At 40.4% G+C, this 489,986-nt stretch overlaps 6 protein-coding genes across 8 annotated transcripts; 1 reads left to right on the forward strand and 5 right to left on the reverse strand.

The window, feature by feature from the left end:
• Positions 1-7,089: 7,089 nt before the first annotated feature.
• Positions 7,090-68,738, reverse strand: ncapg (non-SMC condensin I complex, subunit G). Its single transcript, XM_073064940.1, has 22 exons — positions 68,629-68,738; positions 62,689-62,814; positions 59,552-59,755; positions 58,355-58,583; positions 56,320-56,465; positions 55,251-55,335; positions 53,898-54,090; positions 52,293-52,442; positions 50,564-50,704; positions 47,546-47,669; positions 45,668-45,757; positions 44,053-44,232; positions 41,005-41,115; positions 36,674-36,793; positions 31,695-31,934; positions 23,989-24,170; positions 20,136-20,310; positions 13,492-13,659; positions 12,515-12,641; positions 10,213-10,281; positions 9,758-9,833; positions 7,090-7,583 (listed from the first exon to the last, which is right to left on the reverse strand). The coding sequence occupies exons 2-22, from the start codon at positions 62,800-62,802 to the stop codon at positions 7,457-7,459; spliced, it is 3,051 nt and encodes a 1,016-aa protein (XP_072921041.1). The 5' UTR covers positions 62,803-62,814; positions 68,629-68,738; the 3' UTR covers positions 7,090-7,456.
• A 31,127-nt stretch (positions 68,739-99,865) lies between these two features.
• Positions 99,866-308,603, forward strand: LOC140737996 (protein FAM184B-like). 2 transcript variants are annotated; one of them, XM_073064943.1, is made up of 17 exons: positions 99,866-100,151; positions 208,161-209,003; positions 211,808-211,943; positions 233,981-234,141; positions 250,740-250,946; positions 252,496-252,606; positions 252,685-252,825; positions 261,194-261,303; positions 272,273-272,423; positions 273,776-273,979; positions 277,602-277,783; positions 278,669-278,812; positions 280,356-280,473; positions 284,575-284,679; positions 288,819-289,000; positions 304,258-304,330; positions 307,387-308,603. In XM_073064943.1, the coding sequence occupies exons 1-16, from the start codon at positions 100,017-100,019 to the stop codon at positions 304,286-304,288; spliced, it is 2,961 nt and encodes a 986-aa protein (XP_072921044.1). In that variant the 5' UTR covers positions 99,866-100,016; the 3' UTR covers positions 304,289-304,330; positions 307,387-308,603. The 2 variants fall into 2 exon arrangements, with proteins under 2 accessions (XP_072921044.1, XP_072921042.1); XM_073064941.1 differs by lacking the exon at positions 304,258-304,330 and having other exon boundaries at positions 99,868-100,151.
• Positions 308,604-316,033: 7,430 nt separating this feature from the next.
• Positions 316,034-391,872, reverse strand: haspin (histone H3 associated protein kinase). The gene is made up of 15 exons (XM_073064944.1): positions 391,639-391,872; positions 380,617-380,838; positions 375,192-375,312; positions 357,649-359,052; positions 340,802-340,910; positions 339,987-340,177; positions 338,662-338,862; positions 332,342-332,427; positions 329,882-329,944; positions 325,633-325,724; positions 323,229-323,308; positions 323,044-323,132; positions 320,852-320,994; positions 317,986-318,085; positions 316,034-316,798 (listed from the first exon to the last, which is right to left on the reverse strand). Exons 1-15 carry the CDS (start codon positions 391,833-391,835, stop codon positions 316,591-316,593), a joined length of 3,306 nt encoding a protein of 1,101 aa, XP_072921045.1. The 5' UTR covers positions 391,836-391,872; the 3' UTR covers positions 316,034-316,590.
• Positions 391,873-404,465: 12,593 nt separating this feature from the next.
• On the reverse strand, positions 404,466-409,939 carry med28 (mediator complex subunit 28). Its single transcript, XM_073064945.1, has 4 exons — positions 409,752-409,939; positions 408,195-408,261; positions 405,905-406,017; positions 404,466-404,965 (listed from the first exon to the last, which is right to left on the reverse strand). The coding sequence occupies exons 1-4, from the start codon at positions 409,917-409,919 to the stop codon at positions 404,768-404,770; spliced, it is 546 nt and encodes a 181-aa protein (XP_072921046.1). The 5' UTR covers positions 409,920-409,939; the 3' UTR covers positions 404,466-404,767.
• Positions 409,940-412,907: 2,968 nt separating this feature from the next.
• lap3 (leucine aminopeptidase 3) lies at positions 412,908-450,050 on the reverse strand. 2 transcript variants are annotated; one of them, XM_073064947.1, is made up of 13 exons: positions 449,874-450,050; positions 444,927-445,042; positions 444,043-444,097; positions 438,885-438,990; positions 432,788-432,947; positions 432,047-432,211; positions 431,395-431,553; positions 430,752-430,876; positions 425,977-426,065; positions 425,705-425,807; positions 424,245-424,324; positions 420,130-420,239; positions 412,908-413,589 (listed from the first exon to the last, which is right to left on the reverse strand). In XM_073064947.1, the coding sequence occupies exons 1-13, from the start codon at positions 449,973-449,975 to the stop codon at positions 413,394-413,396; spliced, it is 1,566 nt and encodes a 521-aa protein (XP_072921048.1). In that variant the 5' UTR covers positions 449,976-450,050; the 3' UTR covers positions 412,908-413,393. The 2 variants fall into 2 exon arrangements, with proteins under 2 accessions (XP_072921048.1, XP_072921047.1); XM_073064946.1 differs by having other exon boundaries at positions 412,908-413,592.
• Positions 450,051-471,394: 21,344 nt separating this feature from the next.
• Positions 471,395-479,821, reverse strand: clrn2 (clarin 2). Its single transcript, XM_073063969.1, has 4 exons — positions 479,581-479,821; positions 478,191-478,874; positions 473,919-474,098; positions 471,395-472,038 (listed from the first exon to the last, which is right to left on the reverse strand). Exons 2-4 carry the CDS (start codon positions 478,441-478,443, stop codon positions 471,773-471,775), a joined length of 699 nt encoding a protein of 232 aa, XP_072920070.1. The 5' UTR covers positions 478,444-478,874; positions 479,581-479,821; the 3' UTR covers positions 471,395-471,772.
• Between the last annotated feature and the right edge of the window lie 10,165 nt (positions 479,822-489,986).

Here is a 489,986-nt window from a genome sequence, read left to right on the forward strand (position 1 = left end):
AGCGTGAGACCTTTCATCAGGATCTTGATGAAAGGTCTCAGCTTGATATGTCGACTGTTCACTCCTTTCCATAGATGCTGCCTGGCCTGTTGAGTTCCTCCAGCATTTTGTGTGTATCACTTTGATTTCCAGCATCTGCAGATCTTCTCTCATTTGTTGATAAATTTTGTAATAGTTTAAAATATGTATGATGTTTGAAAATTATTCAAGCATCATAATAATGTAAAATTTTTAATTATAAAATTAAAGGTAACTAGAAACACACTTTTAAAAATAAGTTGAAGACACAGATTACAGATGCTCAAATCTGGAGCAGCACAAAACCTGCCAGAGAATTGAGCTGCATCTGTGAAGCAAAAGGATTTGCCAATGTTCTGGGTTGAAACCCTGCATCAATGCAGTCTCTGCTACAAGTAGTGCAGGGACACATGGCATAGCAAGATGGTATTTGGGAAGGTGCTGAGCCTATCATGCTAGGCCTCTGTGTGCTCCCAGCAGGTTTCTTATTTGAGAAGTTTCTGAATGCATCTTCTTCAATTAGAATAGTCTTGAGATTCCCACAAGTTGATAGGAAGTTAAACTTTGTAAAAGATATTTGAGAACAACCTTAAGTCATTTCCTCTATCCACCTGGAAATATCTTGCCATGATACAGTTTGGATTAGAGTGAGTGTTAGGGAGTTTGATATTAAACAATATGTTTGTGTATCTTAGCTGAGTGTAACTGGGGCCTTGATGTTGCAGACATTAGTCATGGAGAGGACTCTGCTGTTACAGTAAAACTCCAATCATCCAACTATACAATGATCCCAGGGATTCAACAGCTGGTTCACTAGGTGATGTCCCTCTAAACACAGTGGAGTCCTGTTTCTTATACTCCCTTGAAACTCACGTGATTTTTACTTCCTATGCATCCTAAGTTTAAACCAACCAGGTTCACTGGAACATTGACTGTACAACATCACAAAAAAAAGAGTGTGTTGGAGTATTAATAGCAAGTTTGCTCACATGGCACCAATTAAGTTCCAAGTGTGTGTCCCTTAACCAGTAATGTGGAAGGATGCTGAAGGCCTTGTGGAGAGGATGTTTCCATCAATAAAAGAGTCTAAGATCGGAGGGCACAGGCTTAAAATAAAGAGGCACCTGTTTAAAACTAAGATGAGGAAGCATTTCTTTATCCAGAAAGTGGCAAGCCTGTGCAAATCATTGGCAGAGGGCAGAGGCAGCCAGGTCCAAGAATCTCCTCTCATGGGATGTATTGAAGGCAGAGGTCAATAGTTCTTAATTGATAAGGGGATTAAAGGTTACAGGGAGAAGGTGGAAAAATGGGACTGAGAGGGAAATAAACCAGAAGTAATTGAATGTGGAACAGAGCTAGATGGGCCAAATTGCCTAATTCTGCTGTTACAACGTACTTTCTTATTGTATGGAGAAGGCACTCGTGGTATCTACTCGGGTTTGCAAAGCCTCCCCTATGTATTTCATGGCTCAACAGCGTACAAAAATATAACAATTTCAGCAACCCAGTAGAGTATCAGCTATTGCCAGATTTTGAGGGTACAATCTTTAAATACATTTTTCTCAGACAGCCAAAGACTCACAAGAGGCAACTGTGAATTTCACCTCAATTGTTCACCTTCATTAATGGGTGACACTTGTGCTACGGGAAGCAGTCCAGAGCCTTGTCCTGTACACATATCATCAGAGGCTGCTATTGTTTAATGAATACTAGAAGCTCAGCCTTTGAACATTTTCAGGCCGGTATTTCAGGTTAACCTTGGTCCTAGTATGAATGCGACCTAGACAGAAATATAGAATTACTTACACTACAACAGGGAGCTTTAAGTAACTAATGCTCTGACTTCATATTCAAAGTACTACAATGCCCACTAACATCAATAGTCTCAAATCTTGCACGATCCAAAGTTCCCAGTGTGATATCTCAGCAAGACAGGACTTAGCCACTGATTTCCTTAAAGAATCTAGCTATGGGTTGAGAAAGCCCCATAGTCATAAAACAGTACTGCACAGAAACAGTCCCTTCAGACCATCCAATCCATTTAAGCTGTCTAGTCCCGTTGACCTATACCTGGACCATAGCCTTTCATACCCTTACCATCTATGTACCTATCTAAATTTCTTTTAAGTGTTGAAATTAAGCTTGCATTCTCCACTTGTGCCAGCAGCTCATTCCACACTCTCACCACCCTTGAGTGAAGAAGTTTCCTTCATGTTCCCCTTGACCTTCTCACCTTTCACCCCTAACCCATGACCTCTGGTTGTAGTCCCACTCAACCTCAGTGGAAAAAGTCTGCTTGCATTTACCCTATCTAATCCCCTCATAATTTCATTTACTTCTATCAAATCTCCCCTCAGTCTATTGTTCCAAGGAATAGCCCTAACCTATTCAATCTATTCTTATAACTCAGGTCCTCTAGTCCCAGCAACATCCCTGTAAATTTTCTCCGTACTCTTTCAACATTATTTACATCTTTCCTGTAGTTAGGTAACCAAAATTGTACACAATACTCCAAATTAGATATCACCACCATCTTATACAACTTTAACATAACATCTCATCTCCTGTATTCAATACGTGCCAAAAGCTTTCTTCACGTTATCTACCCGTGATGACACTTTCAATGAATTATGGACCTGTATTTCCAGATCTTTCTGCTACTGCACGCCACAGTATGATCTACCATGGATGGTCCTGCCGAAGTGCAACACCTCACACACATCTGTGTTAAATTCCAACTACCTTTTCTCCAGCTGGTCCAGATCCCACGGCAAGCCACAATAGTCTTCCTCACTGCCTTGGTGTCATCTACAAATTTTTCTGATCCAGTTAACCACATTATCATCCAGATCATTGATATTAACAACAAACAATGGACCCAGCACCGATCCCTGAGGCACACCATTTGTCACAGGCCTCCAGCCAGCGAGGCAATCATCTACCACTCTCTGGCTTCTCCCACAGAGCCACTGCCTAATCCAATTTACTGCCTCATCTTGAATGCCAAGCGACTGAATCTTATTGACTAATCTCCCATGTGGAGACCTCTTTAAAGACCTTGCCAAAGTCCATGTACATAGACAACATCCACTGCTTTGCCTACATCAACTTTCCTGGTAACCTCCTTGAAAAACACTATAACATTAGGCACTAATTGACTATCACTAATTAGTCTGTGTCTATCCAAATACTTATAAATCTGGTCACTTAAAATACCTTCTAATAACTTTCCCACTACAGATGTCAGGCTCACCGGTCTATAAATTCCTGGTTTATATTTAGAACCTTTCTTAAACAGCGGAACATTAGCTAACCTCCTCCAATACCTCAACTGTCACTAAGAATGAATTAAATATCTCTGCTAGGGTCCCTGTAATTTCCGTGCTTGCCTCCCAGAGTCCGAGAAAACACACTGTCAGGGCCTGGGGGTTTATCCACCCATTTGCATCAAGACAGCAAACATCTCCTCCTCTGTAATCTGTATAGGGTCCATGGCCTCTGCTGCTTTCCCTCACTTCTAGATTCTGTATCCATCCCCTGAGTAAATACAGATGCATAAAATCCATTTAAAATCGCCCCCATCTCATTTGGCTCCATGCATAGATTACCATTCTGATCTTCCAGAGGACCAATATCCCTTTCGCGATCCTTCTACTCTCAACATTACCAGAGTCCACTTGAATTCTCCCTCACCTTGTCTGCTTGGGCAACCTCATGCCTTCTTTTAGATTTCTTTCATAAGTGTTCTCTTGCATTTCTTATACAGTACTCCATAAGTACATTTGTTCCTACCTATTACGCACCTTTTTTTTTCTTAACCAGACTTTAATAACTCCTGAAAGCCAAGGATTTCATCTCCCAGCAAGTCCTAGGCATACTGGTGGTTACATAGAAAAGGAAATGTCGCACATGAAGTTTAGACTAACAACTCCATTGCTTTGTACACTTCCTTCAGATCTAACTTGTTTATTTTATTAGTACTTGTATACCCTTTGTATACAAATTTAGCTACTAACAAACCCTTCTGAGTTTGTACCTTACTCTATATATTCCTTTTTTGGGTTCACTACCTTTCTCTGCATCTTAAAAAATTTTTACACCTAATTTTCTAAAAAGTTATCAGTCTGAAAAGTAATTCAACTATTTTGTTTATTTCAACACTGCAATAGCTTAATTTATCAATTACATCATTTCCCTTGATTTTAATTTGGAAATATATTACTGGCTGCAGCTTTGACCTGTTACATAAGGATCCATATTTTAATTTCACCTTTCACAATTCAGGCCATCCATGATGATTAAATATCCTTGAAGCTGCCACACTCAGTGAAAGACACTGCCACCCATGTTCCCAACTTGTCTCCTGCTGCAGCAACAGCTTGTTGTACGTCAGTTTCTTGAGCTGCAATTCTCATTCGTTGCTTTAACAATAAGGGTATTCTTCCTTTCAACTGTCAAGAATTCTTACATTCAACACACCCTGAATACTAAGAGGATCATTCTTCTCCTTCACTAACCCTTTGATGCATTCTCTGCTTCAAATGTTCTTTTATTTTTTTCCACTGAGGTTATCCTTCAACTCAAAATCTGTCCTTCGTTTCATCTTTTAACAATAGCGAACATAGTATTTTTTCCCCATGCTTAAACTTGCAACATTCTTTTCTGTCCTCTTAAGTCCCTTGTCAGCAAGTTTTAATGACAATGTTTATGGTGAATATAGAGATCTACCCTAGTGGAGTTTAAGAGGAGAGAAATTGCAAGTCATATTATGCTCTCAGTCCTGGAAGCTGAATGGAATATTTACAGGTGAAGTTAGAGATCTGTAGCAAGGAGCTCAACCATTCCTGACCAAACAAAAAAGGTTGGAGACTAAGGAGATGGAAGAGCTCAGCTTTATGCAAGCTCAGACAGCATTGAGCTTAAATTTGGTAGAGATTGCTAGCTGGTAAGTGATGTGTGCCAGGAAGTTCAGGATTCCTGTGCAAATGCAATAGCTCCAAACCTGCTAGCTATTCTTCAGAAATTTCCTAACCACACTCCGAAACTAGGCTGGTGCTGGAGCATCTACCTGCTAAACCTGTATTCAATTATACCTGGTGTACGGCAAACAAGTACATTCACTTCATTGGAGAGAAGTAACTTCCATGGACAAGGGTGAGCATTGGTTAATATTTAGTAAATGGTTAATTGTTTAAGTGCTTTGATATTTAAGCTTATAGTCATTTTCATCTGTCTAACTGATTTAAAACCACCTTAGAAGTGTTCTGTCTCAGGGCATAAAATAGCAAATTGATACAATTTGGAAACAAACAGTTAATCATCAATATTACAACATTAATTCCTGTAAATTAAGAGACCACAACATTGTCAGCCAATTAAAGTGGCCACTTTTAAAGGGACCATGAAATCAAGCCTTGCTCCCTTACTTCTGATTTTACTCCAAAGTATTTACCATCCCTTCTACTCACTTGGACAGAGTTAAGTACAGAGAAGCATGAGGCCATCCATTTTGGATGTATGGATCAGAATATTTATAAAATAAGCACCATTGAGGAAGTAAGATCTTTAAGGATCTAAACAGAGAAAATCACAGGAAGATGGCAATTGGGTAGAAAGAATTTAAAAAATATATTGTTGGGCTGTTATCTTAGTACTGTTGTAATATAAAAAGGAAACAAAGCCATATTAGTTGTATAAATTCTTAATTCAAACCCCAGTTAAGTACAGTCCTGCTCATACTGGTCTTGCAAGGTGTTCTGTGCAAACCGGTGAATGGGTTATGTTAAGGACAGATTGCAAGTGCACATATTTTCAAATGGAAAAGTTTAACAATGACCTAACTGAAATACTTATGATTAAAATTTTTAACTACATGGAGAATTATTAACTCTAGCAGCAAGTTTGGAAATAGCGGTAATAAAATATGATCTCAGCAACAAGTACTCACCAATGGAGAGTACTTCTTTACACAAAGGACAGAATAAATCTGTAAAATGAAGATGCTGAGACTAGGTCAATGGAACATCCTATTGTACGGTTCAGTTGATTTGTGCTCTGATTACATCTAAATGAGTGTCTTGTATACAAGATGCTGGTAATATGATTAGCAATGGAAAAAAATGGGAAAATAAAGCAGCAACAAGAGGAAAGATTAAAAATAGCTGCATCCTGTTAAGAATACCTTGACACTTGAGCATTTGTATCAGGCAACCTGCAGAAGTGAGGAAATTCAACTTGTAGTAATTTGTATACATGTGACCTTTAATGTTACACTAAAATTCTGCACAAAATGTGCAAAGCCAATCTACCCAAGTTTTACATTTGGGGAAGAGATTATCATTGGTACAGCTCTAACAGGTACATAGCAAAGGTTGAATGGATATAGGATTATTCATCATAATTTCATTTCACCAGTGTTTTCACCACTTTTGGTTTCTTGTGTAATAGCCTTCGGTAAGTTTCCCTGTTCTAATTCCAACAAAGTCTACTTTTAAAATACAAAACCAAATGAAGTTGCATTTTCAATTCATCCACAGGATGAGAAGGGTATAAACAAACCTAGTATACATATATTGGTCATCACTAATTGTTTTTGAGGAGGGCAGCTTCCTCACCAATTGAATATGTTATGTGAAAAGGTAGCATTATTCATAATGATATTGTTCTCCTCCGATTGTTCAATGTGTTATTCCAATCAAGAGTTGTTGCTTATTTCTTTTGAGATAGTTATTAAACAGTGTTCACTTAACTAGAGTCCAACAATTCAATAGGACCCATTAAGACCACTTCAATGTCTTCAATTATTGACCCATGGAATATGGAATTCCTGTGATCTACACTGACTGGTTATTAAGTCAATACAAAGTATATCTAGTTTTGACCGTTCAGTTGTAGAAAACGTCAATGAAATTTTGTATTCCTTCATCTAGTTTTACTGCTGATTAAGGTACAGGTTTAACTCTGAGCTACGCAGCATCATTTATAACAACAAACTTCTCTGTTTTTAAAAGATCAAAATATGTTATTCTATAGACATGATCTAAAATAAAATGTTAAACCATGAACAACACATTTCCCCAATTAAAAAAGCATTGTTTAATTTGTAGTATAATTTTAAGCAACTTCTTCTGTAGAAAACACCAAGTTGACAACATAGCAATGGGAAAGAAAGAAATCACTCATTCGAAAGGCCATTTTCCAATGCAATAATAAGGAAATAATTCTAATATTTTTCCATTGATATATTGACAGTTTTATGCCAAAATAAGAAATGCTACTTGTAAAGAATATTATTTTATATATGGCAAAGCAATTAAAAATGCTAAATATAGTAGTATTTCAATTTAATGCTAACTAATAAATGCAACAGCTGAATTATTTGGTAATAGAAAAGTCACAGTATATTACAATAGCAGATATTTGCAATATAGTTTTGAGGCTAATCAGTTCCTTCGTCCAGTAATTGAGAAAGGTTAATTTTTGTTTTTTCCAGCACTGCTGTTTTTGCTCGTCTTGAAGATCTTGTGGATACTGAAGGAGCTGGAGTTACAAAATCGTGGCTGTCACTGAAATAAAATCATGCTATTAATTTTACAATCAAATTCAAGAGGCAATAAACTCAAGAGTTTCAGCAAAATATTTACAGAGAAAGGAGATTGTGTGCAAAACCCACGATTTTCAGTTTTCTTTAAGATTTGTGTAGCAAATTTTTACACTAAAAGCTAAAGCTTAGAAGTTGAAAAACTCTGTTCTTGCCTCACTTACATGATGCTCGCCTACTCACCCTATTGTGCAAGCAGAAACAACATACTACTAAGATATATTGGAATTAGAAATGTAATTGCCCAAAATATGCTTATAAACTTCAATACTGTTGCAAGCTCAACAAAAATCAGTTACTTTTATCTATGCTACAGCAGGTTAGGAAGACTGTTTTAAGAAAATTTTTCTACCATTTCCTATTTGAAATATATCTATCTACTCACTTTGATGCAGTCGCCCTTCCAGCTCAAGTAATCTCAAAATTGACTGTATTATCACAATGACACATTACATATTCCACACAACTTTTATATTTTATGAAGCAACTGGTGTTGCTACTTTTCATCTAGTACAATGTACAAATTCCAATTATGGTGGTTCCTGTCTACTCTCTGCTTCTCAGACACAAAGAAATGATGCATAGGTATCAAATTCACCTATCTAAATCATTCAAGTGGATATTGTTAAATATTTCCAGATAATGCACAGCCTCATTCTAGATCCGAATTTCCCTGTACTTGCAGACTAACTACTCAGGAAACAGTTTTCATTCTTACCAAGAAAATGCCCTGCTAAATATATTATTGACACAAAGATAAAGTTAGTGTTATTGTATAACATTTAGTGAAATCTTTGTAATTCACAAGGATATTGTTGTTTTTTGACACTATAATTTTGAACTTCCAAAAAGCTTCCTTACAATGTACAAGAAAATACATTGCACAATTGTAAAACATTAATATAAGTACTTTCTTAGGTGCCCTTATAAAAAATTCAAAGGAAACTGAACGTAGTCCATACTTAAGTATACTGGACTGTGCCAAATGTAATGGATTAGGTCTTAATGAATTTTTTTGATGGGACAGAGTGATGCACCATCAATAACTCTCGGAGACGGGAGGCCAATGATAGGCTTTTATTAGCTGCAAGAGACCACGATTAGCAGCAAGAGACCACCACACAACATCCTGGAGACTGAGGGAGGAGCAGTGCCTCCAATCGCCTTTATACCGGGGTCTGTGGGAGGAGCCACAGGAGCAGTCAGCAGAGGGGCGTGTCCAGACAGGTATATGTAGTTCACCACACAGAGGAAGGAAGAGAATGGCAGCATTATTGTCCATTATCTATTTGAACTCTGCAGAGAGTGGTGCAGACAGCCCAGCGCATCTGTAGATGTGAACTTCCCACTATCCAGGACAATTATAAAGACGGGTGTGTAAAAAGGGCCTGAAGGATCATTGGGGACCCAAATCACCCCAACCACAAACTGTTCCAGCTGCTACCATTCGGGAAATGGTACTGCAGCACAGAAGCCAGGACCAATAAGCTCTGGGACAGCTTCTTCCACCAGGCCATTAGACCGATTAATTCATGCTGACACACTATGTTATATTGACTATCCTGTTGTACATACTATTTATTATAAATTACTATAAATTGCATATTGCACATTTAGACGGAGGCGTAACATAAAGATATTTACTCATTATGTAGATAGAAGATGTAAGTAATGAAGTCAATTCAATTCTTTATTTTACTATAAACAGATTAACAATTGTATAAAAAATTAGCCAAAGCAATTAACTACTGTAGAAATAAAAAATTAAGCATTACCCTTGATGGAAATTGCAAAGTATTATAAATCATAAAGATTCTCTCCTTTTTAAATTATGTGAAGTATTTTATGAAAACTCATCAGCTCAGCATTACGATCACAATATGGGTCCAAAAAATAGCAAATTCTATCCTAATTTCTAATACCTCCAATGTTTGATCTGTGCTTTCATACAGACCAGGGTGGATATGTGTTTTAGTTAGACTTTCTATGATATATGGATTTTTTAATTAATACAGAATAAATGTCAGCTAATCTGAGGTGATTTGCAACACTAACATCCATCTTAACTTATTTCACTAAAGATCATAAATCAGTGCATTTATAGAAACCTTAAAGCATTGACAATTTATCAATACTTGCCTTTCATCAGAGGGATCTGGTACTTTCTTGGTCCTTCTGCTTCTGGTTACAGATTTGGCAGTTGATACACCTTTACCTTGTTATAAAGCAAAGTACAGACATCTCATTTCCGGTAGATATAACATCTGGATAAACTTTATTCTATATTAATATTCCAACTATATGTAAAGACAAAATTTAGGATAAAAATCAGTTTATACAAATTGAAATGAAAACTATTTTATGGAAATAATATATAATCACACACCACCAATGGCATTCTGTCAGTATGGAGTACATTCAGTATTTTCCATTTTTCCTTCAGACTGGCAACAAGTACAATAGATATACATATGTAAAAAAAAGTCTGAAGACGACTAATGCACCTTTCTATAACCCCGCAGCAGCCATGGTGCATAAAATAAATTAAAATTACCTTCTTCAGTGGTTTTGTTCATTTCTTTCCCCCCACTTACCATTTACTGTTTCATTATTCTGATGTTCTGAAACATTTACACTCTCTTCAACTTGGGATTTATTCTCATCTGCAATAAAGAAAACAGTCAAATGTTCCCTTCAATCCTTTCAATGATGCAAAGTAGTCAAAAGATCACATTTTAAAACAAGTTTAAGTGGGGATGGTGAATTAGTTTTCCCAAGATTGCATGTGATACATCAATACTGCTTAATTCTCAAAATATAGAAAATAGCTTTCAGAATGTAGACACTAGGTAGAAACAGAAACGACTGAATAGTAAAGTAACCCATGAGAATTACACACATTGATCTCTTCCTTCATGAGATGATCACGGTGCACCTTCCAGCCTCATGACAGAATATTAGGCTATCCAATGCCCATACCACCACAGCATTATTTACCTGAGATAGCATTTTCCTAACTCCTGCCATGACTGCACAAGAGCCTATGCAAGAGATCTAAACAATTTATTCTAAGATGCTGACTGACTTTCTGAGTTCTTCCAACATTTTGTGTTATTCTTGCCATAATCCCTATAGGCTTAATACTCAACTCAGTCTGTTAAATTCTTTCCTTGCACAGAATAAAAATACCACATAAAATTTGATATGTTAGATAATTATTAATTATAAAAAGATTTGCATGTACATTGGAATACAAATTGGATAGCACTGGACCCAGAAGCAGGAGCATGATTTTGTGCAGGCAAGAATATATCTCAAAGATTTGATTTGGTTTTTTTTTGAAGTAGTAACGAAGGAAACTGATGAAAGCAGAGCAGTAAAAATGGTTTACATGGACTTTGGTAAGGCTTTAGACAAGGTCCTGCATGCTAGTTTTGCCCTCAAAGTTAAACTGCAAGGGATTAGAGGACTGTTGACAAACTAGATCCAAATTAAGCATAGTGACCGAAGACAGGACGGTAAAACAGAAAACATAGACCATTAGACCATTCAGAGAATCGAGTCTGCTCCGCCATTCCATCATGGCTGATCCCGGATCCCATTCAACCCCATACACATGCCTTCTTGCCATATCCTTTGAATCCCTGACCAATCAGGAAACTATCAACTTCCACCTTAAATATGCCTACAGCGTGCCCTCCACCACTGTCTGTGGCAGAGCATTTCGCAAATTCGGTACTCTCTGGCTAAAAAAATTCTTCCTTACTCCAGTTCTAAAAGTTTGAGGCTGTGTCCTCTTGTTTTAGATACCTGTACCAGAGGAAACATCCTCTCTATCTAGTCCTTTTTAACATTTGGTAGATTTCAATGAGATCCCCTTGCATTCTTCTAAATTCCATTGAGTACAGGCCCAAAGCTTCCAAACACTCCTCATATGTTAACCCCTTCATTCACGGAATCATTCTGGTGAACTTCCTCTGGACGTTCTCCAATAAGAACACATACTTTCTAAGACATGGGACCCAAAACTGTTATGGAGACAATACTCTGTGTGGCCTGACTAGTGTCTTATTATCTTAGGATTATCTCCTTTATTTTATATTCTATTCCCTTGAAATAAATGCCAACGTTGTGTTTGCCTTCTTTACTACAGACCCAAATTGCGAGTTAACCTTCTGGAAGTCTTGCACAAGGACTCCTAAGTCCCTCTGTACCTCTAATCTTTGAATTTTCTCCCCACTTAGATAATAGTCTGCACTAATGTTCCTTTTACCATAATGCATTATCATACATTTCCGAAAACTGTATTCCATCTGCCACTTTTTGCCTATTCTTTCCATTTGTCTAAGTCCTGTTGCAAACACATTGCCTCCTCAGCAATACCTACCCCTCCATCTATCTTTGTATCATCCACACAGCAATTCCATTATCTAAATCATTGACAAACAATGTGAAAAGTAGTGGTCCCAATACTGACCCCTGAGGAACACCAGTCACTAACAGCCAACCAGAAAAGGACCCCCTTATTCCCACTTGTTGCCTCCTGCTTGTCACTCACTCGACTCTATTCTCCTGCCTTCTCCCCATAGTCACCGACACCCCTACTATCAAGAACCCATCAATCTATATTTTAAATATACCAATGACTTGGCCCTCACAGCCATCTGTGGCAACGAGTTCCACAGTTTCATCACCATCCAGCTAAAGAACACCCTTCTATCATAAGGCTATGTATTCTGATCCCAGACTCCATCACTATAGAAAATAGTGATAGTTAGATCAGCCATTATCTTAATGAATGGCAGAGCAGGCTTGAGGGACCGTGAGTGGTGTTCCCCTATTCCTAATTCATATGTCCTTTAAGATTAAATTTACAAATTCTAAAGCAGACCATACCATTGTTAATTTCTTTTGTTCTTTCCATTGTGTTGTCACATTTATGCTTTTCTCCTTCTCTTGATCCTCCATTTAAGTGAGCAATAATTTTCTCAATGACTCGCTGATTTACTTTGTTTTTCATTTCCTACATGGAGATAAGTATTAACATATTTAGGTTTCAAATTCATATCAAAACTGTAATTTCCATCTTTTCACATTCTTCAAAGATACCACTACATACACTAAAATTATTTCTAGCATATTTATCAAAATGTTGGAATTTTTAATAACCATTGCTTTAACAATACCATCTATTTAAGTTTAGATAATCAAACATCTTTATAAGTGATATGGCAGGCAGAAATTGTGATAGATAACTTTACCAAATATTTTATAAAATATTGTAAACATTACTCAAATATTGACACACAATAGTAGTGGACTGCAGTTACATTGTTAATTTTCAACAAAAGATCAATGTTAATTGATGATGCGGTAGAAGGAGGCTTAAAATGAGAGTATGGGAACTGTTAGCTTCCACTAGGAGACTTGGGTGGTGGAACAGAGAAAAAGATGTGCGTTTCAAATTAATTTCAGGACACTTCATATCAGGTTATACTGCTTTGAACAGAACAAAAAATGAAGTAACCAGAGCTAAGCCATGATATCAGAAAAATCAGGAAGTATGCCTGGGAGCTTCCCATCACTTCCAGTCCAGGACAGGCCATGAGAAGAGTGAGGAGAATATGGAGGGGAAATGGGACTAAGAGTATTTCTCCACAGGAAACCAGCATGAAGGGACTAATAGCTACTGTACATTGCTACAGGGATAACCCATGCTATGTTACTGAATAATTTGTTTATTTTTATCAACCCAAGGGATAAGAGCAAGTTTACTAAACTTAAGCTCCAAACTAAAGTCAATTAATTCAAATTCTAAGAAAAAGCAATCTGTTTCTTTCCAATATAGATGTAAAAAAAATCACAAACATAACCTTAATTTCATTCAGGAGAACACACAACTGCTCTGTGTGTGATGGCAGTCCTGTCGAAAGATCAAGCAATCCCAGAACTTTGACAAATATTCGAACATCTGGAGAATCTGGATCTTTCAATATTTCATTGCAAATCTTCACAGCCAAGTTATCATGAATTGTAAGTTCCTATGCAAATAAAACATTTTAGAGAGCATCACAGGCTACCATATAGAAGACCAAACAACACACACAAAATGCTGGTGGAACACAGCAGGCCAAGCAGCATCCATAAGGAGAAGCACTGTCGACATTTTGGGCCGAGACCCTTTGTCAGGACTAGAAGACCATATGAATCCCTCTTTGAAATTCTCACAATAGATGTGGGTGCTTAATCCAGACACACAAATAATAAGTTGTACCTTATTTAAAACCATTGTCTATCTCAGTTCAGTAATCCACAAATAAGATCTTGTTGGGGGTCTCAAGATGGCGCTCATGGAGTAAACCGCACTTAGGCTTTGCTCCAAAACTTTTACGTTTTTTAGCCTACAAACACCCCTTAAACTTATTCTAAAGGGGTTTAAATATACTGAATTCTTCTTTTTAAACTATTTGAATTATTCTTAACTTGCTGAAATGTCTAAAGTAAAAGAACCGAAACAGACGAAAGAATTGGTAACTTTAGAAGCAGTTGCGAAGATTGTGGAAGCTAAATTTGAAGAGATGGAGGAAAAATTATTCAAAAGGCTTTCGAAGTATGACGATCGTTTGAAATCACTCGAAGAAAAGTTTCTGGAACTTTCACTGGAATCACAAAAACAACAGGCAAGCATTTTGGCTCTTGAAGAAGCCGCTCGTAAGAAAGATCGTATGATTGAAAAAATACAAGAAGAGCAAACCTCGACTTCTCAACAGATGGATCGTTATAAAGTTAAAATTACGGATTTGGAAAATCGCTCTCGAAGGCAAAATCTCCGGTTAATTGGGATCCCGGAAGGATTTGAAAGCGGTGATCTTACCGTTTTCTTCTCTAAATTTCTAGTGGATGTCCTGGGCAAAGAGGTCCTGGATCCCCCCCCAATAATCGATCGAGCACATCGGGTAACAAGATTTTATGCAAGTTCAAGTTCGAAGCCGCGGCACATAATTTTGCGGATACACTACCCTCATATCAAAGATCGCTTGATCCGTGTGGCTCGTAAAAAAGGTATGATAACCCATCAAAATTTCAAGTTTCGTATCTTGGAGGACTATAGCCCAGAAGTATTACGGGCTAGGCTGGCTTTCAGATCGGTTATGTCGAATTTCCACCAGAAAGGCTAAAAGCAAGCGCTGTTATTCCCAGCACATCTGAGAGTCGCCCTGGAAGATGGAACTGTTCGGCTGTTTAAATCGCCAGCGGATGCTCAAGGTTTCCTGGATCAATGACATTCTATTGGGCTGATCAGTGTAATTTAGCCTATAGATTTGGATCTATTATGGTTTGATATATGGGTCCTTTCTTTTTTTTTTATATGGCTTGCATATATTTTTTATATACGATTAAAGCTTTCTTTTTTTTCCTGCTGGGTTTATGCTGATTTTATAGTTTTTCATATTATTAATCTATTAGCGTTGAAAATGACCGATTAGGGTCTCTCTTTTGTTTTTCTTTTTTTTAAAATAAAAAACGATATACGCTTTCTTTTATACTTTTAACATCTGAATATTAAGACTGAGGAAAAAAAAATGGCGTTTCCTCTTCCCGACTGACTCCAGTGTTTGGAGCGTCATAACTGTTTTGATGTATTTGAAAGTTTGAAACTTTTATTTATTGTTTTAATTCTTTTCTTTTAACTTTTTTGTTTATATACATTTATAACACTAATTTTATATCTTAACTTTTGTAGTATTAACCCTTTTTATAATGTGAGTTGTGTGTATTTTCTTAACTCTATTACGTTCGAGTTGCCGTCTTGAGACATGGGGGTAGTTTTAGTATTAGCTCGCTCGCTTGCCTTTTTTGGCTTTTTTCTTGGGGTTTCAAGGGTGGTGGGAGGGGGATTTTTCTTTCTTTTTTTGTTTTTTGCTTGCTTTTCGCTTAGTTTTATTTTATGGGCGCATATGAAACTACAAAAATGGCTGCAGTGCTATGACTTCCAGTTTCCTTTTGAACTTATTTCCTTCTTCCAGGTTCATGAGTTCACTTTTCTTTCGAACTTATGTATTAACTGTAATATATACTGATAAGATGGTTAAGACTATTAATTTCGTTTCTTGGAATACTAATGGTTTAAATCATCTGATCAAACGGAAAAAAGTATTCAAAGTATTCCATAGAATGAATGCTAATGTTATCTTTATACAAGAGACTCATGTAAGGAAGATGGATAGTCAGCGCTTGTTTAGGTTCTGGAAGGGCCAACAGTACCACTCAAATGTGCAAGCCAAAGTGAGAGGTGTGTCTATTTTTATAGACTCATCTACTGCTTTTATACATCATGAAACAATTTCAGATCCGCAGGGTAGATTTTTGCTTATTACTGGTTTACTTTGTAATCAAAAAGTTCTTCTAGTTAATGTTTATGCTCCAAATACTGATTGTCCTGAATTTTTTAAATGTTTATTTACATCCTTTCCCAATCTGAATCAATATAGATTGATAATGGGCGGGGATTTTAATTGTTGTTTAAACCCTGTGATGGATAGATCCAAGCCCATTCAAATTTTTCCGAATAAATCGGCTTCTCTTATTAATTCCTTTATGATTGATTCAGCTATTTGTGAAATTTGGCGTTTTTTACACCCTAATGACAAAGAGTTTTCATACTTTTCCCATGTCTATCATAGTTATTCAAGAATTGATTACTTTTTCATTGATCAGCATTTACTTACAGATGTCATGGATTGTAAATATGACTCAATTATCATATCTGATCATGCACCTTTGAAGTTATCTATTAAGGTGACGGATTCATATATTAGTACGAAAAGTTGGAGGCTTAATCCTGTTCTTTTGCAGGACTCTGACTTTATTAACTTTATTAAACAGCAAATTGATTTGTTTTTCTCAATAAATTCTACAGCAGAGATCTCTAGTGGAATTTTATGGGATACTTTTAAGGCATATATTCGTGGACAGATTATTTCATATTCTGCTGGAGTTAGGAAACGAACTAATTCCAAAATATTAACATTAGTTGATAAAATTAAGGCAATTGATAAGATCTACTCATCAACTCCTAGTAAAGAACTTTATAAAGAAAGAGTGGAACTCCAAATGGAACATAGTTTACTATTAACCTCCTCGATTGAAAGTCAGTTAATTAAATCGAAAGCTCAATTTTATACATATGGAGATAAGTCAGGTAAACTACTAGCTAATCAATTGAAAATTGCTTCAGATAAGCGACAAATTACTAGGATTCGTAAACAAGATGGTACTTTGACGATTGACCATAAAGAGATAAATAAAGCCTTTCAAGATTTTTATAATTCCTTATATCAATCAGAATGTACTAAGGACTCTTCTATTATGAATGAATTTTTAGGGAAATTGAATATTCCAAAAGTAACTGTTGAAGATAACGTATTTTTGGATACACCTATTACCGAGTCTGAAATAGAAATAGAGTTTTCAATGAACTCGGGTAAAGCTTCAGGTCCAGATGGTTTTTCCGTAGAATTTTTTAAATCCTTTTCTTCTATACTTTCTCCTTGGCTTTGTAAAATTTTTAAAGATGCAGTAAGTATAGGTAAACTACCACAATCTTTTTATGAAGCTTCTATTTCTTTAATTCTTAAAAAAGATAAAGACCCGACTGAATGTGCATCCTATCGACCTATATCTTTGCTGAATACGGATTTTAAGATTTTTAGTAAAATTTTAGCTATTAGATTAGAAAATATATTACCTCGGATTATTTCTGAGGATCAGACCGGATTTATTAAAAATCGCTATTCATCTTTTAACATTAGAAAATTAATTAATATTGCTTATACCTCTACATCTAAAATCCCAGAATGTATTATCTCTTTGGATGCCGAAAAAGCATTTGATCGAGTCGAATGGTCATATTTATTCAATACATTGCAACATTTTAATTTTAGATCAAAATTTATATCATGGATTAAGTTAATATATCATAAACCTTTAGCTTCGGTTTTTACCAATAATCAAAAATCCCCTTTTTTTCAATTATTTCGCGGTACAAGGCAAGGTTGTCCTTTGAGCCCTTTATTATTTGATATTGCTTTAGAACCCTTGGCTATAGCTATTCGTGAATCACCCAATATTTTAGGCATTACCCGTGGAGAGACGATGTATAAGGTATCATTATATGCGGACGATTTGTTATTATATATATCTGATCCTGAAAGATCTATTCCTGCTATTTCTTCTTTACTTGCTCAATTTAGTAATTTTTCTGGTTATAAATTGAATTTTAATAAGAGTGAACTTTTTCCATTAAATATGTATATTCCAATTTATAATCATGTACCATATAGAATCGTTACAGATTATTTTACCTATTTAGGTATTAAAATTACTAAAAAACATAAAGATTTGTTTAAAACTAATTTTTTACCCTTAATAGATCAAATTAAGCAACTTGCTAATAGATGGTCCCCACTATCTTTGTCTTTGGTAGGCAGAGTTAATGCCATTAAGATGATGATACTACCTAAATTTCTATATTTATTTCAAGCATTACCAATTTTTATCCCTAAATCTTTTTTTGATATGGTTGACTCTAAAATATCTTCCTATTTGTGGCAGAACAAAAATCCTAGATTAGGCAAAAAATATTTACAGAAGCCAAAGAAGGAGGGCGGCTTGGCTTTACCAAACCTAAGATTTTACTATTGGGCAGTTAATATACGGTATTTGATATTTTGGACACAAGAATTGACTACAGTAGCTGGCCCGCAATGGGTAAATTTGGAATGTAAATCTGTGCAAGATTTCTCATTGATCTCAATCTTAGGATCTTCACTTCCTTTTTCGTTACTCAAAATTAATAAACAGATAACTAATCCCATAGTTAAGTATACATTACGAATCTGGTTTCAATTTCGTAAATCTTTTGGCTTGAATAAGTTTATACTGTCAAGTCCTATAATATCTAATTACTTCTTTCGGCCATCATCTATAGATCAAGCTTTTTTCCTATGGAAAACAAAAGGTATAACATGTTTTCGTGATCTGTTTTTGGATGATATTATGTCCTTTGAACAGTTGTCTAACAAATACAATTTATCTAAAACCCATTTTTTTAGATACTTACAAATTAGAAATTTTCTATATAATGAATTAAAGTCTTTTTCGAAAGAATGTCCATTGGACATTACAGAGAGAATTCTAACTCTTAATCCTTATCAAAAGGGTTTAGTAGCTATCATTTACAATATGATTATGAAGGTACAGCCAGATATATCAGAAAAAATTAAGAAGGAATGGCAGGAAGAATTGCATTGTCCTATATCTACTGAGCAATGGGAAAAAATTTTATTATTGGTAAACTCATCCTCTATTTGTGCTAAACATGCTCTAATACAATTCAAGGTTGTACACAGAGCCCACATGTCTAAAAATAAACTTGCTCGATTTTATTCTTATGTTAATCCAACCTGTGATAGATGTCATTCTGATATTGCTACATTGACCCATATGTTTTGGTCTTGTCCTTGTTTACAAAGCTATTGGAAGGATATTTTTAATATCATTTCAAGAGTTTTAAATATTAATCTTCAACCGCATCCTTTTACTGCAATCTTTGGTCTACCTATGATAGATAATATGTGTCTATCTGCTTCATCTCAGCGAATGATTGCATTTGTTACACTAATGGCTAGAAGATCTATTTTATTGAACTGGAAAGAAATTAATCCTCCAACTGTATTTCAGTGGCTCTCTCAAACCATTTCCTGTTTGAGTTTAGAAAAAATTAGAAGTGTGGTCTTTAACTCCTCAGTTAAATTTGAGGAAACTTGGAGACCATTTATTCAACATTTTCATGCGAATTAAATGGTCTGATCCTGAACCTTATTGTTACCATCCTGAATTGTATAAATGGAGGTTCGGAGTCATTGGCACTACTGTATGTATTTAACATTATACAATTGCCCATGTTAGTTTTAGTTTTTTTTTATATATTGTTTTTTTTTCTTCTTTTTGGGGTTTTTTTTTTGCTTTTCGTTTTAAATCCTTCATATTAATATTATAAGTTTGGGAGACTTTTTACATTGATAATATATAATTGATTATTAATGAATCTATTGTGTACTCTCAAATGTTTTTGTACTTATATTTTACTTATGTTTTTTTCTCAAAATCAATAAAAAGATTTGAAAAGAAAAGAAAGATCTTGTTAGAAACACCTGACATATATATTCATTTCCAGCTGCATCACTTCATTTAACTGTCCAAATTATTACCATCTTCTTTGCATACCTTAATATCTATATATAGCCAATTCCCTTTTTGCAGTTTCCAGTTTAAAAATCTATTTCTCCAAGTCACTTGCACCACATGGTTAAATTCCAAAATACCAAACATTTAGTTCATTATCTATTACATTACCAAAGCAGGCTTAATTCTATCAAGTACTTGTTTCCATAAATCCAAAGCAATTATGTAAATGAAAGGTACTGCTTATCTACATATTATTATTGTAGCATACCTGGTAGTCTTCTGTTTGTTTGTTCTTCAAATTAGCTGCACTTACACGAGTCAAATCCACAAAAAGTTCTGCCACATGAAGAGTATTAACTTCAGCTAAAGGAGAAGAAGCTGGTGCATAGAACAGGGTCCTCAAAGTAGGTAAGAAAGCTTCCTGGAAACATTCTTGATTTTTCCTAGGAGAATTATTGTAAATATTTAACATAAGCTTGATTTAGTTTTACTGATCAATACTTGTTTTGAAGTTTTAACTATAAAATGGGTTTCTCTTGTAAAGTAACACAATAATGAGCAATTTCAAAATGGGCTCTGAAAATCCAGGATAAAAACAATGTGCTGCAACTTTTCAACACCGTGCACAGCATCTGAGACAGAAACATAATGATTCATATTCTGCAACTAAGGCTACATCCACACAAGACCGGATAAATCTGTAACCGAAGCTTTTTCTCTTCATTTTGGCCCTCCATCCACACTGAAACAGCATTTTCCTCCCCCAAAAACGGAGCTTTTCTAAAATGTCCTCCAGACTGTGTAAATTTGAAAATGCCTGTTGGGCAAGAGTAGTGTGGACGGGGTTACCAGAGATTTCTAGAAACACTGTTATAACGTGCCGGAACAGATGGCGGCAATTCATTGTTTTCTTGAACACAACCCCCCCCCCCCCCCCCCCCACCCCACACACAACTTAACAATTTCAGAACATGTGGCAATGAGACTGAAGCTAGAAGAGTTAGAAATGTACTCAGCAAATACTTTGACCAACTGTGTGCATACATCTACTGATGCTTCTAGACACATCATCAGTAATGTTCCTGGAATCATCAGGTGTTTCGGGTCTTTCAACATCATACACCCTTCTCCTGGTGACCCAGCCGGGGCTGATCAAACCCCAGCTTGTGTCCAGATGGCTAGCTACACATGACTCCCCTCCTTTGAGACACAGCCATCTTGAGGCCCTCTCTGCCGCATCAGTGGTACTGCGGATGGCTCTCCTCTTCCCTCTCTCCCTTGATGCCCAAATTGCTGTAGGCTCTGGCTAAGGAACGGGCTGCGAATCCCCTACAACCACCTTCCACTGGGAGATACCTCACTCTCCATCCAGCCTGCTGGCAGTTGCTGACCAGTCCTGCATACTTAGATAGCTTCCTTTCAAAGGCCTCTTCCAAGTGATCTTCCCATAGGACTGTCAGCTCCAGCATCACCACCTGCTTGGCAGACTCAGACACAAGGACAATGTCTGGTCGCAGGGTGGTGGCTGCGATATGGTTGGGGAACTTCAGCTGCCTTTCGAGGTCCACCAACAGCAGCCAGTGCCTTGCAGATGTCAGGATACCTGCAGATGTTCTTTTGGTGGGTATTGGCTGCTCCCCAGCTCTGACAAAGGCAATGGTCTGCTTGGAGGGTCGGGACCGCTTCGCCCACTCCACTCCTGTGCTGATGGCTTCAGCGATGGTCTTCAGGACCTGATCATGCCTCCATCGGTACCGTCCCTCACCAAATGCCCTTGTGCAGCTGCTGAGGATGTGCTCCAGGATTCCTTGCTTGGAACACAGTGGGCACTTACTGAATAAATAAGTATACTTACTTTGCCCTGTTTTCTGTCCTTGCTTTATTGAAGGTGGTTTACCTATTAATGCAAGTACTTCTCTGACAACAGATGTGTTACAGCCTAATGTAACATTGTATGGAAATACAAGGTAACACTGATGCAGACATGTTTTATACTTTTAACAAGGTGCTTTATTAATGTATTGCTTGTGCAAACATTCAATAGATGCAATTGTCACTACTTCCAAAATGTCATTTTTAAGTAGTAGCTTATGTTTGGCATAGATGTGAAAATGTTAAGGCCAAAAAAGGAAAATAGTAGTTAGTCAGTTTTTCAATGTTCGTCGTCAGCTAGGTCATACTTCCGTGAACTCACTGTCGGTTGTCTCCATACGCTCCAGTCTTTTTTTTTTTAGTTTTAAGTCCTCCTGCATGAGAGCGAACAGCTGTCCGTCTTTTGGCAATTTCGTTTTAAGTTTTTCTAGTCTGTAACTGCGCAAACGCACACCAACCCTTTCACAGCGAGATTCAACCCCAAACATGTCACTTGTTTTCTGTAGCTGTGCCCTGCGCATGCCCGGTAGGAGGAGATTCACCCAAATACTCGCTTTAATGTGGACGGAGGTATTTTCAAAAACACTTGGTATGGACGCCTATTGTTTTTACACGAAACTGGCGTTTTCAAAATTATCCAGTCTAGTGTGGACGTAGCCTTAGTAACAGCAAAATTAACTGACTGTAAACAGGTTCTACAGTACACACAAGCAGAGCTAAACACATACAAATTCTCACAAAAAAAACCATGATAAATGGTACATACGTGGTAACATTTAGTCATTACTACTACAACCAAATCATCATCATACCACAGAAATGCACAACATGTGGATATGTGGTTTTAGGAAATCAACTCAGTAATGTTATTAATAAATAATTTCTTTCAGTGAGGCTAATGGATGGATAAATAATAGCTTGGATATCAAATGCAGTATCCTATCCTTTCAAGTGGATATGGACTTGGCATAACTTTGTCTCTTAAAGATGAACCCTCTGAAAGCAAAATGGGAGGTAACAATGTTAGTTTAGATCTTTGTGACGAGTCTGTTGTGGGGCTCAAATCTATAGTCTTTGACTCACAGTATATGGTGGTGTGCCTGAATCATGGCCGGCATTTAAGGCAGGGGAATGGTAAAACAGAAACATTAAAGGAAACGAGCAGGAGTGTACCACATAGCCTTTGAGCCTGCTCTTCCTTCTAATATGATTAAGACTGTCTTGGTACCATATTCCCACTTACTCCATAAACTCCTTGAAACATTTTGTACCTACTAATTTATTCTTAATATTGCTCAACGACTTGGCCTTCTGCCTTCTATGGCAGTGAACTCCACACAGCCTTCAAATCCTGGTGTGAATTCATTTTCTCAGTCCTGAATCTCTTAGCTTGCTAAGCTAGGAAAACATCCTTTGCACATTCCGAGTTCTGTGAGAACTTTCTAAGTTTTAATTTTGTCCCTTCTCATTTTCCAGGCTCCACTGAATACAAATCCAATCTTCTTACTGTTTCTCATCTGTAAATCTCCATGGCATGCATATCTTTATGTAAAAAGACCAAAACTTTACACCATATTCCAGGTGAAGTCTCACCTAATCACTGTAAGTGTTCCTGCTCCTGTATTGTCATTTCCCTTTTGAACATATTTAACTACTTGAATGACAAAGCCCTTATCTTCTATTTAATGTGATGGAAGCTGCTGCTTGAACTCTCACTTGAGCCTATTACAATAAAAACCCTCTGGGTGCGAAAGGGTTTTGCAGTTTGGCAAAGAAGGGGTTGTGGGGTGCACAGCAAATGTTGGAGAAGACAGCTGAGCATACAGTGCAGGCATTGCCAATTTCCAACAATGGCCCACACTCGTCATACCAGCCAGAGCAATCAATCAAGCCCTGTATCTCAGCACTGAGCATCAACACCCCACTCAGGACCGGTCCTCACACACTGCTTCTCCACACTAAACAGTGCAATTCAACGCTGGAGGTGGGGATTCATGTCAGATCAGTGTTAGATATCAGCGTTGTTAGTAATTCACCTCTCTTTTATAAGCTCCACTTTTTGCACAGATTGTATTGCTGTTTTCGTTCCTGGGAGCACATTCAGAGCATTGAGCGAAGTACCACCATATAACGTTTTACACTTGATTCTGACTGTAACAAGAGTTTTCTATTTTATGGAACTCCCAAAAAAATTAAAGAATATCTGAAAACATGTATGAAACAACAGGAACAGCAGATAAATTACAAACCTGTTGGTAAAAGCATACAAAGGAAAGAAAACCCCTAGGCAATGTCGAAGGAAGGTGTCTTCTTCAGTCACAGGATTGTACCACAATAAAATAAGCCGGGAAAGGAGTTTGGGACTAGAAAGTCTTCCAGAAAAAAGTAGTTTAGCGAAACCTTCAGCAGCTACAGTCTTCAGTTCTGCTGTCTAAACAAAACACAAGTAGTTATACCACCCATAACATTAGTAACCATGTGGGAAGGGGAGGGGGATGGGAGACGCAGAAGGCAGTGGGGAATAGGAATATTGGAGCACACCTAATAATTTCAGACAATATATTGACAGACGTAAGGAACGATATAACCAAGAAGTATAAGCAATGTGGTTGGTACAAGGAGATAACAAAAGACAAAATAAAACATTAGTTCAGAGATCCAGTGAGAGTGTATTCATGAAAGCAACAAGCTTATAGTAATTTGTATCACTAAACAAGATAGTAAAAGGACTAAAATTTAGCATACAGTCAGCCCTCTTCATCCACGAGGGATTGGTTCCGGGACCCCTCGCGGATACCAAAAAACGCAGATGCTCAAGTCCCTTATTCAACCTGTCTCAATGCAGCGGATCTTAGGACCCAATGGCACAGCTCTGAATCTGCAGTGTTTCTGTTCACGAAAATAATCACGACCACGATTGAAAGTAAAGTGGAAATAATAAAGCGATCAGAAAGAGGTGAAACACCATCGGTCATTGGAAAAGCGTTAGGCTACAGTCGGTCAACGATCAGAATAATTTTAAAGGATAAAATGAGAAAGGCCCTGCCCCGATGAAAGCTACATTTATTACTAAGCAACGCAGTGGTTTAATTATTGGGTTTTGGGTTTTTGATCCTCCACATCAACCAGGCAAGGATGGAGAGCGCGCTAGGGAGCAATCTGTCACTGGATCGAACTCGGGAACTTCTGTTCCCGATCCCGGCACTGAAATATACGTTCTTAAGTGTTTTATCTGCATAGAAAGGTAAAATATATACTATATACTGTTATGATACCAGCCCCCTCCTTTGTGAGAATTGCAAGAGCCCTAGAAAAGGGGGGGTCAATGACCCAAAAGAGAGAGAGAGAGAGACAGGCTGAATGGACACAGGAAATGGAAAGACATTCCACTGGGACAAAAGCTGGTGACTGTGGCATTGTTCTCAGGAGACACCTGGGAACTGCAGACGTGCCAACTCGCAGGGACATTGTAAAGCCCTCGGGCAAAGTGGGCTGGTTGAGAGAGAGATTGCACCACCTGCAACCTGATTGACACCTGAGATCCCGTGAGGCAGTATAAAGAAGGGTCTGAAAGAGGACGACCCTCAGACGCACCAAGGAGACACCAAGAAGCACGATAACGCTTCCCGTGGGAACGGGAAGCCATTTTGAAATAAGCCACGTGCGTTAAATTCCGAATGCGGGGTTTGTGGCTGGAACCAACGGAAGATCGCTTTTAACTAACAACGGGGAAGATCGCTCCCCTGATTACACGGATGTAAACGGCAAGTTTTTCCGTTTTATCTCTCTCTCTCTCCAACACGTGAAACCGAAAGCCTGCAGACTTCAGAGTGACTCTTTATATTTCCAATTGGACTCAGTATTATATACCCTAGACAACGAAAGAGCCTATTTCTGATTGATTATGGTTACACCGGTGTTTTAGATTGAGTTTTGACGATTTGAATGTTTTGTATTAACCATACGTTTGTGCCCTTATTGAATAAAACGTTTGAAAATAGTAGCATCCGACTCAGCTGATCCATCTATCTTTGCTGGTAAGTTACCTGGTTACGGGGTTTTCGTAACAAGTGGGGTTCTCGTCTCGGGATTTGACACCAAAAAGGGGGGAGGTCAGTGAATCGGGCTGTAAGTCCAAACTTAAATCTGGTTACGCAGGTAGTCAGACGGGAAACCAGCAAAGATGGATGTGGGTGAATTCATGAGAAACCCGACGGTAGAGGCGCTAGGGAAGGCTACAAAATCAGACTTAGTAAGTTTGGCGCAGGCCTTAGACCTCACAGCGGTGAAGCCAGCAATGAAAAAGCAGGAAGTGCTAAGGGTCATACAACAGCACTACGTTGGGAAGAAGGTGTTTACAGCTGAGGATTTGGAAAATATTCCCGAAAGGAGATTAGTGAGTGGGACAAATCAGGCAGAGTTGGAGAAAGCAAGGCTGGAACATGAGTTTAAAATAAAGCAGCTAGAAATAGACGCAGCTCAGAAGGCTGCAGAGAGAGAAGCCGAGAGAGCCGAGAGGGCAAGAGAAGCCGAGAGAGCCGAGAGGGCAAGAGAAGCCGAGAGGGCAAGAGAAGCCGAGAGGGCAAGAGAAGCCGAGAGGGCAAGAGAAGCCGAGAGGGAAAGAGAGCAGGTGTTCAAACTAAAGCAGCTAGAAGCAGAAGAGAGAGAGAAACAGAGGAACTATGAATTGGAGCTGGACAGGCGAAAACAAGAGCGAAGAACTCAAGGGGGAGAGAAAGAGGGGTTTGATATTAGTCGGGCGTTGAGGTTGGTCCCCCCGTTCGAGGAGACGGATGTTGATAGTTATTTCTTGCTCTTTGAAAAGGTGGCAGAGAATCAGCAGTGGCCCAGAGAGCAATGGGTGGCGTTGTTACAAAGTGTGTTACGGGGAAAAGCACAGCGGGTATATGCCGCGCTGCCCACAGAAAGGGACGGGAATTATGATCAAGTAAAGGAGGCCATTCTCCGAGGTTACGAGTTAGTACCTGAGGCGTATAGACAAAGGTTCCGAAATTTAAAAAGAGGGTGGAATCAAACGTATACCGAGCTAGCCCATGAGAAGGGTGTGCTCTTGAATCGTTGGTGCACAGCTGAAAAGGTGGCCGAGGACTATGGGCGTCTCAGGGAGCTAGTTTTGATTGAGGAATTTAAAAGTTGCGTTCCGGAAGAGATCCGAATGTATTTAAATGAGAGGACGAATCAGTCCATCTCAGAGATGGCTAGGCTCGCAGATGAATATGCCCTAACCCACAAGACAAAGTTTTCCTCGCCAAAAAGTTACCCGAGAGACCGTCGGAATGGTAGGGACAGTCCGCCGGCTAAGGGAGAGACTCCACCGGGAGCTAGCACAAAAAGTGAGGATAACAGACAGGAAACCTGGAGATCTCCTGGTTTAAACTGTTTTAATTGTGGAAAGGTGGGACATATTGCATCAATGTGCTTTGCTCTGAGAAAGGAGCCAGAGAGGGAGAGAGCAGCGATCCCTATCGGGCGTTCAGTGGTAATCAGGACGTTGACAAGAGGGCCCCAGGTAGATGGAGTACCGGAGGGGCGGGAGACATTTAGTTCCGAAGGAACCGTGTCTTTGAGGGAAGGGGACCCCCCCATCCCTGTACGAATTTGGAGAGACACGGGGGCGGAACTATCGTTAATTAGCCGTAATGTGTTAAATTTCGGCCCTCGGACGGGGGAGGTTGCCCTGAGAGGAATCGGGAACCAGATCACGGTCGTGCCTTTGCATAGGGTCTTTCTCGATTGCGAGTTGGTGTCGGGACCTGTGGAGCTAGGAGTCCTGCCGGAGTTACCGGGGGAGGGCGTGGACCTCCTGTTGGGTAATGACCTCGCGGGTGGGAAGATGGGAACCGCCCTGATAGTTGAGGCCCCGCCCATGGAGTCCCCGAGCTATCGCGCATGCGCGGTCACTCGCAGCCTGTCGAGAGCGGCGACTGGGACCGCGCGCAGTTTGAAATTGGCCCAGACGTTTTTACCGACCCTACACCACGAGGGTTCAGAGGGTGGTAAAACGGAAGGTAGTAAAGTAAAATGGGGTAAGGGTAAGGAGATAGCCCTCCCCTTAGTGAAGAGAAAGGTCCTAGAGGTAGGAAATAAAGATGAGAAACGGATAAAGCTGTTAAAACGTCCAGAGTTGGACGTGGTTGATCTGTCTGGTTTGGCAGAATTGTTTGGAGAAGTTGAGAGTCCTAAAGATGTTCTCGATGGTCCCGAGAGTGAAATGAGGGCAGTCTTAGAGGAGAAGGGTACCCTTGCCGTGGAGAAGTCAGCTGAAATGGCCGAGGAGGTTGTTTCAGCTCGCAGGGTTGCGCCTTCCCCAACGGGGGGCTGCCTAGAGAGTAACTGGAAGGATCGGGGGACGTTAGAATTTGAAAAAGGTACGGGTATTGAAAGCCTGGAAGGGGCCAATGTCCCGTTTGAGTGTGTCCAAGATGGGGGCGCACGTGGTGCTGAACCTGGTAACAGAGCTCAGGGGAAGTCTGAGGTGTTTGATTCAGGGGGACGGGGCGGCCGTCCTCGTGAGTCAGATAGACCTGGTTCGGGGAAAAAGGGGTTAACCTTGGGAAGTGTGAGTTCCCAGAGGGTTGTACAGAAGGGGGTCTTCAGAGTTAATGTGGAGTTTACGAATGGGGAGATAACTGTTGTTGTGGAGGGAGACGGGAAATCTGTAATTCCCAAATCAAAGGAAGAAAATTTAATGTCTGGATTGATGTCAGAAGCAGCAACCAGGCTGCAGAGACAATGGCTTGGTAACACGGTGCCTGCGAATCAATTACAGGTTGATTTGGAATGTAAAGGTGCCCCACACGCTATTGTTATTCAAGAGGGTGCTGTGAAAAGGCAGAATTTGAAATGCTGTCTGAACAAAGCGAGATCGCTTGCGGATCTTAAATTGGAAACTAATAGCATGACGGGTCCTGAAGAGGAAAACGACAAATGGCCTAAAATTAAGGAATTGGGTGGTCTAAGTTTGGAACACGCTGACAAAATAACTCCTATGAAAGGAGCGGGCGAAAGCTTATTTCGCCAGGGTGCCCAAGATCGCCACGAGGGAATTAACCGGAAAAAAGGCGAGGGTTAATGGGGGCGCGATTTTTAAAATAGCAGAAGCCGGTTTTAAGGGATTTTGACAAAGTATGTGAATAATAAAGACAACACCCATGGAAGCTTGACTGTTAAGTTTGAAAGTAGCATAAAAATTTGTCTTTTGCATGAACCTTTGTAGATGTATGTAAGCTAAGATCACACCTCCTTAGTTATGTTGCCGAAGAAAGCAAATAAATAAGGTGGTTATTGAGCTGAAGTTTGATGCTACCAGGCGTTAGTAGGGCACACGAGGTTAAGGTATTAAAGGAAAGGGGCACTGTACTTGTTAACTGTTTAGATGCTGACTTGAATGTATAACTGTATTACTCTGTATTAGATTCAAAATTTCTGTAAGACTGTACCACTCTGGGTTTTAACCGCTGGTAAAAACCTTTTTAAGAGGGGAGGTGTTATGATACCAGCCCCCTCCTTTGTGAGAATTGCAAGAGCCCTAGAAAAGGGGGGGTCAATGACCCAAAAGAGAGAGAGAGAGAGACAGGCTGAATGGACACAGGAAATGGAAAGACATTCCACTGGGACAAAAGCTGGTGACTGTGGCATTGTTCTCAGGAGACACCTGGGAACTGCAGACGTGCCAACTCGCAGGGACATTGTAAAGCCCTCGGGCAAAGTGGGCTGGTTGAGAGAGAGATTGCACCACCTGCAACCTGATTGACACCTGAGATCCCGTGAGGCAGTATAAAGAAGGGTCTGAAAGAGGACGACCCTCAGACGCACCAAGGAGACACCAAGAAGCACGATAACGCTTCCCGTGGGAACGGGAAGCCATTTTGAAATAAGCCACGTGCGTTAAATTCCGAATGCGGGGTTTGTGGCTGGAACCAACGGAAGATCGCTTTTAACTAACAACGGGGAAGATCGCTCCCCTGATTACACGGATGTAAACGGCAAGTTTTTCCGTTTTATCTCTCTCTCTCTCCAACACGTGAAACCGAAAGCCTGCAGACTTCAGAGTGACTCTTTATATTTCCAATTGGACTCAGTATTATATACCCTAGACAACGAAAGAGCCTATTTCTGATTGATTATGGTTACACCGGTGTTTTAGATTGAGTTTTGACGATTTGAATGTTTTGTATTAACCATACGTTTGTGCCCTTATTGAATAAAACGTTTGAAAATAGTAGCATCCGACTCAGCTGATCCATCTATCTTTGCTGGTAAGTTACCTGGTTACGGGGTTTTCGTAACAATACTAAGACAAACGTTCGGCTAACTTACGCTAAATAATACCGGATGTACCTTTCCGACTTACTTAGTAAGAGAACTACCAATTTTTTTTCGAACCCGATCCACGATAACCTAAGCACATCCTCCCGTATACTTTAAATCATCTCTAGATTACTTATAATACCTAATACAATGTAAATGCTATGTAAAATAGTTGTTATACTGCATTGTTTAGGGAATAATGACAAGAAAGAAAAATCTGTACATGCTCAAACAACAAGTGCTGGAAGAGCACTTCCGGGTTTTCTCGATTCGCGGTTGGTTAAATTCGCACATGCGGAACTCGTGGATAAGGAGGGCCGACTGTATATCTTGACCTAATATTGTAAAAGCAGTTAGCTGTAGAGATGGTGCATAATTACTGATAACCATCCCAAATTCCTTAGGAATTGTCCAAATGCCAGACGGTAGCAAAGGTAACTTAACAATCATTTACAATCCACATAATATTACGCTGTGGCTTAGACAACTATATAAACATATAACAAAATTACAGCACGGAAACAGGACATCTCGGCCCTTCTAGTCTGTGCCGAACGCTTACTCTCACCTAGTCCCACTGGCCTGCACTCAGCTCATAACCCTCCATTCCTTTCCTGTCCATATACCTATCCAATTTTACTTTAAATGACAACACCGAACCTGCCTCTACCACTTCTACTGGAAGCTCGTTCCACACAGCTACCACTCTCTGAGTAAAGAAACTCCCCCTCGTATTACCCTTAAACTTTTGCCCCCTAACTGTCAACTCATGTCCTCTTGTTTGAATCTCCCTTACTCTCAATGGAAAAAGCCTATCCACGTCAACTCTATCTACCCCCTCATAATTTTAAATACCTTTATCAAGTCCCCCTCAACCTTCTACGCTCCAAAGAATAAAGACCTAACTTGTTCAACCTTTCCCTGTAACTCAGGTGCTGAAACCCAGGTAACATTCTAGTAAATCTTCTCTGTACTCTCTCTATTTCGTTGATATCTTTCCTATCATTCAGTGATCCAGAACTGTACACAATACTCCAAATTCGGCCTTACCAATGCCTTGTACAATTTTAACATTACATCCCAACTCCTATACTCAATGCTCTGATTTATAAAGGCCAGCATACCAAAAGCTTTCTTCACCACCCTATCCACATGAGATTCCACCTTCAGGGAACTATGCACCATTATTCCTAGATCACTCTGTTCTACTGCATTCTTCAATGCCCTACCATTTACCATGCATGTCCTATTTGGATTATTAGGATATACATGGTAAATGGTAGGGCATTGAAGAACTAAGCCTCAAGGAGGAAACAAAGTACTTGCAAAGGGGTATACAGTCAGGGTTAGTGAATTGGCAAGGTGGCAATAGGTAGACGATGAATGAATTTGTAAAAACAGGGGGAAAAAAAATACAAAAAACTGCAAAGGGGCATTTTACCAAATGGCAGAGCAGGGCATTTCTTTTTTTGTGTTCTTCAAAACATTAAAGCAGAAATGTTGCAAATGATCCAATTTTACATGCATAAAACATGTATATTCAAAACTTCACTCTCCCATGATTTTTTTCCATTACCATCCAGATACAACAAACTCAATTTCAAAAGTCAATGGTAATCCTTACCTCACTGTCTAAGTATCCCAAAAGCAGTGTAAGGATACTGCTAACTGTGTTTGTTTCCAAAGAATTCTCTGTTACTTCTTCAGATGTTGATTTCTCAGTTTCACTGCCAATCTCCTCATTTTGGGAAACTTGTGATGTGTCATTACAAGGTTTGAAAACCTCAATCCCAAATACTTGCAGAATGTCAAAAACTGCCTGCAGTGCACTGATTTTCACCCTGGCCTCATCAAGTTGAGTTATCTATAAATGTACAAAAAAGACATATTAGAGTTTATTTAGTTAGAAGAAAGTCACTACAGCAAATTGAATATTTAACTGAGAACAGCTGCAAAGAAAGAAAGTGTGATTATTTCTTATGGAGGCAGTACACTAATTTCACGTTGCCTTCTCAATTACATGATTGGTGCATGCAATATGTATGATACTCTTCAATGACTCAGCAGCAGCTCGAATGTTATGATTGGCAATGACAAAAGTCAGCCTGCATCTCTCGAAAGTGAAGCCTCACTGTGGCTACATAGAATTCTGACAGGCATTCTGGAACTCATTCTGACCCGAGAGGTATCACGTAATAGATAAGAATGAGTGTTTTACTGTTTTCCAACATTGCACTGAAGCCATTGGCAATTGGAGATGTACAGTGAACACATTATCTGGCATCAGCTGTAGATCAAGAAGCTCTCACACATGTGAAAGTGACAGGAGGAGACAGTCACACCTAAAATCTCTTTCATAAGATACTGCATGGTGGCAGTTGTATCACCTCATTCTAGTGAAGGGATTATTGCTAATCATTGGCCATTAAGGACAAGGTGGTGGGGGATAGGATGGGGGTTTGTGGAAGTAGGAGTTACTGAACACCTTGAAAATGTCTGTATTCTCATACCAAATCCTCCTCACACCCTATAACCTTACAATCCTTAACTCTATGTGACACTTATAGTCACCATAATTAATTACAAACTTAATTTAGCTATTAACATTGAGACAAAATCAGTATGAAATTATTCTTGGGGTTTGAGTGGCTCCTAGTTAGACCAGGGGAAAGGAAAGCCCAAGTCCCACTCACTCACAGGTAAAGATGTATACAGGTTTCACTGCAGATGTACATTCTGAACAAACAGCCTACAGAAAGCTGATGGATACACACAAAATGTTTATTGGCAGGTCTTGTAAAAACTCAGAATACAAAGTCAAGGGCCAGAGAGAGATCTGGATTTCAGCCTTACAGTTTGAGACAAGCAACTCTAGCCCACATGAAGACCATGTAAAAATGTAGCATCTGATAACCATGCTCTTGGCTTTTGTTGTTTGAAAATTTGTTGTGGACATTCAAAAATCTATCAAGCAAGCTCAACGTCATCAAGCAAACTCAGTCTGTTATTAAGACACTGCTGGTACCAGTATTCGCACAGCTTCCTCCAGCACACATCTTGGATGGCTTAAGTTAGTGGCTCATTAGATCTTGTATTTTTGGGTCTCTCTCAAGAGTACAGCATGTGATCAGTAAAATTTTATTATAAAAACAAATAAATTCAAAAGATTGTTAAATATGGAAATGGCATCATCTGCTTTTCCTTTGTATTCAGAGAATGATAAAAGTAGGAAACAAGTCAGGCTTTGCAAAACATGTCGATCTATTCTCTATTACTCTGCCCATCATTTCTGCTAAGAAATGCTAGTGACAGGAAAGGAGAGATAGAGATAGAGCCAAAAAACACCAAAATGATGCAGCCGAGAGCCAATCATCAGATTAACAAAATTTAAGTAAGTGACCAGAAGCGCGACATTTAGTCAATCCTCTCATGGTGTTGCTTATATTATTTTAAAAAGTGTTTCTGTCAAGACTTTCTGTTCATTTTCAGGTAGTGGAGCCTAAAGGAGGCACAAATATGAATTCATATTTGTAAATGGGTAGTTAGGCAAATTGCAAGGGCCAGTTAAAAAAAGGTTACCTTTAATCAAAGTGCCATAGTGTGACTGGACAGGATTAGAGTGGACAGCTGAAGTTTTGGCTCAAGAGGTAGAGGCTAAGGTGCAGGTTTCTGTTAAGTTTTTTTTCTTTCTTTCGATTATTGCATCAGTAGAGCAGTGGGAATGGAACCCAGGGTGGCGGCATGCTCCTCTTGCAGGATGTAGAAAGTCAGGAAGACCTCCAGTGACCCCGATGATTACACTTGCAAGAGCTTATGGCTGCAGCTCCTTACAGACTGCATTAAGGAACTGCAACTGGATGATCCACAGATCATTTGGAAAATAGCGGAACAGGGAGGCAGTTACTGATAACCGAGTGACTGTCAGGAGAGGGAAAGGGAATAGGGTACCCCCGCAGTCGTTCTCATCAATGACAAGTATGGTATATTGTTTTGAATACTGTTGGAGGGGATGGCCTAGCAAAAGGAAAGCCACAGAAGTCAGCCTCTGGCACAGTCTGGTTCTGTGACTCAGAAGGGGAAAAAAAAGGGAGAAAGGGTAAGCAGTGGTGTTTGGTGATAGGGGATTCACTGGTTAGGGGGACAGAAAGGAGATTCCTGGATAGTATGTTGCCTCCCAGAGACAAAGGTTCCTCTGATCAAATCCATAGCATTTTTAAAAGGGAGGCTGTGCACCCAGAGGTTGTGGTCTACATTGCTACCGACGGCATAGGCAGGAAAGGTGACAGGGTCCTGAAAAGTGAGTTTAGGAAGTTAAGTCACAAACAAGAGAAAATCTGCAGATGCTGGAAATCCAGGCAACACAAAATGCTGGAGGATTTCAGCAGGCCAGATAGCGTCTATGGAAAAGAGTACAGTCGAGAGGAATTCTTTTCCATAGACCCTGCCTGGCATGGTGAGTTCCTCCAGTATTTTGTGTGTGTTGTCAGGAAGTTGAATGCCAAGTAATAGAGTAGTATCTGCAGGGTAGTGATCTCAGGATTGTTACCCATGTCACGTGCTAACTTCCAGGGACGGTGGGAACTGTACAAATGGGACGATTTGCAACTAAACTGGAAGGGTCCAATATCCTTCTGGAAAGGTTTGTTTGTGCTGCTCCAGAGGACTAAACTAGTATTGCTGGGGCAGGAAGAAACAAAATGGCAGGACATAAAGTGGAATATCTGGGGGGGCTGGGGGCTGGAGTGGTGAGTGGTTGTAAAGCCTACATGCAAAGATAGAAAATGAAAGGCCAAGCACAGTGGATCTAATGTGCTGAGTTGCATATACAGCATTTCAATGCAAGAAGTATTGTCAGTAATGCAGCTGAACTTAGAACATGGATAAACATATGGAATTATAATGATGGAGCCATCAGTGAAACTTGGTTGGAGGATGGGCAGGACTGGCAGTTCAATGTTCTGGGGTTACGTTACTTTAAACATGATAGAGGGGTCAGAGCCATTACTCATCAAGGAAAGTGTCATCAGAGCAACACACACAAAATGCTTGAGGCTAAGCAGGCCAGGCAGTGTCTAGGAAAAGAGTACAATTGATGTTTCAGGCCAAAACCCTTTGTGCATTTTGTGTGTGTGCTGCTTAGATTTCCAGCATCTGCAGATTTTATCTTGTTTGTGAAAGGAAAATGTCATGGCAGTGCTCAGTGAAAACAAAATGGATGCTTGTCTACTGAGGCAATATGGATAGAACTGAGGAATAAGAAGGGGATAACCAAGTTAACAGGTGTGCACTATATACCATTCAATAGTCAGCAAGATTTAGAAGAGCTTATTTGTAGAGATAGCAAAATAAGTAAGGTGTGACAGTAGATAATTTTAACTTTTCACTTATTGACTGGGATTACTATACTGTAAAAGGAATGGATTGGATACAGTTTGCCAAATGTGTTTAGGAAAACTTTCTTAATCAATATGCAAAGCCCCAATGAGAGGGAGTGCGACACTCAATCTCCTCTTAGGGAATGAGTTAGGGCAGGTGACAGAACTGTAAACAGTGCTGAGTGTTTGTAGCCCTCAGAATTCTTTTTTGTCCACCTGAACAACCTATTAAACCCATTACGGCTGTCAAAGTTTACAGATGGACCTAGACCAACTGGAAAAATGGGCTGAAAAATGGCAGATGGAATTTAATGCTGTCAAGTGTGAGATGTTGCACCTTGGGAGGACAAACCAGGGAGGACTTACACAGTGAACAGTAGGGCACTGAGGAGTGCAGTAGAACAGAGGGATCTGGGAATACAGCTCCATAATTCCCTGAAAATGGTGTCATAGGTAGATAGGGTTATAAAGAGTGCTGTTGGCACATCGGCCTTCATAAATTAAAGTACTGAGTACAGGAGATGAGATGTTATGTTGAAGTTGTATAAGACTTTGGTGAAGCACATTTGGTCACTTCTGTGCTGTTCTGGTCACCTATCTACAAGAAGGATATCAAGACAGAAAGAGTACAGAGAAAACACACAAGAATGTTGCCGGGACTTGAGGACCTCCTGAGTTATAAGGAAAGGTTAAGACTTTATTCCCTGCAGCATACGAAAATAAGGGGAGGTCTTAGAGAAATACAAAATTATATATGAAGGACAGTGATAGGGTAAATAGATAGGCTTTTTCTGCTGAGGACTGGTGAGACTAGACCTGAAAGTCATATGAAACAGGTGGAACATTTAATGGGAACCTGAGGGACACTTATTCACTCGAGAGGGTAGTGAGAGTGTGGAACAAGTTGTCAGTGGAATGATGTGGGTTCAATTGCAATATTTAATAGAAGTTTGGATAAGGACATGGATGAAGGGTATGGAGGGCTACAGTCCAGGTGAGGGCTGAAGGGACTAAGTGGGAAAACAAGATGGCATGGACTTGATGGACTGAAGGACCCGTTTCTGTGCTTTGGTGCTCTATGAATATGATTCTTTGGATTTCCCTCCCAAAGCGTTTGATGAGACATTGCTGTCCTGACAATCCTTACAACACTCAGTGATTCCAGTAAATCACAACCAAGGTATTGAAATGAAATATTTACTCAAGTACAGACCAGTCCATTACTTACCTGCAATAACAATGGCAGATGTTGAAGTGCTAAATCTTTATTGTGCAATGCAGATGAACCCAAACATAAGACTGCCATATTTCTTACAGCAGGATTAACATTTGCGATACTAGGTAGTATCTAAAAGAAATGTATTGGAGAGAAAAGAAATACAATATTCTAAAATATGGTTTTAATGCAATTGATCTATAACAATTAAAAGGTATAGTTAAATGGCATTCAAATCAAAACCAGCAAGGGTCACAACCACACACAAAGTAAATTAAATCCTCTCCCTCACACAAAAAAAAACAACTGGCCAACTGAGTCCAAGCTAATTATCAAGCTCCCATTTACACTACTGCCATTTTATTCTCTCAATTTCCTTCAGGTTCAACATCCACCTACACAAAGGGGTAATTTACAATGCATCAATTAACTTACCAACCTCTACACCTTTTGAAAAGACCATAAAACAGAAGAGCAGAATAAGGCTACTCAGCCCGAATCTGCTCAGTCATTCCATCATGGCTGCCTTATTATTCTTCTCAAATGCATTTGCTTGCCTTCCCTCAGTAACCTTTAATGCCCTGTCTAACCAAGAACCTATCAACCTCTGCTTTAAATATACTCAATCTCTTGGCCTCTATAGCTGGCCAAGGCAATGAATTGCAAAGATTCACCACCCTCTGACTAAATAAATTTCTTCTCATCCCTGTTCTATATGGATGTCCCTCTACTCTGAGGCTGTGACCCTCTGGTCCTAAGCTCATCCACAAAAGGAAACATCCTCTCCACATTCACGCTGTCTAGGTCTTTCAATATTCGATAGGTTTCAATGAGATTCCCACCCCCCCCCACCCCCATTCTTTCTAGCTCCAGTGAGTACAGGCCCAAAGCCATCAAATGCCCGTCTTAGGTTAAACTTTTCATCCCCAGGAATATTCTCACGAACCTCCTCCAGACTCTCTCCAATGCCAGCACATCTTTTCATAGATAAGGGGCCCAAAACCGCTCACGATACACTGTGTGGCCTGACCAATTCTTTATAACAGCTCAGCATCACATTTTTTGCTCTTGTATTCTATTCCTCTTGAAACGAATGCTAACATTGCATTTGCCTTCCTTGCGCCGACAACCTGCAAGCTAACCTTTGGAGAATCCTACACAATGACTCCCAAGTCCCTTTGCAGCCAATTTTTGAAATTTCTCTGTTTAGAAAATAGTCTATGCCATTATTCTGCCATCAAAGTGCATTTCCATACACACTATTCCATCTGCCACTTCTTTGTTAATTCTCCCAAACTGCCCAAGTTCTTCTGCAGAGTTCCTGGTTACTCAACACTACCTGTCGCTCCACCTATCTTCCTGTCATATGCAAACTTGGCCACATAACCATCCATTCTGTCATCCAAATTGTTGAAAAGAAGTGCTCCCAATACAGAGCCCTGCTGAAATCCACTTGTCACTGACAGACAATCAGAATAGGCCCACTTTATTCTGACTCTTTGCCTCCTGCCAATCGGCCAATCTTCTATCCTTGCCAGTATCTTTCCTGTAACACCATGCGCCCTTATCTTTTTGAACAGCCTCATGTGCAGCACCTTGTCAAAGGCCTTCTGAAAATCCAAGACAACAATATCACTAATTCTCCTTTGTCTATCCTGCCTAATATTTCCTCAAAGAATCCCAACTGATTTGTCAGACAAGATTTTCCCTTAAGAAAAGCATGTTGACTTTGGCCTATTTTATCATGTGCCAACAAATACCCTGAAACCTCATCCTTAATAATAGACTCCAATGTCTTCCCAAACACTGAAGTCTGGTTAACTGGCCTATAATTTCCTTTCTTCTGCCTCCCTCCCTTCTTAAAGAATGGAGTAACATTTGCAATTTTCCAGTCCTCCAGAACTATGCCAGAATCTGGTGATTCTTGAATGATTACTACTAATACCTCCACATTCTGTTCAGCTGCCTCTTTCAGAACTATGGGGTATAGTCCATCCAGTCTAGTTTAACTTATCTACCTTGACACCTTTCAACTTTACAATCACCTTCTCCATAGAAAAAGCAACTACACTCACTTCTGACCCCAGACAGTCTCGAATTTCTGGCATACCTCTACGACTTCAATGGGGAAGACTGACGCAAAATACTTAAGTTCATCCACCATTTCTTTGTCACCCATTACTCCCTCACCAGTGCAATTTTCCAATGGTCCAATGTCCATTCTTCCTTCTCTTTTACTCTTTAGAAATCTGAAATATCTTTTGGTATTCTCTTTAATATCATTAGCTAACTTACCTTCACATTTCATTTTTCTCTCCTTATGGTTTTTCCAGTTGTCTTCTGTTGTCTTTTAAAAGCTTCCCAATCCTCAAACTTCCCACTAATTTTTGCACTATTACATGCCCTCGCTTTTGCTTTTATGCTGTCTTTGACTTCCCTTGTCAGCCAATATTGCCTCATCATCCCTTTGGAATGTTTATTCTTCATTGGGATGTATCTATCTTGCACTTTCTGAACTCACCCAAGAAACTCAAGCCATTGCTGTTCTACTGTCATCCCTGCTGGTGTCCACTTCCAACCACCTATAGCCAGCTCCCCTCTCATGCCTCTGTAACGTTGACAGTACTTCTCCCTATAGATGCTGCCTGGGCTGCTGCGTTCCACCGGCATTTTGTGTGTGTTGGTTGAACAAATACAGAAATTGGAGGTGCAAAGAGACTCAGGAGTTCTAATGCTGGATTCCCTAAAGGTTAACTTACATTTATTACTGACTCAAAGTCCAACATTAACATTCATTTCAAGAGGACTAGAATATAAAAGCCAGAATGTACTGCTGAGGCTTTAAAAGGTATTCGACAAGACCACATTTGAAGTATTAGTGAGCAATTTTGGGCTCTATCTAAGAGAAGATGTGCAGAGATTGGAGGGGTCCAGAAGTTGTTCACAAAAAATGATCCTGGACTGAAAGGGTTAATGTATGAGGAAAGTTTCATAGCCTGTACTTGCTGCTTTTTAGAAGAATGAGTGGGGATCTCATTGAAACCTACTGAATATTTAAAAGCCTAAATACAGTGCATGTGGAGAGGATGTTTCCAATAGTCGAACAGTGTAGGACTAGCGGGCACAACCTCAGAAAACAAGGACGTCCCTTTATAACAGAAATGAAGAGGAAATTTCTTTAGCCAAAGGGTAGTGTATCTGTAGAATTTATTGCCACAGATGATGGTGGAGACAAAGTCAGTGGGCATACATAAAGTTGAAGTTGATAGGTTCTTGATTAGTATAAGGATGTCAAATATTATGAGGAGATGCAGAAAAATGGGCTTGAGAGATAATAAATCAGCCACGATCAAATGGCAGAGCAGACACTAAAGTCCGAATAGTCTAATTCTGCTCCTGTTATGTCTTGTGATCTTGGAAGATTGTGAGATCACCCACTCAAAACTTTTGGGTACACCCTTATATTTTGCTCCCCTACCCAAAGTGTTTGGTTCTGGTATCACTGAGTCACTACCTTCTCCAGTTAGGCATTCAGATGTCCTGAGCCATCACAGCAGATTAGATACACAGTTTGCAAAATAACTTGGGAACAGTTCTAGTGACAAACAGATTGATAAGGACACGATTAAATAGATTTATCCATTGCTTTCTTGCTCAAATCATCTGCTTCAGGTGGATTCTGATGGCAGTTCACTGTTCTTTTTTCACACTTCTGTAATTAATTTCTTTCCACCATTTAGATAAGCTTAGTTAAATGTATGTCCCACCCATCCAGATCAAAGTGACCATTTGATAGGCACTTGAACATTTGCCTCTACCACATAAACACTAATTGTATTACATACCATTACAGAATTCACGTCTTCTAGACAACTGGAACTATGAAATGGCATCACAGACATGTTCTTTTCCAAGTCACATGTCATCTTGATTTGGAAATGTATTACCTTCAACTCACAATCACTTCCTTCATAACAATTAGGGACAGACATTAAATGTTGACTTTGCTTACAATACCTACATTTCAGAAACACATAAAAATTGCTGCACAGTCCTATTGCATTGGTTTTGTTGTCTGAATTTTCAAGTTTTGGGTTAGCACTACTTCTAGCATATTTTTTAAAAAGTTTAATGGATACCAGAAGATTAAAATTTAAATTAATAAGATTTAAGCATTTTTAATATTTTAATAACCTCTCACCCTTCACAATCTTATATAGAAATTTTTCATGGCATTGAGAACAAAATACACTTCCTAAAATCTCACTTCAATCCAGAACGTTTGATTTGCAGACTAATCAAGATAGAGTTAAGACACCAAGGGGTAAAAATGAAAGCCATACCAAAGCTTCTGTGATTCCATTCAAGGTTGAACCCAGACCCTTTGTAACAGTCATTTCTTTGAGAAGCTCATTGCACATGATCAGGCATTTTAACATTGTTTCAGGGTCATCCTAATTATGAAGAAATAAAAGAGAAAACACAAGAAAATAATATCAATTTAACTATTCCATGAAAGTTTGTGGATAACAAACAGCCTTTCAGGTTTGATGTGAAGCCTTCACTAGATCCAAGATATTAATAAATTTATTTACTTCCACTGTCTACATCAGGAGTCACCAACCTTTTTTGCACCGCGGACCGGCCGATGGGGGTGGGGTGTTAATCACGACCGGAATATAGGTGATAAGTCAACTATAAGTCACTTATAAAGTGGCTAACACAGTCAACTTCGTTTCTAAAAGGGGCTATCTAACAAATTTAATATTAAACACACAGTGCATATTTTCCTCGCATGAATTATAGTGATGAGTCAATTATAAGTCACTTACAAGTCAATAGCATCATAACATTTTAAGTAACGCTTGGACATTAAACACACGGCACATATTTTCCTCATATGAACATATAAAATCATTGCAACACACCAATATTGCTGAATCAGTGGGAGCCCTGGGCTTGTTTCCATGCAACAAGATGGTCCTATCGAGGGGTGATGGAAGACAGCGATACTCGAAGGGGGTTCCTTATGTTCAATTTATTCCGCAGTTTAGTTTTTGTTGCATTCATTGCAGAAAACCCCGCTTCGCAGAGATATAATGTTGGAAATGGAACAGGTGATCACACACCACCTGAGAGAAGGACAGTGCAGCCTCAGTCTCTCCCAAAATCCCAGCTAATGTTGGGAACATGTCAAATATGCCCCTGTCCACTCGCCGTCCCCACAGTTCCAGTTTGGCTTTGAAAGCAGACACTTTATCTGCCAACTTGAAGACAGTTGTCATTCTTCCCTGAAGTGACAAATTGAGTTCATTGAGCAGGTTGAAGATGTCACACAGATAAGCGAGTTTTGCTATCCACTCCGAATCACTGAAGTGTGCTGCCAGTGGTGACTTTTTTCCTGAAAGAAATCTCTGTAGCAGCTCTCCTAACTCAAAAACCCTGGCCAGGGTTCTCCCCCTTGATAGCCACCTGACTTCAGTGTGAAAGAGGAGGCATTTGTGCTGTGCACCCATTTCCTTGCAAAGCTGCTCAAACAGACATGAGTTAAGGGCTTTAGCTTTGATGTGATTGATAACTTCAACAACGTCACTCAATACGCTGTTAAGATCAGATGACATTTTTCGGCTAGCCAGCATTTCCCTGTGTATGACACAGTATGTAGACTGGTATTCAGGAGCAACCTCTTTGACTCGGGTAGTGAAACCAGACAGCTGTCCAGTCATAGCTGCAGCCCCGTCTGCGCATATTTCAACACAGAATGACCAGTCCGGTTTGCCTGACATGTAGTCATTTGAAGACTTGAATAGTTCTGCCCCAGTTGTGTTAGTTGGCAGCGGCAGTGCACACAACATATCCTCGTGCACATTATCTTGAAATATACATCACACATAAACCAGCAGTATTGCCTTGTGATCGACATCGGTAGACTCGTTGACCTGGATAGCATAGCATGGTGACTCGTTAATCCGTTCCAACAGCTGTGCTTTGATGTCCTCCACTATGTCATCGATTCTCCTTGAAACTGTGGTAGCTGAAAGAGAAACCTGTACCATCTTGTTAGCTGCAGCTTCTCCCAACAGTTCACGGCACATGTCCTTGGCAGCAGACAGAATCAATTCTTCACTTCAGCAATACGGCTAGCCACTAAGTACAACACTCTCAGAGCAGCAGCAATTGTGGAGGTGGTGGCTCTCAGCACTTGCTTCTGTCCAGCTTGCTCACGTTTTTTCCACTCAAAATAACTCAACGGGTTTGTCTTTAAGTGCAGGGTGCTTGGACTCAAGGTGCCGAAGCAGTTTTGAGGGCTTCATTGCCTCATTAGACAGCTTGTCTTCACATATCACACACAGGGGGCTTGGAGCGTGCGAGTCACCAGTCGCATTAAAGCCATATTTTATGTACAACTCGGCGTATTTTCTGTTGAAGAAAGCTTTGTTTTATTTTGCAGTCTCGGCCTCAGCTGTCTCTGTGTTATCATCGTTAGGCCTTTTATTCCCCTACCACCTCTTCCAAAGAAACTCTCAAGTGACGTTTATTTTTTTACTCATTGAGTAGTTGTAGGTTAATGACCGAATGATGACCTCACGTGCATTCAAGTTCAACAGTGGGCGTGACAGGGAATGAGGAAAGGTGCAGCTGACTCATATCGTTTCATATCGCCAAATCATATTGTTTCCTTGCGGCCCGGTAGCACATGCTTTGCAGCCCGGAGGTTGGGGACCACTGGTCTACGTTGATAACACAGCTAGATAAAAATAATTACTTTTTGAACAAGCATTTTTCAGAAATTATTTTATGGTATCTTGAGAGAAAAAATAGATACATTTTTCATCATCATATTTATTAACAAAACATAGCAATATAGTCAATTGGAATATTTTCAATTATGCAATTTGAAACCAATGCAGTTACATTTCCTAAGTGTAAAAGTATTGTGTTAATCACAAGACAAAAATTTAATCTCATAATTAACCGACACCCTCTAAAATTGAATTATTTTTAAGAAAAGCTGGTGCAGAAATTAGTCCATGTTAAGAGAATGACATAGGAGAGGAGATGTGGAGGGCACACATTAGCTATGGATGGAATAACAATTCTGTATTGGGTCACCTAGAGCTGACCTAGAATGTGTAACAAAGATCTAATGCATATATTGATTCATTCATATAAACTTGACGACAAATATCTTTGAGGTTTCAGGATTCAAATAGAACACAGAATTTCATCTTGAACAAACAGTATTCAGAGTAGGATTGACCTAGAGGCAATTATTATTTTAGTTTATGGCATGAAAAGGCCAATATTTAGTAAATTGCATATTTCTATTCATATCTACTTAACATGTAATGATGACCATTAGTTATTAAGTCTTCTTTTAAAATGTGTACCTTTTCAGTGGTAACTTCTTCAACTTCAGGTTGTTCAGTTGGTCTCATCATTTCAGTTTTGATGTTTTCTAATTCCTCAATTTTCTGCTTCAGCACTGAAGCAGAAATGAAATCCTGGGCAGCTACGACGTCTTCCAGTGCTTGTTTTGCTTCTATCAGTTGAACTTTAATATTGGCAAGCTAGGAAAAGAGCCATATTAACACAGTAATATCCAGGTATTCATAAAAGTGGGCTAGAATTTGCAGGTGGGATGATCAATCATTCTTGGAGGTGGTGTATAAAAATCTATGCATTTTTTTAATATAAGGATCACAACAGATAAATTAACAGTAAGCAGAGCTGGAAAATTAGACCTGCCTTCTTACAGTACTAAGAATTCTTCGAAGTGTCCTTAATATTTAAAAGCATTCTATAATTATTAAGCAATTTACCAGTTTCAAATATTAAAAATTAAATTCATTTCAATACACTTAAACAACTAAAATATTATTTAATTAATCTCTCCAAAAAAAATGCGAGTTGTCTTTATTCACCCCCCCCCCCCCCCCAAAGTCTATCCTCTCAATTGAAATGATAGGCTAGGATTCAGCAGGCAGATTTTTTTTAGTATATTAACGGCTGTGGAATTCAATGTTTATGTTCCATCACTAAACTCCCAGCTTATTTGCAGCCAAGAAAGTGACAGTAGAACTTGGTTAACAAGTTCAGAACTTATGCACTTCAGCTTTGGAGGGTGAACACTGGCAGCATTTGATCACACTACCAGCATTTCCCAGTATGCTTCAGCCCATTTCTGGAGCTGCAACTGCTCAGCTCTTAATAAAATTATAGTTCACTGATTTGTCTTTTTAACATCTCTAACTCTCAATGTTAGTCTGCTGAAATTACAATGGAATTGAGAATGAACAATAACTTTTACATCAACATAATAGATGATTTTTCTTAATCACATTAAAACCATCTTTTTGATCCCTTCTGTTACAAATTTGAATCAAATGTCACATGTTGCAACAATGGAACTTGGTACCATTGTTGCAACCATAACATTGGTGCCATAACTAATAGGACACTGTACCTGATATGGATGTTTTCATGCCCAACATAATTATTTGGCTAAATTCTAAAAATCTAGGCACAATTCCTTCTTTTGAAAGTTTGATTTTGTGCCATAATAAGACAAATACTACTAGCCTGGATCTCCTTTATCATTTGTCTATTTTTCTAATGCAAAACGTTACAACATTGACTTTCTTCTTAGTATCAAAAATACCACACAAATTGTGATCTCAAAACCAATTTTTCAAAACCATCACGAAAGAAGTCTTTATAATACAGACAAAATGCTGGAGGAACTCTGCTGAGTTCCTTTAGCATTTTGGGTGTATTACTTTGATTTTCAGCATCTTCAGATCTTTTCATGTCTTGTCTATAAAAGTTTTTATCCATTTTGTAATTCTGTACATCATTACTTCACTTTAAAGTTATTCACTGGCAAGTAATGTAATAAAATAGCTTTCAGGTGTGTTGCATCTCAATTCTTAATTTAATTTTAAATGATACATAATGTTACAAATCATATATAGCCAAAGTAGCCACTAGCCTACATAGCTATACCTTGACTTGTCTCTTCCCTTCTTCATCAGCATCCTCTGGTACATCCACCTCAATAGCGGGTTCACGGACTTCTGATATTATTTCTGCAACCTGTGGTGTTAAATAATAATTTATCTATTGCTCAAACCTGGTACAGGGAAAGGGTTGCAAAAAGGAGAAGCTATGGATAGAAAGGAAATGTGCTCATGGAAGCAGAGCAGATAGCTAAGGTATTAAGAGAGTACTTCACTTATTAAGAGAGTACTGCACAGAACACTACAGCATAGAAACAGGCCCTTCAGACCACCTAGTCCATGCTGAACTATTAATCATCTTAGTCCCATTGATCTACACCCAAACCATAGCCTCCATATCCCTCCCATCCATGTACCTATCCAAATTTCTCTTAAACATTGAAAACAAACCTGCATCCACCACTTACACTGGCAGCTCGTTCTGCACTCTGAGTGAAGTTATCCCACATGCTCCCCTTAAACATTTCACTGTTCACTCATGGCTCACCCAGCTTCAACAGAAAAAACGTGCTTGCATTTCTTCACTAAAGAGGTTGGAATTCACTAATCAAGTGGATAATGGAAGTTCAGTCACTGAATATATCAAGATAATTTTTTTTTAGATTCCAAGAGAATCAAGTTTACAGGATTAGTCCAAGAAAGTAGTAGAGGTAAAAGATCAGTCATGATCCTAGTAAATGATGAAGCAGGCACAAGGGATCCTGATTTTCTTTTTCAATGTCAAATTGTATCTATTGAGGATCCTATCTAAAGCTTGCAGCAGTAATTAAGTCACTGAGCAGCCAAGCAGACCAGTCTCCTGATGCTGGATCACAATCAAAGGGATTTTGGTGCTGGCCCCAGATATCTTATAGTGGGTAGATCACATCTTGTTGTAGCAGATGTCTTTTCCAAAAAGGAGATTCATCTTCTAATGGCAGAAGCAAACTCTGTGTAAACTGTGCAAGTGAAAGAAAAGTCATATACCATTTCTACAGAGTTCCTGAGGTTGGATCCTTGACAAAGTCCTCCTTTCCTTAATAATTCTCTCCAGACAACAGTGTTAGTTCGAGCACACCAGTGTGCACTTAGTGATTCTACCAGTGCTCACCAGCCTAGCTTGTTTGAAATTTTCTAAATTACTACATTGAGAGTCATGATTGATGAAAAATTTATCTCTTTTGTCATCATATGAAGGTTATGAACTTGTTTTCTTAGTCTAAAGGACTTTAACTTACACTCTCAACAGACAGATAAATTTTGTATGCAGTCTAATTTTGACAACAGTGAGTTGAAATCAGACTTGCAGTTTAGGCATCACAACTTCTGGAAGACAACTGCTAACAAGAAAAAGTCAAATTGTAGCAGGCACAGTGAAATTTTATAAGTGGCAGGCCTTGAGAAAGTAGCATTCACAGCATGTGTCATTAAACTGATTTGTCAAAGTCACAGGATAGTCTTATGGAACAAAGTACAAATGTTTGTGATAATCATGTCATACTAGAACTCGCCAAAATGCAAATTCACCCTTGTGACTGCACTTCTCTCAGCACTCAAACTTAGTATGGTGATGCTACAATAAATTACTGATGCACTGTACTATGGAGAGAACAACTGTCCAATTAGCACTCTGGAATCAAGTACTTGTAATATCATTTGGATTTCTGGAAGAAAATGTGAAGTGGGATTCAGCGCTTAAATTTGTTCTAAAATGATGATTATGCTAATTTACACATTATCCAAGCCAAAGCAAAGTCTATTGCTCAGGACTCAAACACCCAATAGTTCTACTTTCCCAATGAAATGACTAATTTCTTGAATTAATAGTTCAGTTTGAAACATACATTTTCACATAGAAATTTTCATAGCAGAACTACACTCTTACCAGCCGAATCCTTCTATCATCATCTTTCTGTATGTTCAGCAATTGTTTCATCAGTTTTGCTACAAGAGAACTTGGGGTATTGGACAAGAGTAGAATTTCTTTCAACACTGACAGCATACATTTCCTGGCAAATCAGACCACAAAATAAAAATCAGAATTAAGCAGCATCTGCAGAATCCATCTGCACCAAAAATTCCATTAAATTAAAAGAAATTCCATGCAGTTTCACAAGCTCCAACTTCAGACTGCATTCATTCCATAAACATAGAAAAACTACAGCACAAATCAGGCCCTTCAGCCCACAATACTGTGCCAACATGTCCTTACCTTAGAAATTACCTAGGGTTACCCATAGCACTCTATTTTTCTAAGCTCTACGTACCTATCCAGGAGTCTCTTAAAGGCCCTATTGTATTCACCACCACCACCATCACCGGCAACCCATTCCACGCGCTCACCACTCTCTGCATAAAAAAACTTACCTCTGACATCTCCTCTGTACCTACTTCCAAGTCCTTAAAACTATGCCTTCTCGTGTTAGCCATGTCAGCCCTGGGAAAAAGCCTCTAACTATCCACATGATGAATGCCTCTCATCATCTTATACACCTCTGTCAGGTTACCTCTCATCCTCCAAGGAGAAAGGGCCGAGTTCACGCAACCTATTTTCATAAGGCATGCAACATTCTTATAAATCTCCTCTGTACCCTTTCTATAGTTTCCACATCCTTCCTGTAGTGAGGTGACCAGAACAGTACTCCAACTGGGGTCTGACCAAGGTCCTATGTAGCTGTTACATTATCTCTCAGCTCTTAAACTCAATCCCATGGTTGATGAAGGTCAATGTACCATTTGTCCTCTTAACCACAGAATCAACCTGCGCAGCTGATTTGAGTGTCCTATGGACTCGGACCCCAAGATCCCTCTGATCCTCCACACTGCCAAGAGTCTTACCATTAATACTATAATCTGCCATCATATCTGACTTACCAAAATTAACCACCTCACTTATCTGGGTTGAACTCCATCTGCCATTTCTCAGCCCAGTTTCCTATCAATGACCCACTGTAACCTCTGACAGCCCTCCACACTATCCACACACCCCCAACCTTTGTGTCATCAGCGAATTTACTAACCCACCCCTTCACTTCCTCATTCAGGTCACTTATAAAAATCACAAAGAGAAGGAGTCCCAGAACAGATCCCTGAGGCACACCACTGGTCACCAACCTCCATGCAGAATATGACCCGTCTACAACCACTCTTTGCCTTCTGTGGACAAGCCAGTTCTGGATTCACTTGCATTGTAAAGCATCACTTACAGATATATTACAAAATCTACAAGTCTACAAAATCAAAAAGTCTACAAAATCAAAGAAGAGGTAGTTTTGATTGGACTAACAGAAAAACACTTTTCTGAACAATTGCTTTTCATACTGAAGAGAAACGTGCAGCAATGCTTTCAGGCAACTGGTCTTTCTAATGCATTAATGACCTGGTCTTAAACACATGGAACATTATTTTTAAAATTTGAAGAGAATGTAAGAATCAAAAATTAACAGGGGGAAGTGTAGCAGCAAACTTTAGGAGGATACAAAGAAAACATAAGAAACAGGCATATACCAAGCAGTTAAAACTTAACTCGGAAGCATAAAGTAAATATACTTTTGAGAAAATAACGGCAATGAAATCAAAATAGAACAATTTTCAAGGCAATGGACTAACAAAGATAGATATTTGAATAACATTTGAGGATGTCAAGAAGGCGAAGGTGGACTAAAAAGGGCTCAGAGGACACTTGGCTTCATAAATAAAAGAATAACAAGACAAAACGTGTAGCAATATCAAACTTTATAAAATACTAGTTATACCATCAGTTAGGCCATTGTGGAGAGCTCTCAGTGTTGATATGATAGAGAATGCACAGAGGATATTTACTAGAACAGTATCAAAGAACTGTAATTTTAGTTCATAGAGAAACCATCAATGTTCTTATGGCAAAGAAAAATCATGGAGAGTTTTGATAGAATGGTTAAATTGGCAAGAAATTTCGTAAGGACAGATAACGAATCATTTCTAATATTTGGTTAAGTAATTAGAATGAACCAGAGTAACATTGAAAATTATTTGAAAAAAATGAACAGAGCAAGTTGTTGTGCTCTATAACTCACAGAGTGATGTAGATTCTTTCTTTATTTTTATTCAGAGATACAGCATGGAACAGGCCTTCTGGCCCAACAAGCCCGCACCAGCAGTTACACTTACATGATCACTAACCTACTAACCCATACATCTATGGAATGTGGGAGTAATCCAAAGCACCTGGAGGAAACCCACACTGCCATGGAGAAAACTGACAATCTCTTTAGACAGTGAGAGAATTGAACTGGGTTAACTTATGAGCAAACAAACTTTTAAAGAGGAATTTGCATAAATAGTTGAAAAAAATACAGAACTAAAGGAATCAATGGTTAAGGAGAAAGGAGAGGAAAATGGATTTTAAAAATATCATGGCTGATTTGATCTTTTTGAATGATAGAGCAGGTAGAGGGGCTGAACAGCCTTCTCCTGTTTACGTGTCTTATGGCTAGGAAAATTGCAAATTATTAAAGCACTTTGTGAAAGTTCAGCTATAAGAATAATCAGTACCATGTCAAGGTACAGTGTTAATGAAAAGTAAAATTGTGTGTGGTGTACAAAAGATGCCTACTCTAGAAAAACAAGTTTTACTTCCGTCCCTCAGTATTTACAAACACTGAACATGACAAGCTACAATCATTAACATTAATATTAACCATGTATAGTTCCATAATTGTGCATACCACTAAATTTAAGAACGACTAGAGAATTTCTTGAGGGTTTCTGTTCCATTCTACTTCCAATATTTTTGTTAAATCAAAAACTCTCAAGCTGTTTATAATACACAAAAATAGCTCATCAGGTCATATCCAATTTTAATTAATTGGATACTTATTCTCCAAGCTTCCTGAAAATTTAGAGTAAATTTATCAAAACATACCTGCCACCCTCTTCTGATGTATCCAGGCAACCAACAAGACTAAGCAGCTCTTGGCTTATGAATTCTTTCTTCATTACATCTTCAACTTCTGCAAAGTTGGCTTTCATCGATTCTTTCAAAACAGGAAGATTTTTCAGGTAACTAACAGCAGAAAGAATAAATAGTAAATCGTAAGCTAATTTTAATTAGTTTCACCCCTCTCAGAAACTGCAAAAGTAGAATTACAAATTAAAATAAGGACACTTATTATATGCATGCAATACACAAGTAGAAATGAAATCTATGACAGACATACAGGGACAAATAAAATTACCAATGCAGGAATGTTCTGGAGACACAATACACTCTACCTGAGAAGCCAATCAAAATATACCTCACTAGCACCACTGGCCAAATTCCTATACCATGCTGTTGTACTCACTATGTAAAAGTTTGATGTCCAAATTCTGTCTGAAAACCAGGTAGATCAGATAGCTGGTAGTTCTCCAGCTTTATCCCTTCCTTTCCAATTGTGAATCTGTACAGTCCCTTTGTGTCAAGTGGACCTGACTTAACCAAAACTTAATAATAATTTGGGCATCGGACTTATGTTTTCATTCAGCCAATCAGAAGGAATAGAATGATTCATAGTCAATTGGACTGTACATTTAGGACATGTCCACTCCAAAGCAAGACTGTAAAGTTCCAAGGTGAAATTATGACTAAAATTAATTCAGATTGAATTCATGTGTGCACTGGTACCAGAGATACTTGAAATACATGCCAATTGCTACAACTGACTAATATGCACCTGAATAAGTATCATTTCATTCTTCTGCCTTCCTCAGGAAGCTACTTAGACAGTGACTGCTAAATACAGTATTCCAAATATTTATCCCAATCAAACATAATTTCAACATTTCCTTAAGACATAGGAAGCAGCCATTTGGCTCATTGTATACCAATGGCAATGCCATTCCCTAGTCACACAATATTTTCATAAATCCCCCCAAAGACTCTACTAACAGGAAATAATTCAGAAAGGGCAATTACATTACCAGTCTTTCGAAAGGGCGTAGAAGCACCAACAGCTGAAACAGGCCACAACAGAGATAATGTGCAAGTTCCACAGATGGTACTTGAGGCCATAATTGAACCTGGATTGCTGGCATTAAGAGGTAGCAGTTATGTGTGCTATGTGACCTCAAGTACCATGATCCTCTGGTTCTACTTCTCTGATTAGCTGAAACAATAGCCTACACCACCTAATCTTCCAGAATTATAAAGTTACCTATCTTTTTGTTTCTCCTTTTGTTGGAAGAACGACCAATTTTTTTAAAAAAAGTTTCTGAATCTAACTATTCTACACATATATTTACACACACTATCACCAAGAACTCATTCATATTCCAATTGTGGTTTTATTGCTGATCAAGGCGTCAGGATTGGACTGCATCTCAACAATAATTAATGTATCATGACATCTGATTTGCTCTATTCTTTGCCAGCAAACTTTCCATCAAAATTACCTGTTTTATAAGAACTTTTCCTTCTCTACTTACATTACTTTCTTTTGAAAATCCACTGAGTGATGTTTTTTGATGATTTAGTATTGATAAAAATGGCAGTACAAATCAAATCAGAAATAGGAAAAGATCAATAGTTGTAGAATTATTCACTTTTCAGAGCATTGTTTAATCATATAGACAACAAAACATTTAAAAAAACATAAGCAATTTAAAAGGAATACCTCAACAGATAGGATGCATATGTAGCTGCTTCAGGCAAAAGTTTTTCTAAGGCTTCTTCCCCTTTATCTCCCTTTGATTTCACATAGTTACAGAGACATCTCCAGTACAGGGCATTTTCACAAGTTAGATCTTCTGCAGGTATTATTTTTCTGAAAGGCAGAAAACACTCTAAGTCAGGTCAATGATTTTTAAAATGCTGTAATTCACTATTATTCTGAAAAATCAAACGTATGAAGCATTTGCTTTGAGTAATTCACTATTTTTTTTTATTTTGAAGTTGGCACAATGATTTAGATCATTTGTAACCAATCTTTGTAAAGTAGTAACCCACAAACTGCAAATAGGCAAGTGACATTGTAGATCAGTTTCTGCATATTGGGAAGGACACAGGGAAACTTTTTTTTAATTTAGAGATACAGCACGAAAATAAGCCCTTCCAACACTGAGTTGTGCCTCCCAGCAACCCGCTGATTTCACTCTAGCCTAACCATGGGACAACTTACAATGACCAATTGACTGTGGGAGGACCCAGAGAAAACTCGCGCGTTACACAGGGAGGACACACAGTCTCCTTTTAGATGGCATTATAAAAGTTAAAGGCACTAATAAGTATAAAGGAATACAAAATGTTTGGAATGCATAGCCACAAAATGGTAAGGAAAGGGTGCAGGAAATAGAACACAAGGACATGATTATGCTGGAACCACATAAAAACTAGCTGGGTCACAGATCAACTAATTAGGAACAAATTCAATCACATTATAAAGAGGGCACAAATTAGACATCAATTTTTGAGGGTGTTGGCAGGGTGGGAGAATTTTGAGAACAAAGAGAGATTAGTCAAGCTAGGTTTATCAACATATAGCTTGGGGCAATAAGGTTATTAGAGAAGCAACTTTGAGTGAGTGGGAGGGATTAGTTTTCCTCAGCAAAAACAGTAACTGTAAACAAATATTTAAATAGCTTGTAGAAGGACTAGAGCTGATGAAAAAGAGAAGTCATTCTAGTCAAAAGAGAAGACAGTGGCACCCTAGAAGGGTGGTGAAGCCCTCATCACATTTAAAAACTATTTGGATGTGCATTAAGCGTCATGCATTAGTGGGTTAGAGACCAACAGATAGAAAGTAAATGTGAAAAATTCAATGGGCAAGATGGCTGCATCCCATACTGTAAAACTGTAAATCCACCCTCGTCAAATCAGGGATACTTTTATGTAGAAAATATAGCAATAAAGATAACATTCACTCCAGATAGTACATTACTCATTTATATTCCAACTAAGGCTTCTCCTCTCTTCATCATCTATACAGTATCAGCACATTCCCCTCTGTTTCTGTATCCTCTCTCAAATATTCGCCTTAAGTACATCTGTAATGTTCATTTTCTACTCCGCAGTGGTGAGTTCCATGTTCCAAACATTCTGGTACAGAATCTTCTTCTGAATTCTCTATTTGATTTTGTGGTAAATAACCATGGTAGGAAACCGATGATCTCCATGTACACCTCCAGACCTTTTTGGATCAGTTATCAAGCTTGGGTAAATTATGCCTTTTGTCATATTAAACTAGTAACATCAACAATTAGAGCAAACATATTAAACGCACCCATTATTTAGATTTTGACAATTATTAACTAATTCTTCAAGAGGGCTTTGAGAAAACAAAGCATTAAGTGCAGACTCAGCCACATCAATACAGTTTTCCACATCTAGACAATGGAGCAAGTCTAAAACATTGCCATCCAGTATGCGAAGCCAAGCCTGCAACAGCTTTTTCTTTACCACTTCTTTTACAGCATCTATAAATGAAATAAAAACCACTGCATTACTTGAAAAGGTAAAATACATATTAAAAGTACCATACACACAAAAGCTCCTACATAACACCAAAGATCAAATTTGCTGACAGTTAACAAAATTGTTAATTCCAAATGTTTAAAATAACAATTAAAACTTTTCTTTAAAATTTGGCATTCATGATGCTTATAGGTTTTAGCATTAATAACTAATCCACATTGCAACAGAAAAAAGCAGTTTTTGAAGTATGCCAGAAGTGAAGATTTTCTATAAGTTTCATCTCAGCAAACTTTTTATATTATGTTTCACTTTATTTCCTTATGGCCCTTTTGAGTTTACATTAAATTACATTTCTATCTCAAACATTTCTCTACTTTTAAACTGCATAATTGTTTTGCCTCATTATCTACAGCTACTTTCATTCCTAGCAGGAATAGGTACATTTCAACTGAGCTAAACAGTACATGACTTGTGACAATAAACACACTCTTTTGTCATAAGGAAATATCCTAGATTCCATTAAGTACCCTCTGCCGAGCAATATCACCATCCTGGATATAGAAAGATAAAATCCATGAAAATAATAAGAGTAAAACAAGATCACATCATCATTTGAAGTATTTCCATATCTAGAGCATGGAGTGAATCTTAAAAACGTGGGCAAGATACTTCTCAGAATTCTTTAGAATTTGGGTTGAAAGCTTCTAATAGTACATTATATAAGTCAATTGTCTAAAGTGGCTTATCCTGCTAAAGGCATGGTAGTATAGTAACTTACAGGATTTGTTGCCATTGACCTCAAGAGAACCAATTTCAAATACATACTCCATCAACAACTGCTGCAGCACACACAAAATGCTGGAGGAAGTGTCTATGGGCGGAAATAGCAGTGGATATTTTGGACAGAGACTTTTCATCAGATCGTAATTCCTTTTTAATTGTTTAAGTTTCCCTCTATAGATGCTGCTTGACCTGCTGAGTTCTTCCAGGATTTTGTGTGTCTTCCAGCATCTGCAGAATCTTTTGTTTCTCAGTTGTACAGCAGCCATTGTGAAAATTTAAGTTCCATTGACCAACAATAGATTTCTCAGCATAAGTGTTTTATATGAAGCCTTTAAAATTCCATACGCTTTAGTGACAACATTATATGTTGATAACTTACCCGAACGGTCAGTCAAACCCTGCTTAAGAAGCTTTACTCTCTGGGCAATGGAAAATGCTTTTATATGTATTTTCTCTGCCAACACCTAAAAGACACATAATTGATGACATAGCTGAATTTGTATTGTTCAATTTTTATGTTAAATGTTGAAAAGTTGGTGTTAATGTAAACAAATTATCATTGGCAAAACATATGAAAATCTCTTTTCATATTGATAGTAATTTATTAAAAAATGCATAATTAATCTAGACTAGTATTCCAAAATATTTTATAGATGAAATTAAGAGATTCTGAGGGGTAATCATATGAAAGAAATTAGTTTCAAGGATTATCTTAGGGAGAGAATTGCAGAGCTTGGTGCCAGTGCACCTGGTATATAAAATGAGAGAATGACATACTGTACATTTAAGATATAGGTCTATGTATTTGGTGCATAAGCACTAATCCCTGTATCTTATATCCAGTTCTTCCATACACACAGGCCCACAAGCATACATAATAATATCAATTGGTTTGAATACATGTGTTGAAATCACTTGCACAGGCCTGTCGTGAATACTCCAGGTCCAGACAGGATGAATCAAATTTACTGACCAATTTAAGATGAGGACTGAGGATTATTTTAATAATTTTATTGTAAAGGAAGCTCCACTTTATTTGATAGCTGTCATGAACTCCAAGACATCCACCTTCTTCCAGGTAGGTTAATCTTTGAGCATTTTTTCTTAGCAGTGCAACCTATCTAATCCCTTCATCATGAATGTCTTCAAAGCATTGCATATCTTTCCTTCCCTAGATCCATTCTCCAACCACCTATGCAATCAAACCCTAGGTCTATTCTCAAGTCACCACTACGGTATCAAACAACAGGTTAATTATCCCCAATAATCTTTCCTATACTCCCTTACTCTTGTTATCATCTTTCTGAGGTTGACCCTCTTCCCCACTTCATGACCTGCTTCCCAATGAATATTCACTCTCAGTATTGATTCGAAAGTACAAAGAGAAGGAACCAGGTACAGGGAATAGCATGCATCAATATTCATGGCCACTTTTTAAAACCACCCACCTCATAGGCCAACTTTCTGACATTATCTTTAATGTCCATAGTGCGTCCAATGATTTTAGGAAGAGTCTTGGATGATGGTGCAATGCAGGACAACACTGCTCTTCTCACCTCTGGATTGGTGTCACATTCAATCAAATACATGTATGCTAAATAAATTACATTGGGTTAGTGTATTTTAATTAAAATAACAAAATCTTCATCACATTTCATCAAGACAATAGGTTGACAACAGGTTGAGTGCCGCTTATCTGAAATGCTTGAGGTCGTAAGAGTTTCAGATTTCAGATTTTGGAATATATAAAGATAGCCTGGGATTGCCATTACTTCCAACTCTGAATTTGTGTTAATGGTAAGTAGTCTTTACCTTACACTTGTTCATCACACACATGTACAGATGCAGCAATTCTGCATGTTAGATTTTCATGATCTTGGCAAACTCATCAATTAATTTCTCTGCTACTTCATGATCAGCAGGCACTTTATCGCCACAAATCTTTAAAAATGTAATGCTATTACTTTTCTTAAATTTCTGCAACAAGCCTGCTGAATATTCACAATTACCTTCTATTTTGAGTTCGTCAAGATAGATCTTTGCTTGTTTCATGATCAGCATACCATTAAGTGGCACATGTTCTCTGACACTGACAAATACACTCTTTCAATACACAATCAAGATCTTCATTTTTTGCCTTATGCAGTTTTTTTTCTATTTATATTAACTTGCTCTTTACATATGTGAGGTCAGTTCTTGGAACTGTCTGTGGCGTGCAGAAATCTGCACATCACCAGGGAATCCTCCTAGCATCTTGTGGGGGTTTCCATTTGTGATGTCAGGTCAGCGCTCAAAATAAATTCAGATTTTGGAATTTCAGATAATGAGTACTCAACCTGTGTACATTAACATCTTATTTGAGTCATAGACGTAGAGTCAAGTAGTACTACAGAACAAAAACAGGCCCTTTAGCCCATCTAGTCTGTGCCAAACTATTAATCTGCCTAGTTCCCTTGACCTGCACCTGGCCCATAGCTCTCCATACCCCTCCCATTCCATGTACCTATCCAAATTTCTCTTAAAAATTGAAATTGAACCCAAATCAACCACTTCCACTGGAAGCTCATTCCACACTCTCAACACCAAGTGAAAATGTTCTCCCTCATGCTCCCCTAAAACATTTTACCTTTCACCCTTAGCCAACGACCTTTAGTTCTAGTCTCACCCAACCTCAGTGGAAAAAGCCTACTTGCATTTACCGTATCTATACCCCTCATAATTTTGAACACTTCTATCAGATCTTTCCACAATCTCCTATACACTAAGGAATAAAGTGCTAATCTATTGAACATTTCCTTGTAACTCATCCTCGTAACATCCTTGTAAATTTTTCAGTACTCTTAATTTTATTAATATCTTTCCTGTAAGTAGGTGACCAAAACTGCTTAGAATACTCCAAATTAGGCCTCACCAATGTCTTATACAACTTCAGCGTAACATCCCAACTCCTGGACTCAATACTTCGATTTATGAAGGCCAATGTGAGAAAAGCTTTTGTCACCACTTTCAAGGAATTATGGATCAGTACTGCAAATTCCCTCTGTCCTACTGCACTTCTCAGTGCCCCACCACTCACTGTCTAAGTCCTACCCTGGTTTGTCCTCCCAAAGTGCAACACCTCATACCAGCCTGCATTAAATTCCATCTGCCATTTTCAGCCCATTTTCCCAGCTGATCCAGATTCTGCTGCAAACTTTGATAGTCTTCCTTTACTTCAAGAACTAGCTGTTTCTGTACGAAACTCCAATTTTTGAAAGGGAGTTACTTAATTCCCCTGGGAGTTCCAGGGAAATACTTAAAACTCTGAAAAACAGCATTGGAGCAGGACTGCAGTGTAGCCAAACCACTTTTGTTTCAATCCTGAGGATGGTGATATTCCAGTATGTACACCATGCAAAACATTTACAGAATTATATACAGTTTTGAACAGTTAAAAATTTACAAGAACAAATATTCATATACATTGGATATTTGAATTCATACCATCAATTACTGGACAACTTTCATTAGTGGGATCCTGAAGTCTGGCCAAGGCAAGCACAGCCTGTATTCGCACATTTGGAAACTTATCTTTCAACCTCACAAGCATGGCTTCATATATACGATCATACAATTCATCATCAATCTGGGCATTCTCTGACATACTACCAAGAAGCCGATTGATAAGCTGACAGGCACGGAATCGAACGGAATGGCTGCATGCACTGTGAGACTGTTGAGAAAAATTTAAGGTGAAAAATCGTAGCAAAACATTAGAAAATTTTAAAACAAACAAACAAAATGCTGGAAAAAGCTGAAGTGACAGGCAAGTAGAAACTCGGTCATCCTTGCAGGCTGAACAAAATGTGCTACCAATCACACAACCTGCATTTAATTTCTCCTGTTTTAAACACATGCAAACATTTACACAGGCATAAACACTCACAATAACACAGACACAACTGTTTGTGTCATTGGATAATGGGTAAAGAAGATGTAAAAGAGTAAAAGTTGCATTTTCCCAAGTGCCACCTCCTGACACAAAGGAATAATTTACAGGAACTATGAAGCAACAAGAACAAATGTGTTTGAGAGCCTACGGGCAGGAACAAACCTAGATCCTCAGGGTTGCCAGGAAACTGTGCTAACTTCTTCATATTGCACATGCCTGTACCTTTGTTTTTTTAACTTCTTTTGTATTATAATTGTGAAAAAATTGTCATCTTAACCACTTTGGTCTGTGCTGCATTAAATTCCCACCATCATCTCGACCTCACTACAACCCAACACAATTGCTCCCTCACTTTTCCAGTTTTGCTAAATGGTCCTAAACTATTCCTCTCAACACTGACACACCTTGAAAAGCTGAGTACTGCCCACATTTTATGTTTTAAATTTCCAGCATCTGCAATTTTTTATTCCAACTAGTAAAATTTATCTCTTTTGAAAGATGCATTTGTAACAAAATAGGACAGGTTCTAGTCTGTAATCTTTGTATGTCAACTTGTCAGATATTATGAAAACTACTGCTTTTGTTAAATTCTTCTGTGTATTACAATTTCCCAGTATAATGCTAATACTAAATCTTACACAAAATACAGATATTAGTCTTTTGTTGGATAAATTAAAAGTAGTACTTTGAAAAATAAAATCTGAGAATAAAAAGAAACAAGTATCTGTACCTTATGAAAAACACCATACCTTAAGCAGAAACTGAAAGAGGTAAAGCATGAAAGAGCTTTCATCATCATCACTTTCTTCCTCATCCTCAGGTTGTTCAAATGCAGTTGCAAACCTCGCAACAAACTCAATCACTCTTTCTACTGCTGGCTCCCGCTTATAAATGGTCATGGGATATTTCAGCAAATTGATAAATTCTTCATGAAAAGAACTTTTAAGTTCATCCTGCAACATTGTTAAATTTATGATTAATAAATGAAATGGGTTAAAATGATTTATCTTGGGTACTGAAAATGCAACAAAAAAGCAGTGCATCAGAAACACCACTCAATCCAGCAAAATTCTCTACTGAGAATAGGATCTTGCACAATAAGCCCTCAAATTAACTCAACTTTGCTAAAATAACCAAGTAATATAGCTATCAAGTAAACACTATATACTTCAAGTTATTAAATCCTGACATTAAATTTCATATGAGGAATTGGAAAACAGCAATCTGAACCTCTCCTCCCAAAAAAAATGGATATCCACTTATTTCTGGATACCAGGAAAGCTCCATCATAGCATGTGAAATGCTTCCATCCCACTTCCAAATCTATACCGTTGGGCTATTGTACCCTCCAAGGATTCGTCCTAACGTCTATCCAAGTCCCTCATTATACCATACACTTTAATCAGATTTCCCTTCAGCTTCTTATGAGCTCTAGAGTTAATCATCTTACCCTTTTATTGGAAATATATTTGCCCCAAACCCTTACTACCCCCTTTTAAACATCTCCCATTATTTTACAGGATTAATATTGGTAAATTGGTTCATTGTTGTCACATATGTGGAGGTTAAAATCTTGTTAAAAACAGTGAAAAACTTGTTTTGCGTAAAATTCATATAGATCAATTCATTAGAACAGTGCATGGAGATAACAGAAGGTAATACAATAACAGAATGCAGAGTAAAGTGCAATTACAGAGAAAGTGCAGTACATGAAAACTAAGGTACAAGGTTGTAATGAGGTAAATTGTGAGGTCAATAGTCCATCTTATTGTATGAGGGACTTATTCAATAGCCTTTAACAACAGGGTAGAAGCCGTCCCTATGCCTGATGGCACACATTTACAGAGTTTTTTTTATTTTCAGCCCGATAAGGCAAGGTGGTAGTAGAGAATGTCCGTTATGGATGGGGTCTTAGATCACACTGGTTACATTACCGTGGCATCAAGAAGCATAGACAGAGTACATGGAGGGGAAGCTGATTTCCTTGACATGCTGAGCTGTGTCCATAACACTCTGTAGTTTCTTGTAGTTACAGAGAGCAGTTTCCAGACAAGACTGTGATGCATTCTATGGTACTTTAATAAATATTGGTGGGTATCAAAGGGAACATGCCAAATTTCTTTAGCCACCTGAGGAACTAGAGGTACTGATGAGCTTTCTTGGCAAGAACATCTTCATGTTTGGACCAAGACAGGCTAATGGTGATGCTCACTCCAAGGAACTTGAACCCGTCAACCCTCTCACCCTCAGCGGTGTTGATGTAAACAGGAGCATGCACATCCCCCCCACCACCCGAAGTCAATGAATAGCTCTTTTTGTTTTGCCAACATTAAGAGAAAGGTTGTTGTCATGACACTATGTCACTAGACTCTCTATCACATCATTATCTGAGATAGGACTCACGATGGTGGTATCATCTGCAAACCTGTCAGAAGAGAATATGGCCACGCAGTCGTGACTGTATAAGTAGGGGGCTGAAGACGCAACCTTGAGGGTGTTGAAAATAATTGTGGCTGAGGTATTGTTGCTTAACCTTACTGACTGCAGTATGTTGATTAGGAAATCAAGGATCCTATTGTAAACAGAGGTGTTGAGGTCTTGAAGCTTGGAGATGAGTTTACTCGGAATTGTAATATTGAAGGCAAAGCTATAGTCAGTTAACAGTAGACTAACATTCCAGTTCAAGTAATTATTTCCAATCAACTCTTATTATAGTACCTCACAGCCACACTGCCAAGGTCAGGCCACACCTCTAAACTTAGTTGACAGAGAAGAATGGCACTTGTAAGAGAAGCTATTTGAGGCCAACAATCACTGTGTGAAATGCAGAAGTCAGTTACTGCAACTTGAGATGAAGTTCATGGCTCCACAATCTCTAAAGTCTTGCACAATGGAAGAGTGGCAAGGAAGAAGCCCTGGCTTAAAAAAAGCATATCCTTGCCCGTAAGACTTTGCAAAGCTTTACTCAGAAGATACTGCAAAGATGTGGAAGGTGGTCTCGTAGTTGGATGAGACTTAGTGTAACTTGTTGGCAGTAAGTTACAACTTCAACACTGAACATTACATGTGGCATTTACCTAATACTGCACATCAGTCAGGTAACACCATTGCTACTGTAAGGTACGGTGGAGGTAGCATCGTGCTAATGGAATGCTTTTCAGCAGCAGGAATTGGGAACCTGGTCAGTATTGATGGGTAGATAAACGCTGCTAAATACATAGGGATCCTGTATAAAAACCTGCTAGCCTCTGCTAAAAAGCTTAAACTGGGGAGGAAGCTCAACTTTCAAATCACACTGCCTGAGCAACCATGGACTGGCTTCAAATGAAGAAAATTAATGTCTTAGAGCGGCCTATCAGAGACCTGACCTAACCTGATCAAACATCTCTGACAAGACCTCAAGACTGCTGTCTACTGTAGCTCCCCAACTAACCTGGCACAGCTTGAGCAATTTTGTGAGGGGGAATGGGAAAAACTAATAAAGAGTTATCCAAGAATACTACTGGCTATAATAGCTGCAGGAGGTGGTTCAACTAAGGGCTGAGCAAAGGGGTTGAGTACTTTTGAACTACTGACATTTCAGATTTTGAATTTTTAGTTTCTCATGCTTTACAATTTACCTTGTTTTTTTGGGCTCTACCGTGATTCACAAGTAAAATCTTTCAGTTAAAATGGTTAAGATCCCTGATTGTAATACTAATTTATGTGATCAAAAGGTTGTGGACTGAGTACTTTTACAAGGCACTGTACGATTTTCATTCAGATTAAGACAGTAAAACTTAACAAACTGAAGCACACAGATGGTTAACACAAACTCAAAATACAACAAATACAACAATTCTGATTTAAAGCGGCATTCTCCAAAACAAACTACACTCCAGTTTACCTGATCATATAGTTTCTTAAGACTTGCCACCAGCTTTGCCAGGTTTTGATGTCCTTTCTGGGCCATTTCAAAGGCTCGGCAAATTTGAAGCTGTTGATTCTTTTGTTTCCCCATTTTTCAACAAGGCTTAAATAAGCAATATACATTAAATCACAAATTTTTGTTTTAAAAAGAAAAAATACTTTATAAAATGGTGCATCATATTATTTTGAAAATTAAAGACCAAAAAGTCTACAAATACACTTCTTAGTCTAAGATTCCAATAATTAACAAACGTAAGTATTAGGCTGAAAAAGAATTAAATTGAAACTCTATTTCTCCAAGCTAGAAGTAAATCTAAATGTGGGGAATCAATTAGTCCAGATGGAATGTGGTCAATAATTGGCCAAACTATTTAATATTCTGATACAATTGGAAACGTAACCACTTCCATAAAGTAGGAACAACTATATGGGCAGCTCCTGCAAATAACAAGAGGTTCACAAACAGATGCTTAAAATGCTTGATAAATTTTAACCAGGATAAATGTTTTACATGGAATACAACTTTTTGCATCCACCCAAAAGGCACAATAGGGCCATACAAAATAGTGTATCTGACAGAGCAGCACTCCTTCAATAACACAATGGAATGTCCATCTAGATCAGCCTGTCTCAACCTTTTTGACCTGCAGGAACCCTTGAAATGATTTTCAGGTCTCAGGGAACCCCTGCATAAAAATTATTATATCAACAGCCCATGGTACGTTAGCGTGATCATTAAGTCATAGATAAAATCCAAAAATAATTATCAATTTTGTCAACCTTTCTTGAACAAAAAAACAGGTACTTAACTGAGATTACCTTTCTTGAAATTAATCACTTTCTTTCTCTTTCATAAATTTTAAAAACTCATAAGGAAAACATAATAAATCTCTGTTAAATAACTGGCTTAAGCAAAAATAGGATTTAATTTTTCTAAAGGTAGGCTTGGTAGATTTAACTTAAATACAGGTTGTAAATTGATTTTCATTAATGCTATTCACAACAAATTTATTGGCAATGTTGAATAGTAAAGTTACTAAAAACCATAAGCCAAAACAATGATTAAAAATACAGCCCAAGACAATTTTATAGAAGACTTTGAAAAAACATTTTCTTGCTAAGTAACATGATCAGGCTCAAATATAGGACTAGCATGTGAAACCTGGGCTTGTTTTTGTTGCACAAATACTCAATTCTGGATCGAACTTACAATAAGCACACACAGATTTCACCTGCAACTGAAATGAGACTATTTTGATCCTTGCTCTTGATACTTGTTGAACAAGAAAAAGCTTGCTCACACATGTAACAAGCTGAAATCTGCAGCTAAATGTTCATTGCTTTCCTATGAATGGCAGAATATACTTTTTTCACAGAAATCCAGAACTGGCCAGAAGCAGGAGAGTAAATCTCATCTTATGTCCACAATCAGACTGCAGCTCAAAAAGTTCTTCCTCTTCTCTCAAAGTCAAGTTCTCAGGCTGAGCAGAAGATTCAAAGAAAGGGTCCCTCACATATTCTTGTGTTGAAAGGGAGGAAAAATCCTGTTCAATTTTGTTCTGCAGTTTTACCAGGTGGTTTTCAATAAGGCTCAAGACTTTCTGATATCCATGATTCCAGACATTTGCAAAGACAGGGACCCAAGTCACCCCAACCACAATCTATTCCAGCTGCTACCATTCGGGAAACAGTACTGCAGCATAAAACCAGGACCAACAGGCTCTGGGACAGCTTCTTCCACCAGGTCATCAGACTGATTAACTCATGCTGATTTGAGTGTACTCTATATTACATTGACTGTTCTATTTATTATAAATTACTATGATTGCACATTGCACATTTAGACAGAGACGTAACATAAAAATTTTTTCTCCTCATGTACGTGAATGATGCAAGAAGTCAATTCAATTCAATCTCAGCAGTGGAAGCATTTCAAGATTTCCTTTTGCAATATGATGTTTCCAAAGATTCCATTTCCTTTATAATCCAAGAACCTTATCACTTGAAGTCAAAACATTTTCTCCAAGACCTTGTTCAACTGGTTCATATGATGAAAAATGTCTGCTAAGTAGGCTAGTTTCTGCAGCCATTCTTCATCTTCAAAACTCTCAGCAGAATCCGGCCTATCTTCTTGAAAGTACTCCTGCAATTCATCTTTCAGCTCAAACATTCTTTTGAGAATGCTAAGCCACTGGATTTCTGTATGTAGCAGGAGAATGGTGTGCTCTTTGCCCAGGTTTTCACACAGTTTTTAAAATATTCTCAAGTGAACTAGTATTTGTTTAATAAAGTTAACCAATTTTATATCATCCAGAACCTTTCTTATTTCATCTCCAAGTGTTTTTGACATCAGTACCTCTCTATGAAGAAAGTATGTTGTGACAACGTCAGGAATTTCTTTTTTTTTATAAGAGAAACAAAACTTCTCATGGAGCCAGCATTGTTGGGACACCATCAGTACAGATGCCAACACAGTTCCTTTTTTATTTCCAGATATGAAGACAAAACATTAAATATATCTTGGCCTTTGCTTGCTTGGGGTAGCTCTTGGCAACAGACAAAGTTCTCTTGAATTTCACTGTCATTTACAAATCTTATAAATGCTACAACATGATTATTTCTTGGTGAAATTTGTTGACTCATCAACCTAGATTGAGAAGCTGTTCTTTAGTTTATCACACAAAACCTCTTCAGCATTGTGTGACATGTCATCAATACATCCATTTAGCGTACTGTTTGAGAGCAAAACCTTTTCAATTTTTCATACTGCATCTTGTCCTAGCACACTATAATTTTACATGCTGGCACTATCAGGCTCCCACCAACCTTTTCTTTTTCTGCTACTAATTAACTCTCTTCCTGAACCCTTTTACTATCTGTGACTTCATTAATAAAAGCTTTACTCTGTTTGTTTTGAGATTCCAATAGCTATTTAAAATAATCTGCACTTTTACGTGTCATATGGCTGTGGTTTGTAGTTAAGTGTCTTTTCAATTTTGCTGGAGCCACTGCTACATTTGTAAGTTGTTTTGCCACAGACTAGGCACAATGGAATAGGACAATTGGATCACCAGACAACGTAAAACCCATCGATAAGTAGCTTATCAGTAAATAATCAGCTTATAAGACAGACTTCTTTGTGTCTGTTGTTGCACTAGAGCAGTGAAATGACTCAGAAGATTGTAATTCTTCATCATAAACCTTATCAGAATTGTCCATAGACCTACACCTAGAATACTCCTCTTCATTGGATTACCTTTAGAATAAAAATTACCGTCCAATTTTCTACTGCACCAGTAGAGTTTGTTCATACCCTTAAATCAGTCGGCAGCACACAGCAGGGGAGGTAATTTGGGAGGGAGAGAACTCAACCAAGTAAGCACATTCCTACTGCGCACTGCCACACTGAGAGACCTCTAACACTTTGCTAACAGGGTTGCTCAGTCACTGTCCACCACTATGAGCGCTAGCATCGTGCTTTGTGCAGAGTTCAAAAAATGATGTTTTTTTTTAAATCACAATCTCTCACAGAACCCTAGGATTCCAAAGAAACCCAGATAATTTTTCACCCAGATGTACATTTGAATTACATTCCACCCAAATTAATGAAGACAGCAAGTTCTGTAGTGCTAAATTTCATAAAGTACAGTAAGCCTTTAACTTTTGAGGGATAGATCTACCATGGATGATTAGAAAAGATGCTAATGAATCATAAACTATACTTCTTTTGAGAAGCTGAAACAAAAGTCATCTATCAAATGACCATTTTGCTAAATGAAAGGGCACTGGTACTCAAAGTTAAGTTTTCTACACCTCCTCTAACAAAGCTTAAGTTGCTTGCTGATGTAACAGAAAACAACAGTTACTGAGCTTAGATCACAGACTGAGAAAATCTGAGGAAATAAATCGATTAGTAGAAAAAGACAGTCGAATCTAGAATAAAAACAGAAAGTTAGATGATCTCAGATGTTCAAGAATCTATCGCAGCAAGAAGTTGGTACTTTCTCCCCATGACCTTGTGATTTTCCTCCAAGCATTTCCATTTCTTCCCATATTCCAAAGATATATATAGATCAGTAGGTTAATTGGTCGCCTTGGTTTAACTGGGTGGAGCAGCATTGTTGGGCTGAAAGGGCTGTTACCATGCTGTATCTCTAAATAAATAAGAAGCTGTAAGTACTCAGCAGGTTGAGCAGCATTTGCAGAAGCAAGAAACAGAAGTTGACATTTTAGATCAAACTCTGCATCTGGACTGAGCCAGCGTAGAGTAGTACAAGGCAGACATGAGACAGAGAATCACAGGTAATAGTGAAATCAGGTGGGAGGGAAATGATGAGTCAATGGAGGGAGGGGAGGATATACAAGAAAAGGGAGGAAAAACTGCACTGGCAAGTGCACGTGGGAGAAAAACAGCAAAGCTGTGGGCTACATAGTTGGAAAATTCAATGTTCATATGACTGGGGTAAAAGCTACCCAAGCAGGATACAAGAGGTTGCTCTTTTAATTTGTAACTAGCTACTCCATTGAAATAGAAAAGACAAAAAAACACACACACACAAAATGCTGGAGGAACTCAGCAGGTCAGGCAGCATCTATGGAGGGAAATGGAATAGTCAACATTTCGGGACGAAGCCTCAAGAAGGGTTCCAGTCTGAAATGTCAACTGTTCATTTCCTTCAACTAATTCTGCCTGACCTGCTGAGTTCCTCCAGCATTTTTGTGTGTGTTGCTCAAGATTTCTGGCATCTGCAGAATCTTTTGTGCTCTGAAAAGAAGAAACAAGTTGGTATGCAAGTGGGCAAGAAAGTTAAAATGACATGGAAACATATAATGGTCACTGCATGTGCTGAAAAAGAGTTGCCTGGAGATCACTTGCTTTCTCCAATATACAGGAGGCCACATCATGAGCATTCAAAATAGTGGAACAGGTTAGAAGAGGGACAGGTGAACCTTTATCACTTGATGAGATTCACAGATTACATCTGCAATCGCAGAGTAACTTCCAATGGTCCTTACATAAACCAGGAAGAGGCAGAGGAAAAGATTTGCAGGATCACATTTAAGTTGGCAGAAATAGAAAATAATATGTTGGATGTGGAGTGTGTGTTTTCAGGCTCCAGCATCTCCTCCCTTGTGGTAATAAGATGACAGCACGTCCTGGGTGACAGGGATCCTTAATGCTAGACACTGCCGTTTTGAGGAATTGCCTTTTTAGATGTTCTTGATGCTAGGGAGGTTAGTGTCCATGATAGAGTTGAAGTTGTTGAAGGTAAGGAACTGACCTACTTCCTCTTTTTCACTACTAGGCTTACTCTGCTCCCTTCCAAGCTCACCACCTCGTTGCCGAAGTTGCAAGTTCCACTTCCTGACCTCCTGACATACACTTGCTGTGTATCAACTGTCCCTCTCCTATTGCCAGAGTTACCCCTCTCCTCCAGTCCCCTCACCCTTTCTTACTAGGGCGACCCCCTTCCTGTAGTTGTTGAGGTTACAGCAACATCTCCAAATTCTCTCCAGTTGCCAGGGTTACACAATCCCTCCCCTTCCTCCCAAATTTGCAGGGCCTACACCAACCCCCCAAAATTTGCTCTGGTTGCTGGGATTAAACCACACACACAATTGTGCTCCAGTAGCCGGAGTTACACCCACCCTCCAACGTCCCTCTGGTTGGTGGGGTTACAGCAATGTCCTCAAATTTTCTCCGGTTGCTGAGATTACAACACCCCCCCACCACCACCACCCCGACTGGCGGGGTTACACACACCAAGCTCCCTGTTACACCACCCACGCCCACACTTCGCTCCGGTGCCCGGAGACCCCACATCCTCCTCCCGTTTCCGGAGTTCCGCCATCCCAACTTCACTCCGATTGCCGGATTTGTCCCACACAACCGACCTCCGGGGTTACCCTCTCTCACCTGTCCGTTCAAATTTCCAGCTTCCTAACAATTAATTGAGCGCGATCGCACCGCAAACAACCGCCCGAAATTTCAAATCGGGTATCGCGAGATTCCTGAGGCAACGGCCGGAAGTGCTGCGTATGTTGTTCCGGCTTAAGGGACGGCGGCGTCATCCCCTTGCTGCGAAAGTCCCGCCAGGGGAAATGCGAATAAAGGAAGGGAGAAGGATCGCCTCAAATGTCTGTGGGCTTGAAACACAAAGTGCAGCGATTTGCTCCTAATTTCGTACTAGGTAGGGTCGTGAGGCCGCTGTGTGAAGAATAAATGTGTGTATTCTTTCTCAGTGAAATAAATCTTCCTGGTGAAATAACAGAATTAATTTATAGCTTGTCAAATCCTTGTGAAATGACGTTATTTAATATCCACTGAAAAGAATCTCCTTGCTCCCTGGGAGATTTGGCATACAGTAATTGCAGACATCCCACCCTGCAAAAACTCATTTCAGGGAGGTAGCACCACCACCCCCGCCCGACCTCCAAGGGTGTATGTATACAGGACATTCAATTATGAAAGATGACAACAATTTATTTGATCACGTATTGAAACTATTTACACATATACACACACATATATATTCCTTCTTCAGTATTGGCAGTCTCAATGCTAATGCAAATAGCTTTTTTATTACAACTTTTAAGCAAGTCTACAGAGAGTTTGGCCTCATCACGTAGGATATCAATACAGTAGCTCCTTAGCAGCTAGCCAGCTAATTTAAATAACGTTAGCTATGCTAATGAATGAATGACACCTGTTAAACTCACATCATGTCTTTTACAGTTATTTAACCCACCATGGGCAACAAAAAAGTCACTGTTGCAAGCAGTGCAGCGAGCAGCACTGTCATTATTTTTTACCCCTATTAGGCAGGGGTACATTTTAGTGTAGTCTGGGGTGAAATACGTTTTATATTTTCTTTTTTTTAGAACACTGCCATTTTGCTGCAGGACACTAAACTGAACTGATGGACAATGAGAGAGAGGGGGGAGTCGATTGTAAAGCCCGCCCACAGAGAAAACTGATAGGTCTACTTAGCATAAAGAGAGACCAACCAGGATGCTCTCTCTGTCACTCTTGCTATGTCTGTCACTCGCTTCCCCCCTCGTTGCTCACTCTCAAAAGAATTGATTTCCGGGATATTGTATATAATTGTGGGCATCAGGGAGCCGCTGTCAATATGCAGGAGACTCCCAGAACTTCCAGGAGAGGTGGGATGTCTGATTTTACAAACTTTTTACAAATTAATTGTCTACTGGAGAAGAAAGACACTTAAGCAAATAATGGTACTTCTGGCGTCTTTGCATTGGATTGTTACTTCAGTATCTTTGAAGCGGACTTAAACTGCCAACTCGACTGCCAAAACCACATAAGCATAAGCTAATACTGTAGATGCTGAATAAATTAGGAAGGGAGCTGATAGATTTTGTAACTTACTTTGGTTTAATCAATTGGCGTTTTCTCTTTTGGACATCTTTTTTTCTGTCTCTGTTGCTTTTCTTGTATTCTTTAGGTTACAGCGCATGCCGGGATATGTTCCTGTATTACAAAAGCATTATTCTGCAAGTATCAAACTAAAAGGGAAGGAGAGCAAAAAGACAACCAGAACAAAAGCTGTAAGATTAATAGATTATTTTTGTTAACCAAGAACAATAATGGAGTGGAACCCTAAGTGGAAGAAATTGGTGTGCATATATTCCGCAATCTCTTTGGTGGAATAGACTCAAGGAACTCAAATCCCAGCTATATATTCTTAACGTGAATATAAAGTCTAGCATTGCATTGGCTTTCTTTTTTTAAATTTTTTTTTATTAGTTTTTCAAAACATTTTACAAAATTAAAAACCCCAAATCCCAATGAGGAGCATTAATACAGTGCAAGATTAAGAATACAATAACAATATGCTACAAAGGAAGAGAATTTAACAAAAAAGCACCTAAATTAAAGAAAAGTGAGCTTAGTGTCCTCCCCAAGCCCCACACCACAAGAAAAAAACAACAACAACTCCAGACCAACCACCACACAGTATAAAGAGTATAAGTCCGGACAGTCAAACTCCCAGACTGTGAATACACTTAGCAACAGAGGATAATAATGCCTACTACCAGAAAAAAAAAGGGAGCTGAAAGCAAGGGACCGAAAAGAAGAGAAAAAAAAAGAAAAAAAAAACCCTAGTCAAGAGGAAGGTTATGAAAGTACTCGATAAAAGGTCCCCAGACCTTATGGAATTTTAGATCCGAATTAAGAACTGAATAATGAATTTTTTCGAGGTCCAAGCAGGCCATAATGTCGTTAAGCCATTGCGCATGAGTGGGCGGGGCAACATCTCTCCATCTAAGGAGGATCAAGCGTCTAGCCAGGAGAGAGGCAAAGGATAGTATTCGGCATTTGGTCGGACCCAGACATAAATCTGTCTCGCCCCAAAAACCGAACAGAGCAATTAAGGGGTTAGGTTCTAGGTGCTGATTCAGAATACCCGATAATGTAGTGAAGACATCTTTCCAGAATTTCTCCAAGCTAGGACAGAGCCAGTACATATGGATGAGAGAGGCCACGCCCCTCTTGCATTTATCACAGAGCGGACTAATGCCAGGGTAGAATCGAGATAGTTTAGATTTAGACATATGGGCTCTATGAACAATCTTAAACTGTAAAAGGCAATGGCGAGCACAAAGGGAGGTTGAGTTAACCGATTTGAGAACTGAGTCCCAGCTCTCCTTGGATAAGGAGATATTTAAATCCTGCTCCCAGGCCATTTTAATTTTATCCACAGGGGCTCGTCGTAAGGCTGCTAGTTTATCTCGGATAATTGATATTAAACCTTTACCTAGTGGATTAATGGAAAGAAATAGGTCCATAGCATTTTTCACAGGCATTTCAGGAAAGTTAGGAATTAAAGGAGCAGTAAAGTGTCGGATTTGGAGATATCTGAAAAAGTGAGCATTAGGCAGGTTGAACTTAACGGAGAGCTGCTGAAAAGAAGCGAAGCGATTATCAATGAAGAGATCTTCAACATGTCTAATGCCCTTCCTGTACCAAACATGGAATGCTGAATCGTACGTAGTAGGTAAAAAAAGGTGATTATGTGCAACAGGGCTAGAAACTGAAAACCCCTGGAAACCATAGCATTTCCTAAACTGATCCCATATACGCAAAGTGTGTCTAACCAGAGGATTAGCTATTGATCTTGGAAGACTGCTAGGGAGTGCAGAGCCAAGAAGTGCAGATATAGATAATTCTTTAGTCGAGCTCAACTCCATTGCCACCCAGTTAGGGCACTCGGGTTGGCCGTGGAAGAAAGGCCAGAAGGCAGCACAACATATATTAGCTGCCCAGTAATATAAGCGAAAGTTAGGTAAAGCCATGCCACCCTCTTTTTTAGATTTTTGGAGGTGGATTTTATTAATTCTAGAGCGCTTATTCTGCCACAGATATGACAAAATAATAGTCTAAGGAATCAAAAAAAGATTTAGGAATAAAAATTGGGATAGATTGAAATAAGTATAAAAATTTGGGGAGAACATACATTTTAACAACATTAATACAACCTACCAAGGACATAGATAGAGGTGACCATTGTACCAGACTCTGTTTTATAGCATATGAAAGATTGACAAAGTTTTCACGAAAGAGATCTTTAAACTTCCTTGTGACTGTAATTCCAAGATAAGTAAATTGATTATGGACTACTTTAAAAGGGAGATTACGACATATTAGTTCTTGTGCTTCTTTATTAATTGGGAAAAGTTCACTCTTATGTAAATTGAGATTAAGAGATTAATTAAGAGATCTGGCTAAACTGGTCAAGGAGTGAAAACATTAGAGGTAAGGATGTAGACGGATTTGAGAGAAAGAGTAATAAGTCATTAGCATAGAGAGAAACTTTATGCTCAAATTGCATTGGCTTTCTGTGATTTTTTTCCCCTCAATTGCTACCTTTGAGTGATAATAGTATTTTAAACCTCTTTGGATCTCCACTGTTCACAGCTTTTCTCCATTTTAACAAAATGCTTGCAGCTTTGTGACCTGGGTTATATGAACTGTTCAAAATTGTTGGGTTTTGGATTAGAAATAGGCTGGATTTCTTTTTTCCCTGGACTCCAGTGCAGGTTTTCTGCTACATGCAATGTTGCTAGTCCTTCTGTGCTACTGAAACCCAGTGGTTTCAACCACCTTTATAGGTAATGAAAGTAGTAAATTACACACATTGATCTATGTCCCTGATGTATTAATTTAATAAAATACACATACACTGTTCTCATTGTTTATTTTTGTCTGACTGTGATATCTAGCACCAGAGGTTACGGTTTCAAAATAAAGGATCAGCCATTCAAGGAGAATGAGAAGCAATTGTTTTACCCTCATTGAGCATTTTCAAGATGGAGATACATAGATTTTTAGATATTGATAGTGTGGTGATATCACACGTCAGAACATGATTGGACAGTGTTCGAAACATGCGCAGAAATCTGAGAAAGATCTAGAAACATCAAGAAGCATGGCGATGTAAGACACACTTGTAGTTGTTGCTGTTGTAAATAAAAGTTTTAGTTCTATTCTTCCAGAATATGTTTCAGTGTTAGAAACCCACGGTATGTGTAAAGAACACAACATAGTGTCAGAAGTTGGTCTGGAAGAATAATACGTTCGCTAAACACAGGAGAAGCAAAGATAATTGAAAAAAAATAGAGCGCAAACTTTTTTAGTGTTCGCTAACAGCTTTACAAATGGAAGGGTTGCAACCTCCAAAAACACTTCAGCTGACTGGAAATGTAGCTGAAAATTGAAGAAGATTTAAACATAGTGATTTGAAATTTATTTATCAGCGATCGGAGCAGATAAAAAAAATCGAAAAAACTGAAAGCAGTGATCTTTCACGTAATAGGGGATGAGGCAATTGAGGTATATAACCATTTTATTTCTGAAAATGGAGATAATTTGAATCTAAAAGCGATAATGGACAAGTTTGAAGCACGCAATGTGACGTATAAACAGTACAAATTCTTTACATGTAAGCAGAAAACTGGTCAAACGATTGATCAATTTGTTACCGAGTTGAGAAACTGCAGTAAAACATGCGAGTTTGCAGACTTGACAGACTCTCTCATTAAAGACAGAATTGTTTGCCGTATTCTGGATAATGGTCTGAGAGAAAGAGAACTAGACCCCGGTGCATCGAGATGCAGCTCCTAAGGGACCATGTTAGGGAACTGGAGCTGCAGCTCAATGACCTTCGTCTGGTCAGGGAGAGTGAGGAGGTAACAGAGAGGAGTTACAGGCAGGTAGTCACACCGGGGGCATGGGAGACAGACAAGTGGGTCACAGTCAGGAGAGGGAAGGGGAAGAGTCAGGTACTAAAGAGTACCCCTTGACAATAAGTACTCCTGTTTGAGTACTGTTGGGAGGGACAGCCTACCTGGGGGAAGCGACAGTGGCCGTACCTCTGGCACAGAGTCTGGCCCTGTGGCTCAGAAGGGTAGGGAAAGGAAGAGGAAGGCAGTAGTGATAGGGGACTCTACTGATAGGGGTTCAGACAGGTGATTCTGTGGAAGCAGGAAAGAAACTCAGATGGTAGTTTGCCTCCCAGGTGCCAGGGTCTGGGATGTCTCTGATCGTGTCCAAGATATCCTGCGGTGGGGGGGAGAAACATAGAAAATAGGTTCAGGAGTAGGCCATTCAGCCCTTCGAGCCTGCACCGCCATTCAGTATGATCATGGCTGATCATCCAACTCAGAACCCTGTACCTGCTTTCTCTCCATACCCCCTGATCCCTTTAGCCACAAGGGCCATATCTAACTTCCTCTTAAATATAGTCAATGAACCGGCCTCAACTGTTTCCTGTGGCAGGGAATTCCACAGATTCACCACTCTCTGTGTGAAGAAGTTTTTCCTCATCTCGGTCCTAAAAGGCTTCCCCTTTATCCTTAAACTGTGACCCCTCGTTCTGGACTTCCCCAACATACGTTTCAATAAGATTCCCCCTCAGTCTTCTAAATTCCAGAACAGCCAGAGGTCGTGGTACATATTGGTACCAATGACATAGGTAGAAAAAGGAAAGAGGTCCTGAAAGAAGACTACAGGGAGTTAGGAAGCAAGTTGAAAAGCAGGACCTCAAAGGTAGTAATCTCAGGATTACTGCCTGTGCCATGTGGCAGTGAGAATAGGAATAGAATGAGGTGGAGAATAAATGCATGGCTGAGGGATTGGAGCAGGGGGCAGGGGTTCAGATTTCTGGATCATTGGGACCTCTTTTGGGGCGGGTGTGACCTGTACAAAAAGGGCAGGTTGCACTTGAATCCCAGGGACCAATATCCTGGTGGGCAAGTTTGATAGAGCTGTTGGGGAGGGTTTAAACTAGTTTGGCAGGGGGGTGGGAATCAGAATATGAGTGCAGGAATTAAGGTAGAAGGACAAGGGCATGATGCTAAGAGTTCTGAGTTGATGAGGAAGGACAGGCAGGGGACAGAACATAATTGTAGCCAGTTAAAGGGGTTGAAATGTGTCTATTTCCATGCTAGGAGTATTAGGAACAAGGAGGATGAACTTAGAGCATGGATTAGTACGTGGAACTACAATGTTGTAGCCGTTACTGAAACTTGGTTGGAGGAAGGGCAGGATTGGATGATGCAGGTCCTGGGGTTCAGGTGTTTTAAAAGGAATAGGATGGGAGGTAGAAAAGGTGGGGGAGTGGCATTGCTGGTCAGGGATAGTATCACGGCTATAGAAAGGGAGGACACTGCAGAAGGAGTGTCCACGGAGTCGGTCTGGGTGGAAGTCAGAAATAGGAAGGGATCAATCACTGTGCTGGAAATAGTCTATAGGCCCCCAAATAGCCCTCGGGACACCGAGGAGCAGATAAGCAGGCAGATTTTAGAATGGTGCAGGAAATACAGGGTAGTAGTTATGGGCGATTTCAACTTCCCTCATATTGACTGGCACCTCCTCAGTGCAAGGGGGATAGATGGGGCTGCATTTGTCAGGTGTGTTCAAGAAGGATTCCTGACACAGTATGTGGACCGGCCGATGAGAGGAGAGGCTATACTGGATCTAGTTGTGAGTAATGAACCTGGCCAGGTGTCAGACCTCTTGGTGGGGGAGCATTTTGGTGAGAGTGACTACAACTCCCTTAGTTTCAGCATAGCTATGGAAAGGGATAAAATCAGACGAAATGGTAAAGTGCTTTACTGGGGAAGGGCTAACTTTGAAGGGATGAGGCAGGAACTAGTGAGAGTAAATTGGAAACAGATGTTCAAAGGGGAAAGCACAGAAGTAATGTGGGAGAAGTTTAGGGACCACTTGAGCTGGGTTCAGGATAGGTTTGTCTCACTGAGGCAAGGAAAAAATGGTAGGAAAAGGGAACCGTGGCTGATGAAACATGTGAGGCAACTCGTCAAGAGGAAAAAGGAAGCATATGTTAGATATAAGAAGCAGGAAGTAGGAGGGGCTTATGAGAAATATAGGGTAGCCAGGAAGGAGCTAAAGAAAGGACTTAGGAGAGCTCAAAGGGGGCATGAGAAGGCCTTGGCATGTAGGATTAAGGAGAACCCCAAGGCGTTCTATGCATATGTGAAGAATAGAAGGATAACAAGAACGAAGGTGGGATCGCTAAAGGATAAAGAGGGCAACGTGCCTGGAAGCAGAGGAGGTTGAGGAGGTCCTAAATGAATACTTTGTTTCAGTATTCATATGTGAAAAGGACCTTGATCAGAACGAGATCGAAGTGGAGCGGGCCTGTGTGCTGGACAATGTGGAGATTAAGGAAGAAGAAGTGCTGGATCTTCTTAAAAACATTAAGATTGATAAATCCCCAGGGCCAGATATGATACACCCCAGGCTGTTGTGAGAATTGAGAGAAGAGATCGCAGGAGCATTAGCTATGATCTTTAAATCCTCTTTGGCTGCAGGGGAAGTGCTGGAGGACTGGAGAATGGCAAATGTAGTTCCCTTGTTTAAAAAAGGTAACAGGGTGAAACCTGGGAACTATAGACCGGTGAGTCTTACATCAGTGGTATGCAAACTACTGGAAAGGATTCTTAAGGATAGGATCTACGAGCATCTGGAGAAGTACAGTCTACTCATGGATAGTGAACATAGCTTTGTGAAGGGAAGATCATGCCTCACGAGCCTGATTGAGTTTTTTGAAGAGGTAACAAAAGAAATTGATGAGGGTAGGACAGTGGATGTGGTCTACAGGGACTTTAGCAAAGCATTTGACAAGGTCCCTCATGAGAGACTCATCCAGAAAGTCATGAGGCATGGGATAAGTGGAACCTTGGCTGTTTGGATTAAAAATTGGCTTAAAGGAAGAAAGCAGAGGGTAGTTGTGGAAGGAAAGTATTCTGCCTGGAGGTCAGTGACTAGTGGAGTGCCGCAGGGATCTGTCCTGGGACCCCTGCTATTTGTGATTTTTATAAATGACCTGGATGTAGAGGCAGAAGGATGGGTGAGTAAGTTTGCGGATGACACGAAGGTTGGAGGAGTTGTGGATGGAGCTGTAGGTTGTCGAAGGTTACAAGAGGATATAGACAGGCTGCAGAGTTGGGCAGAAAAATGGCAGATGGAGTTCAATCTGGACAAGTGTGAGGTGATGCATTTTGGAAGGACAAACCAGAAGACTGAGTACAGGATTAATGGTCAGTTACTTAAGAGCGTGGATGAACAAAGGGACCTTGGGGTTCAAATCCATACATCTCTCAAGATCGCTGCACAGGTTGATAGGGTAGGTAAGAAGGCCTATGCTATGGGATGCTAGGCTTCATTAACAGGGGGATTGAGTTCAAGAGTAGAGAGGTCATGTTGCAACTCTACAAATCTCTGGTGAGACCACACTTAGAGTATTGTGTTCAATTCTGGTCACCTCATTATAGGAAGGATGTGGAAGTTATGGAGAGGGTGCAGAGGAGATTTACCAGGATGTTGCCTGGTTTGGACAACAAGTCATATGAAGCAAAGTTAGCAGAGCTGGGACTTTTCTCTTTGGAGCGTAGAAGAATGAGAGGGGACTTGATAGAGGTCTACAAGATTATGAGAGGCACAGATAGGGTGGATAGTCAGTACCTGTTTCCCAGGGCACCAATAGCAAACACCAGAGGGCATATGTACAAAATTAAGGGAGGGAAGTTTAGGGGAGACATCAAGAGTAAGATTTTTACACAGAGGGTTGTGAGTGCCTGGAATGACTTGCTAGCGATGGTGGTGGAGGCTAAAACATTAGCGGTACTTAAGAGCCTCTTGGACAGGCACACGGATGAAAGAAAAATGGAGGGTTATGGGGTAGTGTGGGTTTAGTACTTTTTTTTAAGGATTATATGGGTCAGCACAACATGGATGGCTGAAGGGCCTGTACTGTGCTGTAGTGTAATGTTCTATGGTAGATGTAGATTTGGAAAAAGTTTTGATGATTTGCAAAGCTTCAGAGACCATGATGTCGCAGGCTAAAGAGCTTTTTACTGAGAGCTACGTAGACGCTCTGGGAAAGTGCAAACATGTTAGACAAAATAATAAAATGGCAATGAAACCGACAGAGAGCAAGACGTCATCTGAAAGAAAAACAGGTTGTGATCGCTGTGGGCGGGAGCACCGACCTAAAACGTGTCCAGCATATGGAAAAATGTGCAATCACTGCAGTGAGTGTAATCATTTTTCACGCTGTGGCAGAAGTAGAAAGGAAATAAAACACGTAAATGCAGTGCTTAAAAGTGAACGCGAGGAGTTTCATATAGATGTGCTTTGTGAAAACAAACAAAGTAAGAATGACTGGACTATGCCATTGTAAGTGAACCAAAACAATATTCTGTTTAAATTGGATACTGGAGCACAAGTAAATGTTCTTGCAGAATCCGAGTTTAATGCATTAAAGCCAAGACCAAAGTTACATCATACAAATATAAAATATAAAAATATTCAGGTGCAGACATTTCCAATTAAAGGAACATGTGTGGCAAAGGTATCACACAAAAATATTGAGAACATGCTTTCATTTGTTGTACTGCCAAAAAATGTACAGTCAATACTGGGTTTATCTGCCTATGAGAGACTGAATTTGGTGAAAAGAGTCTTAGTCCTAGACAGTGACACAAAGTCAGAATACAGTGATTTGATGGAAGAGTATGAAGACTTGTTCAAAGGGCTTGGTTGTCTTCCAGGAGAGCACACGATTAAAATTGACAACACAATGCCACCTGTAGTACATCCATGTAGAAAAGTGTCTTTTGCGTTACATCATCAACTGAAAACAGAGCTAGACAGAATGGAACGATTGGGAGTTATAAAAAAAAACTGATGAACTGACTGAATGGGTCAATTGGCTTGTCATTGTTGATAAGAAAACTGGAAAACTGAGGATTTGGTTAGATCCAAGAGACCTGAATCGAGCCATTAAAAGAGAGCATTTCAAAATGCCTATTCGTAAAGAGATTATGTCACAGTTTGCTAATGCAAAGTACTTTAGTAAATTAGATGCATCCTCTGGGTTCTGGCAACTTAAACTAGATGAACCGAGTTCAAAGTTGTGTACCTTTAACACACCTTTTGCCAGATACCGTTTTCTTAGGCTTCCGTTTGGAATTGCATCAGCTCCTGAAGTGTACCATAAAGCCACAAAGGAAGAGAGTGGTAATAAGGCAAATGATAGCAATGGAATTTCAGAGCTTTAGGACTGTTCAGCCAAGGTACGACTGACAGAGAAGGTGCCAAGAATTAGAAAATTGTAAAAGGGCACAGCTGGTAGAAATCAGCAAACTACATTGGCTTATAGTCCTTTCATACTTCAAATATAAAATCATCATCAGTATGCTCAAATGATTCCACAGCACCAGCCAAACTCTATGACTGTAAGTTCCACTAGTGCAGCAAGAATTCTGTGTCCTTCCAATCTCACTTCTTGTACACCCTAGGTCTCTATTCCACCCCCTCCTTCCATCTTTGCCGCCAAAACACAGATTTGAAATGAAGTTTTAGGTCACATGTCCCAATTTTTTCCCCATTTATTAAAGCCCAGGAATATATTTGTTGTGATTGTTCATGTTACTGTGAAGTGTCTTTTACTACATTAATTGTTCTTGGATCTTTTTGTGAAGTTCTCTTGGGACCAAAGATGACTTCCTTCCACACTAATTTTGAAGTCAATATGGAATCCACAGACTTGCTACAGATGGTCCAGGAGTACTTAATGAGGTGGACGGGTGAGTAGCTGGGGAGGCACTGTGCACCTTCCATCATTTATGTTAGGCTCCAGTGTATTTTCAATGAACGGACCTGATGTTCTCAATGCTTGTCCTCGTGCTCCCTCACTTTGAATTTGCGTGGCTAAAGATTCCCAAGAGTCAGTTGCGATGTTACACTTTCCCAAGGAGACTTTGAAACATCACTGAATGCTTTCCTCAATTCATAATATCTTCCCTTGTCAGAGCTTGGTTGTAGAGTTTCTTTCTTGACAGGCAGGTGATAGATATTCAAACAAAATGGTCTTCAGTTAGAAGCTTTACCACATCTCAAGGGAGAAAACCAGCTTTATCCAAGAAATCTAAGGTCAGAGAGATGGTGAATAGACAATGAGTGGAAAGAGTAATGGCATGACAGGCACAGGTTTTACAACACTGTCAAGTCTGTCTATAATACAATGGCAATAAGGTTAACTTATCAAGAGTAGAGAGGCAATCATCATCTGCTGGAAGAACTTTTCAAAGAACACCTCAATCTCAATTTTCTTGTCTTAAACATGAGAAAAGCTAAGGAAACATACAACACTGTTTTACCTCTCTAGTGTTTGTATTGATCAATCCTAAGTATAAAAGCTATTTCTGGCTTTTAATAAATCCTTCCATAGTTAGAAAATTAGACTCAAAGTTCAAATATTTACCACTAGAGGGCAGTGAGGGACAATACAAATGAAAATTTGCTTTCAACTGAGCAACAACTATATTCATATTTTGCAAATAGTTCATAAACACAGGGAAAATTGTGCTACATATAATCTTTTTCCATAAAAATAATTTCCAATATTGAACTGTTGACACACTTTGATAATATAAATACTGTTTCTTTCATAAGTATTTTAACTAGTTAATTTGTATTTAGAGTATTCAAGTATTTTTCTGCTTTTCCACAGGACATGCATAGATTGTAGCCAAAAGAGTGTATTAATGATATGATCTAAATATAATTGTTAGTTGGCTACTTGGAAATGAATGAAAGCTGACAAGTGAGGCTATAATTGGTTTCATCTTGATCTTAGTTAATGGCAGAGCAGGCTCAGGGAGTTGAGTATCTTTCTCCTGCTTCTAATTCATGTGTCTAAATGAATATTCTGTCTTTAATTTTATTCTCTTCATTTGGAAAGACTTGGTCCTATGAATTCTTTTCCTAATTTTGAGACAGGCTAAAACTGTGTTGCCAAGCATTCAAATACTGTTTACTAATGAAAATCAAAAACCCTGCAAGTGCTAGTAAGTCAGGTAACATCTGTGGAAAGACCCAGACAGTAACTGTTTCTCCTCCCACAGATGCTGTTTGGCCTACAGAATGTTTCAGCAGTTGCTGTTTGCAAATATTCAGGTAGGAATCGTGATCTTCCATATGAAGTAATATCCATCATCCTCTGCACAAAGCTATCAATGTCTTTCAATATTGTATAGTTACTTGTACTTAGACGTCAGAGCTAATCCCGCAAAGACCACATGCACAATACAAGCCCAACTGCTGCAATAACTGAAAGGTACTGCTTCTTCAAGATGATTGGTGCACTGGTTTTAGAAGAGAGGCAGTAGCTCTGTGCTTCTCAGAGAGCGATCCTGAAAAGTTGACTGACTGCTAACATTCAGGAGGCATGGTCAGGACTACAGTCAAGTGTTCCTGCCAGGAGTTTCCAGGGAGATCCAGGGAGTAGTGCTCGGCCTAAAGACCAGTGCTGCTCTTTAGATGTGCAAAAACAGGGCCCTCCACCTATCAGATCTATGCCAACCATCATAACTATGTACTGTATATTATACTGAGCAACACAAACAAAATGCTGCAGGAGCTTAGCGGGTCTATGCAATTTTCCTGCATTAATTCCATATTCCTCTTCCTCTGTTTGTTCAAGTATCTGTCCAGATGCCTCTTAAATGCTGTCATTGTTCCAGCCTCCATGACCTGCTCTGGCAGTTTGTTCCGCATACCAGCTACTCTGTGTGGAAGATTTACCTCTCAGATCTCTTTAAACCTCCCTCTCACCGCTAACCCACACCCTCCAATTTTAGACACCCCTACCATGGAAACAAACTGGCTATCTAAAATGTCTATGCCTCTCATAATTTGATTAACCTCCATCATGCTTCCCCATGGCTCTTGCTCCAAGGTAAACAGGCACAGCCTATCCAATTTCTTCTTATAACTCCAGCTTAATCATATCTTTCTGCAGTGTAGCAACAAGAATGACATACAATCGGCCTTCCTTATACGTGAGGGATTGGTTCTGGGACTCCCTGCGGATACCAAAAAACGCGGATGCTCAGGTCCCTTATATAAAAGTCGTAGTATTTGCATATAACCTATGCACATCCTCCCATATACTTTAAATCATCTCTAGATTACTTGTAATACCTAACACAATGTAAATGCTATGTAAAATAGTTGTTATACTGTGTTGTTTAGGGAATAACGACAAGAAAAAAAAGGTCTGTACACGAGACGCAAGGCAAACAATGCTCAAGCAACGAGTGCTGGAGAGAGAACTACCGGGTTTTCCCAATCCGCGCATGCTGAACCTGCGGATAAGGAGGGCCGACTGTACAATATTCCAAGTAAGTCCTCATTTGGGATTTAACTCCACTTACTCTTTGCTTCTACGCACTCTCTTACACTCACAATAATCCTCATTCCTTCATTCAACTTCCTCTTTGCAAACTTTCTCTAACCCCCCACCCTCCCAACACACACACACAATGTTCCTTATGTTCATGTTTATTAGGTACCTAGCCTGAGTGTATGTTTGTAGTTTTCTGCTGCTGTAGTCCATCCATTTCAAGGTTCGATGTGCTGTGCGTTGAGATGCAGATGCTCTTCTACACGCCACTGTTGTAACACGTGGTTATTTGAGTTACTGTCATCTTCCTGTCACCTTGAACCAATCTGACCATTCTCCTCAGACCTTTCTCATTAACAAGGCATTTCCACCCACAGAACTGCCGCTCAATCGATGTTTTTGTTTTTCATATCATTCTCTGTAAACTCTGGAGACTGTTGTGTGCGAAAATCTCAGGAGATCAGAAGTTTCTAAGCTACTCAAACCACCCGCCTGGCACAAACAATCATTCCATGGTCAAAGTCACTTAGATCACATTTCGTCCCCATTCTGATCTCTGGTCTGAACGACAACTTCACCACGTCTGTATGCTTTTATAAATTGAGTTGCTGCCACATGATTGGCTGATTAGATATTTGCATTAAGAACAGGTGTACAGGTATACCTAATAAAACAGCCACTGAATGTACACATGAACTCAAATACGCACGCACAGACAGAAGTTCATGATTGCATGAAATTATGAGATGTGGCATAGCTTGGAATGATCTTCTATTAGGAAATTAAAATCAACTATGACCTTGATTCTATGAGCTATCCAAGCCAGTATGTGAATCTGAACTTCAGGCTGTAGAAAGTCAAAGATCTCATTCAGGGTATTCTTGTTTATCCATGGTCTTCATAAACAAAACTTTGCAGAGAATTGTGGATAAGAGCAAGTGACCTTGCAAACCTAAATGGAGAAAGCCAAGTGTGAGCTGTGTATTCTGAGTTTTACAAATGTAGTTGAAGGTGCGATGCAGTTTCAATCTTGAGTGAGAACAGCCTTAAGTGAAAGTAATGAGGCTACAGATCGCATTGCAGCAGCCCGGCAAAAAAATAAAGTCCAAGTTGGGATTGTCATTAAACAGAATGGTTTCCTGAAGAACACCTTTCGTTAGTAGCTCACAGACATGAGAAATTCTGCAGATGCTGGAAATCCAAATCAACACACACAAAATGCTGGAGGAACTCAGCAGGTCAGGCAGCGTCTATGGAGAAGAAATGACAGTCGACATTTCATGCCTTTTCAGGACTGAGCGGGAAGGGGGAAGATGCCAGAATAAAATAGTGGGGGGAGGGGAAAGAGGCTAGGTCGAAGGTGATAGGTGAAGCCAGGTAAGTGGGAAAGGTCAAGGGCTGGAGAAGAAAGAGTCTGATAGGAGAGGAGAGTGGACCGTAGGAGAAAGGGAAAGGGGAGGGGACCCACGGGGAAGTAATAGGCAGGTGAGAACAGGTAAAAGGTCAAAGTGGGGAATAGAGGAAGGGGGGATGAACTTGTTTATCGGAAGGAGAAATCGATGTTCACGACATCAGGTTGGAGGACTGAATATAAGGTGTTGTTCCTTCACCCTGTGGATAGCCTCATCTTGGCACAAGATGAGACCATGGATTGACATATTGAAATGGGAATGGGAAGTAAAATGTTTGGTCACTGGAAGACCCACTTGTGGCGGATGGGGCGGAGGTGGTCAACAAAGCGGAGCTCCAATTGTCGACAGGTCTCACCAATGTAGAGAAAGGTGCATGGGGAGCACTGGACACAATAGACAAACCCAGAAGATACGCAGATGAGGTGTTGCCTCACCTGGAAAGATGGTTAAGGGCCCTGAATGGAGGCGAGGGAGGAGGTGTATGGGCAGGTGTAGCACTTAGGCCACTTGTGGGGATAAGTGCCGGGAGAGAGTTTAATGGGGAGGCATGAATGGACAAGAGAATCGTGGATGGAGCAATCCTTGCCAAATGTGGAGAGGGGAGGTAAAAATATATTTAGTGGTGGATCCCTTTGGAGATAGTTAGTAGCTAATAGTTCAATGAGTATGCACACAAGTAGGTTTGACAATCAAACTGGAAAGCTAAAGCCGGGCATTATGGTTGCCTATGTGTCAAGTTTAACACTGGAGCAACAATTCAAATGATAGGAAGCATCCTGATATAAAAGGTAAACTTTTTCATGCAGGCTGAGTGGCATAGTAGTTTTGCTCTACTCTGAGTTAGATCTATTTTCAATTGCATAAAACTATGAAAATGTATGTTTAGACCCAGGCATCTGATCAGTATTCCTTCTCTCCAACAACTTTCAAATAAAAGTATTCAACCAAAAGAGGTCAGTTGGATTGCTAAGCAAATTAAAATTTCAATAATCTTGATAGATAGATAGATAGATACTTTATTCATCCCCATGGGGAAATTCAACATTTTTTCCAATGTCCCATACACTTGTTGTAGCAAAAACTCCTTACATACAATACTTAACTCAGTAATAATATGATATGCATCTAAATCACTAACTCAAAAAGCATTAATAATAGCTTTAAAAAAAAAAGTTCTTAAGTCCTGGCAGTTGAATTGTAAAGCCTAATGGCATTGGGGAGTATTGACCTCTTCATCCTGTCTGAGGAGCATTGCATCGACAGTAACCTGTCGCTGAAACTGCTTCTCTGTCTCTGGATGGTGCTATGTAGAGGATGTTCAGGGTTTTCCATAATTGACCGTAGCCTACTCAGCGCCCTTCGCTCAGCTACCGATGTTAAACTCTCCAGTACTTTGCCCACGACAGAGCCCGCCTTCCTTATCAGCTTATTAAGACGTGAGGCGTCCTTCTTCTTAATGCTTCCTCCCCAACACGCCACCACAAAGAAGAGGGCGCTCTCAACAACTGACCTATAGAACATCATCAGCATCTCACTGCAGACATTGAATGACGCCAACCTTCTAAGGAAGTACAGTCGACTCCTGTGCTGCTGACCACTGTGTCAGACCTACAGTCTCCCAACCGCACATACTGAGGTCTATCTGTCAAGTAGTCCACTATCCAATCCACCATGTGAGAGTCTACTCCCATCTCCGTTAGTTTGTGCTTTAAGATCTTGGGCTGGATGGTGTTAAAGGCACTAGAGAAGTCAAGGAATGTAATCCTCACAGCACAACTGACCCCATCTAGGTGAGAGAGTGATTTGTGCAGCAAATACGTGATAGCATCCTCCACTCCCACCTTCTCCTTATACGCAAACTGAAGCGGATCCCGGGCGTGCCTGGTTTGTGGCCTCAGATTCTGTATTATCAGCCGCTCCATGGTCTTCATCACGTGCGACGTCAAGGCAACAGGTCTGAAGTCATTCAACTCCTTTGGTTGTGGTTTCTTCGGTACCGGGACAATACAAGATGTTTTCCACTGTCTGGGTACTCTTCTCTGATCTAGACTCATGTTGAAGATGCGCTGTAGTGGTTCTCCCAGTTCAGTTGCACAGGCCCTCAGTAATCGTGGGGAAACTCCATCCGGTCCAGCCGCCTTGCTGGTACAGATCTTCCTCAGTTGACCTTCCACCTGTGCAGCCGTAAACCTGGGCGTGGGCCAGGTCTCCTGTGAGTGGATATTTTCCTGTGAGGGAAGTAAGCCTGGTGTGGAGTTCTGCAGTGAGGGTGAGATTGTGCTGTCGAACCTATTGAAGAAGTTGTTCAGCTGGTTCAAACCCTTTTAAAAATCAAAGCAGTTATCTCTTTCGTGAAAACTTTGTCAACCTTTCATATGCTATAAAACAGAGTCTGGTACAATGGTCACCTCTATCTCTGTCTTTGGTAGGTCGTATTAATGTTGTTAAAATGTATGTTCTCCCCAAATTTTTATACTTACTTCAATCTATCCCAATTTTTATTCCTAAATCTTTTTTTGATTCCTTAGACTCTATTATTTTGTCATATCTGTGGCAGAATAAGTGCTCTAGAATTAATAAAATCCACCTCCAAAAATCTAAAAAAGAGGGTGGCATGGCTTTACCTAACTTTCGCTTATATTATTGGGCAGCTAATATACATTGTGCTACCTTCTGGTCTTTCTTCCACGGCCAACCCGAGTGCCCTAACTGGGTGGCAATGGAGTTGAGCTCCACTAAAGAATTATCTATATCTGCACTTCTTGGCTCTGCACTCCCTAGCAGTCTGCCCAGATCAATAGCTAATCCTCTTGTTAGACACACTTTGCGTATATGGGCTCAGTTTAGGAAATGCTATGGTTTCCAGGGGTTTTCCGTTTCTAGCCCTGTCGCACATAATCACCTTTTTTTACCTACTACGTACGATTCAGCATTCCATGTTTGGTATAGGAAGGGCATTAGACATTTTGAAGATCTTTTCATTGATAATCGCTTCGCTTCTTTTCAGCAGCTCTCTGTTAAGTTCAACCTGCCTGACGCTCACTTTTTCAGATATCTCCAAATCCGACACTTTATTGCTCCTTTAATTCCTAACTTTCCTGAAATGCCTGCGAAAAATGCTATGGACCTATTTCTTTCCATTAATCCACTAGGTAAAGGTTTAATATCAATTATCCGAGATAAACTAGCAGCCTTACGACGGGCCCCTGTGGATAAAATTAAAATGGCCTGGGAGCAGGATTTAAATATCTCCTTATCTGAGGAGAGCTGGGACTCAGTTCTCAAATCGGTTAACTCAACCTCTCTTTGTGCTCGCCATTGCCTTTTACAGTTTAAGATTATTCACAGAGCCCATATGTCTAAATCTAAACTATCTCGATTCTACCCTGGCATTAGCCCGCTCTGTGATAAATGCAAGAGGGGCGTGGCCTCTCTCCTCCATATGTACTGGCTCTGTCCTAGCTTGGAGAAATTCTGGAAAGATGTCTTCACTACATTATCGGGTATTCTGAATCAGCACCTAGAACCAAACCCCTTAATTGCTCTGTTCGGTTTTTGGGGCGAGACAGATTTATCTCTGGGTCCGACCAAATGCCGAATACTATCCTTTGCCTCTCTCCTGGCTAGACGCTTGATCCTCCTTAGATGGAGAGATGTTGCCCCGCCCACTCATGCGCAATGGCTTAATGATATTATGGCCTGCTTGGACCTCGAAAAAATTCATTATTCAGTTCTTAATTCGGATCTAAAGTTCCATAAGGTCTGGGGACCTTTTATCGAGTACTTTCATAACCTTCCTCTTGACTAGGGTTTTTTTTTCTTTTTTTTCTTCTTTTTTTCTTCTTTTCAGTCCCTTGCTTTCAGCTCCCTTTTTTTTCTGGTAGTAGGCATTATTATCCTCTGTTGCTAAGTGTATTCACAGTCTGGGAGTTTGACTGTCCTGACCTATACTCTTTATATTGTGCTGTGGTCGGTCTGGAGTTTTTTTTCTTGTGTTGTGGGGCTTGGGGAGGACACTAAGCTTACTTGTCTTTAATTTAGGTGCTTTTTTGTTAAATTCTCTTCCTTTGTAGCATATTGTTATTGTATGCTTAATTTTGCACTGTATTAATGCTCCTCATTGGGATTTGGGGTTTTTAATTTGTAAAATGTTTTGAAAAACTAATAAAAAAATGTTAAAAAATAAAATCAAAGCAGTTAAAATTTTCCTTTTTATGTAAGAGCAATTCAAAAGTTAATACATCTTTTTCCCTCTAAAATCATTTATGTTAAATTTTTCTAATAAAATCTATTGCTTTTTATAAAACTGAAAGCATCAACAGCTTAACTTTTGCAAGGTCAACAATTTTTTAGGAAAGTATTTTACCAGGAGGACAAGATTATTGACAAGTTAATTAATTAGATAATTTACTTACCGTAAGTAAACATAAATGCAATGTGCTGTCAATCCATAATGGTAGAACACCCAACAGACTTTGTGATATAATCAAGTATCACAGAGATACATTTACAAAACAAGTTTTTGCAACAATGATGACAAGGTCATGTGTCAGGACAATAAGTTATTGGCCTGTAAATACTAATTAAACTAAAGCCCTCCAACTGTATAAAGGCTCATTTAGACTGTGATTGGGTGATTGAAGGTGACCCTATGTAGAGCAAATGGTGATACAAGTTGTCACTTTTCCAATAATTCCCCCCATTTAAATTGAAATAATCTTTTACAAATGCTTACAACTCATAATAGTTTATTGAATGGGTAATTGCTTCTCAGTAAGTAATTAATGTCACATCTTTAGACTAACACAAGACTTTACTACTTAATGGCCAGATAATTGCAAAATAAACAGCTGCTTGAACTGTTTAAAATAACCACTCTATTGGAGTTCTTGTAATGGCATCAACTGGATTGGAAAATGGTCAGATCATTTTCACATAGGCAGCTGACCAGGATAAACAGATACTGGTCAGGAATGTATAATCATGGCCTCCATTGGGATTGCTCATATAAAACACTTACATCAAAAATGCAATATTTTATGGTCAAATTTGGGTTGGTGAGAGACACTTTTGGAATTGAAAGGTGATTAAAAAAAATGCGGTGCTGAGTGATAACAATAATAAACTGCAAAATAACAAGCCATGTGGGGCCACAAAACAAGAGAGAACAGATACTTAACACAACAAGGTAACTGAAGCCTTCGGAGCAACTGGCTGAGGCTGGCTAGTTTGTACGAGTGAATAAGGATTGTAGATGAGAGCTGGGTTTAAACAGGCTGCAGGTGATGAGTTGGAAATAAAAGGCAGTTGACTCCTGTTAGCTGGTTGGAGACTGGGAGGAGCCTGCATGTGTAGCCCTAACAAAAAAACTAAAAAGTAATTTGTTTGAAATAGTTTGCTGCATGAAATACATCCGGAATTTTGAAAAAATGGACCATAGATTGCACTGCTTCCTTCAGAATTGCCCCAAAGACACCAGGGTCCAGTATTCTATGGTTAATGGGAACTCTAATGAATCATTATTGACCTCTGAACTGACTGAAACTGACAAGGCAGAATAATGTTCTCCCTGCTTCCCTTACCCCACATAGCAACAAGAACCATCTATAACAATGTTCTACACAATACAGTTAAAAATGAAAATAGCCACCACAAAATAGGACAATGTCTTTATTAAAATTACACACACGTGTCATAATAACTTGTGAAAGCAATTTTTTTAATGGTCACATCAATTTTTGAGAAAAATTAACTTGATCATTAATTTCCTTAAGAATCTACTTGTCTTTCCTAAATCAAACTTCTGAATCTGTTTGTCTGTCTAGGCAGCCGGTGTAAATTGCAAGAAAGATTTAGGCAGCAATTCAGAATGGCAAGAAAGAGAAAATCAATTAAAGAATCAAGCCATAATGCAGACATACAAGCAGAAAGCCAAAATGGAAGGCAACACTGGTGAAATTGTGTTATGTTTCGCTGTACAGATTTGTCACGGCCTTTCTGATCAGTGCGGGAACCAACAGTCCAGAATGCGCAATGAGAATAACTGTGAGATTAGCAATAAACGAAATCTGACAGAAATTCTGATGTAGGTACAAGTGAAATTGAGTACAGAAATCAAAACGCTGACTCACTACAGCACCTTTGTAACCTTCTCTTGAGCAATTGAAGAAATCCATGAATTAATCAGAATGTCAATTCTTACTATAAAAAATGTGAGAAAATGTTACTTGTTGTTGAGTAAGTTGTGACTAAGATTTTAATGAAGTACTGAGCTTCATAATTGCCATGGAACACACTTTCTGGCTCTGAGATATTAATTGCATGAGTCTAGAAAACAGAAGTTCCAAGGTTTTCTGATTTTTAAAAATAAATTCATAATATTCCATGTTATCTCATGGGCTCGCCCAAAATTTATTTCGCTTCCTATAAACTGGGAAGCCACTTTGCAAAGTACATACCTGCATTCAATTGGCAAGACTTTTCCTCAGCTTCCAGTTAGCTGTCACTTTTATTCTACAATTCTGTGCCTTCCGATTTCTGTCTGTTATTCTGATTTTATCATCTGTCTGGGCAAGCTGCAATCTTCTTATTAAATACTGAATTCAACAACTTCAGTTAACTTGTTTTCTCTGTCTGACTTAGAATTAGCTAGTTATTTTGCAGGTGGCCCATCTGTGACATTGCTTCAGTTTTTCTGACTGCACCAGCATAGCCTAAACTGTTTTCAGCAGTTTTCCTTTTCCAGACTTTTTGCATTGTCTCTCCTCTCTCTAACTGCCTTACTTCATAGCTTTTATACTCCTTTGAATGTGTTCTCTTTCTCTAACTTCCCCCAACTTCCATCAACACCCTTGGCAGAACATTCCAGGCACCTATCATTCTGTGTGAAAAAAAATCTTACCCTGCACATCTCTTTTAAATAGTTCTCCATCTCACCTTGAAGCTATAACATTTCTACTTTGGGGAAAAAGTTCTCTGACTATGCCTCTCATAAATTTATCAACCTCTGTCAGGTCTCCCCTCAGCCTCCAGTGTACCAGAAAACATAATCCAACTTTGACTGTGACTTCTGTGTACCAAAATGCAACCAAATGCAGAAATTGAGAAGGTACTGACCAAGATTTCCCACTCCTCCACATATTATGAAGTTGCAGCCTTCTCTTATTTATTGAGGACCAAGAAGGTATGGACAAGGAAAGCACAGGAGCGTTTACAGGACTGCTTTGAATCGGTGGTCTGGACTGTATTCAGGGATTCATCTTCGAACCTGGATGAGTATGCTGCAGTTGTTACCGACTTTATTAAAACCTGTGTGGAATACTGCACATTCCCAAACCAAAAGACATGGATGAACTAGGAGGTACATCATCTGCTGAAGGCTAGATCTGTGGCATTCAAGACTGAAGACCCAAGCCTGTACCAGAAAACCAGCTATGATTTGTGGAGGGCTATTTCAAGGGTGAAGAGACAATTTTGAACGTGGTTGGAGGTGACATCAGATGCACAACAATTCTGTCAGGGCTTGCAAGATATTACTTCCTACAAAGCGAAACCCAATAGTATGAATGGCAGCGATGCTTCACTACCAGATGAACTCAATGCTCTATGCACGTTTTGAAAGGGAGAACACAACTACATCCGTGAGGATCCCTACTGCACCTGATGACCCTGTAATCTCTGTCTCAGAGGCTGATGTTAGACTGTCTTTACAGAGGGTGAACCCTCGCAAGGTGGAAGGCCCCGATGGAGTACCTAGCAAGATTCTGAAAACCTGTGCCAACCAACTGACAGGAGTATTCAAGGACATTTTCAACCTCTCGCTGCTACAGGTGGAAGTTCCCACTTGCTTCAAAAAGACAACAATTATACCAGTGGCTAGGAATAATAATGTGGGCTGCCTTAATGACTATCGCCCAGTAGCACTCACATCGACAGTGATGAAATGCTTGAAGAGGTTGGTCAAGACTAGACTGAACTCTTGCCTTAGCATGGACCTGGACCCATGGCAATTTGCCTATCACCACAATAGGTCAACGGATTATGCAATCTCAATGGTTCTTCACACAGCCTCAGACCACCTGGACAATACAAACACCAATGTCAGAATGCTGTTCATTGACTATAGCTCAGTATTTAACACCATCATTCTGAGTGGTGTCTCAGAAAGTCAGCATCCATTATTAAGGATCTTCAGCACCCAGGGCATGCCCTTTTCTCACCTGAAGGCACACACTCAGTGATTCAGGAACAGCTTCTTCCCCTCTGCCATCCGATTCCTAAATGGACATTGAACCTTGGACACTACCTTACTTCTTTTAAACATATAGTATTTCTGTTTTTTGCATGATTTTTAATCTATTCAATATATGTATACTGCATAAAGTATACCGAATATGATTTACTTAATTATTATTATTATTATATTTTTCTGGATTATGTATTGCATTGAACTGCTGCTGCTAAGTTAACAAATTTCATGTCACATGCCAGTGATAATAAACCTGATTCTGAAACTGAATCTGAATCAACAAAATAACAAGGTCAACTTTATGGCAAACCATTGTTCTGCAAAAAAGAACAAAAATTATATGCGGAGTGGAATATAAAGAAAATTATTTTTAATAATGAAACAAGCCATAAGTACTGCTCAACAGTCTCTATGGTCTGAAAAAAAATTATTGCGCAGGTGTGGATAGTCAATTATTTCAAGGTTTAAGTTATTGTACTTTTTAAAACAATGATTTCTTTTAGTTCATGTTATTTCACCTTTTTATATGTATGTTTTGATCTTCATTTTATTCTATAAAATGTCTTATAAATATTAAATTTTGCTCATTGTCTTGTTATCCTTTTTTATCTTAGGTGCTCAGCAGGTGTTAATGTAACTGAAAATGTTTAGCATTTATTGTCCATTACTAATTATCCCTGAACCGAGGAGGCAGTTACAAGCCACTCTAATCAGTGGATCTTGTCATATAGGCCAGACCAGTTCAGGATTAATGCTGGTGAACTAAATGTATCTTTATGACAGTCTGGTGGTTTTATGGTTATTGTTATGGAAACCAGCTTTAATTCCAGTCTTACTTTGTTATTTTAGACCATAAGGTATAGGAGCAGAACTTGGCTCAACGAGTCAGCACTGCATTTCATCATGACTAATCCAATTTTCCTCTCTGCCGCAATCTTCTGGATTCTCCGAGCATCCCTCCAAGCCCTGAACAATCAATAATCTATTAACCTCTGCCTTAAATATACATAAATATAACATAAATATTTTATCTTACTTTGTTATTTTGTTACTTGGCTTGATGCAAATCAAATGTATGTTTCAGGATCAATGGTACAGAATTCAGGATTATTGGATTTGGATTATTTTCTCTGGAGCATTGGAGGCTAAGGGGAGACCTGACGTGGGTTTATTAAATTATGGTACAAGTGCATTAACTCAATAGTTTCACAACTATACCTCCCCTGCTGCTGATGGCAAGAATGCAATGAACACTGGAAAAGGGAAAAATACCCTGACTAGTTGCATTAAGGCCTGGATCAGCCATTCCAATGCACAGGAATGCAAGAGACTGCAGGGAGTAGTGGACACAGCATAGCCTTCCCCATCATTGACAGCATGTACAGAATACCAGATGGATATACATCATGTGGCAACTGCTCTGCCTATGACCACAAGAAGCTGCAAAGAGTTGTGGAGACAGCTCAGCACATCACATACATCAGCCTCCCCTCTATGCACTCCTCACTACCTCAGTAAAGCAGCCTGTTGTACTGCAACCCCAACCTCCCTGGACATTCTCTCTCCTTGCCCCTCCCATTGGGCAGAAGGTACAAAATCACGTACCACCAGGCTAAAGGGCAGCTTCTATCTTGTCATTGTAAGACTATACAAGGGTTCCTTGGTACGATAAGACCTCTGTATCCACCTTACTACTATTGTTCAGCTTGTTGTCTGCCTGCATTGCATTTTCTCTGTAACTGTAACACTTTATTCTGCATTCTGTTATTTTATCTTCTTCTTCCTCAATGCACTGTGTAATAAATAATCTATATGAACGGTGCGCAAAACAAACTTTTCACTGTGACAATAATAAATCAAGTCCAATTACAATATAGGAGGTGTTGTGATCAAGAACCCTCTTCTCACCACTACCATCAGGTAGGAGGTACAAAAGCCTCAAGCCTCACATCACCAATTTAGGAACAGTCACCTTCCTACAACCATTAAGCTTTAGGATCCACTTGCACACCCTAATTTAACCTCTGCAATGGTACATTAGGGACCATCTCAAGCACTACCATGGATAGTTTGATTGTACTCTTTTGAATTCTAGTTATGGTTTTTTTTTACATTAATCCCTTGCTGTGTAGTTTTCTTCCACTCGGAAACGTATGTTTTCTGTGCACTCTGAGTCAAAATGCCCGTGGTGCGGCTGCAAACACCTTACTGTACTTGTATGCATAACAATGAACTCAACTCAACTTGATTTGTCTTTAAATCCACATCAAACGTTTCACTAGAATGTTATGGTCGGCTCTTTGCAGTTAGTGGAACACACAAATTCTTTATCTTTATAGCTAAATTTATAGGTTAATAGCCTTTGGAACAAATCTAAGTATTAACATACCAGAACAAAAATGAGATTGGAAAAATTTGTGGCTAATACATTTTCACATTTATCAGTTGATGTTAATTAATAGCTGAAACAGAAAGTTCCGTAAAAAACAACAGTTCGGTCTATGAGATGACAAAAAGCTTAGCAAAACTGAGAGAGTCAGCAACTGCAAATTCCTTGGCATTCCCACTTCAGGGGTCCAGCATCCAACAGGTAAATGTTACAAAAAAAGCAGAATCAGACTCAGAATCAGAATCAGGTTTATTATCACCGGCATGTGACATGAAATTTGTTAACTTAGCAGCAGCAGTTCAATGCAATACATAATCTAGAAGAGAGGGAAAAAAATAATAATAAATAAAATAAAACATCATAATAAATAAACAAGTAAATCAATTATGTATATTGAATAGATTATTTTAAAATGTGCAAAAACAGAAATACAGTATATTAAAAAAGTGAGGTAGTGTCCAAAGCTTCAATGTCCATTTAGGAATCGGATGGCAGAGGGGAAGAAGCTGTTCCGAAATCGCGAGTGTGTGCCTTCAAGCTTCTGTTCCTCCTACCTGATGGTAACAGCAAGAAAAGGGCATGCCCTGGGTGCTGGTGGTCCTTGATAATAGATGGTGCCTTTCTAAAACACCACTCCCTAGAGATGTCCTGGCCACTTTGTAGGCTAGTACCCATGATGGAGCTGACTAGATTTACAACCTTCTGCAGCTTCTTTTGGTCCGGTGCAATAGCCCCTCCAAACCAGACAGTGATGTAGCCTGTGAAAATACTCTCCATAGTACAACTATAAAAGTTTTTGAGCGTATTTGTTGACATGCCAAATCAATTCAAACACCTAATTAAGTATAGTCACTGTCTTGCCTTCTTTATTACTGCATCGATATGTTGGGACCAGGTTAGATCCTCAGAGATCTTGACACCCAGGAAATTGAAGCTGGTCACTCTCTCCACTTCTGATCCCTCTATGAGGATCAGTATGTGTTCCTTCATCTTACACTTCCTGAAGTCTACAATCAGCTCTTTCGTCTTACTGACATTATGTGCCAGGTTGTTGCTACAGCATCATTCCACTAGTTGGCATACTCACTCCTGTATGCCCTCTCATCACCACCTGAGATTCTACCAACAAGGGTTGTACTGTCAGAAAATTTGTAAATGTTATTTGAGCTATGCCTATCCACACAGTCATGTGTATATAGAAAGTAGAGCAGTGAGCTAAGCACACACCCCTGAGGTGTACCAGTGTTTATCATCAGCGAAGAGGATATGTTATCACCAGTCTGTACACTGTGGTCTTCCGGTTAGGAAGTGAAGGATCCAATTACAGAAGGAGGTACAGAGGCCCAGGTTCTGCAACTTCTCAATCAGGATTGTGGGAATGATGGTATTAAATGCTGAGCTATAGTATGAACAACATTCTGACGTAGGTATTTGGCAGGGCATAGCATGGCAGGGCCTCTACTTTTTTAGAAGTTTGCTCAGATTCAAATTTGTCAAACTTCTATAGATGTGTGGTGGAGAGTATAATGACCGGCTGCATCATGGCTTAGTATGGGGACACCAATGCCATTGAACAGAAACAAAACTACAAAAATACAATGGATACAGTTCAGGTAAAGCCCTGCCCACCATTGAGCACATATACGTGCAGCAGGAAAGCAGCTTCCATTTTCAAGGAACCCCACACCCCAGGGCATTCTCTCTTTTCTCTTGCACAATCAGGAAGAAGATACAGGACCCTCAAGTCCCACACCACCATGTTTAAGAACAGTTTTTACCCTTCAACCATCAGACTCTTGAACCAGAGGATTTTGAACTTCATCAGGCTCTTAAACTTCACTCTCCCCACACTGAACTGATTCCACAACCTACGGACTCACTCTTTAGGACTCTACAGCTCATGTTCTCGATACGGACACAACCGATCGACGGATGACGCAATAGCCACAGCTCTACACACTGTCCTTACACATCTGGAGAACAGGAATGCTTATGTGAGAATGCTGTTCAGCACTCAACACCATAATTCCCTCCAGGCTCAACAAGAAGCTCAGAGATCTCAGCCTTCACCCTGCCTTGTGCAGCTGGATCCTGGACCTCATGTCAGATCACCGGCAGGTGGTAAGAGTGGGCTCCCTCACCTCTGACCCTCAACACAAGTACCCCTCAGGGCTGTGTTCTAAGCCCCCATACTTTACTCTCTCTATACCCATGACTATGTCGCCACCCACAGCTCCAATCTGCTAATTAAATTTGCTGACGACACTACACTGATCGGCCTCATCTCAAATAATAATGAGGCAGCCTACAGAGAAGAAGTCATCACCCTGAAACAGGAGCTGGTTGTGGACTACAGGAGGAACGGAGACAGGCTAACCCCTATTGTCATCAATGGATCTGGGGTTGAGAGGGTAAACAGCTTTACGTTCTTTGGCACATACATCACCGAGGATCTCACGTGGTCTCTACATACTGGCTGTCTGGTGAAAAAAGCACAACAGCACCTCTTTCACCTCAGATGGTTGAAGAAGTTTGGTATAGCCCCCCTCCCCCAAATTCTAAGAATTTTCTATAGAGCCACAATTGAGAGCATCCTGACTGGCTGCATCACTGCCTGGTATGGGAACTGTACTTCCCTCAATTGCAGGACTCTGCAGAGAGTGGTGCAGACAGCCCAGCACATCTGTGGATGTGAACTTCCCACTATTCAGGACATTTACAAGGACAGGTGTGTAAAAAGGGCCAGAAGGATCATTGGGGACCTGAGTCACCCCAATCACAAACTATTCCTGTTGCTACCATCCAAGAAATGGTACCGCAGCATAAAAGCTAGGACCAACAGGCTCCAGGACAGCTTCTTCCACCAGGCCATCAGACCACTTAATTCATGCTGATACTACTGTATTTCTATGTTATATTGACTATCCTGTTGTTCATAATATTTATTATAAATTACTATAATTGCCCATTGCATATTTGAACGGAGATGTAACGTAAAAATTTTTACTCCATGTATTTGAAGTGATAAAGTCAATTCAATTCAATTTTGTATTTGCACAGATTATTGACTTTTGCACATTGGTTGTTTGTCCAACTCATTTATTCTATTGTGCATCTTTCTATTTACTATGAATGCCCACAAGAAAATTAATCTCAGGGTGACATATATGTACTTTGATAATAAATTTACTCTGGACTTTCACAAAAAATACTATACATTATGTTACAATGTGGCTTTGGCTATTTCCTTTTTTTGTAATTTATTTTTTTATTGAAGTTCATCATCAAAGAAACATTTCCATAAGATGTATTTCAGACACTATACATATATATCATATAATCATATATATCACAAATCTCCACAAAGTATTTATCTGAGGTATACACTTATAGAAAAGAGTGGAAAGAAAAAAACAAATAAAAGGAAAGAACTATGTACAAGTAGGGAGTGATCATTTTTTACAACATATTCATTGATTTATGAGAATAAAATCAGGCCTATGAGGCATTATGTAGTTAAACCATTTTTCCCAGTATGAATCAAATTGTTCCAGCTTATGATTAACAGATGCTGTTATCTTCTCCATTTTGTAAATGTCCATTGTAATTTCCATCCATGTATTTAAAGTTGGGCTCTCCTGTGATAACCATTTCCTAGTAAGAGTCTTTTTATTAGCCACCAACAGTATATTCATTAAATATTTATCTCTTTTCAACCATTCTTGAGGTATATATCCAAAATATATGGTCTTACTCTCTAAGGGTATTTCACATTTAAAAATGTCTTGTAGGGCATTGTGTATCCCCCTCCAATAGGTTTTGAAAACAGGGCAGCTATTTCCAAAGCATATGGTACTCCTTCAAGAATTGTAGTATGTAACCAACTACTCTCTGTTGCAACATGTCACCGTCCCTCACCTGAAGCCTAAGTGTTGAATAAGCGTCCTTTCGCTAATTTGATTATTTTACAGTACGACAGCGAGAAATACATAGAACATAGAATAGTACAGCACAGTACAGGCCCTTCAACCCACAATGTTGTGCCAACCCTTAAACCCTGCCTCCCATATAACCCGCCACCTTAAATTCCTCCATATACCTGTCTAGTAGTCTCTTAAACTTCACTAGTGTATCTGCCTCCACCACTGACTCAGGCAGTGCATTCCATGCACGAACCACTCTCTGAGTGAAAAACCTTCCTCTAATATCCCCCTTGAACTTCCCACCCCTTACCTTAAAGCCATGTCCTCTTATATTGAGCAGTGGTACCCTGGGGAAGAGGCGCTGGCTGTCCACTCTATCTATTCCTCTTAATATCTTGTACACCTCTATCATGTCTCCTCTCATCCTCCTTCTCTCCAAAGAGTAAAGCCCTAGCTCCCTTAATCTCTGATCATAATCCATTCTCTCTAAATCAGGCAGCATCCTGGTAAATCTCCTCTGTACCCTTTCCAATGCTTCCAGATCCTTCCTATAGTGAGGTGACCAGAACTGGACACAGTACTCCAAGTGTCGCCTAACCAGAAACACTTCATGCATTTGGTTTTGGGGTATTTTTTTGTTCTGTATGTGTGGAAATGCAACCAATTTCTTTTTTTTTCCCCCATGATATAAACCTGCCAATCAAATTAGCAACTTTTAAGTACCTTTTACCAGGGAAGCACAGGAAACTAGGAGTACAACGGGGAGAAGTAGGAGGAACAGTATGAAAGAACATTTAGATGATTTAGAACATATTTCTCATTACATTTGAACTTCCTCAAATAAACTTTGATTCCGTCACAGAGAAGTTATCAGCTCAAAAGCATGTAAGCTGCAGCACTACCAATTTTCCATAACCCAGATTTCTGAGGGAATGAGAAAGCAGGCCATCACCTGCTATTTTTATTTCAAAATTTTAAACCTTCTATGATTTTAGAGGTCACCAGAGTTCAGTAATAACTTTGCTTCTCTGACTTTCGAGTCTGTAGCGCTTATAGTAGGCGGGACGGCTTACAGACTTTCCAAATACTCTTCTTTGGAAGACCACCTCCCGCGATTAGACGTATCACCCAAATATACACCTGTCTGCTGAATCCTGCTTCTGGATTGGGCGTGTTTTCCCCAAATCTGGACATTTATTAAAGAGATAAGTGTGTGAACTGCCTTTAATTTTTATTTAAACATTTGTGAAACCAATTATCCAGATAACGCGTCTGTTAATCCCCTCCCCACGGAGTCCTACACGTTCTGTGTGCATTACATCACGTTAAGGAACAGATGTTTCTTGAAAACTTTGCCCCGTGTTTACAGACACAGCGCCCACCCACTGATGCCTCCTCAGCCCAGCCCGACGGTTGGCACTGAACTATCATTTGACTGAACAGTCCTGGCGTTGCATGCACCGCTCTTCCCTTGCAACTCCGCTCCTTCCATGAGGGGCTTGACCATCCGCGAGAGCAGTCTAGACAGCGTTCGCCTGCAGCCCGCCTTGGGCACGGGGAGCTGCGCTTTCCCCGGGGCTCTGCCAGCCTGGGAACCATGGCGACGGGAGTGAGCTGGGCAGATCACGCTGCCAAATGCAACGGCTCGAAAACAACTCTCGCGCACCCGGTGCTGTACTACGACCACGATATGCATCTGAAAATGAGTAAGAAGATCGCCCAGTTAACCAAGGTAAGAGCCGTGGCTGCAAACGCATTTCAAAATTAGAGAGGTGCAAGCGCGACCTGCAGATTGGAACATGTCCAATTTTAATTGCTGTTACGTTGTTTGCACTTCTAATGTTGAGTAACACCAAAACTCTGGTTTTAAAACAATATCATAAATATATAATATTCAACAAATGTCGAAGAGTTTGATATGAGGTTTCCATTCATCGGGCTAACAGGTTAATTTATTAAATTCGCCTGCAAAGTTTTAGGTGATTAACGTCTGTTTCCCAATAGACCTTTCTGCCACGTTAGCGCAATGAAAGTTAGCTGATTGTTGTCATTATTGGCAAACAAAACCCTCAGATCAAACAACAGAAACTTGGCGATCATCATAAAGAATGCAAATGAAACCCCTCGGGTGCTTTCGATCATGAAGCGTGTATGACCAGGTTTGTGAGGAACATTTCCTCCTTTCAAGTTTTCTCAAAAATAATATAGCTCTTTCCAGAAATTATAAGCATGCCCCTAAAATACTAATCTTTGATGCTCCTAATGCAAGCATATGGTGGAGAAAATACGTTTTTTGTTGTTGCCCGCGATTGTTACAGTCTACATTTCTGAGGAAAATGATAAGCAGGGACGTAGCCCATGCAAGGATTTTCATTTGATTATTTTGGTAAATTCCTTTTTACTTCTTGACCTCAGTATGTCATACCTAGATACATGAACGCTATTTATCTACTTTTATTAAACTGGGAAAAATAAAAATCTGGTTAATTTCATCTCATTAAAAACACAACAACTGAACTTAATATAGAAAGATATTCTTAATATATGAAGTTAATATCACTTTTCAGTTTGTGGTTTTCCTATTTGTGTATTGTGTATTTCATTTTGCATTCAATATGCTTTGGAAAATACTTTCTGCTTTCAGTAACTCTGGTAGGAAGATAGCTGGGATACTTATTGAGTATTCACTGCAAGCTTTGAACTAGATTTAAGAAAAACTTTTATAAAAAATGAAATAACAGTCAAGGCTGTGGCAAATTATATTTTAGTTGCAATAATGCATTTCAGAGGCAGAATATTTTAAACTGCAGCAGGTGGTAATGTTCACTCATGTAATTAATTCTATACACCTGTTTTTTAAATTGGACTTGTTTAATTTTTAGCACTATATGTTGACACGATACTCCAAATTAAAATAGATTGTTGCTAGGTGAAAATAGACTGAAGGGAGCAACATAGAGATCACTTTCGTTGGCAGAGACAGTAAATTTGGAATTACATAAATATTATTCCTACTTCTCCAAATCTTGATGACAAAAACTTTTTAGAAACATTCTAGATGAATATTCTACTTAGTTTTGTGTCTTTATGTGGTAATGGTGATTTCCTGTTAATTTTAAAGATAAATATCTTAATATAGATTTGAATGTTTTTAAATATAGGAAAGATTTACACTTGTCCATATGCACCAGACAATGCCAGTCGTCACCTTCCCAAAAACTGCATGATCATGAGTCAGCACTGGTGTTATTATTGGTTTATTATTGTCACATGTACTAAGATACAGTGAGAAGCTTGTCTTGCATTCCATCAACACAATGCATTGAGCTAAATTTTCAGAATCAGAATGAGGGTCATTATCACTGACTTATATTGTGAAATGTGTTTCTCTGTGACAGCAGTGCAGGGCATAAAAATTATGATGCAAAAACAAAAAGAGTGCAAAAGAGGAACGGGGTGGTAGTTTTCATGGGTCATTGTTCACAAATCTGATTGCAGAGGGAAAGAAACTTGATACAATATTGAGAGCGGATCATCAAGCTCCTTGTCCTCCTCCCCGATGGTAGTAATGAGAAGAGGGCATGTCCCGGACGGTGAGGGTCCTTAGTGATGGACCCTCTTCCCCCGCCTTGACGTATCACCTTTTGAAGATGTTAATGTTGAGGGGGTTGTGCCCGTGATAGGGCTGGCTGAGCTTGCAATCCCCTGCAACCTCTTCCGATCCTGCACATTGGAGCCTCCATGGCGGGTTGGACGTTGGTTTCCATGGTTTACTATTGATCCTCATCATTCACAAGGCTCCTAGACGTAGTATCCCTTTTGATGCAGGCAAAATTCCTGACCACCGCTCACAGCACCGCCAGTCAGCGACGAGGCTTCCCCCTCACATCACAACCGAGTTTCTGCAATGACCAGCAGATTGAAAAGTATGTAAAGACCAAGCATTCGCAGGACACACCACATCAAAAGCGCTCTGCCGATGTCTCCTCGCGTTGTGACGAAACATTTGCAAGTAAATTGCCAAGATCGGAGAGTCAGCAGCAAGACGTCAACCAACAACCCGAGCTACACATTTGCCAAATTATTACCCCATGTAGAGGAAGTCTTATTCTTAAACTCTCCGCAGTTCACAAAAGGATTCTAATTTAGAGAAACACTTTATGTACATATGAGAACTTGATCATAGCTGCTGTCTGCCATTGTTTTGGGCAAATCTCTTTATTTTGGGTAATAATTCCTAATGTTCCGTTAGAGAAGGAATTCTCATTAGCAGTCCCCTGCTCAGAGCCCGCTGACGAAGCCGTGCTCAAGCTGAAGTTGGGACTGTCAGTGAGAAGTCATCAAACAGCGAAGAGGCAGCAATTTCCTGGTCAGATCTCTGGCAGTAACAAATCAGCAGCTGCATCAGGAACTCACTCAATTACTGCCCCTGGGATAAAACATATTTAATAATACATCTGTGAATGGTGCACATGTCTAAGCAAGATCTGCATTGATTTTACATAGATGATAAATTCTCTTGTTTCAGAAATGGCAATTTCAGTCTTGTTTTGATGATGTCAATAAACTTAAAAACAACAACTGTGACGGGTTTAACATTTGGACAAGTTTTTTGTCTGTAAATTTAAAATTCAGTTATTGGATGTATAGATTTCTAAGCTAATCTTCTGAATTAAAATATTAAAGTTGGACTGCAAAAGAACATACTGTACATGGATTGGAAAAGAGCCTGAACTTCATCAGATCTACTCTGCTAATAATTTATGACATAATGACAGAAGAAAAAGTAATGTTTTCCAGAGCAAGTGTGCCATCCAACCTATTATAGATCCCTCCACATTAATTTCCTTTCCTGAATGATGGCTCTGTACATTGTCCTCACAAGCACCGAGAAACCCAATGAAGCAAAATTCCATCCTCTCATACCCAAATTTCAACTCTATCCATAGACAGACTTCAGTTATTTTATGACAAGTAGCTCAGTGGACTAGGGGCATTTTTCATTAATTATTTTAATTTATCCTTACCTTTATAAACTTCAACCCCATTCCCACCTGAACACTAATCTACAACAGCACACATAAAATGCTGAGCCCCTCCTTCAGGACTGGAAAGGAAGGGGGAAGATGTCAGAATAAAAAGGCCGGGGAGAGGGGAAGGAGGATAGCTGGAAGGAGATAGATGAAGCCAGGTGGGTAGGAAAAGTAAAGGGGTAGAGAGAGAAAGGAATCTGATAGAAGAGGAGGGTGGACCATCAGAGAAAGGGAAGTAATTGGCAGATGAGAGGTAGGAGGCCTGATTGGGGAATAGTAAAAGAGGGGAGAAGAAGGGAACTTTTTTTACCAGGCGAGAACAAGATTCCAAATGGTATCTTGCCCCCTAGATGTCAGGGTCCAGGATATCTCAGATCAAGTCCTCAGCATTCTTAAATGGGAGGATCAACATCCTGAAGTCATGGCCCATATAGGTACCAATGACATGGGTAGGACTAGTGATGAGCTTCTGCATAGCAAGTTCAGGGAGTTAGGTTAAAGGGCAGGACCTCCAGGGCTGTGATCTCAGGATTGCTACCCTTGCCATGTGCTAGTGAGACCAAAACTAGTAAGATTATACGGTTTAATATCTGACTAAAGAGTTGGTGTAGGAGGGAGGTCAGAAGATTTTTGGATCAATGGGCTCTCTTCCAGGGAAGGTGGGACCTGTACAGAAGGCACAGATTGCACCTAAACTGGATGGGGTCTAATATCCTAGTGGGAAGGTTGGTAATGCTGCATGCTGGGGTTTAATCTGGAGTTGCAGTGGGGTGGGAACTAGAGTGTCAGAACAGTTAGTGGAGAGGTTGTGGAGGCAGATGTTGGTAAGAACTCAGACAAAGTTAGCAGTCAAAAGGTTGAGCACAGTGCAACTGATGTCCTGAGCTGTGCATGTTTCAATGCAAGAAGTACTGTAGGAAAGGCAGATAATAGTGCTGAATATGAGTTAGTTGGTTTATAAACAGAGGCAACGTGTAGTGAGGAGAGGCTGTTGATAGGGCAACATTGCAGTTATCAGGATGAATTGCAATGTAAAAGGAGGTAAAATCAAAAACAGTGAATACAGGAGGAATACAGAATAAGGTAGATGAAATTGTAGCACAGTTACAGATTGGCAGGTATGATGTTGTAGGCATCACTGAATCATGGCTGAAAGATTATAGCTGGATGCTTAATTGTATTGAAAGGATAGGCAGAGGGGGTGGCATTGTTCTGTTGGTAAAAAATGAAATCAAATCATTCGAAAAAGTATTTTGCATCAGTTTTTACTGTGAAAAACACTAACAGAATGGTGCAGGTTCTAGGGGTCATGAAGTGTGTGAAGTTAACATTACTAGAGAGAAGTTTCTTGGGAAACTGGAAGGTCTGAAGGTAGATAAGTCACCTGGACCAGCTGATGTAAATCCCAAAGCTCTGAAAGAGGTGGCTAAAGAGATCATGGAGGCATTAGTAATGATCTTTCAAGAATCACTAGATTCTGGAATGGTTCTGGAAGCCTGGAAAATGGCAATTGTCACTTCACTCTTCAAAAAGGGAGAGATGCAGAAGCAAGGAAACTATAGGCCAGTTAGTCTGACTTCAGTGGTTGGGAAGATGTTGGAATTGATTACTAAGGATGAGGTCTTAAGGTACCTGAAGGCACATAACAAAATAGGTTGTAGGCAGCATGGTTTACTCAAGGGAAAATCTTGCCTAACAAATCTGTTGGAATTAACAAGCAAGTTAGACAAAGGAGAATTGGTTGTTGTTGTGTACTTGGATTTTCAGAAGGCATTTGACACAGTGCCACACATGAGTCTGTTTAGTAAGCTAAGAGCCCTTGGTATTACAGGAAAGATTCCAGCATGGATAAAACAGAGGCTGATTGGCAGGAGGCAAATAGTGGGAATAAAGAGAGCCTTTTCTGATTGGCTGCTGGTGATTAATGGTGTTCCACAGCGGTTTGTGTTGGGACTGATTCTTTTTACTTTATATATCCAGTGATTTGGTTGATGGAATTAATGGTTTTGTTGCAATGTTTGCAGATGATATGAAGATAGGTGGAGGGGCAGATAATTTTAAGGAAGTAGAGGGGCTATAGAAGGAGTTAGCCAGATTAGGAGAATGGACAAACAAATAGCAGATGGAATACAGTATGGCAGAAGAAATGAAAGGCCTGACTAATTTCTGAATAGAGAGAAAAATACAAAAAACTGAGGTACAAAGGGACACTTGGGAGTCCTTGTGCAGAATTTTCTAAAGGTTAATTTGCATGTTGAATCTGTGGTGAGGAAGGCAAATGTGATGTTAGCATTCATTTCAAGACTAGAATATAAAAGCAAGGATGTAATGTTGTTATCTTATAAAGCATTGGCGAGGCCTTACTGGAATATTGTGAGCAGTTTTGGGCCCCTTATCTTAGAAAGGATGTGCTGAAATTGGAGAGGCTTCAAAGGAGGTTCAGGAAAATGATCCAGGATTGAATGGCTTGTCATATGAAGAGTGTTTGATGCCTCAGGGTGTTTATTCACTAGAATTCAGTAGAATGAGGGGTGACTTCATTGAAACCTGTCGAATGGTGAAAGGCCTTGATAGAGTGATGTGGAGAGGGTTTAAGGCCAGACAACACACACTTAGAATAGAGAGGTGTCCTTATAGAATGGAGAAGAGGAGGGATTTCTTTAGCGAGAGAGTGGTGAATCTCTTTATATATATTTAAGGCAGAGGTTGATAGTTTCTTGATTGGTCAGGGCATGTAGGAATACGGGGAGAAGGTAGGAGCTTGGGGCTGAGAGGAAAATTGGATCAGCTAGGATGAAATGGCAGAGCAGACTCAATGGGCCAAATGGCCTAACTTTCCTCCTCTATCGTATGGTTTTATGGAAGGAGAAATCAAAATTCGTGCAACCACGTTGGAAGTTACCCAGACAGAAAATAAGGTGTTGTTCCTCCACCCTGAAGGTGGCCTCATCATGGCACGAGAGGAGGCCTTGGAATGACTAATTGACTAATCTAATTGTTTTAAAATGTGGAAAGTTTTTGTTAGTTTTGATCTAATCATTTCTGTAGAACCATTATCCTATCATGACTTTGAACTGGCTTATCTTATTTCCATGTGCTTCAGTTTTATGCAAATAAAATAGTTGTTATGCTTACATATCCATTGTTGCTATTCAATGATCTAAGTGATTTCTGTACCCAAGATTATTCTGTGTTTTGAGTAACCATAATCAAAGTGTTTGGAAAATACAGGATTCCTGATAGTTTTGACGGTTGAATTGTCATGTATGTGTACAGACCAGTATAAACTGAATATGTAAATGGTAATTCTGTCAAATTGAGTGGCACACACATTGCTGGTTACTAAGCCAAAGCCTGAATAACGTCCAGATCTTGCAGGACAGATTTCTTTTTTTGTGTGCAGATAATGCAGTCATTGAGTGGCGGGCTAGAGATACGTCTCTACCAAAGGAGGTGTAAGATGCTCCTTTCCTCCGCTACTTGGACGAAGTGTAGCAACTTTTTAGACCCCCCCCCCCCCCAACCCCAATCAATGTTACGTGAAGACATAGGAGCAGGTGGTGGATAGTCATATGAGAAGCTGGTGGATATCACAAGTCCCAGTTATGCGAACAATGACGTCAGGCACACAATTTCTGAAGAGTATTGATGAAGGCTGGCATCACCCAACTTGTAAAGACACTGCCCAGAAGAAGGCAATCGCAAACCACTTCTGTAGAAAAATTTGCCAAGAGCAATCATGGTCAAGACCTTGATCGCTTATGTCATACCAACACGACACATAATGAATGAATGAATGAATGCAGTTGTTAATGAAAAGTCCCATTTATAAGGTGCTTGGTAGTAGTTACAGAGGAGACATCAGGGGTAAGTTTTTTTTTCATGCAGAGAGTGGTGAGTGTGTGGAATGGGCTGCCGGTGACGGTGGTGGAGGTGGATACGATCGGGTCTTTTAAGCGACTCCTGAATAGGTACATGGAGCTCAGAAAAATAGAGGGCTATGGGTAACCCTAGGTAATTTCTAAGGTAAGGACATGTTCGGCACAACTTTGTGGGCTGAAGGGTCTGTATTGTGCTGTAGGTTTTCTATGTTTCTATAACCACATGAAGGAGGAAATATCATTAATGAAGCAGGTGATCATGGTTGGGCTTATGATACTGCTTGGGGGAGCTCCTATACAGAGGCTGAGATCACATCTAATTTCATTCAGACACATTGCAAGTGTCTCTCTTGTTATTGATGTTACTTTTATGAAGGCTTCTTGATGACATTCTCAACTTTCTTGATGTACAATGTCTAGAACCAGGACGTGACCACTTCCATCATTTTCAGAAATGAGTGACAGGCTGTCTACATCCATATCTTATTTTTTATCGTTTGTTATATACAAAACATGCCAAGGTAACTTTACAAATTTTTATGTAAATGCTGTAGCTTGGGTTGAATCTCAGCAATGAGTTCTGGAGCATATAATTTCCTCTCCTGTCCTTGTTTAGTGCTTTTGACACACAGTCCTTCCAGGTGAGGCAACACTTCACCTGCAAACCTGCTGGGGTTGTCTATTGTGCCCAGTGCTCCTGTTGTAGCCTCCTCTGCATCGGTGAGACCCACTGAAAATTCAGGTTGCTTTGTTGAGCACCTCTGCGCCATCCACCACAAGCAGAACTTCCGAGTGGGCAAACATTTTAATTCTGCTTTCCATTCCCATTCCAACATGTCAGACCACGGCCTCCTTGTGCCAAAATGAGACCACCCTCAAGGTGGAGGATAAACCTGTGTAGTGTCTCTTATCAGATTCCTTCTTCTCCAGCCCTTTATCTTTCCCATCACCTTCCAGCTAGCCTCTTCCCCCCCCCCCCCCAACTTTTTATTCTGGCATCTTCCCCCTACCTTCTCAGTCCTAAAGAAGGGTCTTGGGCTAAAACGTCCACTGCTTATTCATTTTGTTAGATGTTGCCTGATCTGCTGAGTTCCTCCAGCATTTTGTGCGTATTGCTTTGAATCAAATAATTAGTTTGAGTTCAGTGATACGGAGATCTCAGAGTAAACTACGGTGGATTTTATCCACTGGGCTCTTCTGACAGTCACAGACCCTCCTCCCCTTCCACCCATTTGTTGCTTAATTGCCCACCATTCATGATTGGATGCAGGAAGACGTGCAAAGCTTTAACTCATTGTCTATGGGATTGCTTAGTTCTGTACATGCCATCCTGCTTCCATGCTTTGTCAAGTAGACTTTTGCTATGGCTTCATTAAGTTGCCAGAGTCGTTCCTTCATCATTGAAGAGGCTTGTGTAGAGTGAAGGATGTGTTGTGCCGTGAACTCGAGGTAGAATCAAATTCTGTTCCATTGACAAACCATAGCACTGATGGATGTATCGTTAAAACTTGTCACGTCGCACCGAGTTTACAACAAATATAAAAATCATCTTAAGAGCCATTATCTTCAGAAGGACAATGCTATAGTTACTCCTACCAAATGCCATAATTGACATACAGGTTGATGAAGACCAAAGGAGCAGCTTTTTCGATTTGACTAGCAGTAAACAGCGACTAACACACATGATTTAATAATACACAATCAGTTCATAAGGCTACATAAAAAGTGCATGCATATGCCAACCATGCAAAATCTTGTTCCACTTTAAATAGCCCTTTTGTTATATCACTACATTGCTAGTGTACAGTCAGCAGAGCATAAACAAAATATGAACTCATCAAATTATAATATTCAAAAAGTTTAATTTACTTACTACATTCTAATCATACTGCCTGTAAAACAGAAATAAATTGAATGAAATTGGAATGAAGTCCAGTTAATATCAGAAGCAATTTAATCTGTGTTAATTACTCTACATCCTAGTTTATTGCCTTCTTGACCTCTGCCAACTGTTAAGTCATCGTAGGGGTCCACTTACCATAAATCACCTAATAAGCAACAGAGCCTGTAATGAAAGCTGTAGACAGAATGCCAGTTTTGATTGTTTTGCTCATTATGAGCTATTAGATATAATGTGTAAGTAATTAAGTTTTAATTTTAAGATATACGATCAGTATCTCTCTAGTAAGATAATTGGATATATGATGATAAAGAACAGTGAGAAATAATGTAAGGAAACAGTTGCAGTTTTTGGTATATAATTATAGTCTCCAAGTTACTGTAAAAATGGCAAAGGAATGTTGGGTAAAAACTGGTTGTTTTTAAAATGCAAAGACATGAAGCTTCAGGCTTTTAAGCTATCAACAGGATAAGAGATCTTTAAATGACACACCAGCCCAGAAAAGCAGGAGCTCCATTGTTCACAGGGTGTAAAAGATGTAAATTCCTTCTCCTACCATAAAGTAATTATGTGTGAAAGGAATAGGACCTTAAGCTGAATCTGGAATATGTTATCTCAATACAGAATAAAGAATTAAAGAATTACAGAAAAAAAGACTGGAAAAAGACATTGGGCAAATGTGCTTATACATTCTTAGGAAATTCAAAAGGGTCTGTAAGATGCAAGTGTTTTATGAAAGTAGTTAAATGCAAAGGAAGCTGGTGCTAAAAGCAAAGAAAATAGATAACAACTTACCATTTGACTAAGTAGGAATTTTAAAACTTTATATGAATATTTTATAGTCTGTATCTCTACAATTAAAAGACAGAAAATTGATTAAAATAAGGCAAAGTGCCAAAGAACCTAGCGTTAAGGGTAAAAGATTTTCAGTTTAAATTTGTGTCTGTAGTGTATAGTACAGGATTTCTACTGAAGAATTCTAACAGTCAAGACCAACAGTACACAGTCGCCAGTCATTGGTTTTGATGTGGTCCAGTAACATGGTACTTACCTGGCTGTTTTGCTGCTTAAGAACATCGGACATAGAAAGTATAGCACAGTACCATTACTTCAGCCCACAATGTTGTGGCGACCTCTTAGCTTACTGTTAAGATTAATCTAACTCTTCCATCCTACAGAGTCCCCAAACAAGTGCTGGACAATGAAACTCTAAAGTACTCTGTGCCTTTCTCAATCATTAGTTCAGCTGTCTGGATTGCTGGTTTAGTAACATAATTACTGTGCTCCTATAGTGCACTAAGGGTTAAAGCAGTCAATTGGCATTTTATTATCAGTTACTCCATATTAAATGGTTACTTACGCTGTTAACTGCTAAGTTTTAACTTTCCATATTTAGTTTTATTTGAGTTCAATATGCAAGTAAAGCATCTTACAATATTGTATTGTAAGTAATGTATAACAAAGGAGGTTGCAAAGCAACTTCCAACAATTCATGTTTCTTCAGTACATGAATCTGGAAAGTTAACATGTATGATAACATGAACATTATTCACTCAGCAAGATAGCATTAACAAATTCTGAGTTATTCGACACAGCTCTCTTCAGGTATTTAACTTGGTGAAACTTTCTGGCTAATCCAGTTCTGCAAACACTGTATTTTGAGAATGCATTGTCTTTGCCATCTTACTTCAATCAGTTTGTATCACTTACAGATGTTTTTTGTTAAAGAATATTCAATTTAACCTGCTAAATAGAAACCATCAATATTAACTGTTTTAACGTTATTCTTAGAGGAAAAGATATTGCCATCTTTTTTGTTGACAGTGGTATAGAATCCACTTAATCACTTTACCAAAGGAAAATAATAATACCTTTTTAGCATTTTCTTTTTCCTGTGAATTTATCAGGACAGATACATTCCAACCCAGTAAACCACCCACTGCATGAAATATCATCTTCCAACTCCTGAACAACATAGGCATTGATTTCACAACCAACCCACAGTGCTACACAGATTAACCCACAGGCCAGATCTGCTGTAGTGGAAGATACTCAAGTTGCCCGAGTTATTTCAGCTTTACTAGGCAGAACCTTGGGGATTTCACTCCCTTCACCATACAAGAAAGTACTTGTTACACCTACCTCGTACTACTGATCTTCCCAAAGAAAGCATTGTCCTGTTTCAGTTTTCCCCTAACCACTTTCATCTCTATGTTTGCTTCCTGTTACCTGCCATCCCCTTTCTTCATTCTCTGCTCTTCCAGGTGTATCTAATCCCATCATATTTCCCCCAAGTCTCTAACAATGCTCGATCTGAATGAAGTACTTGATTTTGACATTCTGTGTGCCACAATGAGACAACACAGTTTACGGTGCATTTTAAGAAACTTAGAATGATGTAGAATACAAGAAAGCCATTCTGTCCAAAATGTCTGTGACAGTTCTTTGATATCTAGTTAGTCTCATTCTTCGTCTTATGTATAATTAAATATTTCTCTTTGAAAGTTGTTCTTGGATTAAGCTCATAATCTCAGCAAAACCACAGAACTCCCTTGCACTGAAACTAAATAATATTTGTTCTTGTGATGTTAGTAAGCATTAATTTCCATTCTGATATGTGTAGGGGTGTGTGCAGTTATCACCTTTTATACACTAATGATAGATCTTGATTACAATTTGAATTTTATTATTGTTTATAGAAACACTGTTATATTTTGTAATGTTACTTGACACCAGCATTTCTGAATATAAAATTTGCTGTCAGATGACAGCATTTCTAATTGATTCAATCATGAGTTTGAAGAATATCTGTGGTGGTTTTTTTTTAGAAAGGTTCCAATCCACAAATAGGAAAACACTGAGTCTCATATTTACACTCCCAGCCCAGTGAAGTCATAAATCATTTTCCAGCATTGCTTCAGTTTTCTTGGCATCATTGCAACTGATAACTTCAGCCATTTATTGCCAAGGTTTACACACAGCTGCTTTGAGAGGATGCCTTCCACAATGGATGTTCGATTTGTACATTTATTAGAACAGTTTAATGGAATTATCATAAAAACTAACAGCTGTGGATGATGGCCCCTCCTTGATTGCAAAGAAATTAATCTTTTTTTAAAGATTTTGAATCCTGCCTGCCAGTGTTGTTTAGCACACTCATTTAAAAATGGTTTGGCAAAAATAACTGAGGAAACAAACTCTGTAGTTTCTTTGGTGTTACTGAAAACGCTATCATACATACTTGTGAGAGGAGGCAACAGAATGTCCTCTATTAAATAAAACAATTCACCAAGCAAATAGCATCATCTGGAACAACAATCTCTCAAGATCATTCCTCAGTGTACACTCATGTATCAAAGGTAATATGTAAGAGAAAATCTAAATCTAAAAGCTACAGATGCTGGAAGTTTGAAATAAAGCAAAGATCTTTGATTGGAAACATTAACACTGTTTCATTTCCCTCTGTGATGCTGCCTGACCTGATATGTTTCCTTCTGCAGCTTTTTCTGTTTTCCATTTTTATCACACTGCTTAATATTCAGCTTCCTTCTTACAAAGAATATAGATATGAAATCCTCTACATGCACTAAATTTACCCTACTTTAAATATTAAATTACATTTACTGATTATTGCACAGTTTTAAATTTAACCACAAATTTACTCATTCTCTTATTCTGTTCATACACAATGCTTTTTACTTAGCATTTCTGTAATTACAATATTAACATAATCATTACCATAAATCTGAACACACTATACAGTACACAGGTTTCATAAACACTAACATAAACATGTAATAACTGATTAATAGCCACAACAAATACAGTTTGCTATGGTGTTTGGCACACTGCAGAATATCATCAGTTCAATGGTATTAATCTTTGTGTTTGCCATTATTAACCTTCTCTGCCTTCCTCCTCTGTTCAATACTGTCTTGTGTCCTGACTTCCCTCATCTCTCCCTAACCCATGCGTTTCTCTTTTCCCAGTTCACCTTTTTAGCCTCTGCTCTGGATCCACCCATGGGTTTTCTTTTTGAGCCTGTATCCTGGTGTCTGTGCCCATTTCTCCCAGAAGGAGGAAAATGGCCATTCAAGATCATGTTGGCTCACGAAGCAATCCCACTACCTTATTAATTGCCCCTGTCATTCTCATTCTACAACTCTTGTATTCAGTAGAGGGGATCAATCCAGCAACTCATGTCATTGGGATTTGGGAGGAAACTGGAACATGTGGAGGAAACTCACGTAGTCACAGGAGAACATACAGACTCTGCACTGACAGTACTAGAGGTTAGGATGAACCTGGATCACGGAAGCTGTGATTCAGAGGCTCTACTAGGTGTGCCACAGTGCTGCTCTGCCAAGGAACATCCCACCCATAATCCAGCTGTATTGGAGCTGAAGCACATGTGAGGACATGTGACTGACTGGTTGCACTAGACCTTGATCTTCTGTTGCTTAGATCAGGAATGAAACTGCTCAGATTTGTTTCCTGTTGCTTCTTTTGTGGTCTAGAGGGCTTAGGTCTGAAGCAATGGAGTGTTTGTGGTAGGTGAATCAAATGATGGGTATCATGGTTTTTGAACTTCCTTTGTCTTGTTTGCAGCAACTATCATCACACTACTGCTTCAGAGTGTTGACTTGCTTTCAGTCCTGAGGCCATGGTACTGTCTTAGCACTATTCCCATGGAGTCCACATCTGTGTAGGACCAATCTGATCCATGATCAGCTTCTCGACTCTATTCTGCCAGCTGATGCTGTTAATGGTCTCTTGCGAACCTTTCCTTCTCTTTTGTGCTCTCCATTCTGTCGTCATCATTGTACCCACATTGGGAATCCATGGCACTCCTGAAAAACTGAGGCTGAGTGGAGCTGGCAAAATGGACAGTGTAGATTGTGCATGTTGTGTGCCAGGTCAGGCTAATGGATCCAGGTGCCCTACATCCACCATTTTCTCAAATAGTGAAACAGGTCTACAGTGTTTGCCATCTCCCTGGTCGTAAACTCATCTTTGAAGCATCTGGACAGTAAAGACATCAACATTAGACTACTGTTTATTGGCTACACTCCACCTTCAAACTATAATTCAAACCAAACTCAACACCAGGCTCCATGTCCCTTTGCAATTGCATCCTTATCTTAACCACAGACCACAATCAGTAAGGCAGCATCTCCTCCACCTTGTTTATTTTCCACAAAGCTGCGTCATCAGTCCCCTTCTCTACTCTCTATGGTCTCCAGATTCAGCTCTTACAAGTTTGCAGTTGATGCCACTGGGGTGAGCCGTATCTGACATAATGATGAATCAGAGTACAGGAAGCAGATAGAGAGCTTAGAGACATGGTAACAACCTTTCCCTCAGGGGATGGTGCATGTGATCTTGTTCATATCAGAGGTGCTGAGGTCAAGAGGGCTGAGAGTTTCAAGTTCCTAGGATTGAACAATCTGTCCTGATTCAATCACACAGGTGACATGCCAGGGAAGTTCACCAAGACCTATACTTCCTCAGAAGATTAGAGAAACTTGGCATATCCCCATCAACTCTCACCCATTTTTATTGATGCCATAGAAACCCTCGTATCTGGATGCATCATGCTTGACGTAGAACTGCTCTGCCTGTGATTCTGGTCGTAGCTCCGTACGTAACCAGAGCCCACACCCAGCCTGGACATCCTTCTCACATCTCCCATTGAGCAGAAGCTACAAAAGCCTGAAAGCACATACTTCCAGACTCAAGGACTCCTGTCCCGCTGTAATAAGACTACTGGATGGTTTCTTAGTATGATGCAGTAAGATGGACTGTTGGTCTCACGATCTACCTCATATGATGTTGCACTTTATTGTCTACCAGCACTGCACTTTCTCTGTAGCTGTTACACTTTATTCTGTTATTTTGCATTGTGCTGCTTTGAGGCACTGTGTAATAATTGATCTGTATGAAAAGTATGCAAGACGTATTTTTCACTGTATCTTGGTGGTGGCTGTCCATCATGTCCGACGATGACAGGAAACCAGTGTGTGAGAGTTTTTAACATGCAAAAGCTGTTGCACTCTCTCGACATCAGAAGGCCGGGTTCAGTGGCATGAACAAATATCACAAACTCGGTACATGTGACAATAATAAACCGATTCCAGTTCCAATATCACCACACTGATGTGTTCCCAAATTACACTGATGGCATCATTTGGCTATCAGAAATCCAGCTTAATCTTAATCTTGGACCATTACATGCTCTGTGTACTGTGAGTCACTGATGAAAACGAACCAGCTGCTCCTCCCAGATCCTGTATAACTATGCTGGTATTTGAGTGATAAACCAATGGGAAGCTTCTGTTGTCATTCTCTTCACAACTGGATAATTACTTTTGCAGCACCACAGTTTATGCAAGATGAATCTTCAGAACGTGCCAAGTAAATGCATATCCAAGGGCCTTGAACTATATGCATTTCATTGTGTGTAATATCGATCTATATTTTTTAAAAAATTGCGTTTAGTGATCAGGAGCAGAGTTCACGTATTCAAAGTGAAAGTCAAGTATGTACAGTATACAACCCTAAGATTTGTTCTCCTGCAGAAACAAAGAAATATCATGGAACCTGTTCAAAGAAAACAACGAAGTGCAAAAGAAGAACAAATGAAGCAAACGGCAAAAAGCGAGTGAATAACACACAGAATATTAAATATCAAACCGCAGAGTCCTCAAAACGGTGTAGGAATGTTCAGCTCAGTTCAGCTGAGAGCTGTGTCATTTGTTGACTGCAGGCTGCAGAGTCAATCTACAATGAAATGCCCCAATCGAATCGTGCAAGATAGCAAATAAAAAGTAACCAGAATCCAGAAACACATGTAACATGAACTGCAGAGTCCTCCAAAAACGAGTCCACAGTCACAAGCCATGCTGATCAAACCTTGCAGTGTGGGACCCAAAACTCCTACTCCTTCCTCCAGCAACAGCGAGCGAGAGGGAGCGAGAGACCTGTCAAACAGAGGCAGAAGATGCTGAATACCCGCTCACCTTCTGCTCTTGTCCTCGTGAATTTCAGTCTTGCTCGAGCTTTAATTGGCAAGAGGTGATGGAGCTGATCATAGATTCGTGCTATAACTTGGGGTCATACACTCTGCTCTCAACCACGCTGAATTCTCCCAGAGACAGCAAAAGCATCAGATAATGTAGTTGGCCCAAACTCACATCATCAGAATGTAAATTACAGGCTCCAATCACACAGTTTTGTAGTAGAAGTAGTTTGGTGAACTGTCCGCAGGATGGTACCATTTGATGAGTTGTTCTGCTGGTGCCATCTCAGAAATATAACATAACCTGATACGGTACTTCCATATTTATGTTCTGTGTTCATTCATCTGTCATGCTGAAAGGTTGCTAGTAATCTGTAGTGGCAGCAACTGATGTTCAGCACCCATTTTAACATCAGTTGTTGTGCATATTAGAGGCCTATAAATTGTGCAGCTCTCACTGGAGGTGAGGCCTCCTTTAGCATTAAAGGGAAACCCAACCTTAATTGGGTCTACTACAGGAAAGACCAGGGCTTTCATCTTTTGACAGAAAAGTTCTCTGATTTTCATCTATTACTGCTGGGTTATTTCTCACAATATCCCAGGAGGATAAAGAAATTTGATATGCCCCTGTCGACACTTGCCAATTTTTATTGATGTGCCGTAGAAAGCACTCTGTCTGGAAGCGTAGCAGTCTGGCATGGCAGCTGCTCTGCACAAGACCGCAAGAAACTTCTGAGAGTTGTGAGCACAGTTCAGTGTATAACAGGAGTCAGCCTCCCCTCCATGAGCTCTGTGTATACTTCTCATTACGTCTGTAAAGCAACCAGTATTTTCAAAGACCCACCCGACTCCAGGCATTCTTTCTTCTCCCCTCTCCCATCAGCCACAAGTTCCAAAAGCATGAAAGCACGTACCACCAGGCCCAAGGACAGCTTCTATCCCAGTGTTATCATACTCTTGTATGATAAGATGGACTCTGGGCCTCACAATCTATCTTGTTGTGATCTTGCACTTTATCATTTCCCTGCACTGCACTTTCAGTAGCTTTTATACTTGATTCTGCATTGTTACTGTTTTAACTTATTCTACCTCAATACTCTATGAATTAATTTATCTGTATGAACAGCATGCAAAACAAGCTTTTACTGTATATTGGTGCATGTGAACAGAATAAATCAATACTAATACTGTTACCTGCTGCTCCCTAGCACCACTGACCACCACATTATTATGACTTTTTCAGATGCAACACAAATTGAACCTATTTTAGTTCTTTGTCTTGAGATAAAGTGGAAAAGTAGTAGCTAACTATTTTATATAATATATTGATCATTTTAAACTTGGGCAAGGTCATTGATGCCATTTTTCTCTGTTTCTATGGTTTCCAGTTTATTCACTTTTCTAAGATGTAAGGAGCTGTCATTTCTGTTCCCGCCTGTATTTCAGGCTGTTTCTTTGATGTGGCATCTTTTCATGGAAGGACATAATTAGGCTTTACTTGTTAAAGAAGGACATAATGGAAAACAAAAGTAAGTATTTAGTCCGCACTGGCAATAGGAAGTAATCCTGCCTCATGCAGTTCAATTATTGGTGATTTTATGTGCATTCTTAAATTTGTAAGATGCATTTCAAATGCATGCACTACTGAAGTATGGATCTGTACAGGGAGCAATGGAAGTGTTGTAAGGCTATGTGAAAATTTGGCATTTATGAATAGAGTAAATGAAGCAAGACAATAAGTACTACTTTGTACAAAGCAGTCTTGGACCATCTGATAAATGGTACTGGTTACTAACCTTAATTTAACACATTTTTATTGCCTTCATTTCTGTTCCTAGGACCAATACCTGTAGTATTTGAGGTAAAATTTATCCTTGGTAGCTTGTGCTAAATATGCATTGTATACAGGAGCTGGGCATTCTTATTCCCACTTCTAATACTGCTCGTCTACGAATCCAATTTGTTCCTCCAATGAAATGACATTTTGAAAGCAGGGTAAATATATTTCCTCTACCTTATTGCATGTTGAAATTGTGAATTAGATGCTTTAAAAATGTTTCCTGAAATGCTTCAAACCTGTCTGAGCTCCTATATGTGTCTGCTGCTTTATTTAGCACAACCTGACATTTAGACAGTAAACTACAAAGTTTTGCTCTGAGGTATTGACAAATTTTATGTGAATCCATTTACAGTCATATTGTTATGTGATTCTAGCTCTGTCCTCACACTCAGTGGCAAAACCTGAAACTCGCCTAGTTAGATGAAATTAAAATGAGTTGTTTATCAGTCTTTGTTTATGTCTAGTTTTTCATAAAGTTATTGTATTACTTTATTTTCATGTAACTGCCTACAAGAAATTGTTTCTCAAGACAGTGTATGGTAAAATATACATACTTTGATAATCCATTTTACTTTTACTTTTCTGCCCTTTATGAAGCCAATCATGAAACGTGTATTAAAAATGTAAGAACATAAGCAGCAGGAGCTTGCTCAGTGATTCAGTAGGATAATGGCTGATCCCTTGCTGGCCTCAACCTCACACCTTGTTCCTTGGCTCCCTTGTATATTTTCAACAACTGCAGCTCCATAGCTTTCTATGGTAAAGAACTCCAAACATTTACCACGTCCTGAGAGAGAAATTCCTTCTCATCTCCATCTTAAGTGGCCAACAACATTTTCAATAACTGTGCCTCCTTACTCTAAGTGCTCCCACTAGGGGAAACAACCTCTCAATCCTTTCTGAATATCCTTTGTTGCATTGAGACCACCTAAACACCATTCAGTGATGGCTCTACCTGCTCATTCTTTTTTCATGTGTCAGCCCTCTCACCCAAGAAATCAATCTGATGAACCTTCTCTGCACTATGAAGTACCGGTATGTAATTCCTTCAATGTGGATCACTCCCTCCCCCAGTGTAGAGTGTCCTCCTGCTTCAAAACATCCACTGTTGTCCTTGTACCTAAAAAGACCAAGGCAACAAGGCTGAATAACTGGCTTCCTGTCGCACACACCTCAATAATAAGCAAATGCTTTGAGAGGCTGGTCAAGGACTATAGCTGCAGCTTGCTACCACCCAAACTGGACCCCCTACAATTTGCCTTCCGACACAACCAGTCGACAGATGACCCAATACCCACAGCTCTACAAACCGTGAGAATGCTGTTCTTGGACTACAGTTCAGCATTCAACACCAGAATTCCCTCCGGACTCGACAAGAAGCTCAGAGACCTCGGCCTTCACCTTGCCTTGTACAGCTGGATCCTGGACTTCCTGTCAGATCGCCAGCAGGTGGTAAGAGTGGGCTCCCTCACCTCTGTCCCTCTGACCCTCAACACAGGTGCCCCTCAAGGCTATGTACTAAGCGCCCTCCTTTACTCTCTCTATACCCATGATTGTGCCACCACCCACAGCTTCAATCTGCTATTTAAATTTGCTGACAACACTACATTGATTGACCTAATCTCAAATAATAATGAGGTAGCCCACAGAGAAGAACATAGAACATAGAATAGTACAGCACATTACAGGCCCTTCGGCCCACAATGTTGTGCCGACCATCAAACCCTGTCTCACGTATAACCCCCCACCTTAAATTCCTCCATATACCTGTCTAGTAGTCTCTTAAATTTCATTAGTGTATCTGCCTCCACCACTGACTCAGGCAGTGCATTCCACGCACCAACCACTCTCTGAGTAAAAAACCTTCCTCTAATATCCCCCTTGAACTTCCATCCCCTTATCACCCTGACACAGTAGTGTCAAGAAAACAACCTCTCCCTCAATGTTGCAAAAACAAAGGAGCTGGTTGTGGACTATAGGAGGAATGGAGACAGGCTAACGCTTATTGACATCAACGGATCTGGGGTTGATAGGGTAAACAGCTTTAAGTTGCTCAGCATAAACACTGCCGAGGATCTCACGTAGTCTGTACACACCAGCTATGTGGTGAAAAAAGCACAACAGCGCCTCTTTCACCTCAGACAGCTGAAGAAGTTTGATTTGGGCCCCCAGATCCTAAGAACTTTCTACAGGGGCACATTTGAGAGCACCCTAACTGGCTGCATCACTGCCTGGTATGGGAACTGTAAATTGCTTATAGGTAACTGAGGCCTCAGGACTCTTCAGAGAATGGTGCAAACAGCCCAGCGCATCTGTAGATGTGAACTTCCCGCTATTCAGGACGTTTACAAAGACAGGTGTGCGAAAAGGGCCCTTAGAATCATTGGGGACCCGAGTCACCCCAACCACAAACTGTTCTAGCTGCTATCATCCGGGAAACAGTACTGCAGCATAAAAGCCAGGACCAACAGGCTCCAGGACAGCTTCTTCCACCAGGCCGTCAGACTGATTAACTCACACTGATACAATTGTATTATCTGGCCTGTTGTACATACTATTTATTACAAATTACTATAAACTGCACATTGCACATTCAGACAGACATAACGTAAAGATTGTTACTCCTCATGTATGTGAAGGATGTAAGTAATAAATTCAAACCAAATCAAAACTGTGAACAGTATTTCAGGAGTGGCTTCACCAGCATCCTCTGAAGATGCATCAAAACATCCATTTTAAATTTACACCTGCCAACCTACCTATTATCCTTTGCAGGCTTTTTGCATCCTCCTTGCAACCAGCTGGCCCGCTGTCTTTGTATCATCAGCAGATCTGGCTCACTTGACTCAGTCCTTTCTTCTAAGCCATTAATATTGCTTATAGGTAACTGAGGCCCCAGCTCTAACCTCTGTGGCATCCACAACTTATTTCTTGCCACCCTGAAAATAATCCATTTGTTAGTCAGCTCCCTATCCTGGCCAATGTATTACCCCCAATCTTGCGACTTTTTTTGCAGTAGCCTTTTAACTGGCACCTTGGGCTGCCTTCTGGAAATGCAAATGCACAATGTTTACCAACTTCCCATTATCCACTCTATTTATAACATATGTAAGAACACTAGTTAATCTTTCTCTTTCATAAAACCGTGTTGTCTCTACTTGATTGTCTTATCATTTTCTAAATGTTACTATTGATTTCAACATTTTCTCTATGGCATATGTTAGGCCAACCTGTCTTTATTGAATAATGATTTCTAATTTCAAATTTTCAAATCCTCGTGGACCTCTGCAGACTAAGAGCATCTCGGTGGATTACAATCATCCTGTTCGCTGTCTCTACGACTACTTCCATTGGGCCCAATGATACAACCCGTCGTGTTCAGGAGAATCTAGCAGCATTAGTTTACTGGTACTTTTCCACCAGTGGTGGAGGTTACTTTCCATTCTCCCCTCCCAAAAGTCCCTTTACTTAATGCAATATTCCTTGCAGAAATCCTGTGTTAATTTATCGTCTTTCTCTGATATTTATAGTACAAACAATATTGTGTAGGATAAAAATCTTTTATATAAACATCAGAAAGTGGTAAAATAGATCCCCCTGGTATCCCCTGCTCTCACATTATTCACAAGATTGAAATTTGTGAATTCCCCTTCAAGTTTAGACAGAGACACGGAAGTAAGTTTTGGCAGTTCAATTTTACTATTGAGAACCTTTTATTTTCTGCTTTTACCAGGAATGTCAGTTTTGAACTGTAGCCAGGCCTAACAATAAGCGTTTGCGAAAGGAGACAGGAGTCTTTATGAACTAAGTGGCAGATAAAGCACTGTGTCTTTTGATTGGAGAGATGGGAGCAGGGACTAAGAATTAGTGCAGGGGAGAAGGAAATATGCATCATATTGGGAATAAAAAAATAATTTTGTGAACTGGAAGTGTTGGAGGGGGCAATTGTTAGCCCAGTAATCTGGAAATCATGGATATGTTTTTCCGAGAAGATATGGGAATGGTCTTTGGATTGGCTTTAGGGAAAATACTTTTTTGGTTTGATATGCATGAAAACAAATGTTATTTATGGTTTTTTTTGTTTAAAAGCCGAGGAGGGAAAGTAGATTAATATGAAGTTAAACAGACAGAGTGAGGAATTTATCCTTGATCTCCAGTCAGTGAAGTGAATAGGATCAAATAACAGAAGGTGAGTGCATTCATGCACAAATAATTCCCCTCTTACAAACTCTAACATAAAATGTAATATTTTTAGGGTGGGGGCATTCTGCTAGATTATCCTGGAAATGCAGTGTGGGATTAGGGACAAGATGCACTTTAGAAAAATTGTGCATGATTGATATGTGTGAGAATATGCTTGTGAACAGTGACACCTTAGCATTAGAATTAATTCAAATAGCAAATCCAAAATTAACTTCAATTCATGGCACTTTAGTAGGTGAAATAATGCTTGTTTTCAGATGTGTTATTGTCAAAGTTTAGGCTGGTACTGTTAAAGTACTTTATATAATGTAATACATCTCATCTAATAGCCTCTCTTTTGCCTGCTAAAATGGAGGGCTGTCAGGGAGCTTTTCTGACAAAGCAGACATTTTTGTAATCTGCATACAATTGTAACAAAAAAAATTCTAATTGCTTCTTACGACAACATTCAGTTACTCACCTTTGTTACAAGCAATTTTTTTTAGTATTGGTTGAGAGGAGGACAGGGCTGGCAGTTTTAACATTCGAGGGTATAGATTTTTCAGAAGTGACAGAGGAATATAAAAGAGATAGAGAAGTTGCATTACTTATAAGGGAGACTGTCACACTGCTGTAAGGGAGGACACCATAGAGGGGCTCATCTAATGAGGCCATGTGGACGGAACTCAGGAATTTTAAAAGTGCAGTCACTGTGATGGAGTTATATAATGTAGGTGATTCACCATCAATAACTCTCGGAGACGGGAAGTGAACGATAGGCTTTTATTAGCAGCAAAAGGGACCACGGCATCTCAGAGACTGAGGGAGAAGCAGTGCCCCAACGGCCTTTATACAGGGGTCTGTGGGAGGAGCCACAGGAGCAGTCAGCAGAGGGGCGTGTCCAGACAGGTATACATAGTTTACCACAATAGGCTCCCTATTACCACCAGGAGTTAGAGGAACAGCTATGTAGAAAAGATATAAAAGTAACAAGGTTTCTGTGGTGGGTAATTTTAACTGGAACTTGCTTGGTGCCTCGTGGAGGGTTTCTTGAAACAATATGCAGATAACCCAACTTGAGATGAGGCTGTACTGGATCTTATTTTGGGGAATGAGCCTTGCCAGGTGATGGAAGTTTCAGTGGGGGAGCATTTTAGCAACAGTGACCAAAATTGCATAAGTTTTAAATAGTTATGGATAAAGTTAAGACTGGTCTTTGGATGAAACTACTAACTGAGGGGAAGACTAATTACAACAGTGTTAATCAAAGACTGGAGAAAGTAGATTGGAGTGACTGAGGATAAAGCCACATCTGACAAAAGGCAACCCTTTAAAGCCCAATTGTTTGGAGTTCAGGACCAACATGTTGCTATGAGGATAAAAAGTAAGGATGGCAAGATTTAGGAACGTGGGGTGACAAGACATATTGTAACTATAGTCAAAAAGAAAATGGGAGCATATGTGAGGTTTAGGAAACTGAAATAAAACTCATCCTTTGAGGAATATGAAGAAAGGAAGAAAGAATTTAAACAAGAAATTAGGAGTACTAGAAGGGACCATGAAAAGTTCTTCACAAGTATAATTAGGGAGAATCACAAGACATTTTATATGTATATCAGAAGTAAGAGAATAGGTGGGGAAAGGACCAAGGAAGGAGTTTATGTAATACATACAAAATGTTGGAGGAACTCAGCAGGCCAGGAAATGTCTATGGAAAAGAGTAAACAGTCGACACTTCATCTGAGACCCTTCATCAGGACTGGAAAAAAGAGATTAGAAGTCAGAGTAAGAAGGTGGGGAGGGGGGAGGAAGATGTACAAGGTGGTAGGTGAGACCAGGAGAGAGAGAGGGGTGAAGTAAAAAGCTGGGAAGCTGATTACTGAAGGAGATAAAGGGCTGGAGAAGGATGAATCTGATAGGAAAGGACAGAAGGCCATGGAAGAAAGTGAAGGGGAGATGAGAGAGAGAAATGGGAATGGGGAATGGTGAAGGGGAAGTGGGGGCATTTTCCAGAAGTTTGAAATATTGATGTTCATACCATCAGGTTGGAGGCTACCCAGATGCAATATAAGCTGTTGCTCCTCCGACCTGAGTGTGGCCTCTTCATGACAGTAGAAGAAGCCATAGACTGACGTGTCGGAATGAGAATGGGAAGTAGAATTGAAATGGATGGCCACCGGGAGATCCCACTTTTTCTGGCGGATTGAGTGTAGGTGCTTGCCAAAGTGGACGACATTTTTACAAGTGACAGGGTGGGAAGAGATATAGTCCAGGTAGCTGTGAGAATCAGTGAGTTTATAAAAGATATCAGTATCTAAATTGTCCCCAGAGTTAGAGGCAGAGAGATTGGAAAAAGTGGAGGGAGAGGTCAGAAATGGACCAGGGCAGGTTGAAAGCAGGAGGCAAAATTGATAACCTCGATGAGCGCCAGATGGGTGCAGGAAGCAGCACTAATGCAATCATCAATGTAGCATAGGAAAAGTTGGGGGGTGGTACTGGTGTAGGTTTGGAACATAAACTGTTCCATGTAGCCAACAAGAAGGCAGGCATAGCTGGGACCCATGCGAGTGCCCATGGCTACAATTTATTGTTTGAAGTGGGAGGAGCCAAAGGAGAAATTACTGAAAGTGAAGACCAGTTCTGCAAGACGGAGGAGAGTGGTGGTGGAAGGGAGCTGGTTGGGTCTGGTGTCCAGAAAGAAATGGAGAGCTTTGAGGTCTTCCTGATGGAGAATGGTGTATAGGGATTGGACATCCATAGTCAAAATGAGATGACCAAGGCCAAGGAACTTGAAGTTATTGAAAGGATCAAGAGCGTGATCAAAAGATCAAATGCCATGGATGTAGGCAGGAAGGGACTAAACCGGGATGGAGTTAACAGAGTTGACTCTGTTAATAAAACAGAGTCAAGTATACATACATAAGGAATTTATGCATGGAGCTAGAGGAAGTGGGTGAGGTCCTTAATGTGTACTTTGCATCAATATTCACCAAGGAGAAAGACATGGGTGATGGTGAATTAGGGAGGGAGATATTGACCTTCTAGGGCAGAGGTTCCCAACCTGGGGTCTATGGACCCCTCGACTAATGGTAGGGGTCCATGGTATAAAAAAGGTTGGGCACACCTGTTCTAGGACATGTTGATATTGAGGAGGAGCAGATGTTGGGTGTCCTGACATACTGTACATTAAGATGTGTAAATCCCCTGGATCTGATCAGAATCAGAATCAGAATCAGACTTTAATCGCCAAGTACCTATGCACATACAAGGAATTTACTTCCGGCAGATGTTGTCTCTCTGCTCATAACAATAATAATGATAAATATAAATGAAAATATAGATTATACATACAGGTAGTAATCCAAGTAATAGTTAGCCAACAGTTAACCGGCAGTTAACTGTTCAGCAAAGTGACCGCAGTAGGGAAAAAACTTCTCCAGTGCCTATTAGTCTTAGTCTGGAGGGATCTGAAGCACCTACCAGACGGAAGCAGATCAAACAGTCCGTGCGCAGGATGGGAGGAGTCCTTTATGATGTTCCCCGCCCTCTTCTTCAACCTGGAAGAGTACAGGTCCACAATAGAGGGCAGGGAGGCTCCAATAATGCGCTCGGCAGTCCTCACTGTGCGCTGTAGTCTGGTTCTATCCTGCTTGGTGGCGGCTCCAAACCACACAATGATGGAGGTGCACAGGACAGACTCAATGACTGCAGTGTAGAACTGCAGCAGCAATTCCTGAGGCAGACCGTATTTCCTCAAGAGCCGCAGGAAATACATCCTGATGGGATCTATTCAAGCATACTGAAGGAAGCAAGACAGGAGACTGCTAGGACTTTGTCAGATCTTTGTATCCTCCTTAACCATGGGTGAATGTCAGAAGACTGGAGAACAGCCGATTTTTCCTTTGTCTAACAAGGTTAGAAAGAACAAACACCAATGGTAGGGAAAATATTGATGAAGATTCTAAGGGTCATGGTAGACTGAAGGGCTTGCTCCTGTGCTGTACTGTTCTGTGTTCATTGCCCGGGTGGAAGTGTATATGTGTATAGTCATTGTGTAAGGCTGGAGTTGGATTCGTATGAAGTTTGTATCCCTCCAAGGTTGAACATAGAGTTTTATTTTTTATATATGCATTGGCATATTAAATGCAACCACTCAATCAAGTGCTCCACACTGCAAACCTCATCAATGGAGTTGAGAGGGAATGGAAGGAATTTAGGTAGAATATGTGTGTATTTTTGTTTTTAATTGTAACTTTCCATAAAATATAGAAAGCTAATATTGAAGTTTGCAATGGCACAAAAAATCCAAACATGAAAGAGGCCACAGATCCTCATAACATTTTAAAATAGCTTTCTGCAGTCACGTGAAGCAATATGTTTTTCTGCCGCAAGTATCGTAAGATTCTAGTATGTAAGATTCCTGCTAATAGGACCATCCTATTTTATTAATAACTCAAGGCAAATTTTGCAGTCTTATCACTACAGCTGGGGCAAAAGGCACATTGCTTCTTTCATAGCTGAAAGGAAATTTGTTGATAACTTTTTTTTCTTACTCAGTATTGTAATCTTCATAGCCAGAACAGGTGGAAGGACTTTCCCCATAACTGAGATGTGTGCAGGGAGTTCTGCCAATTTTTATTCTGAGTGGCATCTTCCATAAAATGTTGATATGAAGGTTTGCATGGAACAAGATTGCAAAGCAGCTAAATGTTGTGATCCACAGCTCTAGAATTCTGAAAATTCTGAAAGACAAAAATATTCCATATTTAGCTGCATCTAGTATAAGGTTAAGGGATAACTAACTTTAACTCAAACAAACCATTAAAAGTATGTCTGTAATTGTTATGGAGTCGTACCGTACAGAAGTGGGTCTAGCCTACCATATCCTTGCCAATCATTTTGCCCATCTAATTCTATTTTCCTGAGTTAGGTCCATATCCTTCTATGCCAGGCCTATTTAAGTGACCATTCAGATGTCTCTTATTCCACAGCTTCTCTGGCAGCAAGTTACAGATATCAATAACTTTCTGCATTTTAAAAAATAAACAATCCCCTCAGAATCCTTTAAAATGCCTTACTCTCACCTTAAGGCTCTGCTCTCTTGTTTTTGATACCCATATCATCTGAAAAAGATTGTGTCTAACTCCCTTATTGATGCCTCTCATAATCCTATATATTTATATCAGTTGAAACCATTTCTTACTAAATCCACTCTTGTGTAAAGCATGGCACAGCTGACAAAGGTCCCTTCAAATAATATGAAACGCATAATTGACTACATCAGATGGCTTCTCAATTGGAGCTGAAGTATTTGCAAACATTTTTCCAAGTTTGACGATCAACCAAACTTCCAAATAGCCAACCCAAGCTACCAGTATTCTGCAATATTACTTTACTTTTATTGTCACCAAACAATTGATACTACAGCATACAATAATCACAGCGATATTTGATTCTGCGATTCGCGCTCACTGAAGTACAAATCGAAGTAAATATAATAAAAATTTAAATTATAAATCATAATTAGAAAATAGAAAAGGGAAAGTAAGGTAGTGCAAGTCAGGTCCGGATATTTGGAAGGTACGGCCCAGATCTGGGTCAGGATCCGTTCAGTAGTCTTATCACAGTTGGAAAGAAGCTGTTTCCAAATCTGGCCGTACAAATCTTCAAGCCCCTCAACCTTCTCCTGAAAGGGAAGAGGGACAAAAAGTGTGTTGGCTGGGTGGGTGGTGTCCTTGATTATCCTGGCAGCACTGCTCGAACAGTGTGTGGTGTAAAGTGAGTCCAAGGATAGAAGATTGGTTTGTGTGATGTGCTGGGCTATGTTCACAATCTTCTGCAGCTTCTTCTGGTCTTGGACAGGACAACTTCCATACCAGGTTGTGATGCACCCTAGAAGAATGCTTTCTACGATGCACCTATAAAAATTAGTGAGGGTTTTAGGGGACAGGCCAAATTTCTTCAGCTTTCTCAGGAAGTAAAGGTACTGGTGAGCCTTCTTGGCAGTGGACTCTGCTTGGTTAGACCAAGTCAGGTCATTTGTGATATTCACCCTGAGGAACTTAAAGCTTTTGACCTGTTCCACCTGCGCACCACTGATGTAGATGGGGTCGTGCGGTCTGCTACTCCTTCTGAAGTTAACAACCAACCCCTTCGTCTTGCTGACGTTGAGGGATAGGTTATTGTCTTCGTACCATGCCACCAGTTCTTAATTTCCTCTCTGTACTCACTCATCATTACCCAAGATACAGCCTACAGTTGTGGTGTCATCAGCAAACTTATATATTGAGTTTGATGGAAACTTGGCTACACAATCATGGATGTACAGTGGGTACAGCAGGGGGCTGAGTACACAGCCTTGTGGGGCACCGGTGCTCAGAGTGATTGTAGAGGGGAGCTTGTCCCCTATCTTTACAGCCTGGGTCCTGTCTGTGAGGAAGTTGAAGATCCAGCTGCAGATCTGAGTGCTAAGACCCAGGTTCCGGAGCTTAGGAATCAGTTTCTTTGGAAGCCAGAACTAGCATTCTAGAGCCAGAGTGATATTTTGCAACAAGTTGCAATCAGTTATCAATTTATTGATAAATGCTGCAGGAAGCAGCATTTAGTGAGATGCAGTTGTAAATCTGAAAATGATTGGTAATATGACAGAAAGCTTGTGATTCAGTTTGTGCCAATTACCTTTCCCTATTGAAAATTATTTAACTGGTCTATATCATTCACAGCAATTATACTTTATATAGCACAATCTAAACCTCTTAGATTCTGATACTTGTGCAGTATAATTGAGATCTGTGCTATTCTCTGGTTAGAAGTTGTGATTACACATATTCACACCCCCTGACTCTTGATCCTAACTCTTTTGTTAGTTATCTCATAAATTCTTATAAATTACTCTTAGGATAATCCTCTTGATAATGCAAAAGTTCTTATAAACTGATCACTAATTTATGCTCAGCTTCTTTCTGTCAAACACTGTGGGATTTGTACAGAGGTAGGTCCCATTTCGTTCATATCTGTTGAGTTCTAGTTTTCAGAGTCTATGGGTGTATGCTGACCTCTCGACACTGGGAAATTGGTTGTAAAAATGGATTTCAGGACTTTTTGGCTTGGCAGAATTCTGTGGAGGCTTATTTCTACACAGATGGAGTGGACAGCAACAGGAATTTGGCAAATGAAGGTGTTGTCTCTTGGTCCTATGGAATGGAACAAGCCAAAAACATAGATCAAACATTATTGCTTTTCAATGAAATTGTGTATTTCAGTTCAAAATGAAATACAGGCCACAATATCTCTAAAATCCAGAAAAAAAAGAAACAATGCTTCTTTTACTCATCTGCTATCGGATTTCAGAACAGTCCATGAACCCAAGAACACTACCTCATTATTCCTCTTTTGTTTGTTTATTTAAACCTTGTAGGAGCCATGCATCTGCTCTCTAGTTGCATTGTACTCTGTGTTGCTCATTTATTATGTTTATGATGGTAAATTGTCATATGAGTGGTGGCATGGTAAAAGTGAAGGGAATAAATCACAGATTTGTGCTTTGTTCATTGCAGTTTGTAGCAGCTGGGGGTGGGGGTCGACAGATGTCATGTCTTTTGCTGACCGCTCAATAATGTTCAATTATGCTTAGCTTACACTTGGGTATGCTTGAAGTTTCATCGCTTCAAGATTGCATGTTTGCTAATTGCTAATAAAGGGCCGAATGCTGGAGCAATCATTATTAGAATGAGGCCGCGTCATGCAAGTGTAACAAATCCGTTGCGTCGCCAGCAGCGGCAATTGTTTTGGTTTGGTTTGGCCGCTAAGTACCTCATAATAATTTTTATGTCTTGCACTGCACTGCTGCCACAAAACAACACATTTCACAACTTATGTCAGTGATAATAAACCTGATTCTGATTCATTATATTGCATCCTTCACCAGAATAGGACAGCCAAGTGCTTTATGGCCACTTCAATGTCAGCACCATTGGGATGTAGCCACCCCTTCCTCAGTCTCGGTGGGGTGGTACCTAAAAGATCATAACAATACAAAGCACTAAACATGTAACTAAGGGAAACACAAGAGGCCAATTATTTTTCAGTCTCCCATCAACAGCATCAATTTTGGAGGGAAATCACTTGAAATGAAGGTTTTGCATGAAAGCTGTGAGAGCAGTCAATGATCCAGTTTCATAATGCAAAACAGGGGAAAGTACTTCACTCCTATCTGCACTGCTTTTGTAAATGGATTCCATAACTGTCTGTCCTTAGTTTTCCTAATACTAAATTATTTTACAGGAAGTTGAAAATTATGTTATTGAATATTGCAAGGTGTTTTGCAATTGTAAGAACCTGCAATAATCACATTGCACAGGGCTCTTGAAAATTGGAACAATTCAACTGTGCTTCAGTTGGAGTTTTAAGTTGCAGTGTGCTTTCATAAGTGCATGAAGTGGCATAATGAATGGGACTCCCATTGTGATGAGAAAGTTACCTTTTACTTATGGTTAAACTAATGATAGTTGCACCTTTCATCTTTCATCTTTCCCTCTCTGCTTTTTGCAGGGATCATTCCCTCTGCGACTGCCTGGTCCACACGTCCCTCCCCACAGATCTCCCACCGGGCACTTATCCCTGCAAGCGTAAGTGCTACACCTGTCCCTACACCTCCTCTCTTACCACCATTCAGGGCCCCAAACAGTCCTTCCAGGCAACACTTCACTTGTGAGTCTGTTGGGGTAATCTATTGCATCCGGTGCTCCCAGTGTGGCCTCCTCTACATCGGTGAGACCCGACGCAGATTGGGGGACCGCTTCATCGAGCACCTACGCTCTGTCCGCCACAACAGACAGGATCTCCCGGTTGCCACTCACTTCAACTCTCCTTCACATTCCCATTCGGATATGCCCATACATGGCCTTCTCTACTGCCATGATGAGGCCAAACTTTGGTTGGAGGAACAACGTCTCATATACTATCTGGGTAGTCTCCAGCCCCTTGGTATGAACATCGAATTCTCCAAATTCCAGTAATTCCCTCCCTCTCCCTTCCCCCATCCCACCTTCACTCTGTCTCCTCTTCTCGCTGCCTATCACCTCTCATGACTCTGCCTTCTTCTACCACCCATAGTGCTTTCCCCTTAGATTCCTTCTTCACCTCTCCTGCCTATTCCCTCCCCCACCCCTTGATCTTTCCTCTGATTGGTTTTCCACCCTCCCCCCACCTTCTTTATAGGGCCCCTGCCCCCTCCTTCTTTAGCCCTGACGAAGGGTCTCAACCTGAAACGTTGACTGATTCTTTCAACGGATGCTGCCCGACCTGCTGAGTTCATCCAGCTTTTTTGTACGTCTTGATAATTGCACCTTATATCTATTGTGGGAAATACTGCCTTTGACACGTGGAACTACAAAGTATAATGTAAAATAATAGGAAACTGCATCATGACTCAAGAAACTCATTCATCCCACATAGCATGCCTACTTACATGGAATGCACAAGTCTGATTCTTCAAGGATCATTTCTAGCTTCTGAATCCATTTCAACAGATGACAGCAGTGAATCACCGCAGAGAGAACATGCCAGCATGTTACCTTGATTCTTCAGTTAGAATTGTGTTAGGCTTAATTGCCACACAAGAAATCTAAACAATATTAAAAACTATAATTATCTTCTTCCAGGTGTAAGCGTATTTCTTCCTCTTTCATGTTTGGGATCAAAGGATTTAGGAAGTGCTTTTGACAGAATTGACACAGTGTTTGTGCAACTTAAAGCAGCACTTATATTGGATTGTTACTTTTCATTCTAAATTATGTTCCAAAGGGCTTTCCGTGCATCTTGTAGTACTTGCCGGTGTGATACGCAGAGACACAACGAAGCAATGTTCTATGAACTGTTTTATAAAGTTTACCTTGTGCTTGCCAGGACAATAATGAAAATAGGAGTGTGATTTTTTTTTTAAACAAGATGAGTATCCCTATATTTATCTATTTTTTACATTGATGTGATTAGGAGAATATGAAATCTGAATATGATTCTTATTCTCCTAATCACATCAATGAAATGTACTGTATCTAATATTTAACAGAAGTAGACCGAGAAATGGAAATTCTGTTGTATTTAATCACAAGATTTTGTAGCTGTGTCATAGTTTATAAATATCTGTAGTAAGATTACTTTTCTGAAGATAAATCATAAGGTAGGATTGAAAGTATTTTAAAGGTCTTTCTTGTAATTTTTAAAGGTCATTAGATTTTACCATATGCCCGAAAGAAACTGTGAGTGATGGAAAAACCAATTAATTTACATTTTCATCAATTTCCTTTACCTACATCATGATATCATTTCTGAAAAAGGATGATAAATAAAATATTAGTCTATCTTTATTCTTCGAATACAGATTGACTTGGGGCAAAATCCATTGTGCCTTGTTTCACCCAATTTGGTTCACTAAAATAGAAAGGAGACCTTGAAATCCATGGTTTCACTAAAACAGATTCAACATGTCATTGCATTGTCAATCTCCAAGAATGTGAAACCACTTACTGATAGAATGTTCGCTCTATATATGGATCATCGACTTTGATTCAAGATTGATACTACAAATTTAGTGTCACATTGAGGAAAGTTTAATGCATCATTTTGAAAGAGCCTGTCACGACCTTAGGACACCCCAAGCAGGCCACGGCCGAACAGCTACTTGATGAAGTGTTCCAACATGACAAGTGCAGCAGCTAACTTGTGCACTGCAAACTCCCGTAAACAACAGGGTAATGTTAACAAAATAATCTATTTTCATTTAGCTAAAACCAGTTTGCTTCAGTGAAGCCCAATCCACGCTAAAAACACGGTCACTGTGTTCTTACTTTTTTTCATTTTTGCTTATTTATGGCATAGAATGAGGCTGGTCGGCCTATTAAGTCTATGCCATTTCTCAGAACAACTCCATCAACCTCATTCCCCAATCTATTCCCTTACTGTCTACTCTCCTTCATTTACCCATTACTCGCACCCTTCCTCCACCCCACCAAACTAAATACAGTACGTGATAAGTGATGGGTTACTATTGCCAATTAACATACCAACACCTTTTTGGTATGTGGGAGGAAACTGGAGCATCAGCAGATACCCATGCAGTCACAGGGCGAACGTGCAAACTTCACACAGGCAGCCCTGGAGGCCAGGATTCAACTTGAGTTGCTCGAGCTGACTGACAGCAGCAGCCCATTTAATTTGACAATTTATAATCCTTCCTGTATCATGCATTGTATCAGAAATTACACTAGATGGGTATTGAATGTTTAACAGACAGACAGACAGACAGATATACTTTATTGATCCCGAGGGAAATTGGGTTTTGTTACAGCCGCACCAACCAAGAATAGTGTAGAAATATAGCAATATAAAACCATAAATAATTAAATAATAATAAGTTAATCATGCCAGTGGAAATAAGTCCAGGACCAACCTATCGGCTCAGGGTGTCTGACACTCCGAGGGAGGAGTTGTAAAGTTTGATGGCCACAGGTAGGAATGACTTCCTATGATGCTCAGTGTTACATCTCGGTGGAATGAGTCTCTGGCTGAATGTACTCCTGTTCCTAACCAGTACATTATGGAGTGGATGGGAGTCATTGTCCAAGATGGCATGCAACTTGGACAGCATCTTCTTTTCAGACACCACCGTCAGAGAGTCCAGTTCCACCCCCACAACATCACTGGCCTTTCGAATGAGTTTGTTGATTCTGTTGGTGTCTGCTACCCTCAGCCTGCTGCCCCAGCACACAACAGCAAACATGATAGCACTGGCCACCACAGCCTCATAGAACATCCTTACTTATTAGATATGCTTACTTATTAGATATAAGCTAATATCATGTGTTGTTATTATGTCATATTGCATAAATGTATAATTCTCTGATTTTATCCTAGCAGGAAATTTATTATAGTATGATAAATATACTACATTGTGTGTGAAGCCTTGATTAACTTATTGTACAATAACCACTTTATGTCAAAGACAATGAAACTTTTCCTTGAAGTTTCATATAATAGAGCTATTTCTGTGGAGCAGGCTGCACAGAAGTAATTAGATATGAGTAGACATAAGAACAAACACTGGAAACAGACACAATTATTTCACCTTGTCCCTGTGCATGAAGACTAGACAACCATTGGTATATTTTAACACCGCACAATGATCTATTTCAGCAGGTGGTCAGGAATCATGAAATTACTCTGACTTTGTGCACACTAATGGGGAAAAATTCATGATTGGTGTCTCCTCACCACTAAATCTTTGAACAGTGTTAATGCTTAAAAATCATGCAAGACTGTGGCAAATAAGAAGTAATTTTTTTATGCATGTACTTCTGTGCCACTAAACTTTGCCATTTTTCTGATGATAGGTTTGTAGAAATAAGCTACATGTATCACCACAGGAAGTCTGTTAGATATTCAACATTCTGAAAGCCTTGGATGATGCAGCTTGCAGTTGATTGTTACTACTGGTCAATTAATATCAAGGGGCAAAAAATCAGAACTAGACCTATAGAAAAGGAAAGGTCGTTAAAGGAAGTTGATATAAAAATATCCTTGGATAGAGGTAAAAATCAGGAAACTGGGATGAGATTAAATGGCCCTGCAAGGAGCTAACTTTGAGTTAAATGGCTTCTTTGTTCTGTTTACAGCCTTTTGATTACAAAACTTTGCTGTGTCATTTCGTCTGCAATATCAGAACCCTGATCCTTTGGGGGAAACTGTGAGCACATTTTGCATACTGTTGATCTCCTGAATTTTCCAGATAACATCGATTAAAAATATGCAGTTTATTTTGTGCTAAAACAAATCCTACTAAATCAACATTTTAAAAACTGCCTAATCTTATCAAATATAATCTCCAAGTTTAGTTAATTCATATGCTGTCCCTTAAGGGCAATAGGAGCCATGAATTTAATCACCACTGGAACCTTAGTTGTTCTTGGGTAGTACTGATTACACCTTTGGCAGAACAGGCAATGCATTTCACAAACAGCAGTCCTAAAGGGCAAGTCAAAAGGATGCACTACTCACTACCTGAGGAGGAAAATAAAACACCAGTGAAGGTGAGGGCCAGGGAGATTAGTGTTTGCTGAGATTCTCAGGGTGTCCTCACACACCTGGTCAGGGGCAGCCGAGACAGCAATAAATCCCATCTGCCATTATTCAAACACTTGCAATACATCTCGATCTTACAACTTCTTCATGCTATTTGACCATGGCAGGCATTACATGCACACAGATTGTGAGTCAGTCACTAACATTCTCAGAATTGGATCAGAATCAGGTTTATTATCGCCGGCGTGTGATGTGAAATTTGTTAACTTTGCAACAGCAGTTCAATGCAATACATAATCTAGCGGAGAGAAAAAATAATAATGTGTGCCGTCAGGCTCTGTATCTCCTACCTGATGGTAACAGTGAGAAAAGGGCATGCCCTGGGTGCTGGAGGTCCTTAATAATGGATGCTGCCTTTCTAAAACACCACTCCCTAGAGATGTCCTGGCCACTTTGTAGGCTAGTACCCATGATGGAGCTGACTAGATTTACAACCTTCTGCAGCTTCTTTTGGTCCGGTGCAGTAGCCCCTCCAAACCAGACAGTGATGTAACCTGTGAGAATACTCTCCACGGTACAACTATAGAAGTTTTTGAGTGTATTTGTTGACATGCCAAATCGCTTCAAACTCCTAATAAAGTATAGCCACTATCTTGCATTCTTTATAACTATATCGATATGTTGGGACCAGGTTAGATTCTCAGAAATCTTGACACCCAGGAACTTGAAACTGCTCACTCTCTCCATTTCTGATCCCTCTATGAGGATTGGTATGTGTTCTTTCATCTTACCTTTCTTGAAGTCCACAATCATCTCTTTTGTCTTACTGATGTTGAGTGCCAGGATGTTGCTGCGGCACCATTCCACTAGTTGGTATATCTCACTCCTGTACACCCTCTCGTCACCACCTGAAATTCTACCAACAATGGTTGTATCGTCAGCAAATTTATAGATGGCATTTGATCAGTGCCTAGCCACACAATCATGTGTATACAGAGAGTAGAGCAGTGGGCTAAGCACACACCCCTGAGGTGTGCCAGTGTTGATTGTCAGCGAAGAGGGTATGTTTTCACCGATCTATACAGACTGTGGTCTTCTGGTTAGGAAGTCGGGGATCCAATTGCAGAGGGAGGTACAGAGGCCCAGGTGCTGCAACATCTTAATCAGGATTGTGGGAATGATGATATTAAATGCTGAGCTATAGTCGATGAACAGCAAGTTTCTGCCAACCTTGTTGCAGGAGAAGGTCAAAAATGGACTGGCTCTATGAGCAGGTAGCCAGCAATGGATTAGGAATCATCGTGGCTAATGGGGTGGCAACATCGGATCATTCTGTCCCATTTGAATCTTACCCCACAGTCTCTCTTTCTTACAGTACCCATAAGTTTCAAACGTAAACCCTGATCTGTCTCCTTGACTTATCCTTACTTGTGCCTCTCTCAATTCAGATACTTAAAATGTGCTAACTCGCCAGGATCCAGCAGCACAGCCACAGTAGTCAGAAGAGGAAGAAGACACTGTATCACTGCATCTTCCCTAGATCTCCTGATTTTTCATGGTTATCAGGAAGATCTCTGAAAGTGCCCATCACTAGACTTCAGCCAAGCTGAGGAGAAAGGGTGAAGTCACACACCAAATCTATATCACATGACTTAGATGTGGAGATTCAGAGCATTGCCCAGCCTGTACAACCCCGGAGCATGGAGCAGTCCAGCATTATTCTTGCACAAAGTGTGTGCAGAGTCTGTCCTTTTTTTTAAAAATTTTTTTTATTAGTTTTTCAAAACATTTTACAAAATTAAATACCCCAAATCCCAATGAGGAGCATTAATACAGAGCAAGGTTAAGCATACAATAACAATATGCTACAAAGGAAGAGAATTTAACAAAAAAGCACCTAAATTAAAGACAAGTGAGTTTAGTGTCCTCCCCAAGCCCCACAACACAAGAAAAAAAACAACAATTCCAGACCAACCACCACACAATATAGAGAGTATAAGTCAGGACAGTCAAACTCCCAGACTGTGAATACACTTAGCAACAGAGGATAATAATGCCCACTACCAGAAAAAAAAGGGAGCTGAAAGCAAGGGACCGAAAAGAAAAAAAAACCCTAGTCAAGAGGAAGGTTATGAAAGTACTCGATAAAAGCCCCCCAGATCTTATGGAACTTTAAATCCGAATTGAGAACTGAATAATGAATTTTTTCGAGGTCCAAGCTGGCCATAATGTCATTAAGCCATTGCGCATGAGTGGGTGGGGCAACATCTCTCCATCTAAGGAGGATCAAGCGTCTAGCCAGGAGAGAGGCAAAGGATAGTATTCGGCATTTGGTCGGACCCAGACATAAATCTGTCTCACCCCAAAAACCGAACAGAGCAATTAAGGGGTTAGGTTCTAGGTGCTGATTCAGAATACCTGATAGTGTAGTGAAGACATCTTTCCAGAATTTCTCCAAGCTAGAGAGTCTGTCCTTTACAGGAGTTCCATCTGACATGAAGGTGTTCATGGAGCTCCTCATATCCTCAGGTACAAATGGAATGCATCAGCTGATAGCAGAGTTGTCACCAGCAGGGCAGTACTGGAGCTTTAGATCTGCAACCGCAGCCATATGTAGCCATAGTGCTAAAGTGAACAATCCTGCTACGGATTGCTCGGCCAGCAAATGCCTTGATGTGGGAGGCTCTACTGACAATACTGCATGATTCTACTCTCCTAATGGAAGGCAAGATTTGCTCTTCCACCGCTGCCACCAGCCCCGTGACCTCTTTCAGCTGGCTTTCAGTGTGCAGCAGTAGAGTCTGCAGCAAGGCCATTCAGGATCTCCTCAGCTTCATTCTTTTTTTTTTTTTTTTTTTAAACTTTTTTTTATTGTTTTCAAATTGTTACAGAATAAATGTGCATGAAAAAAAAGTGTTACCCAGCCCCCTCCCCTTAACCCCTCCCCCCTAACATCCCTATTAAAAAAATAAGAAAGAGAAAAAAAAAAGGGAATGCCTGGATGTTGGAAGATCCCCACATATTCCACGGAGTTCTCATTTTTTTTTAAATATATGTTAAAGTTCTTTTTCTTTTCAATCTATAATAATACCTAATCTTTCCACTTTCGTGGTATCCTGGGAAATCTTTATAAAAGTCTCCATGTTGCTATGTGTGTCCCCACCATTCATCCAGGCAAAAAGATAGAAAAAAATTAAAATATAAAGGAAAAAAAAAATACCCCCCTACTAATGTTGTGGAAAAAAGACACAACATTACCCCCCTCTGCTGTACGGGTCATGGCAACCGCCATGATTACACACGTGAATCCCGCAGTAACCGATCCACAGCCTCCCAGCTCCCCCGCAACATAAAAAAGTATATGTATAAGAAGAGAAAAAAAAATACTATTCTCATTTAGTATTTCTAAAATTTTGCTTTTCTCTTCTGTAATATCCATAAATGTCCATCACTTCTGTTCCTTGGTTCTATCTTCATCTTTAATCCATTACGTTTGGAAGCCTCTATGTGTAGTTAGCGAATAGATGGAAGTTCTTGTACAAACTCCTCCGCTTTTCGATAGTCGGAAAAAAAAAATTTTCTGTCCTCCAAAAAAATTATCAGTGTTGCTGGATGACGCATTGTAAATTTATAACCCTTTTCCCATAAGGCTTTTTTCGCTGGGTTAAATTCCTTCCTTCTCTTCAACAGGTTGTAACTTATATCAGGATAAAAAAGAATTGGTTTCCCTGCTATCATCAGTGGCCCGTTTCTATTTTTGGCACTTTGGGCAGCGGCCTTCAGGATCTTTTCTTTGTCTTGGTATCGTAAGCATTTTATCAAAATTGATCGTGGGTTTTGGTCAGCTCGAGGTCTTGACCTTAAAGATCTATGTGCCCATTCAATCTCAATTGGAGTTTCTCTTTCCATTTTCAATTTTTTAGGGATCCATTTTTGAAAAAAATTTATTGGATCTTCTCCTTCTATATCTTCTTTAAGTCCAACAATTTTAATATTATTTCGTCTACTGAGATTTTCAAGCTTATCAATTTTTTCCATAAATTGTTTTCTTTCTGATGTCCAAGCAGTATTTTCCTTTTCCATTTTGTCCATTCTTTCAACCATGTCTTCCGTTGTAGTTTCCAAGTCCGTAATTCTTTTTTCCATTTTTTCCTGTCTCTTTGTCATTTTATCAAGCATAGTCTCCATATTGGTCATTTTTTTTTCGAGTTTTTTTTGGTTATTTTTAATTACTTTTAATGTGTCTAATTTACGCATTATTTGCCTCAAAGTCTTTTCTATATTTCTAGAAGGACTTTTACCTCCTTCAGCTGATCCTTCCGAGAGATTTGACTCTCCCTCCGATTCGCTATCACTTTCAGTTGCAGTGGTAGCTGGGCTTTGTAGTTCTTTTTGTTCCTGTTTGCGCATGGTCCATCCTTCGCGTTTGCGCAGTTCACGATGGTTTTTTCCTTTGGAAGTGGCAAGCGTTGCCACCATCTCCTGTTCAGTATCACCGGCGATACAATGTACCTGAGATCGCGGCTCCTCGGTAGACGTGGGCCTCGCTCTTGTTCCAGCTTGCGTAGTCTTCCCGGTATTAGTTTTCTTCATCTTCTTTCCTTGAGGCATAGCTTGACACAGTCCGGAGTCGTTTATAAGCAACTTTTAGAGAGTATTGACTAACTTTTCTTCATTTAAACATTAATTTATTAACTTTTTACGGGAGAGCTGGGTCCCTGCGTCTCGATCCTACGTCATCACGTGATGTCCCCCTCCTCAGCTTCATTCTATGCAAAGAACTCACCACCAAACCACACTCAACAAACCTTCCTGTTATTGATGACTCCCTTAAATAAAATGAGAGCTGGCTTATCCCCGTTATTCGGGCCCTACTTTCCTTTTGGTGGTCCTCACGAGGTGTTTGTTGCATATCTGTGTATGAAGTTAACAGAGGATGCCTTAAACATAATCAATGTCCCTTCTTCAAACATTGTCTATACACAGATGCATAACATGCAAAGGATTTTTAACGTGGATACATAGCATTGCAGATCCATTGCATTTTCTGCTGATTTTATAGTATAATTTAATCACACAATTGAATGTTGGGCCTAGCTACAGCTAGATAACGAGACTAAAGTTATCGTTAAAGAAACAAAATGGTTCTATTATGTTAAAAAGGTGGATAAGCCTGGGCATTGGGAAAGTTTCAGATTTCAGCAAAGGATGACCAAAAAAATTGAGAAGAGAACATACAATACAAGAAAAGGAAACATTGACTGTGAAAGTTTCTGTATAAAAAGGAAAAGATTAGCAAAAGTTAATTCAAGTCCTTTATTAACTCAGACAGAAAAAATTATATTCAGAAATAAGGCAATGGTAGAAGAGGTGAATGAATATTTTGTGTTAATTTTCATGATCATGTGCCTTTCCCTCACATGCTCCGGTTTCCTCCCACATCCTAAGTGTGCCAATGGCTACGTTAATAGTTTAGCATAAAATTGCCCCTAGAATATACGAGCAGTCAGAAACCTAGGGTGCAGTCAATGAGGATCTGAGTGAGAACCATTATACTGTACCAGGAAATGACTGTGGGATAGGATTGCTGTCAGCTGGCATTGACTCAAATGGCCTTCCTCTTTGTTGTGAGAAATATATTTAACTATATAAAGGCCCTGAATGTTAGTTTCCCTTCAATATGACTAGTGTATCCTTCCTGCATATAATGAGTGCACACGCACGTCCAACATGCCCTACTGAACATGTAAGCATCTGCTTTGTGCCTAAAAAGCACATATTATGAATATTTCTTCTCTTTGTCCTGCAGGAAGTATCCTTCACTGTGGCAATGGTCAAGTGAAGGGAGGTATGTTCTGCCCTATTTTCTGTCCACCTGTGAATTCCTTGGAGTATGTGGATCTTGCTTGTGTCTGCAACCTAGGCTGATCTTGGCATCACAAACACGAGGAAAATCTACAATTGCTGGAATTCCAAAACAACGCGCACAAAATGCTGTGATCTTGGCATGGGCTTTTTGATCAGAATCCCATCAATGCAGTGGTCACCTGTTTCCACATATCAGCTTTGATTCACAACATGGAGAGTTGTGGTGGTGTTGAATTCCTGTCTCCTGCCTGAGACTGCAGAGATGATATGTTTTGGTGTTCCCTTGTACAAGTTATGTTTCTGTGAAGGGTAGGCTGACAAGTGAAATATAATTTGAACCCTTACCATAATTGAAGGTCTTTAAATAGATGGCTTCAGTTACTTATGCTGGAATGCTTTTCTAATTATGAGCCAGATGTTCAGACTAAATGTTTGGCTGCTTTCCAGCTCCATCAGACTTGAAGTTGTGTGCTTACATTTCACATACTGTCGATTTAATCCTCAGAGCTTGATTTAAAATCCCTTTGAGTGTGAATGAGTGTCTTGCAGTTCTGTGCTTTAAAAACTGAACATCATTGTTATATTTGCAATGCACGTCACATTTAATGCGTTAACACGGACTTTGTTTGATTTTTGCGCCACTAGTGGTAAATGTCTTCTGGAGGAAGGCCAGACTTTGTAGCAGCTGATCGAATTTTTCACATTTTTGTTAATGAAAGCAACTCTTGAGACGTAATTTCTTCCTGCCAGCTTTAATGCATTGCCTCATACCTGTTACTTTATCAAAATTCTTGACAGCTTTTACAGTATTCTGGTCTCTTTTGTAAAATAGTACAAAGTATAATAATAATTATGAAGAAGCAACAGATGGAAAATTCTGGAATCTGGAGCAACAATCGACTGGATGATCTCATAAGGTCAAGCAATATTTGTGGAGGAAGTGTGGTTTGATTGTGGGGGTGTGTGGAGTAAAGGAATTTTGAGATTAAAATCCTACATCTGAGAGTGGAGGGGTGAAGATAGCCAGTATTAAGAGGAGAGAACGAGTGATCAGACTGGGTCAGTAGTTAATTAGTGAACCGAGGGGGTGTGAGGGATAGTAAGCACATTGAGCCTGATTGGGGAGGGGGAGAGGTGGAGCCAGGTGACAGAGGCAGGTAGATGATCAATGAAAACAGGGAAAAAAATAAGGCAGGTGGGGTGGGAAGAGAGGGGAGGGCAAGTATAGATATAGCTGGGAGGGTGATCAGCAGGAATACAAAGGTTACAAGTAAGGGGGGTGATAATGTGAATCACTAAGGGAAAGGTGATGACCTGATAGAATCAGAACAAAATGGGAGAGAGGGGGCGTGTTGCCTGGTGGGTGATGTGTGTAGCTGGTAGAAGGATGTAAGAGGAGTAGGTGAGGGATGAAAATGGATGATGGGGTTCGGGAATGTATGGGAAAGGGGACCAAAATGGGAGGACAGAAGGAGAGCTGGGGAGAAGTGGAGGTGAGGACAACCTGAAATCTTAAAATTTATTGTTTATGCCATTGGGTTGTAGACGATCCAGGTAGAAAATGAGGTTATAGTTCCTGTAGTTTATACTTGGTTTCAGCCTGTCAGGGGAGAAGGCCAAGCCTCAACAAGTCAGTGCGGAAATGGGAAGAAGATTTGAGATGGTCTGCAACTGGAAGTTAGGGGTGGCCATTGTAGACAGAGTGCAGTAGGGGAGATGGCATGGTAACAAGAATGGCACCTCCTGGTGTTGCAAGGGAAAGTGCCAGAGGTCAAGATCAGGGGCGTGGGGAGGTATAGGTGAACCAGCGAGCAACTGAGGGAATGATCCTTGCAGAAGGTGGAAATGGATGGGGAAGAGAGTATGTGGCTCCTGGTGAGATCTTGTTGCGTCTGGAAATGCAGCAGTTTAGATAGGTTTGCCATAAGGAATGGAATTAACATTTGGGAACAAGCAATAATTTTTGCCACTTTCACAGTACAAAGGCTGTAGTTTTTCCACATCTATTCTTTTCCATTAGGAATACTGTCAATTTTGATGTATAACATGGCTTCTCCTGTTCGCACAGCCTTCTGAATTCATAAAGAGCTTTGCAGCCCTCCTTGTTCATGTAATAAAGTTCCATTTGTCTTGAGACACAAAAAATAGACATGGTGAAGGCTGGTAATTTTTCCTTGCTCTTTAAAAATCAGATGCATTAATCTGTGATCTATTTTCTCACTTTGTTGATATTTTGGCCCTTGTCTGTCTTTAGCTGAATTTGCCATGGTGGCGTAGCAGCTAGTGCAACACTGTTCCAGCTTGGGACAATGGAGTTCAGAGTTCAATTCCAGAGCTGTCTGTAAGGAGTTTGTACCATCTCCCCGTGATAGCATGAGTTTTCTCCAGATGCTGCGGTTTATGACGTATGGTTTAGTAGGTCAATTGGTCGATACAAATTGGGGTTGGGGTTAAATAGTTGCCTTTCTGGGCAGTGCAGCTCGTTGGGCTGGAAGAGCCAGTTCCGCGCCGTATCTCTAGATAAGTAATGGACAATTAACAGCATGGTACAGGCGGCATAGTGGCGAAGAATGCAGAACAAGGTGCTGTATTTTAGTGCGTGTAGCACTCAGAATAAGGTGGACAAAGTCGTGGCACAGTTAGAGATTGGTTGGTATGACGTTGTGGCCATTGCTGAGTCGTGGCTGAAAGAAGATCATAGTTGGGAGTTTAACATTAAAGGATATACTCTGTTTCGAAAGGACAGGCAGGAAGGCATAGGCAGTGGTGTGGCTTTGTTGGTAAGAGATAGAATTACATCTTTAGAAAGTGGTGACATAGGGTCAGAGAATGTCGAATCTTTGTGGGTGGAGTTAAGAAACACCAAGCATAAAAAGATCATTATGGGAATCATGCATAAGTCTCCAAGATGTGGAGTTGAGATTGTAAATGGAGCTCAAAAGGGTATATAATAAGAGTAATGTCACTATTGTAATGACATCAATATGTAAGGGGATTGGGAAAATCAGGTTGGTGTTGGATCGCAAGATAGGGAATTTGTTGAATTCCTATGAGATGGCTTTTTTGTGGCTGACAAAGGAAGTTAAGGACTGCATGAAAACCAAGGAAAGGGCATATAATGTAGCAGAAGTGAGTGGGAAGTTGGATGATTGGGAAGCTTTTAAAATCCAACAAAGGAGAACTAAAAAAGCTATAAGAAGGAAAAAGATGAAATAAGAGGGCAAACTAGCCAATATATAAAGCAGGATACTGCAAGTTTTTTCAGTTATATGAAGAATAAAGGGAGATGAGAGTTGATATTGGACCACTAGAAAATGATGCTGGTGAGGTAGTAATGTGGGACAAAGAATTGGCAGATGAACTTAGAAAGTACTTTGCTTCAGTCTTTACTGTGGAAGACACTTGGCTGTATGCCAGAGGTCTGTGAGTGTCAGAGAGCAGGAGTGAACGTCATTACTATTGCAAAGGGGAAGCTACCAGGCAAACTCAAAGGTCTTAAGGTGGATAAGACCAGATGGACTACATGCCAGAGTCCTGAAAGAGGTAGCTGAAGAGATAATGGATGGATTGGTCATGATCTTTCACGAATCACTTGATTCTGGCATAGTCCCGGAGGACTGGAAAATTGAAAATGTCACTCCACTTTTTAAGAAGGGAGGAAGACAAAAGAGAGGAAATCATAGGCCAGTTAACCTAACCTCAGTGGTTGGGAAAGTGTTGGAGTCTATTATGGAGGATGAGGTTTGGGGGTTAATTCACAGGTTGAGTCTGTGGGAAAGAAGGCAAATGCAATGTTGTCATATATTTCAAGGTGAATAGAATATAAAAACAAGGAGATGATGCTGGAGGTTTATAAGACACTAGTCAGGCCACATTTGGAGCATTGTCAACAGTTTTTGGGCCCCTTGTCTCAGAAAGGTTGTATTGTCATTAGAGAGAGTCCAGCGGAGGTTCACAAGGATGATTTCAGGAATGAAGGGGTTAACATAGGAGCATTTGGAAGCTTTGGGCTTGTACTCACTGCAACTTAGAAGAATGCTTGGGTATCTCACTGAAACTTACCAAATGTTGAAAGGATTAGATAAGGTGGATGTAGAAAGGAAGTTTCCTCTGGTGGGAGTACCCAGAACTGGAGGACACAACCTCAGAACTAAGGGGTGACCTTTTAGAAGAGAAGTAAGGAGGATTTTTTTTAACCAAAGGGTGGTGAATCTGTGGAATGCTCTGCCACAGACTACGGTGGAGGCCAAGTCTGTAGGTATATTTAAAGCGGAAGTTGATAGATCCCTTATTGGTCGGGGCATAAAGGGATATGGTGAGAGGGCAGGTGTGTGGGGTTGAATGGGATCCAGGATGAACCTTGATGAAATGGCGGTGCGGGCTCGATGGGCTGAATGGCGTAATTCTACTCCTATGTCTTTTGGTCTTATAGTAGTGATTTACAGTGCCAGTGACCCGGGTTCAATTCCACTGCTGTCCGTAAGGAGTTTGTACCTTCTCCCAATGAGCACATGGGTTTCCTCTGGGTGCTCCAGTTTCCTCTCATGTTCCAAAGTCCCATGGGTTGGTAAGGTTTATTAAGTTGTGGACATGGTTTGTTGGAACTGGAAGCACAGCAAAACCTGCAGACTGCCTCTTTATTGACCGTTGGTTCCAATGACACTGTATGTGTTGACATACAGAAGACAAATAAAGCTAATCTCGGACAATGGACAACATCTCTTTAACTATTTACCTTGCCTGTCCAGGCTGCTTTTGTGGCATTGGCCACTATATTCAAAGTGCCTTCTGTCTGAATACTTGAGACCTTAAGTATATTTAAGGTATATTATCAAACAAGGCCAGTGTTTACATTTTTTAGTCTACTGGCAACCTACATGGCCACATTAATTGTCAGCCTCAGCTATATTGTTTTCAGCCATGTAATATTCATCATCTACTGGATGCACATCTTGTAAAAAGTACATAATTTTCTCAGATGTATGTTGCATCTACTATTAAGGCACCACATCTCCAGTTCCTTTAGAGATGTCCATGAAATAATCAGATATTACATTTCACTTTCAATGCCCACCCTCTCTGATAAGGCCAAACCTTCTCTTATTCTTCCTTTCCTCAAAAACTTAGATCCTTTCCACACAATTAAAATAAGGCATCATGATCTGAGAGTTTGTGTTTATTAAGTCACAAGCTCTGTCAGCACCAGCATTAATTGATCATCTTTAATTGCCTTTGATTTGTGTGGCATATCAAGTCATTTCAGAAGGCAAATTAAAAGTCAATCACACAGCTATGAGTATGTGGTCAATATAGATTTGACAGCATAATGGCAACAAATTTATTTTCTGAAAGGACAATGGGAAATCTACTGTGATTTTTCTGACAATTCAATCAATTTTTGGTCATCATTACTGAAGCTAAAGTTTCGGATTTATTTAATTATTATTTACTTCCAATACCCCAGCTGATTCGGAGAGATTTGAACTTGCCTACAGATCATTGACCCAGAATCACATTCATTACAGTCCAATCCACTGGGATGTAATCAAGTTCCAATGAACTTTGAAAATGTCACTGAGGTATACAAATAAGAAAGCAATTATAAATAACGTCATTGAATTAAACATTCAAAAGCAAGAGAAAATAGATTGCATTTTGGACTTACTTTTGCATATTTTAAAGATGTGTATTTGTTTCCTCCAATCTACTGTAAATACCATTTGAAGGAATATATCTTGTGAAATTGATCTACTAGAAAGAATTTACAGGATTCATATTTTATTCTGGACTTACAGGGTTAGAAATAAACTAAAGTCCTTACTGATTAATCACAAAATCTAAGTTAATAATTCACCAATCCCTCCTTGAAGAGAATTTGGGTCTGAGGGCACAAATTATAGGATTGCAACCCTAGTCTCTCTGTTAGAAGTACAACAATTGAAAATTTATATGGAGGTGTCTAAATTTTAGCCTATTCATTGCTATAAAGTTATAACCAGAGTACTTATAAGGAAGAATATGTGGTATCTGAAGAAAAAGCTTAATTTATCTGTAATGAGAGGAATTATTGTAGGCTTTCAGCTGGTTGGACTCAGTTCAATCAAATTATTGATTGTTTAAAGAACAATAGATGTTTAAGTTTTACATTTTAATTGGTCGGGTTTTAATGAATCTATGTAGATCTTAGTAAGGTTTTTGACAAGGTCCCACATGGCAGGCTGGTCTAGAAAATTAGGTCACATGGGATTTGAGAGGAGGCTCACAACAAGGATTCAGAATTGCGTCTTGTTGATAGTGAAGCAGGCTACAATGAATTGAAAAGAGATCTTGATCGGTTATGGAGATGAGCTGTAAAATAGCAAATAGATTTCAACTTAGCTTAGTGTGAGGTGATGCATTTTGCGCATTCTGACAAGGGTAGGAGTCATGCAGTGAATGACAGTGCGCTGTCAAGTGTGGCTGAACAGACGGACGTGGGAATACAAGAGCACAGTTTGCTGAAAGCATCCATGCAAGATTACAGTGTGCTGAAGAAGGAATTCAGCATGCTGACTGTCATCAGTCCAGGATTTGAGTTTAGGAGTAGGGACATTACACTGCAGTTACACGTCATTGGTGAGGCAGCATTTGGAGTTCTGCGTACAGTTTTGTTTAACCTGTCACAGGAAAGACATTGTCAAGCTGGAGCGGGTGTAGAAGAGATGTACAAGAATGCTGTCTGGACTAGAGGGTCTAATTAATTGGGAGAGACTGGAACACAGGAGAATGAGGGATTACCTCACAGAATGTATAAAAACATGAGGGATATGGATAAAGTAAATGGTCTTTTCCCCCAAGGTCTAGTACAAAACTAAAGCACACAGACAAAAGAAGGGAGAGATTTAAAAGGGATTTGAATGGTAAAACACAGAGGGTAGGGAGTTTCTGGAACGATTGACCGAGGAAGTGATCTAGGTGGATTTAGTTCAAAGTAAATTTATTATCAAAGTATGTACATTTTACCATATGCTATCATGAAATTCATTTTCTTCCAATCATTTATAGGAAAAATGAACTAGTACAATAGAATCTAAGTTGTGAAAGAGTCCTTGAAAGTGACTGAATAGGTCCTAGAAACAGTTCAAAGTTATGGTCAGTGAACTGGCAACATCTAAGAGGCATTTGGGTAACTACGAGGGGTGATTGTTAAGTTCATGGCCTAAGGTAGAAGAAGATGAGATATTAACTTCAAACTTTCTGCATAATCACTCAACGAGTTGAACTGTACATGTATGTAACGAGAGCTGTATAACTCATCTTCTTCTACCTTAGGCCACGAACTTATCAGTCACCCCAGCTGCAGACCACTTCTGGAGGTCCAAGACGCCGACTTCTACAAGGAAGGGATCCACATGCTCCACGACCACTGGAATAAGTGTGTAAATGTAGGAGAGGACTATGTTGGAAAAAAATGTGCTAGGTTTTCTAAAATTGACTCCTATCTTAGGCCATGAACTTATCAATCACCCCTCATATGTAAGGTGGTGGAGCTTGGAGGGTTATGGGCAACTGGGACCAGCAGGAAAGATGCTGTGGTTGGCAAAGACCAGTTAGGCTGATGGGCCTGTTTCTGTGTTATATGACTTTATGACTCTGTGATATAGTAATGAATGCATATTTTGAAGAACTACTTTGAAGAACCAGATTTTGAAAACTGACCACAATGCTCATGTGTTACTCTAATTCCTATGACTGAGGATGAAATTCTGCCATCTTGTAGTTTTAGTCACACAGCGTCGTCTTTGCTTCTTTGAGGGCTCATTGTTAACTCTTTGGAACATCTGACTTGAAATGCACTAGTACATCCATTCACAGACAAACCAGGGTGTAATTTTATGATGCTAGGAAGCATGGTTCAAACTACAGTAATTACACAAGAACATAAGAAATAGGAGCAGGAGTAGGCCACCTGACCCGTCAAAACTGCTCCATCATTCAATAAGATCATGGCTGATCTGGCCATGGACTCATCTCTATCTACCTGCCTTTTCCCCATAACCCTTAATTCCTCTACTATGCAAAAATCTATCCAACCTTGTCTTAAATATATTTACTGAGGTAGCCTCCACTGCTTCATTGGGCAGAGAATTCCACAAATTCACCACTCTCAGGGAAAAGCTGTTCCTCCTCATCTCCATCCGAAATCTACTCGCCCAAATCTTGAGGCTATTCCCCCTAGTTCTAGTCTCACTTATCACTGGAAACAACTTTTCTGCTTCTCTCTTATCCAACCCCTTCATTATTTTATATGTTTCTATAAGATCTCTTCTCAATCTTCTGAATTCCAGCAAGTACAGTCTGAGGCTACTCAATCTCTCCTCATAATCTAACCTCCTCATCTCTGGAATCAACTTGATGAACCTCCCCTGTACCACCTCCAAATCCAGTATATCCTTCCTCAAGTAGGGAGACCAGAACTGCATGCAGTACTCCAGGTGCATCCTCAGCAGTACCCCGTACAGTTGCAGCACAAGCTCCCTGATCTTAAATTCAATCCCTCTAGCAATGAAGGCCAACATTCTATTTGCCGCCTTGATAGCCTGCTGCACCTGCAAACCAACCTTTTGTGATTCATACACAAGCACCCCCAAGTCCCTCTGCACAGCAGCTTGCTTCAAATTTTTACCATTTAAATAATAATCTGCTCTTCCATTTTTCCTTCCAAAGTGGATGACCTCACATTTACGAACATTATATTCCATCTGTCAGACCCTTGCCCACTCACTTAACCTATCTATATGTCTCTACAGACTCTCCATATCTTAGCAACATAGAAAACCTACAGCACAATACAGGCCCTTCAGCCCACAAAGTTGTGCCGAACATGTTCCTACCTTAGAAATTACTAGGCTTACCCATAGCCCTCTATTTCTTTAAGCTCCATGTACCTATCCAAAAGTCTCTTAAAAGACCCTATCGTATCTGCCTCCACCACCGTTGCTGGCAGCCCATTCCACACACTCACCACTCTGAGTTAAAAAAAACTTACCTCTGACATCTCCTCTGTACCTACTCCCCAGCACCTTAAACCTGTGCCCTCTCATGTTAGCCATTTCAGCCCTGGGGAAAAAGCCTCTGACTATCCACATGATCAATGCCTCTCATCGTCTTATACACCTCTATCAGGTCACCTCTCATCTTCCGTCACTCCAAGGAGAAAAGGTCGAGTTCACTCAACCTATTCTCATAAGGCATGCTCCCCAATCCAGGCAACATCCTTGTAAATCTCCTCTGCACCCTTTCTATGGCTTCCACATCCTTCCTGTAGTGAGGCAGCCAGAACTGAGCACAGTACTCCAAGTGGGGTTTGACCAGGGTCCTATATAGCTGCAACCTTACCTCTCGGCTCTAAATTCAATTCCACGATTGATGAAGGCCAATACACCATACGCCTTCTTAACCACAGAGTCAACCTGCGCAGCTGCTTTGAGCGTCCTATGGACTCAGACCCCAAGATCCCTCTGATCCTCCGCACTGCCAAGAGTCTTACCATTAGTACTATATTCTGCCATTTTCTGCACAATTTACTTTTCCATTCAATTTAGTATAATCAGCAAACTTAGATACACTATACTCAGCCTCCTCTTCCAGATCGTTATTATATATTGTGAACAGTTGAGGGCCCAGCACCAAACCAGGGACACACTGCTCACCACTGATTGCCAACCAGAGAAACACCCATGTATCCCAACTTTCTCCTTTCTATTAGTTATCCAGTCCTCTTACATGCTAATACATCTCCCCAAAATCCTTATCTCATGGGTAAGTGTTTTAAGCTGCACCTTATCGAACACCTTCTGGAAATCCAAGTAAATAATGTTCATCTGTTCCCCTCTATCCACTGTGCTTATTATTTCCTCAAAGAACTCCAGTAAGTCTATCAAAAGAGACCTGCCTTTGCTGAATCCGTGCTGTGTCTGCCTGATGGATCCATACTTTCCAGATGCCTCGTTATTACTTTTTTAATGATAGCTTCAAGCATTCTCCCAACTACAGATATTACTAACTGGCTTATAGTTACCTGCTTTTTACGTACATCCTGTTTTGAACAGTGGCATGATATTCGCCATCTTCTAATCTGCCAGGACATGCCCAAAGTCCAGAGAATTTTGGTAAATTGTCAGCAAAGCCTCTACTATAACCTGCCATTTCTTTCAGTACCCTGTGGACTTACCTATCTTCAAGCTCAGCAGTACCTCTTTAGTGATAGTTATGGTACCGAGTCCCTACCTCCCATCGCATCCATAACATCTCTCTTCAGCATGTTAGATGTGTCCTCCACTGTGATGACTGACACAAAATAGTCATTCAAAGCCTCGGCCATTTCCTCAATACCCAATATCAATTCCCCCTTCTCATCCTCCAAGGTACCTATATTCACCCTGGACATGCTTTTCTGCTTTATATAATTAGAAAAACTTTTACTATTCAGTTCTATATTTTGTGCTGGTTTATTTTCATAATTTATCTTCCCTTTCTTTATTTCCCGCTTAGTGGTTCTTTGTTGCTTTTTAAAGTTTTCCCAATCTTCCAGTTTCCCACTACTCTTGATGACTTTGTACACACAAGATTTTATATTGATGCCTTCTTTTATTTCCTTAGTTATCCACGACTGGCTCTGCCCACCCTTACTGTCCTTGCTTTTAACTGGAATATACTTTTGTTGAGCACCGTGAAAAATCTCTTTGAAAGTCTTCCACTGTTCCTCAACTGTCCCACCATAGAGCCTGTTCTCCCAGTCTACACTAGCCAAATCCTCACTCATCCCATTGTAGTCTCCATTGTTTAGGCATAATACACTGGTTTTAGATAAAACTATTGCACTCTTCATTTGTATGAGAAACTCAGTCAAACTGTGATCACTCTTTCCAAGAGGATCCCGAACTACAGGATCACTAATTGTACCTGTCTCATTACACAGGACCAGATCTAAGATAGCATGGTCCCTTTTAGGTACAGTAACATGCTGTTCAAGAAAGCCATCACGGATGCATTCTATGAAGTCCTCCTCAATACTGCCTTGACCAACTTTATTCACCCAATTTATGTGCAAGTTAAAGTCCCCCACGATAACAGCTGTTCCATTCTTACATGTTTCAGACATTTCTCTGTTTATTGCCTGTGCCACTGTAATGTTATTATTCGGTGGCCAATAGACAACTTCCACCAGTGATATTTTTCCTGTTATTATTCCTGTTCTTTTCCTTGATGGATTCATCATTTTGCTCCTTAGATCTTATACCGTCTCTCACTATCGCCCTGATTTCATCCTTAATTAAGAGAGCTACCCCACCTCCCTTACCTTCCTGCCTGTCCTTCCATATTACCTGATATCCTTGGATATCATTTGGCTCCTCTCCAAATTTTTTTTTAATTTGCTGCACAGACAGAAGTAATAGACCTGGTTTAAAAAAAAGCTGAATTACAATGCTTGTTCAGCTTTCTTTCTAGATTTCTAACAGAATAGTCGTACCCTTGGATTACAGAGCTATTTGTTTTAAATATGTAACCATTCATTGTCCGCTAATAGTAGAATGTAATTTTTTGATTTGTCCTTTGCTAACCTTTATTTGCTGATAATGTGGTGTAATTGGCATGTTGATGCTGAGCTATTAGCTTAAATAGTCATGTAATGACAAGAGAGCCATCTGCCTAAAGCGCTCATCAATTTGCTCTGCAGTGCATTATACTTATCTTGCACAGATTCCAAAAGTTTATGATAGAGAACACGATACCGATATGATACGATGAGCTTTTCATCCGATCAGATTATTTTGAAATTTAAAACATGTTTCGATAATTTGAGTTATTACCAATCACATTTGAAAAAAGTTATTGCAACTTCTGGCCAGGCTTTCTACAGTATTGGTAATCAACTGAAATCCAACTATTAAATGTGAACCTTGAGCATTCGTGATGATCATTTACAGCTGTATGGACAAAAATATTCAAAGTACTGTGGAGATACAGAAATGAAGGCACATAATGTAGGCACAAGAGACTGCGGATACAGTAGGTTGGAGCAAAATAAAACCAAACTGCTGGAGAAACAGCAGGTCAGGCAGTGTCTGTGGAAGCAGAGAGACACAGTAGTCCATGTTTCAGGTCAGGCAGTGTCTGTGGAAGCAGAGAGTCCATGTTTCAGGTCAAGACCCTTCAGCAGGACTGAATGAAGATAATGTTTCAGATTGATGACCTTTCATCAAAGTGGTGAAAGGTTTCCCACCTAAATGAATCAGCAACTCTGTTCTTGCCTACACTGGTGCTGCCCAAGATGCTGAATTTCTTCTTTTGAATCACAGATAAAAGACATTACCTGAGTGGTTAGAGAAGGAAACTGAGTGGTAATCAATACACGAGATTCCGTTGATGTTGGAAATCCAGAGTAACATACACAGAATGCTGGAGGAACACTGCTGTGCAGCTCAGGCAGCCTCCTTGGAGAGGCATAAAGAGTCAATGTTTCAGGCTGAAACGCTTCATCACGACTGGAAAGGAAAGGGGAAGAGGCCAAAATAGGAAGGTGGTGGGGAGGGAAGGAGGACAAGCTAGAAGGTGAAGTCAGGTAAGGGGAGGACAGGTGGGTGGGGGAACTGAGAGGCTGGGAAATGATGGGTAGAATGGGCAAAGTGCTGAAGAAGAAGGAATCTGATAGGAGAGGAAAGTAGACCATGGGATAAAGGGAAGAAGGAGGGAGTTGATAGGCAGGTGAGGAGAAGAGAAGAGCTAAGATTGGAAAATGGAAAAGGGAAAAAAAGTAAGTGTGGGGGTAGGGGGAAATTACCAGACATTGAAGTAATCAACATACATGCTGTCAGGTTGGAGGCTACTCAAATGAATATATAAGGTGTTGATCCTCCAGCCTGAGAGTGGCTTCATCATAGCAGGAGAGGAGGCCATGTACCAACAATTTGGAATGGGAGTCTGGAATAGAATTAAAATGATTGGCCACCGGTAAGTCCTCCCGGTTGTGGACAAAGTGAAGGTGCTAGACAAAGTTGCCCCCGAACTATGTTGGGCCTCACCAATGCAGAGGAGGCTGCACTGGGGACACTGCTTCCAGTAGGTGCTACTCAAGCTGCTGTGCCAGTGCATGTCCCATGACAAGCCCTCTGAAAACTTCTGAAGTGCCATTTGGTCAAGGGTATCTATCATGGGGGTGAAGCTGGGGTGTGTGTCCACCCGTTGATCATCAAAGAAACATGATGATGTGGACACACAAACACATGCTTACCCCACAACAAGAAAGATGTGTACAAGTGCCTCTCCAAAAGGAGGCATATTTTAACTGCTGTGCACACTTACAGGCACACATATTTCATTTAGCCAAATATCATCATTGTAACACACAGAAGCAGGTTTCTCAGCCATCAGAAATGTGGAGAGCTGTTTTATAATAGATGTATTGATCCACTTGTCATTGCTGGTCTGTTACTTTGATACTACTTCCCCGCACGAACGCCTTGTTTCTCTGAACATTTTAATCTCTGTCTTGAATGTACTAAATGACTGAGCTCCCAAAGACCTCAAATGTAGCCACTCCAAAGAATGAAGAAACATCTTCTCTACTTAATTATGAATGTCTGATCCTTCATTTTTAAACTGTAACCACTGGCTCTAGACATCTGAGCCAGAGGAAACATCAACCCTGCTGATAGCTTTTCAGGTGTTGTAAGAATTATATATATTTCAGTGAGATCAATTCTCATTCTTCTAAGCTGTGGATTTCTAGGCCCAGCATGCTTAATCTCCCCTTCTAGAACAGATACCCAGTTCCCATATGTGATCTCTACAGGCATGCACCACTGGGAACCACACAAATAAAGGTGATTCAGGGTGAAAAGCATTCTTATGGTGAAATTTAAACAAATTTTTAACTATTTTCCTGACTATATATGAGTTATTTGACTGAGAGCTAGTACTGTATAGAACATGCATTTAATGCACAAAGACAGTGAATTCTGGTTTCCAGGCAACCATTTTCCTTCATCCTTATGCTGGCTGTGCTGTGGGAAGGTTATGCTGCAATTCCTTTCTCTCTCTCCCAAGTCCTCATCTTGCCCATTAAGGGGTGGTATAGAAACATTGCACTAAGACCAACATCCACTTTAAGTTCGGAACTTGCTCTGGTCTCACCATGATCCTTTATTATTAGAAGGTGGTATTGTACAGTGGAAGCACATTGGCCGATGTTGAATTCAAAGCTCATTCTCGCACATACTTAATGAAAATCCTGACACTAAGGCTGAATAATTTACCATTGGTCCACTCCTCCAGTAGGAGGTTTGTTAGAAGTGAAGTGCTGCAATACAGTAAGACAAATTTTGGGTTAGTGATATAACCTTGTCTGATATTGAGACCAACTAAGATTGGCTCTGTTGTGAACCTGTTGGTTAGGATGCTGGACATGTACATGTCAGGTCTGCTCCTGCAGGCACCTCCCAGTCTCCACTCAGCTAATAGGATCCACCTGCTGCTTGTGCTTGACTCATCACCTGCTGCCTATTTAACCCCATTTCTCATCCACTGTCCCTGTTCACTCATTGAACCAGCTAGGTTCTCGTGTTGTGTCGTTGGTTTGTGGCTTGCTATTTTGCTGTCTAGCGTTACTGCTGAATTATCTCTGCTGTTCTGCTTTTGGGCCAACTCTCTGCCACATTTCCTGACAGCCTGAAGAAAATGGAAGGTGGAAAAGAATTTCTATTGGCATTCATATTTGAAGAAGCCTCTTCACATATCCTCCTGATTGATGAGTCAAAGTCAAAAGTGAAGCTGAAAAAGGTCATGTTTAGTGACTGCTCCCTGTATTTCTCTTGGAGTTAACTTACAGTTGTCAGGTAGGGGAAGACCATATCCACAGTGCCTTTAAATGGACAGAATTCATACTATAATTGGACAGGATCTGTGATGATGTCTTTCCCTCTGGTAGATAGCTGGGACAATCATTTTTAGTTATTTTAGTCAGATTTGTCTCCTAGCTTGAAGATAGTCACAGTTATGGCTTCTTTGAGAACCTGTGGCTTACCCTTTTTCTTGCAGCAGTGGACAGTGAGGTTCTAGATTTGTGACTAAGCTCCTTGCCATCAAGCTTTTGAACTTAAGCTCTGCTCCCAAGGGCTTTTTGACTTCATAGCCCAGGATAGGACTGAATAGACTACTTGAAGTCAAGGATACTTGTGTAAATGAACAGGGTTGTGTAATCTACAAGTGCCTACACTTTGGAGAAGGCTGTAATGCAAGTAATTGGCCGCACCAACTCTATCTGCTCTTGTGCCTAAGGCAAGAGCAGGTAAAGCCATGCTGAATTCTAGTTTTGCTGACTTCCCAAATAGGACAGAGCAGTGCATTGAGAGGCATGGCAGACATCTGCATCTGCAGCAGCAGCAACCTAGAATGACCCTGAGAGAAGGAATCTGAGAGTGAGTAAATCTTGACATCTGAGGGCAAAGTTAACAAGGGTATGTGAGGTAATATATGAAGCTTTGAGGTCACAGATCTCTGTCCTTTGAACAGGATTTTCAAAGGAAACTATTAGTAAATCATAATTGTTTTATGGGTAAGTGTTAGTAAACACAGATCATTGAGGTTGAACAGCATGCAGGAAACCATTCATCCCATCACATCCATGCTGGCTCAAAGGGAGCATTTCCACCAGTCCCTTTGTTTTATTCCTTGTACCTCAATAGTCTATTCTTTCTCATATGCCTTCTACTTTTTGATTATCTCCCACCTACCTAGACTAAATGTTGATTTACAGTGATCAATCAGCAAAACTACAGATGCAAATCTGAAATTAAAATTGCAGGAAGCACTTAACAGGTCAAGGCAGCATCTTGGATGTTAACTGTTTCTCTTTAACATTCTGCATTGACCTGAGTGTTTTCAGTATTTTCTGTGGTTATTACAACAAAATGTATTTTTACAAACCTAATGTAATTTTAAAATTGTTTGTGTTCTTGTCTAATGGCTCAGAGCAAGTTGTATTTATTTTAAAATTCAGTGTTTTGGTATGGCTGCATCTTTAGTTTCCAGTCCCTTGGTCTAACTAAAATTTCAAGTGAAAAGATGAACTATGACAATATTTGCAATGTGAAGCCTTGTGTTAATCACAGTTCACTGCATTTTTATAATGGGTACAGAAACTGGATATTGACACATGAGGCAACTAAAAATGTTCTACAAAAGCTACAGAAAAATAAATTTCCACACCAAAATAGACACTTCATCTGATGTTGTCTGTACTTGCATGATTTTTCTTATAAATTAAGGAAAGACAGTGATGAATATCAGGAGAATATAGTATGTTACTACTGTGTTTATAAAAAGGTATCAATCCACCAAAATAAACATCATTAATAGCGTGGTTATGGCTGTGATGCTGTGGTCATATGTTATTTATCTCTCAGACAAATTGAAAGCAATGTTTCAACAGCCAGTTGATGGCACAGACCGTTGCTGAGAAGAAGACATCTTGCAAACTGCTTCAAGGGTAACAAGAAAAGACTTGCATCTACAATATTCATCCAAGAATTTCAGGAAGATATGTTACAAGATCATACAGAATTCAAATTTATTGCCATGATGCACCATCAATAACTCTCGGAGACGGGAGGTAAACGATAGGCTTTTATTAGCTGCAAGAGACCACCACACAACATCCTGGAGACTGAGGGAGGAGCAGTGCCTCCAATCGCCTTTATACAGGGGTCTGTGGGAGGAGCCACAGGAGCAGTCAGCAGGGGGGCGTGTCCAGACAGGTATATGTAGTTCATCACATGCCAATAGTGGTGGTTAGAAAAAGTCTACCTCTAAGCATTTCAAAATGCTTTCTGGCACAGGTCTGATAGACTGACATGCTTTGTTTACTAGACTGTGGAATTAACACAGCAGGGACCTTTCCCTGAATATGTGTCATTGTTTATACTGTGTTCATTTATAAGATGGAAGTACAAACTAAACCAAGTGTGCTTTGCAGCTGAACCTCGTGTTCCAGAGATTTTTTTAAAATTCCATGAGCTTTTAATTTTATTCTATTTGGCCAATAGGAGTTCCTTGGTTAAAATAAGCCAAAACAAAATGGAAGTTCTAATTGAAATTGTCAGTAGCAATGTTAAATGTGCTCAAGAGAATTGTGATATCATTTCGCCCCAGGAATAAAAATTCTAAAGGATTGTACCAGAAAAAGCCTGTAGCCTGTGCTTGTCTAAGTTATCAGTTTAGTTTTTATGATATGGTTATTTTAAAAATGTTTTAATTTCCCATGTTGAAGACTAAAGCTATTTGTTGAGATCTTCTGCTTGAGTACTGGAGATGGTGATTAGTACCATCTCAGCCAGTGATGCTGACTTGCTTCTTTGCCTATCTGGAATGTGCACATGGTTGCAGAGAAGTGCATGGAAATAAATGCATGAGCCAGTCACTGGGCATATTGGGGACACTTGTGTATGTGTGCAAAATAGGATCGTGCATAACTTGCCCTTCCAAGAGTGGCTGAATTTAAATTGTTCTGCATTGTCTGCTGTTCATAAAAATATGTAGACCATTCCAAGTACTTAAATTGCGTAAAATTTCAGAATATTTCTCGGGTAAAGAAATCCAGATAATTACATTTTTCAATTTTTAGGCTGAAAATTGTAAGAGTTTCCTGTACCATTACAGAATCCCTGGACTAAAATATATTTGGATTAAATGGGATTTTATTTAATACACATACACACAGAATTCTCTTAATGGATAAGTTTCCAGTGAATGCAACACAGTTTAACGGAACAACACACACAAAATGCTGGTAGAACACAGCAGGCTAGGCAGCATCTATAGGGAGAAGCGCTGTCGATGTTTCGGGCCGAGACCCTTCGTCAGGACAGTTTAACGGAATTGGTTTTAAGTTGGTGTCGTCTTGTTCAGCAGCAACATCTTAGTTCTTGAAATTGAATATTAGTCTCAATACAATCAGAATAGAATCCCCATTCTATAATAGTAATCTGACTTCACTGAAATCAGCAAGGCATAAAATACATGCACGCAACTAGCCATATGTCAGTTCATCACTGTCACTAGTCAACCAGACAAACAGCATAATTGAAATAGGCTCATTTTGCCTGTTGAACGAAAATGTAAGCCAGCAAAATAAAATATAAATCAAAATGCTAAATTAGTTGCCAAGCAAGGCAAATAAATATCTGGGATTAATTAGCCTAAACATTTTACTTGCATAATAATTTGATCTGAAAAGGTTATTTACAGGTTTTGGATGTGTTCACTGGAAGTTTGCTGTCTACAGCTGATTACCGAGGTTACTTCTGTGCAGATTAAGATGGCTGAGAGAAATGTGGGAGCAGGCAATTGTTTGTTAGTAGAATGTAGTCAAAGAGTGGAATAAGAATCCTCCAGGTCTCTGGAAAGCCTCAGATGCCAGTGCACTTAGTAGGCTTTGATAAGGCTGGGAAGGGGGAAAAACTAAGAATTAACAGGCAAAAGTGAAATCAACCAAAAAAAAATACACAACACAAGTCTTTCTGTTTGGCATTTTAAAATCCCTGCACTTCTGTCAATGTCCTCATTCTCAAACTCCTCTCATTCACTCACTTACCAGATAAACTTGCTACAGTTCCTCTCCATGCTCACCCTGGTTTACCCTTCCAGAGACATCCCCTTCCTCGCCCTCCTCGGTTGACACCGTTTCTGAGACAATCCCCTCTGCACCCTCCCTGCAGCTAAGTGAATTTAATTTCTCTCCTTCCTAGTTCCTTCAAAGAGCCTTTAGCCTAAACGTTAACTGTTTCTCTTTCCCACGGATGCAGAATGACCTGCAAAGCATTTCCCTTTCCTGTTTTTATGTTGAAATCACTATAGAGGCAAATGCCCAACAAATTATCTTATGCATCTGCTGTGAATGGGAGGCTAACACTCTCAATGCCAATTCAAAAGGTGGTGGGGTTCCACCCTATTTTGGAAATTTGGACATTACTGTAACTGCAGCTTCAATTTATATAATGTTGTCTAAAAATAACACCTAACAAGACTAAAGCATGGGTAGCGAAGTGTTCTTTTTTTATGAAGCACCCCAGTGGAGAACAGAAATGTGGTAAAATTTTGAAGGATTTCTTGAGCTTGATGCTTTGCTGACTGAAGACAAAACTGCCGTGGTGCAGCAATTAAATGCAGGGATGCTCACCAGAACTGGAAGAGAAGTTAAGAAGAAAGGGAGAAGTGCAAGTACATAAGGGGATCAAAACCAAGGGTGAAAGCATTAAGATGAAGGTATTGTTTATGGACAGCTAACATGACTGAGTGAACATGGAGTGCTGGGTCAACAGGACTTTGTATGAGCCGGGACTTGGCATGCTGGATGGCCTTAAGAGTACAATGAGGCAGGCTAGCAGATCACAATGAAAGATGCTCAAGGAAATCTCAGAGATGAACATTTCAGCAATAGGTGAGTGTAGGCAGGAAAAAAGGCGGGAGATGCCGTTCTTCAAAGGCAGCTAGGTATGGGCAATAAATGCTGGCATTGTCAATGATGTCCACACTTCAGAAAATGAAGGTAAATGGGCTTCATGAACATGAGGCCCTGGCCAGGAAACAGAAGGAGACATTGGTCAGGTACATGCAGCTGGGATCAAATAAATTGCTGGAGGAGCTTAGGGGATGCAGGAGTGTACTCTGGAAGGATATTAGGGGGCAAAAAGGGGCATGAGATAGCTTTGCAGGGAAGATGAAAGAAAATCCAAAGAGATTTTTAAAGTTTATTAAGGGACAAAGACTAACTACAGAGGGAATAGGGGGCCCTCAAAAAGACCAAAAGGGACACCTTTGTTAAGGATCATAGGAGATGGCAAATATTGAGAATATTTATGAGACATTAATATTAAATATTGAAAATAAACATAAGAAATGAATATTTCTCTTCTGTTTTTACCAGAGAGAGAGATATGCAGACTTCGGACTAGGAAAAATAAACGAGGAAGTCTTGGGGATTGTCGCATTACAGTAGATGAGGTGGTGCAAGTCATAAAAGGTATGAAAGTAGACAGATCTCCAGGGCCTGACTAAGTTTATCTCTGAACACTATAGGAGGCTAGAAGAAGTTGTTACAGGAGCCCTAGCTGAGATAGTTGCATCATCATTAGCCAAGAATCGGCATTGGTGGACGGGAAACATAGAAAATAGGTGCAGGAGAAGGCCATTTGGCCCTTCGAGCCTGCACTGCCATTCAGAATGATCGTGGCCGATCATCCAACTCAGAACCCTGTACCCGCTTTCTGTCCATACCCCCGATTCCTTTAGCCACAAGGGCCATATCTAACTCCCTCTTAAATATAGCCAATGAACTGGCCTCAACTGGGAAGGCAGCAAACGTATCATCAAAATGAGGCTAATCTGCTAATTTCCAGATGTACGTACCTTATCCCTAGGAATCCTCTCTAGTAACTTGCATACCATAGATTACAGACTTACGGGCCTATAGTTACCAGGTTTTTCTTTGCCATCCCTACTAAATAAAGGAACTTCTGCAACGCCTTTCATAATGTTCCATATGATAGCCTGCTCTGGGGGGTTAAGTCCAATAGAATCAAGGAAGAGTTGGCTGATTGGTTGCATAATGGCTTGATGTTTTTTTTAAAAAAAAGAGGGTGGTGGTGGTGGAACATTGTTTCTTGGACTAAAAGCCTACAACTAGTAATGTGCCTCAGAGATTGATGCTGGACCCATTATTATTTGTCATTGATTAGATAAGAATGTGTAGGGCAGGGTAGTAAAAGTAGGTGATGTATTGGATGATGAGAAAGGTTTTCACCTGATGTTGCAGAGGGGAAACATGCAGGAGGTCAGAAAAGAAAATAGGGGGAGGGGAGACATGGGAAGTGAAGTCAAAATCTATGCAAATACCAAAGTGCAGCATGGAGAGAGGGCTGAACCATCAGACGATCCATCTTTCAAATAAGAAAGTTCATTAAAATAGGAAGTGAAGGCTCTCAGTTCTTTTTTAGGTGTGTAAAAGAGCTAGTTGCACTATATTGAAGAAGGAAAGAAGTCTTAGCCAGTATTTATCCCTGCAACTTTCAGAATATATTTGCTTAGAATTTGGATTCTGTGGTGAACTACATATACCTGTCTGGACACGCCCCTCTGCTGACTGCTCCTGTGGCTCCTCCCACAGACACCTGTATAAAGGCAATTGGAGGCACTGCTCCTCCCTCAGTCTCCAGGATGTTGTGTGGCGGTCTCTTGCAGCTAATAAAAGCCTATCATTTGCCTCCCGTCTCCGAGAGTTGTTGATGGTGCATCAGATTCATGATTGCATTTAAAGTTGGGGCCAGCTCAAAAAAAAACACAACAAGATTGGTTAGTGAGGCACCCGAATCAATGTTTGAGTACCTTACACCCAAAGGGAAGTGTTAAAATGGAGCCTGTGCTGTCCTTGATAGGAACACGTTCAACTCAGAACCCAACTGAGTAGCAATCATGAAAGGGCATTAGCCCCTAAAGGTACACCAAACAAAGCAGCCCTTCCGGAAGTAGCAACACACAATTCTGAAAACCTGAGTAAAACATGAAACTTACTGACTTCAGGAAGGGGGTGGGGAGGTAGGGGGGATGGTGCACTTGTTCCAATCCACATCAAAAGTGTTGAGATTCAGACGGTTGAGAGCTTCAAGTCCCTAGGAATGAACATCACCAACAGCCTGTCCTGATCCAACCATACTGATGTCATGGCCAAGTAAGCTCACCAACGCCTCTACTTCCTCAGGAGGCCAAAGAAATTTGGCATGTCCCTGTCAATCCCTACCCATTTTTGTCGATGCACCATAGCAAGCATTCTATCTGGATGCAAAGTGGTTTGATATGGCAACTGCTCTGCATGTGACCACAAGAAACTGCAGAGAGTTGTGGACACAGCTCAAAGCATCATGGAAACCAGTCTCTCCCTCTATGGACTGTTTATACTTCTCACTGCCTCAGTAAAGTAACGATCAGGTGGAGGATTAAAAGCCTTTATTGCTTTCCTGCACTGCAGTTTCTCTGTAGCTTTTTCACTTTATTCTGCATTGTCATTGCTTTACCTTGCTCTGTCTCAATGCACTGTGTAATGCTTTGATCCGTATAAACAGTATGCAAGATGTGCTTCGCACTGTATCTTGGAACATGTAAAGTAAGCGGAGTAATCAATTTTGAAACTTCATATTCCATGATGAGGCTAATTGATACAAGAGCTTAAAATGAATTTCAGTTGGACTGTCATGAGCAATTGCTCTTGCTATTCTGCTAGCCACTCTTTCACCGTCAACCTTACTGATATGTTGCTATGACATTTTCAGAAGGCATTTGATAAGGTCCCACATAGAAGATTGGTGGGTAAAATCAAAGCTCAGGGTATCGGGGGGAAGGCATTGACATGGATAGAAAAATGGTTGGCAGATAGAAAGCAAAGGGTAGCGGTGAATGGGTATTTCTCGGAATGGCAGGTGGTGACTAGTGGGGTGCCACAGGGCTCGGTATTGGGACCACAGCTGTTTACAATTTACGTTAACGATTTGGATGAAGGCATAGAAAATAACATCAGCAAGTTTGCTGATGATACTAAGCTGGGTGGCAGTGTGACATGTGATGAGGATGTTAGGAGAATTCAGGGTGACTTGGATAGGCTGGGTGAGTCGGCAGATACTTGGCAGATGGCGTTTAATGTGAATAAGTGTGAGGTTATCCACTTTGGGAGTAAGAACAGGAAGGCAGATTATTATCTGAACGGTGTAGAGTTGGGTAAGGGAGAAATACAAAGAGATCTCGGAGTCCTTGTTCATCAGTCACTGAAGGTGAATGAGCAAGTGCAGCAGGCAGTGAAGAAGGCTAATGGAATGTTCGCCTTTATTACAAAGGGAACTGAGTACAAGAGCAAGGAAATCCTCTTGCATTTGTACAGAGCCCTGGTGAGACCACACCTGGAGTACTGTGTACAGTTTTGGTCTCCAGGGTTAAGGAAGGACATCCTGGCTGTAGAGGAAGTGCAGTGTAGATTCACAAGGTTAATTCCTGGGATGTCAGGACTGTCTTACGCAGAGAGGTTAGAGAGACTGGGCTTGTACACGCTGGAATTAAGGAGATTGAGAGGGGATCTGACTGAAACATATAAGATTATTAAGGGATTGGACAAGATAGAGGCAGGAAATATGTTCCAGATGCTGGGAGAGTCCAGTACCAGAGGGCATGGTTTGAGAATAAGGGGTAGGTCATTTAGGACAGAGTTAAGGAAAAACTTCTTCTCCCAGAGAGTTGTGGGGGTCTGGAATGCACTGCCTCGGAAGGTAGTGGAGGCCAATTCTCTGGATGCTTTCAAGAAGGAGCTAGATAGGTATCTTATGGATAGGGGAATCAAGGGATATGGGGACAAGGCAGGAACCGGGTATTGATAGTAATTGATCAGTCATGATCTCAAAATGGCGGTGCAGGCTCGAAGGGCCGAATGGTCTACTTCTGCACCTATTGTCTATTGTCTATTAATCTGAACTGCTGTGCCTACAACACTGAGCAGTGACTAATGACATTGAACAGCTTTCTAAATGGTTCATGATCTTGACCTATTCACCAGCACTATTCCAAAAAAAGAGTACTTTGAGTATGGGTTTTTGTTGATTAATCAAGCACCTTTCTGTTGCAAATCATAATTATAGAATCAGGAAATAGTTTATTGATAGTGTTGGAGTCGTAAGACACTATTGCACAGAAACAAATCCTTTGTGCTGAACTGGTATTGTGCCTAAGTCCCGTTGACCCACACCTGGAACATATCCCTCCCGTCCATGTGCTTATCCAAATATCTTTTCAGTATTGAGATCAAACCCGCATCCACTACCTCTGCCAGCTGCATGTCCCACAATTTCACCACTGTTTGGATGAAGAAGCTCCCCCTCATTGAGGGAAGAAGGTCCACTCAAACTCAATATGATCGGTCTCTCTAGATTGTGTAATGTGTGGCTGATGACAATGTTAGGTGTGTAAGGTGCTCTCAGACTGGTGTGGGCAACAACAATTCACCTTGGGGCCACGAACAACATTCTCCATTACCACCCTGATACTCGTGCGACTCTCTGATATATCCGTTCTGAGCTGCCATGGCTGGAGAGCACCAGGAAGGTAGGGGGCAGACTTGTCTCCCCAGGACCCATCCTCTGGGCAGTGGCAGGTGCTGAAAGTAAGTATTTCCTTAGGATGAAAGAGTCACGTGCTTTTCCCAGAAATGGTGCTGGAGAGGGTGTGGAAGATATTTACCAAGATGTTGCCTGCGATAGAGCATTTCAGTAATGAGGAAAGACTAAAGAGACTAGGTCTGCCAGCACCTTTTTCCCAGGGCAGAAGGGGCTAATACAAGAGGAGGTGATTTTAAGGTGATTGCAGGAAAACACAGGGAGACAGCCAGAGGGAGGTTTCTGACATTGAGAGTGGTGGGTGTGTGGAATGCACTGCCAGGGCAGATGGTAGATGGGATTTTTAGGATATTCTTAAGCACATAGATGAAAAAATTGGAGGGGTATGCAAAGGGAAATGTTAGATTGCACATGGAGTTAGATTAAAGGTCAGCACAATGTTGTGGACCAAAGGGCCTGTACTGTACTGTTCTATGTTCTTGTATTTAATATTTTTTCAATGTTTCCTCTCTATTGAAGCTTCAGTCACCAGATTCACTGCTCTGCCCAGCTCTAACATTAGTTTGAGCATCTCCATCACATTGTTCCATAACAGAAGCAGCACCACACTGTGTCACTGTTGATTAATTTCTATAGGGACAGTATTCTAATCCAGTAAATCCCAACCTCATTTGAATAGAAGGCTATTTGTACACCCTCAGTAAAAATATACCCTGCTAAACCTCCTAACAACACTCCCCTTGAGGAGTTAGTATTATCATTGTTACTGGAAACTACAAGCCTCACTGCGCAGGCAGCTAGTAAGTACAGTTTATTTATTTTGACGTTTTCTTTGAACTTTCCAATTAGGTTGCTTCAGGATTCATGAATCCCATGTAATCATTGAGCACCACTTACCACATCCAGAGTGCTCAGGAGTCAGGTTCTCTAGGCAAGGAACCACAGCTCCAACTCTCCATGCTTTTCCAGCTCTCCAATGTAAACCTGAAGTCCAGCAAGTGGTAAATCCAAGCCGTAATTTTGGTGGTGCAACCAATGGTTTATTATAGCGTGAAAAGAGGCAATAATTTTTGTGCAATTCTTTGTAAAGTACTCTTTCCAAATTGCCAGTTGAGGAAAAAAAACCAGCCGGTCTGCAGAATATTTGCAGTAATTTCTACTTTTGTTAACAATTTAAATTTAGGTTAATAATTTGTCCCACTGACAAATAGGTCACAGAATTCTTGCTGCAGCCTTTTGGGTGGATCTGGCACAATCCGGCAGTTCTGACCACTGAATGGACATGGTCTCTGAGTTTTCTTAAATCCTGAGGCCAGAGGATTATTGTCAGATGCTCAGTCCAACATTTGATATTAACATACATGTGAATTAGTAGCAACATTTTAATGGCATTTGGCAGATTCTACCTTTTTGGAAGCATGCCTGAATTAACTTTCCTTTCCACAATAAAATATTTCCTCAGATTTAGATACAGCAAATTAGCTTCAAAGAGGAGAAAAATAAATCCTTATTAGGGTGAAGAAGTCAAGTAGTGCAGTCGAAGCAGCAGGAGGCCATTAATAGACAAATTCAATCAAAAGCAAGCAGCAGAAATGAATGGAGATACAAAGATTAATGCATTATTTAGGTTTCAGTTTATTGAAGCTAGAAATTAGTTTGCTAAGGGCTAGTTGTCAACTAGATTTTTTCTATTTATTTGTGAACATAAAGACTTTAAGCAATAGATAAAGTCATTCTTTAAACTGACCTCTTTGACATACAATTTGCAAGAGAGACTATATATATTCTTTGTATAACATCCAACAGATTCCTGGACAAAGCAAACATGATTCCTGAACATGAGCAAATATAACAGTGGTGTCTTCTTTTGGAATTTTAGTAAGAAATAGTGACTGGTGGATTATTGTCATTGTGCGTGATTTCATTTTCTTTTTTTAAAGTGATGGGTGGAGAATGGCCAAACAGGAATGTTGACCATGTTCATGACCGTCGTACAACACAATTTTAAACCAACAAGAGTTGAGGTTCATCATACCACACTCATGATTATTCACCTATTATTGGTGGATTATCAATTCTGTTGAATTTCTCCCATAATCACTATGTATAATTTTATTTGAAATTTATTTTCCAAAATAACTTTGTGTCAATTTTATATCCTGGCAATATGATAATTAGCTGCAGTGAAAATAAAATAATAGGATTAACTGTGATTAATTAGCACATGAATGCTTGCATGGGCTTTCAACTAAAACTCAGGGAATAAATAGAGTAAAAAACTAAACCAGTGAAATTTCAAGACAAGCACATATTTCACTAACACAGTGTGTATGTGACTTTGCTTGTGCACTAAGGTAATTCTCCAGGGGCTACCAAATCATACAGTTGCATTAAAATGCAAAAAGGAAAGAAAAAATTGTTGCGATGGAACCCAAAGGCTTACCAGCATATTCTCACTGCAAGCAGGGATGGATAATAAATGCAAACTTGAAAAAGGAATATGTCCAGATCAAACATAAAGGTGCCCTGATAGTTGCTCTTTACATATTTCTAAAGGTTTTCTTTGCATTACCTTTATTATTTCCTTGGCCACGTTGAAAATGTGTCTCCGTTGCACTTTCAGACTTATGGTTTTTATATTCTGCGTTTTTTTTAATCACCTGTTCCTTTTCCGTTTTGTTGTGTGAGGGGAGCATGTTTGAGGGTTGATGTTCTGTTAGTCATTTTATGTGGGGGAGGGGGTTTGATGATTGGGAAGACATTTTTTATGTGGGGGGGAGGTTGATGTTTCATAATTACTTTCATGTTCCTTGTTTTGTGACTATCTGGAGAAGACAAATTTCAGTTTTATATGGATACATGCTTTGACAAGAAATGAGCCTTTGAACCTTTTTTCTATATTTGCCTAAGCATACCTATGTCTAAAGGTATCAGATGGGTGTGTATGAATATGTGAAACAGAAAGAGATAAGGTTCAGTGGTTGAACTCTTCCTGTTGACTCAGAAAATTGTCAGTTCAAGCTCCATAGGCTTAATCACATAATCTAGGCTGCTTTTTTTCCATGCTGTAAGAGATAGTAATGCAGCATCAAATGTGACACCTTTCAGGTGAATCATTGAACTGGAGATTAATTTAGCTGCTCATTTGGCCATGAAGGTACCTTTTGAAGAAGAGTCTGGAAGTTCTTAGTTCCATTGATATTATTTATTCTGTAACTAACAGTAATTGTCACATTTCATGTTAATCAAGTGAGACACAAAGCCAAAACCTGCCCTCTTCAAGTGTCAGAAAGTTTGGATTCCTACACAGTTTCCTCATTGTGTTCTAACACTGGACTTCACAGTGACTCTGGGGGCTAAGTATGATCTTGCTACAAACCCCTGGCATCTGCTGGTTCACTTGCTTGCAAGATTAGCTATTGCATGGGAAAAGCAAGCCTATTCACTTCAATGCAGTGGAAACACCGTGATGGAGAAGGACAAGTATGAAACGACTTGAATATTTCTGAATCAGTTGTTACTTAAATAATTTTTGCCATTTACAAGTATTTAATGGATTTAATTTTATTGTTCTTAGAAAAATGTCATTCCCTTTTAAATTAGTTTGCTGTATGATTGATTTTTAATAGGCTTTGCCATTTGGAAGCATTCACAATCCATTAATGGCAAAGCAAATGATTTAAACCAAATCAATAACTTTATATTTACTCTTGTTTCTTAGCAGTTCCTCTGCTTCCAAAATGAATAGAATCACTGTTCCTGTGACAGGTCTAATCTTCAGCAGTTTCGGCAGACTGATTCTCCAGCAAAACAGCTGGCAAAGTTTGATTTCAGCCTTGCCTTTTAGAATCAGGATCTTACCAGCTAGGATTCCATAAAACTAAATCTGATTTTTTTTAAAATATCAGCAGAAAGCAGGCTCAAGCCCAAAGAAATATTAAACAAATATAACATAGAAGAGATCATACCTATTATGCCATCCAATGTTCTATGGCATAATTAACAACATTAACATGTGACTATAGACTTTATGGCTGTCATAATTTATAGTTATTTCAAAAAGCTAGTACTTCCATGCTTTGTCCAATAGAACGTCAGCCTAGGGAAATGACAAAACTTGGGAAGAATCACATTTTGAAAATAGATCATGTGGTCAGTAATCACATGTCTAATCTTCTTTTCCTGTCACTAAACACATGTTTGTTTTAACAAAAATTCCACCTAAGAATCAGACGGTTGTGTTTTCTAAGCATATCACACCATCAGTTACTGCTCTATTCATAGTTACGAATGCCACCTTTTATACTTGGAGAATAAGATAACTTATTGTTCTTTTCAACCTGCCTGTCTTCAGTTCATCATGTTGTTGATCTGCTGATCTCTCGATCATCATTCATCTAGTTGGAATCACACTCACCTGGTTCCATTTATGTCAATTAGGTTTTAGTCAAAGGATAGGAAAAGAAAAAAAAAACTCATGCTGAAGATCTGAAATAAAAATTTAAAAATCTGGACATGCTCAGTAAGTCAGGTGGCATATGTGGAGTGAGAAGCACAGTTAACATTGCAGGTCAGGGTCATCTGTAATGGCTTCTCTTTCCATGCCCACAACTCGTTCTTCTATTTCTTATTTACATTTTTCCCTTGACAACATCAGTTTCCACATGTACACTGACAACCAGAGACATGCGCCCTCTTTACTCCTCTCCTGGTTATAAGTTGTCAGATTTCTTGTCTGCCATAGTCCAGTAGATGTTAAAACATGCTAAGCTTGTAAACATTTCTACCATTCTTAACAAAGCTCTGTTCTTGAAGCACTGACACCATCACAATTCCTGCACACTGAAAATGTGCCAGGTTGCTTGCAATTGTGGTATCATAACTGATCTCAAATGAGCCCACATCAGACTTAATATTCACACCGGCAGTTAAACTACCTACCGTAGATTCCGGATTTTAAGCCGCTACTTTTTTCCCACATTTTGAACAGCTTTGAACTTTGCGGCCAATAATCCGATGCGGCTAATGCAAGGTTTTTTTCATGCCGCCTCGTAAACATTTTGCCTCGTAACAGTAGACCAATAAAATTGATGAGTAGTTCACAGAGGTCCAATGAAATTGTACGATAAATCAAGCGCACTTTCACAATTAAATTATTGTAAATCAGTCATTTGTACTCACCCTCATCAACATGGAAAACACTCGAAGCATTGTGCTACCTACCCTCTTAGTTTAAACTATATTTGTTTTCTGTACTACATCGCGGGATGCTATGACGACACACCCGGTTTCGCGGCGTCTTGTGGGAAAATGCCGTTTGCGATGAAACGGAAAGGAGGGGGTCGAGCGGCGGAGCGGCTTTGGATCTGAGCGAAATCTGCTTTTAAATGCCGTTTGCGATGAAACGGAAAGGAGGGGGGGAGCGGATTCCGCGAGCGGCTTTGGATCTGAGCGAAATCTGCTTTTAAATGCCGTTTGCGATGAAACGGAAAGGAGGGGGGGAGCGGATTCCGCGAGCGGCTTTGGATCTGAGCGAAATCTGCTTTTAAATGCCGTTTGCGATGAAACGGAAAGGAGGGGGGGAGCGGATTCCGCGAGCGGCTTTGGATCCGAGCGAACTCTGCTTTTAAGTTAAAGGTATCAATAACTTTTCCTGGTAGGCTGCAGTATATATATTTTTTACCAGTCGTTAGGAGATATTGGAATGTTGTTCAGTAAAGAAGTATACGCAACGTATATTTAAAAGTAGCCGCGTACGGGCACGGTTCGAAAAAAAGCATTTGCAATATGTATTTGTTTTTGTTACCATATGGATTTAATTAAAAGTTAAAAAAATCCTCACATGTAATATCTTTCTGTGTAAATATCTCATATTACAACGTGGGACACCTGCGGCCGAAAATCCGGTGCGGCCTAAAATCCGGTGCGGCCTTTACATTTAAAAAAATGATTTTATTTCTAAAATTAGTGCCAGCGGCTAAAAATCAGGTGCGCTCTGTAGTCCGGAATCTACGGTATTTCTAATTTTGTAACATCTCTCAGTTCATGAACACTTGGAACCTTACTTTAGGTTTTGCTACATCCAGACTTTTACATTTCTGTCTTTATGATTAACCTAATTCAATGAATTTCAGGTTTTCCAAACTCTGCTGTCCTAACTTGCTGGAGTTCTGTTATCATTTCAGTGCTTGTTTATCCATAATGAGCCCTAGTTACTCAACAGCTCAATTTTAGAATTTTCATCTATCATTGCAAATTCTACCAATGCCTCCTCCACATTGCTGTGATCTTCTCAATCCCTAGGGCCTGCTGAGCTACAGAATTTGTAATTTCCAATTTGACTTCATGATCACTCCCGAACAGATTGTCCATTATAAGGGTATGAAAAGTTTCTGTGCAGTTCTCTTCACTCTGTCTTTCCATTAAGGGTGAATGGCACCTGCTGAATTTCAAGATGTACAATCGGTTGTCAAGACTCAGGTGGCAATGGATGCTTGAAAGTTTTGTAATATTTTAAGGGATCTTCTTCATGATATTTATTCTGTTCTATAATCTGTATCTCTGGTAAGTAACAAAAATAAAACAATTAAGCTGTACAAACTTCAAATGTTTCAGATATTCAGAGAGTGACTGATTTTCAGCATTCACAGTTCCGGAATGGAGTACAAATTTGTAAAATCATACTTCCTGATTTATAAACTTTTGCTTCCATGTATTCTTGTCTTACAAATACATTTTTCATTGTTTTGACTTGCTTTCAGAGAGCCAATCAGAAGACATGGGTTTTAAGAATTGGCAGAGGAAAAGGATGGTAAATAAATCTCCTGGACCAGATGGACTACACTCTAGGGCACTAAAAAGGCAGCTCAATAGATTATGGAGGCATTACTATTAACCTTTCAAGAATCACTAGATTCTGACATAGTTCCATAGGTCTGCAAAATTGCAAATGCCATTCTATTCTTTAAGAAGGGAGTGAGGCAAAAGACAGGAAATTCAAGTTCAAATTTCGAAGTATATTTATTATCAAAGTACATATATGTCATCATATACAACCCTGAGATTCATTTACTTGTGAGCATTCACAGTAAATACAAGAAACACAATAGAATCAATGTAAGACCTCACCCAACAGGACAAACTGTTCAAATACGTAAAGAAATAATAATAATAATAAATAAGCAATAAATATTAAGAACATGAGATGGTGAGTCCTTGATGGCAAGTCAATAGGTTGTGAAAACAGTTCAGTGATAGAGTTCAATTAGCCTGACCTCTGGTTGGGAAGATGTTGAAGCCCATTATTAAGGATAAGATTTCAAGGTACTTGGAGGCACATGATAAAATAGGTCAAGGTCAGCACAGTTTCCTTAATTTTCCTTTAAATTTGTTGGAATTCTTTGAGAAAATAACAGATGTGATAGACAAAGGGAAGTCTGTGAATGTTATTTATTTGGATTTTCAGGAGTCTTTTGAGGCTGCTAAACAAGATCAGAACTCATGGTATTACAGGAAAGATACTAGCATGGATAAAAGATAGGTTGACTGGCAGGAGGTAAGGAGTGGGAATAAAGGGGGCCTTTTCTGGTTAACTGAAAATGACTAATGTTCCACAGGGCCGGTGTTAGGACCACTTCTTTTCGCATTATACAGTATGTCAATGATTTGGATGCTGGAATTGATGGCTTTGTGGCCAAATTTGTGGACAATACAAAGACAGATGAAGGGGCAGGTAGTTTTGAGGAGGCAGGGAGTCTGAAGAAGGACTAAGACAGATTAGGAGAATGGGCAAAGAAGTGCCAGATGGAATACAGTGTGGGGAAGAGTATGGTCATGCACTTTGGTAGAAGATTCAAGATTGTTTAATGTCATTTCCAGAACACGTGTAAAAGAGAACAAAATAATTATTACTGCAGTTCCAATCTTCCGACTGCTGATCTTGTTGTTTAGGCACCATGCTGCTTGCCTTCATTAGTAGCCTCTACCCCTCTAATCCTCTCAGCTAGTCGGTCACAGGCAGCAAAGAGATTCTTCCTTACTGTCTTGAACTTGTCTCTTCGCTCTTCTGTTTAGCTCCTTCTAAGTTCGGCATGACAAGCATTGACCACACTTCTTGCTTCAACGACGTCAGGATGTTTCAAGATCCGGCTCTCTTTGATTCGCTTCACAGAAGGCAGACACTTTGCTGCATCTGTGTGTGCATCTATGAGCCGTTGATAGCGGTCGATGGCAGTCTCTTCTTCCTCCCTCTCCAGTGGGCCGAAGCGATTTCTCACTTCCACAGTGTACTGGGCTTGAAGAATAGGTTGTGAGGAGAATGCCTTCCAGTCTATCTTCTCCTGTGGATTTGGGTTGCCGCAGGCTCAGTCTCACTTGCATTGACACTATTCTGTGGTCAGAACTGACCAAGTCGAAAATGCTGTAGGCTTCTGTGTTGATCACACAATTACGCCATTTTGTTCTTACGAGGATGTAGTCGAAATGTTTCCTGATGAGGGAGGTTCTGTTTTCGTATGTCCACAGTTTACCAGCTCGCTTCTTGAATTGTGTGTTGGCGGGAATGAGACTATGTTCCTCGATGAAAACAACTAGGCATTGTCCATTTCTGTTGGTAAAGTCGTGGTATGAGTATGGAACATCCTTCAGTCCAACCTGGGCATTAAATAAGTCTTAGACTTCAAGTACCTCCGGTCAAGAATGATGAGTTCGGAGAAGGACATAAAGATACGGAAGGCACTGGCATGGAGGGCTATGAACGACATGAAGGAAATCTGGAGGTCAAACCTGACCGGAGGGCTCAAAAAGAGGATCTTTATAGTCTCATGTACGGATGCGAGATGTGGACACTCACCAGGACCATGAGAAAGTCACTAGATGGTTGCTATACACGAATGCTCCGGATGGCTCTTGACGTGAGTTGGCAACAGCACATGAAGAACATCAAGCTCTGTGACGACCTACCGATGCTCGGCACTAAAATCGAGGTGAGAAAACTGCAACTGGCAGGGCACTGTCTACGCCACCCTGAGCTACCTGCCAGCCTAGTCATCACATGGGAGGATGAACCCTGGGTGCCCTCCCAAGACTATGGTCAACACGCTCCTAGAAGATAGCAGCGCAGCTAATGTAGATGAACTGAACACACTGATGGGGGAGAGGGAGTGGAGAATCCATCATCGTGCCCGACCCCCTAGGCCTGAGTCGACGTAGCAGTAGTAGCAGTTGTTCCAATGCAGCACAAAAAGAAAAACAATAAAGAACACACACACACACACACACACACACACACACACACACACACACACACACACACACACACACACACACACACACACACACACACACACACACACACACACACACACACACACACACACACACCATAAAGTGAAGCTAGGCACAAGAGAGACAGGAAATAATAAAGTAGGTGGGGGTTTGGATTAGTGAATGCAGGCATTGATCAGCCTTACTAGTTGAGGAATGTAACTGTTTTTGAGTCCGGTGGTCTTTGCCTGGATGCTACTTAGCCTCCTCACCAACAGGAGTAGGGCAAACAGGCCATGAGCAGAGTGGGTGGTATCCTTCATGGTATTACTGGCCTTTTCTGAGTATATGTCCTTGTTGGTGGGTGTGCTGGTGTTGCGTCGGGCAGTTTTGACTACCCATTGTAGAGCCTTCCTGCACTGTAGGTTCTGTACCATGCAGAGATGCTGTATGTTAGGATGCTCTCTACTGCACAAATCTAGAAGAATATGAGTATAGAAGTGCATAGTCCAACTCTCTTCAGCCTCCTCAGAAAGTAGAAGCTTTGGTGAGCTTTCCTGAATGTGTTAAATGTGTTCTGGGACCATGAGAGTTCATGAAAAATGTGCACTCAAGAAAAAGGCATAGACTATTTTTTAAATGGGTAACAAATTCAGAAAACGGAGGTGTAAAGGGACCTTAAGGATTCCTTAAGGGTTTGCAAGTTTTTGTAAAGAATTTCTTTATCAATCTTTTTTATTAAGTTTCAAACAATGATAGTGATACAAAGAGATCAAGATTACATTAATAACGGTTAACGTATACATCAACAGACTCCAAGTAACATGTGTAATCTAAGCCTCCCAATCTCTTAGTAACTGAACATGAAAAAGATACAAAGAAAAAAGATTTTTACAAGAGAAGAAAACCCTAAACTAACAAAACAAAACAAAAGCTGGGCTGCCTTGTTTCATTGGTTAAAATCGTTATTTGTCATTAACTCCTCTATACATGAACAAAAAGTTATTGAGAAGGATTCGGAAAAGGTCAGCTTACATCATATGAAAATGTTGAATAAATGGTCTCCAAGTTTCTTCAAATTTAACCGAAGTGTCGATAGTGCCACTCCTAATTTTTTCCAAGTTTAAGCATGTTACAGTTTGGGGAAAACCATTGAAATGTAGTAGGGGGATTAGAATCTTTCCATTTAAATAAAATGGATCTCCTGGTATTAATGTAACAAATGCAATCAAATGGCAAGCTGAAGGGGTTTTGTAAAGAAGTTGATTAACCTTCCAGTCAAGATGGCACCTGTGTACAATGCTCCTTCGGTCAACATCTCCTGGATAGATCAAGGAAGCCATATATTTAACTTCTTTTATGTCTTTTATGTTTGTTTTTCATCTTAGAAGTGAGTCTGGAACTGTTGGAGTCTGTGATTTGCTATTTGGAGATGATTTGGGTGTTCCATTGGGGATGATGATCCTGTTGCTTTTCTTTTCTTTCTTGGTTTCATGGCTACCTGAAGAAGAATTTCGAGTTGAATACTTTGATAACAAATGAACCTTTGAAGTTCAGTTGGTGGTAAGGAAGGTAAAATGCAATGTTAGCATTAATTTCAAAAAGACTAGAATACAATGCTGAGGCTTTATAAGGTATTGACCAGACTGCACTCGGAGTATTGTGAGGAGTTTTGGGCTCCATATCCAAGAAAGAATGTGTTGACATTGGAGGGGGTCCAGAAGATGTTCACGAGAATGATCCTGGGGTTGAAAGTAGTAACACATGAGGAGTGTTTGATGGTTCTGGACCTGTATTCACTGGGATGAATCTCATTGTAGCCTATTGATAATGGAAAGGCCGAGATAGAGTGGATATGGAGAAGATGCTCCTTGTAGTATGGAAGTCTAGGACCATATGGAACAGCCTCAGAATAGAAGGATATTCCTTTAGAACAAAGATGAGGAGGAACTCCTTTAGCCAAAGGATGGTGAACCTGTGGAATTCATTGCTACAGACAGCTATGGAGGCCAAATTATTGGGTATATTTGAAGCAGAGGTTGATAGGCTCTTAATTTGTAAGAGTGTCAAAGATTACAGGGAGAAGGCAGGAGAAAGGGGTTGGGAGAGATAATAAATTAGGCACAATAGAGTGGCAGAGCAGATTTGATGGGCCAAATGGTCTAATTCTGCTCCTGTGTCTAAAGGTCTAAGAAAATATGTGAGGAAAGACTTTTACATAGAATTTTCTCTTTAAACGGAATGCAGAGCAAAGGGATGGATGGCAAAAGCAAAGTTATTAGAGAATTTATTGAGACAAAAGATAATTAGGTAAATTCTTGAGTGGTCATGGGGAAGAAGGTGAGTGGTTCATTTTCAACAGTTCTACCAATAAACACAGGTAGAATGGGCAAGTGGCCTCCTGTGCTGTGAAATTGTGATTCAAATTTGCAAAACCTGGGAAGTAAAAAAGATTTTTCACCGCAGAGCTGATTGACTTGGAAGTTATAATGACATTATTCAGTTATACAGTAATGCTGTGTGGTCTGAAGTTCTAAATTAATGGTTCTGGCACTTACAGTGTTACATTGCTGACTCTCCCTCACACATTAATCTGCTGTGTAATATTCTACCTGCTGTCCTTATTACACTGATCAAAAAGCATGAATTGCAACAAATATGTGCACCTGTCCAATGTTAATGGACTAAAAAGACTAATTGATACACTATCATACAGTCTATTACATTCTTTTAACATGCTGTCCACTTCATTAGTACATAGACCTATGCTGAACTTCCCCATCGAGCTCTTACCTCGCCGTCGTCACAGGTTCAAATTTTGCTGCATACACCAACTGGTGATCGGCAGGCGAGGCACGCACAAGTGGATTAAGAACAATGTTTAGGGCAAAACAAGCATAATCTTTAGCGGCAATTACAAAATCCACATGGAGCTATGGGGAGTGATTTGAAAATCTTCAGCCGTTCATAAACTGGGGTATTTGCTCATACAGCTATCCTTGTAATTTCATGACCAATCCTCGCCTACAAGTTTCATTTGGAAGACGTTTAAACGCTGTTTCTTGCCTGTTTTAATGATTACTGTATATTATACCGTGTGACAATGGCTGGCTACTCTCTAGCACAGCGCACCACCGGCACTCTTCTGGGCACAGTCTATTTGTAAATGGGGCACTAGGACACACAACAAAGGGTCGGCAGTCTGCAGCTGCGGGGAGTGACGAGGCATGGTGGTTAATGCAGAGGCTAGTGTTCGGAAGTTTCAGGTAGGGCTGTGAAGGGCCTATGAGGTAGGAACAAGGCAAAAAATTCAAAAAAAAAATTAAGATCTAACAATGCTGTTTCTCTTCTCAAACTTACATTGACATTTTTCCCTCTTCTGTTCACTGCAACCTCTGTTTCATCTGTCTCCCTTCTGTCATACTTGCTCCTACTCCGACTGTCCTATGTCTATCTATCTCCATCTCTCTCTCTATTAAATTGACTAAGAAGAGATTCATTTCCTTTTCAACTAAAAATACAGTGCTGATTGAATACTGGCTGAGCATGAAATAATAGAATGTTGTGATGTGTTGCTGATCTATTAGATAATTGATTAAATTGAAATGAGAATTAGATACGTTCTTGAAGGGCGATGAGGAAGAAGTCATACTTGCTTCTGCTCTCATTCTCTCCCCTGCAGCAGACTTTCTACAAGTTAATTCTGCCCACACCCCTTTTCCACTGCACTGTCTCGCATGCATTGCCAACAACTTTGCCATTCACTTACCCTCTGACTCAGCTGAGCACATTGTTCCTCTCTACCCCCACATCCAAATGTCTACACACACTCCATGACTATTGTGCACAGTTATCCAAAGAGGCCACCATCTCACCCCACTGCTGCCACAAGCTGGTGGTGTTTTCTCAGTGAAGATCACCAGAAACAGCTGACTGGATGGTGAGCCCCTCAGGAAGACATGTTGGCATCTCTGGTGGAGAGAGTGCTGGACGTGAAAGGTTCTGGGGTGGTTGAGCCCCAGATATCAGAAGAGCCTTACCAAAATCTGTTTAGCATGAATTCATTGTACCTTAGTACTACCTCACTCATTATGGCCGCTATCTTTCCTGCAATCATACGCAGGAGGCCTCATTTTCAAGCACACCCATTGAATGGGCTCTTCCGCATCAGTTGTACGTTAATCAACACCTTAGTCAAGTCCAGATAAAATGGTCACAGTAGAGTCAAAGATTGGTGGATTGAAGCAAGTCCACATCAGTGCTTCCTTTGCAATCCAGCTCACCACATCAAGGAGATGGTAGCACACTCCTGGGTCTAACATCAAAGCATACACGTATAATCCAACCTAAATGTATGGCTTTTAACATAGAAATCACCCCACACATGTATCCAGATACTAGTCCTATACAAATATTACATGGGAGAAATAGGTAAGGACGCACTTTGAGAATTCCTGCTGCAGTTGTACCATAGATTGGTGGTCAAAGTGTGTAAGAAGACAAATACAAGTAACCTTGGATCACCAGAAATGATTTCAGCTTTATTTGAAAATTCAGGTCCAGTAGGGGCAGCTGTTCCTGGGTCATTAGCTTCAGCACCATTTATCCCTTGGAGTAGAATGGTAGTGCAGCAGCATGGTGGTTAGCACAATGCTTTACGGTACAGGTAACCCAGGTTCAATTCCCACTGCTGCCTGTAAGGAGTTTGTACGTTCTCTACATTCTCTCCAGGTGCTGCTGTTTCCTCCCACAGTCCAAAGACATACCGGTTAGTAAGGTAATTGGTCATTGTAAATTAGGCAAGGATTAAATCAGGGGTTTGCTGGGTGGCATGGCTCGAGGGCTGGAAATACGTATTCCATGCTGTATCTCAATAAGTAAATAAATACAGATGGTCTTTTCAGAGATATCCTGAAATCAATATTTGCAGGAAGATGCTGACTGCACAACATTGCAAATGTTCTCATTACAGTTATGAGGCATGTTTGATGGTGGGATGGTATATCCCCGGGTGAACAAAACTGCAGAGCTCCCTAACACATATGGTCTTTCCAGGGCTCCCCTGCAGACTGCGAAGTTGCCTCCAGGAGATTACAGACACTGCCAACGGCAGTAGCAAGCCTCCACTGTGCCGGGAAGCCTGTCTTCACAGAGCACCTTCTCAAATACTGGCACTCTAAAGGAACAGGTTAGATTAGAGGGTTCACCTCATGCTGGGTGATACTAGGCACTGCGAAGGACAGCTTCTAACCTGCTGTTATAAAACTATCGAACGGTCCTCTAGTACGATAAGGTGGACTCTTAATTGACCTCGGAATCTACCTTGTTTGGCCTTTGTCTACCTGTAACTGTAACTGTTACCCTTTATTCTGCATTCTGGTACCATTCTCCCTTGTACCATCTCAGCGCACTGATGCGGGGAACTGATCTGTATGGATAGCATGCAGAACAAAGTTTTTCACTGTAACCTGGTACATGCAACAGTAAAAAAACAGCTACCAATAGCCAGCAGCCTATAAGGAGGAGGGGGAGCGGGTACTTCTTTCGTGGTACCACAACATCGTATCCAGTCAGCCTTGCTGGCTCAGGGGTCTGATGAGCTCACTTTCAGGAAGTGAGACTGTCCTCCAGAGCTTAAGGGTATTGATGGGGTAAGCGAAGAGAAACTGCTTCCAGTGATAGAGGAGATGTTAACTGGAACCTTGGATTTAAAGTGATTGGCAATGGAATTAGAGACAACATAAGGTAGCGTGTTCTTCACCGTCAAATCACTGAGGTCTGGAGTGCCCTGCAGGGAGAGTAAGAAAGGTAAATTCAGTAGTACATTTCAAATCAACATTTGATAAATGCTTGCAGGTAAGAAACTTGCAGAGCCCTGGGGGGGAACAGGCAGATGGAGTAAATCGTTTTACCAAAGGGACGGAGTAGCTAGGATGTAAAACATGGGCTCCTTCTGCCATACATCACTCAGTGATCAAATTCCAAATAGACTTTGGCTCTACAAAAGCAAAATGCTCCATGCTAGACATGAGAAATCAGAAACGCTCTGAGTCCTCAGGTCACACAGCATCTGTGAAGAGAGAAACAAAACTAAGATTAGAAATTGAGCTGGAAAGAGGGTACGACAACAGCCGTAGTCCTACTGATGGCTGAAGGGGATAAAAGACATTCTGCTGCTAAAATTTCTGATTGAAGTTTTTTTAATTAGGATTGCAGCTCTGATGATAGACCTTAAGTCTTAAATGTTAACTCGTTTGCCCTCACCACGAATGCTCCCAAATATGCTGAGAATTTCCTGCACCTTGTTTTACTTGCTGGCTGTAAATTGGGTCGGCTTGTTCTCTGACAGTGAAAGGCAGTAAATAAATGAAAGTTATTTTCCTTTCTTCCCTTTCTTTTTCCTTCTCCTTTTCATCAAGGAAAGAAAAACAAGTTTAGCCAAGGAAGTAATTAGGATTCCTGTTGCTTTCATTTACTGTGAGGCAATAGATTTGCCTGAAGGCTTTGCTTTAGTGAAAAAATATGCATACATCATTCATTTAGAGTTGGGTAGTCACAGACATCATGTAAATGAGGTGGGTTGAGATCTTTCACAAAGCTGAACAGATGCTGCTTCATTTTCCCCCAATTAAACTAGTGTTAAGACAATTCACCTGCATTATAAAGAGTTTTGATCTGTGATAGCTGGAAACTTAATATGGATAAATAGCAATTATTGTACAGAATGAAGGTATGCTTGATGTTTACTGAAAGTAATATGTTTTCCATGGAAGAATTTAAAGTTTTAATGATAGATCAGAGCCCAGAGCCACTGTCCCAGGGAAAAATTGAGGCTGCTGTAATTTGAGGTACAACACAAATCTGTTTTATTTCTCTTCCTCTGCAGTTTCACAAGAAATCACACTCTAAGGAATGGGTGTTACGTGTATTTCCCCCATATGTACAACTCACATTAAGACAATTCTGGGACATTCTTGATGAATTATGCCTAAAGCTCCTTGAGGTCAAGTGTCAATCCTGCTGTTGACTTGTGATTAGCCTAGCATCAAAACCAACTATTCTCAAAGAGATTCTGTCTTTCACAATGCAAAAACGGCACAGTCTTTCTCCTGAGGCACTAGCTTTCGTTTTCAGGATATCAAAATCAAGAGTCAGGTTTAATATCATCTGCATATTGTCATGAAATTTGCTGTTTTGCAGCTGCAGTACCCAAGATGGAGCTGACTGAGTTCACAACTTTCTTCAGCTTTTTCCGATCCTGTGCAGTGGCCCCTCTATGCCAGAATATGATACAACTAGTTAGAATGCTGTCCATGGTATATCTGTAGAAATTTGCGAGCGTCTTGGTGACATACCACTTCACCTCAAACTCCTAATGAAATATAGCTGTTGTTGTGCCTTCTTTGTAATTTCATCAATCTGTTGGGCTCAGGATAGATCCTTGGAGATTTTGACACCCAGGAACTTGAAACTGTTCACCCTTTGCACTTCTGATCCCTCAATGAGAACTGGCCTCAATGTAACCTTCCTGTAGTCTACGATCAATTCCTTGGTCTTACTGATGTTGAGTGCAAGATCGTTGCAGCAACACCACTCAACCAGCTGATCTGTATGCCTCCTTGTCGACGTCTGAAATTCTGCCAACAATAGTGATGCTGTCAGCAAACTTGTAGATGGCGTATTGCAGTATGATCTGCTGCAACTATGGGCAAATGCTTGCAGTACAGATGGCTATAGCAATGCCAAATCTGTGAAAGATCTTGGGATTCAAAGGTGGCCAGCTGTGATGGTCAGCAACTCGAGGAATACTTGCTGCAGCATCTTTAAATGGATCCACAGACCTTCAACCTGCTGTTGCATTTATTCCGATTTACTGGTTTGGATTCCCATTTTCAAGAATAAAATTAAGAGAAGTCATGTGTATGATGGTTTGAAGATAGGCTGTTGCTAAAATATTCTAGTCTCTATGGATACATTTTACCACTGGCAGGAATAATTTGCAATGAATAATTCCAGTGTATGGGAGAACTATAGGAACAAATGCAATCACATCACTATACTTCCACCATTAATTCAGTATTGTCTGTCCACAATTTCATTACATCAGCTGTGGACATTATGGCCTTATTTATACTTTTAAAAAAGAGATTGATATGTAAAAATAAATACACCCTGCTTCAGCTTGCATCTCAATAATAACTGCTGTATCATTAAAAATTCTTAGAACCTATTTCAGCTGAAACATTGTTAATAGTTGAGGCAGTGTGATTTATAACATGCACATTCATCAGATGTGTCACTGTTAATACTGCCCTAGTTGCTATACTTAGTTCTGTAACTGACTTGTTTTTGCACACCAGAAGTATTTATATCGGGAACAGACCATTCAGACATTCATGCAGTTTGAATCTGGGGGATTTATTCTTCAAATTCATTTACTGTCTTTCGATCCATATGACTTGAGAGTCTCATCTAACAACATTTTATTGATCTTGGTCTTGAAGATTTCTATTATCCACCTAGAGAAGACAGTTACTGATTTCCACGACACTCTGACTGAAAGATTTTTACCTTATTTCACTTTGCTATGTCCTGGATTAGAATTTAATTTGAACATTTATTTTTCCTTTATTTTTCCCTGGATTCAAAGAAAGGCATTCCTTTGAAAATATTTTACCTAATCCATTTTAAACAACCCTTTGTTTAACCTTAGAATGGCGAACCTCAAGGGATTACAACTATATGATTTGTCCTCATATTTTAACTTCTTAAGCCCAGCATCACTCTAATTGATCCATATCCTCTTTCAAATTGCCATGTATTTCCAGAAATACTTGATGTTGATAATGAAACAGTAATATATTTTGTCACACAATGACAATTGAAATTATTATCTTTATTATTGGTCTCTGCTCATTTTCCCGCCTCCAAGTCAGTTACTCACATTAGAAGGTTGAATTGGATTCCATTTTATATTGAAAGCTGCTTGTCAATGTTCTTTTTGAAAGCCTTGAAGTCCACATAGAGAACATCCCTATGTCCATCATGCCAATGACCTCCTTGTAATGACCCAAACTTCATAAATCCTGCTTACTTTCTTTGACCTTTATACCGATAGAACTTCTGTTAAAGGGAAATGATTAATTGGAAATGCTGTTGAAACTGAACAAATAAAAATTGCCAGACTGATGTTGGTAGATATTTATCAGATAAAGGCATTGTGTTAATGGAATCAAATGAAGCTAAAAAATATATAGCAGCCATGATCTAATAGAAAAGTGAAAATAGCTTGAGTAGCTGAATTGTTTTCCTAAATACTCTATTCCTGTGCACTTTTCCCATAGTCTTACACATTCTTTATTTTCATCCACATGTCCAATTCCATTTTGAAAGTTTCAAAAGCCATATCCAGTTATCTCAATTGGTACCATCTAGATCATATCATAATGTTACTGCCATAAAAAAATGTCATCTCCCTAGTTCCTAATTGCCATCAAGTCCATTTCTCCCCACATCCTTTCTTAAATCGAATGCCAACTTCAATTTTTCAATTCATATACTGTACAAAGCTTCAGAAAATTATGACTAAATACATCTGCTATTTTCCCACCTCTTTCTTTTCATACTCTGCAGTGGAAACCATCAAGCCTTAGAAAGTTATCAGTATTTCCCATTGTGTCCTCTTTTACCATTTTAAAGTATATTAAATCAAATAAATTCTTACCAAATTTGTACTGCTGTTTCTTTGTACTCTACAATAAAACAGATTTAAAGTGCAGTATGAAGCAGAGTCACCTCTACTTCCTGAGGAGACTGAGGTCCTTTGGAGTACACAGGCCTCTCCTTCACACATTCTACCAGTCTGTTGTCGCCAGTACAATCTTCTATGCGGTGGTGTGCTGGGGCAATGGCATCAACACGGGTAATGCCAACAGGCTCGGTAAACTGATTAAAAAGCCTGGCTCTGTTAAAGGAGTCAAACTGAATACACTAGAGGCTGAGGTGCAACAAAGGACCCCACAGAGAATCCTGGCAATTGTGGACAATGTTTCTCACCCTCTGTGGGCTGAACAGAGGAGCATTTTTAGTAGTAGACTAAGACAACTGCGCTGCCCCAAAGAGCGATATATGAGGTCATTCTTACCCTCGGCCATTAGGCTCTATAATGAGTCAACCTATAGACGGGGAAGTGATAACCCCCTCCTGTCAGACAGTTTGAAGTGACTTTTTTTTTATTCTTTCTTACTTCTCTTCAATATTTGTATATCTGTGCAGTTGTAATGCTACTGTGACACTATTAATTTCCTTTGGGATCAATGAAGTATTTATATCTATCTACATATCTATCAATTTCTTATATTTTTTATTTACTCTCATTCATAAGCACATAAATTCCCCCCCCCCCCCCCAACTGTCTCTGTCTCATGTATAAATGTTGTACATTTTTACTGTGACTTTTTGTAAACCTTTTATTCTGGTTTGACAATGTCTCTTAAAATATTTGCTGATTAACCTCAAAATTGTAGCTTCTGCATTTAGGTGGTTAGGAACCAGTTTTGTGTTGTAGCAGAAAACCGCTTTGAGTCATTTGCATTGTTTGTAAATGTAACATATTATATGCAAATAAAAATAGATGCTGTCTGGCAGAACTCAGCAGGCCAGACAGCATCTATGGGAGGAGGTAGTGATGACGTTTCGGGCCGAAACCCTTCATCAGGAGTGAAGTAACATGGGATGGTCGAGGGGGGGTAAGAAGTAGGGGGAGGGATGAAGTAGACAGCTGGGAAGTGATAGGCTGAAGGGAAATGGGCTAGGGGGAAGGTGGAGAATTATGGGAAATAAAAGAGAAAGAAAGGTAGGGCTGGGGGGAGATTATAGTGAGGGGGGGAAAAAGAGAGAGAAAGAGAACCAGACTAAAATTATAGATAGGGATGGGATAAGGGGGGGAGCAGGGATATCAACGGAGGTCTGTGAGTTGAATGTTCATGCCGGCAGGTAGGAGGCTACCTAGGCGGGAGATAAGGTATTGCTCCATCGACCTGCATGTGGCCTCATCTTGACGGTAGAGGAGGCCATGGACAGACATATCGGAGTGGGAGTGGTCTGTGGAATTGAAGTGTGTGGCCACAGGGAGATCCCGCCACTGCTGGAGGACTGAGCGCCGGTGTTCGGCGAAACTGTCTCCCGTCTGCGGCGGGTCTCCCCAATGTATAAATGGCCACATTGGGAGCACCGGATACAGTATATCACCCCAGTTGACTCGCAGGTGAAGTGGTGCCTCACCTGAAAGGACTGTCTGGGGCCTAGGATGGTGGTGAGGGAAGAAGTGTGGTGGCAGGTGTAGCACTTCTTCCGTTTGCAGAGATAAGTGCCTGGAGGGAGGTCGTTGGGGAGGGATGGGGGGGATGAATGGACAAGGGAGTCGCGTAGGGAGCGATCCCTGCGGAAAGCCGAGAGTGGGGGGGAGGGGAAGATGTCTGGTGGTGGGATCCCGTAGGAGGTGGCGGAAGTTACGGAGGATTATACGTTGGATCTGTAGGCTGGTAGGGTGATAGATGAGGACCAGGGGAACTCTATCCCTGGTGGGCTGGCGGGGGGATGGGGTGAGGGCAGAGGTGCGTGAAATACGGGAGACGCGATGGAGGGCAGAGTTGATTGTGGACGAAGGGATGCCCCTTTCTTTAAAAAAGGAAGACATCTCCTTTGTCCTAGAATGAAAGGCCTCATCCTGAGAGCAGATGCGGCGGAGGCGGAGGAATTGAGAGAAATGGATAGCAGTTTTGCAGGAGACAGGGTGGGAGGAGGAATAGTCTAGGTAGCTGTGAGAGCATTTTTGCAGGAGACAAAAAATCTGCATCTGCAGATTCACTCGTGTTGCATATTATATGCAACATCTTTTCCCTTCAACACAGCAAACCCTCACAAATAGCTATGAAATCATGTTAGGTGCATTTGACTGCAATAGTATTCCTTTAAAATTTGTGACTTTCCTTACTTTCTCAATTACGGCCATCATTTGCAAAATGCTGATGAAATAATTCTGAATTGATATTCATCAATAAATCTAATGTAACCTATTCCTAGCCAGAACTCGTGCATTATATTCCAGAAAATTATCCAAATTCGGTCCAACACCAGGACTTCACTGAACTTTACTACTGTGTGAAAGATAAAATCTCCTTTTACAATACATTTTATTTCTGATAAATGCTCCCTGAAATTTCCATTTATTTGACATCTTCTCTCAATTGCAGCTGTCTTTCTGGAGATAATTGCAATCAGTGAAAATTCTTTTTTTTCCCCTTAGTTCCTGTATTTCTTCTGCTTGATGACCTTTATTCAAATTCTTCCTTTTCAGTCTTGCAACTGCTGCTTTTATTGGGGCAATTGCCCTTTCACGAAACTACATAGCATGGAATGAATATTTTCTAGTCATATCCATCTTATAGACCAGGCTTTGCAATGATCACTGCATCTTACTCTTATGTTACTGTCTCTTAATTACTTAAATCATATGTTGTTCAATGTGTATTGCTTTCCATTTACCTTCACTTCTCAATGCTAAATGTCAACGCATACAGTTTGAAATATTATGCTGTATTTTCAACAGGCATATTATTTTTAATTCTTACAAACTATTTGTACAGTGTCCTGCCCAAATACGTCAAAGTGTGTTCTAAACAAAAGTGTTACGGTGTATGTCGATTCAGCTGTATTATAGGAATGTGTGACAGTGTAATTTCACAGAGCAAGGTCTCACATTAGCTGTGAGGTAAGTGTTCAAGTGATCAGTTTTAACCATGATGGTTAAATATGGCTTGCTGTGTGTGGACTGGAGCTAGCCCCCTTATTTGAATAGTGGCGTTTTATATATTGATCAGAGAAGGCATTCAGGACTCAGCTTAATGAATAAAGTTTTGAAGACTGTGACTTAAACAGTGCATTTGTGCATGTATTATATTTAACAACTGGAATCAAGAAAATAGTATCACAGAATGAGTGAGCAATTCCATTGATGGGCAAAAATCAGCCCTTGCAAAGCACCAGGCCCCACTGGTGTACCTGGGCAAATGCTGACCACATGACTGAAGTGTTACTGGACATCCTCAACCTCTTGCTGCTGTGGTCTAAGGTTCCCACCTGTTTCAAGATGACAACAATTACACTGCTGCCCAGGAAGAGCAGAGTCAGCAGCCTCTGCAACTATTGACCAGTAGCACTCATATCTACTGTAAAGAGACATAACATTACTTGAGAAAACCATTGGATTAATGTAGGGACATAGGTATCTTTCCATTTTAATAAAATAGCTCTTCTTGCCAACAATGTAACAAATGCAAGTAATGTCATGTCTCAGTTTGGAAAAAATTAGTAGAACTTTTTGATCCTCGATTCGATTTTGAGAGAAGATGGGGCTCTTTTGCCAAATATTATCATTTAATTTGAATTATTTTATATGGTTTCCTTCCAATTTTATTCTATATAAACATGAATTGGCAGTTGATGATTCTTTTTCCACACACACACACACACACACACACACACACACACACACACACACACACACACACACACACACACACACACACACACACACACACACACACACACACACACACACACACACACACAATGTATTGTTCTGGGGGTTGATTCCTAATGGGGTTCTTTTTCCTTTTTTCTTTTTTTTTGGTAGTTAGTGGGGGTTTTTTACTTCGTTGGGGTTCTCTTTTTTTTTTCTTTTCCTTACAAAAATATTTTTTTTCATTTTCATATATTACGATCAGCTTTTCTTCTTCAGCTTTATTGATATATGTGTGTGTGTATATATATATATATATATATATATATATATATATATATCAATTTGTTGAAGTTTTGTATCATTTTGTGGCTGTGGAAGATTATGTATCAATAAAAAGATTCTAAAATCTACTGCAAAGAAGTTCTTAGAGGTTGGTTATGACTCCTGCTGGAGAAAGCACCTGGACCCACTACAATTCAACTACGGCTGCAAAAGGTCAACAGCAGATGTAATCTCACAGGCTTTCCACTTTGCTCTGAAGCATCTAGAGAACAGCAACCGCATGGCAAGCTGCTGTTTATTGTTTACTGCTCAGCGATCAATACCACCATCCCAATAGTATTAATCAACAAGCTTCTAATCCGGGGCCTCTGAAAGTGGGGAGCATTTTGACTGGTGACTGCGCTACGGAGCTTCCAATACCCAGGTCATAGGAGGTGGCAGTGGGTCGTAGACTCAGGCAGCTCTGGCACGTGCACCATCCCCACTGTCAAGGATGTCTCAAGAAGGTGGCATCATCACTGAGGACCCTCACCATGGCCTCTGTGTTACTACCATCAGGAGGAGGTATAGGGGCCTAAAGACCCACAATTAACTATTCAGAAACAGCTTCTTCCCCTCTGCCAAAAGATTTCTGAATTGTTTTTACTCCTTTTTTATGCACTATTTTGTAATTTATAGGAGTTTGTGTGGCTAGGCATTGCTCAAATACCATCTATAAATTTGCTGATGATACAACTATTGTTGTCAGAAGGTGACGAGAGGGCGTACAGGAACGAGATACGCCAACTAGTGTAGTGGTGTCACAACAACAACATGGCACTCAGCGTCAGTAAGACAGAAGAGCTGATTGTGGACTTCAGGAAGGGTAAGACGAAGGAACATGTACCAATCCTCATAGAGGGATTAGAAGTGGAGAGATTGAGCAGCTCCAAGTTCCTGGGTGTCAAGATCTCTGAGGATCTAACCTGGTCCCAACATATCAATGTAATTATAAAGAAAGCAAGACAGCAGCTATACTTTATTAGAAATTTGAAGAGATTTGGCATGTCAACAAATACACTCAAAAACTTCTATAGTTGTACCGTGGAAAGTATTCTGACAGGCTGCATCACTGTCTGGTTTGGAGGGGCTACTGCACAGGACTGAAAGAAGCTGCAGAGGGTTGTAAATCTAGTCAGCTCCATCTTGGGCACTAGCCTACGAAGTACCCAGGGATATCTTTAGGGACTGGTGTCTCAAAGAGGCAGCGTCCATTATTAAGTACCTCCAGCACCCAGGGCATGCCCTTTTCTCACTGTTACCATCAGGTAGGAGATACAGAAGCCTGAAGGCACACACTCAGTGATTCAGGAACAGCTTCTTCCCCTCTGCCATCCGATTCCTAAATGGACATTGAATCCTTGGACACTACCTCACTTTTTTAATATATAGTATTTCAGTTTTTGCACAATTTTTAATCTATTCAATATACATATACTCTAATTGATTCAATTTATTATTATCATTATTTTATTCTGGGATTTTTCTCTTCTATATTATGTATTGCATTGAACTGCTGCTGTTAAGTGAAAAACTTCATGCCACATGCCAGTGATAATAAACCTGATTCTGATTCTGATTTATGTATATCATTGCCATTTTGTATCAGCAATACAATACAAATTTCATGTCATATAAGACAATGATAACAAATCCCATTCTGAAATGTTCTTCATTCTGCGTGTAGAGAACTGCTTCTAATATTCTCTTTGCAGGTAAGCTCATCCCCATCCTCTGCGTTCGCAGCTGATCTCCTGTTCTGCTACTGAGTCCAGAGCTTATGCACACGTGTCCTATCCTGAAATAAAAAGCAAAGAAATGCAGGAACCCACACGCCAGCACTTGGGGGAGCATCTGGGTCAAAACTGGTGAAGGGTCTTTAATTTGAACCATTTTTAATTTGAAGCCTCTGACTATCCACACAATCAATGCCTCTTATCATCTTATACACCTCTATCAGGTCACCTCTTATCCTCCGCCACTCCAAGGAGAAAAGGTCAAATTCACTCAACCTATTCTCATAAGACATGCTCCTCAATCCAGGTAACATCCTTCTAATTCTCCTCTTCACCCTTTCTATAGTTTCCACATCCTTCCTGTAGCGAGGTGACCAGAACTGAGCACAGTACTCCAAGTGGGGTAACATTACCTCTCGGCTCTTAAACTCAATCCCATGGTTGATGAAGGCCAATGCACCGTATGCCTTCTTAACACACTGCCAAGTGTCTTACCATTAATACTATAGTCTGCCATCGTATTTGACCTACCAAAATGAACCACTTCACACTTATCTGGGTTGAAGTACATCTGCCACTTCTCAGCCCAGCTTTGCATCCTATCAATGTCCTGCTGTAACCTCTGACAGCCCTCCATACTATCCACAACACCTCCAACCTTTGTGTCATCAACAAACTTACTACCCATCCCTTCACTTCCTCATCAAGGTCATTTGTAAAAATCATGAAGGGAAAGGGTCCCAGAACAGATCTCTGAGGCACAACACAAATCACTGACCTCCATGCAGAATATGACCCATCCACAGCCACTCTTTGCCTTTTGTGGGCAAGCCAATTCTGGATCCACAAAGCAATGTCCCCTTGGATCTCATGCCTCCTTACTTTCTCAATAAGCCTTGTATGGGGTACCTTATCAAATGCCTTGCTGAAATCCATATACACTATATCTACTGCTCTTCCTTCATCAATGTGTTTAGTCACATCCTCAAAAAATTCAATCAGGCTCGTAATGTACAACCTGCCTTTGACAAAGCCATGCTGACCATTCCTAATCGTATTATGCCTCTCCAAATGTTCATAAACCCTGCCTCTCAGGATCTTTTCCATCAACTTACCAACCACTGAAGTAAGACTCACTAGGCTATCTCAACTCCCTTTCTTGTATAAGGGAACAACATCTGCAACCCTCCAAACCTTCAGAACCTCCCTCGTCCCCATTGATGATGCAAAGATCTTTGCCAGAGGCTCAGCAATCTCTTCCTTCGCCTCCAACGAGGGCCTGGGGCACATCTCTTCTGGTCCCGGAGACTTATCCAAATTGATACTTTCCAAAAGCTCCAGCACATCCTCTTATTTAATGTCTATATTGCTCAAGCTTTTCAATCCTCTGTAAGTCATCTCTACAATTGCCAAGATCCTTTTCCATAGTGAATATTGAAGCAAAGTATTCATTAAGTATCTCTGCTATCTCCTCCGGTTCCAAACACACTTTCCCACTGTCACACCTGATTGGTCCTATTCTCTCACGTCTTATCCATTTGCTCTTCACATACTTGTAGAATGCCTTGGGGTATTCCTTAATCCTCCTCACCAAGACATTCTCATGGCTCTTTCTGGCTCTCCTAATTTCATTCTTAAGCTCCTTGCTGCTGGCCTTATAATCTTCTAGATCTCTATCATTACCTAGTTTTTTGAACCTTTCATAATCTTTTCTTCTTGACTAAGATTTTCAACAGCCTTTGTACACCATGGTTCCTGTACCCTACCATCCTTTCCCTGTCTCATTGGAGTGTACCTTTGCAGAACGCCACACAAATATCCCCAGAACATTTGCCAAATTTCTGCTGTACATTTCCCTGAGAACATCTGTTTCCAATTTATGCTTCCAAGTTGCTGCCTGATAACCTCATATTTCCCCATACTCCAATTAAATGTTTTCAAAGCTTGTCTGCTCCTGTCCTTCTCCAAAGCTATGGTAAAGGAGATAGAATTGTGATCACTATCTCCAAAATGCTCTCCCACCGAGAGACCTGACTAGGTTCATTTCCCAATACCAGATCGAGTACAGCCTCTCCTCTTGTAGGCTTGTTTATATATTGTGTCAGGAAACCTTCCTGAACACACCTGACAAACTCCACCCCATCTAAACCCCTTGCTTTAGGTAGATGCCAGTCAATATTTGAGAAATTAAAATCTCCAACCATGACAACCCTGTTGTTATTACTCCTTTCCAGAATCTGTCTCTCTTTCTGCTCCTTGAATTCCCTGTTATTATTGGGTAGTCTATAAGAAACACCCAGTAGAGTTATTGGCCCCTTCCTGTTTCTAACTTCCACCCACAGAGACTTAGTAGAGAATCCCTCCATGACTTCCTTCTTTTCTGCAGCCGTGACACTATCTCTGATCAGCAGTGCCACGCCCCCACCTCTTTTGCTTCCATCCCTATCCCTTCTGAAACATCTAAAGCCATTCCTGCCCCTGAGCCATCCAAGTCTCTGTAATGGGCACAACACCATAGCTCCAAGTACTGATCCATGCTCTAAGCTCATCCGCTTTGTTCATGATGCTTCTTGCATTAAAATAGACACATCTCAAATCATCGGTCTGAGCGCTTCCCTTCTCTATCACCTGCCTATCCTCCCTCTTGCACTGACTCCGAGCTTCCTCTATTAGTGAGCCAACTGCCCCTTCCTCCGTCTCTTCAGTTTGGTTTCCACCCTCCAGCAATTCTAGTTTAAACTCTCCCCAATAGCCTTAGCAAACCTCCCTGCAGGATATTGGTCCCCATCGGATTCAAGTGCAATCTGTCCTTTTTGTACAGGTCACACCTGCCCCAAAAGCAGTCCCAATGATCCATGAAATCTGAATCCCTGCCCTCTGCTCTAATCCATCAGCCACACATTTGTCCTCCACTTCATTCTATTCCTATACTCACTGTCACGTGGCACAGGCAGTAATTCCAAGATTACTACCTTTGAGGTCCTGCTTCTCAACTTCCTTGCTAACTCCCTGTAGTCTGTTTTCAGGACCTCCTCCCTTTTCCTACCTTTGTTGTTGGCACCAATATGTACCACGACCTCTGGCTGTTCTCCTTCCCATTTCAGGATATCTTGGATGCGATCTGAAACATCCTGGACCCTGACACCTGGGAGGCAAACTACCCTCCGAGTTTCTTTCCTGTGTCCATAGAATCGCCTGTCTGACCTCCTAACTATAGAGTCCCCTATCACTACTGCCTTCCTTTCCTTACCCTTCTGAGCCACAGGGCCAGACTCTGTGCCAGAGGCTCGACCACTGTTGCTTCTCCCAGGTAGGCCGTCCGTCCCAACAATACTCAATAAGGAGTATTTATTGTCAAGGGGGGCAGTCACAGGGGTACTCTCTAGCACCTGACTCCTGCCCTTCCCTCTCCTGACTGCCACCCACTTGCCTGTCTCTCAGGGCCCCGGTGTGACTACCTGCCTATAGCTCCTCTCTATCACCTCCTCACTTTCCCTGACCAGACGAGGGTCATCGAGCTGCAGCTCCAGTTCCCTAACCTGGTCCCGAAGGAGCTGCACCTCGACGCACCTGGCGCAGATGTAGCCGGCTGAAGTCTCCTGGACTTCCCACATCTGACACCCAGTACAGAACACCAGCCTCACAGGCATACTTCCTGTTTCTATTCTTCACAGGTAACCTACCTCGCCTTGATCCGTTATCGCCGAAGCCCCATCGAGCCAAAGCCCTCCTACGCTGTCTGCCTCTACTCTGTTTGCCTGCTCTATAAAGCTCTCCTTTTAAACTCTTCACGCTGGTCTAACTCACTAACGTCCACGCGCTTGCGCAGTCGTCCCTCGAATGCAGTTAAGATGGTGTTGATAAAACAAACTGCATAATTATATATAAGAGCAGAATTAGGCCTTTTGGCCTATCAAGTTAATTAATAATATTGCAAAAGCTAGTGAGTTTCTTGGATCATTGGCACAAATTTTCTATCTTTAGCTGTTTTCAGGGCATTCAAAATCCATCACAGAAGGAACTGAACCAGGTAACATGAGGGTAGGAAGACAAGGAATGTCTTCTTCCAGTTGAGTTTTGAGGATAATCCAGCAGTTCTCATGATGAGTTCTTCTGGTGTTAACCAACAAAATCAGTAGATCTGCTTCAATGAGGTTATTTTCTTGCCTTCATTTGAAATCCAGTTCTGAGATGTTGAAATCAGTACAATAATCACTAGACTACACACTTTTTTTAGATCCCTGTGCAGGGACTATAGACAATAGACAGTAGGTGCAGGAGTGGGCCATTTGGCCCTTCTAGCCAGCACCACCATTCACTGTGATCATGGCTGATCATACACAATCAGTACCCCGTTCCTGCCCTCTCCCCATATCCCTTGACTCCGCTATCTATAAGAGCTCTATCTAACTCTCTCTTGAATGCATCCAGAGACTTGGCCTCCATTGCCTTCTGGGGCAGAACATTCCACATATCCACCACTCTCTGGGTGAAAAAGTTTTTCCGCATCTCTGTTCTAAATGGCCTACCCCTTATTTTTAAACTGTGGCCTCTAGTTCTGGACTCACCCATCAGCGGGAACATGCTTCCTGCCTCCAGCGTGTCCAATCCCTTAATAATCTTATACGTTTCAATCAGATCCCCTCTCATCCTTCTAAATTCCAGTGTATACAAGCCCAGTTGCTCCAATCTTTCAACATATGACAGTCCCGCCATTCCGGGAATTAACCTTGTGAACCTACGCTGCACTCCCTCAATAGCAAGAATGTCCATCCTCAAATTTGGAGACCAAAACTGCACGCAATACTTCAGGTGGGGTCTCACCAGGGCCCTACAGCTGCAGGAGGACCTCTTTACTCCTATACTCAATTCCTCTTGTTATAAAAGCCAGCATGCCATTAGCTTTCTTCACTGCCTGCTGTACCTGCATGCTTGCTTTCATTGACTGATGTACAAGAACACCTAGATCTCGTTGTACTTCCCCTTTTCCTAACTTGACTCCATTTAGATAGTAATCTGCCTTCCTGTTTTCGCCACCAAAGTGGATAACCTCACATTTATCCACATTAAACTGCATCTGCCATACATTTGCCCACTCACCCAACCTGTCCAAGTCACCCTGCATTCTCATAACATCCTCCTGACATTTCACACTGCCATCCAGCTTTGTGTCATCAGCAAATTTGCTAATGTTACTTTTAATCCCTTCATCTAAATCATTATATTGTAAACAGCTGCGGTCCCAGCACCGAACCTTGTGGTACCCCACTGGTCACAGCCTGCCATTCCGAAAGGGACCCGTTAATCACTACTCTTTGTTTCCTGTCAGCCAGCCAATTTTCAATCCATGTCAGTACTCTGCCCCCAATACCATGTGCCCAAATTTTGCCCACTAATCTCCTATGTGGGACTTTATCAAAAGCTTTCTGGAAGTCCAGGTACACTACATCCACTGGCTCTCCCTTGTCCATTTTCATAGTTACATCCTCAAAAAACTCCAGAAGATTAGTCAAGCATGATTTTCCCTTCATAAATCCATGCTGACTCGGACTGATCCTTCTACTGCTATCCAAATGTGTCATAATTTCCTCTTTTATAATTGACTGCAGCATCTTTCCCACCACTGATGTCAGGCTAACCGGTCTATAATTCCGTTTTCTCTCTCCCTCCTTTCTTGAAAAGTGGGACAACATTAGCCACCCTCCGATCAGCAGGAACTGTTCCTGAATCTATAGAACATTGGAAAATGATTACCAATGCATCCACGATTTCTAGAGCCACCTCTTTAAGTACCCTGGGATGCAGACCATCAGGTCCCGGGGACTTATCAGCCTTCAGACTCAACAGTCTATCCAACACCGTTTCTTGCCTAATATAAATTTCCTTCAGTTCATCCTTTATCCTAGTTCCTTTGGCCACTATTACATCTGGGAGATTGTTTGTGTCTTCCCTAGTGAAGACAGATCCAAAGTACCTGTTCAACTCATCTGCCATTTCCTTGTTCCCCATAATAAATTCACCTGTTTCTGTCTTCATTGGCCCAGATTTGGTCTTAACTATTTTTTTGCTATTCACATACCTAACGAAGCTTTTACTAGCCTCCTTTATATTCTTGGCTAGTTTACCTTCGTACCTCATTTTTTCTTGGCATATTGCCTTTTTTATTATTTTCTGTTGCTCTTTAAAAGCTTCCCAGTCCTCCGGTTTCCCGCTCATCTTTGCTATGTTATACTTCTTCTCTTTTATTTTTATACTGCCCTTTACTTCCCTCGTCAACCACGGCCGCCCCTTACTCCCCTTAGGATCTTTCCTCCTCTTTAGAATGAACCGATCCTGCACCTTCTGCATTATTCCCAGAAATACCTGCCATTTTTGTTCCACTGTCTTCCCTGCTAGGGTATTGTTCCATTGAACTTTGGCCAGCTCCTCCCTCATAGCTCCATAGTTCCCTTTGTTCAACTGTAATACTGAATACAAAACTAGGCTTGTATTCACAGGAGTATTTCAAGATATTTTAGCAAACCATCAGTTTGATAATGCAGAGTCCTCAGGTGTGCTTTATTTTGCAGTGAGGATAATATCACCGAGATTTGCAAGAACCAAAATTATAAGACTTGACACTGTGCATGCCATGTAGATATTCATCTTGTGGAAGGATTGATATCGGTCTGTAGCAACTGTAACGGTCTGTAAAAACATAAATTATGTTTAAGATAAGATAGCATTATATGTTTTTTTTGGCTTAAATCTGATATACAGGCATGCTAATTTTAAAGCAAAAGATGCCACGTTAGCAACAGTCTAGTCTACATTATCGCAGACAGTAGCTAGTGATCAGGAATCAAATGACACTCATCTCCTGATGACAGGTTGAGTAAGTTTCCTATATCTGGCACATAGTTAGATGTGAGAATAGAACAGTGCTCCAACAGCTGCTTTACTGAATGTTTGAGTTTGCATTTTTTTTATTATTCTGTTCCTTTTCTCAGACAGCAACCAAAATATCAGCTAATATAATAATCACAAATATAATTTAGTGAGTGTCACTGATAATTCAGGATGTGATGGATGGTTTTGGACCTTTTGAATGTTTTTCCAGACTACATGCTGCCTTTGAAGGTCTGCATTCTATTAGCAGGTAAAGGGCATTTTGCGCACCACTACTTTTATTGCTCTTAGCAAATGATAATTTTTTTTTAAAAAAAGATTTTAACTATATTAAATCCCAAGAGCCAAATTTCATGGATCATTTCTCTTCAGGACAAGTAAATGGAATCTTGCTTGAATCTCACCTCCTGTCAGATAGTTCTGGAATAGTTTCAATAAGTCATTAAAACATCTCCTTCCTGACCATCTGTCAGGAATTAAGATCCAGATGGTGTAAGCAGTCTGCAAAGAAAGTATATTTAACAATTGAAAATGTTGCTGCATGCTTTAATTACATTATGACTCTCTTTCGGAACCTTAAGAATTTCTGAAATTACATTCTATTTTGAGATGGGAACAAGTATAAAGATTTCAGGATGGAACATCAAAAAAATCTTTAAATCTGGGGGAAAGGTAAAGGGAGAATGTACAAAGATGTTAGGACATAATCCCCTTCTGTTGTTTCACATGTGAGTTGCTACACAATAATATAGTATTAAATGTAGAAATCAGCTGGCTTTATGATCACAACGGAAGAAAGAATGAACTTGCACAATTAATTACTAAGTCACTGTGCTGACTTGAACAAGCGTGATAGACAGCTGGAAGAGGTGTAGAGGAGATTCATCAGGATGTTGACTGGACTGGAGTTAATTATGGGTTATAAGGAGAGACTTGAAAAACAGATTTTATTTTCCATGAAGCAGAAGAGAGTCAGGGGAGACCTGATGGAGGTATTTAAGATTATGAGAAGGGTAATAGATTGACAGTAGATGGTAATTTTTCCATGGTGAAAGCATCAGAGACAATAGCATACAAAGTTAAGATGAGAAGACACAGATTTCAAGGGGATTTGAAGAGGAATTTTTTTTTATTACAGAGAGTGCTTGGAATCCAGAATGCTCAGCTGAAGGGGTGGTGGAGGCAGATGCTGTCACAATCATTTAAAATTCTAAGCACTTGAGGGCTACCGGCCTAATGTGGGTGAACAGGATTAGTGTGGAAGGGACATGGGCAATTTGAAAATTGGTTTGTTACAATACAAAACTTTGTTTTACATGCCATCCAGACAGATCATTGCAAGCATCAGTACATTGAGGCAGTACAAAAAGAAAGGCAATAACAGAATACAGAAATCTACAATGAAATTGCAGTATTGGTAGACACATCAAGTGCAAGGGCAATAATGAGGTAGATGAAGAGATCAAAAGCTGATCTTTATCATGCCAGAGGTCCAATTCAGGGTCTTCTTACTATGGGATAGAAGCTGTCTTTGCCTTGTTTCAGTGCTGGGTGACTCAGTGATAACGTGTGCAGACCTATTACAACCCCACAAACATCAATGGACAAGTAACAAAGTATTTAGTCTAACTGTTATTGGGGGGGAAAGTGTGAGGTAGAACATATATTCTTCAAGACAATGCACAGAATCTTCTACAAGTGCACATTTAGGGAGGGTCAGTTTTAATAAGGATGAATAACATAACATATCTGGTGAAATAAGTCGAAAGCAAAATATTTGAGTAGGCAGGTAGATTAAAAACTGAAATTACTAATAAGAATTTTTTTAAAAATCAGATGCTGCAAATCTGAAATAAAAATAATGCTGGGGAAAATATCAGTAGATCAGATAATGTCTCCAATATCTTTGGGAAGAGAAATGGTTAATATTATGCCGCTCCAGGGGCGTGGTCAACAGCTCACCCCTGCATTCCTAGCGGCCAGCGCTACGTATTGTTCTTGTTTTTAAATGTGTTCGTGGAATTATGGTGAAATGTTCAAGTTAATTTATTGTTACGTATTAGCTCAGGTTACACTGCTGTTTGCTTGTGTGTTTGTGGGTCACCCTGACTGTAACCTTGGTGTTTAATAATGACCTCCCCATCTGTATGTGATTGAGTTGGTTCTCACTGAGCAATGGCACTCTTACTGTGCTTGTCACAATAAAAAATGGCAGTTGAGATAAATGAGCTCTTCTTGTCTGTCATCATGGACCAAATGCTTGCCACAATATATTGGTTCTGAGACCCTTCATTGGAACTGAGAACGACTGGTCTAAGGTTGTTTTTTTTTTCTCTTTGCCAGTTCTGATGACACAGGGAATTTCTGTGATGGGTTCAGGCCACGATTGTTGTGAGGTCGGTTATTAACAGAGAAATCAGAAGCGATGAGCTGATAAGGATATTCTAATGGTTGAGTACAGCTAATGAAGTCTTAGTTGTGTTTCTGTATGTGCTACACATTTCAGCTGTGAAATTCTGTTGGTGAAAGGACCAGATAGTTAAATCAGTGGATTACGTCCCAGTGAAGTGCATTGCTTTGGTGTGAATAGTGCTCAGATTCTTGAGTATTGTTTCAACTTCAAGTAAATAGAAAGAATTCCATTATACTCTTAACATTAGTCTTGTAGATGCTGGAGGTTTTGAACAGGAAGGCGAGTTACTTGTTGCATAATTCCAGACTTTTTTTAGTAGGCAAAATCTTTATGTGTCTGGGAAATGATGATCCCAGAACTTTAAGCTGGTGGACATGGTAATACTGTATGATGTTTAGGGGTCTATGTATGATGCTAGGTTCTCCCTCTTGATAAGTGTTGTAATTGTGTGGCACAAAATTAACTTGTCTTCGGGCTTAGGCTTGATTGTTGTCTATGTTGATGGGCGGGTCAAGATAAGCACTGCAATTATGACCACACCACCAACCCCTCCCTCACAAACACACACTTTAAATTGGGCAGCAAAATATTTGATATGAAGCAGCTGAAGACAGTAGTGCTTAAATTATTGGCCCAAGGAATTCTTGCAGCAGGTGCTGACGGAGCTGGCTTTCATCAACCATTGTCCATTGTGCCACATATACCACCAGCCACTGGCAGTTTCCTCCTGGTCTCCAATTTTAGTTGAGTTATTTGTTGCCACATTCAGCTGAAGGGCATATGGATGCTAAGGCGGTACCTTTTCCCTGACTTCTGGAACTTAAATGAGGGCTCTGTGACCAAGCTGTAGTGAGGGCTAGAATTAAGTCACTAGATGCTGAATATCTGAGTGGGTTTTGGAGAATAAATAATATTTGATTCTGCTGTTGGTGTCTCTTTCCACTAGGATGATAGGGCTGAATCACTGCCTGGTTCGGAAATTGCACCATCTTGGATTGCAAGACCCTGCAGTGGATAATGAGGTCAGCTGAGATGATCATCGGGGTCTCTCTTCCCGCCATTACAGACATTTACACTACACACTGCATCCACAAAGAAAACAGCATTATGAAGGACCCCACGCACCACTCATACAAACTCTTCTCCCTCCTGCCATCTGGGAAAAGGCACCAAAGCATTCAGGCTCTCACGACCAGGCTATGTAACAGTTTCTTTCCCCCAAACCATCAGACTCCTCAATACCCAGAGTCTGGACTGACACCAACTTACTGCCCTCTACTGTGCCTGTTGACTTGTTTATTATTTATTGTAATGCCTGCACTGTTTTGTGCACTTTATGCAGTCCTGGGTATATCTGTAGTCTAGTGTAATTTTTTTTCTCTGTGTTGTTTTTACGAAGTTCAGTGTAGTTTTTGTACTGTTTCATGTAGCACCATAGTCCTGAAAAACATTGTCTCATTTTTACTGTGTACTGTACCAGCAGTAAGAAGTGACTTGACTTGAAAGTGAGTAGGTTGGATTTTCCCAGCTTTCCAGACAGGTAAGGTTTGGTCAACTTTCCACAATGTTTAATGGCAAGTGCACTTTGTCTTGCTTACTTAAAAGTTTTGAGCATCTTTTTTCCACAGGACAGATATATTATCAACACAGCCAAGCTGTTGCTGTGAGTCCACAGATTAGGTGGTGTTGCATTTGGAAGTTGAGAATGAGGCATTCAACTTGTTGCTTATGATCATTTTACTAAGTGTTACTAGAACAAAGGGAGAAGCATTGTGAGGGACAAAGAGGAAAGAGTGCAAACAAAGGTGGTCTCGTCTTCTTTTACCAGACCACTGAATCCATTGACGTTCCACTAGCTAACCACTGGAAAACTTGCATGTATATGGGTGATTCTATAAAAATACAATCAAGCATAACAAAGTTAAACTATCAGAAAAATAACTATTCTGCAGCCCAATCCAAAGGTTGTGTCCACTGCATTCAATCCATATCACATGGAGTGGATTAAACCAAGAGACCAAGAGTTTTCATGATATCACAGCATTAGCAAGGATCTCTAGAATCTCTGGTCCTCTCATTGGTGGAACTCAAGGAAAGATGCACAAACTCCTGAGTAAAACAATGAGAAATATGTTTGATTGTTGACAATGTTAGAAGTGTACGGTTAAAACTGCATGTGATATGAAGTCTAGTATTCAGATGCTTTGTTCTTCATCAGCACTGGAGAATTCAAGAGAGGAAAGGTCTTCTGCTTGAAGTATGCAGAACTCAACCACACACTGGAGGTGATCTAGAGTAAGGATCCTTCTTTTGGTTTATACATAAACATCAATTACTTTGTGCTCTGGTCTCTTCCATAATTGCAGAAGGTAATTTATAATAATGCTAACTGAATGGTGAAGAACAAGTGCCCAAAAATAGCTTGATCAGCATTTTAATTTCAGCTTTGCTCTATCGTAAAATGATTTTACCCAGAGTAAATCACATTAGGAGCAACTTCTGAATCAAATCATGGCAACTGGGAAATTGAGCAAGACAAATTCTATTTGTAAGCAACACACACATGAAATTCTGGAGGAACTTAACAGGTCAGGCAGCATCTATGAAGGGAAATGGTCAGTCAGTGTTTTGGGCCGAAACGCTTCATCAAGACTCTGAGCCCAAAATGTCGACTGTCCGTTTTCCTCCATAGTGTTGCCTGACCCATTCAGTTCCGCCAGCATTTTGTGTGTGTTGCTCAAGACTTCCAGCACCTACAAAATCTCTTGTTTCTTGTATTTCTGAATCTGCCTTGGGACCCTCACAAAATTTCCATATCATGGGGGGCGGGGGGAGGTCATGAGAACACAAGAGAATGAATGTACTGTAGATGGTTGGATTGGGATCGGTGTTGGTATTAGCACGGATGCCACAAGATTAGGTCTTCTCTTCATTGGTTCAGAAAGGTAAAAATAATATGATATAGCTTCAGCTATTTCTTTTCAGAATCCACAGCCACTTCTGCTTCTTCATTTTGTTGTTGTGGATGCTGATCTGTGAGCTACATGTTTCTTGGGTCACCACTGGGAGGCAATTCATCCTAGCAAACTTGTGGGAGGTGCAAGATCACTGGCATGTTTTACCCAACATACCCAGCATTCAGAATACCTTTTATTTTATTGAGATACAGCACAGAGGATGCCCCTCGAGTCATGCTGCCGGGCAATCACCGAGTCTAATCCTATCACGGGACAAGTAACAATGACCAATTAACCTACCTGCAATGTGGGAGGAGACTGGAGCACCGGGAGGAAACCCACATGGTCACGGGGAGAACGTACAAACTCCTTACAGGCAGCAAAGTGAATTAAACCCAGGTCGCTGGTACAGTAAAGAGTTTTGCTAGCCACCACACTACCATGCCACCCCAGAGACATGGTCTCATTATGCACGCCTCAGTGACAGAGGACCTGGCTGATCTTCACTGAAATTTTCAATACAGTATATGGTTTCAATCAGACTAACCAGAAAAACTGTAATTCCAGATCAATGTTTAACAAATAGATCATTGGTAATAGAACCAAAGGAATAACCTCACAAAATAGCTATCCTACATAACCACTGAGCCCTCTGTGATCATGCCAAACAAAATGATGGTCACTTAAGATCTTTCTACTAATACTTTTCAGAAACTACTAAATGGGGATTTTAGAATTTTAAAAGTTCAGTACAAAATTTTATCTGCAATTTGTGTGTAAATTTTCATTTACTGTAAATTGAAACAAGTATTCTGGCTTAATTTATACCTAGTGAATCTTTTTGGTGCTTGCTTTCTTGTATTCCTCCAGAAGAGTGCCTTTTGATTACCTAGGAATAAAATCTTCTGAACACAGTACATTTCTTCATTAGGATTTGCACTCCGTTTGAACTTTAACATATCTTAACCAGTCCTAAGCCTTCCCATTCATCAGATTATAACCTATCTGCCCAGATATCCAATCTCTAGCTGTCTTCTTTAATCATTTTGCATGGCCAAACATGTTTCTAGCTATTTTTACTTATTCGCACTATCAAACATTTAAGCTGTTAGTGTGCATAGTTTTGATCATGCAAACATCCAGCTACGTGACTTTGAAACCATTGAAGAAATGTGATTTTCTTTAAGCTTTGTAACACAGTCTATCTAAATCAAAAAGAAATCGCATTTGATTTTTTATTATGGCTGCTTTGAATTTTGAATAGGTTCTTTTTGTATTCTGAAGTCATTAACTCATATTAAAATACAATTACAAGAATGATAACTCAGTTCACTCCGTTTCCTAACTTGATTTAAGCTAGAATAAATGAGATTCCAAGCTGTACAACCATAACCAAATCAAACCAAAATTGATTCAGTCTTCATCCAGTTCCTACACATGCATTTCCAAGAATGTAGTCAGCACTAGGAAGCTAAATGATTTGCTAATAACAATGCTTTTGCACCATAACATCAACAATCGCGAGGCTGGAAAAAAAGAAGTCTGCATTTATTTTTAAAAAATGACTTAGGCATTCATATCCATTCACAAACCTTATTTCCTGATAGCATTAATCAACGTTCCTCATTTAATTTTGCTATACCACTTGTCATGATTAGTTGAAGGTGCTGGCAATTAGATAGTTCTGTAGAATTAATTTCTTTCCCAAATCACTTCCAATCTTATCTATAAGCAGTGTTAATATTCACTTGCTGTATGCAATTTACTAGTGGCAAATTAAATCCGAAAGATTACAAAATAAAGTATGATCAGCATTTGCCTGAATATTGTACAATTACATTCCATTAATCCATCTTTAATTGTTCCTTTGCCAAGGGGTCATGCACAATTATTTCATTGTATTCCTTACTTTGGAAGCACCAAAAGATTAAGAATAAACAGGCTAAGTAGGAAATAAAACTAGGGCTACACCAACTCCCATTAAAGTCCATCTCTGCTGCTTCTCTCCAGGGATGTGTCTGTGCAGTTCAGATTTAAAAGACAATGGTTTGGAAGTGACGCTTTGCATTAATGCTGTCCCTTTGAAATCAGGCTTGCAAACTTATGCTAAGATGGCATATGGATGATAGAAAAATAGAGGGTTTTGTGGGAGGGAAGGATTAGATTGATCTTATAGCAGGTTAAATGGTTGGCAAAACATCGGCTGAAGGGAGTGTACAGAGCTGTAAATGTTGTATGCTTTTAAGCCCTAAATATGCAAGTGCTGTCATCATGGTAAATGTCACTACAGTCCTCAGTTTCAGACCAAAGTGCCAACTAATGCACAGATGACTGTAGTTCAACTCGGAAGGCTGTCTCTTAAAGGACACTCAATGTTATACTGTAGCTCTGTAGCTTGCTGTCGTCGGGCAGGAGGTGCAGAAGCCTGAAGTTCCAAACCAGCAAGTTCAAGAACAGCGGTTTCCCTTCAACCATTCAGTTCTTGAACCAACTGACAACACCTTAATCACTACAACAACTTAGTAACACTTTGATTACTTTAGACAAAAATCTATTTGTGTTATTTCTTGTAAAAAAAATAATTTATGCTTAATTTATGTTTTCTTGGGTACATTGTGTATCTGAAACTATGTACCTGTAATGCTCTTGCACATCAGCTTGATTTTGACTTATCCAATGACGCTCTGCTGATCCACATGGTACTCACTGACATATTTCTTCATCGTACACACTGATGTAATTCCAGTGTATATCATCTTGCCACCTGAAAGCTCCAATCCTAAATTGTGAGGCCCTGTGCAGCAGGAGGTACTTGTGTGATGTAATGTGGTCACATGACCAGAAAATGTCCTCGGGCAAAACCAACTTGGAAAACTGACATTGTATTCACCTGCAATCACTGCACTGACCACATATGCTACCCCTAATATTAAAAAAAACCAAGAAAATCAACGAAGCAATTGGAAAGGTATGTAAAATATAGACAATTTTAAAAAACAGTTAAAGTGCTTTCAGGCAATTCAAACATTTCATGAGATCCATCTAATTCAAGGAAATGTAAAATATCTCAAACCTACACCTCGTCATATTTAGCTACTCCTCTTCAGGGAAGTGAATTAATACACTGTTTCTGCACCAGTTTCAACGTGCAGTTTCTCAACTTGGGAAAGGCAGGGACTCTGGTTTCCACAGCTGTAGTGAAGGGAGACCAGCAGGTTTAGGATATTAGCATTCACTTGTGAGTTCCAAAGCTTATGTGGGTGAGTGTCAGCTGGCATTTTCTATCAAGATCTGGTCCATAACACATCACCTAAATAGAATTCAACTTAATTTCCACTGCTCAATTTATTTCATCTTATGGTACCAAACATTAGAAAACCTCAACCTGAAAATGTTCTTGCATTAAAGTGGGGTTAGCAATCTCCCCAATGATGGTTTATTCAGTCAGTTTCCTGGATCATACACAGTCCAATTTCTAGACTATAGTATTTCTCACACATCAATGTTATCATTATTTCTCTCCTCTTGGAATTATTACCTGTTACATAAATAATTCTTCATGTCTTTTTCTTCATTCTAATGATGGATGGACCAAGGTGTAGTGAGAATAAAATAGTCCTCAACAGTTCCAGCCTGTTCACTGTCTAGGACCACGCTTTCCTGCAGTTACTAATTGTGTTCCCATGCAGTTGCCCCATTGACTGTCATCATTAATTTCCTCAATAGCAGGCTACAACCTACTCATACCCTTATAATATTTTTCCTCACTTTCTGCACTACTTATTCAATTTAATATATATATAATATTTAATTATAATTTGTAGTTATCATTATGTATTGCAATGCACTGCTGCTGCAAACCAACACATTTCATGACATATGTCATTCATATTAAATCCGATTCTGATTCTTCTGATTTTACCTGCTGTCAGTTTCGATCCTTCTCTCTCCTTCACCACCAAAGAAGCCTTATTTGCTTCACTAGTTTAAATTCACAGTCTTTGATAGGACTCAAATCAGATTGAAAGAAGATACTGTCTTTGCTCTGTCTGTGGTTTTCTCTCGGCCTCTGTCTCCATCTTTTTGAACTCTGTGCTTCTTCATTATCATAAGTGTAAACAGTTATGTTACCATGGGCCTTTTCTTTCAACAAAGCAGACTGTATGAATTAATTATTTGATTTGAATATTTAATACAATGGCATTAAACTAATTTTAAATATAGACAAATTCTCTCTATATCCTTTAGAGCTATATTTCCCTTACATTCTTTCTGTGCACAGCCTCTCATTCTTCTGTGTGCTGAAAACATATTACATAGCCATGCCATCCATGAGTTAACCATAAATAAGCAATTGTTATGTCTTGCATCAAATACTAAAATGTTATTCCATTGCCAGGAATGATCTGATTCTGCATTTCAGTTTGGAACAGAAGTTGTATGCATTGCAAGTTCCAGTATTACTGGTGTGCAGGTTGCAACTTTTCATCCCCAGTGGACAAATAACTGGAGGTTACCGGCCTGTGATTTTGCTAGCTGACAGTGTTCGATCCCTGTCACTGTTACTGGTGTTGCTTGTATTATTGTCATGTGTACCAAAATCCAATGAGAAACTTTTCTGTGTGTGCCTGTCATGTTACACACATAGTGCGGTCTCTACTCAAGAACCCATTTTCTGACTGGCAAAGAATACGCAAGCCAGTTGCTGCTCCACTCAGAATCAGCAATTGCCACTTCCTGCTCTCACTGGCTCCATTTTATGCCACGTACCAAGGTACAATAGGACAAACAACACACCCACCACAATCAATCTTAATCTTCCTCAGTCAAATTCTGACCAAACATACACATTTCAAGTATCCAGAACTCCCGGTGTGGCCTTCTGTATATTGGTGAGACTTAGTGCAGATTGCAAGACCACTTCACCAAGCACCTACGTTCCGTCCACCAGAAAGATTTCCCAGTGACCACTCATTTTAATTCCACTTTCCATTCCCATACCAACATGTCAGTCCATGGCCTCCTCTAATGTCACGATGAGACCACACTCGGGTTGGAGGAGCAACACATTATATTCTGTATAGGTAGCCTCCAAGCTGATGGCATAAACATCGATTTCTTGAACCTGGTAATGCCCCCCCCCCCCCACCACTGCCTCTGGTCACCATTCCCCATCCCCATTTCCCTCTCTCACCTTAACTCCTCATCTGTCTATCACCTCCCTTTGGTGCTCCTCCCCCTTTTTGTTTCTTCCATGGCCTTTTGTCCTCTTCTATCAGATTCCCCCTTCTCCAGCCCTGTATCTTTTTCACCAGTCAACATCCCAGCTCTTTACTTCACCTCTCCCCCTCCAGGTCTCACCTATCATCTTGTGTTTCTTCTTCCCCTTCCCCCACATCCTTACTCTAACTCCCCATGTTTTTTTCCAGTCCTGATGAAGGGTCTCAGAACGAAGCATCGACTATACTTTTTTCTATAGATGCTGCCTGGCCTGCTGAGTTCCTCCAGCATTTTGTCTGTGTTGCTTGGATTTCCATCATCTGCAGCTTGTCTCTTGTTTGTGATTGGACATGAAAGCTTCATGATTTGGTTTTTATTTCAACTGTCTAATATCGCATTATTTTAACCACTGTTTTTTTAAATGTTTTTATAGGTCATATATTCACTAAATACCAAAAGCGATGAGCATGAGGTTTCCCTGCAGGCTCTTAAGGAAGTTCACCAGGAGGAGATCCAACACATCCTTGCTGAGACACAGAGTAAGATCTCAAAATATAAGAACAGAGTGAGGGAGGAAATAGATTTCAGACATCAAATTCAGTCTCTTGAGGACACCCTGGAGAAACACAAGAAAGCCAAGGAAGAGGTCTTGACACAGTTTGAATTTTACAAACAGCAAGTAGCAGAGCGGGAGAAGAACATGGAGAGAGAACATGCGGAAAGAATAGTGGCACTGTCAAGGGAGATGCTTAATATTAAGAAGGAGTTTGAGAGCAACCTGCAACACTTCATGGAGATCCAGCACAAGCTAGAGCAAGACAAACAGTCGGCAATAACAGAGATTGTGAAAGTAAACCAGGAGTCAGAAAGCCTTCAGGAAAATTGCAAAGTGCTCCGAGGCTGCTTCAATGAAAAGTTTAAGTTAGAAGAGAAGCACAAAATGGATATTCAGTGCTTGAACCAAGAGCTGGAAGTCCTAAAATCAGAAAAAATGAGGCTAACCACAGAGTTTGAGAAAAAAGTAAGCAAACTGCAAGTCTCACATCAAAAGGAATTGGAATCTCTGAAAAAGGCTTTGCAACAGTCAGTAACTGAGACGCTGAAACAGTGGCAGACTGGACAGAAGAAGAGTCTGCAAGCTCAGGAGGTGGCACTGCAGCTAAAACTGAAGAAGCTGGAGAGAGATGTAGAACTCAAAGACCAAATCGTGCATGAGTCTAAAACCCAATGTCAGAAATATCAGGAACTGCTGAACGCTGCAGAGCTCAAAATCCAGGTGAGCAGGTGTACTTGAAATGTTTCACTGCCCTTAAAGCGAATTAATCAGCTGTAAATTCTTCAGCGCCATTTTCATTGATTATCAGTGGAATTAATATATTTTGATGCATCCTTCCATCAGGATTCATATTTTGGAGACTACTTATTCAGTGGGATGACATGCTTGTTACAGCTTCAACACAGGTGTATTGTTTGGCGTTTCGGAGCCTAAAGGTTGAATCTATTAGAAGGAAAGCTTTCATGCATAAATTGCAAATGGAAGAGATTTCACCCAAGTAGGTCACTCTAGAGATCAGTTTCAGGTGAAATTGCCCGGCACTTCAATGTACTTCAATTTATTGCAGTTGCTGTTTACATGATAACAGTGGTGTACCTTGGATGTCTCAAGTCCTGCACTGCAGGTTTCCCGCATTGTCTGCAAAAATTGGAGTTTTCAGGGGCAAGCTACCCCTCTGTTAAAAACTCACTTTAAAATCTGGAAGTACATCTCCCTGAAATCCCCAGTGAAATGTCACTTAAGGATCGACACTGTGACATTGATGTACACAGGGCATGCCAGCCTCGTTTTCGCTGGTAAGGATCATGGAAATGACACCACTGGTCCTCCCTTAGCTTTTATATAATTTGCATTGGAATTGTAGGCTGCACCCCTGTCCTGTGGTCATCTGCAGTTCTCAGTGGCTTGGAGACTCTCACAACGAGAGATGCAACCAGGTCAGGCAAACGTGTAAAAAGGAATGTACATATAATGGTCGAGAAACCGAGTTCCTCCAGCAGTTTGTGTGTGTTGCTTTGGATTTCCAACATTTGCAGAGTTTCTTGTATTTTTATAGGAAGGAACTTTTCACAGGAGATCACTGTGTCCCCCCATGTGTTTCTTTGCTCACCAGAGCTTTTAATACAAGTATGCTGTAGCTGATTTAGAGTTTCTTTAAAGTCTGATCTGTTCAACAAAACCACAGCCTTTGCGAGCTTTTGTGTTAATGCTGATGGGAACAATGGGGTCCTCTTCAGGCATGAAGCTGGGGCACCGATTTCATGAGTTTTTGTAGGAGATTTAATTAGCTGTTAGTTGTAAACACAGCATGTGTTTAGTGCACAGAAAAAGGTGCAATCCAATTTCTAGGCTAGTATGTTCACTGTTGCATGTGTCTCCCTCTTCCCTTGGCTTCTCCGATTCCCAATCCTCTGCCCTTCCCTCAAACTAATATTAGCACTAGAATTTTTAGCCATCTTTTCCAAAGGCCCCTTGCTCTACTGCTCATAAACATGTTCCTCATTTTAATGACTTCCACAAAATTTTGTCCCAGCTCATTACCTTTCCTCACATGGAACATTTCCTTCCCTTATCTGAGAAAATATTTGGGATTTTCTTTTATATTAAAAGCAGCCATATTACTGCAAGTTGTGTCTTCTGTATTTTAATAGCATTCAGTGGGTAAGTTATATCTCAGTTATGCGATCTGAAGAAATGTTTCATATAAGGACCCTTTTGGAATCATCTCATTTGCTTCACCAACCATGAACAGTGCACTATTTATAATTTGCACATATTATTAAAGATGGGTATAGCAGTGCAATCATTCTTTCTATGGGCAAACTTAGAATTAGAGGTCATTGCTTAAAAATAAGTGGTTGCCCATGAGAGAAAGGTAAAACAAATATTTTTTTCTTTGAGAACCATGAATCAGGGACACAGGTCTGAGTTTTAATCAGACTAGCCATAATCTTATTAAATGAAAGAACTGGCTTGATGGGTCAAGTGGACTAATTCTGCTCCAAATTCATGTGTTGTTAAGCAAATAAAGAGGGCAGGTTATACAAAAATGTTTTCTGATCATAAGAGTTATTAAAGTGACCTGCACTGGTACATTTCAAATTCCACAGGACTATAATTGTTTCTCTACCGGGCAATGCAGAGGAAAATCAGCAGGGAATAATATCCTTGTAAAATAATTATTGAAATTTGAAGCAAGAATCGATAGATGTTGGAAATCTGAAATAACAACAGAAAATGCTGGAGGCATTCAGCAGGTTAGGCAGCATCTTTGAAAAGAGAAACATGTAACGGTCCCTATGGAACACTAAAAATAGAAAGAAGAGGAAGATGTGTTTGGTGATGGAATCTCCACATGGGGCCATTCCCTCATCTGCTTTTCTATCTCCACCAATCACTTCCCATCGCATAGTACTCTCTCGTACAAACACAAAATGTGTGATAACTGCTCTGTTGCCTCATCTCCTCTCTCTCCCCCTCTCTCTCCCCCCTCTGCCCCCTCTCTCTCCCCCTCTCCCCCCTCTCTCCCCTTCTCTCCCACCCCCTCTCCCCTTCCTCCTTCCCACCCCCTCCCCCTCTCTTTCTTCCCCCCCACTCTCTCTCTCGCTCTCACTCTCTAATGTTCTACAAAATATAAGCCATATCTTAACCTTATATTGTACATACTTCTAGACATAATGTAAACCTCCCAAAGTACAATCTAAAAATGTTTACAGATTGAAAACATTTACTGGATGGAAAGACTATGAATTCAACCCAATCCTAATACATTTCACTACATTGGTATCACATTCAAATGATCAGCAATAGGAAAGTTTGTTCACTACTTACTTAATTTAATGTGATTTTTATTCCTTAAAATATTTTCTTATTGTAATTTATACTTTGTCATTAGTATGCATTTCAGTGTACTGCTGCCACAAAATAGCAGATTTCATGACATATGCCAGTGATGTTAAACATGATTCTGACTTTGAACCTACCAGGTTTTCTACATAATCATATATTTTTAATATTTATTTTAGGATTTGGAAAAACAACTTCAAAAAGCAGACAATAAATTGGCAACGTCAAGTGAAAATCTGCAAAAGATGGAAGATGAAGCTCAGCTTTTGAGAGGGAGACTTTTAGAACAGAAAGCTGTATTAATCCATAAAGCAGGTAGGGTACTTTGTTGATTCCACTTGTCAAGAAGGTGGCAATGCAAGGAGATTAGAAGAACTAATTTGTCCAATGGTGACCCACCTGTGGCCATCAGCTTCTGTTCAAAGTTCCTGCCTTTAGCACTTCATTGTACCCCTAGATTGTTCTATTGAACACAAGAATTTGTCAAAAAGTAGTATATGCTTTCTATAAAAGTTATCCTGAAGGATCAGAACGGAAACTTGTATACGTATGTCAAGTGGTATAACCACAGGAATATGAACCAAATGCTTGACACTGGATTAGGCTGGGAGCTATTTTAGCACGGTAGACTAGTGGTTAGCACAATGCTTTATAGTACTAGTGACCTCAGGTTCAATTCCTGCCACTGCCTGTAGGAGTTCTCCTCGTGACCATGTGGGTTTCCTCTGGGTGCTCTGGTTTCCTCCCACAGTCCAAAGACGTACCAGTTGTTAGGTTAATGGTCATTGTAAATGGTCCCATTATTAGGCTAGGATTGAATTAGAGGATTGCTGGACAGTGTAGCTTGAAGGGCTGGAAGCTACTACTCTACGTGGTATCTCATTAAGTAAATAAATTTATATGATGGACTGAATTTCCTCCTGTCTTATAAATTTTCTGCAGGAAACAGTAACACTGGTGCCATATCTTAATGAAGAATAAGCACTCCTATAGAGGTATTAACTGTTCTTCCAACATTGTGTAAAGTTATGTCCATTAACTTGTGCCTATTATGTCTGATACACATTGACTTGTTCAGGAAACTGTAACTCTGCTTTGGGAGATGCAAGAGTTCAGCTTGAAAGAAAACGATTTACTTTTTCCTAAATTAAGTATAAATGCCACTTACCACACATTCCTCAGCTTAGCTGACATAATATATTCCCAAGCTTTCACTTAAAAGCGAGGAGCAGCTCTTTAAGAAATGTTGAGTGGCCCTGTTTTTACAATCCTCGACACCTTGTACTTGGTCTTGCCTCCAGAAACATATTCTCCCTGTACAAGCAAAACCTTAACTCTTTCATTAAATGGAAGGTTTTTTTGTGGCTGAAATCAGTGGTGAAAGTGATTCTGGAAGCCAACAAAATTTGGCTGTTGATACAAATACAGAAGAGACCCCCGCCCCACCAAGAGTGCCAGCCTGTTCCAATGAACTTGCGCAATATTTTGCTTGTTTGAATGTAGGATATAAGTGGTACTGCCTAGCCCATATGTTGCCAATCCCTAATAAACTCTGAATTGAGTAGCTTGGTGAACTCACTCAGAAATAATCGTCCACACTGAAATAGATTAAAGGTCTCACAAAACCAGTATAGACTAAGAATGGTTTGTTTCCTTCTGTGAACAACACTGATGAACAGTCTTTCAGGGGAGAGACCATAATCAGGAACTTGGTTCTCTTAGGATGAGTTTACTCCAGGTTCTCTTCATAGAACAATATAGCATTGCAAGGCTCTTTGACCCACAATGTAATCCTGATCTCTCAACCTACTCCAGCATCAACCTAACGTTTCTCTCCTGCATAGCCATCCACTTTTCTTTCATCCATGTGCCTATCTAAGAGACATTTAAATACCCTTAATGTGTTTGCCTCTACCGCCACCCCTGGTTGTGTGTTCCTTGCACCCACCATTCACTGGGTAAAACACTTGCCTCGCTAATTCTCCCTAAACTGTCCTCCACTCATATTAGCTATTTCCGTCCTAGGAAAAAGGTGCTGACTGTTCACTGTAGTCTCTTACCATCTTATACGCCTCTGTCAAGTCACCTCTCATCCTCCTTTCCTCTAAAGAGAAGAAGCCCTAGCTCACGCAATCTTTCATCATAAGACATGCTCTCTAATCCAAGCAGCACCCTGGTAACTCTTCTCTGACTCTCTCTAAAGCTTCCACATCCTTCTTGTAATGAGGTGACCAGAACTGATAAAATCTTAGTATTGTATGAATCTTTCCCCTTTTACTAAAAGTTTTCAGGGGCTTACATGGCAGAGGACAATTGGTGATCACCAGGGCCAATTTCCCAAGATCTAGCAGGACTGTTATCACAGAGACAGATCTACGAAGCAGATTCGTGGGTGAACTCAGATGTTGAAGAAGAAAGACAACAGTGACTGTCTGCAATCAAATTGCTGCCCAATGATAGCTTAACCTGCTGACGTAAGTCTGGATCCTAATGTTAGTTAGGATACTAACCTAATACCTCTTTCCATCAACTAAACTTGCGATAGCCAACCAGATCCATCAGGGTGACTGTAACGACGAATGCCTCGGGAGGAGGACAGAGGATCTGAAACACTGTGAAGTTGGCAGATAAGGTCCTCAGTGAGGAGAACCCCTTCATCAGGGACCTCTTCACCAAGAAGATCCAGCTGGAGTGCTGCAAGATCAAGGTGAAGGACACAATCCAAAGATGTACCGGTTAGTAGATTAATGGTCATTGTAAATTGTCCTGTGATTAGGCTAGGGTTAAATAGGTGAAATGCTGGGTGGTGCAGCTCCTTGTGCTGCAAGGGTGTGTTCCACGCTGTATCTCTAAATAAATTTATCTACTCCTCCCGGACTTACCAGGTAATGGGTACTTTGACGTTACCTTTATGCACCCAGTGGGATGGCAGAAGATGTTACTGGACTTTCGGGAGGAGAGGAATGAGGTTCCACTAACACTGAGGAAGGTGTAGCTATCCTTCACTCTCCCAGCCAAGAAGGATGTGATGATGGTCACCTGTACAACCCACATGTTCAAACCAACCCATTGTGCATGTCTTCACCTTTCTAGTTTGTTACTTTGAGGGAGCAGGGAGCTGTGTGGACTTCGAGGACCTATTCTAGACCTGGACGAGCAAGTACCAGGTGAAGGTCAAGTTAAGGGTGGATGCTAATGGAGCCGTCATCAATCCACCTTCAGTGTCTGCCATCGTAGAGAACCACGGTTATGTGGCATATGCCTGCTCAGCCCAGACTGTGTCGTAGCTGCAACAGACTTGGAGCTGTGGTAGCCCAATGGACTACAGTCATCTGCAAGCAGGACTGCAGAGAAAGCAAAAGTTGCAATCTCCGTAAAACCTGCCCAACTGTGTCTGTACCTCAGCCTAGGCAACAAGAGGTGGACCCAATGCCACAACCCCAGAAAAATGCTGACTCACTCCCTGCCAGTATGGAGACACCAGAAAAGACTGAGACCAGGACTGAGGAAAGGCCAGCCATCTTGAGATCCCAATCTATCAACCGTCCGTGACCCCCAGATCCTGCAGAACTGGAGCAGCACAGCTCCAGGAGATGGAGGGCACAGACCAATCAGAACCAGAGATTAGAAAGGAATATTCACTTACCTCCCCCAGCACTGCTACAAGGGACCCAGACCATGGTCCCGGGAATCGTCTGTATGGTCGGGGGGGAGGGAGCAGGGTGGGAAATGATATTGTGGGGAGGCAAATTCTCTGTCACTGGTGTCAATGACGCAGTGGGTGGACAGCTCCATATGGCTGGTGTAAAATACGGTAACAGTCTGCTGCAGCTCATTAACGTGTACGCCTCAGCTGTGCTGAGCGAACGGCCAGCTGTCCTCCACACAGCAGCAAAATCCCTGCCAGACATCCTCCGTTCCGGCTGAAGACTTCAAACACATTGCTGATGCAGCTGGACAGCTCAGTAGGACTGACAGGAGGCTGGGCAGCAGCTCCAGACTCCTGATGGAAATGGTTAAAGATGCAAAGATGTGTCTGACCTTCAGCACCCATGCAGGGGGAGCTGAACCGTAACACACTCGGGCAGCTCAGAACAGTCCCAGATAGACTTCTGCTTCACATTGAAGCCAGTCACGGTCAGACCCACTGATGTCGCACCAGTGCATTTCCCCGACCACTGCCTCCTGGCATCTATAAGAAACCAGAAGCCAGACTGGGTGATGTGGAAGTTGAATATCGGGTTGCTATGCCAGTCCACAGCATTCCCTTACAGACAGTTTGCTGCACTGGAAGACCAAAGGGGGTCTTTCACCAAGTTGATGGCCTTTTAGCAACACTTGATGTCTGTCTCAGTGTGAAACAGATGTATCAAAGAGTCTTCCGACACACAACTGCAGGGGATGAACTATGGCATGGACCCTGGTATCCTTCTCCTCACCTTCTTAACAAATTCACTGCCTGCAAAGAGGTGGGTGACCGTCTCTTCCCCACTACAGCCATCCTGAGGGAAGTGCACATTGAGGATGATATGACATCTGTAGAGGAAGGCAATGACAGTGGAGGCTCCTCTCACCATCAAACCAAGGGAGGTCTTAGTGCTTGTTGGTCAGATCTGGCAATGAGGCATTCAGCCAGATGCTATCTGCCAGACCTTCTTACTTAAGCTAGCACATGTACGATATGTCTAGATATTGTCTGCACCCAATTCTTGTTGATGCCCCAACCATTGTGAGATTGAACCAGGCACTCCCTCTCACAATTTACACATCTCAATTCCCCATGTGTTTTGAATATATGATGACATACAGTGTGCCTCATATTAATTAATTGCTGATAGAAATTAGATAGAGAGGTTTTACTTACAACTTCCAAAATTAACTTACAACAAAATGTGGAGTATGTCACTTTGAAAGCAGCAAACTAGATGTGAATTAAAATGACCCACAGGTTGTTGCTTTATCTGTATAAAAAAAGTTTCCCTGTAACTTTCAGAGAAGACAATTAGTGCTGGCAGTCCTCAGAATCAGGTTTAATATTATTGGTATATATCATAAAATATGGTGTGCTGTAGCAGCAGTACTTTGCAATACATAATTAAAAGCTATAAATTACAGTAAGAAATATATATATTAAATTAAGTAAGTAGTGCAAAAAAACGAGAAAGCAAAATAGTGAGGCAGTATGTATGGGTTCATTCTCTGTTCAGAAATCTGATGGCAGAAGGGAAGGAGCTGTTCCTAAAATGTTGAGTGTGTGTCTTCAGGCTCCTGTACCTCCTCCTTGATGGTAGCAATGAGAAGAGGGCATGTCCTGGCTGATGGGGTCCCTAGTGATAGATGCCACCTTTTTGAGGCCCAACATTTTGAAGATGTCCTTGATGCTGGGGAGACTAGTGTCTGTGATGGAGCTGGTTGAGTTTGCAATTTTCTGAAGCTTTTTCCAACCCAGTGCAGTGGCCCCTCCATACCAGACAAAGATGTAACCAGCTAGAATGCTTTCCACGGTAAGGTAAATTGGTAGAAATTTGTGAGAGGCTTTGAGTTTTAGAGCCCTCTGTAATGCCTGGGTGTGCAAACTGCAACTTGTTGCTCATCAGGTTGACCTGAGCATGCTGTTGCCACTGCACAACCTGGGGAAAAACTACAGTCACAGTGTATAATCAGGCTCACTCCCAAAGGGCACTTCCAACCTTCTTTTCTCTCTCCCACACCGATGTTCCATCATCGCCAAGACCACCATGATTGATCTGACCACCAGAAGCAGCTGGTGTTCAGAACCTCTGCACAAACTAGCCATAATGGAAAGAGACATATTTCTGTCACAAAATGCTGGTGGAACACAGCAGGCCAGGTAGCATCTATAGGGAGAAGCGCTGTCGACGTTTCGGGCTGAGACCCTTTGTCAGGACGAACCGAAAGGAAAAATAGTAAGAGATTTGAAAGTAGTGGGGGGAGGGGGAAATGCGAAATGATAGGAGAAGACCGGAGGGGGTGGGATGAAGCTAAGAGCTGGAAAGGTGATTGGCGACAGTGATACAGAGCTGGAGAAGGGAAAGGATCATGGGACGGGGGGCCTCAGGAGAAAGAAAGGGGGGGGGAGCACCAGAGGGAGATGGAGAACAGGCAAACAACTAAATATGTCAGGGATGGGGTAAGAAGGGGAGGAGGGGCATTAACGGAAGTTAGAGAAGTCAATGTTCATGCCATCAGGTTGGAGGCTGCCCAGCCGGTATATAAGGTGTTGTTCCTCCAACCTGAGTTTGGATTCATTTTGACAATAGAGGAGGCCATGGATAGACATATCAGAATGGGAATGGAACGTGGAATTAAAATGTGTGGCCACTGGGAGATCCTGCTTTCGCTGGCGGACCGAGCGTAGGTGTTCAGCGAAACTGTTTCCCAGTCTGCGTCGGGTCTCACCAATATATAAAAGGCCACACCGGGAGCACCGGACGCAGTATACCACACCAGCCGACTCACAGGTGAAGTGTCGCCTCACCTGGAAGGACTGTCTGGGGCCCTGAATGGTGGCGAGGGAGGAAGTATAAGGGCAGGTGTAGCACTTGTTTCGTTTACAAGGATAAGTGCCCAGGAGGGAGATCGGTGGGAAGGGATGGGGGGGACGAGTGGACAAGGGAGTCACGTAGGGAGCGATCCCTGTGAAAAGCAGAAAGGGGGGGAGGGAAAAATGTGTTTGGTAGTGGGATCCCGTTGGATGTGGCGGAAGTTACGGAGAATTATACGTTGGACCTGGAGGCTGGTGGGTGGTAGGTAAGGACAAGGGGAACCCTATCCCGAGTGGGGTGGCGGGCGGATAGGGTGAGGGCAGATGTTCGGGAAATGGGAGAGATGCGTTTGAGAGCAGAGTTGATGGTGGACGAAGGGAAGCCCCTTTGTTTAAAAAAGGAAGACATCTCCTTCGTCCTGGAATGAAAATCCTCATCCTGAGAGCAGATGCGGCGGAGACGGAGGAATTGTGAGAAGGGGATAGCCTTTTTGCAAGAAACAGGGTGGGAAGAGGAATAGTCCAGGTAGCTGTGAGAGTCTGTAGGCTTATAGTAGATATCAGTAAATAGGCCGTCTCCAGAGATGGAGACAGAAAGATCAAGAAAGGGGAGGGAGGTGTCGGAAATGGACCAGGTAAATTTGAGGGCAGGGTGAAAGTTGGAGGCAAAGTTAATAAAGTCGCTTATCCTTGTAAACGGAACAAGTGCTACACCTGCCCTTACACTTCCTCCCTCACAGACAGGGCCCCAGACAGTCCTTCCAGGTGAGGCAACACTTCACCTGTGAGTCAGCTGGTGTGGTATACTGCGTCTGGTGCTCCCGGTGTGGCCTTTTATGTATTGGTGAGACCCGACGCAGACTGGGAAACAGTTTCGCTGAACACCTACGCTCTGTCCACCAGAGAAAGCAGGATCTCCCAGTGGCCACACATTTTAATTCCACGTTCCATTCCCATTCTGATATGTCTATCCATGGCCTCCTCTATTGTCAAAATGAATCCAAACTCAGGTTGGAGGAACAACACCTTATATACCGGCTGGGCAGCCTCCAACCTGATGGCATGAACATTGACTTCTCTAACTTCTGTTAATGCCCCTCCTCCCCTTCTTACCCCATCCCTGACATATTTAGTTGTTTGCCTGTTCTCCATCTCCCTCTGGTGCTTCCCCCCCCACCTTTCTTTCTCCTGAGGCCTCCCGTCCCATGATCCTTTCCCTTCTCCAGCTCTGTATCACTTTCGCCAATCACCTTTCCAGCTCTTAGCTTCATCCCACCCCCTCCGGTCTTCTCCTATCATTTCGCATTTCCCCCTCCCCCCACTACTTTCAAATCTCTTACTATCTTTCCTTTCGGTTAGTCCTGATGAAGGGTCTCGGCCCGAAACGTCGACAGCGCTTCTCCTATAGATGCTGCCTGGCCTGCTGTATTCTACCAGCAATTTGTGTGTGTTGTTGTTTGAATTTCCAGCATCTGCAGATTTCCTCGTGTTCGACATTTTTCTGTGTCTGGTTGAGGAGCCAGAGGCCTTGACTATTGATTTTGAGACATGAGTGCAAATCCCATCATGAATGCTAAGGAATTTAAAGAAAATAAATAAATAAATTGAGATCCATTTGTATCAGTAATAGTGATTGTGGTAAAAACCCTTTTTTAATTTTAATATTAGATTTTATTCATAATAAAAATATACTTTATATACAAAGGAAGAGAGAGTGCAAAAACATGTAAATTTATGGTTGTTATACTTTGCTGTTTTGCCACTCACATGGCTCCATGAAGTGAAACCCCTTTCATTGTTTGAAGGAACTTCCTTACTGTGGTGCTTTCCTACAGAACATTAGTATTCACTGCATCGAGCCTTGGAGCATCAAATTGTATGCAGGCAGGCTTCCCCACATCATTATTTATCATAATTTTCCAGTATCTCTCAGGGAAACATTGGTTCAAGACCTAAGTACACCTACTCAAAAGAAGAGAAAATTTTTCAGCTGGGATTTTAAAACTTCAATCTCTGGCTGGAGATGTCTATAGAATTTATGGCTTCAGGCACAAATTCCTGAGATGAGTTGCATGAACATAAATATTAAAGTCTGCCAAATCCATTTCTACAAGTTGTTCAGCCAAGTGAAGCAAATCCAGATGCATTATAGGGCAGTAATCATTTTAGACAGATATCCCTAAGTCTAATTTGTGGATTTTTAATTAATGTAGCTGTCAGCTGTGCAGAAATAGTTGAGTTTATTTGTTGAACACCAGAAAGTAGGAGTAGGCCACCAGGCTCCTTAAGCCTGCCCTGTGTTCAATATGATCATGGTTGATCAATGCTGGCCTCAACACCCCTCCTGTGGCAGCTCCTCAGGGCCCTGAATTTCTGATCTTTCAAAAATTAATCTACCTCTGGCTTAACGTTTCTAATGATCTAGCCTTTAGAACCCCCTGGGGTAGAGAATTATGAAGATTCACCACTGTCTGTGAAAAAGGATTTTATTGTCTCTTCATTTTGAATGATCTGCCACTTACAGTATATTGTAAATACATACCTGTGGTGAACTACATATACCTGTCTGGACACGCCCCCCCCTGCTGACTGCTCCTGTGGCTCCTCCCACAGACCCCTGTATAAAGGCGATTGGAGGCACTGCTCCTCCCTCAGTCTCCAGCTAACAAAAGCCTATCTTGACTCACGTCTCCGAGAGTTATTGATGGTACATCAATACCCTCATTCAAGACTCTCCCACTGGTAAAAACAAACTGAGCATCTATCCTGTCATGTCCCCAATTGGGATCTTATGTTTCAATAAGGCCATCACACATTCTTCTAAACTGCAAAGAATATGTACCCATGCAGAACGTAGGGGATGGAGGAATGATCTCGTGTGTATAACATCATGAGATACACAGAAAGGGTACTTTCTACAAAGGGTACACAGAGGGTGGTATGCAGATGGAGTGTGCTGCCAGAAGAAGTGGTTGAGGCAGGTTGAATAACAACAGCTAAAAGATAGTTGCACAGGTAAATGGATAGGAAAAGATCAGAAGGATATGGGCCAAATGTGGGCAAATGGGGGTAGTTTGATGGGCATCTTGGTCAGCATGGATTAGTTGGGCTGAAAGGCATGACTGAGCACCCATCTGCATCATCCATAATGAAAATTACAGCCCACGACATTGAGCAGCCTTTTAGCCCACTCCACGATCGATTGAACACTTCGTTCTCATCTAGAGCTACATTTTTCTTTCATTTATGTGCCTATATAAGAGTCTGCTAATCTCCCCAATGTATCCACCTCTACCACCACCCCTGGCAGGGCATTCTATACTCTTACCACTCCCTGTGTGGAAAAAGCCTGCCTCTGACATTCCCCTTTATAATTTCCTCCAATCAAATTAATATTAACCATTGCCACCCTAGGAAAAAGGCTGTGGCTGTCCATTCTATTTATGCCTCTCATCATATTATACACCTTTATTAAGTCAGCTCTCATTCACCTAAGCTCCAAGGAGAAAAGCACTAGTTCATTCAAACTTTCCTCATAAGACATGCTCCCTAATCCAGGAAGCATCTGGTAAACTTCCTCTGCACCCACTCTAAAACTTCTACATTCTTTCTGCAATAAGGTGACCAGAACTAAACACACTAATCCAAGTGTGGCTTAACCAGAGTTTTATAAAGTTTTATAGAATTACCTCTGGCTCTTGAACTCAATTCCCTAACTAATGAAGGCCAATACACAGTATACCTTCAGCTTATCAACCTGCACAGCAACTTTGAGAGATCAGTAGACAAGGGCCCCAAGATCCTACTGTTCCTCAATGCTGCTAAGACACTTGCTCTTAACCTTGTACTCTGCCTTCGAGTTTGACCTTCCAAAGTTTATCACACTTTTCCAGATTGAATTCAGTCTATCACTTCTCAGCCCAGCTTTGCATCCTATCTTGGTTCCACTGTAACCAAGAGAACCTTCTACACTGTACAGAAAACACCAACCTTCATTCATCTGGAAAATTACTAAATCATTGTTCCACTTTCTCACCTAAGCCATTTATAAACATCACAAAGAACAGGAATCCCAGGCATGGGACCAGCCTCCAACCTCCAGGCAGAATCCATTCTGTCTACTACCCTCTGCCTTCTGGGAGTGAGCTAATCGAGAATCCATGCAGCCATGTTTTGCTGGATCCCATGCCTCCTCATTTTATGATTGAGCTTACTGTGGGCAGCTTTGTCAAACTACTTATGATAATGCATATACATCACACCAGCCACTCTGTCTTCATCAAATTGTTTTGTCACTGCCTTGAAGAATTCAGGCAGGCATGACCTCCCCCTCACAAAGCTGTGCTGACTATACTGAATCAGACTACGCTTCTTCAAATGCTTATGAATTGTGTCTCTAAGAATCCGCTTTAGTTGATTGCCCGCCACTGATGTAAGACTCACCGGTCTGTAATTTCTAGGATTATCCCCATTATCTACCCCCTGATCTTCTGGTATTGCTGCTGTGGCCAGTGAGGATGCAAAGATCATTATCAAAAGCATAGCAACCTCTTCCCTCACTTCCTGTGGTAACATAGGGTATTTTTGTCTGGCCCCTAATATTATCTTTCCGAATGTTTTTCAAAAGTTCTAACACATCTTCTTTCTTAACATTGACAAGTTTCAGCATGGTAGCCTGTTTTACGCTGTCACACATTCATCAAAGTTTCTCTACCTGGTGAATACTGAAGCAAAGTATTCATTAAGGACATCCTCTGACTCCAGACACATTTTCTCTTTTATCCCTGATCAGTCCTACCCTCACTCTGGTCATCCTTTTGTTCTCCACATATACGTACAACACACTGAAGATTTTCTTAATCCTACTCATTAAGGCTTTCTCATGCCCCCTTCTAACTCTCCTCAGTACATTCTGGAGCTCCTTCCTAGCTACTTTATAACTCTCAAGAGCCTTTTCAGATCCTTACTTCCTTCTTCCTGTTGACTAGACGTTCCACTTCTCTTGTTAACCATGCTTTCCCTGCCTCAATGGGTCAAATCTATCCAGAACCCCATGCAAATTTTCCTTGAACAACTTCCATATTTCCATTGTACATTTCCCTGAGATCTGAAATAAAAGCAGAAATTGCTGGAAACACTCAACTGCTCAGCCAGAATCTGCGGAAAGGGAAACAGTTAACATTTTGGGGTTACTTTATTCATAAAAGTGCAGTCAAAAGATTACCTTCAAGATGGTGAGGACAATATGAGTGAGTTGAAGTTCTGGAGCATGTTGATATTAAGGGAGAGGAGGTGTTGGAGTTGTTAAAATACATTAGGACGGATAAGTCCCTGGGGCCTGACGGAATATTCACCAGGTTGCTCCACGAGGCAAGGGAAGAGATTGCTGAGCCTCTGGCTAGGATCTTTATGTCCTCGTTGTCCACGGGAATGGTACCGGAGGATTGGAGGAGGCGAATGTGGTCCCCTTGTTCAAAAAAGGTAGTAGAGATAGTCCGGGTAATTATAGACCAGTGAGCCTTATGTCTGTGGTGGGAAAGCTGTTGGAAAGGATTCTTAGAGATAGGATCTATGGGCATTTAGAGAATCATAGTCTGATCAGGGACAGTCAGCACGGCTTTGTGAAGGGCAGATCGTGCCTAACAAGCCTGATAGAGTTCTTTGAGGAGGTGATCAGGCATATAGATGAGGGTAGTGTAGTGGATGTGATCGACATGGATTTTAGTAAAGCATTTGATAAAGTTCCACATGGTAAGCTTATTCAGAAAGTCAGAAGGCATGGGGTCCAGGGAGGTTTGGCCAGGTGGATTCAGAATTGGCTTGCCTGTAGAAGGCAGAGGATCGTGGTGGAGGGAGTACATTCAGATTGGAGGGTTGTGACTAGTAGTGTCCCACAAGGATCTGTTCTGGGCCCTCTACTTTTCCTGATTTTTATTAACAACCTGCATGTGGGGGTAGAAGGGTGGGTTGGCAAGTTTGCAGACAACACAAAAGTTGGTGGTGTTGTGGATAGTGTAGAGGATTGTCAAAGATTGCAGAGAGGCATTGATGGGATGCAGAAGTGGGCTGAGAAGTGGCAGATGGAGTTCAACCCAGAGAAGTGTGAGGTGGTACACTTTGGAAGGACAAACTCCAAGCCAGAGTACAAAGTAAATGACAGGATACTTGGTAGTGTGGAGGGATCTGGGGGTACATGTCCACAGATCCCTGAAAGTTGCCTCACAGGTAGATAGGGTAGTTAAGAAAGCTTATGGGGTGTTAGCATTCATAAGTCGACGGATAGAGTTTAAGAGTCGCGAGGTAATGATGCAGCTTTATAAAACTCTAGTTAGACCATACTTGGAGTACTGTGTCCAGTTCTGGTCACCTCACTATAGGAAGGATGGGGAAGGATACAGAGGAGATTTACCAGGATGCTGCCTGGTTTAGAGAGTATGCATTATTTTTTTATTAGTTTTTTTAATACATTTTCTACATCGCTACAGATAAAAAAAACCCAGATCGGAATGAAGAACATTAATACAATGCAAAAATAAACATACAATAATAATATAATACAAAAGAAGATAATTGAGAAAGCACCCAAATTGAAGATATGTAAAATTAGTATCCTCCCCAAGCCCCGCAACAAAAAAGAACTCCAGACCAACCACAACACAATCTAGAGAGTATACATCAGGACATTCAAACCCCCAAAACTGTAAATACACTTAGCAACAGAAGGTATTAATGCCTACTACCAACAAAAAAGGAGCTGAAAGCAAGGGACCGAAAAAAAACCTTAGTTAAGAGGAAGGTTATGAAAATACTCAATAAAAGGTCCCCAGACCTTATGGAACTTTGTATCCGAATTAAGAACTGAATAATGAATTTTTTCAAGGTCTAAGCAGGACATAATATCATTAAGCCAATGAGCATGCGTGGGCGGGGCAACATCCCTCCATCTAAGGAGGATTAAACGTCTAGCCAGGAGAGAAGCAAAAGATAATATTCGACACTTAGTCGAACTCAGACATAAATCTGTCTCACCCAAAAAACCAAACAAAGCAATTAAAGGGTTAGGTTCTAGGTGGTGATTCAGAATACAAGATAACGTTATGAAGACGTCTTTCCAAAATTTCTCCAAGCCAGGACAAAACCAGTACATATGAATGAGAGAGGCCACGCCCCTTTTGCATTTATCACAGAGAGGACTAATGTTAGGGTAAAATCGAGATAGTTTAGATTTAGACATATGGGCTCTATGAACAATCTTAAACTGTAAAAGGCAATGGCGAGCACAAAGAAAGGTTGAATCAACCGATTTGAGAATCGAATCCCAAGTCTCATCAGATAAGGAGATATTTAAATCATGCTCCCAAGCCATTCTAATTTTATCCACAGGGGGAGAGTATGCATTATGATCAGAGATTAAGGGAGCTAGGGCTTTGCTCTTTGGAGAGAAGGAGGATGAGATGAGACATGATAGAGGTATACAAGATATTAAGAGTGATAGAGTGGACAGTCAGCGCCTCTTCCCCAGGGCACCACTGCTCAGTACAAGAGGACATGGCTTTAAGGTAAGGGGAGGGAAGTTCAAGGGGGATATTAGAGGAAGGTTTTTTTACTCAGAGTGGTTGGTGCATGGAATGCACTGCCTGAGTCAGTGGTGGAGGCAGATACACTAGTGAAATTTAAGAGACTACTAGACAGGTATATGGAGGAATTTAAGGTGGGGGTTATATGGGAGGCAAGGTTTAAGGGTCGGCACAACATTGTGGGCCAAAGGGCCTGTACTGTGCTGTACTAGTCTATGTTCTATGTTAAGTCGGAACTAGATCCGCCAATAATTACATGCTAGATGTTGGACTTAAACTGATCATTCAATGTCTGCATTATGTGCACTTGACCTACTGTTAGAAGTTGTTCTGTATTTGACCCAGGTGTGGAATTCATGCACTATCAATTACAATGTGATGGCTGTGATGGTTGCTTTATTCTCAACTGCTTGACCATTTATGTATGTTATTGCAAAGGAGTTGTTTTATTTTTAATTAGATTCTTAACATTGACATGATGCAGATATAAAACAACAGTCACAATTGTGATAATACCAAAGATTTTGGAAGTAGATGATGCATTGCAATGACATTGCTAATTATAGGGCCCATTGTTACGCCAGCTGTTACACACTAATAATCAGTCAGTATTATCAGCAGTCTATCACACACTAAGCAATGTAGGTGTGAGCATGTTAATTTGACCGTGTTTCTTTTACATAAATGATAGGGATCCTGTTGTTTTCTCTGGGAGGTAACTTGCAGTCGATATTTGTTAAATATGGAACCCTTGCCGCAAGAGTCTGAGACTCTGACTTGCATGGGTTGACAGGACTTTGTTGTTTCAGCCTGCCTCAACATTAACATGGTCACGGGGAGCAATCTGTAGTCATAAAAGTACTTACCTCTTCACTCATTGATGGACAAGGCTTTATACTCTGCCCCTTTAATTTTAACACCTTCAGTTTAATACTCATGTTCTTGCAGTGCTATTCTTTTATGCACCATGTTATAATTTCTTTGCTCAAAACTGCAAATGTAAAATGTACAAACAGTTGCATGCATAAACAGCGAATCTCACAGCTTTATTGACTGTGTTTTTCTGTGACAGAAGTGTTTGCAAAATATTAGTTTTGTTGCCACATCATTTCTATATTCCCACCATTCTACTGACAGTAGAGTGTAAAGCCTGTGCTATTACTAACCTAGGGAACTACATCTGCTAAGTAGGCTGCTATATAGAGTTGGATCCATAACTATAATACTAACCATGTTTAGTGCTCATTCAGACTGAGGGGCTGCAGTCTGAATCGGGGAAGGCTGCTGTCTGTCACTAGAGGAGAGAGCAGTTGTCTTTAAAGGGTGACCTTGAACAGCATGGGGTGTCGCCTTCTTACGAGCAGCTCAAAGGCAACAACAAGATCACAGGAAGAGTGGCACGGTTAAGCTGTCATCTTGAGAGAGGAGCATGTACGTTTGTGTCCCACTGCCACTTCCTCAGAAATCCAGACAGCTCTAACAGCCCGCTAGCCCTTTCACACACTTGGATCTTGCTTTAGATGACAGGCCTGACCTTTCAGTCTGAGCTTCCACCAACTATTTCACTGTGTTCCCTATAGACAATGCTGTTAAAGACAAAATTAAAATAATCAGAATCCAAGCACATCCACAGTTTAGTCCTCCAGTGGTCTGCCCCATCTTCCTCTTCCCCTGAGAGATGTGGGTGTGAGTTTGCAATTGTATGGGTGGACAATGGGGGAGGAGCCCTAATTAGCAAAAAAAATGCCATGTGTGTGATAGATGCATGGTGATTTGAGCAGTGCCTAAGGCTAATGTGGTTTATATTTTTGAAGAAGTGTTCACGGATCTTGACTACTACCAGACCTCATTCCTGCACTTAGCCAGCTCCTTACTGGTATTAACCTTTTGTCCCTACTGCCTTCTGAGCATGTCTGGAGGATCCCAGAGCTCCTGGAGATTCTGGTTCTGCAAATCCCATTCCAACTCCTCCGTTGAAGCCTCCGGGACAACATGCAAAGATCCAGTATGCCATTCTTAAATGTTTCCCTGGCCGCAAGAAGGTGCAGTTTGAATGGAAGCAAAATAGAGTTGCTACTTCACAGCACCAGTGGTCCAGGTTTAATCTTGGATGCTGCTTGTGTGGAGATTTTGTATGTTCTCCCAGTGAGCCCATGGGTTTCCAGTGTGAACACTGGCTTCCTCCCATATCCCAAACTCACAAACTCACATGTGTTGCTTGACGACAGTAAATGACATTAAATATAAAAGATTTTATTAAGAATTCTCATTTCCTCTGATTTACTTATTGTTTTCTCAACTTTTTCCATTTTTTAAAATTTTATTTCATTTCCAGCTGATGAATCAATCTGAGCAATTACTTACTTTACAGCATACTTAAATCTTAGTACACTGGTTGTCAAATTAATCATAAACAGTGGCATAGAAGGTGTGATGGAGAATGCCCACACTGAATTTACAGCCTAGCGTGTAGGTGAGTGAAAGAATCTGGGAGGAGTTGATGAGAAAATGAGATTGAAAATATGGGATTAATGTAGCTTTTAGTATATTTGTGGGTGGGTGATTGATGTTGAGCATGGATTTGGTGGGACAAGGGGCTTGCTGTATGTCTCAAAGCAGGTTAACATTAACTGGAGTACATTGCCCTGCTGTGGAAACCAATCAGAGAGTGGTGTGGTTACTGACAGGTCGCTCCAGTCATTGTAAGCACCATGAGGTTGGCATTCTACCTGTATTTCACCAAGTAAAGCCAATTTCATTGCATATTCCATTGCCACGCCTACTTTGGAAACCAAAAATTTGGCTTCCACAGACTTGAAAAGATCAATGCGCCAGTGTAAGGTGTAACTTCTGAGTAATGCATAAGAACTATTATCTGCCATTTACCCCTCTTAGCTTTTCTGTTCATTAATTCCTTCTTCTTAAGCCTATCACCCCAACAGCAACTCCCCAGAGTCCTCTCTTCAAAGTTCCAAGTGAGTTTATTACCAAAGTACATTTATGTCATCATATACAGCCCTGAGATTCATTTTCTTGTGGGCATACACAGCAAACCCAAGAAGCACAACAGAATCAATGGAATACTAAACCCAATAGGATGGACAGACATCCAATGTGCAAAAGACAACAAACTGAAAATACAGAAGAAAAAATAATAATTACAATAATAATTAGGGTATCAAATCTGAGACAACAAATGAATTATACCTTGGCACTCCTATACAGTACTGTGCAAAAGTCTAAGACACACATACATACATACATACATATATATATATATATATATATATATAGGTGTGTGTGTGTGTATAGATATATATAGATAGATAGGTTTTGCACTGTACTGCTGCAAAAAAAATCAAATTTCATGGCATATGGTATGTGAGTGAAGATAAACCTGATTCTGATATGGGTCTCTATTGTTGACTGAGAGGCAGTGGGGCAGAGAGAGAGGAGAATCATGGTTGGTAAAGGTGGAAGGGAGAGGGGAGGGAGCAATAAGCACCAGAGAGATGTTCTGTAATGATCTATAAACCAATTATTTGGAATCAAATGACCTTGTATGATGTCTGACGGCTGGGTATGTCTGCCCCCACACCACCCCCCACCTCCGGCACTCTTTCTCTACCATCTGTCCCACACCCCTCCTACGGCGCTCCACCATCACCATTCTCAACGTCCTTCACTCATGCAGATTCACAAATGTGCTCTCTTAGTTAAATTTTAAATGTTACGCTCCTTCATCAGTAAAGCTAAAGCAATTAATTCAAATATTAGAATTATATTCTAAAGATATAACCATGAACTTTGGACTAGATTAAACAAAGAAAGGTGCAATAGAGCTAGTAGAATATAAAGCAGAGCAGCTTAACAACTGATGGATGACTATGAAACGTATATGTACTGTTTCTGGGATATCAACAAGCAAAGAAAATAAATCATAGTGCAATAAAGAGAAAACGTTCAACAGAATTTACTTCAAGGCTTAAGAAAACCTGCCAAGCAGCTCAATAGTAAAAATATAACAAAGGCAATAAACACTTTAGCTATACCCATATTAATGTATTCTTTTGGCGTAATATCTTGGTGAGAAACCAATCTGGAAAATTTACAAACAAAAATGAGAACTGAAGTTACAATTTTTAGAAAATACTATGTATGCTCAAACACACTTAGATTAACACTATGTAGGACAGAAGGAGGAACAGGAATAAAAACATTAAAATATTACACAACAGTCAGATAAAACTCCTAAGAATATATTTTCACTGACAAGTACAGGATTTAGCACTCCGTGTGAGCATATGCAACTCTGATAAGAAGTACACACCACTAACTCTAAATGAAAAATCAAGAAACTATCACTACAGAAGAAAAAGCGAACCAATGGAAGAGCATGACCCGCAACGGAAGCCATCCCCACGATCTGAGCAGGCTGGATGGTGACATGGAAGCGTCGAACGCCTGGATCAGAGTTGGAGACCTTTTCCCAGAAACAGAGGGGTTCCGTGTGGCCAGGCAGGACTGGGGGTGAAGACAAGAGATTATAACAAAATACAATAAATGCAGAAAATGCCAAGAGAAACCAGAAACAATCCAACGCATCTACAGCAGGTGAACTCAGTCTGATTACTTACACAGGCACAAGCAAGTGGCAGTCATCATACACCAAAATCGTGCTTTAAAATACTGACTCAAAGGACAACACACCTTGCTATAAATACAAGCCTGATCCAGTTTTAGAGACAGTCTTACAAATTATATTATGACCAATCCATTATTACAGATAAGGCAATCCATAATAACTGTTTAGATTTAATATTACAGGATAAACAAGCAAGGACAACTTACTTAGTAAATACAGACATTCCAAACACACACAACATACAGAAACCAGTAAGTGGGAAAGCACCAGGTATAAGCTGTATTAAAAGAGGCAATTGAAAGATGATGGAAAATGAACAAGATATACATTGACCCAATAGTAATATCTACAACTGGTATCATCCCAAAGTTACTGCACAATAAGCAATGAAGCCTACACGGCAATATTTATGTAAATCCCCAGAAAGCCACAATACTAAACACCATTAAAATAGTTTGAAAGTTCCTAGCCATTGAGAAATGAGTGTGCTTGGCTATGCGCGTACCTCAGGTTTTACCTCCACCTTTCCCTCCTCCCCCACCCCCGACTCTGCTTTCCGCAGGGATCTCTCCCTATGCAACTCCCTTGTCCATTTGTCCCTCCCCACTGATCTCCCTCCTGGCACTTATCCCTGCAAGCAGAGCAAGTGAGTCTGTTGGCGTCATATACTGTGTCCGGTGCTCCTGGCTTGGCCTCCTGTATATCAGTGAGACCTGACATAGATTGGGAGACTGCTTCACCGAGCACCTTCAAGATGGAATGGGAATGGGAATAGGAAGTGGAATTAAAATGAGTGGCCACTGGAAGAAGTGGGATCTCCCAGTGGCCACTCATTTTAATTCCACTTCCTATTCCCATTCCCATTCCAATATAACATTCCATGGCCTCCTCACCTGTCACAATGAGGCTACACTCAGGTTGGAGAAACAACACCTTATATTCCGTTTGAGTAGCCTCCAACCTGATGGCACGAACATTGATTTCTCGAACTTCCGCTTGAAGTAAATCCTCGCGTTGTATTTGCTTTCCTTACCACTGACTCAACCTGCAAGTTAACCTTTGGGGAAGCCCACACAAGGACTCCCAAGTCCCTTTGCATCTCTGATATTTTGTTTTTCTCCACATTTAGAATATAGTGCATGCCTTTATTTCTTCTACAAAAGTGCATGACCATACACTTCTCTACGCAATATTCCATCTGCAACTTCTTTGCCCATTCTCCCAATCTGTCCAAGTCCTTCTTCAGACTCCCTGCATTCATAACACTTGGAGTACTGTGTTCAGTTCTGGTCACCTCACTACAGGAAGAATGTGGATACTATAGAGAGAGCGCAGAGGAGATTTACAAGGATGTAGCCTGGATTGGAGGAAGTACCTTATGAGAATAGGTTGAATGAACTTGGCTTTTTTCCTTGGAGTGACGGAGGATGAGAGGTGACCTGATAGGGGTGTATAAGATGATGGGGGGCATTGATTGTGTGGATAGCCAGAGGCTTTTTCCCAGGGCTGAAATGGCGAATACAAGGGGGCATAGTTTTAAGATGCTTGGAAATAGGTACCGAGGGGATGTCCGGGGTAAGTTTTTCACACAGAGAGTGGTGGGTGTGTGGAATGCACTGCTGGTGGTGGTGGTGGAAGCAGATACAATAGGGTCTTTTAAGAGACTTAAATGGGTACATGGAGCTTAGACAAATAGAGGGCTATACGCTAGGGAAATTCTAGTAGTCTCTAGATTAGGTTACATGGTTGGCACAACATTGTGGGCCGAAGGGCCTGTAATGTGCTGTAAATTTCTATGTTCTATATAACACTACTTGCCCCTCCACCTATCCTTGTAACATCTGCAAACTTCACAAAAATGCCTTCAAAGCTTTCAAACTATTATCATGTAATTTGAAAAGACGTGGTCTCAATTAACAACTCCAGCGGAACACCATTAGTCACCAGCGGCCAACCAAAATAGGACCTCCCTTTATTCCGACTCTTGGCCTCCTGCCAGTCAGCCGATCTTATATCTATACTAGTATTCTTTGTGTAACACCATGGGCTCTTATCTTGTTAAGCAGCCTCATGTGTGGTACCTAGTCAAAGGCCTATGACAATCCAAGTAAGGAACATTTTCTGACTCTTCTTTGTCTATACTGCCTGTTATTTCCTCAAATAATTCCAACAGATTTGTCAGGCAAGACTTCCCTTTAAGGAAACCATGCTAACTTTGGCCTAGTTTATCATGTGCCTCCAAGACATCATTCTTAATAATAACTCCAACATCTTCTCAACCACTGAAGTAAGGCTCACTGGCCTATTATTTCCTTTCTTCTGCCTCCCTCCCTTCTTAAAGAATGGAGTGGCACTTACAATTTTCCAGTCCTCTGGAACCATTCCAAACTCTAGTGATTCTTGACAGGTCATTACTAATACCTCCACAAACTTTTCAGCTATTTCTTTCAGAATCCTGGATATAGTCCATGTGGTCTAGGTGACTTATGTACCTACAGACCTTCCCAAGCACCTTCTCCATACTAATAGCAACTACACTCATTTCTGCCCTCTGGCACTCAGTTCTGTCCCCTGACACCCTCGAATTTCTGGCATACTGCTGGCATCTTCCACAGACAAGACTGATGTAAATTACTTATTAATTCATCCGCCACTTCTTTATCCCCATTACTACCTCCCTAATATCATGGTCCAGTGGTCCAATATCCACTCTCGCTCTCTTTTACTCTTTATATATCTGAAAAAGAACTTTAGTATACTCTTCTACATAATTGCCTAGCCTGCCTTAATATTTCATCTTATCCCTCTTTATGTTTTCTAGTTGCCTTCTGTTGGTTTTAAACACTTCCCAACCCAATTATCCAACTTCCCACTAATGTTTGCTCTATTGTATGTCCCTTCTTGCTTTTATGCTATCTTTGACTGCTGTGGTTTCCTCGTGTTCTGTTTAGAATACTTCATCATCTTTGTGATGTATCTATCTTCCACCTGCCAAATTTCTACCAGAAATTCCAGCTATTGTTGTTCTGTTGTCATCCCTATTTGTGTCTCCTTCCAGTTAACTTTGGCCACGTCCTCTTTCATGCCTTTGTAATTCCCTTTACTCCACTGTAATACCGATAAACCTCACTTTATCTTCATCCTCTCACACTGGAGGGTGAATTCTATCATATTATGGTCACTGTCTCTTAAAGGTTCTCTTACCTTAAGCTCCCTAATTAAATCTGTTCCAATGCACCAATTCCAGAATTGCCTTTCCTTTAGTGCTCTTAAAAGGCATCTTGTACGCATTCTACAAATTCCCTCTCTTGAGATTCAACACCAACCTGATTTTCCCAATCTACCTGCATATTGAAATCTCCCATGACTATTGTAACATTGTCCTTATTACATGCTTCTCTGTCCCCCATTTTATTTTAATCCTACATCCTGGCCACTGTTTGTATATAACTCCCACCAGGTCTTTGGAGCTTCTGTTGGAGTTTCTGTAGTACAGTACTGGGTTTTCACGGGATGGGGATCCTAGCCCCATGCCCAAACCTCTTCCTTTTGCAGCCAGGCTTGGGACCGTTCATGGCGGAGTTCATTTTACTCTTACACTGTTGTTTATTTTGTTCACGTCTAGATGAGAACAAGGAAGTTTCCAAGTCCAAACTCAATGCTTTGGCTGAACTCGATGACTTAAAGAATCAAGTGTCAGAGCTACAGCATCAGGTAACAGTATGGGACCAACAGCAGCAAGGAAATAAAGATGTTCAGGCTGAGCACTGTCTGCAGCTAACACAGGTATGAGTCAGATCAAAACAACTCATTCACGCAAAATAAATTAAGATAATGGAATTATCACCAAAGATTTTCTGTAGGCATGTGCAAACTCACTGTTAACTCTTAGGTCTCTAGGCAATTAGATGACAATTTAGTTTACCTTCACCATCCTCTACTATCAGATTCTATCATCTTCAGCCCTTTATCACTTCCCAGCTTCTGATAGACTCTCCTCCCTCCCTCATCTGCTTATCACCCCTTGGCCTGAATGCACATATCACCTCTCAGTTCTTGCTTAACCCCTTCCCTTCACTGACTATCACACCACTTTCTATCCATCCTGGTGAAAGCAGACCCAAAGTGTCAATTGCCAACTTGCATCCACAGATACTGCTTGACCTGCTGAAGTCCCAGGAGCCTTTTTGTGTTGTCCCAGATTTCCAGCGTTTGCATCCTTTTTAGTTTACCTTCTTCTGCAGTCTGTAGTACTGTACAATATTACAAAGTTAATAGTGATATATTGTAGCAACACACACACACAAAAAGAACTTCAGTCCAAAAAATTGACTGTAATTTTTTCCATAAATGCTTCCTGGCCTGCTGAGTTCCTCTAGCATTTTGTCTGTGTTGCTTGGATTTTCAGCATCTGCAGACTTTCTCTTGTTTGTTAGTGATATATTGTAGTATCTTTATTGTAAGATTATTTGTTAGAAAGAATTTATCAAAACAAGTATCCAAAAAGCTGTTAAGACGTTAAAGGTATTTTTAAGGAACCTCCTTTTATTCCTTATTGGTACTTACTTTCTCTACTCTCCCTTAAGGTATTTTTCCTGATGTTGAATCATTCTTAACAATTATTTACCTTATTTCAGATTTATATTTAAAGTGGAGGTTGATGGTTCTTGATGGTAAAGACATCAAAGATACGGGGAGACAGCAGGAGAATGAGTTTGAGAAGGAAATAAATCAGCCATGATGGAATGGTAGATCAGGCTTAATGGACCAATTAGTCTAATTCTGTCCCTAAGTCTGAAGGTTTATGGTTTACACCAGTTGGCAAATTAATCTTAACGCGTGTTAGTGAATGTCCACACTAAATTCACAACACACTGGATTTAACTGTGAGAACCTATTCTCAACTTGCGAACAAACAACTTCTTGGTATCAGCAAAGGGCTAGCAGTCTGTTGGGCTGTTAGAACTGAAGTACCAAGTTCAGATAGGGAGCATTGAGGTTAGAAGAGGAGGGAGAACATAGGCAAAATCTTAACCATGAGGTTGTGTGGTGTTGCAAAGTGATTGAAGGAGGTCCTTGGACGTGATTGGTGGGGTACGAGCAGGAACGGTGGCATGGGGAAAGTGAGAAGGCTTATGTCAATTCCTAACCCACAGATGGCACCAGATTCCTTGGAGAGGGATGGGATAGACAAAACAGACTCAGTGGATGTTGCGTATTTTCAGCTAGCCTTTGACAAAGGTGTTTCATATGGGTCTGTCTAACAAGATAAGAGCCCATAGTATTACAGGAAAGATACTAGCATGGATAGAGCATTGGCTGGTTGGCAGGAGACAAAGAATGGGAATAAAAGGAGCCTTTTCTGCTTGGCTGCCAGTGACTAGTGGTGTTCTGCAAGGGTTGGTGACGGGACCGCTTCTTTTTATGTTATATGTCAATGATTTGGATGACAGAATTGATGGCTTTGTGGCCAAGTTTGTGGATGATACAAAGATAGGTAGAGAGGCAAGTAGTGTTACAGAGACAGGGAGGCTGCAGAAGAACTTAGATAGGAGAATGAGCAATGAAGTGGCAGATGGAATACAGTGTTTTGAAGTGTATGGTCATGCATTTTGATAGAAGGATTAAAATTTCCTAAAGGTTAACTTGCAGGTTGAGATGGTGGTGAGGAAGGCAAATACAATGTCAGCATTCATTTTGAGGGGACTAGAATTTAAAAAGCAAGGATATAATGCTGAGCTTTTATAAGGCACTGGTGAGGCCTCACTTGGGAGTATTGTGAGCAGTTTTGACCCTTTATCTAAAAAAGTATGTGCTGACATTGGAGAGAATTCAGAGGCGGTTCAAGAGAAGGATTCTGGGAATTAAAAGGTTGTCGTATGAGGAGCGTTTGATTGCTCTGGGCTTGTACTTGCTGGAATTTAGAAGAATGAGAGGAGATCTCTTTGAAACCCATTGAATGTTGAAAGGCCTAGATAGAGTGGATATGGAGAGGATGTTTCCTATAGTGGAGGAGTCTAGGACCAAAGGGCACATCCTCAGTATAGAGGGGTGTCCACTTAGAATGGAAATCAGGAGCAATGTTTTCAGCCAGAGGGTGGTGAATCTGTGGAATTCATTGCTACAGGCAGCTATGGGGTCAAGGTCATACTTAAAGCGGAGGTTGATAGTTTCTCAATTAGTCAGAGCATGAAAGGTTGTGGGGAGAAGGCAGAAAAATGGGGTTGAGAAGGAAAATAGGTCAATCAGGATGAAATGGCAGAGCAGACTAAATGGGCGATTGGCATAACTCTGCTCCTATGCCCTATGGTCTTTGGCTGATGGCGGAGATCTGATTGATGCAGAGGTTATAAGCAATCCTGATCTTCATGGGCATCCTTCAGTGATGGTCCTCTTCCACACTGTCCTTCGGCTGCCAGATTTCCAGAGTTTAGTGCTAAAACTGGAAAAAGAGAAAAAGTACAAGAGGAGTCCAGCCTCATTAAAATACTTAAAAAATGTCTACACCCCGTCCTCTTTCCATTAGCATCTTAAGAAGATGGTTATGAGGCAAGATGGATCCATATTTGAAAACCTTTCATTTGAATGCCTTACATGGCTCATTGGGGTTACAATTGCTCCTGTAATTTCAGCTGCAGGAAGCATTTTGCTGTCATTCAACAGGACAGGATTATACAGTAATTGAATTTTTAAAGCTGGTTGAGCAAGGTCGAGACCTCCACCAGCACCACCCTTCTTATTACTCCTCTCCTACCATCAAATCCAGACATGTATTCTGAATGTTATTGTTCAATTGTAAGTTTTACACACCCCATCTGCTCTTCTCCACTCAAAATGATGTCAGCTTTTCAGATTCCTTCCCATGTGCTGTTACTTGCAAGTTCCAAGCTTCCAGCTGGCAACCTTCCAAAATATCCTCATAAATGTCTTACTTTTACACATCAAGTACATGTCTTTCCTTGGCTGCCAGCTGCCAAAAGCTAAACACAGTCATCATGGTGCTTATTAACACTTCTATAATTAATCTAATATTGCATTTGTTGTAAAGCAATGCAACAAAAATTGACTGGTAAATGAGTGTAGCTTGTTTGATGTCAAGGGTCTCAGTGTTTGATAGATTTACCAGCTGTTAAGATCAACATTGAGAAACCAAATATGGGCTTATGAAGTACCAGTCTGATTTATGCTGTGGGTAACTTTTTATATATAAATAAGGTTCCCATAACTCCAAGAACAGCTATATAGTCAGAGCATGCATTGTTCACACCCCAAGGAGCTCCACTTTTTCATACAGCCAGGAGGACTAGCAAAGATGTCCACATTTATACTGAGTCTAGAGCAACTCTTCCTCAGGTCGGGTGCTTCATGCCATTGTCTGAAAATCTAGGGGCCTTTGCTACCAGGGTTCCAAAGCCTCTCTCTTTGGAGGGCAGTGGATAACCAGTTTCTCAGCTGTTGCTGCTAGGAGCTTGGGATGACAGTTCACGTGCATTACTCTGTTTCATCAGCTTGATATCCAATGGCATTAATTGAACATTGTACATTTTTACAGTATTTGCAGCACACTACATTGCTAGCATTTTTGATAATGGTGGTCAAAACCTGGAGACTCCATGGGTCCAGAGAAAACAGAAGGGAGGGGGTACAAATGGGAAGATTCATGAGTTCTTGTCAGCTTTAGGTATGGGTTGCTGTATGAATATTTCAATGCAGGTGATGTGTTCACCTTTCCAAATCTGAGTTTCTTGTATAGGTTGTGGCAGTTGATGAATTATGCTTAGTTTTGTTTTATTTTTATGTTTATGACCTACAATATTCGAGGGGTGATTGATAAGTTTGTGGCCTAAGGTAGAAAGATTCCATTTTAGAAAACCCAGCACATTTATTTTTCAACATAGTCCCCTCCTACATTTACGCACTTAGTCCAGCAGTCGTGGAGCATACGAATCCCTTCTTTGTAGAAGTTGGTGTCTTGGACCTCCAGAAAGTGGTCCACAGCAGGGGTGACTGATAAGTTCGTGGCCTAAGGTAGAAGGAGATGAGTTATACAGCTCTTGTTACATGCACATGCAGTTCAACTCTTTGAGTGATTACGAAGAAAGTTTGAATTTAATAACTCATCTCCTTCTACGTTAGGCCAAGAACTTATCAATCACCCCTGCTGTGGACCACTTCTGGAGGTCCAAGATCTGTATGCTCCATGACCACTGGACTGAGTGTGTAAATGTGAGAGGGGACTATGTTGAAAAATAAATGTGATAGGTTTCTAAAATTGACTCCTTCTACCTTAGGCCAGAAACTTATCAATCACCCCTCATACAATAACAACTGCTGAAATTGTTTGGAAACTTAATGTCAGTTGGTGATCTTTAGACAACTTACAGTGATTAATACACTGCAGTTTGTGTTTTATTGCCTCAATGAAAGACAGAGCAGGCTTGGTGGGCCAAATCACCTGCACCTATTCCATGTCCCTATGCTTTTGTGTTTCTCATTGCAATTGGCATCTTAAAGCCTCTATAAAAGTTGTTTCCATGCAAATATGAACTATCATGATATCTTCTTAATATAGAACAAAATGTTATTTAATTATTTGAGTCTTCTTTCCCTTTATTAGCATTAATGATATTAATAAGTTAACCAAAAGGAATTATTCTTCTAATAGCCTATGCTTCATTTTTTTTCTTTATAAACCTCATTAAAAATCAATGCTTTGATGCTTTTGATCTGTTCAGTGATAACACTTTTCTGGCTCGTTATCATTTTCTGGATGATATCTCCTTAAAGCCATAGCTCTGACTTTAATCCTCCATTGAAGCAGTACCCATGGACACATGTCTGCAGGATCACTGCCAGGCAGATGTGCCTTTGTCTGTGTAGAGATTGTAAATGACTGCTGCCTGAGTGTACTCTGGTCACTTTCCTATCTCTCCCCATCTGCCCTCTTATTTCAAAGAAGTTCTGGTGTAAGATGGCACTGGAGTAAAACAGCAATGTCTTACTGGCAGCAAACAGAACAACTAACTACTTTAAAAATCACACTTTTTCTGGAAAATGATCACTGAAATCAATAGCCTTTAACTTCCCTTTCGGATTTGAGCTTTTGAACCACCTATTCAACGTGGCATCTTTGTGGTCTGAACTAAGGTTTCAAAGGTGAAGGACAATTGTGACACATCATGTATGAGGCAAATGGAGGTGACAGGGTCCAGGCTCTAGAGTGCAGACATGACAATATTTAGCCATTGCTGGAGAGGACTTGTAGCCAGTTTGAAGCAGTAGATCCGAGGTGAGACAAGGCAGAGTCAAGGTGGCAGTGCCCAAACCCGAGAACGAAGAACAAGTTGATGTTTGACTGAGTTAAGTACCGGACCAGATTGGGAAGGTCAGGCCCAGACCTGAGTGGGAAGGTCAGGCCCAGACCTGAGAGTGTATCGAAGTGTCAGGGCCTGGGTCTGAGGGTGAGGAACGAGCCAAGGTTCAGCTGATTTAAGTGCTGTACCATACTGAAAAGGTTGGGGTGTCGGGGCCAGAGGCGAGGAACAGGCAGGTGTTCAGCAAGGTTTACTCCTGTCTGCACTGAACTGAGTCAGAGGTCTGAAACTAACAGGCTCCTGGTCCAGCTGCAGCAATGAACTGGCTTTGTGGCTATAAACTCACTTGCATGAACTTTAGTTCTGAATGTTATATGCTTGTATTTTATTGTTCGCACAAATTGTTCTTTTGTTTTGCACACTGGGTGTTTGATGGGCTTCTGTTTAAAGGGGTTCTGTTGGATTTCTTTGTTCTGTGGCTGCCTGTAAGGAGACAAATCTCAAGGTTGTATACTTGATAATAAATGTACTTTGACCTTTGAAGTTAATGAAGGGAAGCTATCACGGCGAAGTTGATTTTAATAGTATCATGCTTGCTCAAAGAATTGCAATGCACGAAGTTTTGAGAAGATGTATAAAAATAGAAAGATTTTTTTTAAAGCTCAACATATAGTTCAAACATAACACATCTTGCCGCAGTTTATTATAGAGTTCTTTAAACCAGCTCCATAAAAGCACTTTGCATGCATGACAGGAATATATGAAATTTAGGGAGGCAGTACATATTATCACTTCCATATCTATTACTTTGCTCACTTCTTAAAGATTATGCATTGTTAATTATGCATGGCCTCCCTGTCATAGAATGGTGGTATTTCAGAAAATTTATGCCTCAAAAAGAGGTTCCTTGTAATGTTTTCAGACCAAGCTCAAACAGGGAAAGTATTTCAAGGATTCATTTCAATGCAGTTTCTCTGCAACTGTTGCACTTTGTTCTGCACCCTGTTACTGTTTTACTTTATGTTGGCTCAATGAACTGTGATGATTTGATCTGTAAGAACAGAATGAAAGACAAGCTTTTCCTTGTATTTTGGTATATGTTAAACCAATAATCTGATCCCAATACCAATGAAGATGGGAATTATATTTCATTTTCAAATCATCCGGATTTAGTCTGTATCCAGGAGAGTCAGAATAAAATCTCTATTATGTTCCATTATCACTGAATCCAATTGTTTAGCCCTCTGAACATTTCCAAATAATACTCATTTGGCCCTAACAACTTCCCAAGTGCAGCTTCTCTTGTGGTTTTAAGTTTTTAGATCATATTCAGTCCTACTGCAAATTCTGGAATTTCTGACTTCATATCTTTATGAATAGTGATGAACAATGCTAGTTATATTCCCTAACTTCAGCCACCATTTGACCATTGATATTTTTTATTAGCCGGCCTCTCTTTGTGATCTTTCAAGTTTGCTGTACATTTTTTCTCCTTCCAGTACCTTTTGCCAATTTCCAATTCCACCCAATCTTGTTTGGTAGCCTGGTAAATACTGCATTGCTTCCCATTTCTTCTTCAAATCCACAAACGTTTACAGGAAAAAATTCCACTCTTCATGTCAAAACCTTTAATGGGTCTTTATAAAAATGGATTTTTGGGTTATACGTATGATTGAATATGTCTCCAAACTTTAATTATTTACATCCTGTGTGTGCTCCTATGCCGAGTATGTTAGTGCATTATATTCCTGGTTCTGTGCTGCACTGTGAAAGCTGAAGCTGTACTTTTAATCTGGCAGTTTGGGGAGAGTTTGCACTTCTTACTTAGAATTGATCCTGAGGGATTGGGTCATTTTATTTTACCTCAGTAAAAGTCTGAACTTGCTTTAGATCTTGACCACCTTCTATGAGGTTTGTAGCAAATGGTGATTGAGTCAAGGGTACTTGTAAAAAAAAAAGAGGTCTCCAATTGCCTGCAAACTGCACATTTCCGTCAGACTGACAACTAACTTTAATCTATACCCATCTATTTGTTTATATTCGGACAGTGGAATATATTTTATGTTAACTACATTGAGAGCCTTCTTGATATGTGCTGAGATAGTCCTTGGTTTCTTCAGCTAAATCCAGCAACTGAAATTATTTTTGGATGCTTGAAATTTTCTTGACGTTGCTTATACTCCTTCATAGTGTTCCCTAGCTTCTCATCCATTCCTGGTCACAAGATAAAATTTTCGACAATCAGAATCGGGTATATGTCATGAGATTTGTTGGTATGAAGCAACAGCACATTGCAGCATATAATAATAAAGAAACAGTGAATTACAATAAGAAATATACATAAAAGAATTAAATAAGTAGTGCAAAAAGAGAACTAAAAGTAGTGAGGTAGTGTTCATTTAGAAATCTGATGGTGGAGAGGAAGAAGCTATTCCTAAAACACTGAGTGTGTGTCTTCAGACTCCTGTTCCTCCTCCTTGATGGCAACAATGAGAAAAGAATAACTGCTGGCCTTACTGGTGACTCCCTGATTCCAAAAGAATGAATAAAAAAAATAAGTTGCATATTGAGCGCTATTCTCAAGCTTGAGTTATTTTTCTTGTTTAATGTTGTGATAAGTTTGTAAAGAATTTGTGTTCTGCTCATCAGAAAGTTTGAATTGATGTGCAAGTTATCCATTGGGCTAACCCTATACGTGTACTGATATCAGAATCAGGTTTAATATCACTGGCATATGTTGTGAAATGTGTTGTTTTGTGACGAGAGTGAACCTTGGGGAAAAAGGGAAGGAGGAGGGGCACCAGTGCGAGATGATAGGCAAGTGATGAGAAGGGAAGTCAGAATGGGTAATGGAGAAAGAGAGGAGGGGGAAGGGTTAGAAATGACCAGAAGTTAGAGAAATCGATGTGGTCTGGTTGGAGATTAGCCAGGCAGAATTTGAGGTGTTGCTCCTCCAATGTGAGAGTGGCCTAATTGTAGCAGGACCAAGGTGTCAGACAAGATTTGGGAATACTCATGCAGGATTCCCTGACGGTTAATTTGCAGGTTGAGTCGGTGGTAAGGAAGGCAAATGCAATTTTAACATTCATTTCGAAAGGACTAGAATATTAGGGAATGAGACAAGGCAGCTGACAGAAGTTGTAGGGGAACACTTTGCATCTAGTGATCATAATGCGATTAGTTTCAAAGTAACTATGGAAGAAGGTAGCTCTGGTCCACAGGTTGAGATTCTAAATTGAAAAAAGGCCAATTTTGATGATATCAGAGCGTGGATTGGGACAGACTATTTTGTGGCAAAGGTATACTTAGTAAGTGTGAGGCTTTCAAAAGTGAAATTTTGAAAGTACAAAGCTTATTTTTGCCTATCAGAATAAAAGATAAAGGTAACACATTTAGGAAACTTTGGCTTTCAAGAGATATTGAGACCCTGGTTAAGAAACAAAAAGGAGGTGCATAGCAAGTATAGGCAGGTAGGAACAAATGAGGTACTAATGGAGTATAAGAAATGTAAGAGAACACTTAAGAGGAGGGTTAACAGAAGGTATGAGATTGCCCTAGCAGACAAGGTGAAGGAGAATCCCAAGCAATTCTGCAGATATGTTAAGAGCAAAAGGATTGCAAGGGACAGAACTAGTCCTCTGGAAGATTAGAATGGTAATCTATGCATGGAGCCAAAAGAGATGGAGGAGATTTTAAATTGATTTTTCACATCTGTATTTACTCAAGAGATGGACACTTTAGAAGTGGGGCAAAGTAGCAACAAGGTCATTGACCCTGTACCTGAGGCAAATTAGGGTGGATAAATCCCCAGGGTCTGACAAGGTGATTTCTCAGATTCTGTGGGAGGCCTGCAGAAATTGTGGGGGCCCTAGCAGAGATATTAAAATCAATCATTAGCAACAGGCGAAGTATTGGAAGATTGGCGGATAGGCAATGTTGTTCCGCAGTATAAGAAAGGCTCTAAAAATAAGCAGTTATATGCTGGTGAGCTTGACATCAGTAGTGGGAAAATTATTGGAAGGTATTCTAAAGGACCAGATATATGAGTATTTGGAAAGACATGGGCTGATTAGGGATAGTCAACATGGCTTTGTGTCTAACCAATCTTAAAGATTTTTTCCAGGTAGTTACCAGCAAGGTTGAAAAAGGCATGGCAGTGTATGCTGTCTACATGAATGTTAGCAAGGCATCTGATAAGGTTCCACTTAGGAGGTTGATCAAGAAGATTCAGTCACTCGGCATTCAAGATGAGATAGTAAACTAGATTAGACATTGTCTTTGTGGTAGAAGCCAGAAAGTGGTAGTAGATGGTTGACTAGTAGAGTGCCAAAGGGTTCAGTGCTGGGTCCTTTGTTGTTTGTATTCTATATCAATGATAATAATGTGGTTAACTGGATCATCAAATTGTGAATGATACCAAGATTAGGAGTGTAGTGGACACTGAGGAAGACAATCAGAGCTTGGGAAATGGACTAAAAATGGCAGATGGAATTTAAAGCAGACCATTGTGAGGTTAGGTCTTATGCAGTGAATGGTAGGAGTGTGGTACATCAAAGGGATGTGGGAATACAAGCCCGTAATTCATTGAAAGTGGCAGCACAGGGAGGTAGGGTCATAAAGAAAGCTTCTGGCACTTTGCCCTTCATAAATCAAAGTATTGAATACAGGAGATGAGATGTTAGGTTGAAGTCATATAAGACGTTGGTGAGGCCTGATTTGGAGTATTGTGCACTATTTTGGTCACCTACCTACAGGAAAGATGTAAATAAGGTTGAAAAAGTACAGAGAGAATTTACAAGGATGTTGCTGGGCCTGGAGGACCTAAGTTCTAAGGAAAGATTGAATAGGTTAGGATTTTATTCCTTAGAAAGTAGAAGATTGAGGGGAGATTTGATAGAGGTATATAAAATTCTGAGGGGTTTAGATAAGGCAAGTGCAAGCAGGCTTTTTGCACTGATGTTGGGTTGGGACTACAACCAGAGGTCATGGGTTGAAGATGACAAGTTTTAAGGGAACGTGAAAGGAAATTTAAAGGGTCACGAGAATTTGGAATGAGCTGCCAGTGCAAGTGGTGCATGCAAGCTTGATCTCAACGTTTCAGAGAAGTTTAGACAGGTACATGAATGGTAGGGGTATGGAGAACTATGGTCTGGGTGCAGGTCGATGGGAGTAGACAGATTAAATGGTTTGGCATGGACTAGATGGGCTGAAGGGCCTGATTCTGTGCTGTACTTTTCTATGACTCCATGACTCTATAAAAGCAAAGATGTAATGCTGAGGCTTTATAAGGCATTGGTCAGCTCACATTTAGAGAATAGTGAGCAGTTTTGGCCCCTTATCTAACAAAGGATGTGGCATTGGAGAGGGTCCAGAGGAGGTTCATGAGAATGATCTGGGGAATGAAAGGGTGCGTTTGATGAGTCTGGGTTTGTACTTGCTGGAGATTAGAAAAATAAGGGGAGGATCTCATTGAAACCTATTGAACATTGAATGGCCTAGATATAGTGGATGTAGAAAGGATGTTTGCCGTAGTGGAGGAGTCTAGCACCAGAGGGCACAGCCTCAGAATTTAAAGGATTTCTCTTTAGAACAGAGATGGGGAGGAATTTCTTTAGTCAGAGGTTGATAGGTACTCGATTAGTAAGAGCCTCAAAGATTGGCTTTTGGTTTGGGAATGTACAGTAAGTCTTTGTAGGCACACACTCATCCACACAGGTTTTAATGAAGTCGGTAACAACTGCAGCCTACTCATCCAGGTTCGAAGATGAATCCCTGAATACAGTCCAGTCCACCAATTCAAAGCAGTCCTGTAGGCACTCCTGTGCTTCCCTTGTCCATACCTTCATGGTCCTCACTGCTGGTGCTGCAGTCTTCAGTCTCTGGCTATACTCGGGGAGTAGAAGTACAGCCAGGTGATCAGACTTCCCGAAGTGAGGGCGTGGAATAGCATGGTAGACATTCTTGATGGTGGTGTAGCAATGGTCCAGTGTGTTGTTCCCTCTGTTTTACAAGTGACCTGTTGATGGTAGATGCATAGTGATTTTTTTTAGACTGGCCTGGTTAAAATCTCCCAAAACGATGGTGAGGGTGGTAGGGTGTGCTGTTTCATGCATGTTGATCCCATTACTCAGATCATCTAAAGCCTGCTTGGCCTGAGGTGGAATATAAACTGCTACCAAAATGACCCCAGAGAACTCCTGTGGTAGGTAGAAAGGACTTTACTGCTAGGTATTCTAGGTCTGGTGAGCAGAATTGGGACAGCACTGATATATTTGTGCACCAAGAAGAGTTGATCATGAGGCATACTCCTCCACCTCTGCTTTTCAGAGACTCTATAGATCTCCCCTGCCGGCATATATTAAACCCATCGATCTGGATTGCTGCATTTGGTACCGAAGGGGTTAAACAGGGTTCCGTGAAACAAGTGACACACGTGATCCTAACGTCCCTCTGATTCAGCACCTAGCTGAATCATTGATTTTATTCACCAGAAACTGCACGTTTGCCAGTAAGATAGTCGGTATAGGGAGTTTAAAACCCCGTTTCCTTAAACGCACTTGTAACCCCGATCTACGCCTGCGGTTCCTCCAAGGTGTCCTCCATGGGCACTTCCGACCACAATTGGTGTTGTTTCCATCGGTTTTAAGCAGCAGTAGTTTGTTCAAATGCATTAAGACATCTTTGTTGACTGTACTGACCCTGTAAGCAGTTGTGCTTTTTAGCTGTATCAGACTGAAACGGGAATATTGAATCGTATCCATTGAGAGTACTGGTGCTACTTGAGTCGTGCCTAGGCACCCCAGAAGTAACCATGAAACCTAAAATCAGTCCTACCTAAATTCCACCAGCATGTTGAATTTGCTACCAGAGGTGAAAACATAGTAGGCTTGGTTTATACTAACATACCAGATGCCTATAAAGCAGTCCTTAAGGCACACGTGGCAGGGAATTCAGAGGATTATGGATTACAAGTCTACCATGCAGCTCACATTGGATTCTCAGATCACTTATCTGTAATGTTAATTTCAGCATACAAACCAGTGATCAAACGGATCAAACCAGTTCTAAGGGTGGGAAAACCTGGCCTGAGGGTGCAATCTCTGAACTGCAGGATTGCTTTGATAATATGAACTGGAGAATGTTCAGGCAACCATGCTAACATTGAGGAATATGTAGATTCTGTGACCAGCAACATAGAGAAGTGCACTGAGGATGTTACTATCACAAAACACATCCACGTGAGGGAAAATCAGAAGCAATAGCTTAATGCAGAGGTCAATGCACAGCTGTGGGATGGTGATGCTGCCTTTAGATCGGGGATGCAACAGTTCCACTCCATCAGGGAGGCAAAATGGGAGCATTCTAATTTACAGCTACTTCTGTGATAACAGAGACACAGGGCACACATGGCAGGGAATTCAGAGGATTATAGATTACAAGTCTACCGTGCACGTCAATGACCAGGATGCTTCACTCCCTGAGAAGTCTTGTACACCTGGCAAGGATGGCACCCTTACCCCCTAGGAAATCAGATACACCATCTGGCTGAAGCTAAGGTGTGGAAGACCCTGGGCAGAATATACCAGATCGGGTTCTGAAAGGCTACGCAGCTCAGCTGACAGAGATGCTGATGGATATAGTCAACATTTCTCTGGAACAATCCATTGTCCCCTCAGTTTTCAAGGTGGCAACTGTCATTCCAGTGCCAAAAAATGCAATTGTAACCTACCTAAGTGACTAGCATCCGGTGGCATTAGCAATAACCATTATAAAATGCTTTGAGCAGCTGGTCATGGAACACATTAAAGCCTCTCTCCCAGATACACTGGACCCTTTCCAATTCACTTATTGCTCAAATTGATCCAGTGATGAGGCAATAGCCTCTGCCCTCCACTCTATCCTGTCCCACTTGGAAAATGGGGTCTCATATGCCAGTGCTGTTTATAGACTCAGTTCTGCATTCAACACCATATTACCCAGAAACTGGTGGGGAGACTGTCCTTGCTGGGTCTCAACATCTCCCTCTGCTACTGGATACTGGACTTAACAGTAAGGCCACAGTCAGTCCCTGTGAGCAGCAATGTCTCTAGTCCCATTACGCCAAGCACTGGTGCTCCCCAAGGCTGTGTGTTCAGCCCGCTGATATGCACACTGCTGATGCATGACTGTGTCACAGGATTCAGCTCAAACCATGCCATTAAGTTTGCAGTTGACACAACAGTGGTTGGCCTCATCAAGAATGATGACAAGTCGGAGTATAGAGAAGAAATTGAGTGGCTGGTGGATTGGTGTGAGAAGAACAATCTAATCCTGAACATGGAGAAGACAAAGGAAATCATTGTGAACTTCAGGAAGGTGCAGGCAAACCATCGCCCTCTGCCCCTCCAGAGAGAGTTAAGTGCACTAAGTTCCTGGGAGTTCAGATCATGATGACCTCACCTGGTCCCTTAATATCACCTCCCTAAACAAGAAGACACAGCAGCACCTCCACTTCCTAAGAAGATTGAGGCAAGCGAGGCTCCCCCCCTTCCCCATCTTAACTGTATTTTACCACTGAGAACATCCTGACAAGTTGCATCTCCATCTGGTTTGGGAGCAGTCGAACATCGGACCAGATGCCCCTACAAAGGACAGTGAGAACAGCTGAGAGGATCATAGGGGTCTCCCTACCATCCATCAGAGACATTTATCAGAAGCGCTGTGTCCTCAGGGCCCTTAGTATTAATAAGGATCTTAGCCATCCTTCCAGCATCCTCTTTGACTTTCTACCATCAGGCAGGAGACACTGATGCATAAAAACAAGAACGGTCAGCATGAGAAACAGCTTCTTCCCCCAGGCCATCAGGCTTCTGAATTCCCTGCCACATCATATTTGAAGTGTCATTGGTTAATCTGTTCCAGTACAATATTTTATATTGATGTGCTTTAATTTGTTATTTATGTGTGATTCATCTGTAGATTTTTTCCTTACTTTCATAAGTTATCGTGTATTAAGTGTACTACTGTGCTTTACAGCCTAGGTTGGAGAAACCCCTCATTTCTATATACTTTATGTGGTTATGTACATTATATGCATGTATATAGTAAAATGACAATAAACTTGACTTGACATTAGCTCCACTTCACATGATAGCACAATCATAACATTTCCACTTCAAGCAGTTCTTCATTTTCTCAAAGGTTCTGAAAAGCTGGGCACTGTCATGTCAACAGTCTGAGCCTTTTGCTGGGTAGGGGTGCTGCAAATTTCATGATTGCTTGGTCACTATCTTTGGTGCCTGGGCAATATCAAACATTTGGTTAAAAAAAATTCAGTTTCTTCTCGCTGAGCAGCTGCCATGCCCCAGATTCTACAGACTATGCAGTCACAGGAATATCTTACCAGTTTAGTTTCAAACTCAGTAATCCATCTTGAATTGGCTGCAACATCAGCAGTACCTTCATCTGGGTACTGACTCCAGCTGCTAAATGTGTTTCTTTGCACTATAGTACTGGGTGTGGGACACTAGTTCAGCTAATTTAACCAATTCTTCAACTATTTCACTTCCTGGCACAGACATGACCAGAAGAAATTTCTTCATCTCTTCTGCAATGTCATTTGTAATAAAGAAAAACACCCTGTTAAACTTACATCCACGATGCAAATGCACATCAAAGAACCTAAAGCATCAATGGTGGTTATTTTAAATTGCGCTTGTAAGCAGTAAAGGCCAAATCAGTCAAATCTAATTTAGTCTTGTTAAACTGCTCCTGCTCAAAGAAAAAAGGCAAAAATTACATGAGAGACTATCAAAATTTTCTTCTGGATCATTCTGGTTAATGATTTTCATCCTTGTTAACAATATTTAAAACTCAAACAAGTACAACATTCATGGTGTATTTGATCATGTGCTACTATGCATGGACCCATTTTAGTTTTTGTCCTCATTCCACCACTAGAGAAATCAAATAGAACTTCTCCCAACAAGATTACCATACAAATGTTAACACTTTCACCATAACTGAGTGGGCAAAATTCGTATGTTGTTCACTTAAAGATTGTTGCCATATTATTTATTGCTCATCACGATTGCCCCGAGGAAGCAGTAATGATCATCGCTCTTCATCCACGGCTATGTTTGTTGGATGTGCTTCTACATTCTTTTTCAGTAAGGAGTCCCAAAATGTAGAGCCAGCAACCTATCATTTGCTTCATAACAACAGAAATTGGAAGTCAAAATCAAAAGATTTAAAAATAAGTTGTATGAATTAAAACTTTAAATATTCTGCTATGCTGGCTGTATTGCCTCCAACCAAGTAAATTTCACTGATTCAACAAGACTAATATAAGTCAGGTAGTATTTTATAACTTTTCGCAAAACACAGCAAGTTACAGAAGTTATAAATAAAAGCAAATCCAAATCTAGTTTACTTTGCTTATTCTGGACCTTCATTTTGGGGAGGTGAAGTTCAACCTTCAGGATGAACACCAGAGCTTGTAGATTACAGTCATTCAGCAACAGGAGTTCTTCCTCTCCAGTACATCTTCCTCCCACCTGTTTGTGTTTTTCTCTCTTCTTTTGGTTTACGTTGCTCAGTCCCTATCTTTCCACCTTGGTTTCCTCTCACTCTCAGTTCTCTGCCCAAATTCTCAGAATTTACCAGTAATTTCCAGGGAGCTCATCCTCTCATTCTTGCAGTGCATTTCAATTTGTTAGGATGAACCCAAATGGACACAAGAGCTGTGGAAATCAAAAATAATATTCAGATGCTAGAAATTCATAGCAGGTTAGGCTGTATCTGTGGGAGGAGAAACAGATTAAAGCTTGGTTCCTTATGTTGGTTGTGCCCAAATTTTGTTTGTTTTTCCCTGTAGTGACCCGCTTTGGGACGTGTTGCTGTGTTAAGGAGGCTACGTGATATAAGCTGTTACTGTTCAGTTCATTAACATTGTTATGAGTTGCTGATACTTTAGTTCCATGTTACATTTATTCAACGAAAAACCACAGGTGCTGGAAATCTGAAATAAAATCAGTAAGTTCTGGGAATCTCACCTTGAAGCAGTTCAGTTCAGAATCTGCTATCTTATAGGTTATCGAGGCTCTTGCTCGTGAGAAAGAGGAACTTCATAAGAGGCATGAAGAGGAGCTGAAGAAACTGAAGCGAGTGGCAGAAGAGGAGAAGCTTCGTCTGAAGGAGCAGCTGATGAAAGGTCTGGAGGAGCTGGTAAAGAAGCATACCACTGAGATCAAGGCAGTACAGACCTCGATGGAATTAGAAAGGAAAAGAATGCAGAAGGTACATGGCTGCCTGAGCTTTTCTTACCTATGCTGCATTTGGTGTACTGTATAACACGGCTTCAGATCCACATTGGAGTAGCTTAATGTCACAGACACCAGGGTACAATGAACAGGGTACATTGTTCATGGTAAGTTCACAGTGTAAACAGCAGGCATGGTAATAATATGAGACCCTCCATTGTTCAAGGTTGCCTCCCAACTGTCTACGTGATACACAAGCCACTATGCACACCGTGACATTACAATATGGAGAGCAAGTTGTTGCCATACAGTGGGCTCCCCCCTCCACACAGCTAATGAGTCTAAAGGAACGGCATACACTGATACAATTCGGCACTAGTAGCATCACAGGAGATGCCAGTCAGCATTAAACTCAACATAGGTCTGCCTTGGGGACTCCAGCTGTGGATTTTTCTTCAGACTTTACTCCCTAAGCCTTCCCTGTGGTTGAGTATAGTCACAAGGCAGCAGAGGTTTGAGATCAGAGTTTTCCTTCTCCTAGATGAGCTGCCAGCCATGGCTGATGAGACCCATCTGCTGAAAGCACATGGTTTTAAGGTGCCAGTAACAGGCCTTTGCCCCTTCTCCAGTCAGTAGAAATAGCTCTGATGGGCTTAATAGCTAAGCCACACTTGAAGGCCAAGAGCTAGACTTGGTTGTCAGAGGCTAGTTGAGTTACATGCCACCAGAAGTATTTTATAGGTAGCGGGAGCTTATCCCCGTTATATCCTCTAGCTAGGACAACCTTAAGAAACTGGTAATAATAAATGCAACAATAAATACAAGGATTAGCACGAAACAGCAGGATGGTGTGAAGTTACTAGTATAGTCTGCAGTAATGCAGAAATAAATTTATAGGTAATGTATATAAAAATAAGAAATAATTAAAACAGGATTTAAAATACCATGAAATCTGGTTTTGAAATCCAAACCTTATCTCTCTCAGACCAGTAGAAGAAATGTTTAATAATTAATTAATATTCTTTTCCAAAGGAAGGATGCCGATAGTTGAGCAATAAATTTCCAGACCATATAGATTGCAAGTGACCTTTACCAGTCTGCACATTTTGTGGTTTGCATGGGACTTGCAAATGTCACAGGTGTGCAGTGGAATAGTATTCACGGCTTGTGGCTGAGCCGTGTCGAAGCTGACACGTTGATGTGTTTTAATTCTAACCAAGTGCTACCCTGTCTGGTTTTGAAAACTAACATCGAAGCCAATCAAGCTGAAGGGATATAAAACATTCAAGGATTACTGTAGGTGGTAACCACTCCTCCCACTTCAATTACAGGATTTTTTATGACAGTTCATTTCATGGTGAATCTTACAGCAACAAAAGACATGGTAGTTACTGCAGCAGACATCAGTGCCTGAAAGCTAATACCATACTTTATACAGGCTGTGTAACCTTTGCTGTGGGTGGTTCAGTTGTCTACTTTAGTTACTGTTATGGAAAATTGTTTTTAGACAGTTAATTCAAATAATTTAATTCTGCAAAAATATAATGTAAGGTTTACATCTACAATAACTAACGTTGGTACTGCAGGAACTACAAAATCAGCTGGATGAAATTAACATCAAAGTCGAGAACGAAAGGCGTCTGTTAGAGAAAGAAAAGGAGGTACTTCACAATAGACTTCAGGATTCCCTACAGCAGGTGAGTTCCTCCAGAACTACCTGCAGGTGAAAGCAGCTTAGCATACTTATTCTTACTCAACATTGGTTGGCTTTCTAGATTTCTAGGATGGAAAACTTAATGGAGCAGAGAAATAAAGGCGTAGAACACCCTGACCCTCACTGTACACAACTGCAAGCAAGTTATGAAAGCGTACTGAAGGATCAGGAACAGGCACTCAACAAGATATCAGAGCTGCAGGTGAGTGTGGATATCAGAGCTGCAGGCGAGTGTGGATATCAGAGCTGCAGGTGAGTGTGGATATCAGAGCTGCAGGCGAGTGTGGATATCAGAGCTGCAGGCGAGTGTGGATATCAGAGCTGCAGGTGTGTGTGGATATCAGAGCTGCAGGTGAGTGTGGATATCAGAGCTGCAGGTGAGTGTGGATATCAGATCTACAGGTGAGTGTGGATATCAGAGCTGCAGGTGAGTGTGGATATCAGATCTGCAGGTGAGTGTGGATATCAGATCTGCAGGTGAGTGTGGATATCAGAGCTGCAGGTGAGTGTGGATATCAGAGCTGCAGGTGAGTGTGGATATCAGAGGTGGTAATTTAGCTAAAATTAGTTGTTTATTGCAGTGGCAATGGATCAACAGTAAGGATGGTTGCAGTCCAAGACACATGCTACAAAATCTTGCTCATATTTGTAATGTGATCAGTATTTATAGTAACTATGTTGGAATGAGCTATCTTTAAATCACTGATACTTGGACTGGTGTCAAATATGACATTTGGAGCAAAGGCAATTATCCAGCCAGCTTCCATGTCAAATCGCAGTTTATTACAACATTTGAAGGCACGTGTTTATGTAAACTTAATTACTTGGAATTGATGCAATTTTCTGGATTACTTCCACTGCATGGGTGTCATTTTTCATACATATTCAATTTTTCAAAGTTGCGTATTGGGTTAGGCACTTATCAATGTGCAAGGTTGATAAATGAGTGTTGCTTTGACGTTCAGCTCAGAATGCAAGTAAGTGCCTTTGAATAATTTTCTAAAACAAATCTTCATCTCAGTCAGACAAGACTGCTTTTAGCCCTTGTAACTGGAAATGCCACACAGCCGTAAAGTAACATGGAAACAGGTCCTTTGTTTTATCACTTCTGCTCCCAGCATCATGCCCATATACTGTATACACTAAACTTATACTGACCCCTTTTTTCTTATTCTTTCCACATTCCCATCAATTCCCCCAGTTTCTATTGCTTGCCCCCACATGGAGGATACTTTACTGTAGTCCATTAAGAGCCAACCTGCACTTGTTTGTTATGAGGGGGTCAACTGGAGCCCCTGAAGGAACCCTCGCAGTTACAGGAAGTGCAAACTCCACACAGACAGCAAAAGAGGTTGGAATCAAGCCCTGATTGTTGGAGCTCAGATGCAGCACCTCTACCAGCTGTACCACAGTGCCACAGAGAACTGCCACTGGGCAAAAAGGGAAGGACTGGCATTCTAGTGTGAGTAAATTCTGCAAAAGGCAACCTCTGCCGCACTGATGTGGCACCAGTATCCTCGTGGAGAAGGTATATAAAGCAATGGGAAGTATTTAAAGCAGCAGCATGCTGCAGAAAATAAGAATGAACAGCAGGATTATTAAACCTGGAATGAATAATTGAAAATATCATGGTGAAAGAAAATCAAAAGCTGTAAACAATTATAGAAGGGAGGGGAAACTAATAAAAGAAAATGTCAATAAAAACTTGAAAATTTGAAAATATTGAATTTAATATTGGATGGTATGCATAGTTATGCACAAACTGAATAAAAAATCTATTATTATTGATAACAATAGAGGGATACCACATGGTAGCTAAAATGCGTTCAGCGCTTTAATTTGGACAGAACTGAGAGGCTAATGGGCTGGAGTAAAAATCAAAGGAGCACTGCCCATGGTTGAGGCTCACCTCTGAATAAAGTTCAACTTACCTGGAACAATCTGGACAATCAGAAGTTGCAATGGAGAGTTCGCTGACTCCCTGAGACACAGCATGTGATGTGATGTGATCATGTGATGGGAGGGGCAGGAAAAGCCCAGCCAAGAAAGGCGAAGAAACCTTGACAATCAGCCATCCCATAACGCACAAAGAAGATGAAGGGTCTTGACTCAAAATGATGACTCTTAATCTCCATCCATAGATGTTGCTTGAACTGCTGATGTTCCTCCAGAATCCAGCATCTGCATTCTCTTGTGTTTCTAGCCCTGGCTTAGCCAGAAGTTTCAAAGCTAGCAAACCCTAACCTCCAAGAACTACTAAATCTTTTCTAAACCATAAAATGACTGTTAAACTTAAAAATATTTTAATATAATGCACTTAAAATACAAATAAAACAATACCTATATTAATCTGAATTAATTAATACTTACCTTAATCTCTCAGGGTTAAAATTTCTATTGGAGTGATAGGGAATGTGCTCATTGTGTGAGGTAAAATTTGACTTGGGCTTTTTGTGAAGATTCCTTATCAAAAGTAAAGGGAAAATATCAGAATTTCAGGCACACTCACTGGATTCCAGCAGCTGAACAAATAGCAATCCCTAACTGCAATGTTGTTACTTGCACTCATGTGAACATTCTGGAGGAATGAACGTTCTCAGATAATGGAATCTTCAGGGATATTCACTGCATTCCTAGTGCTCAAGGTGTAACATTTTCTAGAGAAAAAGGGAGGGACAAAGCTATGTTGGAAAAACTTACACTGTAGCACGTATTTTCCTGAGGTATATATGAAGGTAAGATTCATATAGATAGATTTAGTAGTATTTTCATTGAAAGCACAACACCAGCCAATAAGTAGAGTTGAGGCGAGGCATGAGACTCAGAACAAACTGTCTTTGTATAGCAAAAATAGTCTATAAAAACCAAAATGGGACTGGCAAGTAAATGTGACCAGCTGAGGTAGTTAACTTAGTTCGCATGAACAGGCTGGGCCAATGGGCCTGTTACCATGCTGCATGAATCTGTGACGCTAAAATCAATTGATTCAAAGCTCAAAGAAAGAAGAATTTCCAAAATATTGCGGAGTAGGGATGAAGTTGCAGATAAATAAAATCAGCCTTTGACACCTCCAGCAACGTGGACACCAATTGAGCCTAACATAGGAACTGCCTAAACATCTCTATTTTGACCTGTTGCAACATTCCCACTGGAGCTTTTGAGAAGCCGGAAGGGCAGTGATTTATTTCTGTGCTTTGCCCTGGAGCACGTAGTAAAAACGAAACAGCTGAGGTTTTTAGACAGTTCAGGTCCGAAAAAATGGTTTCGTCATATGATTGCGCCAAACCATGTTGAGTAATATTGATCGACGTGAATGAAGCTCACAACTGCGGGATGAAATTCTGCCTAATCTGTCCAGTCATTTCCGTCAACTTGACCCCTAAACACAGAGCCACTGCTACAGGAAAGTCAATACTAAAAAACCTCCAAAGAAAACTCTGGTCTCTCCAATACTTCACACAAGCAATCCGATAACTCCTTAACCAATAGGAGCATCATAATGTCCATAGTACCTGATATGGCCACCAAAAGCACTAATGAGAATGGCCAGGAGATCCATTTTTAGCTTCCGAGCACCATCATAGCTCATTGAGGGATAAACTGATCTATAGCCATCTGAAGAATAAGATATAAAACCAGCAACTGTATCCAGTACAGTGTCTTGATAGTCAGCACTGTCAAGTTTTTCCATAAACCAAAGTCTCAAGGACTTACCCATCTATGATCCATGAACAGAGGAGATCTCATAAAGGCTCTGAGATAGTCGGTGCTCCTTTACAGAGCAATTTGGAATATCTGTTCATCAAAACTGTGTCTTGAGTGCCCTTGACTCTCTGCATGTTTGCTACAACCTCAGTGCTGTCATAAGAACTGGTGGTAAAGGCTATCCGACAGTAAAACAGAAAAAGGCTTCTGGTGCAGGCAAAGTCTCAACCAGTACTAAGTACTAAGATTATGATGGAGAGCTATCTCTAATGTCATTTCACAACCTTATCTCCTTTATGTACTCTGACTGGATTTCCAGGATGATGAACAAAGTACCCCCATTGCTTCCACCCTGGTTCATAGGAATTTATGGCTTAAGGCTGGAATTAGTGGCCTAAAAATGCAGCTGGTGGGAAGATACTGAAGGCCAGCACTCTCCAACAGCAATATCTACAGGCCAATCACAAAAAGGAGTGTGTGAGATCCTATTAACCACACCAGCACTACACCCCCCGCCCCCCCCCCCCCCACACCCTACCCCTTCAGGCTGCTCCATCCTTCCGGGTAGTATCCTTGCATCTCCAGAGGACTCATCATTCATTTCAGAACCTCTAAAATGCAGTATGATTGATCCTTGAAGGGAAGTATCTTGCAATACAGTGGGGAAAAAATAGCATACCAGAGCTGACAAAAGCACAATGGGCTGAGTGCCCATTTTCAGTGCAATGCCTTTCTGTAAACCTCAGAAATAATGAAATGGGAAAGTGACTGTATTGTTGAATGACATTGAACAATTGATAGTTGACTTGAATGAAGCAATTATACAGAATGGAATTTATAAATTCCTTTATAAAATCATTTAGAAATTGATAGGTTAATCGAGGAAAGTGAACATAAGTTTATTACAGGCAAGCCATATTTTTAAAAATGTAATAACAAGTGGATGGATAGACAAAGGGAATAGTATATATGGATTTTCAAATAATGTTCAATGTGCTGTGACCAATGGAGCTCTTGAAGAAATGCACACATAGAGTGAGGATGTTTCTAAACAGATTATTTTTACTTACAAATGGGAAACAGATTGAATTCCTGCCCTGAAAGTCAGTGAGAGTTGTTCAAAGTGGAGGAGGGATCAGAACAATGTACATACACTCTGAGTGCTGAGATGGCCTTTGTCCGCAACTTGCGTGGGTGATTTTTAAATAGGATTTTGCAAACATGTTTCAAAATTTCTTGACAACATAGTGAAGGAGATTGTAGAGATGGTGCAATGAAATACAAAACACAGTTCTTAACAGGGTAGTCAGATGGGCTTCGCACCTTCCTTCCTTCCCTTGTAGGATCAGTGTGAACTGATGATTGATCGTCAGCACAGCTGAGGGGCCTTCCTCAGATGTGTATCTCTGATGAGGAGGACGTGGTGAGGTTAACAGGTTCAATTTTCACAGGTTTCCTGACACCCATGCTCAACACTCACCTGCTTGCTCAGTCTCCTTCTACCATGCAAGCACCAACATCCTCCTCAACTCCAGCCTTCCCAGTGCAAACAACATTACACATTGGCATCTGAACAGGCCCCAGCCACCGTGATATGTAACAAATATAAGTAAGACCCTAAACCAAATAAATATGAACATTAAAATAACAAAGGGGATTCAACTCATTGGAAATTAGGTATGCTCAGGCTCCCCAATCTCAGTGACATTTAAAATCGTTCAGAGGCAATTCAAAGTAACCACCCAATTAAAGGAATATTACAATTATTATAACTTTTAAAAAGCAAATACCTAAAACTAATTAAAACCAAATAAATAGATTAAAGTACCAAAGGGAATTCAAATAATTAGGAATTGCCTGCAACTTCTCTCCCTCAAACTCTCCTTTGGAGCAAATGGAGTTACCAAGCCTGCTAATCTAATCTGCTATAGATTCGACAGGCAGATTTTAACTCCTGTTGCTGTCTCAGGGCAGAGTTACATGAGAGTTTAATGAACTAGTTTCCTTTTTTTGCATATTTATTACTGCATGGAATTGCTAGTGTTTCTCTATGTCAGTGGCTAATAGCTGGGGCGGCTGTGCAGAGTGTGTGTGGGTATGAAAGCCTGAATTTTAAATCTTCAAGATGCTCAGCAATGATTTGCTGACTTCACATGAATATGGAAGTCTTCATGGAGTCCCAGTGCAGAAGCACAAATGTTCTGCAGTTCCAGTTTAGGATTCTGCCTGTTGAACCTACTATAAATTGCATATTGCATATAAACAGAGAAGTAACGTAACAATTCTACTCCTCATGTTTATGAAGGATGTAAGTAATAAAGTCAATTCAATTCAATTCAATTCACAAGCTTACAGTGAACAAACAGTTGAAGTTGTATATGACACTTGTGAGGTTGAATTTGGAGTTTTGTGTGCTGTTCTGGTCCCCTACCTACAGGAAAGATATCAAAAAGCTTGAAAGAGTGCAGAGAAAATTTACGAGGATGTTGCTGGGACTCGAAGACCTGAATTATACAGAAAGGTTGAATAGGTTAGGACTTTATTCCCTGATGTGCAGGAGATGAGGGGAGATCTTACTGAGATTTACAAAATTATGAATATAGATTAGGTGACTGCTTGCAGGCTTTTCCCCTCAGGTTGTTTGAGAGAAACATAGAAACATAGAAAACCACACAATACAGGCCCTTCGGCCCACAATGCTGTGCCAAACATGTACTTACTTAGAAATTACCTAAGGTTACTCTATTTTTCTAAGCTTCATGTACCTATCCAGGAGTCTCTTAAAAGACCCTATCATATCCGCCCTCCATCACTGTCGCCAGCAGCCTATTCCACGCACTCACCACTCTCTGCATAAAAAAAGGCACCCATGACATCTCCTCTGTACCTACTTCCAAGCACCTTAAAACTGTACCCTCTCGTGTTAACCATTTCAGCCCTGGGAAAAAGCCACTGACTATCCACACAATCAATGTGGATCAACTAGAACTAAAGGTTATAGGTTTAGGGTGAAAGGTGGAATATTTAAGGGGAATCTGAGGGGAAAGTTCTTCATTCAGAGCACGGTGCAAGTGTGGAACAAACTGCCAGTGCAAGCGGTAGATGCAGGTTCAGCTGTAAAATGTAAGTAACTTTTGGATAGGTACATGGATAAGAGGGGTATGGGAGGCTTGATGGTTCAGATGATTGGCTGAAAGGCCTGTTTCTGTGATTTCTGAGTCGTTGACTCTACAGTGACAGTGACAGGATTGTAAAATGTTGGAAACTAGAGTATTGGTAGGAGTGGGAAATTTCTTCTGCTGTTTTACAGCTAGAGCCTTATCCAGTGCAAATGTGGACCGGTGAGGCACAGGTGAGGCAGAGCTATTCTGCCCTGCAAGTTCCTGCCATACAGAACGTCCTCTCATAGAAGTTAGAGTGCCAAATGAAAAGCAATTTTCAAGTAGAAGGCAATAATGTTAGTTTGTTCTGGCAGACCTAATGTGTTGAATGTTCCCTTTCTGTTGTGTTAACGTAGTTGGTTCCAGCAGGGACATGTATGTGAATACCCATCTCCACATTCCCCAATTATGAAATTACAGTCTTGGAAAAACCTTGTTTCTCTGTCTCATGTTCCCACTATTTTTCCAATGAAAAGAGAAATAGACACTTCAAACTCAAATTCATAATATGCTAAAATGATAAATAAAACCATCTAAATATAAACTTCAGTTCAGATATGATGAATGGAGAATAACAATATTGGAAGTTCAGTTATCACATATGTTTACATCCACTTTTCCTTTAAATTTCAATTGCAACTTTCCACTTCCTTGCTCATTATGTTGATAGGCTGGTGAGCAAAGCACACAGCATGCTTGCCTTCATGGTTTGAGGCATAAAATGTAGTAGTTGGATGTTACTTTGCACCTTTACAAAACACTAGAGATTCATGTGCATTTCTGTTCACTAAAAAGGAGTACAGAAGAGATTCACTGGGATGTTACTTGGATGAGAGAAGCTTAGTTTTGGGGAGAGATGAAATAGACTGGGCTTGTTTCTCAGGAACGGGGAGGCCGATTTATCTGCCAGTATGAGAAACATAGATATAGTGGATTACCAGAACCTTCTCCCATGGTAGTTATATTTTCAAAACATATACACTTAAGGTGAGAAGAAAAGTGTGAAAGGGAATAAGAGAGAAAAGTTTTATTATGCAGATAATGGTTGATATTTGGAACTTGCTGCCAGAGGAGATGGTGGAGCAATATGCAATTCTAGGCTTAAGACAGACACTTAGGCAGACAAGGCACAGAAGCATACAGACCTAATGCTGGGAAATGGGATTAGTTTAGGTGGTAGAAAGGTGCCAAAGGGCACATTCTGTGCTTACTTTAAATGTTCAGAAAACTTCAGCAATAGCCCTTCAACACATGTCTAAAAGTACTCCTTAAAAGTTTGTAGTCAATGAATAATCATCTCTTAAGTAATAGCAGCTAATCATATGATAATTCCACTATTTTTAAGGGTTCACTGGGGGATGGCGCAATAGCATAACAGTTAGAATAATGCTTTAAAGTGCCAGTGATCATAAGATTGGGGTTCCATTTCCACTGCTCTCTGTAAAGTTCTACTCATGACCATGCAGAATTCCTCTGGGTGCTCCGGTTTATTCCCACTCTCTGAAGAAGTACAGGTTAGGGCTAGTAAGTTGTGGGAATGTTGTGTTGGCAACAGAGCGTGTGACAGTTGTGGGCTGCACCCAGCACGTCCTCTGACTGTATTGATCATTGATTCAAACAATGCAATTCACTGTCTGTTTTGATGTTTTGATATACATGGGATAAATATAGGTAACTTATTATCTTTTTTTATTGATTTATCAGGAGATATTGAAGAAGCAGAAAGAACAACATGAAGCTTTGGTTTCCTCCTTGCAAAATGAACACCTTCAACAAACACAACAATTAGAGGCTAAGTGGAGAGAGAAAATGCGGTATGTTACATTGTACAAAATAGCACTTGCACTGGAATATATTTATTACAATCTTGAACCTATCTCATCATATCAAAAGCTTACCCTGGGTACAATACAAACTGCTAGAGGAACTCAGCAGGTCAGCTAGCACCTGTAGAGGAAAATGGACTCTCATCATTTCTGCTTGAGACACTTCATCAGTGTTGTGTATTTAATATTTCAGCAATGTTGTAAGTATGTTGTTTGATTAAGCATTCTTGTTGGTGTGGTGTAAATAACTCATTACAAGTTATAGGTAAAAATAAGTGAATTGCATACGTCATGACGTGACTGCGTGGTGCCGTACTTAAAGTAAACACGAAGTTAGACCAACATTTCAAACTCCTCCTTTGTTCTTCTTTCAATAAATGTTATGCTTTTGCATAAGTTATAACATTGCATAAATTGCACAAGTTGATATTGAGGGGATGGTGTTAAATGCCAAGCTATAACCAATAAAGAGCATCCTGATGTATGCATTTTGCCGTCCAGATGTTCCAGGGTTCCGTAAGAGCCAATGAGATAGCATCTGCTGTAGACTTGTTGCTTCATTAGGTAAATTGAAGTGGATCCAGGTCACCATTCAGATTGGAGCTGATATGCTTGAACGCCAGCCTCTCAAAACACTTCATCACTGTGGATGTAAGTGCCACTGGCTGATGGTCATTTAGATAGGTTACCACGCTCTTTTTGGGCAACAATTGAAGCATGCTTGAAGCAGGTGGGTACCACACACTGCCGGAGCAAGGGATTGAAGATAGCTGTGAATACACCAGTCTGCTGGTCAACACAGGTCTTCAGTACTCAGCCAGGTACTCCAACTGGATCAGATACTTTCCTTGGGTTCACTCTCTTGAAGGCAACCTGCACATCATCTTCAGATACTAAGACCAAGGGATCATCAGGGGACATGAGGGGTGCGCAATAGTTCCTCCCTGTTCTGGTGATCAATGCAAGCATAGAAAGCATTGAGCTCATCCTGAAGTGAAGCTCTGATGTCCCCTATGTGGCAAGATTTAACTTTGTAGGACATTACGGCATTCAAACCCTGACACAACCATCAAGCATCTCTCATTGATTCCAGTCCAGTCCAGAATCCTCACTTTGCCCTTGAACTGGCTTTCCAGAGATCATACCTGCACCTCTTGTAGCATCCTTGAACTCCAAATTTGAATGCTTTTGATCTGGCTCTCAGCAGATTCCAGATTTTATTGTTCATCCAGGGCTTCTGTTTGGGGGAAAACCCTGAACAATTTTGAGGGGACATCCTGTATGGAGAGAAAGCAGGTACAGGGTTCTGAGTTGGATGATCAGTCATGATCATACTGAATGGTGGTTCAGGCTCGAAAGGCCGAATGGCCTACTCCTGCACCTATTTTCTATGTTTCTATTTCTATCCTCACGGATGTTTTAATAAAATCATTACAGACCCTGGTATAGTCATTCAAGTACTCAGATGAGTTATTAAACAGGGCCCAGCCCACTCCTCCACCTCTTGCAACCACTTCTTAGTTGTCTTGATCTCTGGAGCCTTGCTCTTTAGGCTCTGTCTGTATGCAGGTAGAAGAATTACTGCCTAATTATCTGATTTGCCAAAATGCAGTCTCAGGAAAGAACAATAGGCATTCCTTATCATAGTGTCGCAGTAGCCTAATGTGTTGGGACCTCTGGTGCAACAGGTTAGGTGCTGGTGAAGATTTGGCAGAGTTTTCTTCAAACGGGCCTAGTTAAAGTCACTAAATATAACTTGAAATGCATTGGATTGGGCTGTTTCTTGACTGCAGATGACATTGTGCAGTTTTGCAAGTGCTTGCTTAATATCAGTTGCTGGTGGTATGTAAACTGCAGTCTAGATCATGGATGAGAACTCCCAAGGCAAAGGGAATGGTCTACATTCAAAGTTCTAGGTCAGGGTAACAAGAAGTTGACATAATACCAACAAACAGGTGTTGATGCCAACCTCTGTCCCTTTGGCGGACAGCATATTGAACCAAGGAAGGACCGTGCTGCTCAGAGGAATCATGAAAGTGACAGAAGTCCCAAAAGACAGCTAGTATGCTGTGTGTGTAGTTTGCACATGTGCTGTTGTCAACGCATGTGCATTGTTCTCCCCATCCCCTAAATGAGAATACACCAGTTGAAGCCATCTCCCGCATGTATGCTTTTATTTAATTAATTTAATTAATTAATTAATTAATTAATTGTGCACAGGCACAACAAATTGGCGACAAGTATGAATGTCAGAGAATATCACCAACTGCACTGACAGTTATGGGACCGAACAGCGAGAGTTAGACAACACGAGGAGGCAGTCACAGACACTAGTAACAGTGAAAGGCTGAGGGAGTATGGTCTGTGCTCAAAAAGAGAGAAATGTGAGTTTTTCAAGAATGAAATCTCATACTGTGGACATGTCATTGTGGACTTGGCTTACATAAGTCACAAGAGAAAACTGAAGCAGTGCTACAGGCACCCAAACCAGAAAATGTGTCACAACTCAGGCCATACTTGGGCCTTGTAAACTAGCACCACTGGTTTCTCCCAAACATTGCTGCACTGCTGTATCGATTGCTTGTCACATCTTCCTCTATTGGCAACTGAAGGGAAGAAGTCTTCATACTGCGACCCAGCAGCGGTGCTCCACAACACATTGGTGGACCAGTTACCAGTAACAAATTCTGAAATAGAAAGGGAAACAAGGAATGACCGGACATTGTCAAAGGCCAAGAACTCACCAAGCAAGGATGGCCAGCTCATGGTAACCCTATGTTTCCAGAGTTCTCAGCGAGACGAGACCAACTATCAGTATGTCAAAGAACCCTGATGTGTTGGATCTCGTGTTGTGGTTCCCTTTAAGCTGCTTGCCAGAGTGTTAGAAAATCGGCATGAAGGACACCTGGGTACAGTCAAGGTGAAGAGTCTCGCCTGGAGCTACATGTGGTGGCCAGGAATAGATAAACAGACCCCACAGGCACCATAGTACATATTGACTTTGCTGGGCCATTCATGGATTCCATGTTTCTGATTGCTGTGGGTGCTCATTCAAAGTGGCCGGAGGTTATACCAATGAAGTCAATTACGTCACCAAAGACTGTCTGCTCTGAGGACTATCTTCACCAGAAACAGCTTACCAGAAAAAATTGTGAAAGACAACAGACTACAATACACGTCAGAAGAGTTCCAACAGTTCATGAAGAAAAACAGCATCAGACATAGCAAGTCAGCTCTTCACCACCCATCAATGGGCAAGCTGAAAGGGTTATCCAAAACTTCAAGAAGTCCATTAAAGCAACGGACGAGGAGGACAGCACAAGGTGGACAACTTCCTTTTTTGTGTATCGGAACTTCATTCATGTGATGATAAATCGAGCACCTGCAATGCTGTTCATGAATCTGAGATCTCACATAGACCTCCTGAAACCAGACCTACAGAGGGAAGTGCAGAATAAACAGCTCAGCCAGTTTCCAAGTGAAGCAGCAAGGAGCTTCGAGATTGGTCAGGAAGTCCCAGCATGTGATCACCAAGAAGACAAGTGGACACCCGGAGGTCAGATATGGAATGTCTTGTGGATGCTCAACCGAAGATCACACCTGAGTCGACCACATCCAACAAGGCGGACACATTACAGTCACTGGACTTACTTCTCAGTGATGATCACGTCACTGATAGCAATGTGACACCGGCAACCGAGAATGTTGTTTTCTTAGACAAGATAGCAAACCTGATGCCACTCCACACTTTCACAGGTGCTATCCTGAAAGAAAGAGAGTGCCACCCAGAAGACTATGAAGTTAGTTTTGAACTGTTATGGTGAACGCATGTTTATTTGAGATCTGGGTTTATAAAAGGGAAATTGAATGTTTTGTACATATACATTTTTATGTTGATTTAATCTAAAGGAGGAGGAAGTGTAATGTATGGATCTATATTTTTTTAGAGTAATGACCCCCTCCCCTTCGCCCTATTTATTGATCTGTGCATGGACGGTTATCTATCCATGCACATTGTTCTCTCTCTCCTCTGCAATGTGAATACACCAGTTAAAGCCATCTCCCATGGGTGTGCTTTTATTTAATATATGTGTAGTTGTGCACAGACACAACGTTGTGTATGACTTAGAGGACATCCCCAAGATGGGCTTCCAGCTCTGGGCCTCACGTACCTTAAATTATGCTAAGTTAGGTCTACAAGCATCTACTTCTACGAGAGTTATGCTTGCCATCTGTGGGTGATGTGTTTGTAATCCAAAGTCCTGAAAGTGGTGTCCAGAAATATGTTGCATGCTATAAGGCAACACTGAGCAGGCGTGAATGGTAGCACTGCAGGCACAGAGAGCCTAGAAGGTTAAGACCAGAGTATGTGTAGAACTCACAGTAAATACTGCATATTCATCTAAAAATTGTTCTTCAATAAATTGAAATATATGACACACTAAGTAATTTCATGTCACCATCCTTTTGTCAGAAGTAAATCATCACGATGCACACATTAATGCACTTGTACTCGGGACTGTAAATTGCTATAAATGGATCTTTTAGTGCAGCACACCGTATCCCATAGCAGATGTTTTAATTAACTACTTACCACTGCATTAGTAATAGCAGTCTTGGTCCATATAATCCTGAGAGCCATTAGTGCACGGGGCATGTATGTATAAAGTCAATTCTGAAACCAGAAATGGTAATAGCATAAATGAGATCATTATGATTTGTTATTCACTTTATTGATTTATGTGAATAATATAAAATTTGGCACCTTAACATAGTGTAGAATTTTAGTTGAGTAAACGATGTAGAGCAACTGATTCAATAATCGTGTTAGGCCACCTCTTTCCAGCCTGAATGCTGTGATGGTATTATTCTGCGGCAGAAAGTATCAAATGGCAGGTAAACCTAATCTACTGAATTACTTCAGTAATTCCTGATATTATAAAGGGGACGTTATATAATGGTCCATTTTTATTCTCACAATTCTCCCAAAATACATACTTACCAATGTCTCTCAGTTCTAGATTTCTATACTCGCCTAACAACTTTTACTCTCAAGTAAACATTTTGTGTGGAGCCATTGCAAAATAGAACAGAAAGCAGATCAATCGTTAACAATGTCAGTGGTGAGAAATTTAAATAAATGAAGCACAAATTCCAGGGAGGAATGAATCAGAATCAGGTTTAATATCACCGGCATGTGTTGTGAAATGTGGCAATTTTGCAGCAACAGTATAATGCAATACATGATAAATGTGGAAAAAAATGATTTACAGTAGGTATCTATATATGTACATTAAATAGTTAAATTAAGATAAGTACTGCAAAAACAGAAGTTAAACAAAAAGTAGTGAGAGATTCAATGTCCATTTAGGAATCGGATGGCAGAGGGGTAGAAGCTGTTCCTGAATCACTAGTGTGTGCCTTCAGGCTTCTGTACCTTCGTGATGGTAACAATGAGAAGCAGGCATGTCCTGGGTGGTGTGGGTCCTTTATGATGGATAGTGCCTTTTTGAAGTACCATTCCTTGAAGATGTCTTGGATGCCACAGAGGCTAGTATCCAAGATGGAGCTGACTAATTTTACAACCCTCTGCAGCTTCTTTCGGTCTTGTGCAGTGGCCCCCTCCCCATACCAGACAGTGATGCAGCCTGTCAGAATGCTCTCCACGGTCTGTAGAAGTTCTCAAATATTTTAGGTGACAAACCAAATCTCCTCAAACTCCTAATGAAATTTAGCAGCTGTCTTGCTTTCTTTATAGCTGCGTCAATGTGTTGGAAATGGAAAAAAATCCAGTAAGGATTTCATGAGATTAATTCACTGAGTGGTTTTCCTTACAGAGTTTATATGGTTTTTGGTTTTTATGTGAGATGAGAAGAATGAAGTTTTATATTTCTAATTGGTTACCTCTTCCTCTGTGGTAATGTTTATCATGAAAATACACAACCACTATTGAAGGTTTGGTGCTAATCTATCGTTTTTGGGGTCAGTTCTATTTCCTCATTGCAGTGAAGTGACACGTGACCAAATGAGTAAAGTCAAAACAGAGTTCAATTTATTGTCAATACACAGGTACATTTATTCACAGATGCAATGAAAAGCTTACTTCCGGCAGTATCAGAGGCAATAGCATCATATAGCAGCATTCACAAAGTAAACATAAATTATGCACTATTTTTACAAAATTAGAACAATAAATATCAAAAGTCCATTTTAGTGCATAGTGGTCGGAGTGGTCACAGTGTTTCTAAATTGTAGTGATTAGGGTTTCGCTGTTACTTTTAAGAACCAGTTGGTTAAAGGGAAGCAGCTGTTCTTGAACCTAATGGGGTGGGTCTTCAGGAATCTTTATCTGCTGCCCAATGGTAGCTGTGAACAGATGGTATGGCCCGAGTGGTGGGGATGTCTGATGAAAGATCTTGTCCTCTTGAGATAGCATCTCCCGTACATACTCCCTTTGGTGGGGAAGGGTGTGCCAATGATGTATTAGGCAGAGTCCACTACTCCCTGCAGCATCTTATATTCCTGCATATTCCAATTGTCATACCAGATCATGATGCAGTCAGTAAGAAAATAGTATATCTGTATTGGTACATTAAAGTTCAGTGACAAGCCAAACTTCTTTAACCTCCAAAAAATGCTGGCATATTGTCCTTATGATTCCATCTATGTGCTGGGTCAAACACCCACTAATTTAAATCTGCTGACTGTCTCGACTGCCAATCAATCCCCCACTGTAGACTGGTGGATGTTCACCTCCTTCCCCTTCCTGAAGTAAACAATCAGCTCTTTTAGTTTTGCTATGTTGGACGAAAGGTTGTTTTTGTGACACCACTCAACCACGTGACTTACCTCGCTCTGGTAAGATGGCTCGTCACCAACTATGATTCATCCATCAATATTGGTGTCATCGCCAAATTTGAGGACAGCATTGGAGCTGTGCTTAGCCACTCAGTCATGTGTACAGAGAATGGAGCAGGGAGCTAAATAAACAGCATCTGGGTTGATTGTCAGCGAGGAGGAGATGATGTTACCAATCCTTACCCACTGAGGTCTGACAATATGGATCTGTAGATTTTCTCTTCTCTGGCAGTGAGGAAGTTGAGTATCCAGTTGCAGAGGGAGTTACAAAAGCCTTGGTCCTGAAGGTTGATGGTGAGTCTGGATGGGTGATAATGTTGAACATCAAGCTGTAACCAGCCTAATGTGCAAATTCCTGTTGTCTAGATGGCCCAGAGCAGCGAGAAGAGCCAAAGTGATCACATCTGCTGTTTACCAGTTGTAGTGGTAGACATATTGGAGTAGATCCAGAGTATTATGTGAATGTGATAAACACAATTATGCTTTTTTTTTAGCAATGTGATGTCCATTTCTAATTGTATTTGATACAACAAAAGCAGTAGGTAATTTTTAAAAAGTTTTACTGCTAAACAAAAGCAGTTTAGCTTTACTTACTAAAGTGAAGTAAAGTTAATTTTTAATTTTACTTACTATACCAGTGAAAATTCAGAAACCAGAGGTACAAAGGGATTTTGGAGTCCTCGTGCAGGATTCCCTAAAGGTTAACTTTGCAGTCGTTGGTAAGAAAAGCAAATGCAATGTTAGCATTCACTTCAAGAGGAGAAGAATATGAAAATCAGAATGTAATGTGCTTTATATGGCACTGGTGAGGCCTTACATGAGTATTGTGGGCTGTTTTAGGCCTCTTATCGAAGAAAGGATTTGTTGACATTGGAGAGGGTCCAGAAGAGGTTCACGGGAATGATCTCGGGAATGAAAGGAGCTTTTGAAGGCTCTGAGCCTGTACTCACCAGTTTAGAAGAATAAGAAGGGGATCTCATTGAAACCTGTCAATGAAGGCCTAGATAGAGCGGATATGTAGGGAATGTTTCCAATAATGGGAGAGTCTAGAACCAGAGGTCACTGCCTCAGAAAACAAGGACATCCCTTTAGAACAGAAATGAGGAGGAATTTCTTTAGCCAGATGGTGGTAAATCTGTGTAGTTCATTGCCACAGATGGCTGTGAAGGCCAAGTCATTTGATATGAAAGGTGACCTGATACTTGGACAAGATAATGAGAGGCATTGATCGTGTGGATAGTCAGAGGCTTTTTCCCAGGGCTGAAATGGCTAGCATGAGAGGGCATTGTTTTAAGGTGCTTGGAAGTAGGTACAGAGGAGATGTCAAGGGTAGGTTTTTTACGCAGAGTGGTGAGTGCGTGGAATGGGCTGCCGGCAGCGATGGTGGAGGCGGAAACGATGGGGTCTTTTAAGAGACTCCTGGATGGGTACGTGGAGCTCAGAAAAATAGAGGGCTATGGGTAAGCCTAGGTAGTTCTAAGGTAAGGACATGTTCAGCACAGCATTGTAGGCCAAAGGGCCTGTATTGTGCTATGGGTTTTCTATGTTTTTATGATATATTTAAAGTGGATGTTGGTAGGTTCTTGATTAGTAAGGACAGCAAAGGTTATGGGGAGAAGCCAAGATTATGGGGATCAGAGGGAAAATATTTCAGCTATAATGGATTGGCAGAGCAGACTCTATGGGCCGAATAGCCTAATTCTGTTCCCATGTCATGTCTAAATCAAACACTTCTAAAGATACTCACCTGCATAAAGTATATATATATACATTGCTCATCCAAGAAAATTAACATTGTAAAAGATGCGAAATCAGAACGACTTTATTCGTCTGGTTCATTTATGCCCATCAGTGACAGCAAACTATCATCAGTGCCAGGTTAGACACAGTGTGCTTCACTCTGGGCTGCATTCTGAACAACAGGTTATTCATTTCCAGGGGCAATGAGGCAAACAATAATGGCTAGCCTTGTCAGTAACATTCAGTGTTGATTTAGACAACTTTCAACACACAGTCCATGAAAGCAGTGGCTTTGATGGAGTGAAATCTCTTTGCCAGGTATTCACTACAGTGGATAAATATAATGAGCTATGTGTTTAAAAACTTGCGCATTTCCCTCACACTGATGGAAAGCTTCCTCTGCCACTGAGATCTCGGTAAGATAAAAGGTAGGAAATTAGTAATCAGGGCTTTGAAATCACTGGACAGAGATTTTAGGTTGAGGGTGGGGGTAATTACCAGCCAATTCAATAGATTTTACAGGGTAGAATGGAGGTGGGCTGGAGTTACAATCTGAATTTAACTTATTGTAACAGGAGCCTCGAGCCCTAAAATCTCAAGGTCTCGAGAGCTTGGGGCAAGAGGGAGCCTGGAGGCAGGACAAAGAGAAGAGGGAGTTTCACTAATGGGGAATGTGCAGATAAGGGTTGAAGTGAAAACAGGGAGTTCTAGGGAAAGACATGGAGAATAGACTTTCATACTTTTGGCCCTTTTTTTGACCCTGTTCTGTACAATATTTGGGGGCTTCCTGCATCTTGAAAATGGTTAGACACATGGCCTGAAACCATATATAACCATTCCATTAGCAAGTGTCCTTTATAAGATTATTCCTGCACAGGTTATCCTGAATATATGAACACCTGACTCATAGATATTTGTACAAGTGAGCTCCCATAATATTGGAATCAAAAGTCCAACAAACGTATATATATTTATTCCTACAAATGGCACATCTTGTTACTACTCTCTTTCCACTTTCAGTGACTGTGTGTTTGTTATAAATCTTATATGCTTGTGATGCCATTTATGACAATACTGTGAAGGTGTGGTTAGCAAATCAATTGAACTTTTTTTCTGACTTATGGACAAAATCATGGGTATCTATAAAATCAGAACCTATATGTTGCTTGGGGTTGGTCTGTATGTATAAAAGTCAGGTGACTTAATGTAATGTGACACCATATCACATGAACTTGCACATGGTCAGAATATCATGGGAATGAGCCTCTAGGATTGTCTCTGTCTATATCTGGAGAATGATACATTACTGAATCACAAGAAGATTACAGAAGATTTAAGTGAATGCGATTCAGCTTCATCCCACTTCCCCACCCTCTGCCCATTACCCTGTAAATTCTTCCTTTTAAATAATTCCTTCCTTCTCTTTGCAGCAGTGTGATTGAGTCTGCTGCAACCACAATACTGGTGGCGTATTCCAGCGCCTAATCCCTTGTGCTAAACAAAAATAAATGGTTTTTCCTCACGTCACTTTTGGCTGTTTTGCCATTCATCTTCTGGTCCGTGACCCACTGCCAATTCAGTTTCTCTGCCTGTACACTCCATGATTTTAAATACTTCTATCAGATCCCCTCTCCTCCTCCTCTGTTCCAAGGAGTAAAACCCCAGAGTGTCCAGTTTACCCATATTCTAGTGAGTGGTGCCCATTCCATTCCGCTGCACTTCGAACACTAGGAGCTGTAGAATTTAGAATTTATTTACATTCATCCCACAACATGAGGAGTAAAAATCTTTGCATTATGACTCTTGCAATGTACAGACATGTGAATTTAAGTCTAATGGCTTGTAGAAAGAAGCTGTTCTGTAGCTGTCCCAAAGCTGTAGCGCACAAAGGGATGGGTTTTCTTTATTTCCCCCTTTTCTCCCTTAATTTGTCTTGGATCTGCTAAGTGAACTATCTCTATAGCATTCACCTTGACACAAAGAACCTCAGGGTATCTCCCTCAATAGGAGAGGACCAGGGATAACAATAAACTGAGTACCCATCTTGCCAGTGTAGAACTTTAGGCATAGCTGTATGTGAGTGTAAGAGAGAAGGAATGTTCAGCAAATACAGCCAGTCTGGGGATCTCAGGCTCATCCAGTCCCCTCTACACACACAACCACCAGTTTGAAAAATTCAAAACTTGCAGATAAGGAACCTATGTGGAGCCTGAAGCTGATCCTTTTTGGAGTCGCTTTAGTTTCTACACTGCATTCAGTTTTATTTGTTTCTTAAAAGACTGGCAGATTTTTTTTTGGAGCTTTAGAGCAGTTTAGCTCTGGATTAAAAAGTGAAAGCTCTTTTTAATGCCTTCCTCAGATGTGACGGCGAGAAGCTGCAGGAAAGGCTGAAGGAAGAACATGCAAGTGACAAGCAGACTGCCCTAGCTCACCTGCAGCAGGAGAAAGAACTTGAACTGGAAACCCTGCAGAAAAAGTGGAAAGACGTAACAGGAGCACTTGAAGCAAAGGTAAACAGATGTGGGGGCAACTGCCAATTAGGCAGTTTACAAATTTATACTTGCATCAGCAAGTTTTGCCTGCCTGAAGCAATTATCAGCGAGATAGCAACATTTCCTCTTAAACTCCTGGATTTAAAATAGTGAATGAGTAAATTGGTGTGTTTTAGCTCTGAGCTGGATATCACTTGAATATGAATTTTGAACAGATGCACTGCAGAGCTGTGGTGAACTACATATACCTGTCTGGACTGCTCCTGTGGCTCCTCCCACAGACCCCTGTATAAAGGTGATTGAGGCCTGAGCCCGGCCTCATTCTCCAGGATGTAGTGTTGTTCATTCTTCCAGTCAATAAAAGCCGATATCTCGCTTCTTACGTCTCAGAGTGAGTTATTGATGGTGCATCAAGAGCCAAGGTCAGGTCCACCTGACTGTTACTTTGAGGCCAATCTACTGTTTAAGTCCTTGGCCTCATTCGCAACCTTACTCTTCTCTAAGCCAACCCACCTGAAATGGGGCAAAGAAGTTGCTGGCCAGTGGCTGTGATGAAAGACTGGCATGCTGCGAGAGGCAGGTAAGTTATGGCCCACAAATCAATGCCGTTAATATTTTCTCTGGAGGAGTTGTAGTCAAGGAAGCTCAGTGTGTCGGTGTACATTCTAGCAAGAGATGTGATGTAGAGTCACATCACAGGAGGTGACATTACTATGATGTTCACCTGGAATAGCAAAGTTCCGGCATCCACTGTTCTTCAGAAACGTGCAGGGACATTGTCCTGGACTTGTAAAATAAGCAGGAGGATTGGGAATTCCTGTGAGCTCACCTTCCGCTATCTGCTCTCACTGAAACTGCTGCTCAGGAAGCTTCAATAGCTGCATCCCCTTCCATTCTGGTAACCAGTGAAAATTCCATTGCTGAAATCCTTGTGTAAGGAAGATTAAACTACTAAAGGCATTTTAGAATTATCTTAAGCAGACAGGAAGTCTAAGACCAGAAAACTATCTTCAAAACCTTTGCAGCACTGCAGCTGAGGCAGTTGATTATTCTTTTCACACAAATGGAGAATGGTACCACCTTCAGCTTCCTCTCCTAGTCACACCTTCTTGACCTTGAAGTATATCACTGGTCTTTCATCATCCCTAGGTCTATATTTAATATGCCAGGCCAACAGTACTCTGGGGGTATCTTCAACAAGAGACCTTCACTTGCTCAAGACGATGGTCCACCACAACCTTTCCTAAGGCAATAAGTACTAACATTTGAAAATTGATCCTGGAAATCATGAGTTTATTCATAGGTGTTTTAAAAAATGAATTAAAGCTAAAGTATCAAAGATTTCAATTCTTATTCTCTTTTTATTTCAGCTTGCAGATACAGAGAAGAGTTTAGAACAACAAATTACTATTTCCCAAGCCACAGTCCAGTTGCTTCAATCCCAGTTGGCTAAAGAAAAGGAAACTCTCCTGCAGAATGTTCAGCACGTCTCTTCGTTAAATCAGGATCTTAAATCCCAGCTTGAGACCCTAAAACAACAAGCCCTCAAAATTGAGGAGGGAAGTAAACAGCAGGTAATACAAACGTTTGTAGTTGTAACCAATTTGCTCTGTTCACCCTGTACACATCAGACTTCCAATACAACTCGGAGTCCTGCCATGTGCAGAAGTTCACTGATGACACGGCCATAGTGGGGTGTGTCAGGAATGGACAGGAGGAGGAGTATAGGAAACTGATACAGGACTTTGTGATATGGTGCAACTCAAACTACCTGCGTCTCAATATCACCAAGACCAAGGAGATGGTGGTGGACTTTAGGAGATCTAGGCCTCATATGGAGCCAGTGATCATTAATGGAGAATGTGTGGAGCAGGTTAAGACCTACAAGTATCTGGGAGTACAGTTAGACGAGAAGCTAGACTGGACTGCCAACACAGATGCCTTGTGCAGGAAGGCACAGAGTTGACTGTACTTCCTAAGAAGGTTGGCGTCATTCAATGTCTGTAGTGAGATGCTGAAGATGTTCTATAGGTCAGTTGTGGAGAGCGCCCTCTTCTTTGTGGTGGCGTGTTGGGGAGGAAGCATTAAGAAGAGGGACGCCTCACGTCTTAATAAGCTGGTAAGGAAGGCGGGCTCTGTCGTGGGCAAAGTACTGGAGAGTTTAACATCGGTAGCTAAGCGAAGGGCGCTGAGTAGGCTACGGTCAATTATGGATAACTCGGAACATCCTCTACATAGCACCATCCAGAGACAGAGAAGCAGTTTCAGCGACAGGTTACTATCGATGCAATGCTCCTCAGACAGGATGAAGAGGTCAATACTCCCCAATGCCATTAGGCTTTACAATTCTACCGCCAGGACTTAAGAACTTTTTAAAAGCTATTATTAATGCTTTTTGAGATAGTGATTTAGATGCATATCATATTCTTTACTGAGTTAAGTATTGTATGTAATTAGTTTTGCTACAACAAGTGTATGGGACATTGGAAAAAAGTTGAATTTCCCCATGGGGATGAATAAAGTATCTATCTATCTATCTATCTATCTAACAGATTTCTTTAATGGAAGTAAATATTGGGGGACTTCCCATCCCAGTGTCAATCCTGTTATGGTGGTGTTGAGGTCCAAAGGTTCAGACAACAAATTATGACATTCACATGCACAGGCCCCAGTGTCAGAGGAAACTGCATCAGGTGAAAATGGCCAGGACATCAGGTGAAAACAGATATAGTAATTTCCCGGCACATTCCTACCAGCCTTTGACAACCTGATACTTGGTTATTTCTGGCATCCAAGTATCAGACACTGCAGGGGAGAGGGAAATGAGATGCTCATTTTACTAAAAATGACCTGGAAATTCTCAGCATTGAGGTAAGTGTCAGGAGAGAGGTGGCTCCTCTGGGAGTGGGGGATGGGAGGGGGGAGTGGGGAAAGACAGTCACCACCCAGCTGAGCAATATGAAAATAAATTTCATATCCTCACAGAAAGTGTCAGGATGTCAGAGAACTGAAAAGTGATGGAACAAGCAAGACATTTTGATAAATGGATAAGGGATTCACACATTCATCCATGCCTTTCAATCATAGCAGAAAAGAGACTGGCCTTACTTATATGCACATTGGAGCATGCAATGAAATGTGTCGCGTGTATAATATCAAATCAGCGAGGGTCGTGCTGAGTGCAAGTGTCACCACACTTCCGGTGCCAAAATAGCATGCTCACAACTCACTAATCCTAATCAGTACATCTTTGGAATGTGAGAGGAAACTCACATGGTCACAGTATGAACTCCTCACTGTCAACTGTGGGAATCGAACCCTGATCTTACAGCTGTAATGCATTACTGCTACACTTCCGTACAGTCCTTATTATTAAATACCATCTTCGCTGCTTTACTAATTCTTGGTTACTATGTTGTTGCTAACCATTGGAATACGACAAGGGACAGTTGAGTTGCTTTGGAGGCATGAATTTGCAGTCTGCCTATATGAAGTATCTTTCTGTCAGAGAGATCGTTATAATCTGTACAGACAGCCACCACCTCCTCAGACTATGGACGCTGACACCCTCTGGGCCTTCTTCGCTTCTTCTGCTTTTCAAGCTGCACTTGGGTGTTGAGTTTCCTCACTGCTCTTCCTTTGGCATTGAACGGTGTCTTCAGTTGATGAGGTTGTGCACTACACCAGCCACCAGTTTGGTCTCCATGTCTGGTGGACACATACTGCAGGGAGTTCCCTGTCTGATACAAGACATGCAATCCCACTTTTGGAATCATTTCAGTGTATTCACAGTTTCCGTTGTTATGTGCCCTGCTGCTGTAGCAGGAGTACAAATTAGTGTGAAGATCCGGGGAAGTAAGTGTTAGCTCCTGTTGTCCAGGATCTATTCCGCAGGGCAGTGCTGGCTGCTGAAAATCACTGGCTGTTCAGTGTCTCTGCAGCTGAAGGTGGGAAGGAAGGGAGCAGGGGTTCCCAATCTTTTTCTGCCATGGACCAATACCATTAAGCAAGAGACCTGTGGACTCCAGGTTGAGAACCCCTGGAACAGAGCTCATTAAAGAGGGCAAAAGGGATAGTTAATCAGCTGCTTGAAAGACAGTCAGTGTCCCCCTTAAGCTGCACGGCCACACAGAAATGCTTCTGTATGTATAGCCTTTGTTGCTGTGTCACGCCATGTAAAAATCTCCTGCTCAGAGCAATAGTTTGATCCACGCAGCTGTTAAAAAAACATTTTTGCCACTGTTCCAATAAACTTCTATTAAGTAGCAAACCACAAGGGGAATATTATGTCCATCTTTGGATATTCTACTGTAATAATAAGGTGAAAAGCTTAGAGAGGCTGCATAGGAGATTTACCAGAAATAATTCCTGGGATTAACAACCTTGGTTGCATGAATAGTCTGAAGAAATTGGGGTTATGCCCCTTGAAATGGAAGAGTTTGCAAAGAGATCTGAGAGAGGTATTTAAAATCATGAGAAGTCCAGACAGAGTAGACAGTGAGAAACAGTTTCAAATGGTAGAAAAGTTAAAGATCAGAGGTTATAAAGTGAAGGCAATTGATAAAAGATCCATAAGTGACAAGAGGAAAAATGTTTTGCGCAGGGAATGTTTAGTATCTACGATGCACTGGCAGGGTAGCTGCAAGGCAGATTCAAATACTGCTTTTGAAATGGAAATGGTAAGGACTTCAGTGGAAATACAATTGCATTGGTATGAAGAGAGCAAAAGTGAGTGGGACCAGCTGAAAATGTTCTTATTGAGATGCTGGCAGGTTCCCTCCATGCAGTAGTCTTTATAATTCTGTAAGCATCAGTCAAACTGGAAAAATCGGGCCTCCTCTCATTTCCCCTGGTAAATGCCAAGTCTGGGTTGATGCTATTTCATGTTTATTTTGGGGATTTGGGCAACTCTGGCAAGATGAGAATTTACTGCTTGCTCTTGATGCCCTTAAGGAACTTGATGATGAACCACATACTTAAGTTAATGTAGTTCATTTGTGTTCTTACAGTGCTGATAAGCAACTTGTGCCATGTTTAACGTCCAGTCATGAGAAAGGATAGGAAATGACTTATGCACATTCAAGCCTGGTTACTTAACTGCACAGTTGCTAGAAAAATCATGATTTGTGTTTGCAGGTGAAGGTAGTGGCTATATAAATAAGCAAAGCGTTATGATTGTAAACATTTTTTTTGAAGGAGGATGACTACCAGCATCAGCTAAAAACACTGAAGGAGGCTTTATTAATGTCCCAGAGTGAAATGTCCGAGCTGCAGAAAGAAAGGACGCTCCTTCAGTACAATGTGGAACAGCTCAGCCAGGAACTGGAATTAAAGAATCAAGAAGCCCACCGGCAGAGAATTAAACAGGAGCATCACAAGTTAGTAGCTTTTGCTTAACCGAGATGTATTTTGTTAGAGAAAGCAAAGGGAATGGGATAAAAGGGAAAGTGCTCAGATTTAACGAAGTGCTCTGATCTGGGCCATGCTTCTTTCTGGTGTCTACGAATGCTTTGGACTTGGTGAATGAAGGAATAAAGTTTTCTGACAATGTATTGATGATTTCCAAGTCCACTGGTGTGAACCAGCCCTTTGTAAATGCCCCGCATCAGAGACTTGCCCAAAGTAGCACATACAGAATGTTGGAGGAACTCAGCAGGTCAGGCAGCATCTATGGAAGTGAATAAACAGTCAACATTATGGGCCAAGACTCTACATCAGGACTGGAAAGGAAAGGGGCAGAAGCCAGAAGGTATCGGGAGGGGAAGGAGTTCAAGCTAGGAGGTGATACGTGAAGCCAGGTGGGGGAAGGTGAGGAAGTAAGAAGCCGGGAGGTGATAGGTGGAAAAGGCAAAGGGCCGGAGAAGAAGGAATGAGAGAAAGAGAGGGAAGTGTACCATGGAAAAAGGGGCACCGGGGGATATGATAAGTAGGTGAAAAGGTAAGAGAGAGAACAGAGTGGGGAACTGAAGAAGTGGGAAGGGGGAAGGGGAAAATGATTTGCCCAGAGTAATGCCTTGTGGGGAAAAAGAGCCAGAAAAAGTCGCCCACAAAATAACTGGATAATATCTGACTAAGCCACACTCCTGGGCTCTGCTGTTAACTTGGTCAAGGACAATGAATGCTTCTGAATGTAGCAAAACAAAAAATATTTTGTAAGATTAATCATCTGACAAGTGATCTTATGTAAACATTTATGCTTTTTTTTAAAAAAAAAGAACTTTGGTATTACAATATTACCCAACTTCTATTTTCCCATATTATAGATCATTGGAAGAGCTGAAGGCAGAACATGAAAAGGAAGTCAACTTGCTGAAACAAAATCATTTAAAAGAAATCCAAGGCATTGTGTCTGATTTCAGTAGCTCCCAAACCAGCCTCCAAGCAAAAGTAGTTTCCTTGGAAACTGAGTAAGTGTTCCCTGTTAAACCACTAGAATGAAATAAGAAATAGTGCTTTGAGATGTATGTTAAAATCAACAACTCTGTGCATGAAAGTTCTATGGTCAATTTGATGGTGCTCAGATCTGAGGCCAAGTCAATGCCACTAAGTTCATACTGCACTTTTGGAATTTCTGGAAACAACTGGGACAAATGCAATTTTAAGAAATTTATTTCCACTTTCTAGATGGATGGAGCATGATGGGGTGTTGATGCCATTGTTAACTTGCCAGTTTAGGTACCAAAAACCTAACCTAACGAACCTTAAGATCAGAATTCATTTTCCACAAGGGCCCTATAGAATCTATATATGGAACTTAAAAGAAAAACAACTAGATTTAGTTATGATGACCATAGAAACAGTGGATTGTCATTAACACATCTGGTTTATTAGGTGAAGTTGAGTTTATTAGCAAGTTCACGTATGCACAGGCGAAATTCAAAATCTTGCAACAGTATCACAGGTACATAGCATCAGAGACAACATTCACAAGGAAAATACAAATTGAACATAAACTATACAAGAAAACACAATTAGAACAAAAGTCCATTGTGGTGCAAAATGGAAAAAGAGGTCATAGTGTTACTGTACTGAGGTAGTGGTTACAGTTGTCCAAGTTGGTTCAAGAACCAAGTGGTTGAAGAGAAGCTTCAACCATTGTACCTAGTGATGTGGCATTTCAGACTTGCGGATGTACATCCTGTGTGATGGTCATTGGGAAGGGGGTGGTGAGAATTCTGCAATTCTGACCCAGTTTTGTTCATTCTAACTTCTTCCTAACCAATGTGATCGATTCTTACTTAAATCCTCTCTGAATCAACCAAACAAGCAGTTCAGTTTTGCTCATTGCCAGTTATAATAAGGGATGATCTATAAAAGTATTTCAAAGAAAGTAGATTGGCAGTGTGGCAGGAAGCACAGCTACCAACCTGGGTTCAATTCTGCCCTCTGGCTCTGAGGTGTGAAGTTTGTGCTCTTTATAGCTAGGTGGGTTCCTCTCAGGTGTTCCAGTTTCTTCCGACAGCCCGAAGTCGTGCTGGTTCTAGGGTCAGTAGACAATGTAAATTACCCCTAATCTGAGTAGTGGTAGGAGTATTAGCAGGTAGTTAATGGGCCTGTGAGAGAGAATACGTGGAGAAACAGAATTGACAGCATTGTGTAGAATCAAAATTGGCTAGAGAGCTTCATTTGTTGCTATATAATATGAGAACTACATTTTTGACAAGACATTATTAACCTGACATCATTAGAATTTCAGGCTTTTTTTTGCCTTTTCTTAACTGTGACATAGTGTAAAAAATACCTCACTGTGTGCAGTGGTGAAATCATCTGAGTACGTGGTGCATGAAATATAAACCTGGCAAGATATTTTTGCCACAGGATAAAATAACTCATCCAACTTTATTTATCTTGCCTTGTGCAAACTCCTGTCGAGTGACAGCATAATTAATTACACCAATTTGTTTATAAATGACTCATAACAAACTCTTTAAAACTTGCAATCATTTGCAGACTGAAAGAAATCGAAGAAAAATCAAAAAAGCATGAATCCAAACCAGAAGATTTGCACCTCATTAATAAGCTTCAAGATAAGCTATCAGAACGTGATCAGGTTATTAAAAAACTCTTGGTAAGTGGTTGCAATTTGAGACATTTCAATGAGAGTCAAACAATCAAAATGTTGACCCATATTCCTCCAGGGAGAAAAAAAATCCTCAGTTCCAATTCAGCTAATATGGTTTACTTCTTAATTAAAAATGTAACTGCAACAATCTCTATCATGCAAGGGAAATAAAATGCATTTTGTTTTCAGCAGATTATCATAGCAAGCATATTGAAATATCCTACATTTTATGCATAGAAAATTTCTCTAGACCAAAAATGTAGTGTTTCCAACAGAAAATTACTTCAATCTCATTTTCAAAATTTAAAAAAACACAAAGGAATTTGTATCGTGCTGGTTGGGCTGCTATTCTGCACAATAAACCTTTATGGAGGCCACTTAGAAGTTCAAGTGTAGTTCATGAGAGAAAGGGTTATCTTCGTCAGTGATAGCTGTCATGCTTCAAATAGAAAATCTGTGTCACCAAAATGTAGTTCACTTATCTATCACTGAAATAAATGTTCTGTGGAGACTGTGCAATTAACTGGTTTGTGACGGTACTGGTTATCTTCCTTGCTCAGATTTGATAAGATAAATGGGGTTTGCAGATTTCAGTGCTTGCACTTGTTTGCAAATTGAAATATGTACCAATTTAGGGCACAACTCCCAAGCCTTCAAGCAGTTCTTCTGCCAATAATGCTTCAATCTTCTAATCACATTGTGATTATTAAGGATTTCAATTCTGATAAACATGGTAACTAATATTGTGTTGTGTGACTTCAGTTTTTCCCCTAACCTCTCTCCAATGAATGAGTTGTTGAAATATTGCAGTTATTGTTCACATTTACATAATTGAGGATGGTCTGCTTGCATGTTGGTTCAGGCATTATTAGGGGAACTGATGTAGGACATGCAGATTTATTCACAGATGGGGCAGATGGTGCCCGTTGGCTAGTGTGTAGTTTCCAGGGTGGTGTGCTTCATCTGCCAAATATGTTAGACATTTAGTTCTCAGCACCATTCTAATCATTCTTTTTCAGTTTGAGTTGACATGAAACAGCGAACTCCTTGAGTTAGAAGGGTATTTACAACTTTTCTTCAAGCACTTCAAAGTTCAAAGGAAAAATTACAAATACCACTCTAACTCAAGGGAATAACTGGTTGTCCACCATGACAGAGTTTGGAACAGTATCAGTTTCAGGATTCTGGTGTGAGCTATGTGAATTATGTAGCTAACCCAAGGGAACCAAATGAGTATAACTAGGGCTTCACTGCTGTGGATGTTGGTTGGGAAAGGACACTCATGCTAATTCACTTATACTGTCAGTGCATTAAGTGGTGACCAGTCCAGCAGTTGATCTGTATCCATCATTAGCACAAGTCATTTTAACATTAGTTCAGTCTCTTGTTTGCATGATAATATAATCTGAATCAGGTCTCCTGCAAAGTAGAATGCTTCTTATGACAAAACCATGCTCCGAGCATTGTCGTCAAGAGGCAGATTTTGTCTTCACTGCTCCATCCATGCCAGAGAGTTGTTTTTTCGCACTCTGGCGTTGGAATAAGCCAGTATGGTCACTTTGCCTCCCTCCTACTCAAGGTTTTTCCAACCTCACAGTGGAAGCCCCTTCCCATTTCTCTCCCTCACCTTATCTACTCACCTGCACGTCACCTCCCTCTGATGCTCCACTCCTTCCCTTTCTTCCATGGCCTTCTGTCCTCTCCAGTCAGATTCCCCTTTCTCCAGTCCTTTATCTCTTTCATCAATCTATGTCCCAGCTCTATACTTCACCTCTCCGCTCTTCCAGTTTCACCCATCACCAACCACCTTGTATTTCTTCCTCCCCTCCCCTTCTTACTCTGACTTCTCAACTCTCCTTTCCAGTCCTGATGAAGGCTCTCAGCCTGAAACATCGACTGTTTACTCTTTTCCATAGATGCTACCTGGCCTGCTGAGTTCCTCCAGCATTTTGTGTGTCTGTTGTTTCTTAGCCTCATCCATTGCTTTCACACTCTTGACCATCAGTCATTTACTTATGGTACATTCAACCTAAAAAGTCACCAGCTGCCAGCAGAGTTATGAAACACAGAACCTGTGAAACAAGTTCACCAAGGTGCAAGACGTCATTGATGGAGAAAAGCATTTCCATTTTGTGTAATGTCCCTGGCATCGAAATCTTGGTGGTATCCTTTTATTTAAAGAGGGATGGTGTAGAATACTGAAAACCCATGAAGAAATTATTAATGAGCAAAAGCAAAAAAAGTTGCGGAAATCAGAGACAAAAACAAATACCCAGCAGGTCAGACAGCATTCATGGAGGGAAAAAAAGTACAATTTTCAGGTAAGTGACAATTCAGTTCTAATACAAAATGTAGAAGTTGTTTTACCTGGAATGATAGAATTCATTCTTGATTTTTGACAGCTGTAATGGAAACAGTGGGAGGATGAGATGCTGTTCCTTGCATTTACGTTGAGCCTCTTTGGAATACTTATAGTGGGATAAATCAAAGTGACTGGTAACTAGAAACCTAGTCATTTTTGTAAACTGAATGGAAGAGTTCTGCAATGTGGCCATAGACATAGGAGCAGAATTGTGTCTGTATTCACTGGAATTTAGAAGAATGCAGGGGTGGGATCTTACTGAAACCTACCGAATGTTGAAAGGACAAGTTAGGGTGGACGTGGAGATATGGTTCCTATGGTGGGAGTGTCCAGAACTAGAGGGCACAGCCTCAAAATTGAGGGGTCACCCTTTAGAACAGACGTAAGGAGGATTTTTTTTAGCCGGAGAGTAGTAAATCTGTGGAATGCTCTACCACAGACTGCAGTGGAGGCCAAGTCTATGTGTATGTTTAAGGTGGAAGTCGATAGTTTCCTGATCAGTCAGGGTATCAAAGGATATGGCGAGAAAGCAGGTGTATGGGGTTGAGTGGGATCCATGTCAGCCATGTGATGGAATGGTGGAGCAGACTCAACGGACTGAATGGCCTAATTCTGCTCCTATGTCTTATGGTCTTTTGGCCACTCAAACTATATTTTGTTTCTGTGCAAATGCAGCACATTAAATTAAAAGACTCAAATGTGAAGATGTATTTCAATTGTATGTCTTTCAATTTGGTATGCTGCATTGGCACAGAAACAAAATATAGACTGAGTGGTCACAGCACAGAGCACCTACATTTGAGTCTTTTGATGGTGGAAGGAACATTATGTAGAAATTGCTTACTTAAATTTTGGCTAGAATCATTATGCCAGGGGCATAATTTCTTTGCAGTTTCTCAGCAGTGTTTTTGCAATGGGGAAAGGTAGGTTCAAAGATTTACTGCAGACTTCATGAGCACCTGTCATCAGGCCCCGGGAACACTTATCAATTTCAGAATCCTACAATTGTGTGAGTCAGCTGGAGTACATCAATGCAGCAGATTTATCTCCCAAACAAGCCAGTGGCATCAGTTGCACAGAATCAGGGTGCTTTTAGAAACAACCTTAAAAATTTGCAGCGCTCAGTATCTTACAGCAGAATTTCAGGAGTATTCAGTCATGCTCGTTGTCCCCACACCACAACCCTAATATCACCACCCATACTGTTCATCTGTCTTCCAGTACATACCTCATCTTGCATAAAACTCTATTCCAAGAGCATTAAAGATGAAAACTGAATCCAGTAAGTCAGTTTTCAGATAAAGGTATGGTCACTCACCTGTTAGTAGCCCACTGAGTTGCATGCTAAGAAAACAATTCTTGTCTTGTCTAAGAAGTGCGCATTTTCAGTAGTCCACTTTTAACGCCTGGAGGCACAATAGTAATGCTGACAGTATCTTGCTTTCAGCAGCTTCGGTTATTGAAGCTTTAAATGCAACACAAAATCCTTCAGATTCACTTGGGCATAAATCTCTGTCCTTGTATCATTCCATTTCCCATAAAAAGTTACAAAACTGAAAATATCCTGCTTGCTGCATTTAACCTCCAGACATCTTTTCATATCACCACCTTAAAACCTCTAAGAGGAACTTTCTCTTGATTCTTAAGTATTTTATGACTTTGAGATTTATTTTTTAAAGTAAATAAGTTTTATTTACAAACTCAAAACTTTCATCTATCATAACTGTATTCCATCTAACTGATAGGATGACAGGAGGTTTAAGCAAATTCCCTTGGCAAACAGTGAAAGTAACATCAATAGATCTTTTATCCGAAGTCCTACACCTGGAAGCTTCACTTCAAACCTGAAGGTAAACTGTTTTTTCAATCTGTTAAATATGTGGAAGATATGGCATCTCTAGCAGTGAATTTAGATGGAGATTAATAATTACAAATTTGTAAGTGAAACAAAGCATTTTGCATACTACAATGTTGTGTTAAGTGCTTATTAACTTGATGCTGGAGTGTTATTGAATAGGAAGTGTAATTTTAAGGCCACAAAATTTCCTCCACAATGTTGTGCTCTCATTCCAGTGGCTGTGTGAAAGAGATTCTATGACAGGGGGGTGTTTCACACAGAGGAGGTGTGGCCAGTTTAATATCCAGAGCTAAAGTTCTTTGAAGACAATGACTTCAGTTAGTAAGGAGAGGGACTATTTAATGTAACCCAGGAAGGAGGTTCAACCATTCCAGGGCTAAGGAAAGTAGAAAAATATTCGTACTATGTTCTGAACTTAGTCATCATTGCCCCCTTCAATTATCCAATGCTTCAAGGTAGTACTACACTCTATTTCCCATACGTTCCCTCAACCCTCCTGTGTACTACCACCTCAGAGACAGAATTCAATTATTTCATCACACTCTAATTCTTTAGGCCATGCATTTCCCTTCACCTCTCACGTCATTCTAGTTCAGTTCAATAAAAGTTTTTTTTTAAAAAAAACACATTTTTGTGCCTGATTTTCCTTGTTCTCTTCTGTTGTTGTGGCAACACAAGTCCAGAGGGTGGTGAAGGGATATTACATGCTAACCTTTTTTAGATTGGGTATAGACTGGTTAGATCTCACTTTGACTATGGTGAGCAGTTCCATTCAGCACACTAGGGAAGATGTGGTTGAGCTGGTAAGAGTACAGAGCAGATTCACCAGTATGTTACTGAATTTGAGGACTTCAGGGAACATTGAATAGGTTGTTTTCCCCGAGTTGAAGGAGGTTGAAGTAGTAGATAATCTGGATACTTGTTCCGTGGTAAGGATATCAAAAACAAGAGGATATGGGTTTAAGGGGAGCCAAAGGTGCTTTAAAGGGGTTAGAGGCATAGAAAAGTGCAGCGCAGAAATAGGCCCATTTAAACTGCTTCATCCATTGACCTGCACTCAGACCATCGCCCTCCATACCCCCCTACCATCCACGTAACTTTCCAAACTTCTCTTAAACGTTGAAATCAAGCTTGTATGCACCACTTGCACTGACAACTCATTCCACACTCTCATGACGCTCTGAGTGAAATAGTTTCCCTTCATGTTCCCCTTAAACTTTTCACCTTTCACCCTTAACCCATTACCTCTAGTTTTAATCCCACCCAAGCTCAGTGGAAAAAGCCTGCTTGCATTTACCATATCTATACCCCTCAATTTAGTATAACTCTATCAAATCTCTCCTCAGTCTTCTACGTTCCAAGGAATAAAGTCCTAACCTAGTCAATCTTTCCTCACAGCTCAGATCCTCCAGTCCAGCAACATCCTTGTAAATTTTCTCTGTACTCTTTCAACCATATTTACATCTTTCCTGTAGGTAGGTGACCAAACCTGCACACAATACTCCAAATAAAGCCTCACCAACATATTATACAACTTCAACATAACATCCCATCTCCTGTATTTATTACTTTGATTTATAAAGGCCAATGAACCAAAAGCTTTCTTTATGACCCTATCGATCTATGCCAACAGTTTCAATAAATTAAGGACCTGTATTCCCAAGATCCTTTTGTCCTCCTGCACTCCTCAGTGCCCTAAAGTTCACTGTGTAAGACCTACCCTGGTTGGTCCTACCAAGGCGTAACACCTTGCACTTGTCGGCATTAAATTCCATCTGCCATTTTTTCCAGCTGGTCCAGATTTGAATGGAAAGTTTCCTTTATTTTTAAACACAGAAAATGGTTGATACATGGAACATGCTGAGAGCAGGTAATGGAATCAGGAAAAAAAAACAATCAGCATCTTTAAAAGACATTTACCATGCACTTAAATAGGCTAGGCATTGAAGGATATGCACTTAATGTGGGCAGATGGGATTAGTAGTGACCAGCAAAATAGTCAGCAAGGACTGGATGGGCTGAAGGTCCCACTTCTGAGATGAACAGTTCCATGACTCAGCAACTCCTCTGTACCTTTTTAAAAACTTTTACAATCTTACTTTGGCTAGCACCGTTAACGCTTTCGGTACCTCCGTCCCATCACACCTGAGCAAACACAGTGAGATGACTTGTCCCTCTCTTACTTATGTCACCACCACACTCCGGCACCTCGCTTGCACTTTTAAAAGTTGAAAATGCTTGAAATACTCAGCAGATAAGGCAGTTTCTGAAAAGGTACTATTTGAATTTATATGATTAATTTCTGTTAATCAGTCGCAGAAAGATTTTATGCAGCAACTTGCTGGAAGAACTCAGTGGGCCAGGCAAGATAGTGAAAAGAATATTCATGTAAATACCCAGTGGCTTATCTAATCCAACCCAATTACTTGATGTGCATTTTTATAATAAAATTACCAAAGGCCATGAATAACCTTTTATTGACAAGTAACCACCAGTGATGGCACACTGTTATTTAAATATAATTGTGAAGAAAGCACTACAGTGCCTCTACTTGCTCAGGAGTCTGCAGAGATTTGGCATCTCATCAAAAACCTTGGCAAACTTCTATAGATGTGTGGTGGAAAGTGTACTGACTGGTTGCATTATGGCATGGCACGGGAACGCCAATACCTTTGAGTGGAAAATCCTACAACTTGGTAAATTTGGCCCATTACATCATGGGTAAAGCCCTCCCAACTATTGAGCACATCTACATGAAACGTTGCTGTAGAAAAGCAGCATCCATCATCAAAGATCCCCATCACCCATTGGTGACCATGCTCTTTTCTCGCTGCTGCCATCAAGTAAAAGGTACAGGTACCTCAGGACTCGCACCACCAGGTTTAAGAACAGTTGCCCCTCAAACATCAGGCTCTTAAACACTCATTTAAGGACTCTTGTTATTTCATGCTCTTTCTTTCTTGTTCTTTATTTATATCTGCATCTGCACAATTTGTCCTCCATTGATCTTGTTTACAGTTACTGTCCTATAGATTTACTAAGTATGCCCACAGAAAAAGAATGTCAGGGTTGTATGTCCTGACATGTATGTACTCTGATTATTAGTTATACTTTGAACTTTTGACATTCATATTTAAAACACTAGTACAGACTTGGCTATTGCTGGTCTAGGTTTTACTATTATGGGCTTCATGCATGTTAATATCAGCATTGTTTCCAATTATTTAGGTTTGAGCTGCAAGAAAAACAGTATTGTGAGGGAAAATAGGGCATTATAGGACTCAATGAACAATAGATCATCTAGGAGATTAAGCATTTGAGAAATACACTGAGGAAGGATGGAGATAAACAAAGATAAATTTGAGGGAATTAATTCAATGCCGAGCCCAATAGAGCAAAGAAATCTAAAAGAAAATCAGGAATAAGAGAGAGGAAGTGAAAGTAAGGATAAGGCTACTTTTTGAAATGTTTAAAGTGTCCTACAACTCGTAGCTTTAATGAAGTACTACAGATGGGCAAGGGTGGTCAATTAACAGTCTTTACCTCATGTTGCCAGATGAGGTATTTATACTGTTTTTTAAAATTATTTAACTTGAATTCCTATGGCATGCTCACCTGGACATTTAATGTGCAAATATACCGGCTTCATAAAAATCATTAAGAATTTAAAGGCAAGGTAGCATTTTCACAGATCACTGGGCATCTACTCCTAACCATAAATTGCTGGGGATTTGCATATTAATAATGCTGAGTTGTTCTGAGATTATATATATGATAAAATCTAAAGTTCAAAGAAAACTTACGATCAAAGTACGCACATGTTACCATATATAACCCTGAGATTTATTTTCTCATGGGCATACTCACTAAATCCATAATACAAACAATGAAAGGCTGCACCATGTTGGGTAGTCACTCAATGTGCTAATGACAGCAAACTGAGCAAATACAAAAAGAAAGAAATAATAATTATAAATAAATATTGAGAACATGAGATGAAGAGTCCTTCAAAATGAGTCCATAAGCTGTGGGAACATTTCAGTGATAGAACTATTTCATTAAAACAATTATAGCGCAAGATGTAATTAATGAGATTTAATAACATGTATCTTTTATGAACTTGAATTTTAGAAGAGAACAGAAGATGTACCAGTCCGGGTGGTCAGTGTTCCAAACCTAACTTCATGTGAGAAAAGCTTATCATGTTCGATCAATAAGTTTCCTGCGATCACTAAATCTCCAAGCCTGGACCAAAATCTCAACAGTGCATCAAGAATATTTCTACAAGTCCAGCCATCAAAACCAGCCCCATGGTAATGCATTGAATCTTGTATTGATTTTTGATGTTATACAATTGTAATCTAACAATAGATTTTACCATCTATTTACATAGATCCTTTTTAAGATACTTCACAGGAATGCAACCAAACATTATGAAATAAGCCATCGGTTTTGACAGACAGTCACAATGACAGCCCACAGCCTTTGGAACACCAACCTCTATCAGCACCATCATAGCCACAAAATAGCCAGACCATCTAACATCAATTACAGCAGGGGTTTACACCCTTCTTTATGCCTTGGACACCTACCATTAACCGAGAGGTCCACAGTCCCCAGGAAAGGGAATTACAAGATAAACAAATTTTCTTCTGCTAAAATTAACATTATCTTCTCCAATCCTTGCTATAAGCAGTGTTGCCTCACCATCAATTTTGGCTCTCTTCCTTCCATGGGTCTCACAGAGCAAGAGGATTTGCACTTCAGTATCATTTTGACAGAGATGAATTAGGCTTCACGTATCTAGACCATCTGTTAACACTGTCTATTCATATGTGATACACTGTTTGACTACATCAGTACCAAACTTCTCTGGGGTTGAACCTTCCATAGTGCCTTCCTCAGCCACCTGCTTGATTATTTCAATAACTCCTATGAATTCATGGCTCAATGTGTTTTATACATGGCATGACAGTCTCCTGCCTAAAGAGTCACAATTAATGGATTGATTGATTTCAAATCCCTCTGGGGCACTGGGTTCAATTTTCTTTTTGTAATCTGTCATTTTTTCATTCTTACGTCTGCAATCCTCCAATTCTGGCCTTTTGAGTATCCTCATTGCACTCACTTCAGCTGGTAAGATCTTTATCTTTGGGATTCCCTTACTAAATAATTTCACTGTCCTATCCTCCTTTAAACCTCTCTTACAACATTTTTTGGTGTTAGGTACTTTATTATCTGAGTTGAATGCTTCTATTTTAAGTGTGCATTGACAGTAGAAAAATGTCAGGTATTAGGTTTGTGGTGTTTATTGTTCCAGATACCTAGAACAGGAAGAGAACTAGACCCCAGGTAAAATGGTGGAACCAAGAAATGAGGGAGATTGTGGGCAGTTGAAGCCAAGCTGGAGGCAGAAAGGAGAGGTGGGAGGTTGAGACTAGAGGGTAATAAGTGGAAACATAAGAGGTTGCAAATGCTGGAATCTGATGTCAGGAAGATGAAACAAATGAGGGAGGAATGCTGAGATGAGATATGATGGGGGACGAGATAGAAGAAGCAGGTGAAGTAGGTGATTGATAGGCCTATGGAACCAGGTGCAGGAGGGGAGAATTAGAAGGAGAGAGAAAAGAGCAGAGAAGGGGTGTAGCTTACCCGAAGTCTGAAGATTTGATGTTCATACCATTGGTTGTTAACACCCGAAGGAATGAGGGATTGTTCTTCTAGCCTGCATTGGGCCTCATTCAGGTAGTAGAGAATGAAGAAGGCAGATGTTAGCGTTGAAGTGACATGCAACTCGACAGTCAGGATGGCCATTGCAGACAGAGCATGAATGTTCTGCAAAATGGTCACCTAGTTTACACACGCTCATGCTGACATCGAGGAGGTCACTTTAAGAACACCGAATGTAGTAATTGAGGTTGGAGGCTGTGCATGTGAATTTTGATGTGCAAAATGGTGGTGAGGGAGGTGTAGGGACAGATATTTTCCTCTTGTAGTTGCAAGAGAAAGTTCAAGGGGATGGGGAGGGAATGGACACAGGGATTAGCAAGCCAGGGCGTCATGGAGAGTGGAGAGTGTGGTTCCTGCAGAAAGCAGGAAATAGTAGGGAGGGGAAGATGGTGAAGGGATTCTGTTGCAACTGGCAAAAATGATGTGGAAGGATGATGCACTGGATGAGAAAACTGTTGAGGTGAAAGGCAAGACAAAGGGAACTCTTATCTGTGCTACCTGGGTTGAGTTGGTATAGGGGAAATATGACACACTAAATAATAAGTAGTGTAGCCAATTGCTTTTAGAAGTCACATAATTAGTTAGATGGAGGTCTGTTTTTGGAGGATAAGTGTGCAGTCAAGGTGTTTCAATTGATTGTGGTAAAAATACACCTGTATCAGTCAGTATCCTGGCAAAAACTACACCATGAAAAGAAAAGAACAAAGAAACACTCCAAGCAATTCTGTGAAAAGTTTATTGAGGAGGACAAGTCAGGAGATAGATACAAGAACATTTCCAAGTCATTGAATATCCCTTGGAGTACAGTGAAGTCAATCATCAAGAAATGGAAAAAACATGGCACAGCTGTAAATACCCTACAACAGACCATCCTCAAAAACTGAGTGACCATGCAAGAAGGGAACTAGAGAGGGAGGCCACCAAGAGACCTATGACAACTCTTAGAGGAGTAACAAGCTTCAGTGGCTGAGATGGGGGAGACTGCGCATACAACAACTGTTGCCTGGGTGCTTCACCAGTCACAGCTTTATGGGAGAGTGACAAAGAGAAAGCCACTGTTGAAAAAAAAACTCAAGAAATCTTGGCTAGTTTGTGCCAGAAGGAACGTGGGAGACTCTGAAGTCAGTTGGAAAAAGGTTCTATGGTCTGATGAAAGCAAAATTGAGCTTTTTGGCCATCAGACTAAACACTATGTTTGTCATTAGACAAACACTGCACATCATCACAAGCACACCTTCCCTACTGTGAAGCATGGTGGTGGCTCATCATGCTGTAGAGACACTTCACTGCAATAGGCCCTGGAAGGTTTCAAAGGTAGGGGGTAAAATGAATGCAGCAAAATACTGGGAAATCCTGGAGGAACACCTGATGCAGTCTGCAAGCGAAATGAGACTTGAGAGAAGATTTGAATTCCAGCAAGACAATGACCCCAAGCATAAAGACAAAGTTACAGAGGAATAGCTTAAAAACAAAGGGTACGTACACGACGCTGGAAGAACTCAGCAGGTCAGGCAGCATCTGTGAGAAAAGAGTAGCCAACGTTTCAGGCCGAGACCCTTCATCAGGAATGGGGGGGAAGAGAGGGCCGAAGCCCAGTAATAGAGATAGGGGAGGGGGAAGGGCTAGAGGCGCCAGGTGGAGAACCAATCAGAGGAAGGATAAAGGAGGGGGGGGGGATAAGCATGAAAGAACTGTAGAGGTAAAGGAGCAGAAAGTTGAAAGGGGAGAGAGGCAGAGAGGGACCTGGGATAGGGGAAGGGGGAGGGGGAGGGAATTACCAGAAATTAGAGAATTCAATGTTCATACCACCAGGCTGGAGGCTACCCAGACAGTATATGAGGTGTTGCTCCTCCAACCTGAGTTTGGCCTCATCATGGCAGTAGAGGAGGCCATGTGTGGACATATCTAGATGGGAATGAGAGGCAGAGTTGAAGTGGGTGGCAACCGGGAGGTCCTGTCTGTTGTGACAGACGGAGCGGAGGTGCTCGACGAAGCGGTCCCCCAACCTGCGTCGGGTCTCGCTGATGTAGAGGAGGCCGCACTGGGAGCACCGGATGCAATAAACAACTCCAGTAGATTCGCAGGTGAAGTGTTGCTTCACCTGGAAGGACTGTCCGGGGCCCGGAATGGTGGTAAGGGGGGGAGGTGTGGGAGGTGTGGGGACAGGTGTAGCATTTGCGCTTACAGGGATAAGTGCCGGGTGGGAGTTCTGTGGGGAGGGATGTGTGGACCAGGTAGTCGCGGAAGGAAACAATCCCTGCGAAAAGCTGAGAGGGGTAGGGAGAGAATGATGTGCTGGGTGGTGGGGTCCTGTTGAAGGTGGCGGAAGTTGCGGAGGATAATGTGTTGGATCCGGAGGCTGGTGGGGTGGTAGGTGAGGACAAGGGGAACCCTGTCCCTGTTGTGGTGACGGGAGGATGGGTTAAGGGCTGAAGTGCGGGTGGTGGAGGAGATGCGGGTGAGGGCATCTTTGATGACGCCAGAAGGGAAACCACGAACCTAAAAGAAAGAGGACATTTGAGAAGTCCTGGAACGGAAAGCCTCATCCTGGGAGCAGATGCGGTGGAGATGGAGGAACTGGGAATAGGGAATGGCATGTGTTTAAAAACAAAGGGAATGTCCAGGAGAGGCCAAGTCAAAGTCCAGACCTCAATCCAATTGAGAATTTGTGGTTGGACTTGAAAAGGACTGTTCTCTTACGATCCCCATGCAATCTGACAGAGCATGAGCAGTTTTGTATAGAAGAATGGGGGAAAAAAGAATCAGTATTCAAATGTGCAAAGCTGATAGAGACATAACAACACAGACTTAAGGCTGTAATTGCTGCCAAAGGTGCATCTACTAAATACTGACTTGAAGGGAATGAATACTTAATCAATTATTTTGTGTTTTATATTTGCAATTAATTTAGATCACTTTGTAGAGATCTGTTTTCACTTTGACACAAAAGAGTCTTTTTCTGTTGATCAGTGTCAAAAAAGCTGAAATAAATCCACTGTGATTCAATATTGTAAAACAATAAAACATGAAAACTTCCAAGGGGGTGAATATTTTTTATAGGCACTGTAAATGTATGTCAAGCAACACTCTTTTATTACCATTTCAAATATGGAAAGTAAGGGCCCAATAATAAAGGATGTCTGTTATCAACATCTTGGAGGTGGTTGAGGGGATTTTTCATTGACTAAAGACCATAAACACTGTGGCTGCAAGAGTAAAATGAAAACTCTGTCACCTACATCTCAATAGGAATTTGATGAACGATCCATCAATCATGTTGAAAGAAACATCTGCAAAATTGACCAGCTGCATACTGACAAAACATTCCTTTGCATTGACAACACCCTTTCGATGCAAAATGTTAACCAGTACAATGTGCTGCAGCAATTAAAGGCCAACCGTAATTGAACCATCCACTCTGTAGCTTCAATCAGAGAAAACCAAAAGGACCAATATTCCATTTCAATCCTAAGTAACATATTCATTTCTTCAGTACTGTTTAGTCAATATGCTATAATCTCCTTGTGAAAACATTAGCACCACAAACACATTAGGAAGTTAAAGACAAGATCTCATCATGACTAAGACCTTGTAACTAAATGCAGCATTTTCACTCCCCTGAATATTAAAACGATGAAAAATAGTTAAGAGTCAATGTTATAAACATGAGAATGTCTGCAGCTACTGGAAATTCAAAGCAACACATGCAAGATTCTGGAGGAACTCAGCAGGTCAGGCAAAATCTATGAAAATGAATAAACAGTCCATGTTTGGGACTGAGACCATTCTTCGGAACTAATAAGGGAGAAGACGCCAGAATAAAGAGATTTGGGGAGAGGAAGGAGGATAGCTCAAAGGCAATAGGTAAAGCCAGGTGGGTTGGAAAGATAAAGGGCTGGAGAAGAAGGAATCTGATAGGAGAGGAGTGTGGACCAGAGATGTCTCTGATTATGCCATGGCATTCTCATATTGCCTTGGTACGTATTGGCACCAATGACATAGGTAGACAAGGTGAAGAGGTCCTGAAGAGAGATTTTAGGTAATTAGGTAGAAAGCTGAGAAACAGGACCTATGGGGTAGTAATCTCTGGATTGCTGAATGGGCCATGTGCCAGTGATGGTAAGAATAGGATGATTTGGCAGATGAATGTGTGGCTGAGTAACTGGCACAAGGGGCAGGAGTATTGATTTATGGATCATTGCAATCTCTTCTGGGGAAGGTATGACCTGTACAAAAGGGACAGGTTACATCTGAACCTGAGGGGCTCCAATATCCTTGCGATCAGGTTGGCTAGAGTTGTTCAGGTGTTTAAACTGATTTGGCAGCGGGATGGAAACTGGAATGATAGTGTTGAAGATGAGGTCGTTGGTTTACAAACAGATGCAATGGTTGGTGAGACTCCTAGCAAGGAGAGACTGATGAGAAGACAAAATTGAAGATGTGGCAAAGTAAAAGGTGGAAAAAAAATCCTAAATGGTGAATAAAAGATTAAAGATATTATACTAGAATGCACGCAGTATATAGAATAAGGTTGATGAACTTGTAGCACAGTTACAGATTGGCAGGGATGACGTTGTAAGCATCATTGAATTATGGCTGTAAGAAGATTATAATTGGGAGCTTGACATCCAAGGATACCCATTGTATTAAAAGGATAGGCAGGAAGGCAGTGGGGGGTGACATGGCTCTGTTGTTAAATGATTACATTAAATCATTAGAAATAGGTGACATAGGGTTGGAAGCTGTTGAATCATTAGTCAAGTCACTTTTATTGTCATTTCGACCATACTACAGTACATAAAAAAAAGAGAACATTTTTCAGGACCGTGGTGTTACATGACACAGTACAAAAACTAGACTGAACTATGTAACAAACAACACAGAGAAAAAAAACCGACTACACTAGACTACAGACCTACCCAGAACTGCATAAAGTGCACAAAACAGTACAGGCATTACAATAAATAATAAACAGGACAATAGGGCAGTAAAGTGTCAATCCAGGCTCTGGATATTGAGGAGTCTGAAACTGTTACATGGACAGAGCTAAGGAACTGCAAGGATAATAAGACTCTCATGGGAGTTGTATACAGAACCCCAAACAATGGTAAGGATTTGGTCTACAAGTTACCATGGGAGACAGAACATGGATGCCAAATGTTACAATAGTCGTGAGGGGTTTTCAATATGCAGGTAGATTGGTTGATGCGGGACTCTGAGGGGAATTTCTAGAATGCTTTTGAGATGCTTTTTAAAACAGCTCAAGGTTGAGTCCACTAGGGGATCAGCAATTCTGGATTGGATGTTGTGCAATGAACTAGAATTGATTAAAGAGCTTAAGGTAAAAGAACCCTTTGGGGAAAGTGATCAAATTCACTCTGAAATCTTAGGAGAAACTGAAGTCAAATGTATCAATATTACAATGGAATAAAGGGAATTACAGAGGCATGAGAGGAGTTGGCTAAAATTGATTAGAAGAGACAGCAGAGGAACAAAGGCTGGAATTTCTGGGAGCAATTCGAAGGCACAGGATATGTACATCCCAAAGAGGAAGAAGTATTCTAAAGGCAAGAAAAAAAAGAATCGTAATAAATAAAATAAAATAAAACATAATAATAAATAAACAAGTAAATCAATTACGTATGTAACTCCCATTTTGGTTAGTGGCTTAATATAGGGGATGATAGCCCCCCGGCCCAGCCAAACTTAAGAAATCTCATTTGGGTGGATGCTGCGCGATGGGTCCCCTGTTACAAGCAGTACCAAGAAATAACAAACAGTACACAATATGTGATTAACCAACTGAGCTTTATAATTCTTAATTTGACTATATGGTTAGTAAAGATAACAAAAAAACAGAAAAAGGGCCCATTCTATAACAGTCTAATGCGCAATGTTGGAGCTCACTGATAAGGCTGTTCATCCACCATCGATCTCCTCCGGTCGTTGCTGACCTTCAGACCCTCACTCCAAGTCCACTCTGTCCAAGGCCGACCAACTCTCCCCACTCACATCTTCTCTCCTCATCTCTCCCCCGGCAAAAGACTGCAAATTCCCAGCTCCCAGACCCATAGAACCATAGAACATCACAGCACAGTACAGGCCCTTCAGCCCTCCATGTTGTGCTGACCCATATAATCCTTAAAAAAAGTACTAAACCCACACTACCCCAATAACCCTCCATTTTTCTTTCATCCACGTGCCCATCCAAGAGGCTCTTAAATACCCCTAATGGTTTAGCCTTCACCACCATCCCTGGCAAGTCATTCCAGGCATTCACAACACTCTGTGTAAAAAAACTTACCCCTGATGTCTCCCCTAAACTTCCCTCCCTTAATTTTGTACATATGACCTCTGATGTTTGCTATTGGTGCCCTGGGAAACAGGTACTGACTATCCACCCTATCTATGCCTCTCATAATCCTTTAGACCTCTATCAAGTCCCCTCTCATTCTTCTATGCTCCAAAGAGAAAAGCCCCAGCTCTGCTAACCTTGCTTCACATGACTTGTTCTCCAAACCAGGCAACATCTTGGTAAATCTCCTCTGCACCCTCTCCATAGCTTCCACACCCTTCCTATAATGAGGTGACCAGAATTGAACACAATACTCTAAGTGCGGTCTCACCAGAGATTTGTAGAGTTGCAACATGACCTCTCTACACTTGAACTCAATCACCCTGTTTATGAAGCCTAGCATCCCATAGGCCTTCTTAACTACCCTATCAACCTGCGCAGCGACCTTGAGGGATGTATGGATTTGAACCCCAAGGTCCGTTTGTTCATCCACACACTTAAGTAACTGACCATAATCCTGTACTCAGTCTACTGGTTTGTCCTTCCAAAATGCATCACCTCACACTTGTCCAGATTGAACTCCATCTGCCATTTTTCTGCCCAACTCTGCAGCCTGCCTATATCCTCTTGTAACCTTCGACCACCTACAGCTCCATCCACAACTCCTCCAATCTTCGTGTCATCCGCAAACTTACTCACCCATCCTTCCGCCTCTACATCCAGGTCATTTATAAAAATCACAAATAGCAGGGGTCCCAGGACAGATCCCTGCGGCACTCCACTAGTCATCCACCTCCAGGCAGAATACTTTACTTCTACAACTACCCCCTGCTTTCTTCCTTTAAGCCAATTTTTTGTCCAAACAGCCAAGGTTTCACTTATCCCATGCCTCATGACTTTCGGGGTGAGACTCTCATGAGGGATCTTGTCAAATGGTTTGCTAAAGTCCATGTAGACCACATCCACTGCTCTACCCTCATCAATTTATTTTGTTCCCTCTTCAAAAAACTCAATAAGGCTTGTGAGGCACAACCTTCCCTTCACAAAGCCATGTTGACTATCCACGAGTAGATTGTACTTGGCCAAATGCTCGTAGATCCTATCCTTAAGAATCCTTTCCAGTAGTTTGCATACCACCGACATAAGACTCATCAGTCTATAGTTCCCAGGTTTCTCCCTATTACCTTTTTTAAACAAGGGAACTACATTTGCATTCTCCAGTCCTCTGGCACTTCCCCTGCAGCCAAAGAGGATTCAAAGATCATAGCTAATGCTCCTGCAATTTCTTTTCTCAATTCCCACAACAACCTGGGGTGTATCATATCTGGCCCTGGGGATTTATCAATCTTAATGTTTTTAAGATGATCCAGCACTACTTCTTCCTTAATCTCCACATTGTCCAGCACACAGGCCGGCTCTACTTTGACCTCATCCTGATCAAGATCCTTTTCACATGTGAATACTGAAGCAAAGTATTCATTTAGGACCTCCCCAACCTCCTCCACTTCCAGGCACATGTTGCCCTCTTTATCCTTTAACGGTCCCACCTTCATTCTCGTCATCCTCCTATTCTTCACATACGCATAGAACACCTTGGGGTTCTCCTTAATCCTACATGCCAAGGCCTTCTCATGCCACCTTCGAGCTCTCCTAAGTCCTTTCTTTAGATCCTTCCTGGCTACCCTATATTTCTCATAAGCCCCTCCTACTTACTGTATCTTATATTTAACATATGCTTCCTTCTTCCTCTTGACGAGTTGCCTCACATGTTTCATCAGCCATGGTTCCCTTTTCCTACCATTTTTTCCTTGCCTCAGTGGGACAAACCTATCCTGAACCCAGCTCAAGTGGTCCCTAAACTTCTCCCACATTACTTCTGTGCTTTCCCCTTTGAACATCTGTTTCCAATTTACTCTCGCTAGTTCCTGCCTCATCCCTTCAAAGTTAGCCCTTCCCCAGTTAAGCACTTTACCATTTCGTCTGATTTTATCCCTTTCCATAGCTATGCTGAAGCTAAGAGAGTTGTGGTCACTCTCACCAAAATGCTCCCCCACCAAGAGGTCTGTCACCTGACCAGGTTCATTACCCAGAACTAGATCCAGTATAGCCTCTTCTGTCATCGGCCAGTCCACATACTGTGTCAGGAATCCTTCTTGAACACACCTGACAAATACAGCCCCATCTATCCCCCTTGCACTGAGGAGGTGCCAGTCAATATGAGGGAAGTTGAAATCGCCCATAACTACTACCTGTATTTCCTGCTCCATTCTAAAATCTGCCTGTTTATCTGCTCCTCGGTGTCCTGAGAGCTATTTGGGGGCCTATAGACTACTCCTGGCACAGTGATCGATCCCTTCCTATTTCTGACTTCCACCCAGACTGACTCCGTGGACACTCCTTCTGCAGTGTCCTCCCTTTCTACAAGACCCACAAAAAAGAACACCCCACTCATTGGCTAGCATGACCTGTTACCTCCAGTCATAACTCAAACATTGCTGCTACAGGGAAACCATTACCTCAGCAGTGGAACATTACAGAGAAATCATTACATTAGCAATGAAACCTTACAGCACATTGTACGTTATATGGAATAGATTTTTAAAAACATGCAAAAACAGAAATACTGTATATTAAATAAAGTGAGGTTGTGTCCAAAGCTTCAAGGTCCATTTAGGAATCGGATGGCAGAAGGGAAGAAGCTGTTCTGGAATTGCTGAGTGTGTGCCTTCAGGCTTCTGTAACTCTGACCTGATGGTAACAGAGAGAAAAGGGCATGCCCTGGGTGCTGGAGGTCCTTAATAATGGATGCTGCCTTTCTGAGACACCGCTCCCTGAAGATGTCCTGGGTACTTTGTAGGCTAGTGCCCAAGATGGAGCTGACTAGATTTACAACCCTCTGCAGCTTCTTTTAGTCCTGTGCAGTAGCCCCTCCAAACCAGACAGTGATGCAGCCTGTCAGAATGCTCTCCATGGTACAACTATTGAAGTTTTTGAGTGTATTTGTTGACATACCAAATCTCTTCAAACTCCTAAAATATAGCCACTGTCTTTCCTTCTTTATTGATACATCGATATGTTGGGACCAGGTTAGATCCTCAGAGATCTTGACACCCAGGAACTTGAAGCTGCTCACTCTCCCCACTTTTGATCCCTCTATGAGGATTGGTATGCGTTCCTTCATCTTATCCTTCCTGATCCTCTTTCAATCAGCTCTTTCATCTTACTGACGTTGGGTGTCAGGTTGTTGCTGCAGCACCACTCATTGGCATATCTCACTCCTGTATACCCTCTCATCACCACCTGAGATTCTACCAACAATGGTTGTATCTTCAGCAAATTTATAGATGGTATTTGAGCTATACCTAGCCACACAGTCATCTGTATATAAAGAGTAGAGCAGTGGGTTAAGCACACACCCCTGAGGTGCGCCAGTGTTGATAGTGAGGATAATTTTATCATCCATCCTCACAGATTGTGGTCTTCCGGTTAAGAAGTTGAGGAACCAATTGCAGAGGGAGGTACAGAGGCCCAGGTTCTGCAACTTCTCAATCAGGATTATGGGAATGATGGTATTAACTGCTGAGCTTTCGTTGATGGAACAGCATCCTGACATAGGTGTTTGTGTTGTCCAGGTGGTCTAAAGCCGTGTGGAGAGCCATTGAGATTGCATCTGCCATTGACCTATTGTGGCAATAGGTGAATCCAACATAAAAGCCAAACAGAGGGCACATAATAGAAAAAAATTAGTGGGAAGTTAGAAGAATGGAGAAGTTTTAAGTATCAACAGAAGGCAACTAAAAAAAATCATTATGGTGGTAAAGATAGAATAAGAAATTAAGCTAGCCAATAATATTAAAGAGGATACTAAAAGTGTAAAAGACAGGTGAGAATGGATATCAGATCACTGGAAAATGATGCTGGAGAGGTAATAATGGGGGACAAAGAAATAACAGACAAACTGAATAATTATTTTGCATCAGTCTTTACTGTGAAAGACACTAGAAATATGGTGGAAGTTCCAGGTTTCAGGGGTCATAAAGTGTGAGAAGTTCCATTTCTAGAGAGAAGGTTCTTGGGGAACTGAAAGCTCTGAAGAGTCACCTGGATCAGATGGCATACCCCCCAGGGTTCTAAGATTTTTGACCCGGTGCCACACGAGGCTGCTCAACAAGCTGGAAACTCATGGTGTTACAGGAAAGATTCTGGCATGGATAAAGCAGCAGTTGATTGGCAGGAGGCAAAGATTGGGAATAAAGGGAGTCTTTACTGGTCGGCTGTCAGTGACTAGTGGCATTCCATAGAGGTCTGTATTGGGACAGATTCTTTTTACATTATACGTCAATGAATTGGATGATGGACTTGATGACTGTTGGAAAGTTTACTGATGATATGAAGATAGGTGCAGGGGCAGGTAGTTTTGAGGAAGTAGAGAGTCTACAGAGGAACTTAGACAGATTAGGAGAATGGGCAAATAAATGGTAGATGGAATACAGTGTCCAGAAGTGTATGGTTATGCACTTCGGTAGAATAAATGCAAGGGTTTCTCAATGGAGAGAAAATACAAAAATCTGAGGCACAAAGAGACTTGGGAGTTCTTAAGCAGGATTCCCTAAAGGTTAATTTCCAGGTTGAGTCTGTGATGAGGAGGGCAAACGTGAACAAGGTTGGAGGCAACATCAGACACTCTGACAGTGTCTACAAGACTTTACTTCCTACAAAGCAAAATCCAATAGTATGAATGGCAGTGATGCTTCACTACCAGATGAACTCAACGCCTTCTATGCTCACTTTGAAAGGGAGATCACAACTACAGCTGTGAGGATCCCTGCTGCACCTGATGACCCTGTGATCTCCGTCTCAGAAGCCGATATTAGACTGTCTTGAAAGAGGGTGAACACATGCAAGGCGGAAGGTCCCGATGGAGTACCTGGTAAGGCTCTGAAAACCTCTGCCAACCAACTAGTGGGAGTATTCAAAGACATTTTCAACCTCTCACTGCTACGGGCGGAAGTTCCAACTTGCTTCAAAAAGGCAACAATTATACCAGTGCCTAAGAATAATGTAGGCTGCCTTAATGACTATCGCTCGGTAGCACTCACATCGACAGTGATGAAATGCTTTGTGAGGTTGGTCATGACTAGACTGAACTCCTGCCTCAGCAAGGACTTGGACCCATTACAATTCACCTATTGCCACAATAGGTCAATGGCAGATGCAATCTCAATGGCTCTCCACGTGGCTTTAGACCACCTGGACAACACAAACACCTATGTCAGGATGCTGTTCATCGACGAAAGCTCAGCATTTAATACTATCATTCCCACAATCCTGATTGATAAGTTACAGAACCTGGGCCTCTGTACCTCCCTCTGCAATTGGATCCTCGACTTCCTAACCGGAAGACCACAATCTGTGCAGATTGTTAATAACATATCCTCCTCGCTGAAGATCAACACTGGCGCACCTCAGGGGTGTGTGCTTTGCTCACTGCTCTGTTCTCTATATACCTATGACTGTGTGGCTGGCTAGGCATAGCTCAAATACCATCTATAAATTTGCTGATGATACAAACCATTGTTGGCAGAATCACAGGTGGCGAAAAGAGGGCAGACAGGAGTGAGATATGCCAACTGGTGGAATGGTCCCACAGCAACAACCTGGCACTCAATGTCAGTAAGACAAAAGAGCTGATTGTGGACTTCAGGAAGGATAAGATGAAGGAACGCATACCAATCCTCATAGAGGGATCAAAAGTGGGGAGAGTGAGCAGCTTCAAGTTCCTGGGTGTCAAGATCTCTGAGGATCTAACCTGGTCCCAACATATTGATGTATCAATAAAGAAGGCAAGACGGTGGCTATATTTTAGGAGTTTGAAGAGATTTGGCATGTCAACATATACAGTCAAAAACTTCTATAGATGTGCCATGGAGAGCATTCTAACAGGCTGTATCAGGTCTGGTATGGAGGGGCTACTGCACAGGACCAAAAGAAGCTGCAGAAGGTTGTAGATCTAGTCAGCTCCATCTTGGGCACTAGCCTACAAAGTACCCAGGACATCTTCAGGGAACCATGTCTCAGAAAGGCAGCGTCCATTATTAAGGACCTCCAGCACCGAGGGCATGCCCTTTTCTTGCTGTTACCATCAGGTAGGAGGTACAGAAGCTTGAAGGCACACACTCAGCAATTCGGGAACAGCTTCTTCCCCTCTGCCATCCAATTCCTAAATGGACATTGAATCTTTGGACTCCACCTCACTTTTTTAAAAAAATATACAGTGTTTTTGTTTTTATATTTTTTTCAATTTATTCAATATACCTAATTGATTTACTTGTTTATTTATTATTATTTTTTATTTTATTTACAATTATTATTATTTATTTTTCTCTGCTAGATTATGTATTGCATTGAACTGCTTCTGCTAAGTTAACAAATTTCACATCAAATGCTGGTGATAATAAACCTGATTCCAATTCTGATTGTTAGCATTCACTTCAAGAGGACTAGAATATAAAAGCAATGTTGTAATGTTGAGACTTCATAAAGCACTGGTGAGGCCTCATCTGGAGTATCGTGAGCAGCTTTGGGCCCCTCATCTTAGAAAGGATGTGCTGAAACTAAAGGGGCTTCAAAGGAAGTTCACAAAAATGATTCCAGCATTAAATGGTTAAATGTTTTAAATATGAAGAATGTTTATATGCTCTAAGGCCTGTATTTACTGGAATTCAGAATGAGGAGTGACCTAACTGAAACTTATCGAGTGGTGAAAGGCCTTGATAGAATTGATGTGGAGAGGATGTTTCCTGCAGTGGGAGTGAGTAAGACCAAAGGACACAGCCTCAATCAGGGGCATCCTTATAGAATAGAGATAAGGAATTTTTTAGCCAGAGAGTGATGAATTTGTGGAATACGTTGCCACAGGCAGCTGTGGAGGCCAAGTCTTTATGTAATAGTTAAGGCAGAGTTTGATAGAGTCTTGATTGATCAGGGCACGAAGGGATACGGGAGAAAGACAAGAGATTGGGGCCGAGAGGAAAAATTGATCAGCCAGGATGAAATGGTGGAGCAGGCTCACTGGGCCAAATGGCCTAATTCTGCTCCTATATTTTACGGTCTTGTGTTACTCCTCCACCCTGAGGTGGTCTTATGTTGGGATAAGAGACGGCCACAGACTACCATGTCAGAATGGGAATCATAATTCAAATATATGACCACCGTGAAGTTTTGATTTTGGCGGATGGTGCGGAGGTGCTTGATGAAGTGGTCCTTTGTAAATTGGGGAACCACTTCATCGAGCCCGTCATAAATTTTGTGTGATGCTGATTCAAGGTGATGCCAAATTGTAGGGAATAATAAACCTGCATTATAATCAATATTGTAGTTGGAAATAATAGAAATAAGTACTAGAAAATTGATAGACTGCTCTATGAAACAAATTGTTTAAACAATGACCCATGGTACTCTGAATCAATATCTCAAATCGTGAAGGATTTATTTTACAGTAAGTCTGAACAAAATTATCAGCAAATATTTTTCTTTGAATTCTAGTGACAATCACTTGATGCCTGAAGAAAATTAGATTAAATTTATAAAGTATTCAAGAAGGGATTATTGTAATAAGGTAACCATTGAAATTAAATTTCTTGTTTACCAACTTCATTTGGAGAATAGTGTTAAGAAATGACAATTGCTCCATTTTTTTGAGAATACTTCTCTAAACTACAGATTTAAAGTATAGTGGAGAGATCTTGTTACGAACTCCAAGAATCAAAAGGTTGAGCAAGGTGTGACTAATGTCCTGAGCTGCATAGCAACTTCTTGCAATGCAAGAAGTATTGTAGGAAAGTCAGATCAACTCAGGGCATGGATCAACACAGAGAATTATGATATTGTAGCTATTAGTGAGACTTGGTTGCAGGAGGGGCAGGACTGGCAGCACAATATTCCAGGGCTCTGATGTTTTAGATGCAACAGAGTGGGAGGGATTAAAGGAAGGGTGGCATTACTAGTCAGGGAAAATATCATGGTAGTGCTCTGTCAGGACAGACTGGAGAACTCATCTAGTGAGATATTATGGGTAGAAATGAGGAATAAGAAAGGTATGACCACATTAATGGAGCTATATTACAGACCACCCAACAGCCAGTGGGATTTAACAGAACAAATTTGTAGAAGGATCACAGATTGTTGTAAGAAACAAAGTTGTTATAGTAGGCGATTTTAACTTTCCACATAGCGACTGGGAATCCCATACTATAAAAGGACTATATGGGGAAAGAGTTTTTCAAATGCATTCAGGAAAACTTCCTTAATCAGTACATAGAAGTCTCAATGAGAGAGTGGATCTGCTATTAGGGAATGAGACAGGGCAGGTGACAGTTTGTGTAGGGGAACCCTTCACATCTAGTAAAGATAATGCCATTAGTTTCAAAGTAAATATGGAAAAAAAAATAGGTCTGGTCCACTAGTTCAGATTCTAAATTGGAGAAAGGCCAATATTGATGGCAACAGAAAGGATCTGTCGAGTGTGGATTGTGACAGGCTGTTTTTTCTGGCAAAGGTGTACTTGGTAAGTGGGAGGCTTTCAAAAGTGAAATTTTGAGGGTAAAACTTGTTTGTGCCTGTGAAAATAAAAGGTAAAGACAACAGGTGTAGGGGACCTTGGTTTTCAAGCGATATTAAGGTTATGAAAAAAAGGGAGGTGCATAGCAGGTAGGAACAAATGAAGTACCGTAGTCATGTAGTATAAGAAATGCAAGAAAACACTTAAGAATCAGGAGGGCTCAAAGAAGGCATGAGGTTACACAAGCAGACAAAGTGAAGGAGAATCCCAAGGGGTTATGCAGATATGTTAAGAGAAGAGGATTGCAAAGGAGATAACTGGTCCCCTTGAAGGTCCTCTGCATGGTAATCTATGCGTGGAGCCAAAGCAGATAGGAGAGATCTTAAATTGATTTTTTGCATCAGTATTTACTCAGGAAATGGACACAGAATCAATACAAGTGAGGCAAATCAGCAAAGTCACAAACCCTTTACAGATTACAGAAGATTAGGTTTTGCTGTCTTCAGGCAAATTAGGGTAGATATATCCCCGGGGACTGACAAGTCCCCTTGGAGCCTGTGCAGAGATATTTAAATCATCATTAGTGACAGGTGAAGTTCCAGAAGATTGGAGGATAGCTAATATTATTCCACTGTTTAAGGTTCTAAATATAAACCAGGAAATCATACCCCATTGAATTTGACATCAGAAGAGGGAAAGTTATTGGAAGGTATTCCAAAGGTACCCGATAGACACAGACAGATAAGGGCTAGTCCACATGGCTTTGTGTGTGGTAGGTCGTATCTAACCAATCTTGTAGAGTTTTTCAAGGAGTTAGTGGATGCTGTCTAAATGGAATTTAGCAAGGCATTTGACAAGGTCCAAGATGGGAGGTTGTCAGAAGGTTCAGTCACTTAGCATTCAAGATGTGGTAGTAAATTGTATTAGACATTGGCTTTGTGGTAGAAGTCCGAGTAGGAGTAGATGGTTGACTCTGACTGGAGGCGTCTGAGTAGCAGAATGCTGCAGGGATCAGTGCGGGTCCATTATTGTTTGAGATCTATATATCAATGGTCTGGAGGATAATATGGTTAATTACATTAGTAAGTTTGCAGATGACACTAAGATTGGGGATATAGTAGAGAGCAAGGAAGACTATTAGAGCTTGCAGTGGGATCTGGACCAGCTGGAAAAACAGACTGAAAAATGGCAGATAGAATTTAGTGCAACAGCTCACACTTGTCTGAATTTTGGTGGACCAGCCAGGGTAGGTCTTACACAGTGAACGGTAGAGCACTGAGGAATGTGGCAGAACAAAGGGGACTGGGAATATAGGCCCATAATTTATTGAAAGTGGTGCAGACAGGGTTGTAAAGAAAGCTTTTGGCACATTGGCCTTCATAAATCAAAATATTAAGTACAGGAGATGGGATGTTACGTTAAGTTGTATTAAGATGCCAGTGAGGCCTAATTTGGAATATTGTTTACAGTTCTTATCATCTTCCTACAGGAAAGATGTAAGGTTGAAAGAGTACAGAGAAAATTTACAAATATGTTGCCAGAACTGGAAGACCTGAGTTACAAGGAAATATGGAGTAAGTTAGGACTTTATTTGATGGGAAGCAGAAAATTGAGGAGAGGTTTGATAAGAGGCATAGCAAATTCTGAGAGTAATAGTTAGGGTAAATACAAACAGGCTTTTTTCACTGAGGTTGGATGGGACTACAACTGGAGTTCATGGGTTAAGAGTGAAATGTGAAACACTCAACAAGAACAAGAGGGGAAATCTCTTCAGTTGGAGGGCCCCCAAGAGTGTGGAATGATCTGCCAGCTCAAGTGGTGCATCCAAGCTTGATTTCAATGTTTAAGAGAAGTTTGGGACAGGTACATGGATGGTAGGGGGGTATGGATGACTATGATCCAGGTGCAGGTCACTGTGAATATACAGTTTAAATGATTTGGCATGGACTAGATGTGGCAAAGGGCCCATTTCTGTGCTGTATTTTTCTATGACTATTTAATTACATAAAGACCATTTAAAATGCCCTTTTAAGACATCATCCTGATGTCATGCTGTTGAAGATCACATGATATCTAACAGACTGCAAATTAACTTTTTTCTGTTCACGTTACAGCATTACAAATGATAGCACCGAAAATCAAAATAAAGGAAAATATCCTCAGCAACAAGAATGGTTCACTAAATATTTTTCATTTTAGAACTGAATTAAATGCACATTTTTTAAAATAAAATTTCATTTTACATATTTTTGTGATGTCCTCAATTCACAGTTCTGATACTCCATCTTAAAATGGTAAGGAAATTTTCACCAGCATATATAAATATTACTCTGAGCATGAAGTAATTAAATTCTGTCATATTTAATCTAAAATCAATATATATTGTTTGACAATTATCTCTCTTCCCCCCCGCCCCCCCATCCCTCTCTGCCCCTTTGCATTTCTCCCAGTCCCTCTGTCTGTGTGGAAAATTGTCGACTTCAAGATTCTGATACAAATATTAGCTCAAATAGGATAGCATGCTATTCCTTTGGAAAAAAATCTCTTGCACTTTATACTGTCAATTTTGGTTTTGGTAATATAGAAAATCTTTGAAAAATTGTTTAATTTAAAAGAAAATGTAGGTAATCTGTGCTTTTATTAAATGTACTAGTACATATGGTTTTAGCATTTATCTTAATTAGTGAAAGGCAAATGTAGATAAACTTCAAAAGCAAGATATTAAGATCAAAAATGAAAGACTACCTCATATGTAAAGTAATTGAAGAGATAAAATTACAGAATGCAGTACTAAAACAGGCCTGTTATTTAATCGTGTTGTTTTATATGCTATTTCACATTGTACACAGTACTGCAAGCTTACATGTCCTCATTCTTAGAGCAGGTGTTAATTTACAGAATCGGCTAAAGGGGTTAGCAGCAAAAGAACAAAATGGAAATAACTGACTGCTTATTGACGCTTGATGATACTCATTTATTTGAATGTTAGAATTGAACAAATTTTACTCCTTGTTCGTAACTGAACCCTTGTCTCAGACTTTTGTTTCTTCCTTTAACAAAACGATCCTATTTGCAAAGATAAATTCTGGGATGATTATAAAGGTTTAAATGACCTAAAGGAACCATTCTGAGTAAACCATAACACTGTTGCAGAGTGTACATGAAACTATGGCACAGGACGATTATTACCCAAGTAGTGCGGGTGACAGCCAGAAATTATAGGCAATCGAAACTTATTACATATTGTTCATGTCACAAAGTAATCACTAAGGAAATATAGGACTCGTGATGTTTTTGTTAATGAAATAAGTGCTGCATTGTAACCAGAGAACATGGTGCTATTTGTACAGTTTTTAAAATTGCAATGATGCTGTAAATATACATATATAAAAATAAACAAAACAGTTTTTGAGCATTGTCAACTAAACTCAGAAAGAATGCTGTTACTTACACCTAAAAACCAGTTGAACATTAGGGATCAACATAATCAAATTCTCAGACAATACAACTATTATACTAATCATAACAATTAATCATTCACCAATTCCTTTGTGATCACTGGATAAATTGATATCAGATTGTAAAGACTGGAATATGTTAAAGGCTAATTTTTATTCTGCTTTAGATTCACAATATTATGAATTAACTCACAAATTGATGTGATAGTAAAGAGATCCCACCTGGAGTGATTTTCCTCTGTGTATCCAAGGATGTAAACTTGCCTTGGAATCTTTCTGCTGTAAATTGGTTGGATCAATTCTTGGCGTGAAAAGGCTGGCCTGAACTTCTAAGGATTGGCTCGTCTTCATTGGAGTTATGATGAGATGTGACCTCGGATGTGGATAATTCCGTGAGGGGTTGGCTGAGTAAATGCCAATAAATTGTTATTTCTGGAAGCTGGAGGACCAGGAACCTGGAACAGTCTCAGAATGGATAATCATTTTGGACTCAAAAAAGAGATTTCTTTGCCTGAGCATCAGAGCCCTCGGGGGTCAGAGCTTATAACCCACCCGATATTGCTCAGACTGAGATGAGAAAGATTAATAATTAATAAATAAGGATCAGGCAGCTATGTGGAGTTGAGGATCAGTTGTCATCTTTCTGGATGGCAGTACAGACTTATGGGGCCCATTTTCTCTTTACATTCACTAAGGTAGAATGATGGCACAAAGTCTGGGTGCTTTACAATGAATGAGACGGGAGGAAATGAACAAAATTATTGGAACAGAAGACCTTGATCAATTGTGGATATACAGTTAGGGCACACATTAAGGCAGTTGAGCCAACATAAATTTTTCCTTATAAATTTTCAAACCACTACAAAAACTCTCAAATACAGAATAATTCACTTGAAATTAGTGGGATAAGTCAATAAACAATTTTTCCAAGCTGCATTAGTTGACACATAAGCAGATGAGGAGGTTCTTGTTACCAAAAAAAAAAAATCACAATATGAACAGCTTTCTAGGGAATTCTCCCTGCCAAACCCAAGTGTACTTCTAGTTTCAAATTAAAATTGTAATTTAATGTAACTATTTTGCAGAGAAAAACTGGAGGCCTGACTCAAACTTACCAAATCTTTACATTCACCTTCAAATCTTGTGGTGAGTACTCATTACAACGTTCTCAGGACCAGCTGATCAGTTTTATCAGCTTCAATAGCTCGGGTTAGTTTTTTTAAATAATACCATTTTCTACTAAAACTTCAACACGAGGAAATCTGCAGATGCTGGAAATTCAAGCAACACACACAAAATGCATTTTGTATGTGATGCTTCCACTAAAACTTGTTCTTTACAGACATTCTATAAAGTGGCATGACCAACTCTCCCAAGTCTCTACCCCTGAAAATCAAGAGGGGTCCAAATAAGACTGGGCATCAGTAAAAGTCACGGCACAAGCAAATATGGCATGCAAGAGAATTCCTCAAAGCGGGGTTTTCCGCAAATAATTCAGTAAACAGACACGTAGACTGCAATCCTACTTGTGAGCTGATACAGGCAAAGTTGCAGACCACAATGCACTAAGTTCACCACAAAGCCAATCAGCAATGAAGATTTCTTCCCCACATCACACAATTGAGTTTCTGAAGTGACATCCAATCAGCTGATTGAAAAGTGTATAAAGGCCAAGCATTCAGAGAACACACCACAATCAGTAGCACACTGACGATGGCTCCCCATATGATGAGAAAATGTTTGCAAAGTAAATTACCAAGATCAGAGAGCAGCTCAACCCAACCATCAACCAACTTCTGCCTGAGAATCTACTCCATTTCACCTACCTTCACAACAGGACCACTGCAGCATATGCGATTTCATTGGCTGGACAGTGAAGATTCATCTATCAGGATGCTCTTCATTGACTTCAGCTCAGCATTCAATACTATATCCCCTCAAAATTAATCAATAAGCTTGAAGTCCTAGGCCTCAATACCTCCTTGTGTAATTGGATCCTCAGTTTCCTCACTTGCAGACACCAGTCTGTTAGAATTGGCAACATCTCCTCCACCATCTCCCTCAGCACAGGTGCACCACAAGGCTACGTACTTGGCCCCCTGTGCTACTTGTTTATGCTTTCTACTGTCGGGCTAAACACAACTCCAGTGCCACATTTAAGTCTGCCAGTAATATCACTGTCATTGGCTGAATCAAGGCTGGTATAAAGGAGGGAGATTAAAACTTTGGCTGAGAGGTGCCAGAAAAACCACTAAATGACAGCAAGACCAAGGAGCTGATTATTGACTTCAGGACGAGGAAACTGGAGCTTCATAAGCCATTCCTCTTCAGGTGGTAATTCCTCAATGTTATCTTTTCAGAGGATTGGTCCTGGGTCCAACACGCAAGTGCAATTACAAAGAAAGCACTGCAGTGCCTCTACTTCCTTCAAAGTTTGTGAAGATTTGGTGTGATAAACTTTTATAGATGTGTGGTGGAGTGTATAGTAAGTGGTTGCACTAGGGCCTGGCATAGAAACATCAATGCTCTTGAAAGGGAAATGCTAAAAAAGTAGTGGATACAGCCGGTAACAGGGAAAGCCCTCTGTACCATTGAGCACATCTACATGGAGCGCTGTCCATCAAGGACTCTCACCATCCAGGCCATGCTCTCTTCTCACTGAACCACACCACCAAGCTCAGGAATGGCTATTATCCCTCAACCATCGGCGATAACTTCACTCACCCCAACACTGAACTGTTACTTATTTTCTTTGTATTTGCACAAAATAAAACAGAAAATAGACAATAGGTGCAGAAGTAGACCATTCGGCCCTTCGAGCTTGCACTGCCATTTTGAGATCATGGCTGATCAATTACTATCAATACCCAGTTCCTGCCTTGTCCCCATATCCCTTGATTCCCCTATCCATAAGATACCTATCTAGCTCCTTCTTGAAAGCATCCAGAGAATTGGCCTCCACTGTATTCCAGACCCCCACAACTCTCTGGGAGAAGAAGTTTTTCCTTAACTCTGTCCTAAGTGACCTACCCTTTATTCTCAAACCATGCCCTCTGGTACTGGACTCTCCCAACATCTGGAACATATTTCCTGCCTCTATCTTGTCCAATCCCTTAATAATCTTAGATGCTTCAATCAGATCCCCTCTCAATCTCCTTAATTCCTTAATACTGGGAGAAAAGTCATAAAGGGCTGCATACTCAAACTGCTGACTTCCCCTTTCCACAGATGCTGCCTGACTTAGGGTCTTCCCCAGCATTTAGCTTTTGCTTGACATCATATCTGGTATTCTGCCACAAACCATTAATTTCTCTGTCCTTCAAAACCTCTCCATCATCAAAACAATAGGAATGATAACATTTGACATTTGGCTCACTGGATGTTACTGCAATACTCAAGAGACTTAATACATCTAGGTCAATGCAGTCTAAGTGTTTATCATCGAATTGATTATGTAGCCCATCACTATCGCAGCACACTGCAATCTGTGAATAGGCAAAAGTTCCAACAGCAACGCTGAGCTTTTTCAACAGCATCTCACAGAAATATGCTGACAACAAGGACAACAGGTTTTTTGGAAAATCACCTCCAAATCACACACCATCTGGCATTTGTTGTGCCTTCATTATCATAGATTGAATATCTTAGTACTTCTATTTAAAAGTATTTAGCACTGCACCATTTCTTTTAAAGTCTTTCTCCAACTAGCTCTGGCTATCATTTCTGGACTGTTTTGTGGACTCTGCCGTTTGATGTTTAAAATTTTGTGTGTAATATGCTCACTTTTTGCTGTTTGTGTGATTTCCTCCTTCCCCCACTCCCCCCCCCCCCCACACACACACATTGAGCGTTTGATATTTTCTTTAAATGGGTTCTTTGTTTTGTGGCTGCCTGTAGGAGAGTGAATCTGTACAGATACTTTGATAATAAAAGTACTTTGAAACTTTGAACTTAACTTTGCAGATTAAAGACAAAGACAACACCCCAAAAATTACTGCAATACATTGACCATACTTAAAACTAATTGGATGTGTGGAAGTGCTTTTAGGGAAGTATATCAAAGCATACAATGGTATATTCAGTGATGTGGAGAGACAAAAAAATCTTGTAGAGAACAATCCAATTGGAAATGGCAACCATGTGGAAAGATTGGATAAACTTGAGGAGAAACTTGATTGCGATGTATAAAATCATGAGCAGCCTGGAGAGAGTCAATTGGAAAGAGTTAGAAACATCTAAAACCTACAGCACACTACAAGCCCTTCGGCTCACAAAAGTGTGACGATCATATCCCTTAGTAATTACTTGGCTTACCCATAGCCCTCTATTTTTCTAACTCCATGTACCTATCCAAAAGTCGCTTAAAAGAGACTATCGTATCTGCCTCCACCACTGTTGCCGGCAGCCCATTCCACGCACTCACCACTCTCTGTGTAAAAAACTTACTCCTGACATCTCCTCTGTACCTACTCCCCAGCACCTTAAACCTGTGTCCTCTTGTGGCAACCATTTACAGCCCTGGGAAAAAGCCTCTGACTATCCACACGATCAAAGCCTCTCATCATCTTGTACACCTCTATCAGGTCACCTCTCATCCTCCATTGCTCCAAGGAGAAAAGGCTGAGTTCATTCAACCTATTTTCATTAGGCATGCTCCCCAATCCTGGCAACATCCTTGTAAATCTCCTCTGCACCCTTTCTATGGCTTCCACATCCTTCCTGTAGCGAGGCAACCAGAACGGAGCCCTGGTCAGTGGGGTCTGACCAGGGTCCTATATAGCTGCAACATTACCTCTTGGCTCCTAAGCTCAATCTCACGATTGATGAAGGCCAATACCATGCGCCTTCTTAACCAGAGTCAACCTGCGCAGCTGCTTTGTGCATCCTATGGACTCTGACCCCAAGATCCCTCTGATTCTCCACACTGCCAAGAGTCTTACCATTAATACTATATTCTGCCATCATATTTGACCTACCAAAATGAACCACCTCACTTATCTGGGTTGAAATCCATCTGCCACTTCTCAGCCCAGTTTTGCATCCTATCAATGTCCCCCTGTAACCTCTGACAGCCCTCCACACTATCCACAATACCCCCAACCTTTGTGTCATCAACAAACTTACTAACCCACCCCTTCACTTCCTCATCCATGTCATTTGTAAAAATCACGAAGAGTAAGGGTCCCAGAACAGATCCCTAAGGCACTCCACTGGTCACCGACCTCTATGCAGAATATGACCCATCAACAACCACTCTTTGCCTTCACTGGACAAGCCAGTTCTGGATCCACAAAGCAATGTCCCCTTGGATCCCATGCCCCCTTACTTTCTCAATAAGCCTTGCATGGGTTACCTAATCAAATGCCTTGCTAAAATCCATATACACTACATCTACTGCTCTTCCTTCATCAATGTGTTTAGTCACATCCTAAAACAATTCAATCAAGCTCATAAGGCACAACCTGCCTTTGACAAAGCCATGCTGACTACTCCTAATCATATTATACCTCTCCAAATGTTCATGAATCCTGCCTCTCAGGATCTTCTCCATCAACTTACCAACCACTGAGGTAAGACTCACTGGTCTATAATTTCCTGGGCTATCTCTACTCCCTTTCTTGAATAAAGGAACAACATCCGCAACCCTCCAATCCTCCAGAACCTCTCCCATTCCCATTGATGATGCAAAGATCATCGCCAGAGGCTCAGCAATCTCCTCCCTCGCCTAGAGTACATCTCATCCGGTCCTGGCGACTTATACAACTTGATGCTTTCCAAAAGCTCCAGCACATCCTCTTTCTTAATATCTACATGCTCAAGCTTTTCAGTCCGCTACAAGTCATCACTACAATCACCAAGATCCTTTTCCATAGTGAATACTGAAGTAAAGTATTCATTAAGTACCTCTGCTATCTCCTCCGGTTCCATACACACTTCCCCACTGTCACACTTGATAGGTCCTATTCTTTCACGTCTTATCCTCCTGCTCTTCACAAACTTGTAGAATGCCTTGGGGTTTTCCTTAACCCTGCCCACCAAGGCCTTCTCATGGTCCCTTCTGGCTCTCCTAATTTCCTTTTTAAGCTCTTTCCTGTAGGCCTTATAATCTTCTAGATCTCTAACATTACCTAGCTCTGTGAACCTTTTGTAAGCTTATCTTTTCTTCTTGACTAGATTTATTACAGCCTTTGTACACCACGGCCTCTGTACCCTACCATAGCTTCCCTGTCTCATTGGAACGTACCTATGCAGAACTCCACACAAATATTCCCTGAACATTTGCCACATTTCTTCTGTACATTTCCCGGAGAACATCTGTTCCCAATTTAAGCTTTCAATTTCCTGCCTGATAGCCTCATAATTCCACTTAGTCCAATTAAACGCTTTTTTAAAAAACTTGTCTGTTCCTATCTCTCTCCAATGCTATTGTAAAGGAGATAGAATTATGATCACCACCTCCAAAATGCTCTCCCACAGAGAGATCTGACACCTGACCAGGTTCATTTCCCAATACCAGATCAAGTACAGCCTCTCCTCTTGTAAGCTTATCTACATATTGTGTCAAGAAATCTTGCTGAACAGACCTAACAAACTCCACCCCATCTAAACCCCTTGCTCTAGGGAGATGCCAATTGATATCTGGGAAATTAAAAATCACCCATCACAACAACTCTTATTATTACGCCTTTCCAGGATCTGTTTCTCTATCTGTTCCTTGATATCCCTGTTACTATTGGGCACTCTATATAAAAAAAACACCCAGTAAAGTTACCGAAAACCATAAGACATACAAGTAATTTTCCTTCTATCTTACAGGAAGATAGAACCTGGAAGTGTCACACTTTAGGCAATGACAGACAGAAACCACATCACATTTAAAATGTACATATGATCCCTGCTCCATGGGTGTTAGTGTAATACAAATCTGACCGTACAGAATTATAAATCAGTACTCAGCGTTTGAGGTATAGAATAAATCCCATGAGTGGATTTCATGTGGGGAAAAACTAAATAAACAAATTATATATTTAACATTTCACAGATGAGAAAGCTTTGCATTACAGAAAATTGTTATTTTTAGTAAAGCAACACTGCCCCCAATAGTGTGGGTGTGCCTTAGAAGATCCAGCAGAGCTAATTGCCCTAGTGCTGAAAGATGCAATAAGGCGGGGAGCTTCCTTCAGACAATGGGCTGAAGAGCAGCCAACTGCCTTAAAGTGTTTTTTAATTTTATGAAATGAAACAGCCACAAGAACCCCTATAGTGCAATTAGCTGCAAGTATCAACTGTCAGGCTAAAACACAGAAGGAAATAACTTTCTTTCACATGCTGGTCAGTTTCAATGTGTTATAAACTGCCTGGCTTCTTTGTGCACATGGTAAACAAAATATTTAAAAACCATTTCCAAACTCAGTGATGAAAGGTTATATTTCATTACTTGTTGGTCAATAACAAATGATTCAGAATGGAATTTCATTTTGGCAACAAGTCTTAAAGATCAGATTAATCTGAGACTGCATGACAGCTTTTACATAAATACTGAACAAAAAAACTGACAAAATCAGAAATAAAAACAGAAAGTGCTGGAGACATTCAAGTCAGTTGTATGTACAGAGTGCAATAAAGTTAAAGGTTTAACAACTCAGATGACTATTTTCTTCAGAACCAAATACTAAATACTAACTAGATACATCAGTCCTTTCAATACAGAAATTATCCAACCAGAGTATCAACAGCACTTTGTTTTTACTTTACAATGCAAATTTATTTGGACAATACAGTACATATTTTACAATATTCTTAAAAGCTTTATTAGTTATGCAAGTTTATTTACATTACTACATTTAAAGTCAATATATTTTAGTTTTGTTGAAAGAGTTGACTGGACTGAAGTAAATCTACAGCACTCTGATAATCCAGAGATTCCTTCATGAACTCTTGAAACATTCCTTTAAGCATTTTGAGAGTCTTGGAGGCTGTTCTCTTGTAACGCATGTGCAACATTTTGTCAGCTAGGTAATGCAACCATAACACATTTGTATGTGGATTGTAGTCTGCCCAATTGTTACTAAAAAGAAAAAAAGGTTTAATAAGAGAAAGGGATGTAGAAAGTAAAGAAATATATACAGTATTGCTATTTAAGATTCAGAACGTGGATAATTTCTAATAAACTTGGGAGTGCAAGTCTATAATTATTCCATAAAAGTTAGTGATTTACAAGTTTTAATGCAAAAATGCATTTTGAAAGTATCATGGATAACCAGAAATCAAAACTGATGGCTGCTATAGTTGAATCAAAGCAACGCACACAAAATGCTGGAGGAACTCAGCAGATCAGGCAACATCTATGGAAAAGAGTAAGCAGTCAATGTTTCAGGATGAGACCCTTCATCAGGACTGGGGGGAAGAAAAGAGACAAGAAGTCAGCGTATGGAGGTGGAGGAGGGGATGAAGAATTACAAGGTTGTAGGTGACAGGTTAAACCTAGAGAGGGGAAGGGGAGAAGTAAAAAGCTGGGAAGCTGATTGGTAAAAGAGATAAAAGGCTGGAGAAGGGGAAATATGATAGCAGGGGACAGAAGGCCATGGAAAAAACGGAAGGGGAGGAGCACCAGAGGGAGGTGATGAACCGGCAAGGAGATAAGGTGCCATTATATATAAAAAAGGCATGTAAAAAAAATTAACATTAGTTTGATGCTCCTTTATGCCAAGCATTTCTCTGATCAGTGGCACTCATCTGAACATTTATAATCTCAAAGCTTAGCTTGAAAATACTGTAAAAATACAAAAACATTTAACAAAGATGATAATAAACCCACTATTTTTACATGTGAGTTAAATAAGTTGGACATTATACCACACCAAAACCAGAAAGATCTCGCTCAATGTCCAAGGCAATATCCCAGGCTAAGACCAACTCTCAGTAAAATGTTACCAACTGGACTCTTTCTCTGTCAGTGCATCACAAATCGTAGACACAATTGTTTGTTGTTTCTCCCCTGCAACCCAGGCACCTTCACCTCCCATTTCCCAATTCCAAACCATAATGATTTTTCTAAATAATCCCCATCTCAAAAGAACATTCAAAAATGCCCACTGTTGTTCTGACAACTGAACTACCTCAGTGCAGTCTCCTACATAATAGGTTATACATTAGAGCTATAAACAATTTTGAGCAAAATCCAGTAACATAACAAAATGAATACATGCTTTTGATAAATAAAAGCGTAATTATTTCAATATTTTCATTACTCACAGATTTTCTTCCTTCATTTTTCTGTATATATCAAACTGGTAATCTCCTTGACCATGGAAGAAACTATCATCAGCAGAAAGATCACAGAAGTACACAACATCTGAGGAGTAGAAATAATTTCATGGCAAAAAGTAATGAGTACTGGAAATGTATAATAATTGAGACATTCAAAACATAAACTAGGAGCGATGCTTTCTCTAAGATGCCATTAAAGACTTCAATTTACTCGCGCAGCACAGTCAGATTTGGTATATTTCCACTCAATGTGTCCTATCAAGTCAGAAAATCACAAAAGATATATCAGAATATATAAAATCATTTAAGGCAATTTACCTGATTACACTCATCAGCATTTATTAAATCAATTAACCCTCATTTAAAATTAATTGGTCCTTTTTTCGTGTTAGAAACTATGGGTCACAGATCTGTCATTTCCTTTCTACAGTGTAACTATGACTACCACAAAAGTATTGTTGGCTCTTAAGTGCTTTGGCAGCCTCCTGCAATCATTTAGTTTGTTATGGAGGCTTTATGTTGGCAGTAGAGAAAAAATTGCAACAAAATCAACTACCAATGAGCTAAATGACTGATTAACAGCATTTATTTGACTAGGTTGGGACATTTGCCAACGTGATAGAGATATTTAAAATGTATATTCCACATATAGGACATACTTCCACAACCAAGGTCTCTGGCATTAAAAGCGACAGCCCCACACCACAGATAAAATTAAAAAATTGTTAAGAGGCTGAGAATAATGGTGGTCACTTAGATTTGAAACTCAAATAAAATGTGTTATTTCCTTTTTCTGACAAACCTGGACCTAAACATACACAGCACAAATCCAAGTTTGTAGATGCTACAAAACTCAAATGTAGAAAATGAGGCAGATCCATTGTAGACGTCAGGAAGATAGATGAAATTTAATGCCGGTACTATATGTAAGATGTGCTGATTGGCAAAAGAAGAATGAGGACAGTGCTTGAGGGTGACCAAGGTTCTGTGCATAAACTTGTTCACTTTGGCAGACCAGCATACTCTGATAAACATATGCTCATTACGCTGAGTGGGTGGGTGAAGGGAAGGTATGACAGGGAAACCTGAAAATCCACAGCCCCCTTTCCATACATCCCACTGAAGAAGAATGAGTTGAGAAGGCTTTTAAAATAACTATGGTATTTAATTATGTTTATTAATAAAGGAATACAAATACCAAAAAAAAGGAAATTATGTTTAACATTATTGAAACTTCAGTTGAATTTTAAACGCTGAGTACCACATTTTATTAAGGATGCCAAAGCATTGAAAATGGCGCAGAATAGAGCTGAGGAAGTTCAATTTATGTGGAGAGTCTAGGAATGGAGACACAAGAGGCTGCAAGTACTAGAATCCAGTAGGTCAAACAGCATCAGTGGACAACAAATGATCAATATTCAAGGGGACTGGGAGTGGAGAGGCAAGATGGCCAGCTTAGAGAAGGTAAGGGGTGTAAATAGAAAGGATTCTGAGGTGATTGGTGAACTGAGGAGGAGTGCAAACAGATGGGCAAATGAATTTCAAAGTACGAAAAGATTTTATTAATGCCTTAAAAATTCTGCTGTGTAAATTAGAAACTGTTTCCTACTGACAAGCTGGTAACAAAGCAACAGACTGAAGTTACTTGGCAAATTATTAAAAACAAAACTAGAATTCAAAATTGATTACAATCAAAAACAGGAATTCTTTAAGTATATACAAGCTTGCAGGGAAAGAGCAGGGTGCATCAATATTATATTTTATCACAGGCAAAGTTTTCCCTATAACTCCTGTGGCATAACATTGCTGATCCTCCATAGAACACATCTTCTTAGATAAAACGATTTCTGTACAATATTGAAACAAGACCCACTGAGGTAGGAAACTGAGGCTAGCAGCGTGAGGACTTGAGAGAAAAGTAATTGGTGATGGTAAAAGATAATACAAACATGAAGCACACTCAAATAATGTACAAGATTTCAAAAAAAAAATAGACATAAGCTTAGAGTTATATACGTTGTTAAAACTGATCAAACAACTTTCTACCCAATAATTTAAATGGTTGGGTAGATTGGTAGGTAGTAAGAGAGGAAATGAAGTGCATTAACAAACGCAACCTCTTATTTCAAAATGTAAGCATTTTACTGACCAATGATTACAGCAAATGTTTAGTTTTAGGTAACTGGTCCCATTTTTAAAGTCCTAACTTTTAGCCTTGAAGTTTAATAACAAAGCTTCATCAAGTACTATAATTATTTACCCATCAAATATATATTATACATCTTATGTTGGGGTGGAGTAGTTTTAAACTTTCTGCAGTGTTGCTTCATAAGGTTTTACTGTATTGCTAGAAATAATATTTAAACTAAGTGAGAAAAGTGAGTAATCTAGTTCTGATTACCAATAGGTACTATCATAAGCAATGATAAATAAAACTATTCTTGCTCATTGAACTTGAGAATATCAAGTGATAAAAGTACATGGACAATAATCTCTGATTTTTGACAATTTAATTAATCTTCACATCCGAACTGCCTTTCAGGAAATGAAAATGCTTTGTGTTAATAGGTTGAAAATAAAACCTGCCAATATAAATTATAATCTTAAAATGTTTTACATCTTTGAGAACATTAAGGTTAAAAAGGACTGTACACAGGCTTGTATTAAACTTATTCCTGGCTTTTGTATATTAAGCAATATAAAGTTAACATTAAACTAAAAGCTACTTTCAATGCTTCTAATTTTCAAGTTAGGATCAGGAACATGAAAAAACTATGTTCAATTGATTAACAAAAAAACACTATTTAATACAAATGTACAGTTTTACAGTACACAATTTAACATTACTAACCTTTGCCCATTCTTGATAGGGTATAATCAATTATATGAGCTACATATCCATGGGTGTTAACATTGAAAGTCTTCCCACACAACCTGTATTCAACTTCTTTGGTGCTGGTTTTCCTGATAAGAACATTACCCCAGTGCAAGTCTCTGAAATTGAATTTTAGGAATTAATTGCACAATTCACATTAAAAAAAAAAGAATTGCAGCTTTTAAAAATATTCAAGCTCTACAATTCCTGAGGTAGAAAGGATAATTCAATGCAATTCCAGCAAGGGAACCACAAAATGATGCAAAATCAAGAACTTCCATCTGATAACAATTTCCACAAATGGTAATTCAAAAAAAAGGACAGACAGCTTTTGTTCCAACCTTTTGCTCAGATTTGGAGGGTCAAAAGCTACCAACGGAATGAAATGTAGTTCTGCTCAGGGGTAGTAAAGCCTGAAAATAATTAATTTACACACACACACACACACACACTTCATGTTAAGCTAACTCTAATGCCAGATAGCACACACAAAATGCTGGTGGAACGCATCAGGTCAGGCAGCATCTATAGGAAGAAGCACTGACAACGTTTCCGGAGCTCTCGGCCCGAAACGTCAACAGTGCTTCTTCCTATAGATGCTGCCTGGCCTGCTGCGTTCCACCAGCATTTTGCATGTGTTGCTTGAATTTCCAGCATCTGCAGATTCCCTCGTCTGATGCCAGATATTTGGTACAAGATACAAGGTCCATTTTTTGTAGCATTTTAGGTGGCTTTTTGTGAAGAATGCATACTGGTCCATGATATGATGACAAAGGGATAAACTTCATAATTATGCATCAGTAAATGAAATATTCTGCCACATTTCCAGAATATACTTCAAGTTGATACGTCTTATGGACAAAAGAAATGACTGACAAGTATTATTTCTACACGATTCCTCAAAGCATCTGCCTAAACAGTTACTAGCAGGCAATCAAAAACTCCAAATCAGCCAAAGGTGAACCAGTCCTAATGCAGAGAAGATATCCCATGAAGGATCACTCATCAGAAGTACTCTCCCTCACTGTATTTAAATACACAGAAATTAAGGCGAATTGCATTACGGACATGCAACTCTCCACCACATTTATAGCACAGTGCAAGAGGAAAATCAACTTTTAAAAGCACATGCACTTTCCATTAGACAGTGAACTTAACAAATGGTTGATTTTAAACCTTCCAACTCAATGTCTAACTACAGCCATTGGAGAGATCAGCACAAGTCAGATACTTGTGTCCTGGATTTCTCATCTGCTGTATTTCAGTACCATGTCACACTAATTTTAGCAGATCGAGTGCAGGAACCCAGACCTTGCCTTGCTCCTCTACCCTAGCCTTACTCCTCTAACTCTGCAAAAGGCTTCAGCTTTACAACCTCATATCTCTGTACTTCTTCCATTCTCGCCTGTAGCACAGTCTAATTTCAATTAACCTATGACAACCCTTTCATCACATAACTAAGCCCAAAACTTGGAAGTATCCTCAAGTCTCTAGGCTTCAATCTCTCCTCAAAATTATTTTTCTAAACTTTTCCAGAGACCTAACACATTTATGGCTCAAATTTTGTAAAATGAATTACCTTGGTTAATTTCTGTACCATACTAAAGACACAACATAGATAACTTTTGTTCTTTGTAAATTTTGGAAGGGAAATACAGAAGTAAATACATTCCTAAGTTAGAATTCCATGGCAATTTAAGATCACAAATCATCAATGCTTATTCAGAAACTTTGTCATCACCTATGAAGAGGCATACATAGGATTTAAGAGCAAACATTATCAGCTCATTTCATGAACAGAACCAGCCATCAGCACAATGAAGATAATGCACAAAACATTCCGTAAAACTCTGAATTTAAGAAGAGAAGCTCCGAATATCTGCGGAAAGGAAAAAAATACCAAGCAATGGCTGTTATATTCATAGGTACTACAGATCAGTGCCTTTGGCTATTCCGGTAAGCAACTGGATTATAAATGACTTTCCGAGCACTAATATATATTCACTACAGTCCTCAATATCCTTGTCACAGAAAATCAAGTCACTGAACTAAACCCACACCTTCAAGATATAATTCACGTGCTCCAAGTATATTGGAGTCCATTTTTAGCCTTGTCTTCTTATTTTGCAAAGGTTAGTGCAAGATTCTTCCTTCCTCCACACCCTTACCTGTGCTCAAAATTTAAAGTCGTTTCAGCTACAGCCAAGGATGCAGTTACTTGATGTAGTATACTTCTTGCTTCTTCAAGGGAAGGTACCTGTCGGAATAGGATGATGTTGTAAATTCAATAAAGGGGAAAGTACCTACAGTAACAGCAGAGTTTTAATAAATTTGATTTAAGTATTAAAAATACCTTTGTTCTCATACTTTCTAGATCACATCCGCCATATTCAAATTCAAAAATAATGTAAAGTTGGTCATTCTGCAATTCATCTAGGGAAGAGAATACATTTCACTGTACATTGTTAAGGACTTTTAATAACTTCAGGAATTAAGACAATTAAGCCTTTTTTGCACCATTAAATAATTACTTTGTAAACTCTGAAATAACTTACATTTTAAATCGATAATTTAGAAGATGTTAGTTCAAACATAAAATCCTTGATATTATTAACCAACTTTATTGAGCAGAAATTGAAAAATCCTTCTCTTTGAGATTTACAGGGATGTTGCCTGGATTGGGGAGCATGCCTTATGAGAATAGGTTGAGTGAACTCGGCCTTTTCTCCTTGGAGGGACAGAGGATGAGAGGTGACCTGATAGAGGTGTATAAGATGATGAGAGGCATTGATCATGTGGATAGTCAGAGGCTTTCTCCCCAGGCTGAAATTGCTAGCACAACAGAGCACAGTTTTAAGGTGCTTGGAAGTAGGTACAGAGGAGATGTCAGGGGTAAGTTTTTTTTTTGTTTTTTTTTTAAAACACAGAGTGGTGAGTGCATGGAATGGGCTGCTGGCGATGGTGGTGGAGGCAGATATGATAGGGTCTTTTAAGAGACTCCTGGATAGGTACACGGTGCTTAGAAAAATAGAGGGCTATGGGTAAGCCTAGGTAATTTCTAAGGTAGGGACATGTTCGGTACAGCTTTGTGGGCCGAAGGTCCTGTATTATGCTATAGATTTTTTTTCCCCTATGTTTACTGCTTTTGCCTCCACCATTATACATTTTATATTACTTCAAAATGCTTCTTTTAAAAAGTTTCTTCAGTTACAAGTTTTTCATCACTACTTTGCAAAGATTGACTTGTTAAAATTGTATTGTGAAAGTTGTAGTCTACAATTATTTGCCTATTGAATATTAAGTTTAAACTTCGCAAATTGAAGGCCAATTGTAACACATGAAAAGTGTATGGGCCAATGAATTATTTTGAATTGTAGTTCAACATTTTACTTAAAATGCTATCTGGTAATTTATAAACTGCACAAAGAGGAAAAATGGTGAAAAAGTGTGCATTCATATACAAATATTAAAAAACATGAAATTCTTGAAAAGAGACAATAAATGGAATTTGCAGAATATTCAGCAAGGATTATGTTAAAATACTTAAGAGATACTGCCAAAAAAGTACACCAATTTTGCTGTTTAATCAATGCCACCAAAGCACCGAGAGAAAATGACAATTTAAAAATTCACCTCAGGGTTGTGAAGTGGAAATATGCAGCAGACAACTTTAAAGGGTGGACAGAGCCAATATGCTTTGGAATCAAGTGCAAATTTTTAAATATCCAAGTCAAAATAAAATTAAGAAATTTTCTACAATATGGTTATGATTTTATGAGATGCCTACAGCATTGTTCCAGGAGTTTCTCAAGGGCAATGACCAAAGCATAACCACCTTCAACTGTTTCAGCAATTATCCATTGCAAGGAGAAAATGAGGTGTTTGTTAATTCCAACAAAAGTTAATTCCATCTGATGCAACATTGAATTCAATCTAAACTGTTAGTTCTATTGCACCATGGCATTTCTGGGTTTCACATAATGCAGGCTTGGATACAACATGTCATTAGAATGACAAGGACAAAAATAAATGAAAAATTGAAAAACGTTTTATCAAAAGGAAAATACAAACAATTAAGGTCAAAGATCGTAAGAAAATGAAAACATCAGTGGCATCTACATTGACAGAACGAGTGTGTAAGAGCATCGGGCGAGGATAAGGAAACTTGCAAGTTATGCACTCCTAGCTGATGCCCAAAACAAAACAGATGTTAAGAATATAGGTGGGTGTTAGGAAAGGGGAAACTAAGACTTGAGAATTAAGGAAATATGCAAGATTAAATTACAATGTAGGGAATAAGCTGGTTGAGCACGTTTGTGCTATAATACTTTACATCAATTTTCCCCATAAATATTGGCTGTGATGGAAAATGAAATTATATTTGCCAAAGTAAGTGATGAGCACTAGCATAGATAGGTATCATGGTTGGTATGAATGATTTGAGTTGAAAAACTCAGTTTCTGTGGTGTACGTTTCTATGCTAACATTAGGTGTGAGAAGTTCTGATTTGGAAAAAGTGGGCTTCGTTTGCTAATTGACCTTCCCTTCCTCTGAATTTATTGGATATCTATAATGACATGAAGCAATTAGGATTTTCTTTACACAAAGTTTGCAAAGGACTTTCAAAAAGTTACAAGAGAGTTATGTGTGTCTGCTTCAGCAGTTGGAATGGTCATATTTATTCTTAAATGTACCAAAATATTTGAGTGCAACGACTCATTCTGCAGCATTTTAGAATAAGCAACTACTATTCTTACCTGGGCGATCATTCTCTGAAGTCTTGATTTGATTATACTTATCCCAAGCTTTAAGTAGCTCTGGAGGGTAAGAATCTTTGACACAATGCACACTATAAAACAAGAACTCTAATTGACTTTAAGCAGTTACACAAAACAAGTATCATAATTTAGGTCAAAGAGACCAGATACAAAGCACCAAGTAGCTAAAAATATTGCCAAAGTATGCTTACAATTAGCATGGAAGAAGCAGGCACTGTTTTCCATAACTCCTGGATCTGAAGGGTCACTAGATTGTCTGGAGGAGTGCTCAGCTCATTCCAAACTTGCTACATTAAAACTCACAAAAAACACTGTTAGAGTTCTTGGGAATACAGGCCATTTCCCTGGCCTGGACCCAATGTCAGCTGCCTGGCCAAATGTATAGTGGCGTATCAGAGGTTGCCCTGTTTTCCTGCTCTCCTGCCACAATAGCCATAGAACTTGAAATTTAGATTTCAATATACTTAAAAGTTATGCGCTGACAGCTACAAAGTTGATTTGCTAATGGTCAAATGTTAAACACTTCTAAATGTGTGTATGTAATGGGATACCAAAGCAAATTGACCAGAGGAGATAATAGAGGACTAAAAAATTGCAGATGTCACTCTACTAAGAGAGGGAGAGAAAAGACAAATTATAGACTGATTAGCCTGATTTTAGTTGGTAACATTTTAGAGTCTATTATTAAGGATGAGGTTTCAAGATAGTTGGATGCAAATGATAGAATAATTTTACATGATACAAATGCACTTGCTGGGGTTTAGAAGGATAAGGGAAGCCTACCAAATATTTAAAGGCCTGGTTAGAGTGGGCAAGGAAAGGATGCTTCCAGTAGTGGGACCAAAGAGCACAGCCTCAGAATAAAAGGGTATTCCATTCTAACAGAGGAGGAGGAATTTCTTTAGACAGAGAGTGGTGAATCATGTGAATTCATTGCCATAGATGGCTGTGGTGACCAAGTCATTGAGTATACTTAAAATATAGGTTGACAGCTTCTTGGTTAGTCAGGGTGTCAAAGCTTATGGGGAGAAGGCGGCAGAATATGGCTGAGATGGAAAAATAAATCAGCTATGATCAAAAAGCAGAACAGACTCAATTTGCCACATGACCCAATTCTGTTCCTATGTCTTTTAGTCTCATAAATGCAACTTACTTTGGAGAAACGCACAAAATACTGGAGGATCTTAGCAGGTCAGGCAGCATCTATGGAAATGAACAGTTGTTATTTTGGGCCAAGAGCTTTCATTAAGATTGGAAGGATCTGGGCCCAAAACGGTGAATATTTATTCATTTTCAAAGATGCTACCTGACTTGCTGAGTTCCTCCAGCATTTTGCGTGTGTGCTCTGGATTTTTAGCATCTGTGGGATCTTGTGTTTATTATTTGAAAGACATTCAGTTTAAACAACATTATATCTTCAAACAGAAACTGTCACAAGATAAATAACATCATAATTTCAAGGCAGTCAACTACTCATCAGTTAAAAGAAAATTTTGAAGACAAGCAGGGACAAAATTAATTGTCACATGGTTTAATCAATTATAGCCAGTTGGGATTTGTTCAAGGTCAGTGGTGTTTCATTACTTGAGCACTTTGATGAGGTTACAATGTGATAGTTTTTCCTTTATTCATCTATGGGAACTGTGTCTCACTTCAATGTCAGTATGTTTGACCCCTACCCAATTACCTTGAAAATGTGGTGCTGGGCCACCTCTTGCAAACTATTGCATTTTGTATATTGAAAAGAACTCAATTAATGTTAGCAAGTTCCAGATTTGGAACCAGTAATGATGATGGAACAATAACAGTTTCCCTTCAGGATTTTGTTCAAGTTACAGGGAATTTTTCCGACAAAGCCATTTTCACGTGCATGACTTCCTCAATCTTCTAGATGCCAGATGTCACGCATTTGAAGAGATTTTGACAGTGTCTTGGAGATGGCGCATAAATTGCACCTCTGATCCAGCAGGACCGGAGGAGGTGACGGCTTAAAATGGAGGAGTGGATGCCCATTAAGTAGGTATATTGTCTTAGATGGCACTGAGCTTGAACAAATGGGAAATATTCCATCATGTTCTTGACTTGCATTATAGTGTAAAGACTTGAGTTGCATGGTCAGTGACTCATAATGAGATGATAAAAGTTCTGATCTGTCCTTCAAATCATGGTATGTGTGCAGCTGATCCAGTTTCACTGTTCGATGATGATCCCAAAAATATTGATAGTGATGACCTTAGTGATAGTAATTTCATTAAACATCAAGACAACTTATGTTGGAGGTGGTCATTGCAGACATGAAGTTTAACTCTACAATTAGCCCTAACATTATTCAAGTTTTACTGCTTACAGACATCGCTTGCCTTTAACACAAATTGGTGAAAACACCAAAGCACAGGAATGGAAGTCTATAGAAAGTGGTGGATACAGCCCAGTCCATCACAGTCAAAGCCCTCGCCACCACTAAGAACATTTATAAGTAGCATGCCCGCTTCTCGCTACTATGATTGGACAGGAGGTACAGGAGACGAAGGCCCCACACCACCAGGTTCAGGAACAATTACTTAGCAACAACCATCAGGCTACTGAATGAGATCACTGCAATAGTGAGAAACAATATTACTCAGAATAACCCTCCTCCTTTCAGCTTCTCCTTCCAAACTGTCAAATACTCCTGACCAGCCTGAATCACCTTGCAACAATTCTCTGAACCAACAGATCACAAGTTTTTTTTAAATTGTGTCATTGTTCAGCTTTGTCCTTTACTGACATTGCTTTGCACTATTTACCTTTTTTTTAATCTTCAAATTTGCCCCCAAACCTAAATCCCTATCTTTTATTTCCAATTTAGTTTTTCTCACTTTGGATTTTACTTTTAGACTCCAATTTAGTCTGAAACCTCCTCAGCAACTTTAACAAAACCCCTCCGTGACAACATTGCTCCCATTCCTGATGAAGTGCAGCTAATATGACCTGTTGAGATCCCACTACCCATCAAAATGCTCCCAATACAACAGAAACCTAATGCGCACACCTCCTCCCACACATACCCCCAGTCACACATTCATCTGCTCAGAGTTTCCAGAGGTTACAACTTTTGAAATGCTACTCTTTAAAAACATTATTCTTAGTTCCCTGAAATGTTTACAGGATGCATCTATCATCCCAAATATGTCAAAGGCACCAATATGGACCACAACCTCTGGCTGGACATGCTCCTTTAACAAAATACCCTGCAATTATTTACAAACTACGAAATTAATTAAGGATGGAAAGTTATGCATAATGGTAAACTAATGGTTAGCTTTTGGACTGGAGGTCACGTCCCTAAGGGTTCATAATGGAATTACTGTGACTTTGAATTGCCCCTTCTATCCCCAAGACAGAAAAAAAATACATCTACATTTGGAGAAAACATTAAACAAGAACATAGTAAACACCAAGAAGCATAGTTCCAGATATTAGGCAAAGCTAAAGAGACTGTCAGAATATGTAGATTTGACCAGGAAATGTGAAGTGGATATGTATATTTCAGTTAGAATAACAAATAGAGGCAATGTAAAGTAAATGGGACTTACTAGTGAGAATTTGAAATGGGAAGATCTGGGGTAGTGTGCAGACATATATTTAAAGGCAGAAGAATAAATCACAGGCCGTAGTTAACTGAGATATTGCACTTTTGGTTAGCTATACTGATAAAAGTGGGAGAGGCCGAATAGCCTTTAACAGTACAGTACAACAAAATTCCATTATCTTATCAGAGAAATCCATTTAATTCCTCCCTTACTGATTAAGCAAATCAATTTATTAACAAAGCTAATTTGTCAATTGCACTTTATTTTCTGAGAAATGTGTGTCTGCTTCGTCAACCAAAACAATGTACTGATTGATGAGCAACTACAATCACAAACATACAGCACATCTACTGATTGGTGTGTGATTACAATCACATTTCTTTTGATATAAATGTCAAGAAAGAGAAACGAAATGAAGTAGGTTGGCATTAATATCATGCTCCCAATTTTCTACCACTCACTAAAAAAAGAAAGCTGTGGAAGTCCAAAAATAAATTTCCACAGAAAATTCTAGGAGTGCAGTAAAAGTTCTGTCAACATTTTGAAACAACCATTGCATAGAACAAAAACAACATTTACCAACACATCATAATTGAGTCTTATGGCAAATGAAAATAGACTTGTGGAAACCACTTGAAAATGTCATATTTACTTACGAATACAGAGAAATAAATCCAACAGTGGAATTTTCATTTCCTTTATTCAGTTGACTCAGTTTCCTAGGAGAGAAAAATAAATTCTATTTAGGATTACTAATCGTTTGTAATGTCAAAACAGTAAAAGAATTCCTGCAAACTGGAGTTTTACAGTGTCAAATTTGAAAACACACGAAACAGACAGTGAAATCCATTTTTTTTAAAAATGCATATTACACCAAAATATGCTCTTGACCAGACAGGACTACAGCGCATAACTAGTGTATAGCAGGGATATACATATATAAGTGGCAATAAGGGGAAGCTGGATGAAGATGACCATAATTTTGATTGGCATATAAATAGTGAACAGAGGAGGGGGAGGGGGAAGGTGTTAAGTTATGCCAATTGCACAGTGCAACAGTCTATTCCCAATCTTTCTAGATGCAAGTCCATAAACAATTCAAGGGTCCTGCTCAATTCAACATTATGTATGGAAACTATTGTCCAAATACCTTTTAAGTACTAATTCCATGTATTATTCCTCACACAAGTAGAGAACATGCTTCATTTATGATTCTTCAGCAGGAAAAAGGCACCAGTGGAGAGAAAAAGCATGGCCCTATACAACCTGAATACGTAGCTGAGAGCCTTGGACAAACTATCAGAGATAAATAGTACTTGCTACAAACATGCAAAAAATGTGCCCAAACTTAGTGAAATTCATTTGTACCATATAGCATTGGTTCCTTAAAGTTTTTACAGCCAGAGGGTGGTAATAGGGATGAATCCCACTACCTATTAAATCCTCCCAATGGCATGCGTCTCAAACAGCCTCTGACAACCAAACCCAGCTCCGGTCTTCACGTGCTTTAGATACCAAGTCCAGTGAAACTGTTTCTACTGACAGGAGAAGGGGCAAAGGCAGGTTACTAATGCCTTAAAACCAATCGCTTTGGGCAGATGGGGTTTGTCAAATCTTCACTGCTTTGCGTCTATACCCAGTTGTGTGGAAGGCTTCGAAAGTAAACCCCAAGGCAAAAATCCAGAGCTGGAGTCCCAAAGGCAGTCCTATGCTGAGTTCAACATCGACTGGTAGCTCCTGCGATGCTGCTGGTGCCAAACTGTATCGGTGATGCACCATCAATAACTCTCAGAGACGGGAGGTGAACACATCTCAGAGACTGAGGGGGGAACAGTGCCTCCAATCGCCTTTATACAGGGGTCTGTGCGAGAAGCCACAGGAGCAGTCAGCAGAGGGGCATGTCCAGACAGGTATACATAGTTTACCACAATCGGTCTCTGCCATTCCTTTGGGTTCATCTGATGTGTGAAGAAGGGGGGCTTGCTACATGGGCAACAGCTTGCTCTCCATATCGTTCTGCCCTGGCTTTTAGCTCTAAACAATCCATGGCCGGCCCTGACCAATGTAAGATCATAAGGCCATGTACTCTATCTTTAATGTTTTGCATTGCTTGGCAGATTAAAGAGTGCATGAGCATTTTGGTTTTTTGCGTGCATTTTAATTTCTCATTTACAGCCTAATTTGTGAAAACAAAAGGGAGAAAACTCTTAGCCTTCAACATTAATATTATATGGAAGGGATATCCATCAGATCAACCAGAGTAACTGCTGCAACTATACAGAAACAACCAGACAAGCTACAGTCAAAGGGACCCCTCAAGGCTAAAGGACAGAAAGCAAAGAATCACCTTTCGAGCAAGTTAATATTTCCTGCAATACTTTAGAAAAATCTCGAAGCTGTGCTGATAAGTTCATACCAAAACATTAAAAACTTTGATAAATAACAGTTCCATAAATATTGACAGGTATAGGATAAAAGTAAATGTGAAGTGCATTTTTTTCTTGTAAACAAAACTAGGATATTGCCAGCGAGGCCAGTATTTATCACTCGGCACCAAATGTCCTATGGCAATATGGGTGGAAGCTCTCCCACACCACCTACTGGCTTTAACACAACTGAATCACCTGATCTATTATTTCAGCGTTCAGAAATAAATCTTTTGTTGCTGGTGAACAGTCACAACTAAGCTAGACTAGGAAAATATATCCTTTTAAAAGATTTTTGAGAACTTAATGAATTTTTACAACTACTTAATAGTTACATGATCATTATCAGTATCTGTTTATTATTCAATTAAACTTAACTGTCTCAACTGTCTTGATGTGAAATGAATTCAAATGCAGGCTCCAGGATTACTAGCCTTTGTACATAATATTGTGTCACTATAATGAAGACATTGATTACCAAAACCCCCTATTCATAACATAATATACCTGTAGACTTTAATGTTCAAAAGAAATCACTGACCAACTTAAAGGGAATTTTTCACTGTTGCATACATTTTTTCTGCACTATATTATGAGACATGGTCTGTTCACCAGCAAATGTCTTCATCTTGATTTTGTAATAATCATGAACCATTGTTAAACACCAATCTTTAACAAAGTAACACTTACTTGGAAATGATTATTTCAGGAAGAATCTCTGCAAACCTCTTCTGTGGTTCACCATTCACATATTTCTTGCCTTCAATAGGTATTATCTAAAAGTCAAATTTCATTTTTTGGAAACAAAAATATATACATAATTATAGCTTTTCTCTTCAGTGTAGTTAATGAAACATGAATACTAGCTCCATAATCTTAATACCCAAGCATCTGACAAAAATCTCAGGCTTTTAGCAGCCATATTAGTCAAAGGTGCAATATTTTAAAACATCAAAATATTGAAAAAAACATTTTTGTTTATAATAATGTTGCCACTTTAATACAGACAACATTTGAAGCTGTCCAGACTTTCGTTGTTCTTGACTGATACAAAGTGATGCCTACAGGTTAAGTCTCATTTCTGCTTCTTTTTGGTTATTTAGTATAACTGGCATTTAACCCAATACTAATCCTTCAGCAACTCAAATATAACTATGCTGTGGGTAACAAAGGATAGGAGTGACTTTAATGTGGAGGTGGTTAAAGAAATAGTATTTGCTCTTCCCATCATCTTCCAAAATTCTATAGACTCTGGACTGGTTTGAGCAGATATAAGGAAATGTGACCCAATTTTCCTTAAGAAATAAAGGAGAAAGTAAAACAGAGAACTACCAACCTGTGAGCTTGTCAAAGATATCAAAATTTCCCCAATTATCTGTACTACAGGATGCAACATCAAAATTTGTGTAAATAATATAATTAAACAATGTTAACATTGATTTATGAAAGGGAAATCGTGCCCAATGTATTGGAATTCTTTGGAAGTATCTACTCAAATAGATGTAAATGCAATGATTTTCAGATGATTTTTTTCCTAAGGTCCCACATAGTCACTGAGCAATGGGATATAAACCAGCATAGACAGAGTGGGTTAAGAAATAAAAAAACTATCATAAGTGGAAATAAAAAGGTCCTTCTCAGGTTGACTGTAGGATAACACAGGGATTGCTGCTCTAAGTCCTTTCATGTTCTATATTAATGATTTGTCTGAAAAAACAAATATAATAGTTTTGTGACATTATTATGGGTGGTGGGGTGGGGATACAACTCTACCAAAGGTATAAGACACTCCTTCCCTCTGCTGGCTTGCAGGTTACCTTGGGCAAGGTATAGCACCTGCTTAGCACCCGATCAGAGTCACATGAAACCATGGGAACAGCTGATGGATGGTTGTATGAGCAACTGCTGCATATCACAAGTCCCGTTTATGGAACCACTGATGCCAGGCAGACAATCTCTGAAGAGTATTGATAATGGCTGGGATCACCTGCCTTGACTCTACCCAGAAGGGTGCAATGGCAAACCACTTCTGTAGAAAAATTTGCCAAGAACAAACATGGTCAGGGATAGGAAGACCATGATCACCCACAACATATGACATGGCACATAATGACTTATGTTTTATCAGCGAATCTGGGGGGGGGGGGGGGTGAGTGATTAGTTGGTAACAATGAGGTTGTAAAAAGAATTCAAAAGGATATAGAGTAGCCAAATGAGTGAACGATGTAGAAGATGGACACTATATGGAAAATTGTGAGGTTATCCACTGTTAATGAAACTTAAATGTCAAGTACTTTTTTTTTTAAAATGTTGAGAGTCTGGAGAGTATTGAAGTTAACGGACCCCGGGTCTCCTGTATGAAAGTAACCAGAAGAGAATGTATAGCTGCAATAAGGAAGACAAAAGGAATCCTGACCTTCATTGGATAAGATTTCAATATAGGAAAAGGTTTGTCTCACTACAATTACATAGAGCCTTGACAAGACCACATGTTACATTATCAAAGGAGGATATACCTGCTCTAAAGACAGTGTGTCAAAAATTCACCAGATTCGTTCCTGGAACGGCCAGTCAAACGTACATACAAAGACTGAGCTGACCACGTTATGCTTCCAGTTTAGCAGAATGAGAAGTGACATCATTGAGACAGAGCCCAGCAGGGCAGATGCATTTCCAGCTCAGAGTCCAAAATAAAGGATAGGTCATTTAGGAAAAAGTCAGAAGCCATATTAATGGAGTGCTTAGGAAATTCCCACCCAAGAGGCTTTGATTGCATTCAAAAGTGATAAATTTCTGGATAAGAATCAGAATCAGGTGTAATATCACCAGCACGTGTCATCAAATTTGTTAACTTAGCAGCAGCAGTTCAATGCAATACATAGTATAGAAGGAAACTAAATAAGTAAATCAAATACAGTATGTGTATATTGAATAGATTAAAAATCATGCAAAAACAGAAATATATATTAAAAAAGTGAGGTAGTGTTCATGGATTCAATGTCCACTTAGGAATCTGATGGCGGGGAAGAAGAAGCTGTTCCTGAATCGCTAAGTGTGTGCCTTCAGGCTTCTGTACCTCCTACGTGATAGCAACAATGAGAAAAGGCATGCCCTGGGTGCTGGGGGCCCTTAATAATGCCCTTTCTGAGACTCTACCCCTTGAAGATATCCTGGGTACTTTGTAGGCTAGTACCAAAGATGGAACTGACCAAGTTTACAACCTTCTGCAGCTTCTTTCAATCCTGTGCAGTTGCCTCACCCCATACCAAACAGTGATGCAGCAGATCAGAATGCTCTTCACAATACATCTATAAAACTTTGAGTGTTTTTGTTGTCATACCAAATCTCTTTAAACTCCTAATGAAGTATAGCCGCTGTCTTGCTTTCCTTATAGCTGCATCAATATGTTGGGACCAGGTTAGGTCCTCGTTGATCTTGTCACCCAGGAACTTGAAATTGCTCACTCTCTCCACTTCTGATCCCTCTATAAAGATTAGTACAGTCGGCCCTCCTTATCCGCGGATTCCGTATGCGCGGATTCAACCAACCCCGGATTGGGAAAACCCGGAAGTTCTCTCTTCAGCACTCGTTGCTTGAGCATGTACAGACTATTTTTTCTTGTCATTATTCCCTAAACACTACAGTACAACAACTATTTACCGTACATATCATTTACATTGTATTAGGTATTATAAGTAATCTAGAAATGACTTAAAAGTACAGGCAGTCCCCGGGTTATGAATGAGTTCCATTCCTGAGTCCATCTTTAAGTCGGATTTGAAGTCGGAACAGGTACATCCGGTATTATTTAGTGTCAGTTAGTCAAATGTTTTTCTTAGTATATAGTATATATTTTACCTTTCTATGCATATAAAACACTTAATAAACATACGTATTTCAATAATTTAACCACTGCGTTGCTTAGTAATAATTATAGCTTTCATCGGGGCAGGGTCTTTCACATTCTCCATTAAAATTGTTCCGATCGTTTACTGACCGTAGCCTAACTCTTTTCCAATGACCGATGGTGTTTCATCTCTTTCCGATCACTTTATTACTTCCACCTTATTTTCAATCGCAATCGTGATTATTTTCGTGAACAGAAACACTGCGGATTCAGAGCTGCACTGCCAAGTCCTAATGTCCACCGCATGGAGACATGTTAAATAAAGTCTGGGTTTCCACTGGGTCCTAAAGACCACCACACTGATACATGTTAAATAAGGGACTTGAGCATCCGCGAATTTTAGTATCCATGGGGGGTCCCGGAACCAATCCCCCACAGGTAAGGAGGGCCGACTGTATGTGTTCCTTTTTCATACCCTTCCTGGTCCACAATCAGCTCTTTAGTCTTATTGATGTTGAGTGCCAGGTTGTTGCTGCGACATCACTCCACTAGTTGGTCTATCTTGCTCCTGCTCACCCTCTTGTCTCCATCTGAGATTCTACCAATGATGGTTGTATCATCAGCAAATTTAGAGATGGCATTTGAGCTATGCCTAGCCACACAGTCATGGGTGTAGAGAGAGTAGAACAGTAGGCTAAGCACACACCCCAAGGTGCACCAGAGTTGATTGTCAGCAAGGAGGAGATATTATCACCAATCAGCACAGATTGTGGTCTTCCAGTTAGGAAGTTGAGGGATCCAATCGCAGAGGGAGATACAGAGGCCCAGGTTCTGCAACTTCTCAATCAGGATTGTGGGAATGATGGTGTTAAATGCTGAGCTACAGTCGATGAACAGCACCCTGACGTAGGTGTCTGTGTTGTCCAGGTGATCTAAAACTGTGTGAAGAGCCATTGACCTATTGTAGCGATAGGCAGATTGCAATGGGTCCAGGTTCTTGCTGAGGCTGGAGTTCAGTCCAGTCATGAACAACCTCTCAAAGCGTTTCATCTCTGTAGATGTGAGTGCTACTGGGCGACAGTCATTAAGGCATCTTAAAGGGATCTGGGGATGGTATAGCAAAATTCTGAGAATCCACTTCTGCATATTCCAAAATATGGATCTTTGGTCATCAGGTGACATTTACTATGCTACCCACCCACTCACTGGTGCCCAGGTTCCAGTATTCCCTGTAAACGCAACTGCTGTCTATGATCCTTCTGTGTTCCTTTCCAACCTCATTTTAAACTTGCCAGCTTCAATGGAACAGATAGACGTAATTAAAAGTATATAGGGTTATAAATAAAATAACGTCTAATAGTTTGGAGCATCTGGTTGTCCAGCACCAAAGGTCCAAGCATGCTAGATTCCGCACTGAGGTAGAGAGCAGCTGTGATCCAATTAAATGATGGAGCAGGTTCAGAGATGAACAGCAAACACTTTCTATTTTTAAAGGTCTTATCAGATGGATACAGGGTACAATTCAAATTAATCTAAAACAAGATTACAAATTAAAGCTGCCATTACAAATTAAAATGTAGTAATTGGCATTCACTGAAACCAATCCTTCATGGTAAAGATGATGCACTATAGCTTGAAAGGGAAGCTGATGCCAAAGCCAGATCAGCTTTCATATAACTGAGCTTAGTTATTAATTACTTATCCATTACTCAAGATCACAGCACTGCTGGCAGTGCCAACATTTATTACTCTTGCCTGAGAAGATGGGGTTTATTAAACCGTCAGTCTTTCTGAAGGTACTCTCAGTGCTGTTGGACGTGAAATTCCAGTTTTTAGATCTAGTCATATAATTTCAAATCAAGACAATGCACACCCAGGACAGGAGTCTGCAAGTAGTGAGATTCCAAAGCTCCTACTGCCCTTGTCTTCCTTATGGAAGAATACATGGGAGGTGCTGTCAGAGTGACTGAGAGATGTAGTTTAATTGTCATCCAACCATACAAAACTACAGCCAAATGAAACAGCATTACTCTGGGGTCAGGGTGCAAAATACAGAACCAACAGTCACACACAGCACGAAGCACACATAGCACATATAAGATAGAAAGATACTGCCAATCAATAAAAAAAAGTCCAAACTCGAGTCATCCAACACTGCCAAAATCTGTAGACGACCTTGTCTTCTGTCAAGCAAACATGTGGGGGGGTGGTGTGGGAGGGAGGGGGACCAGCACCAGCTCCAGCCTTAACAACTCGGCGGAGCGCACCAACTCCACCTCTTTCCGGCAGCTGTAAACAGACGACATCGTGTCTTGGTCCTCACATGTACAAGATAGCAAACACATATAGGATATCGATAAAATATAATCACACTATAAATGTATATATATAGTCCAGACCCTGAGACTACTGTCCTGCCAAGCAAACACTGGAGTGGGGTGGGGGGGTATTAGCACCAACTCCAGCCCAAATGCTGTGCCACACCACACCCAGTGGGGTGCATCAGCAGCTGTAAACAGACAACACCATGGCTCGAGGCTAGCCCTTGCTACAACTGAGGCCACACAGCTCCCCCACCATCTGCCCCTACACTCCGCCAATAAATCAAACTTGCTGCATACCACCTTAATGTTTCAAACGAGTCTCGCGATGACAAGAAAAGCAACCAAGACAGTCACTCACTATTTGACTGTACTCTTCGCTCAACCCAGGCAGCATGTTGCGCAGCTCCCTCATTTCCTCTGCCAGCAAGCAGCTCCCCGATGGGGTAGACCTGCAGTACTTTTAAGTTCTTAATATTCAGCATGATCTTGCGATTATTAAAAATACATTTAAATATGGCAGTAGCACCTTTTGTTAACACCATAGAAGCCGCTGCAACCACACACGTCGCCATCTTACTGGAAGACGTTGCATACGGCAAAATCCTCGCTGATTTTGCAATTGCAAAGCATTTTTTGCAAATGGTTCTAATGTGCACTACCAAAAAGTATCGTGACAACACCTTTTAGAAAGGGAAGTATTGAAAAGAAAAACGTTAATGCTCTTGAGAAGTACAAAGCCATACTTCAAACAATATACATTCCATATGCAACACTTTTTACCTTGCTGTAAAATTCTGATATCAACTGTAAATCCTCTATGAAATCATCACTTGACATACCTTGAAAACCACGTCATTTCCATTATTTTTTGTCTGAAAAACTTCTCCATAGACTCCCTCTCCGACTTTTTCACACTTCCTGAGTTTGGATAATGGAATGCATTCTTTAAAAGTAATTGGTCCATTTTGATGACATTCATTGTACACTCTCTCTTCATCTGATTGAATTACTGATAGAAGTAATGCAGATGACAATTTTTCCTGAAGGGCAATTGAAAAAGAGCTGTATGATACAATTCAAATATTTGCATGTTAATATTTATCACAACTTAAATTCCACAAGCCTCTGATATTAAATAGGTCAATTGAAATATATTTTAAAAGCACTAACAGGATCAAAAAATATTAAAAGTCTTCGTAGTTGTAGGGAAGGTTAAAGCAGCAATAATCCTGAAAATATTTTAGAATTCTTTGTTACATCCTACATCTCATGTAGTTAATTTCCAAAAAGTATGACTTCATAGAAACAATTTTTTGGGGCACTGAATTATAAAACATTTAGTGACTGATATTTCTGCCAGTGAATAATTGTGGCCCAAGGAAATTCATCCTCCATGCATAACATCTTAATCAGCATGATCCATCTGTTCAGCCTCCCACTCTCTTCTTTATGCCCTTCCAGCTCCAGAAAACTTGGCACATTCCATTTTTGTTTTTATTCACTCATCTACATGATGTAAATGTCACTGGCAAAACCACCATTAATCCCCATTCTTAAACACCCATGGAAAGATCAGAGCAAAAAAAATATTTTTTGGCTACTTGGGAAAAATAGTCAAGGTTTGGCAGTTTCTGTTCAATAGCTCTGTGGAACTATGTTTCAGAATGTTTAAATTACTTATCAGCATGATATATATTTGTAAATTTTAAATCAAATGTTTGAATTATATCACAAAACTCAAATCGGTTTAAAAGATACAAATAAAAACAATTAAAACATGCAACTATCCTGAAAAGAGATAATCAATTGCTCACTGCTTTCATGAATCTTTTGTGGTTAAATGGACGAACATTATGAGTCCTTGCAATTCATATTACCTGATTCACAATTTTCTTTGGCTCCAAATATCCCACACAAGCCTTTCAAATGTTAAGACATATAATGGAAGTTGGTGTGCAATATTCTGACTGTGCAGATGATTTATAATTGCTCTCATGAAAAGACAAAGAGCTAAAATTTTACCTCAGCAAAGTCAAAGTGAAATTTATAAAACTGAGTCTGTATAAACAGGACTTTCCTGTCTTTTTACTTTTGCATATTTTACTTAAGGCTAACGTCTTCAAATTTTTCAAGCATTATTTTGATGCCTAGTCTCAATACGCACCACTTCTGAACTTTCAAATAACTTAGATCTTTTTATGCTGCTACAAGTTGAAGTTGGAGTTGGAGTTAAGTTTTCCATCGAAACAAATGTACCCTGGGGTGCAATCAAATTACTTTGATTGCTGCTCTTTGCTCTTTGTGAGGCACATGTAAGTTCCAGAATGCTTTGGTTTAATTTCACAGGCGTAATAACTGGAACAAAAAAAAAACAAAATCAAAACTGTAGTTAAGCATCACATATACTCAAATCTCGTAGAAATGTTTAATGTACATTGAAAGTTAACGCAGACTGTAGTTAAGCACTCAAAATTACTTCAACTTTAATGGCAAGTTTGATTACAAGATAATAGTTGATTAGGAAAAACGACACAGCAACTTCACTGCAGCATCATTAAGGTAAACAGGTGTAACTGCAATTTGTTCAAAGTGCAAGGATTAAAAAGGTAACCTTTATTTACAGCACTTTTAAGAAAATAAGTTAACTATACTGAGATAACACGGTTTAAAAAAAATTAAATCAACAGTTTGGACAGCAAAACTGTTTATGAGGCTACTACCTAACATTTACAATGGGAATTGATATATCAAATTAGAATTTTTATTTGCAGTCCACCTCAAATCTACTGCCATGCCTTCATGAAACAACGAACTGGAAAAACACTTGAAGCCCCACCACAACATGAAATAGGCAGGGTTGATGCAAGGCCCCAAGTCAAAAAATAGATAAATCACAGATCACATATCCTAGCTGGTTTTATTACAAGTGCCATTTTTGTTTTTTGGAAAAGTCAATTGATAAGAGGAGTAATTCCAAACCTTGCTTTCTTTTGTGAAGTGAATGAGCTGCCTTGAACTTTGACCAATTACGAGAGCCCAAGGGTGTAGAAACTGATGAATTCATAAATGACGATTTCAAGTTCTTTTTCTAGGTTTAGAAGCAAACAAAAAAATAATCAGTTATATTGTACAGAACATAGACATTGGGTGGCTCCACCTTATCTCCAGGCCTGGTTATCTGGAAGTGAGAGTGGTAATGCTAATAAATTTGGCTGGCAGAGCCAGCAGACTTTTGGAGATTATTAATACAAGCAAGATATTCTGCTGATGCTGAAAATCCAGGGCAACACGCAAAATACTGGAAGGACTCAGCAGGTCAGGAAAAGGAACAAAGGATAAAACCATTCTTCAGGAGTAAAAGCGCAGACAGAAGAAGGTGGGGCAGGGAAAGGAGTACAAGCTAGGTGACTAACTACTGCCAAGATGAGGCCACTCTCATGTTACAAGAACACTTCATATTCTGTCTGGTTATCTTCCAATCTGACGACATGAACACCGATTTCTTTAACTTCTGATAATTTCTCACGCTCTTCTTCCATTCCCCATACTGGCTCCCCTCTCACTCTTTCTCACTTGCCTATCACCTCTTTCTCATGCCTCACCTCCATCCCTTTCTCCCATGGCCCACTCTCGTCACCTATCAGATTCCTATTTCTTCAGCCATCACCTCCCAGCTTGTCACTTCACCACCACTCCTCCCCCACCCTCCCCCAATGATCTCTGTCAAGGCCCCAGCAATTTCCTTTCTTGCTTAACCTATCATCTTCTAGCCTGTACTACCCCTCCCTACCACCCTCTTATTCTGCTTCTTCCAGCTTCCTTCCTGGTCCTGATGAAGGGCTTCAGCCTGAAATGTCAACTGTTGATCCCACTTCATGTATACTGCTTGACCTGTGGGAGATCATTACTTCTCCATGTCCCTTCCCACAATCTCTTCTATCATACAAAATTCACATCATTTAATTATGTCACTCTCATGTGTCTTTTCTGCAATACGACAAAATTTTATGTCTTTCTTACTTTGGACATACCCAAGTAGTACTGGCTGTAATACATAAATAAATAGATTGCCTCACAAGTCTCCCTGAAAAATTTCCTCCTTTAAAACTATGCCTTCTAGCATTTGACATTTTCACCTTGGGAAAATATTCTGACTATCTATGCACCTCATAATTTTATATACAGGTTCCCCCTCTATTCGAAGGTAGAGCGTTCCTATGAAATAGTTTGTAAGCTGGAATGTCGTAAAGTGCAGAAGCAATTACAGTTATTTATATGGGAAAAATTTGTGAGCGTTCGCAGACCCAAAAAATAACCTACCAAATCATGCCAAATAACACATAAAACCTAAAATAACAGTAACATATAGTTAAAGCAGGAATGATCTGATAAATACACAGCCTATATAAAGTAGGAATACTTCTCTGAAATTATTGCAGCACCGTCCACCGCAGCGAAAATCTCACGCAAAGGCTCTCGGTGGAAAGACTCGCGGCAAAAGCTCTTGGCAGAAGCACATGGCGCAAGCGCTCTCGGCAGTAGCACTCTTTCCATTAACCTTTAAGCTATGAAGCTGCCAAATCATACCAAATAACACATAAAAATACACAGCCTATATAAAGTAGAAAGAATGTACTTCCAGTGTAGTTTCACTGAGCAGAATCAGGAAGACAGTGAGCACACTGATGGTGTGTTAGGCTGACTTGTCGGAGGTTGGGGTGGTGGGAGGTAGAGGAGACTGGGATGACATCTCATCGTCATCTGTTTCCATCAGGGCAGGCAGGTCACCTTCTTCTATGTCAGCCTGCCTCGATGTCAAAGGTCGAGTTTCATCGTCTGCTGTGGCTGATGTGGAAGGCTTGAACAACGGCAGTATGCTTGACTGCTTAGCCTCGCGCATTTTTCTATCATACAGTTCTTTGTAAGCACTCAAACAATCCTGCAAATATGCCCTTAACCTACATACCCTTTCAAAATTAAAGTCATACTTTTCTGCAATCATTGCAGTGTTGTCAATTGCAGCGAAAATCTCACGCAATTGCTTCACGTTCAGTTCCTGGACGACTTCACTTTCGGGCCATTTGCTACTGTGTTCGGTTTTAATTGTTATCTTTTCCTTTTCATCAGCTCTTCATCTGTCAGTTCTTGGTCATGGGATGCCAAAACCTCTTCAACATCATCTTCATCAACTTCCACAAACCCTTTGCCAAAATCACTATGTCCTTACTTTGTTCACCAAGATTGAAATGCTTAATTATGTCTAGTTTTATGGTAAGTGTAACACCCTTACGCGCTCTTTTAGGCTTTTCTGATACCTTAGCAAGATGAGTTCTAACGGATGCCCAAAATAAATTGACATAAAGCACAGATGCTCACAGGCACGTGTTTAGGTAATGCCGGCTAGAAAGCAGTTCCGGGGGAGGAGCTCGGCTGCTTGGGGCAGACGCTGCCTTTTTCGTAATGGTGAAAACACCGTTAGAGAAAACAGGTAACTAATGTATGTCTTTCATAACAGTGAGGCGTCGTAAAGCGAACGTTTCAAAAACGGGGGACACCTGTACTGAGGTCATCTCTCTGGCCCAGACACTTTAGAGAAAAGATTGCTTGCCAAACCACTTCTTGTAGCTAATCCAGGCCATGTTCTTTCTAATCTAAGCAATTCCTGGTGAACATCCTCAGTGCACTTGCCAAAGCCTCTACATCCTTCCTGAGGTATGGCAACTAGTACTCCAAATGTACCTTAAAGTTCTTATACAACTGCAACATGACTTTCTGAACTAAACACCCCAACCGATGAAAGCAATCATGTCACGTACCTTATTTATGCCCCGATCTACTTATGTTGCCACATTCAGGGAGCAATGGACCTGCAATTTACTGTATACTTTCCACCTTGCATTTGAGCTCCCAAAGTAAAACAGCTGTTCAAATTAATCTCCATTTACTGCTTATCTGCCTAGATTTCTAATCAATGTATATCGTACTGGATCTTCTGTCAACCTTCTCACTATCCATAACTCTGCTAATTTTTGTATTACCTGCAATTTATTAATCAGACCAACTACATTTTAGTCCAAATTATAATATAAAATATAAAATCAAGTTTGCAAGACTTTATCTATGCTGCACAAAGCATGCTGATTATGCTTGTCCAGATGCAGGTTTATCCTATACCCAAGAATCTTCTCCAATAATTTCCCTACCACTGATGAATGGCTCATCAACATATAATCCTCCAGTCTGTCCTTATTGCCCTTAGGTAATGAGCTCTGTCAAGGCCCCAGCAAGTTCCTTTCTTGCTTCTCTCAGTAATCTGGAATAAATCCCATCAGGCTCTGGTAATTATCCACCTCAATGCTCTTTAAGAGCTCTAATGCCAGCTCTTTCTTGCCATCAAGATGACCTAGAACATGAACATTCTCCTCCCTGATCTTGCTAGCTTCTATGCCCAACTCTCTGGTGAGTACAGATGTGAAATATTCATTTGCCATCTCACACATTGTGCTTGGAGCCACAGTCAATCTCCCTCTTTTGTCAAAAGGTGGTTGCACCAACTCCAGCGCTACGTTTTTAAATCTACATGCAAAAGGCTTTGGGATTTAATCCTATACAGCGGCTTTCCATGACCAATTTCAGCACTTCTGACTTCCTGTTTAAGTTCTCTCTCATTTCACAAACTTATTCAAAAAAAACCTGACCAGATCCTTTGGTGTGATTTAATGGGACTAATTCCCGGTAACATGATATTGGACACTCATCTCTGCCAATATTGTCTCATTAGAGTTGCTGCTTGTTATAGCTGTCGTTTCAATAGATCTTTTATTGCTATCGTCTCTCCTCCAGGGATTTCACTCTGAGGTTTTCAAGTAAGGTAGAGATACTTACTACAAATTCTACTTTTAACAGTTTATATCTTTAGTTTCTAATAGTTTACCGCATTTCTCTTGCTTTCCCACACTGCATCAGACATGCCCCGTTCTCAAATAGCTTTTATTAATACAAATTTTATTTTTAATTTGGTAAACTTGGCTTTCACCTTTCCATAGGTGCAGCTTTCTAACATTACATCTTTAGGTTTAATTAACCTGGGTTACATTGCCATCTTGTCTTTCTTCCTCACAGAAAAATATCGGGACAGGGACGGGAGAGGTTCCAGAGAACTGGAGGGTTGCTGACTATTCCTAATCATATTATACTTCTCCAAATGTTCATAAATCCTGCCTTTCAGGATCTTCTCCATCAACTTACCACCACTGAGGTAAGACTCACTGGTCTATAATTTCCTGGGCTATCTCTACTCCCTTTCTTGAATAAAGGAACAACATCCACAACCTTCCAATCCTCCAGAACCTCTCCCATCCCCACTGATGATGCAAAGATCATTGCCAGAAGCTAAGCAATCTCCTCCCTTGCTTCCTACAGTAGCCTGGGATACATCTCCTCTGGTTCTGGTGACTTATCCAACTGGATACTTTCCCAAAGCTCCAGCACATCTTCTTCCTTAACATCTACCTGCACAAGCTTTTCCATCCACTGTAAGTCATCCCTACAATTGCCAATATCCTTTTCCATAATGAATACTTTGCTTCAGTATTCACTAAGTACCTCTACTATCTCCTCCAGTTTCATGCACACTTTTCCACTGTCACACTTGATTGGTCCTATTCTCTCACGTCTTATCCTCTTGCTCTTCACATACTTGTAGAATGCGTTGGGGCTTTCCTTAATTCTGCCCATCAAGGCCTTCTCATGACCCCTTCTGGGTCTCCAAATTTCATTCTTAAGCTCCTTTCTGCTAGCCTTATAATCTTCTAGATCTCTATCATTACCTAGTTTTTATGAACCTTTCGTAAGCTCTTCTTTTCTACTTGGCTAGTTTTACAATACCCTTTGTACACCACAGTTCCTGTACCCTACCATGCTATCCCTGTCTCATTGGAACATAAGTATGCAGAACTCCACACAAATATCCCCTGAACATACGTTTCCATACATTTCTCTGAGAACATCTGCTTCCAATTTATACTTCCAAATTCCTGCCCAATAGCCTTATTTTTCCCCTTACTCCAATTGAACACTTCACTAACTTGTCAGTTCCTATCCCTCTCCAAAGCTATGGTAAAGGAGATAGAATTGTGATCACTAGCTCCAACATGCTCTCCCACTGAGAGATCTAACGCTTGATGGTGACTAATGCATTTTCCATCATAAGTGGTAACAGAAATTTTACACTAATATGGTAACTAAAACATTACTGAGCCAAAATGGATTTATCCAAACAACTGTGATAAAGCAACCTGACTTTTATAACATATAAAGTGCAACAAAATTCAACTGCCAGTTCTTATGATCATCATTGCCTGACAACACTGATCAGAGATGGAGCATACTCGTGTGATGGACCAGAGGAAAAGATGCTTGCATTATCAAGATGCAATTTCTAAAGTGCAGGGCCTTGTTGGGTTACACATATCCTAACAACCAAAATCTAACTTTATACAATTTTACATATATCTATTTTAAGTATTTTGCACTCTAGTAATAAAAAAATGTTTCATGGCATTCATTAATAACTCTATACAGTATATATTCCAATAGGTTAATTATGACTAGGTTTAGGGGCATTATTCAATTAAATGAAAGAATTATAGCAAGTATTTAAAGAACAATGCAAAGTGAATTCTCTTAAAAACAGGTATTTGACTTAGAGTTATAGGCTTACAAAATTGAACTTTTACGTAACCCAAGACAGCCGATAGTTCACTAATTACAATATGGCATCAAGAAGTTCGACTTTAAATGTCATGTTTAGTTACCAGTCAACACATTAGACTTGCATATCTCTTGTTTACCTTATTGAGTATAGAGTAAACAGCACAATGTGCAAAGTTTTACAATGCAATATTCATGTTAAGCCTTTGTAGCTGGGACTTAAAGGTGCTCTCTCCCGATATGGTGGCAATGGCTTACCATTAATTTTTCCAGTGTACTTTAAGAATCCCATGTATCTGTCCTGATCTCCAAATAACTCCCACAAATCAGACATGGACTTACCCAACAACAGTCGCACAAAATCTACTCTCCCAAACTATCACCCAAGACTGTCATAATTAACTTTCTTTCAATTCAACACGTACCACTGACGTCCTGCCTTATCAATATCAATCTTACAACGTCCAGAGTCATCATTACTGTTCAAAATACTCTCACACTGAAACACCTATCACCTGGACAGGCTCACTTCCCAAAGCAAGGTCTGGTTATGGCTTCTTCCCCAGTTGGATTATCTACATATAACATCAAAAACCCTCCAAGGACCAAACAATTTCTGCCCCAATAAAGCCTCTGTCAAAGAGGGAGACCCTGACACCACTAGAGAAAATTATATTCACCCACTGGGTTGCTTTTACATCTCTCTGCTCCCAATCGTGACTGGCAGGCTATCATATAACCCATCACAGTGATGGCAGCTTTCTTATTCCCAAACTTTACCCATATTGCCTCACTGGATGGGCCTTGCAGGATGTCCTCAAGTGTCCCTATGACATTCTCCCTGAGCAGTAGTGCAACTACCCACTTCTTTTACACACCTCCCTATCACATCTGAAGCCTGGAACAGTAACCTGTTAGGCCTGCTCTTCTCTCAACAAAAAAATGTTTGCTATGCTGATGCTTTTTTTTTGTTTCCTTACTTCCCACTTTGTGATAAGTGAAGTACAGATATCCAAATCCGACTGCCCAAAGGGGTGGATTCAATTTTTTAAAAATCTGTTTGAAATGTGATGTGGGGCTTTTGGTTATGCAACAGGCCTCACATGGTGAATGAACAAATGTAAAAATGTAAAGAAAAATTTCTAGCTCAGCGTGTTGTGTGACTCAAGTCCACTTTACTACTGTTAAGTCTATCCAACTGACAGCTGAGTAGTTTGGCTAAAAACCTCTGTGATAGAGATCAAGTTAAGTCAAGTTGCTGCATTTATTTAGTAACTGTCACATCATGCAGACCTTTTGTCATTAGACTACAGTAGAAAGTGTAAGTTGGTTAATGCACAGCAAATTGCCTTGTCCTGGAACAATTGGGGAGGAATCTCACAGGCTTTTCCTTTAAGATGTCTCAACAGTTGTTAAGTTCCTCAATGGATTACAAACATACAGGCACAGGAATCAGGTATCTAGTCATGGTCATCTTCTGCTCAGTGGTATTCCTTGGAATAATGCTGCTGGTGATATTGACAATGTTATATTCAATGAGGGTGAAGGAAGAATTAACTGACTTTCACTGGGGATATCACAAAGCGTAAACAGGAATTACGGCAAATTATTCAGTTCAAATAATGGCAAGGACTTACTAAATTTAGATACAGACTGCAAACCTGCAGGATAAGCATCAAATAAGTTTCAGACACAGAAAGCATTGCCTGCTTTGCTCTGTACCCACTGTTGTTCAGCTGGCAAGGAACACCTCTTCAGAATTGCATACTTGGAGAGTGACAATATTAGGAAGCAATGGCTAGCCTTCTACTTTACCATTTTGATTATTGCAGAGTATGAATGGAGTGTGATGGAACTATGATGGCAAATTAAGTTCAAATGATGACCAGATCTTGTTACATTCATACAACTATCTGAACATCTATCAAATAAAACAGTATTGGTGCCCTAAGCACAAGGACTCCTCGGGTCATCTAACACCAAGTTCCCTATCGTAAGCTGGCCTCACTAGCACAACCAAATGAAAGAAATACTCAAGGATAGAAAGATAAAGGAGAACTATTCTTCCCCAAGACCCATCTGTCTGCCCAACTTGAATGCAAGTACATCAGGTAGACTTCACGGAACAAAGGAGCTACATGATTTCCGTTAACTTATTCCAGTCATACCAGTGCCCAAGAGCAGGGTGAGCTGCCTGAACGATTATCACTCAGTTGCACTTACATCTACTGTGATGAAGTACTTTGAGAAGTTGGTGATGGCCTGAATCAACTCCTGCCTAATTAAGGGTCTGCATTGAGGGATCAGCAGTGGAAAGGGTGAGCAGTTTCAAGTTCCTGGGTGTCAACAGCTTTTAAGGTCTATCCTGGACCCAACATATTACAAAGGCAGCAGCAGCTATATGTCACAAGTGGTTTGAGGACACATGGTATATCATCAAGGCACTCACAAATTTCTACAGATGTAGCGGGAATGTTGCATCACTGATATGGAGGGGCCCACTGTAGCTTTTCCCAATCTTGTGCAGAGGATTTGACATGCTGAGTTCCTCCAGCATTTTCTGTGTGTCTCACTGGATTTCCAGCATCTGCAGAATGTGCTTTATGTTTCATATAAAATAAGTTGTCACGAAAATTTCTCACAGATGTACCACGGAGAGCATTCTAACTGGTTTCATTGCCATCTGGTACGGAAAGGCCACTATAAAGGTTCAGAAGAAGCTGCAAAAGGTTGTAAACTCAGCCAGCTCCATCATGGGCACTGGCCTCCGCAGCATCGAGAACACCTTCAAAAGGTGATGACTCAAAAAGGCAGCTTCCATCATTAAGGAGCTCCATCACTCAGACATGCCCTCTTCTCATTGCTGCAATCAAGGAGGTGGTACAGGAGCCTGAAGACACGCACTCAACAGCTTAGGAACAGCTTCTTCCCCTCCACCATCATATTTTTGAATGGATAATGAACCCATGTACACTACCAATTTTTTTGCTCTCCTTTTGCATGACTTATTTAATTTTTATGCAAGTTCCTTATTGTAATATATAGGTTTTCTTTAAATTATGCATTGCAATGTACTGCTGTCACAAAACAGCACATTTCACAACATATGCCAGTAATATTAAACCTGATTCTGATATCAGTGCACTTACAGGATTAGCCCAATGGATGATTTGTACATCAAATCAAATCTTCTGATAAACAGAATACAAACTCTTCACAAACTTTTCACAATGTTAAGCAAGAATAATAACTTAGGCAACTTTTTTTTAAAAATTCATTCTTTTGAAATCAGGGAGTCACCAGCAAGGTCAGCAGATTACTCAATCCAAAATGGACTAATTTCTGGAAACATTGCATTCCTATTGATGAAGGTACTCCAACAGCAAGGAAGTTCCGTGATTTGCTCTAATTTTCACACTCAAACCAAATTCCAAGGGCATTGTGCATCTTGCAGGTACAGTATCTGAAGTTTTTGTCTTTCTTGATGGGCCAAATTGCCTCCCTCAAAGGCAAATGAAAAACAATTTTAAAAATGTGTTGAAAACAAAAATATTGTGGCAGTTTCAGATTGTTAGTATATCAGAACATAGTTAAGAGGTTTCTTTTGCAAACCGTTGAACAAAAAATTCCTGGAAGAGTTGACTTTAATTTTAAAAAAAAGCAGATGAAGAAATTAATCTTGAGGTTAACAACACAAACAAAATGCTGGGGGGAGCTCAGCAGGTCAGACAGCATCATTGGAGGAGAATAAACAGTCGACATTTCAAACCAAGATCTTTCACCAAGGCTGGAAAGGAAGGAATCAGAAACCAGAATAAAATTGCAGGGGAAGAGATAGGTGTAAAAGCGAGCAGATGAGTCTTCACCCGAAGCATTGACTGTTTATTCCCCTCCATAGGTACTGCCTAACTTGCCGAGTTCCTCCAGCATTGTGTGCGTTGCTCAAGATTTCCAGCATCTACAGAATCTCGTGTTTTTGTAGTTAACAGTTGTATTACTTGTTTCATCTCCTCAAGACATCTTTAAATAGCTTATTATGAATAAAGCACTTGTACTTTTGATAGCATCTAGTTAACATTCAGCAAAGCTTCACAAACCAGTGGGGATAAGTAATTAGATAATTTTTCAATTGATTGAATATCTTGATCAGAACAGTTACCTACAATACCTTCTTGAATAGGGCCACAGACATCTGTGTTAATTTAAGTGTCGCAACAGACAATTTAAGGCAATGATATAGGGTTCTCCTGAGACACACCATCTTTACTCAAGGATGATACTCTCCTTAACGAAAATTCAATTATCATTTGATCCATAAGAAAGGTTACCCTACAATGAGACCAAATAGAATAACACTATATTTACTGATGATTAGAACAACAAGAAGGGGTCATACTGAAATACAAATTCTAATTTATCAGAGGAGACAAGATGCTTTTCCACCAAGTTGGACAGCCAGAAACTAAGGTACAGTCGACTCTCCTTATCCGCAAGGGATTGGTTCTGGGACCCCTCGCGGATACCAAAAAACACAGATGCTCAAGTCCTTTATTCAACCTGTCTCAATGCGGTGGACCTTAGGACCCAGCAGAACCCCAGACCTTATTTAACCTGTCTCAGTGCGGTGGACATTAGGGCCCGGCGGCAGAGCTCGGAATCCATAGTGTTTCTGTTCACGAAAATAATCACGATTGAAAATGAAGTGGAAATAATAAAGCGATCGGACAGAGGTGAAACGCCATCGGTCATTGGAAAAGTGTTAGACTACAGTTGGTCAATGATCGGAACAATTTTAAAGGATAAAGTGAGAATGGCCCTGCTCCGATGAAAGCTACAATTACTACTAAGCAACGCAGTGGTTTAATTATTGGATTTTGGGGTTTTGGGTTTTTGATCCTCCACATTAACCAGACACGGATGGAGAGCGCGCTCGGGAGCGACCTGTCACTAGATCGAACTCAGGAACTTCCATTCCCGAGCTGGTTGCTAAAACATACGTTATTAAGCGTTTTATATGCATAGAAAAGTAAAATATATACTAAGACAAATGTTTGACTGACGCTAAATAATACCGGATGTACCTGTTCCGACTTTCATAGTCAGAGAACTTACGATTTTTTTTCAATCCCGATCCACGGTAACCTACGCACATCCTCCGGTATACTTTAAATCATCTCTAGATTACTTATAATACCTAATACAATGTAAATGCTATGTAAAATAGTTGTTATACTACACTGTTCAGGGCATAATGACAAGAAAGAAAAAAGTCTGTACATGCTCAAACAACAAGTGCTGGAAGAGAACTTCTGGGTTTTCTCGTTTCGCGGTTGGTTGAATCCGCGCATGCGGAACACGCAGATAAGGAGGGCCAACTGTATTAGTCTCAGGCATTCTCCTGTGAGGTCCAAGATGTTTTCTGCAAAGGGAGGAATTCAGGTGGAAATTTTAAAGGGACCTGTCTGGAGGAAAGTGGATGCCTCTTTGACTCTTTCACAACGAGCCAGGTAAAGCTGGTTCCAGTGACATCATCGTTCAGAATGGCAGCCTAAAATATAGCTCCTCTGGAAAAACGTTTATTTTGCCCCGTTAATCTGCCAAATACAAGTTTTCTCATAGATCCTACCTACCTACAAGGGGGGCAAGCACACGCCCTGTCGCACTCCTCGCTTGGTCGGTCACTCTCTCTGGGCTGCAACCACTGCAGCCCCGGCACAGGGACCTCTGGCCCTTACCTTGTCCTCTCACTGGTGTGTTGCAATGATTTTATATGTTCATACAAGGAAAATATGTGCTGTGTGTTTAATATCCAAATGTTACTTAAAATGTCATGATGCTATTGACTTATAAGTGAGTTATAATTGACTTATCACTATGTTCATCTGAAGAAAATATGCACTATGTGTTTAATATTAAATTCGTTACCTTTTAGAAACGAAATTGAGTGTATTAGCCATTTGTAAGTGACTTATAGTTGACTTATCATCTATATCTGGTCACGATTAACACCCCCACCCACCCCGTCCCTGTTGGCCGGTCTGCAAGAATATTGTCAATACTAAACCGGTCCGCGATGCAATAAAGGTTGGTGATCCATCCTACACGTGTGCGTGCTGGCGAGGCTGACACTGGGCCTCATTCAGACGAAATGGCAAATTTAATAAAAATTCTGGAAGAGATGCGGGATTTCCAAAAAGACATAAAACAGCAACTAAATGATATCAAGACAGAGCTCACCAACGTTAATCAAAAAATAGCAGTGGCAGAGACACGAATTGAAAAGGTGGAAGATCGCCTTCAAAACGTGGAATGGATGCTAAGTAAGATGATAGAAGTGTTAAATCAACAAGAACATAAACTACTTGACCAAGAAGGAAGGTCACGATGGAAGAATATCAGGATATATAATGTTCCTGAAGGAGCGGAGGGGTTGTCTATGGTGGAGTTTTTAGAAAAGTTACTACGGGACCTGCTGGAGATTCCTTCGACTAAGGAACTCAACACTGAGGGAGCACACCGAGCGCTCGTCCCGAGGCCTTCTGGAGACAGGGAAGGTAAGCCATGGTCAATAGTAATCAGATTCCTTCAGCACAAAACCAAAGCAGAGATTCTGCGCAAGACCTGGGGAAAGAAGGTATTTTTGAACGGGAATTTGATATATTTTGATCAGGATTACCTCCCAGTGATCCTGCAGAAACACAAGGAATATTCTGAAGCAAAGCGAGTATTAAAGCAAAGAAAGATTAGCTTCCAGACTCTGTACCCTGCTAAACTGCGAGTGTTTTATGAAGGTGGGATGCGACTGTATCACACCGTGGAAGAGGCGACTGCTGACATGAAGGCCAGAGGGTTGCCCGTCAGCGTGATCAAACTGAGGGAAAGCCTGGCTGAGCAGCTATCCCGCTCTGCTTCGGAAACAGTGAGAGAACCGAGAAAGCAGGAGATGGGAGGAGGGCGAGAGAAGTATATCAGGAAGAGACTGAGTTTTCCAAAGACAGCCCTCACCCCCTCCAGAAGAGCCATAAGGTCTGACTAATTTCAAAAGTGTTGATTAGTTAAACAGAAGCAAAAACTGACGGTGCTATACTTATCTCAAGAAATACATATCACAATATGGATTTTATATTACTTAATTATTTTATTTTTATTTATTCATTCACTCCTTTTTCCCCACTTAAATGAGAATATATACATGGGAGGAATGCACAGGGAAATCTTTTCTGTGTAATGAACATAGATTTTTTCACTTACTTTTATGGGTACTGCAGTGGGAGCCCTCAACTCACAGGTAGGAGAGGCTATTCCCCACAGCTAGACGTTTCCTCTAGCTCAACCCAGGGTCATCTGCTAGAGACCTCAGCCTTGGAATCACACCTTTGTTACCTTTCTTTTTATTTGCACATCTTGGTTCTTATTTGTTCAGGGAGTAGACTGATTAAGTTTTATTCTGCTAATTTCAGTGAAATACTGACAGATAAATACACATGGCTAAGGACAAAGTAAAATTCATTTCTTTTAATGTCGATGGACTGTTAAATCCAATCAAGTGCAGTAAAATTCTATCAAAAATGAAGAAAGAACAAGCCCATATACTATATTTACAGGAAACACACAAGTGATAATGAGCATGGAAAACTAATGGCTTCACTGATTTGTTTTTCTCCTCATATAAATCAGGACATAGGAAAGGAGTTGCTATTCCCATCTCAAGCAAGCTAAATTTTGAGAAAGTATCTGAAATGGAAGATAAGGAGGGCAGATATATTCTGGTAAGGGGGAATTATAGATGGAAATTCAGTTACTCTATTGAATATATATGCACTCCCAGGAAGTGATATTAGTTTCTTCCAGAAAATTACTAATATTATGGTAACGGAAACAGAAGGTCTCTTGATATGTGGGGGAGACATAAATTTACAATTACAACCAAAGTTAGACTTTTCCAATAGAAAAACCTATGAAACAAAATCTTTACATAAGAAAGTTAATACACTTTTTGAGGATGTTGGTTTAATTGATATATGGAGGGACCTTTTCCCTGACAGAAGGGATTACACTCTTTATTCTGCTCCACATTCTGTATATACAAGAATAGACTATTTCATAACATTTGGAAAAGACAAAGACAAAATAAACACCTGTGGAATTGGGACAATAGATGTAAGTGACCATGCACCTATATATTTATCTGTTGATTTTGACCTACAACCAAAGAATACTATTTGGAAGTTAAATTCAAGTCTCCTCAATGATCCCTATCTTGAGGAACAAATTAAAAAAGAAATTGGTCTCAACTTAGAATTCAATGATAATGGAGAGGTTTCACCTCCCATTTTATGGGATACTCTGAAGGTGGTCTTAAGAGGGAAAATTATAGCGATATCTTCATATAAGAAAAAAATAAGGAATAAAACATTAGAGGAATTACAAAATAAGCTGAAAGAACTAGAAAGAAACAAATTGAGTTTGGCACATTAGAGGAAATTTTAAAAATTAGGAATAAAATTAATAGTTTAGCTACCACAAGAAATCAGGAAGAATTTAATGTTTCTGAAACAGAGCCACTATGAAAGTGGATCTAAATCTATGAAAATACTGGTGTGGAAACTGAAAAAAAAAAAGATAGCAGAAAATTCAATTCATAGAATTAGGAATCCAAGAACAAAAGTGATAAAAAAAAAAAATAAGCTATGTGAAATTCAAGAAGCTTTTGAAGTGTTTTACAAAACTATTCCAAAGTTCCAGGGGGAAGCATAACCCAAATTGACACCTTCCTGAATTCTCTAGAGTTACCCACTTTAAGCGAAGAACAAAATAGAACGATGACTGGGACAATTGAAGCTGAACTAAAAACTGCAATTAGTAGGTTTAAATTAAGCAAATCACCAGGATCAGATTGATATACGGCAGAGTGGTATAAATAATTTAAAAATGTATTAATTCCTGTTTTACTCCCCACACTGAACTGGGCTCTAAAAGGCATAAAAGCCACCCAGCTGGAAGGAGGCAATAAACTCAGCTATACCAAAAGAAGGCAAGGATAAAATGGAATGTGGGTCATTTAGACCAATATCTGTTCTTAATGTGGATTATAAATTATTTACCTCCATCATGGCCAAACGATTAGAAGAGTTCCTACCCACACTGATACATAACGATCAGACAGGTTTTATACAACAACACCAAACATAAGACAATATACGAAGGACACTTCACATTATGGATCATATACAAAAAAATAAAATTGAAGTAATGGTGATAAGCGTGGATGCTGAAAAGGCATTTGATTCGGTTAATTGGAATTTTCTTTACAGAGTTTACATATCGCAATTATTAAAACTATACAGGCACTATATGACAATCCTACTGCTAGGATTAAACTTAATGGATATTTATCAGATAGCTTTACCCTAGAAAGGGGCACGAGACAGGGTTGTGCATGGTCACCGCTACTCTTCGCGTTATATCTGGAACCATTAGCTCAATATATCAGACAGAATGAAGATATCAGGGGAATTACTATTAAAGGGACAGAACATAAATTGGCTTGTTATGCAGATAACATTTTGATCCCTCTAGGGCAACCAACATATTCTTTACCTAAATTGATGCAATCCTTTGAACAATATGGTCAATTATTGGGATACAAGATCAACATAGATAAAACCCAATTACTTTCATATAACTGTAGCCCACCAAGAGAAATTGAAAGTAGATATCCTTGGGCATGGCAAACAGAGCCTTTCAAATATTTGGGCATCATTATGCCAAAAGATTCGGCAAAATTATCAAAATGCAATTATTTGCCTATATATAAAAAAATTAAGGAAGATGGAACCCAATTTTGACCTTTATATTTTCTGGGAATGTCCCGTTATCAAAGACTATTGCAGTGGGATACATAATGCCCTATAAGACATCTTTAATTGTGAAATACCCTTAGAAAGTTAGACCATATATTTTGGATATATATCGCAAGAATGGTTGAAAATAGATAAATATTTAATGAATACACTGCTGGTGACTGGTAAAGACTCTTACCAGGAAATGGCTATCACAGGAGAGCCCAACCTTAAACGCATGGATGGGAAATTACAATGGACATTTACAAAATGGAGAAGAAAACAGCATTTGTTAATCATAAGTTGAAACGGAAAAATGGTTTAACTACATAACACCTCATAGGCCTGATTTTATTCTCACAAATCAATGAATATGTTGTTAAAAAAAGATCACTCCCTACTTGTACATAGTTTTCTCCTTTTGCTTGTTCTTTCTTTCCTCTTTTCTATAAATGTATACCTCAGATAAATATTATGTGGAGATTTGTGGCAAATATGACTATATATTTGTATAGTATCTGAAATACATCTTGTGGAAATGTTTGTTTGATGATGAACTTCAAGAAAAAATAAATTACAAAAAAAAGGCAGGTAAAGTCAGAAAATCTAACCAACATTAAAGCACATCACAACTCTGGTTTACTCACTCTCAGCATTTGAAGCCTGTGCCATTTGTCGGCATGGAGTACAAAATGGACTTCTGGAAAGTAATTTAAATGTACAACATGCATATTTAATATTACAAATGCCCAGTAGGATTCCATGCATTGATACATTTGCACAAATGTCAGCAATATCGTCAGCCCACAGACTTGTCCAACAACCTCAAATAGGAGCCTTTAAGAACAAAAGTTTAAGCAGTTCCCATTTTGAGCCAGGATTTGGACTGAGTGAAGGAAAACTTCTGCAGCGAATCTTTGGAAACATCAATCCTGGAAGGCAATGCTCAACTACAAATTATACGAATAGATTTTTGGACACTAAAGGAAGCATGTTATATGGAGATGCACAAAGCCCAAGGAAAAAATTGCTTTTGAGAATAGAACTCCAATAACACTTAATGGCTTATTCCCATGTGCTTCCTTTATGATGGAAGCATTCAATATGGATTACATAGTGTAAAAATGGAATTGTCTCAAGAGTACAGGTCTTAGATGCTGGAGTAGGGCTTGAACATACCAATCCCCAACTTGGAGAAGATTTTCACTGAGACAAGTTATTACAAACTAGTGCAAACAAGTATGCAATAGTATGATTATTATAGTTCCTTACCTCTGCTGCTGGCAGAAGCGTAGGCTTAAGTGCATCCAGTGAGGATTTCTCTTGACATTTCACTGTTGTTGAAATAGGACTTGATCTTTTTTGATGTATTGATTTAGTGAAAGTATTCTGCTCACCCAGTATATTGGAGCTACTCATAAGATTATTTTGGCTAGATAGCCTCTTTGTTTTCATCTGGCAATAATTTTCCTTTGAAAGTGTTTTGTTGTTTTGCCTTCTAATATTTTGAAGAACATTTTTGTCAATTACAGACCCTTTACGAGACTTGCCTTGAACTGATTCCGCACCTAACCAATCAGTTTGCAAATTCAGATGTACTGCAGATGGATGTGAATTTACATAGCTGCTATCTCGATACATGTGTTCTTTACCTAACGTTTCAAAACAGTATTTATATTTATCAAAATCAACATCAGATACACATAGTGAATTTCTTGAACTTCTCTTTTGTGGCAGGTGCTGCTGTAGTTCAAGATGGCGGAGTAACACAATAGGCTTCCAAACAAGGCTTTCAGATGATTTTACCAAACATTTTTGGGGTGTGAATTTTACATGCAGATTATTAATAATCTGCTGTTTCTTTTCAGCATCTCCTTGGAAAGAGCTTGCTTTAGAAAAACCATGCTCAGTGGTCAATGAGCTTTGATTATGCAAGTAGTTCTCTACTGAAAACTTGTCTAATTTTACTACAGGCTGAAAGTTCAAATTGGAATCCCTGTTTTCACATTCACAGTGTACCTGTTTATTTACTAAATTGAGATTTAAGGCAGAGTTAATTAATCCAGACTTTGCCGAAGGGTCTTTGACAAGTACTTTCAAATCATTTGTTTCATGAATTAAGCCAACCTTGGGAGATATCGGAGATTCTTCAGGGTCATCAGAAAATAATTCTTTACTGTAAAACGACCTGTGTGAAGTTTGATGTCGACCATCGTTCTGAACTTGAAATGGATGAGAAGTTACTGGATTTACATGTTCAAAATCTTCTACTGAAGCCACAGGTTTATGGTCAGTTTCAAAACCACAAGTACCTTCCAGCTTTTTACGAGACAGTCTAAGGAATTCTGAATAATTTGAAAACTCTGTAGAGACAAGCTCCTTACATAATGAATTACTCTGTCTGAAGCAGCAAATTTCCACCACACTAGGGAGGTCAGTCGTTTCAGCAGTACAAGGCTCAACACTGCTTTTCCACGCGTAATCCTCCTCGTTTTCACTATCAACAGAAATTAAGCATCTTGATGGCTTCTCCATTTTCACTTTCCGAGTACAAGAGGGTGTGCTGGTTTGCAAAGGAAGTCTGTTGAGCTTTTTTACGAAGCTGGGATTCGACACATTCGTCTTATCACAACAAAGTGATGACTCGGTAGATTGACCTGATCTTCTAATGAAACCCTGGAACAGAAGGTCAGAAAAGTAATTGATTTAGGTACAAATACCAAGACAACTATGAAATCAACATTCAAATTATGCTTTTAAATTACAGCCCACAGCTCAGTTGCATACAGTTCTAAAGAGAATGCAGGTGCTGGAATCTGATGCAAAAAAACAAACTGCTGGGGGATCTCTACAGGCCAAGTAGCATCTGTAAAGGAAAACAGTCAACCAGCTAAAGGGTCTAAACCCACATCATTGAATGTCTGTTTCCCTCTACAGATGCTACCTGGACTACTGAGCTCCTGAAGCACTCTACATTTTACAATTTTGAAATTCCTTGAAACATAAACCATTATTTTTGGACCAAATTAAAAGACCATATATCTGTGCTTAATACCTTAATCTACAAAGCAAATTAAAACAGAACCATAGATTTGTCAGGTTTAAATTTGATGAATCTGAATTGTGTTCCATACACACAAATCTGACAGACCCAAAATTAGTATCCCCAAATGCAGAAAGTTATAATTCATATTTGTAAACAATACTGGAAAAATGTCACATGGCAATCACAACCAAACTAATCACAATGTCAAATAAATCTCAAGCACAATAACGTTCTGTGCTCAATATGCAACTCTTTTTGTTCATTCCTTTGGAGTCACCAACAAGGTGAGTAGTTATTGTTCTAGCTTAAGTGTCATCGAGCAGTCCATGGACTGATTTCCTGATCCACCTCATTCCTTTTGGTGAGGGTACTCCAACAGCAAGGAGGTTCCAAGATTCACTTTCATGGCAATGACAATACATTTCCAAAGATAGAACATTTAGATCCCTTCTTAATGGTAGTAGACATGAATTTTATTATCCAAGCAAATAACTGCAATGCATTTTGCAGATGGTACATTACATTCTCTGTGTGCCAATGGTGGAAGAAATAAATGTTTAGAGAGTGGTGAATGGAGTACCAATTAAGAGGACTACCTTGTAAAGTGTCTACCTTCTTGAATGTTTTTCCACCACGCCCCCAGGATGTCAAGAAAGGGACTTAACAATGGAACTGCCATTGAATCTTGAGTAGATTCAATTCATTGACCCTCATTAAAATGCATCATTTTAAGTCTTTAAGAATTATACTTTCCATGGTTTGATTGTTTTGTGAACAGTTTTAAGTATTTCTGCACAAAGCCAACTAATTTCTTTTGTTAAGAACAAACCTACATTAATGCATCACTCGCTTGATTTTGATCCCACTCCCCCACTCTGTCCAATCCCCAAACGTTCTTATCCGCGCCGACCAGTCTTAACCCACATCTTCATTTTGTTACTTTTTAAATTATTTGATAAACTTAATACATCTTACTTCAGCACAATTGCAGAATTTAGTCCACAAAAAATGAAAAAAATCATACCTCAGTTATTCAAATGAGCCACATACACACAGACAACTACTTCCTAATTTCCATTTATATAATACCTAACATTTTAGGCCATGCTCTCCTGATTGTAATTTATTTTCTTTTTAAAGCAGTATCATCTCTCCCAATTGAATCTTCAGTATTTTCTCAACTTATTCAGATTACCCACTCAAACTTGTTATCAAGGAAATGCACAGCAACTTCAAATAACCTGTCATTAGACTTTTCAAATGTAAATATAAATTTTGTTAAATCTGCACAGCACCCCCTTAAGCTCAATATTGGATCTGTGGACAATTTATTCTTTGTGCCTATTCTGCCATTTAATGAGATCAGAGCTGAACTGTGACCTGGAGACAAAAAAAGATTGCAGATGCTGGAATCTTGAACAATGAACAAAATGCTGGAGGAACTCAGCAGACCAGGCAGCATCTGTGAGGGAAATGAACAATGAATGTTTCGGGTCCAGATGAAGGGCCTCAAACAAGGATGACTTCCATTTCCCTTATAAATGCTGTCTGATCTGCTGAGTTCTTCCAGTTGTTCATTTTTTGAACTGTGACATAATTCATATCTGTTAAAATAAACTTACCAACTGCATCATCTGCTATTTATCAAATAATTCCAAATTGTCACCATCCCATGTACAGAAGTTTCCAAATTCAGTAATTACTAGACTATTCAAATTAGCCTTGGCTCCCAACTAGAAAAAAGCTTTCCGCCAACTACTCAATCACCTCAGTCTAATCATTCCATACATTCTAACTTTACATTAGTAGTTACTACATTGTAACCCTTAGAGCCTTGGTTATAATTATGCTGTTTTCCCTCTTAAATAACCAGAAAAGCATGAAACAGGTTTCCCCTGCTATCCGAAAGTAGAGCGTTCCAATGAAAACTTTTGTAAGCCGAAATGGCGTAAAGTGAAGAAGCAATTACCATTAATTTATTTTTTTTGTAATTTATTTTTTTTATTGAAGTTCATCAAACAAACATTTCCATAAGATGTATTTCAGACATTGTACATATACATCATATAAATCACAAATCTCCACGAAGTATTTATCTGAGGTATACACTTATAGAAAAGAGTGGAAAGAAAAAAACAAGCAAAAGGAAAGAACTATGTACAAGTAGGGAGTGATTTTTTTTTTTTTAAAACAACATATTCATTGATTTGTGAGAATAAAATCAGGCCTATGAGGCATTATGTAGTTAAACTATTTTTCCCAGTATGAATCAAATTGTTCCAGCTTATGATTAACAGATGCTGTTATCTTCTCCATTTTGTAAATGTCCATTGTAATTTCCATCCATGTATTTAAAGTTGGGCTCTCCTGTGATAACCATTTTCTAGTAAGAGTCTTTTTACCAGCCACCAACAGTATATTAATTAAATATTTATCTCTTTTCAACCATTCTTGGGGTATATATCCAAAGTATATGGTCTTACTCTCCAAGGGTATTTCACATTTAAAGATGTCTTGTAGGGCATTGTGTATCCCCCTCCAATAGTTTTTGATAACAGGGAAGTCCCAAAAAATATGATAATGATTTGCATTTTGATTTCCACAATTTCTCCAGCAAACAGGGAGGTTACTATCATAATGGGATTTCAGAGAGGGTGTAATAAAATATCTTATCAAGTTTTTCCATCCAAACTCCCTCCATTTCTGTGAATTGGTACACTTCCATTGATATCTCCATATTGTTGTCCATTCTTCCTCAGATATAATTATCCCTCCTTCCTTCTCCCATTTTGTTTTAATGTATGAAGTCGAATGTGTTTTAAGATTTGACAACCCCTTATACATGCTTGAAATTATTCTACTACCATTATCTAAATTATATGCTTTTCTAAAGAGCTCTATCAAGCATGTATTTGCCTTGGTTACATTTTTAAGCGCCTTATTAACATATTGTCGCATCTGTAAATACCGATAAAAATCTTTTTTTTTTATTAAGTGTTTCTCCTTAAGCATTTCAAAACTTAAGTGTTCCTTCTTTCATTATGTTGCAAAGAACTTTATTCCTTTAGCTGTCCAGTCCTTAAATCTAGCATCCAATTTATTTGGTGTAAATCAGAGTCATATGCACACCATTTAAGAATTGCAATATCTCCCTCTAGATTATATTCTTTTATAGTGGTTTCCATATTTTAAGAGTCAATTTCACCCATGGATTATCAATAGTATTTATGTACCTTTGCAGGTTGTTATCAGCCAAAATTGCTTGTATGGGGATGGGAAGTACCCGCTCCTTAATGTTTTTCCATTGAGCGTCATATGATGGGTTGCACCAACATATCACAGCTCTCAACTGTGCTGCAAAATAATAATCTCTAAGAGAAGGCAAGCCCCATCCCCCCTTTTCCGTTGCTAATTGCAAAGTTTTGAGACAACCCTGCCAAATATACCTTAATAGCATCTTGTTCCATTCATTGAATTGATTTTGATTAATCTCTATTGGTAGGGTCTGAAAGAGATAACAGTCTGGGCAGTATATTCATTTTAATAGACTCAATCCTTGAACTGAGACTGAAAAAAGGAATCAGGCTCCATCTTGCCACATCTTCCTTAATAATTTTTATATATAAAGGCTGATAATTACATTCTGATAATTTTGCCAAATCTTTTGGCATAATGATGCCCAAATATTTGAAAGATTTTGTGTGCCATGCCCAGGGGTATCGACTTTCAATTTCTATTGGTTGGCTATAGTAATATGAAAGTAATTGGGTTTTATCTATGTTGATCTTGTATCCTGATAATTTACCATATTGTTCAAAGGATTGCATCAAATTAGGTAAAGAGTATGTTGGTTGCCCTAGATAGATCAAAATGTCAGCTGCATAACAAGCCAATTTATGCTCTGTCCCTTTAATAGTAATTCCCCTGATATCTTCATTTTGTCTGATGTATTAAGCTAATGGTTCCAGATATAGCGCGAAGAGTAGTGGTGACCATGCACAACCCTGTCTCGTGCCCTTTTCTAGGGTAAGACTATTTGATAAATATCCATTGATTTTAATCCTAGCAGTAGGATTGTCATATAGTGTCTGTATAGTTTTAATAATTGTGTCTTGGAAACCAAATCTATGTAAAACTCTGTAAAGAAAATTCCAATTAACTGAATCAAATGCTTTTTCAGCGTCCACGCTTATCACTATTGCTTCAATTTTATTTTTTTATATATGATCCATAATGTGAAGTGTCCTTCGTATATTGTCGAGTCTGGAGTTGTCGTATAAAACCTGTCTGATCATTACGTATCAGTATGGGTAGAAACTCCTCTAACCGTTTGGCCATGATGGAGGTAAATAACCTATAATCTACGTTAAGAATGGATATTGGTCTAAATGACCCACATTCCATTTTATCCTTGCCTTCTTTCGGTATAGCTGAGATTATCGCTTCCTTCCAACTGGGTGGCATTTGTGCCTTAGGGGTCCAATTCAGTGTGGGGAGTAAAACAGGAATTAAATCATTTTTAAATTATTTGTACCACTCTGCCGTATACCCATCTGATCCTGGTGACTTGCTTAATTTAAGCCTACTAATTGCAGCTTTTAATTCAACTTCAGTTATGTCAGCAGTCATCCTTCTATTTTGTTCTTCGCTTAAAGTGGGTACCTCTAGAGAATTCAAGAAGGTGTCAATTTGGATTATGCTTCCCCCTGGAACTTTGGAATATAGTGTTTTGTAAAACACTTCAAAAGCTTCTTGAATTTCACTTAGCTTATTTTTTATCATTTTCGTTCTTGGGTCCCTAATTCTATGAATTGCATTTTCTGCTATCTTTTTTTTTTCCAGTTTCCATGCCAGTATTTTCATCGATTTCAATCCACTTTCATAATGTCTGTATCAGAAACATTAAGTTTTTCCTGATTTCTTGCGTAGCCAAATTATTTATTTCATTCCTAATTCTTTTAATTTCCCCTAATGTATCCTGTGCCAAATTCAATTTATGTTTTTTCTCTAGTTCCTTCAGTCTATTTTGTAATTCCTCTAATGTTTTATTCCTTATTTTTTTCTTATATGAAGATATTGCTATAATTTCCCTCTTAAGACCACCTTCAGAGTATCCCATAAAATGGGAGGTGAAACCTCCCCATTATCATTAAATTCTAAGTAGAGACCAATTTCTTTTTTAATTTGTTCCTTAAAGTATGGATCATTGAGTAGACTTGAATTTAGTTTCCAAATAGTATTCTTTGGTTGTAGGTTAAAATCAACAGATAAATATATAGGTGCATGGTCACTTACATCTATTGTCCCAATTCCACAGGTGTTTATTTTGTCTTTGTCTTTTCCAAATGTTATGAAATAGTCTATTCGTGTATATACAGAATGTGGGCAGAATAATGAGTGTAATCCCTTCTGTCAGAGAAAAGGTCCCTCCATATATCAATTAAACCAACATCCTCAAAAAGTGTATAACTTTCTTATGTAAAGATTTTGTTTCATAGGTTTTTCTATTGGAAGAGTCTAACTTTGGTTGTAATTGTAAATTTAAGTCTCTCCCACATATCAGGAGACCTTCTGCTTCCGTTATCATAATATCAGTAATTTTCTAAAGGAAACCAGTATCACTTCCCCAGGGTGCGTAGTAACTGAATTGTCATCTATATTCCCCCTTACCAGAATATATCTGCCTTCTTTATCTCACATTTCGAATATTTTTTCAAAATTTAGCTTACTTGAGATAAGAATAGCAACTCCTCTCCTATGTCCTGATTTATATGAGGAGAAAAACAGATTAGTGAAGCCCATTCTCTTTAATTTTTTTATGCTCATTATCACTTAAATGAGTTTCCTGTAAATATACTACATGGCCATGCACTTTTTTTCATTTTGGATAAAATTCTCTTACGTTTGATTGGATTTAATAGCCCATTTACTTTAAAAGAAATGAATTTTACCTTGTACTTAGCCATCTGTATTTATCTGCCAATGTATCATTGAAATTAGAATAAAACTTAATCGATCTACTCCCTGAACAAATAAGAACCAAGAAACCCAAATAATAACAAAAATGGCAACGAACGTGTGATTCCAAGGCTGAGGTCTCTAGTAAATGACCCTCCGTTGAGCTAGAGGAAATGTCTAGCTGTGGGGGATAACCCCTCCTATTTGTGAGTTGAGGACCCCCATTGCAGTAATCATAAAAGTCAGTGAACAATTCCATTACACAGAAAAGATTTCCCTGTGTACTCCTCCTATAAATATATATATATATATATATATATATATATATATATATATACACACACATATATACATACATATGTGCATACACATACACACACATATTACACACATACATATATATGCACACATATACATATATATATTCTCATTTTGGTGGGGAGAAAGGAGTAAGTGAGCGAATAAAGAATAACAACCAAGTAATATAAAATCCACATTATAATAAGTATTTCTCGAGATAGGTATATCACCGTCTACTTTTGTTTCCGTTTAGCTTCTCAGCATTTTTAAAGTTAGCCAAACCTTATGGCTCTTCTGAAAGGGGTGAGGACTGTCTTTGGGAAACTCCCAGTCTCTTCCTGATATGTTTCTCTCGGCCTCCTCCCGTCTCCTGCCTTCTCGATTCTCGCACTATTTCCCAAGCCGAGCGAGACAATTCCTCAGCCAGGCTTTCTTTCGTTTTGGTCATGCTGACGGACAACCTTCTGGCCTTCATGTCTGTAGTCGCCTCTTCCACTGCCTGGTACAACTGCGTCCCGTCGTCATAAAACACTCGAAGTTTAGCAGGGTACGGAGTTTGGAATCTAAACTTATTTTGCTTTAGCACTCACTTTACTTCGGAGTATTCTTTGCGTTTCTGGAGGACTGCGGGTGGGGGGGGGGTAATCTTGGTCGAAATATATTAATTTATCCTCTAAAAACACTCTCCTTACCCCAGGCCCTTCGTAGAATCTCCGCCTTGGTGCTGTACCAAAGGAATTTAATTATAATTGATCATGGTAAGATCCAGCGCGTCCCGCAGTAAATTTCCGACAAACTCCGTCATAGACGGGCCCTCCGCTCATTCGGGAACGTTGTAGATTCTGATATTTTTCTGCCATGATTTTCCCTCTAGATCAAGCAGTTTACCTTCTTGGTGATATATGATTTTTATTGTCTTGTTCAGTATCCGTTCCACGTTTTGAACGCGATCTTCCACCTTCTCAATGCGAGTCTCTACCACCACTATTTTTTGATTAACGCTGGCGAGCTCTGCCTTAATATCACGGAGCTGCTGCTTTACATCGTTCTGGACCTCCATTATTTTTTTCAGGATTTCGAACATATTCGCTGCTTCGTCTGAACGAGGCCCAGCGCCCACCTCGCTCGCACGCGGTCGGGTCGGAGAGCCACTCGCTGCACTCCTCTCAGACGCAGGCTCCGCAGAGTCGCTTTTTTAATTTCCATTCCTTTTCCCCATTCTTGCCCCTCTTTTCAGTTCAAATATTTTTCAAAAAATATTATGTTTGACGGGTTAAAGGGGCTTAATACACGTTTTTCCGGAAGAGCTAGTGACTTAAGCTGCCATTCTCGACGATGACGTCACCGGACAATTACCATTAATTTATATGGGAAAAACTTTTGAGCGTTCCCAGACACAAAAAATAACCTACCAAATCATACCAAGTAACATTAACACATAGTAAAAGCAGGAACCACTTTGCTACTAGCAGAGCCAATAGTAACATCAGCAGCTTTCATGATTCTTTCTCTCTGCGTGTAAATAGTGAATGGTGGATGCAGGCAAGTTCAGCACAAGCACAATGTCTTTATTTCATTCACCACAATCGAAATGCTTAATTAAGTCCAGTTTTACACTAAGCGTAACACCCTTACGAGCCCTCTTGGGCTTTTCTGATACCTTAGGACACATCTTGCTAATGGCTGCACAAAATAAATCGAGATAAAGCACAGATGCTCACAGACACAGTTCAAAGCTATAGTGGCTTGATGCTGAGTGTAGTTCCTGGGGAAGGAGCTTGGCAGCACCACTCCCGCTACTCGGGGTGCGCGCTGCCTCTATAATGGCTCGCTGCAAAACAAACTCTGAACGCTATTTTCACTTTTCGCCTTTTTTCGTAAAAGCAAAGTGGCGTAAAGCGAACTTTCAAAAAGCGGGGCATACCTGCAGATACTCTCAACAATTACTTCGGCAGTTATAGCAAAATGTGTATTTCCTTGCATGCCAGTTCTCTTTAAACTCAACATCCCGTTAACCTAATTACATTTCATCAGTCTATGATATTTTAATTATCTATGTACATAGGCCTCCTCTTTGAGTAACACTCAACCATCACTACTTCCCGCTATTAAACATTTGCGCTCTTAACTGCTTAGTCAACTTTTTCTACTCTTAACCACTCTTCCATATCCTATTTACCAAGATATATGGTAGTTTTTTTTCCTTTTGTTTGCTTTCTCACTTCATACGTTACACTGTTCATTATCTTTTGAATCAACTATGCACATTTTGTTGCACATATAACTCAGACTTCCTGGGGGGTATTAATTCAATATAATTAACTTAATTTTTGAATACCTCCCAGTTTTCAACTTCATTTTTACCCATTAGATTTAATTAGTGTACCACAAATAGCATTTGTTCATTACATAAAATTGGAGTCATAAACTCAGGGGCCACTTTAGCAGGTACCTCCTGTACGTAATAAAGTGGCCACTGAGTGTATGTTCACAGTCTTCCGCTGCTGTAGCCCATCCACTTCAAGGTTCAATGTGTTGTACATTCAGAGATGATCTTCTGCACATCTCTGTTGTAATGCTTGTTTATCTGAGTTACTGTCCCCTTCCTGTCAGCTTGAACCAGTCTGGCCATTCTCCTCTGACTTCTCACTGGTGAGGCATTTTTGTCTACAGAACTCCACTCACTGAATTTTTTTAATATATAAACACCATTCTCTGCACCAACTCTAGAGACTGATGTGCATGAAAATCCATTAGATAAGCAGTTTCTGAAATACTCAAAATAGTCCATCTAACACTAAAAATTATTCACAAAGTCATTTAGATCACATTTCTTCGCCATTCTGAACAATACCTGGATTTCTTGACCAAGTCAACACACTTTTATACATTGAGCTGCTGCCACAGGACTGACCAATTGACATTTTCATTACTGAGCAGGCGTATCTAATAAAGGGGCCACTGATAACAAAGGCTCTTCACCACACAGACTGATCAAGTTCCCTATCTGTACCAAGCTAATTTTTTCCAGAAGTCAGAGCATTCCCATTATTCCTACCCCACTAATTATTTCCTTGATAAACTATTCTCATCATCTCCCCACAAATCTCAAAACCCCCACCCACACTTAGACAACTGTTGCCAATTAACCTGCCAGCCTGCCAGAAACCAGAGCAGCCAAGGGAAATCTTTGCACTCACAGGAAGAATGTGTAAACTCTATATAGAAGTGCCCAAGGCCGGATCAAATATGGGTCACTAGATCTGTGCAGCAAGCCTGCCTTATAAGAATATCGCAGTGGCCCATCTGGCCTATCACGCTTGCTCCATCATAGATCAGAATCACATCTGATCATCAAACTCAATGGCACTCCCCTGGACTATCCCGAGATGCCTCAATTCCTCCTATCTTCAGAGAGCCATTAACCTCTACCTTGAATGCAGCTAATGACAAAGCATTCACAGACCACTGGGATAGAGAATTCAAAAGCTCACCGTACTCAGCATGAATTCTTTGTCAGCCCAGGTCTCAATGGCCTGCTTCTTATTCTAAAATTATATACTCTAAGTTTAGACCTCATAGCCAAAGCAAAGATCCTCCTTACATCTAGCCTGTGAGCCATTGAGGAATTGCTTGTTTCAATGAGATTGCTCATTCTAAACTCTATAAGGAATACAGACAAAGTTTGTTCATGCCCTCCTTATATGATGTGCCTGCTATTCCTTCATATCCCTCCACATTATATTCTTTATCTCCTTTTTCATTCTCCTCTCCACTCACAATTCCATTTAATATAATAGCAGCAGGCTTGGAAGTTATTGATATAGATTGTGAATGGGGGCACTCGAACACCTGTCATTGAAGTATCCCACTTGACACAGCATGTCAATTTGAGAAAGAGGAATTGTCACTCTGCTTTTTGCCAATTTCCAGAATTATATCAGCACATTATCCAATTGCACAGGCTCTAACTTTGTTGATTTACCTCCTCTGTGACACCTTATTGAATCCTTATGAAAATCGATATACATCATAGCAACAGGTTGCTCCTTATCTATTCTGCTGGTTACATCCTCAAAGAACTCCAATTGAATAGTCAATGACTTCAGCTCGTATTCCAAGCAGATCCTGATCATTCTTATTATCCTCTTCTAGGAGTTCTATTATATCCTCCATTATAGTACATTTACATGCACTACTGATGATAGACTGAGAGGTCTGCTTGTCACAGCTTTCTCAAATAGTGAAGCCTCATTTGCTGCCCTATCTGTAGAAACTTTACCAAATATGCTGAATTTGGAAGAAGATTAATAAACAGTGAATTTTTTTAAAACTGTTTTTATACCCTTTTTAACTGCTTAGTTTTTTTAAAAAGCAGTTTACCTGCACTACCGTTTACTATATGCATTTTTTATTATATTTTATTAACTTATTTGCCTTCTTGTGTGGTTTAGCCTCTAAGCCTGGCAGAACTCTTTCTACTGACAGGAGAAGGGGTGAAGGCGGGTCCTGGCGCCTTAAAACCAGTGCTTCGGGTAGATGGAGCTCGCCAGCCTGGGAAGGCAGTCCATCTAAGAGAGGAAAAACTCTGATTTCAAACCTCCGCTGTCTTGCGGCTATACCCACTCATGGGAAAGGCTTTGGGAGTAAACCCTGAGGACAAATCCAGAGCTGGAGTCCTTAAGGCAGTCCGACGTTGCCTTCAATCTCGTTCTGGCAACTCCTGCTGCGTCAATGGTGCCAAGCTGTATCGGCCCTTGCCCTTCCCTTGGGCAACATCAGTGGCATGGAGATGGCAGACTTGCTGCATGGGCAACTGCCCATCTTCCACACAACCTTGCCCAGGCCTACACCCTGGAAACAATTCCAGGGGCAGATCCACGGTCTCGCGAGACTAACGGATGCCGCCATTTGCAGTATGACATTTTGATTTATGTGCTGTGTGTGATACATGTTGTATGGATGCACCGTGGTCCAGAGGAACTTCATTTCATTTTGTTGTATAAATGTACGGTCAGATGACAATAAACTTGAACTTGATTACTATTTTGACAGCCAGCTCACGTAGATTATCTAGTCCTTAGGATTTATCAGCCCTTAGAATCAATAATTTTTTCAGACTCCTAAAACTAATAATTTCTTTCAGTTCCTTATTCTCCCTTTAGAACTCCCATATTTCTGGGTGGTATTTTCTGCTTCCTGCTATGAAAACATACACAAAATTTAATTAATTTTTTGCCATTTCTTTATTCTCTATTATAAATTCTCCTGTCTTCAGATAGAAGGGAGATACATTTGTCCTGGCCTAATCACGAATCTTAGCAGTTATTTTGTATTCAACTTGCTTTCAATCAGTACTTAATACTCTTATATTACAATCACTTTAATTAATATTCATGTCACTCAACTAAAACTGGCCCATTACTCAAATCCATGGTGTGAGGTACACTTTTGAAGAAAACCAACTTAATACTCTTTGGGGAATGTCACAACTTTCATTCATAATGGAATCAGAAAACAAAAATCACCCTTAAGCCTACCATTCCTGCATATATTTCCATTTTCTGCATTTGTCTGTCATTGCAATCACTTTAGCGATGTGATTTCAACCTTACTCACCCAGGATGATCCTCCAAATCAACTGCCCTTCTCTCTAAATTTGCCATCCTCCTCTCCCATTGAAACGGATAGATCCCAATCCATTCCCAACTCTCTTCTCCCCTCTGCTTTTTAAGTCCTATTTCACCACTCTAACTACCCACTCACCTGAACTGCAGGACTCTAACAGCCCTTTAACCTTTTCATTAAATACCATCACCACAGCTGTTCTTTAATTATACCCAAATTTGATTTTTATCAAATACTGTTCTCTCCTTCACTCTGCTTTATAAAATTTGTTTCTGACCTTTCATCAGACTGGGAAAAGCTATCCTCCTGAAACATTAATATATGCTGCTTGATGTGCTAATGTTTCAAAGGTGTTTATTTCATTATTGACAGTTACCACAATGATCAAGCCTCTAAACTATTGAAGATAGTTTCACGATTTTTTTTTTTAAGAGTTCTATTCAAAACATAGAAATGGCATGCTCTTCACTCAATGTCTTTGAAAATTTACATTTTGGTCATCTCCATTGACTTTGTACTACAATTTATTGTACTATAAAAATTATTTACTCAAAAAAGTCAAGCGAGCAATAAGTATAGGGGCTGCTATTGTTAGGGGATCAGTCAGGTTTTCAGTCATAATTCCAGAATATTATACTGCTTTCCTTGTGCCATGACAAGGGCATCATTAAGCAGCTGCAGAAAACTCCAAAAGGGATATACGAACAGGCAAATGTTGTGATCTTTATTGGAAACCAATGAGATTGCTACATAATAAAAGGGATTGTGGTTATACAGGTGGATTTTGAGAAGTTAGGGAAGAGGCCAAGAAGCAAAACCTAAAGGGTAGTAAAGAACAGATTATTTAATTCCTTGAAGCACTGTATAGAAGAGCATTGTATGACTAAATATGTAGCTGAAGAGGAGACGCAGAAGGGTGGGTATCGAATACCAGCCTCTTGAGATTAGTGCTGCTGAGAAGTTGTTGTTCTGGAATGGTCAAAAGTAAACACCATATGTCCAGACTTTAAAAACAATAGAGGTGGCATTAAAGTACTAGAACCATCTATACATTGCCAACTAGTGAGGAGGAAATAGAAAAGCAAATTTGCATGGATATACAAAAGTCAGAGTGGTGATAATGGGCGATTTCAACCAGCCAAATACAGTCAAACAAATTAGAAGCAGGTAGAGGCCATTTGACACCTCAGCAACCAATCCAGATCTTGGCTAATCTGCATTTCCAAATTTCAACAGCAAGAATTCTCATCACTCCACCCCAAACATGCTATCAAGCATCTATCTACCACTGCCTCAGATATATTCAGGTTCTCCTCCCATCAACAGTTGAGGAGATTTTCAGAAACAGAATGCTCAAAACATTCTCATGTTTATCTTAAATGGCAATCCCACATTTTTAAAGCAATCCAGGTTCTACACTCTCAGGAATGCAGCAGGCCAGGCAGCATCTATAGGAAGAAGTACAGCCAACGTTTTCGGCTGAGACCCTTTGTCAGGACTAACTGAAAGAAAAGATAGTAAGAGATTTGGAAGTGGGGGGGAGGGGGAAATCTGAAATGATAGAAGACAGGAGGGGATGGAGTGAAGCTAAGAGCTGGAAAAGTGAGTGGCAAAAGGGAAACAGAGCTGGAGAAGGGAGAGGATCATGGGACGATCATGAGAGGATCAGAGGCCTAGGGAGAAAGGGGGGGGGGGGGGGGGGGGGGGGGAAGTACCAGAGGGAAATGGAGAACAGGCAAGGAGTGATTGTGAGAGGGGCAAAGAGAGGGAAAAAAAGAGGGGAAAAAATCAGGGATGGGGTAAGATGGGGATGAGGGGCAGTAACGGAAGTTAGAGAAATCAATGTTCATGCCATCAGGTTGGAGGCTACCCAGACGGAATATCAGGTGTCGTTCCTCCAACCCGAGTTTGGATTCATATTGACAATAGAGGAGGCCATGGATAGACATATCAGAATGGGAATGGGACGTGGAATTAAAATGTGTGGCCACTGGGAGATCCTGCTTTCTCTGGCGGACAGAGCGTAGGTGTTCAGTGAAACGATCTCCCAGTCTGCGTCAGGTCTCACCAATATATAGAAGGCCACACCGGGAGCACCGGATGCAGTATACCACACCCTTATTTATTTCCCCCCCCCCTTTTTTTCCTCTTATTTTTCCTCTCTGCCCCTCTCACAATCACTCCTTGCCTGTTCTCCATCTCCCTCTGGTGCTCCCCTCCCCCTTTCTTTCTCCCTGGCCTCCCATCCCATGATCCTTTCCCTTTTCCAGCTGTGTATCCCTTTTGCCAATCACCTTTCCAGCTCTTAGCTTCATCCCTCCCCCTCCTGTCTTCTCCTATCATTTCGGATTTCCCCCTCTCCCTCCCACTTCCAAATCCATTACTATCTTTCCTTTCAGTTAGTCCTGATGAAGGGTCTCAGCCTGAAACGTCGACTGTACTTCTTCCTATAGATGCTGCCTGGCCTGCTGCATTCCACCAGCATTTTGTGTGTGTTGCTTGAATTTTCAGCACCTGCAGATTTTCTTGTGTTTGCATCTATACTCTCAGGGGAAGTTTCTGCTCCACATCTATATTGTGAAAATTCCTTAGGACCTGACGTTTCTATCAAGACCCCTTGCACTCTTCTAAGTTTTAATCAGATACAAGTCCAGCCTGCCCAACCTTTATTCACAAGATTTTCTGCCCATTCCAGGTGGTAATGCACTAAACCTTCAATGAATTAGGTTCCTTCCTGAAATGAGGAGACTATTACTGCACATAGTACTCCAGATGTGTTTCTTTCTTATAAAAATGAAACATTACATTCATTTCCCTCTCCAATAAATAATAAGATACTGTTAGCTTTCCCAGTTACTTGCCATGCCTGCATGTTGCCTCCATTTCAGAGCTCTGTAACTGCTCACCATTTTGATATGCTTCGCTTGGTTTCTGAGTTTAAGTGAACAACACTGTATTCCTCACCCCCTGCATTAAACTCCATTTGCCAGACTTTCACCCAATCACTTTTCCTTAGACCTCTTAACTTATGGCCCTTTCACTAAGTCTTTCCCACCCATTCTCTGCATATTTGAGGTAACAATAGCATGAAATAAATAAAGAATTGGAGGTCTCTCTGAAAATGACCAGGTGAACAGAATAAAAAGAACTAACTTAAGGGTTGCTGAAAGTCTGCACTGAGGCTGGGGGTGGGGCATGAAGAAGAAAAGGTAGCCACTCTCCTGCTGCCCCTGCCCAAATCTTGGACACCTCTGGCCTGCATCAATTCAGTGAAAATAAAAATATTCTAGAATTGTAACACCAATTCTCAATGCCCCTATCAGCTACCTCCTGCCTCCGTTATGGGAGAAGCTGCACTTCTATATTGAGTTCATCAGTCACCAGAGAACCCTCAAAACCAGAGAGAAACCAAATCATTCTCATTTACCAGAGTAATTGCATTAAAAAAAGCATAATTTTATCTCCCCATGACGGAGCAATTAAATCAAAGAATACACTTGCCAAAGTAACACAAGTATCAGTTAACCTGTGATGAAGAATTAAATTTGGAATCCAATGTTATCCATTGTTCCAAGTTAAGCCAACTAGTGCCCTTAATGACAAGATAGAGGGCTATTGAAGTGTTGTGGAGGGAAAGAAAGAAGGAAATAATTTTAATTACATTTTATTGTCTATATTGTGATACACAGACCTTCAATGCTTTGAACATATTTTCGCTGGTAAGATAGCCAATCACAATGTAAATTGCTGCAGAATCGTTTTTATGTTCCATAATTAGCATTCTGCTGCATCTCAGATGCAGTTGCCTACAAAACCATAGTTCGAATTGTTACTTAAGATGATTGCGAAGTATCAGTGGGAAGCATAGGAAATACCAACTTACCTTTTTCCTCATCTGAAGCTGGCTATTTCTAACTTGATTTGACGCAATTTTGTGGTTCCGTAGTTTCCGGCGATAAGTGACGAATTTGGACTGTGGCGTTGTTGGGATTCGTTCTTTGTGCCTGTTTTAAATTCACCCTTCCTCCTCCCCCAAAAGGAGAGAGAAAGGAAGGAAAGAAGAAAGATTTTAAGCGGTATTGTTAATAAAATAACAGATTATTTCAGAAGGTGTGTTTTTAAAAAAACAAACTTGATAAAACTAATTCCAGAACAGAATCAGAACAACAGAATGCCTTCTAGAGTCTAACTGTATTGCAGTTATTAATTGGATTGAGAAAGTACACAGCATACAATGAAATTATTTGGTTATCAAATCTGCAAGTCTTTGAAAAGACTCATTCCACTTCCCAGACCTGCCTCTCCTCCCATACCATTTCATTTCCCCCCCCCCCCCCATTTAATTCTTTGCATACCTCAATGCTTAGTGATAGTCTCCAGTGTGGCTCACATTTGGAATGTATCATGTTACAAAAATAATTTCCCTCAAACTATTTTCTGCTCATCTTAATGACTTTGATGTTCCTGAGAACTGTCAATTCTGCACTCAACTCCCAGCACTTTCCTCCTTAACTACTAGGAAACAGAAGAACCCAGCCAAGTACAAACATGCAGAAATTCCGAAGTTGCTCACAGCTGAGTGCTCGCAACTTCTTCAGTGTTGAATTCCTCATGATCTTCCTGTGCTTCCCAACATTATGATGGGGAATCTCCCAACAGATTCAGTAGCTCCATTCATTTTAATGGCATGGAATGACAATTCATATGATTCAAGTAAAATTTTAACTGGGAACTATGTTCCTTTAGACAGATTGTTCCACCCAAACTGTAATACTAAAATAATTCATTCTAATATAAAACACGTTCCTCAGGAGCATATTTGGAGGGCACAAGATATATACATCCCAAAGAAGTAATATTCCAAAGAAAAGATGACACAACTATGGCTATCAAGGGAAGTCAAAGGCAACATAAAAGCCAAGGAGAGGGCATATAATAGAAAAAAATTAGTGAGAAGTTAGGGGATTGGGAAGCTTTTAAATACCAGCAGAAGGCAACTAAAAAAGTCATTAGGGTGGTGGTGATGATATACGAAAATAAGCTAGCCAATAATATTAACAAGGACACCAAAAGTTTCTTCAGATACATAAAGTGTAAATGAGGTGTTACAAATGAGGAGCAACTCTGATGGGCAGAAGGGTACAGAATCATCAATGCCCCCCCCCCCCCCTTTGGAGAATCGCAAATCGCTACTATTCCGATGCTGTTATCAAAGGAAATGAGAGAGATAAACAGCTCATACAAATTTATGAGAGGGGGCACAGCACAGGTTGGAATGTCTCCTATTGACAAAGAGAGAGATTACTGTTATTGTCTCTTGGAGAAGGAATCGTGTATTGAGTACTGTTCTATTCATTGAAACCCCTCAGGGGGCAACCAGAGTGGTCTGGTTGAGGGATTGCATCATCCCAACCTGATTGACATCTGAGACCCCGTGAGTGGGGATAAAAGTAGGGTCTGGGGAACACCCTTCAGACGCACCAGGAGAGACGCTACGAGACCGGTGGGGGCTTGTGTGTGTGTGTCCCCTTGCCTGGGTGATGAGTCCTCCACGGAACGGTCTAGCTAAAGGACGGAGACGGATCAAGATCGTAAAAGGAAAGTCGGCAAGTTACACTCTCTCTCTCTCTCTCTCCAACAATTGCAACACAATGAACAGCAACTACTACAGCCTGTATGAACTGAACTGAACTTTATATTTCCATCGGACAATTCATTATCCCCTAGACAACAACGATAGAGCTTATTTATTATTATTATACCTGCACTTTTAGGTTTAGTATTGATGTCATATATTATCTGTATATTTGCATTGATATTATTTTTGTGTATTTTTACTAATAAATACTGTTAAAAATAGTATCATCAGACTTCAACGGATACTCCTATCTTTGCTGGTAAGATACCCAGTTACGGGGTTCGTAACAGAGGTAAGAGTGGTTACTGGACTGCTGGGAAACTGGAAAACTATGCTGGAGAGGTAGTAATGGGGACAAGAAAATGGCAGAAGAAGTGAATAAGTATTTTGCATCAGTCTTCACTGTAGAAGATGCTAGCAATATGGTGGAAGTTCCAGGTGTCAGGGCTCATGAAGTGTGAGAGAAGGTTCTTGGGAAGCTGAAAAGTCTGAAGGTAGATAAGTCACCTGGACCAGATGGTATACACCCCAGGGTTCTGAAAGAAGAGGCTGAAGAGATTGTGGAGGCATTAATAATCTTACAAAATCACTAGACTCTGGAATCATTCCAGAAGATTGAAAAATTGCAAATGTCATTCCACTCTTCAAGAAGGGAGAGAGGCAGAAGAAAAGAAATTATAGGCCAGTTGTCTGACCTCAGTGGTGGGGAAGATGTTGGAGTCGATTGTTAAGGATGTGGTTTCAGGGTACTTGGAGGCACATGATAAAACGGGCCAAAGTCAGCATGGTTTCCTCCAGGGAAAATCTGTTGAAATTCTTTGAGGAAATGACAAGCAGGTGTCGTGGTTTCTTGAAATAACCAGGAGACGCAGAAGATTCTTCGAGAAATTTAAGCCTTTATTTGCAAACAAAAGCTGAGGCAATTAATGAACGTGTCACTAATTGCCTGCCTAGCCTAGTTCACAGTATTCTTTATAGTAATTTCTTATCTTAGTTTCATTAGCATACCCCCGTCTCCTATCTCAGTTACATTAGCATACCCCCGTCTCCTATCTCAGTTACATTAGCATACCCCCGTCTCCTATCTCAGTTACATTAGCATACCCCCGTCTCCTATCTCAGTTACATTAGCATACCCCCGTCTCCTATCTCAGTTACATTAGCATACCCCGTCTCCTATCTCAGTTACATTAGCATACCCCGTCTCCTATCTCAGTTACATTAGCATACCCCGTCTCCTATCTCAGTTACATTAGCATACCCCGTCTCCTATCTCAGTTACATTAGCATACCCCGTCTCCTATCTCAGTTACATTAGCATACCCCGTCTCCTATCTCAGTTACATTAGCATACCCCGTCTCCTATCTCAGTTACATTAGCATACCCCCGTGTCCTATCTCAGTTACATTAGCATACCCCCGTCTCCTATCTCAGTTACATTAGCATACCCCGTCTCCTATCTCAGTTACATTAGCATACCCCGTCTCCTATCTCAGTTACATTAGCATACCCCGTCTCCTATCTCAGTTACATTAGCATACCCCGTCTCCTATCTCAGTTACATTAGCATACCCCGTCTCCTATCTCAGTTACATTAGCATACCCCGTCTCCTATCTCAGTTACATTAGCATACCCCGTCTCCTATCTCAGTTACATTAGCATACCCCGTCTCCTATCTCAGTTACATTAGCATACCCCGTCTCCTATCTCAGTTACATTAGCATACCCCGTCTCCTATCTCAGTTACATTAGCATACCCCGTCTCCTATCTCAGTTACATTAGCATACCCCGTCTCCTATCTCAGTTACATTAGCATACCCCGTCTCCTATCTCAGTTACATTAGCATACCCCGTCTCCTATCTCAGTTACATTAGCATACCCCGTCTCCTATCTCAGTTACATTAGCATGCCCTATCCACTTGCAACGCTTATCACCAGCACATTAGCTTCTCCGTTTGCCACCAATATTTCTGCTCAGTAGCCCATACTTGCTCTAGTCTACTCCCTGGAACACGTGTCCCCCTTCCCAGCATTGACTGGTCCCCATACCATCACACCACGCCACGACCCTGTCTACCACCGTTATCTCTACATACTTACTTTCACTGTTAGCTACATTCTTAAGGCACTGATGCGTTCAATAGTACAGAGACAATACAGACATTACATTCTGGCTAATAAGTTGGATACTTGGTAAATATAAAGCTGGTTTTTCACTGTTAGCTACATTCTTAAGGCACTGATGCGTTGAATAGTACAGAGGCAATACAGAGATTACATTCTGGCCAATAAATTGGATACATAGCAAACACAAGGCTGGCCACATAGTTCTGGCCACACAGCAAACAATGCAATTTTATTCTCCAATACAGGACAGACAAGGGAGAGTCGGTCTATGCTGTGTACTTGGACTTTCAGAAGGTCTTTGACAAGGTGCCACACATGAAGCTGCTTAACAAGCTTCGAGCCCATGGTATTACAGGAAAGATTCTAGCATGGATAAAGCAGTGACTGATTGGCAGGAGGCAAAGAGTGGGAATAAAGGGAGCCTCTTCTGGTCAGCTGCCAGTGACTAGTGGTGTTCCACAGGGGGTCTGGAAAAAATGAAAAGGGTTGACTAACTGGAGAGAAAATACAAAAATCTAAGGTGTCAAAAGATTTGGGAGTCCTTGTGCAGGGTTCTCTAAAGATTAATTTGCAGGCTGAGTGGTGAAAAAGGCAAATGCAATGTTAGCTTTCATTTCAAGAGGGCTAGAATATAAAAGCAAGGATGTAATGCAGAGACTTTGTAAAGCACTAGAGAGGCTGCATCTGGAGTACTGTGTGCATCATCTTAGGCTCATGCTTAAACTGGAGGGGGTTCAAAGGAGGTCCAAGAAAATAACTCCAGGATTAAACAGTTTGTCATATGAAGAGCATTTGATGGCTCTGGGTCTGTATTCACTGCAAATCAGAAGAATGAAAGATGATCTAATTGAAACCTATCGAATGGTGAAAAGCCGTGACAGAGTGGATATGGAAAAGATGTTTCCTCTGGTGGGAGTGTCAACAATCAGAGGATACAGCCTCCAAACAGAGGAGTGTCCTTTTAGAACTTAGGTGAGGAGGAATTTCTTTGGGCAGAGGGTAGTGAATCTGTGGAATTCTTTGCCATAGGCAGCTCTGAAAGCCAAGTTTTTATGTATATTTAAGGCAGAGGTTGATTGATTCTTGATTAGTCAGGGCATGAAGGGATTCAGGGCAGAAGGCAGGAGATTGGGGCTGAGGAGAAATGGATCAGCCATGATGAATTGGCAGAGCAGACTTGATAGGCCAAATGGCCTAATTCGGCTCCTATATCTTGCGGTCTTGTATAACAGTACCCTGCAAACTTTAAATCGCTATCAATTTTCTATTTAACTAAACTGATGGTTAAGTCACAAGTATTCAATTTCCCACAATATACTTGAAATGGGTACACAATTGTAGTGGATTGATCAGAGCATGAAAACCCTCCAGAGTTGCATGCCAGCACATTCACTATGATCTGATATTAATAACAACATGCTCTGTACGTCATTAATTTTTGAAGAATCATTCAAGATATCAGCTCAAAGCTGTTCGATTCATTAAAAACTGTTCAAGAAAAACTTGCAAATATATATATATCTACATATAAACATGTACCTGGTAACATGTGGAAAATGGTTTTCTTTCTCCTCCACAAATATACTGTCTTCTTGACTTTCGCCTTCTATGGAAGTAGTGCTACGATCCTTGTAACGCAAAGCCCTTCTCTGTCGAAGGAGATAACTTTTTCTCTTTTGGCTTTCAGTGTTTTGTTGCTTTTTAACATTTTTTCTCAACACTTTGCCTTTTGAAAAGCTACGCAATACTCCCCCTCGCAGTCTGAAAAGATTTAGAGTAAGATTTCAAAAAGTATACAGTAAATAAAGTAAGAATTTCTGGAACACTTTAGATTTCATGCATATTAAAAAAAATTGAAGCTTTGGCACTTTAGATCCAATAAATGTTTCTTTTCTAGGAATGAATTCAATAGTTCCATTTAATATCAGAGAATGTATACAATATACAACCTGAGATTCTTGTTTTTCACAAACACCCACAGAAACAGAAGAGTGCCCCAATGAATGAGTGATGGTAAAAATATTAGGACCCCAAAGCCCCCACTGCTCCCTCCTCCCACGCACAAGCAGCAGTGAAGCATCAACTCTCCTCACTTACTACAGCTAAAAAGCATCAGGACCGTCCACCCACCAAACAAAGGCTGAAAGAAAGACCACGATCTGCAGTACAACAAAAGCTAATCGTTCTCCCATCAATTCAACATACCACAGGCTGTCCCTCACCCTAATAAAGGGGCAGAGAGATGTCACTCAGCAAGAGGGAAGACAAACAAAACAACTCGTTGATTTACAATGCTAAAGTCTGCCACATCACTTTCCACCAGAGTTCTCAGACTTGAGAATCGGCAACGAACTCGCCCCCACTGAGAGAAAGAGGGAGCACAATCTGGGTACAGAGCCCCCGACTGCTGATTCGCTGTTCCCAATATTCCGTTTTTTCTCCACAATGCTTCAGTCAGCAGCACTGGCATAGAGTTGGCTCATCCCAAGGGCCACACAGCCTCAGAAACTTGAAGGCACTCGTCTTCTAGGCCACGTCCTTGGGATATCGAAAAACTGCCAGTCGGTGAGCACTCATAGAAATAATTCCATACAAACAGACATTTGAAGATGCTACTATTTGAGATACTATTATTTAACCATCAGCAACAGGTAAATTTTGAAATCTATGTGCCCACTTTAAATAAAAAGGAGAAAATACTGCAAATTATGACAGTGCCAACATCAAAACTTCCAATTTATAGACTGCTCCTTGCATCCATTATAGAAAACCAAGAACAACATTAGAGAGTACATTACTCCCATCTAGGTTTCCTGCGGGGAGAATTAGACAAAAGGTATAGACACTGCAAAAATCTCCATTGACCATTGCCTGGAGCCAGTCTGGCCACACCCAGGAACAGATCTAGTCAAGTCAAGTCACTTTTTATTGTCATTTCGACCATAACTGCTGGCACAGTACACAGTAAAAATGCGACAACGTTTTTGAGGACCATGGTGTTACATGAAACAATACAAAAACTACACTGAACTACGTAAAACAACACAAAAACTACACTAGACTACAGACCTACACAGGACTGCATAAAGTGCACAAAACAGTGCAGGCATTACAATAAATAATAATCTAAGAGATCATTCAACCGTCAACCCAATTGAGTGATCAAAATTCAAGAGCCAGAAACAGAAAAGCAGTCATACAAATAATGGAGTAGTTCTTGCAAGAGTCTACATCTCACTTTAATTCTCTATACCAAATAACTGCAGAGGATAAATCATAAAATAGATTCAAGACCAAGAAAGGCTGATATAGATTATGATTATATTAAGAGGTAGAGCTGGATGGAAAGGCCATATAGTATACATCTGCCCCCGATTCGTAGTTATGGGGACAGAGATTTGGGAAGTGCACCAACATTATAATCAATCTGGGAATCCATTAATAGACCCAAAACAGTATTACAGGGTGAATTGCTACTTAATACTACAAGTAACAGCACAATTTGAAGTGCAAAATACCTTGTTTCATCACAAGGATACAAACAGCATTGAATATAATGGCCCAAATGAATATAATAAGGCTTACTGGCTAAATTCCATACAGCCTCTGCTTACCTTTCTCAGTGCCAGAAAGGGAAACTTGCTGCTTGTGAGCGCTCTGGACACAATTTGAGGTCGTTTGCACTGCCCAGAACTTGTACGGAACAATCATGTTATCTGATTGGGGGAGTGGGGTGGCTGGGAGGGGTGGTGATGAAGGTCGGAAGAAGCCTCCCCATAAATTTTAAACAACAGTCACATTCCCGTTTCATGTCAAAATTTTGAAGCTGTTAGTATCCCAATAGAAGAAAGCAGTTACACTTTCATCAGATAAAAATCAGACAAAAATCTACCAGTGCGTTCAAACCTTTGTATCTGAATAGATCATGCAAAGTCCTGGACTTGTTTGAACATCACCCAAAGATGGCATTTCCCAGCAGATTCACACTAAAAGTTAACAGGCAACTTCCAACAGGTAATATGAACAAGGGAAATAATTATGTAAAACACTCATTTACAGAAGTGGTTTCTGACTTACAACACACTTAGGGATCATTAAAATCTCTTTCCATCTTAATTGCATTCCCCCTTGTCAGTTTATCTCCTTCATATATTCAAACTTCAGACTGATGACCAACAAGCACTTTTCTAAAAAACTGCTGCCTCACAACCCATATAAAAAAACTTCCAGAATCATTGACTGCACGTTAAATTCCAGCAATTACAATATTTCTCAGCAACCTCACATACAGGTTTGCAGTTGTATGGGCAGAAGCACATGACAATGCTCAAGACGGAAGGCAAAGTAATAGAAACTGCAATAACATCAACATACACAAAACAACAAAAAAAATTCAAACATTCCTTCTACAGTATAAATACTTAACAGAAAAGTTACATTCCTGTGTGGATTATCCAATCCACAGTACTGTATTACCATTTTCAGTGACAACTTCCATTATAAAAAGTCACACCATAAGACATAGGAGCAGAACTAGGCAATTCAGCCCATCAAATCTGCTCTGCCTCTCCATCATGGCCAATCCATGATCCCACCCAACCCCATGCACCTGCTTACTCGCCATATCCTTTGATGCCCTGAAACAGTCAACTTCCACCCTAAATATACCCACTGACTTGGCCTCTACAACAGTCTGGGGCAGAGCATTCCACAGATTTACTGCTCTCTGGCTAAGGGAAAATTCCTCCTTACCTCTGTTTAAAGGGTTGTCCCTCAGTTTTCAGGCTATGCCTTCTAGTTCTGGATACCCCCACCTTCGGAAACATCCTCTCCACATCCACCCTATCAAGCCCTTTCAACATTCAGTAGATTTCAATGAGATCTACCTCCCTCCCCCACATTCTTCTAAATTCCAGTGAGTACAGGCCCAAAGCTGCCAAACACTCCTCATATGTTAACACTTTCATTCCCAGAATCATCCTCGTGAACCTCCTGTGGTCTCTCTCCAATGAGAACACATCCTTTCTGAGATATGGGGCCCAAAACTGTTGACAATACTCCAAATGTAGTCTGACTAGTGTCTTATAAAGGCTCAGCATTATCTTCTTTTATATTCTATTCCTCTTGAGATAAATGCCAACATTGTACTTGCCTTCTTTACCACAGACTCAACCTGTAAACTAACCTTCTGGGAGTCTTGCACAATGACTCCTAAGTTCCTCTGTACCTCTGAGGTTTGAACCTCTCCCCATTTAAGTAATAGTCTCCACTATTGTGCCTTTTACCAAAATGCATTATCATACATTTTCCAAAACGGTACTCCATCTGCCCCTTTCTTGCCCATTCAATCACATTGCTTCCTCAGCATTATCTACCCCTCCACATATCTTTGTAGTATCCACAAACTTTGCCACAAAACCATCAATTCTATTATCTAAATAATTGACAAACAATGAGAAAAGCAGCAGTTCCAAAACTGATCCCTGAGGAACACCACTAGTCATCAGCAGTCAACCAGAAAAGGCCCCATTTATTATACAGGAACATGGAAATCTACAGCACATTACCCTTCGGCCCACAATATTGTGCCGACCAAATAATCTATTCTAGAAACTGCTTAAAATTTCCCAAATGCATAGCCCGATATTTTTCTATGCTCCATGTACCCATCCAAGAGTCTCTTAAAAGATCCTATTGTATCCACCTCTACCACTGCTGCCAGCAGTGCATTCCACACACCCACCACTCTCTGTCTGAAAAACTTAGCTCTGACATCCTGTGTGAACTACATATACCTGTCTGGACACGCCCCCTGCTGACTGCTCCTGTGGCTCCTCCCACAGACCCCGGTATAAAGGCGATTGAGGCCTGAGCCCAGCCTCATTCTCCAGGATGTAGTATGGTGGTCAACTACTGCTTGTTCTTTCTTCCAGTCAATAAAAGCTGATATCTCGACTTCACGTCTCAGGGAGAGTTATTGATGTTGCATCACATCCCCCTTGTACCTACTTCCAAGCACCTTAAAACTGTGCCCCCTCGGGTTAGCCATTTCAGCCCTGGGAAAAAGCCTCTGGCTATCCACACGATCAATGCCTCTCATCATCTTGTACTCCTCTATCAGGTCACCTCTCACCCTCTGCTACTCCAGGGAGAAAAGGCCAAGTTCACTCAACCTGTTCTCATAAAGCATGCTCTCCAAACCAGGCAACATCCTTGTAAACCTCCTTCTCGCTGCCTCCTGCCTGCCAGCCATTCTGCTATCCATGCCAATATCTTTCCTGTATTGCCATAGGATTTTATCTTAAGCAGCCTCATGTCTGGCACCTCCTCAAACAGCCTCTGAAAATCCAAATACATGAGATCCAATTGTCATTCCTCTGTCCACCCTGCTTGTTACTTCCTTGAAGATCTCCAACAGATTTGTCAGGCAAGATTTCCCTTTACAGAAACCATACTGACTTTGTCTTATTAGTCTCCAAGTACCGCGAAACCTAACCTTTGTGACTCCAGCACTTTCTCAGCCACTGAGGTTAGATTTACTGGCCTATAATTTTCTTTCTTTTGTCTTCCTCCCTTCTTAAAGAGTGGAGTGACATTTGCAATCTTCTAGTCCTTTGCCTTTTGTTGGATTTTAAATCCCAATCATCCAACTTCCCATGCACTTTTACTACATTATATGCCCTTTCCTTGGCTTTTATGCAATCTTTAACTTCCATTGTCAGCCACGTTTGCCTACCCCTGCCACTTGAGAACTTCTAGCTCCGTGGGACATATCTATCCCAATCTCCTTGCATTTTTAAGTCCCCCATTACAATTGTGTCATTACTCTTATTACATGCCTTTTCCAGCTCCCTTTGCAATCTCAACCCCTCATCTTGGCTATTATTTGGAGGCCTGTACATGATTCATATACTGGTTTTCTTACCCTTGCAATTTCTAAACTCCAATAGATAGATAGATAGGCATCCGTTAGTCTCGTGAAAAGGTTTTCCAGGGCGCAGGCCTGGGCAGGATTGTATGGGAGACCGGCAGTTGCCCAAGCTGCAAGCCTTCCCCTCTCCACACCACCGATGTTGTCCAAGGGAAGGGCACTAGGGCAATATTCTTTGATGTTAAGCTCTCAACCATACCCTTCTTTCAGCCATGACTCAGTGATGCCCACAATGTCATACCAACCCATCTCTAATTGCACAAATTTGTCTACAACCCCCCCCCCCCACACAACCAAATTCTTATACTGAAGAAATTTTAAAATAAGCCAAATAGCATTAAAATGTTGTACAGTACCAGCCATACATGGTAGAGATGTCCTCCAGTTTGATGAAGAGTTGAAATTAAAAAGAAACTTCTTCATGAGAGATATAACAGCAGAGAGATTTAAGGATCAAATCTAAGATTTGGGATCTGAGCTGTCAGAAATACAGCTACCAATGGGAGAGAAATTAAATTAAGATTTATGAGGAGAAAATTGGTGAATCAGAGTTAAGTCAAGGGTTTATAAAGCTTAAAGAGAGCATGACATTTGAGAAGGGAACAGCCAAAAGCATTTTTTGGAAAATAGCTTTGGTTGACCAGAAGCTAGCATAGATCTGCAAGCAAAAGGATCCATATTTGGATTTGGGCAGCAGAATTTTGGGTGACCTCAAATTTACAGGGAATAGAATGAGGGAATCTGGTGAGAAGTGCACTAATAGTTTACCTAACACCAACACTTGTCACTCTCTTCTACATAGACAAAACTTGGTGCTTTTTTTTTTTTGAAAGAATTCTTAACTTGCTTCAAATTCCCTTCCTCAAATTTCCATAGCACCTCAGTAACATCAAAAAAGGGGGCTTAGACACTTTTGAGAAAAGTACAAGACAAAGTGTAAGTTTACACCTTCAAGATGCACCATGTAGTACATCTCTAATGCATCACTGTATCAAATATTACTAAGTTATCAACTTCAATTAAAAATACTCACATGTTTATCTACTTATGCAAATAGCAAACCAAAGGGACATACAGGAAACCACACAAATGTTGAGTTTGGGATGTTGCTACTTGATAGAGCTGTGTGAACCTTGGTTGAGCCAGAGATTTGAACATTACAGTATACAACAAAGGAACCACAGGAAACAGATGGAGAGTGTGAATCAGCCTATAGACACTAGCAGAAAAAAGGGGGGAAATTTCAAGACCATCCTAGACCAGGCACCTTTACACTTACATGATGGTAGGTGGAAGAGTTCAGGCAAAGTGATAGACTTCACCTTCAAGGGAAAGCATAATATCCATCAGTAGAGAGATGGAGATTAAAGATGTGAGGTTCTTTTATTCAGGCCATTTGCAAGGTAGAAGCAGGTAACAAACCCACAGATGTAGTGACAGCATAGTTCTCTTCTTTGCAGGTTAATTACACGGAGAAAAACAGAGCTCACTGCAGACTTTATATGAGCCACCATCCACGGAACGCCCATTCAAGTTACCCATCAAACAAATGCAGTATATAGTATATTGCATGGTCACATATGAAATTAATATCCAGTAAAAATGATAGCTCCTGCATGGCTCAGACACAAGGGAACAGTTCCACTGGAGAACCATGCACGTGTCAGAAACACATACAATAATCAGGTTGAAATGAGAAAGCTTAAAGATACATATTCTGACTCCATGGAGTATAAGCAATGGGCCACTTTGTTGATTGAGTATAATCATAATATAACAACAGTCTGTAATATCCAAGATACGTCAACTATTTTCTTTTGAGATGGAGCAACGCAATGGTAAGCACATAAGCACCATGAAAGCAATGTAGTCCTGAGCCAGAAGATATCCTAAGCAGGTGGAGGAATAGACACAGAAGAACTCATCCAGCAGAGCAGCATCTATGGGAGGAAAGGAATTTACATCATAAAAACCATACATCAGGACAGCAAATACAGAGGAGAGGCAAAAAGACAGGTCATATCAGGGAGACAATTCCTTTCCTCCCAAAAATGTGCCAGACTCAACAAGTTCTTCCAACAAACACAAAATGCTGGAGGAACTCAGCAGGCCAGGCAGCATCTATGGAAAAAAGTCGTTGAATTTTTGGGCTGAGACTCTTCGGCAGGACTAGGCCTGAAAATTCGACTGCACTTTTTTCCCCATAGATGCTGCCTGGCCTGCTGAGTTCCTCCAGCATTTTATATCTGTTGCTTGGATTTCCAGCATCTGCAGATCTTTTCTTCTAAATTCTGACCCATGACTGTGCTAGCAACACACAGCTCGAACCACATCATCAAGTTCACCGATAATACGACTGTGGTGGGTCTCATCAGCAAGAACGATGAGTCAGCATACAGAGAGGAGGTGCAGCGGCTAACACTGGTGCAAAGCCGACAACATGTCTCTTAATGTGAACAAAACAAGAGATGGTCGTTGACTTCAGGAGGGCACGGAGTGACCACTCCCTGCTGAATATCGACGGCTCCTCAGTAGAGATCGTTAAGAGCACCAAATTCCTTGGCGTTCACCTGGTGAAGAATCTAACCTGGTCCCTCAACACCAGCTGCATAGCAAAGAAAGCCCAGCAGCGTCTCTACTTTCTGCAAAGGCTGAGGAAAGTCCATCTCCCACCCCCCATCCTCATCACGTTCTACAGGAGTTGTATTGAGAGTATCCTGAGCAGCTGCATCGCTGCCTGGTTCGGAAATTGCACCATCTCAGATTGCAAGACCCTGCAGCAGATAGTGAGGTCAGCTGAGAAGATCATTGGGGTCTCTCTTCCTGCCATCATGGACATTTACACTACATGCTGCATCTGCAAAGCAAATAGCATTATGACGGACCCCCGCACCCCTCATACAAACTCTTCTCCCTCCTGCTGTCTGGGAAAAAGCACCGGAGCATTCGAGCTCTCACGACCAGACTATGTAACAGTTTCTTCCCCCAAGCTATCAGACTCCTCAATACCCAGAGCCTGGACTGACACCAACTTACTGCCCTCTACCATGCTTATTGTCTTGTTTATTATTTATTGTAATGCCTGCACTGCTTTGTGCAATTTATGCAGTCCTGGGTAGGTCTGTAGTCTAGTGTAGTTTTTTTCCTGTGTTGTTTTCACGTAGTTCAGTGTAGTTTTTGTACTGTTTCAAATAGAACCATCCTAGAAAACGTTGTCTCGTTTTTACTGTGTACTGTACCAGCAGTTATAGTCAAAATGACAATAAAAAGTGACTTGACTTGACTTTCAACAAATTCCAGCATCTGTAGTCTCTTGTGTCTCCAGATGTACAACAGAACTAGAGAGAACAAACTATAACCATATAACAATTACAGCACGGAAACAGGCCATCTCAGCCCTTCTAGTCCGTGCTGAACGCTTACACTCACCTTGTCCCACCTACCTGCACTCAGCCCATAACCCTCCATTCCCTTCCTGTCCATATACCCATCCAACTAGTCAGAAAACAAGTCTGTAATTCAGCTGATCATGAGAGAGACCATTCATAAATTTTAAATACAACATAAAAAAAATACAAACAATGTGGGAGATTAGAGATTCAGCACATGGTTAAGCCCAGGGAAATTGATATAGAGATAATAGCCTAATCCTGCTTCTGTTTCTTAAACTAATGAGGCAAACACTCCCTCAGGACGCAAATGTTACAATTAGACTGAAGGCATATAACATAAAAATTACACACTCCAGGAAAAAAAACAAAAATCCACTGTACCACAATTTACAGAACAACTAAATAGATTGAATCAAGCATAGATTGAGTTGGATGTTTTAAAAAAGGGGCTACACTGCAACACAGAGGCAATTTCTAAATTCTGAAGATCCTTAACGATGTTTAGCAGCATGGAAGTTGCAGTAAGGCAAAGGTTAAAGACAACATCCAGAGAAACTGACTGCTGCAGTGTGTAGTCAACCCAGGCAACAGAGACCTTTGAAGTGAGTTCACTTGGAGCCTACCTTGCTTACTGCAGGCAGGTAGGTGTTGGCAGTGTGTACGTAATTAACCAAGAACATAGCTTCCCTGTAGACTCTGCAGGGAAGCTATGTCCCAACCTTTTTTATATGTCATGGAATTAACCATTAAGCAAGGGGTCTGTGCATCCCAGGTTGGCAACCTCTGTGAGGGTGCCAGAGATAGACGAAATAAGAATAATGGAAGAATGTGAAATACACTGAACAACTAAAGGACAATTGCTTTACCAACTTCAAAGTGTCATCAGCTAACAGCTTGTAGTTTCAATTGACTTTCAACACCTGAATTGTGAATGGTAATTGATCTTGCAAGTAATTCATTTACGAAATGTTCCAAATATATTTTACCAAATATTCAGTACAGTAACTAAAATGCCAATTATTTATGACAGTAGTAGCTTTCTGTTCGGCCTTCAGAACAGAGCAGGTGATAGGGGTTATACTGTTTTCCTTGTGTACAAAATGAAAATGTTTGTGTCCTAAGAGTGCATGTGTTCTGGGCTCAATTATTTTAATTTATTATTGGCCAGGACACCAGTCATGGCTTATTAATGCCAGGCCAATACATTCTAGCAAGAGCACGAGACAGACCAACTTCATATCAGTTCAAAGCCTTGAAGATGATCCAGAAAGAGAAGATAACTTTTAAAACGACTGAAAAAGGGGAAGAAGTGAAGAGGAAAGATACAGCATTCAGAGCATGTCAGTATACTAGGTATGAAAGCAAAGATAGAGAGTTTTAAAACCTAACCAGAGACTGCTGGAGCATTAGTGCATGACAAATACAAAGTATTTACCTATTGCCGTTGTTGATAAATTATGAAATTCTATGATGTCCAGGTTATTTTGGTGTATACAGGCGATATCCATGCAATGATGCAGTATATATTCTACACGAGCTATACAATATATATTGTATTCAAGGTTAAGATCACAATTATGTTCAACAATTGCAGAATAAAATGTGCAGCAACAAATAAGATGTGTAAGAATTATTTTTACTTTTAGTGGATAGTTAGAAGATTAGTGGAGCAGCGTGTGAAGATTTCAACGAGAACCGAGAGATCATGATGGTTTGAATTACCACTATATACTGACGAGTACGCCACTATATATTTCATGATCTGTACGGTTTTGTTTAAAGGGAGAAAACATTGTGCTTATATAATTCAAAATGTACATGAGGAATGAGAATACATGTAGTACGTCGTTTGGTTGCTGTACCAGACAGCTGGAACAACAGTGTCTTGAAAAAAATGGCTGTTTATATGATTGCAGATGCAGTAACGCAGGGGCACGTACAGGAAGTAGGAGAGACGGAAAACTAAACATCAAGGAGAAAGCGGCGAATTAACAATGACAGGAAAATACATTATGCTGTAGACTGACATAAATACAAAGGGATTAAAGTACCCTGATGCGCCGAGTTCTAGAAAGACACTCAAGGGACCTCCTGGGGAAACGGAAACTTTTAACAGTACAATTGCCTAATTCACCCACGTCCCTGATCCTGAACCCTAATCTGACTCCTAACTCCCCTCCCTGTCCCCAAAACCATCCCCACGAACCTCCCAGAAGAAAACTTAGCGGAGCCTGGCACCTTTTCCTGCCGACGACAAAGGACTCGTCACTGGTGTCCGTGTTCGGAGACAGCGAAGAGGACGCGTTCGCGGACTCCGACGACGAGAAGAGGTGCTTGGTGCCCACTTCTGGACTCAGCCACTTGGCACCGTTCACCGTCCGGGTGCCGTATTTACCGTAGGTCCGCACCACGCCTTGTGGCCGCTTCCTCACCATTCTGCCGCGGGGGACCGGCGAGCAGACAGCCGAAAGCCATTAACCGCCCCGCCGTTTGAATTTCCCCTCAGCCGATTGGACAGCTGCTGGCACCGCTCCGCTCTCTGATTGGATGTCAGAGGCCGTTTCTTTTTAGTAAAGCTGGATACGGATCCCTGCGTGGGGTTGCGGCGACTACACTACATTAAGTGTGGAGACGCTTATAACGCGTCCCTAATGTCGGTCATATAATATTTTTACAACATTTAAGGGGTTTCATTCCTAATTTAATACATTGAACTTAAATTCGTAAGATGTTACGCGGCGACGATCCAGTGGCATTTTCTGCATCATTATACAGATGATGGAAATCTTGAACAATGCACATAAAATGCTGGAGCCAGGCAGCATCTAAAGAGGCGAATGAACGGTCTTGGGCCGAGACCACCACCCCCCCCCCCCACCCCCCTTTCAGGGCTTGAAGGCGTGCTCATTTGAAAGACTAGTCCAGTAACCAGCGGGATATTGAGTCCCAGACTTCGCCTGTAACGCTGTATTTCCCGTCTTTGCCAAGAGAATATAATTGTCCATTAGAACATAGGGATTGGGCGCTGAAGTAGACCATTTGACCCTTCAAGCCTGTTCCGACTTTAAACAGACTCTTGAACTCTTCTTCCGCCGGCTCCGTCTTCAAGCCATCTTCGGCAGGGGCTCTCCCACCCCCACCGATGACCCCTTCTCCCATCTTCAACCCTCCTCCTCTTCGTGGACACCCCGTTCTGGTCTTCTGCCTGCTCTAGATCTTTTTATTGCTAACTGCCGACGGGACATCAACGTCTCGACTTCACCACACCCTGTTCCAATTCCAACCTCACTCATTCCGAACACTCTGCTCTCCACTCCCTCCGCACCAATCCCAACCTCACTATAAAACCCGCTGATAAGGGGGGCGCTGCAGTACTCTGGTGTACTCACCTCTGCCTGGCCGAGGCACAGTGACAACTCGCTGATACCTCCTATTATTTACCCCTCGATCATGACCCCACTAAGGAGCACCAAGCCATCGTCTCCCACACCATCACCAATCTTATCAGCTCTGGGGACCTCCCATCCACTACCACCAGCCTGAAACGTCGACTGTACTTCTTCCTATAGATGCTGCCGGGCCTGCTGCATTCCACCAGCATTTTGTGTGTGTTGCTTGCTAATCTTTTTTCTGCTCTACCCCTGTATCCTTAATTCATATAATAGATAGGAACCTAGCCTTCTCTGTTTTGGATACAATAATTAACAGCCTCAGCAGCCCTCTTGGATTTCTGAGGATCCACCACCCCCAAAGTGAATTAATTTCCCATCATTTGAGATGCAAATGGCCTCGTCATTAATTTTTTTTAATTTTTTTATTAGTTTTTCAAAACAGTTTAACAAAATTAAAAACCCCAAATCCCAATGAGGAGCATTAATACAGTGCAAGATTAAGCATACAATAACAATATGCTACAGAGGAAGAGAATTTAACAAAAAAGCACCTAAATTAAAGACAAGTGAGCTTAGTGTCCTCCCCAAGCCCCACAACACAAGAAAAAAACAACAACTCCAGACCAACCACCACACAGTATAAAGAGTATAAGTCAGGACAGTCAAACTCCCAGACTGTGAATACACTTAGCAACAGAGGATAATAATTGCCTACTACCAGAAAAAAAAGGGAGCTGAAAGCAAGGGACCGAAAAGAAGAGAAAAAAAAAGAAAAAAAAAAACCCTAGTCAAGAGGAAGGTTATGAAAGTACTCGATAAAAGGTCCCCAGACCTTATGGAACTTTAGATCCGAATTAAGAACTGAATAATGAATTTTTTCGAGGTCCAAGCAGGCCATAATGACGTTAAGCCATTGCGCATGAGTGGGCGGGGCAACATCTCTCCATCTAAAGAGGATCAAGCGTCTCACCAGGTGAGAGGCAAAGGATAGTATTCAGCATTTGGTCGGACCCAGACATAAATCTGTCTTGCCCCAAAAACCGAACAGAGCAATTAAGGGGTTAGGTTCTAGGTGCTGATTCAGAATACCCGATAGTGTAGTGAAGATATCTTTCCAGAATTTCTCCAAGCTAGGACAGAACCAGTACATATGGATGAGAGAGGCCACGCCCCTCTTGCATTTATCACAGAGCGGACTAATGCCAGGGTAGAATCAAGATATTTTAGATTTAGACATATGGGCTCTATGAACAATCTTAAACTGTAAGAGGCAATGGCGAGCACAAAGGGAGGTTGAGTGAATCGATTTGAGAACTGAGTCCCAGCTCTCCTCGGATAAGGAGATATTTAAATCCTGCTCCCAGGCCATTTTAATTTTATCCACAGGGGCCCGTCGTAAGGCTGCTAGTTTATCTCGGAACCTCGTCATTAATTTGAGATCTTGACTTGTACCACTGGCAAAATCCTTGTACATCTCCGAAATGAAGAGCTTCATGATTTTTCTGATACTTACACCTCTAATTTTCAAATTTATACTATGCCTGATTATCACTACCTTGTGGGTGTGGAGGGGTTGGGCTTCTCACCACTAAGATTCTAGACCTGGCCTCAATACTACCTTGTGTAATTTGATCTTCAACTTTTTTTCTCACTTGCAGACCCCAATCAGTTTGGATTGGCAACATATCCTTCATGATCTCCTTCAGCACCACAAGGCTGTGTTCTTAGCCCCCTGCTCTACTCACTTTACACTTATGACTGTGTGATTAAGCACAGCTCCAATGCCATAGTTAATGTTTACTGACGACAGCACTGTCATAGGCCAAAAGAAAAGTGGTGACAAATCAGCACAGAAGACAGATATTGACAGTCCGGCTGAGTGGTGCCACAGTAACAGCCCCCTACTCAATGTCAGCAAGACTAAGATAATTCACTTCAGGAAGAGGAAACTGGAGGTCCATGAGCCAGTCCTCATCAAGGGATCAGAGGTTGAGAAGGTCAGCAACTTTAAATTCCGAGATGTTATCATTTCCGAGGACCTGTCCTGGGTCCAACACATAAGTGCAATAATGAAGAAAGCACTCCAGCACTCTACTTCTGTAGAAGTTTGCTAATATTCAGCATGATTCTAAAACTTTGACAAACTTCTTTTGACGTGTAGTAAGCAGTATATTGACTGGTTGCATCACAGCCTGGAATGAAAACACCTTGAATGGGAAATCGGACAAAAAGTAGTGGATACGGCCCAGTCGATGATGGGTAAAACCCTCCCCACTATTGAACACATCTACACAGAGGCTGTCACAGGGATCCCCACCACCCGGGCAATGCTTGCTTCTCACTGCTGCCATTGTCATGGTTTTTCGTGCCTTACAAATGACCAAGAGACGCAGAAGATTCTTCAAGAAGGGTTAAACTTTAATTTGCAAATCAAAGCTGAGACAGTCATTGAGCCAGTCACTGATTGCCCACCGATCCTCAGACCCAGCATTTTTTATAGCAGTCTCCGGTCCAGTTGCATTAGCATATGTAATCGATCTATATAGTTGCGTATTACACGTATATCATGTCCCTATTGTTTCTATCAATTGACTTAATCATGTTCTAATCTACATCTCTTAGCTACTTCTCATTCACACACCATCGTCTTCCACATTCTTAAGATTTCAGTCTCCTACCAAATTGGGTACATGCATAGCAAATAATAAACTCAGAACTGAGCAATGTTCTAATCTACATTTCTTTAGCTCTTTAGCTACCTCTCATTAACACACCATTGTCTTCTACATTCCTAAGATTTCATTCTACTAAATTGAGTACATGCATAAGCTCAGAACTGACTTCATAGTTTTGGTAAATTTATACTTTTATACTCCAATGCCATCAGGAAAAAGGTATAGAAACCTCAGGACCCACAGCACCAGGTTCAGGAACCGTTAGTAACCTTCAACCATCAGGCTCTTGAACCAGTGGGATAACTTCAGAGCTCAAAGTAAATTTATTATCAAAGTGCATATATGTTACCGTAAACAACCCCGAGATTCTTTTTCTGCAGACATACTTAAAAAATCTATAGAACAGTAACCATAAACAGGATCTGTAAACTGTAAAGATCAGGAACTGTTAACTGTAAACAAACACTGCAAATGGAGATAATAAATATATAGCAATAAATAACAAATATCAAATAACAAGACAGAAGAATCCTTAAATGATTGTGGTTATTCCCTTTTGTTCAAGGGCCTGATGGTTGAGGGGTCGTAACTGTTCTTGAACCTGGTGCTATGAGTTCTGAGGCACCTATACCTTCCACCTGATGGCAGCAGTGAGAAGAGGATGATGAGGATCTTTGATGATGGGTGCTGCTTTTCCATGGCAACATTTCATGTAAATGTGCTCAATAGTTGGGAGGGTTTTACCTGTGATGTACTGAGTTGAATCCACTACCTTTTGCTGGATTTTCCACTCAACGGCAATGGTGTTCCCATACCAGGCCATTATGCAGCCAGTCAGCACACTTTCCACCACACATCTTCAGAACTTTGCCAAGGCTACTTTCTCGGGGGTCTGCCGAATCTCTGTGGACCCCTGAAGAAGTAGAGGTGCTGTTGTGCTTTCGTTGCTATAGTATTTATATGATGGGTCCAGGAGAGGTCCACTGAGATAGTGACACCCAGGAATTTATTCACCCTCTTCACTTCTCATGGACCTTTGGTTTCCCTCTCCTGAAGTCTGCAATCAGTTCCTTGGTCTCATTGACAATGAGGGACAGGTTGTTGTTATTACACCACTCAGCCAAACTTTCAGTCTCCCTCCTGAATGCTCATTCATCACCACCTTTGATACAGGCCAGGACAGTGGTGTCATCAGCAAGCTTGTATATAGTAATGGAGTTGTATTTAGCAACACAGTCATAGGTGTAAAGCATGGAGAGCAGGGGGCTAAGTACACAGCCCTGTGGTGCTCCTGTGCTGATGAAGATTGTGAAGATGATATTGCCAATCTGAACTGACTGGGGTCTACAGATGAGGAAATCCAGGATCCAATTGCACAAGGTCTTGGAGTTTACTGATTAGTTTAGAGGGGATGATGGTGTTAAATGCTGAGCTGATTCGATAAAGAGCATCCAGATGTATGCATCTTTGCTCTCCAGATGTTCTAGTGTTGTGTGAGGACCCAACGAGATAGCACCTGTAGACCTGTTGTTTCAGTAGGCGAATTGGAGCGGATTCAAAGTCACCAGTCAGACTGGAGCTGATATACTTCAACACCAGCCTCTCAAAACACTTCATCACTGTAGATGTAAGTGCCTCTGGGCGATCGTCATTTAGACAGGTTACCATGCTCTTCTTGGGTACCGATTGAAGCCTCCTTGAAGCAGGTGGGTACCACACACTAAAGGAGCAAGAGGTTGAAGATTCCTGTGAATACACCAGCTAGTTGGTTGGCACATAAATATTAAGAGCATGAGATGAAAGTGAGTCCATAGGTTGATAGGAGCATTTCAATGATGGAGCAAGTAAAGTTGAGTGAAGTTATTCCCTTTGGTTCAAGATCCTGATGGTTGAGAGATAATAACTGTTACTGAACTCCATGGTGTGAGTTCTGATGCTCCTGTAACTTCTTCCTGGTGGCAGCAGTAAGTACAGAGCATGACCTGAGTGGTGGGGGTCCCTGATCATAGACACTGCTTTCCTGTGCACAGTGCTGGAGAGGGCTTTATCCACGATGAACTGGGCTGTACCGACTACTTTTTGTAGGATTTTCCATTCAAGGACATTGGTGTTTCCATTCCATGCTGTGATGTACCCAATCAACATACTCTGCACTGCACATCTGTAGAAGTTTGTCAAAAGTTTGGATGTCATACTGAATCATTGCTAACTCCTAAGGATGTAGAGGCGTTGCCATGCTTTCTTCATAATTGCACTTAAATGCTTGGCCAGGACAGGTCCTCCAAGGAATTTAAAGTTGTTGACCCTCTCCACCTCAGTCTCCAATCCACTTTTACTGTGTCCTGTCCATGTCCTCTTTCACTATTCCATTAAGGCTCAATATAACGTGAGGAACAGTATCTCAAGTTCTCTCTGGGCACAATTTCAACTTAATTAATTTTCTTCATCCTCCTAAAGGCTGCTCGCATGTCATCTTCAGAGACAGAATTCACAGTTTGCCCAGTGGTATTTAATCTACAGTGATGAAGTGTTTTGGGAGGCTGGTGTTGAAGCATATCAACTCTTGTCTGAGTGGGAGTCAGTGATGGTTCCTCCACTCAATTTCACGTGCCCCGTCACTGAACTGTTCTCACAACCTACAGACTCACTTTCAAGACTCTTCATCCCATGTTCTGGATAGTTAGTGCTTATTTATTCATTATTATTATTATTATTTCTTCTTTTCTATTTGCAGTTTGTTGTCTTTTGCATATCAGCTGTTTGCCCGTTGGGTGTGTTTGATTCTATTATAGTTCCTGAATTTACTGAGTATGCCCACAAGAAAACGAATCTCAGGGTTGTATACGACATATGTGTACTTTGATAATAAATTTATTTTGAATTTTGTGTTCATTAGTTCCACCCAGAATGATTCTATGTGATTTCCTCTCTACTCCCTATAGGTTCTCTAATATCAGTGCTACTACTGCAACTATTCCTTTTGGATGATCCCTTGTAAAATTTAAAAATTCTGGAATATTTCAACCAGCCCTGGCAATGTTCATTTCCAAAATGATTAACCCTTCAATATTAACTTCTGTATTTGCAGCTGTACAAGACATTGGTGAGATTGCATCTCACTTTCAAGGACTCTTCATTTCATGTTCTGAACATTTATTGCTTATTTCTTTATTTTTGTTATTTCTTTCTTTTGGCATTTGCGTAATTTTTTGACTTGTGCACACTGGTTGAACAACCAAGTCCGTACGGTCTTTTATTGATTCTGTTCTGATTATTATTCTATAGATTGAGTATGCCCACAAGAAAATGAATCTCAGGGATGTATATGGTAACATATATATGTACCTCGTAAACTTATGAGGGGTGATTGATAAGTTCGTGGCCTAAGGTAGGAGATGAGTTATTAACTTCAAACTTTCTGCATAATCACTTAAAGAGTTGAACTGCATGTGCATGTAATAAGAGCTGTATAACTCATCTCCTACCTTAGGCCACAAACTTATCAATCACCCCTGCTGTGGACACTTTCTGGAGGTTCAAGATTTGTATGCTCCAAGACCGCTGGACTAAGTGTGTAAATGTAGGAGGGGGCTATGTTGAAAGATATATGTACTAAGTTTTCTAAAAATGACTCCTTCTACCTTGGGCCACGAATTTATCAATTACCCCTCATACTTTGAATTTTGAATATTGTTTGTAGTCATAGTTGCCATGCATTAGGAAGGATATAATTAAGCTGGACAAGGTATAGAAAAGATTTACAATGATATCATTGGGAATGGAGGATTTAAGTAATAAAGACAGCTGAATAAGGTGGTACCATTGTCTTTAAGTGAAAGAGGCAGAGGAGAGATCTTAGTTTATAAAATCATGAACAAAATTCCCAGGATAAGGGAGTCTAAATTCAGATGACATAGATTTAACTTGAGGTGGAAAATTTAAATGGGACCTGAGGGATAAGTTTTCATAGAGGGTGGTGGGTCTGTGAAACAAATAGCCAGACAAAGTGCTAGTGGTTCGAACAATTACATTTATAAGACATTTTAAATAGGTGTTTTATAGATTAGCTTTATTTGCCACCTGTAGATTGAAACATACAGTGAAATGCATAATTTTGCATCAAGTCAAATCAGAAATAGTCACTACACTCATGGTGCAAACATAGCATGTCCACAACTAACCCTAACCATGTGCCTTTGGAATGTGGCAGGAAACTACAGATTCCAGAGGAATCCCACACGGTCACAGGGAGAATAGGCAGACACATTACAAGCAGCGGCAGAATTAGATCCTGATTGGTGACAACTGGCACTGTAACAACATTATGCTAACTTCTGCGCCACTGTGCTGCGTATGCTAGCATCTTACTGTAATACCATGGGCTCTTACCTTGTTAAGCAGCCTCATGTGTGGCACCTTGTCAAAGGCCTTTGAAAATCTAAGGGAATAAGATCCATCGAGTATGAATGAGTACGCCACAGTTGTCACTAACTTCATGAAAACCTGTGTGGATGAATGTGTGCCTATGAGAACATACTGTACATGCCCGCATCAAAAGCCTTGCAGAAAGCAGGAGGCTCGTAGTCTGCTGAGGGTGATGCAGGACTGTACAAGGCGGCCAGGTATAGATAGATAGATAGATAGATACTTTATTCATCCCCATGGGGAAATTCAACATTTTTTCCAATGTCCCATACACTTATTGTAGCAAAACTAATTACATACAATACTTAACTCAGTAAAAATATGATATGCATCTAAAATCACTCTCTCAAAAAGCATTAATAATAGCTTTTAAAAAGTTCTTAAGTAGTTTACTTAAATACATTGAGTCCTAACCCCGGCACTTTAACATATCTTACTCCTGGCAGTTGAATTGTAAAGCCGAATGGCATTGGAGAGTATTGATCTCTTCATCCTGTCTGAGGAGACGTATGACTTACGGAAGGCTATCTGAAGAGCAAAGGAACAATTCCAAACAAGGTTAGAGGTGGAATTGGATGCAAGTCAACTCTGGCAGGGTTTGCAGGCCAATACTTTCTACAAAGCGATGCTTCACTCCCAGATGAGAAAGCCTTTTATGCACACTTTGAAAGGGAGAATAAAACTGCATCTATAAGGATCCCTGCAGCAGCCAGTGACCCTGTGATCTCTATCTCGGAGACCAATGTCAAATTACCTTTCAAGAGGGAGAACCATTGCAAAGCAACAAGCCCCGATGGGACACCTGGTAGGGCTCTAAACACCTGTGCCAAGCAACTGGCAAGTGTTCTTATTTGGAAGTTCCCATTTGCTTCAAAAGGGAAGCAATCATACCAGTGCCCAAGGAGAGCAGGGTGAGATGCCTTGACTATCATCCAGCAGGACTCGCATCTACAGTGAAGTGTTTTGAGAGTTTGGTAATAGCCAGAATCAACTGGTCCCTCAGCAAGGACCCGGACTATCTCTGCAATAGGTCTACAGCAGATGTAATTTCATTGGCTCTTCGTACAGCCTTGGATCACCTGGATAATACAACTACCTATGTCAAGCTGCTGTTTATTGACCACAGCTTAGCACTTAATACAGTTCCTATAGGTCTGAACAAAAAGCTTCAAAACCTGGGCCTCTATCTCCCTCTGCAACTTCCTCACTGGAAAATCACAGTCTGTGCTGATCGGAAATAACATCTGCACTTCACTGATAATCAACACAAGCACACCTCACGGATATGTGCTTAGCCCTCTGCGCTACTCTCTCTACACCCATGGCTGTTTGGCTAGGCACAGCTCAAATGGCATCTGTAAGTCCTCTGACAATACACTATTGCTGGCAGATTTTCAAATGGTGATGAGAAAGTGTATAGAGGCAAGACAGATCAGCTGGTTGGGAGATGTTACAACAAACAACTTTGCACTCAACATCAGTAAGGCCAAAGAATCTATTGTGGACTTCAGAAAGGGTAGGACAAGGGCAGACCCACCAGTCCTTGGAGAGGGATCAGAAGTGGAGTGAACAAGCAATTTCAAGTTTCTGGCTGTCAACATCTCTGAAGATCTATCCTGAGCCCAACATATCAATGTAGTTACAAAGAAGGCACAACATCGGCTATACTTCATAAGGAGGTTGAGAAGGTTTGGTATATCACCAAAGGTACTCACAAATTTCTAGATATATTGTGGAGAGCATTCTAACTGGCTGCATCACTGTCTGGTAAGGGGTGGTGGGGGGCACTGCACAGGATCAAACAAAGCTGCAGAAAGTTGTAAACTCAGTCAGTTCCATCATGGACACAAGCCTCCCCAGCAACCTGAACATCTTCAAGGAGTGAAACGGCAGCAACCATTATTGGGGACCCCCATCAACCAGAACATCCCCTTTTCATTGCTATCATCAGGAAGGAGGTGCAGGAGCCTGAAGGCACACACTTAATGATTCATGAACAGCTTCCTCCCTTCTACCAACAGATTTCTGAATGCACATTGAACAGTACCTCACTACTTCTTTATATATATATATATATACACACACACACAATTACTTACACTAATTCATTTTTAATGCATTGCAATATGCTACTGCTGTAAAACAAGAAATTTCACGGTATATGCCAGTGAAATTAAATTTCATTCTGAAAATGCTGGTGGAACTCGAGTCATCTACGGAGAGGAGCAGTCAATGTTTCAGACCAAGACCCTTCTTCATGAGTCCTGCATTCCTCCAGCATTTTAAGTGTGTTGAAACTATTTGGTTTGGTGCATGTAAAACAATGTACATTCCAATGTGGTTGGAAAAGTTGTTCTTTGTTTCCATACACTGAGTAATTAACTGTATGGGCTAAAAGTATCATCACATCCCTGCTTAAGAGAAAAATATGTGTATTCACTGTTATGAACCCCATAACTGGGTCACTTACCAGCAAAGATAGAGAGGTCCGCTGAAGTCTGATGGTACCATTTTTAAAAGTTTTTATTTATAAAGGGGCACAAAAGTAAGGTTAATACAAACATTCAGATAATATTCATCGTCAATACTCAATCTAAAGCGCGGGTATAGTAATAATCAACAATTCGAAGTAGCTCTTATCGTTTGTCTAGGGGTAAAACGATTGTCCGATGGAAATATAAAAAGTCTCGCCAGTTCATGAAGGCTTTTAGCCATTTGAGGGACCGCTGGGTGTTCACGGGTTGGAGAGAGAAAATAAACTTGCCAGCCTGTTGGACTCAAATCGTGTTCGGGACCGTGAGTTCCCAGTTGTCAGTTCGGAATCCTTTTCGGGGTTATCAGCCACTCGATTCCCTAGCTAGGGGAACCAAATCACACGTGGCTCCCGAACAGCTTCCCGTCCTTACGGGAGCGATGAGCGATGGTGTCTCCGTCTGGTGCGTCGCTGGAGTACCGCCTCCTGCAGTCTCCGTTTTATCATGGCTGGCAGATTTGTAAAGGTCAATCAAGGTAGGGTGATACCATCCCCACACCACATTGCCCGAGGTTGTCCATGTCCCTGATAGCTGGCACGTACTATAGAGTTGCAATTCACACATTGCATGTGCCTCTAAGAACAATGGTCAAATCTGTTGCATTGTCTCTCATTTCCTGGGTCCAAGACCCGAATTAATAGCGATCTTGCGATTCTCCGGAAGGAGGGGACTGGTCCCGCACCCTTCGGCCCCTCAGAGCTGTGGTACATTCATAACATCACTGAAAAGCTTCTTTGGCCTTATTCACACTTGCAATAGAGTTTTCATTGATGCCGATTTGCACTGTAGTTAGATGGCACATCATCAGCTCAGTTAATATAGTAAAAGCCTGAGCAGTACTCAAAAGTACAAACAATTGTCTGTTCCCACTATTTCTGTGCAGTATTCTGTAATCTTTGATCATTGAAGTCATTTTGTCAAAAGTGAAAAGATCTTAGCTCTATTACAGTGTTTTAATTTAGACCAAGCTCAAAGTGTTTGTAAATACAACCAGCAACTAAATCTATTCCTGTTTGTTCTACAATTTTGAAAGCTGTCATTTAGTTAACAGTCTGGAGGTACCAAATGACATTTCCCCTAGCTGAGCAACCTAGATCTCAGTCTCAAAGTAGTAAGCTGTTTAGAACTGATATGACAGGAATTACTTTACTCCAAATCTTTACATTTCTTTATCATGAATGGCTGTGAAAGCTATTATTGAGTTCCACTCCATATATTGTTTCCTTACAACGTACTAAGCTATCATGGTCCCTTGAGTCTAAGGTAGCTCACAGAACAATCCCATTTCCTACTATTTTTCCCTGTAACATATTCTATTCCTGATCCCATCAACTCCACTCATATTCTGCCACACAAATGCCTTTGAATCTGTAAGTCCCAGACTTCTACAATTTGCAGCGCATGGGCAAAGACAAGGACAGATGTTAGCTTCAGCATCTGAACACCAAGGATTCCAATGAGTATTCACAGTAATTCCACCAATGCTACAAGGTAATACACACGAAACGCTGAAAGAACTCAGCTCAGGCTGCATCTATGGAAAAGAGTAAATAGTTGATGTTTTAGGCTGAGACCCTTCGGCAGGACTGGAAAAGACAGAGGAGGGGAGGAAATAGTACAAAGTAGTAGCTGATAGGTGAAGTAAAGAGCTGGGAAGTCAGTTGGTGAAAGAGATATGGAGAACTGGGAATCTGATAGGAGAGGACAAAGAGCCATGCAATAAATGGAAGGGGAAGGAGCACCAGAGGGTGATGGGTTTTCCTGATGAACATTCTCAGCCTGAAATGTTGACCATACTCTTTTCCATAGATGCTGCCTGGTCTGTTGAGTTCCTTCAGCATTTTGTGTGTATGCTTTGATTTCCAGCATCTGCAGATTTTCTCTTGTTTGTAATGCTACTAGGCAAATGCTTTTCTCTTCAAAGACTCCACGGTTAACAAAGTATAGGTACTATACTTTTCACAAAGATATTTTAAATACTTGCTTTATAAAACATTATATAGAATGTCTCTAGTAAATAATTCCAATGCAAACTTGGCTCTGAAAACTGCAAAAAATTCCTCAATTTTATATAATTGCTACAGATCTGTTGTACATTTTTATTGTAACTGTATACACAAGATAATTACAGCTTTTATCATACAAATATTGCCTTCAAATTAAAATGAAGCCAATTTCAATGTGATTTACTCACTGTATATTTACACTCTATAACTACCTTCATTCAAAGGATTACTTGGAACTGATACTAAAGGAAATGGGCTACAGGGTGGGGAAGGGGAGGGACTTAGGAGAACAGTTTATATGAAACTTCCAGATGCCTTGTTGATATTTACAAGTATCACGTTTGTTTTAGTGGGGCCGGGATATTTGCAGATGCTTGTTCAAGATAGGCTAAAGGTCCTTGAGCAAGATCTGATGATTTTTTCGGTTGTACATTAATCTCTTCCAGGACTTGTTGCCAGTGTCTCAGCTTGCTCAGATGTTTTTGGATCAAGGCTTCCTTCCTCTGTAGCTCATTTTTCAATTCTGAAACATCCTACAAAATGCATACATATTGTTAAGAACACTTCCAAAAGGAATATTTTTAATGTTTAAGCCTTGAAAGATTACAAAATAATTAAGGAACTTATAAACAAAACATACATTAAGGTAAACTTTTTAAGAACTGAGCAGTGTAAAGCATTGGAACAGTTGAGTAGTACAAAGCATTTGAACTGACAACATGGTTAAAGCCTTTTAATTGTAAGATACTCTGTTTGTTTCAAGGTCCAGATAGTCTTTGCTGTTCATGTAATTTGTTAGATTTACTTTGTGCTGACTGATCATTTGTACACTTTCTCTGATCTAAAATTCATCTTCCCCAATGTCAGTAGGGCAGTTGACATCAGATCAGAGAACACAAGATCAATCACTCCTTTCCACATAATGGCCACTCTTAACATTATAGCACTGTGAGGATTTCCAAGTCACTTGTGTCATTATTTACAATACACATGGGAACAAGGTAATATACTTGGGTAACAAGACCACATGAAGTTAGCATAAGCCTGTTGTACTTGTCGCCCTTACCAACTCTACTTTGCACTTCCTCTGTCACAGGCTCAGTAACATTAAAGCCAATTGTATCATCTCAATATTATGGAAGTTGTAGGGTACAATCCAAATTTAGGATCCTGTTGTCCAAACTGTATATATTTCCAAGTACTCCACCAATAATTTATAGGGCCCTGTGTGTACTTTTGGGTATTAAAAGTATAAACAACTGTCACGTTATTCTGCAGATTTTTAAATATACATAATTCAATATCTTGTCAATTACGCAGGCTAATAAAATCCATGACTCCTGAAATCATCTTAGACTCAAATCCACCAACTCTGTTAACTTTATTTCAGCACTTAATGCTGATTACTCAATTGATTTTTTTCCCCTCAGAGACATAATAAATTATTAAATGACAGGAAATAAGTTCTTTACCTCCTTTATGACTTGCTCTGGTTTCTGTACAGCAAGCTGCAGCCTCTTCTGTAGGAAAAAGCACTCTGTTTGCCTGGCAACATCCAAAAACTTTTGAATGCATTGCTCTACACCTGTGGCATTATAGATGAACACATTTATGAATAAAATTGTAAGCTGTTTAGAAGCAAATGACTCTATTACATGCTTAATAAGTCTGTGGCAGTTTGCATTTATGTTGTTAAATTAATGAAGAACTTCTGAAACATGCAATGGTGATTAAAATCTGTAAACACCACAAGCCTTCCTGGCTACAGGTGAATACTCCAGAAAGACTTTACAAAACTCATTTTTGATGATGAGTCTCAGCCCAAAACATTGACTCTTTATTCCTTTCCAGAGGTGCTGTCTGACCAGCTGAGGTTTCTCAGCATTATTTTGTGTGTTACTTATCTAGAAGTCTATTAAATGTTGTTAATCTGCCCACAATTTCTGGCAACTCTTTCCAAATATCACACATTACACAAAGGAGCTGCCCCTGATGTCCCCTTTAAACCTCTCACTTCTAATCTAAAACCTATGACCTCTTGTTTTTAGCATCACCTCTCTATGTCTCTCATGAGCTTATGCCTCTATCAGGTCACCCTTTAATCTCCCACATTCCAAGGAATGCAGTCCTAGTCGACGCAATCTCTCCCAAGAGTGTTTTTTTTTAATACTCTAATTTGTTTAAATTTTTAAAGACCCAGAAGTGGTTTTGTTTGCTTTAGATGGCATTTATCAACTTAATGACATTGTGTTTAAATTGTTTACATATATTTTATTTATAAATGTCACTAAAAATCAGACATTTAAAAGCTGTCAAATTCTTTGATATCAGTTTTGTTTTCCGTCAAGATGGCTGGAAGCAAGACCTCAGAAAAATGCAGCCAAAGTCTAATTGCTACTGAAAGCTCACTAATTCTTGCTGAAACCAAAATCCCAAAGCCAACGAAGTTCCATCCACCTATGCACAGCATGGGATGACTGGGAGCTGAACTTTTTTTAAACAAATTATACTGAAGGTACAGTACAATTACTAAACATGCAAATAATTCAAAATACAAAAGTTGTGAGGAGTGCTTAAGGAGGGTACAAAGGAGTAGAGGTTAAGTGTATAAGCAAAGATCCAGCAAAATGTGGTAAAATGTGAAATTGTCCATTTTGATAGGAAAATGAAAAAGTTTACTATCAGGTCACCCTAACAGCTTACCAGTGTTGAGAGACAGAGAGAAAGAGGGGGATCTGGGAGTTCTAGTGCACGATTCCAAATGATAATTAAGTAAAGTTACTGACAAAGCTAAACAGAATGTCATTATTTTATTGCTAGGAGAATTGAATACCTACGTACGGAAGTTAAACTTGTTACGTTAGACAGAGGTATGACCAATTCTTGAGTACTATGTAAATTATTGATCCCCTTATTTGAGAAAAAGTGTTAATTCGATGAAAACAGTTCAGAGGTTTTCTAGACAAAATTACCTGGAATGGCTGAATTGTCTAAGAGGGAAGGTTAGACAGGCTAGCCTTCTAAAGATGAAGTATAGATGAGTGAAGGGGATTCGAGTGCAATAAAATTGTACAAGATATTTACAGAGTGGATGTCAAGAGGATGTTTTCTCTTGCTGGAGAAACTTCAACTAAGAGTTACTGTTTAAAAATAAGACATCAACATATAAAAGTGTGATAGAGAAACAGAGTATGAAAGGTTACCATACGCAGACATAAAGGTGAAGTAGACATTACTTCAGAATAGTCATGATCTTAAGCTTGGGGGTTAAGTGTCATACTGCTGCTCCAAATTTGTATGTCTGTGAGTCAGCTCACACAAAATCCAGGTCAATGTGTCCTAAATTTTACAAGTTATCTCAAGGAGCACGAACATGAGTTAACGCCTGATCCATGATTATTTTTCCCTTATTATGCAGACTACAGTTAGAATATCAAGGTTAATTTTCAATTTTGTCTGAGTGTTCCCAGGTATGTAAATGTTCCCTTTTGTGCCTCATAAGGCAATTGCTTTTATTAATACACGAGCAAGATAAATAATCAACCAAAAATACATTAGCATCTACATAATGTATACAGGATCCTTAAAACTATTATTAGTTCATTCTATCTTTGTAACAATGCAAATATATTTGGGAAAAATGTTTCTGCCAGAACTTAACACATTAGAGAAAGAGCTTTCATAATCATTTTAGGTCCAACAACAAGCTAGTGCTTAAATAATTATTTATACCATTATATAAATTCTTCCAAGGTTTCCCACCTGTTCTAATTTCTTCTTGATCTGTGCCATTCACATAGTCTTGACTGACCAATGATGCAAAGCAGGCCTACAAGAAATTCTCAATTAATTTAACAGAAACAATCCAGCACAAGAGCAATTTTCCATTATGTTATAATTGGAGTACAAATCAAGGTCAGGGATAGCAAATAACGAAATATGTCAGCAAAATATTTGTGAGGTAGCTTGTTATTAAACTGGGGTAAGCTGAGCATGTCCATGAAAGGGAAATCATTAAATAGACAGAGCAGCCAACAATCACACTAGTGTAATAAAATCTTCTGGAAAAAGTAGAATGAAACAAGAAACTTTTCCAAGCATTAAGTTTTAAATATAATATGAACATGACAATCTGAACTGTGAGCAGTGCAGCCAAAGTAAGTGTTTCTCCAATGGGATACAAGTTTGACAGGATTAAGGGCATGATTTACTCAGACTATCAAAGAATTGTAAAACCTCATCCAGCCATTGTATTGGGAGTAACATTATACTGTAACAAAAATGAAGATGTACAACATACAAAGGATTCTAAAGAATAACAAAAGAACACAGTAGTATGGAATCTGAGGAATTCTCTGCCCAATGAAGCAGTGGAGGATACCTCAGTAAATATATTTAAGGCAATGTTGGATAGATTTTTGCATAGCAGGGGAATTAAGGGTCATAGGGAAAAGGCAGGTAGGTGGAGAGGAGTCCATGGCCAGATGGCCTACTCCTGCTCCTATTTCTTATATGTTATGTTCTTATGATCTGCCAGAATTTGTATTGTCCCTGTGAAAGAGTGAGTGAACCACCATATTGATCTGCTGCAACCCTCCAGGTGAATGTATTCCAATCTGCTGTTTGGTAAGGAGTTCCAGAATTCAGATCCAACAATGATGTATTTCCAAGTCAAGATTCTGTGTGCTTTCCAGTGTAACTAATTCATCATGACAATCGCATATATTTGCTGTCTTTGCTCGTCCAGCTGTTAGAGCCTGCAGCTGGAAAGTGGTGCTAGAGAAACTATCAACAATTATTGCTATATTTCTTCACTATTCTTGGTTGGTGTGGCTGTAACAAAACCCAATTTCCCTCGGGTTCAATAAAGTATGTCTGTCTGTCAACACTGTTTCACTTATTATCCAGAATTCTCTTTAATTGATAAATTAATCACCCATGATAAATATAAATTTAGAAATTATCTCCATACATTGTGCAACATGCTTTCAAATTTACCTGACATCGATAGAAATAAAAGACAAATGGTCCTACATACATATAAAGTACTATATAAAGTTTACTAGTACAAAACTTTCTCCTGAATTGTCCAGTTTATCTTCTCTAATTTTAATCTCTACACACGTTATATGTGTGCATTGCTTCATATAAATCCGTTTTTTTCTAAAAATCCAGCTTATTCATTCTTTCTCAATAAATGCAGGTGCAATGAAAGGCTGATTATTAAGAGCACTCATGCACCTCCCATTCCATCCCTCCCGGGATACAGCAGCCACCTTCCCCGCTGAAAAACCACCGGCCCTCACGCACCGCCGTTACCTCAAATGAAGCTTCGAGTTCGTCCACCAAGGTGCTGGGAGGCCGTACTGGCACGGCCGTGGATGCAGAGGCCACAGACGTGGCCCCGGACCCGGGGGGCGGCGGTGGAGGTGGCGGGTTGGGGTTTTGCGGCGGGTGTGAGAACATCCCTGACAGCGAAGCAGCCATTTTCCGGGATCTCGGTGCGCATGCGCAGCCCCGAGTCTGCGCAAATCTGCGGAGAAAGTGCCGGCGAAGTTTGCATAGCTCTTTCGACTTTTAACCGGGAATAGCAAATTTTAAAGGAGTTTGATTACCGAGTGAATACGTCGAGATGACCTATTGGTTTTACCTTCTGTCATATTCGTGTAAAAGTTCCCTGTGATTTATATTTTGACGCTTTGTCCGGGTGTCTTAATTTTTAATGAGGACAGTTTCGCTTTATTATGACCCTGTCTAATATTTAATTGCTATGTTAAATCACAATAGTTTGTGGAATCTGCACTACAAGTGTTGGTTGCCAGTTCAGTTCATGAAGTTCCTTTGAAATGATAGTTGATGTTCAAACACTACCATGGTGTTACCATATCTGATATCAACAAACCAACCTAAGCATTGTTACAAATTCCATTCGAAAATTAAACAAATAAAGCAAAATAAGCTGCCGGAGGAACTCAGTAGGTTGGGCAGCATCTGTAGGGTAGACTGGACCGTCAAAATTTAGAGTCGAAACGTTTCATCTGGACTGAAAGAAGAGGTATGGGGAGAAGAGGCTAGAGGAAGAGCCGGCAAGCTATAGGTGAATCTCGGTAAGAATGGGTGGAAAGGAAGTGAGAGTGGAAATGAACTAATGAAAGTTGACAAAGAGTAACGATGGCTAACGTATTCTACAACTATTAAGTTAAAAACAAGAGGACTTAAAATCTGGTCCAGTTGGTTAATACTGTACAGTAAATTAGCACTGATTGCATTATGGGTAATTTTGTTTATGGTCAGTCATTCTTCACTCAACAGATTTGCAGATCTCATGTCACTTAAATATTATTCTCAACTTTCTTACTGATTTCAGAATATCCAGTAAAATGGGTATAATGAAATATGCATTATTACTACCTACATTATTATTGATCATTAATATAAAAGCAAATATTGTAGTGAAAAAAAGGTGCAAGTTATTTCTCCATGTACTGTTTTTGAATAACCTTGGCAAGATGCCTCTGGCCATTTTGTACACGGTACAGTCTGCTGACGTTTAGGATATGACAGAATGTCCAATGGGCATGCTGCTTTAAGATTCTTGATTATTCATAGAAATACCGACAATTGATCATCCACTCTATCTCGTGCTCCTCTACATTGGTGAGTCCCGACGTAGCTTGGGGGACTGCTTTGCCGAGCACCTCTGCTCCATTCGCAAAAGCGGTATTTCCCAGCAACCAACTATTTTAATTCCTATCCCCATTCCCGTTCTGACATATCAGTCCATGATCTCCTCTTCTGCCATGATGAGGCCACTCTCAGATTAGATGAACACCACCTCATATTCCATCTAGGTAGCCTCCAACTTTAGATTATCTTCACCTCCCCCTTTCCTCTTCTTTAATTCCCCACTCTGGCCTCTTACTTGCCTATCACCTATCCTCCTCCCTTTTCTTCAATGGCCCTCTCTCCTCTATCAGATTCCTTCTTTTCCACCTATCCCCTCCCAGCTTCATACTTCATCCCTCCTTGCAGGCTCATCTGACTTCACCTACCACCTTCTAGCTTTCTTCCTTCACCTCCCCCATCTTATTGTAGCATCTTCTCCCTATCCTTTCCAGTCCTGATGAAGGGTCTCCACTATAACAATGTTCCCTGACCTGCTGAGCTCCCCCAGCATCTTGTGTGTGTTGCTCTGATTTCCAGCATCTGCAGAATCTTTTGTTTACAACTGGAGTACAGTACTGTACAAAATTCTTAGGTACATACATTTAACACTAGGGTGCCTAAAATTTTTGCACAATACTGTATGTCAAAGTGGAGCAGAGAGCAAGCTTGTAAATCTAGCAGGAGCCAAGGGTGTTGTGTATGGCAAGGGTGGAGTGCCATGGGAGGGGTGTGGGACAGGTGGCAGAGGAGTGCCAGGGGTGGGCAGACAGCGCAGATGCAGACACACCCAGCCATGAGACACCAGGTAAGGTCATTTGATTCCAAACAATTGGTTTATTGATCATTACAGAATGTCTCTCTGGTACTTCCCACTCCCTCCCCTTTTCCAAACCATGATTCCCCTTCACTGGCTCCTTCCCACTCTCCATCCACAATAGAGATCCCCAAAAGAATCAGGTTTATCATTGCTCCTATGTCATGAAATTTGATTTTTTTGCAGCAGTATAGCACAATACAAAAATTACTACAATACTGTGCAAAGTGAGGTACTTAGATATAGCTAGGGAGTCTAAGGCTTTTGCACAGTACTGTATTTCCTGAATTGTGTCTTCTAGAGGAGAGAATAACTTCAGCCAGTGAGGAACAGCCACTCAATGCAGAATGCCCAGTCTTGAACCTGCTCCTGTTAAGTTTCTGGTCAACAATGATCTCAAGATGATGATGTGAGGGATTTGGAGATGATAGTGCCATTGAATGTAAAGGGAGAAAATGTAACGATTCTCTATGGCTTGTGATAATCATCACCTTGCAGTTTGTTATCTGAATGCTTCTTACCACTTAGAACTCCAAGGCTGAATGTTATTCAGATCAAGATGCATGCAAGCAAATTGTTTGAACATCTGCCGGTCTGCAAAGGAGTAAAATGTTTCTTCTTTATGTGGAGTAAGACACAGAATGAAGGTTTCAGGACCACTACTTTGAAGCAAGAAATTAGTTAGAGACCTTAAAATATTCAAGTGCTGCTTTAGGCTGGACAGCTTTCAGTGGCATTTGCAGAGCACTTTATATCATGCATAAAGAATATTGTCTCAGTTTTCCAAAATCTGATCATATGAAGACACTTGCACGATTTTAGTTCATCCATCCCGAAGTCTCTACCATTGTTTCTCAGTGTACTACTTAAAGTTATTCCTCATGTCCTATTGTCACAGCTTTGGAATTTTTCACACCTTCCTTCTTTATACTGTTTAATTATTCAACATTCACTTTGCCTATATTGAATGTGTTTAGCAATGATTGGATGATCAATAAGGATTACGTGCAGTTTATTTTCATTTATTTGCTCAACTTTGCTTATTATAAAAGGTCAAAGAAACAATAAAAGCACAAGGCAAATACTGACTTTTCCTTTCAACAGGACATTTCTCAATTACATTCAGTATTTTTCAAAACCTGATAGGTTATTACTGTAACTGAACAAGAAAGATAGGGCACATTGCAATTTTGGTGCTGCTACAAACATTCCTCTGTAGCATGATAGGTCATAGTTCAGGAATTAAAATCATTTGTAATACGGGTAGAAACCACCCCTGCAATTATCTTCATGATTATAAAAGTTAATTTTAAAAAATCTCCTTTAAAAATTACTATCAAATTCTAGCTCATCAAACTGAAGGTGAGGAGTAAATGTAAAGTTAAACTAATTCACAGACACAAATAATGTGACTGGTATATTTTGCCATTGTTCTAAAAATGAAGAAGGAAAACATGTGAAATATTCAATAAATATGCAGTTTATGATTTCTGATCTTCTTGGCTCAGGGAGACTGCAAATTCCACTAATGTTCGTGTTGGTCTTCCTGCCATTCCCTTGCGCAGATAAGGAACTTCATCTTTGTTTGACATTACACCAGCTATGTCAAGATGAGCCCAGTGAGGTACCGTTACAAATTCTCGAAGGAAAGCTGCAGCTGTACATGCTCCACCAGACCTGCTGGAATATATCAAAGCAAAGTCAAAGTTAACAAGTGGCCTGGGTGAATACATATCTTTAAATTCTCTTTCTGGAAATAATACACAAAAGTAACAATTTCTGTGGGATGGTCTGTCATACTGTTCCCCTCAATTTCTGCTCATCGATTGTAAGTAACACTGTCAGGAACACTACGAGGTGGATAAAGTTTCGTGGTTGACTAATTCACTTTCATTTCCATAATTCTACAGTTTGTTATATTGTACCATTTATTCTGGCACCACTGCATATGCCAAGATAAAATTCAGCTACAATATAGATCAGCATTTACATAAGATCACTGAATATAGCATGTCCAGATATTCTTACCAAGGCATAAACAAAGTTCAAAGTAAATTTATTATCAAAGTACGTGTCACCATATATAAACCAGAGATTAATTTCCTTGCAGGCCATCACAGTAAATACAAGAAACAATAGAATCAATGACAGACTGCCCCCAACAAGATGGACAAAAGACAACAAACTGCAAATACAAAAAGAAAAGTAAGTAAGCAATAAATATCAAGAACATGAGAAGAGTCCTTGAAATTGAGTCCACAGGTTGTGTTCAGTTCAGTGATGGGGTGAGTAAAGTTGAGTGAAGTTATCCCCTCTGGTTCAAGAGCCTGATGATTGAGGGGTAATAAATGAACCTGGTGGTGAGTGTCCTGAGACTCCTGCACCTTCTTCCTGTTGGCAATACCTGTAACAGGTGACTAAAAAGTAGGCCTAAGAGCTTGGTGGTCAATCAAATTTTAAGAGAAGAGGAAAACAGCGTAAAGAGGAAATTCTATTAAGTGATATTTAGATGGCTAGATGCCCAACTGCTAATAATGGAGTAAAGTATAAGTAGTTTGGTCTAGATTTTGTACTGTGTCATGTAACAGCATGGTCCTGAAAAACGTCTCATTTTTACTATGCACTGTACCAGCATATGGTACAGTTATGGTTGAAATGACAATAAAAGTTGACTTGACTTGAAACAGATATCCAAGAAGTTACTGAGGTACAGTAAGGGTAAGTCAAATGGTCTGAAGTAAACTAAAATATGTAAATTCCTTGCATTATGAGCCAATGCAATAATAGAAACAGTGACAGAATAAACATGCAGTTTACAATGTAAGCAACAGAATGGCAAATGTGCATAGCTTTTTGGAGATGGGTACTTGCAACATGAGGAGTTGTGAATCTGGATTCTCTTAAAAAATTTCTGCACATGATGAAAAAGATGATATAACAGTAGTCCCTCAGACTTCTCAGAATTATAAACGCTGAGCTGCTTGTCTAAAAGAGTACCCAAAGCATTAATGTACTGTACATATGTCTTAACAAAGGAAAGCAAGTACAGATAAGAAGTCACACAAAATAGAACATGGATATAACTATGCTCCTGTGGCACCTTTATAACTTGATATTAGCAGAAATACAATTTGTTAAATAAAAACAATGTGGGGAAAATAATTCTGGTACATTTCTGGCCTCTTGTGCATTGTGAGTGGAGGTTGTACATGGTCCCTGTAACCACATGAGTTTCCAGGTATTCCAGTTTCTTCCTACTTCTAAAATATATGCTAGTGGTTAAGTTACCGTAGATTCCGGACTACAGAGCTCACATGATTAAAAGCCGCTGGCTCTAATTTTAGAAAGAAAATCAATTTTGTACTTGTACAGGCCGCACCGGATTTTCGGCCGCAGGTGTCCCACGTTGTAATATGAGATATTTACACAGAAAGATATTACACGTGAGGATTTTTTAACTTTTAATTAAATCCATATGGTAACATAAACAAATACATATTGCAAATGCTTTTTTTCGAACCGTGCCTGTAACGCGGCTACTTTTAAATATACGTTGCGTATACTTTTTTACTGAACAACATTCCAATATCTCCTAACGACTGGTAAAAAATATATATACTGCAGCCTACCAGGAAAAGTTATTGATCGCCTTTAACTTAAAAGCAGCGTTCGCTCAGATCTAATGCCGCTCGCGTAATGCGCTCGCCCCCCTCCTTCCCGTTTATCGCAAACTGGTATTTTTCCCACAAGACGCGGCGAAACCGGGTGTGACGTCATAGCATCCCGCGATGTAGTACAGAAAACAAATATAGTTAAAACACTTCTAACTTTAACTAGAAAATGAATTACTAAGCGAAAATATTATAAACTAAATAACTGCCATAAAGGCAGCACAATGCTTTTCTTTGAGTGTTTTCCATGTTGATGAGGGTGAGTACAAATGACTGATTTACAATAATTTAATTGTAAAAGTGCGCTTGATTTATCGTACAATTTCACTGGACCTCTGAACTACTCATCAATTTTATTGGTCTACTGTTACGAGGCAAAATGTTTTTGGCGGCATGAAAAAAAATCATGCATTAGCCGCACCGTAGTAAAGGCCGCAGTGTTCAAAGCTGTTCAAAATGTGGGAAAAAAGTAGCGGCTTATAATCCGACATCTACGGTAATTGGTGACTGAAAATCACCCTTGCCAGCACAAGAATCAGTTTGGGTGTTAATAGGTTACAGGGAAAAAAATGTGGGGAAATGGGATAACAAACAAGAGATTCTGTAGATGCTGGAAATCACACAAAATGCTGGATAAACTCTACTGATCAGGCAGCATCCATGAAGGGTCTTGGCCAGAAACATTGCCTCTATTTCTCTCCATAGATGCTCCCGGACCTGCTGAGTTCCCCCAGTATTTTTGGGGGAAATAGGACATGATGGCATAAACACAATGTGCAGAATGGCTCCCTTGTATCTCATAAGGAAATATGAGAAAATGACAAAGAAACATTAATCTATAATTCCTATAGATGCTAAGCTATATTCTGAAAGTGTCCTGTAACTTGTATTCATGACATCAAGGCTATCAGTGTTCACTGTTAAACTAACAACAATTTAGGTAACTGCACATGATCAATTAAAAATTAAATAGAAGTTGCTATCAATTTCTCCAAATCAGGTTTGATATCACTCTCATAAGTTGTGAAATATGTTGGTTTGCAGCAGCAGTACATTGCAATACGTAATAGTAAAAATAATTACAATGAGTATACATGTATATCAAAAATTAAATAGTACAAAAAGAGAGGGAAAATTGAGGTCCACTGTCCATTCAGAAATCTGATGGCAGAGGGGAAGAAGCTGTTCCTGAAATGTTGAGTGTGTGTCCTCAGGCTCCTGAATGATGATTGCTGCCTTTTTGAGGCATTGTCCTTTGAAGGTGTCCTTGATGCTGGGGAAGAAACTGCCCATGATGGAGCTGGCTGAGACAAGTTTCTGCAGCTTTTCTGATCCTGTGCATACCAGAGTAATGCCAAGTAGAACGCCCTCTGCAGAAATTTGTGTTGTTGGTGAAATCCCAAGCCTCCTCATACCTCTAATGAAATATAGCCACTGTTGTGCTTCTTTGTAATTGCATTAATATGTTGGGCCCAGCATAGATCTTCAGAGATGTTGACACCCAGGAACATGGAACTATTCACCTTTTCCATTGCTGGTCCCTCAATGGAGGACTGATGTGTATTCCCTTGACTTTCCCTTCCTGAATTGCAAATCAATCTTACTGATGGTCATTGATGCGACATCATTCAACCAGCTGATTTATCTTGCTCCTGTACACTTCCTCGTCACCATCTAAAACTCTGCCAACTATATTTGTGTCATCAGCAAATTTATAGAAGGTGTTTGAGCTGTGCCTAGCCACACAGGTGTGGGTGTAAAAAGAGTAGAGCAGTTGGCTAGGTGCGCATGCTTGAGGTGCACCCATACTGATTGTCAGCAAGGAAAAGATGCTATTTCTGATGTGCTACACTGTGCTCTCCTGGTGAAGAAGTCAAGAATCCAGTTGCAGAGGGGGGTACAGTGGTTTTGGAGCCTGTTGGTTAGAACCAAGGGTATGATTGTGTTGAATGCTGAGTTGTAATCATTGAACAACAGGCTGACATAGGTATTACTATTGCCCAGGTGATCTAAGGTCAAGTGGAGAGCCAGTGAGATAACATCTGCTATAGACCTATTGTAGCGATGTAAAAATTGCAGCATGTCCAGGTCCTTGCTTAGGCAGGAGTTGATTCTAACCATGACCAACCTCTTCACTTCACCACAGTAGATGTGAGTGTAATTGGGCGATAGTCATTGAGGCAATTCACCCTACTCTTCTTAGGCACTAGTATGATTGTTGCCACTTTGAAGCAGGTGAAAAGCTCTGACTGCAGCAATGAGAGATTGAAGATGTCCTCAAGCACTCCTAACAGTTGGTTGGCACAGGTTTTCAGAGCCCTACCAGGTACGTCATCAGGTCCTGACACCTTGCGAGTATTCACCCTCTTGCAAGATGTTCTGACATCGGCTTCTGAGACAGGTTGGATGGTCACCAGATGCTGCAGGCATTCACACAGGTGTAACACTCTACTCTCCCCTTCAAAGCATGCATAAAAGGTATTGAGCTCATCTGGGAGTTAAGTATCACAGCCATTCATGATTTTGGGTTTCATCTGTAGGAAATACTGGCCTGCAAACCCTGCCAGAGCTGACGTGCATCTGGTTCAGTCTCTAACCTCAGTCAGAATTTTTTCCCCTCCTCAAGATGCATTTTTTCACATTCTGCTGATGGAATCTGCAAAGACATCATTCATGCAATACAGTTGACTGATTATCCATTATCCTTCCTCTAAAGGCATTTAATAATATTAGGTATTCCAGAGCCAAAAATGAGTGTTAAACAATAGAAAATGAATCTTTGCTGAGCAACCTCTCGGGCCCCCGTAGAACAACTTGTATGTACAAGTCTCTGTCAGAGAAAACTCAGCGCCTGTGTGCCTTTGGTGGACAGGTTGGTCTCAGAGTCAGCCAGAGACAGACTGAGACTCAGGATAACATGGAGCCAGAGGGTGACTTCTCCCAGCCAATTTGTGTAACAGCTTAAATTCTTCTTCTTTCTCATGCCTCTTTCTTTTTCAAGGTAGCTGGGGTCCTTTCAGGAGTCCTCGGTCTACAGCTGCATTCAAACTGCAGTTCTTCATGGTGGTGGGTTCCTGTTCTTGGAGCTCGCTGATCGACAGGGTTTCAATATCTCCAGGAGTGGCCTGAAGACAGTTGCCTTTGGGATATGGCCCTGTGGCCTCAATTTCTCACCAGTGTCACGAACTAAAGTGCCATGGGAGACCAGAACTTCGAAACAGCGGGTGTGGCTGTCAGAGGCCTCTGCACTCAGGCGATCACTCTTGCTCTTTCTCTTGATGGTGAGTGAGAGTTTGCTGCTGATTCTTGAGCTGGGGGAAAGTGACACTTCAGACTATAACATTGAAACAGCAAGCTATTTGTCTGCCCTCTCGCTGTGGAAAGGACTGATATCTCTCTCCCTTGTTAGTGAGAGAGTGCCTGTGGCATTTCGAATTGATTGAGTGAACAATAGTTTGTATTGGACAGCAGATCAGTCTCTCTTTTGGGGCTTTCCTATTGCTTGCTTGGTGTGTGGTGGGCACTGATGCTCCCTACTGGAATAAGTGGGGGGAGGAGGGAGAGTTAATGTTTTTGCTTATGCGTGGGACGGGGTGGGCTTTGGGGTTCTTGTGTTTCTTTTTCTGTTATTTATTCTTTGGAGTTTTTCTTCTATTTTGTAGGTCAGCATTGAATAACAATTTCAGTTTGTGTATTGTATATATTCTCTGATATTAAAAGGAACTATTGAGACTGTGACCCTCAACAGAGTCTCCTCCTCCGTCGAGGCATACGTTATCAGCTTACCCAGCACCGGCAGATTCACCTACCCAAATAGCAGGAAGGTGGGACCAAGGACGACATCCAGTGCAGACTCAGCAACACTAGAAACATCTTCAAATCAATGAGCAACATATGGGGTTCAACCAAATACACTGTCGACACCACAAGGTGACACTGTATGAGCTGTGTTCTGTTCACACTTTTGTACGGGTCAGAATTCTGGCGCATGACAGCAAGTGACCTTGCCAAGCTGTCATCATTTCACACCACGAGCCTCTGGAAGATCCTCCTTATTTTCTGGACAAGAAAAATGTCCAACCACACCCTTCTCCTTCAGGGTCACCAAGAAGACATAGCCACAGTCATCATGAGGAAACATTGGAGATGGATTGGGCACATGGGAAGTGAGGCCAACTCCATTGAGACAGCACTTCACTGGACCCCTGAAGGGTGGAGTAACACACGAGACCTAAAACAACCTGGCGCCGTACTGCAGAGGCAGAATTGAGGACCCCGACCCACACCTAGCGCACAGTAGAGAAAATAGCCAAGGGCAGACAGAGAAGTTGGACTTTCATTGCTGGCCTATATGCTAGAGGCATAGCAGGTGGTAAGCAGTCTCTTTCGGTAAAATTACATTGTAAAAGCCACAATTTCACAAAATGGGGGAAACACCCTTGAAGGGCTAAATCACATACTCTTTGTTATACATATTATTCAATTCCTCCAATGTAAAGCAATGTAACTTTAACATTAAAAGTTAATGACAAGATGCAATTTTCACCTGTATTTGCCAATGTTATTCAGGTCTGCTAGTTGTGATTCTGTGACTTGTCTGGTGTAATGTTGAAAAAGTGGCATCCTCCACACACGATCTCCAGTCACAATACTAGCCTAAAAAAACAGCACAAGCCCAAAATTATAAGTTATGGCCAGGTTGCTCAGATTCGTATCCAATATGTCAATAGCACACAAGCTGGACGTAGGCCATGATGTTCATACAATCCAATTAGTTTCACTCCCCATCCTCTCCCTGTAGCTCTCCATTATTTGTATTCTTTGCACAACTCTTTTGAATTATATAATTACATAAGATTTTTCTCATGACTCTTGATTCTTTAGTCACTCCTTCAATCTATGTTCCTTCTTATTGCCAACTGTAAAAGTTTGTCATTTTCTGATGTCTGTAACCATTCTGATTTCAAATACTTTTATAACATTATCTAACAGCCTCCTGTCTCAAGAACAACTTTAGCTTCCCCAGTCCAGTCACATAGCTAAATTCTCTCAGCTTCAAAACTATCTCATTATTTTTTTTGTCTGTATCATCTCAAAAACCCTTACAATATTCCTAAAGCACGGCACCCGGAACGAACACAATATCCTGTTACAGCTAAGAGTGTTTTATAAGAGCTAATTGGAACTTCTATGCTCTTGTACTCTATGCATCCATTTTCAAAGCTTGAAGTTCTGTATGCTTTTTTAAAATCACAAAAAGTGCAACATTTTATATTTTGTTTGTCATCTATTTACCCAAACCAACAAAGGGCAGAGCTTAACGGTGACTCCTTTGCTTGCATCTTCGGAAACAGCTCTATTTCTACCATTATTATCTTTATTTTTCCCCTTTCAGGGTTCTTTTGAAGACCCTGACCTGGAGTTACACACAGGCTTTGGATCTTGTGGGAATGGGACCCATTCTCGGGGTTCCACGACTGGCCGTTATTCAACATGCCAAAGGTTTGGCCTGAGATTCTCAATTGTGTTCGGAAGCCTAAGATCTCAGGACTCTCGAGACAGGTAGATTGAGGGTCGGTGTCGTAGCAGGAGATTCGTGTGTCATCGAGGAGGCTGGAAAATCTTTCACTGTGGGCCAGAAGACGCAAGGTCTTCTCTGTTTTCATGGATGGGTGCGAAGAAAAAGCATTTCAGGATGTATATTGTATACATTTCTCTGACATTAAATTCGACCTTCGAACCAACTTATCTATATCCTCTAAATATATTTCTGTCCTCTTCATGGTTCATTACGTCACTTTTGTATCTTCTCCAAGTTGTATGTTATGACATCTATATCCAAGACCAAATTATTAATATATATTACAAAAAGGAATTGAACTCTACGCTTCCATTCAAACCCAATAACAGTCTTTCACTAGAACTCTTTCCTCTTATATAGACACATTAATATCTATCCTCTTAAAGCCCCTTTTATTAATGAGTTCAATCCTGATGGTAACCTATTCATGTGGATCTTTATCAAGCACATTTGGAAGATCAGAAATATCCAATTACATTTCCTTTGTTGATCCTCTTTGTACTTCAAAAACTCTGCTTTATTAAACATAATTTACCTTCAATAAATCCATGTTGGCTTTCTCAAAAGATAAATGTTCAATAAGTGTATTTTTATTCTCATGCTACACTTGATAATAGTAAATAATAGTGCATAATTATGGCTCACTCCTAAGATACTGCTCACATCACAAAATAGAGCACACATTGTGGATCATATAGACACAAAAACAAGATGCTCCAAATCTTCAAAACATGCAAATTTTCGGAACCTTGAAAATGTATTTTTAAAAAAATGGTGTAAATGACAGATTATGGAGGAGGAGGTGTTTACTGTTCGGGTAAATTGTGGGAAGCTGGTGCAGAAATTGCAGGCCACTAGCAGAGATATTGAAAGCTTAATAAACCATAGGAGAAATGGGTGTTAGCTAATGCTGTTCCATTATTGAATAAACCAGGAAATTACAGACAACCAAGTCTGACATCAGTAGTTGGAAGGTATTCTAAGGAAAGAGATATACAAGTATTTGAATAGACAGAAGTTGATTAGGGATAGTCAACATGGCTTTGTGCATCGTAGGTCTTGTCCAACCAATCTTATAGATTTTTGACAAAGTTACCAGAAAAGCTGATGAAGCCAAGGAAGTGGATGCTTTCTACATAGATTTTTAGCAAAGCCTTTGACAAGGTCCCCCATGGGAGTGGTCAAGTAGATTCAGTTGCTTGGCATTCAAGATGAGGTAGTATATTGGATTAGACATTGGCTTTGCGGGAGAAGCCAGAGAGAGTGATAGCAGATGGTTGCCTCTCTGACTGGAGGCCTGTGTTGCAGGATACTGGAGGAATCAGTGCTTCCTCAGCTGTTGTTCATCATCTATATTAATGACCTGGATGATAACGCAAATATGTGGATAACACCAAGACTGGGGGCCGAGTGGACAGTGAGGAAAGCTATCAAAGCTTGTAGTGGGACCTGGACAGTGACAGATGGAATTTAATGCAGACAAGTGTGAAGTGTTGCACTTTGGGAGGACAAACCCAGGTAGGACATACACAATAAGCGGTTGGGCACTGCAGAGTGCAGTAGAACAGAAGGATCTGGGAATAAAATACTGAGTACAGGAGTTAGGATGTTATGTTCAATTTGTAAAAGACTGGTGAGACCTAATTTAGAGTTCTGTGTGCAGTTCAGGTCACCTACCTACAGAGAAGTTATAATAAGAAGTGCACAAAAAATTTCCAAGGATGTTGCTGGGATTTAAGGACCTGAGTTATATGGAAAGGTTGAATAGGTTAGGAATTTATTCCCTACAGTTTAGGAGAATGAGGTTGGGTGAGACTAGAATTAGAGGTAATGGGTTAAGGGTGAAAGATGAAAATTATTATTTATTTCTTTTTGTATTTGCAGAGTTTGTCGTCTTTTGCACACTGGTTGAATGCCCAGTTGGGCATTCTTTCAATGCCCTCTTTCATTGATTCTATTACGGTTATTATTCTATTATGGATTTACTGAGTATCCCCATTAGAAAATGAATCTCTGGTGACATATATGTACTTTGATAATAAATTTACTTTGAAATGTTTAATGGGAACATGAGGAGGAACTTCTTCACTTGGGGGTGGTGACAGTGTGGACAGAGCTGCCAGCGGAAATAGTGGATGCTAGTTTGATTTCAACATTTAAGAGAAAATTAAATAGCTACATGATCTGAAGGGATATGGAGGGTCATGGTATGTGTGCAAGTTGATGGGACTGGGCAGAAATATAGGTGGCATTTCTAGATGGGCAAAATGACCTGCTTCTGTACTGTAGTGCTCTATGACTCTATATTCAGATACTCCATTACAATAACGCTACTCCATTCTGAGTTTGATGAGGCCAACATTCAAACTAGTGAACCGTAGTGGCATAGTGGCATCAGCACTGGACTTCGCTGGCCCAGAGGTCCCAAGTTCAAATCCAGCCAGCTCCCGTTAAGAGCTGGTGATTTCTAAAAAAAACCCTCACCTGGCAGAAGGCAAACCACTGCTGTAACTTGCCTAGTACACGATTTCCCAATACGTCAGAGCAACATGGAAGGAAATTGTCTGCTACCTGGAAATAATTCCGGATGCGAACTACCTATCCCATAGTTGCATGTATTCATTGTTCTGTTCAATGTTTGTTTGACTCCAATCAATCCTACTATATACTGCTACATCAATTTACAACATGAATCGGAGTGTATGGTTTTACAACACTTCTGATTATTATGGCGATAATTTGCTAATTCATTCTGTAACCATATCAAAATTTTAAAATTAATTTGATGGAGATGTTGTTGAAAACCATTATTCACAAATTTCTGTAACCATTACTGTATTTCTACACAGTATATTCAGCAAAAGTTGGCCGATTAGTTTCATGGAATTATACTGCAAACTATTTTTCAGTCCCCCCAAAAAACCGTAGGTTAATCGAGAGGGAGAATTGAACATGCTTGCCTCTGATCTACGCCATTCTTCTGCTCTGGATTTCTTCCACAAGTGTAGAAAAGCTAAATTAGTCTCATAGAAGTACAAAATATATCTTAAATACTTGGCATAAAACTAAATTAATCTTACTTGTTTAAGGCGTTCCCACAACCAGTCAGAGTTGGTAAAAACTCCAGTCGCTGCTGACCCCAAGGCAACATCCATAGCCCCTGTTAAAAATAACTTAAATCAATTCACTGCTGTTGAACGTTTTAAAGGTGTTATTAATGCTTGCAACTCAGTTATTTAACCATGGTCTTACACATGCCAAATAATTCTCTGGTCACTTAATTATACTACTATAGTGGTCATTTTACTGAACTGAACAGGTATCAGATGTTCAAATCCTACCATAGAAGAAATGGGGAATGGAGTTTAGTTTTCTAAAGAAAACTTTAATAAAATGCTTGAGTAATTAACCTTGATTAAATCAAAACTGTTCATCAAACTTCCTAAGGGAAATAAACCTGCTGCTCTTCCCTGGTCAGTATAGCAGTACAGGGTTACATAAATGTATTTTACTCTTAATAAACAGAAGAGATTCTGCAGAAGATAATACAGAAATATAGAATTACACGCACTGGAGGAACTCAGCAGGTCAGAACATCTATGGAGAGGAATAAGCAGTCAATATAACCACCTACTCCTAATTCTTAACTCTCTTCTGAAGTAACTGATCGAGTCAGTCATATAAATGCATCAAATGTCTTGACACAATATCACACTGATTGCAGTCACTCAAGGAGATCCATCAGTATTCTCTCAGAGTGTCTGTGGTGCGGACAATAACTGCTGGCTTAGCCAGCAGTCCCCTGAAACCACGGGGTTTCATAGATTGTTTTTAATGCTTTGAATAGATTTTGTAAGTTGTCACGGAAAGCATCCAGTGCGAAACATTCCTTCTGCAGTTAGAATGATTTTCACACCAGCTCATCCATAAGAAAATGAGACTTAGGGGTTCTTGCACATGATTCCCTAAAGGTGGAGTCAGTGGTAAGGAAGGCAAATGCAATGTTAACATTCAGTTTGAGAGGACTGGAATAGAAAAGCAAGGATATGCTGCTGAGGCTTTATAATGTATTGGTCAGACTATTGTGAGCAGTTTTGATCCCCTTATCTAAGAAAAGATATGCTGGCATTGGAGGAGGTCCATAGAGAATTCATGAGAATTATCGTAGGAATGAAAGGGTTTACATACGAGTACAGACTGATGATTCTGGGCCTGTACACACTGGAGTTCAGAAGAAACCCTTCAGAAAAGAGATGAGGAAAAATTTCTTTAGCCTGAGGGTGGTGAATGTATGAAATTCATAGCCACAGCTGGCCATGTCATTGGGTATATTTAAGGCAGAGGTTGATAGGTTCGTGATTAATGAGGGCATCAAAGGGTACAGGTAGAAGGCAGGAAAATGGGGTTGAGGGGAGTAATAAATTAGCCATGATTTATTGAGCAGATCCAATCAGCCGAATGGCCTAATTCTGCTCCTATATCCTACAGTCTAAAATTGTCATCAAATGCACTTACTGATCTTTTACAAAGAAAGCAATACCTGTTAAAGTTGCAGCATTTACAAGAGCTTTGGGTTGGAATTCATGTGCATAGCAAAGGGCATCAGCCAGTATCAAACGACCCTCAGCATCAGTGTTATCCACCTTAAAAAATATAGGATAATTCATACAGTGAAAATATGGAGCTATGTCAAAATCAGATCTGTAACATGTAATATAGAAGGCAGAACTCCCTCATTCCCATTTAAAAGTAACCATGTAGAAAATGGCTATGCTTGCTATTAGAAAAACATTTTAATAAGTTTAGCATTACCTGTATAGTTTTCCCATTCTTTGCTCTCACCACATCACCAGGTTTATTTGCCCTGCCATTCACCATGTTCTCACACAATGGAGTCACACCTAAAAGACACATTAATCACATGTGAATGTTTTACCACTACACATGCCATCTTCCTTAAATTCCAGCTGTAAGAATTACAATCCATTAGGAAAAGAGAAATCTTTGACTCAGTATCTTCAAATCTTTCAAAATTTAGATTTCAACATAATTGCCTGGATTTTAAAACACTTTTCTTTGGTTTAGTGCTACTCAGTAGCATGGCATATCCTCAATTGTAAAACTACATTCTTGTTCTCTCCCCTTCCCTCCTAATTCTTTTGTGTCTAGAAAGCTCTTTCTTCAATATATTTAGTGACTTGATCTCCAGGGACTGCTGTAGCAAATTCCTCAAGTTTACCACTCTAAAATTAAAGAAACCTCTCACCCAAGTCCTAAATGTTGTCTGTGTATCTTAAGACTATAACCCTGCAGCTCAGTCAAAATTTCAACAAGATCCCTTTCAGTTTAGTAAACCGCAGTGAAAACAGGCCTACTTAAGTCTATCTCTTCTCATTGAAAATACTAGTATTCCGGGAAATAGCTTGATTAAACTTTTACACTCTATTGAACTTTCTTAGGGATATAGCCCAAATGTATACATAGTACTCCAAGGATGGTCAAATCAATCACTGGGGACTCAGATCACTCCAACCGCAATCTATTCCAGCTGCTACCATCCGGGAAATGGTACCGCAGCATAAAAGCCAGGACCAACAGGCTCCAGGACAGCTTCTTCTACCAGGCCATCAGACTGATTACTTACGCTGATTTGAGTGTATTTCTTGTTACATTATCTGTTCTATTTATTATAAATTACTATGATTGCACATTTAGACAGAGACATAATGTAAGGGTTTTTACTCCTCTTGTATGTGAAGGATGTAAGAAATAAAGTCAATTCAATTCAAGCCCTATATAATTGTACTAAGATAGCATTGCTCCTCTACTCAAAACCTTGTGGAATAAAAGTTAACATACCATCTGCTTTTGTAATTGTTTGTGGTGTGACAGAAATTTTAAAAAATCAACATGCATTCTGCAATAACGTTTTTTAATCCACTCTCACTTAAATAATTATCTAACTTCCTGTTTCTCCTACCAACTGAACAATTTCCTATTCATCCACATTATATCTGACCTCGTCTTTTTCACCTTGACATTTTTTTTGCATCTTCCTCACAACTCACCCAGTTTTATGTCATTGACAAAGTTGAAAATTATATAATCACAAGATAAAGAGGGTCTAGGCTTTTCAACCCATTGAGTCTGCTCTGCCTATCCATCACGGCTGATTTATTATCCCTATGAAACCCATTCTGGTGCCTTTTCCCCATAACCTTTGATGCCGACTAATCAAGAACCTATCAACCTCCACTTTAAATATCCCATTGACCTGGCTTCCACAGCCGTCTGTGGCAATGAATTTCAGATTCACCACCCTCTAGCTAAAGAAATTTGTCACCTCTGTTGAAGAGGTAGATATAGAAGAGACAGCCTTCTATACTGAGGCTGTACCCTCTGGTCCTAGACGCAACATTCTCTCCACCTTCACTCTATCAAGGCCTTGCAATAGGTTTCAATGAGATCTGCCCTCATTCTACCTGTAAAAGCATCAAGAAAATGAATCTCAGTGTAGTATACGGTAAGCCATATGCACAGACAAATCTACTTAAAACTTCGTACTATCTTGGTGTACTGATGTAATGAAATTATCTCTATGGAGGGCATGCAGAACAGTTTTTTTTATTGTACCCCAGTACATATGAAAGTAATCTTCTTGTTCGGCTGTCCATTGATTTTGATGTTGACTGTGCTGAGAGTTTAGTCTCTGCAGGCACGTTTATGGGCCACAAGACCAGCACTGGATTGGCACTGTCTCCGACATCGGTTGCATTTGTGATTTGACTGGTCTAGCACCGAATGTCTGCGTTCATGACCTGCTTCATTATTTCTTCCGCCTTTTTTCCTCGACAGCTGGGATTGACTTCTTGACAATGCAGCACCAACTTCTTCTGTCCAAAGCATCCTTCTCCCAGGTGTTGACATTCATGTCAGTGTTCTTCATATGGCGCTTGAGAACATCTTTGTAGCGTAGCTTCTGACCTCCATGCTTCCTCTTTCCTTCATGTAGCTCGCCATAGAAAACAGCTTTGGGTAAACTATCATTGCTCATTCTTGTGACATGACCAGTCCAATGCAGCTGAGAGGCTGTGATGAGTGATTCTGCACTGTCCCAGCACGTTTGAGCACCTCCACATCTGGTACCCTCTCTTGCCAGTTGATGTGTAATATTTGGCGTAAATTCCTGAGTTGTGTCTTGGTCAATTTCTTGATGTGCTTCCGATACGTCATTGTTTCAGCTGAATAAAGCAGAGATGGTAAAACAGCTGTGTTATACACTTTGACCTTGGTTGCCATTTTAATGTCGTAGCGAGCCCAAAGTCGCTTCTGCAAAGCACCAAAGACTTTTGTAGCTGATTGAATTCTCCTCTCAACTCCCAGATTTAATGAGTTGGTGTTGGTCACAGTGCTTCCTAAGTATGTGAAAGAGTCAGAACATTTCAGCGCTACCCCATTGACCAATATGACTGGTGGCTGGATCTCACTGGGACTACACAAAGGAGGAGGCTGGTACAAAAGTTCAGTTTCAGAGACATTCATTCTTAGGCCAAAAAGAGTGGCAGCAAACGAGAAGCGGTCTATAATTTCTTGAATCACATTAACATCAGTAGCAATCAGGGCTGAGTCATCTGCATACAGAAGCTCTCTGACACATATCTCTCTTGATTTGGTTGAGGCTTTGAGACTTGACAGGTTGAACAATTTTCCATCTGAGTGAGTCCTGATGTACACACCTTTGTCCAAATTATGGTCCATTATTTCCAAAACTGCACTAAGATATAATGTGAACAAAGTTGGAGCAAGAACGCATCCCTGTTTTACCCTGTGGTTGATGGTGAAAGTTTTGCTGACATCTCCTCTGATAGATACTTTGCCAGACGTTCTCATGAAACAACTTGATCATCGTAACCAGCCTATCTGGACAGCCATAAGTTTTGCGCACTTCCCAGAGTGTTTCTCTGTCCACCGTATCAAATGCTTGTGAGAAATCAACAAAGACAATGTACAATGGTTGCTGCTGTTCTACCGCCTTCTCCTGGAGTTGCCTCAAAGTAAAAATCATGTCAGTGGTTGCTCTTCAAGCCCTAAAGCCACATTGGTTTTCAGGAAGCACATCTTCTGAGATGATCTTGATCCGGTTGAGCAGTATCTTCACCATAATCTTGCCAGCTGTGGACAGAAGGGAGATTCCTCGGTGGTTTCCACAAAATAATAAACCAATTCAATACAATAACTTTGTTGCATGGTCTGATGTATAAACACCTGCTGAGAGGGCATATTTTGAAGTTAAAAATAAATTTATTATGAAGGCACATATGTCACCATATACTAACTTGAGGTTCAATTTCTTGAAGGCATTCACAAAAGAACAAAGAAATACAATACAATCAATGAATAATAAAGACTGACAACAACCAATGTGCAAAAGATGACAATCTGTGCAAATAGAGAAATACCTCTCTTATACCTAATAAAATGGCCATGGAGTGTATGTTTGTGATTTTCCACTGTTGTAGCTCATCTACTTTAATGATTGACACATTGTGTTCAGAGATGATATTCAGGACACCATTATTATAACACTCAATTATTGAGGTACTGTCGCTTGAACCAGTCTGGCTCTTCTCTTCTGGCCCCTTGCATTAACAAAGTGGTTTTGCCTACAGCACTGCCACTCACTGGATTTTTTTTTTCATTCTTCATACAATTCTCTATAAACTCTAGAGACTGCTCTGTGTGAAAATTCCAAGAGCACTGCAGTATCTGAGATACTAAAACCACTCTATCTAGCACCAAGAATCATTCCACGATCAAGGTTACTTAGATCACATTTTTTCCTCATTCTGATGTTTTGTTTGAACACCAACTGAACCTCTCGTCGCTAGTACATGATTCGGTGGTTAGATATTTCCATTAATGACATGACGTGTACAGGTAAACGTAATAAAGTGGCCACTGAGTATACATTGTGAGGCCAAGGCATTAGTCATGAGTAACTGTTAGTGAACTCAATAAAGACCCATTTATCACTATTGTGCTTGCTGTCATAAAGAGTTCATCTAGGAGAAGCATGAATACTTTATTTGAGAGCAACCTGGGAAGGGCTGGATGGACCCAAACCCTCTTTCTAGGGAAGGGAGGGAACATTTCAAAGCCAAGTTATTCAGTTAACAAAAGATGAACAGAACAAGACCTGTTCCAGGACAAAGCGAAGTAGAAAAATTGGAGGCAAACATTTCTTTGGCTGTACTAACTTAGTAACAATGGGATTTCCAGCATAGTTTTTTTTTTAAAGACTTTTTTTAAAGAATAGGGACAAAAGGAATATTTGCAATGACAAGAAATTACAATGTATTCCAAGAATAAGCTACATAACTTTACAATTTACAGCTTTTAAATATATTAATGCAAATAGTGTCTCCACAAGTACATAAAAAAGAATTCACTACTCAATGGCTTTTTTAATAACATTTTCTTAAATTAATAAATACTGTGCAGGAACAGACAGCAATTGTCTAGATCCTCAACTTAGTAATACCTCAAAGTTTTCATTATTCCAAGTGAATTATACAACAATATTTTACCTATAATATTAAGGGGAAGTTTCAAAGATGCTATAGTCATTATGGCAGAACAGATTGTTGCAGCTCCTCCCATGTCTGCTCTCATTGCATCCATACCCGATGCAGGCTTAATTGAAATTCCACCACTAACAAAAGAAAAAGTTGAAATACGTTAGCTAAACTCAATTCCAGGTGGAAGACTATAAAAGACATCTCTACAACAGAATCAAAATTTACTATAGCTGGAGAGTAAATCTGTAAAGAACCCAGAATATTAGTACTACTATACAACATAACAGGTAAACTAAAAGTTGAATTTTTTATTTTTTTTGAGTTGAAATACTTGTTGACATCCAGCATCCCATTTCTGCTTCAGGTAAGAGTGCTGGGAAGAGTCTATACTTCAAGCTGAGGTCTACCATACCATTGCGAAAAATAGGAAGTCTTACTTATAGTAGTAAACTCGGATTAAGAAAATAATGATTTTGCCTATGCATTTGCATTGTAAATTTTCTCAAAGGCATTCTCCTAAAACACTTGCCTTCAAAATGAACATGCCAGAACATTAATAAATAACTTGATTTAATCTCCAACATTTTGGTCAGCACACTAGTAAGTGTTATAAAGAAGAATGCTTATATAAAACTAAAAGTTCAGAACTCACCTGTCAAATGTAATACCTTTTCCGACAAAAACTAATGGTGATTCACTGGGGACTGCAGAACCATTATAGTGAATCTCTAAAAATACTGGCTCTTCATCTGAACCTTTGGCTACGCTAAGGAAAGCTCCCATCTGTTGCTCCTCAATCCAGGATTTGGATCTACGAAAAATGTATGGAAAATAGTATGTCAGTATCAGACAGAATACCTATTATTTTCAATTCACTAACTCTTGGAAATACTGGCAGTGATGACTTGACTTATCCCTAGTTTCTTCAGTGTCTTTCTCAATTATTGGAATCACTGTTCAGCACAATTGAAGTCATAAATAGGAAAGACCAAGTAAGCCACAGTTTCTTTCCCTTACTGAGATTATCAACAAATTGGCATTTTACATCAGTTTCATTTTCACTGAAACTTCATTTGTTTTTACTGAGGAAATTAATTATTTGACTTTGGATTCTCAGATTCTTGACTAATAAACAAGCCTCTAAACAAGTCCAATAAATACTCACCTTCATAATTAATTACAGGTACTATTAATAGCTCAATAATGCCTGAGAATAATATATTCAACTACAAAAATGCCAATTTTTCATCAGTTCAGCAATTCTATCTTTCATTTTGTTATTTAAAACAAAATGCAGGAATTACCTTATGTGCACTTTAATGTTATCACTTGTAGAATACAGCGTTTCTTGAATGATCTCTGCAAAGCTAGTTGGAGTTAAGTAATTAGCTGGTGCTTCCATCAAATGCCGAGCCAAATTTTGCCCTTCTGCATATAGTACTCCTCTTTGCCATGCTTCATTTTCCAAACTAGCAAAAATAGAGTATTCTCAATTACTGCCTGCTAAATTTGACCTAATTTAATGGTGAACAAAATATTAAGCAATTAAGTTCTAATCTGAGAAGAGAATAATTAATGAAAAAAATCAAATTATGGAATCTCCAGTACTTTAATCTATTAAATAATTATGTAATTTCCATACACACACATACAGTAGTGGCAAATAATAAAACAAAGTTAAAGACAAATAATTACATACCATAATTTTTAAAAGCTTAAACCAATAAGACTAAAACAGAAAAAGTGCAATTACTTTAAATCTCAAACAAAAGTAGTTGGAGACATTAGAAGAACAGTCTCCATTTCTCTGAAGACAACATTCATTATTCAAAGGAATCTTAATCAACATCACAACTGAAACCAGAAGAGAACGCACTGTATCAGTAAGAAGAGATGCAAACAAGTTATAAATCCTGCTATGTTTAGATTTTGGTTAAAATAAGAACCCAGCAAAATATTAGTAATTCAGTACTTGGTTGAAAAAAAAACAAAATATCCTTTTTAAAAAAAAGCAGGGTTTCTGTATATACAAAATACTTCAATACCTTCCATATGGTTTGACAGTGACTGCTGTTTTCTTTTTCTTCTTTAGCTCATTATACTCAAATAAACCCAAAACAGATCCTTCTGCTGCACACTGGGCATCTCCACATGGATCAACTTCCACATGAGTAACCTCTAGATCTTGTAACTGCCTACATCCAACTGAAAGACATACAAAAGCTAAATTTTCTGCTACTGAAGCCCTGCATACGTTTTTTTTAAGAAAAACTGACTCATATCCTTAAAAAATATGACTAACAATTAAACTAATAATGCACATCAGATTTTATAATTACTACTAAATTTGTGTGACATATACAAATAAAAACTTATAATTTTAGATTTGCTAACAGCCATTAAACCGTAAATAAAAAGCTGTAAACACCCAGAAAGTTATTGAGCTGAGCTTATAATGTAAACACAGCTGCAACAAGGTCACTCACTGCACTGCTTCTAAATTCACTACTCACACAAACCTATTATAGAAACAGAGGGCAAGCTTTGACGATTCTCTGCCCCACGGGGCAATGCAAGGTATGACTGGTGATCAGGTGTCAAGCACCTGAATTGATACTTGGCTGCTGTTAGGGAGTATTCTGGAGTTATGTGAATATAGCAGATATTAATTCAAATGAGATCCAGGTTTCAGTTCCTTTGTAATTGTGTTTAAGTTAAGGAAGTTTGCAACTAGCCTTCAGTTTTTTTTGTAAATTGCAGACAGCAAATTAAAGTTAAAAGCACAGGCTGCTCCACAGACCAAGAGATTGCATATGCAAGAGCCAATTGTTAAAATCACGGAGTTGTGTTCATTGGCTCGCATCAAACCAGGCAACTGGCTAAGTTATCTGCACCGTTGTGACTCGAGGCCAAGCTGGTAGACCAGATGGATGTTGTCACTTAACATATCAAACATGGTCATAGGTATAGGCAATCAATAGTTTTTGTATACTTACCATATTTGCGTACTCAGAGACAGCCCTGGCAACAGTAATGTTCGGGGTCTGACTCTCTGTTGTCAAAAGGTTTTAGGATATTTGTGTTAACTAGTTTCTCCTAAGGACAATTGGACCTTCAGAGGTGTCTTATCAATTAAATGTGCTTCCACTATGTCTCTCAAAGGAACAATTTGTCAATCCAAACTACTGAAGTATATAATGTCATTGTAAGTACTGAAATTGTATTGAATCACCTGTGATCTTAGATCTCAGGGACATTAAAAAAATGTGATGTACTTTTGAGTTTGTGAGACTCTACAGAGAGTGTCTCCAGAATGGCATCTGTTGTGACGAATAAAGACTTCTATATCACCATCTTCAGTGTCTCTCTAGTGATTTTAGTCACAGTCATAACAGCTGGAGGCACGTCCAGTTTACAATCATGACCCACAGTGTGGCCAGTGATTTTAGCAATCTAAGTGGGTGAGTATTTTGAAAAAAAGATTACACCCATAATTAAATCTGTTTAGGTAAATGACCCCAGGATCACAGAGTATCAAAGGACACAGTGGAGAGCTGAACTAGTAAATACAAAAGTGTGTGCGTATGTGTGTGCAAGCGCGCATGTTTTGTGTAAGAAACCATCTATCAGACAACACATGGTAGTTTGGTGAGACAGGGAAATCAGTGGCAATAGGTGGTTACTGACTATTCAGAATGACAGAGGGTAAGTATATACTAATTCGCTAAGCAACATAGTAAGTGGAGCATGGCGAATAAGAATACTTGGGAAGTGTGGGGGATACTATTCATGACACCAGAGGGTGCATGTTTACTTGTTCAGTGGGCAATGAATTACATACAGTGTGGCCACTGAGAACACTTGGGTACTGTGGGTGAAACCATTTGGGATGCCTGAGGGTGCATGTATACATGTTCAGGGAATTCTTTTGTGTGTTTGACTGTGCATGGGAAAACCTGAGAATCAAAGCCTAATACACGTGATAGTGCAAAAATATTTAACTGTCTACATAAAAGAGATATAGCAACATTGTGGGCTCAATTAGGAAGAGGGGAGAGCTCAGAGTATATACTGTACTCTAATGGTTGCCAACCAATCGATCGCGATCGACCGATCTTTGAGACTTTCCCAATAGATCCTGAAAAAAAAAGAAAAATGCACACCAGGCAGAAAAGACCGGAAGCAACCCAGAAACAACCTCTCCCCACAAACAGCTCTCCCAGCGGTAGCACTGCTACATCACCATTATCCTAATCGGCATCAACCTATCTTTATAATGCTCACATTACAACACTTCTCCCCCTTTAAATTCCAACATTGCGCAAAGGTAAAAGAACTGGGAAATGAAAAACAGTGGTGTAATTAGCTTGCGTACCTCTGAAACTTATACTACTGTCTCAGCAACAGTTTACCAATACAAAACATCTGAAAAACGTGGCAGATTGAACATTCAGTCTAACAAACTGTCCATTCCAATATTCAGTCTGTCAGGAGGTTTGCGAGGGTGCTGTGCTGCAACAGATGAAAATTATTAAATCCAAGTACAGGAGCTGTCTTACTGACAGACACCTCACAGACTGTCTCAAACTGGCTGTCTGTAGTTATGAGCCAAATTTCAGGGAACTAGCAGAAAGTATTCAGCCCCAGTCATCACACTGAGTGTAACAGTCAATTTTTATTCATTTATTTTTTCTGTTGAAATAAAATTAAATAATGAAACATAGAATTAAAGGTGGTGTAATGTAAGCATTATAAAAATAAGTAATACCAATTAAGATAATGGTAACATAGCAACATTCCCGCTACGGAAAGCCGCCTGCGAAGAGAGACCGCTTCCGGGGCTGAGGGGCTCCACTTCCGGTCCCTTCTGCCCTGTGCACATGCATGCGTCTAAGTGATTTAGTCGGTCGATCTTGCCTTTCACTGAGGCCGAGGTAGGGGATCTTGGGCTTAAAAAGGTTGGCAACCACGAGAAGGTTGAACAGAGAATGGACAAAGCTGGGTGGGTTAAGACCTGGACCCCAGAGTACATTGATAGTGGTGGAAAAGCCAATCAAAGCGGAAGGAAGATAAAGCAGCAGTCATTCTATATCATGTATATTTACAAGAGAGAACAAAGTGCCTGGAATCACATAGTGTACAAATAGTAGAACTACAGAAGAGAAGGGATGAGTACAGGGAACAGTGAGACAGAATACAAATGGAGAGCTGGACAGATTAAAGGAAGTTAAACATTTACAGGAAGAGAGAGAGAGACAGTAGTGAAAAATGGGCAGAACAATTAGAACAATACATGACTAAATCAGTAAGGGATCTGGGCAGACTGAGCAGTAAATGGGAAAAGGCCCAGTAGGTGGGTGCTCAGTGGGAAGCAGCCATGAGAATAACCTCTGAGGAAGATGATGAAGTAAACTGGGAAGTTGACAAGTGGGAAAGGACCCACAACCAGGAGAGGTTTTACCGTGTAGTGTATGTTGGAATGGAACCTATAGAAACCAGGCAAAGACAGGCTCAGAACCCCGGTGATTCCACACTCCTCACCACCATTCACAAATTCTTCACTCCAGGAGAAAAGCAGAGCATCCTATCCAAAATGTCCTCTTTAGAGCTGCATGTGGCAATGCAGAATTTTGGCACAAGTTAGAAGAATGATCAAAATCCACCAGCTGTGTCCTACTCCACAGATATACACATATTGGTTAAAGCTAACTGTCCAAGAAGTACCTGAAACAGCATGATTCCACAGGTGCAGGATGGAGCATGGGCAACTCATGGGAATGCCAGCAATGAGGAAAGATATCAGAACTTTAAGGGAGTAGTGAGGCAACGACTTGGAGGAGTGGGGAGTGATAATGTCAGTTGTTCAGAAGGCCAATGAACCTGCCATGAACAATGCAGAGTGAAAATACCAGGCCTATGAGGAAGATTCAGGGTTTGGCAATCCAGGGAGGGATAATTCAGTTAAAAGAAGGGTTGAGCTGAACCCACCAGGAGGTTTTTGATTTGGGGATAATGGTGTGATCCACCTACTCCACAGTAGTTTCATGAGCTGGGTAAATAGATCGAGAGAGAGGGAAGAAGGTCACAAGGTGGCGTGCAGACACGATGCTGTGAAGTCACAGGAACCTTGCATTGTTGGTCACTGACCAGGGCACGTAGCGAGGGACTGCTGTGCTAGACACAGAAGGGCAGAGGCAATAATTTGTGACAGCTGAGGTCTCCCAGGCTAGAGACAGTGCCCTAACAGGAGAAAGGGACATGAAAGTCATCCACCAAGAAATGTAGAGACTACAACAGAATCAAAGTCCTCAACCCTGACAGTGCCTTCTGTCCAATCTGACTGTTGACCAGATTACAGAACTAGAAAACACAGCCTCACAGTCAGACAAATAGCTGGCAGCAACCCCCAGGGTTGTGGGCTAGATTCAATCTTGCTTGGGTAAAGATAAACCCAGTTAAAATAAAGAGGGATGTGCATAAACCCCATAAGCAGTATCCCATAAAAACCGATGCACTGACAGTGGTCCAGAGTAAAGTGAAGGACTAAAACATCAGGGGATAATATGAAGAGACCTCATCAATCATTAACTCACCTATATGGCCAGTAAAGAAACCAGACAGATCATATCAGTTAACAATAGACTATACAGTGCTCAAAAAGACCATATTGAGATGGCATCTCATTGTCTTCAGCCCTGCCACAATCCTGAATGGCCTGTCTCCAGAAGATAACACTTTCTCAGCTCTAGACATTGTTAATGGATTTTGGGCTCCTATTAGCACCCGAGTCCCAAGACTGATTTGCCTTCACCCTAGGTGGATAACAGTACACATGGACCACAGTCTCCCAGGGATTCCACAATAGACCAGCCATTTTTCACAAGGTCACTGCACATTCTTTGGGAGAAGCACAAATATCCCAAAACTTTTTGACAACAGAGTCATTTACCTAAAATCAATATTGCCAGGGCTGTCTCCGAGTACACAAATATGGGATGTACACAAAAACTATTGATTGCCTATACCTGTGAATATGTTTGATACATTAAGTGACAACATTCATCTGGTCTGCCCACTTGCACTCAAGTCACAATGACGCAAATAACTTAACCATGTTGTCTGGTCGGATGCAGGCCAATTAACACAAACCCGTTGTTTTAACTTTTGGCTCTTGCATATACAATCACAGTCTGTGGAGCAGCCTGTGCTTTTAACTTCAATGTACTGCTTGCAATTTACAAAAAAACTGAAAGCCAATTACAAGCTCCCTGATTTACATTTACAATAATGTAAATGTAAATAATGTGAGGGGAGAGGTGGATAGGTGAGGGAGGAGGAGATAATGTAAGAAGCTAGGAGGGATAGGTAGAAAAGATAAAGGCTGAAGAAGGAATCTAATGGGGAGGACAGTGAACCATGGAAGAAAGGGAAGGAGAGGAACCAGAGGGAGTGATGAACATGTGAGGAGGAGTGAGAAGGTAACCACAGAAGAGGGAGGGGGGAGGGAGGAGAAATTACTGGAAGTAAGAGAAATCAATGTTCATGCTATCAGGCTGGAGGCCTCCCATACAGAATACGAGATGTTGCTCCTGCAACCCGAGTTTGAGCTCATTATAGCAGTAGAGGAGACCATGAACAGACATGTTAGAATGGGAATGGAAGGTTGAATTGAAATGGGTAGTCATCCAGTCTTGTGAGGCACTAAGTATGGACATATTGCTATTATGATAGTGAGAGGATGGAGTAGGGTAGATGTGTGGGAAATGGGAGATGTGGGTTTTTTTAAACTACTTCAGAAAAAAAAAGAAATGAAGGTGAACTAAAGTCCATCTTTTTTAAAGTTGGCTTTTTAAAAATTCATTCTATATATAATATGAAGCAATTAGTTATTAAGTTCTCATGAATTTTAAGCAGCAACAATTTTTGAATTATTTCTGACATTGCCACAAGCCAGCAGCTAACCATTTATGATCTTGGGAAAAGATAAAAATATCAAAAGTGGTAATAACCTGTCTTCATTGTACCATTACTCTTTATTATTTTAAAAGTATTTCCACACATTAAACTGTAGTTTTGATTTGTCACTGATCTTAATGTATTTTTAGCTGCTAATAAAAATCATAGATAAATTAAGGAATTTACCTGCTATAGCAGCTCGAATATTTTCTTTGCCTTCATCACATTGTTCCAAACTATTAACTCCAGCATTTTTGTCACCAAGACCAACAACTACAATATGGGGAAAATCCTATTAAAGCAAATTTTTTTATGATAAGAGGGTAGATGTAATATTTTACTGTAAATCTTTTTCTTCCTTCTAAAACATCTTAAAATAACATTGGGTTGAAGTTTCAAGTTGATCTACAATGACCACAGGGTGGTTAAATTACCAGACAAATAATCCAGAGGCCTGGACTAATAATCCAGAGTTCAAACCTCAGTCTCATAGCTATGGATTTTAAATCCAGTTAATATTTTTATTAATCTGAAAAAAAGAGTCATTAATGATAACCAGAAATTACCAGATTATTGTAACACTCCAGCTGGAAACAAATCTGCTCCTTTTATCTGATCTGGCTAATGTGGTTAAGGATACACAATTATGTTGTGCTATATTCACAATGTTTAGATTTTTTTTAAAAACTGAAAACAAAAGCTGGAGAATAGGACTGACTATAAAAAGATGGGCAGTCCTTCTCCATTATAATAATTCAATGAATCAGACCTGGCCCATACCAAACATATGTAACTTTATGTTCAGCTATCCAAGAAGAGTACTTTCACAGATGTGAAGCAACACAGGTCTCCATTCATAATGTGGAAACATACAATGAAAACCAGAACTTAAATAAAAATCTGCACCTCAGAAGGAAAAAAAAGACTGCAATGGAGAAATCAAACACAAGGTGGAACATTCTCCAGAACGCTTTCACATGACCATAAAATATAGCACTGTCAGACCATTCAGTCCATCAATTCTGCTCTACCATTCAATCACGACTAATTATTCTTTCAATCTCTAACCTCCCTACCCATCAAGAAACTATCAATCTCTGCATTAAATACATCTACTTACTTGGCCTTCACAGCCCTCTGTGGCAACAGGTTCCACAGATTCACAAACATCTGGCTGAACAAACTGCACTTCATCTCAGCTTTAAAGTGACATCCCTTTATTCTGAGGCTGTGCCCTCAGATCCTAAACTCTCCTACTGATGGAAACATCCTCTCCATGTTCACTCTATCCAGGCCTTTCAGTATCCAATAGGCTTCCATACAATCCCACTCATCCTTCCAAATTCCATCAAGTTCAGGCTCAGAGAGATCAAACATTCCTCAGATATTAAGCCTTTCATTCTTGGAATCATTCTTGTGGAACTTTTCTGAACCCTTTCCATAGATATGGGGCCAAAAGTTGCTCCAAATTCCAAATGTATTGACCAACATTTTGTAGAGCCTCAGCAGTACATCTTTGCTTTTATACTCTAGTCCTCTCAAAATGATTAACATGTATTTGCCTTCTTTTGTACTGACTCAACCTACAAGTTAATCTTAAGGGAATCCTGAACTGGGACCCCAAGTCCTATTGTACCTCTAATTTCTGAATTTGCTTCTCAAATTCCATTCAGTGCGAGCTTCCAGTTACCAGTTATTTTATTTCTCAATCCCACTCCCATTTTGATCTCTCTGTTGGCTTCCGACACTGCTCCAATAACATCCAATATAAACTTGCACCTCATCTCACATCATATCCCTATGAACATCTCATATCACTATGAACAATGAATTCAAGAATTTCAGCTAACCATCTGTTTTGGACAAATACTTCTGTTTTTGTTTGCCTCATTTCTATACTATCTCCAACTGCCATTACTTAAAAGTAATGATTACCTTGATTGCTTTGGCCCACATGGCATCAAAGACATAGCCTTTCTTCACTCCACCCCTTCCCTCTTCTGTAAGTTAAAAATATGCTTGCATTCAGACTTTTCCAGTCTGATGAAGGATCACCGATGACAAAAATTGACTGTTTCATCCTCCACGGATTCTGCTGAATGTTTCCGGCATTTGGTCTCATGAAGCACTACAGCACAGAAACGGGCCCTTTCACTCATCTAATCCATGACCAACTATGATTCTGCTTTGTCCCTCCACACTCCCACCACCCTCTGAGAGAAAAAGTCCCCCCCTTAGGTTGCCCTTAAATATTTTACCTTTCATTCTTAATTTATAACCTCTATTTCTAGTCTCATCCAACCTCAGTGGAAAAATCCTGCTTGCATTTACCGTCATCACTTCGTAAACCTCTATCAAATCTCTCTTCATTCTCCTTCACTCTAGGGAATAAAGCCCTAACTATTAAACCTTTCCCTATAACTCAGGTCTTCAAATCCCAGCACCATCATTGGAATTTATTTTTCTGCACTCTTACAATCTTACTGATCTTTCTTATAAATAAGTGACCAGAACTGAACACAATACTTCAAAGGCAACATGAGTGAATCTGCAGATGCTGGAAATAAATAAAAAACACGAAATGCTGGCAGAACTCAGCAGGCCAGACAGCATCTATGGGAGGAGGTAATAACGACGTTTCGGCCCGAAATGTCGTTATTACCTCCTCCCATAGATGCTGTCTGGCCTGCTGAGTTCTGCCAGCATTTTGTGTTTTTTTACAATACTTCAAATTAGTTCTCACCAACATTTTATATAAATTCAGCATAACATCCTGTAATCAATACATTAATTTATGAAGGTCAATGTGCCAAAAGCTCTTATGATCCCATGTATCTGTGACAATACTTCCAAGGACTTATGGATCTGTATTCCCAGATTCCTTTGTTCTACTGCACTCCTCAGTACCCTATTATTCACTGCCTAAGTTTGGTTTGTCAAGCCAAGTCACTTTTTATTGTCATTTCGACCATAACTGCTGGTACAGTACACAGTAAAAACGAGACAACGTTTTTCAGGACCATGGTGCTACATGAAACAGTACAAAAACTACACTGAACTACGTGAAAACAACACAGAAAAAAAAACTACACTAGACCACAGACCTACCCAGGACTGCATAAAGTGCACAAAACAGTGCAGGCATTACAATAAATAATAAACAAGACAATAAGCATGGTAGAGGGCAGTAAGTTGGTGTCAGTCCAGGCTCTGGGTATTGAGGAGTCTGATAGCTTGGGGGAAGAAACTGTCACATAGTCTGGTCCTCCCAAAGTGAACACTTTATACTTGTCCGCATTAAATTCCATCTGCCATTTTTTCAGCTGGTCCAGATCCCACTGCAAACTTTGATAGTCTTCCTTGCTGTCCGCTATTTTGATGTCATCTGACAGTAAAATTTATTATCAGAGTACATGCATGTCACCACACATAAAACCTGAGAATGTCCGTGGGAAAAGAATCTCGAGGTTGCATGTAGTGACATGTATGCACTCTGATAATAAATTTTACTTTGAGATTTGCTGATCTAGTTTACCACATTATCATCTATATTGTTGATATAGATGACAAACACAATGGACCTAGCACTGATCCCTGCAGTACACCACTTGTCACAGACCTCCAATCAGAGAAGCAACCATCTACTACCACTCTCTGGCTTCTCAAACAAAGCCAATGTTTAATCCAATTTACTACCTCATCCTGAATGTCAAGCAACTGAACCTTCTTGATCAGTCTCCCATGCGGGTCCTTGTCGAAGCCTTGCTAAAGTCCACGTGCACAACATCCACTGCCTTGCCTTCATCAACTTCCCTGGTAATCTCTGCAAAAATCTCTATAAGATTGGTTAGACATAACCTACCACACATAAAGCCACATTGGCTATCCCTACTCTGGCCCTGTCTCTACAAGTACTTACTACATATCCAGTCCCTAAGAATACCTTCCAATAATTTATCCATTACTGATGTCAGGCTCACCAGCCTTTAATATCCCGGCTTATCCTTAGGGAGTTCTTGAACAACAGAACATTTGCTATCCTCCAGCACTTCACCTGCGTCTCAGGACATTTTAAATACCTCTACTATGGCTCCTGTAACTACTGCCCTAGCCTCCCACAAGGTCTGAGGGCCGGGCCATTTATTCACCCTAATGTGCCACAAGACAGCAAGCACCTCCTCTTCTGTAATTTGTACATAGTCCATGACCTCACTGCTGTTTTTCCTCAGTTCTATTGACTCCCAGTCCATCTCCTGAGTAAATACAGATGCAAAGAATCCATTAAGATCTCCCCATCTCCTTTGACTCCATACATAGATGACAATACTAATCTTTAAGGGGACGAATTTTGTCCTTTGCTTTTAATATATCTATAGAACCTCTTGGAAATCTCACCTTGTCTGCTAAAGCAACTTCATAGCTTATTTTAGCCCTCCTGTTTTCCCTCATATTCTCTTTTTTTTTAATCCTCGAACACCCCATTTGTTCCAAGCTGCGTAGATCCAGCCTATGCATCTCCTTCAACTTCTTAAGCAGGGCCTCAATATCTTTCAAAAAACCTATTTTCCCTAAACTTGTCAAACTTGACTTTTATTCTGATAGGAGCATACAAACTCTATACTTTCACAACTTCACTTCTGAAGGCCTCCAATTTAGCAAGTACGCCTTGGCCAGAAAACAAGCTTTCTCAATCTACTCTTGCCAGATCCTTTCTGATGCCATCAACATTGGCCTTTCTGCAATTTGGAATCTCAATCTGAGGACCTGTCCTATCCTTCTCCATAATTATTTTGAAACTAATCAAATTATGATCAGAAGATCCAAAGTGCTTCCCTACAAATATTTCTGTCACCTGCCCAGGTTTTAGTTCTACATATTAGTTCTACATAACTATTTTGGTTTCAACGAAAAGCTAATTTAGGGAGGAATTATAGAAATGCAATAATTATCAAGCTTCTTCAATGTCTGTATTTTGGCAGACTGTATTGATGCAAGCTCTGAACTGTATTCAACCTCATAACAGATTGCCAACTCCAAAGTAATTACCATGCACAAAATTTTGTAATTTCCTAATTTGGTAATTTAAATAATGAAGAGACGGTGTGATTAGATTCTGAATGTATTATAATATTATAATAGCTTATAATAACCAGATCACCTAATACATTTATAATAAACAGAAAACTCCGTGCATTTTGATGTGCTTGTAAAAAAGTAATTAGAATTATCAGATAATTTCCATAATTTATATACTCAATCACATCATTCATCAATAAAATCAGTATTTTAACATTCCTTCATTGACTTGAATGAAGCATTAAACAGATTTAATCTGAAAACATACCTGATGCAGTCCATAAAATATCCGGCTTCTTCCTTTCTTAAGTGCAGGACCAGATCTTAAAAATAAGCATAATTGTAAATAGAAGACTAAAACATAAAAATGTTAAAAAACTTACTGCTGCATTACTTACCACCCCTCATGACAATCCACAGGAGATCTTTTAGTTTTCCAAGCATGTCCCTGTCCTATACAATCAGTGGCACTGTCAGTCATCATAAAATCAAATTTTCACTCAAACTCCCATTTATTTTGCTATTTCTCATACTGAAAATGCCCATTTTCAATTTCATCTCTGATTACTTCACTCAAATCTTCTCATCCAAATGTAGCACTTTGGGGAAATTTAACATGCATATTGCCAAGTTAAAAATGATCCCATAATGTAGTGATCCTACAATCTATTTGACCAATATCTGCATGTATAATAGCATCAGGGTGGAGGGGAAGGCACGGTAACATAGCGGATAGCAGAATTGCTTTACAGCACAAGCAAACATCAATCAGGGCTCTATTCCAGCTACTGTCTGTAAGGGATTTATACGTTTTCCCTATGACCACATGGTTTTCCTCCAGATGCTCTGGTATTCTCCCACATTCCAAAGTCAACCGAGTTCGGGTTAGTAAACCAGGGGCATGCAATAGCATGGTGATGCTTGCAGGCTGCTCCAACACATGCCTAATGCAAATGACACATCTCATTATATGTTTCAAGGTACCTGTGACAAATCAAATTAATCTCCCTCTAAGTTTTTTTCACTTCTACTGTGCGACAGTGTACACTCATACAATAAACAAATGATTCAAGAATATATTGAACTCATTCATAGCAATCAAATATCTTTCCCATAATTTGTCTCCAAATTATCTTTGAAAATTATACTTACATGGTCAAAAGTTCCTTAAGTCTTCCAGATATAGAAAAGTCAAATGCCTCTCCTGCTTTTGTGAACTGAACAGATTCATCCACTTTTCCTCCCTCATATACACCAAGGACCAGGCCCTACAGAAAAATGGCATCAAGAAAAAACATTAAACACAATATACTTCAAAAGCTACTTCAATAAATTTGTTTTGCCTCAATTATATGTAAATTAAAATTCTCAACATAAACTCAAGAAATTCTGCAGATACTGGAAATTTTGAAGAATGCACACAAAATGCGGGAGAAACTCAGCATGTCAGGCAGCATCAACGGAGGGAAATAAACAGTCAACATTTCGGACCAAGACCTTCATCAGTCACAGCACATTGTGCGAGTTGCTGCTTTATACATGTTACATGCTCCACTATGTAATATGTGTATGTTGTCCAACATCATTATTCCCTCAGTATTTTCTGCCTTGTGTTCTCTCTGTGCTCCTCAATCACTGATTCGCAATCTTGATTTTCACATCTAACACTAACATTTACAATAGTAAAACTCTGACAAGACTTAACCAATTGCTCGGAAATCCTGATGATTTGGCATCTGGCTGACTTATTAGCTCAGAATGTGTCGCAGTCCAGAGCACAAGCAGGATTTGGAGCCAGTGCTGAGAGTATGGAGTGCAGATGTCGTCTGGTCAGTGGCTAGGCGCGTGGCCAAAGCTGGCATCAGCTCTAAAACACCAGGGGTCAGGAACAAATAGATATGCTACAGGAGCCAGGATCTGGAGTGCCCTTTAAACTCACCAAGTTCACTGGTAAACTTACTGCAATACTATGTTTCTTGTCGCAGAAAGTGAAAGCCAAGTATTTTTTTTATTAAACTTTTTTTATTGTGTTTTCAAGTAATTACAGAATAAAAGTGTATGAAAAAGAAAATGTACATTACCCCTCCCCCCTAACATCCCTATAGAAAAAAAAAGAAGAAAGAAAGAAAGAAAGCCTGGATATTGGAAGATCCCCACATGCTCCATGGAGTTCATAATAACTTTAGTATATATATTTATTTCTTTCCCCAAGTAACCAATTATTTCATCTTCGGAGCACCTATATATTTAATCCTATCTTTTGTAAATAAGGGCGCCAAATTTTCAGAAAGCCAAGTATATTGTGTACTAATAGAGTAACATACTCCAGAAAAGTCCGCCTAACCACCTAAGTCCCAGGGATACTACATTATCATTTTTACTGCACTGCCTTTAATCAATCCGCAATCATGTACTGATGCAGCCACACCACCAACATGAAGTGCTTCATGAGGCTGGTCATGCCACACATCAACTCCAGCCTCCCAAACAAGCTCGACCTACAGCAATTTGCCTACCGCCATAACAGGTCTCCAACAAGTACCGTCTCCCTGGCCAATTAGTTATGAAGTTAGAAAAGGAAGCTCATGAGAGTGTCAGGCAATGGTGTGAAAACAAACTTGGGAGATGTTAAGAGGGTACAAGTCCAAAGAACATCTGGGGTAAGAGAACAAAAAACTTTGTAACCCTCACAAGTAGTTAAGGATGAAAGGTAAGCTGGGCTAGAAAGCACAAAAGATACATCTTACAGAGTCAGAATGCACGAATGAGAACCTAAATGGACACTTTTGTATCTGTCTTCACTGGAGAGATGCCATCGGCTCAGTAGTTCACAGAGACAATACTGGATGAGTAATTTGAAAATAAGGTTGGCAGTTGTCAAAGCAGATATTGTCACATGGCTCAGAGCGCGAGTACCTAAAGCTAATGAGGGAACTTAAGCGTCTATTTAATAGAAAATCTTAACACAAATTTCCAATGCATCTTCGATAGCGGCATCTTTAAAAATGTGAAGATGAAGGGCATTGGGAAAAATGCAGGATAATACTAGAACTGTCAGGCTGTGTCAGTGGTCAAGTTATTTATACTCCTGGGGACTACCATTACTAACAGATCGAAGTGGGACAAGCACGTTATGATCATCATTAGGAAGGCCCAGCAGTGATTGTTCTTCCTACATCAGCTATGGAACCTAGCATCTCGGAGTGTATTCTGATGGATTTTTACTCAGCCATCATTGAGTGTTGTGACCACGTCTATCACTTTATGGTTTCCTGCCTCTTCTGTCCGCTCCAAGTTCAGGTTGCAGCGAGTGCTCCACTCAGTGGCTGTCAGCTACTGACACTAAAGAACGTGTTCACTGACAGAGCAAAGAGCCAGAAAATCTATTGCTCACTCCACCCACCCTAGCAGTCACCTATTCACCAAAGTGCCATCGGGGGATGCTACAATTCCATCATCACCAGGACTACTCATCATCTCTGAAGCTTCTTTCCTGTAGCTATCTAGCATCTCAACAAAACTCACTCAGATGTAACACCCTAAACAAACCCTGGACAACATCTGTTAAATGGTCTTTCCTGCTCTCCTTGTTCTGTTTTTAATTATTGAGTGTGCTCATATGTTCATAATTATTTAAGTTGGATTATTGACTTTTCTGCAGGAGTATTCAGCTAATTGTTCATTGCTCATGGCTGTTTGCACTTGTCTTGTAAATTGCTGGTTGCTACTGTTTTCTGTTACGGTACTGTCCTGTGTTTTATGCTTGGCACCGAACCACAATCCTTTCTGGTACGTTTCATATACTGGCAATAAATTGATTCTGATTCTGAACCCAGCTGACTGGTGCAATAAGTGTTATGCTACAGTGCCACTCAAACCAGACTCAAGTCAGTCAGATTGTATCTTTACCTATAAAGATTGCTCATAAGTTAGATACAAACATAAACGCAACAAATTCCGTAGATGCTCAAAATCCAGAGCAACATACACAAAATGCTGCAGGACCTTAGGAGGCAAGGCTGCAAATATGGAATAAAAAGTCAGCATTTCGGGCCAGGATGTTCTCAGCCCGAAAAGTCAATTGACCATTCCTCTCTACAGATGTAGATACAAACATGCTTCTGCTTCTGGGAGAGATTAGAACCAGGAATAAAGTAACCACTAATAAAATCCAATCAGAAACAAACAATAAGTTAACCAGAAGTTGCCAAGAATATGGACTTTACCATTGCAGGTAATACTCCTGCTGAAGCGACAAACAAAAGAATTTTCGGATGGGTTTGATAAAACCACATGCAAAAAGATTCAGCTGTACCATAAATGGCAGAACAAGTCTGCTACAGTCCAATCCTGTGAACATCTGAAACCAACAGATCATTGCCAGAGAAGCAGTGGAGGTCATTTCACAAGCAGTAATCCAAAAAAATTACTTGGCATATGAGCAGCATGTGTTTATCTCCCCCAACTCTTCCTCTGCTACATTAGTGACTGCATTGGTGCTGCTTTCATGCCCCCATGCTGAGCTCAATTTCATCAACTTTACCACTCACTTCCACCCTGCCCTTCAATTCACTTGGCCCATTTTGGACTTCTCCCTCCCCTTTCTCGATCTCTGAAGATAAACGATCAACTGACATCTTTTATACACTCACCAATTCCCATGATTATCTTGACTATACCTCTTCCTAACTTATCTCTGGTAAAAATGCAAGTCCCTTTTCTTTGCAAAGTTTCTTTGTCTCTACCACATCCTTTCCCATTCCTTTCCACAGCATCAGAGATGTCCTCCTTCTTCAAAGAACTGGGTTTCCCTTCCTTCACCATTGATGTAGCTATCACCCACATCTGCTCTATTCCCTTTACAGCCGCACTCATCCCATCTTCCCGCCAGCTTAAGTGATGAGTTCTCTTTTCCCACCCACCTAGCTTCATCTATCACCTTCTCCCACTCTTATTCTGATATATGTTCCCTTCCTTTTCAGTCCTGAAGAAGGATCTCAACCCAAAATGTCAACTGTTTATTCATTTCTATAGATGCTGCCTGACCTGCTGAGTTTCTCCAGCATTTTGTACGTTGGTTTGAATCTCCAGCATCTGCAGAATCACTTGTGTTTATATGCTGATCTTGCCTGAATATCATTGAAAAACAGAGGACGACAAAAGTAGTGTGATCATTGCGTAAAGGCATTTTCAAAAGTGCTTGGCCAAGTCCCACGTAAAATACTGAGTGGAAATTTAAAGTGCTTACAATTTTTAAAAAAATTTGAACATCAAATTGGCTAAGGCAGTGAAGGAGAAAGTAAGGATGACTTTCAGGCTGGAGAAAATCCTACAAAATTGCACATGGGTTGATATCTTGTCAATTATTCATTTTAACAAAATATTAATAGAACTTAACAAGACATAATTGTAAGGACATTTGAGACAGAAAAGCATTAAATATTACATCTTGTTGGTTAGAACGAGGAAAAACAATCTTAGTTAAATAACATAATGCTGAAGCTGCAAAAACATACACAGCGGGATGTAGTCTTTGAAGCTGCCAGACAAACTGAGGATCTTGTAAAAGGCATATGCTATTCTTGGCTTTATCAGCAAAAAGAACACCAAAGAAATCGTACTAAATCCTTTGGGAAAATTGTTTAGGCTACAGTTGAGAATCTGCTTCAATTCCAGATATCACAGAAATGATAAAATTTAGGGTTTACCCATTAGAGCACAGCCTCAAGAGCTTAAGATTTTTTTCCCTAAAGAACTTTGTCGGTGTTAAATAACATTACAAAACAATCCCGGAGATTTAAGCATTTTATCTGAACGAGACAACTGTCCATCTTGTGTTGCTGGATGCAGTGAAGGGGCGAGATAGGAGTGCTTCAGGTGGACGTTCGAAGCTGAATTTATTGCACTTCTGTAGACACAATTACCAGGCTCTGAGGAAAGAGCGGGGATTAATTTCAGAGTCAATGGGATTCTCGTTCACCTCGGGGAGACACCCGAAGGACCAACTATCGGTCAGACACTAACGACCCCACGACCCACCCATTCCCCTGACCCGAAGCACATGGTGAAGTCCGAGTCGCCCCGCCTTGCTCACTGCACCTTAGAGCCGCTATTGGACCGGCAGAAACGGAGCGAGTTCCAGCCCGAACCAGCCCTCAAGAGGAAGCGCAGCGGCACCTTGCCGCAACCAGCGAGTGACATCTTCAAACGGCAAAAGTGGGAATAGATTCTGAGCTCGCAACGGTCGTGACGCTGATACCGCGGCTTCCCTACTCCCCGAACAGCGCTCCCGACGACCAGCCGACGCTATTACCGCGGTTTGTCTACTCCCCGAACAGCGATCCCGACGACCAGCCGACGCTATTACCGCGGCTTCTCTACTCCCCGAACAGCGCTCCCGACGACCAGCCGACGTTATTACCCCGGCTTCTCTACTCCCTAAACAGCGCTCCCGACGGCCAGCTGACGTCAGTGATCTGAAGGAAGGAACTGATGGCATTAGAGGCAAATTTGTAAACGATACAAAATGAGTTGAGGAACAGGTAGAATTGCGGAGGCAGAGAACCTGCAGAAGAACATGTTAAAAGGAATCCATAAGACATAGGGGCAGAATGAGGCCATTTAATCATGACTAATCTTTTTATTCCTTCCCCAGTCCCACTCCCTGGCCTTCTCCCCATAACCTTTGATGCCAAGTCCAATTAAGAAGATGTCAAGATCTGCCTTAAACACACACAGCAACCTGACCTCCACAGCAGCCCATGATAACAATTTCCACAAAGTGTATGATCATGCATTTTCCAACATTGCATTCATTTGGCACTCTCTTGCCCATTCTCTAAATCTGCCTAGTCCTTCTGTAGTTTACCCATTTCCTCAACACTACCTGCCCCTCTGCCAATCTTTGTATCATCTGCAAACTTGGCAACTATCATGGTCCTGGCTGGCATTTCCCACCTTTTCCCTTTCCTCCCTAATTGGTCCTTAATCCCCACACTTGATTCCCAATCTTTCCCAATTCCTCTCAATCACCAGCACCTGGTTTCCATTAGCCACCGGAGGATAAGACCCCGACAGCTCCAGTCAGCCCTTGCCAGATTGTTGGTTGATTCTCAGAAAGAGAGGAACCTTGCTCCAAGTCTTCAACCCCATATCTCCATGAATCAAGCCTCCCTAGTCCTGACTCAGCCTGGTCTCGATTCTGCCTCCTGATCCTGCCTCCGTGTCAGAGTGCTGCACTTGGGTTCGTTCTTCCTGCCATGTCCCTGTAACAGCAACAAAGCCATCTATTCCATCCTCTAAATCATTTATATACAGCATAAAGAGAAGTGGCCCCAACACTGACCCCTGTGAAACACCACTAGTCACTGGCAGCCAACCAGACAAGGATCTTTTTATTCCCACTTGCTGCCTGTTACCAATCAGCCAATGCTCTAACCATGCCAGTAACTTTCCAGTAATACCATGGGCTCTTGGTAAGCAGCCTCCTATGTGGTACCTTGTCCAAGGCCTTCTGAAAGTTCAAATATACAACATCCACTTCACCCCCTTTATCTATCCTATCTGTAATCTCCTCAAAGAATTCCAACAGTTCGATGGCAAGATTTTCCCTTAAAGAAACCAAGCTGACTTTGTCTTATCTTGTCCTGTGCCACCAAGTACTTCATAACCTCATCCTTAACAATTGACTCCAAAATCTTCCCAACCACTGAGGTCAGGCTAACTGGTCTATAATTTCCTTTCTGCTGCCTTCCTCCTTTCTTAACGAGTGGAGTGACATTTGCAACTTTCCAGTCCTCTGGTACCATGCCAGACTTCAATAATTTTTGAAAGATCATTACTAATGCCTCCACAACCTCTACCGCTACCTCTTTCAGAACCCTGGGGTGCAGTTCCTCTGGTCCGAGTGACTTATGTACCCATAGGTCTTTCAGCTTTTTGAGCATCTTCTCCCTTGTAATAGTATCTGCACTTGCTTCTCTTCCCTCACAGCTTTCAACATCTGGCACACTGCTGGTGTCATCAGTGAAGACTGATGCAAAATACTCCATTTAGTTCATCTGCCTTCTCCTTGTCCTTCAATATTATTTCTCCCTCCTCATTTTCTAGCGGTCCTATATCCACTCTCATCTCTCTTTCATTTCCCCAAACTTGAAAAAGCTTCTATTATTCACTTTGGTATTGTTTGCTAGCTTGCTTCCATATTTAATCTTTTCCCTTCCAATTATTCTTTTAGTTGCTCTCTGTAAGCTTTTATAAGCTTCCCAATCTTCTGTCTTCCCACTAATTTTTGCTTTGTTGTATGCCCTCTCGTTTGCTTTTACATTAGCTTTGACTTCCTTTGTCAGCCATGGTTGTTCCACTTTGCCATTAGAGTATTTCTTTGTTTTTTGAATACATCTATCCTACACCTTCCTCATTTTTTTCCAGAAACTCACACTGTTGCTGCTCTGCTGTCATCCCTATCAGCATCTCCTTCCAATTTACTTTGGCCAGCTCCACTCTCATACCACTGTAATTTCTTTACCTCTCTGAAATACTGCTATTCAGACTTTACTTTCTCCCTATCAAGTTTCAAGTTGAACTCAGTCATATTGTGATCACTGTCTCTGAAGGGATCTTTTACCTCAAACTTCCTAATCACCTCTGGTTCATTACATTACACCCAATCCAGTATCGCTGATTCCCTAGTAGGCTCAATGACAAACTGCTCTAAAAAGCCATCTCATAGGCATTCAACAAACTCAGTCTCTTCAGACCCATTATCAACCTGATTTTCCCAATCGACCTGCATGTTGAAATCTCCCATGATTATCAGAACATTGCCTTTTGACACACCTTTTCTGTTTCCCATTGTAATCAGGGTTACACATCCCAGTTATTGTTGGAAGGCCTGTATATAACTGTCACCAGGGCCCTTTTACCCTTGTAGTTTCTTAACTCAGCCCATAAGCATTCAACATCTTCCACCTTTCTACTGATTTGATGCCATTCTTTACCAGCAGAGCCATGCCCTCCCCCAACTATCTTCCTCTCCCTCTGATACAATGTGTAACCTTGGACACTCAGCTCCCAACTACAATCATCCTTCAGCCATGATTCAGTGATGGCCACAACGTCATACCTGACAATCCATAATAGTGCATCAAGATCATTCTCCTTATTTCTTATACTCCGTGCATTGAGATATAACACTGTAACAACTTGCTCCCTATTTTGATTCTGCATCCCTAATGCACTGACATTCACAGCAAATTTGTCCTATCATTTATCCGCCCTTCCTCACAGACTTACTGCACACTATCTTTGTTTTTTTACCAACTGTTCTATCCTGAGTCACTCCGGCTCTTACCACCCCCCCCCCCCCCCCCGCCAAATTAGTTTGAAACCTCCCCAACAGCTCTAACAAACCTGCCCATGAGAATGTAGGTCCCCTTCAGGTTCAGGTGCAACCTGTCCCTTTTGTGCAGGTCATACCTCCCCAGAAGAGATCCCAGTGATCCAAGAACCTGAAGCCCTGCCCCCTGCAGTAATTTTTCAGCCACTTATTAATCTGCCAAATCATCCTGTTTCTACCCTCAATGGCGCGTGGCACAGGTAGCATCCCAGAAATTACTACCCTGGAGGTCCTGCTTCTCAGCTTTCTACCCAGCTCTCTAAATTCTCTTTTCAGGATCTCTTTGCTTTTCCTTCCTATGTCATTGGTACCAATATTGGCCAAGAAGTGGCAGGTGGAATGGAGATTAGGGAAATAGGGGAGTATAGGAAAAATAAAGGTATATACTATTTTTAAATGGGGTGTGAATTCAGAAATCAGAGGTACAAGTGGACTTGGAAGTCCTAGTTCAGGATTGAAGGGTATGGTTCTTGAAGTAAGTGTTCTGTTTTGTAACTTCAAAACTGATTGAAAGAAAAACATGGAGCTGGAGATAACTCATGTACGACTTTGTTCTTTACTATAGTGAGTTGTGCACATGACAGACTTATGCCATTCGTGTACTTTTACATATAACTCCAAAAAATTATGTAAACAACAAAGAATGCTTAATCAAACAATATATTTACAATATTACTCAAGTATTACTGACATATTAAATACACAACAGTCTACCCTGCTTAGCTATAGAATCCAACTCAATATCTCAACTCAATTATATAATACATTGCTGTCTAGTCTTATATATACTGATGGATCCATTTTATTTATTTATTTATTTTTGTGCTCATACACAGAATGGTATCAAATATAATACATGTGTGCATGCGCTGGCTGTGTATGCAGCCTGTTACAGCCGCTCCGTCTAGTTTTCTGTCTGTCTGTAATTACTGTACACACATCCACAGCATAATAAATTTTAAATCGTCCTGTTCAGGCCTAAAGATTTAATCTCTGTAGAGGATTTCATAGTCTTGTAGGATAGCATCTTTCCTGACAAGGGGATCACTGTGCTTGGCAGGAAAGACTTGTGGCTTCCTCTGTGGTAATTGTAGGTGTTGACTCTGGGACTACAGGAAGTGCTTCTGACAGTATTCCCTTCTGCTGTCTGCGTGAGATGACGAGTCTATCAGGACCCTGAGGACTTGTGGAAACTGTGGGGTGGTTTCTTTCAAACTTATAGACTTTTAACATCTTTGGACTATTTTTACCATGCCCATGGTCTGTTTTGTTATCAAATTATGGTATTGTTTGCACTGTTGTAACTATATGTTGTAACTATGTGGTTTTGTGCCAGTCTTATAGCTTTAGTTTTTGGTCTTGTTTTGTCTGATGGGATTTGGAGCTCCTTTCCGGGGAACGCGCTAAGATGGTAGCGCGATATTAATACGCAGCAGCCTCTCCTGACTCTGGACTGGGGATTGCTAAACGTTACATGGATTTTTTGGTGTAGTCTATTTTGTCATGTGCTTTGTTGATATCATTCTGGAGGAACGTTATCTCATTTTTTAACTGCATTGCATTTGTGGTTTTTAAATGACAATAAACGGAATCTGAATCTGACACTCTTTTTCCTCTAACAATTGACTCCACTCTCTTCAACTGATCGATGAGTCATCTCCAGATGATCTCAGTCACAATCTCCTTTGTGTCAGAGAGTGGTCCAGTTCTGTCCTTAATCTTTCTAAATACCCACTCTTGGTCACCTCTGTAATCCCTCGCCAGCATTTCTTGCCCAGGAGTGAAACCTCCTTGTTTGAAAACCCCTTAATTTGTCTCAGCTCTCTGTCCTGCTTTCTCCTTCTGAGATTGGGTTTGAGAAGATCGAAGCAAAAGCACAAAGGGTGACCTAGGAACAGCGTTGCTGGTGAGTTGTTGGTTGTCGAGTGTGCTGCATTGCGAAAAGCAAGAAGGAAATTGGAGAGCTTCAGATTCGGTGGCAGCGTACTGTGTTCGACTGACATTGCGTTCTTTAGACTCCGGACCACGCTATTTGGGTGGTGCAGTGCAAATGTAACATGTCTTATTCATTTCATTTTTGGGAATGACTGAAACTGTTCCACAACAAACTGTAGTCCATAGCCACTGCTAAGTGATCTTCAACACCAGTCCTTGAGAAGGGCTTCTCAACACAACAGCAGTATGCAAGGCTGTCGTGGAGGTTACTGGGAGCACTTCTGGCCATGTTGTATCTGCATCCAATACCACCAAGAAATCTGTGCCCATGAATGATCCGACAAAATCCCCACGAATCCTCTGCCAGGGCATTGTAAACCATTCCCAGGGATGGAGAAGCGCTGCTCTTGGCATCTTCTGGGCGTGTTAGCATCCCACACAGTGCATGACAAGATGCTCGATCTACTGATCTATACAGACAAAGCTGTGAGCCAACATTTTCATTTTGACCGTGCCTAGATGACTGGCAAGTAGCTCTTCCAACACTCAGCATGGATGGTACAACAACCCTCCATTCCCACATAAGGCAACCCCCCATCAAGCTGATGCTGGTAAAAATGAAGGAACTGGAGTTTCTGCTGTCCATTCCAGCCATTTTGGGCAGCCATGTAGACCTCAGACAGTGTGGGATCTTTTCTGGTTTCGATTTTGATTATCTCTGCCATAACAGAGAAACTTGCAATTTGCATTAGGTAGATTATATTGAGAGGAATACCCACTTTGGTAAATTTTTCATGTTTTCATTCTCCAAAGGTAAACAGGACAATCCATCAGCATTTCTGTGATTAATTGTCCTTTTGAATTTGATCTTGTAATTGTATCCTCCAAGAAACAGAACCCACTTCAACATTCATGCTGCTTCTGTTAGTGGAACACCCTCTGTGGGTTGAAAATGGACACTAGTGGGTACAGACGGTAATGACGGTAACTTGTCTCCCGTGCAAGTACTGGTTGAAATGGTCTACACCCCGAAACAGACTCAATGTCTCCCTGTCAATTTGTACATGATTTTTCTTTGCAGTGGTCAGGGAATGTAATACAAAGGCTGCAGGGTGATCTCTTCCATCACTCAAAACATGTGATATGACTGCACACATACCACAAGGCAGGCTTCACTGGATGATGTGGATCATAATGTGGGAGTGCAATGTCTGACATCACCACTGCTTTGTCCATTACCATTTCTTCCCAGTCGTAGTAGTGAATTTAAGGGGTGGAGCACAATAGCCTGGTTTGGCAGGAACCTGTTAAAGTAATTGACAAATCCTGGAAAGGATCACAACTGTGACATGTTCTTTGGTCTTGCAGCATCCACCACTGCTTGAATTTTCTCAGCACACTCGAGTAAATCTTATGTGCGATCACAGTAAGTGATGCCTGGTTTAAAGAATTCATGCTTGTCACATCATGCCCTGAGCCCATAATCTTCTAATCTTTTTAACACGGTTTTAAGATATTGGAGGGGTTCCTTGTCATCCTTTCTGGTAATACTGATGTTATCCAGGTAACACTGAGTGCACCTGGTCCATAACTTTCTGCCATAGTGCTGCTGTAGTTGCTACTATAAGCCTATAAAATCAATAAAGCCCTTTGTAAGTGCTTATGGCAAGAAACACTTTGGACTCTTCATCCATCTCCACCTGTAGGTAGGCCTCAGCTAAGTCCACTTTGCTGAAGTGTTTTCCTCCAGAAAGGTTTGTGAAGATGGAAGAAATCCTCTATCCTGGTCAGAGCTACTGATCTACATTCAGTACTGGGTTGATGGTGACCTTGAAATCACCACAGTTCCTGACAGACCCATTCTTCTTGGCTACGAGGAGCACTGGCATTACCATAGGTTCCACTCAACCTTGGAAAGAATTCCTTCAGCCTCCATCCCATCTAATTCACTTGCTATCTTTATCATGGATGATATGGGAACAGGACAAACTTTACAGAACTTAGGTATGACATTTTAATTTAGCACTATTTTACCCTGGATATGTTTGAGTTTTCCAATGCCGTCATTGAACACAGCTACGGTTTCTTTCAGCATCGTTTTTAATTTACATTCAGTTGACTCCATTGCAGGGAATGTGGCATGCAAATAGTTGATGGATATCCAATCAATTTGTAGTTGTCTCAGCCAGTCATGACCCTAAGATGCTGGCCCTCCTGTTTTAACCACATACAACCCCAATGTGGCTTGTTGGTTGTTGAATTTTACTGTTACAAATGTCATTCCCAAAGGAGTTATTTTTTCCAGTTTGAGTCTTTAGTTGGATATCTTCAAGCTTCAGTTCAGTGTCAATGAAACACCAGTGAAATTCACTTTGTGGAATGACTGAAACAGCTAGGCCAGTGACCTGTTCCATTTCAATTAATTTGCCTTTCACTTCTGATGTAAACCATGTTGCTTGATTCCTGACGAAGGGTCTCGGCCTAAAGCATCGACAGTGCTTCTTCCTATAGATGCTGCCTGGCCTGCTGTGTTCCACCAGCATTTTGTGTGTGTTGCTTGAATTTCCACCATCTGCAGATTTCCTCGTGTTTGCTTGATTCCTGTTAGTTTTCAGATTGTATAGCTCAACGGTACCTAGTCCTGTGTCACTCTCATTGTTATTAGATTTTTCAACATTAGTTCTCTTTTTGAAATTGCAACTTGACTTTACATCTTTTTCTCTTCCCTGTACAGTCCATTTATTTTTGTCTGCCTCACATGCACCCTGTATCTGTCCTTCCTTGTTTCATTTTCTGCAAATTTTGCCTTTAAATCTGCATTGTATCTGGTGTATCTGACCCCTCCTCCACCCCTGCACAATGGTAACACAATTTGTTCAGTCAGACAGGTTTCTGTTTAGATGTTCTAATTTTGTTCATGCTCACTGACTTTGCTGACTGCAACTCAATTGCATCTCTGTCTACAATTTCCATTGATACACTAATTTCACCTCTCTTTTAAATGTGGGTTGTGCTTCAGTTAGGGACCATTTTTAAATGCTTTCTTGTAAGATTTCACAAGCTAAATGCTCTCTCAGTGCATCATTAAGCACATCACTGAACTGACAATGCTCAGACAATCTCCTCAATTCAGCCACGTAAGCTGATATGGTCTCCCCTTACTTTTTGATTCTGCTTATGAAACCTAAGACATTCTGCAATCAGCAGTGGTTTTGGTTCTAAATGTTCCTGCATTACTTTCATGATATCAGCAAAGCTCCTTTCAGCTGGTTTGATTGGAGCAGTTAAACTTCTAAGAAAACTGCATTTCTTCCACCAATTACATTCAGAAAAACTGGCACTCACTTTTCATTGGTTACTTAATTTATTTTTAAATACTGCTCAATTCACTCAGTGTACATTTTCCAGTTATGGGTTGTGTTATTGAACACTTCTATCTTTCCGATATAGCCAGCCATTTCTGCTTTTTTTATTTATGATTATTATCAGCCAGTACTGGTTGTTTATGAACCTGTAAATTTTGACTGTTTTCAGCCTTTTACATTAACTCGACCATCCAAAAAAACCACATGCTGTGCTTTTTTTTCTTCAACTGTTTCTCTCCCCTTGCAAAGAAAAAAATCGTACTGCATTTCAACAGGTTAAGTAGTCACCTTGGATTCATTTAAAAACTTACTCATCGCCTCTGTTATGTTTTGAAACTCTAAAACACACAACTAATTGAAAGAAAAACACAGAGATAACTGACTTTGTTCTTAACTTTAGTGAGTCACACACTTATGATGTGGTGGCGTAATAACGTATGCCATTCATATACTTTTACATATAACCCGTAATGAATTATGTAAACATCAAAGAATGTTTAATCAAACAATATATATACAATATTACTGAAATATTAAATACACAATGTGTTGGCGCGTGGCCTAGTGGATAAGGCATCAGACTGGTAACTTGAAGGTCACTGGTTCGAGCCTCAGCTGAGACAGTGTGTTTGTGTCCTTGAGCAAGGCACTTAACAACACATTGCTCTGCGACGTCACCGGTGCCAAGCTGCATGGGTCCTAGTGCCCTTCCCTTGGACAACATCGGTGGCGTGGAGAGGGGAAGGCTTGCAGCTTGGGCAACTGCCGGTCTCCCATACAATCCTGCCCAGGCCTGCCCTGGAAACTCCAGGCGCAGATCCATGGTCTCTCGAGACCGACAGATGCCACCAATTAAATACACAATGGTAAGGAAAGCAAATGCAATGTTAGCATTTATTTCAAGGGGACATTATAAAAGCAAGGATAAACTGCAAAGGATTTATAAGGCAGTTAGTCGGAATGCATTTGAAATATTGTAAGGAATTTTGGATCCCATATCTAAGGAAAGATGTGCTGGCCCTAGAAAGAGTCCAGAGGTGGTTTACCAGAATGATCTTAGGAATGAAAGATTTAATGTATGAGGAGAGTTTGATGACTTGTAGTGAGTACTTAATGGAGTGGGGGCGAGGGGGGGAGGGAACTCATTGAAGCCAAACAAATGCCAAAATGCCTGGACAGAGTTGGACATGAAGACTGTTTCCTTTTGTAGGCGAGTCTATGATCTGAGGGGAAAGCCTCAGAATAAAGGAATGTCCCACTGAGAGGAAGAGGAATTTATTCAACCAGAGGCTGGTGAATCTGTGTAATTAATTTCCACGGAGGATTGTGGAGACAAATTTAAGACAGACTTCATGAGCTGAATTGCCTAATTCTGCTCCTACATCTTAAGGTCTATACCACCGGGCTCCCAGTTCTCTACCTGGTACTCCCAATGGCCATTTGTAAATTCTGTTTCCCAAGTGGTGGAAGTCTTTATAGTGACACAGACTGAGACAGTGAAAGCACCCCAGAAATACAACAATGCAGATACTGAGAGCCTACAATTGCTCTGCAGGTCAGGCTCCATGCAAAGAGAAACAGAGTTAATGCTTCAGGCAGAACTGGGAGCAGAAGTTTTAAGATGCAAAGAATGACAGAAAAAAAGGGAAGGTCTGTGATCAGGTGTAGAGCAGGAGAAAGTGAATGACAAAAGCAATCATGGAGTTGTTCTCAAGGGGTGGGAAAAGCAGTGGTGAATAGCAAGAACGTCTGGAGGAAATGTTAATAAGGAGTGGAAAAAATCTGAGATCAGCAGCCATAGAAAGGATAACATTCAAAACAAAAAATGCTGGCATGTGAAATGCAAAAATTGAAATTGCCAAACTCAGTATTAAGTCCAGAATGCTGTAATCTACCTGGGCTAAAGATGAGATGCTGCAACATGAGTTTACAATGAGTTTTGTTGGAACACTGTGGCAGACCAAAGCCAGAGAAGTCTAAACAGGAGTGGATTGGAAAATTGAATTACTTGGCAAATGTAAGCTCAGAGCTAAGCTTACAGATTAACAACTGGTACGGGCTGGTGGTGTAGTGGCATCAGCACTGGACTTCAAAGCAGATGGTCCAGAGTTTAAACCCAGCCTGGGCAGCAGCAGTATCTGTGGGGAAGAAAGGCCTGGCAATCTACTTATGTATCCTGCCACAAAGACCCTATGAGCTCACAAAGAGTCGGACTGAATGACTGAACATCAACAGAGGGAATGATGAACAGGTTCAAAGGGTTTAGATCAATGAGGGAAAAGATACACTCCAACATTACTGCAGGGTATTTTGTTAGAATGATAAGTGATTTATTGTAAGTGATAAGGGGAAAAAAGCATGAAATATATAAAAGACTGTCTAAAGCAATGTGTAAAATAATTAATAAAACAAGTCCCACACCTGTCCACTACATAATGGTAAGAATTGACAAAACAACAAGTCTAAAACAGTGTGCAGAATAATTAATAAAAAAAGTCCCACACCTGTCCACTACATAAAGGTAAGAATTGACAAAACAACAAGTCTAAAACAGTGTGCAGAATAATTAATACAGTAGCAAGGCTCACACCATTCTGCCCATTGAGTTGAGGACTCCAACTTATGATGGCTGGCCTGGAAACTATTAGGCATCTATGGCATCGATCGCAATTCCGGTCCGTGGACAGGAGTCTGAAGAGCTTGCTCACTGTTCACACTTATACAATCAAGAAAGCCTACACTTCTTTTCTAACCTACTCATTCCGGGGTGCTGCAATTCTAAAATTAGTTATTTCTTAATGAGAGATGTATAGGGAGGATTCTATGTTCCCACCCGAGCTAGTCTCACTTATTTCCAAAACATCTGGTCAGTCAAGACTTTACTTTGACAACTGAAATGCTCATCCTTGAAAAAGAAACCAAGTTATCCCATTCCCTTGATGGCTTATATTGGTCTAGGCACTTGACAAGGTCCCACATGGGAGGTTGGTCAAGAAGGTTCAGTTGCTCAGCATTCGGGATGAGGTGAGCTGGATCTGTGGCAGAAGCTCAAGAGTGGTAGTAAAGGGTTGCCTTTCCAACTGGAGGCCTGTGACTAGCGGTGTGCGCAAGGGATCCGTGCTGGGTCCTTTATTGTCTGTCATCTATATCAATGATCTGGATGATAATGTGGTTAACTGGATCAGCAAATCTGTGGATGACACCAAGTTTGGGGGTGTAGTGGACAGTGAGAAAGACTACCATGGCTTTCAGAGGGATCTGCATCATCTGGAAAACTGGGCTGAAAAATGACAGATAGAATTTAATGCAGACAGTGCAAGGTTTGGCACTTCAGTAAGAGAAACGAAGAAAGACTGGATTGACTAGGCTTATACTCACTGGAGTTTAGAAGATTGAGGGGGGATCTTATTGAAACGTAAAAAATTCTAAAGGGATTGGACAGGCTAGATGCAGGAAGATTGTTTCCGATGTTGGGGAAGTCCAGAACGAGGGGTCACAGTTTAAGGATAAAGGGGAAGCCTTTTAGGACCGAGATGAGGAAAAACTTCTTCTCACAGAGAGTGGAGAATCTGTGGAATTCTCTGCCACAGGAAACAGTTGAGGTCGGTTCATTGGCTATATTTAAGAGGGAGTTAGATATGGCCCTTGTGGCTAAAGGGATCGGGGGTATGGAGAGAAGGCAGGTACAGGGTTCTGAGTTGGATGATCAGCCATGATCATACTGAATGGCGGTGCAGGCTCGAAGGGCCAAATGGCCTACTCCTGCACCTATTTTCTATGTTTCTATGTTTCTAAACCAGGATAGGTCTTACACAGTGAACAGTAGGTACTGCAAAGTGCAGTAAAACAAAGGGATCTGAGAATACAGGTCCATAATTTGTTGAAAGTGGCATCACAGGGAGGTAGGGTCATAAAGAAAGGCTTTAGCACATTGGCCTTCATAAATCAATATATTGAGTACAGGAGATGGGATGTTATGTTGCAGTTGTATAACACATCAGTGAGCCGAACGTGGAGTCTTTTGTGCAATTTTGGTCACCTACCTACAGGAAAGATGTAAACAAAGTAGAAAGAGTACAGAGAAAACTTACAAGGACATTGCCTGGTCTGGAAGATCTAGGTTGTAAAGAGAAGTTTGAATAGGTCAGGACTGCATCCTTTAGAACCTAGAAGATTAAGAGGAGATTTGATGGAGGTATACAAAATTATGAGGAGTATAGATAGGGTAAATGCAAGCAGGCTTTTTCCACTAAGGTTGTCATGGAGGTCATGGGTTAAGGGTGAAAGGTGAGATGTTTAAGGGGAACATGGGAGGAAATTACTTCACTGAGAGGGTCAGGAAAGTGCAGAATGAGCTGCCAGCACAAGTGATGCATGTGAGCTTAATTTCAATGTTTAAGAGAAGTATGTATAGGTACTTGGATAGTAGGGATATGGAGGGCTATGTTCGTGTAGCAAGTCAATGGGAGTAGGCATCTTAAATAGTTTTAGCATGAACTAGGTGGGCCGAAGGTCTTGTTTCTGTGCTACACTTCTCTATGACTATAACTCTATAAACAAAGACAGACAAACAACCACTGTGAAAAAGAAGACATACCATGCAAGTAAAAATAATACTGACAGCATGAGGTGTAAAGAATCTTTAAAAGTGACTGGGAGACAGTTTTGCTGAACACCTACGCTCTGTCCGCCAGAGAACGCAGGATCTCCCAGTGGCCACACATTTTAATTCCACGTCCCATTCCCATTCTGATATGTCTATCCATGGCCTCCTCTACTGTCAAGATGAAGCCACACTCAGGTTGGAGGAACAACACCTTATATACCGGCTGGGTAGCCTCCAACCTGATGGCATGAACATTGATTTCTCTAACTTCCATTAATGTCCCCCTCCCCTTCTTACCCCATCCCTTATCTATCTATCTATTTATTTGTTTGTTTGTTTGTTTGCTTGTTTGTTATTTATTATTTATTTATTATTTTTTCCTTTTTTCTTTTCTCTCTCTTTTCTCTCTCTGTCCCTCTCACAATCACTCCTTGCCTGCACTCCATCTCTCTCTGGTGCTTCCCCCCACTCCCCCTTTCTTTCTCCCTTGGCTTCCCGTCCCATGATCCTTTCCCTTCTCCAGCTCTGTATCCCTTTTGCCAATCACCTGTCTGGCTCTCAGCTTCATCCCTCCCCTTCCAGTCTTCTCCTATCATTTTGCATTTCCTCCTTCCCCTCCTACTTTCAAATCTCTTACTATCTCTTCTTTCAATGAGTCAAGACTAAGGGTCTTGGCCTGAAACGTCAACTGTACTTCTCCCTATAGATGCTGCCTGGTCTGCTGCATTCCACCAGCATTTTGTGTGTGTTGCTTTGAAAGTGAGTCTGTAAATGTTAGAAATCATAAAGGATGATCTGTTGGACATGTAAGTTGATGGGGTGGTAGGTTCAACTTCAAGTTTAATCGTTTTTCAACCATGCATGAATGTCTATGAATACAGCCAAACAAAACAGCGTTACTCAAGGGCCAAGATGCAAAACACAATACCAATAGTCATACACAGAACAAGGTACGCATAACACATATAAGGCAGCAGTAAAATACAATCACACAAAAAAATGGTCCAAGTCCCTGAGTCCATGAATGTTGAAGACATCTTGTCTTCTGCTGAATGAGCACTGAAGAGCAGGGCCAACTCCAGCACGGATGCCGTGTCACACTGCTTCTAGCACACTGGTGGAGTGCACCGACTCCTTTGTCACTCTCTGTGTCGGCTGCAAACAGGAGACACCGCGGCCTGGGGCCGAATGCTCATTACAGCCAAGGCCATGTGGATCCCCCTCTGTCCAGCCCTACTGCTTGCCAGTAAACCAGTGAATCTGAATCACAGCATCCACAATAACAATGTCCAACAGGGTCTTCTGATCACAAGAAAAGCGATGGAGATGACCACTTGTGGTTGGACTGCACACCTCCTTCGCACACCCACTTCAGTGCTTCTCAGACAAAGGTACAGCATGACCTGCACCAAGTCCAGCTCGTTCAGTTTCTCTACCAATGAGCACCTTGCCGATAGGGTAGACATGTCTAGCAGGGTCTTGTGATCATAAAACTATGTTTAAAAAAGACAATAATATCTCTGGGTATCCCCATAGAAACCATTGCATGTTAGCCTGTCGCCATCTTACAGGAATTCTCCAGAAAGGTGAGCGTGAGGACCCAATTCTTGTTCTGAGATAATGGAAAAGGGATATGAGCAGAGGTGTGGAAATTGCAACTTGTGAAGATGAGAGCATGATGGAAATTGCCATCAATGATGATTAATTAAACCTCCTTGTTCAGGAAATCAGATCGTCTAGCTGTCCTCCCCCTACCTGCATATAGGTAGAGATTAAAGAGCAAAGCAGTAGAGGTAAGGACAGTAAAGAAATGGTCACAGAAGGCAAAGGAGTGGCTACAGGACTGATTCAAATGTGTGGACTGGGCCATGCTTTTATGAGTTAATATAACACAGTTGTAATGGAATTTATAAAGCCACTCATTGATGAGTGTACCCTACAAAAGCATTCAGAATCTTCCCCAACCAGAAACCCAGGATGAACCACAAGATTTACAGTCTGTTGAGGGCTAGAATGCTGATGCTCAGGACAGGTGACCTGGGAAAACACAAGAGATCCAGGTATGATCTCCAGCAAAACATCTCACTTACAAAGTGGCAGTTTTGGACTGAATTTGAATCAACAATTGTGGCAGGGCTTGAATGTCCCCCCAGAAAGAAAGGCCCAGCAACATAAAGCATAACAAGATTTTGCTCTCAGATGAATTCACCATCTTTTTTGCTCACTTTGGCCAGCAGAACATGGAGGCAAATTCACAAACCCCCACAGCCCCCCACCAACCTTGTGATGTCACTGTGATGAGATGGTTAGGACCCAAGTGCTGGCATATCCAACACTAGAATCAAGGCACGATATGAGACTGAAACAGGACAAGATGCTAGACGAGAATCCAAAGTAGAGCTGATGATTGATCCCTGAACCTCAGTTCAGTTGCTCTTTAAATATTAAAATCCTGCCACAGAAACCCGGCTGCCAATTAGTGGGGTGAGCCTGAATCTTTAGAAGAGCTGTGCCAATTATCCATATTCTGGAGATTCTTAAAAGGCCCTATCGTTTCCGCTTCCACCAGCAGCCCATTCCAAGCACTCACTACAATCTGCATAAAAAACTTACCCCTGACATCTCCTCTGCACCTACTTCCAAGCACCATGATCATGAAGCATACCATTTCCTGCTTGGGAAATGACCTGAATCTGCTCCAATTTGCCCACCATCACTACAGGTTAAAAGGTTAAACATTGGCTCTTCACTCAGCTCTGGACCACCCGGATAATGAAGATGCATACATTAAGATGGTCTTCATTGACTAGAGCTCAGCATTCAACACTACCATTCCCCTGAAACTCAACATTGCCCTCCAAGACCTAGGACTCAGTGTTTTCTTGCAACTGGATCCTCAACTTCCTCACTTGCAGACTTGGATTGGCAACAACACTCATCATCAGCAGAGGTGCACCACAAGGCTGTGTGCCTAGCCCACTGCTCTGCTTACTTTATATTCATGACTGTATAGCTATGTTGAAGTTTGCTGACAACACCACTGTTGTTGGCCGAATCGAAGGTGGTGATGAATCAGCATATACGTGGGAGATTGAAAATCTGGTTGAGTGATGCCACAACAACTTCTCACTTAATGTCGGCAAAACCGAAGAGCTGATTATTGACCTCAGGAGGAAGAACCCAGAGGTCCGTGAGCCAGTTCTCATTTGGGAAACGGAGGAGGAAGGGTCAGGAGCTTTAAGTTCCTCGGCACCAAACTATCAGAGGATCTGTGCTGGGATGAGCTGATAAGTGGCATCACAAAGAAGGCAAACAGCACTTTTATTTTCTTAGAAGTTTGCGCAGATTCAGCATTTCACCAAAGACTTTGACGAACTTCTAAATGTGGACAGAGGAGAGTATCCTAATTGGCTATATCATGACCTGGAACAGAAGCACCGATGCCCAGGAACAGAAAAGGTTGCAGAAAGTAGTGGATATGGGCCATTCCATCACAGATGTAGCTGTCCCCACCACTGAGTACACTTACGTGGAGTGCTGCCACAACCATCATCAAAGATCCTCACAGTCCAGGCCATGCCCTCTTCTCTCTACTACCATCGGGCAGGAGGTACACCACCAGGTTCAAAAGCTCAGGAAAAATCAAAAGTGAATTTTATCATCGAAGCATATCTGTCTCCATATACAACTCAGAGATTCATTTTCCTGTGGACATACCCAATAGATCAATAATAGAATAATAACCAAGATTCAATAACAGTTATGACCCTACAACCATAAGACCCTTGAACTGACATGGATAAAATCATTCACCACTACTCTGAGCTGATTCTACAACCTGTTAGAGTTACTTTGGGTTTAGGTAATTTACATTTAGCCAATGGCTTTGACTGCCAGTCTTCCGCTCCTTGATGATGTATTGTGGTTTCAGTTTGGGACAATGCATTCCTAACAGCTGTGCATCCCAGTCCAGACTGGTTGCCAAAGCTAAATATAAATGTGCTGAACCCAAAAATTGTTCTAACAAGTGATTTTAAGGGAAGTGTAAATGTCTCAACAGTAACAAAAATGCCTCTTTCATGCTGGATTTCTATAAATTAATTGATCTACATTTACTAAACTGAATTGCCACTTGGTGTTCGTAATGAATAAAGGCAAAACATTAACCAGAAGAACTGGATCAGTGAGTTAGATATTTTTGTTCTGAAAATGAATTACATGTTTAATCCATAATAAAGTTAACTATAAGTATTTTGTTAATTGAATAGAGAAACAGCGAGTTAAAAGTACAAAAAAGTGAGTGATAAATTTGAATTAGCATTGCAAAGCTCATTTTTGGACAGGTCAAATGAATTTTCAACTAATCTCAGAGTTTAGTTTGAGTGAAGCCATGTCCCACTGGCTAAAACCCAAGAATTACAACTTACCATTAGTTTCACAGCTGAATTCAAATTAATGTGTTAATGTTGTACTCCATTTCTTCCCTTGATAAATTCACAGTTTTGTGTTAAATATCTTTTCTGCCTAAACTGTTGTAAACAGAAAATTTAATTTTCTCACTATATTATTCATGAAACTAATTTAAATATGTTTATGAATTATTTCAATTGTTTCTTTCTAAATCTGTACTACATAACTACCAGTTCTCCCCAAAAAAACTCTGAATCTTTCCTTATTTTCCCCTGCCTAAATTAATTATTTGGAAGCTACTGACATGATGAAGGAAGCCCTGAACACCGCTGGAGATCGAGGACATTCATTGCTGCCCTAAATGCCAGTGGTGTAATAGGCAGTGAGAGAAATTAATCAGTTATTAAACTGTGTTCGCAGTCTTCTCAGTTTATCCATAGTTTCCATCCCACAACTGTCTCATCATGTATCCAATAAATTAAACAGTTGTTCTTGATTTATTGAATCTCACCTGTCTTTCAATCGTTTACTTTTGTCCACCATGAACAAATTCTCTAAGGGACAGTTGCGTTACTAACTTCAAAGTATCACTGGTTGTCAGCTTGTAGTTTCTGTAGACTTTTAACATCTCTATTGTGGACGACAACTGATCTCGCAAGTGAAGAATTCAAACATACACCATTTAGCAAATGGTCAAGATCCATAAAATTCTTTGTTCTGACTTCAGAATAGTGTGGTGACAGAGGCCTCGCTGCTCTTCCCGTGCACGAGTGAAATAAAGTGTGTTTGAATCGTATGAGTATGTGTGTTTTGGGTCCAGTTATTTTTTTTTATTGGTAATGACAGTTACTTGGAAGTTCCACCAAGATGGCTAAACATTGACTTTGTCACATGGGAGAAAGGAATTCAGCCCTAAGTTTAGTCCTAAAACAGTTAGATGAATCTTGTAAAAAGGCAGAGAAAGTGAGTAAAAGTTAACAAGAAAAAGACACAGAAAGAACAGGCAGGGTACAATAGTGCCTACCTCTGTTTGAAAAGAAACAATTAGCACCAGAGTCTGAGGATGAACTAGATGCTGTACCTCTGCCCTCCATGGGCATGGTTTCAACAAGGCCCATGTCAAGTGGTGCTTCTAGAGTATTTGGTGAGGCCTGCGTCAGCCAGTGCCCTGCCACAGGCTGTGGTTCCCAATACTCTGGGAGAAGGGAGATGGAGGAGTGTGGACAGGATGGGCGAAATGTTGATTTGAGTACCGTGAACTAATCTAGCAGGAGCTCTAGGACAATGTTTCCCTAGCACCATAGATTGGCATAAAAATAGGAGTGTCAGACAGAAGACAAACAGCACCTTTAAATTCCTTGGTGTTATCATTTCAGAGGATCTGTCCTGGGTCCTACTCGTAAGTGATGTTGCAAAGAAATCATGGCCTCTACTTAGAAGTTTGCGAAGATTTGCCATGCTATCTGAAACTTTAACAAACTTCTATAGAAATGTGGTGGAAAGTATATTAATTGGTTGTATCAGCCTGGAATGGGAACACCAATGCCCTTGAATGGAAAAACCTATGAAAAGTAGGGGTTTACAGCCCACTCCATCACGGGTAATGTCCTCCACACACCATTGAGCACATTTACATGGAGTTCTGTCACAGGAAAGCAGCATCCATTATCAAGGACCCCTCCATCCAGGCTATGCTTTCTTCTCACTGCTGGCTTGAGGAAGGAGGTATGGGAACTTCAGAACCCACATCACCAGGTTCAGGAACAGTTATTACTCCTCGATCATCAGGCTCCTGAACCAGTGGGGATAACTTCACTCAATCCTATCTCTGAAATCTTCTCACAACCTATGGACTCACTTTCAAGGACCCTTCATCTCATGTTCTCAAGATTTATTGCTTATTTATTATTATTATCTTATTTTTATTTTTATTCTCAGCTCAAGCTGGTAAAACCTGAGGTACAGGCATCGCCAAGCACCCTCATTTCTCAATTCCTAGGAACTTCCAGACTATTCTAGTGGTGTTTAGTATTGTGGCTTTCTGGAGGTTTACATAAATATTGCCGTGTAGACCAAATTGTTTAATGCTATTGTGTAGTGACTGGGAAGATACAAGTTGTAGATATCACTATCGGGACAATGTGTACCTTGTTCATGATCCATCCTCTTTCAATTTCCTCTAATTCAGCACATTTCTGGAGTTTTTCACCTACTGAATTTGTATGATATGTGTGTTTGGAATGGCTGTATCTACTAACGAAGTTGTTCTTGCTCATTTATCTTGTGATATTATATCTGAACAGTTATTATGGATTGTAATAATGGATCAATCACAGTATAATTTTTGGGACTGACTCTAAAACTGGATCAGGCTTGTATTTACAGTAAGGTGTCTTCTATGAGTTTGTATTCTAAAGCAAGATTTTGGTGAATGATGTCTGCCAGTTGATTGTGTCTGTGTAGGTAATCACATTGAGTTCAACTGCTGCAGAAACCTGCAATATTGCATTATTGTACAGCACTAACACAAGTTCCTAACAGTTCCCATCAACAGGCACCCGAAGCCCAGAAGATCTGCCAGATGGAAGATCGGGTACTGGGAGAGCCCACTGATGAATAAACTTCCCAGAGCCCTGCTGGGAAGGTCCATTCCTAGTGTTGCTGACCACATATACCTCTCTAAGGGTCCAAGGAAAGCAAATGTGGATACACACCTCACACATTAGGCCAGTGGTGCCACCAAACCAGGGATGGGATGGCCAGAAGAACCTTAATGGTAAGAACTAATGAATTTGACCACCTTAAATGATCAACATGCGTTACATTTCGGATAGTCTGTGCATCTGTTTTCTGAACTACCTCATGACACCAACACCCCTAACGTGAATAGCTATGAATATGCACGATGTACTAACCGGTCAAGTTGTTGGGTGTGCTCTTGAGGACTATATATTCAGGAGGTGATTTACAATGTGTGTTGCTTTGATCCCAAAACTATAACTGTAAAGGAAGCAGGGAACTGCACTGCCATAGGAATGATTCTTGGAACTGTTTTGAGGGTTGGTATCAATGGACCTACATTGCTCTGCTCTGAAGCTGGTTCATGGCAATAGGGGTGAAGTATGTTACTGTAGCCATCAAGGGATGGGACCAGATTTGGGTAACAGTATGTGCAATGTCAATACTATTGGTGACCCTCTGAATCCTGTCAATGGTAATTACTAAGTATGTGGCTGTCAGGTCTATCAATGGCTGCCAGAGTACCCCTCCTATAATGGGATCTTTGGCCTGAAGCAAAGCGGTGGAGAGGTTGTTGTTATCTGGCTTATGTAGTACAACAGATGAATCACATTCCTACTCTCTCCACATCGTGCTGTGTGGCCTGCCATTGAAGGGGTATGGAGTCTGAGTATTTCTGGATTGTACTGTTCCTGTTCTGGGGACCTGGAAACTGGTTCGTGAGAGCATTAATATGGTTTCAGCAATGAAGAATGAAGATACAGCCTTAGCGGCTCATGGTATGAACCAGGCCACTAATGACATTGCTGCCGAAATACAGGCAATCCACACTGCAACCCTTCAAAATATAACTGGTACTGGACTTCTTGTTACCTAAGAGAGGTGGTACTTGTGCCACTATTAACCAGGAGTGTTGCACGTACAGTACGTCCCTGACATCAACAGCCAGCTGTCCCTGATGCAACTGTCACAGAGCTTCAGAGACTGTGGAATTCAGTAAGGTTTGTGTTGTCCTGTACAGGACAAAAAGGAGGGAGCGTGGAAGGTGCAGTAACATCCAGGCAAGGAAGACTGTGGTGGTACATAGTCAACCTAGATAAGGGAGCCTTTGAGATGAGACCACTGGAACCAGCCCTGCTCACGACAGACGAGAGAGGCGAGGGTGATGGCAGCCATGTGTCCAGTTATTTTATTTTATTCTCAGTGATGACAGTTACGTAGTTTTGTCAAACATCCAACACATTTTCACAAGCATATGAAAAAAAGTTTTAAAATACATATCAAACAAATGAAGATTTTGAATAATAACTGGCTGGATGAAGAAAATACACATTTTACCATTAAATATTTACATAAAGACAACTTATGTGTAGTTCCATTGAGACAAAATACATTTAATGGTAGTTTAAGGGCTCTTCCAATATTACACCAGACATGAATTGTTTTTCACAAAATGAACGAGATGTATTTGGCTTTTGGAAGCAGTTCATTACAGGTGAAATTTTCCAATGATATGTTCCTGCATGATACCAATGACATTGTTTGACTAGTACATCAGGTCTTCGGCTGTGACATTTGCTTCCTCTGATTTGGTCTTTAATGTGGGGCATTGTATTCCGCTGATGCACACAATTAGAATATTCACTATATGTACCACAGGGCTTGCCACACAAATCCAGAAGGAAGAGTCGAAGTATTCCTGAAGTATAACAAACTTAAAGACTTGCTCACGAAAATTGGCAACTCGTTCTGTGTGGTGGTGAAGTTTCACAGTGGCAAAGAAACAAACAATTGCAAACAATCCACATAGACCTGTGGAGGGAAAACATTGCAATTCCAACATAGAATGATATAGCACACTTCCCTGTCCATAGATTTGCCTCATCTAGAACTTTTTATCTGGCTCTGCTCATGCCTCAGCCAGTTTTAGTCAATGAGAAGATGATTTACAAACAGGATAAAGATGGAGATTTAGACGATGTTAACTGGGTGGGTGACTGCTGTACTGCAATGGACCTTGATGCAACATTGATTAAGGTGCTGAATTCAAACATGTTCCTGTGTCAGTCCATGATCAAGTAATTTCTAATAGAGGTGCGTACATGCAAGTATCAGAATGTAGAGCTGAATGGATGATGAATTCATGCATTGCAAATGACCATTTGGTATCAAGACATAGAAGAAGTATCATGTCAAACCTAACAGATGGCATAGAGTTGATGCCTTCAAGAAAGAACTATCAGTCTCAACAGAATTCTAACAACCACGATATTTAACTTCTCTGCTAGGCTGGAGTGAGTTAATTAAATAATAGTTTAGCACACTTCTGACTGGAGAGATTTGTTTCTGCCTAGATATATTGTTGTATTGTACCCAATAATAGTTGAATGAGGCACAAATTTATATTATATATGCAACACATGACAATAGGAACAGGAGTAATTCACCTAGCAACCCAAGCCTGCCCCATCATGCAATAAGATCATGGCTGACCTACACAAACCTCCACTACTTTTTTTATAACAGTTCCCCATGGCCAACAATTCTCCAATTTTTCTAAAATTTACCTATTACTCCTTGCCATTTGGAACAACCTAATTACTGATGTGTGAGGGACAGACATCAGTCTGAAGTAGATAGATAGATAGATAGATACTTTATTCATCCCCATGGGGAAATTCAACTTTTTTCCAATGTCCCATACACTTGTTGTAGCTGAAGTACTGCTGAAGTCTTTGAAGCTCATCTCTCAAAAAATATTTAACACATGATGTGCATAGTTTCTGATTTCTTTCGTATTCCCTTAAGGTATAAATGAATATGCAAAGAAGGTATTTTTAAAGTGACTTGGTTCAATGCAGAATCAAGGAGCCTTACCAAAGCTATCTAATATGATGGTAGCACTATTGATATCTTGTAAGGAATTTTTATAACTACAAAGAGCTAAAATAACAGACATTATGTAATCTCAGCGTTAATGTTAGCAAGAAAAAATATATATTTCTTTTGTAGGATGTATAGCTCATTCTTCCTAAATTATTAATTTATAAATAAAACTATTTACTAAAGGGATATGGGAGATATTAAACAGTTTAGATTAAAAACTATATAACAAAATAACATTCCTGCAGATGGAAAATATTGGAAAAATAGCCCTACAGCATGTAAACATGCTCTTTGGCCCAACTTGTGCATGGTCGAAATAATCACAATATAAAACAACAAAATATTAATGTTATGATAGTTGAGAGTCATGAGCAGCAAAAACATGAATGTTACATGTTATCAAGAAAAAAAAACCAATTTTTCTTTCAAATATGTGGAACATTAATTTGAGGCTTTAAAATTACTTCATTTAATGATTGGAGACAACAGGAGACTGCAGGTGCTGGAATTTCCTTCATTTGAGGATTGATAGAACAGATAAAGTTAGGACAGTACAGCAACAGCCCAATTTGTTTATGTACCTTGGATTTAAAAGCTTTGGGTTATGGTATGCTTTGTTACAAGCATTCCGTTCCAAAGATTATTGAAACTGGGAGCTTGTAACAAAGCATACCATTATTCAAAGTTTTAAATTACTGTAGTATAAGTAGTACTAATTATGCTTCAACTGTTTAATATCATGCATATCCCTTTATTTGAAAACAGGAAAGGAACACTGCATGAAATATTGTGTTCAATACACTTACTTGCAAACAAATTCCAGAGGTGGATGCCCATTGATCCTTTCATGGCCTGGTAAGGGATTTTCACTGCATTGTAAATACAAAATCCAAAACTAACCATAGCAAATGCAATTGCTAGGCAGATAAACAATATAACCAAAATGTGCACAGCAGTATTCAATGTTTTCGCCAACTGTGGAAAAACTGAAAATATAGATTAAAAATATTATAACGAAAGCATGCATGTTTCTGGAAAAGGATTTATATTAATGCATATGAAAAACTGATGAACAGTAATGACAAATCTGAATTTTCAAATTAAGTTTAGTTGTCCACAGTGATGCTACTTTTCCATGACTATTATTTTCATATCTAGAATAATTTTATCATTTTTTATCTAATAGATCAATGAGTTTATCCAAGATGTAGTGACATGTAATCTAGAACAAGGCAACTCCAGATCTGATTTAACTGAATTAATTGCTCTTAACCGGGCCAATGCTCAAACTGGAAGGCTCTTTAATGCAAGAGAGAATTATTGGCTACAATGTATCAGCAGATACCTTGGGGGGGAAATATTGGGAAGGACTGGTGATTTATTTTGAATTTCATGCATTTATGTGCGTACTCTGAGGCACAGAGTTCAAAAATAGAGACCTGCACAAAACCAATTTCACATTACTGTCATCTTTGACAACTCGGTATTTTTCTCAAAAATCATCATAGTCCTATTGTCTGATTATTAAGTTAAATTATAGGCACACAATATGCACATAATTTACTGTATACAGCTGCTGTAACGTGACTTTACATGACATTCTTTTATCCATTTTATCAACACTAATATTATTCTTTAAAATTATGGTAGAGGAAAGCCTATAAGTATCTTAATTGTTAATATTCTCAACATCATTTCTGAGACTTTTATTTCCACTTCTGCATGTCTTCAATTAATCAGGTTACATTTTAAATTTATCTATATCATTCACCTGCTAGTAAACTGTTGCACATTTTCACCGTTCATTGTGAAGAAAATTATAGCAGAACTGCGTATTCAGTTTACCTCCAAATTTAACTGTGTCATTTAGTTGAAGAGTATGTTATTATGCATAACAGTCTATTAGTTTTCATTTATCTTAACTCTAAAAAGCCCAATGCTATTTTATCTCCAGTTTGAAAATGGTTATATCATTTTCTTTTTCCTTTTTCTTGATGTCATCTATGTGTTTATAGTCTCAACAAAATATTGCACAGGACTCCTGGACTCCTGCTGAGTGCTGTGTGCTTCAGGTTATTCTTACTTGTTTTATTCTTCCACCTTTTATTTCCTGTGAGAAGATAACAGTATGAAATACTGTAGAATGGAGAGTCATTGCACCTACACATGTCTGATGGACCAAATGGCCTCATCTGTGCGATGAGTTCTAGAGCAATGAAGCTTCTTAATGGTGCTCCCAGTCCACCAGCAGCATTCCACCCAAACAGGATTGAATGAGGAAGGATTGAGCATCTGCAATGAATTTTACAAGATCAATGTATCTTTCTTATTTTGATTTGCCATTATTTTCTGCCTGTTGGCACCACCCCCTACTTAAGTCATGCAGTTATTTCCTATATCAGATTGGCTGATCGATATCTTGTAAACTTCAGCCAACATGATGGAAGGTGGCAGCCAGGCACTTCAATGCAATCCAATCACACAGGCATTGATGTAGTTTACTTTAGATAAGATTGGTATATGGGTAGATTCTCATCTTCATAGTCCAGGTATTAGGTTACTTACCTATCTTCCCAATTACCATTCAGGTAGTAAACACAATAAAACATTTAAAATTTTAGAGATGCTTATAAGTGTGAAGAATAAGTTTTGCTTCATAAGGCAGCTAGTTCTTTTACAAGCTTCATAGGATTTATATGCTCAATGAGTTTCTCAGGACATACGTCATTTATCATCCAGAAAGTAATTCTCTCTTCAAGTCCATTTATTGTTTATGTAAATGAACACCCAGTTACATGTAGCAATATGTGCTGTTTTATCATGTTATATATTCCACTGACATTCTGTGATGACATTTGTTCTTTTTAGGGACAATAAAACTGAATGCTAGATGAAATGATCCAAAAATTGATCTGATTTAAAACAAGCTGCCCCTTTGATTTTTTTTGTATTTGACTAATTCCCATTTGTGAAAAACGCACACTGGAAAAGGAAGAATGACTGCAATTTCAACGAGTTCTGTACCATCCTGCTACTGAAATATTAATAAAATTTCGATCCTCTCCATAATTCTCACTGAAAATGAATCATGCTAAAGATAAACTCTCATGAAAAGGTCATTTCTTTTGCAAAATTAACTATAATATTCTTTTTATATGTGGTCTTCAAGATGAGAAATGTCAGAGTTAACACTTAACAGCTCAAAAATAGATTACCCAGCACTAACTTTTAAAGTGCTATGCAATTCAAAATTAATTTAGTTCAGAAAAATACTATGTTAGTAATCATTTCCAGATGAAACTGACTGGACACTTCTGATCAAAATTCATACTAGCCTGCCGAACATTTTCCCACAGACAGAAGTGTATCTAATGACATAATTTGCCATACAGAACATATTTTTAACTCTACTAACATAAATCCAAACCAAATCTTCATACAACTACTGCCATGGAATAGCCTTGTTGGAAGTTGGCAAGTTCTTGCTTTTCTAGCTATTTAAAGTCATACTCTCCTGACATTGGGAGATGTGATTGGGCAGCTTCAGAGCCAACTGCAGAAAAGTAAAGGATGCCATTCCCTCCTTAAACAGGCTCCTCAATGATACATGATTGGCAACATTGCATTGGCCACTCAGTTTGAGTTAGAGAGCTCAGGCAGGAGATCCAGTTAAGTCCATCTATGAAGTGCTTCAAAACAATAGTCCTCAGAGCACAGTAAGCAATGTACTTCATTTCCCAATCATTACTACCAATCCAGTAAATCAATTACCAGACATGAGATATGAGATAATGTATAGGCAAGGTGCAAGCTCATCATGCATTTCCACTTTGCATGTAGCTTTGCAGGTCCACTTATACAAAACTTATCTCATCAATGAATGAATCACTAATCCAACTACTTTATTGACTTGCTGCAATACCTCTATGTTCCTTGAAGAGTGGTAAAATGCACAAATAACTGCCCTTCAAAAAGCAACACTTGGAAGTGCAAGCAGAGGTTGAGACCTTTTAACATGTTGGACTGCCACAGGTATCAATAATGTTGATTCATTATTGTAATCAATGCAGTTAAAAGTAATGCACTGTTCAGTATATTGTTTAGATTAGCAAGAAATTGTTAGGGAGATGATTAATGAGCTCATATTTCAAGCTAATTAAGTTCGCACTCAATCATTCCTCATGGAGCTCCAAGTGAAGTTCACTTCAAGTCTTTGGACCAGTTGCCTATTCCAAAGTACACAAGGGAGAAGACCTGAGGAAGCCCCACCTTTCAAAGTGTCCCACTTTCCTGCACAAGCTTGTCACCTTTGTGAAGTTGCAAAGCTTTTACACTGACTGGCAACATTTACATCTTGGAGGAGACAACTCAAGCCACCCCCTGCCAAGCTTTTCCAAAGGTGATCAGGGTAAGTCCTGGCCCATCAGACAGAGACTCCTTTCTGAAAAGAATCATGCTCAATGGGACTTTAATGTCCTTCTGATAAATCTGGGATGTCTTTTCCACCTTCCTGCAACACTTCTTTCTCCCTAGACAGCCATATTGTTACCTACTCTTGTTTGGGCTGCTATTGGTGGATATTACTTAAAGGGCCATCACCCCTCTCTGATTGCTGTACACCAAAGATTTGGTAGTTGTGCTAAATTTGTTTCCAGACCGTATTCTACTTCTAGTATTAAATACTTGCATGCTTTTCTGCATGTGCTTTTGGGCAATTTCCCTATTATTTTTGAGGGGGCTTATTTGCAGATAATGCTAAACATGTGCCAAAAACAGGTGCAATCCAATTGCTAGGAATATATGTCCTCAATCTAGCTTCAGGTATGGCAGCCTTGTCTAAAGACAGGAAAGCCAGAAAATGGGTTGTCAATTTAATGCCACTTTAAGAAAAGTCAAGAGACTCACTAGGAGACTTGTACAATGATCTTGGTCTGAACCGTTTGCAAATGAGGGAAAAGTTTATCACCTTCATCAGGACCAGTACTTATGAGTTCCAGAGAGAAACCCTGAGTGCCACAGAGTACATTTAAATAACAAATTAAACAATAACATAATTTTCCAATATTCATTGTAATTACTTGTGATTTCAGAGTACCGTCCTCCAAGACCACACTTTCGTATTTTCCGTCCTCGGAATAGTCCATAGTAAAGGTGTCCTATAAACTTTGCCATTTCTGGATCTGTAGCATTCACTATTTCAGCCCCTGTTTTGCACAAAATGGTACCAGTCACCCATCGTGTCGTTCCCAGTGCCACAGTAAGCAGGATTGCAGATAAAAAACTTACAATGGCAGATACTGAAAACAGAGCTTTCTTCAGAAGGTTAGGCATCACATGAATTGTAATTTTAATACAGGTCTCTGTCACTCTCTTAATAAGTGAATGGCTCAGGGAAGTCTTCCAGTTCTAGTTGAAGCGAAGTTGATGCAAAATCCAACCTACAAACCTATTTTGATGCTTTACAATTTGATGTGATAAGGTAATTTAAAGTAATTCAGACATATATTGTCCAATAATTCATTAGTCCTACTGTTGTTGTTATTCATTTGATAGCGCTTACATTTTCTTTTGAGTACATCGCAATTTTCAGAAAGCCTAATAATCTTCGCACCTTCTCCAAATGCATGTTTAGCTCCTCTCAATCAATATCAAAAGGTCTAACCATTGCTTGTCTCACAGTTGTCACCTCATTGACAGTTCCAGTTTAGTTCCAGTAGATGTCTGTTTCACCAAAACTGAATATGTCGTGAACATTGGCATGACTGTAAAAAAAAACCAAAAAAAGACAAAAATTGGAAGGAACCACTCCTCAAATGCACTTTTGTTCTAACATTTAATGTTGTACATCAAAATCAAAAACTTGCTTAATCAGTTTTCTAGACATGGGATTCAGTGGTATTTGAGGCCAGAAAAAAGGCTGGGAGAGAAATAGAATGATATCACTGTGCTTTTCCTGAACCTTCTGCTTCAATTGAAATGAAAGTTCATCTTTTCCAACAAAAAAGTTATTGAAAATTCACAAAATAATACTTCCTGGAAAACTTAAATTTTTGCCAATATTATAACTTCATATTCATGAGAATACTGTTTAGCTGCAGGGCAATAACATTAATATTTCCATATATTTTTTGAAGTTACTATTGACTTTGATGTACAAAATTGCAAATGATCCAGATTATGCTAAAATATTTATTTGTTGACATTAGAATTCAAAATACTGTATATCAACCTGTTACATTAGACTGATTTCCGAAAAGAAATGTCATTGCCTTGTAAAATGTCCACCGGTTACCAAACTAACTGAAAGCAGAATTGTTTATAAAAAATAGAGACTTCTGCAGTCCAGATCATTATTCTCTTCAGCTTACCGTATATAGAAGGAATTATCTCCCATGAATACATTTGCGTAAATGAATATTATATGCAATCAACAAGTTCTTCTAAAAGTCAAACAATTCACATACTTACTTATTGTAGAATTTACATTTTACTGCTGATGAAATCCAAAACTACGTAAGTTTTTCAAGTTGGTCTTTAACACTGTTTTCTTTCTCAATGAATACATTCCACCTTCATTTTAGTGTAATGTCCTCTTTAAATGCTGTGGAGTTAATAAAACCCTTTGTGACTACTATAGCCAAAGGTTTTTCCTTTGCAAAGTTGATTCTTATGGAGTAAACACAATAAGTGAACCAGCAATCTCACTGTTGGTGATTCATTAGAAGAGGAGTCTTAAAGCTGCTCATGTGACCATCTCCTAGGTTACTGCGCTGCTCAGCTCTCACTGGCCTCCTATCCCATGCTTATCGACACATTATTAATGAAGCTTCTGCAACAAGACAGCATTGAGAATTAAATACCCCTGGTATAACTTATTTTGTTAAATCAATTCTATCTCGGCTTTGATTCCTGTTTTGTGAAAAATAAAACAGGAATCAGAAGAATAATAACTTTAGCAAAATGGTCTACATATTCTTCCTAGCTTTGCTATAATGAAGTCACATAAACAATTCAAACACTTAAACACAATTATGGGATAAATTAGGTGAAGGATTCATAATCATGGTGAAAATTTATCCATTATCAGGATATTTCTGCTCAATCAATTTTGATTGTGTTTTATCTTGTTCAAGCAAGGGATTATTGTACCTTGTCTGTGCAATATGACCTAAACATGAACAATTTTAATTAGTTGTGGCTGAACACGTGTCTATTATTTATGTGATGACTGGGGATAGAGTAACAATTTGGTGTATACTTCCCACTTCAGTGATTGTGCATCTAATGTAGTACAACATCAACTGTGTGTCTAGTAGGGATCTATCAAAAACAGCATCATACTTTTCTGCATGGTATCTGTCAGTCCTTGGGCTTCAACATCACGTTTCAGATTTCTCTGTGATCTCCTAGACTTCCCTTCTGGTTGGTTTTCACAACTCACATTTCACGTCACCAGACTGCACTTTGACAAACCTTCTTTCTTTGTTTTGTTGTTCTTCTTTTACTTATCTGAGATTCTGCCTATGTGAATAAAGCATTTTTCACATTTCAACAACGGTTCATTTAAACAATTCAATACACAAGCTGCCTCTCTTCTCCATTTTTGTTGTGCTTTTGACCTGATCACCTGTTTTTACTCCCACTCTAATGTGATGAATCTGTCCCTTATCCAGAAGATTAACATCATTCATCAAGGGTGGACCTAATGTGCATTTCCAATTTATTCAGTTTACTTTTCAGAATTCCAGCTTCATAGCTATCTGTTTGGCTTCAAACTAGAAAAATATGTGCCTATATATGATGGTCAAAGTTCAAAGTAAATTTATTATCAAAGTGCATATTTATCACCATCTACTACCCCAAGATTCATATTCTTGTGGGCACACTCAATAAATCTGTAATAGAATAATAACCATAATAGATTCAATGAAAGAACATTTGTCTTTTGTTCAACCGGTGTGCAAAAGACAACAAACTGTGCAAACACAAAAATAAAATAAACAATAAATATTGAGAACATGAGATGAAAAGTCCTTGAAAGTAAGTCCGTATGTTGTGGGAAGAGTTCATTGATAGGGCAAGTGAAGTTGAGTAAAGTTATCCTCTCTGGTTCAAGAGCTGATGGTTGAGGAGTGGTAACTGTTCCTGAACCCGGTGAAGTGAGTCCTGAGGCTCTTGTACCTTCTTCCTGATGGCAGCAGCGAGAAGAAAGTGTGACCTAGGTGGTGTGGGGTCCCTGATGATGTTTTCTGCCTTCCTATGACAGCATTTCATGTAGTTGTGCTCCGTGGTGAGAAGGCTTTATTCGTGATGGACTGAGCTGTATCCACAATTTTTGTAGTTTTTTTCCATTCAAGGGCATGCCAGGTTGTGATGCAACCAATCAGTATGCTCTCCACTGCACTTCTATAGAAGTTTGTCAAGGTTTTCGATGTCATGCCGAATCTTTGCAAAGTCTAAGGAAGTAAAGGCACCACCACGCTTCCTTTGTAATTGCACTTATGTGCTGCACCCAGGACAGGTCCTCTGAAATAATAACACAGAGATTTAAAGTTGCTGACCCTCTCTACCTCTGGTTCCCCAATGAGGACTGGCTCATGGATCTCTGGTTCCCCAATGAGGACTGGCTCATGGATCTCTGGTTCCCCAATGAGGACTGGCTCATGGATCTCTGATTCCCCAATGAGGACTGGCTCATGGATCTCTGATTCCCCAATGAGGACTGGCTCATGGACCTCTGGTTCCCCAATGAGGACTGGCTCATGGATCTCTGGTTCCCCAATGAGGACTGGCTCATGGATCTCTGGTTCCCCAATGAGGACTGGCTCATGGATCTCTGGTTCCCCAATGAGGACTGGCTCATGGATCTCTGGTTCCCCAATGAGGACTGGCTCATGGACCTCTGATTCCCCAATGAGGACTGGCTCATGGATCTCTGATTTCCCCAATGAGGACTGGCTCATGGATCTCTGATTTCCCCAATGAGGACTGGCTCATGGATCTCTGATTCCCCAATGAGGACTGGCTCATGGACCTCTGATTCCCCAATGAGGACTGGCTCATGGACCTCTGGTTCCCCAATGAGGACTGGCTCATGGATCTCTGATTTCCCCAATGAAGACTGGCTCATGGATCTCTGATTCCCCAATGAGGACTGGCTCATGGATCTCTGATTCCCCAATGAGGACTGGCTCATGGATCTCTGGTTCCCCAATGAGGACTGGCTCATGGATCTCTGATTCCCCAATGAGGACTGGCTCATGGACCTCTGATTCCCCAATGAGGACTGGCTCATGGATCTCTGATTCCCCAATGAGGACTGGCTCATGGATCTCTGATTTCCCCAATGAGGACTGGCTCATGGATCTCTGATTTCCCCAATGAAGACTGGCTCATGGACCTCTGGTTCCCCAATGAGGACTGGCTCATGGACCTCTGATTCCCCAATGAGGACTGGCTCATGGATCTCTGATTCCCCAATGAGGACTGGCTCATGGACCTCTGGTTCCCCAATGAGGACTGGCTCATGGATCTCTGGTTCCCCAATGAGGACTGGCTCATGGATCTCTGATTCCCCAATGAGGACTGGCTCATGGATCTCTGATTTCCCCAATGAGGACTGGCTCATGGATCTCTGATTTCCCCAATGAAGACTGGCTCATGGACCTCTGGTTCCCCAATGAGGACTGGCTCATGGACCTCTGATTCCCCAATGAGGACTGGCTCATGGATCTCTGATTCCCCAATGAGGACTGGCTCATGGACCTCTGATTCCCCAATGAGGACTGGCTCATGGATCTCTGATTCCCCAATGAGGACTGGCTCATGGACCTCTGGTTCCCCAATGAGGACTGGCTCATGGATCTCTGGTTCCCCAATGAGGACTGGCTCATGGATCTCTGATTCCCCAATGAGGACTGGCTCATGGACCTCTGGTTCCCCAATGAGGACTGGCTCATGGATCTCTGGTTCCCCAATGAGGACTGGCTCATGGATCTCTGATTCCCCAATGAGGACTGGCTCATGGACCTCTGATTCCCCAATGAGGACTGGCTCATGGATCTCTGATTCCCCAATGAGGACTGGCTCATGGACCTCTGGTTCCCCAATGAGGACTGGCTCATGGACCTCTGGTTCCCCAATGAGGAATGGCTCATGGATCTCTGGTTCCCCAATGAGGACTGGCTCATGGACCTCTGATTCCCCAATGAGGACTGGCTCATGGATCTCTGATTCCCCAATGAGGACTGGCTCATGGATCTCTGGTTCCCCAATGAGGACTGGCTCATGGATCTCTGGTTCCCCAATGAGGACTGGCTCATGGATCTCTGGTTCCTCAATGAGGACTGGCTCATGGATCTCTGGTTCCCCAATGAGGACTGGCTCATGGATCTCTGATTCCCCAATGAGGACTGGCTCATGGATCTCTGGTTCCCCAATGAGGACTGGCTCATGGATCTCTGGTTCCCCAATGAGGACTGGCTCATGGATCTCTGATTCCCCAATGAGGACTGGCTCATGGATCTCTGGATCCCCAATGAGGACTGGCTCATGGATCTCTGATTCCCCAATGAGGACTGGCTCATGGATCTCTGATTTCCCCAATGAGGACTGGCTCATGGATCTCTGATTCCCCAATGAGGACTGGCTCATGGACCTCTGATTCCCCAATGAGGACTGGCTCATGGACCTCTGGTTCCCCAATGAGGACTGGCTCATGGATCTCTGATTTCCCCAATGAAGACTGGCTCATGGATCTCTGATTCCCCAATGAGGACTGGCTCATGGATCTCTGATTCCCCAATGAGGACTGGCTCATGGATCTCTGGTTCCCCAATGAGGACTGGCTCATGGATCTCTGATTCCCCAATGAGGACTGGCTCATGGACCTCTGATTCCCCAATGAGGACTGGCTCATGGATCTCTGATTCCCCAATGAGGACTGGCTCATGGATCTCTGATTTCCCCAATGAGGACTGGCTCATGGATCTCTGATTTCCCCAATGAAGACTGGCTCATGGACCTCTGGTTCCCCAATGAGGACTGGCTCATGGACCTCTGATTCCCCAATGAGGACTGGCTCATGGATCTCTGATTCCCCAATGAGGACTGGCTCATGGACCTCTGATTCCCCAATGAGGACTGGCTCATGGATCTCTGATTCCCCAATGAGGACTGGCTCATGGACCTCTGGTTCCCCAATGAGGACTGGCTCATGGATCTCTGGTTCCCCAATGAGGACTGGCTCATGGATCTCTGATTCCCCAATGAGGACTGGCTCATGGATCTCTGATTTCCCCAATGAGGACTGGCTCATGGATCTCTGATTTCCCCAATGAAGACTGGCTCATGGACCTCTGGTTCCCCAATGAGGACTGGCTCATGGACCTCTGATTCCCCAATGAGGACTGGCTCATGGATCTCTGATTCCCCAATGAGGACTGGCTCATGGACCTCTGATTCCCCAATGAGGACTGGCTCATGGATCTCTGATTCCCCAATGAGGACTGGCTCATGGACCTCTGGTTCCCCAATGAGGACTGGCTCATGGATCTCTGGTTCCCCAATGAGGACTGGCTCATGGATCTCTGATTCCCCAATGAGGACTGGCTCATGGACCTCTGGTTCCCCAATGAGGACTGGCTCATGGATCTCTGGTTCCCCAATGAGGACTGGCTCATGGATCTCTGATTCCCCAATGAGGACTGGCTCATGGACCTCTGATTCCCCAATGAGGACTGGCTCATGGATCTCTGATTCCCCAATGAGGACTGGCTCATGGACCTCTGGTTCCCCAATGAGGACTGGCTCATGGACCTCTGGTTCCCCAATGAGGAATGGCTCATGGATCTCTGGTTCCCCAATGAGGACTGGCTCATGGACCTCTGATTCCCCAATGAGGACTGGCTCATGGATCTCTGATTCCCCAATGAGGACTGGCTCATGGATCTCTGGTTCCCCAATGAGGACTGGCTCATGGATCTCTGGTTCCCCAATGAGGACTGGCTCATGGATCTCTGGTTCCTCAATGAGGACTGGCTCATGGATCTCTGGTTCCCCAATGAGGACTGGCTCATGGATCTCTGATTCCCCAATGAGGACTGGCTCATGGATCTCTGGTTCCCCAATGAGGACTGGCTCATGGATCTCTGGTTCCCCAATGAGGACTGGCTCATGGATCTCTGATTCCCCAATGAGGACTGGCTCATGGATCTCTGATTCCCCAATGAGGACTGGCTCATGGACCTCTGATTCCCCAATGAGGACTGGCTCATGGACCTCTGGTTCCCCAATGAGGACTGGCTCATGGATCTCTGATTTCCCCAATGAAGACTGGCTCATGGATCTCTGATTCCCCAATGAGGACTGGCTCATGGATCTCTGATTCCCCAATGAGGACTGGCTCATGGATCTCTGGTTCCCCAATGAGGACTGGCTCATGGATCTCTGATTCCCCAATGAGGACTGGCTCATGGACCTCTGATTCCCCAATGAGGACTGGCTCATGGATCTCTGATTCCCCAATGAGGACTGGCTCATGGATCTCTGATTTCCCCAATGAGGACTGGCTCATGGATCTCTGATTTCCCCAATGAAGACTGGCTCATGGACCTCTGGTTCCCCAATGAGGACTGGCTCATGGACCTCTGATTCCCCAATGAGGACTGGCTCATGGATCTCTGATTCCCCAATGAGGACTGGCTCATGGACCTCTGATTCCCCAATGAGGACTGGCTCATGGATCTCTGATTCCCCAATGAGGACTGGCTCATGGACCTCTGGTTCCCCAATGAGGACTGGCTCATGGATCTCTGGTTCCCCAATGAGGACTGGCTCATGGATCTCTGATTCCCCAATGAGGACTGGCTCATGGATCTCTGATTTCCCCAATGAGGACTGGCTCATGGATCTCTGATTTCCCCAATGAAGACTGGCTCATGGACCTCTGGTTCCCCAATGAGGACTGGCTCATGGACCTCTGATTCCCCAATGAGGACTGGCTCATGGATCTCTGATTCCCCAATGAGGACTGGCTCATGGACCTCTGATTCCCCAATGAGGACTGGCTCATGGATCTCTGATTCCCCAATGAGGACTGGCTCATGGACCTCTGGTTCCCCAATGAGGACTGGCTCATGGATCTCTGGTTCCCCAATGAGGACTGGCTCATGGATCTCTGATTCCCCAATGAGGACTGGCTCATGGACCTCTGGTTCCCCAATGAGGACTGGCTCATGGATCTCTGGTTCCCCAATGAGGACTGGCTCATGGATCTCTGATTCCCCAATGAGGACTGGCTCATGGACCTCTGATTCCCCAATGAGGACTGGCTCATGGATCTCTGATTCCCCAATGAGGACTGGCTCATGGACCTCTGGTTCCCCAATGAGGACTGGCTCATGGACCTCTGGTTCCCCAATGAGGAATGGCTCATGGATCTCTGGTTCCCCAATGAGGACTGGCTCATGGACCTCTGATTCCCCAATGAGGACTGGCTCATGGATCTCTGATTCCCCAATGAGGACTGGCTCATGGATCTCTGGTTCCCCAATGAGGACTGGCTCATGGATCTCTGGTTCCCCAATGAGGACTGGCTCATGGATCTCTGGTTCCTCAATGAGGACTGGCTCATGGATCTCTGGTTCCCCAATGAGGACTGGCTCATGGATCTCTGATTCCCCAATGAGGACTGGCTCATGGATCTCTGGTTCCCCAATGAGGACTGGCTCATGGATCTCTGGTTCCCCAATGAGGACTGGCTCATGGATCTCTGATTCCCCAATGAGGACTGGCTCATGGATCTCTGGATCCCCAATGAGGACTGGCTCATGGATCTCTGATTCCCCAATGAGGACTGGCTCATGGATCTCTGGATCCCCAATGAGGACTGGCTCATGGATCTCTGATTCCCCAATGTGGACTGGCTCATGGATCTCTGGTTCCTCAATGAGGACTGGCTCATGGATCTCTGGTTCCCCAATGAGGACTGGCTCATGGATCTCTGATTCCCCAATGAGGACTGGCTCATGGATCTCTGGATCCCCAATGAGGACTGGCTCATGGATCTCTGATTCCCCAATGAGGACTGGCTCATGGATCTCTGGATCCCCAATGAGGACTGGCTCATGGATCTCTGATTCCCCAATGAGGACTGGCTCATGGACCTCTGGTTCCCCAATGAGGACTGGCTCATGGATCTCTGGTTCCCCAATGAGGACTGGCTCATGGATCTCTGATTCCCCAATGAGGACTGGCTCATGGACCTCTGGTTCCCCAATGAGGACTGGCTCATGGATCTCTGGTTCCCCAATGAGGACTGGCTCATGGATCTCTGGTTCCCCAATGAGGACTGGCTCATGGATCTCTGATTCCCCAATGAGGACTGGCTCATGGACCTCTGGTTCCCCAATGAGGACTGGCTCATGGATCTCTGATTCCCCAATGAGGACTGGCTCATGGATCTCTGGTTCCTCAGTGAGGACTGGCTCATGGATCTCTGGTTCCCCAATGAGGACTGGCTCATGGATCTCTGGTTCCCCAATGAGGACTGGCTCATGGACCTCTGGTTCCCCAATGAGGACTGGCTCATGGATCTCTGGTTCCCCAATGAGGACTGGCTCATGGATCTCTGATTCCCCAATGAGGACTGGCTCATGGATCTCTGATTCCCCAATGAGGACTGGCTCATGGACCTCTGGTTCCCCAATGAGGACTGGCTCATGGACCTCTGGTTCCCCAATGAGGACTGGCTCATGGATCTCTGGTTCCCCAATGAGGACTGGCTCATGGATCTCTGATTCCCCAATGAGGACTGGCTCATGGATCTCTGATTCCCCAATGAGGACTGGCTCATGGATCTCTGGTTCCTCAATGAGGACTGGTTCATGGATCTCTGGTTCCCCAATGAGGACTGGTTCATGGATCTCTGGTTCCCCAATGAGGACTGGCTCATGGACCTCTGGTTTCCTCCTCCTGTAGTCAATAATCAGCTCCCTGGTCTTGTTGACATTGAGTAAGAGGTTATTGTTATGGTACCACTCAGCCAGATTTTCAGTCTCTCTCCTGTATGCTGAGTCATCTCCACCTTTGATTCGGCCTACAACTTTGGTGTTGTCAGCAAACTGAATATGGCATTGGAGTTGTGTTTAGCCACACAGTCAGGTGCAAAGTGAGTAGAGCAGGGGCTAAGCACACAGTCTTAAGATGCACCTGAACTGATGGAGATCATCGAGGAGATGTTGTTGCCAATTCAAACTGACTGGGGTCTACAAGTGAGCAACTCGAGTATCTAATTGCACAAGGAGGTACTGAGGCCAACATCTTGAAGCTTATTGATTAGTTTTGAGGGGATGACGGCATTGAATGCTGAGCTGTAGCCGATACAGACCATCCTAACATATGACTCTTTGCTGTCCAGATGTTCCAGAGTTGAGTGAGGAGCAAATGAGATGGCTTCTGCTGTGAACCTATTGCTCTGGCAAGCAAATTGGAGTAGATCTAGGTCACTTCTCAAGCAGGAGTTGATATGTTTCATCACCTCTCAAAGCACTTCATCACTGTGGATGTAAGTGCTACTGGATGATCGTCACTGAGGTAGGTTACCACACTGATATAGTTGAAGCATGCTCGAAGTATGTGCCTCAGACTGCCGGTGAGAGGCTAAAGATCTCACTGAATAGTCCAGCCAGATGATCAGCACAGGATTTTAGTATTTGTCCAGCTACCCCATCTGGGTGATTTACATGGGACAGTATTGATTGAAAAGAAGACCACTTGATCAAATTAAATAGGAATTTCCTGCTTACCATTAAGATCTCTTTTTGCAAAACACAGGTCTTCTCAATATTCTGTGATTAATATTAATAAAATCAAAAGTCAAAGTTGAGTTTATTGTCATATGACCAGGTGCAACAAACATCTCACTGGCAGCAGCATCACAGGTACAAAGCATCAGATACACATCATTCACAAAAAAATAAATTAACAACATAAATTATACAAAGTTATACAAAAAAGGCACGAAATCTAGTCCCGTTTGGCACAAAGTGGTTAAGGCGGTCATAGTGTTGCTAAGCTAATGGTGTTTAAGTTTGCAAACACCAGGAAATCTGCAGATGCTGGAAATTCAAACACACACAAAATGCTGGTGGAACACAGTAGGCCTGGCAGCATCTATAGGGAGAAGCACTGTCGATGTTTCGGGCCGACACCCTTCGTCAGGACTAACTGAAAGGAAAGATAGTAAGAGATTTACTCATACTGTCTTTCCTTTCAGTTAGTCCTGACAAAGGGTCTCGGCCCGAAATGACGACAATGCTTCTCCTTATAGATGCTGCCTGGCCTGCTGTGTTCCACCAGCATTTTGTGTGTGGTGTTTAAGTTTGTGTAGGTCAGTTTAAGAACTGAATGTTTGAAGGGACATAACTGCTGGTATGGGATTTTACCTCCTGCTCTATGTATCTGTGAATAGGTGGCTTAGGACAGAATGTCCCCACAATATTTTGGGCCGAGTACTCTGTTCTCTGCAGCTCCTGCACATTCAAATTGCTATTGCCATGCCATGAATCTTTTCTGGATACTTTTAACAGTTTAACTGTAGAAGTTTTTTAGAATGTTTGGTGTTTGGAGACTGTTGTGATTTTTACCTGTGTTGGGCTCAGGATCGGTCATCTGACATGCTAACATCAAGGAATTCAAAGCTGCTGACACTCTCCACTGCTGATCTGTCATAAGTCGGGTGTTGAATCAGGACCCAACTGCAGGACACAGACACTGGAGTCCCGGAAACAGGATGAGACGGAACCCAAGGACGGGACGGGATGCAGTCTAGGCAGGGGAAGCAGGACCAGGACGAGGGACTGGGAACAAGGAGC

This window comes from Hemitrygon akajei, chromosome 13 (assembly GCF_048418815.1).
Source record: "Hemitrygon akajei chromosome 13, sHemAka1.3, whole genome shotgun sequence".
In the NCBI taxonomy this organism is placed as follows: domain Eukaryota; kingdom Metazoa; phylum Chordata; class Chondrichthyes; order Myliobatiformes; family Dasyatidae; genus Hemitrygon; species Hemitrygon akajei.

Bases quoted from the DNA above. Each gene is read 5' to 3' on its own strand.
- med28 (XM_073064945.1), bottom strand. From the start codon at position 409,919: ATGGCTGCTTCGCTGTCAGGGATGTTCTCACACCCGCCGCAAAACCCC. The intron at 408,262-409,751 runs GTAACGGCGGTG...AATTTCTTGTAG, and splicing joins AACTCGAAGCTTCATTTGAG to GCCTGCTTTGCATCATTGGT. The intron at 406,018-408,194 runs GTGGGAAACCTT...ATAATGCCACAG, and splicing joins TCAAGAAGAAATTAGAACAG to GTGTAGAGCAATGCATTCAA.
- ncapg (XM_073064940.1), bottom strand. From the start codon at position 62,802: ATGGGGAAACAAAAGAATCAACAGCTTCAAATTTGCCGAGCCTTTGAA. The intron at 50,705-52,292 runs GTATTCCTTTTA...TTCTGCTGTTAG, and splicing joins TATGCATCCTATCTGTTGAG to TTACCTGAAAAATCTTCCTG. The intron at 12,642-13,491 runs GTTATGTTTGTG...ATCTCCATGTAG, and splicing joins TTCTCCTGAATGAAATTAAG to GAAATGAAAAACAAAGTAAA.
- haspin (XM_073064944.1), bottom strand. From the start codon at position 391,835: ATGGTGAGGAAGCGGCCACAAGGCGTGGTGCGGACCTACGGTAAATAC. The intron at 375,313-380,616 runs GTACATGTTTAT...AATTTAAAACAG, and splicing joins CATTTTCCACATGTTACCAG to GCACAAAGAACGAATCCCAA. The intron at 338,863-339,986 runs GTGCGTATTGAG...ATTGCCCTTCAG, and splicing joins TATTTGAAAGTTCAGAAGTG to GAAAAATTGTCATCTGCATT.
- lap3 (XM_073064946.1), bottom strand. From the start codon at position 449,975: ATGTCACTCGCTGGTTGCGGCAAGGTGCCGCTGCGCTTCCTCTTGAGG. The intron at 432,212-432,787 runs GTATTGAAGTAT...TATTTTTGCTAG, and splicing joins ACTGTCAAACCATATGGAAG to TTTGGAAAATGAAGCATGGC. The intron at 413,593-420,129 runs GTGAAAATTGCA...GATATATTCCAG, and splicing joins AATAACATTGGCAAATACAG to CAGGTCTGGTGGAGCATGTA.
- LOC140737996 (XM_073064941.1), top strand. From the start codon at position 100,017: ATGGCGACGGGAGTGAGCTGGGCAGATCACGCTGCCAAATGCAACGGC. The intron at 100,152-208,160 runs GTAAGAGCCGTG...ATGTTTTTATAG, and splicing joins AGATCGCCCAGTTAACCAAG to GTCATATATTCACTAAATAC. The intron at 234,142-250,739 runs GTATGAGTCAGA...GCTATCTTATAG, and splicing joins ACTGTCTGCAGCTAACACAG to GTTATCGAGGCTCTTGCTCG.
- clrn2 (XM_073063969.1), bottom strand. From the start codon at position 478,443: ATGCCTAACCTTCTGAAGAAAGCTCTGTTTTCAGTATCTGCCATTGTA. The intron at 474,099-478,190 runs GTAATTACAATG...CTATATTTTCAG, and splicing joins ACGGTACTCTGAAATCACAA to TTTTTCCACAGTTGGCGAAA. The intron at 472,039-473,918 runs GTAAGTGTATTG...TTCCCTCCACAG, and splicing joins CCTCTGGAATTTGTTTGCAA to GTCTATGTGGATTGTTTGCA.